Below are 576,716 nucleotides of genomic sequence, written 5' to 3' on the forward strand. Positions count from 1 at the left end.
GAGTGCCTTGCGAAGTCCAGAAAGTTCCACTGGGAAGAAAGACAGAAATGGGCAAGTTGAGGTCCATGCAGCCAGAATTCTCATTTCCTTTTTAGTTTACATCTTGGTCAAGAAATCCCCCAGCAGGGAGGGTTGAGGGCTCCTTCCCCATTGATAAGCCTGCATCCACAACACTGGTCTGTGGCAAGGCCTGGCTGAGGAGCTGAAGCCATTAGGCTTATTGTGCTTTGAAGAGCAAATCAGTATTCTTTTAGGCACAGATAAACTATTTCTAAGGAGATCCTCTCGGAAAGGTGAAAGCTCCTTATAGAAAGGCATAGCAGTTTCTACAGAGTTCTATATTTCTGGATTGCTATAGCTTTTACTCCCTGGAGAACCGATCACCTTTTAAAAAAATCGATGGGATCCTTTTTAGTTTATTCCAACTGAAAATGAGGCACAGACCTCAGAGGCTGAAGAGATAAGTGTTTTTTTCTTGAAAACAAAACTCATTTGGGCCATTGGATTGCAGGGCTCTTGAATCTGATGTACACGAAATGCTGCTGGAGTTAGTTTTTACTCTACAGGGTGGTACTGGGTGGGTAAACCACCATACAAAGACCATGTTACCTCTTCCTTTTTGAGCAAGTCCCCCGTGATGGTGACACCTAAAAAGGCAGTGGTTATTGGGAGTTCAGAAAGGACAACCCACCTAGTGGGTGGAGGGAGTGCCAAGGGGGAGGACGGCTGTGGGTCTGCTTCTCTTCTTTCTTTGAAGCTTCACAGGCCTTAAGAACAGCCTAGAGCGGTGATTCTCACACCTTCCTTCTCATGCACCGGAATCAGCCCTTTTCTGATTAGGCGGGTATGAGATGTGGCCCGAGATATGGAGATCTGTATACCTAACACATTTCTGGATGATGATAGGCTGCTGGTCCCAGAGCACATTTTGAGACCCACTGGAATGGAGAAGTGAAGCTGCAAAGACGATTGTACTCTAATGCTGGAAAACCCCACTGCTGGCACCAGCTCCCCCTCCCCCAAGGGCTGTGTCACCGGAGGAGGCCAGAAGGAGAACAGGCTCTTCTTAACTGACAAAACCCAGATGCCTTTTTCTTTTTAGGCAAAAGTAATTCAGACAAACAACACCAGATACTTTTGATTTTGTTGTAAGAAAGTCATGTTAGTAACATCTTTTTATGGTGATGACTTAAAACACCATTTCTAGCTTCTGGTTTTGGGTCACTACACCCACCATGGTCCAAGACCTCCAAACGCCTTTCTGATTCTCCCCCACACCCTGCCCCACAGCACCTCCCGCTGGTGGCCTGACAGAATCACAGTAACTTCCTGGCAAACAGTAATACGTTTTAGTAACATTTAAACAGGAGACTTAACCCCAGTTTTGCCACTAACTAGCTACATGTCTTCCTCCCCCTGTGGTCCTTGGCTTCCCCATCAATAAAAGGAGAATTTGGGACAAGATAAGAGTGAAAATGATAAAACTTTTTATTTGTCTAGTTTCCTTGGCACTTGCACATATATTATTTTGTTAATACCTGTGAAATAATTTTTATTCCTTCCCCCTTTTTCACAGAGAAAAAGATTTGGAAAACCACATTCATTTTGAGGACCCATATAAAACATAGCCACATAGAAACTTCATGAAAACTACCATGGAAGACACAGCCTCTTATGTTACTCAGTGTCCCTTATATAATAATTTGTGTTGAATATTCCTCCTAAAGTTTAGTGCTTGATAAACATGTCCCTTCAGAAGACATTATGTGCATTGTTTTACAAGAGAGAATCAACTTCCTAGCCCTTTATGTTTTTCTTTGTTCCAGCTGCCAAGAAGCTGAAAGCTAATTATGCCAAGACTGTAATAACCAATTTAAATCTCAAATCCGGCATAACCTTATCTCTCACATCCTCTATATCCTCATGCCTTAATGTTTTCTTACAGAGATGACCTGTGATTAGGGTGACAGTGTAATTTACCATCTCAGTGAGATGCTTTTCAGAGTGAAAAGGCACAATGTTAATAATTATGCCAGGGAGGCAGATATAAACCAGGGCAGTCCCATGCAAGGTGGAAGAAGTGGTCACCCTACTTATGACTCAAAATAGAATGGGCAAAAATTATACACAAAGACCACTCAATTTGACCTTGTAGGTGCAGGAGTTTTGGGTCTCATTAAACTCAGTGAAGTCACACAGTGAAGATAGATTATCATTCATAGGAAACAATGGCAAGAAAAAAAGGCTCTGAATGTATTTCAGATGAAGGAGGGAACGGGTGTAGAACTGAAAGCCTTCTCCCTTCAAGCACGCGGATACCACTTTATTTCCAGAAGCCTCTGCCTCCTAGGCACAGGGAACCCATGTCCTGGGCAGGTGGTAGCTTTCAAAAACTCCTTAGAGGAGAGGGTTAGGCAAGACAATCTGCTTAGAAGGGAAGGGAGGCTTTAATCTGAACCGTGGAGCTCTTCACTGAAGATGGGGGAAAAATGCGGATTGTCCTTCTGAAAGAATGGAGTGAGGATAGAAAAGTCACCAGGCAATCCTGCCCTGTCGCAGAGCTTGCCACTCAACACTGGCCCTCGTGCACATTGTTAAGCTCCCCCCACCCACTCACCCCTGCGGAAGACAGGACTGACTGACTGATTGGTCATTGTGGGTCCATGGAGGCCTAGATGGAGACCACCTGAGGGTTGGTGCTTTCGACAGACAACCAGGAGCCCTCTTTCATACCGACACACTGCGCGATCCCTTTTCCACCCTCCCCTTCTTCAGTCACTGAGGCTGGGGCGCTTGTTGCCTCCAGGGCAGTCTGGGGTGAGGGGTAGTCTTGGGTGTTACAAGAGAATCAGAGATAGATGAGCTCCTGTCCAAGAGTAGGCCGGACAAACCGGTTGTGCAAAGTCCAACTTCGGGGAGCTCAAGGGTCCACATGGGCCGCCCTCCCCGCCTCCCTCAGCCGCACCCACTCAAGCTCCGCCCTCTCACGCCGGTGCCCTGCAGAGGGTGGTGGGAGGGGGCTTACTCAGGCTGGAGGAAGCGGCGGCGTCGCTTCCAAAAACTACCACTAGAGGTCACTCTTCTCCAACGTCACACAAGGTGCGGGGAAGGGACCAGCTCCCGCTCCGGCTTAAATCGCTCCGGGAGGCGGGCCAACTAGCCCTGATGGGAGACGGGCAGCCCCTGGCTGGCCCTCGTCCCACGTGGGAAGGCCCTGCTCGGAGAGCAAGGAAGCTCTGAGGCTGGCCCAGGGCTGCTGAGGAGAGGCAGCACTGTGCTGGATGCAGGGGTGACACGTGGGTAGATGAAGGGGAACGGCCCATCTCCACAGCCTTTCCCCTTGTCCAGTCCGTTCCCCGCGGAGAGAATGCTGTGCTCTCTGGAGATCTGAGACACTGCCCGGTGGCAGGGGTGGGACTCACCAGATCCAGGTAGAAAGACTTTCTGCAAAAGACGGAACTTCTGGAAGCAAGAAAAGCCCGTGCTGTCCTCAGAGCATGCGGGCTAGTGTGTGTCTAGCGCGTAGTGCCGGGCACGCAGGGGTATCCACGCCCATTTGTAATGGGCCTGTTATTCTGTGCAGATCCGCGCACTGTGAAAGGGAGGCGCCGGCATCCCGCATCCTTAAGAGCCACGTTGGGCCAGGGCTCCCGGAAGGCCCCTAACCTGGCTTGCTTGTGGTTTCCTCTCCCTGTGCTCATCTTTTCCAAGGGTTTTTCTCGGAGGCCCGGTTTTCTGTGTGATAGCAGTGGCTTCTAAAAGGCCATTCGACCATGGCTCGTTTTTCCGTCACAACCCATTTTCAGGGGAAACCAGAAGGGCTTACCCTGCGTACAGATGGAAATACTGAGGTTTGAGGAGATGACATACCTTGCTGAAGTTAAGGAAGAGATGAAGCTAGACCCCAGGCCACAGGCCCACACTGTGCCTGGCTGCTCCTTCTCATAGGAGAGCTACTTACCTTCCTCAGCAAGAGACACAGTGCTGATGAGAAAAATGCCGGGGTTGGAAAGTTTCAAACCAGGCAGGGACCTCAAAACAAAAAACAAACAGAAGCAAGCATTACCTCCAAGTCCCATAAGCAGTCCCTGAGTCGCTAGGCAGAGCCAAACTAACCATCCCTGAGCCCCCTGACTTAGTCTTCAGAGGGTGAACAGCTCAAGGGCTTGCCTCTATCAACCCCAGCTCCTTCTTTCAACACATGGATTGTTTTATTTTCAGGATTTATTTTTCTAACTCAACATTGCCCTTTGACTTGATTTTAGACTTCAATTTCATGGTCCAAGTGTACAACCTGAAGGCATAGTTAACTTGTCTTTACTTAAAATAAGGACAACAGTATTCTAGCTGATTCTTGTATTTTTAAAAGCATATTAAAAATGTATCCCCAAAGCCAAGATGCATATCACCTTCAGAAAAATGTGTATTCATCATGGATATTGCTTAATACTGAATAATATCGAACAGTATCTGTGATAGATACACATCTGTGTGTCAATATTAGTAAATGTTGTCCATTCTGGAATGTCTGTTTGTTTGTTTGTTTGTTTGTTTATTTAAAAAGTAACCTGGGTGGCTCAGTCAGTTGAGGCGCTGTCTTAGGCTCAGGTCATGATCCCAGCGTCCTGGGATTGAGCCCCACATCGGGCTCCCTGCTCAGCGGAGAGCCTGCTTCTCCCTCTCCCTCTGCCTGCTACTCCCCTGCTTGTGCTCTCTATCTCTCTGTCAAATAAATAAATAAAATCTTTAAATAAATAAATACCTAAAATTAAAAGTGACCTAAATTTAGTTTAATTAATTCTACATGTAACACCCAGATATGAACCTGGGTTGTTATTTATACAGAACATTTTTCAAATATTTACATCTATATGTAAACATAGATTTAAAGATTCAATTATACCTCCTATTTTTTAAATCTATTTTTATTATTTTTAAAGTTCTTTTTCTTTGTGACCCTCTTTTACTCATTTTCCTACCCCTCTAATCCCCCACCTGTGACAACCACCAAACTGTTCTCTGTATCTGTGAGCTTGATTTATTTTTTCAGATTCCACATTTAAGACAGATCATTCAGTATTTGTCTTTCTCTGCCGGACTTATTTCCCTTAGCATAATGCTCTTGAGACCCATCTATGTTGTCTCAAATGGCAAGATTTAATTCTTTTTTATGGCCGAATTTTATATACATATATATCACAATTTCTTTATCCATTTATCCATCAATGGAAACTTAGGTTGTTTCCATATCTTGGTTATTCTACATAATGCTACAAAGGACAAGGGGTACATATATCTTCCACAGTTTACTGTTTTTGTTTTCTTTGAATAAATACCCAGAACTGGGCTCACTGGATCATAGGGTAGTTCTATTTGTAATTTTTTTAGGAAACTCCATACTGTTTCCACAGTGGCTACACCAGTTTGCATTCCCACCAACAGTACACAGGGGTTCCCTTTTCTCCACATCCTCCCCAACACTTGTTATCTCCTGTCTTTTCGATGCTAGCCTTTCTGACAGGTGAGAAGTGTTATCTCACTGTGGTTTTAGATTTGATTTCCCTGCTGATTCATGATGTTGAGCATTTTTCATGTGCGTGTTGGCCATCTGGATGTCTTCTTTGGGAAATGTCTCTTCAGATGTTAGAATCAGCTGCAGAGTGATTTTGAAAATCCTGAAGCCCCAGCTGCACCCAGACCCAGAAGGTCAGCCCCTCTGGCCCCAGGGTTTGGAGGGTGGTGGAAAGCTCCCAGATTCATTCCGACATTCACAACATGAAAATGGTGGGCCACAGGAAGTCTTCCTAGTTTTGGGTGAAAACGATAATTGAAGATGTGGAGGAAAAACAGCAAACAACACCAGCATCACCCAGGCAAGGGCAAGCGTAGGGCAGTTGCCAATGGAAGCCTCCACTGAGAGGGTAAAGATTTCGCAGGTGTCCTGCTGGGAGAAGCACATCAGGAGCGACCCCGTGTGGAAAGGGGTACCAACCTCACAAGCCTCTTTCAAGGATAAAAACACTTCATCATCTTACAGAGGGACAGTGAAACAACTCCTTGCCTCTTCTCAACAGGGCAAATTATGAACAGCTTCTTGGAAGAAATTTACCTTCAGCTTATTTGGTAACCACTGCTAATAACAAAAATACTCTAACTTGAGGGGCAACTGGGTGGCTCAGTCATTAAGCGTCTGCCTTCTGCTTTAAAAAATATCTTTAAAAGGTAAAATAATATAAAATACTCTAACTTGGGTGGCGGGATGGAAAATGTCTCTTCAGATCCTCTGCCTAGTTTTAAGATTTGTTTTAAGATTTTATTTATTTATTTCACAGAGAGACACAGCGAGAGAGGGAACACAAGCAGGGGGAGTGGGAGAAGCAGAAGCAGCTCCCCACTGAGCAAAGAGCCCCATGCCGATGCCGATGCTGGATCTTGATCCCAGGAGTCTGGGATCATGACTTGAGCCGAGGGCAGATGCTTAACTGACTGAGCCACCCAGGCAGACTGATTTTGTTATATATATTTGGACATTAGGCTTTTATTAGATCTATGATTTGCAAATATTTTCTCCCACTCAGCAAGTTGCCTCTTCATTTTGTTCATGGTTCCCTGCGTTTTGCAGAAGCTCTTTAGTTTCATATAGTCCCACCGTTTAACATTGCTTTGGGTGCTTTTGCTTTTGGTGTCAGATTTTTAAAAAATTGTCACCAACTCCATGTCAAAGAGCTGACTGTCTGTGTTTTCTACTGGGAGTTTTATGGCTTTGGGTCCTATGTTCAAGGCTCTCATTCATTTTGAGTTAATTTTGTGTACAGTGGTCCAGTTTCATTCTTTGTACATAGCAGTCCAGTTTTCCCAACATCATTTATTGATAAGACTGTCCTTGCCAAACTGTATATTCTTTGCTCCTTGGTCATAAATTAATTGACTCTATATATACACATGGGTTTATTTCTGGGCTCCCAATTCTGTTACAATGTTTTATGTGTCTGTTTTTATGCCAGTACTGCACTGTATTATAGTGACTTTGTAAAAGAGCTTGAAATCCGGGAGGGTGATGTCTCCAGCTTTGTTTTTCTTTCTCAAGATTATGATGGCTGTTCAGGTCTTTTAGTTCTATAAAAATTTTAGAATTGTCCTATTTCTTTGAAAAAATGCAATTAGAATTCAATAGGGATTGCACTAAATTTGTAGGTTGCTTTGGGTAGTATGGTCGTTTTGCCAATATTAATTCTTTCAATCCACAAGCCTGGAATATCTTCCCATTTATTTGTGTCTTCAATTTCTTTCCTTAGTGTCTTATAGTTTTCAGAGTATAGATCTTTTACCTCTTTGGTTAAACTTATTCTTGGTACTTTACTCTTTTTTGTTGTTTTTTTGAAAGACAGGGATCACAAGCAGGCAGAGAGGCAGAAAGAGAGAGGATGGGAAGCAGGCTCTTCGCTGAGCAGAGAGCCAGATGTGAGTCTTGATCCCAGAACCCTGGGATCATGACCTGAGGCGAAGGCAGAGGCTTTAACCCACTGAGCCACCCAGGTGCCCCAAGTACTTTACTCTTTTTGATGCAATTGTAAGTGGAGTTGTTTTCTTTCTGATAGTTCATTGTTAATATATAGAAATACAACAGATTTTTACATATTGATTTTATATCCTGCAGCTTTACTGAATTAATTTATTCTAAGTTTTTTTTTGTCAAATCTTTAGGGTCTTCTGTACATAATATCATGTCATCTGCAAATAATGAGAATTTTACTTTTTTCCTTCCCAATTTAGATGCCTTTTAATTAATTAATTAATTGATTGATTTTTCAACATAGGTTCAGTAGTGCATTGAATAAAAGTGGCAAGAGCAGGCATTCTGTCTTGTTCCTGATCTTAGAAGAAAGGCTTTTAGCTTTTCACTGTTGAGTATGATGTTAGCTGTGGGCTTATCATATATGACCTTTGTTATTTTGAGATACATTCCCTCTATACCCATTCTGTTGAGTATTTTTATCCTAAAGAGATGAGTTTTGTAAAATGCTTTCTCTGCATCTATTGAGATGATCATATGGTTTTTGTCCTTCATTTTGTTAATGTGGTATATCACATTGATTGATTTGATTTCAACCTGCCTTGCATTTGTGTAATAAATCCCACTTCATCATGGTATATGATCTTTTTAATATATTGTTGAATTTGGTTTGCTAATATTTTGAGGATTTTTGCATAAACGTTCATCAGGAATATTGACATCCTTGTCTGGTTTGGTATTATGAGGCCAGTCCCCTGACCTCATAAAATGAATTTAGAAGAGTTCCCTCCTCTTACGTTTTCTAGAAGAAATGAAAAGGTTGGTATAAAGTCTTTAAATGTTTGATAGAATTCACCAGTGAAGCTGTCTGGTCCTGGGCTTTTGTTTGTTGGAAGACTTCTTTTTTCAATCACTGATTCAATTTCATTGCTACTAATCAGTCAGTTCAGACCAACTTACGTACACCAGTTCATGTAGGAGATGAATCTTGTAGTTAATTAAACCTGCCCTCACTCTTGGTTGCCTCTCAAGCCTGTGTGCTCATCTCAGCACCCTATTACGTTTTTAATAGCTCCCAGTAGTTAAGTAGTGTCCCAAAGGGGAGGATCTCAGCACTTCGCTTCAAGCTGATCAAGCCGATCAAAACTAGACCCTCAGGCAGCAGCCCTTCAAAGTGTGCAAATACACAGAGTCCTGGGGAGACCACAAGCAGAAGTCCTGCTGCTACCAGAGCCAGGTAATCTGGAAGCATCCACCAGAAGGCAGTCACAAAAATCAGGGCCCCGGAGAAGTGTTCGAGCTCTTGTCTAGGAGAAAGCAGTGACTGGAGCAAGGCAGAGGGAGAGTGCCAAGATGGCGTCTATAGCCTGTATTCCTTGAGAGCAGCTCTGTAAGCCACTAAATATGTATCAGACCTGAAGCCTATCCCTCAGGCCCAAGCTCCAGGTCAGGCAAAGAGCCTCCTTCACAGAAAGACTGGGTGTGTACCCCAGGCTGCTGTCTGGTCAGTGTCCCGCAGGTAGCCTGCCAACTGTCTCTCTGATTGCCACAGCACTATGGAACCCAGGAATGTAAGTCCCCTGGCCACCAGAGCCAGGAAACCAAAGGCCATCCCCTGGACAGCATCCATAAAAATGGAGGAAGCAAGCCTAAAAACCAAGGAAATATAAAAACCAGCTTTTAAAACTATGTAACTATATAGAATCCTATAGGACCCATTAGCATAAGCTTCACCAGCCATCAGACCTAGACAACGTAGAGATGTCTCCTGCCAGCAGCTACAAAATGAGAGTACAAGGCAAGGGTACAAGCACCCTTTTGGGTGACTCTGATTATTATAGTCTCATAAGACCAGGGATGCAAGCTCCTTTAGCTTCCAGGGCCAGACATCCCCCTGGTCAGCAGCTGCAAAAATTGAAACACCAGAAACATGTTTCTAAAAAGTCCCTTCCAAGTGACGCTGGTTCTCTGGTGTGTGGCAGAGGGAAAACTCAAAGATGGCTGTCATACATGGCACAAACCCAGGGAATGGCAGAACCAAAATATCTAAGGTAAACGTTCCATTTACTCCCCCCACTGAGCCCTAGCTCTCTCTGCAGCTTGAGTATGAGCTTCCTGAGAGCAGGGACCATGGTGAGTCATCTAGGTCTATCTCCCCCTGCCCAAAACCAGATGCTACACCTACAATGGGGGTTTCCAAACCAACCGGCTTCTTAACCTCACCACTCACTTGGATTAAATCTCAGCTACTTCTCTTGGGAGACATTGTTTTTCTGGAACACAGGGAGGATCCTCAGATATAACAAGTCAACATTTTAAAACACAATTTTGTTGTTGTTGTTGTTGTTAACTCCCGAAGAAAGCACTTTGCACAAGCCCTGCCCAGTGTCTACCAAGAGCATATGTTGTGATCCTATTTCCTCTCTGTTTCTCTCACAAGAACCAACATTTTTCCCCCAGAGAGTGCATTCCTCAACGTCTTTCACTACCCTTGGGAAGCTGGCTTGTGCCAGAAAGGAAGGTAAGCCCTGAGAACAGGCTCCTATAACACTCCTCTTGACCTTGAAGATCTTCTTTAAAATATGAGGGACTAAGACAAATATTCCTGAGGTTTTGATATATTTTTCTTGCTAGTGGATAAAAAGGAAGATTCCAGGCATCTGAATGGCTCAGTTGGTAAAGCAACTGCCTTTAGCTCAGGTCATGATCCTGGAGTCCTGGGATCAAGTCCCACATCAGGCTCCCTGCTTGATGGGGAGTCTGCTTCTCCTTCTGATCCCTCTTCTCTCATACTTTCTCTCTCACTCTCTCTCTCTCTCAAATAAATAAATAAAATCTTTTTTTTTTTTTTTTTTTTTTTAAGGAAGATTCCATCTATTGGCAAGGTGCCCAAACCCCAACCTGTGGCAACAACAACAACAAAAAGAATGTGACCACACATTTTTATTTTCCGTCACCCCATACCCACCTGACTCAGGACCTCAGCCCACTGCACCCAGAGTCTCCCTCCACCCAGCAGGCTTGGACATGCTCAGCATCCTCTCCCTCACAGACTTTTCTCACAGACATTACTAAATTCATACACCTGCCAGCCAAAACTTGTGTAAATCCCCATTAGCCAGCGTCCTCCCTGTACACCCAAAGTGGTGACCCTGTGGGGTGCCTGTCTGTTTGGGGTTCCCTCCCAGCTGCCAGCACATCAGGGGTTCAGACTCTGAAGCCAGACCAGGCTGGGCCTGACCACAATGCTCTTCCTGTCTTTCTCTCTCCTCCACATCCCCCTACCCCAAGGCCCCGCAAACCTACTTCCTCGGGCCCTTTTAGCATTCATTCATTCATGTGTTCAGCACACCCCACCAGGCAATTCCAGAGAAGTACTCAGCAGTTCTACAACAGAATCAGCAAAACCCCTCAAAGGCCCCTTGCCCTGGACTACACCTGGAAGAAAGGTGTTAAAAAGTTGACCTTGGCGACCCCAGCTTTTTATGGGCAAGGGCAAAAGGACTTTGAAAGCAATTGCTGTATGCACTTTAATTCCTGAAGTGTTCTGCTTTTACATTACTAAATTTAAACATTGCTCAGTGTCACACCTCCCAATAGAGAATGTTAATCAGTGCTAAGTAAGCAATAGCTAAAAATATATCTATATGCTAAAAGCTGAATTGAGTAAGATTATATTTGGGAAACCCAGAGAAGGAGTTGAATTTGGAAAGGACAGAGTCTAGGGTGAATTTTTTTCTTCCTTACTTCTGCTTTCCATTAAAGTTGATTGAATTTTTCATTTTTTTTCTGTTAAGATCTGTTAAGATGAGAGGAACATCGATGGTTAAGTTGTTAACCCAGATAAGTGACCACATAGATCATATCGGCATGAGAACCAAGCCCTATTGCCTTACAACTGTCTTCCCTGAGAAGAGGATCCTTTTCTTGGGCCACCCTCGGGCTCCTTGAACCGTTTGACATAGACTTACAACCTGCTAGGTGCTACTTTTCAAAACTCTCATTCTGGCCACAATTTATTATTTTTAAAACACATTGATCAATTTGAAGGTTAGATGGCAATTAAGCCTGGAAAGGATACTTAGACTTGGTGCAGTTGCTGAAAGAAAAATGTACATCTCTCTCCTGATTCTACGCCCTTTCGTGCTCAAAATAGGACTTGGGTGTCTCTGTGGGTAGCTTGTGGCAAGTACTAATCTAATAATTTCTTCCCCTTCTCAGAAATATTTATCTTTTACCATGTACCTTTTTTAAAAACAGATTTTATTTATTTGAATGAGAGAAAGAACACAAAGAGGGGGAGAAGCAGGCTCCCCGCTGAGCAGGGACTCCCTACTCAGTCCCAGGACCCTGGATTCATGACCTGAGCTGAAGGTACATGCTTACCTGACTGAGCCACCCAGGTGCCCCTTGCCATGTACCTTTCAAAAACAATGTTGTCACTGGCAGTGAGTTTCTTTTCCCCATCAGTAGGAAAGACATGCCAGTTTCAGAGTCCCCCTGTGTGTCTCCCTTCTCTTCCTTAGTTCTCCGATTGACCAAGCCATTCGACCGGAGGAGTGCAGAGAGCTTTTGGGGGGGGGTGTGTGTGACAGGTGTGCCACTGGATTGGAGACATTGGCCTGGGGGGAACACTAAGACCCCTCTCTTATGAGGTATACTTCTCCCAACATTTCTTTATACCACCGAAGGGAACAATCTGGACCAGCCGTTTCTGAGTATAATGTAATAATCTTCCCCCCATTCCAGATCTAGTCCCATGCCCCAATAATAGAAGTATTAATCTCTGTTAGTCATTTGCTACATACCAGGTGCTGTGCTAAATATTGTGCATATATTATTTCATTGAATCCTCCCAGTGGCCCCATGAGGTGGGTACTCAATCCTGCCCCTCTCTAGAATGGTGACCCCAGTACCCTCCACCCCCAACAGTTCACAAGGTTTCCTATAACCCACAGCCCCCCCAACACACAACTTGGCAGCCAGTCAGCTTTGTAACATCTGTCAATCTAAGAGGTGTAAAGTGATATCTCTTTGTTATTTTAATTTGTATTGCTCTGATGACTGGTTAAAGTGCCTTTTATCGACAGGACTCTCAGTTGATCCCCACCCCCCCATCCTCAGCTGAAAGTGTTTCCCAGGTCCTTTTCAGAGCTTCCCACAAGTATCATGCGGTCTTTCTGCCTTGTTTATTGTCATCACTGATGACAATCAGATGTAATCAGAGGCTAACTAATTATTTCCTCCAGTCATGGGCTTACACAGTGAGTGGTATTATAAACATGCAGGTGTCTGAATTTCAGACCAAAGTTCCTATCAGCAAGACTTCTGCTACACTGTGTTTTATGTTTAATTGCAAGAAGTAATTCAACAGCAAGACTTTTAATCACCAGAGTTGGGGCTCTGCACTCAAGAATGGAAACCTATTCCTTTCTCCTAGTGTTTGCTGCTTACTAGCAATGTTTAAAAGTCATCATTCTGTCTTTCCCCTCCTGGGGAAAGGAGGGAAAAAAATTCATGCAACTGCAGGAATTTTCTGTTTTAGAGTCCCAGGCTGAGTCTTGAACATGTGAGCAGTTCTATGAGTGGGGTCTAGCCTATGCCATGGAAACAGTTGGCTCACCAGAAAACAAATATTCTCTGAGTAACAAACCAAGTACAAAATGATAGAAAATCCCTCTAACTATGTTACCAATTCTGAGCATTTTGGGTTTCATACTAAGATGCCAGTCTCCCAGCGCTCCAGGCTGAATGGCCCAGTTCAGCAGGAGTGGGATCGAGCTACACAAACCCTCTAGGGGTGGATTCGTCTAAGGTCAGATGTGTAGTCAGATTTCCCTTTGCCAATCCCCAGACTCTGGTCACACAAGTGCCAGAAACTGTATTTGTAAGAGTGGGTCGTCCGTTTCTCTGGGTCATCTGTATTTCCATCCCGGCTATGTTCTGAGTTCTAACTGGATCTTCCTGATAGAGTCTCCTCCTTCTAGTCTAGCCTGATCTGCACGGGTGGCCAGATTTTGCTACTAGATGAATAACATTTAGCAAGAGTCAGTCTGATGCTTCAAGAAGCAAAACGTTCCTCTCCACACCTCACCCCTGCTGATGCTCATTACCTCAGCTATGGCTGTATTAGAGAAGAATAGAGCTGTCATGGTTTTAGAAGAGGAATTCATTGGCAGACGCCCCCGTGTTTGGTAGCAGAAGGGAAGAAAGGTTGTGCCTAGGGCCACAGTATATAGTTGTGCAGTTTGGACACATGAAGGCCCAGTAGAGCTGGTGAATGAGGTCCAAAATCCAAGCTGTGTGTCCTAACTTAGAGCTGGGACTTCTAGAAGAGGTAGCACAAAGGTGCCCTGCAAGCTACCAGAGGCCCCACAGGGTCCATGTTAGACCCAATAAGACCAGATCCAAGACTCAGAGAAGGTTGAAGACAGGCTGCGGTTGTCGTAAACCCTGCCACTGTATTCTTTGTTGCACCCTCTAGAAATCATATCCTTGGGAGGTTGCCTGAAAAACTGCAGATGAGTACCTTCAGATCCTGGGAGAAAAAGGTTGTATCAGCAGGTCTCAGTGGAGACAGTGGGGATTTTTCTCCCAAGGGACATTTGGCAATGTCTAGAGATTTGATTATCACGACTGGAGCTGCTACTGGTGGTTAGAGGCTAGAGATGCTGCTAAACCCTCTATAATACACAGGACATTCTCCCACAATTGAGTTATCTGATCCAAAGTATCAGTAATGCCCCCATTGAGAGACCCTGGGCGTCATGACGTAGAAGGAGTGAATGTCCTTCATTGATGTGCGGTATAATGCAGTTATTATAATCTAATATTTAAGAAGAGCCAGCTGTACACTTTAGATTTGTCCTTTAGGGCGCCTGGGTGGCTCAGTGGTTTAAAGCCTCTGCTTTCAGCTCAGGTCATGATCCCAGAGTCCTGGGATCGAGTCCCACATCGGGCTCTCTCCTTGGTGGGGAGCCTGCTTCACTTCCTCTCTCTCTGCCTGCCTCTGCCTACTTGTGATCTCTCTCTGTCAAATAAATAAAATCTTTAAAAAAAAAAATAGATTTGTCCTTTAAAGTTTCCTCCCCTACCCCAAGCCTACCCTACCCCTCATTTCCTTGAACCCATCCCCCTCCTATCTCAGAAGACAGAAGGCTCAAAAGAAAATACTATATGTGATTTTGTGCCCATGTGTCTGTGTGTATGAGAAACAGAAACAGACTAAGAAAGAGAAAAAAGCACCTAGAGATGCAGAAAGAGAGAAGTGCAGAGAAAAACAGATAGTAAGGGAGTCAGCTAAGGGGTAGATGGAATGAGAGAGAAAACACACACACACACACACACACACACAAACACACATAGAGGAGTGACACCTAATTAAATCTCTCTTCAACAGATACCATCTAGAACATGCCACTCTGGAAATTCCATGACAACAGGGGAAGGAGCCTGCATTCTATAAGCCCACAATCTCCAAAAGACAGAGGCAGCCAGTGGCAATACCTGTGGAATGTGGAAAGCTCACCATAAAACCATGAAGGTTTTATGGAGGGAAGGCAGAGGAGAGACTGACATGCTGCGGGGTGGGGTGTGTGTGTCTGGGGGTGACTATTGAGGGAAACCAAGAAGAAGCATTTTGTCAGGTGAACAGAATGAGAAGTGAGGATTCTTTGGAAATAGGTTTAGGGAAGGAACAGTAGAAGGTCAGCGAGGACTCCAACAGTGGAGGGTAGAAGTAGGGAATGAGGTCGAAAAGAGCAGCTATGACCCACCCCCAATCATCCCCCAGAACAGGGCCAGACCTTGATTCCATGCTTGAAGCGGTCCGCATGGGGGATGCTCAGAGATTCTTGTACAATATTTCCTCACCTCTTTCAGCTTTTACTGAGGTATTACTTTATCAGAGAGGTCTATCCTGAAACATTTCAACACACCTTCCTGGTATTCACAGCCCCCTCATCTATCTTTTTCTATAGTTCTCATTATTGAAGAACATACTATATAATTAGCTTAGTAATTTCATGTCTATATTCCTTGTTTAGACTGTGAGCTTCGTGAGAGCAGGGGTTTTCTTTTGTTTACTAATGTATCTAGAACAGTGCCATGTGACTATTAAGCACTGGATAAATATTTGTTGCATGAATGAATGAATGAATGAGTGAGTGAGCCTGGGGGTTGGAGGCATACAGCTCCTTTCCAGAACTTTACATTTCTGACGGCTGCTCCTCAGGGGCGTGTAATTGTCCTCGAATGTTGTATAACAAATTACCACAAACTTAGGGGTTTGAAACAACACACCTGTTTTATGTTACAGTTTCTGAGGGTCAGGTGTCCAGGCACAGCCTAACTGGGTCTCCTGTTTAGGAGCTCACCACATTGCAATCTGAGTGGTTCAAAGTGGCTTTCCTGGGGAAAGAGCTGCTTCCAAGCTCCCTGATGGTTGGCAAAACTCCGTTCCTATGGCTGTGTGACTGAGGGCTTTCGTTTCCTGCTGGCTGTTGGCTAGGGGCCACCCTCAGCACCTGGAGCCCACCTGCAGTTCCTCGCCACGTGTGGTTCCCCAGCATGGCCGCTTGCTTCCTCAGAGCCAGCAAGGGAGTGTAGACTCTAGCAAGATGGTCACTATAATTTTATGTAACATAGTAATGCAATCACACGGAATTACCCACATCCTATCTCCTTTGTCATTTTCTACGGATTAGAAGCAAGTCACATCTCCCACCCATGCTCAGGAGGAGGTCACACAAGGATGTGAACCCCAGGAGGTGGGATCATAGGGGTCATTTGAAGAGAAAGTCCACCACAGGAAGTGACAGCTGGAGGGGATGCTTCTCCTTTGAACACAGTCTCTTGGTTTTATGCACAACTCAAACTCTGCACCGTCTTAGAGTTATTTATATATGTGTCAGCCTCTTCCACAGGGTTGGGGACAGGAACTGTTCTTGCTCATCTTTACAGTCAGTTTCTAAGACAGAGTGTGGCACATAAGTCATCAGTTTTGGATGAATGGGTGGAAGGATGGATGGTGGATGGATGGATAGATGAGTGGGTGGGTAGGTGGATGGATGGGTGGACAGATGGATAGATGGATGGTGAATGGATTTATGGATGGGTAAATGGAAAGAAGGCAGAAAAGGAGATGTAACAAAACAAGGGTGAAGACAAAGCACCTGGACAGAAGCAGTGTGCCCCTCACCTGACAGAGGGGCCACCCACTGTGCAGTAAGATGTAAGCACTAAGCTATGGACCTGCTCACAGTCCCCAGCTTTGTTCCTGCAGCTGTCCCTTGGAGACTCTCTGTCAGGGCTGCCAAGAGATCAGAGGCAAGCTGTTCCCCTCTCCCAAATCTCCTGTTTTCTCCTCAGGAAATAGGAGTACAAAAAGTCACGAGGGATGTCCAAATGTTCCACGTATGAAGGCACCAATGGCATCCTGCAGCTCTTTGTGACTTTGGCAGGTCTGGAGGTAATTTCCTAAGAAATAGGCAGAGAGAAGAAACATTCCTTTGTAATCCTCTCCAAGGCTCTAGGCAAAGACTTTGAATAACAAAGTGCTTTGTGCAATAAACACTGAGTTTTGACCTGAGCTTCTTGGAGCTCTTGCTACAGCATGGAATAGTGGATCCAGGCTGTTACAGGCCTTGGCCTCTGAGGCCAAGATGGAAGCCAGGGCATGAGAGCTCCTGGTGTGGGATGAAGAATCTCAGGGTATCCTTTCTCGCTGGGCACTGTGGGAGGGAAACAGCTGGGCAGACTTGACTAATGATGCCTAGTGTGTGTGCCACCCAGTAATGCCTCATGGGCAGAAAGATTCTGACATTTTTGGGGGGCTCAGTGCTTTAGATGGGGTGACCTTGGGTTAAACCCTTCCGTGGGCATTGTTTCCACCTCCCGCCCCTTTTGCTTGAATTTTTATGATTTATTTTGCTCACCTGTTCTATGACAGGTAATTTGCTTTCCGGCAGATGAAAGCCATTAGTAGTCAAGGTGAGTGAATAGTGACAAGGTCACAATGCAGACCATGATATTTATGTCTTTGTTAATTAGGGCCAGACTCTAAGCCCAAGGAACTCTCTTGTTCTTAACAGTGACAACTGAGCTTCTGCATGGGTCCATGTTTGGAAAAACCTTTGTCTTTTGTGAATCTGTAAGACGTTTGGTACTTAGTCTCCTGAGGGGTAGCTGGGGTGCTATATCTCTGGATATTCTGACTGTGAAGAGAATGTCAGATTCCTTTCAAATAAAATTTTTTTAAATTTTTATTTAAAACTTCCTTTCAAATAAAAGTTTTACTTTGGATTGCTCTTCCTGAATTTTCTTTATAATTTATCAGCAGGCCAGCACCAAGCTAAAGCAGTTTAAAACAAACCTGGAGGGCACCAGGGTGGCTCAGTGGGTTAAAGCCTCTGCCTTCAGCTCAGGTCATGATCCCAGGGTCCTGGGATCAAGGTCCATATCGGGCTCTCTGCTCAGCGGGGAGCCTGCTTTCCCCTCTCTCTCTGCCTGCCTCTCTGCCTACTTGTGATCTCTGTATGTCAGATTAAAAAAAAAAAAAAAAAAACCTGGAAAAGTCGATAAATAACAATGGAATTTTAGCTACAGAAATTGCCCACTCACCCTCCGTACAGAGAGCAAAATAGTAAGAAGAACTTGGAATGTCCAAAACACAGTGTTCATCCTTGTTTTGACAGCAATATCCTTGTTTGACAAGAAAGAGTCTTTACTCCGCTCTTCACCATAGTGTCTTGTCTCCTAGGTTTTTGCTGGAGCTCTTCCTCTAATCTGTAGAATTCCAAACAGAAGAAACATGGTTGCTCTGGATCCCAAGCCAGTGAGTAGATCTGGAACCATCCTGAGAAACATTAAAATAATACCCACTAATTCCCTGCTGGGGTCTCTGTGTCCTGAGTCCATATGTCAGGCCCCAAGCTTTAAAAGCTGCCTTTGCTCAGGGGGAAAGCTTTTGCAAAAAGGGCATCTGTGAGTCTCGGTCATCCTTCTGGGCACGCAGCACTTCACTTGGTGCCGTGAGGGAAAACAGAAGGAGAAAAGTCCTCATCCTTACGCTCTGGTGACAGATAGTGATTGTTCCAGGGCCACCAGGATCCCTTGACCAGGGAGCTGACCCTCGCTGGGACCAGTTCCAACTTAGGTAGTATAGTGCCCATGGCCCATCTGAGCCATCGTCTCAGGTTCCCAGGCAATATCAGAGAAAACGCAGTCATCACCTTGCTCATTGCTCCCGCACAGGCTGGCCTAGCAGGTTTTCTTTTCTTTTATTAAGATTTTATTTAATTATTAGAGAGAGAGAACACAAGCAGGGGAGGGACAGAGGGAGAGGGAGGAGCAGGCTCCTTGCTCAGCAAGGCTTGATCCCAGGACCCTGGGATCATGACTTGAGCAGAAGGCAGCTGTTCAACAGCATGACGCACCCAGGCGCCCCTCTAGCAGGTGTTCTGTGTAGGGGGAGAGTGTGCGCATGTGTGTGTGTGCATGCGCGCACATCCCCCCCCCGTTGGTCCTGAGAATGTCCTGCATGTTCTCAGTGTTCGCCTTTATCCCAACCCTTCACCCACCTCCTATCTTAAATAAGGTTTGATGACTCAATCTCAATAAATCATTCTCAATAGTGTCTGTTAGGATAAAAGACTTGCCTTCCATGTATTTCCCCCTTTCAACATCAGAACAAAAGGAAAGAAAAAGATAAAACTCAACATCGCCCATGCTCCCATGGAATCTTTTATGATTGTCTCTTTCCTCTCGAACAGGGGTCTCTCAGGCTGCAAGCTTTCCATCTCTACTCATATTTCCTCTTAAGAAATTTCACCTCTACGAAGTATTTTTCAAATGCATGAAAACATCTAACAAAAACAGCTTTCTCAATGGATCCATACCTTTTGACTTTCTAATATTTAAGAATGCATTTGGATACAAAGGCTTTTTTCGTCTATCTCGTCTGAAATAGGTCCTACTCTCCTGTCCACCCTGGCCCATTCTTCTCTGCTTACAGAATCCACTTATTTTTTTCCCCCAGCTTCACTTATTTATTCGATTTATTGGTTTGTCTTCCCCTGTAGGACTGTAAAGCTCTCTGTAAGCAGGGATCGCCTTTGTTCTGCTCTTCCCGGTAGCACCAGTGACTAGCAGAGCACCCCGCTTAGGAGAATCTCATTAAAATATTTGCTGGATGGAAGAAGGAAAGAAAGGAGGGAGGGAAGAAAGGAGGAAGGAAGGAAGAGAAGGAGAAGGGAAGGAAGGAGAAAGGAAAGGAAAGGAGAAGGAAAGAAGGGAGGGTGAGAGGAAGGGAGGGAGGGAGGAAGGAAGGGAAGGAAAGAGGGAAAGAGAAAGCTCACAGAAAGTGATGCAGCACAGTTTCCTTAGCTAATTAAAAGTGAAAGGGCGCAATTGCAGCTTCATAGGGAAGTTCTATTTTTAATTTCTTGAGGAATCTCCACACTGTTCTCCAAAGAGGCTGCCCTATGACCCTGCAATTGCACTCCTGGGTATTTACCCCAAAGATACAGATGTCGTGAAAAGAAGGGCCATCTGTACCCCAATGTTTATAGCAGCAATGGCCACGGTCACCAAACTGTGGAAAGAACCAAGATGCCCTTCAACGGACGAATGGATAAGGAAGATGTGGTCCATATACACTATGGAGTATTATGCCTCCATCAGAAAGGATGAATACCCAACTTCTGTATCAACATGGATGGGACTGGAAGAGATTATGCTGAGTGAAATCAGTCAAGCAGAGAGAGTCAATTATATGGTTTCACTTATTTGTGGAGCATAACAAATAGCATGGAGGACAAGGGGTGTTAGAAAGGAGAAGGGAGTTGGGGGAAATTGGAAGGGGAGGTGAACCATGAGAGACTATGGACTCTGAAAAACAATCTGAGGGGTTTGAAGTGGGGGTGGGGTGGGGAAGGGGAGGTTGGGGTACCAGGTGGTGGGTATTATAGAGGGCACGGATTGCATGGAGCACTGGGTGTGGTGCAAAAATAATGAATACTGTTTTTCTGAAAATAAATAAATCAATTCAATTTAAAAAAAAAAGTGAAAGGGCGCAGCAGAGCAGGGTAAGCAAGCGCAGCTCTCAGATTGGGATCTTTGGAGAGCCGAGCAGAGAGCAAAGGAAGGAGGACCCAGGGGAGGCTGCGGGCTTCACGCCTACGAGGTGGGCCACTGCATAAACGCTTGAGGTGTGTGTTACAAAATGGCCGCTGCTTCATTTTCACCCTCCAGACCTCACGCAAGAATCCCTCTCGTGTTCTCCCCTAACCAACAACGTCGTGGGAAAGGAAACTGACTCAGCCCAGCCACGCGGACACGCCGCGGAGCCGCTCCGGCCGGCGCCCAGCGTGTGTCGCCCGAGCGAACGACTCGCGCGCGGCAGCCGCCGGCCTCGCGGGAATGAGAGCCCCGTGAGGGAGGGGATTTGTGTGCTCCCTTCGCTCCCGGATTCCCGACGGCGGCAGCGGCACCTGGCCTGGGTCCACGCTTGTTCCATCTGCGCGATGAATATCGAATGGATCTGGCCCAGAGTCGAAGGGACCTGGGTGGAGTCTTGAGAACACGACAAATGCGAGCTTTTCTGTCCTGCGGGGTGTAGGGAGGGCACGAGGAGCCCCTCGAGGCGTTCAAGGATCAAGGAGCGTCACGCGGAGCAGAGGAGACACGCATATTCGTAGTAAGTTCACCGCAGAGGAGACTGGCTCCGGAAAGCTCCCGACCCTGGCTAAGGGGGAAAGAAGAGAGGGGAGACGTTAGACGCATCTCCTTCACAGCCTTGTTCAAGGTCCCTGTGGGTGCGACCCGCAGTACGTCCTCCGGGGGCCTCGCCGGGCTGAGCTCCACGCCGGGCGCAGGTACCCCAGGAGCAGCGCCCTCAGTTCCAGCCGGGGGCACCCTGGGGTGATGCGGAAGGCCGGCCCGGGGGAGGACTTCGTGAGCGCAACATTCCGCTCCTCTCCAGAAGCTCTTGCGTGAATTCTGATGTCGTCTCCCCGCGCCTGGAGAGATCTCAGCTGTGTTTCAGGAGAGGTGTGCCTGTCTACCTCTGCCCCTGTGGGTCGGAGATCCTGGGCGCCAGCCAGGCTCCTGTCTCACTGCGGGGATTCCTGGCTCCCATGCGGGCTTCTCTTCTCGGGGCTCGCCTGTTTTCCACAGGTTTTGCACCGAACATGAATGACCCCTGTAATCACACACACGAAAGATAGTTACATGAGTGCTTTAAAGTCCTCTAACTAAGGGTGGGCGGGGCAATGAAAAAGAGAACTATTTTTGCTATGTTTTTAAAACAAATATTAATAGCATCTTGGGGCACCTGGGTGGCTCGGTTAAGGGCCCAACCCTTGATCTCACCTCAGGTGTTGAGCTCAGGGTCATGAACTCAAGCCCTGTGTTGGGCTCTATGCTGGGCAGGGAATACACACACACACACACACACACACGGAGACACACACGTGTGTGTGTGTGTGTGTGTGTGTGTATACACATACATATGTAGGCTCCACGTTATGCTAATGTATATTAGCATAATTAGCATATGTGTATATTTGCAGCATCTTACAACTCAACATGAGCAACTTGATGTTCCTTTAAGCCACGATATCATGGGTGAGATACTTACGCTATATCCACAGTATGGTACTTGTACTTTCTCTAGGCATAGCATTCTGGGGAAGTTAATGATCTGCCAAATGTTGTTGGTTATTAACTTGAATTGGACTTTCTTTGATCTTTATGCCTTATATAAACTAAAAGACTATATACTCTGTGTGCAAAAATTCAACAAGAAATTAAAAGGGGTTAACTTTCCATTTGTTATGTATGGTATCTGTAGAATTGCATGGCCAAGAATTAAAGATGTCAAGACATCAGGATGTGAAAAATGCAATTATCACTGTGTCCTGGATCTAATAAGTAGTACAAAGTAAAAGAATAAAAACAGGACCGAATATTGGGGGCATATTTGAGGACAGAGCTTTATAATTCGACTATGTTTTCATGACTGTGATAAAAAGGATCCAAGTTTCTTCACGCAAATCTCCCTAAACAAAGTACTAGAGGTGGCCTCAGTAGAGTCGATACAGAAGATTAAGATCATTCTAGACCTGGGAGAGCTAGGTTTTGTAAGTTTCCTCCTGTCCGAATTCTTGGTAGGGATGAGTCAACAAGAGGCACTACTGTCCCCAAGTCACAGTCCTGGTCTTCCTCTGCTTCTCTCTCAGGTTTCTTCCTGATTTTATCACCGAGTTCAGCTGGTTTGGTTGAACAAGGTCCAAGTTCCTCCTAAGGAGTGAAGCTAGTGCAGGGATGAGCTCCCTGCCCTCTTCCATCATTTGTCTCCAGGCAGAAGTGGATAAAATGAGCACTTTGGGAAGGGCATGAGGAGCAGAAATAAGGAGAGAATAAGAAAAGGGACCCTTGCTGCCGGAGAAGCGTGTGGACAGAGAAGGTCCAGACCGTGTATAAGGGGAAAATCATGAAAGCATTGTATGTATGTGTCTGAATTCCAGGTTTGGTTTGCAGTAGATGAGAGAATGACCCTCCCCCCCCCACCACCACCCAATAACAAGCCTGGCTAAAATCATCCTGGCACTTCTCTCTACCTTCTCCAGATTGGCTCAGGGCTCTCACTGAAATTCCCAGGCTGCTTGTGATCTGACCACTAGAGGCAAAAAGCTGCCTTTCTCCTGGAGTCCAAGGGCCCAAACTCTCAGCCACAATGCTTACTTGTATGTGTCTAATAAATCCTTCCTCTCAAATATTCAGTTCTGCAGTTTGGGAAAAGAACCAACCAGACAATTTGGATCCTGCAAATAAACTAACCTATGGCATCATGGAATGTTCCCATCCAATCTTGATCATTTATTTTGCGCTGGAGAAACAGACCTTTGTATTCACCAGGTGTCCACTAGATTGAATGCTGAACCAGCTCATGGGGGTGAGACCCTGAGAATGACACAGAAACGAAATTCTCTTGGTGCCATACAAACTCTGTGCGGACAAGATGCACTTGAAGTTTGACTCCATCTTCTGCCTTGTGGTGGGTTACTATAGTTCACTGGGGAAACTGTTCGGAATTTGCAAAATCTCCACATCCTGCCTCGGGGAGAGTCTTTGCCACTTGGCTTCCTTATAGAGTTCCTTTGTGCCCATAAGATAGGTTTAATAATCACACTCTGCATTGCACAACTGGTATTGCTCCCATCAGAGTAACACAGAGCAGAAAAACAGAATCACTGTTTTGCATTTCCTTTTCAGATAAACAGTTTCATCTGAAGAGAAGAGCAGATGCTATTTAGCCATGACTCTAGTCCTATCCTGGTGTTGAGGCTGAAATTGCAGCAAAAGATTTCAAAATAGAAGCATCATCCCCTACTGTTCTCTCCAAATGCCCTCCTTCCTCACTCCCTAGCCTGTCTCTCTGGCCTTCCTCCCCCATGGTGGCTGCATATAGAAAAGAAACAGGGACTCAGGGAATCTCAGTGCTTCCAAGGGGGCCCACAGGCCCTGGTTGGAGGGTCAAAAGCATCCAGTGGACTTCAAACATTTAAAGACGCAGGCAGGTTATGCAGGGATCTAAGGATTTTTAATGGTTCTCAAGCTAATATGACCCTCCTCTAACTTCACTTTCTGATTTCCCTAATGTGCTAGGAGTCCTGTCGTCTTCCCATGAGCAAATCACAGCCATAGAATGTTAAAATAGCAAGAAAGAGGATGAAACCTTGATCTAGGCAGAAAAGGTGCCTTACCAAGGTCAGCTGCAACTTCGTGACAAAGCTGGGTTTAGAACCCTCCCGTCTTGATTCACAGACCTATGCTCTTTCCAGAAGCCCTAACATGAAAAGGGTTCTTTACACAAGAAACAACAGGTGTTGGCAAGGATGTGGAAAAAAAGGAAACTTGCACTACTATTGGTGGGAATGCACACTGGTGCAGGCTCTGTGGAAAACAGTATGGGGGTTCCTCAAGAAATTAAAACTAGAACTATGCTATGATCCAACAATCACACTACTGGACATTTACCCCAAAAGACAAAAACACTAATTCAAAGGGATACATGAACCCCTATGTTTACAGCAGCATTAGTAGTCAAGACACAGAATAAGCCCAAGTATCCATCAACTGATGAATAGATAAAGAAGATGTGGTACATACATACAATGGCATATTATTCAGCCATAAAAAAGAATGAAATCTTGCCATTTGCAACAACATGGATGGAGCTAAGGAATATAATGCTAAGCCAAATAAGTCAGTCAGAGAAAGACAAATACTGTGATTTTACTCCTATGTGGAATTTAAGAAACAAAACCTGGGTGCTTTGGTGGCACCACTTGTTAAGTGACTGACTCTTGGTTTCAGCTTTGGTCATGATCTCAGGGTCATGAGCTTGAGCCCCATGTGGGGCTCTGCACTCGATGCAGAGTCTGCTTGAGATTCTTTCCTCCTGCCTCTGCCCTTCCCACTCGTGCTCTCTTTCTCTCTCTCTCTCTCAAATAAATAAGTAAAAGTCTTAAAAAAAAGGGGGGGGGGCGGTGAGGGGACTCCTAGGTGGCTCAGTTGGTTAAGCATCTGACTTCGGTTCAGGTCATGATCCTGGGGTCTTGGGATCGAGCCCTCATCATGCTCCATACTCCGTAGGGAGTCTTCATGTCCCTTTCCCTCTGCCCCTCCCCCTGCTCATGCTCTCTTTCTCTCAAATAAATAAAATATTTTTAAAAAATAAAGAAAAGTGGGGCGCCTGGGTGGCTCAGTGGTTAAGCCGCTGCCTTCGGCTCGGGTCATGATCTCAGGGTCCTGGGATCGAGTCCCACATCGGGCTCTCTGCTCGGCAGGGAGCCTGCTTCCTCCTCTCTCTCTCTCTCTCTCTCTGCCTGTCTCTCTGCCTACTTGTGATTTCTCCCTGTCAAATAAATAAATAAAATCTTAAAAAAATAATAATAAAATAATAAAAAAATAAAAATAAAAGAAAAGTAACAAACAAACAAGCAAAGGGGAAAAAGAGAGAGGGGAAAGCCAAAAAACCAATACTTAACAACAGAGAATAAACTGATTTGGGTCATCAGTGAGGAGTGGTTGGGGGATGGGTGAAATAGGTGAGGGGGATTACGGAGGACACTTGTGATGGGCACAGGGTGATGTATGGAATTGTAGAATCACTATATTGTACACCTGAAACTAATATAACACTGTATGTTAACTAATTAGAATTAAAATGAAAACTTAAAGAGCCTTCTGAGATTCTCACAGATTCAGTCCCTAGGTATAAATAAAATTGAAGTAAAACAAACTAGAATAAACCTTAGTTGTATGGGGCGCCTGGGTGGCTCAGTGGATTAAGCCGCTGCCTTCGGCTCAGGTCATGATCTCAGGGTCCTGGGATCGAGTCCCGCATCGGGCTCTCTGCTCAGCGGGGAGCCTGCTTCCCTTCCTCTCTCTCTCTGCTTGCCTCTCTGCCTACTTGTGATCTCTCCCTCTGTCAAATAAATAAAATAAATGAATCTTTAAAAAAAACAAAAACAAAAAAAAAAAAAACTTTAGTTGTATATAGCATCATAGAAAGAAGACTACAATCTCTTTCGAGCCCAAGAGTCTCAGGGATTCTGAGTAGGGTCTAGGGAACACAGCAGCCATGTTCAGTCACACAAATTCTTCCTTCCCTCTTCTGTCCATCCAGGGACCACCTGGATTCATCCTTAACCCCATTTAGCTCCAGGTCTCTGGGGGAAAGAAGGGGCCTTGCAGAGCATGCAGATTAACCCACAGTCTAGGTGCATAGGAGATCACAGACGTGAGAAGCTGCCACAGGTCCAAAAGCAGCCTCGTGGTATCCAAACCAAGCCTTTGTCCATAGATACTGCTGAAGTCTGAAGATTTGGCAGTGATCTGGTTATCTGGTTAGTTAATCACAATGGGTGGCAGGGAAGCTGCATATTTCAAGTTGGAATGTTCACTTTGCTTCTTGAGTTATTCTATTTGGCAGTCTACACTGCAGGATTCCTAATGTAGAAGTGAAAAGTACCCTCCACTTGCCATTTGTATGTGATTTTCTTTTTTTTTTTTTTTTTTTTTTTTTTTTTAAAGATTTTATTTATTTATTTGATAGAGATTACAAGTAGGCAGAGAGAGAGAGGAGGAAGCAGGCTCCCTGATGGGCAGAGAGCCCGATGCGGGACTCGATCCCAGGACCCTGAGATCATGACCTGAGCCGAAGGCAGCGGCTTAACCCACTGAGCCACCCAGGCGCCCTGTATGTGATTTTCAAGTCCAAAGACTTGTGTGTATCCCTCTGGTCTGCAGGACGTCTTAATGTAGCTGTTTATCTCCTGGACCAGAGATGTGATTCCTCCCAGCCCAACACGGATGTCGTGGGAGGTCTGGCACAGCGACCTTGGCTGGGCTGACCCCACCACTCCATCTGCTCATGGGGACAGTGCTCTCTTTGTACCATTGTTTGATTTTTTGTTTTTGGTTGTTTTTTTTTTTTTAACTTTTCCTTCTCCCCCATTTCAAACCATGTCCCTCAGGACCTCTGTCAAAGCCAGTCCTACCCAAATACATCCTTGCTCCAGAACTCATAATTATTCCCTAAAGCAGGCCATGACATCTTTTCAAATGATCTTCCTGAAGTGGGCGGGTCCCAAGAAATTCAGTCGCTTCCCCTCAAATGGAGGCACTAGCCTCTGGAAAATTCCACAGCCCGGAGCTCTGGTTAGCAGCGGGACAAGGGGTAAAGGGGGACAAGGGGTAAGTTACGGTGGTGCTTAAATCTTTAGGCCATCAGTGGGGTTCTTTTGAGTGTTAGGGTGAGTCTCTGGGAAGTGAAATTCTCAACCTGGAATAGTTACTATGACAACAGGCTAAATTATAGAGAAAAAGGCAAAGTGTATGTGTTCATCACTTAGGGTTGTGAGGTGGGAGCCTCCTTCAGACCCCAGAGTCTGTCTTTAGATGGGCCTCTTGAGTCTCAGGATCACACTCAACAGAGAAATCCCTTCAATCAAGACTCGGGTCCGAACGCAGCTCTCACTAAGGTTTGGACATAAAGTGTGAGCTTGGTGACACTTGAGCCTTCTCATGGCAATTTAGATGGTGACCCACGCTAAGGCATTGCCATTGGGAAGAGAAGGGGTGAGACAGAAGTATAGGAGGCTGGCTGGAGAGAATGAGGGGCCTGAAGATATGGGTGAGAAGAGTGGCTCAAAGGTGAGAATATCAAGACGATATCTACTTCACAGGTTGCCCAAGGAGTAGAATTAATGAACAGTCCCCACAATGGTGTCCGAGTACCATCAGGTAGGTTCCTAGGAGAAGACACTTCCCTCTTCTTCGTCGTCCCTCTCTGTTTTCACTAACAGTAGGACTCTCCCACCTGGAAACCTCAGAGTGCCCACCCTGAGGAGGCTTTGCCACTGCTCTCTGAATCTGAATCTCATGACAGAAGGCCACGGACATACCCCCTGCCTCTCCTGGTCCCCACAGAACAGATAGAGCTGCGCCAGGAAAACCCTGAAAGCCATTCTCTCACAGCCAGAATGTTCCCTTTGTTTCTCTGAGACAGAACCAACATCTCGGGGAGGGACAAAGGGGCAGCCTGACTCATGAGCCGTGCAGACGGCTGGGCTGAGTGAAGGGGGCACATGGTAGCTCACTGTGGGATTGCGATGGTCACTGTGGTCTACATTAGGACAACCAACCTACAGGACACTTTATTCAAAACAACACAATTATTTCTGAATGTCAGGTGCATATTTGGCCTCAGACCTCCCTAAACACATTCATACTGAGCTCCCCTGGGATGTCTTCCGGGCCCTTGGGGAACTAGACCCGAGCCTAACCACATTTCTGATTCTTTCCCCCACAAATGTGTACATCCCCTCATCTATGCAACAAGCATGTGCCAAACTCCCCCCTTTTGGCAGCCGCCGTGATGGAAGCTGGGCCTTTAAAGACATGAGGCCACATCTCTTCCACGTACAGCCTTGTAAGAAAGGCAGACAAATCAAAGACTGGGATGCCATGAGCTATGTGACGGTGACAGTGAGCAGTCCCGGGAGCACAGAGGAAGGCCACAGAGCTCTGCCAGATTTCGAAGATTTCCTGGAGGACAAGCAAGAGTTGGCCAGGCTGTTTAGATAAGGGAGCACCAGCAAGATGGCTCAAGGCAAGTAAGACTATGGCTCAGGGGTTCTTACCTTGGCTGTACACTGAAGTCATTGGTAGAGCCGTTAACACTGATACCCAGATGCTCACACAGATTTAAGTGTGAATCTTGGGTGGGGGAGGGGGCCACCCAGGAATCAGCTTTGTCGAAAGCACCCCAGGTGTAAGCCAGTGTTAAGGAACAGTGGGTTAAGGAAGAGTCATTAACACAAGACCTCTGGAAAAGAAAAGCACAGAGTGTACCATAATAAAATAGCTCACTCTGCCAAGACTTCTAAAACACTGGCTCTTAGACCCAATGCAAAGCATACAAGGCCAAGGGACGGACTGATATATTCCTGGGTCTGTAACAGATCTGCTATGCACCGCCCTCCAAGAGATAGAGCCCATGAAAAACCGTTTGCCAAGCTTTTTTTTTTTTTTTTTAAGATTTTATTTATTTATTTGACAGGCAGAGATCACAAGTGGGCAGAGAGGCAGGCAGAGAGAAAGGTGGGGAAGCAGGCTCCCTGCTGAGCAGAGAGCCTGATGCCCGGGCTTGATCCCAGGACCCTGGGATCATGACCTGAGCCAAAGGCAGAGGCTTTAACCCACTGAGTTACCCAGGCGCCCCTGTGCTGTGGATCTCAAATCCAATAATATTCTTCTCAGAGCTCTGATAAGGACCTACTTGTAAATAATAGTTGCAGAAAACTCAAAAGAAGGCTTTCCATCAAACACAGATTCTAGACACAGTACAACACTGCTTTTGACAAAGTAAAGAGTAAGTCAATAAATCAAGCTTGGCCATCTTCTTAGAGGTTTGGATAAGACACAGAAGTCCCGTTCTTCTAACTGGGGCATGTGCCAGTCTGAGGTGGAGAGGGACTATCTTGAGCCAAGAGACTGGCCAATAGCTCCCATTCACAGGAAGGCAAACGTGGAAAATGGGTATAAATCCCAGTCCAACCACTCGCTGCACCATATTGGGCAAGATGTTTAACTTCTGGGAGGCTGTTCCCTTCTCCATGACATGGCTATAATTATATCTACCTCACGTGGTTGCTCTTGGATTTAAGGAGGTAATATACGTAGAACAGCAGCATATTAAATGTCCAATATCTAATAGGTGGCTTATGGATTAGTGATAACTCTTTTACCCAGGATCATGTCTAGCATCATATTTTATTATCAGAGATGGTATTACAGGAGTGGAAATAGCACGGGAGGTAGAAGGCCAGGCCAGGGCCTGGTTCTTTCCCCTCTCCTTCCTCTCTCAAGGCAGCACCTGGTTCCCAAGACACCTCAGTCTGCAGGCTGCTCCGGCCTCTCAAGGGGGTCCCCAAATGCACATGTGGGTGTGTGGCTGGTGCCGCCCCTCTACTCAGACGATGACAGCGTGTGAGAGCCAAGAGCCTGGGTTTGTCTGCCTGCTAGCTGGGGTCCCAGCCCAGATATAATCCTCCATTCATTTCCTGTTTATTGACCCCTCTACCCAGTGTTAGGAAACTATCCGCACTCTTCCACACTCAGCTGGACTTTGTTAAAACAAAATTAGTTCCCAGAAGGTATGCCAATGAAACTTAATGTCAAACTAAACAGGAACCACAGAGATCCGCCTGCTGGTTCCTACCTTTTTTGTGCATAGATCCCTTTGGCAGTTTGACAAAAATGCCCATGAACCATGCAATGAAAGACACAAGACCCCAAAGGAATTCAATTATACTGAAATTGTATACACAAAGGTATACAAAATTCAATTGTATGCACAAAGGTATACAATTATACCAATTTCCCATGGGGTTCCACCCATTCTGTACTGATAGCCAGAGCCTTCACCAACAGCTTGGGAAACTCTCCAAGGTCACCCAGCTGGGAAGTGAGACAGGTGATAGGGGCCCGTCTCCCTACGCCCAGACCTGGGCTCTTTCCACCAATTCACTTATTATCTTAGAAAATTAAGAAAAGGAAAACGGAGATCATACTGCTCTGCATGGAAAAATCCTGAATTTTCCGCAAGTTGGAAAGTATGGATGAGGCCCTGCTGCCTGGTTTGTTTTCTTAAGAACTGATCTTATTTTATAGAGGATTGCAAAACTGAGCAAAGACGGTTTCCTGGCAAACATCTGGAAAAACCCAAGGCCACAATCATTTGAAGATTTACCTAATGCGCTGGTAACTGGCAACAGATGTCCCAGCTGCACAGATGATAGTGTTGGATTATGGATTTAAATGGGTGTGTTCAATCCCTCTGCCTTCACATGGCCTTTCTCAAGGAGTCTGGAACATTAATTCCCAAGCCTGCTCCAGAAAATTCAGCTCACCAGTCTCCCTTAGCACTTCGTAGGGATAAGCAAGAAGTTACTGTCATCTCTCTTGGAGGAGACGGCTGGAACATATTTAAGCTGAGGAACCCCCAGCCCTCCTAGCTGAGCCCTTTCACCCCTTTCTATGCAGGGGCAATAGAACACAATGGTCAAAAGTAGGGATACAGAGTCACACATCAGGGTTTAAATTCTCTCTGCATCGTTTTAGAAAAGTTGCTTAACCAACTCTTCCTACCTACTGTGGTTTCCTTTTCTCTTTTTTTAAAGATCTTATCTATTTATTTGTCAGAGAGAGAGCGCGCAAGCAGGGGAATGGCAGGCGGAGGAAGAACCAGACTCCCTACCTAGCAGGGAGCTTCACCTGGACTCGATCCCAGGACCCAGAGATCATGACCTGAGCTAAAGGCAGACTCTTAACTGACTGAGCCACCCAGCTTTGGTTTCTTTTTCTTTTTTAAAAGATTTTATTTATTTATTTATTTGACAGAGAGAGAGAGAGACAGTGAGAGAGGGAATACAAGCCGGGGGAGTGGGAGAGGGAGATCCAGGCCTCCCACCAAGCAGGGAGCCTGAAGCTGGGCTAAATTCCCGGACCCTGGGATCATGACCTGAGCCAGAGGCAGACTCTTAACAATTAAGCCACCCATTACTCTCATGGGAATAGTACTAAAGCCTGCCTTGCAGGGTGTGGGGACAGTGAGAGTGAATTTATGGAAAGCCTCCATTTGGGACCTGATGAATAGTGTTCAATAGTTAGGAGCTATTATTATAATTAGTTCTGGGTTGAACCTTGCACCTTCCCCCACTAAGCCCCTCACTGAATGAAGCAGATGTTAAGACAGGTGTCATTAGCAGAGTGTCTGTGTTTGAAGATGCACATTCATCATGGCTGGAGCAGGCCTGTTTAGTTTCTCCAACACATCTCAGCAAGATAAGTGACTCAACCACAGTCACACAAAGGGGAAACCCTGCATCTTCTTTCCACCAAATCTACATGCCTCCTTGTGCGTGTCTGCCTACCTGCTGCCTTCCTTCTGGTTTCTGTAAACCCAGAACCCTTGCCCCTCTCAAAACCAGCCTCTCCACCTGGGCCCTGGGTTCCGTCCCCTCTCTCCTCAGTGGTGCTCCTGCACTCTTCACCAGGACCCTGGGATCCTTGACCCCCAGTGTCAAGACTTCTCCTCTCCTGAATCATCCCCATGTGCATGCTCTTAGTATCTTCCTTAATCCCTATGTCTCCTTTCAGCTACTAACTAATTTCTCCATTTTCCTTCAACTTTACAAGAAAGTTGCTTTCTCCGTGTCCCCTCGTCAATGCACTCAAATTGGGCTTCTGTTCCCACTATCCAAAGAGACTGTTATTGTCAAGGTCACCAATGACTTCCATGTTGTTAAATCCAGAGGCCATTTCGTTGCTCCCACCTTCTTCGACTTTTCAGCAGAAGTTGATTATTTCCTCCTTAAAATGTTTTCTCTCTTGGCTCTGTGATCCCCTGCTTCCTCTTCTTCCTTCTGTCTCCTGTTCCTTCTGTCTTCTTTTTTGGCTCCTTCTCCTCTTCTCTCCTCTACTACTATCTCTGGTATCCCCATCTAGTCCTAGGGCTTAAGAGACATCTTTGTGCTTATGATCCCCAAATCCCTACATCCAGCCCTGACTTTTCCCCAAAGTTTGACTTGGATATCCAACTGCCTTCTTAACATTTCCACACACGTCTAATATCCAACTCAGACATAATTTATCCATGAAGAACTCGAGTTTTCTTACTCAACTTGCTCCTTCCTCAGTATTCCTACTTTTAACCATTAGCATAAACATCTACCCTGTTGTTCAACCTATAAATCTAGGATTTCGTCTTGACTCTTCTTTTTCCTCATCTTCCATATTCAATCTGTCAGCAAGTCTTGTCCACTTTATCTACAAAGCATATTCCAAATTCATCCACTTCTCTCCATTTTCATTTCAATCACCTTAGCCCAAGTCCACACCGCCTGAATCACTGCAACGCTCCCAGCTGATCCCTCTGTAACCATCCTGTAATCTATTCTTGGAAGGAGAGCCTGAAGGCTCTTCTCACACCCTCCACTAGCTTCCCATTGTATTTGAAATAAAATACAAATTCCTCAAAGCAGGGTATTATATGGCTTCCACACACTTCTTCAAACTCATTTTCAGTCATGTTCCTCCTAGCTCTCTCTGCTCCAGCCATACTGTCCCTTCTGCCCCTTGACAACACAAAGTCTGTTTCCACCTTAGGACCTTTGCACTGGCTCTCCTTCCTGGAATGCTCACCCTCCATGGTCCTTGAGTGACTGGCTGCTTTTACTCCTTCACATCTTAGCTGAAGTGTCCATTCTCAGAGAAGTCCTTTGTGATCACAGAACTGAAGCGGCCACCAGACACACTCCATCACATCACCTTTTACTGTCTGTGTTCTGGACTCTCCTCTGGAAAACAAGAGTTAGGACCTTGTCTTTCTTCTTCACCACTACATCTGTAGGACTTAGAACTGAGTGCCGGACATATATTGCTAAAAGAGTGAGTGAACGGGTAAATGAATTAGTACCAGGGGACGCCTGGGTGGCTCAGTTGGTTAAGCAGCTGCCTTCAGCTCAGGTCATGATCCCAGCGTCCTGGGATCGAGTCCCACATCAGGCTCCTTGCTTGGCAGGGAGCCTGCTTCTCCCTCTGCCTCTGCCTGCCACTCTGTCTGCCTGTGCTCACTCTCACTCCTCTCTCTCTGACAAATAAATAAATAAAATCTTAAAAAAAAAAATGAATTAGTACCAGAGGTGGGAAAAGAACCCAGGTCTCCTGCCTCCCAGTTCAGTGTTCTTCCCCAGGGTCATGGCAAGCTGCAGATTTACCAGTTGTTTTTTTGTTTCTTTGTTTTAAATAAGCTCTAGGCCCAGTGTGGGGCTTGAACTCATAAGCCCAAGATCAAGAGTCGCATGCTCTCCTGACTGAGCCAGCCAGGGGCCCTGCCACTTTAACAGTTTGATTACTTTCTTGCTGTTCACCAGATGCTTGGCACCATTCAACTCTCAACTGGTTCCAGCTCCTAGTGATAAAGGAAATGGCTCTAAGGGAATAGGAAGGAGAGAAAAGAGAGCATCTGAATAAATCATGAAGTACACAATCATCCCCACAAATATTGAGGATGGAAAGTTCTAGTATTCATTCAACCATCTAATAATATTTAGTAAATATTTATTATGTACCTGGTGTTACACAATTAGACAAGAATAGAAACACAACCCTACTCTGTGGGACGTGATGGTCTCCAGAAGGAACCAGCGGGCCTGCAGCAATGCCCCGCCTACAGCGCTGAAGTTCTCCTGAGAGCAAGGACAGTGTGCAGAGAGCAAGGATGGCTGAACAGAGAGGGCAAGAGTGAGGAAGTTTTCCCTGAGAGCGAAACTCTTGAGCTGAGTCTCAGAGTATGTAGAATGTGTTATTGGAAACCGTTAGTCTGGGTTTTCATATGAAAAATCCAGTTGTAGTTTCCCTTTAACAGACAAAAGAAAAATCGCTTCAGCAGGGCAGGCAGGGGCACCTGGGTGGCTCAGTTGTTAAGCGTCTGCCTTTTGCTCAGGCCATGATCACAGGGTCCTGGGATCGAGCCCCACATGGGGCTCTCTGCTCAGAGGGGAGCCTGCTCCTCCCTCTTCCACACCCCCTGCTTGTGTTCCCTCTCTCACTGTCAAATAAATAAATAAATAAAATCTTAAAATAAATAAAATCTTTAAAAAAACTTTTAAAAAATTCTGGAAAAAAAAAACAGCAGGCAGGATGACTCTGGTATTTGAGAGAACCACTGACTGATGAAGATATTTTCACCAGGGAAACTTAAAAAAAAAAAAAAGGAATCGTTTTCTATTTCTTGCACAAAAAGTCCACCTAAACAGATTCATCTTCCCTGAGGGTCTTAGAGGGAAACCCCTGAAGCAGGCCCCTGTATGAGGAAAGATCACCCACCCAAGAAGTTACTTCCCTGTGAAATCACAAGTTGGGTCCTTGAAGAAATACACCTTCAGGTAAAAGCAACGTTTGGCAGCAGGTGAGAGAAGGACAGAGATCTATGTGTACAGATAGATGAAGAAAGACATTATTTTATGACAACAAGCGAGTTTCAAGACACTGAATATCGTGGCTACTGTTGTTACTGTGTTAGGATCTGTGTAAGGATTTCCAGAAGAATAAATGCAAACATAACAATGGTCATCTCTGATCTGTAAGATGAGGCACTTAGAGTTTCTGAGTCCTACATTTTGGTACTATTTTAATTGTGTACAATAAATGTGTACTATTTTGGAATTTAAAAATAAAATTTAAAAATGAACATAAAGATTTATTTAGAACATAGGTCTGATTTGTTGTATGAAGCATAAAAACTCGTGCTTGGCTCTATATTCCAGAGACATGCAAAGAGAGAATTTCCCTAAATTTTCTCATTTGCCAACATATATAGGAAACAATAAACTGAGGTTCAGAAATATAACGTGATTTTTCTCATGCTGTGACCCCTAGACCAGAGTGGTTCGCTGAGTCAAGCTGAGGAATAAAAGATAAAATATATCAGGGTGCCTGGGTGGCTCAGTCAGTTACAGGACCGACTCTTGGTTTTGGTTCCGACTATAGGGTATAGGGTTGTGAGATTGAGCCCCACCTTGGGCTCTGCACTCTATGCAGAGTCGGCTTGGGACTCTATTTCCTGCTCCCTCTACTCCTCCCCCTTGCACTCTTTCTCCCTCAAATAAATAAATAAAATCTTTTTTATTTTTTAAAAGATTGTATTTATTTGAGAGAGAGAGAGCTTAAGCACAAGCAGGGGGAGCAGCAGAGGGAGAAGCACACTCCCTGCTGAGCAGGGAGCCCATGTGGGGCTTCATCACAGGACTCTGTGATCATGACCTGAGCAGAACGCAGATGCTTAACCAACTGAGCCACCCTGGAGCTGCATAAATAAATCTTAAAAAAAAAAAAAAAAGATAATAGAGATCGATCTCCAACTCACAAATTTGGCAGCTTTGCCAACATTGCTTTGTGGAGAACTGTGTGGCTATTTAGAGTAAAGGAAATGTTCTTTTTATGAGGTCGAGAGATTAACTGTGTATTTCTTCAATGACAAGCAATTCCTGGTAACAAATGGGATGCAAGTAAAAAAGACACAGGAATTTACAGGTTAATAGTTTCCCAGAAAACCAATTTAAATAAAAGCCTCTTAAATAATTACCTCCTGTTCCTTTTGCAGATCTTAGAATACTCAGTAAATTCTTTCTTATTCATTTACTTTTAAGTAAGCTCCTTGCCCAAGTGGGGTTTAAACTAACAAACCTGAGATTAAGAGTCACAGGCTTTACAGACGGAGCCAGCCAGCAGCCAGGCGCACCCCAGCCCCAATTTTTTTAAAGTAATCTCTACATCCAACATAGGGCTGGAATTCACAACCCCTAGATCAAGAGTCACACACTTGGGGTGCCTGAGTGGCTCAGTGAGTTAAGCATCTGCCTTTGGCTGGGGTGATGATCTCAGGGTCATGGGATCGAGCCACACATCGGGCTCTCTGCTCAGCAGGAAGCCTGCTTCCCCCTGTCTGCATCTCTGCCTACTTGTGATTTGTGTTAAATAAAAAAATAAATAAAATCTTAAAAAAAAAAAAAAAAAGAGTCACACGCTCTACCAACCTAGCCAGCAAGGTGCCCCTCAGTAAATTCTTTGACTAGGTAGATCCCTTCCATTCAGTTTATTTAATGAGGGCTTACAAGGTCCTTGCACTGGGGGTGGGTATGGCAAGGAGTCAACGCACTTGTATTGCTCATATATAAGTGGGGAAACACAAGAAGCAAAAAAATACATCAAATCAGGGGTATAATTTCAGGTAAAGTTCTAACAAGGAGGCAAAGTGGTAGTGGGAAGAGTACTGTTTTTTAAAGGTCAGGAAATCCTTTTAAAGGAAGTGACATTTGAGCAAGGACATGGGAAGAGAGAGGGCAAGAGACAGCCTGAATGGAAGTCAGCATTTCTGTTCTTGAAAAGGTAAAGAACGGACTGAAGAAAACGCCGTCAGGGTCTGGTAGGTCAAGGATTCACTTTTGTTGTTCTTTATACGGCCTAGTGCTATAAATTTCTCTCTCTTGCTTAGAAATTGGAGAATGCGTTTCATCTAGGAATTGACGTCTCCTACAAAGATACTGTGTTATCACAGAGGCATAGAATCCAAGTCCTAAGATTCAAAGTTGCTAATTCCACTGAGAGAGGAGGCTCAGCCCCATCTCTGTGCAATGAGCATCTGAAATCCACTTCCACCCCAGGCAATAAGAGGCCACAGAGAATATGCAGCTGAGAGGGGCAGGAACGGTCCAGAGTGAGCAGCTGTGCAAGAAACCTTTGGCATTCTCAGCTCTCAGCCCCAGCTCTTTCCCAGCTGGGAACTCCTCCGCACCCCTAGCTCTGGCAGACACAGAAATGACAGTCTCTCCTTCACAGTGGGGAGACTGAGACTCAGAGAAGTGGTTGGCTTCCCCAGGCTCACACAAAAAAACATCTCTAATTCTTAACCTTCACCCTGTTGCCCGAACCACACAGTCCAGACCACGGACCTCATGGGATGGAATTCATGCTCTGTGTGGGGAAATGAGATTGTTGATTTTTCATTTACACAAAAATGAAAAATAAATACCAGATGCTCGAAAACATGTTGCAACTCATCTTCCTGGAACTTAAAAGTGCATTTCTGACTGAGAAAATTAAATTAGAAAATCCACACAGCAAAAAAGATGTTTTGAATGAAATGCACTTTGTCTTTCCCTCGCTCTCACATACATGCACACACACAGTATCTCATTGTTTCTTTTGCGGGGAGCAGCTGTGAAGGAAACTGGGGGAGGGAGATGGACAAAACATCCCATTTTTGTGTTTGGTACAGAGCTAAGCTTTTAGGCCAGCCTTCCTGAACTGGGTGGGGTGTGGCATGCATTAAAATGAAACATCAATGACTCTGTGAAGCTTATAAAACAGCTTGGGAGAAGCCAGTCAACAAGAGAAGGCATCCTAAATTGGGTGAGTTTGCATGTGGAGACTGCCTTCATCTTGACCAAAAAGGTACGTATTGTGGTTTTAATTTTCATTTATGATGAATGATGCTTATCCTAGAGACAGTCTTGGCTTTCTATGGCCCCTTTTCTGCTAACAATAGTAACTAACACGATGGAGGGTTTGTGCCTGCTGCTTTGCAAATTTGGTCTCATTTTTCCTCAAGCTCCCTTCCAAGGTAGATACTAACCACCCCATTTTCAGACGATGAAACCGAGGTTCAGCTATCCCAAACAACAAGTCAAGAGAAGACTGACAACAGATGCCGAACTGGGCTGCCAAACCCATGTTGACTCATCTCCGAGTCTTCTGCTTGCACTGGGCACACTCGTTTATGCTAGATAGACAATAGGAAAATTTTCCCTACACCAGTACTGTCCTGGATGGGTTCACGGGGACCTGTCATCCACTGGTGTGCTGCAACAAAATTAACTGAAAAGTGAACTGGAATTCATCCTGTGAATAGAAAATGCATTTAACAATGTGGTACAAAACTATTTTCCTGAGAAGACATGGTTTCTTGTTGGATTCAGCAGCTAAATGGGTTTTTTAGACCCACTGACTTGCAGAAATGTATTTTGTTTTATCACGTGAAATCTCAGAAGCCAGTCGTCTTTGGATCTGCAGATCTTTAAAATCAGGGACCAGGTCCTCAGTAATACGCAGGCATCAAGAAAACAGGCTCCTAGGAGACTTGGCCTAAGGAAGTTCTGGCTTCAGAGCTTAGCAGGAACTAACCTGGGCTCATTAACACCATTGGGTACAAAGAGAATGTCAGTGTGGGACCCTAACAGGTAGGGTATTGTGGCCATACGGGGTGGGGCCCATTCAACATACTGAGGCCCGGGCTTCTCCATGGGGAAGTTCAATGACTGTGAGTTTCAGTTCACAGAGTTAGTGCTGGCCCAGGGTGGGTGCACCATAACCTTAGTAGAATTCTTACTAAGTAATTGAATATTCAGTTAAAAGAGCATTTAAATTCTATTTATTTATTTATTTAAAGATTTATTTATTTATTTGACAGAGAGAGAGAGAGAGGGAGATCACAAGTAGGCAGAGAGGTAAGCAGGCTCCCCACTGAGCAGAGAGCCCAATGCAGAGCTCGATCCCAGGACCCTGAGACCATGACCTGAGCCAAAGGCAGAGGCTTAAACCACTGAGGCACCCAGGCACCCTTAAATTATAATTTGTAAAATAAGTAAACTCCCCTCATTAAGACATTTCCCAATAGTATTTAGAAGATGATGCAAAAATATAGGTCACACATACCCAAGTTCACAGGTGTATGTTAATAATGTGATTTACCTTTGATCCAGAGGGAGGGCCTCAGGCCCATTGCTGAGAAGGTTCTTGGCCTTGCAAGGGCAAGAATTTGAGAGCAAGCTGTTTAGAGAAAGGGACAAAGATGTATTAAGTATAGGAGAAAGGAGCTACCTCACAAAATAGTAGTCCCCCCTTCCAGCTGACAAAGACACCCCTTTGCCTCTAATAAAGGGTCTTGTAAGTTTTTTTAATTAACCATATAGGGAGGGGCTCACTCTTCAATTTTGGGTTTTTCATTTACATTGAGTGGTGAGTTTTTCCATTGTTTTAGGATCGTGAAATTACCTGCAGGGAGCAATTTTAAGAATGTCTGACCTTTACTGCTTTTATTACCTGAGGTAATGGGGTCTTGAGGCCTCTGTGGGTCAGAACTTGTAACCCTTTTTATGACCTGCCGACTCCTGGTTAAGGGTTAGCCTAAAATCAAAATGGCTTCACTTTGTTCAACTTGTCTCCCAAGTCCTCTCCTCACTGCCTCCCCTTCAGAAGGTGCTGAAGAAGTGTGGAATGAGCTAGATTGGGAGGGGCCTGGAAAAGAAATTATGGATGCCATCAACCCTTACTCTCGCAGAAAGTTTTAACCAGAGGAGTAAAACTCTTGCAAGGAGAGACATCTTTGGAAGAGATGCGAGCAACACTAAGAATTAGCCTTGCTCTGAAATCCTCCTACAGAGCTAAAGCACATGCTTCAGCCCCCAAGAGAACATCTTGTAATAAGAGATTTGTCAGAGTAAGACAGGGAACTGACTTTTGGTGTAGTTGTCACACGGTGAACTGAGGCTCATCAAGGTTACAGAGGTAGGTGTTTACTGAAAGTCACCACAGCTGGTGTGCAGAAGGAAACCTGTCTGAGGGTCGCTGCAGGATGGACAGCTGGCGATGGCCCCCGGAGTACCAGCTCTCTGCCCCTTCTGGCATTCAGCTTCCATCTGTACACTCGGGGGTTTGGGGAATGGGTAAAGGACCTCTCAAGTCCCGCCAGTTTGGGGGGCCCTGTAGAACGTGCGTAACGTGTGACCAGCCTTTGAGTTTGGATGTTCTGGCCAAGGCACAGAGAACTTGGAGCCTACTGAGGGCCAAGAGTAGAGCTCCGCAGTTCTAAGAATTTCTCAGAGATGGATGCAAATTTTTGTAAGGTCAGGCGATTCCCATCATCTCCCCAAAGGTTAAAATACAGATGTTGTTTACGTGGTGGAAGGAGCCGATGGGAGATGGATTCTCAGAGAAGGTGGGGTCCTACCCCAGACTTGGCTTGCTCAAGGGAGACTCAGCCACCACCCCGCCACCACCATCCCTGGCTGGCAGCTTTACACATTATGTAACTGTTCCTTTGGAAATGGAGCAGTGAAACCTCCAGAAGAAAAGCTATTGATTATTAAAGGTTATTTAGAGGTTTAACCATAATAAAATGGTTATAATTATTCCTGTTATGACACATCCTTTTAAATGCTCAGATCTGAGAACATTTGGCTTCCATGGATTCAGTTTTCTTCATTGCAGGGAGAAAGGCAAAGAGCTAGAAATAGCTCCTGTGCAGCCACAGGCAAGGAGTCACACAAAAGAGGTCAGGGCAAGAAGAAGGGAAGGGAGCTTGGGCTGAAATGCCTGTTGCCAGCTACTGGTCCGCCTCTGGTTAAATGCACATTGGTTTCCCTGTCTATGCAACTAAAAGAATAAATAAAAATAAAAATAAATGCACATCTATGAAAAATATCCCCACGGGGTACCTGGGTGGCTCAATTGTAAGCGTCTGCCTTTAGCTCAGGTCATGGTCCCAGAGTCCTGGGATTGAATCCCTCATTGGGCTCCCTGCTGAGCAGGGAAGAAGCAGGGAGCCTGCTTCTCCCTCTCCCACCCCCCTTGCTTGTGTTCCCTCTCTCACTGTCTCTCTGTCAAATAAATAAAATTTTAAAGAAAGAAAGAAAGAAAAATATTCCCAACAGACGTCCAAAGAGAAATTCAGGAAACAATTATTTGTGTCTGCTTTTCATGGTAATAACAACTAGTTTATGAAGCATTTTCTCTATATCAGACACCACCTGAAATGCTCTCTCTATACATCTCATTTAATTCTCGCAAAACTTCCTGGAGTTGGTATGATTATTATTTCCACGTAATAGCCTGGAAAGCTCAAGTGTGAACTGGACACAGTTATACTTAGTATGTGGCAAAGCCTGCATTCGAACCCAGCTGGGGTGCCTTGGGGTCCCCAATACGCAGCTGCCTGTCAGGTCTCAGGCATACTTCTTGGTTGGTGAACAGCCCAGCAAGGCGGGGGGGGTGATGAGAGGCGGGCTGTTGATCAAGGAGGCATCTCTCTTATGAGTCTCCTAACACACCAAATGTCTGCTCGGTTTATGTTCATCTTTTTTCTCTCGTGCGGTTCCCTCGACAACTTCAACCTTTTCCTACCCCCACCCCACATCCTTTCTCTTCATTAACAAGTCTGGATTGTGCCTGACACTGCCAGGTCCTGGGGGTGCCTGTCCTTGAAAAATGCATAATTGTGAGGGAGCAGTTGGAAAATAAATCCAAGGAGCTCCAACACCAGGCAGAATGTGCTCTCCCAGGGGCTACAGAGTGTATGGAGAGGCTCCAGGGGGTGGAATGCCTCCCAGTGCCATTGAAGATGATGACCCAGGTGGCCTGCAGGGCGATTGCCAAAGGGTTCAGGGGGAGGTCTCCAGAGATGTCCCCAGAAATCCGGCCCCCCCCCCGCCGTATGACTGCATGTCCTCGGAAGCCCAGAACAACTCAAGCGGCTTTGTTTCTCCTAACTCCCGGTTCCCTTCACAGCCCCAAGATGGTGACCGCGCTGCTGTTGCTCTCCGCGCTGGCCAGCCTCTTCAGTGCGGCATCCGGACAAGCCTTCCATCTTGGGAAATGCCCGACTCCTCCAGTGCAGGAGAACTTTGATGTGAATAAGGTGTGGTAAAAGGCTAACCTCCTATCTGTTTTGCCTCCCATTTGAATAAACATCTGCCAGGCTTCAGAGTTAGTATTCTGCTTTGAGTCCCACAGCTAACCTTGGGGTAGGTACTTATCCTCTTTGGGGATCCCCCAAAAGCAGACTCAGGCAAGAACTGGGGAGCAGAGAGTTTGAGGAGGATGATCCCAGGAAGCAATGTGGGTCTGTGGGGAAGCAGACAGAGAAGTAGAAGAGTAACTAAAGGTGCATTCCTCAACAGTAACACTGTTAACAAGAGGGTTCTTTCCTGCTGGGAATCCTCTAAGGAAATGTGTAGAATGCTCCTCAGATTGTCCCATGGAGGGGGTATGAGCCAGCTGTGGGCACTCTGGGGTGCTGGCAAGGTCTTCCGGCAAAGGGGGAGATGTGAGCTCAAGGTGGGCAGCTAGCAGCGTGTTCGTGGGAATTGTCCAGGTGGCAGAGGTGAACCCAGCTAGGCTGAGAGGACACGCCGTAGTTGATGGGCAGGCAGCAGCTACAGGGCTATTCTCCGTATTCTACGGATGAAGAAGCTCAATGTCAGACAGCTCATCACCGACCCAGGTCGCCCTGCTAATCCACGCAGAGGGGGGATTCAAGACCAGGCTTCGCCACAGTGCTGGGCACCCAGGAGTTCCTCCCGCAGGACCTAGAAGAGGACGGAACTTCCCCAAGAGGCTTTCTTGTTACCTGCACTAAAAAGATTCCAGTATAACCAGGTCCCCATATGTGGCTTTTCTTCCTGGGATCAGGCCCAGCCTTCCTGTGTATATATGTGCATATCTACAAGCCGGGAATAGGAGAAGGAGGCAGCTAGTGGAAACAGGAAAGGTTTCCATTGCTATGAACTCATGCCTAGAGTCTCGCTCTTAAGACATTTTCTCCTTAATAGAAAGTTTGGATCTTTTTTAAGAGCCAGTACTCATCATGGGCAATATTAAAATTGTTATCAGTCACTCACTCCTCAGTATGAATAAGTGTTGGGACCTCTTGGGGTGGATTAGGTACAGGAGTGAGGGACGAGAGCTCAGAGCCTGCAGGTTGTGGGGAAGGAGCACCGTCTACAGAGTCACACAGGGGAGGTAGGAAGGACACATACAGTACAGTTTACATCGCTCACTCTATAACTGTTACAGGCTGGTCCCTTTATTCAGGCAACCCTGCTAAGCTATGGTAGATTTTCCAGAAAAAAATCCAGGGAATTTGAATTATATTTCTGTTTGGGGGTAAAAATCCAAAGACACTTTGATAATTATAATTGGACTATATTTACAAAAGTCCCTTGAGGCGTGAAGCGGGATGTTTAAGAAAGTTTTGCTGAAATATAATTCATATAACACATAATTCACCTGTTTAAAGATCACTTTCTATTTTTTTGTATAATCGGAGTTATGAAACCATCACCACAATCAATTTGAGAATATTTTCATCATTCCTACCCACAAATAGTCACTCTCCATTTCCCACCCTCCTCCCAGCCCCAGGCAATCAGCTCTCCCTATGAATTTGCCTATTCTGGACATTTCATAGGGGCAGAATCATACAGTATGTGGTTTTTTTTAGACTGATTCCTTTCACGCAACATAATATTTTAAAAGTTCATCCATACTGTACTATGCATCTATACTTCAGCCCTTTTCATTGGCAAGTAATATTCTCCTGCATGGATAATACCACATGTTATTTATCTGTTCATCCTTTGGGTTGTTTACACTTTTAAACTATTAGGAATAATGCTGCTACAAGCATTCATGTGTAAGATTTTTGTGTGCTTGTCTTTATGGGAGTTTTTTGGGTGGACATACATTTTCAGTTCTGGGCGTATAGCTGGAAGAATTGCTAGGTCATATGGTAACTCCACGTTAATCTTTTGAGAAACTGCCAGACTGTTTTCCAAAACAGCTGCATCACCATTTTACATTCCCACCAGCAGTGTCTCACACCGATCTCTCCGTATCTTTGCTCACACTTGTTATCACATCTTTTGGATTATAGCCCTTCAAATTTTAGAGGGCACAAAGTGGTATCTCATTGTGGTTTTGATTTGTATTTCTCTGATGGTTAATGATGATGAGCATCTTTTCATGCATTTATTGTCCATTTGTATATCTTCTTTGGAGAAATGTCTGAGTCCTTTGCCCATCTTTTACTTGGGTTATTTATCTTTTAATTGTTGAGCTCTGAGAATTCTTTATACGTTTTAGATACAAGTCTCTTATCAGATATAGGATTTGCAAATATTTACCCCATCCTGTGGATTCTCTTTTCACTTTATCAATGTGTCCTTTGAAGCACAAAAGTTTTTAATATTAATGAGTTACAATTTATCTATTTTCTTCTTTTGTGGCTTGTGCTTTTGATTTCTAAAAAACTCATTACCTAATGCAAGGTTATGAAGATTAATTTCTATATTTTCTTAAAAGAGGTTTTTTTTTTTTTTTTTTAGTTTTAATCATTACATTTAAGTTTGCGGTCCATTTTAAGTTAAACTTTGTATATAGGATGATCTAGAAGTCCAACTTTATTATTTTGGATATTCAGTTGTCACAGAACTTTCTGTTGACAAGACTATTCTTCCATCGAATAATCTTGGCATCCTTGTTGAAAATCAATTGGCTATATATGTAAGAGTTTATTTTTTGGACTTTCAATTCTATTATATTGTTATATATATCCATCTTTATGCTAGTGCTATACAGTATTGATTACTATAGCTTTGTAGTAAGTTTTGAAATTAGAATATATGAGGCCTCCAACTTTGTTCTTCTGGTTAGTCTGAATCCTTTTCATTTCCATATGAATTTCAGGATCTGGTTGTCAATTTCTGTAAAAAAGCAGAGTTGTTTTTTGTTTTGTTTTGTTTTTATGGGCCCAACATGTTTCCACTGTGCTTCTCTCTTGTTTTGTTTTTATAAAGACTGCACTGAATCTAAATCAATCTGGAGAACATTGTCATCTTAACAATTTTAAGCCTTCTAGTCCCTGAACATAGATTATCTTTCCATTTATTTAGGTCTTCTTTCCTTTCTTTCAACAACATTTTATATTTTTCAGAGTATAAGTTTTGCGTTTCTTTGGTTAAATTTATTCCTAAGTATTTTATTTGTTTGATACTATTGTAAGTGGAATTTTAATAACTTATAGAGGGTTCATTGTAAGTGTAGAAACCCGTTTGCTTTCTATATATTGATATAGTATCCTTTAACCTTGCTGATTTCATTCATCAGTTCCTATAGTTCTTGTGTGTGTGGATTCCTTGGGATTTTCTATTACAAAATCATGCTATCTGAAAATACAGATAGTTTTACTTCTATCTTTTCCAGGATTCTTTTTTCATTTCTTTCCTTTTTTTTTTTTTTTTTTGAAAGTGAGAATGAGAGAGAGAGAGCAGGTGGTGGGAAGTGGGGGGGGGGGAGCTTGCACAGGAGCAGGGAGGGGCAGAGGGGCAGGGAGAGAGAGGATCCCAAGTAGGCTCCCCAATCAGTGTGGAGCCCAATGCAGGGCTCAGTCTCTCAATTTCCAAGATCATGATCTGAGCCAAAATCAAGAGCTGGAAGCCAAACAGACCGAGCCTGCAGGCGCCTCTCCAGAATTCTTTTTAAACATTGCTCTCTCCTTATGCGGTTAGAGAAGCAGACCCAAAACCATGAAACGGCTTTCAGAAAAATACTATGAAATTATAAAGAAGCATGACATGAAAAGGAATCTTCAACCTCCGAGTTGCCTCTTTACTGGAAAATCACGCTTCCTCGGTTTTAATTGTGGAGCCCTGAACTCATCTTAACAATAATAGAACTCTTTTAAATGCTTTGTATAAAATGGAGCTTTTTTTGAGGATGCCGAGGTAACCAAATGGCCTTTCATCTTATTTTTCGGTGCTTTAAGTGAATGTTGATTTCAGTGGTTTAATGGAAAGATGTGCTTTCATAAATGAGTGGAACATTTATGTCACAAACAGGAGTATAGATTTGAGCAAAGAGCCATGTGACTGGCGTAATACTGCCCCCTGTTGGCAGGACACTCTCAGTTCAAAGCCTGACTCCATTGAAGGTGAGTGCATCTCCGATTTTTCCCTTGTTGGGTAATAAATTTCTAAAATCTTTTGATTAGTATTTTGACTAAGTAAATATATTCATATGGTTCAAAATTCTAAGTGTACCAAAGAACATTCTATGAAAAGCTTTATTCCTTCCCACCTCAGTTTGCCTCTCTAGTAGCAACCAGTATAAACAGTTCACTGTGTGTCTTTTGGGAGATAATGTTTACGTCCACAAATACATACATACCTGCAGTAGGCAGAACGATGTCCACACCCAGATCCCTGGAACCTGTGGATATGCTACTTTCCATGGAAAGGGGAATTGTGTTGATGTGATTAAAGTTCTAGACTTGGAGATGGCAAGAGTGGCCTGGATTATCCAGTGAGCCCAGTCTAATCACTGAAAACAGAGAATCTTCCCCAGCTGTGGTCAGAAAGATGCAGTGCGATAAGGATGTCCCCTGCTTTTGCTTGGCCCTGAAGATGGAGGAAGGAGTTCACCAACCAAGGAATGTGGGTGGCCTCTAGAACTTGGACAAGGCAAGAAGACAGAGTTCTCTAGAGCCTCTAGAAAGGAACACAGCCTTGCCAACACCTTGATATTAACCAAGCTCCCTTGATGTACAGAACTGTGAGACCACAAATTCATGTTGTGAGCTTGTGGTAACTTGTTTGTTATAGCAGGGACAGAAAATGAATGTAATTGGGGCCTGGGGGGCTCAGTTGGTTGAGCATCTGCTTCGGCTCAGGTCCTGATCTCAGGGTCCTGGGATGGAGCCCCACATCAGGATCCCTGCTCAGCAGGGAGTCTGCTTCTCCTTCTCCCTCTGCCCCCATTCATGCTTACGCTCTCTCTCGCTCTCTCTCTCTAGTGCTCGCTCTCTCTCAAAATAAGTAAATAAAATCTTTAAAAAAATGAATATAATAACCTTTCCCCCCATTTTTCCATGTGCTCTATTTTTCACCCAGCTCTTTTTTCATTGAATGTATCTTGGAGTAATTGTATATGACTCCTTTAAGAAAAGGAGTATAACATTCCATTGCATGGATGTGCCATCATTTATGGACCCCATTCCCTACTAATGCTCACTTAGACTCTAGTTTCCTGTGTTTCGTTCTTAAAAACAGTACTGCAGCAAATAACCTCATATATGCACTGTATGTATTTTCAGTTTTGCTAGGTAATTCCACATTGCCCCCCCATGGAGGTTGTAAATTGGAGCAGTCTCCATGCAAGACGGTGCATGGACACAAGAAAACACCTGTCTCCCCTCACCCACAGTCACACACTTCCTTTAATGCTGTCTCTGTACATGAAGTTATAAACTGAGACCAAGCCCCCAGGGAAGAATGATATCAGTCTCCTAAATCCTGATCACCTGCCAAAAGCCTTTGTGACCATTTCCCTCTCCAGGGTCAAATGAGGAGAATTCTGCCAATCCTGGAGTTCCAGTTCCCCACAGGAACATATCTGATTTTGCACACAATTCAGAGATGCCTCATAGAATCACAAAATATTTGAGATGGCACCTTACATCATCTGAACTGCTCCCTCTCTTTTACAGAGTCTAGAATTTCACATAGATTTTGGCTGGAGGGGCCACTGACAACATATCTAAATAAAAAGCACTTGAGGAATAAAATGCAGCATTCGACAAACACCTGCACATCTGATTCACTTACTCTCCTTTGAATCAATATCTGGCTCAGTTGCTGTTGGGAACAATGCAGCCCATTTTGCTTGGTTTCCCAGGAAAGGGCTCTGCTCTAAAAGACAACAATAGGGAGAGTTTGCAGGTCCCCAGAGAACCACAGAGTTTTCTCTGTTGTTATCTCTGCAGTATCTTGGACGATGGTATGAAATTGAGAAGATCCCGGTGAGCTTTGAGAAGGGAAGTTGCATCCAGGCCAACTACTCGTTAATGGAAAACGGAAACATCAAAGTGGTAAACCAGGAGTTGAGGTGAGTGGCTGTGGTTTCAAAAGCAGCACAGTCCTGGAGCCAGCCACCAGAGAGCTGTCCTGGGGTGACTGGGTGTCCTTGCAGTCTAGTTCAAAGGGGATGCCATTGCGGCTGGGTATGCACTGCCTGTTCACAGCAGGTCCTGAGATGATGACTCTTGGCAAGCGGAATGGCGGGGCATGGCGGGTAGGGGGGGAGGTGCGAGGAACTACTCATTTATTTGTAAGACCACTGGCAGAGCATTTTACTGTATTGTGTACTTACTCTATTGTGTACTCCCTGTATTATGTACCTGTTGTATATGTACTCCCCAGGAAAGGCACTTGGGACTCAATGGGACCCCAAACAGCAGGGTTCCCACTTTAATTGTGAAATAGATACTCAGTAGAGGACAAGGGGAGGAATCTTCTCATCTGATCTCCCAAACCAAGAGAGAAACCCTTGTACATTATCTACTGACAGAGGACATTCAACTCTGCTTGAATCCTTCCAGGAATGGATAGCTCGTTGCCTTCCATGACATTTTATTCCATCTCCAGACAACTTTGACTATTAGATACAGACATAAACCTCTGGGTTTTGTGACAGGAAAGCTTAGAAAAGTATACTTTTTTATTACTGGGAGCTTCTAATGGATTTCTATTTGATACAAAAATTCATACTTTAGAAAGCAAATGTAAACTTTAAAAGAGCCCCAGAAAAAGTTCCTACCTTCCACAACAAAAATAAGAGCAACAATAAATAGTGACAGATATTAAGCACTTCCTTTGTTCAAGGCACTATTTTGTACACCCCTGTACACATGTGGACCTATATGTATGTATATGTAAATGAGTGTGCATATTCATTTCATCCCCATAGCGACCCTGAGGTAGATGCTGTTATTCACCTCATTTTTCTAGAAGAGGAAACTGAGGTACAGAGAGGTCAAGTAATTTCCCAAGGGCCACACAGCTTGTAAGTAACACCACGGAAATTTAAGAAGTGAAATGAGGAAGAGGACAGAGGACACACGAAAGGAAGGCTGGGGATGAAGGGTTGTCCTTCCTGTTCCCTACAGGATCTGAGAACAGTGTCAACTCCAAAAAAACAACCACAACCCAGCCTGGAAGTTACTAGGGCTTCGTGTGGCTATCCTACTATCCACTAAGCTTCCTGTGTGCCAAGATACCGGGGGAGGGGGGTGACTCCTGGCCCTGCGTACATACAAGAGTGAGAGTCTTACTCTTAAGGGCCTATAAAGAGAAAACCAGCTTATTTCAGAGCCCAGGAAAGGCTCCAGGAATTGGGAGGCAGGCAGCCATCTAAAGTTGCAGTGATTTCATTTCAAATATTTTGTCCCATTCTGTGACCAAGAGTCAGGCCATGACACAGATCACAAACCTCTTTCACCTCTCCTTCGGAGCTGGCGGGGAGTCGTCTGGAACCGTATCCTGAGTATTAGGTTGCTTAGCCTGCAGGGTCACGTCTGTTTAAGATTCAAGGGCACACAGAGAAAGGCTTGCTAGTTCAGGAGAGGGGAACGGTTTTCCTCTCAGGAGTACTGTCAAATGGGCAGAGAGGCACAGCATGGAGTCTGAGCAAAGTACTCTTAGCCAGGGTCGGAGAACCTGAGGGCCAGGGCAGCTGGCACAGGGCTGGGAGCTGAAGGGTTCAGGCTGGGGAATTAGGCTGCCCAGTTTCAAATCCTGGTTCTGCCAGATACTGACAATGGGATCTTCAGTGATTTATGCTCATTCTCTAAGCCTCCGTTTCCTCTCTGTAAAATGGCGATAATCATAAAACTTCCCTCTCTTAGGGCTTTGTGAGCTTTGGGTGAGATAACACGGGCAAATCACTTAGAACAGTGTTTGGTGTGGTCTAATCATTTAATAAATACTGCTGCCTCCCTTGAAAAAGACATGTGTGTTTTTCCCCATGATCAAACTGTGAGCTTATGATCAGAGAATTTTTTTTGGAAACTGTTCTGGACAAAGCATAAATGATGAAGGAAAGGGGAGGAGTCTGTTGAGAAGAGGCTGGTTTGTTGCTAAGCAACCATATGCAGATGGAAACGGACCTTCTTCTTGTCTTCCCAGTGGAGTTCCAGGCGACAGCTCAGGGTCTGGTCTCCAGCCCTACTTGAGGACAGACATCCAGCAGCATATCCAACAGCATCAGAGTACCTCTGCCTTCCTTCCTTACCTGTTTCTTGTCTGGTTTCTGGACATCAACACTAAACATAGCCTACTGACTTTCTTTATTTGATAGAGAGTGAGAGAGATCACAAGTAGGCAGAACAGCACACAGAGAGGGGGCAGGGGAGGGGGGTAAGCAGGCTCCCTGCTGAGCAGAGAGCCCAGCCCATGGCTGGATCCCAGGACCCTGAGATCATGACCTGAGCCAAAGGCAGAGGCTTAAACCACTGAGGCACCTGGGCGCCCCTCCTACTGACTTTCTAACACACGCTACTCCTCTAGTTTTAGTTTGCCCCTTGAGGAGAGACAAATGGGCTCCTCATCCTTCAGTGTCCTCAAAGAGCCCTGTGATATGTGAGCACCTTCCTTCAGTCTATCCCCAGGCCTTTTCCCGCTCCCCCAGGTCCCCAAGGTCATGGCCAGTTACCCGGAAATGGAGCCAGCTCCCTTCAAAAGAGTGAAAGTACTTCATCCAATCTGAGACCATCACTTCAGAAACACCACCATTTTATAAACCACTAAGAAAGAAATGACACTGCCAATTGTAAGTGGAAGGTGGCACTCGTTGTGAGATGGGCATTTCTTCTCATTCAACATCTCTGAGAATCACAAATGTTTTCTCTTTGCCTGCTGTACCTGGCCAGGGTCAAAACCTCCCACACTCAGTCAGAAGCCTGCTGGGCTGGATAGGGGTCTTGGAGCTCAGGTGAATGAATGCCTTTATGGGACAGATGTCACTGAGACCCCAAGAGCAGGGAAAGCTTGCAGATCTCCAGACTTCCAGCAGTCCTCATTTTTTGTTTGTTTGTTTGTTTGTTTGTTTTTTCCTTTGGCTCTTTCTTGTTTCTAAAGAAGCTAATCTTCTTAGTGTGTTGGGTTGTTTCATTTGTTTGTTTTTTCCTTCTCTTTTACTCCCTCCCTCTGGAGCCTGAGAATGGGAAATGGCCTTGCAGGACCCAAAAAATAGCCCTAAAGGGCAAAGGCCTAACATGTTATCCAGTCCTGGAGCATTTCAGTTCTTGTTTCTTATCACTCCAAGGCCATTTGCTTCCGCCTGGTGTGAGACAGTGACAAAGGAGAAGGGACAGAGCCTTCCTAACCAGCAATCACATTCTTGCCACCCTGGTCCTTAGTGTCACACATCTTGCCTTTCACTGATTTTTGGCTTCCCATGAGTTAAGGTTTTTCATTGTTTTGTTTTTTTTTTTGTTTTAACGCATTGCAGATCTGATGGAACTGTGAATCAAATCGAAGGCGAAGCCACCCAGGGCAACCTTACAGAGCCTGCCAAGCTGGGAGTTAAGTTTTTCTGGTGTAAGTATTCACTTCCCTTGGGAGGTTTCAGGGATAAGAGATACACAAACGGAAAGCTAGAGCCTTTTTTACCTCACATGAGAAGTTAGAGCCCTGGGTGGGAACACTCTCCTGTCACATCTGGGTGTCACCTGTCATGACTTAATACATAATTATTTGTTGAGCACCGGCTACATGCAGCTCAGGGCTAGGCACCAAAGATACAATGATGAGCCAGACAGAGCTGGGCTTGTCCCTGAGGGACTTAAACCCCAGTGTGGATACTGACAAGTACATAGGCGATTTACTATTAAAAACTACCACGTTTCCATAGAGGAAGCACAGAGAACAGCACACAGGGTCTGAGCAGTAGGATAACCAATCCCGCCTTTCCCACTTCCCACCTCTCCCACCCCCCGAGGAAACAGAGGCTGGAAACATTACTGGTTAGTAATAGTTAATAATGGTGTTCTTAGCAGAACAATTGATATGCACAGAAGCTTGACAGCAAGAGATAACAGTGAAGGCAAATCTGAGCCCCAGCTCTGTCTGCCACTTTCTGGCCACGCTGTGGGTTTCTCTGAGGGATATTTGATCATGGGCATGTGCCCTCTGAGCTCTGGGCTCATGGAGGAATGGACACGGGCAACAGAGAAAACACCAAATACTAGTTTTACTGTTGATAGAGACACATGGGAGAAGGCAGGTCAGAAATGTGAGATTTCTTAATTCCCAGTGTGCTCGAAGTTCCCTCTCCCCACCCAAGTGGCGGATACTGAAGTCACAGCTGCAAGAGGAATCACTACCTCCCACCCCCCATCAAGCCCGTAGAGGGGAGCAGAGAGGACACTCTTATTTTATACACCAAGATAGGAACGCTGGGAGATGAAAACTGTTCTTCCTGCACATGTGACCATAGGCAGATATCGTCACCTCTGTGCCCAGTGTCGCAAAGGTAAATGAGATGGCAAATGCTCCGTAAACGGAAGGGGCTTTGTACATGTCAGTTTCTCTTGTTTATATCACAAATAAGAAAGTCCAAGTGCAGAAGAGCTAGATGATGGAGGCAAGGTCACTGGACTAATTAGAGGCAGACTTGGGACCAAAACATAGGACCCCAAACTCTCAATTGAGGGGTGGGGATAGGAGGCAAGGCCAAATATTATGGGCATGACCTTACAAAAGAAGCCTGGAACAGGAGCTGGAAGAGGCAGGAGCTCCTGGCAGGGCAAGCAGAGGAGGAGGAGATGTATTCTGGTGGAGGATCAGACGTTTGCACTGGGTCTTCCAGGTTGTGTGGGGGATTATGGGAAAGGCTGTCCCAAGTGCAAGAATGGCAAGAGGAAAGGCCTGCAGAGAGAAGCCCAGAGGATGGGCAGATACGTGGAGCACAAGACAAGACTGGGTAGAGCCTCAAAAGCCATGTTCCTGGGTTGAAGTGCCTCCCAGAAGCAGTAGGAGGCTGTCAGAGTTCTCTAATACAGAATCATGGAAATTTTCTTTGCTGAGAAGAAACATCTGGGTAAATGGGTCTTGAGATCTAGACCCTGGGGGAGGAAGACAGCATGTGAACTCCTGGCTGTGTGCAGGTGGGGCATGAGGCCATCACCAAAAGAGGTTGGAAGAACATTTCCTCCAGACAGCTCAGGGTTGCAGAGTCCAGCTGGGAACACACAAAGCAGTGGAAAGTCACAGATAGCAGATATGTGACAAATACGAGCTTCTCATGGGGAGCCCAGCAGGCAGGCACCAACAGGGCTAGAAAGGTAAGTCAGAAACCGCACTCAGTGTGGGCCCCGTAGCCTTGTACAGGCTTCTGTCCATCAGGCATCCTCCAAGTGTCCTTCCTTTTTCATATTTATAAAACAGGTAGAAAGTCAGACAGAGGAGGGACCTTGCTGGGTTGTCATCTGGATTGGCCCTCTTGTATTATACTGATGACCAGCTGGGTCTTTGACGCCCAGACAAGCTCTAACCTCTCACACACTGCCTCCTTTGTCCAGCTTCTCATGGTCATTCACGAGTGTTGAGATATGGTTTGGCTTGGCAAACGGGGATTATTTTGGAGTGGAGGAGGTGGGATGCTTGAAACCCAGGAAAGCAAACCACCCATGATGGGATATGTGTCGAAATCTTTTGTTCTTATGGGGTCAGCTCACAGCTTTCTGCATTTGGGTTCATATTCCACTTAACTTTAACAAGGTAGGCTATGACTTTTCCTTGCCTTGGACTGCGGTGTGGAGGTTAAGTTAATAGAGGAAGTTTCTGGATTCAGATGGAGAAGGTAAATCTTCCCTCTTTTTCCATAAGGACCCATTAATGCTGAAATTTTGATACTAGGCAGATGTCATTCAATGAATCCTTGTAGGCCCTTTGTGAGAGTTTTTAACCTGTTATCACCTGATTTACCATATTCTTAAGAACAGAGGAACTTTTGAAGATCACACAAAAAGAACAACAAATCAACATTAGTCCTTAACTCCTTCCCCAGGCAGTTTCTAAAGGAAGCGGGGAAGTACAGACCTGGAAAGCCTGGGGCCCCTGACCTCACATTCTCTTTTCTTCTAAAGATTTTTAAAAATTTATTTGTCGGGGGCGGGGGGCAGAGAGCGCACATAAGCAGAGGGAGCTGCAGAGGGACAAGGAGACTTCCCGATGAGCAGGGAGCCTGATGTCGGACTCCATCCCAGGACCCTGAAATCGTGAACTGAGCCACCCAGGCATCCCCTGACTTCACATTCTTGACTCCACTTATCTAAGTGGTGCCTCCATTTGTACTAGTGCTCAGTCAGCCTATTAGTCTAGGGCGTCCAACAAAATTCCCTATGAACCGTCACCAATCTGCTGCCAGGGAGGGAGGATCCAGAATGATGGCTCTGAGCTCGGGCTGCAGACTGGAATCACTGGGGGAGACTTCAGGAGTTCCAGTCACCTCCACATCAGGATGTGGGCAGGCCTGAAGGTGGTGGCCTAGGATTTTTTAAAGCTCCCATAAGATTCCCACATGAATTCAGAGTTAAGAAGCACTAATGTAGGGCGCCTGGGTGGCTCAGTGGGTTAAGCCGCTGCCTTCGGCTCAGGTCATGATCTCAGGGTCCTGGGATCGAGTCCCGCATCGGGCTCTCTGCTCAGCGGGGAGCCTGCTTCCTCCTCTCTCTCTCTCTGCCTTCCTCTCTGCCTACTTGTGATCTCTCTCGGTCAAATAAATAAATAAAATCTTAAAAAAAAAAAAAGTGGGTATCTCTGATGAGGGATGACCTCTTTAAAAAAAAGAAGAAGAAGCACTAATGTAGGGCGCCTGGGTGGCTCAGTGGGTTAAGCCGCTGCCTTAGGCTCAGGTCGTGATCTCAGGGTCCTGGGATCGAGTTCTGCATCGGGCTCTCTGCTCAGCAGGGAGCCTGCTTCCTCCTCTCTCTCTCTCTGCCTGCCTTTGCCTGCTTGTGATCTCTCTCTGTCAAATGAATAAATAAGTAAATAAATAAGAAAAAAGATTAAAAAAAAAAAAAAGAAGCACTAATGTAGAAGAACTAGGACCCTGACTTCCTGGGTCCTGGAGAGGAAGGTTCCTCTTGCCCTGTTCCCGCTTAACACTGCCCTCCTCTGGTTCTCAGTGATGCCATCGGCTCCATACTGGGTTCTGGCCACCGACTACGAGAACTACGCCCTCGTGTACTCCTGCACCACAATCGTCTGGCTTTTTCACATGGATCATGTTTGGATCTTGGGAAGAAACCCTTATCTCCCTCCAGAAACTGTGACCTATCTAAAAGATATCCTGACCTCTAATGACATTGACATTGAGAAAATGACTATCACTGATCAAGTGAATTGCCCTGAGTCACTGTGAGAGGCTCGAGGGAACCTGCATTACTTCCTGTTACTTCTTTTGCTTTGCTCCCCACCCCCATAAAGACAAACGCACCACCGCAAACCATTGCAAACACCAAGAAGGGAAATTTGACAGCAGAAACCCATGCAGAGAAAGTCAAGGAGAGTTGGCCCAAACACTTAGCCATGCACCAGTCTGTGACCTTGCCAGTCTAATAATAAACTTGTTGCTGACCTGCTGTGCTCACAGTAGATTCTGAATTGGTTATTGTGGGGTTTTCATTATAAGCTTATGTTTGGAGATCCCTGAACAGTTCTGCTGAAAGAAACGAAGCAGTCACAGTTTAAAGGTAACAATCCTGTTTCTGGAAGGGGACAGCTGGTGGCAAAGGCCAGTGGTGGGTGGCCTGAATCCAAGTGTCCCCATCTTGCAGTGGGCACTCCTTTAGGGGGGAATCACTTCTGTTTTTTGAGTCTCTGACAGGCAGTCTCTTTGAAGTATTTATTTTCTCATCAGGAGGTCCTCAGAGTCAGGCTAAATTAGGGGGCCATCTTGGAGTCTGTGCAGGGGAGAATCAATAAGAGAGAAGACTATGGGGATTTTTGTTTTTTAAGAAAATACTTTTTGGGTGTCTTTCATTCAACTGATATTTACTGAAGCCCAGCTGTATTCCAGGCATTGAACCCTTGTCATCCCACAGAAACTCCCAGACTAGCGAGGGAGACTGACAAGTATAGATGCATGTATAATCCAAGCTGAGGTGTGCAAAGGTAGCACCACATGGAGGGAACCGTGGGGAGCTCCGGGAGAGTCTCAGTCCCTGCAAGACATAGGCGCCCATGGGGTCTCACAGTCACAGCTCTGGGTGTCCCAACTTCAGAGAATTGGGAATCACCTTGAGGTTTTGTTTTTTTGGGGTTTTGTTTCTTTGTTTATTTTTACATCATGACTTTTAAAATAAGAAAGGTCTCAGAATTCTTCCCCTGCAATTTCACTTAGTTCACATAGCATTTGTAATCTACTAATGCTTTGGGAAATGAAGACAAAATTAAGCCATCTGATGAGAGTTTTGCTTTTTCAGCATGAACATAAGGTATGAATTTCCTTGAGCACTGGAAACTATTAATGCTTTCTATTTTTTTTTAAAGATTTTATTTATTTGACAGAGATCACAAGTAGGCAGAGGCAGGCAGAGAGAGAGGAAGGGAAGCAGGCTCCCTGCTGAGCAGAGAGCCCAATGCGGGGCTCGATCCTGGGACCCTGGGACCTCATGACCCGAGCCGAAGGCAGAGGCTTTAACCCACTGAGCCACCCAGGCGCCCTTAATGCTTTCTATTAAATGTCACAAGAATCCCAAGCATCTTTTTTTTTTTTTTTTTTTTTTGACAGAGAGATCACAAGTAGGCAGAGGCAGGCAGAGATAGAGGGGGAAGTAGGCTCCCCACTGAGCAGAGAGCCCCATGTGGGGCTAGATTCCAGGACCCTGAGATCATGACCTGAGCCAAAGGCAGCAGCTTAACCCACTGAGCCACCCGGGCGCCCAAGAATCCCAAGCATCTCAAAGATACAATTTTTTCTCTTTCTAAATAAATAGGACCTCAGATTGCAGGTTCCAGTTTGACATTCCTAAGGTCTGAAAACTACCAGGCAAGAAGGTGGTAAGGGGGAGGTAGGTACTGAAGGAGAAGACCTCTCCCCAGCTCTGCCTGCCATTGTGCCCTGTGCTTTATCCTACCGACCAGAGAGCTCTTGGCTCCTCTTCTCAAATACTATTATCCCTGAGAGTGTTACCGACCTCTTAACTCATGGTACAAGATAAGGTGTGACTGCATTCCTCTTTACACCTATTTGGCAACATCAAAGACCATGAAGGTGACTGAAGTTAGTACCTTTAACAGTGTCTGGCCTGATACAGAACCTCAAAGGGCGTTGGGAATGAGTTACTGGCTGCGTGTGTAGATGGATGGACTGCAGTTTCCTAGTAAAGGAAAGGGGACCTGTGAAACAGATATCAGGGGTGATGAAGCCACAGAAAAACTTTCTCGGGTAATCCAGAGGGAGGTATGCGGCCATCAAGTAGCAAAAGAATACATGGGGAAAAGAACAGAAAAATCTAGAAGGGAGAGGAAAGGAAGAGAAGTGAGGAAAACAGCAAAAGAGAGACAGTAGTAGAGAATAATCCCCATGAACTATGATGGGCTCTAACAGTCATCAACATCTCACCAGTCTGGTTTCGGCTACCTCCCCAGGACCCCCAATATTTTTCCTAGAAGATTTGAAGCAAATCCCAGATATCACATCCTCTTATTTTGGCCTATAACTGCCTATGTACAAATCTCTAGCAAATATAGGTACTTTTTAAACAAAAAAATGTAAGGTTACGTCTTATATCCTGAGGGTGCTCAGAGAATGCCATTTCAATGGGATTGGAAGATTATATAATCCAGATGAAAAGGAAGAAGGATGCACAAAAATGTCCATTAGTTTTAGTGGTAGCAGCCCCCAAACCAAAAGGAGCTAAACAGAAGCTAACCCTACCAGCAGTGGGACGGGATCATAAATGCTAGACCCTGACTTCACGTGCATTCATTAAAGTTCCTAGTTACGAAGACAAGGCAGCCACCAGAGAGCTGGGGCCTGCCGGGCCACACGCAGTGCTTGGGGTGAGGGGGTGGCGTCCCTGCACGTGGCCTTGCTCCCTGCAGAGCTGGTGTCTGGAACCGAGATGTATCCGCCTGGACTAGTGATGGCCAGGCCACAGGCTGAGAAGAAACCTCTGAGTCTTGTGGCCTAACTGGACGGAAAAGATAAATGAGGTCCATCACATCAGGATCTGGCTTTAAGAGATCTGGAGAGAGGATGATTGAAAATTCTGGAACCGTGAGGTCACGTTTGGGGTGCTCGTTGTTGGTGTTGCACAACTGAAGTTTACAAGGGTGTGGAACAGAAACGCGGGGATGAGCCGAGACCCCACCCAAGACAGAGATGAGCAGAGACCCCACCCAAACAAAGCAGCTCCCTAGCTGATGGCTTACTGTGTCCTGGCTCCAGTTCCCATGGAGCTTAACTGTCTTAGTTTTCCATCCTAGAATTTGTGCAAGATTAGCCACACACACACACACACACACACACACACACACCTTCTTTTTTTTTGAGGTAATTTAGCTTAACTGAGTGTTCCTTGCAACCAAAATAGCACTAAGACAAAAGTGTTCACATTATAATGTTGAGTGAAAAAAAGAATGTACCATTGTATCTATGCTATACTTATAGTTACATGGAATGAAGGCATAAAATCAAGGACTAAAAGTGAACAGAGAAACTGAAAGCAATTAATGTGTTAGGGTGCTGGCATTACAAGGTGATCTTCCCCTTTGCTAATTTTTGCTATAGATATTTGTACTGTAGGCCTTAAAACTTTAGACCCTAAGACTTCCTTCTAGTTCAACCTGACCCTCTGGGAAGTCGAGCACCAAGCAAGAAAGAAGCTTTTTCTTCTAGTAACTACCTCAGACTTGCAGCCCTTTCTGGATTGTTCTCCCATCCCACCATAATCCCAATGTTTGAAATGATGATTTATTCTGTGAATATAGGATGTGTTGTTAAAGCAATCTTTATTTACTACCAACAAGGTCCTCTGCATGCTTCTAGGAGACATGAAGGAGGCTCTCAAGTAATTTAGAAAGTTTTTATTTGATTGTTGTCTAAATATCATGTAATTTTATAAAGATTTCCCCCAAAAAACAATCACTTTCACTTTGATAATATGACAAACTTTTAAAATTTTTAAATATCTGAGGGGTTTTGTTTAAGATTTATTTTATCTTTGAGAGAGAGAGTGTGTGTGTATGGTGGGTGGGGGACAGCAGAGGGAGAGGGAGAGAGAGAATCCCAAAGCAGACTCCTCTCTGAGTGCAGAACCTCTCAGTCTCACCACTCTGGGGCTCAGTCTCACAACTCTGAGATTATGACCTGAGCCAAAATCAAGAGTCAGATGCTTAACTGACCGAGCCACCCAGGTACCCCATGTTTTGTTTTGTTTTTTTAAGCAGGCTCCACACCTAGCATGGAGCAGAGAAACTGAAAGCAATTAATGTGTTAGGGTGCTGGCATCAGCAAGAATCAGACACTTAACCAACTGAGCTAACCAGGCACCCCTAAATATTTGTTAAATATGATCAACTTTTTAAAAATGTTTATTGAAATTCAATTAATTAACATATAGTATTAGTTTCAGATGTAGAGTTTATGATTCATCAGTTGTCTGTAACACCCAGTACTCATTACATCACGTGCCCTCCTTAAGGCCCATCACCCACTTACCCCTTCCCCCCAACCCACTTCCCCTCCAGCAATCCTCAGTTTGTTTCCTATGATTAAGAGTCTCCGGAAACAATAGATGTTGGCGAGGATGTGGAGAAAGGGGAACCCTCCTACACTGTTGGTGGGAACGCAAGCTGGTACAGTCACTCTGGAAAACAGTATGGAGATTCCTCAAAAGGTTGAAAATAGAGCTACCCTATGACCCAGCAACTGCACTACTGGGTATTTACACCAAAGATAAAATGTAGTAATTTGAAGTGGCTTCTTGACCCCACTGTTTTTCACAGCAATGTCCACAAGAGCCATACTATGGAAAGAGCCCAGATGCCCATTAACTAATGAATGGATAAAGAAGATGTGGTGTATATATACAATGGAATATTATTCAGCCACCAAAAAAAAAAAAAAAAAAGAAAGAAATCTTGCCATTTGCAATGACATGGATGGAACTAGAGGGCATTATGCTAAGTGAAATAAGTCAATCAGAGAAAGACAATTACCGTATGATCTCTCTGATATGAAGAATTTGAGAGGCAGGGTAGGGGGTCGTGGAGGGTAGGGAGGGGAAAAATGAAAGAAGATAGGGAGACAAACCATAAGAGACTCTTAACCTTACAAAACAAACTGAGGGTTGCTGGGGGGTGGGAAATAGGGGTGGGGTGGCTGGGTTATGGATCTGGGGCAGGTACGTGCTATGGTGAGTGCTGTGAAATGTGTAAGCCTGATGATTCACAGACCTGTATCCCTGAAACCAATAATGTATTATATGCTGATTTTTAAAAAATAGTATCTTTTGGTTTGTCTTCCTTCTGATTTTTGTCTTTTTATTTTTCCTCTCCCTTCTCCTGTGATCTTCTGTTTTGTTTCTTAAATTCCACATATGAGTAAAATCGTATGATAATTTTCTCTCTCTGATTGACTTATTTCACTTAGCATAATACCTTCTAGTTCTATCCACGTCATTGTAGGTGGTAAGATTTCTCTTTTTTGATGGCTGCATAATATTCTGTTGTCTACATATATCACACCTTTTTTATCCATTCATCTGTTAATGGACATCTGGGCTCTTTCCACAGTTTAGCTGTTGTGCACATTGCTGCTACAAACATTGGAATGCAGGTGTCCCTTTGAATCACTATGTTTGTATCCTTTGGGTAAATAAAATATGGTCAACTCATATGCTAAAATTACTACCTTGAATAAATACCAAATATGAAATTTAAAACGGGCTCATCAAGAGTTATCTAACATTTCTCAGCAATGCAGAACAAGCTGGCAATGCTGAGGCGCCTTGGTGGAAAGTGCTCTGGGATGGGATCTAGCACTACTCTCAGCCCCAGGCAAACCAGCAGCTCACCCCAGCAGCCCCCTCCCCTGGCAGCCTTGCCCCCTCCCTGACATGTCACTGAAAGAGCTGAACCAGATGATGTATCTCCAATGACCCTTCCAGATCAGACTTTTATCGTTCTATAGTTTTGCACGGGATGAATGAAGTGCAGCTTTTCCTAAAAAGAAGAAAGTACCTGTACCTTTACAGGGAAAATGAATCATAAACTTAAAAGACAAACTCTTTGCATTGTTTTGTATCCCCTTCTAACCCTTATCAATGTACACACATGCATACACTTACACACTTTATTTTTTTAATCAATATACATGGCTTTTTCAAACTATACATTATTTGGATGTATACATTTTTTCAGAGGGATACTCACATTTTATTCATATAACTTGTTACATTCGGCAAAGGCATGGGATGGATTACATTGTTCCTGGACTGCCAGTTATAATTAAAATCTAGAATGCCAATCTTCAGCCAGCTCTGCAGCATGTTCAGTGCATCCAGATGTGGGGGGAAGCAACATCAAGCTGAATTATAAAGTCACTCTCAGTGAGCACAGTACAAAGGGGACTTGAGAGAAAGAAGGGTTTTCAGAGGCCAAATGCCAACCTTTATTCCAAATCTCTTACCCTAACGTGCTAGAGCCTTCCTGGTGCCTCCAGATACCTGCAGAGGGGCCGGTGCTCGCTTCTGCTGGAGACTTTGGGTGCCACCTGCTTGCGTTCTCCTGGGTGACATCTCAGCTCTCCCGGTGGCCCTCCCAGCCCAGTTTACCTGCCCCCTCTCCCTTTGCTCCTTCTCAGGCACCCAGTCCACTGGTCTCAACCAAGGCATGCCACAATTACTTGAGAGAGTGTATCTGTTTCTTGAGAAGACGTCCCAGAATGGGGAGACGGTGGGCAAAAGAGGGCAAAGATTGCAAGAAGACCCCCCCCTCCCTCACCCACCCCGCCGCAATGCAGATTTGCTTTCAGGCTTCAAATGGGAACTGCTGTTTTGTGAAACAGAACTGACTACTTACCGCTGAAAAACCCTCGATCCGCACCCAAGAAGCAGACACCAAGCCTCCACTGGATGCAAGTTGCAAGAGGTTTATTGCTTACACAGGCGCCTGCGGACGCATCAGCCTTTGTGGGCTGAGCGCCCGGGGCTAAGTTGGGGAGCAGATTATATAGGGCAAGGTTGGGGTGGCAGGAAGCGAGCTTACAGAAGCAGATGCTTGGTTACAGGGATCTGATTGGTTAACTTAAATCAAGCATTGTCAGGCACTGTGTTCAAGGCAAGGACATAATGGTTTGTTCTGGCGGGAGGCGGTGGCGGGAAGCGATCCTATGGTTACAGGAGTGTAATTGATTAATTTGTTTCAGGCATGATTGGGCGTTGGGGTCAGGGCGTTCTGGTGGTTCCTTGGGTCAGCACTCTGGAAAGTCCCAGTTACATTTTACTTTTCATTTGTCTTTTCTTTTGACAGACCGGGTGATCACAGACATCCTGCTTGTGCAGGATATATGTTGTCATTCGGCTATGGGAACAATCAAGCCTTCAGCAAGGGGACAGGGGGTGCTGTGGGGACATCAGGTTACTTAAACAAGCCTTTAGCAAGGGGAGAGGGAGTCTTTCACCGCCGCCTGTGTTTCCCATGCCTGCACCTTTGGTACACATCATTCCCCTTCCTGAAATCTACTGATGTCAGAATCCAGCCCACCAAGCGTACATTGATATTTTATCAGAGCCATTTGGCAGTGTCTAGCCAAATTGAGGATGACATAAGCTCTGATCCAGTAACTGCATCCTCTGGTAAATACTTTACAAACACTCCACACGTGGACACAAGAAGACATGTGCAAAAATCTTCGTTGCGTTGCTGTCTAAAAGACTGAAAAACTATAAACAACCTAAATAAATATCCATTGGCAGAAAAACTGATTTTAAAATTGGAGTATGTGCGCGCATGCACACACACACACACTGGAATACTATGCAACAGTAAAAGTGAACTAGAGTGACATGTTTCACCATATATAATATGGTTATCTATCTATGTTATATGTAAATATATATAACATGTATATATTTATATATATAAACAAAAATATGCAGAAGCATAAAAGCAAAAAGGAAAATGTGGAATGATACAATAGAATATATAAAATGACATTATTTTGGAATACACACACGTCATCAAAGTAGAATGAAACTCAGAATTATAAATGTCAAATTCAAGGTCTTAGTTACCTCCTGAGATAGAAGGAGTGAGTTGCAGTTGGGTCGGGAAACACCAGTGGCTTTCACTGCATTGGTAATTGTATTAATTTCCTGTGCCTGCTGTAAGAAATTATCACAAATTTGGTGGCTTCAAACAACCAACATTTATTTTCTCACAGTTCTGTAGGCCTAATGTCCAAAGTCAAGGTCAGAATGAGAGTACAGGCAGGGCCATGCTCCTTCTGGAGCCCCTAAGGGAGAGTCTCTTCTTTACCTTTTCCAGCTTCTGGTGGCTGCTGGCATTCCTCAGTTTGTGGTCCTACCTCTCCCACCTTCAAATCTCTTCCTATTCTGTCTTCACAGGGCCTTCGTGTGTGTGTGTGTGTGTGTGTGTGTGTGTGTGTGTATGAGATCTCCTTCTACCACCTTCCTTATAAGGATACTTGTGATGATATTTAGAACCCATCTGGACAGTCCAGGATAATCTCATCTCAAGGCCCTTAATTTAATCACATCAGCAAAGACGCTTTTTCCAAATTTAACATTTACATGTTTTAGAGATTAAGGCCTGATATCTTTGGGAGGGAGGGAATTTTTAGTCTACCATAGTAATGTTTGATTTCTTTTTTATTTTTTTAATATTTTATTTATTTGACACACACACATACACACATAGAGGACAAGCAGGGGAAGCTACAGGCCAGGGAGAGAGGGAGAAGCAAGCTCCTCGCTAAGCAAGGAGCCAGACGCAGGGCTTGGTTCCAGGACCCCAGGATCATGACCTGAGCTGAAGGCAGATGCTTAATGGACTGAGCCACCCAGGTGCCGCATAATGTCCTGTTTCTTAGGCTGAATGGTGGGAAATAGTAGACATAAACTCACGAACTCTACCTTGCGTTGCAGCTCTGTGTGTATGTTACGTCAGACACACTGTGAACCAGTCATGACAAGAAAGGTCTCCAGGAGTCTGAAGAGCAAGGTAAATGAGAGTAACCCAGGGGGCAGGTCAGAGAACTCCGAGTTATGTTCCAAGAGTAGAGTGTATGAAACATTCAGAAATGGGGTAATTCTGGGTAAGTCACTTATAAACAGACTCTTGTCATTTTTAGAATTTTTTGCGAGTCCCTTTTAAGATGTTTAATTATCATATTTAAAGAGTGGCCCCTCCTCCAAAACTTGAGAGAACTGAAGACCAAAAACAAACAAACAAAAACCTTCCAAAACTGAGTGGTGGATTGGATGTTCACTTCTGGCAGTCAAATTTCAAGCACTGAGGACAGGTCAGGGGGGAAAATTCCAGCCATATTACATAGGCAGCCTCCAGCTTCACCTGCTTCTCATCCAGGCCGTTGGCTGCCAACCGCTCCCAGGTCAAACAGGAAGCCGATGCTCTGAGTCAGCTCTATTCCCAGGAGATGACAAACTGGGCTCAGGAGCTCCTTGGCCCGCTAGCGTGAGCAGAGCTGGAAGCAGCAGCAGGTGGGCACTCTTTCCTCAGCACGGTTCAGCTATGACTAAGCAGGTGTTTGTTCTTTGCCTGCAGCCTGGTGGGAGCAGAACTGATTAAACCAAGTACCCCAGAGTTAGAGGACTCCCTGCATCCTGTCCCCAGACGAGGGAGCAGCGGGTGTGAAAATTAGTACCAGGAAACCTCATTTAGAGCGGAGCTGAAGGTCAGCAGGGGGAGCTCTGGAGCCCCACCAGTCCGCCTCGGACCCAACAGGAAGAGCCAGACCTTGCACGTGGATACTATCTTACTAAGCCAGCAAAAAGAAGGAAGTTTTTACTCCTCCCCTGGCAACAGCCCAGCCAATGAAAGACCGGCATAACTCAGCCAATGAAAAGCCACTCTTCTACGAATTCCCAGTTTATTCCAATGGACTTTTGATTTATAACAGCCCCACCCCAACTTCCTTATTTCCTCTATAAAAGAGTATTCCTCCTTTGTTCACAGGACTTGTCTATAGTTTTGCAGTAGGTGGCTTGTTCTGGATTGTGATTCTCTGTCATTTCCAAATAAATCCACTTTTGTTGGTAAAATTACTGGCAGTTTTATTTTTAAGGTTCACATTGGTCATGGCCAGAACCAACCCTATCGGAGGATGCCAAGGAAATCTAAAACATTGAGGCTGACTTCTGTGTTATTCTGCCTGAGGGCATTCTGTTCATTTTGTACAAAGTGTTACTGTGCACGGGAAACAGTCTAGATGGGTCATTTTTGCACTTATGGATTACTAATGTGAATAACCTCTCTGCTTTTTCAGGCTGAGAGGTTCAAGTTTGACATTTCATTTGTCAAGTCTCAGCTCAGATGGCATCTCTAGAAACATCTACATGCAAGTGATTGGCTCGATGATCTTAATCCTAGAACCCCTTTTCTTTCTTAACCTCTTTTTTACTCTCTGTGATTATCTTATATACTTACTTGCTTATGTAGTTATTGTCCACCTTTCCCACTAGAATGTAGGATTTCTGAAGTCAGGATCCTCGCTTTTCTACTTATATCTTGTATCCTCAGAGGTTAGCATAGTCCCTGACATATTAGACAATAAATGTTTACTGAATGAATGAGTGAGTGAATGAACAAATGAATGGATGAATGCAGAGGCTGAATCAATGCCCCAGAACTCAAAAAGAATCAGTCATGGAAATGAGAACAGAACCCAAATTAATGTAAATATCCCATATTCATGTGCTTCAACATATTCAGCACAGATTGTGTCCCAATTTACTATTTCTGCTTTGTTCCCACATATACCTCTGTGTGCATATTCATAGATACACATCTGCACGTTTGTCTCCCAGACGGAGAAACTGAAACTCAGCAAAGTGAAATGATTTGAATAAAAGTATGGGGCTAGTTATGGTTGACTTGGACCCTATTTCCTATCAGAGAAGTAATTTACTCATAGTATGATTTGGGATTTTTGCCTCATTTTGCTCCTTCCCCCACAAATAAAACAACAAAACACCTCCTATGAGAAAAGGGTACCACAGAGACATGGTCTAAAGTCAGGGTTACATTCAGGAAGTCAATAATCACTACACAGGAGGTTATATACAAAGCATGGTTATCAAGAAAGCAACTTTGGTGGGACACCTGAGTGGCTCCGTCAATTAAATGTCTGCCTTTGGCTCAGGTCGTGATCCCAGGGTTCTGGGATTGAGTCCCACATTGGGCTCCTTGCTCAACAGGGAGCCTGCTTCTCCCTCTGCCTGCTGCTCCGCCTGCTTGTGTTCTTTCTCTTTCTCTCCAATAAATAAATAAAATATTTTTAAAAAGGAAAGCAACTTTGGCTAGGCTTGTTGATACTCGATGTCATTAGAGATTAGTGAGAGGAGGACTCCCCAGGGCCACTAGGTATACAAGATGACCATCATGGAAGTCTTGGACTCAGATGCTGGTTATTTTTAGCCTTAGGGATATTGTTTCACATAGTTAAGAGGCAATTCTACTAGGAAGCAAGGCAATGATTTCATGAGAGCCTCCCAACATTTGGGTCTGTCTAGTCAAGGACAGAACAGGAACCATGAAAATAGGAGCTTCTAATACCCTCTTCCTCTCTTCCCATGAGACTAGGCTGCCTCCTTTTGACTTGAAGGACAAAAACTGATTGCATGTACTTGATACACTGACTGAGAAACATTGGTAATTTTTAAATTAGCCTGAATATTTTATTTGTGTCCAGTTCTCATTTTCCATTTGTATGTTATTGAAAATGCACCCCAATTCATTCATTCATCCTTTCTTCTTGCTCCTTGAAAATGTTGGCCATTCCTAAATTTGTTTTGAATTATAATAGAAAAGTTATCTCTCATTGAAAGGAGAAGGCATTTCAAACAATTTCAACAAACAAATTTCCAACAAACAAAACCCTGAGGTGCCATATCTTCCCATAAGTAAGTTTACCGCTAACCAACAGCAAAAGAATTACCACAGTAAGGGTATATTCTTTACCAAAGGATAGCCTATGTCTGAGATCTTTCTTAGGTCCCAAAGAAACCTCATAATTAACCGATAATATTCATTGTAGTTAATAATATTGTAGCAACCACTTCTATCACCATCTTAAAGAAAGGCATTACTTTTAAAGCCCAAAGAGTAACCAATAGGTGGTTTCCTAAGAGATTATTTTTAATACAGAATGATGATACCCTAAGTGTTAAACACAAATCTCAAAAAAAAAAAAATCACAAAGCAAAACGATTTAAAACTAAGCATAATTCTTATTTCAGAATAACAAAATAAACTATTTAGGTGGTAGAACAAATTTCTAAAAACAGAATCCACAGAACATGCCAGAAAACATCACCTGAAGCCACCAGATTTAATACTGGACAAGAAATAGTACGGTAGTTTTCCACCCAAGGGACAAAGATTGGCAACCTGGGCAATGTTTTCAGTTACCTGCTCTGAGGACTGGTTTGATTCATTATTTGAATCATGCGTAAGAACTCCAGTGGCTCACATATTAGCTGTGGCGGGAAGGCAGTTATTCTTCTTCTTAGAATTACCGCTTCCAAAGATAAATCCAATGTGTCCACCCTAAATAATAAACCTAAATTATCTCCTTGACTCTTTGCTGTTGGTGGGCTGGCATACCTCTCCTACTAGATGGTGAGGGCCTGCAGGGCAAGAACTCTGTCATTCACGTTTGTATCCCTCACTTCTAGTGCAGAGAAATGAAGTTAACACATGACAAGGTGTGGAGCCTGGCTCGAAAGTCGACCCTTTTTTGAGTACCTTTGTCTTTTATCTGTTCTATTCTTTGTTCCTTTATTTTTGGCACTTTAAAGACTTTTTAAAATACTTGGATCAAAGGCAACTCAAACTTTGTATTTCAAATTAGCTCATAACATATTTGCAACATCTTATGATTGATGGTATTGCTATTTCCCTTATAGCTGTTATTTTTCTTTTGTTTACTATGAATCAAGATCTCAAAATCACCATAAAATATACTGAATTCTGAAATATTAGTTGTAAGTGCTATTTTTACAAAATATTGTGGGGGACAGAAAGCAAGTTCTCTCAAGCCTTTATACCTGGGACCCACCCACAAGCAACAGTCTTCGGAGTCTCCATATCTCAATGTCTCATCCACAACAATGCTTCCAGATGTCTGCTAATTGCTCCATCTCAGGCTTTACGGCTCAACCTCCACCACAGGTAACCACAAACACTACCTCTTTGAAGGGGAGTGCCCTAGAGCCACATTTAATGTCTGTGGGAAGCCAGCAATTCCATCCAGAAAAAGCAAACTGAATTGCAAAAATAAAATTTCATTAAAAAAATAATAAATTAAAATTTCAACACGAGAAAACAAAATAAAAATGCCAAAAATTAGGAGGGAAAAAGGAAAGGCTACCCCCACAAATACTAAAAAGGGGCAGTATGTTAGGCACACTGCTTTTAGGAGAACTGACCTGAGTTTACTTGAGTTGCCCAGAGTCTAGAGGGAGAGATAAACAAAAAAATCAATCATCGCATCGCAACGTAGGATTCAGAGACCACATAGAATAAGGACCCTGTAATCGAGGTTAGAATGGGGCATTATGGGAGCACAGAGGAGGATCACTTGACCCTGGCCTGAAAGAGTCAAAGAAGGTTTCACTCAGGAGCAAATCCTGAGTTTCATTCAGGACAAACCAGCGCAAGCCCAAACTAGAAGAAGGAAGAGGTGGCATCCCAGGCAGAGGAAAGACTCACACAAGAGAACTCACTTCATTCAGTATCGTTTGGGGGCTGGTGGCTGTGGAGGAGCCATGGTCAAGGGTCCGCTCCCCATGAAAACCATGACAGAGTATGAGTCGCAATGCTACTGTTGAGGGGAGTGATCTAGGAAGTAATTTAACTTGCATTTAAAAAAATAAAATCAGAATAGCTACTTGTTAATTTGCAGTGAAAATGAGGGGAGGAAATGAATCAAAGTTCTTGATGCAACGTGAAGATTGCCAAGAGCTTATGAGATTGCCCCGACTGAGAGGAGCAGACAGGGATGCAAAGTAGCTCAGGAGGGAGATTTTACCTGCAGGCTGGGGTAGAGGAGTGATGAGGAAGGAAGCAGCCTGGAGAGTCAAGGGAAAGCCCCACCGCTTCTGGGCCCTGGGCTCCATGGCACACATTGAACATCTAGCTGTGATTTGTAAGAGCTGAATGGGAGAGAAAAACCAGAATTCTGTCATGGTGAGGAAGGTAGACAACTTTCTGGGAAGTCATTTGGGGTCCCAGGAGGGCTGATACTCAGTGGGTATGTACCAGCACAACAGGACCAGGATAAGCCACTCTTCTGAGTTTCCAGAGTGTTCCCCATAACCTGACCACCCTGGTACAAACCACCACCCCCTCAGTGAGCCCACAAACTAAAGGGGTAGGTAGCACTTGGTACAGCAGAAGCCTTGAATTATATGAACCCACACCTGCATGGTGGCCACTTTCCTCTCTGCTTGGTTGGGGCCAGCCCGCACCATTTTGGTTATCAAATACTCTGATTATTACCCACAGTATAAGCAGATTGTGAAGAATGGAGGCTGGGTTGCCCAGAAGAAAGAGTTGAGGAGAAGCAACACTGAGATGCTTGAAGATGACAGTGGGGAAAGAGGCTGCATATCCAGGGTGACAGGACTGGGAGACCTGGTGAGCAGAGCTGGCCTTGGCTGTGAGAGAGCTAGCCACTATGCCCTTTGAACTCTCTGAGAGCTGGCTGAGCTGGGAGAGAAGCACTGCTAGCCTAATTGGCTCCTAGTTGACTTCTCAAGAAGGAAAAGCCTGCCCAGGTCCCAGAGTCTGGCAAAACTGAAAGCAGAGTTTAGTGCCTGCGGAGGGGGAGGAGGTAATATTTATGCTAAATTCTGCTTAGGGTTATTTTAGCATTGACCTAATTTCATTATGTCCTAATCCTTCAAGTGTATTCTCACACTTAGGTATGTTAATTTGCTTAACCAGAGGATTTTATTCCTACCCATTCCATACAAATTTACTTTGTTTCTATTTCCTCTTACATAGAGAGACAAAAGATGAAACAAAAGTAGCTAACATTTTTGTGCATTTGCTTCAACTCTAAAAAAGTTGTAGGGGCAGGGGCACCTGGATGGCTCAGTGGGTTAAAGCCTCTGCCTTTGGCTCAGGTCATGTTCCCAGAGTCCTGGGATTGAGCCCCACATCAGGCTCTCTGCTTAGCAGGGAGCCTGCTTCCTCCTCTCTTTCTCTCTTCCTGCCTCTCTGCCTACTTGTAATCTCTGTCTGGCAAATAAATAATAAAATCTTAAAAAAAAAAAAAAAAAACCCTAGGGACAAAACTAGTTTTCACTTTGGTTTCCTTTTTCATTCAGTTTCATTCAAGATGCTGGCTAGAAAACCCCATATGAGAAACAGTGAGAAGCAAATTCTTTTGCACCCTAGCATGTTCTGGATAAGACATATTTAAAAAGGTTATTGGAAAACCTTCATCATTTCCTGCTTTATGTTTCATAGATGAGAATGTTTGCACAAAAACCACCAACCCACGTGGCTTCTGCTGCTGGTTTCCCCAATGTGAGCTTCTCCCCACAGCGTCCCTTGTTTTGCTTTCTCTTGACTTTTCTATCTATGGTGGAGAGAGCTAGACACCAGGTGCTCTTGTGAGAACTCTGTGTGTCCTTACTGAGGGTTTTTCCCCCACCTGCATTGGCCCCAGGAGAGCACAGAGGGTCTGGAATCCTATGCAGAGCACATGCCTGAAGGACATGGTACAATACCTGAAGGACACATTATAGGAAGATACACCCTCACAAACACAGACACTTTATTCTTATGGAACATAGGACCAAAACTTGGAGAGACCTAATTAAAGGTAGATGTGCATTTAAACAAAGTAGGTGTTCGGTGTGCATGTGGGCATGCACACACATGTGCGAGTGTGTTTCTCATTGCTTTAATTTCCTTTCCTGCGTTATAGCTGTTCGTACCACAACTGGCCCATGTTTTTAAGGGCACCGTCATTTGGATGGGAGAATTTCAGAGCTGTTTGTTCACTGCTTTGATCAACATTTGCTCAGGGCTTCTTATGGACAGACACCACGTTCATTGAGCTGTGCTGCTGGCGAGTGAAGGGAGAAACCCACCTGCCCTCAAGAGACCACCATGCGACAGACAGACACTTGGAAATTTTTGACCCTATAAGATAGAGGAATGCAAACTGTTCCCAGGGATCTTGGTGGAGGCAAAGACTAACTCTACCTAAGTGGAGTGGGGAAGGAGGTGGCCTTTGAGCTGGGGTAATGCCAGGGCAAGAAAGGAGGGTGGCATTTTGCAGATTGGGAAAGGCATGAAAAAGTGAAGGCACATGGGGCGCTCTGGCATCCTGAGAAGGGTAGTGTGATTGGTGTGAAGAACACAGGGAGAAAGAAAGGGGATGTGAAAAGAGAAACAGATGGGGCCAGATTGTGAAGGCCCAAGGAATTTGAACTTTATCTTATGCAAAGAGCAGTCTCTGAAGACTGAGCTCCTTGAGCAAAGGACGGAAGCAGAGAAAGGTCTACTGGCTCTGTGCTCCACGCCACAGCTGCCAAAGCAAAATTTAATTTATAAATTCAGACTCAAGATGTAACCCAATTTTTGTTCTAGCAGGAGAGCAGAGTGAAGATGAGCAGACATCAAGGAAAAGGGAGATTGGCCCCTAGACCAATCTGGAGACAGCAACAACAATCAGATACAAATAAGAAGATTACATAGTTGAGCAATTTCAAAGTAGAACAAATGTAAGTGAGCATAAACATAGTTATTAAAGGAAAAAGCCTTCCTAGTGTAAACAATGACTATACAGTCTTCAAAGTACATTTCAGGTTTTCCAGGAAGTGTTTGTACAAACATTGCATGTATTCTGAATCAAAATCTGTACTCCTGATTCCATTATGAGTCCACAGAATATTAAAACGCAATAGAGTCTGGCAATATTAGCATAATGAAATTACAGTGTATGGCAATGTTGCTTACTTCTTGCAATAATTTACAAACCAAACCAGTTGATATGTATGAAAAATTTAAAGTCACAAAAAACTGAGTGATTTCTGGCAGGCACAAGATAAATTGGTGGCTTAGCCAAGAAAATAATTCATATTTCCTACTTACTGTTCCAAGCCCTTCATACTAAAGATTTTGAAAAAGGAAGTGCTTCCTGAGATTCCCTCAATTTAACTAGTTCTTAAAGGGTCAGGAAACATTTGGAAACTAATGAAATCTTTGTATACCTGACAGGTCTGTCTATGTTCTGTGAGTTTTCTCAGATAAGTATTTTGGCACACTGGGGGCTTTTGTGGTAAGGTTAAGAAAACTGTTGGGGGATATCTTTGAAGAGAACAGTGTTGCAAATCAAAGTCTTTTTTTGTTGTTGTTGTTTTTTAAAGCAGAAAATGATTCATCTTTGTCCTTGGCTTTCTCTCTTTTTGAATACTTTTTGTATTTGGTTTAAATAATCTTGCCCCTGCTACCATGAATTTCTACCACGTGTACTGCAAAATCTGTGATTTTCTTGTCTTGTAGGGCAAATACTTGAAACTGGAACTAATGATGTGCTATTCTTGGCAGGGAAAGAACTGCTGCTGACTAGTGGTCATTAAGTCACAACCTTTGGGTACTGTTCCAGAGGTTGGAAGGCAGGTACTATCATTTCTCTGTTCAGTGAACCCTGGTTGATGACTTAGGCAGGCTTGGTAGAGCCAGCTACTGAAGCCCTTGCTAGGTTTGAACTTCTCTTCTTGGGGAAAAACCAAGTGGTATTGGCCTGTTAGCCAATCTCAATGAGCAGAGAGCCAAGTGGCTCAGCCACATAAGGGGGTACCTTAAAAGGATCTGCTGTCCTCCTCTCTATATGTAGCATTGAATCAGCAACCATATGCAGTTTTCAAAAAGAAAGCAGGAATAATTGTGAGAAAGTCCTTAAATATGATTATATTTTTAAATATACAATTCGCCTTGAGCTTAATAGCTACCTCCAGAAACTTGGATCCACAATGGAAGATTCCATTTACAATCCATCTCTTGGTGGCCAAACCCTCAACATTCAGGAAATAATACCAATACAGCCAAATTTAGTGTTTGGGCTGTTTTGTCCAGATGACTTCCTATAAGAGTGGATCTCAGCAAGGTGTAGAAGGAGAGCTCTATTTAGAAGCATTTGGAAAACTTCTTTGGGCCACGCTGAGGAATCAAGTGGTTCAATTATTCTAAAATATAAGGAAAATCTACACTGGCACTCACACTCTTATAAACTAGCATCTTATTATGATTTTTTTGAATATTAAGAAAGTCCTCTTTGCATTCACTTTTAGTGGGTTTGGGGGTGAAAGAAATAATACATGAGGCGGAGTTTGAATTTGGATGAGGGAAACATTTTTTCAAGGTTCTTCAGAGAACTCTTCATTACTTCCTGTTCCAACGTATTTTATTTTATTAACTGTAATAAAACACATTAGGTCATACTCTGGAAGGCCTTTTCATTAAAGGGTCTCAAAGCAAGACAGTGCTTAATTAGGGGCCCAGTCACAGGTTCAGGGAGGTGACTGTGAGCCCAAGCAGGAACAAAGCAAATCTGTCCAATAATTTAGAATATGATGGGAAGTTTTTTGTATTCCCTTGAAAACAGGATTAGCTCTGCTGATCTGGGCTCCTGCTGACAGAGCAAGAGTGGCAACGCAGGTGTGAGAAAATGTGGTGTCAAGGACTCAGGAAGGGAGGTGGCCATCCTGCTTCCCCTTTAATGAGAACCTTCTCTCTGCCCCAGGGGCGGGGCAGGGCTGTCTGGGTATGAGGTCAGATCTAATGGTGGTGAAGGAGGAGGGCAGCTGGGAACCTGTGGCTTGGAACAGAAGTGGGGCCTGGAGAGGAAGGTGCCAAGAATGACTGTGGAGCTCACACCTGGGGAAATCCCTGGGGAACACAGGGGACCCTAAAGGCAAAGCTGTTGCCTTTCTGCCCTTCCTGCTCACTTCCCCTCTGTTATCTTCATTCAGCAGTCATTCCTTTACTGTTCCATGCTAGGATCTCAACGACATGCAGGGGTGGGGGTAGGGGGAGGCAGACAATAGAAGCAGAATAATTTTCAGGAACCCTGAAGTCATTTCTGAGGAGCATAGTTCTAAGGACATGAACTGTGTTGCTCCTTAAAGCGCAGAGCCTGTGTTAAGGGAGATGAGATGTGGGGCCCAGAGATAGGAGATGAGAGAGCTGGCTGCCATTGGGTTAAGGTAGAGTGCAGCCCTTATCCCCTGACACATTCTCTCACCTCACTTCCTACCCCAGGAACTCATGTCAGCTCAACCGGAGGAAGAACTTTCTGAGTCAAAATTGTCCAAAGATAAACTGAGCTGTGTAGGGTGGTGGCAAGCTCCTGGCCACTGGGGTTATTGGAGGAGAGGCTGGCTAGCTACTGGTGGGACTGACAAGATTGCTTACAGATCTGTGATCTATGAATCCCCCAAAGGGCTGATCTCCTGGAGATGGAAGTTCTGGGTAAACTAGTCTGCTCTGCTCTAGCTGGTCATGAAGATGACGAGGCCTGATCTGGAAAGGGTGCTACGATAAAGCCTGGTGAGGAGAGAGTTGGGAACTGGGGGAAGGAGTAGGCAGGAGAGGGGTGTACAGGGCTGCCATAACAAAGCACCACAAACTGGGTACCTTTAAACTACTTAGAAATTTAAAGTCTCACAGTTCTGAAGCTTGAAGTCCAAAATCAAGGTGTCAGCAGGGCTGGTTCCTTCTGAAAGCCCTAAAGGAGAATCTGCTCCATCTTTCTCCCAGCTTTGGATAACCCCTGCTTTTCCCTGGCTTATGGATGCATCACTCCAATCTTCTCTCATCTCATGGTGCCCTCCTTGTCTGAACACGACCAGCTTCTTAGAGAGACAAGAGTCATACTGGAGTCACACCGCCCCCAACTCCAGGATGACCTTGTATTATTTAACTAATTAGATCTGCACTTACCCTATTTCCAAATAAGTTTACACTTGGAGGTACTTCAACTTATCTTATTTTTAGGGGGGATACAATTTAATCCATAAGGGGGAGCAACTTGCTTAATTTCTGAGACCTCATCTTTTCCCATCTGTACAAACTCTTGGCAGTGGGCCTGCATGGAGAGAGGCTGGAGGGCTGGAAGAGACGCCATGCCCTCTGCTAGCTTGACTTTATATACAGCATGATTCTGAGATTGTTCCTAGGGCTTCAAATTTCTGCCCTTCCCTGTACTTCACAACATCCACTGCACTCCACAACATGGACACCCACTTTTCCTGATACCCTAGAGGCTCAAACTCTCTCCTCTCATCAAAGTTCTCTCTGGGATCTCTCCCTCACACCTAGGCACAGAATAACGCAGACTTGGGGAAGGTGTGTGTGTGTGTGGTTTTTGGTTTTTGTTTTTCTCTTTGGGATTCTTCTTACAACTACCTAAACAGCAGCACCCAAGGTTTCTGGCCTATTTCATCCAGTGTTGGACAACTTAAGTGAATTTCCTGGATTTTTTTTTGGGAAACAGATTATAAATCACAATTCTAGAAATTTATGCCAGCAATTCCCTTCATAGGATTACAAACACATAGGGAGATCGTGGTAAAATGGGGAAAGACAAGACTCAGAGACACCAGAGGTCAGAAGCCCCAAGTTCTATGACCACACACTATGGAAGTGTGATAGTGGTGGTCTGTACTTTAGAGGTTCTCTGTACTTTAGCTACTCCCCTGGTAAAATAAGTTAGACTATTTCAGTTAGACTACTTCTATGATTTCATAAAAGTCAGTATTCTGTGATTTCATAATAGGTCTCTAAGAGCCATTCTAATGTTGATATTCCATGAATTTATAAAAGCTAAAACTTTTTATGCGGTTAAATGGAAGGAAAGAGGTGACATATATCATTTCTCTGAAAATCAGCCAACATCTTTGTGGAATGATGTCACCGTGAGCCTCAGTTTTCCGATCTATAAAACACAAAAATAACAATATAGACCTTATGAGGTGGTGGGAGGGTGGATGGGTGCCTGGAGAGATCTGTAACTTTACACGGAGGCAAACCAGGAACCTTCCCGGACGTTCCCTGAAACAGCTCCCGGACTCTGCGTCTGAGCCTGGGTAGGGAGGGGCCTGCTGACTGAAGGGCCGGGAGGGGGCGGGGCGAGGAGGTTGGCTTTGTTCTCGCCCCGCCCCCGCCCCTCCCTAGATATCGCGAGAGGGCGGGTCCGCTTGGCTTCGGCGTCGGCGTCGCTCCCGCGCTGGGGAGCTAGGCCGGCTTTTCTCCGCAGGCCGCGGTTAAGAGTCGGTGGCGCAGGGCGCGCGAGGGGCCGTCAGCCACGCGGCGTCAGCCGTGGCGTCGGGGTCGTTGTGTCGTGACAACGACTCCGGTAGCCGTGTCCGCGACAGCTGGTGCGGCCGCTTTAGCCCCAGGCGGGCTCAGCGGCTGCCTGGCGAGTCTGTGCCCGCGCCCAGCCCTTTCCTTCCTGGACCCAGCGCCAAGCAGCGACGCTGAGCCGACCGCCGGAGCGGCGGGCAATGGCGGCCTCGACGGCCTCGCATCGGCCCATCAAGGGGATCCTGAAGAACAAGAGTTCTACGACTTCCTCTGTGGTGGCCTCGGCCGAGCAGCCCGGCAGGAGTGTCGACGAAGAGCTGAGGTGAGACCCGGGAGCGATGACCGCGGGTGGGCCTAGGAAGCTCTTCCTTCCTGCCCGGGCGGCCTCGCCTTCCCCCGCGCCGCCGTTACCGGCCCCGACCCTCTGTTCCAGCCCCAGTTTCGACCCCGAGCGCTGACCGGCAGCTCGGGCGGCTGCGCGGATGCGGCTTCCGCGCCGCTCGGGTCTCCCTCCTCCAGCCAGGCTGCCGATTCTAGTGATTCTAAAGAAGGCAGGAGCTATGACGTTAATCGTTTTGTCCCCTTCTTTAAAAAGTACACGCGCATATGTAATATTTTTTAAACAAACATCTGTTCTTTGAACTTAGGGAAATTGTGAACATGAAAGAATCATATAGAAGTTTCAGAGATTGACCTGTTCGTTATTTCTTAACGTGGTATCTGAAGTATCTAAAATTCCTCAATAATAAAAATCTTTTCTTGGCTTAGGAACCCTTTAAGATCCAGTCTCAAGCCGATACGAGACCTTTTCCACATTTTTCTAATTGAGTTTCCACAGTCGTTCCTTTTTAGGTGAACATTATCAGAGACCTCATGCCACCCTCACTCTTAGATCCTGATCTGTCATTATCTTTACACTAAGAGAAACCAAAATTTTCCGAGTCTTGATCTATATTTAATGGAAATCTAGTACTAATTATTTTTGCATCTGCAACAAGAATTTGAAGTGCTTTGTAGTCTTTGTGGCTCTTGAAAGACCTAAGCTCAGAACAATTCAGAGTAGCAACTAAAACTGAAATGATCCAGTGATATTTTAGTTGTATATACTCACAGGTACACGTTTAAAAAGATGTTTCCCGGGCACCTGGGTGGCTCAGTGGGTTAAGCCGCTGCCTTCGGCTCAGGTCATGATCTCAGGGTCCTGGGATCGAGTCCCGCATCGGGCTCTCTGCTCAGCGGGGAGCCTGCTTCCTTCTCTCTCTCTCTCTGCCTGCCTCTCAGTGTACTTGTAATTTCTCTCTGTCAAATAAATAAATAAAATCTTTAAAAAAAAAAATAAAAAGATGTTTCCCATAGCATTGTGTGTAATAGTAAATAATTGGAAACAAGCCAAGGTTTATTAATAAGGACTGGTGAAATACCAATTATGGTACATTTGTGTAATGAAACAACATATCACCCTTTTAAAGAACGAAAAAGATATTTATGCACAGAGGAAGCTATCCAAGGTGCAGTGCTCAACTAAGAGAAAATAGTACCATACACATAGTGTAAAATATACCACTGGATTAGAAGTGCTAGGGGTCTTGGGTGTTACAAGATACTAAAAATATAAAGACTCTATATTCCAGAAAGAAGGCTTAAGAGAAGTTATCGTTGAAATCGGTAAAGTAAAAACTAAAATGGGGACATATGTAAAAACTTGGAATATTACAACTAAAGCATACCTGTTTAAATAACCAGTTTAGGACTATGAAAGGAACTACTACTACTTAGTAGTGGTAAATTTATAGAAACTTACCTTGAAGAAAATGTTACCTTGAAGAAACATTAAAGTAGGATGACAGCTTAGAATCATGGCCTTTTGGGATTGGAAAGGACCTTAATTTGTCTCACAACTCCTACACTCCCACTGTCTTTTGGATGCTTGACTTATATTCTCTAACAGGAAATTTTCCAGCCTCTATTTTGGGTAAGCTGCTTCAAATGGGAATTGGTGGGGAATGATGGTTGTAGGTTACTGAATTAAGAAAACAGAATCTCACTGGAACATAGCTATAGCAGGAAGACTAAGGAAGACAAAACAAATTGTAGAGAGCTCTTAGGCAGTTTCAGGGTATTCAACAGCAAGAGTATCTTTCTCACTGGCATTTATGTTACTTAGTTATTCTTAGTGTTAGCTTCTCTTTGTTTGGCTACCAAGTGGCTTATTGTTCTCTATCTTTCTCTGCTTCCTTATCTTCTGCTTATTCTCAGTTTGGATCTGCCATAGTTTCCTGTGGTCTTAGTCTTTCAGCCTCTTTCTGTAATTGGCTGGGGTTTACTTCCAGGTATCTATCTTGAAAGCTACTATCCTAGGCTGCTAGCAGGACAGATTCACTTAAAAGGGGCCGTTTACTAGGTTCCAAGATGGATGATTTTGATTGACTTGTCTAGAGGGTTAGACAGCACTTAAGTCTTTAAAGGAAACTAAAGCTCTAATTCATTGAGGTTCATGATGTTTATAGTAAACAAGTAAACAAGTAGTAAAAGGAGATGGACTTTTTCATTATTAGTTTTATATGACTGTAAAGCAAAGCAAATTCTGTTGGTAATATAATATGCATTATTTATGTCACAGCTTATGCAAACATTATTAGCAACTTTACAAGTGCCTCTTTGAACAGAAACAATAAAAGTATAGTTGAACTCTCTTTGTAATGTTTGTCATTTAATTATAACCAGTATTCCCCTTTTGTTATAAAAAGTACTGAAAATAATTATTTTATTTAATACCCTTTATTAATAGACTTAAAATTCAGAAACTGGTAAGTGTAGTGTAATGGTTTAACTTTAAAAGTTGGAACAGAATATAAGGCAACAGAATTTCGTATTAATATGAAAATGACCCGGGATCTAAGTCAATTCTTGTTATTTTAGGTAGTTCTGTTCTTTATAATCATCACAAATTCTCAGTTAGTGAATAGTGAACCATTGCTTCTAGGGGAAATACAGAGTTAGGTTCCTGCAAGTTTCCCTCTTGTGTTTCAAAAACTCAGCAGCACTTGAACACTACACTTGGGAGCCATTTAAAACAATGGATTCAACAAAAGTACAAAAAAGTAAAAAACACTGTTACTCAATGGACACAAAAGAGACACTTATTTACAGTTTGAGAGCTGAAACAACAAGGTAAGGTATCAATCACCTTCTTTAACAGCTGGGAAGATGTGCTTGGAGCATCTCAGAATTGTCCCTGTTCTCTGCATGTCTGCAAGAGACAGAGAATGCGCCTCTCTCACGTAAGATTATAGAGTTACAAATGAATTTTATCAAGTGGGCAAATTTGTAAATAGACAATCTGCAAATAACTTACCTTTTATTGGTGCCTTTATCAAGTTAAATGCAGTGGTAGTTTCCTTTTTCTGTACACCACATCACCGCCTCCTCATAAGTTGTGAGGATATCTTAATGTAATATTTTATTTAACATGAAGAGATTTTACCAAGGTACTTTTTTTCTTTTAAGAAAAACAGAAGTTGAGTTGTCTTACTTCAAGGGTCTATCTTTTTAGTAGGAAAAAATTCAAATATGCTTCAGATATCTTTGTGATTTATCTCATATATTACTATCATTAGATAATATTTCAAGGCTCAGTATACACTTAAAGAGATTCGTATAATGCCAAATTTCAAATAGTCTTAGAATTTTTAAAAAATATTTATTTATTTGACAGAGAGATCACAAGTAGGCAGAGAGGCAGGCAGAAAGAGAGGAAGAGAAGCAGGCCCCCTGCCTGCTCTCTGCTGAGCAGAGAGCCCGATGCGGGGCTTGATCCCAGGACCCCGAGATCATGACCTGAGCCGAAGGCAGAGACTTTAACCCACTGAGCCACCCAGGTGCTGCCCTAGAATTTTTTTTATACAGTTCTTGTCAGACTTTTCTTTTTGTCTCAGTTCTGTTACTTTCTTACTTACTTTATGCTTTGCATTGATACTGTTATCTTCAATGAATTGTTTCTTCAGTTACCACTTGTCAGATACCAATTTTTTGAAGGTTAGTTCGGTTACAACTGGATAGAATCTGTAGATCCACCTATCGGGCAAAAATCTCAATATATGGTATTACACTATTCAACTAGTTAGAACATCACTGTTGTCTCCTATGATTTTGAAGTTCTCATTCTGTAAGGATACCTTGAATATAGAGTACCACTTGTAAAGGTCTGAACAGATCTAGTGAGTAGCTAATGTGCATTTCATCAAAAACAAGAAACCATTGATTCTAAGAAGTACCCGTGATTTTATGTACCACCAAAAAAGAACAAAATGCCGTCAATTATAAAATTCATTTTAAGATAAATTGTTTTCAGAGAGATTAAAATGAGAATGCATTTTGAATTGGTGAAAATAAATGTTACTAAAACTTATGTTATGAGAAGTATTACAGGTTAGTGATTAATCTGGGGCTAGATTGCCTGGGTTTGTGTCTTGTCTACCACTTACTAGCTCTGTGACTTCCTGTGACTTATTCATTGTATCCATGTGTCGTTTAATTATATTAAATGAGTTAATAAGGGGCGTCTGGGTGGCTCAGTCTGTTAAGTGTCTGCCTTGGGCTCAGGTCGTGATCCATGGGTCCTGAGATGGAGCTGTTTGTCCCTCTCCCTCTAACCCCCACCCCTGCTTTTACAAAAATTAAATAAAATAAATTGGTTAATAAATGTAAAGTTAGTTTAGCTCAGTATCTCATCCTCAAATGTTAGTCTTATTCAAATAGAAATGAACTATAGGAATCTAATTTTTCCACATCTCAGTAGATCGTTCTATACAATACACGTTGAAGTTGCTGTGTTCCATTTAGTAGTACTCTTAGATAGTGTAGGAAAATTCTGCTTAAAAACATTGCGCTTGAATTAATTTCCTTTAATATAATTTTATATAAACATGCTTCAGCTTTATCTTTTTCTGCCTGTAAAGGGATACGGACTATAAAGCCTCACTGAGTCAAGTTTTATGAAAGTGACTTTTTGATTACTGATTGCTTTTATTGTCAGCTCTTACTTTAATTGGTAATTGTGTCTAGCTTCATAGTCTTGTACGTTGTCAACCTATGTAAGTTGAATCTTTATTTAAAGAAAGAGCCATTTCTTGAAGTGTGCAATTAAAGTTTAATACCTTGAGGCTCCGCTTCTTACTCCAAACGTGGCTAAAACTTACCAAATGAGCAAATCACAAGCAGTGAGATGTATGGGTAGGTCTTTGAGGCAGTATCAAATGAGCTATCAAAGTGAAAGTGAGAAGGGGTGACTTTTTCTGGACCAGATTTAGGCTGCATGAAAACCAATCTTCCAAGAGGTGAGGGGTAAAATGAAACCAGGGGGTGCTTTCATCCTCCCAGCAGATTGCAATGTAAGTGGTGATGCCCATATTTTTTTTAGATAGAGATAATGAACTATTAGAAGGTAATACAGACAGCTTGGAATTAAACTCACTTTTCTCTTTTTGGATTTTATTACTCCATAACAAATGTTAATTCTGCCAAAACTTTGGAGATCCTAATTTCCATATTTAGTGTTTTTTGCTGACAGTTCCTTCTTTTTTTTTTTTTTTTAAAGATTTAATTTATTTATTTGACAAACAGATCACAAGTAGGCAGAGAGGCAGGCAGAGGGGGGGGGGGGAAGCAGGCTCCCTGCTGAGCAGAGAGCCCAATGTGGGGCTCGATCCCAGGACCTTGAGATCCCGATCTGAGCCGAAGGCAGAGGCTTTAACTCAGTGAGCCACCCAGGTGCCTCAGTTCCTTCTACTTCACTGCTTTCCACCTAAGAATTCCCGGTATGCTTTGTAACCTTTTTTTTTTTTAATTTTTAATTTAAAAAAAAATTTTTATAAACATATAATATAGTTTTATCCCCAGGGGTACAGGTCTGTGAATCGCCAGGTTTACACACTTCACAGTACTCACCATAGCACATACCCTCCCCAATGTCCATAACCCCACCCCCTTTCTCCCAACCCCCCTCCCCTGAGCAACCCTCAGTTTGTTTTGTGAGATTGAGTCTCTTACACTTTGTCTCCCTCCCGACTCCATCTTGTTTCATTTATTATTCTCCTACCCCCTTAACTCCCCATGTTGCATCTCCACTTCCTCATATCAGGGAGATCATATGATAATTGTCTTTCTCCAATTGACTTATTTCGCTAAGCATGATACTCTCTAGTTCCATCCACGTTGTCGCAAATGGCAAGATTTCATTTCTTATGATGGCTGCATAGTATTCCATTGTATATGTATACCACTTCTTCTTTCTCCATTCATCTGTTGATGGACATCTAGGTTCTTTCCATAGTTTGGCTATTGTAGACATTGCTGCTATAAACATTCGGGTGCACGTGCCCCTTCAGATCACTACGTTTGTATCTTTAGGGTAAATACCCAGTAGTGCAATTGCTGGGTCATAGGGTAGTTCTATTTTCAACATTTTGAGGAACCTCCATGCTGTTTTCCAGAGTGCTTTGTAACCTATTTTTTTATGCCCTATTTAAATCGATGTTTTTGCAAGATACTGTTCTCTTCTTTGGAGCCAAAAAAATTCTAAGAATTTCTTTTGTTCTTAATATTGTGTTGAGGAAGTGGAGTAAAGCTTTGAATAAATAAAACTTTAGTTCTTTTGATAGTGGAAAGTAAACTAAAAGACAGACAAACCAGGAAGAATTTGGGTTACATATAATGTTATAGATATGTGGTTTATACCTTGTGTGTATCTTTTGTTTATATATACATAACATGGTTTAAATCTTTACATTTAAATTTGAGTTCTTTATGTTTTTCTACATCATTGTAAGTCTATATATATATAGATGTACAAGAACTTGCTCATATTTAAATGTAAAAAACTTAGATTTATAAGAGGTTTCCAATAGAAAGCCAAAGGATATAAACATAATTTATAAAAGGAAAGTAAAATGTAGCATTTATAAGGTAATGAGCAAAGAAACATAAAATAGCTTTTTTTTTTTTTTAAGATTTTATTTATTCTTCAGAGAGAGAGGGAGAGAGAGCGAGCACAGGCAGACAGAATGGCAGACAGAGGCTGAGGGAGAAGCAGGCTCCCTGCTGAGCAAGGAGCCCGATGTGGGACTCGATCCCAGGATGCTGGGATCATGACCTGAGCCGAAGGCAGCTGCTTAACCAACTGAGCCACCCAGCTGTCCCCATAAAATAGCTTTTAAGTAATGATTCCTACTGCTCAGGTGGAGATAACACATACATAAATAACCAATCTTGGCAAAGTTTTGGTAATTACTGGGGACATTACATATTGATCTCTTTCTCTCTCTTTTTTTAAGATTTTTATTTATTTGGGCGCCTGGGTGGCTCAGTGGGTTAAGCCGCTGCCTTCGGCTCAGGTCATGATCTCGGGGTCCTGGGATCGAGTCCCGCATCGGGCTCTCTGCTCAGCAGGGAGCCTGCTTCCCTCTCTCTCTCTCTCTCTCTGCCTGCCTCTCCGATTACTTGTGATTTCTCTCTGTCAAATAAATAAATAAAATCTTAAAAAAAAAAAAAGATTTTTATTTATTTGACAGAGATCACAGGTAGGCAGAGAGGCAGGCAGAGAGAGAAAGGGGGAAGCAGGCTCCCTGCCGAGTAGAGAGCCTGATGTGGGGCTCAATCCCAGCACCTGAGCCGAAGGCAGAGGCTTTAACCCACTGAGCCACCCAGGCGCCCCTTGATTTCTCTTTTGAAACTATACTGCAACCTGGAGTGAACTATAAAGCCGTTGCATTTTAACCCAGATAAGCCTATCCTAGCAAGTTATCCTAAAAATATCATTGAACAGAATATGCACAAGTGTGTTCATTTCTGCTTTATCCTAAATAGGAAAAACTTGGTTTCAATAAATATCTAACATTGGGCGAATAGTTATTATTGAGTATTGAGACTAGGAGCACCTGTGTGGCTCAGTGGGATAAGCCTCTGCCTTCAGCTCAGGCAGCGTCCTGGGATCAAGCCCCACATCGGGCTCGCTGCTCAGCAGGGAGCCTGCTTTCCCCCACTCCCTGCCTGCCTCTCTGCCTTCTTGTGATTGCTGTCTGCCAAATAAATAAATATTTAATAAGTATTAAAAAAAACCTAAAGACTAGAAAATACAAGTGGCTTATTATAATAAAATATATATACTAATAACTTCCATATCAGTAGATGTATTTTTTGTATACGGTATCTACTGCTTTATAAATAAAATATAATGCTTCCATATCAGTATATGTATTTTTATGTACTGTATCTACTGTTTTATATATGTATGTACACAGTATATCTATTCTTATATATACTGATTGTTTATATACTTTTATGTAATATATATTATTTTATATGGTAATGGAATTTGCAGAAATCAAAACTGTTAGTGGGTTAGGGTGCTGGGATTATCATTATTAAATTTTATCCTTCATTTTTAAGTAAACATTATTTCTGCTTTATCGCACAGTTCTCTCTTTTTTTTCCACCCCCTGTTATCTCACCAAATAGGTCTATAGGGTGTTTGGGTTTCCACCCATTGGAGAAGCCTTTTAAACTCCTCTAACGGTCTGTCATTCTTAAGCAGTAAAGATGATAAGTTGTCATTTTTAATTTGATATTGTTAACATCATTTAAGAAATAACTTATTTTACTTTGAAGTTAGGAAGTACCTAACAAGGTCATTAATATGTATTTATTTTAAAATATTTTGTTTAATGTAATACAAATATGGAAAGTTGTATTGAATGTAATTTTAAAGTTTAAGAAATCACAAAATTATAAATGGTTATATTTATATTATAAAATTATTATATATATTATAAAACACCCCTTAACCGCCATCCTGGTAAAGAAAAAGAATGTTTCCATCACCTCAGGAATGTCCCCTGTCCTTTCCAATCACACTCTTTCCTCCCCTGGCTCCCAACGTAACCACTTTTCAGACTTCTATGGTAATCATGTAAGTATACATTCCAACACAGTTTAGTTTTGCCAGCTTTTAAACTTTATGTAGAGATGTGCTTTCTTTTACAGTATCTTTAATAGGAAATCTTAATAGGACTACCTGTTAATACAGGTTTTATGAAATTTCACCTGTGATTTTGTTTCTGCCTGGCACTTAACCTCAGCTGTCACTTCAGAGGCATTTGTTCTCTCAGGAGGGAACATTTAGTTATGGTATCCTGAGACTCCCTTTGCTTATTAATTGGATTGCTTTCTTCACAAACTTTATCTAATTCCCTTAAAGCTTGTGTACGTTTCTTTCATGATTCTTCTAATCAGAGCTGCTTGATCATGTTTGCTATCTAAAATCTTTAGAAATATATCTCTTCACTGTGATTATTTTCTTTATGTAGCATGAGTAAACCTAGGCATTTACTTTCTAAATTCAGAGTAATTTGTAGATAGGACCTATCTATTTTAACAAAATATCTGAAACTGTGTACTTAGTTGAATACAAAACTGATTGCTTTTTAGAAAAATTCATTCTGTGGCACATAGAAGTTTTTCAAAATCTTAAATGTTGAGTCTTGGCAAGGCAAGGTGAAAGGGATCCAGTTCAAAAGCAGTTTTAAACATTTCTTCAGAATAACCTCCTCAACCCATTTTCTACAGTTCTAAGTGAGATATGGCACCTGGATTTTTAACCCTGAACAGTAGTGTTGTTTTGTTTTGTTTTGTTTTGTTTTTTAAAGATTTTATTTATTTATTAGATGGAGAGAGACCGTAAGTAGGCAGAGCAGCAGGCAGAGGGAGAGGGAAAAGCAGGCTGTTCCCTGAGCAGGGAGCCGGAGGTGGGGCTCGATCCCAGGACATGGGATCAGGACCTGAGCTAAAAGCAGCCGCTTAACCGACTGAGCCACCCAGGTGCCCCCAAACTGGAGATTTTAAAGTCATAAAAACCCTTTATGTTTGTGTGGTACTTTTATAATTTGATGTCACAGACATTATTTCAGTTGATTCTCTCAACAACTTATATTAAAAGAAAGACTGTTAATAAAACTCCCATTTTGTTACAGTTTCCATGTAGAGTAAATGTAGCCCCAAAGAGGGTGTTCGTTGGACTTGCCTGTAGTTGGAGGACTAGTGAAAGGTAACTGGAACTTGAACGTTAAACATCGGTGCTAGTGGGGTTCGTTTGTTCGTTTGTTTGTTTTTCTGCTATAAGACCAATTATGTACTACTCAGATAGCAGCTAGACATATGAAGAAATCAATATTATAAAGCAGGTTCTATTTTTCTAGTTTAGTTCACTCAAGTGTTTTTAATATTAGTGAGATTTAAGTTTGTTAGTTCAAAGTTCAGATACATTCCATGCTGAATTTAAAAAAGAAAAGTACAGTATATCTGGACCAACCTTTGCCTCTTGATAAAACAAAGGATAAGCAACTTGAAGTTGTAGTGGAAGTAGTCTGTAGTGGAACATTAATCAGCTTTAAAAAGGGAGAAAATTTTTTTTAATTTTTAATTTTTTATTAACATATAATGTATTATTAGCCCCAGGGGTACAGGTCTGTGAATCGCCAGGTTTATATACTTCACAGCACTCACCGTAGCACATACCCTCCCCAGTGTCCATAACCTAATCCCCCTCTCCCTGGCCCCCTCCCCCCGGCAACCCTCAGTTTGGTTTGTGAGATTAAGATCTCTTATACTTTGTCTCCCTCCTGACCCCATCTTGTTTCATTTTTTCCTTCCCTACCCCTCAAACTCCCCACATTGCCTCTCAAATTCTTCATATCGGGGAGATCATAAGATAATTGTCTTTCTCTGATTGACTTATTTCACTCAGCATAATACCCTCTGGTTCCATCCACGTTGTTGCAAAAGGCAAGATTTCATTTCTTTTGATGGCTGCATAGTATTCCATTGTTTATATATACTACATCTTCCTTATCCATTCATCTGTTGGTGGACATCTAGGTTCTTTCCAGAGTTTGGCTGTTGTGGACATTGCTGCTATAAACATTCAGGTGCACGTGCCAAAAAAGGGAGAAAAATCTGATACATGCCACCACATAGATGAGCTTTGAAGACATTAAGTGAAATAAGCCAGTCACAAAAGAACAAATATTGTATGAGTCTATTTATATGAGGTACCCAGAGTAGTTAAATTCATAGAGACAAAACGGAATGGTGGTTGCCTGGGGCTGGGAGAGGAGAGGATGGGGAGTTAGTGTTCACTGGGTAGAGTTTCAGTTGGGGAAGATGAAAAAGTCCTGAAGATGGTTGTTGTTGGGGGTTTCACAACAATGTGATTATACTTAATGCTGCACAACTACTATACACTTAAAAATGTTTAAAATGGTGAATTTTATGGTATACACATTTTACTACACTAAATTAAGAAGAAAAAAGTGCTTCGTCTGAAATAGGGATACTGGGTGCTTTGGAGAAGAAAACAAGAGAACATAAAAATCAGGCTCACCTGCCATGAGCTGGCATGTATAATTTTTTTTTTTTTTTTTTTTTTTTTTAAAGATTTTATTTATTTATTTGACAGAGAAAGATCACAAGTAGGCAGAGAGGCAGGCAGAGAGGAAGGGAAGCAGGCTCCCTGCTGAGCAGAGAGTCCGATGCGGGGCTAGATCCCAGAACCCTGGGATCATGACCTGAGCCGAAGGCAGCGGCTTAACCCACTGAGCCACCCAGGCGCCCCTGGCATGTATAATTTTAAGGTGACTCAGGGCATGGTAAAGGGAATATGATATTAAAGTTTGAGTGTATCATTTTTCAAGAACATTTCAGAATATGGGTGTTGGTAGATTTAGGAAAATTAACAATATCTACGCTAAAATCTCACCAACGTGTGCAAGTACAGAAAAGATTTGAATCTGTGTAAAATCTACATTTGATTTTATAGTAGTTTTATTTTCCAGTATATAACCAAGGCACAAATTGTATATGTAACAAAATATTGTTGGGTGGCAGAGAGGTCTTTGATGTCCTTTATATAATGAGTAGATCCAAAGAGTTTGTAATTAAGTCAACTAATTATTTAGCACCTTAAATATTTTGTTGACTAGATATTAATACAGATGTTCATAAAACAGTTATTTTTATTTCTTAAGTAGATTTATCTCAGGTATCCTGAATATACCATTTCTTAGCAAACTCTTATTTTTCTAGGTAAAAAAAAAGAGCTTAACTATTATGTTTGCAACCTAAATATTAATGGTATTTAAGTTTAGTGAGGTATTCCCTGTAGTTTTTATGTTTTAATTCTTTTGATTGTTTTGGATATCTCTGAAAAAATTAGGCCAAGGAGGTATTCATTTTTTTTTAATTTTAATTTATTTTTTTATATGTCCCAGGCTACTTTATTTAACAATAAATGATGAGTAATGAGTGATGAGTAATGGGATTAAAAACAAGAGTATACTTGAACTTCTCCTACCCTCCAACTAATTCCCCCCAAATTCCCTGCCCCCCCCCCAACACCTTTGTATTCCCAGATTCTTTCTTAATGAAGAACTTAATCCCAAAACCCTGGAACAAACCCCAGGTTCTCTTTCCCTAGCTCTCCCTCTTCCTCTGGCCCCCATTCCTGGGAAGGGCTGGCATCTCAGTTTGAGTGCAAGAGAGAGCCCAGAGTTGTGGCAGACAGAGAGTGGAAGGTTTCACCCTCTGAGGAACTGAGGAATACAACGTAGTGAAGTGTGAGGGCCCAGATAGCCTGGTGTACCAAAATGGGGTCCTGGTGCCAGAGGAAAGGATACTCGTGCCCTCACAAAGGGGACCCAGCAGCCTCAGGATCCTCTCATTTTAATAGTCAGTGCCCCAAGCCAGGGGTCTGGAAAATTTCATTGTTTTTTATTAAACTGTTAACGACATATAATAGGTGAAAAATCCTCAACTGCTGAGTTTATACAATGTGTACATTTCAGTTTTTTGCTATTATTACTTGTAAAGGCCAGATGAAGACTAAGCGTGTCATAATATAGTGTCTTGAGTATCTGATGAAGATTCTGAATAGTGTGTTTTTAATATGTGGGCACTAAGTATACTATAAAATATTTATTTTATTGTAATTACTTACGGTTTTTACCCTACATTAGTTTCTATTCCAAGAAAGTATATGTAAAAATAGAAGCTGGCAGTCAGATAGAAGTTGAAACGTGGGATTTGGATGTTTGTCAATTTTAGATGTGTAACTTTTTTATCTTTTACTTCACTGAGGAAATTCTTTTTTCTTTTTAATTTTAGTAAAAAATCCCAGAAGTGGGATGAAATGAACATCCTGGCGACATATCATCCAGCAGACAAAGACTATGGTTTGATGAAAATAGATGAACCTAGCACTCCTTACCATAGGTAATGTTTTGTTGATTCGTTCCTTTTTTACTTCCTTTTTGCATTCTATATGAGCTTCTGGATAACAGCTGATTTAAGTATCTGTTTGATTTTATAGTAGTTATTAGAGCACAAGTCAATAACCCAACTGCATATTTGTATATAATAGTATAAGTAATATATCACTTTATTTTATTTTTTTAAAGATTTTATTTATTTGTGAGAGCGAGCATGCATACACACAAGCAGGGGGAGCAGCAGGCAGAGGGAGAAGCAGACTCCTCGCTGAGCCAGGAGCCTGATGCAGAACTCGATCTCCGATCCCTGGGATCGTGATCAGTGCCAAAGGCAAATCCTTAACCACTGAGCAACCCAGGCGTCCCAGTAACAAGTAACTTTAAAAACTTGGGGATCTAGGGGTACCTGGGTAGCTCTGTTGGTTAAGCATCTCTTGATTTAGGCTCAGGTCGTGATCTCAGGGTCATGAGATCAGGCTCCACACTGGGCATGGAACCTGCATAAGAGTCTCTCTTCCTCACTCTGCCCCTCCCCACCTCCCCTTAAGGAAAAATTGAGAGTCCATTTTTTTTTTTTTAAGATTTTATTTATTTTTTTGACAGATCGAGATCACAAGTAGGCAGAGAGACAGGCAGAGAGAGAGGAAGGGAAGCAGGCTCCCCGCTGAGCAGAGAGCCCGATGCAGGGCTCGATCCTAGGACCCAGGATCATGACCTGACCTGAAGGCAGAGGCTTAACCCACTGAGCCACCCAGGTGCCCCGAGAATCCATTTTGTACATTATAATTGTAGTAACTGTTTATTTGCTGTAACTCAGTGATCCCTAGCCACTAATGCTACACACAGATTAATGACTTTTGCATTCCTTAAAATAATCTATTTATAAAAAGGAAGATGAGGGTTGGGCTTATTTCCTTTCTAAGTAGAAACTGGGAGCTTATTCAATCTTTGCAGAAAGGGATGACTTCAGCTTTTTTAAACCCATTCAAAGACAAGTGGTCATTACTATTGTTACATGTCCTTATTTTTATTTTTTTTTTATTTTTTTTTATTTTTTTTTTAAAGATTTTATTTATTTACTTGAGAGAGAGACAGTGAGAGAGAGCATGAACGAGGAGAAGGTCAGAGAGAGAAGCAGACTCCCCATGGAGCTGGGAGCCCGATGCGGGACTCGATCCCGGGACTCCAGGATCATGACCTGAGCCGAAGGCAGTCGTCCAACCAACTGAGCCACCCAGGCGTCCCCATGTCCTTATTTTTAAACTTATGTAATATTATAGTTCAGATAATTACATTGTGATTATTGGCAGCTTTTGCCTTCCAAAATATTTTAAATGAATTATAAAATTATAGTGTGTGGCAGTAATTAGTATGAAGACAAAAATAATGTACCAGGAAGCATTATGAGAAGATAGAGATTCTAAATAATAGAAATACCTAATTCAGACTGTGCCTTAATTTGTATTGAAAAAGATTTCCAGGAATGAAATATTTGGTCTATGAAGGAAGGTAACATAAATCCAGGAGTTACTGTTAAAATAGACTTAAGGAAGTCTGTATTTCAAATCAGTGAATAAAAACTTTGGAAAGTAAGTTGAGATAACTTACACCTTGTTGATAGCAAAAACAGTAAAAACAAGGATAAGTATGAAGATTTTGACAAAGGTAGAAATAATGAAATAGGTACAGGTGCCAAAACTCGGAACACTAAGGCTTGAGGGAAGAAATGGAAATAAGATTTATGAAAAGCTTATACCCTTATTTTTCTCCTAATTACAAGAATGGTTTTTGTTGTTGTTTTTACTTTTTTAAAAAAACTTATTTGTCAGACAGGCACAGCGAGAGAGGGAACACAAGCAGTGGTAGTGAGAGAGGGAGAAGCAGGCTTCCCGCAGAGCAAGCAGCCCAGTGTGGGGGCTCGATCCCAGGACTTCAGGACCATGACCTGAGCTAAAGGCAGACGCTTAACGACTGAGCCACCCAGGCCCCCCAAGGATATATTTTAAAACATACCTTAAACCTTTTATTGTGCCAGAAGCCACAGTCAGGGCTTTTTCCCCTTTTCAGTAATGGTGGTAGATAGACATTCCTTCCTTATCTTTTGGTTGGAAATACCTATCTGACAAGAATTAAAATTGAACATAACTGAAAAAGTTGTAGGCATTATTTTTAGATTGTTTATCTTAAATGTGAATGGTATTTATCTGGTACTTTTTTTGCCCCTTTACCTTACCCATATCCTTCCTCTGGGAGTTTCCAAAGTTATTTGGTTCCTAAGTAATTGAAGCTTTATGTATGTACAGGTACATGTTCTCAGCTTTTATCAATTTAGTGCTCAATTTTACCAGTTTCTTTCATGGCCCTTTTTTTAAAGAATTTTGTTTAGTAGAAGAGGATGCTTTTTATAGAAAGATTGTGTTATACTATCTAAGAATTTCACACTGTTAATATACAGAAGTTATTAATGCTTTTATATATACATGTGTATGTATATACACACACATAAATATAATTTGTCCATAAATTTTATAATATAGAGTTGTCTATAAGAGTTCTACAAATTGATAACCTCCCATGGAAAAAATGCATCATCAAAACTATAGCACTTTTTTAACTTGTCTCATCAACTAACTAGGAAGGATATAAATCAGTATTTTTTTTTTTTAATATAGGTGACTTCTGCTTTTATATACCTTTCAGTGGCCTCAGAATTAAATATGCTCATGTTTGCAATTAAGTGGGGAGAAAATTTTATATTAGAGGATAGATTGAAGAAAGCTAATAGCTTTTAAATGCCCTGAATTAGATCTTTAGGATCTAATTATGGTATTTTACCTAGCCTTATGTCTGCATGGATCATTTGTTTCTGTCTTCTTCTAAAACCAGACAGTGGTTTTGGTTTTGTTTTTGTTTTCCTACATATTTGTTCCCTCTCACTGGATGGAATAATTGAAGTTTCTAAATTTTTTATAAATGATACAAGTTCTTAATATTTATTTTCATGGTCACAGTAGTGGTTTTTTAAAGTCATTTGGAGGGTTTTCTTGATTGGTGCTGTATTTTCAAAAACTTGCATGGAATAGAAACAATTGAAATTAAGCCTCCGGGTACTTGGATGGCTCAGTTGGTTAAGCATCTGCCTTTGGCTCAGGTCAGGATCCCGGGGTCCTGGGATCAAGCCCTGTATCAGGCTTTCTGCTCAAAAAGGAGCCTGCTTCTCCCTCTCCCTCTGCTTCTCCCCCTGCTTGTGCTCTCTGTGTCAAATAAATAAAATCTTTTAAAAAATAAAATTAAACCTCAGAACAACAGAGCTATAAATATGTTGATACTATAACTTAATCAATAGAATTATGGTTTTCTACCTTATTTTTCTGCTTGAAAAATTATGGTTTAAGTATTAATTATAATGTGCTTTTCATTCTAGTATGGTAGGTGATGATGAAGATGCACTGAGTGATTCAGAAACCAATGAAGCCTTGACCCCAGATATCTTAGCTAAGAAGTAAGTACTGATGACTATGAAGTATTTTCACTTACACATTTTCACTTGTTTTTAATTGTGCAGAGTTAAAGGCATTCTGCTGTACTTGTACAAATGTAAAAAAGCATAAGCTAAGTTTATTTGGATTTCTCATAGCAACTTTTATAGTCTTGTTTCTAGATTAAAATCAAAGTGTACAGGTAGCAGAAAGAGTACTAGAGCCTGGTACACAGATTCCTTGTGTCAGTCCCCTATGCGTTTGTATTTTTGTTGTTGGTGTTTTTAATATCCTATGTTTTAAAGTAAGATGGTACATCTGGCTGGCTCAGTCAGAAAAGCATGCGACTCTTATTGTTGTGCGTTTGAGCCCCCACATTGGGTCTACACCTAGAGATTACACAAAAATAACTGGGTTCATAAACAAAAACTCTATTTCTTTGCTGTTCATTGATTTCTTTCACCTTCCACTGTTCTTATTGCTTACTGGTTTCTATGCTCATTCCCACTTTCTTGCTTTTTATTTTCCTCATCAGGTTATAGCTGGCATAGTAATGATCTTTAAATGTTTTTATAAGGCTCAAGAGTTGAATGAATGAGACACTCAATAAAAGAATATCACAGTGTTGATTTCTTTGTAAATGACTGTTGTGTAGATTAGCTGCTGCTGAAGGCTCAGAGCCAAAGTATCGGGTTCATGAACAAGCAAGCAGTGAAGATGAGGATAGTGACCTCTCACCTGAAGAACAAGGTAGTTGATTTCCTTTACTGCTTTCAGCACTGTGCTAATAATTTTTGCTTAAATAAATTCATTATTTGAAGGTTTTCAAGTGGTTTTCCTTTTAGGAAAATGGATGGTGGGAGGTTAGGGAGCAACATATTTATAATTCAGATTCTACTTACATGGGTTTAGTGGATAACAGTTTCCCTCCCCCTGCACACACATACCACCTTCCTTGATTTCAAGAATTTGGGAAAGTATTACCATTTTTTAAGTAATTATAGTTTCTTTCTTTGTACTTTTTTCTTTTTTACTGTTTGATACAGAGTAGATGCTCAGTAAATAGTAATGCTTTTGGTGTCAGTGAGTGTTTGGATGATCTTAAAATGGATAGTGGTAAGAGCTAATTTACCAATTGCTTGTGCTTTTTCTGTTTTAAAACAGTAGTGAAACTTACCAGATGAACCAAGATGGTCAGATGTAGAGTGATCTTTTTTAGGTTCCATTGAATCAAAAAAAGAACAGTAATGTCATATGCAAGAAGATAAAAGAGCCTTCTCAACAGGGTTTGAAGAGGCTCTTGTAGTCCATACAGTACACAAACAGTTATATTGCTACTTACTCATGGTTTTTGTTATTTCAAGTAAGAATGGTTATCTGTGGAGATAAGAAGAAAAGGAAGGTATTTTATCTTGTTACTTTTTACACTCTTTGAACCATGTGAATGTACAGTCTTTTCAAGAATTAAAATTGTTTATATAGTTTTTTAAAACTAGTTTTAAAAGGAAAAACCAAGTGTAGGTATAGGAAAAAAGATGCAAGAAAAACAGAAACACACCTTCACAAAAAAGAAAAAGAGTTAGTGGTGTACTTGAAGCCTTGAAATGTGGATGTTTAAGAAGTTCAGAAATTTCATCTGGATTCTGAATATTTGCTAGTTAATGGTCAGAATCTTTGTCAGGTGTAGCTCCTAAGGTATAATTTGCTACTTCTGTCATCTTCAGAATATAGTTTATTCAACAAATTGTGATGGTCTGAGCCTAATTGTTGTATGAGACAAAAAAAAGTACATGTAGCCTAATCCCAAGTTACGTTGTAGGTCTTATCTCCTCAGTGACTTCCTAACTTATCCAAAAATAAATTACAAAGACCCTTGAAAATTGTTTTAAATATAAGTTGTTTCTGGAGCTGGTTTCCTCATTATTCTCTTAAAAACATGATCTATTAAGAACAGGAATTTGTTATTAGCCTATATTGTCAGTTTTCATTGAAGGATTTTTTTTTTTCCGCCCTCAGATTGTAGTTCCGTGAATTAGCCAGCAGGGGGAACAATTTGGTTACATGTTCAAAAGTTCAAGTCCTTCTAGTAGAGTTACTGACTCCTATGGGTGTTTATTGCTTTTATTTTATTTTTTTAAAATATTTTTATTTATTTATTTGACAGAAATCACAAGTAGGCAGAGAGGCAGGCAGAGAGAGAGGAGGAAGCAGGCTCCCTGCGGAGCAGAGAGCCTGATGTGAGGTTCCATCCCAGGACTTTGGGATCATGACCTGAGCCGAAGGCAGAGACTTTAACCCACTGAGCCACCCAGGCGCCCCTATTTATTGCTTTTAAACAAACAAAAAAAATACATATCTGAAAGTCCTTATTTATTGATAGAAATTCTTGGAAAAAATTATATCTTGTAACTTTTATAGTATAACAATTAAGATATTGGCTATGGAGTCAGACATACCAGTTTGTACTCCAGGTATGTCAGGTGTCTAATTTGTAATTTCGCTGAGCCTCAGTTTCTTCATTTCAAATTGGGATCTATAAAAATATTCAGAGGTATTGTGAGTACTAAATGATATAAAGAATTTAAATCACTTAACTCTGATTCTGTCATATTATATGTATTCAGTAAATAATAACTTTTAATGACTTAAATAATTGGTGTATTCTCCATTATTTTATAAAATAGTAAAAAAAAAAGTATAAAAAAGGGAATTTGCTTGTGAAGTTCACATGGAGAGTTGATTATTGTTAGAACTAGGCCCAAAATCTTAACATCCTTGAGCTCTTCTTAGTATGTTGCTCTATCATACACGGATTACAGGTAAAATGAATATAAATAGTTAAAGAAGATTGAGAACACTTGTATTAGCCTCTTTCTACAAAATGAATATATTGTGTACTTTAAACTTATATAAAGCATTTTGAGTATTCTAAAATTAGAAAGTATAACAAAACCAAGTTCAGCATCTCTTAGGATTAAAAAGAAATAATTTTCTTAGACTGTAAATATTATTCACCAGAGAGAAATACTATAATAATCAACTTCTAGGAATAAAAAACTGTAAATTAAAACAGCATCATGGGGGCACCTTGGTGATTCAGTTGGTTTAGCAGCTGACTCTTGATCTCAGCTCAGGTCTTGATCTCAGGGTTGTCAGTTCAACCCCTGCTTTGGGCTCCAGACTCAGGGTGGAGCCTACATACATACATACATACATATATACATACATATATAGTACCTACATAGTACATAGTACATAAATAAATACATAGCATCATGGTCTCTTTCCTTTCAGATCAACAAAAGTTAAAAAAAATGAGTTTCTTTGGGTATAAATATGGAGAAATAAGTTATTTATGTACTATTGGTGGGCATGAAAATAGTTTGGCTTTTCTGGAAAGCAGTATGGCAAATATGAGCCAGAAGTTTTAAAAGAAAGTGATACCCTTTGATCTAGCAATTCAGTTTCCCAGAGTCTATTCCAATGTTTTGTAAACATTATTGACTAAGTCCTACATGTTATATATGTATGCATAAATTATAAAAAGAAAAATTTCACAAAACAGTACTCACCTTTATTATGTGTAATGCATTCTAGTTTATTTTGTTTTATTTCATTTTTTAAACATACCCATTAAAGGGGGTGCCTTGGTGGCTCAGTGGGTTAAAGCCTCTGCCTTCGACTCAGGTCATGGTCTCAGGGTCCTGGGATGGAGCCTCGCATTGGGCTCTCTGCTCAGCGGGGAAGACCTCCCCCCTCTCTGCCTGCCTCTCTGCCTCCTTGTGATCTCTCTTTCTCTCTGTCAAATAAATAAAATATATTTTTTAAATACCCATTAAAGAATCCTCATACACAATTTGAAAAAACACTGGTTTATATTGAGAAAATAAAAGAAACAAAGCACAGAATGTATGTGTATAAAAACATGAAAATACATGGAGATTAGAAATTTTTCCCCAAGAATAGAGGATTAAATAGTCACTCAATACCTTATAACCATTTAAAAATTATATAAATCTGCTATGTACATGGTGGAATTTTTTACTATATCTTCATATACCTAATTGTCTAAACTCTGAATCATTTTAGCATGAAAGAAAGGGTCATATTGTACTTCCTCAGATGGTGGGCATAAACTGAACCTTGCCTGGGTGAACATAATGGAAATTGTAACTATATAGTAAGTGAAAAAACATCATATAGAAAAATATAGGAGTTATTTTTAGAAAATTTTCTAGAAAAAAGTATAAAATCATAAAATATTAATGGTTAGGTGCCTGGGTGGCTCAGTGGGTTAAAGCCTCTGCCTTCGGCTCAGGTCATGATCCCAGGGTCCTGGGAGTGAGCCCCAACATCAGGCTCTCTGCTTAGCAGGGAGCCTGCTTCCCTTCCCCTCTCTCTGTGCTGCCTGCCTCTCTGCCTACTTGTGATCTCTGTCTGTCAAATAAATAAAAATAAAATCTTTAAAAAATATATTAATGGTTAATTTCTGAGTGAGTATTGCAGTACTGGAGGCAATCAGAACCATTTTTTAAAATTAATTATTGAAATACGATTCATGTTACATTGGTTTTCAGATGTACAATGTATTGATCAAACAGTTTTGTACATTATTCAGTGTTTATCATATGTATAGTCCCCATCTGTCACCAAATAATGAACAGTGTTATTACAGTATTATTGACTGTCCTCCCTAAGTTGTACTTTACATTTCCATGACTTATTTATTTGGTCACTGGAAGTTTGTAAAACCTTTTTTTTTTTTTTAAAGATTTCTATTTGTTTGCCAGAGAGAGAGAGAGAGTACACACAAGCAGGCAGAGGCAGCAAGAGAAGCAGGCTCCCTGCCGAGCAAGGAGCCTGATGTGGGACTCAATCCCAGGACCCTGGGATCATGACCTGAGCCGAAGGCAGCAGCATAACCAACTGAGCCACCCAGGCATCCCATGTAAAACCATTTTTTTGTTTGTTTTTTAACATTGGTTTTTGCATCATTTGAATACTTGAAAGGCATCACTAAAAATTAAATCATGAGGATTTGGTCTTTTTATTGCCCTCTTTTTTTCAATTTTACTTCCCTCTACCATATGGTATTCTCAAACAGTAAGACAAATCACAAAAGTAATTCATAAGTAGAGAAGAAGAAAGATGCCTGGCAAGATCTTGGTCATTTGAAACAAATGTTTATGGAATACTGAGTTGGTGGTCTCAGAACTTTCCTTTTCCCAACCCAAATGGAGGCTGAAAAGAACGATAAATGCCTGCTTTTGAAACAAATTTAAGTGAAAGTCATCTGTGAGTATAGATGGTTATAAAAACTGAGAGGGAATTAAAGGAGATTCAGAAAGTACTTTGAATAGCCTTTTGCAGAGATTTCTCTATGCTTTTTGCATTAAAATACTTTCATGAATATAATAAAACTATGATAAATGAATTTTAATGCTCTTGTTTGACAAAATAAACAGGTGGCAATTTTATGTCATCCCCTTTTATTTACCAGTCTATAACTATTTCTACAGAAATAATCCGTCTTTAAATGCTGTTAATAAAATATGATCAGTTATGTTGATTTGCTCCTGACCTGTGTTTCTGTGGTGAACACTATAAATGAAAGAATAATCTAGGATTACTTCACTGTGCCTTATAACCGCTTTTTCTTAAAATTACTCTGGGAATGAGGTTACATTTTAACTAGCAGTGTTTAAAATCACTGCAGTTTCTTCATGGATAATGAGAATTTTTATTTATTTGCTACTAAGAATTATTTTTTTGAAGACTTTATTTATTTGAGAGCAAGAGTATGAGTAGCAGGGAGAGGTAGGGGGAGAAGCAGGCTCCTGGCTGAGCAGGGAGCCCCATGAGGGACTCGATCCCAAGACCCTGGGATCATGATCTGGGCCAAAGGCAGAGATATTCAAGTGCCTGAGCCACCCAGGCACCCTGCTAAAAAGAATTTTTCAGGGAATTTGTAATTAATTATAAAACTGGAAGACTTGAACATACCAAGGTTACCCTACAGTTCATTGACTCAAAGTTAAGCATGCTAATTGTTGTCTTATTTTCTGTGTGTATGTATACACATGCATGCAGACTTTTTAAATGACATACACGTGGTGTACGTAGCTTGTTTTTCTCCCTTGTTTAAAAAAAAAAAAAAAAAGCTTTTTTACACTTTATAACCAAATGTAGCTCATTTTCAACTCTTTCTGGAGATTTTTCTTACGTCCTATTTTCCTAGTAAGATGTATTTGAACCGGGTGCCTGGGTGGCTCGGTGGGTTAAGCCGCTGCCTTCGGCTCGGGTCATGATCTCAGGGTTCTGGGATCGAGTCCCGCATCGGGCTCTCTGCTCAGCGGGGAGCCTGCTTCCCTCTCTCTCTCTCTGCCTGCCTCTCTGTCTACTGTGATCTCTCTCTGTCAAATAGATAAATAAAATCTTTTAAAAAAAAAATTAAAAAAAAAAAAAGATGTATTTGAACCATCTAAAAGCAGAGGTGTGCAGATTTTCTGTAAAAGGCCAGATTTAGGTTTTTATGTAAAAAAAAAAAAAACTAAACTAAATATTTTAGGTCTTATGGCCCATGTCGTCTTGATTGCACCTACTCAACTCTGCTATAAGCATTATAGAACCAAATGAGCACAATCATGTTCCAATAAGGTTTTTTTATTATTATTATTTATTATTTTTAAAATTTATTTGGCAGACAGAGTTCACAAGTAGACAGAGAGGCAGGCAGAGAGAGAGGGGAAGCAGACTCCCTGCCAAGCAGAGAGCCCGATGCGGGGCTTGATCCCAGGACCCAAAGATCATGACCTGAGCCAAAGGCAGAGGTTTAACACACTGAGCCACCCAGATCCCCCGAAGTTTTTTTTTTTTTTTTTATTAAAGATTTTACTTATTTGAGAGAGCGTGCACACGAGGAGAGGGGAGGGGCTGAGGGAAACTTCCCACTGAACAGAGAGCCCTACCCTGGATCCCAGGACCTGAGCTGAAGCAGATGCTTAACTGCTTAACTGATTGAGCCCCCCAGGACACCCCCAATAATAGTTTATTTACCAAACAGAGCAGGCTTTATTTTCCTAATCTTTGAGTTAAAGACTTCCTAAGCCTACTTTTTATATCTTATAGAAAAAAAGCGACAGTTTGAAATGAAAAGGAAGCTTCACTACAATGAAGGACTGAATATTAAATTAGCTAGACAATTAATTTCAAAAGACCTACATGATGATGAGGAAGATGAAGAAATGTCAGAGACTGCAGCTGAAGAAAGCATGAACACGGAAGAGTTAAATCAAGGTTAGATGTTTCTGAGATTTTCATGGAGACTCTTGTAGTTCTTTGTGCCTAAATAACATATTTTATTTTGCTTTACATGTTTGGAGAAGCTCAGAAAATTTTCTTGAAATTCACTTAAATTTATTATGCCAAACTTTCTAAAATCTCAGCCCCTGTGGCCAATATCAAAATAAAGTTTTTATTCCCAAAGTTGTTTTGATTTAAGACTATATGTATATGGGGGTTTTGTTTACTTAGCTTAAGCAGTGATGTTTGTCTTCACATTAAGCTGTATTTTGTTTTTGATGTTTCAGATTATATTCTATCTGTCACACCAATCTAAATTAAGGTTTAAACTTTCTAAAAGAAGCACGCTTTTAATTTGGAAGATTTGTTCTTAACATCCTTTCAAGTAGAGTATGTCATATCTTTCTGATGTTGACTCTTTTGACTACTGGATTGACAAAAATGCTTGTCTGATTTTTGTTTTTAAGTCTTGGACAGTCAGCCCTTGCAACCTGCCAACTGTTAATCCATCATAGTTAATAGAGTTTATTTTTTTAATTAAATTCTGGTATTTAATGAAGATGAATCTTTTGTACTGCTAATGCAGATTTTGTGCCCATTTCCCTTTGTACTTGAAAACTAATGCTTTGTACTTGAAAGCTGGAGATGTAACTTTATTTGTTGTGCCTCGGATGGTTAAGTCTTAAGAAAGTAAATCACTATATATATATATATATATATTATTGTTTTGGTGTGCATATATGAAGTGTGAAGGATTCTGTGATAGAACCTAATGACTGTCTCATTTAATACCCTAATTATAATATTTTTTATTCCCTATTAAGCTTTTGCCTTTTGTTTCGTATAGCATTTCACTTCCATTTTATTCACCATGGTTTTTTTGTTTTTTGTTTTTTGTTTTTTTTAGCTTATATTTAACCGAACAAACTTCATTTTAAGTAATTAGTGTTACATGTCTCCCTCTTCCTCTTTTAAAGTTTATTATCCATTTTTAGGTGATATTTATCTATATCTTGGTGATTTATTTTAATGTATTCAAAGTGAATGTTTTTTTGGTTATAACTTTTCATCAGTTTCTCCACAGACTTTTTTTTTAAGGTTTTATTCACTTGACAGAGTGACAGAGACACCAGGAGAGAGGGAACACAAGCAGGGGGAGTGGGAGAAGGAGAAGCAGCCTTCCCACTGAGTAGGGAGCCCGAGGCAGGGCTTGATCCCAGGACCCTGGAATCACAACCTGAGCCAGAGACAGACACTTAACAACTGAGCCACCCTGGCGCTCCTGCTCAGACTTTTAATACCAGTTCTTGGTGACTCTGGCAGAGCACAAGGAATGTCCTTCATTTGCTGCAAATTTGCATCAGTAACACTGTGTCAGAGATTAAAAGGATTTTTTTTTTTTTTTAAAGATTTTATTTATTTATTTGACAGAGAGAAATTACAAGTACACTGAGAGGCAGGCAGAGAGAGAGAGAAGGAAGCAGGCTCCCTGCTGAGCAGAGAGCCCGATGCGGGACTCGATCCCAGGACCCTGAGATCATGACCTGAGCCGAAGGCAGCGGCTTAACCCACTGAGCCACCCAGGCGCCCCAAGGATTTTTTTTTTTTAAGATTTATTTGTTTACTGAGGGGGTGGGGAGAGGCAGAGGAGGAGAGTCTTTTTTTTTTTTTCCCCAGTGTTCCAAGATTCATTGTTTATGCACCACACCCAGTGCTCCATGCAATACATGCCCTCCTTAGTACCCACCACCAAGCTCACCTAATCCCTACCCCCCTCCCCTCCAAAACCCTGTTTGTTTCTCAGAGTCCACAGTCTCTCAAAGTTTGTCTCCCCCTCCAATTTCCCCCAGTTCACTTTTCCTTTTCTTCGTGTTATTCCTTTTGCTCCACAAGTAAGCGAAACCATATTATAATTGACTCTCTCTGCTTGACTTATTTCACTCAGTATAATCTCCTCCACTCCCATTTATGTTGATAAAAAAGTTGGGTATTCATCCTTTCTCATGGAGGCATAATATTCCATTGTATATATAGACCATATCTTCTTTATCCATTCATCATGGCTCTTTCCACAGTTTGTCGATTGTGGCCATTGCTGCTTTGAAGATTGGGGTACAGATGGCCCTTCTCACTACCTCTGTATCTCTGGGGTAAATACCCAGTAGAGCAATTGCAAGGTCATAGGGTAGCTCTAATTTTAATCTCTTAAGGAATCTCCACACTGTTTTTTAAAGTGGTTGCACCAACTTGCATTCCCACCAACGGTGTAAGAGGGTTAGATGGGGAGAGAGTCTTAAGCAGACTCTGCTCTGAGGGTGGACCCAATGTAGGACTTGATCTCATGACCCTAAGATCATGGCCTGAGCTGAAACCAAGAGTTGAACACCTAACTAATTGTACCACCCAGGTGCCATGGAGTTCTTTTTCTTTAAGTCATGGCTTTTGAAAAATAATTCTTGTCATTTGTCTGTAATTGCTGGTAAGGTATTAGATTTCACACATTTAGTACATAAATAAATTTTTTTCTTTTAAATATAATAAATGAGGGGCGCCTGGGGGGCTCAGTGGGTTAAAACCTCTGCCTTCGGCTCAGGTCATGATCTCAGGGTCCTAGGATCATCCAGCCCCGCATCGGGCTCTCTGCTCGGTGGGGAGTCTGCTTCCCCCTACCCCTCTCTCTCTCTGCCTACTTGTGATCTCTGTCAAATAAATAACAAAATATTTATAAATAAATAAATAAATGATTAAAATTTGTGTTAGCTCAGTGCCTGTTTTTTCTTCTTTGGAGTACTTTTTACACAGGAGTATATCTTATTTAGCATCAATTCCACAAGGATAGAAAAAACTCTGTAATCAGACTTAGGGAAGTCAATTCCTTATTTGTATTCTACTCTTTTTGAGCCCTTAAAAAAAAAAATTAACAGCTTTTAAAATCTCCAGGTTCTCAATAGCCCACTACTTATGAACATTGTCATTCTCCTCCTCTCCCCAACCTCTGCTGATCCTCATCTGTTTTATTGCTGTTTTTGTAAAAAGAAAAGTAGCGTGTTTAGATACTAAGGAAATAATTTTCTTGTTTTGAGATCTTTTAATAACTTTGGATATTTGAGTTGTCTTATCTGCTACTTGTGATTTATTCACAGAAATATTTAATCTGAAACCTTTTGTCCCAATACCAAGTAGATACTCTTGTTTTGGTCTTTAGAATATTTAGGAGGTATACTAATTCTTTTATGTTAGACTAATCAGCCTACATCATATATACCTTATTTGTTTTTTAGGTTTTTATATTTATTATCCATGGCAGTAAAAGGGGAATTTAGCTCAGGTAGTTCCAAGGTTGGCAATACACAATAAATTACATTGACTTGTTTTCCTTTTATTTTTGCAGGATCTACTACAAGTGACCAACTGCAAAACAAATCACAGAGTTCATAGAAAAGATTTGTTCAGCACTGTAATTGTCAGATACAGACCCTGTTCCTATAATACACTGCTTCTTGTTCTCAACAATTCATGACTTAAGTACCAAAATGCGTACCAGTTATTATATATTGCCAAGAATTAAATGACTTTCAAGACTAATTAGACTGAAAATGCCTAATTGATACATATATTCTTGTGCCTAGTACCACAAATATAGCATAATGTCATCAGTCCAAAACTACATTACTTTTGTAAGAACACTGGTTAATTTGTATATTATATAGCTTTTTATGCTTTAGAAGTTAAAATAATATCTTTTGGGGGATCTAATTTATTTTCTTCACTTCTAGATGTGATAGCTCTTATAAAAAGTGGTTTTTTTTTTTTAATCATAATCCAGTTGAAATAGCAGATTATATAAGCTGGTAATATTCAGTCTGAACAGTATTTTAACATGTGTCTTCAACTTGATTTGTTTGTTTAATTGAAAAGGATCATAAGAGTAACTTGGCATTTTCTGGCCTACTATCTCTAAAATTCCCCTTGAGTTTCTTTATGTTTACAAGGACAGGATTGATTTTTTCCTCATCAAAACTAGCTTTTTTCACAAATAAATTACCGGGTTAAACTTGCAGTAACATCTGCTCTGTTTTTTGTACACTCAATGGGCAGACTTTCAGATCAGTTTTTTAAACAAATACAATTCTGATACAGTCTCAACATTCCCTTTATATACCTGTCTTAACCTCCTGCCTTTGTTTCTTTCTTCTTTCCACATATACACACACAGCTCTTTACCTTTATAAACTGTAATAAAGATGGTCATGGAATTAGGAACTCTTCTTTCTCTCACATATTCTATCATTTGCTGCTACAATGAAATGTTTGACTATCAATGCCTATTAGTTCTTCTAATGTATGGAGAAAGTTGAACAGCAGCCATACTATAGACAGAAAATACAATTCAGCTGTGGAATTTCTACACCTCTCTGATTTGCAGCTTGCTAATTAAATTGCTATAATTAGTTTATTGTTTGACTTGATTAGACCTTAGAAAACAGCTAGCAGGTTTTTTTGCATGATGAGAGAATTGTGTGTAACCGGTGATATGATAGTTCCTGAATGTACAGATAGAATAATCCTGAACACTTTCTAATTTAAAAACTTTAAATAGTCCCTGCTTTAAGGGAATATGATAATGTATACTACAAATGTGCTTTATTCTTCTAACACAGTAAGATCTGGATTTTTTTCCTGAAATGAAGTGCAGTTCCTGTGTTAGTTTAGTGATAGTTTCATTTCTAGTCAATTATTTGTATCTTAATTTTTTTGTCAGTACCAAAAGAATTCATTATATGAACAGACTTTTAAAATAATTTCTGTATATTGTATATATGAAATGGCTTTTATTGAACAGCTTATCTTCCACTTGCAAGTTTATGAAAATACCAATATGTCAAAATAAATAAAAAGTGGGGGAATTCTTTGCTGTTAGAAGAATGTGCTTTTTATTTTGAATGACTTTTTTTTTTTAAAAAAACAGGATCCAGTCAGAGTACTTCTAAACTGTATAGTATTCTGACTGAAACTTACTAGCTCATTATGTCTCTGATTTATAAACAAAATAGTGTTTGTGTCTGCTTTTTGCTTTCTGAATTTAGAATGTTGAAGTATTCTTCCTGGTTTAAATCCACTTTGGGGAATTTAAGTTGATACATATGTATTCATATGTTCATGCACATGGACTTCTGTTCTTGGTGTTCTCATTTTGAGCTCTAAGAAAGTATGCATGTACTCTGTAGAAATAGCTGCTGTATAGTGAAGAAAAGGTAAGACCTTTAACAACTGATTTGTTTTGCTGTTTTCTACAAACTCAAAGGCAAACACTCATTTCTGGTTTCAGGAAGTACATAATTATATCAGAGGAGTAAGATGTAAAAACTGACATGCTCAGTAGAATTTTAGGTAGTCTTATGTAATTGAGTAAAACCATTTTCGTGTCATGAATTCCTCACTGACATGTTATTGGACTGTATAAAAAAATGAATATAATTCAAGTTAGATCTTCCTTTGGAGAAAGTTGTCAGTGTTCAGTTCTAGCCATGATGGGTTTTTAGTTAGCATCACTTCTTAGTTTTTTTAGTATCTTTTTTTGTTTGTTCATTTTTCAGTCTGAAATTGAGCAATGATGCTCTTTAAAATCTGAGACATAATGGTATGAAAGATTGTTAAAATATTAATAACTTTAAATTGAATATTGAAGGAAAGTGCCATTTTCTCCAAATATTCATAATTTTTTCCCCTTTAGTTAAGTAAACACATTATAAGAAACTATAGCAGTATGACAGTTTTCTTCCCGTGGGTTTTATTTTATTGTTACCCACCTGTCTTAGGCCCATGTTCTGTTTACCACGTGTTCTGGATACCATGAGAGGTTCTTGGACTATATTGTGCAAACTAATTGTTTTGTTATAGGTAACAAGAACCACCATTTCTTGAAAACTATTACTTGTTCTTGCCCATCATTGTGCTCAGTCTTTATTATCTGATCCTCAGAACAATCACACAAAGCAAATATTCTTAGTAATACTTTGTAGGAAGGAAAAAGCTCTTGGCCAAGTTATTCAGTCTCTCATAAATATTCAGTCTCTCACAAATGCTAAATGACAGGATTCAAATCCAGACCAACTAACTATGTTTTTTATTCATGCTTTTTTAGATACATAAAATTCCTTAGAAGTTGCACCTTACAAATAAACTTTATTTGGATTATTGATAAACATTGTGTGCTTGTAGGAATATTTTTCATGTGTTTGAGTTTTTATTTCTTGTTTTAAACTGAAAACTTGGTGGGACACCTGGGTGGCTCAGTCGGTTAAGCATCTGCCTTTGATTTGGCTCAGGTCATGATCCCAGGGTTCTGGGATCAAGCTCCACATCTGGCTCGCTGCTCCGCAGGGTGCCCACTTCTCCCTCTCCTACTCCCTCTGCTGTGTTCCTTCTCTTGCTCTCCCTCTGTCAAATAAATAAATAAAAATCTTTAAAAAAGAAAAAAGGAAAAGGGAGGGCTTGGGGCACCTGAGTGGCCCAGTGGGTTAAACCTCTGCCTTTGGCTCAGGTCATGATCCCCGAGTCCTGGGATTCAGCCCCGCATCAGGCTCCCTGCTGAGTGGGGAGCATGGTTCTCCCTTTGCCCCTCACTCTGCTCATGTTCTCTCTCTCTCTCAAATAAATAAAATCTTTTAAGAAACCGTAATTGTTGGGGCGCCTGGGTAGCTCAGTGGGTTAAAGCCTCTGCCTTCTGCTTGGTCCGAAGGATCCCAGGGTCCTGGGATCGAGCCCCACATCAGGCTCTCTGCTCAGCGGGGAGCCTGTTTCCCCCTCTCTCTGCCTGCTGCTCTGCCTACTTGTGATCTCTCTCTCAAATAAATAAATAAAATCCTTAAAAAAAAAAAAAAAAAAAAGGTAAGGCTTGGTAGCTGTAAGTGCACAGTATCTGTAGGTGGTATATAATTTGTTAAAATAAGACTTCAGTTTTTTGCTGACTTATGGGATGCCTGGGTGGCCCAGTGGTTAATCATCTGTCTTTGGCTTAGGTCATGATCCCAGGGTCTTGGGATTGAGTCCTGCATCGGGCTTCTTTTTTTTTTTTTTTTTTTTTTTTTCAAAGATTTTATTTATTTATTTGACAGAGAGAAATCACAAGTACATGGAGAGGCAGGCAGAGAGAGAGAGGGAAGCAGGCTCTCCGCTGAGCAGAGAGCCCGATGCGGGACTCGATCCCAGGACTCTGAGATCATGACCTGAGCTGAAGGCAGCGGCTTAACCCACTGAGCCACCCAGGCGCCCCTGCATCGGGCTTCTTGTTCAGCAGGAAGCCTACTCTCCCTCTGCCCACCGCTTCCCCTGCTTGTATACTCCCCCTCCCTCAACAAATAAGTAAATAATTTTTTGGCTAACTTAGGAAGAAATGGTAAATTACATATCTGGGACAGATAAAGAGGTGGTTGATGTGGTTGCTGTATTTTATATATATATATATATATACATATATATATATATATATACTTTAATGTTTTTAAAATTGAAATATAGTTGACATATGGTATTCTATTAGTTTTAGCTATACAACATAGTGATTTGCCATGTATACATTACAAAGTGATCACTGCCATAAGTCTAGTTACAGTCTGTCACCATACGTTGTTATTACAATATTATTGTCTGTATTCCCTGTTGCTATACTTTACATCCCTGTGATTTACTATTTTATAACTGGAAATTTGTACCTCTTAATCCACCTTATCTCATTTGCCCATCCACCTGTTCTCCCTGCTGGCAACCACCAAGTCTCCATATTTATGAGTCTGTTGTTGTTTTGTTTGTTCATTTGTTTTGTTTTTCAGATTCTACATATGAAATCACAGTATTTGTCGTTGGCTTATTTCACTTAGCATAATACCCGCTAGGTCCATTCATGTTGTCTCAGATGGCACGATTTTTTTTTTATGGCTGATTAATACTCCATTGTGTATATATACTGTATCTTTATCAGTTCATCTATTGATGGACACATAGGTTGTTTCCCATATGTTGGCTATTGTAAGTAATGCTGAAGTAAACATAGGAATACATATATATTTTTGAATCATGTTTCTATTTTCTTAGGTAAGTACCCAGAAGTGAAACATCTGGTGTTAACATTTTTAACATTTTGAGGAACCTCCATGCTATCCATAGTTATTCATAGTGGCAGTACCAGTTTACCTTCCTACCAACAGTGCCTAAGTGTTCCATTTTTCTACATCCTCATCAACGCTTGTTCTTCTCTTTTTTTTTTTCCCCCATTTCATTTTTTTAAGTTTTTATTTTAATTCCCATTAGTTATCATACAGTGTTATATTAGTTTCAGGTGTAAAATATAGTTATTCAACAGTTCGATATATCACCCTGTGCTCAATGGAACAAGTTGTTCTTGTCTTTTTGATACTAGCCATTCTGACTTGTGTGAGTTGATTTCTTATTGTGTTTTTGATTTGTATTTTCCTGATAATTACTGATATTGAGGATCCCTTCTTGTGACTGGCCATATGTATGTCTTCTTTGGATAAATGCTTATTCAGGTTCTCTACTTATTTTTTCTTTGGATTGATTGATTTGTATGAGTTCTTTGTATATTTTGGATATTAAGCCCTTATCAGATACATGATTTATAAATATCTTCTTTAATTCCACAGGTTACCTTAACATTTTGGTGATGGTTTCTTTCACTATATAAAAAATTGTTTATCTTTGCTTTTGTTGTTGCCCTTGCGTGAGGAGAGAAATAAAATATATATATCTGTTGCTAAGACCAATGTCCAGGAGTTTACTGCCTATGTTTTTTCTTAGGAGTCTTACAGTTTCAAGTCTTACATTTAGTTCCCTGGTCCATTTTGAGTTTTTTTTTTTTTAATATGGTATAAATAGTGATATAGTTTCATTGAATATTCCCCACTGTATATTTTTGCCTCCTTTTTCATAGATTAACTAACTCTGTAAGTGTGGGTTTATTTCTGGGTTCTCTATTCTATTCTTTTGAACTGTGTGGATTTTTCTTTTTTGTGTGTGCCACTATTTGTAAGTGTGTCAGTATCCTACTGTTTTGGTTACTAAAGCTTTATAATATAATTAGAAATCTGGAAGTGTGATTTGGTTGCATTGTTCTTCTAGCCTCTAGCTGTGTTTTGTTTTTTTTTTTTTTTCCCCCAGCATTGCTTTGGCTATTTGGGGTGTCTTGTGGTTCCACACAAATTTTAGTATTCTTCATTTTAGTTCTGTGAAAAATGCTACTGATATTTTGATAGGGATTGCACTGAATCTATAGATTGTTTTGGGTAATATGGGCATTTTAGTAGTATTCCAATTCATGAGTGTGGTGTACCTATTTATTTATGTCATCTTCAGTTTCTTTTATCAGCATCTTACAGTTTTCAGAGTATAGGGCTTCCACCTCCTGGTTAAATTTATTTCTGTGTATTATATTCTTCTTCATGCATTTGTCAATGGAATTGTTTCTTAATTCCTCTTTCTGATAGTTAATAGTGTATTTAAATGCAGCATATTTGTGTATATTTTGTATTTTGAAACTTTACTGAAATCATTTATTCTCATATTTTTGTTGTGTGGAATCTTTAGGGTTTTCCATACATAGTATCATGTCATCTACAAATTGTGGCAGTTCTACTTCTTCCTTACCAATGTGGATGCTTTTATATCTTTACTTGTCTAATTGCTTTGGCTAGCACTGCTAGTACTATGTTGAATAAAAGTGGTAGGAGTGGACATTCTTGTTTTGTTCTTCATATTAGAGGAAAAGCTTTCAACTTTTTACTGTTGAGTGTGATTTTAACTTTGGGTTTGTTATAAATGACTATTATTATGTTGAGGTATGTTTCCTCTGTATCTACTTTTTTGAGAATTTTTATCGTAAATGAATATTGAATTTTGTCTAATGCTTTTTCTGCATCTGTTGAGATGATCATGATATTCATCCTTCATTTTTTTTTTTTTTAAATTTTATTTATTTATCAGAGAGAGAGGGGGAGAAAGCAAGCACAGGCAGACAGAGTGGCAGGCAGAGGCAGAGGGAGAAGCAGGCTCCCTGCCGAGCAAGGAGCCCGATGTGGGACTCGATCCCAGGACGCTGGGATCATGACCTGAGCCGAAGGCAGCTGCTTAACCAACTGAGCCACCCAGGCGTCCCCATCCTTCATTTTGTTAATGTTTTACATCACATTGATTTGCAGATCTTAAACCATCTTTGCATCCCTGAAATAAACGATCATGCTGTATGAATCTTTGAATGTATTGTTGAATTTTCTTTGCTAATATTTTGTTGGAGATTTTTGCATCAGTATTCATCATGGATATTTCACTTTTATAGTATCTTTCTAGTTTTGGTATTAGGGCAATGTTAGTCTCATAGAACAAATCTGAAAGCATTCCTTCCTCTTGAGTTTTCTAAAATAGTTTGAGTAATTATTTTTGAAATGTTTGGTAGAATTCACCTATGAAGCCATCTAGTTCAGGACTTTTGTTTGTGGGGAGTTTTTTTGTTGTTACTGACTTAGTTTCATGGTTAGCGATCAGTCAGTTTAGATTTTCTATTTCTTCCTGATTCATTCTTGGAAGATTGTATGTTTCTAGGAATTTATCCATTTCTTTTGTTCAATTTGTTGACATCTAATTGTAGTAGTCTCTTATAATCTTTTGTATATCTGTGGTGTTGGTTGTAACTTCTTTATTTTTAACTTTGAGCTGGGTTTTTTTTTTTTTTTTTTCCCTTGATGAGTCTGGCTAAAGTTTTATCAGTTTTGTTTGTTGTTTCAAAGAACTGGCTCTTATTTTCACTGATCTTTTATATTGCTTTTTCAGTTTTTCTTTCACTTATGTCCACCCTGATCTTTATTATTTTCTTCCAATAACTTTGGGCTTTGTTCTTTTTCTAGTTCCTTTAGGTGTTAAGGTTAGATTGTTTATTTTTCTTGTTTCTTTTTTTTTTTTTTAAGATTTTATTTATTTATTTGACAGAGAGAAATCACAAGTAGATGGAGAGGCAGGCAGAGAGAGAGAGAGAGGGAAGCAGGCTCCCTGCTGAGCAGAGAGCCCGATGCGGGACTCAATCCCAGGACCCTAAGATCATGACCTGAGCCGAAGGCAGCGGCTTAACCCACTGAGCCACCCAGGCGCCCCTATTTTTCTTGTTTCTTGAGGTAGGTCTGTAAGTTATGAACTTCCCTGGTAGAATTGCTTTTGCTACATCCCACAGATTTTAGAATGCTATGTTTCTATTTTTACTTGCCTCTGGTATTTTTTTTATTTCCTCCTTGATTTCTTCATTGACCCATTGGTTGTTTATTAGCCTGTTGTTTAGCCTCCATGTATTTTGTTTTTTCCATTTTTTGTTCTTGCAATTGATTTCTAGTTTCATACTGTTGTGGTTAGAAAAGATGCTTGATATGATTTAGATCTTAAAGTTATTGAGATTTATTTTGTAGCCTAGTACAATCTATCATGGAGAATGTTCCATGTGTACTTGAATGTGTATTCAGCTGTTTGGGGATGGAATGCTCTGTGTATTATCTGTTAAGTCTATCTGGTCTAATGTGCCATTCAAGACCACTATATCCTTATTGATTTTTTTTTTGTCCTTTTTTAAAGATTTTATTTATTTATTAGAATGAGCATGAGCAGGAAGTGGGGTAGAGGGAAAGACAGGGAGCCCCAACATGGGACTCAATCTCAGGAACCTGGGATCATGACCTGAGCTGAAGGCAGACACTTAACTGACTGAGCCATCCAGGCATCCCTCCTTATTGATTTTCTGTCTGCACGATCTAACCACTGATTAAGTGGGGGTGTTAAAGTTGCCTGCTATTACAGTTTACCCTGTATGTCTGTTAATATTTGCTTTCTACATTTAGGTGCTCCTTTTTGGGTGCATAGATACTGAAAATTGTTCTATCTTTTTAGATCAATATCTTTATCATCATGTAATACCCATCTTTGTCTCTTGTTACAGTCTTTGTTTTAAAGTCTATTTTGGGGGTGCCTAGGTGGCTCAGTGGGCTAAGCCTCGGCCCTCGGCTCAGGTCATGATCTCAGGGTCCTGGGATCGAGCCCCACATCGGGCTCTCTGCTCAGAATATATATATTAAATATATATATATATATATATATATATATATATATATATATATATATATGTATGTATTTTAGGTGTGTGCTTTTGTTGCCATTTTATTGATTGTGTTTTGGTTGTTTTTGTAATTCTCTGTTCCTCTCTTGCTGTCTTCCCTTCTGACTTGGTGACTTTCTTTCAGTATTATATTTGGATTCCTTTTTATTTTTTGTATATATATTACAGGTTTTTGGTTTGTGGTTACCTTGACATTCATATATAACACCCTGTGTATGTAGCAGTCTATTTTAAGTTGGCAGTCACTCAAGTTCAAATGCATTCTAAAAGCACTACATTTTTACTCCTCCCCAGTCAGGTCTTATGTAATTTATGTCAAATTGTCCATAGTTTATCTTATGTATTCCATAACTAATTATTGTAGATATAGTTGGTCTTACTACTTTTGTCTTTTAATCTTTATACCAGCTTTATAAGTGGTTGATCCACTTACCTTTACTGTATGTTTGCTTTAGCCAGTGAGATTTTTTTCTCATCATTTTCTTCTAGCTTTTCTTTTCAGACCTTTTCTTTTCCACTTAAACAGGTCCCTTCAACATTTCTTGTAAGGGCAATTTAGAAGCGATGAGCTTCTTTCAATTGTGTTTGTTGGGGAATCTCTATCTCTCCTTCAATTAGTTGCCATTGATAACCTTGCCAGTTGGAGTACTGCTGGTTGTAGTACATATCAAGCCACTCCCTACTGGCCTGCAAACTTCCCAGGGACAAGTCAGCTGATAGTCTTATAGGTCTTCCCTTATACATAACTAGTTGCTTTTCTCTTGTGGTTTTTAAGATTCTCTATTTTTAGTTTTTGACATTGTAATTAGTATGTGTCTTTGTATGGACCTCTTTGGATTCATCTTGTTTGGGCTCTCTGCACTTACTGGACCTTGATGTCTGTTTCCCTCTTCAGGTTAGGGGAGCTTTCACAAACTGTTTTTTCAAATAAGTTTTCTGCTCCTTTCTCTTCTAGGATTCCTATAATGGGAATGTTAGTGTGATTGATGTTAGCCCAGAGATCTAACCTCATTTTTTTTTTAATTCTTTTTTTCTCTTTATTGTTCAGCTTGGGTGATTGCCAGTACACTGTCTTCCAGATCACTGATCCATTCTTCTGGAGCTTCTAAGCTGCTGTTGATACCCTCTATCGTATTTTTTGTTTTATTATTCAGCTCTGATTAGTTCTTTATATTTTCCATCCCTTTTTTGAAGTTTTGTGTTCATGTGTGTTCTTCTCAGTGCAGTATCATTATGCATTCCTTATCAGACAGATTGCTTATCTCTGTTGTATTTAGTTCTTTTTCTGAGGTGTTGTTTTGTTCTTTTATTAGGAACATGTTCCTCTGTCTTCTAATTTTGCCCACCTCTCTGCATTTGTTTCTATGTATTAGGTAAATCAGCAGGGTACCTGGGTGGCTCAGTGGGTTAAAGCCTTTGCCTTTGGCTCAGGTCATATTCCCAGGATCCTGGGATCGAGACCTCCATCGGGCTCTCCGTTCAGCAGGGAGCCTGCTTCCTTCCTCCTCCCTCTCTCTGCCTGCCTCTCTGCCTACTTGTGATCTGTCAAATAAATAAATAAAATCTTAAAAAAAAAAAAAAAGTAAATCAGCTATGTTTCCTAGTTTTGAAGGATTGACCTGTAGGAGTCCTGTGGAGCCCAGATGACCTGATGACCAGAATCAAGAGCTCCCCTTTGTGGGCTGCATGTGCCCTCCTGTTGTGACTGGCTCACTACCACAGTGGGTGCATTGTTGGTCGAAGCTGGTCCCCGTGCTCCCTGGGCAGGAACCATTTTTAGATGAGTGATGGTCCCAGCCAAGACTGCCTAGCACATGTGAAAGGGAAGGAACTGTTTTGTGCTGTGGTTTACTATTGATACAACTATTGCTCAAAGACTTGCTGCTCTAAGCAATTTTCCAAAATGCCTTCTCCTCCCCATCAGCTCATCTGCTACACATTAGGAAAATAAAAGAGCCTATAGCAAGTGTATCTGGTCTGTGGCTTACACCCCCAAGCCTTGGTTAGCTGCCCCAGCAAAGTGTTCGGGGGGTTCTGGTTGGGGGGTTGACTCATCTAGTTTTTTATTTGAGGAATTATTTGGGGGAGGTAATGCTGAAAGTAGGTAGGTGAGGGTGGATTTGGCAAGTGTTTTAGTCATGATTTTATCTCAACTGCCCAACCTGAAGTTTTTTTCAGTAAGTCTGCCAAGTGAGTGTTCAGCATTTCAGTTCTATTACCAATAGGATTATTGGAATGGAAGAGGACTTCTATAAATTTTTGTTCTCATCTGTTTAATTATTTTTGAATTGATAACAGCATGTTTGACTAGAAATAGAAGATTGTGCAGGCTGATCTTTTTTATCTTAATATCATATGACCTCACTTTTTAAGCAGAAAGGAATTATAAGCAGTATGCTTTGGAGTATGAATTGTTCTAAGAAAATGGTTCAACTTGAAAAAGTCTTACCAGTAATAGAACTAACAAAACACAGGAAGAAGACAGTTTAGTTATACTCTTGGTTAGTTATACTCCCTGCTACCTGAAGTATCTCTTACATAAGCAGCTACTTAAAAGACATGGTATAACTGACCCTTGAATAATGCAATGGTTAGGGGTGTCTACTCCCCACACAGTTGAAAATCCACGTGTAACTTTCGACTCCTCCAAAACGTAACAGTTTTCTGTTGACCTGAAGCCTACCAATAATATAGACAATTGCTTAACACATATTTTATATGTTATATGCATGATATACTATATTTTTACAATAAAGTAAGCAGAGAAAATGTTTTAAAGAAAATCTAAAGAGAAACTACATTTATAGTACTCTGGTGGATCTATCCAAAAAAAATATTTGCATGTAAGTGGGCCCATGCGGTTCAAACTGTTGTTCGAGGGTCAGCTCTATTTCCTTTTATCTTCCTATGTAAAAGAGAGACCTAACTGAAAAATAAGCACTTTATTGTAGGTCACCATGTCAAGCTAATTGGGAGCTATGGACATAAAAGAATTTCCCTGCCTTTATAGAGATTTTAAATTTATGTGTGCAAATGGAGCAGAAACCATTGCTTTGGGGAAAAAGGAAGGAGTAAGCAGTACACTTACCCTCTAGCCATTCTAAGGAGGCCTTTCTAGTAGGGAAGGCTGGGCTAATAATCACCAAGACTTTGCTACTAACCAGATTTGTATGCAGTGCTCCTAAAAACCGAAGTACAATCTCTTTAGTCACCTACCACAAAACTGTTATCAAGCAAGTTAGATCCCACAGAAATCAGAAATTTCAAATTATTATTATTATTTTTTAAATCTATTCCAGAATGTTGGATTCCAGAATTTGAACTTGAAGCAGATTACGGCTTGTTGGGGCACCTGGGTGGCTCAGTGGGTTAAAGCCTCTGCCTTCAGCTCAGGTCATGATCCCAGGGTCCTGGGATAGAGCCCTGCATCGGGCTCTCTGCTCAGTGGGGAGCCTGCTTCCTCCTCTATCTCTGCCTGCCTCTCTGCCTACTTGTGATCTCTGTCTGTCAAATGAATAAAATCTTAAAAAAAAAAAATTATGGTTTGTTGCCAATTAAACCCTATTAGTAATCCCTAAGTCAGTTTATTGGGAGTAAGGGGGGATGGGTAAGAAGGTCTGAGTCAAGACCACAGTTATGGGAGTCCCACTCTAGCTTGAGACTATCAGGAAGTGTGCCCTGATCCAGTGCTAACTTTGGGAAGCAAATTATTCTCCATTAACCTACTGGGAGCATTCTGAATTTTTCATGGTAAGTCATAAAATATAGAATCTAATCTAGGAATCTTTAAAACAGTCCTGGGGGAGAAATGGACCAGATTGCGAAGTGAATTGGACCCAGAATAGTATGCTATGTTGCTCTAAGCCCAAGCATTGTTCTGTAGACCTACTAGAGTTACCCAGAATTTTGCGGTTTGAATGAGAACACGTTGATGAATATAGAGTTGAAGATGTTTATTTTTGAGAACATTAGTAAACATTTATTAGGCACTACCTATATGCCTAGGAATTTACTGAGCAATGTGCATAAAAAAGTGAAAGATGGTTTTAGAAAAAAAGATACGCAATTGCTGTGACCAAAATCAAAACATAAGATGTAAGAAGTAGAACAGAGGGTTCAGAAAGTCTGTTGCTTACATAAGATGTCTCCCACACCAAACAGCATGTCCAAAACTGAGCTTTTTATTTGTCCTCCAAACTATTCTTTTTTTTTTTTTTTTTTTTTTTTTTAAAGATTTTACTTATTTATCAGAGAGAGAGAGGGGGGAGAGAGCGAGCACAGGCAGACAGAATGGCAGGCAGAGGCAGAGGGAGAAGCAGGCTCCCTGCTGAGCAAGGAGCCCGATGTGGGACTCGATCCCAGGACGCTGGATCATGACCTGAGCTGAAGGCAGCTGCTTAACCAACTGAGCCACCCAGGCATCCCTCCTCCAAACTATTCTTAATTACACTATTCCTCACACTAAGCATTCTTCCACTGTCATTTCTCAGTGTTGATTTTGTTCATTCTCTCAAGTATATAAAACCAGTCCTTTTAGTAAACACTTTTGACTACTCCATGATGTATCTTATATCCCTTGCCTTCTCCAATCCTTACTGCAGTATCCTAGTCAAGCTCCATCATAATTTGCCTTTACTCCCGTCACAATTTCCTGATTTCCCTGCTTTCATTCTATCCCTTTCAATGCATTTCCTATAACAGCAGGCGTCGCTGCCCTACTTTTAAAGCCCTTCGTTGATTTCTCTACCACCCTCTCTGCGTGTACTGGTCCCCACCTACCTCTTCAAATCTTGTACCACTCTCCTGCACTGTGGTTGCTAACTAGTGACCCCAGACATCATCTTTACTTATTGACCACAGTTTGTTTTATGTGCATTGATCATTGTGTTGTCTGGAAGTCTTCAAGAGCCCATTGAAGGGACTTTTCCAAAGTCTAACAAGCTGGTCTTTTTCTTTTCTTTTTTTTTAAATATATTTTTTTAGATGTTCATTGTTTAAAATAATTGAGAAGCCATCATATTTACACTCGCTTGTATTTTTAGAACTAATCAGAAAAAAGAATAAGGTAAAGTAAGCTCTTCCACTTTAAATCTTCACAAGAATCTGGGGCACCTGGGTGGCTCAGTGGGTTAAGCCTCTGCCTTCGGCTCAGGTCATGGTCCCAGGGGCCTGGGATCGAGTCCCACATGGGGCTCTCTGCTCAGCAGGGAGCCTGCTTCTCCTCATCTCTCTCTCTGTCTGTCTCTCTGCCTATTTGTGATCTCTCTCTCTGTCAAATAAATAAAATCTTTTTAAAAAAATTAAAAAAAAATAAATCTTCACAATCACATCAACACATAATTTTCCAGAATCTGGGAAAAAGAGAAAGATAAATGCTTAAAGTATTTAAACTGCGGTTCTCAAAATTTGTAGAACTTGGGGCGCCTGGGTGGCTCAGTGGGTTAAGCCTCTGCCTTCGGGTCCTGGGATTGAGCCCCGCGTCGGGCTCTCTGTGCAGTGGGGAGCCTGCTTCCTCCTCTCTCTGCCTGCCTCTCTGCCTACTGTGATCTCTCTCTGTCAAATAAATAATAAAAAATTTGTAGAACTTTTTGAACTCCTGTTCTAGTTGGACTACAGAACATGGCAACTGGTATTTTTTCAAAAGTGTAAAGACCTTACTGAGAGAGGTAGGGCTGGGCAAAGTTCAAGAAGTATTACATTACAGTAATTCACCCTGGCATGAAATTTTGGCAGTTATAGCCAGACACAAAGACAATAAGCCAGAAAAGAAATGCCTCTTGCCATCAAGGAAAACAGTCACAAAGCCCCATACCCAGAAGCTGGTAGCTACCCTCACATATTTTGCTTTTGAAAAAGACCCTCAAAGGAGTGCCTGGGTAGCTAAGTTGGTTGAATATCTGCCTTCAGCTTGGGTTATGATCTTACGGTCCTGAGATGGAACCCTGCATCAGGCTCCTTACTCAGCATGGAGTCTGCTTTTCCCTCTACTCCTCCCCTATCCTTCCCCTACCTTCGCTCGTGCTCTCTCTCTCTCTTGCTCGCTCTCTCAAATAGAATCTTTAAATAAATAAATAAATAAATAAATAATGAAGATCCACTTGCTGGAATACCTATAGAAGGTATGGATAGACCAATGAAAGATACATTTGAAACATATTTTTAACATTTCCGACACTTAGTACTAAATATAGAATTAACTTACTCAGTCCCCAAAGCAAGGGGGCTAACCCCACAAAGTCTTCATTAGATTAAGCATCACCTAGATCCTGCTGATCTTGGTGAGAACTGACTTCACTGGGCTTGTGGATGTGGAAGGGGCTTTGCAGGGGGCTGAGGAGTGAGTGGAAGGTGTGGACACAGAGACTAATATGTGGGTAGCTTGTTCCAAGAATTTAGTTGTGAAAGGGAAGATGAAGATAGTAGACAAGGTAGAACAGATTTGTATGTTTATATTTTACAAATTAGTATAGACTTAGAAGATAGAAACAGAAGGGTCACCTTTTGTATATAGGTATGAATGTACACACTACTAGATAAAGTTTACAAATTAATCACCAGCAATAACAGTGTGAACGAGACCTATGGAAATACCTAATTAGTAACTGTGACTTAAAAGTTTTTTGAAGTAGCTCTCTCTTTATCTGTGTACATTACAATGTACACATACTCTATTAAGCATCTCATTGTGACATCGTCTCATCCTGTCTTTTAAAGCAATGCCTGAAACACACCATTGTTTAGTGTAGGTTTATGAGAGCTATATTAATATTTTCTATTATTTTCATGTCATTTGCCTTCAAAAGATCATCTATTTTTAAACCATTAGTTTCTAAACAGATAGCACAACAGCTAAAAGATATGTTTTAGAGTCAGAGGCTTTGGTATAAGGTTAGAACCCCAAACTTTATGGTTCTTTGTTCACCCATCTTACTAACAAAATTTACTGCATCCGGAATTTTATTATAGTAAAAATTAAAATATCTACTGATGGCAGAGAGGGGAAAGACTACTGAGAAAAACATTTTTAAATTACCATGTCCTCTTTTTTTATTTAATGAAATTTTTGGACAGTAAAAGTGGCAGGTCTTAGAGAAAGGGGATATTCTAACGCCCCCCCACAAAAAGCATTTGAGCATGGAGCTGGACAGCTCAGAGCTAATTTTGGAACTCAGCAGTCAAAGCAAAATTTTTCAAAATAGCTGGAAAAAAAATTAAGTTTGAATCCTTTTGTTTCAACTCAATGTGTACAAAACTAAACTCATAAAACATCCCTACCCAAAAATGCCGTAATTGTGGAGCAGTGTTTCCTGTTACCCATGCTATGCACGGGCATCTTTGATGCCCTTCTTGCCCTCAACCTTACATCTTCTAAATTACTGAACTGTGACTATTACCTTCAAAGTACCGCTTTCATCTGTCCTTTTCTAGCTTCTCTGTAACTGTTCTCACCCTGACCTGTTACTACCCACCTTCCAGTTAGTTAGTCTCCTGCCTTCAGTACCTCTTCTGTCACCCTCAGTAATCTACATTCAATTCCTGGAATTTAATTTCCTTTTAAAATGGATGTAATCCGCACGCCTGGGTGGCTCAGTTGGTTAAGCAGCTGCCTTCGGCTCAGGTCATAATCCCAGCGTCCTGGGATCGAGTCCCACATCGGGCTCCTTGCCCCGCAGGGAGCCTGCTTCTCCCTCTGACTCTGCCTTCCACTGTGTCTGCCTGTGCCCGTTCTCGCTCGCTCTCTCTCGGACAAATAAATAAATAAAATCTTTAAAAAAAAAAAACAATATAAAATGGATGTAATCATACATTAAAATATTCCCAGTAGACCCCAGGCTCCCTCTAGACTGCAAAATAGAATTGAAACTGAGTATCCTCAGGTACCTTGTGCTCTGACCCTGATCTACCTTCCCAGGCATATTTCTCTCTACTCTGTATCTCCCCTGCCTTTGGGGCAGGCTGACAGCTCTTTTTTCTCTAACATAAGTCTTGCTTTCTTTTCTTCTTTTTCTTTTCTCTGTCAACCTTCTATCATTCTGATCATTTCTGTTATTTAGGTTGTTTATTAGCCTTTTTTCCATATGATTCCCCCCCCCTTTGAATCCCTATTACATTATGCTTATTTCTCCCTAATCGTGTTCTGTTCTGTGTTAAAATTATTTGCGTACCTATCTTTTTTCTTGGACCAATAACTTATGTTCTAACAGGTAGGAAAGTGCATGACAAATGTTTAATTCTTGAGTCCTTTTTTTTTTTTTAAAGATTTTATTTATTTACTTGACAGAGATCACAAGTAGGCATAGAGGCATAGAGGCAGGCAGAGAGAGAGAGGAGGAAGCAGGCTCCCCGCCAAGCAGAGAGCCCGATGCGGGACTCCATCCCAGGACCCTGAGATCATGACCTGAGCCGAAGGCGGCGGCTTAGCCCACTGAGCCACCCAGGCGCCCTAATTCTTGAGTCTTGAGGCATATTTACTAGTAAAGCATTAGTCTGTGTGATTTTTAAAAATTTTTAAAAAGATTTTTAATTTATTTCACAGAGAGAAAGATATCACAAGTAGGCAGAGAGGCAGGCAGAGAGAGGGGGAAGCAGGCTCCCCGCTAAGCAGAGAGCCCGATGCGGGGCTCGATCTCAGGACCCTGGGATCATGACCTGAGCTGAAGGCAGAGGCCTTAACCCAGTGAGCCACCCAGGCGCCCCAGTCCGTGTGATTCTCATCTCTAATGATAGAGCCTGTAATAAAATGATTTGTAATAAATACAGATGTGGTCATTCAGATGACCAAAATATTATTTCTCAGACATATTTGGTCTTCATCCAATGTTCCTGAAAATGCTTCAGAGACAAAAAGGTGAAATGGGTGTCTTGTTATTAATGAAGGTGACTTTTAGGTCCTAGCCCCAAGAGTAAGCCTGGTTGCCAGGAGAACCAACCATGTAATTAGAGGGTTGGGACTTTCAGTCCTGACCCCCACCCACCTCCGGAGGCCAGAGCTGGAAGTTGAATCGGCCAATGGCTAATGACTTGGTCTATCATGCCTATGCAATGAAACTTCCATAAAAACCTGAAAGGACTGAGTTTGGAGAGTTTCTGGGTTGGTGAACACGTGGCACACATGGAGAAGGTATGGAAGCTTCCATGTCTTTTCCCCATGCCTTGTCCCGATAACCCTTACTCTGGTTCTTTGTTCCTATCCTTTATCCTATCTTTCAACAAACTGGTAAATGTGTTTCCCAGACTTCTGTGAGCTGTGCTAACAATTTAATCCAACCCAATAGGAGGCTGGAGACTCCATAACCTGTAGCTGTTGGTCAGCAGCACAGGTAACAGCATGAGGATTGTGGCTAGTGTCTGAAATGGTGGGGTGCAGAGCAGTCTTCTAGGACTAAACCCTTAACCAATGGAATCTAACGTTCTGAGTAGATAGTGCCAGAATTTAGTTGAGTTGTAGGACACTGAGCTGATACCCGGTACATTGATTGGATGTGTGGGGAAGCCTTCCACCTCCACACATTGGAAGTTGGGTCCAGGAACCCAAGAGAGCCCTAGTGGCAATGTATAGCTGGATAGCAGTGAAGGGACCAAGAAAGATTCCAGCGCCTTAGGTTTCTTTACTGGATGTAAGAAAAACATTACAGCTGTGTTGCTCTTCCTTCCTCTTTAGCTCTAGGCACCAAACAAACTTGCTGGATTGCCAACGCATTATCTATATGCAGATTCCAACAGATGGGATTTGGGCTGCCACAGACACATCTATCCAGTTTAGTTAGTTTGAGCTGAGTTTACCCACTCTGTTCAAGGCCTTACAGTATTCATAGGGGATAGGAATTCGTGATAACGTAGTCCCTCTCTCAGGGGACTGGAGTAGGTTTGGCTTAACAGCTGCTTTTAAATGCTGGTTAGCAGAAAACATGGTATTTTCTATTTTTTAGAAACATGTGGGTCCATGGAGATAAAAATGTTAATTTCAGCAGCTGTGTCGATTTTACTTAGAGGAAAGGTGTCAGAACACTGTACCGTCACCAGAAATAGCTTCTTTTTTTTTTTTTTTTTTTTTTTTTTTTTTTTTTTTTTTTTTAAAGATTTTATTTATTTATTTGACAGAGAGAAATCACAAGTAGTTGGAGAGGCAGGCAGAGAGAGAGAGAGGGAAGCAGGCTCCCTGCTGCGCAGAGAGCCCGATGCGGGACTCGATCCCAGGACCCTGAGATCATGACCCGAGCCGAAGGCAGCGGCCCAACCCACTGAGCCACCCAGGCGCCCCCAGAAATAGCTTCTTAAAAGCACTGGGTGCTTGGACTTAGACAAGTTAAAAATAAAAACAAAAACATGTTTACTTTTCAAATGGTGGTAAAATATGCTATGCTTTACACCAGGACTTTTTCAGTGTGCTTATTTTTCAAGGTAGTTTCCTGCATGACCCAAATGACAGACAACTCTGCCAAGGTTTTATAAATTCCTAGTGATTTTTCACCTGCCTCTTTCAAGCTATTTACTGGTATCAGAAGTCTTGTTTCACAGCATTTTGTTATGCACCCACATCTTAAACCAGTTTTGAAGAGAATTTGGTTTTGGCTGCTCTTCAATTCCAAGAGAGCAAATTAAGTAAAGTGAGTGACTGAGTAGCTGGTTGGCAACTGGGTTTCAGAATAGCTTTGTTCTCGGGCGCCTGGGTGGCTCAGTGGGTTAAAGCCTCTGCCTTTGGCTTGGGTCATGATCCCGGGGTCCTGGGATCAAGCCCCGCATTGGGCTCTCTCAGCGAGGACCCTGCTTCCTCCTCTCTCTGCCTGCCTCTCTGCCTACTTGTGATCTCTGTCTGTCAAATAAATAAATAAAATCTTAAAAAAAAAAAACAAAAAGAATAGCTTTGTTCTTAATCTGGTTTGCTTCCATTACATATCACTCTAATTTCCTTCTTACATTCAGACAGCAAAACCAAGGTTTTTCTAAATATTGTGAAAGGGGAAAGTTATAAAAATACAAAATAGGGTGAATTTGTGGATATGGAATCATATTCCACTATTGAAAACAGATGTTGCCTTTTTTATTATTACACAAAGATGCAAAAATGGCATCACCATGGTACACATATTAGCTTTTACTGAGACTGAAATCACTTTCTCTGAAAAGTAATAAATACAATGAAAGCTTGATATGACACAGGTCATTCCTAAGGTGCCTCTACTAGCATGAGGTCCTCTGTAGATCTGATAACAGGGTTACCAACAATATTGACAAAGTCTGTGCCTGGGTTTATCAGTTAAGACAACATTGATTTCTACCCTTCATCCTTATCCATCCTGTAACGTTCGTACTGAAGTTTTAAATGTAGTGGATTCTTGAAGCATTGTATAAAGAATGCTATACAGACACAAGCTATTACAAATTTTAGCAAATCAGAGTGTCTTTCATGGAAGGTATGTATATCGAGAATCTCCTAGTACAAGTAACAAATGAAATCCTGAAGCGGAACAGGAATTTATGGTTCACATAACTGTCAAGTGCAGAGGTAGATCTGACTTTAGACATGAATGAATTCCCAGCAGGGCTCTGATTCCACTTTTTGATGCTTCTGTGTTGGCTTCCTTCTGTCCACCTGGTGGTAAAGTAGTGTTGGCTGCTGGAGGCTTGAGATGTCAAAGAGAGAGCATCTTTCTCCTATGGTTTGGCAAAAACCTCAAGGAGGACTCTGATTTGTCCCAGTCTGGGTCTTGTCCTGCTTGTTCTTAGAACGATCACTATGGGTATACAGTGCAGAGAGTGGGTGGGGTCGGTGATGGCAGAGTGCAGATGGAGGGCTCTGGGCAGACCTGGATCTTATTTCCCTCCTCACCATTATTACATGGATCAAGAAAAATCATGGGAAGAGGGAGGGCTGGTCCCTTGAAGAAGAGAACAATGGGCAGTAAAGCCCTTCGGTGTGTTTAACACCCTTTACATTTAAGAACTTTGATATTATCCAGAATTGGGGCTCTGTCAGTTAAGCATCTGCCTTTGGCTCAGGTCATGATCTCAGGGCCATGGGATTGAGTTCTGTCTTGGGCTTCCCGCTCAGCAGGGCGTCTGCTTCTCCCTCTCCTCCGCCCCTTGCCCCTCCCCCATTTGTGTACACTCACTCGCTCTCTCTGTCACTCTCTCTCCAAATAAATACATAAAATCTTTTTTAAAAAAATTATCAAGTACTTTGTAGGAGGTTAATTTCATTTATTGCCTGAATTCTGCAACACTTTATATATTTAAAAATATGCAATTAATTTTCTGTTTAAAAGGTTTTTTTTTTTTTTTAAGATTTTATTTATTTATTTGACAGACAGAGATCACAAGTAGGCAGAGAGGCAGGCAGAGAGAGAGAGAGGAGGAAGCAGGCTCTCCGCGGAGCAGACAGCCCTATGCGGGGCTCGATCCCAGGACCCTGGGATCATGACCCAAGCCGAAGGCAGAGGCTTTAACCCACTGAGCCACCCAGGCGCCCCAAAAGGTTTTTTCTTTATGTGTAAATTTTTTGCTTAAAAAATAAATTGGGGGCACCTGGGTGGCTCAGTGGGTTAAGGCCTCTGCCTTTGCCTCAGGTCATGATCTCAGGGCCCTGGGATCCAGCCCCACATTGGGCTCTCCACTCAGCAGAGAGCCTGCTTCCTCCTCTCTCTCTGCCTGCCTCTCTGACTACGTGTGACCTCTATCTCTCTCTCTGTCAAATAAATAAAACATATCTTTAAAAAAATAAAAAAAAATAAAAAATAAATTGTAGGATCACCTGGGTGGCTCAGTTGGTTCCACGTCTGCCTTTGGCTTGGGTCATGATCCCGGGGTCTCGGGATTGAGCCCCACATCCAGATCCTTGCTCAGCGGGATTCTGCTGAGGATCCCTGCTGCTGCTGCTCCCCTTGCTGGTGCTCTCTCTTGCTATCTCTCTCTCTCTAATAAAATTTTTAAAAAAATAAATGGTAAATTCTTAATTAGAGAACTCTGTATTAGTGAACTCAGGCTGTCACACCCTTTGGCAGTTAATAGTAATAACAGCTAACATTTACTGAGCAGTTGTGTTATAGAAATTATTCTAAGGGTTATATATGTAATATCTCATTTAACTGTCAACACCACTCTAACATGGTAGGTACTATTACTCCTGTTTTACAAGTGGGAAAATTGAGGTGCTGAAAATTAATGTATCCAAGGCTACACACAGCGGTGCATCCAAGATTCCAACTCGGGTGTATCAGAGCCCATGCGCTCCACCTCCTTTGCCTATTGTCTCTGTTGCTCGTCACATGTTTTTGCATCCAACTTTTTCCTCTCGCGAGCATGATAACATGCATGCTTTCTGCCCCGCCTGCAAGGCTGCATGCACCGTCCTCTGCCTACCTCCCCAGCATCATCCACCGTTGTCCCTGCTTATTTTTTGCTGTGCCTCGGATATGAACCCCAAGTTCATTCTGACTTCAGGAACTCCACAGATTCTGTTCCTTCTCTCTCCAGACTGCCCTTTCCTCACATCATTGTCTAGCTTGATCTCTTCTCTGTCCAATGTTATTTCCTCCCTGGATCACTCTCTTAAGCCCTGTCCTGTGTTGTTTTTCTTTATAGCACTTGTCATTTTATAGCATTTATCTACTATTGTCTATTCTGGTTTTTATCAGTCTCCCTCCCACCTAGAATGCAAACTCCACGAGGGTGTGGATTTTGTCTGTTTCACTCATGACACGTCAGTGGTTGTCTACAACAGGGCCAGGCACACACAGGGCTCTGTGTTTATTAAATGAATAAACTTAGTTTCTCCCAAGAGGCTATGAAGTAGATAAGGTAGAAAATATGTCCTTTTTATAGTTGAGATGGTCTTAGAAAGATGACATCAAGTACCTCAAAATGTATTGGCTAATAAGTGGTTGGGACTAAAGTGAGACTGCTCTTAGGTCTGGGCATTTTTCGTTGTACTGCTCTGGTCTGCCTGATGTCATCTGTTTTTGTCCTCTTTGCCTTCAGAGTACTACAAAACATTTCTGGAATTATCATCTGCGTCACTCATCGCCATAACCAAACCACAGCTAAACTGACTAGGCTAGAGAATTCGTATGTTAGTCGAGCTAACTTTTGCTGTTTCTTGACATGATTGGTCTATGGTTGTAACCAAAACAGAAACCTGATTTTTTTTCTCCCATCTCCCATTCCACGTTTGGTCAGACTATTTAGCTAATCCCCAAATTTTGATTAATTTGAATTCATGTATTAACTCAGTGTGGATTTAAATTCTGGCTCTTCTATTTACTTATATAAGTTATTTAATCTCCCTGGCCTTCAGTTTCCTCATTTAGTAAATAATGCTAGTCATAGAGGCCGTTCCCATGATTCAGTGAGATAAAGCGCCTGACGCCTGGAAATAGTTCAATAAGCAGTAATTACAAACTGTATTGCTATGTTCTATACACTCAGCAATATGAGTCAACAAGCCAGATTTGAGCCCCTTTCCCTTAGAACTCTAAGTCTAAAAGGGAAGTAGTTAAACAACCAAACAGGGGAGATAGTTTAACCAATAACAACATAGGTTCATTACCTAGGTTAAATATTGTCCATAAATATTGTTCATTACCTAGGTTAAATAAGCAGGGGAGAGAGAATCAACCTTGGAAATATCCTTGACTTTTCTCTTCTCACAGCCCACATCCCACATCCAGTCCATTAGCAAATCATGTCACCTCTACCTTCACAGAACATCCAGAATTTGACCCCATCTCCTCACTTGCACTGTTGGCACTCTGGCCCAGGCCTCCATCCATTTTACCTGTATTACTAATGGCTTCCTACCAGGTCTCCTTGCATCCACCCCAGAATGATCGATCATGTTAAAACCGAAGCCAGATCATGTTATTTGTTGTAGGCAGAATGATGCTCCCCTCCAAAGGATGTTCATGTCCTAATCCCTGGAACCTAGACATATGCTACCAAAGGACTTTGCAGATATGATTAAGGACCTTGAAATGTGGGGACTCTGCTGGATTATTCAGGCGGGCCCAAACTACATCACACAAATCCTTAAAAGTGGCTGTGATCAGAGGCAGATGTGACCACAGAAAAATGGTCACCGAAATGCACATTGCTGGGACGCCTGGGTGGCTCAGTTGGTTAGGCGGCTGCCTTCAGCTCAGGTCATGATCCCAGCATCCTGGGATCGAGTCCCACATCGGGCTCCTTGCTCAACAGGGAGCCTGCTTCTCCCTCTGTCTCTGCCTGCCATTCTGTCTGCCTGTGCTCGCTCTCTCTCCCTCTCTCTCTGACAAAGAAATAAAATCTTAAAAAAAAAAAAAAAAAAAAGAAATGCACATTGCTGGCTTTGAAGATGAAGAGTCTCTGGGAGCTAGAAAATGAAACTAACAGGTTCTTCCCTAGAGCCCCCAGAAGACACATGGCCCTGCCAACACCTTGATTTTACCCCAGAGAGAACTGTGTCCAACTCCTGACCTCCAGAACTGCAAGATAATCAATTTGTGCTGTTTTAAGCCACTAAATTTGTGGTGATTTGTTATAGCAGGAATAGAACACTCACATATTACTCTGCTCAGAGCCTTCTAGTGGTTCACACAGGGTAACAGACAAAGTGACCTGCAAGGCCCTGAGCCATCTGGTCTTCTACCTCTCTGACCCACTTTCTTCTAGTCTCACTCTGTTCCAGCCACACTGGCCTCCTTACTCTTCTTGAACCCTCCACGCACTCTCTCCATTCCAGGCGCCCACTTGCACTAGTGGTTCTCTCTTTATGGACTCTGTGCCCCTCGGAAAGCCACATGGCTGTCTCTTTCTTTCTTTCATCTCCACTGAAAGATCACCTCCTCAGTGAGCCCCTCCTTACCGTCCCAACATAAAATAAGCACCTGCCGCTTGCCCTGCGCACGCCCTATCCATTCTGCTCTGCTTTATTTGTCCTATTAACCCAGTCATCACCTGACAATCTATTTAATCATGTATTATGGCCTCCCCTTGCCCCCTTTTGGGAACTATGAGCTCATGAGGGCAAGGACTGGGTCAATTTTGCTACTGTACCTCCTTGCATGGAGTAAGTGCTAAGTATGAGAATGGGGGTGGGGGGGGGGGACTGCGTACTGCAGGAACACACAGGGTACATGGAAGGCAGTGTAAAGGAATGAGGAAGATCCAAAGGGAAGCTCAAACACAGAAAGTGACCCGTGGGAGACATAGGGAACAGCATGTGGGAGGTCACGGCCCTGGTCAGGAGGCAGAAGCACACAGGGTAGCATGATGAGGCCTGGAAAGTATTTTAAGCCATTGGATGTACTGCTGTCTGCCAAGGGGAGCAAGGCCCAGTGGCGAAGAATGTGCTCTCCGGAGCTGGACAGCTGCTTGGGTTCAAATCCTAGCTTGCCTGGGACTCGCTGTGGGTCTTTGTGCGGGTTACTCATCATCGTCGTTAAGATGGGTCTGATGCTAACCCGAACTTTTAGAGCTACTGTGAAGAAGCAAATGAGTGAAAGGTGTCAAATGTTTAGAAGAGGGCCTGGCATGTGGTGAGCATATTTGAATGTTAGCTTTTATTATTACTGGCAACCAGGGGCCCACTGAAGAGTTTCCTGCAAAGACTGACATGATAGAACTTACATTGTAACAGCTTCGCTGTAGTTATACAGAAGTAGAGAGTGAGGGGCCCGGCTGGGGGGGCGGGGGGGTCGGGGATAATTGTTTTCTTGAAAAGGGCTTTACATGAAATCTGAGACCTTTTGAACTAAGAGTGGTGATTACACTTATTTTCAGAAAATTGTACTACATAATTAAAAGTGAGTTAGATGGTTCAGTAGGAGAGAGCACAAGGAGTTTTTGCTTATGTGTATGGTACTTTTCAAATTACAGGTTGAGTCTTTAGTGGGTCATAGACCAATTTAGTGGGTCTAAAACAGCTTTAACAAAACAACAGAAAGGAAAACAACACAGCATTTGGAAAGGGTAACATTGCATCATGACAGTCCCGTTTCAATGACACGTGTATTTATTAACCTTGTGTATGTTACGCTCACAGTCACGGGTCCCCAGGTAAAATGTATGTCTGAATATTTGAGAAACACTGTTCAGGGGGCCTGTTTTAATCTTGTTCTGTAAGCTAGCTGTGACATCCCGGGGGAGTTCTTTCCAGGATCTTCATGTTTCTAATGGCTTTGTAAACTTAGGACTCTCAAGCCAGGAAATCCTTTCTTTCTGGGTGTGTGGCTAAATGTCTTGCTGTGACCTATATAGTGAGATCGAAGGCAAAACCCAACCACTCCTTGAGGACAGTCCCAAGGAAGCAGCTGGCAAAGCATAAGCCGTAGCAGAACAGCTGCTGGAGGCTGATTCCAGATCCCAAAGTACCTTGTGTTTCCAAGTTAGGGAGTGGGAGGAAGCCCGGGGAGGTGTGAATTGCCTATCTCCATAGTGCCACCCACCTCTGCAGCCTTCCAGAGTCCCTTCCACAAGCTGCCGACAGCTCAGTGACAGTACCCCTGCCCACCCTTGACCCCTGTCCGCTGCCAATTATGGACTCAGCTGAGAACAGAGAAGGTTAGTCCACTCCTCGGTCCCCACACGCCGATGGTCCCCTCTGTGGAACTTTGCCAGAAGCTGCCTGGCAGGTTGGTGGCTCCATGGGTGGAGGGGAGGGCTGAGCTAGCTAATTACCCAATGCCAGGGGTGCTCCATACTCTCTCACCAGCGACAGCATGGCACTGGCAGTAGCCCACCTATTAGTTTTGCTCTAACGAATCTGCTAATTGAGAGGTAAGAAAGCTGGGAGTCAGGACTGTGAGGGGTTGGAAAGTGGTGGCTGGGACCAGGGGAGTGGACAATTTCTGCTCTTTGAACATAACTATGCTGTGACCAACCATGTAGAAATCACAGTACATTGAACAGCATCACACTTTGAAGCACTGAGGCCCCTTTGTTGGGAGTGGGGAGTGTTTAACTCCTTGTACCCCTGGCCTCTGTTTATTCGTTGTTCTGGCTCTTTACTAAATTGAAACATCATCTTTCCCCTTGTCTTCACAGAGCGCACAAATCTGGTGTTTTGAATGTGTAGTTTGGGATTTTTAACACTTGGCGAGCGTTTGTTTTGGTGCAAAGGCTATTAGTAATGCCAACATTACAACATTTTAGAAACGACTACTTCAACTATATTCCAATAAAAATGAATACTTCTCTCTGGTGGAACTAAGCCTCTTAATTTTTAGAAGACTTTTTTGAAGTCACCATTGTAATGTAGATCTGTATCTTGCGGTAGGACAGTATGTTCAAAGGAACTAACAAATACGTAAAATTTGTCCTCTCCTTTCCCAGCCCTGCATTTTTTTTTTTTTTTTTTAAGAAAAAGAAACCACTTTGTCATTAGGAGAGATGCAGTTGCCTGGGTCAGTTGCTTAAGTTACTGCCTTCAGCTCAGGTCATGATCCCGGGGTCCTGGGATCTAGCCCTGTGCTCGGCTCCCTGCCCAGAGTTTGGGCTCCCAGGACTCTGCTCCTCACTTTGCCCCTTCTTCTGCCCCTGCTCGTACTCTCTCTCAAATAAATAAAATCTTTTAAAAAAAAAAAAAAAAAGGAGAGATGCAGGAAGGATGTATCTATAAACCATGTTTGGCAGATAGTGTGGTTTAGGTAGCTTCTTAGCTTTCCTATTAAGGGACATATTTAGTTCTATTTGTTTGTTGATAAAAACTGAAGAACTGTTTTAAATTTTAACCACAGAAGTCATTAGTTCGGTTTACTTATCAATACCAATTTTATCACATGAAAGTAGAAGATAAATTTTTTTCTATTGGCTAATACTTCCCCCAGCACCTTCACCTAGAATCTAGAGGCAGTTAAAGGGAAAAGAAAGACATTCAGAAGAAAAGCAGTTAAGGGTTCATGCCGAAGGTTGTGAGTAGTTTGGCATTTAAGGAAAGAAACGGTGAAGTCCAAGACCTGAGTGCCCCCAACTTCTTCAGCAGCAGGGGAGAGAGACCTACTCCTTACTCCTGTGCAAATGTTTAAAATATTCAAATCATAAGCAATAGCAACAAAACTAAAGTCCCTGAATATTTGAATCCAACCTTCATTTCCATGTTTGGCGCCAAGTTTTCTTAAAAATAATAAAAGCAAAAGACATAGGGTATGTGTTTTGATACCCACCAAATGAAGTACCAGGATATCCTGTGATAATACCACATCCTCATGTATAAGCCCTTCCAAAGCTGTGGATTCAGCATTTGAGAGAGGTTTCAGTGGAAGTGCACGTTAGCTGGCTAACAGGTAATAGGAACAGAAATTAAGCTTGTACAGATTCCTCTCGGAATTCTGGATAATGTCTTTCTTTCTTTCTTTTTTTTTTTTTTAAGATTTTTGTTTATTTATTTGACAGAGAGAGATCACAAGTAGACAGAGAGGCAGGCAGAGAGAGAGGAAAGGAAGCAGGCTCCCCGCCAAGCAGAGAGCCCGATGTGGGACTCGATCCCAGGACCCTGAGATCATGACCTGAGCCGAAGGCAGCGGCTTAACCCACTGAGCCACCCAGGCGCCCCTGGATAATGTCTTTCTTAATGTGCTGGCTTGAATTCTTTCTTTCTTTTCTTATTTATTTATTTTTAAGATTTTATTTATTTATTTGACAGACAGAGATCACAGTAGCAGGGGGTGCAGTGAGGTGGTGGGGAGCAGGCTCCCCGCTGAGCAGAGACCACCCATCCACACACCCACCCCCCCAACCCCCCCCACCCCCATGCAGGGCTCTATCCCAGGACCCTGGGATCATGACCTGAGCCAAAGGCAGAGGCTTTAACTGACTGAGCTACCCAGGCGACCCCCCACCTTTTTAAAAAATATTTTATTTATTTATTTGTCAGAGAGAGGGAGTGTGCACAAGCAGGCAGAGTGGCAGGCAGAGGCAGAGAGAGAAGCAGGCTCCTACTGAGAAAGGAGCCCGATGGATGCTGGATTCAATCCCAGGACCCTAGGATCATGATCTGAGCCAAAGGCAGCGGCTCAACACCCTGAGCCATTCAGGTGTCCCATCTTTCTTTAGTTAACTAGAACAACATTAACAGTGTATTTCATTTTTAGCCTTGTCCAAAAAAAAAAAAAGAAAAGAAAAAGCTAGGTTTTTGGCATAACTTTTTACTCTTCTCTATAAGGTGTTAGTTTTTTTTCAACTTTCATTTTTAACTAATAATTAATAACTTTACTTAGTAATTATTATTTAATATTTTTAAATTCAAGAAATATGCATGATATAAATGATTAAAAGAAAGTAAGTAGATAAAATTTGAAATTCTTCAGGATCCATTGTTCTTGGGAAAATGGATCTGAAAAAAATTTTTCTGATTATAATAGTAATATAATAGTAATATAAGGGACGCCTGGCTGGCTCAGTCAGAAGAACATGGGGTCCATAATCTCTGGGTTGTGAGTTTGAGCCCAACATGGTATGTAGAGATTACTTAAAAATAAAATCTTTAAGGGGCCCCTGGGTGCCCCAGTCGGTTAAGCGAATGACTCTTGGTTTTGGCTCAGGTCCTGATCTCAGTGCTTGAAATCAAGCCTGCCACGGCTCCGTGCTCAGTGCAAAGTCTGCTTAGGATTTCTCTCTCCCTCTTCCTCTGCCCTCCCCTCTGCCCCCACTAAACATAATTAATAAATCTTAAAAAAAAAAACACCAAAATATTTTTTTAAAAATATATAACTGTCTACAACAAAAAAAGATACTACATAAAGGAATGAAGCAAAACATATACTCATTGGTAGCACTGAATTTATTTCCACCCCCTGCCCCCAAACGAATAACAGAATGAATAACTTACATGGTATTCTATTGTATGGATATATTGTGATTTATTCAACCAATGTACTAGTGAAAAACTTAGGCTATATCCTTTCTTCCTCTAGGAACAGCACTGCAGCAAACATGCATATGTGTATGTGTCTTGTCTTTTCAGATAAATTGAAAAGATACACCTATTTAGCTTTTTGATACATATTGCCAAAATGTCCAGAAAAGTTCTGTGCTCCTACTAATAGCTTGCGTAAACCTCTGACTGCACAGTCTCACCAATATTTACTTAATTTTTCCTTTATACATGTTTCCTGTTTCCTTTTTGAAAGTAGTTTATCTTCTCATGAGCCAGAGCTCTCAGAACCTGAAGCACCACCAGCCACGCTTCTTTTGAAGAACGAGCCTTTGCTCCTGTGTTGTGTGTGGCAGAGGGAAGGCTGTGGGACTGGGATCTGCCTGCCAGCCTCCTCCTGCAATAAGGAAAGCCCCTATCTTATAAGTACACACAAGTACTAGTCATTTATATAATATTAAATAATGGGGTGCCTGGGTGGCATCTGCCTTTGGGTCAGGTCATGGGTCTGGGGGTCAGGCCCCGCATCAGGCTCCCCGCTCAGTGGGAAGCCTCCTTCTCCATCTCCCACTTCCCCTGCTTGTGTTCCCTCTCTCACTGTTTCTCTCTTTCTGTCAAATAAATAAATAAATAAAATTTTTTAAAAATTAAAAAATAATATTAAATAGTAATTGAGCTCCAACTATCTGCCAGGCCCTGTGCCACATGATAGGAATGTAGTGGTGAGCAAAACAGACAGCCTCTGTTCTCAGGAAGTTTATAATCCTAGTGGACCGTTTCCTAAGGCGTTCTTTTTGCTCTTTACACTCTGAGAGAGGAGGAAAAGTACTCCTTTCTACCTTCCGTGCGTTCGATTTCTGAATTCAGTAATTTTTTACCCATTTGTATTTCTTCCACTTTTTATTATGACCATTCTTGGTCTTTTCTTTCTTTTTCTTTCTGATTTGTCAGGATTAATTACATTAATCCTTGGCCATGGTGGTAGACACCAGTGCCCCTCTTTGTCCTTGCCAGTTGGCCCCTTAGTTCAGGTGCTGGATGTCCACGGTAAGTGGAACTGACTTGGTGCCTAGGCTTTTAGGAGAAACAGGAAACAGTGTGCAGAGCCCTGGCTCAGGCACTGGAACCCCATGTGATCTCCTAAGTACACAGATCACTCACTCACTGGGCCTCCATTTCCTCACCTGTAAAATAAAGGGACAGGACAGGACAATGTTTTTAGGTTCCTCCTAGCTCAGATAGTCTACAATGTTATGGATTTAAGAGTACATTTGCAAACTCAATAATATGTATTGAACGTTAATGCAAGGAACTATGCTAGACAGTGAATATACACAGAGAAGGATAAAGGATCCACAGGCTAGTAAAGGGACATAGATATGTAACCAAACAAGGAGTAATCTATTAGGATGGAGTTTTCCTCCACAGCATAGCATATGCACAGCACTGAGACAAGGAGCTATCTATCTATCTATCTATATATATATATATTTTTTAAGATTTTATTTATTTATTTGATAGAGATCACAAGTAGGCAGGGAGACAGGCAGAGAGAAGGAAGGAAGCAGGCTCCCCTCCGAGCAGGGAGCCTGATGTAGGGCTCGATCCCAGGACCCTGAGATCATGACCTGAGCCGAAGGCAGAGGCTTTAACCCACTGAGCCACCCAGGTGTCCCTCTCTCTATATATTTTAAGGTAGCTATCTTGCATTACTCATAAATATTGAGTCCACATGTTATTAAAGATTTACATGACAGGAACAAAATTTTTGAAGATCATATGAAAGAATGTATTCATAATCCCAGGGTATGGAAGAATTCCTTCAAACACAAGAAGCACAAATCATAAACAAAAAGATAGATTTGGCTACTTTAAAAATAATTTCTTCTATTAATTAAAAGTCACCATACAACAAAATAGAGCATCCACAACTGAGAGAAGATAGTTGCAACACAAAATTGACCAGAGATATAAAGATGTTCTGCAAGTAAAGAAAAAATACCTCTCGGGACTGGGTGGTGGGTACAAGGCATGTCTTGGAAGTTATTTTTTCTGTGAAGGAAGCAGCATGAAGTAGCTGGGGTCCAGGAACCTGGGACAGCACAGTACACCTGGGGAACTATAAACACAGTTTGTCATTACTTGAGCTTAAAGTATGAGAAGAGGATTGGAGACAAACAGCTTCAACACACATTTGTAGTGCATCTACTAATAGCTGGGCACTGTATCTTATACCAGGACACAGAAATAACAGGGTCAGTTCCTGCCTGTGAGCTATGGAAGGGCAGTACGGTAAGTGTTTTGACGGGAAGTACACACTGGGTGTATTGGGAATACAAATATGAGGCTCAAATCTGGAAGGAAGGCTTTCTGGAGAATGTGACATCTGAAATGGATTTTGAAGGATGAGTATGAGTAGCAATAATCCTGCCTTAGACCTGAGGAAGGCTGGTCTGAACGCAGGGAATGCTATGAGTTAGTAAGCAAGAGATACTGAAGGCTTGAGCCAAAGCAGTGGCACTGAGGTCTGGAAGGTGGGCACAGTGTGGTGGTTATGAGAGAGGACGACTTTCAGGATAGCCCTTAGAGGCAGGCCGCAGCCAAATCAGAAGATTACAAAACTGCTTAGAAACATTAGTTTTTTGGGATCCCCGGGGATGACAGTTGGACAGAAAATGAGTCTTCCAACTAATTAAAAATGGCAGGAAGGTGGGAAGGGGTGGGAGGTGGGAAGAGCAGGAGAGAGCTCACTGTATACAAACCCAGAAATGAGAGACGGAGAAGTTGTCATCTGAGCCCCTTTAACCTAAATCTACCTTTGCCTTAAACCCGTCTTGTTAGATATAAGAAATGTAACATTCTACACATTGAAAACATTATATATTTGAATTCAATCTACTATATTTAGTGAGCTCCTACTACATGGCTCGTCTCTGTGCCAGATTCTGGAGTTACAAAATGAACATTAGCATTTATTGAGTTTCAGTGAAGGCTGTGCCTCAGAATCATCTGTGTGACAGCCGCCCAGTACCCTCTCTGGAAAATATGATTTAGTAAGTATGGCCTATGAATCTATATTAAAACAAACAAAGAAAAACTCTATAGGGGATTCTGTTACATAGCCAGGAGGAAAAACTACGGAGGAGTCAGGCTTTGTCAGGCACTGTTCTGTGTATCTTATATAATCCTCAAATCACCCTAACATCCAAGTATCATCCTCTGAGCTCCTAATCTGTTGGAGAAATACATACATGTGCACAAGTAATCATGGGGATTTGAATAAGGAAGAGATCCCTGTGGGAGAGAAATATATCCATTTACTCAACCCTTATCAGACACTAAGTGCCAGCCACTGGGCTAGGATCTAGAGCTACAAAGACGAAAATAATGTCACTACTCAGAAGCTCCAGGTCCAAAGAGAATATGGGTATAAAAATATCAAATTGTAATACTGAACTCTATTCTAATAGTTACATACAGCAACAAAAAAGGACCACAGCACAAAAGAGAAGTCAGGTCACTGGGAGGAAGGAGATCCTGAGATGCCCGTGAAGCCAAGTTTTAATAATGAACAGGAGCTCCGCAGGCACACAGAGGGAGGAGGCCCATTCGGGCAGAGGAGACATGGTGCACGAGGGGGCACTGAGAAAGCAGCACACAGAAGCCCCTGAGAATTCCTTTGTGGATGGATAAACCCGTTTAGAGTAGACAGATTGGCAGCAATGAAGACAGGAAAGGTTTGTGGGTGCTGGATACTAAAGGAACCTTACATTTAAAATTAAGAAATTGGGAACTTACCCAACAGATCTGTGGTTTCCAAATTATGTATTTCTCAGTGGAGCTCTAACACCCCTTGGAGCCTACCAGTGAGTCATCCGGGGTGGGGAGTGGAGCAAGGTGGGCAGGGCTCTGCCTCTCCCATCCATTTCAACCCTATCAGCTTCACTATTATCCATTTAATGGTGAGCAAGGGTGAAAGACTTTTTCTTTTCAACAAAGGATTCCGTGATTAAGGAAAGTTTAAAAATCATAGCTGTAGGCAGTGAAGAATTATAAGCATGAGTTTTCAAGATGAAAAGGCTGCAAACAGTGTCAGGTGCTAATGTGATATCAGGAAAAACAAGTACTGAAAAGCATCCTTTGGTTTGTCAAATGGAGAGTGGCCTTACTGAAAACAGTTGGTGGGGGTGGGTAGGGAGTGGAGAAGAGAATGCTGTGCATAGTGGAATGAATAGGAGGAGAAAACAGGGAGGCTGTACTTCTAAGAGTCTTAGAAAGCAGTGGAGGGAGATTTGGCGATAGCCAAAGGGGAATTTGTTCATTTCATATGTCTCCCTTCTTTGCTAACTGATCCCCTAACACAGGTTATAGGGGTGGGCTTCTGGAAGCCATGTATGTACACACTGCCCCCTTGCTGTAGTTGATTGACCCTTGATGGGGTACATCACCCCAGCTAGGCTAATAGTTCCCTAAGAAATTGATAATTTGGGCCAAAAGAGAAGATACTTTCTCTCTAGTTTTTCGGTTCATCTTAAGAGCCGGACCTAGAGAATCAGGTGAAAATTTCAGAAGGGCGCAGTATGTGTGGAAAGGATGGAAAGGAAGCAGCATCCAGGTTTTACAGGTCCTGGTTCCAAATCCTTCCCAACGTCCATGGCCTATCATGGGCTTAGGGTAAAACCATCCTATCTAATAATGAACTCTTTATTTTTGCCTCACTCAAATAGTGTCTCTTATATACACACACAAGTGCATGTGCACACACAGATCCTTTCTGATACAGAGGGTGTATGCTTTTCTTTCTCTTGTCTTCAAAGAGAAAAGAAAGGTCATTTGAGAGAAAGGCTGAGCATGCAGAGAAAAAGGATAATTGATAGAGCCATTCTCAGAGGAGAATGGAAGATATGAGATCTAGAGCACAAGGAAGAGGGGCACTTTCCTTTGAGATAGATGGATAAGAAGTAAAGAAGATGGGAAAGTGCTTGAGAATGTGGGTCAGGGCTAGGAGAATGTTCCCACCCAGTGATTCCTATTTTCTTTGTGAAGAGTCAAAATTATCTACAGTTTATGAGAGACGTGGGCCACAGCTTGGATGGCAAGTTTCAGAATAGCCATTGCACCAGCAGGCCAGGGATCAGACCACAGATAAATAATACAAAGACAGTTGAAAACCCTAAGTATGTTGTGTCCAGGACTTGCGTTAAAAGCTTTCACCTTTTGCCTACTCTGCTCCCTTTAAAATACAAATCAGATCACATCACACTCCCTGGCTTAAAATTTTTCCAATGGCTTCCACTGCTTTGAGATATAAATTGTGACTAGTATTGCTCAGAAACTAGGAGGGGGAAACAAAAAGGAAATGCTTGTTTTGATCTAGTGCTGGGTATGTCACATGGTCATGGCAGGACCTGAGAAGAGGTTTGGGGGCATTGCAATGGAGTTGTTGAGGTGGTGGAGGAAGGCAAGACCCGTGGATACCAACAGCCTAGGAGATAAAGAGAGTCCTGGGGTAGGGTTGGGGTGTCTGAAATGAATGTATTTGAGTGAGACAGCAGGAGACATTTGAGGCCGAGCTTGTGAATGGAATGGGTGAGATGAGGTTTAAGGTGGGAATATTTAAGGACTGTCCAAAGTGACATATTTTGAGACAAAGAGACAAATTTTCTCCTCTCTATAGATGACAGCACCACGTCCTACCAATCATTCTCTAACTTGAAACCTGGAGTCAACCTGGGAGTTTAGTCTTTTTTTCCTCCCTCACATTTAGTTGATCCTTTTGATTTTGTTGCCTAAACATCTTCTGATTGCAATGGCCTTGGTTGAAAACCTCTTGACTGCTATGTGTTTGGTCTCAGTCCTGATAGCCCCAGCCCCTTGAGGTACTCTCCTTTAATAGTCAAACTGTTTTGTGTCACTGCAGGCTTAAATTCTTCCAATGGCTTCCCATTGCCTTAAAATACGAATTTTTTAGGGTGGCAAAATCCTTTGTATCTGGTCACTGTTTACTTTTACTAGCCACACAGTTCCCTGTGACTAAAGGTCCTTGGAAAAACCTTCCTCACCTTTCCTTTCCTCTTACTTTTTCAAGATTCCGTATGGCTGCAAGATATAAGAACCCTATTTCCTTCTCCAGGAGAAACGGCTGTCTTGAGTATGAGCAGCTCTCAGAGCTCTAGAGGGGAAACACTGTTTTATCTCACGTGTAAACCTCAGAGCCTGCCATGGTGTCTGGCCAGCATACCTGCTTAATGGATACTATTAAATGAAGAAAGGATGAGTGAATGTTTAAATCACCTTAGCTGGTGGCAGGAGTTGGGGTGGAGGACTGTGAGTCAGAGGCCAAACATGAGAGTTTGCCAGCTTTGTTTTATGGGACTAATACTCTCTTTTGGGGAAATTGCCTTGTCTATTAGGCAACTGTCCTGTGGCCTCCATCCTGACCCACCTTCCTGTAGGAATGATTAAATTGGGTAATCCGACCCTTCTATTTGCTGGCTGGGGACCTGTGTGACCTCTGATGAAAAGATGAGCTGGGTTAATCTGTTTTCTCCTGGGATCTGGGAATTAGGAAACAGATTAAAGCGATAAGCTCCAGGAGCAAAGGTTGAAAGGATACATCAAGAATTGTAAAAAAAAAAAAATACACAGCAGTTGCAGAGTGGCTCTGAAATTTATTTTTGTGACCTGCGCAATGTTTTCTAATATTCTGAAAGTGTTGCCAACATTTGAAAATTGGGGAGGTTCCACACTGAAATCTGGCTATTTGGCTTCTCTTATAGAATCTGAAGGTCTGATATGGCAAAAACATCCTGGAGCTGAGCAGTTACACAGGGCACACGCTTCCCTCTTCACCTGAGTCACTGCCCCTCTAGGCTGCTTACACCAGGCCAGCTTCATTCACTTACATCATCTGCTTGGGCCCCCATAGCCATCCGACACCTAGTTTGTTGAAGAAACCAGTAGCAATGAGGGATTATATGCCAGCTAGTCTTCCAGAGGACTAGAACCTACACAGAGCAGAGAGGCCACCTGCTGAGAGTTGGGCAGTAGGTGAGAAAGACTGAGGATACAGCTACCAGGAGAAGGGAACCAGTTCCCACAGGTGTCTGGGTTTTTTAGTTACCCAGTTCCAGTAGCTGCCCATAGTTACCTTCATCATAACTCCAGGCTCTAGCCAGGCTAAGGCAGGAAGTGAGTGAGAAATTAGTAGAGAAGAGCAACGAGGACAGTAAGACAGTGGTGTAGCTAGATGACATTAGGCCCCCAAAAGGAATTCTTGTATGAAGGTGGAGTGTTAAGTTGTTAAGTTGTCAAGAGTTAGATTCTTGCTGACAATGTATCCTGGCCAAGGGGATCAGGGAAAGGGTAATGAACAACTTCTACTCAAGAGGATATACAGTTAAAAGTATCTTCAGAGTATGGGTGGCTGGGTGGCTCAGTCGTTTGAGTGTGTCACTCTTGATTTTGGCTCAGGTCATGATCCGAGTGTTGTGAGATTGGGCCCCATGATGGGCTTACTGCTCAGCTTGGGAGTCTGGTTGGGATTCTTGCTCCCTCTCCCTTTTTGCCCATACCCCAACATGTGCACGCGCATGCGCACGTGCTCTCTCTCTAAATAAATGAATAAAATCTAAAAAAAAAAAAAATCCTCAGAGAAAATCAGAAGTATTCTGGGAAGGAAGGGCTATGAGTACACAGGGTTCCAGAGGTTTCGGAGGAAGGGACTGGGAAGTCGGGGGAAAAGATATTTGTGAGATTTAAGGTCTGATCACTTATATCCCTTACTAACTTTCACTGTGTGTTGAAAAGAGAAGTCTGTATTTTGGCAAACTGAGAAGGCTTCCTGAAAGAAGTGGCATTTGAGCTGCATCTTTAAAATGAAATGGATGAAAAGGAGCTGTTTCACAGGGGGATAGAGCCACACCTATAAAGGCCAAATTCTCCCATCCAAGTACTAACCAGGCCCGACCCTGCTTAGCTTCTGACATCAGAGCACGTTCAGGGTGGTATGGCCGTAGACTAAAGGCCAAATTCTAGAGGGGACAACGGGTGGTTTGCTGTTAAGAGTCTGGTGACATGGGACCGTAGTTAGCTTGAGTCTCCCAGCCAGTTATTTCTATACCTTGGGGCCCTCGTTTTCATTAGTCAAAGAATAGTAGTATTATACTTCTAAGACTCACTATTCCCACCCTAACCCACTTCCAGTATTTTCAAATTTAGGACATACCCTACGGTTGACAACCCCAAATGCTTGGTTTACCACAGGGCAGAAAAAAATTTAAAAAAAAATTTTTTTATTATTTATTTGACAGACAGAGATCATAAGTAGGCAGAGAGGCAGGCAGAGAGAGAGGAGGAAGCAGGCTCCCCGCTGAGCAGAGAGCCCAATGCGGGGCTCGATCCCAAGACTGTGGGATCATGACCTGAGCTGAAGGCAGAGGCTTCAACCCACTGAGCCACACAGGCGCCCCAGAAAAAAATTTTTTTGACAGCATTACACTAACTGGATGTACATAAATTTAGCTGTCTGCAGAAAGAAAATGTTCATTATTAACGATTAGCTTAGTTGAGTTATTTTCATTGATGGTGCCAGGCAGCTGAATTTTAATTTTGAATCCCAAAGTGTCAAGTTAGGCCTCTTCCAAAAGGTTACACTATGTTGAAGCATTGAAACAAGTTATTGTATATACAGGTTAGCTGTCATGCATCAGGAATACAATTAAATGTAGAAATGACCAACTCTCCAAGTCTGACACAGAAGTTATAAATCTAGAAGAGGTTGGCTTGACCAACTAAACTGTCTGAGGACACTTAAGTCTTAACTGCCAATGGTTTCCAGTTATCAAAAGAAGGTGGGTAGATTCCAGGGATATACAATTCAATTTAAAAAAGAAACCGGGGCACCTGGGTGGCTCAGTGGGTTAGGGCCTCTGCCTTTTGCTCAGGTCATGATCCCAGGGTCCTGGGATTGAGCCCCATATCGGGCTCTCTGCTCAGCGGGGAGCCTGCTTCCCTTCCTATGTCTCTGCCTGCCTCTGATCTCTGTCTGTCAAATAAATACATAAAATCTTTTTAAATAAATAAATAAATATTTCTTAAAAAAAATAAAATCTTTAAAAAAATATTTTATTTATTTATTTGACAGAGAGAGATCACAGTAGACAGAGAGGCAGGCAGAGAGAGAGAGAGAGAGAGGGAAGCAGGCTCCCTGCTGAGCAGGGAGCCCGATGCGGGACTCGATCCCAGGACCCTGAGATCATGACCTGAGCCGAAGGCAGTGGCTTAACCCACTGAGCCACCCAGGTGCCCCAAATAAATAAATAAAATCTTAAAAAAAATAAAAAAGAAACCAATTACCATATGAGTTCACTCATATGTGGAATTTAAGAAACAAGAACAAATAAGCAAAGGGAAAAAAATGAGAGAGAGAGAGAGATCAGGAAACAGCTTCTTAATTATAGAGAAAAAACTGATCATTGTTAGGGGGGGATGGGTGAAATAGGTGATGGGGATTAAGGAGTGCACTTGTCCTGATGAGCACAGTGACATATGGAAGTGCTGAATCACCATATTGTAAACCCGAAATCAATATAAGACCTGTATGTTGACTAATTAGAATTTAAAAAAAAAACCTTAAAAAAATAAAAAAAGAAACCAAGTTTATAACCAAAGAAGAAACATATATAATGCTTGTATATTCTTTGAAATGTCTCAAAATTATATTGTTAACTTCTAAAAGGTGCTAAAGAGATCAAGATACAACCAGTGGTTATGTAAAACATCCTACCATCCTACCATCGAGCTACACTTAGCCAGATGGTCAAAATGGTTATATAAGACTTTAGGCAGTAGAAGTGAGAAGGCTTACATTTAAACTTTGATTATAGCACTGAAGAATAAAGTGGTACAATTATGATAATAGCCAGCATTTACTGAATGGTTACTATGTGGCACTGTGTTGTGTTCAGAGTTCTTACTTCAGCTTCAGGGCAACTCTATCAGCTTCATTTTACAGGAAGAAAAGATAGGAGGCAAAACCAGAAAGTTTGCCTGCAAGCTCTCGCTCAGAGCCACTATACTGTTAAATTTCCTTCCATTTTATGGATATTCTTATGCTTTTTAGGTTGGGTTCCATTTAAATAAAATGGATCTATTGTTGTGATTTTTTTTTTTTAACAGTCGATGTTATATTAAAACCAGAAGTATGGGGGCACCTGGGTGGCTCAGTGGGTTAAGCCGCTGCCTTCGGCTCGGGTCATGATCTCAGGGTCCTGGGATCGAGTCCCGCATCGGGCTCTCTGCTCCGCAGGGAGCCTGCTTCCCTCTCTCTCTCTCTGTCTGCCTCTCCATCTACTTGTGATTTCTCTGTCAAATAAATAAATAAAATCTTTAAAAAAAAAAAAAACCAGAAGTATGGTTTAAAACCAGAAGTATGGTAAATACCTGCCTCGTCGGATCAGATGATGCATATCTTGGAGGGCTCCTAGAACCAACTGTGGACCAGTGGGCTGGTGTGGCAAATAAGGAAGTGAGGCTGATTTTCACAACCCTAACTTCTTTGAACCGGTGAAAGCTACTGAGAGAAAAGTTATCAGTAAGGAGGACTGTCTTCGAGTTTGAAAGCGTTGCCTCCGCACCAAACGCCCTACTTCGCCTGCCTGTCGGAATCCTGATCTTTCCATGCTCGCCCCAAATACCAGCTCCTTCAGGAAGTAGTCTCTTAGTTATATGAGAAGACAAACGTGGGAGAGATTTCCAAGTTATTAAGAGATGAAGTCAGTAAGTGAAGGAAGGGATTTTGTCATTAAGGATACCCTCACTTCTCTCCCGACCTCATTTTCTGTAACAAGGAGGCGGCGGATCAGTTTATCTCCTCCTTTGATAATTTCTACTCTTCAGAATTCTGCCAAAGCTGTAGGAGTCCTCAGACCTGCAGGCGGCGGCTCCTCCGCGTTGGCAGCTCGGTAGGGCGGGGCTGAGAAGAGGCGGGGGCTCCGCGGGAAGCGCGGCGCTCAGCCACGTGACTTCCTTCCCAAGGAGCCTCAGCAGCCGGCCTCCCAGCAACGGGCGCGTCCCGCCTAACGACTCCTGCGCATCCCGGTTGGCCCTCGGGGACTGCGGTGGCAAGGCGGCACCCACGGTCGCGCTGTTCATTGGCTCGAACTACCGTCGCTCAGGTGCGTTGCCGGAGCGCCCGCGGGCGGTGCTGCCGGAAGCCCCACCCACCGGCCGCCGGGTTCGTGGCTGGCTGGCGGAGGCTGTCACTCCCGGGCGGTTTCTCTGTGACCGGCGCTCGGCTGGGGGCGGGAGGAAGAGGGGCCGGACTGGGGCCTGACGAGCCGCCGCTGCTGCTACCGTCCTCGCGGCTGCTATGACCAGCGGGCAAGGCGCCCTCCGCAGCTCCGCGCAGCGCTAGTCGCGGCCGTGCGCTCGCCGTCGCTGTCTGGGTCCCCAGCGCAGCCGCTTCCGCGGCTCTCTCGGCTCTTCCAGCGCCGCCTTCGAGGCGAGGCGGAGGCAGGATGAAGATGACGGTGGATTTCGAAGAGTGTCTGAAGGACTCGCCCCGCTTCAGGTAACCGGCGAGGCCGCCGGGCGCCGGGCTGCCGTCACCCCGGAGCGGCCCCCACCCCTCGGGGATGGGGGCGTGAAAGCCGGCCCGCTGAGCGCGCGGAGGGCCCTGCGGTCCGCGTCTTCTGACGAGGCCAGCGGCCGTTGTTGCAGCTCCGGACCGGGCCAGGGCACTGCAGCCCGGACCGACCCTTGCTGAGGGCTGAGGCTGGGCCGAGGAGGTCCTCTTCTCGCTTCCTCGGCCTCTGCCCGGGGAGGAGCGCTCGGGAGGCCGGGAGCACCCGTCCGCTTCGAGGAACCAGGGTGCAGCCGCGTCCCCGGAGAGTCGTGCCCTTTGCGGGCGCGCGCTCTCGTCCCCTTCCTCTGGCTGCTCCTTGCCCCTTCCTTCCGCTCCTTCCCGTTTCCACTCGCACCCCACCCCCTCCTTGAGGAGCTTGCAGGGCACCCTTTTGCAGTTCACTTAGTTCCTCTTTGCGCTTTTCCGCTCCCCTTACTCCGGGGAGGAAGGAGTGGGGCGACCTGGGGCTGCTGCTGCCTGCGTGTCCCCTGCCCGGGGCGGGGGCGCTCAGGGAGGCGCTGGCGGTTGCCCCCGGAGTCGCTGGGGGGAAATGCTTTGACTAAGCGCGTTCTATCCACCCTGGTCAGAGACTGCTCTTCTTTCCACTTGAGCTCTCCCCGCTGAGAGGCACGGGGCTGAGCGGTGAGGACTAGGAGAAACTGTGCATTTCTGTTTTGAGAACGGAAGTAGGAGGGCCCTGAAGATTGCATGTCTGTTCCTCTTGCAGCAGCGTCGGCCCGGGAGGGCGCGGATCACGGTCGGATGCTCCCAGTGGATCTGTCACCGAAACTGACGTGGTGGCCCTCGTCTTCACAGGAGTTGGCCTCCCTCTCCTGTGAGAGGAGGCGGTCCTGCGGGTGTCTAGAGGACTTGCTCTTTACGTTTCGGGCATCTTGGGAAACTCCGGAGAATAGTTTTGATAGATTGTGTTGTACGGTGCACGTATAGGGCTGTCCTTAGGCCTTAAAAAAATGAGGCCTTAGGACTGGCGTTAGATAATGACATTTCTTGAAAGCTTTTCCCTGAGCATTGGTGTGTATTTGCCTGCTGATCTCTAGGCCAAGCCTGAGTTGTAAATTCCTGCATCCTTCTCTTGGGAACTAACTGTTCTCATTCTTATCACTGATTTCCCATTCTCTTTCCACTGACAAGAAAAAAACTGTAAAACCGAGGAACTCCTACTTCTAAGAGAAAGTTTAAGAACTTTTTTTTGTTTTATTTTGACTTTTGCTTTTTTTTTTTTTTTTTTTTTTTGAGGAGGGTGTTAATTTTATTTGGAGCTTAGGACTGTTGGTTGTAAAAGGCTGCGTCTGGTTTAATAGCTGTTGTTGGTATTAGTTTTTGAAAGTTGTGTTGGGTGTGAATTAAAAGGACCCGAGGGGACACACATGACTTGCTTAGGACAGCTTTGCAGGTTAGAATCCAGACTATGTGGCAAATGAAGTAATTTTTAAAGTGTACCTCAGAAGATTCTGCTTTTTGTGAATTTTTATTTATATGACTTGGCTGTTTGTTTTTTTAATGAAGTAATACAGCATTTTCCCCCCTAGAAAATGTGGCTTCTGTTAATTTACTTCATTTTAAGTTTGATTTTTAAAAAAAATCAAGTTGAGGGAAGTGATAAGGAAATACTTGTAACCACTGGTGGTGTTCACAAACCATGTGATGTCTTTGTTTTTGAAAGAAAGGAATCATTGAATGTAAAATAAGAGGGAAAGATACTGATTAAGTTGTATGGAATATTGTAGTGAACTTTGTTAAACTTGAATATAATATCCTATTTTAATTCAGTATTAGAGATTTTTTTAAAAGAGTTGCTTCCAGTTATTCCAGTTGCTTCCAGTTATTGTTGGCTGCAAGCTGGGAAGAGAAATCAAGATTCAAAGAACTCCCAATATCTGGTATACATTTTTGGAACTAGATAAGATTTGTAATAGATGGAAGTATGCCAAGAAATAAAAGTCTCGTCGCTCACGTTCCTAATTTTTCCAGTCTTTCTATAACCCCATTACTGTGTAAGTTTGTATAGCATTTGAAAAGAATATTTTAGAATTCTTTTATCCATATTCTTTATGTATAAGAGAAACTTGACTTTTAAAAGTATATGCATTTTGTGAGTGATATATTGAAACTTTCATATTAGAAAAGAAAATTTGTGAGGGGTGAGCTTGTTTTTGGTTTTGCTTTTTTTAAAATCTTTTTTTGAAAAGATTTTACTTTTAAAAGATTTTACTTATTTGAGAGAGAGAAAATGAGTGGGGGGTGAGGGAGAAGCTCCATGCTGACTTCCCCCAACACCTGCTGCAGACACTTAACTGACTGAGACACCCAGGTTCCCTCTTTTTGCTTTTTGATAGCAAGGCAGCTGCACTATTTTTGTAGTGTTCTGATCTGTTGTGTTGTTTTAATATTAATTCTTACTTTTATTTTCCTCTATAAATGATTCTTAAGGAAATTTAAGTCTGGCATGGGGGTATAACTGCCTTGGGTGCTGTAGAATTGATGCAGAAGGTAGATCTTGCTGAAGAAAAATTTCAGCAGTGTTCAAGTTCTAAACATTAATTTGCCTGCTAAGTTCATAAGGAAAATAGGGATTGGTTGAAATAGGGAGAGAAGGATGTTGCTTATTGCAACATTGTTTTTAGTAATTTGAATAAAACCAATGGTTACTCTTACATTCCAATGAACATTTTTTTGTTTGTTTTGTCTTTAGATTGAAAGGCACATTTCATTGTGTAATTTTGTGTAACTAAAAATTTCCTTTATAGTTTTTTAAAAACCAGTCTAAAGGTCAAAATCTTATTCATCTAAAAATCTACAAGAAAGTACATGTGTCTAAGCATACTTTATTTTTAAGTGGGAATTTTCCGTTTTGACCAACATATTTTGGAGAACTTTGAATTTGTTTGAACTCTGAATTAATTATGTAGTTGGTCTTTAGAATTTTATAAAATTTTTTAAAAAATTGTGCCTTTCCTTTTTTTAATCTTACTATGGTTCACAGGAAGTAATTAATTTGCACTTTCTGAATTGTGAAACAGTTTTGCTCTAAGCAGTTTTCAAAAATAAAAATTTTGGCATTAACAAGTCTTCGAAATTTCAGTCTTTACCGGATATACATTTATGTTTTATCCTTAGCAGTGTTTACTGTGTACCATTCTGAAGGTTTTTCATTTGTAGATTCTGTTTCAGATATGATACTTATTGGAGAACTTAGGAAAAAAATCTTAGAAAATATATTTTGGGGAGAAAGGTTTTAATGGGTGAAAGACATGACATAAGATGTAGCTATCTAACTATATCTGTATTGATTATGTTTTGCTCTTAAACGGGTGCTGGTCCTGGCTGTATTGCCACTTTATCTTCTGTCTTTATGTGGCAAACATAGTGGGTGAGGGATGTGGGGAAATGTGTTTTCACTTATTATGAAGTAGTTTTTAATATTATAGAAGTATTATTATAATTATATAGTAGTTTTATCATGAACCAAAATACAGGAATCCTGCTATTCCTGATTGTAACTTGTAATTCCTCATTTAATGTAATAATGTAATGTAATACCAACTTAAGTTGAAATAAGAACAAGCTTCTATAATGTGGTAAACAGATTTCATACTAGATGCTTTTATAGCTATCCTCATTTAACATTAAAATATATTGTGAGGTAGGAATTATCTTCATTTTTAAAATTAAAAAAAACTCAAGCCTGATATTTTGAGAAGTCAAGTTCACTTAAAAAAAAAAAAGATTTTGTTTATTTATTTGAGAGAGAGAGTGACTGAGAGAGCAAGTACAGGCAGGGGGTGGGGGTGGGGGATGGGAGGTGGGAGGTGGGAGGATGCAGAGGGAGAAGCAGATTCCTTGCTGAGCAGGGAACCCCATTATGACCTGAGCCAAAGGCAGACCCTTAACCCACTCAGCCACGCAGGTGCCCCTAAATTTCACTTTTTAAATGGGGGACTTTGAAATGGTGGACCTGGAAGTGAATTCACTTTTTTTTTTTTTTTGTGAATTCACTTTTTAATGCTCTTTCTCAAGCCACAGGCTTTAGTTGCAGTAATTAAATTTGCATTGTCTGTTTATGGCGCTTTTTTTTTTTTTTTAAATCATACAGAAATTTAAAAATGGGTTTTTGTGTATTACCTAGAAAAGTTCCTCTATCCCATTATTACTTATAGGATATTTTTCTATCATTTCATAGTAATTTTCAGTTTCATGTAGTGTGACTAGATTTTAGTTTTGAGAATCTAATTTTGTTTTCTTACTAATGGAAGCCACTTATCCTAACACCTTTTATTGAATAATTAATCTTCTCCCCATTGATTTAATATTATACATCTATACATATGTGGATATTTTTCTGTATTATACTCTTTTTCACTAATGTATTTGTCTATTTGTCAAATACCATTAATATTAGTTATAATAATTTTCATAATGAGTCTGTCTTGGTATCTGGTGGGATAAGTTTTCCCTTATTTTTTTTCTTTTCCAAAAATTTAATGGCTATTCTTATATATTTTGTCTTTGTAATACTTTCTTCAGTTTCAGAAAAGGGTATGCCTTTTTAATGTATTTTCCCCTTATTTCTTGAAAACTTTTTCTTATAAAATTTCAGTGATGTTCCAACTATACACTGTTTACAAGAAACATACTTTACTTTTATTTTTTTAAATGACCATTTATTTTTATTTATTCATTTTTAAATAATCTCCACACCTAGTGTGGGGCTTGAACTCATGCAGGAAACATACTTTAGATTCAAAGACACAAATAGGTTGAAAGTAAAAGGATAAAAAGGATAAATCATGTGAACAGTACCCAGAAGAGTGCTGCAATGACTGTACTAATATCAGCTGAAATAGACCTTAAGACAAAAATTACTAGAGACAAAGGACATTTTATAATGATAAAGAGGTCAATCCATCAGGAAGACACAATACCTACAAATACGCAGTTAGGAGAGGCACAAAATACATATGGCAAAACTGACAATTGAAGGAAGAGACAGGCAGTTCAGTAATAAGAATTGAAGACATAAATACTTTCAGTAATGGGTAAAACAACTAGGCAGGAGGTTAGCAAGGAAATAGATATGAACAACACTATAAACCACAGAATAGGGCACCTGGATGGCTCAGTCAGTTAAGCATCTGCCTTTGGCTCAGATCATGAGCCCAGGGTCCTGAGGTAGAGCCCCATATTGGGGGGATCCCTCCTTAGTGGGGAGCCTGCTTCTCCCTCTCCCTGTTTGTGCTCTCTCTTCTCTCTTTCTCAAAAAACAAAACAAAGAAAAAAAACAGACAAAACAAAATAAACATTACAAACCCAACAAGATAATGATAGATATATAATAAATAATAGGTAATAGGTATAATCATAACAGATATAATCTATAGAACACGTCACACAACAAAAGTGAATTCACATTCTTCTCAAGTGCATGCGAAACATATAGCGTAGACTATATGTTAGGCCACTAAAAAAATTTCAGTAAATTTGAAAGGCTTTAAACCATGCAACATATGTTCTTTGACCACCATGAAATGAAATTAGAAATGAGTAACAGAAGAAAAATCCAAAAAATTCACAAATATGTGGAAATTAAGTAACATACTATAAAATAACCAGTGAGTCCAAGAAGAAATCATGAAGGAAATTAGGAAATACTTTCAGACCAATGAAAACAAAATCACATACCAAAATTTATGTGATGCAGCTAAAGCAGTGCCTAGAGGGACATTAATATCGGCAAAGACCTATGTTAAAATCATCTCAAATCATGTTCAAACCCATCTATCTTAAACTAGGAAAAGGAACTAGCAAACTGATTGTAAAACAGGAAGAGGGAGGAAATAAAAAAGACTGGAGCAGAAATAAAATAGAGAATGAAACAGTAGGAATAAAGTCATGAAGCCAAAAGTTAGTTTTTCAAAAAGATCCATAAAACCGGCAAGGCTTTAGGTAGTCTGACCAAGAAAAAAAGAAGACTCAATAATGAAAGGGAGAACACTGCTATTGTCCTACAGAAATACTAAGGGTTATAAAGAATACTGTGAGTAATTCTATGACAATAAGCTAGATGAAATGGATATATTCCTAGAACGATACGATCTATTTATTGAAATCAACTCAAGAAGAAATAGAAAATTTGAATAGACCTTAAAAAAAAAAAAGACGAAATCAGAGAATGAACAAACCATAGGAAACCCTTAATCATAGGAAACAAACTGAGGGTTGCAGGAAGGAAGAAAAGTAGGAGGATGGGGTAGCAGGGTGATGAACATTGAGGAGGGAATGTGATGTAATGAGCACTGGCTATTGTATGAGACTTGATGAATCACTGAATTCTACCCTGAAACTAATAATACACTATATGTTAATTGAGTTTAAATTAAAAAAATGTTTTTTAAATGGAAAAAGAAAAAAAAGGAATGTCATCAGGGGCCAGTCTCACATTGGCCTACCAGATAAAAGATGGTTGTGATCTCTTCCAGACACCAGATTTCTACTTCAATTGTAGTCAGCCACAGGTGACAAAAGTAAAAGGACAAATTGACACAAACCTAGTAATGCTACAGGGGAAAAAATGTGTGCTGGTTATAGTGGGTAATAAGCATATATAATGTTTCTATAGAGTGATCAAAATGCCATCATCATTATTTGGGGATTAGGAGATATATTGAGGAACAAAATGGGTTTCACACACTGAGGAGGAGTATGAATTCTGCTTAAAGAAGAAAATACCAATTTCCACAATTATAACCCATTATTCTTGATAGCCTGTTCTCTAGTTAGAGGGGAGTCTCTCTGATTGTGATAATTCATTGTGAAATCAGTAGTCTCTTTATATTTTGAAGGAAAAATAATAAAAGATTACATTAAATAGCATTAAGGACCTATTTAGTCTTGAAAAAATATGACCTCATATAAAAGTGGATACTTGGCTAATATGGAAAAAAAATATTGAGTTAATAATCAAAAAGCTTCCTCTGGGGTGCCTGAGTGGCTCATTCCATTCAGTATCTGACTCTTGGTGTTGGCTCAGGTCTTGATCTTGGGGGTATGGGTTCAGGTCTCATGTTGGATTCACACTGGATGTGGAACCTACTTTAAAAAAAAAAAAAAAAAAAGTTTCCCCAAAGGGAAAACCCAGGGCAAGATGGCTTTACCAGTGAATTCTTCCAGGTGTTTAAAAATGAATAACAATAATCCTTTACAAATTTTTCCATGAATAAAAGAGATATCACTGAGTCATTCTGTGAGGCTAGTATTCCCCTGCTTCCAAAGCCAAAGATATCACAAGGAAACAACAGACTGATATCCCTTATAAATACATGAAAATCCTTAACAAAATATTAGCAAACCAAATATAGCAACATATAAAAAGGATTGTACATCATGACCAAGTGGGATTTATCCAGGAATGCAAAAGTTAGTCGATATAGAATAAAGGACAAAAATTACATAATCATCTTAATAGATACAGGAAAAAAAAAACATTAAAGCAATACACCACACTTTTGTGGTGAAAATACTCAATAAAGTAGGAATATGGTTCTTAATGTGGTAAAGAGCATCTATGAAACATTTCTAGCAAACATCATACTTAAAGGTGAAAGACTAAACGTTTTCCCTTATGATCACGAATAAAAAAAAGTTCACTCTCTCCACTTCTATTCCATGATGTAGAGGGGGTTATAGCCAGAGTATTTGGCAGGAAAGAAAAATAAAAGGCATCCATATAAAAAAAAATGGTAGTATAACTATCTCTACTTTCAGATTATAATATCTTGTATATAGAAAATCTTAAGGAACCCACCAAAATCAGCTGGAACTAATAAGTTAAGCAAGCCAGCAGGATGTAAGGTCAGTATACAACAATCACTTCTATTTCTATGTACTGGCAATAAAAATCATTCCATTGAGCAGTGGCATTAAGAAAGAATAAAATACATGGGCATAAATTTAGCCACAGAAGTACAAGACTGTACACTGAAAACTATGTAACATTACTTGAAAGAAATTAAAGACCTAAATTAATGGAAAGATATTCCATGTTCACGGGTCAGAAGACTTAAGATTACTTAATATTCCCCAAATCCTATTCTCTTATAGACCAAAGACAACTCGTATCAAAATTTCCACCTAATTTCTTTGAGGGCTCCAAGCTGATCCTAAAATTCATACGAAAATACAAGTGACCCAGAATAGCCAAAACAATCTGGAAAAAGAAGAACAAATTTGGAGGGTACACTTCCCAGTTTAAAAATATTACAAAGCTATGTAATCAAGACAGTGTGGTTGTGGCACTAAAGCAGGATGTATAGATCAATGGAATAGAGAATCCAGAAACCCTTACATTTATGATAGATCAGGTTTTGATGAGGGTTCCAGTACAATCAGTGGAGAAGGAATAGCCTTTTAACAAATGGTGCTGAAACAATAGGACATCCACATGTAAAAGAATGAAGTTAGACTCCTGTATCACATCCTATGCGAACATTAGGTCAAAATGGGTTATAGACCTAAATGTAAGAGCGAAAACTATACAGTTCTTAGAAGAAAACATAAATCTCTGTACCCAAAAGATTTACTTGAATTACCTTGTATCCAAAAGATTTACCTAGAATTAGGCAGTGATTTTTAATTTTATTTATTTATTTATTTTTAAAAGACTTTGTTTATTTGTCAGAGAGAGAGAGAGAGGGAGGGAGAACACAAGCAAGGTAGAGCCTACTTGTGATCTGTCTCTCTTGTGTCAGATAAATAAAATCTTAAAAAAAAAAAAGACTTAGGTTTTAGCTTTTTCTGGTCTAAGTGAGTTCCTGTTCTTTTACCTTTCAGTTTCCAGAGTTGTGTTTCTACTCTTACTGCTTCTCTGTCTTTGTGGATTAGTGCTTTAAAAAACTTTTTAAAAAATATATATATTTTTTCAAGATTTTATTTATTTGTCAGAGAGAGCGAGAGCGAGCAAGCGCACAAGTAGGCACAAGTAGGCAGAGTGGCGGGCAGAGGTGGAGAGAGAGGCAGGCTCCCTGCAGAGCAAAGAGCCCAATGTGGGACTCGATCCCAGGACTCTGGGATCATGGCCTGAGCCGAAGGCAGCAGCTTAACTGACTGAGCCACCCAGGCATCCCAAATATGTTCATTTTTAAATAAACAAAACTTATTCTATTGATCTAAAAAAGAATTCTCGTTACTGTGTTATTTTATTTGATTCCCCATTTTTTGCTCATTGAGAAGCTTTATAGTAAATTAAAAATCCATCTCTTTGGACTTTTTCCCTCCTTTGGATTTGGTGTATTACACTAATATAATAATAAAAGAGACTAGGTTTTATTGGTTATTGTCAGGTAATTGTTTTATATGGATAAAAAGATACTTCCTAATACATTTGTCATTTAATCTGAAGATGTCCTTTGATATTTCTTTTCGGGTTTATCTGCTGCCTAAGAGGCATCTCAATTTTTGTCCTAAAATACCTTTGTTTTTCTTTGATTTTGGAAGGCTCTTTTCCCAAAGCATGGCATAGTAGGTTATCTTTTTTTTTCTTTTTTTTAAAGCACAATGTCATTTCATTGTCTTTTGTTTGCTTTTTATGTCTTTATCATTTGTTACAAGTTTTATTAGTCTTACTGTTGCTTTTTTGAGGATAATGTATCTTCTTTCTCTGCCCTTTTTTTTTTTTTTTTAAATTGGTGAGGAAGAGAGGGAGGAAGCGTTGGGCGGCAGAAGGAAATGGAGAAAGAGAATCTCAAGCAGGCTCCACACCCAGTGCAGAGCTCAGTGTGGGGCTTGATCCATGACCCTGAGATCATGACTGGGGCTGAAATCAAGAGTCCGATGGTTAACCGACTGAGCCACCCAGGCACACCTCCTCTGCTTTTTTTTTTTTTAAAGATTTTTTTTTTTCTGGACTGTTTTTTAGCAGTTTTACTATTCTGTGTGTAAGTGTGGTTTCTGTTTTATTCATCCTGCTTGGGGACTGCAGAGTTTCTTCAGTACATGGGGTTTGTAGGGCATGTCTTTCATCAATTTGTAAAATTCCTGGCTTTTATCTCTTTGAATATTGTCTGCCTCTGCTTTGCTTTTTAACTCCTTCTGGCACTCATTACATATATACTAGAATCTTTTGTTGTGTCCTATATGTCTCTCATTCTTTTTTGAAATGATAAACCTTACAGAAAAGTAGAATATTATCTATTGATCTCTATTCCTATTTATTAAGCTCATTTTCTACTGTGTATAATCTCCTGTGAAACCTATCCACGGAGTTCCTCAATTGTGTTTTTCTCTTTGGAACTTCTTATTTTTTATTCATTTAAAAAAATATTTTATTTATTTATTTGAGAGAGACAGAGAGAGAGAATGCACACAAGCAGGGGGAGGGCAGAGGGAGAGGCAGGCTCCCTATTGAGCAGTGAGCTCAATGTGGGATTTGATCCCAGAGCCCTGAGATCGTGACCTGAGCTGAAGGCAGATGCTTAATGACTGAGCCACCCAGGCATCCCTTTGGTTTTGTTTTTTATAGATACTATTTCTTTTGTGAAAATTGCCACCTTTGTTTTTGTTTCTTGCATATTTTTCTCTAGTTTCATGAACATGTTATTACCACTTTTAAGTCTGTATTTAATGAAACCAATATTTAGATCATCCTAGTGTCTATTTGTCTTTTATTCACTCATTCTCCTCCTGTTCCTTCCCTTCTTCACTTCTTTTAGTGGGCAAGAATTTTTTATTTAATGCTATACACTGTTTATGAAAAATTATAGATGCTCTGGGTGATGTTATCTTTCTGTCAAGAGGATTCACTCTTTCCTTTGTTAGGTAGATAGAGTTGCAGATGATCATTTTAGTCCAGTCATAGAATAAGCTTTATTGATTTTCTATTGCTGCTATAACAAATTATTCCAAACTTAGTGGCCTAGAACAACACAAATTCATTATCTTACAGTTTGTTTCAACACAGGTCTCACTTGGCTGAAATCAAGGTGTTGGCAGGACTGCATACCTTTCTAGGAGGTCTAGAAGAGAATTTTTTTTTTACCTTTTCCGGTATCAAGAGGCTGCCCACATTACGTGGCTCATGACACCCTTCTGGCTTCAGAGTCAGCAGTCACTGGGGCACTTTCTATTCTGCCTCCCTCTTTCACTTACAAAGACCCTTGTGATAATACTGTCCTATTTAGATATTTCCAGCATAATCTCCCCATCCCAGGTTAGATGATGATCAACCTTAATTCTATGTGCTGCCTGAATTCACCTTTGTAGTGTAACCTAACATATTTATAGGTTCGGGGATTAGGATATTGACATCCTTAGGGGACCATTATTCCATCTCTCACAGTTCCTCCCTTTTGCTCCCAAAGATTCACTTCTGTCCTACATGCAAAATATATTCACTCCATCCCAGCATCCCTGAAAGTCTCAACCCATGTTGCAATTTATATCACCTTCTTATCATCATATTGCAAATTTTTGTCAGTTTTGGTAGTTTTTTATTTAGTGGTATGTTGTAAATTTTCTGTATTATAGGAAGATTTTATGATTAAAAATGGTTGTTATCATGTTTCATCAAGCTATTATAGCATAATACTTCTTGCTTTTACCTGTTTTGAATGTGTTGGTCCCCTACTTTTCTGGATTATAGATAATATGATAGCTAATAATCTCATTTTTTTTTTTTTTTTTTGGGTGAGTGTAGGCAGATTATTTTATAGAATATCCCACATTCCGAGTTTGTCTAATTGTTTACTCTGAGAAGATTCCATTTAAACAGTTTTGGCAAGAATACTCACAGGTGATGTATTATTTTCATCAGGAGGCCAGTGATGTTCACTTGTCTTCTTGTTGGCATTGCTAATTTGAGTCACTGGTGCCAGGGATGGGGGACCAAAGGGAGCAGGAGGATTATAGATCAAAGAGCTTGAGGTGGGAAAGAGCTTGCTGTCCAAGGAGCAAAAAGGCCAGTGTGGGTTGGAGCCAAGTGAGCAGGGGATTCGAATAATGGTAGGAGCTAAGTTTAGAGAGATAGCAGGACCAGATCAAGTTAGGCCTTGTAAGTCATCCATGGAAAGAAGTTTGGATTTTATGATTAGTGCAATAGGAAGTTATTAGAAAGCTTTTAGCTATGGTGAGAAATTATAAGCGAATAATGGTAGGAGCTAAGTTTAGAGAGATAGCAGGGACCAGATCAAGTTAGGCCTTGTAAGTCATCCATGGAAAGAAGTTTGGATTTTATGATTAGTGCAATAGGAAGTTATTAGAAAGCTTTTAGGGGCGCCTGGGTGGCTCAGTGGTTGAGCCGCTGCCTTCGGCTCAGGTCATGATCTCAGGGTCCTGGGATCGAGCCCCGCATCGGGCTCTCTGCTCAGTAGGGAGCCTGCTTCCTCCTCTCTCTCTGCGTGCCTCTCTACCTGCTTGTGATCTCTCTCTGTCAAATAAATAAATAAAATCTTTAAAAAAAAAAAAAAAGAAAGCTTTTAGCTATGGTGAGAAATTATAAAGCTTAAAATTTAAAAAACGTTTTGTCTACTATTTAGAAAATAAGTTGTAGAGGGGCAAAAGTGAATATAAAGAGACCAGTTAAAGAAGCCAGTGTAGGAAACAAGTTAACAGACTAGGCCAGGCAGGAGATGATTTGGTAGAGAATGGACAATTTTTGTGATGGAATCGGTAAGAATTGCTGTTGAGGACATCTGAGTGCCTCAGTTGGTCAAATGACTGCCTTTGGCTCAGGTCATGATATTGGGGTCCTGTGATCCAGTCCTACGTCGGGCTTTCCCTGCTCTGTAGGAAGCTTGCTTCTCCCTTTCTGTCTGCCTGCCAGTCCCCCTGCTTGTGTGTGTGTGCTCTCTCTCTCCCTGTGTCAAGTAAATAAATAAAAATCTTAAAAAAAATTGCTATTGAATTGTTTGTAGGGAATGTGAAGAATAAAAATAACATTTTTGGCTTTAGTGATTGGGTGGATTGAGGTATTGCTTACTGATAAGGGGAAGGCAAGGGAAGAGCAGGTTTTGTGTAAAAAAAGAAAAATCAAGAATTTAATTTTTGTACTTGTTGAGTTTGAGATAGACACCTAAGTGGAGCTGTTAAGTAGAATTGGCACTTCTGCGTAGCCTTTTATAATTTTACTTTACAAACTGATATGGTCACATCTCACAGTCCTTTTTATTTTTTTATTTTTTATTTTATTTTATTTTTTTTTAAGATTTTATTTTTTTATTTGTCAGGGATAGAGGGAGAGAGAGTGAGCGAGCATAGGCAGACAGAGAGGCAGGCAGAGGCAGAGGCACAGGAAGAAGCAGGCTCCCTGCCAAGCAAGGAGCCCGATGTGGGACTCGATCCCAGGACACTGGGATCATGACCTGAGCCGAAGGCAGCTGCTTAACCAACTGAGCCACCCAGGCATCCCTCACAGTCCTTTTTAGACGGCACATAAACTCTCTGGTGTTAGAGCCTACTAGTGTCATTGTATATCTTCTCACTCAGCATAATTCCTTGTGCACAATAGTTAGGCTACAGACTTTTATTGTCAAAAATTAGTTTCATAAAATAATCATAGAGTCTTCATTTTTACATAACATACTCCAGTTTTTATTTTAGGACCTTTTCTGTTATTGTACTATTGATGAATTGCAAAACTACGAGTAATATATGAATTGTTGAAATTTTCTTTTCCAGTGTTGTAATTAAGTCAAACCAAAATCTTGGGGCACCTGGGTGGCTCAGTGGGTTAAGGCCTCTGCCTTCGGCTCAGGTCATGATCCCGGGGTGCTGGGGTCGAGCCCCGCATTGGGCTCTCTGCTCGGCGGGGAGCCTGCTTCCCTTACTCTCTCTCTCTGCCTGCCTCTCTGCCTACTTGTGATCTCTGTCAAATAAATAAATAAAATCTTAAAAAAAAAAAAAACCCAAAATCTTTAGGTTCTCTTGGGTAGTTGTCATATTACTTGAGAGACTCTGACTAGTATTCTCTTTCTAGGCTACTGACATATTTATATGTGGGGTTTCTAGGGAGATAGTATATTTAATTTGACGAACTGAACTTTTCAGAGAACTAAGGCTTGTTGCACTTGTGTAGAAGATTTAGTGTCATATCCTGTCACATTGATAAACTCTTAATTTTTCAGTTGACTGTCTACTTATAAAATCTGTCTTTTTGAAACTGTTGTCCCTGGCTCACATGAATCAGAATGAGATACTTGAAAAAAAAATGTGGGGCGCCTGGGTGGCTCAGTGAGTTGGGCTGCTGCCTTCGGCTCCGGTCATGATCTCAGGGTCCTGGGATCGAGCCCCGCGTCGGGTTCTCTGCTCAGCGGGGAGCCTGCTTCCCCCTCTCTCTCTGCCTGCCTCTCTGCCTACTTGTGATCTCTGCCAAATAAATAAATAAAATCTTAAAAAAAAAAAGAAAAAAAGAAAAAAAATGTAACTAAAGCTCCTTAAAAGTTGTAAAAGACTATAAAAAAGTTATTCTTAAGCTTATTGCAATTGAGAAATCACTGGAGTAAGTGATCCTTCTAAGGTAGCTTTTGAAGTGCATGTTTATTTGGAGATAAATGATCTTAACATTTTTATCAGTGGTTACTTTATTTTCACAAAATTTTCGGGAGGAAAGAACCTGTTCAGATGCCATCACACTCTGCAGCATCCTGGGGAGGCACGTATGACAAGCAGGGTGGTGTGGGAGAGTGCCTCGATCTATCTCAAGTATTTAAAATTTAGCCATTAATCATAACAGCTGCATTCCTGCTTCAAGTGATCAGCTACTAGTTTTGACATTCTGAGTTTTAAAAATTCCTATTAATTGTCCTTAAAAAAGGGCAAGAATGAATAATCTTGACTTGATTTTATGTTTTTCAAAAATTTATTTCAAAAAACATTTACAAGAGAGTTGAGGGGGCAGGGAGAGAGAATCTCAAGCAGACCTCCCACTGAGTGAGGAGCCTGGTAAGGGGCTTGATCCCACAACTAGGAGATCATGACATGAGCTGACCTCTCACTGAGTGAGGAGCCTGGTGAGGGGCATGATCCCACAACTAGGAGATCATGACATGAGCTGAAACTTAGAGTTGGACGCTCAACTGACTGAGCTATCCAGGCTTCCCTTAGAAGTTACTTTAAATTGTGTTTATCTGTTCTGTAACGAATCAACCTAAAACTTAGTTGCTTGAAACAACAATTAAAAAAAATAAATAAAACAGGGGTGCCTGGGTGGCTCAGTGGGTTAAAGCCTCTGCCTTTGGCTCAGGTCATGATCCCAGGGTCCTGGGATTGAGCCCTGTGTTGGCCTCTCTGCTCAGCAGGGAGCCTGCTCCCCCCCACCCTCACCTCCAGCCTGCCTCTCTGCCTGCTTGTGATCTGTCAAATAAGTAAAAATAAAATCTTTAAGAAAAAAATAAAACAACCATTTTATTTTGCTCTAGGTTTGTAGGTCAGTAGTTTGCAGTGGTTTTGGCTGGATGGTTCATCTGTGATCCATGTTCTGATAGCTGGGTGACTGAGGCTGCAAGATCCACTTTCACATCTGATGCCCTGGCTCTTCTTGGTCTGTCTTCTCTTCACATGGCATTTCATCCTTCAGAGCTTTTCCTTCTGGTCAGGCTTTTCACAGCATGTTAGTATTAGGGTAATTGCACTTACATGATGGCTTATTTAATTTATTTATGTACGTATGTATGTATGTAATCTGTACACCCAGTGTGGGGCTGGAACTCATGACCTCGAGATCAAGAGTAATATGCTTTTCCTACTGCCCCTTCGCAGCTTATTTTTAAAAGATAAGAAGTTGAAGCTAGGAGGCCAATTTAAGGTTAACTTTGGAAGAGACACATCATTTCTACCATATTATTTTAGAGCAGTCATAGGGGCCACTCGGATTCAAGAGAGAAGGTAAATAGACTCCATATCTTGCTGGGGGACTGGCAACGTCATGTTGCAGATGACCCAGTGTGGCCATCTTTGGAAAATATAGTCTGCTGTACATTGTGTCCAAAGGTGTCTTTGGAAATCATTATGAGGAAAATTAAGATGCAATAAGATTCTGTATGTAAAGCAAAAGCTTTCCCACCACTGGGAAAGTTTTCCAACAGTCCTCATGCTGTTGGAAAGAGTATAGTTTGGTAGAGCTTTTCCAAGGACAAAGTAAGATATCGTAGAACTTAAAAATACATACTTTGCTTCAGAGGTTTTATCTAGGAATTTCTACTAAGGAATGATAGGTAAAATGTTCGCAATTATACGAACAAAGATATATTTATATATAGGGATATAAAATACGTAAATAAACTATATATAGTTTGTATATAGAAAAAAATTGTGCAATTAGAATGTTTGCATTCCCACCAACAGTACACAAGGTTCCTTTCTCTTCCACATCCTCACCAACACTTGTTTCTCGTGTTTTTTGATTTTAGCCATTCTGACAGGTGTGAGGTGATTTCTCACTGTGGTGTTGATCTACATTTCCATGATGATGAGTGATATTGAGCATCTTTTCAGGTGTCTGTTGGCCATCTGTATGTCTTCTTTGGAGAAATGTCTGTTCGTGTCTTCTACCCATTTTTAATTGGATTATTTGGGTTTTCTGACGTCGAGTTTTATAAGTTCTTTATATATTTGCAATACTAACCTTTATTGGATATGTCATTTGCAAATATCTTCTTCCATTCTGTATGTCTTTTAGTTTTGTGGGTTGTTTCCTTTGCTGCGCAGAGGCTTTTTACATTGATGTAGTCCTAATAGTTTATTTTGGCTTTTGTTTCCCTTGCTTCAGGAGATATGTCTAGAAGAATGCTGCTATGGCCAGTATCAGAGAAATTACTGCCTGTGCTCTCTAGGATTTTTATGGTTTCAGGGTCAACATTTAGGTCCGTAATCCACTCTGAGCTTATTTTTGTTTGTGGGGTAAGAAAGTGGTCCAGTTTCATTCTTTTGCATCTAGCTGTCCCGTTTTCCCAGCACCATTTGTTAAAGAGACTGTCTTTTTCCCATTGCATCTTCTTGCCTTCTTTGTCAAGATTAATTGACCATATGCTTGTGGGTTTACTTCTGGGCTTTCTATTCTGTTCCCCTGATCTGTAGGTCTGTTTTTGTGCCAGTACCATGCTGTTTTGATTACTACTGCTTTGTAATATAACTTGAAATCTGGAACTGTGATACTTTCAGTTTTGTTTTTCTTTTTCAAGATTCTTTTGGTTATTTGAGGTCTTCTGTGGTTCCATAAAAATTTTAGATTGTTGTTTTAGTTGTGTGAAAAATGCTCTTGGTACTTTGATGGAGATGCCATGGAATCTGTAGATTGGGTCATATGGATATTTTAACAGTATTTGTTCTTTTTTAATCCATGAGCATGGGATATCTTTCTGGTTTTTTTTGTGATCTTTAATTTTTTCATCAATGTCTATTACAGTTTTCAGAGTACAAGTCTTTCACCTCATTGGTTAAGTTTATTCCTAGGTATTTTATTACTTTTGGTGCAATTGTACGTGGGATTATTTTCTTAATTTCTGTTTCTCCTGCTTCATTATTAGTGTATAGAAATTGGACTGATTTCTGTACATTGATTTTTGTATCCTGCAACCTTACTGAATACATTTATTCTTGTATTTTTTTTTTTGGTGGTGTTCAGGCTTTTCTATATACAGTATCATGTCCCCTGCACATAGTGAGAATTTTATTTCTTCCTTACAATTTGGATGCCTTTATTTATTTATTTATTTATCTATGAGAGAACAAAGAGCAAGTGGGGGAGGGGGCAGAAGGAGAAGGAGAAAGAGAATCTTAAGCATGCTCCATCCCCTAGTTCGGAGCCTTGTGCAGGACTTAGTCTCATGCTCTGAGATAATTACTTGAGCCAAAATCAGGAGTCGGACAGTTAACCAACTGAGCCACCCACGTGCTCTTATTTCTTGTCCTTGCTGTGGCCAGGACTTCCAGTACCATGTTGAAAAAAGTGGTGAGAGTGGACATTCTTGTCTTGTTCCTGATCTTGGGGAAAATCAGTTTTTCCCCCGTTGAGTGTGATGTTAGCTATGGGTTTGTTATATATGGGCTTTGTTATATTGAGATACGTTCCTTCTAAATCTGCTTTGTTGAGGGTTTTTATCATGAGTGGATGTTGTATTTTGTCAAATGCTTTTTCTGCATCTATTGAAATGATCATATAGTTTTTATCATTTCTCTTGTTGATGTGATATATCATGTTGATCGATTTGTGAATATCAAACATCCCCACAGCTTTTTACTTAAAAATTATTCAAACTTAAGAGTTGAAGATATCATACAATGAACACCTATCTAACCTTCTTCTAAATTCATCAGTTGTTAATATTTTGGCATATTTGTTTGCTCTGTGTGTCTTACACACGCACATGCATGTGTGTATATATATATAGCATGTACATTTTAAAAAATGATTTCAAAGTTTGGCATGCATTTCCTAAAAATAAGGACATTCTTCCTCATAGCCACATTTATAACACTAATAGTAATTATATATTCAGATTTTTGCAAGTGTGCCAGTAATGCCTTGTATAAGTAACTTTTTTTCCCCTAGCATCTAAACAAATTTTATGCAGTGGCTTGGCTTTTCATAACCTGTAGCTCACTATACACTTTTGATTCTTTTAATCCATCATCTCTCACTGGGATGAATTAACCTTAAGAAAATTATGGAGCTAGGAGAGGTCTTAGTCATCTCTGAGGCCTTGATTTGGGTGAGGGCCAAATGATGTGAGATTTTCTATCATGTTAAATACTTTGGTGGATCATCATAGGAATACATCTCTTTTTTTTTTTTTTTTAAGATTTATTTATTTATTTGACAGAGAGATCACAAGTAGACAGAGAGGCAGGCAGAGAGAGAGAGAAGCAGGCTCCCTGCTGAGCAGAGAGCCCGATATGGGGCTCGATCCCAGGACCCTGAGATCATGACCTGAGCCGAAGGCAGCGGCTTAACCCACTGAGCCATCCAGGCGCCCCAGGAATACATCTCTTAAAGGAGATGTGACATGTTTAGATTTGGGTAGTATATATAACATTAACTTTTGAAGCAAAGCATTTTAGTATTATCACAATTTGGTACAAAATGAGAAAGCCTTGAACAAAACTGTAAAAAACACATTTTTGAGACGATCTAGGAAAGTCAAGCATGAAATTGGTATGAGATATTTGAAGGAATTATTGTTACGTGTAATAATGGTGAAGAGATCCCATTAAAAATTCCTTATCTGTTAAAGATCAATAAAATACAGCATTTGGGATTTGCTTTAAAGTACCTCAACAGGAAAGGGATAGGACTATAGGAAAAAAGAATAGGCTTGTTGCCAGTTGTTGAAACTAGGTGGTAGGTATGTGTGTTTTGTTTCATAAGAGGTTAAAAAGGCACAACCACAAACACTTCATTTTTTGACTTGAAAGATTAACTAGAAGGGTTAATTTGCATGTAAAAGTTGTCTGCTATTGAAAACTTTTTTTTACTTTACAGAGGAGTTCTTTATATATAGTGTCAAAATCTGTATCAAAGAAACTTCTTTTTTTCTTAAGAAATGTATTTCTAAATATTTGCTTCGAAAAAGAATTAGCAAAAATCATGTTTCTGAATCTCTTAAGAAGAATCCAACATTTTAGGATATTAGGTAATATCCTAAACAAGAAATAATCTTGTTCTTTACAGTATTTATTTAAAAACTGCCATCTCTAAGTATGGCAGAAAGCTAGCTATGACAATAGAAAAATTCTGTGCAAATTACAAAACTTTAATTCAAACCACCACTTGGAGTTGTAGAATGCTTTTGTGGAGATTTCTTGCTTATCAATCAGCTATTGTGTAAATTATGTGTAATCTTCCCTATGAATACAGCATTAATGCATTACTAGTACTGCTTTACTATGATTCCAAGAGATACAAACAATGGCATCTCTTTTGATTTGAATCCAGCAGCTGCATTCTGGTCACAGGTGCTGGTACTAGTCATTGAAGTAAAAAGATGACAATGTTAGAAGGTAGCGTTTGATTCTAAGAAAGTAAGTTAACATATGACTTAGTGTCAAGGCCTTTGTCCTCTGTATTAAGAATGTTTTCTTCTTATTTTAATGTTCCATTGATAATTTGGGAAGCATCCATGTAGTCAGATAAGCAATTTTTAACCAGAGGTGCACTTCAGAATGACCTGGGAAACTTTTCCCAAAATACCTTTGCTTGGCTGACATCCAGACGCACTGAATCAGAGCTTCGGGGGCAGAGATAGTTGGAAAAGCCTTTTTTAAGGTGATTGTGATCTGAACCTTTACTTAAGGATTACTGCTCCAACAGTGTCAGAATTCTTCTTTGATGTATGTAAATAGATAAAGATAAAGCATAGTGATTGTTAGTCTTCTTATTTTTAGTTTTAATTTTTTAAGATTTTATTTTTAATTAGTTTCTGTACCCACCATGGTGCTTTTACAACTTGAAGATCAGGAGTTCCAAGCTCTGCTGACAGCCTCTCCTTGGTTTTTTAAACCTAATGCTTTTAGGCAAGGCAGTTTTCCACTGACTATCTCTAACCCTATTCCTCCTTACTCTGTTTCTCTGGAACAAGTAAATCATTTACAGTTGCAATGGATAGCCACTAAAGTGTTTTTACCAGGCAAGTGATGTTATAACATTTGTATCCCCCTTATTAGTAACAAAAGTATTATGTCATACTTTAGATCCATATCAGTAACTCCCATCTAGGCAGCCTCATTATCGGACTTTGCTAGATAACTTGTTTCTGTTAGATAAACTGTTCTTGCCCACTCCTGCCCAAGTACTACCAGATATTGTTACTGTAGTGTATTAATACTATTTCCAAAGATACCCATTTTATCAGTTTTACTTTTATACAGAAAAATTGAATGCCTTTACATTGCTTTTGAGGTATACTTTGCTAAGGCCTTTTTATTTCCTTCTTTGTCTTCTCTCTAATTTTTTTTTTGTGTGTGTGTCAACCTAAACATTGCCATAGCACTTTAAACTTTTGTATGTAATGCTCTTTTCATTCTTCTGTCTTAAAACAAATTAGGAAGCTTTATTTTTTTGTACAAGTTTAGTTTTTGTACAGTTTATATATATGTATATGGATATATTTATTTTTTTATGTATATATGTATATTGTTTGTGTATATATGTGCATATATATGCATACATATATGTATATGTATATGATTTTATTTATTTATTTGATAGAGAGAGACACAGCGAGAGAGGGACCACAAGCAAGGGAAGTGGGAGTGGGATACGTGGGCTTCCCACCGAGCGGGGAGCCTGATGCAGGGCTCAATCCCAGGGCCCTGGGAACATGACCTGAGACGAAGGCAGACGCTTATCCAACTGAGCCACCCAGGTGCCCCTATACAGTTTATATTAGAAAAATAATACAAATATTTAAAATAAACTCATACTGCTAGCAGCTTAGTGTTTGTTTTCAGACATTTTGCTTTGTTTATGCTAACATATATATTTTTCTTGCATGAATGACCTCAGATCCTATTCAGCCCACTGCACCTTGCCTTGTTTCACTTAACAATGATACCCTTATTTCTTCGTCAGGACGTAGAGATCTGCCTTACTCTTTAAGTGGCTACATACTCTTTAAATGATAGTATACAAATTATTGAATAATAATTTGAATAACTAGTTGCTGGATTGGTTTTTCATTTTTTAACTTGTTTTTATTTTTTAACAGCTTCCCTGTGCACTTCTGGTATATATGCCTTGTTGTATCTGTAGCATAAATATCTACAAAGTATCATAATTGGGTCAAAGAAAATATACACCTAAAATTTTAGAAAATATTGTTAAATTTTGTTTCAATAAGAGAAGAAAAAGGAGGGAGGACTAGTCCTACCAAATAGTGCTTTCTTGCTTTTCTGTATGTTTATGTGTAACATCTTAAAAAAGTAACTTTTTATTTTTAAATAAATAGGGTTTTAGATCAGGAATGGATGTTTAATTTTGTCTAATGCCTTTTTTATAATTTAAGACTGACTTAGTCAGTTTGGGCTGCCATATCAGAATATCATAGACTAAGTAGCTTAAACAGCAAATATTTATTTCTTACAGTTCTGGAGACTGCAAGTCCAAGATCAGAGTATCAGCATGGTTGGGTTCTTGATGAGGGCTTTCATCCCGGTGTACAGAGAGAACTGTGGTCCCTTCATCTCTTTATAAGGGAACTAACTCTGTCATGGGAGCTCCACTCTTGTGACATACTATAACTCTTAATTACCTCCCAAAGGTCCTACTTCCAAATATGATCACTTTGGAGATTAGAGTTTGAGCATATGAATTTTGGGGGAATACAAATGTTCAGTCTGTAGTAGTATTGTTTTGCTTTTCTTTGACTTATTACCATAGTAAATTAAATTAATGGATTTCTTAATACTTAAATATTATTATAGTCACAAATAATCTTTATTTGGTTACAATTTTTTAAAACATAGGATCTTATTTGTTAATATTTTATTTATAATTTTGCATTGATATTCATAAGTTATAATGAGCAATTGTTCTGTTTTAGGTTTTGGTAATAATGTTATACTGATACTGACTTTTAAGATTTTGTTTATTGATTTAATTTTTTTTAAAAAAAGGATTTTATCTATTTGTTTGACACAGAGAGCACAAGAAGGGGGAGTGGCAGGGAGAGGGAGAAGTAGACTCCCTGCTGAGTGAGGAGCCTGATCACACTCAATCCCAAGACACTGGGATCATGACCTGAGGCGAAGGCAGTTGGTGAACTGACTGAGCTATCTCTGTGTCTCTTTATTTATTTACTTTAGAGGGAGAGAGAGAGCAGGGGAGGGGCAGAGGGAGAGGGCTAGAGAGATCCCAAGCGGACTCTGTGCTGATCATGGAGCCCAACACAGGGCTCAATCCCATGACTCCCAAGATCACGACCTGAGCTGAAGCCAAGAGTCAGCCACTAACCTACTGAGCCACCAGGTGCCCCTTTGCTGGCCTTTTAAAATGAACAGACCCGAAAAACTAAATGCCTGCTTCTTTCTTGATGCTGTGGTGTAATTTGATTTTGAAATTATTTGTTCTTGAAGTTGCTACATAATTCACCTATTTAAGACCTTTCTGACTGCCACTTTTTGGTAATTTGTCTAACCAAAAAGTATCTGTTATGAGTTGAATTGTGGTCTCCTAAAAGATATGTTGAAGTACTAATTAATCTCCAGTATCTCAGAATGTGGCCTTATTTGGAATCAAAACCAGGATTAGCTGTATCACCCCACACCTCTCAGAATGGCTAAAATAAAAAACACAAGGAACTACAAGTGTTGGTGAGGATGTAGAAGGAAAAGGAACCCTTGTGCACTCTTGGTGGGGATGCGAATATTCTACTTGAACACTCTTTCTATATATAAACACTGATTAATGTCCTTGTTCATATAACAAGACAGAAGATAATATGAAGATAGACACATAGGGAGAAGACAGCCATGTGATGACTGAGGCAGAGGTTAGTGTGATGTAGCTGCAAACCAAGAATTGATGGTTACCACCACAAGCTAGAAAGAGGCAAGGAAGGATCCTCCCCTACAAGTTTCAGAGGGAGCATGGCCCTACCAACACCTTTTTTCAGACTCTAAAACTGTAAGAAAATAAATTGGTTGTTTTAAGCCACATAGTTCATGGTAATTTGTTTTGGGAACCCTAGGAAACTAAAACAGTATGTGTTTCATGCTTTCAAATTTGTATAGTATAGGGTCATGTAAAATATTGTGGATTTTTGGTCTTCTTCTCTATTTTTTCTTTTTTAAAGATTTTGTTTATTTATTTGACACAGAGAGAGGGATCACAGCAGGCAGAGAGGGAAGGGGGGAAGCAGGCTCCCTGCTGAGCAGACTGATGCGGGGCTCAATTCCAGGACCCTGAGATCATGACCTGAGCTGAAGGCAGAGGCTTAACCCACTGAGCCACCCAGGTGCCCCTCACTCTTTTATTTTTTAACTGATGCTTTTTTTTTTTTTTTTTTTTTATCTTGTTAAGGTCGTGTCCCTTGATATTTATTTTTTTATCTGCCTCCCCAAATTAGTCCATGAGTTGTTCAGTTTCATTTTTATTGATATCTGCCTTAGTCTTTATAATTCTACTTTTCTTGGAAACAAAATAAATCTAACTTTTTCTAATATTTAGTATAACTTCTTCAAGAGTATACATTTTTCTTTGAGTTTAGCTTTTGTTGGATTTCACCATTTTGATGTGAAATATTTTTATATTACTGTATTACTCTTTACCATATTACTGTGTTTACTGTATTACTGTGTTTCTGTGTAATTTTGACTTTCTCTTTAACTCATTACTATTTGAGAGAAAATTTTAAAATTCCTAAGTGATTGGGAATTTTTACTTATGCTATTTTTTCTTTACATTGTGGTCTGTGTGGTTCATTGTATTTCTGTTTTATGAAAGTTATGCATTATCTTTGTGGGTTAATAATACAGTTTTCTAAAGTGGTCGTGAAATGTTTAAATAGAATCTGTATACTCTGTTTGCAGAGTACAAATCTTAGTTGATGGCTATATTTCTATTGGATCAACTGTATTGATAACTTGTTTTGTTGCAGAGGTTACAGACTGGTTAGCATGGTCTTATTTGGTCCATAGACATATTTTGTTTGCCTTGTACTGTGTCAGCTTTTGTAATGTAGAAGTTAATGTTGATTTAAAAAGTTGCTAACATTTAAAAATTTGAAGATTTTATACACACATCGGTTTTTAGTTCCTTGGAAGACCTTTTTTCAGCTTCTCAAGCAGTTCATACTTGGGAACAGGAGAGTCTTTCTGAGCATGATAACAAAGACAAAACCTTAAAATACATTTGACAATATAAGAATATTACCCCTCCCGCCCCAAAGACAAATGGGAAAATATTTGGAATATGTGAAAGAAATTTAAAATCCTATGTGTTTAGAGAGCTCTTAAAAATGTCTTGCAGGAACTCCTGGGTTGGTGAACATGTATGTGGGGATTAGCGGAGAGTAGCATTCTCGGAGCATGGACTTCTGTGTCCCTTCCCACTTATCTTGCCCTGAGTATCTCTTTTCTCTGGCTGTCCTGAGTTACATATACTACTAGATCATGGGTGTGCCCCTGCTGATCTTTATTCTTTCTAGATAAGACCTGATAAAATTGTGTATAACTGGATTCAAGAATATGTTTGGTTAAGAAGTCTCCATCTAAAATAAAAGTCAGAGGCTTAACCCCTAGTTCAGGTATCTGAAAATATCTATATCAACTTCTATATCATATCTCTATATCTATAGAGATATATCTATATCTATTTTCTATAGATATAGATATTTATCTATTTTCTATAGATATAGATATCTCTATAGAAAATGTCTATATCAGCTTCTGAGCTGCAAAAATACACTCTGATATAAAAATTCTTCCCCATCCTCTCATCAAAAGAGCATACTCTTTGGCTATTTAAATAAATTCAGAATAATATACTGGAAAAAAAAAAGTCTTGCAGTTCCATTTGTATGAAGTATTCAGAACTGTCCAGTCTACTAAGACTGAAAGTAGATTAGTGGTTACCTAGGCCTGGGAATAGGCGGATGGGGAATGGGAAGTGACTTCTCCTGGGTATGGAGGTTCTTTTTGGGGTGATGTGAATATTCTAAAAGTAGATTGTGGTGGTGGTTGCAGAACTCTGAATATACTAAAAACTCAAATTTTGTACTTTATATGAGTATTGTATTTGAATTCTATCTCAGTAAAGCTGTTAAAAATTTTTTTAATTGCAAACCTGTCTTAGAAAATAGGCTAATATCAGGGCACCTGGGTGGCTCAGTGGGTTAAGCCTCTGCCTTCGGCTCAGGTCATGATCTCAGGGTCCTGGGATCGAGTCCCGCATCGGGCTGTCTGCTCAGCAGGGAGCCTGCTTCCTCCTCTCTCTCTCTGCCTGCCTTTCTGCCTACTTGTGATCTCTGTCAAATAAATAAATAAAATCTTTAAAAAAAAAAAGAAAATAGGCTAATATCATAAATAGGCATTTGAAAAAGAAACATGGATGGCATATATATCTAATTTTTTTCATATTTTCTTTTTAAAAATTTTTGTTGTTTATTTATTTGAGAGGGAACAGGAGCAGGGGGAGGGGCAGGACGAGAGGGACAAGCAGTTCCTGAGAGGGACAACTCAGACTGAGTGGGAAACCTGACCAAGGGCTTGATCCTAGGACCTGAGCCAAAGTCACATGTGATCATGACCTGATCATGACCTGAGCCAAAGTCAGATGTTTAACCAACTGAGCTACCCAGGCATCCCTTTAATATTTTCTGTTAATTAAGTGGGAAAATAAATGTACATGGAGATGCTATTAATTTAAATCATTCAGTTGATAAAGATTAAGATGGTTAATCCCCAGAATATAAAGAGATGGATACTCATATGTAGCTGGTGGGAGTGTAATTTGATAAAGCCTTGATGGGGGTCTAGGAGAGTAGATAATATGACATTGTATAACAATAACAAAAAACCCTTAAAATATTTATACTTATAAAATATTTGTTTCAGCAATTCCATTTTTAGAAATTTACCCGATGCTTTTTTCACTTAATAGTCTATTTGCAAGTATCTCTCTGTTATATAATGTCTCATTAATTTGAATAGTTCCATACTTATGCATATTTAGGGTAATATTATCTATAAAACACTTTTATAAGAATTAATGCTTTTATATGGACTTCTTATTTATCCCTTTGATCAGATTATTATTAAAAACAACAATTTTCATGATGGGTTTTAGGCAGACTGAGAAACCACTGAAGAACAAGTTAATTGCAAATTGCAAGATATTGTAACTTCTCACTTTTTGAAGACAGTTCAACCTGTTAATCCTTTAAGCTATGTTTTGGAGTTTGTTGGTGAGCAAGACCCAGTCTCTGCTTCATGGAGCAAATGGACGCTTAAATTGCAGTTTACTAAGTGATACAATTTAAGTTAATCTTGGGAGCATATAAAAAAGTTCTCCGTCTTGCCTGCAGAAGTAAGGCTTCCCAAAGGGAGTGATGTTTAAGCTGACAGGTGAAGGACAACTTGGGAATTACCAAAGGTGAAGAAGAGTTTTAAGCAAAGGGCTCTGGCACAGAGCAACATGTGCAAAGGCCCAAATGTAGGTGAGAATGTAGAATGAGCAGGGATCCTGACTTGGGGCTTGATCCCAGGACCCCGGTATCATGACCTGAGCCAAAGGCAGACCTTTAACTGATTGAGCCACCAAGGTGCTCCCACATAAGGGATTTTTAAAACTCAGGATAGTAGAAAACCATCAGAAGATGGTTTGGTGAGTGCTGTGAAGTGTATAAACCTGGTGATTCACAGACCTGTACCCCTGGGGATAAAAATATATGTTTATAAAAAATAAAAAATTAAAAAAAAAAAGAAGATGTTAACCAGGAAGTTAGTGTAGCTTGATCAAATTTTTGCTTATTAAAAAACATTTATTGCACTGTGTTAATGCAATTAATTTCATTGGTGCAGGTTAGTCTTTTAGAAGGTGGTTACTGCAACTCAGGTGAGAAGAAATGGTCAGAAGAAGGATAGCATCAAGGTATTTAAGTGGTAGAATATTAGGACATTGTGTTTGCTTGGATATGAGGGATAAGGAAGGAATACAAGATGATGTCTAGATTTATGTCATGATCAGGTGTGGGAATATTGTTGCTACTCACTGAGATAGAGAAGGGCAGATTTGATGGCAAAGATAATGCCCAATTTTTTAAGTTACTCATGGTCCATTCAGGCAGAGGTGTTCAGTAGGTAGTCTGAAGCTTTGAGAGATATGGGCTGGAGATGAAGATTTGAAATCTTGGTATTTATTTCTTTAAGGGTAAGTTGATTTTATAAGTTGGGATAAGTTCCTTTTATATTTTATGACAGATATATACTCAGCTTGTGCTGAAAGAGCTGCTTGCCAAATAACAGGCATTCTGAAAGTGTTTTTGTTGAATATGTTTATACTTCCAGCTTTATAATTGTGAGATTCAACCTAATGGATACTTGTTCTTTTAGTTTCTTTTCACATTTTTCATAGCATTTGGGAGTCTATTTTAAGAAAATTCTTTACTCAGTTTGTCCCTTCTGTGGATAGACTTTCAAATTGTTTCCTTTTTTCCTCAGTGCTACTATGTTCGTATTGTCATTCTGAAATTTCCTGTGCATGTCTGCACAAGTGTGAGAGCTAAGGAGTGGAACTACCAGGTGGAAGGGATACGCATCTTCAGTGTTATCAGATATTGCCAAATTGATTTATATAAAGGGGTTATATTGATGTACACTCCCACTAGCTATGTGTGAGACTATATGTGTTATGTCTCCTCTTATGTTTGGTATTGTCAGACTTTAATACTTTTCCAATCTGATGGGTATGAAATGGTATATTGTGATTTTTAAATTTGTTTCTTAATTGTTAATGAAGTTGGGCATCTTTTCATGTTGATCACTGATGTTTCTTCTATAAGTTACCTATTTATGTTCCCCACTTCACTTTCTGTTGATGCATTTGCTCTTTTCTTTTTGATTTGCAGAATTTTTGTACAAATGAACTGATGTTTGTCAGTGAAAATCTCTCTGCTCAACATGTATTTTGTCTTCACTTTTTTTCATCTTGAAACTTGACCTTCTGTGACTTGAATTTTAAAATTTACTGTTTCATAAAATACACTTATTTTGCATATATATATATATATATATGCATGTCTTTTAAAAAAAGATTTTATTTATTTGAGAGAGAGAGAGAGAGAGCAAGCATGCACAGGAGGAGTGGGAGAAGGAGAAGCAGACTCCCTGCTGAGTAGGGAGCCCCATTCAGGATCCCGGGATCCTGGGATCATGACTTGAGCGGAAGGCAGATGCTTAACCTACCAAAGCCACCCAGGCGCCCCATGTATGTCTTTTTTAAAAGATTTTTTTTTTATTTTTAAGTAATCTCTGCACCCAACATGGGGCTTGAAGCTCACAACCCCAAGATCAAGAGTCTTATGCTCTATCTCCTGAGCCAGCCAGGTGCCCCATATCTATCTATCTATCTATCTATCTATCTTAATTTTAAAAAGTTACTTTTGTCTTTCATACATGGAAAAATCTGATCAGTCAATGGTATTGAATGATCATACAATTGAAAACATTTTACAGTTATAAATGATGATAAAGACATCAGCAAATGTGTGTGTGTTCTTTTTAGTAGGCTGTATTTTTTAGAGCAGTTTTAGGTTTACAGCCTATGGGAGTGGAAAGTACATAGAACTCCCATGTTATCCCTACCCTGTATCCTTACAATCTCCTCTTATGTCTGTATCAGTCTTCCAAGTATGGTATTTTCGTTGCAGTTGAAGAACCTGCATTGACACATCATTATCACCAAAAGTCCATGGCTTTCATTAGGGTTCACTCTTGGTGTTGTACATTCTATGGGTTTGGACTATTGTATGACATGCCCCACCATCGTAGTAACCTGCAGAATAGTTTAACTGCCCTCAAAATAGTTTGTGTTCTGATTCATCCCTCCCATCCCCTTAATCCCTGATCATCTCAATGTCTCCATAGTTTTGCCTTTTCCAGAATATCCTATAGTTGAAATCATGCAATGTGTAACCTTTTCAGGTTGGCTTCTTTCACTTAGTATGCATTTAAGTTTCTTCCGTATCCTTTCATGACTTCATAGCTCATTCCTTTTTAGCTTTTAGAATATCCCATTGTCTAGATGTTCCACAGTAAGTAAGTAAGTAAATCAATCAGTCAATCAATCCATTCACCTACTGAAGGACATCTTGAATGCTTCTAAGTTTTGGCAATTAAGAATAAAGCTGCTATACTATTCCTGTATAAATATTTGTGTAGACATAAGTTTATTCCCCCCCCCCTTTTTTAAAGATTTTATTTATTTATTTGACAGAGATCACAAGTAGGCAGAGAGGCAGGCAGAGAGAGAGGAAGGGAAGCAGGCTCCCTGCTGAGCGGAGAGCCCAACTCTGGGCTCTATCCCAGGACCCTGAGATCATGACCTGAGCTGAAGGCAGAAGCTTAACCCACTGAGCCACCCAGGCGCCCCTAGACATAAGTTTTTAACTCATTTGGGTAAATTCCAAAGAGCACAGTTGCTGTATGATAGGTCAAGAGTATGTTTAGTTTGGTAAGAAACCCCCAAATTGTCTTCCAGAGTGGCCATTTTGCATTCCTACTGGAAACGAATGATAGTTCCTGTTGATCCACATTCTTACCAGCACTTGTTAGTATTTTGGATTTTGGCCATTCTAATAGGTATATAGTGAGGTATATAGTGGTGTCTCATTGTTTTAATTTGCAATTCCATGATGATCCGATGATATTCATTAATGATGTGATGTGGAGCATCTTTTCATGTGTTTTTTGCCATCTGTATATCTAATTTGGGGTAGCATTCCGATTTTAGGTCCCCCTTTTTTTTTTAAAAAAGATTTTATTGATTTATTTGACAGAGAGAGACAGTGAGAGAGGGAATGCAAGCAGGGGGAGTGGGAGTGGGAGAGGGAGAAGCAGGCTTCCCGTCAAGCAGGGAGCCTGATATAGGGCTCGATCCCAGGACTCTGGGATCATGACCCCAGCTAAAGGCAGACGCTTAATGATTGAGCCACCCAGGTCAATCTAGGTCCCATTTTTAAAATTGGATTTTTGCTTTTTCATTGTTGAGGTCCCCCCCCCCCGAAGATATTATTTGTTTACTTATTTATTTGAGAGAGAGATAGAGAGCGAATGGGGGAGGAGCAGAAGGAGAGAGGGACAAGCACACCCCACATTGAGCACAGAGCTATACGTGGGGCTTAATCCCACTACCCTTATTGTTGAGTTTTAGGAATTCTTTGTATATTTTGATAACAGTCCTTTATCAGATATGTTTTGCAAATATGTCCTCCCAGTCTGTGGCTTGTTTTTTCATTCTCTTAAACAACATTTAGTTCTTTATTTTACTTATTTATTTTTTAATTTTATTTATTTATTTTAGAGAGAGGGAGTGTGTGCGAGCAGAGGGAAGGGCAGAGGGAGAGAATCTTTAAGCCGACCTTCTGCTGAGCATGGAGCCCAGCTTGGGGCCGGATCTCACCATCAATGAGATGATGATCTGAGTGGAAAGCAGGAGTCCGATGCTTAACCAACTGAGCCACCCAGGTGCCTCAAGCAATATTTACTTTTAAATAAATGTTAGGCATTTTTGTTTGTGGATTGTAATTACCTAATTAACTGGTTAGTGTCTAACATAAGAAATCAAGATTGTGGTATATCCCACCAAATAAAATAAGACAGAATCAATAAAATTTTAAACAACAAACACTTCCAACCAAAAATAGTTACAAGAACAAATTTTAAGTGCTTTAAGGTCTAAATTTAAAAAAATGTATGTGTGTGTATGAAACTTCCCTCTCTGCAACATTTATTCAGTTATTTTCTTCATATATTGTTCAAGGAATTTCTTTCCATTCCTTAGTATATTTCAGTGATAAATATTTTTTCTTAAATATCAATATTTGAATCCTCTTTCATCAGTTTGTATCCTTATATCCTACTTTTAAAAAAGGGCTTAGACCACCTAATACAACATGTATATATATTTTATATCAGCTTATTAATTGTCTTAACCCCATATAGATTCCATGAAAGTAGAAACTTATTTATTTCGTTTGCTACTATATCCTAAGTCTCTTATACAGTGCTTGGCATTCAATAAGTGTTAAATATTTATTGAATGAATAGAAAACATTACTTATAGCTTAGTAAATAGGCTGGTTTTTTAAAAAAAAATTGCTGATTTTAGTGGAACACAATAGAGAGCCCAGAAGTAAACCCACAAGCATATGGTCAATTAATCTTGACAAAGAAGGCAAGAAGATGCAATGGGAAAAAGACAGTCTCTTCAACAAATGGTGCTGGGAAAACGGGACAGCTAGATGCAAAAGAATGAAACTGGACCACTTTCTTACCCCACAAACAAAAATAAGCTCAGAGTGGATTACGGACCTAAATGTTGACCCTGAAACCATAAAAATCCTAGAGAGCACAGGCAGTAATTTCTCTGATATTGGCCATAGCAGCATTCTTCTAGACATGTCTCCTGAAGCAAGGGAAACAAAAGCCAAAATAAACTATTGGGACTACATCAATGTAAAAAGCCTCTATCCTCTCCATACAGAATGGGAGAAGATATTTGCAAATGACATATCCAATAAAGGTTAGTATTGCAAATATATAAAGAACTTATAAAACTCGACGTCAGAAAACCCAAATAATCCAATTAAAAATGGGTAGGGGCACCTGGGTGGCTCAGTGGGTTAAGCCTCTGCCTTCGGCCCAGGTCATGATCTCAGGGTCCTGGGATCGAGCCCCGCATCGGGCTCTCTGCTCAGCAGGGAGCCTTCTTCCCCTCTCTCACTCTGCCTGCTGCTCTGCCTACTTGTGATCTCTCTCCCTCTGTCAAATAAATAAATATTAAAAAAAAAAATGGGTAGAAGACACGAACAGACATTTCTCCAAAGAAGACATACAGATGGCCAACAGACACCTGAAAAGATGCTCAATATCACTCATCATCATGGAAATGTAGATCAACACCACAGTGAGAAATCACCTCACACCTGTCAGAATGGCTAAAATCAAAAAACACGAGAAACAAGTGTTGGTGAGAATGTGGAAGAGAAAGGAACCATTGTGTGCTTTTGGTGGGGATGCAAACAGGTTCAGTCACTCTGGGAAACAGTATGGAGTTTCCTCAAAAATTAAAAAATAAATCTGCCATCTGACCCTGTAATACCACTAGTGGTATTTACCCAAAGAATACAAAAACACTAAATTGAAAAGATATATGCATCCTTATGTTTATTGCAGCATTATTTACAATGGCCAAATTATGGACGTAGCCCAAGTTTCTATTGCTAGATGAATGGAAAAAAAATGAGGTATATATTTATGCAATAGAATATTATTCAGCCGTAAAAAAGAATGGAATCTTGGCATTTGCAACACCATGGGTGGATCTAGAGGGTATAATGCTAAGTGAAATAGGCCAGTGACAGAAAGACAAATACCATATGATTTTACCCATATGTGGAATTGAAGAAACAAAACAAAGAGGGGAAAAAAGAGACAAACCAAAAAACAGTCTCTCAGCTGTAGAGGACAAACTGATGGTTATCACAGTCCATGGGTGTGGAGATGGATGAAATAAGTGAAGAAAATTAAAGAGTACACTTTTCTTCATGAGCACTGAGTAGTGTATAGAATCACTGTATTGTACACCTGTAACTAATAAAACATTATATGCTAAGTATACTGGAATTAAGAACACAGTATTTGTGACATGAAAATTATATGAAATTCAAATTGTTTCCATAAGTAAAATTTATTGGAACATTAAAAAAATGTGATTTCAAAAGCAGTTGTTATAGTCTTATTTTTGTTGTTATCTCTGAGATTGATTTTACAATTACCACTGATTTCAGACAGTTATTATGGTCTTAATTTGTTGTTCTTGTCGAGATTAATTTTACAAAATCTTTGTACATCTGAAAAGGGCTTAACTCTCTGCTCATTACTGTTCAGACTTTCACATTTTATATTCTGAGCAGAAAGTTATGCTACCTTACTTAATAGAGTATGTTGATTTTTATTTTTAAGTTAAAGCATAGATTTTTAAGTAGTCGACCAGCAGGTTTATGTGTAGTATAAGATGTAATCCTTTACCATCAAGACCTAGCTTTAAAACAAATTTTGACATGCACTGTTTTAATGCCGCATAATTATTATGTTAATTATCTGTAAATCCCTCAGCAGTTTGTCTTAGAAAATTCTATGAAATTGGGCTGTACTAAGACTATGGCTGTCACAGGCAAAAGACTGAAGATTAGAGATTATTAAGGAATTAGCTAAATGTGTATGGTGTCTTTTAATGTGTAGATATTTGTACTTTTATTTTCCATTTTTTATGGTGGTTAAAGTATGTATAACATAAAATGTACTGTCTTAACTGTTTTTTTTTTTTAAGTCTTTTTTTTTTTTTTTTTAAGATTTTATTTATTTATTTGTCATAGAGAGAGAAGCGAGAGCAAGCACAGGCAGACAGAGTGGCAGGCAGAGGCAGAGGGAGAAGGAGAAGCAGGCTCCCTGCCAAGCAAGGAGCCCGATGTGGGACTCGATCCCAGGACGCTAGGATCATGACCTGAGCCGAAGGCAGCCGCTTAACCAACTGAGCCACCCAGGCGTCCCATGTCTTAACTGTTTTTGAGTGCATACTTAGTGGTATTAAAATACACTTTTTATATACCTATTAAGAGTATCCATCTTCAGAACCTTTTTCTATCTTGCAAAAGTGAAACTCTGTACCAATAAACAATAACTCCCCATTCCTACCTTACTTGTTTGCTTTTCTTTTGGGGGGAGGGGTGGGGTGGAGGGAGTTGGAGAGAAAGAATCTTAAGCAGTGTCCATGCCTAGCAGGGAGCCCGACATGGGGCACAGACTCAGGACTCTGAGACTGTCACTTGAGCAGAAATCCAAGAGTCGCTTAGATGCTTAATCGACTGAGCCACCCAGGCTTGGCGTTTGTTTTTCAGTGGACACTGCTGTTTTTGTTACTGGTCTTGTCCTAATGATGGAGACTACCTTAACACTTGCCACTGGGAATGACTTTACCCTTCAGGAATGTGGATTTATTCCTGTGGGTTTAAATAATATAGCCTCATCAAAACGTATACAACTCAATATTCATGAAGTAAATACATCTATTTAGTGTTGGGCTGTTTCCTTAAGAAACATGCTTTTTACTTTACTTTAGCAGTGTTGGACACAGTAATAATAGTTTAAGGTAGTCACTAGAATTTTAAAACTAAGTAATTTCTGTTTCCAACTTACTAACATATGTATGATATCTTCTTGTTTAAAATGCTATGTGTTTAGGGTGCCTGGGTGGCTCAGATTGCTAAGCATCTGTCTTCAGCTCAGGTTATAATCCCAGGGTCCTGGGATCAAACCCCGAATTGGGCTCCTGGCTCAGCATGGAGCCTGCTTCTCCCTCTCCCCCTACTTGTGCTCTATCTGTCTCAAATGATTCAATAAAATATTTAAAAAAAATAAAATTCTATGTGTTTTATAAGAAAAAGTTGATGTGTTGCAGTGTATTTTCATTTTTGACCTTGAGGGATAGGTGTGGTTACCACTTACCCAGGAGACTTTCTTATTGGCATCTTGATATAGTCTAGATTTTAGTGTGCATCACATACATGTGTATTTCCATTCCTATGGCATTAAACTCAAAATAGATGTGTCAGCAGGTATTTTGAGACTCCAGTAGAAATCCTTTTTTCTTTTTTTTAAAGGATTTTATTTATTTATTTGACAGATCACAAGTAGGCAGAGAGGCAGGCAGAGAGAGAGAGAGAGAGAGAGGAGGAAACAGGCTCCCTGCTGAGCAGAGAGCCTGATGCGGAACTTGATCCCAGGACCCTGGGATCATCACCTGAGCCAAAGGCAGAGGCTTTAACCCACTGAGCCACCCAGGTGCCCCCAGTAGAAATCCTTTTATGAGATGGTTGTTAGACACAGGTTTAGATATGCTGCATGTCATTACATAGGACAATTGAGATTTAAGCCAGTTCCTAAGTTTGTGAAGTTTAAGTAGTAGTTTGTGTTTCTTCCCCTTGAATGGTGTTAAACACAAAATATTTTGAACTTTTAGGTTGTCTTAGTTTATACCTCCTTGGAAGTGTCACATTAGCAGTTCTCTGAAGGTAAATACATCATCATTGTACATATTGGCTTATTTAGTTCTCTTAGTTAAGTCATCTGACGTCTTTGAATATTTTTCTGTTATTTAGTTGGTAACAGTAGATATTACCAAGAACGTGCAGCTAAGATGCTATAGGTCCACAGGTGTTTAATGGGCATCCATTGTATCTGTAATACTTTCTTAGACATTGTAAATGAGTGGATTCTAGATCTCTTGATGAACTATGGAATATGAATAAATGCTCAGCTTAAACATACATATTATTGAAGTTGTACAATCTCTTATGTAAGTTGCACAATCTCCTTTAGAATATAAGGATGGTTAAACACAAGGATGATGACTTGCTGATAGAAAATAAATTTGAAGTATAAAGATTCTTGATTTTTTAGCAATATAGGTAATATGATTGTATTAAAGTTACCATAGCTAGATTATTCACCCGAAGGTAACCCAGACTTCTAGTTATGTTTACTGCTGAATTTGTGGGACGGAATTATAACCTATGCCTAAAGAGATAATGAAATTAGTGTGAAGTGATTGGTCTTGTATATATGTGTTGTTTTTATTTTTATTTTATTTTTATTTTTTTTTAAAGATTTTATTTATTTATTCGACAGAGAGAGATCACAAGTAGGCAGAGAGGCAGGCAGAGAGAGAGAGAGAGAGAGGGGGAAGCAGGCTCCCTGCTGAGCAGAGAGCCCGATGCGGGACTCGATCCCAGGATCCTGAGATCATGACCCGAGCCGAAGGCAGCGGCTTAACCCACTGAGCCACCCAGGCGTCCCTATGTGTTGTTTTTAATTTTGAAACTTTATCAGCAAAGGATAACAAAGCTGTAGCTATACAAAATGAGTCATAGAGTTAGAATGAAATCAGCCCTAATTTTATAGAAAGACAGGCACAGATTTTGATATGTATATCGTCTCATGAGTAGTTAGAGGTGGATTAGCTGTCCTTGTATTTGTAGGAGTTAGACTGGGTTAAATATTATGAGTGGCAGTAGAAGTTTTGCCCTAGACTTCCTAAGAAAGAATGTGAAGATTTCTTTTTCGTCTAATTAATTACCTTTATCTTCCAGGGAGGGCTTGAGAATGGAAAGGGGGAAGAGAGGAACTTAACCTACTTGTCGTCCTTGCTGATTGTTAAAATGCATTTTCAGTTTCTATTTGGGATTTTGTTTTTTCATTTTAGTTTCATGTGCCTTATATTCCTAGAAAATTTTCCAAACTTCTATTTAAAGTATTAAATTAACTTTTCCATAGGAGCACGCTCTTGGTTCAGGCCAGAAGTGTTTTTCAACATTTAAAAATTGTTTTCCTAACCATTTTGACTTGACTTAAAATTGATGTTTATTTTCACCCCTATTTGATCTGTCAGCAGCTTTTGACATAGTTGATCACTTCTTTCTCCTTGTTACATTTTTTTCACTTCCCTTCTATACCATACTCTCTTAGTTTTCCTCTTCTGTTCCTTTTTCTTTTTTTATTTATTTTTATTTATTTATTTGACAGAGATCACAAGTAGGCAGAGAGGCAGGCAGAGAGAGAGAGAGGAGGAAGCAGGCTCTCCGCGGAGCAGACAGCCCGATGCGGGGCTCGATCCCAGGACCCCGGGATCATGACCTGAGCCGAAGGCAGAGGCTTTAACCCACTGAGCCACCCAGGTGCCCCTCTGTTCCTTTTTCTATTCTCCTTCTTTTGCCTGACCTTTAATACTGGACTTTACCAAGACCTTAGTCCTTAAATTATTTTTTTATCTTTACTTTTTTCAACAATATCTCACAGCTGTAAATACTATGTGTTCATGATTCCTAAACTTACATCCCCAGCTCAGACTCCTATACTGTAGACTTAGATTTATCCACCTACTTGATGTCACCACTTGTATATCTAATAAATATTTCAGATGAAGTCCAAACCTGAACTACAGTTCTTTTCTCCCCAGACCTGTTCTACTCATGGTCTTCTCCATTTTAGTTGGTTGCAATGCTATCTTTTTGATTGTTGCTGCTCAAAACTTGGAATTCATCCTTAATTTCACACTTACCTGCTCACTCTCGTATGTGTGCATGTGCTCACATACCACGTCCAGTTCATGAGGAAATCCTCTTAGCTCTACCTTCAAAATATATCCAGATTAGCTTTTTTTTTTTTTTTTTCTCTTTCTTTCACTCTTACCAGTGACTAGTGTTTAGTTGAAGCTACCTTCACCGCTTACTTGGATGATCTGTAGCTTCCTAATTGGTCTCTTTGCCTTTTTTTGTTTGTTTCCTTACCACCTTCTCCATCCAGTAGCCAGAGTGATTCTTACAAAAATAAGACATACTGTGTCTCTTCCCTGCTTTAGACCCTTTGGTGGTTCCCATTTCACTTAGAATCTTTATCATTGGCCTATTATGCCATAGCCTCTTTTTTTTTTTTTTTAAAGGTTTTATTTATTTATTTGACAGACAGAGATCACAAGTAGGCAGAGAGGCAGGCAGAGAGAGAGGGGGAAGTGGGCTCCCTGCTGAACAGAGAGCTCGATGCGGGGCTTGATCCCAGGACCCTGAGATCATGCCTGAGCTGCTGGCAGAGGCTTAGCCCATTGACCATCCAGGCGCTCTGAAATTTTTTTTTTTTTTTTTTTTAAATAGCACTTAACACCTTTTAGAGTACTATCTAAATGACTTGTTTATTAAGTTTGTTGTATATGGACTGTCCTCCTCTTCCAGTGTAAGATCTAGGAGGGCAAGGTTCTTTGTTTATTTCATGTGTGTATCCCAAGCAATAGATACTTGCTCTTGTTTGTTGGTTGAGAAAAGGAAGGGAAATCTCATTTCTTCAGTTGTCTAAATTTTTCTAGTAGTGTTTTTTTTAAAAGTTGTTAAAAAATATTTCCCCCCACTTTATTGTAACTATTCTGATTCTTCTCTTGGAATGTCCAAGGATTCTATTTGATTTATAAATTGAATTTAGTTATGTAATCATAGTCATGTTATTTTGTAGTGGTGTTACATGAATTCTTCCTTAGATCCTTTGAGGTTTCTTTCAAAGCCTGTTTTAGAAATCCAAATCTTACTAGTATATATTCTATCTAGAGTATTATATTACAAGAATTTCCTGTTTCTGTCTTTAAAAGAAATTCTAGGTATTATAATAATGGCTAGGTAAAAGTATATAGGCTCATCCTTGTATGTGGAAAGAACTGACTTTTTCTTCTTTCATTGTAAATCTAATTTTGACATTTTTGCAATTATTTGTGTATTCTTTTTTCCTTTATTTTCTTTAAAGGGTTTTATGGTAACATCTATATGAGGCTGTAGAGGCAGATTAGAATAACTGAAACCTGAAGCAAGAGGGAACTGGAAAGTTACATATAAATACATGTGCACTGAGATGTAGGTGTAACTATCATGAGGGGTCTTGGGCCCCCCAAATTACGTAATTTTTCTTTTTTTTTTTTTTTTTTTTTAAAGATTTTATTTATTTATTTGACAGAGAGAGATTACAAGTAGGCAGAGAGGCAGTCAGAGAGAGAGAGAGGAGAAAGCAGGCTCCCTGCCGAGCAGAGAGCCCGATGCGGGACTCGATCCCAGGACCCTGAGATCATGACCTGAGCCGAAGGCAGTGGCTTAACCCACTGAGCCACCCAGGCGCCCTTACGTAATTTTTCTTAATGCTGCATCTGTCCGTCTAGTAAACAAATGTTTACTTGGTGACTCAATAAACTAGGGGTAAATAGCTAACTAGATCATAGTCTCTGATCAGATTTCTCAGTTCTCAGCTGAATTGTCATATTGAGTGCCACGTGGTCTATTGGATGTGAACATAAGGTGCGTTGTGGAGGTGGTGTTGGGAAGGTGTGCATTCACTGAGAAGAAGGCACTTCAATATCACAAATTTTCTGTGTGTACAGTGTCTTTAAAACCCTGAGCCTCTTTATTAGGCTCTTAAATTTGTATTCTTCTGCATCCTGTTTACAGATGCAGGGTTTTTATGAACATGAAATACTACATGAAATACTTTCTAAACACAGCTGCTCTACTTTCATTGAACAGTTCTGACATTCAGCAGTTTGCTAAGGTTTCTTCCAATTCAAGATTCTGTGATTCTGGGGTTATAGCTCATTTCCTGTTAATGGTTTTTCTCTTTATTTAAAAAAAAAAAGTAGTTCATATTACTACTTTGTGTTCTTAATATAACAACTGCTATATCATACGTTCAGGTGCCCCAGGCAGATTGTAAAATACAGTGAACATACGTGGCAAAATTATTTTCATGATGTACTAAGATTCTTTTGTTAATGGAGAAGCCTGGAAAAGTTAAAGATGGGATTTGTTCAGCAGCCTAAGATATGTCATAGACAGAACCCTGAAAGACCCAATATGCAGTTATTTACCTGCTCTGATTTGTAGGAAATCCTGTTGCTTAAGTACCATTTCCAGTTCTGAAAAGGATGAAGGTGAAGACCCATGAAAGGGGGAATATGGTCTCTGATGATAATTTTTTTTTTTTTTTAAGATTTTATTTATTTATTTGACAGAGAGAAATCACAAGTAGACGGAGAGGCAGGTAGAGAGAGAGGAAGGGAAGCAGGCTCCCTGCTGAGCAGAGAGCCCGAAGCGGGACTCGATCCCAGGACGCTGAGATCATGACCTGAGCCGAAGGCAGCGGCTTAACCCACTGAGCCACCCAGGCGCCCCTCTGATGATAATTTTTGACAATTTTGTCTGAGCTTGGCCCTAGATGTCCCTACCATCTTGCTCCTTTCTTCCATTATGAGTCTCCTGACAGTCCCATCTTACTTGAAATACTTGGTCATCCTGACAGAATTATCAGTCACAGTATTCTTTCCTCGTAGATATCTACTCTCCCCCTGTTATAAACCATGAAATTTACAGTGCTCTCTTCTCTGTAAAGGTGTGGATCATGACACACCACTGATGCGATAAGCATTGCAGTTTAACTGCTTTGGTTCAACATTTTAATTCTTTAAACAGTGATGGTAACTTTTATTTTCCTAGCATGTCTAAATCTACTGCTGTGATAAGATTCTTGGGAATGGACACTTTGTAGAAAGTCAATGTAAAAATTTTTTTGGGGGGGAATAGCTTCCTAAGTTTATTGTGAATTCAAGACAGACAGAAATACCTTTTTTTTTTTTTTTTAAGATTTTATTTATTTATTTATTTGACAGAGTTCAAAAATAGGCAGAGAGAGAGGAAGGAAGCAGGCTCCTCACTGAGCAGAGAGCCCAATGCGGGGCTCGATTCCAGGACCCTGGGATCATAACTTGAGCCGAAGGCAGAGGCTAAACCCACTGAGCCACCCAAGCACCCCAAGACAGAAATACCTTTTCTTCAGCTTTTATTTTTTCTGGGCCTGGTTGAAGGCAACATTATGTAGTAATCTCTAAGTTAGTAGTTTTTTTCCTTAGCCCTCTTTTTTTCCTCATTAAAGTGGCCTTACGCCTCTTTAGATGACTAGTATCTTCATTTTAGCTTTACATCTCCTACTGTGAAAACTGAAAGAGACTGTCACCCAGTCACCCATCTGTGTTGGCTTACTGATTCCCAGCACAATAGATAGGCCATCTCTTCTTCCACCACCTTCTTTTATGCCACAGTAGGATGATATTAATTGCTGCTGCGGTTATAGTGGCATTTCATCTGCTTGACTATGCTAACTGCCTGGACAAGAAATTCAGGCTGTTGGAGGAGGAGGGTGAAATGGAAACATAGCTTTCTAACATAGTACTGATTTTTTCTGAGGAAAAAAAAATAATTTCCTATCTGAATAAAATAAAACATTATTAGTATTTCTTTACACAAATTTTCTGTAAATAGTGAGTATTTGCTACTGCACATGACTAAAAAAATAACTTTGTATATAGATCCACATGACCCCTGTTAAGGAAGAAAATCTGGAGCCCTAGGAACAGATGCTTCTGTATGTCCCCCTTCTTCCATCCACACTTCTCCACACAATATGATGACCTTGCTAATATTTTAAGAGTGTTACTTTTTTTTTTTAATGAGCTTGGACTCATAGGGTTATTGACACCTGAGTTAGAACTTGAGTGTGTGCTATTCATTCACTGGAACCATACTGTTTGCATCTCTACCTTGGGCTGTAGTTTGGTTGCTTTTTCAATTACATGAATTACATGCTGGCTTGAATGGTTTTATTTTGGATGCTGTATTGGCAGGTGAGAACATGAGGGGAGAAGAGTACATTTTTTTAAACTACTTTTTACAAAAAACCCTTCTTTTCTTGGCAGAAAAATGGCAGAATAATGTTTACAATCTTTAGAAAAGAAATATAATGGAGCTCACTCAGAAAGATAATGTGTGGGGGCGCCTGGGTGGCTCAGTCTGGTAAGCATCTGACTCTTGATCTCAGTTCAAGTCCTGACCTTGGGATCATGAGTTCAAGCCCTGAACTGGGCTCCATGCTGGGTGTGGAGGGTACTTTAAAAAAGTTGAGAAAGATACATGTGTGGACAGAAGATAAAATCTTTTTTTCCCCTTAAATGTTAAGCCGAATGAGAAATTTTACAAAAAACCCCCACCGTTTTCCCTGATATTTATTATCTTTTAAGAAGTACATAAAGGAGGCTTTTGAAAAGGATGAATCAAACTTAACAATACAAATTTTGGTGAAACTTAACAATACAAATACAAAACTTAACAATACAAACACTAATATTTCTTTACACAAATTATTCTTCATGGTTTATAAGTTTTTCTTTTTTTTTTTCTAATTCTTTTGAAAACACGAATGGGGACGTGGAGGAATTCTTGCTTGGGAGAAGATAATCAAATCCAGGTTCTAATTTTCCTTTGAATGCTTATTCTTTTTTTTTTTTTTTTTAAGATTTTATTTATTCATTTGACAGACAAGAGATCACAAGTAGACAGAGAAGCAGGCAGAGAGAGAGGGGCGGAACCTGGCTCCCTGCTGAGCGGAGAGCCCGATGTAGAGCTCGATCCCAGGACCCTGAGATCATGACCTGAGCTGAAGGCAGAGGCTTAACTCACTGAGCCACCCAGGTCCCCTACAAAATGATTTAATGAGGGATTTATTTTAAAAATTTTTTCAAGATTTTTATTTATTTATCAGAGAGGGGGAGAGAGAAGAGAGCACAAGCAGGGGGAGGGCAAAGAGAGAGGGAGAAGCAAACTTCCCACTAAACAGGGAGTTGGACATGGGGCTTGATCCAAAAACTCCCACAATCATGACCTGAACTGAAGGCAGATGCTTAACCGACTAAGCTGCCCAGGCACCCTGAGAGATTTATTTTAAAAGATTTTTTTTAATTTATTTGTCAGAGAGAGAGAATGCAAGCAGGGAGAGGGGCAGAGTCAGAGGGAGAAATAGGCTCCCTGCCGAGCAAGGAGCCTTGCTGTGGAATTTGATCCCAGGACCCTGGAATTAGGACCTGAGCAGAAGGCAGACATTTAACAGACTGAGCAATCCAGCATCCCAGCCTGAGAGATTTACTTTAAAAAGCAGTTTTCCAGGGTATGTACTCTGTTTTCTGGTAAAAAATGCAGAGAGAGCCATCTCATCTTAGAGCCACCTCTAGAAGTTTTGGTTACCTAGTTTTGTCATTTATTGAGTTACAGGACTGCCCTTCAGTCAGCGAGCTATTCCTGATCTAGGCTTTGTCCTTTGCACAGAATAGCCAAGCGTTGCCCACAGTGGTTAAAGCTGTGATCTGGAAGAGAAAGTTGCCTGGGGATGGTAGGTGCCATGATGGACGTATAGGCAACCCCTCCTGGTATCTAAGTGGTGATTTAATCTATATGCAAACTTTAGGAATACATCTTTTATATAAAACAAGGAATATAGATGTTAGTTTCAAAATCTTTATATTGTAGTTTATCTTTGTTAATTATTTAGAAGGTATATATGACTTAGAGCCTCCAATCGATTTTTAATTGTTTAAATACTTAATCTTTAATATTTATGTGCTTATTAGTGATCTGGAATATCCTGTTGTTACATTTTATTTTATTTTTTTCTAAAAGATTTGATTTATTTATTTGACAGAGACAGACACAGTGAGAGAGGGAACACAAGCAAGGGGAGAACACAAGTGGGAGAGGGAGAAGCAGGCTTCCCGCCTAGCAGGGAGCCGGATGTGGAGTCAGGACCCTGAACTGAAGATAGCCATTTAATGACTGAGCCACGTAGGCACCCACTACTGTTACATTTTAGATTGTATTGTCATGTGACCTAGTCTTACTATTAATTCCATTTTTAAGGAAATTGCTGAGGTTTGAGTGGAGGTTAGCTTTTCTTGTCTTTTTTTTTTTTTTAAGATTTTTTAAAAAAATTTATTTGACAGATCACAAGCAGGCAGAGAGGCAGGCAGAGAGGCAGTTAGAGAGAGAGGAGGAAGCAGGCTCCCCACTGAGCAGAGAGCCAGATGCCCGGCTCAATCCCAGGACCCTGGGATCATGACCCGAGCCGAAGGCAGGGGCTTTAATCCACTGAGCCACCCAGGTGCCCCACTTTTCTTTTTTTTTAAGATCTCAAATGGATGGCTACAACAATTCTTTATCACACTTCCTGTTTCAAATAATTTGGTTTTATAAAGAAAATACAGTGCTCATATTATTCATATTATTTAGTTATTTTTATAGATCATTTTATAAAAACAGTGGCTTAATGGCACCTGGGTGGCTCAGTTGGTTCAGCATCTGCCTTCAGCTCTGGTCATGATCCCAGGGTCCTGGGATCAAGTCCCACATCGGGCTCCCTGCTCAGCAGAGAATTTTCTTCTCCCTCTCCCTCTGCCCCTCCTCTCTGCTGTGCTCTCTCACTCATTCACTCTCTCTCTCAAATAAATAAAATCTTAAAAAAACCAAAACTCTGACTTTAAAAACAAAACAGTAGTTTAAAAAAGATTTTTCTACATCAGGGGTATGCAATTATCTGGGTAGGGAGAATTCTATTTTTATGCTTCTCATAGAGCTTCATTTAATTCACAGCTGAAAGTGATCACCATGTGATTAGAAATGTCTCAGTGTTGGGGTTCTTGGGTGGCTCAGTCAGTTGAGCGTCCAACTCTTATTCTTGGCTTAGGTCTTGATCTTATGGTCATGATTTCCATTCCCTCACTGGACTCCATGCTAGGTGTGGAACCTACTTAAAAAAAAAGTCTTGGTGTTAATAATTGTTGCTAGAATTTTTTCTATTCTAATTTTATGTTTTTTTTTTTTTTTTTTTTTTGGTTAACTTTCTGAGTTGATCATAAAAAAACTGTGGTGCATGAATAGACTAAAGAATGAAGATGTTATTAAAAGTAAGGTGACATTTTTCTGAATTATAGGCTTATTCAGCTTCTTAGAAGGTACAGCGAACCAGAACTAAGTTTTAAAAATTATTTCCCTGAATGTATCTTGTATTTGAGAAAGGATTTTCATTTATGTTTTTGTATTTAATATTCATTACAATGAGTCAGTAAACCTTTCCTGTAAAGTGCCAGATAATAGTAAATATTTTAGACTTTGTAGGTTATATGGTCTCTCTCTCTAAACTATTGAGCTTTCATGCCATTATTGTATGGAAGCTGCCATAGAAAATATTTAAATGAATGAACTTGGCTGTGATTCCATAAAACTTTATTTATGGATGCTGAATTTGGATTTAATAGCAATTTTCTTGTGTCATTAAATATGTGGCTCCTTTTTTTTTTTTTTCTCTAACCATTAAATAATGTAAAAACCATTTTTAGCTCACGGGCTGTATAAAAAGCGGTTGTGGTCCCGACTTGCCTGACAGGCTGTAGTTTTCTGAACTATGTTCAAAATAATCCTGTGAGACTTTGTTGACTGTTTTCTGTCCTCCCCCCTTTGTTTTAACATTATTTTATGTTTTACTACTTAATCATATGTTTTTGGACATTGTTAATGTGTATGTAACTTTTAAATTTTAATAATTCAAAAAAATTTAATTATTTTTATTGTTTTAAGCTATGGGGGATAGGGTTTCTATAATATTGGCCTCTAATACCTTGCACATTTATAAACGTTATACATACTCAATAGTTATTTGGGAGAGTTGAAAAGGAGTAGTATCTTTCTTGCAATATTTGGAGAACCCTTGTGTAGATTGTTTCATTTCGCTTACTCATTTATTAAACATGTTCCAGGATGCTTCTCTTGCATTGCTGAACAGAAGTAATAGGGACGCAAAACTCACCTCAGGATGTAGGGATAAGAGAAAGGAGAGAAAGAGACTCTTATTGATAGTATTCTTTGTGGTGTGGTATGTACTGTGGTCAGTACTACGGAACAGCCCCTGATTTAACCTTTACAAATTACTTAAGTAGGCATTTCTTCACTCATTTTACAGATGAAGAAACTTAGATAAAATACTAAATAAATGAGTGGTGGAGGAGAGTTTGAACTGAGATCAGAATCTTTCCATATACTTTTCTTTTTATGCTAAGTAATATTCAGTTAACTAGTTTACCTTACACATTAGCTACTTAGCTATTACTGCAAGTTGTGTGTGTGTGTGTGTGTGTGTGTGTTTTGCTATTGCTAGGAGTTTTCACACACATCTTAGATGACCAACAGATTTTTTTTTAGAAAGGTGAAATGTTGAAGAACCTCTAAGATAAAGTTTCAGATTCTTTGAATATATGATTACAGAGGGCTTTACTTTTAAATACAGGTGAAACACATTTTTCCTTTTGTGTTTGTACCTCTCTTTTAAAATATTGTTTGGGCACCTGAGTGGCTCAGTAGATTTAACAACTGCCTTCAGCTCAGGTCATGATCCCAGGGTCCTGGGATTGAGCCCCACATTGGACTCCTTGCTCATCAAGGAGCCTGTTTCTCCCTCTCCCTTTACCTGCTACTCTGCCTGCTTGTACTCTCTCTCTCTCAGTCAAATAAATAAATAAAATATTTAAAAAAAATTGTTTTATGGGACACCTGGCTGATTCAGTTGGTGAACATGTGGCTCTTGATCTCAGGGTTGTGAGATTGAGCCCCACATTGGGTGTAGAGATTACTTAAAAAAAAAAAATAAAATCTTTATTAAAAAATGTTTTACAAAAGTAAATTAGGACAATTGCACAATAAAATTATTGAGGAATATACATAAAGTTTCTATCATATTGTATGTTTAGTAGAAATCAGTGGTTAAATCAAATCTTAATCTGGTCATTTCAACTAATATGCTTGAAAGTAATTGAAGATTGAGTAAAGCTAGGTTAAAGAAATGTTACAAGTAAATGAAGAATGTTTCTGACAGAGTAAATAATTGTGGAGTTTATTTCTTGACCCAACAAACATTTTGAGTGTCTGTACTGCTATGGGGAGCTTCAGTAAGTGAGAGAAATGGACACTGGTAGAGGCATGCATGAGGTATTGTGGGGGCACAGGATGGATGTGTAATTAAGCTGGTGTGGGTGGAGGAAGAGGTTCCCCGACCCTATCTCCTGGAAAGATGATGTCTGAAATTTTTTCTTTTCTCCTTTATTGGCTTTAAAATTATTTAAAAATATGTAGTTCTTGCAAATACTAAAAAGCCAGAAGTATAAGTAGTAAACAGTATAAAATCTTATTTACACTTCCTGTTCTCCAGTCCTCATTTTATGGGTAATAGACTGGTAAATATGCTTCCAGAGTTTTCCCTGGGCATTTACCAAGGGTTCTTTTTTCCCCCTCCATGAAATTGGGTTCACACTATATATAATTTTGTAACTTGCTTTTTTCCCCACATGTAATAGTTTATCATATGTATGTTTCTATCCCAGTAGATGTAGATCAATTGCATTTAAAAACCTGCTGCCTCAAATATTGGGATGGATGTACTTTCATTTATTTACATTATTTCCTATTGCTGGACATGCAGGTTTTCAACCTGTTACAAAGAGTGAATATCCTTATGCAGATATATTTGTTTTCTTTTATGAATTAAGTTTAAAATGACAAGTAGTATATATAGTCAGGTGAACAGGAGTTAGGATTAATGTGAAGGGAAAAATGTTTTCTAGGTTAAGGGAACAAATGTAATTCGAAAAACTGCTAAAGAAAATGATACTTTTAGTTAGGGGAGAAGCATTTCTGTTTCTGTGCTTTGGAAGTATATCACCTCTTGTTTTCTTGAACTTTGAACTGTATGCTATAGTATCTTGTTTTATGGAATAGGCATCTTTTTGTTGAATAATTTATAGTTGTATAATTTTCTTGTTTGGGAGATTAAAAACTTTTTTTCAGTAATTGTGACCAGATATAGAAGTAGAATTTCAAGCTGATAAAAATGATTATTTGGACATTATTACATAGAGGTTAAGTGGGTAGTTCTGGGAATAGAGGCTATATTTTAGCTATGTTTTTCTTAGTTCTGTTACCTAATTAAGAATATCTTACTCAGGTTTCAAAATAAATGTTTGGGTCGTTAGTCCCCCACTGTTGTCCATTTGAAACAAATTTGGTTAATTTGTAAAATGACTACTGGGAAGTTGCTAGTTTATCAAGTAGGTATCTGAAAATGGGATAGATGACTTAAAGTAGATGAATTGTGTTTTGTTCTATCTTAACTCTTAAGTGTAAAATCTTATTATTCTTAAAAAGTTTTAGTTGCTGCTGTTCTGTTCCAAATTTCCAATTTTGGAATGTTACCTATAGTGTGATATCAAGTACTAATAAATATTATAATTTTATCATTCTCCTGACAATTAAGAGTATCTAGTGATTTCTTAAAAATACATGGGAAACAAAATGGTTCATTAAACAAGGCTGACATTTTTCTGAACTATCTATAAAAGTAAAACCCTTTCCTTTTTGGTTCACAAGGATGCTCTGTTGTTGGGTTAGATGTGTTGTATTGAATAGAAATCCAAGTCTTTGTTAAGGCTCAACTTTAAAAATTTTTCCTCATTTAAAAAAAAAACAAATATGCTAAATACTTATTAGTGTTATTAATTTGAATAATATGAATGCTTTGAATCAGTCAGCCTAATTAATGTGTTCTCTCATTACCTTAAATAATAATTGTATTATCTGTTATATTTCATGTTTATGAAGTACTTATACTTCATCCTAAGGTAATTATTACTTAATGTGAAGTATAATTTTTAAGCATTCATATCTTTTTTCATTTAGAGTTATTTTCCAAGAGTAAAGTAACATTCAAACATTTCTGATACCTTAGGGGGCAGAGGGGAGGCTGGAGGGTGGATGTGGGGAGGGACTGGGGGGATGTGGGGGGCATTTAAAAAAATAATAAACACATGATAACTTATTTTATATATGATTTTTCTAGGGCTGCTTTGGAAGAAGTAGAAGGAGATGTGGCAGAATTGGAACTAAAACTTGATAAGGTGAATTTTACTTTAAAAGTTTTTTCAAACATTAATTCTTATTTTCCATTAACAATGATTTGGGCCTTTAATACCTGGTGGTTCATGTTACCTTTTTTTTTTTTTTTTTTAAAATCTCTATGATGGTAAATGTTATTATTATCTCAGTTTTACACGTGAGGAAATTGAGGTTATAGACATGAAATAGCTTATTGAAAATCTAAGCTTGAGAGCAAGAATTTGAACAACATCTGACTTCAGAGCTAACTAGATATCCTTTATATTGTTGGAACTGTTTTCTTCTTTTCCATCAAAAAAATTGCATGTGGGGCACCTGAGTGGCTCAGTGGGTTAAGCCTCTGCCTTCGGCTCAGGTCATGGTTCCAGGGTCCTGGGATCAAGCCCCTCATTGGGCCCTCTGCTCAGCAGGGAGCCTGTTTCCTCCTCTCTCTCTGCCTGCTTCTCTGTGATCTCCATCTGTCAAATAAATAAATAAAATCTTTAAAAAAAAAAAAAGATTGCATGTATCTTTTCACTGTTCAGTGGTTTTCATACATAACCTGACCATTCTTGTTTATAACTATAGGTGTGGACACATTAAATATAAATAAAATTTAAAATACTGATTGCATTTTTTTTTAAAGCTGATGCCAGAAATGCTTAGTATATAGTTAATAATTGATTTTAAGTGACCATATTGTATTTGAGGGTAAATGTGCATTAATTCCTATCATCTATATTAATTATTGATCATCCTTTTTTTTTTCCCCTCTACCCAAGAAATACTGTATAAAGCAGGAAGAAATAAGAGAATGAGTAAGACATGGCTTCTGGTTTCACGTAACCAGTAACTGTTTAGTGAAATATCTTTCTTAAAATTCATGGAGAGAAATCAGATGCACATATTTGAAATACCCTTTCTGAAAATAACTTCCTACTCATTTAATTATTTTTTAAAATGGTATTGCTACATAAAGTAGTGCCTCTCAAACTGTGCTGTGTGTAGGAATCACCTGGGGATCTTGTAAAAATACAGATTCTGATTCAGTAAGTCTGGGGTACCTGAGATTCTGTGTTTCTTTTTCTTTCTTTCTTTTCTTTTTTTTTTAAATTAATATACAATGTATTATTTGCTTCAGGGGTACAGGTGTGTGAATCATCAGGCTTACACATTTCATAGCACTCACCATAGCACATACCCTCCCCAGTGTCCTTAACCCAGCCACCATCTCCCTACCCCTCACCCCCCAGTAACCCTCAGTTTGTTTCATGAGATTAAGAGTCTCCCATGGTTTGTCTCCCTCCCAATCCCATCTTGTTTCATTTTTTCCTTCCCTACCCCCCACAACCCCCACCCTGCCTCTCAAATTCCTCATATCAGAGAGATCATATGATAACTGTCTTTCTCTGATTGACTTATTTCGCTCAGCATAATACCCTCTGGTTCCATCCACATCATTGCAAATGGCAAGGTTTCATTTCTTTTGATGGCTGCATAGTATTCCATTGTGTGTGTCTGTGTGTGTGTGTGTGTGTATGTGTATCACATCTTCTTTATTCATTCATCTGTTGATGGACATCTGGATTCCTTCCATAGTTTGACTATTGTGGACATTGCTGCTATAAAGATTCGGGTGCACATGCCCCTTCAGATCACTACATTTGTATCTTTAGGGTAAAAACCCAGTAGTGTGATTGCTGGGCCATAGGGTAGCTCTATTTTCAACTTTTTGAGGAACCTCCATACTGTTTTCTAGAGTGGCCTACCAGCTTGCATTCCCATCAACAGTGTAGGAGGGTTCCCCTCTCTCCTCATCCTTGCCAACATATGTTGTTTCCTGACTTGTTAATTTTAGCCATTCTGACTGGTGTGAGATGGTATCTCATTGTGGATTTGATTTGTATTTCCCTGATACTGAGTGATGTGGAGCACTTTTTAGTGTGTCTGTTGGCCATTTGCATGTCTTCTTTGACGAAATGTCTGGTCATGTGCCTATTTCTTGATTGGATTATTTGTTCTTTGAGTGTGGAGTTTGATAAGTTCTTTATGGATTTTGTGTACTAGCCCTTTATGAGATTCCGTGTTTCTAATGAGAGTCCAGGTAACACCAATGCTGTTGTTCCATGGACCACACTTTGAATAGCCAGGATATAAAATAAGCTGAAGGTTTTCAAATGTTTTGAAATCATGAAATATATGTATGTATATGATGTAAATGGTATAAATATAAAGTAGTAGTAATTATATATGTAAAACCAATATTTTATGAGACTGACGTGCTACCTACTGTGCTAACAAGGCACCTAAAACCAAAATTTTAGAAAATATTTAGTAAGTTATTTTTGTGTTGTACTCTATAGTTTCCAAAACACTTTGATATATAGTCTGCTTTTTGATTTTTATAATAATTCTGTGAGGTAGGTAAGACAAGTGCTATTATTTCCATTTTATAGATGAGGATACCAAAGCCTGGAAAGTGAAGGGAACTGGCTTCAAGTCAGACGTAGAAGAGGGAGAACCAGGGACAAGACTCATGTTTTTATCCTTAGTTCAGTGTTCTTTTTGTGCACCACTGCACTTCTGCATCCATACTAGGGGAGCACTTTGCTGCTTGGAAATTTTTTGAGGAAAGCTAAGAAGCTTCTTGGCAAATGTTTTTTGAAATTAGTGTTGTAATTTTTTTTTTTAAATTAGTGTTATAATTTTTTGTAAGGATATTTTCAAAAGGATTTTCAAATACTTTCTCTTTAAAATTACACATATAGGATTATTATTATTATTTTACCCAGAGGTATTCCATTTATTTTAAACACTCTGAAACAGTTTTTAAGGGAGGCAACAGAACTGTAGTCTTGATTTTCTGATAGATTTATGTGAGAGTATGTAGGAAGACAAGGCTTAGTTTGTTTTATTTATTTATTTGAGAGAGATAGCAAGAGATAGAGCATGCATGAGCTGGGGAGAGAGGGGGAAGCAGGGGAGCCCTATGTGGGGCTCCATCCCAAGGCCCTGGGATCATGACCTGAGGCAAAGGCAGATGCTTAACTGACTGAGCCACCCAGGCACCCCTGAAAGACAAGGCTTTTTAAAGAATCATTGAGTAGTCTAATCAGAATATCTGTTCTTTGTGGGGAGAGTTGCATATAAGTCATACGAAACATTTTTTCGGTTTGTTGGGGAGGTCCTCAAAATTTGAAGTATCTCATCTGATAGAATCCACTAATAGCATTTTTGTTACTGATTTTGCTTCAATGAGCATCCCCCTCCCCCTGCCCCTGTGTCATATTTGGTTGGAATTGGGAGACTGGTAGAATCTTAAAACGAAACATTCAAGTTTAAAACAAGTTATTAAAATGTTGGCAATCAGTACTAAGATCTCTAAGCCCTTTCTAGAATGTTTATTTCCCAAAGGACTAATAAGGGCATCATGGAAATTTTGACATTTTAAAAAATACTATCTTCCACCTGAATGGAAGGTCTATAGTTTTATATTTCTCTAGTTTAAAATCTTGTTTTCTTATAAAATGTACCTCTCTCAAATTCTTAAGTTAGTGTCTATCATTCCACTTGAGAATTTTGAGGAGTTAACACAGAGAGGAGAACCAGAGAGGAGGAAGAAATGGTTGTTACTGAAGGTGGTGACACTAGTGGTGGGGAGGGTTTGCCCAGGATTAGTTTAGTGATTTCATAACTTTGTGCAAGGCCTGTAGTATCATTGTAAATCATGCCACCAACAGGTTAAACTAGCTTGATGACTTAGCTATTATTTATTTTGCTTATAATATGTTACCAATAGTTACACTCCTTGTGGAGAATAATGCTTCATGAGTGGCATTGTTTTGCTGGGTCCAATGATTTATCCATTCTGCCAGGTATTCTGGCACTGACAGCACCGTAGAGCAACGGAGTGGCCATCTAGATGTAATTTTTGTTTCTGTTGCATCCTCTCACTGGAATGCTTGTTCTTTCTCTGTTAAGCAGATACTCTTTAAATCACAGCTCAAGTACTACCAAACTTAGGTTCTTTTTCTGGTATTGCATTCTTTCTACCTTTCTACCACACACTTCCATTTAAATTATTATAATATTATTGTAGTGTTTGGCTTGTAGCATGGTGTAATAGTTAAGAACACAAAGCCTGGAGTAAGGCTGCATGCATTTGAATCTGGCTCTACCCCTTACTAAGCTATTTGGCGTTGGGCAAGTTTCTCAACCTTCCTATGCCTCAGTTTCTTCATCTTCAAAAACAGTAAAAGTTGAGTATCTATCTCATAGGGTTATTAATGAGAATAAGATGTTTTAGTGTATGTTAGTGCTTAGCATGGTTCTTAGTACATGTTACGTTCTAAATAAATCCTAATGATGATGTCTCTTCAACAAATTATTAGCTCCTTGAAGACAGTCTTTGAAGGAAGAAAAACAACCCTGATGCACACTTACTATGTATCAGATGCTAAGTTTTACTTATATTATCTCCAGCTGTCACAACAGTGTTGCAAAGTTGGCATTACACCCAATTTGCCCATGAGAAAAATGAGACTTGGAGAGGTTGTTACTTACTAAAGGACAGTCAATGGATAAATTGTTTATATTCTCATCACCTGGAAAAGTGCCTATGACACATGTATCTCTTAGTAAAAAGAACTTGAATGAATTGGGGCTACCAGCTTGATAATTTTGACTAACTTGACATATACTCTTAGGTTCTCTCTTGTAGGTTTATATTATTCAGTTAAACCTGTCATCAGTGTCATTTACTAAGGATTTTGCTAGCTGGCAAAGTTTCTTTCACCAAGCCAGTTCTTCTTCCTGCATAGCTGCAGTGTATATGTGGCTCAGCTGTATGACAATTCCATTATCTCTCCAACTCCCGTGTTAGTGACCTCTATTCTAATTCTGATACCTGTTTTCATGGTCATAGCTATGCCTTACCATTCAAAGTTCTTGTCTCAGAAATCTGGAATGCTGATCTCTTACTTTCTTACCTGAGACTCTAGTCTTTCCAGTTCTCATTTTATTCACTCCTGCCCTGTTCTTCAAGCTTAGCTAGCCCTCTAGTCTTCAGTCTATAAACTTCTGATATTTTATTTTATTTTATTTTATTTTTTTAAATATTTTATTTATTTATTTGACAGAGAGAAATTACAAGTACACTGAGAGGCAGGCAGAGAGAGAGAGAAGGAAGCAGGCTCCCTGCTGAGCAGAGAGCCCGACGCGGAACTCGATCCCAGGACCCTGAGATCATGACCCGAGCCGAAGGCAGCGGCTTAACCCACTGAGCCACCCAGGCGCCCCAAACTTCTGATATTTTAAACCCCTTTTAAGATCCCCTTTCAGTGCATTTTGGGAAGGGGTAATTTTTGGAGATAAAATTCACGTGACATAAAATTCATCATTTTAAATTGTACAATTCAGTGTTTCCAGTGTATTCATAGTATTGTGCAACCCTCACCACTATCTAATTCCAGAGCATTTCTATTACTTTAAAGAGAAATCCTGTACCTGTTAGCAGTCACACCCAATTGTCCTCTTCCTACATCCTCTGGTGACCACTAATTTTCTTTCTGTCTGTATGGATTTTTTTTTTTTTTAAAGATTTTTATTTATTTATTGAGAGAGAGGTAGTGAGAGAGAGTATGAGCGAGGAGAAATCAAAGGGAGAAGCAGACTCCCCATGGAGCTGGGAGCCCGATGCGGGACTCGATCCTAGGACTCCGGGATCTGACCTGAGCCAAAGGCAGTCGTCCAACCAACTGAGCCACCCAGGCGTCCCTGTCTGTATGGATTTGCCTCTTTTGAATATTTCATATAAATGGAGCCATATTTGGCTTTTTGTGACTAGCTTCTTTCACTTAGCATAATGTTTTTAAGGTTCATCTGTACATGTTGTAACATTTTCCAGTATTTACTTTTTATGGCTGAGTAATATCCCTTTATGGATGTACCACATTTTGTTTATCCCTTCATCACTTGATGGACATTTGGGTTATTTCCACTTTTTGGCTAGTATGAATAATACTGCTATGATCCCTTTCAGTCTACTCTTAATTTTATTCCATCATATTTTTCTTCTAGAGGCCTTCATTTCCTTTCCATAACACCTACTCTGTAGAATTCTCACTATATTTGTCTAATCATCTGTATTCTTTGTGTCATATCTATAAAGCCCTGTAGGAGAAGTTACACAATTGTTTGGTGAAATCAACTGGTGGAGTTACACATTCCTGGAAATCTTGATGTAAAACAAATTTTCCAAGATTTATTCAGGTTATCTAGTTATCTTTAACAGCTTTACTTCTATTTTCTCATGATTTATCATTTTGTTCTTCTTCCTTAATAGAGGACTTTGACTCTGTCTTCCTTTTGGTGGGAACACTTTTATTCCTTGCTCCTAATCTAGAAATTTAGAATATGTCCTTCTCTTTTTCCACTTTTCCTCCCATTTGAGTGATAAAAGTATCCCTTTTCCTATGTAATTCCAAACTCTTCAGAACTTTGCTTTAGTCATCTTTCTCCTTTTCTTTCTCTGCCACCTCTTCATTTTAAGTAGAAAGTGTTCAAGTTTCTTTGGAACAAAAATAAAATAAGAGAGAAAACCAAAAGCAAATAACAAAACTCTGACAAGGAAACATAAATCTTTAGTAATTACCATGTGCCAGTAATGGTTTGTGCTAAGATCTTTATGTGCATTACCTTAACTCCTTTATAGTAACCTTATATATATGGTTTGGAACCGTTGTGATCATTTCAGACAGAAAAAAACTTAAGGTTACTGAGGTTAAGGTCACTCAGGATCATTTAGGTGGTTAAGTAGGGCAGCAGGATTTGAATCTAAGCTGAGTAAAACCACAACTCTGTGTTTTTAACCATAATGTCATACTACCAACCTCTCTCTCTCCTTTAGTTACTGTGGGACCTTTTAATTATTTTTGAATTATTTAATTTGTTGAATACATAATACCTCCTACATGATACAAACTTTAAAGATATGAAAGTTTGTATCCAGTGAAAAATTAGTCATCCGCTAGTCTCTTTCCTAAAGGAGAACGTTTGAGTCCTTCCAAAAATTTTCTAGGCATGTAAAAGATTATAAATATTTGTCTTCTCTCCCACTACAACAAAAATATTAAAACTGTTCTCCATTTTTCTTTTTATAAGATTGTATTTATTTGACAGAGCAAGATCACAGGTAGGCAGAGAGGCAGGCAGAGAGAGAAGGGGAAGCAGGCTCCCCACTGAGCAGATAGCCCCATGTGGGGCTCAGAATGTATTTGGATTTTCTTTACTGGGAATTATCTGTACATAATCGGTTGACCATTATTTTTCTAGCGACTGGTTTGATTTTCAAAAATGTTTTATATCCTCTTCTCTTAGAGCAGGGAAATTAATCCCTTATGATTTGTCGCTAATACTATTTTTCCATATTGTTGTCTTTTGACTAAATTTATTGTTTTTTATCCCCCTGATAAAAATGTTTCAAAAAGACTTTTCTTACTTTGAGATTATAAAAAATATTACTTCCTGTTTTAATTTTCTGATTTAGTATTTCATGTTTATTCCATCTGAAATTAATTGGAGGGTTTGAAATTGAATTTGGTTTCTTTTTTTCTTTTTCTCCCATTAGATTCTAGTGTCCCTATGTCATTTATTGGATCACTTTTTCCCCCACTGGCTGGAAAGTACTGCATATTTGTATTGGTTTCTTGACTCTGTATTCTTTCCATTTGTCTGTTCATGGCCATTACCAGAATTGTAATTACTATACTTGTATAGTACCTTTTTTTGGGGGGTATAATACATTTTAATAATATATAAAGCTATGGGCGCCTGGGTGACTCAGTGGGTTAAGCTGCTGCCGTTGGCTCAGGTCATGATCTCAGGGTCCTGGAATCGAGTCCCGCATCGGGCTCTCTGCTCATCAGGGAACCTGCTTCCTACCCCCTCTCTCTGCCTGCCTCTTTGCCTACTTGTGATCTCTCTCTCTCAAATAAATAAATAAAATCTTTAAGAAATATATATATATAAAGCTAATGTTCCCATCTCATCACTCATTTTCAATTTTTCCCCCTCTTCTTGCATGTTGGTTACTCCATATGAATTTTAGAATTAGTTTTTCTGGTTTTTAAGACATTATTTCTTATAATTTTGTATTTATTTGTAATTTTCAAACTATTTAAAAGACTGATCTCTGCCAGCAGTTCTCATAGTGAGTTTTTTGGAATGTTGTTTCTATGAGCATGGTTCCTCTGAAAAAGAATTCCATGTCAAATATTTTTGAGAACTGCTACATATTTTATATTCTTCTAGGATTCACAACACATATGAATATATCAAAAGCTCTTTAAAATTCAGCAATAAAGAAATCTGTTTAGCTCTTCAAACACAGAGTTTGCCAGATTTATTTTGTCACAAGATCCTTATTTTGTCACAAGATCCTTATGTACTCTACGTAGAGTACATATTGGGAAATACTGATCTATCATCATGTCTTCTACATCTGCAGTTCATAACTCACTGTAATCTGGCTAACAGCTCTCCAGTCAGTTTCTCTTACAGTTATTCTTGCCAGGGATACTGGGTGACAACCTCAACAGACATTTAAAAAATCTTTTTAAAATAGGACTTTGTTAAGCCGCTGCCTTCGGCTCAGGTCATGATCTCAGGGTCCTGGGATCGAGCCCCGCATCAGGCTCTCGTGCTCTGCGAGGAGCCTGCTTCCCTCTCTCTGCCTGCCTCTCTGCCTACTTGTGATCTCTGTCTGTCAAATAAATAAATAAAATCTTTAAAAAAAATTAAAATAGGACCTTTAGGGATTTTTTCAACCTATTCATCTATTTTTTGATCCTTAGTTCTTTTTTACTTTTGTGAAATTATTCTCTTGCTTTTCCTCCTACTTTTCCTCTTCCTCTTTTGTTTTCTTTGTGAGATTTTCACTCTGCAAGCTCTGTCCTCTATCTCCTGTGTGGGATATAGCATTGTAGCACTGTAACTGTATATATGCTGATGATTCCTCTGTATCTACAGCACGCACCTTTTTTTTGAGTTTCATATGTCTGTTTTCACGTGTTTGGATCAGCTTTCCACTTGACTTATATCACAGGCCCATTTAATTCAGGGCCACGTCACAGGCCTAATACAGTGAAAACAGGAGTCTTTTGCTGGCCAGTTTAATGTGTCTTTGTGTGAATTAGCAGATGTAGCCCATGGCAAGCAGAACTCCGGCTGGATTTCAGCTCCTGTTTTTTTCCCCTTGGTGGGACACGGTCTATCTTAATTGTACTACAGAAGGGTACTCGACTATAATTCTTGAGTTTTTCTCCTCCTTTCTCTCTCCTGCTTAATGCCTTAATTCAGCCTGTCATGGTTTTTGGTCTAATCCCCTTATCTTTAGTCTTTCTTTTCCCTGTCTTTACTTTTTCTCCATTTAGGTCATCATTCTGAGATGGAACTCTGGTGAACTCACCAATTAGTGTATTCACGTGTTCTCTGTTCTTTCATACAAAATGTGAACATCTTAGCATTGCACACAAAAGCTTGTCCTGATCTGGCCCTTGCATACATTTTCAACATCACATTTTTAATGTCCTACATTTTCACACCACACTAAGCTATTAAGTGTCTCTGGTTTTCTCTGCCCATGTTGCTTCTGGGCCTTACCTTAAAACATGCTCTTCCTAGAGTAGTATCTTTCCATTACTCTTGTCTGATTGGCTAATTTTTGTTGATCTTTCAGGGCTTTTCTTAATTGTTATCTTTTCCAGGAATCCTTCCCTGATGCCCATGGTCCTGGCTAGATGTTCTTCCTTTGTTCGATCATGTATGGTTTTGTCATGCGTAGCCGTTGTGTTTGTGCTGTACAGAATTTATTTGCTTGTCTACTGGTTCGATTTAAAGCTTCTGAGAGCAGACAGTATATTTTTAATTTCTGTTCTTCTGGGCCCTAGGGTAACAGTTTTAAATTCTACTCCTGAGATCCTTAAATGCTTTCTAAAAGTTTGTTGTTATTGTTGTTTTGGCTCTTTACCCTCTTCTTGGTGCTCCCACCATTACCTCCTCAGTATCCTTCCCTTCTCTATTTTTTTTTAAATATATGTATTCACCCAAGATTTTATTTATTTAATTAAATGTTATGTGTTTGAATGAAAGGAGAAAAATAAGGAACAGAAAAAAGAAAAGGGGGAGGAGAAGAATTTTAGAGAAAGAAAGGTGAAAGAAAGTCTAAATTTTAAGGCTAGCTCAATGCCTAAAATAGTAGGCATTGAAGAAACAATGGTTGGTTAATCAATTCAGATGTTTGTGTTGATAGATTGACACTGAAATGAAATGCCTAGCATGACTAATCCAACGTACCAGTTTACTCCCTTTTCCTCCAACATAGCACAGGTTTTTTTTCTAGGGTTTTTTTTTTTTTTTTTTTTTTAAGCAGACTGCTTGTTCTGCCTGAAATTTCCTATTCTTCCTTCTAAGTGGAGTTTAATAAATTTTTATGGAGTTATGGGATGAATATGACTTGGTAAAAGTATTTATTGTTGTTATCATTACAGCCTCTGGGTCCTAAAGGGTCAACTTTTTTGGGTACAGTTCTACTATGAATTTACTTTGTAAGTCAGAGTTAAAAAGAACAATTTCAATTAGTCTATTTTGGCTTTACTGATGAACCATAATTTATCTTAGCTAGGCTAACTCATGTAGCTGTTGCTAACGCTTGTTCAACTAGGTAATTTGTGTAATTATTTTCAACCTGATGTAATGTTTTTCTTTTTCAGCTTGTGAAACTTTGTATTGTGATGATTGATACCGGAAAGGCCTTTTGTGTTGCAAATAAACAGTTCATGAATGGGATTCGAGACCTGGCACAATATTCTAGTAATGATGCTGTAGTTGAGGTTAGTATTATTAAAATTAGTTAATATGATAAATTCAACAAAATATTAAAGAACTATGCATCCATTTACCTTATTAGTAGTTTTAGTGGTCCTTAAAATTAGGAATAGAAAAGCTGTCACCTACTGGTGTTGTATAATTCTGTTTTCTAATACAGTTAGAAGTTGATGGTTGATTTGCATTGTGAATATAAGTTTACTTCTGCTAGGTGAGCTGGATCATTTACAAGAGGACCCTAGCAGGGAGAGGAGGACTACGCTTACTAGTAGGAGCTTTTAGGGCAAGCAGAGAGCATTTAAATCTTAAGAATAGTATCTAACTATGTATGGGTTTGCACAGCAAAGCTCTTGTCAGCTAGCTGTGCTGGGTTAACTTAGGCCCCTTGCTATACTGTGTGGTGTTATGATAATTCTTCCATGCGGAATAATACCTGGTTAGGTAATGGGCATGCTTTGATGATTATTTGATTCATGGATGTCTAAATGGGCACAGTCTTGATACACTCAATTTTACCTTTAGGCTTATATGTGCCATTATTATTTGTTAGCTTACTCCTATTGATATGGCAGTACTAATTCTTTGACTATTCTTGGGTTTTATGTTACCTACCACATGTACATTTGTCCTCTTTGCAGAGCATGCCCATGAGGCAATACCATGAAATCATCCTCAGAAGTAAATGTTACTGTTTACAGTGTAACTAGATCTTTCTGTCAGAAATGCAGAAGTAACATTTTTGTGACCTATTTTCGTGGCTCTTAAATGACTTAGTTTTTCTTTTGGTTTCTTTCTCCATAGACAAGCTTGACCAAGTTTTCTGACAGTCTTCAAGAAATGATAAATTTTCACACAGTAAGTGTCAGTAAGTAGGTGTTACTATGACCATGTAAATATTTAGTACTTTCTTTGAATGGCGGTATTTTATAAAATTACTTGTTATAATTCAGTAACTTTGATTAACCAGCTTCTTAGTTCATGGATCTAAAATGTATGTATGTGAGTGTGTGTGTGTGTGTGTGTGTGTGTGTGTATGTATGTGTATGAGAGAGAGACATTTATTTCTCTCTTTTTTAAAGATTTATTTATTTGACAGAGACACATTGAGAGAGGGAACACAAGCAGGGGGAGTGGGAGAGGGAGAAGCAGGCTTCCCACTGAGCAGGGAGCCCAATGTGGGACTCAATCCCAGGACCCTGGGATCATGACCTGAGTCAAAGGCAGATGCTTAACAACTGAGCTACCCAGGCGCCCCTATTTCTCATTCTAATATAGTGAACTTAATATGGGTGACATATATACCCATAAAAGTTATCTTTTTTGTTTCAATTGTGCCTTTGTGAGTTAAGGAATTATTTTAAGAATGAAGAAGTAAAAGCCATTTTTCTAAATTTACTTGTTTCTTTTAAGATGCTTCAAGTATATCCCCTTTGTCTAATCAGTTGCCAGTATTAAAGACTGCTGCATTCTTCGAGCTATTTATTTATTTATTCATTCATTTATTTTATTTATTTATTTATTTTTAAAGATTTTATTTATTTATTTGATAGAGAGAGATCACAAGTAGGCAGAGAGGCAGGCAGAGAGAGAGAGAGGAGGAAGCAGGCTCCCCGCTGAGCAGAGAGCCCGATGCGGGACTCGATCCCAGGACCCTGAGATCATGACCTGAGCTGAAGGCAGCGGCTTAACCCACTGAGCCACTCAGGCGCCCCATCTTTGAGCTATTTATATGTGCATTTAAGATTTGAGGACTTTTATTCTAGTCATTCATGTCCTTAGTGATTTTCACACCTTAGTGTGGTGTGAAAATGTAGGACATTAAAAATGTGATGTTGAAAATGTATGCAAGGGCCAGATCAGGACAAACTTTTGTGTGCAATGCTAAGATGTTCACATTTTGTATGAAAGAACAGAGAACACTGTTCTTAAAAAAAAAAAAAAAAGATTTTATTTATTTATTTGACAGAGAACACAAGTTGGCAGAGAGTCAGGCAGAGAGAGGGGGGAAGCAGGGTCCCCACTGAGCAGAGAGCCTGACTTGGGGCTCGATCCCAGGACCCCGAGATCATGACCCGAGCCAAAGGCAGAGGCTCAACCCACTGAGCCACCCAGGCGCCCCATCTTTGAGCTATTTATATGTGCATTTAAGATTTGAGGACTTTTATTCTAGTCATTCATGAGGGCAAAAGGTGCTGATTTTTTTTTTCTGTTTAACTTTGTTAAGAACATTATTTATTTATTTTAAAAATTATGTTATTTTAGTCACCATACAGTACATCATTAGTTTTTGATGTAGTGTTCCATGATTCATTGTTTGCATATAACATCTAGTGCTCCATGCAGTATGTGCCCTCCTTCATGCCCATGACTGAGCTCACTCATCCCCCTGCCCCCCTCCCCTCTAGAACCATCAGTTTGATTACCGGAGTCCATAGTTTCTCATGGTTCGTCTCCCACTCTGATCCTCCCCCTTCATTTTTCCCTTCCTTTTCCTAATGTCCTCCATGCTATTCCTTATGTTCCACAAATAAGTGAAACCATATGATAATTATCTTTCTCTGTTTGACTTATTTCACTTAGCATAATCTTCTCTAGTTCCATCCATGTTAATGCAAATGTTGGGTATCCATCCTTTCTGATGGCTGAAGAAGATTCCATTGTATATATGGACCACATCTTCTTTATCCATTCGTCTGTTGAAGTGCGTCTCAGCTCCTTCCACAATAGAACATTTATTTTTATGATTATAACCAGTGCAATAAAGCCTGAAGTCAAAATTAAAAAAACTAAAAGATTTAAGGGCTTTTATCCCTCAAGAATGAGGGATATATACTACTTTTAGAATGTCAGGAAATTCCTTTATAAATTTTGGAAAAGTTTACTGAAAATGTAGTAGCTTTTAAGTTATGTACTTCTTTTAAAAACAATTTTTATTGAGGTATAATTGACATTATATTGATTTCATATGTACAATGATTCCATGTAACAATTCTATATTTGCATATATTGCAAAATGATTACCATAGTAAACTCCAGTTAATGTTTCACCACATATAGTTAAAAGTTTTTTTTCTTGTGATGAGAACTTTCAAGACCTACTCTCTTACCTAATTTTAAATATGTGGTGTATTATTATTATTATTTTTAAAAAGATTTTATTCATTTATTTGAGGGCAGGGGAGGAGCAGAGGGAGAGGGACAGGAAAACTCTTCACTGAGCTCAGAGCCAGATGTGAGATCACGACCTGAGCTGTAATCAAGAGTCGGCTGCTTAACTGACGAAGCCACCCAGGCACCTATGCAGTATGGTATTATTAACTATAGTCATCATGGTGTTTGTTACATTCCCACAACATACTCCTTTTATAACTAGAAATGACCCCCATTACCCCCTACCCCTGCCTCAGGCAGCCACCAGACCCGTCTGTTCTCCATAGCCTTAAACTTGTTTTTTGTTGTTATTTAAAAAATTTTATATCTGAGTGCAATCATACAGTATTTATCTTTTTCTCTCTGACTTATTTCACTTAGCATAATGGCTGAAAGGTCCATCCATTTTGTTGCAAATGGCAGAGGTTCATTATTTTTTATGGCTAAGTAGTATTGCATTGTATGTGTATCTATCTATCTATACACACATATTTATCTATGTATCTATATCTTCTTTATCTGTTCATCCATTGATGGACCTTTAGGTTGTTTTCATATCGTGGCTATTGTAAATAGTTCATGTTTTCACTTTCTTCTCCTAATAGAATTTCTGGATCATGTAGTAGTACTAATTTTAATTTTTTGAGGAGCCTCAATACTGTTTTCTATAGTGGCTGTACAAATTTGCATTGCCACCAACAGTGCATAAGGGTTCCCTTTTCTCTGTAACCTCATCAACATTTGTTATTTCTTGTCTTTTTTTGTTTTCTTGTCCTTTTGATAATGGTCTTTCTAACAGGGATGAGGTGGTGTCTCATTGCAATTTGATTTACATTTGATGATTAGTGATGTAGAACATCTTTTCATGTATCAGCCATCTGTATGTTTGTTTTTGGAAACATGTCTATTCAGACCCTCTGCCCATTTTTTAATCAGATTTTTTTTTTTTTTTGCTATTGTATGAGTTTTTAATATTAATCCCTTATCAGATATATGATTTGCAAATATCTTCTGCTATTCAGTAAGTTGCTTTTCTCACTTTGTTGTTGGTTTCCTTTGTAGTGCAGAAACTTTTCAGTTTGATGTAGTACCATTTGTTTATTTTTGTGTTTGTTGCCTTTGCTTTGGTGTCAAATCCAAAAACGTTACTGCCAAGACTTATATCAGGGTGCTTATTGCCTGTGTTTTCTTCTGGGAGTTTTATGGGTTCTGGTCATACATTCAAGTCTTTAATCTATTTTGGGTTTATTTTGTTTTATATGCTTCTTACAATTTTTTAAAGAGCTTAAAGTGTATGGCTGTTATATAATTATTTGGTGCTTCAAAGTTTATTAGCAGCTGTTTATAACAAGAATATCAACACTTAGCGTTCTTTAAATTCTGCTAAGGTTTGGTTCTTAATTTGATATGCTTTTTTGGTCAACAAAGTAAGGATAAAGTTATCTGATAATATTTTAATTGTACTTCAAATTTTATCTGTATAAAAACTATCATGTACAAGTACTGCTTCATTTTCTGATTTTAGGTCTTTGGGGTATATATCCAGGTATGGAATTACTGGTTCATATGGTACTTCTATACTACTTCCTTCTGGAGGAGCCACTAAATTGTTTTTCACAGAACCTGTACCATTTCACATTCCCACCAGCAATGTATGAATATTCCAGTTTTTCACATTCTTGTCAACATTTACTATTTTCCATTCTTTTGATCATAGCTATCCTAGTAGGTATGAAGTATTGTCTCACTGAGTTTTGATTTGCATTCCTCTAATGCTTAATATAGTTGAGCATGTTTTCATGTGCCTATTGGCCATTTGTAGATCTTCTGTCATCCTTACCATTGTGCCCATTCAACTCCTTTGACCATTTTAAAATTGGAATTTTTAAAATTGAATTTTTTGTATATTTTGGATATTAAACGCTTATCAGATAAGTGATATATCAATATTTTCTCCCATTCTGTAAGTTGTCTTTTCACTTTCTTGATAATGTCCTTTGCACAAAAGTTAATTTTTATGAAATTCAATTTATCTATTTTTTCTTTTTTTTTTTTCTTTTTTTTTTTTTTAAAGATTTTATTTATTTATTTGACAGAGAGAAATTACAAGTACACTGAGAGGCAGGCAGAGAGAGAGAGAAGGAAGCAGGCTCCCTGCTGAGCAGAGAGCCTGATGCGGGACTCGATCCCAGGACCCTGAGATCATGACCTGAGCCGAAGGCAGCGGCCTAACCCACTGAGCCACCCAGGCGCCCCTATCTATTTTTTCTTATGTTGTTTTGCTTTTGGGGTCATATCCAAAAATCCATCACCAAATCCCAGATGATGAAGATTTATTCCTTCAGTGTCTTCTAAGAGTTTTATGGTTTTAGCTCTAATGTTTTGACCAATTTGTTTCTTTTCTTTTTTTTTTTTTTTTTTTTTTTTGGGTAAAGATTTTATTTATTTATTTGACGGACAGAAATCACAAGTAGGCAGAGAGGCAGGCAGGGGTGGGGGGGCGGGAAGCAGGCTCTCTGCTGATCAGAGAGCCCCATGCAGGGCTCTATCCCAGGACCCTGGGATCATGACCTGAGCTGAAGGCAGAGGCTTTAATTCACTGAGCCACCCAGGCGCCCCTGACCAATTTGTTTCTTTTGTTTCTTATTAGTTCTCTTTTTGCTTTCTGTTGGATTTAGATGTCAAAATATAGTATGTTTGATTTCTTTTTAAATCAAGTAATTGCTTGTGTTTAAACTTCAAACTATTACATTAAACTTTACATTTACGTTAAACTTCAAACTATAGTGAGAATTAATTTTGGGGGGATAAAAGCTGTTGATTTGAAATTAACATGAAAGGTTAAATGTTGGGGCACCTGGGTGGCTCAGTGGGTTAAAGCCTCTGCCTTCGGCTCAGGTCATGATCCCAGGGTCCTGGGATGGAGCCCTGCATTGGGGTCTGCTCAGCAGGGAGCCTGTTTCCCTTACCCCCTCTCTCTCTGCTTGCCTCTCTGCCTACTTGTGTTCTCTGTCAAATAAATAAAAAATCTTAAAAAAAGAGAAAAAGTTAAGGTGATGCCACCTAAAGATTAGTAAATATGGGAGCAGTTGTTGCCCCTGATGCTGGAGAAACAAAAGGGAAAGTGGTGTTTCCCAGAACCCCTCAGTACTGCACTGTTGAGAATACGGCCATTGTTACCTGGCCAGGAAGCCAGAAGCTTGCCTTCTTGGGACTTCTTCCAGAGTCAAGGAGCCTGTAGTCCCCTTGAAACTGCCTAGGTTGGTCAGCAGTGCTGCTGGTAGTTGGTGTGGCTCACAGTTGCTCACTGATGGCGGTGTCAAACAGAAGCAGAAAAAAACTGGCCTCCTCTATGTCTTGCCTCTTAATCTAACATTGGCTTCCATTGGCAGCACCTAACCTCTTCGTATGCGAGAAGGCCTAGGAAATACACTTTGCAGACTTCTAGTACCTGGCAGTATAGAGGAGGAGTCCATGGAAGGGTGATACAATGGTGAAGACCAACAATTAACCGTCATACCAAACATAAAGGCTATAATTTGAAAATAGTTTTGGTGGGGATGAGCATTTCTGAGTCTTTTCCAGACAAATCTAGTTTTCACCTTCACAGGACATAACAGGATGAATCTAGAGGTTGGTGGCAGGGTCGTAGCAAGGTGGGGAAATAGCCGTTTTCCAGTCTTTGCTTTAATAATAAAAACAAGTTGCACTGAGGAAAAAAATTATTTTTGGCAGGCAAATTATTGTGCAGCTTAATGATTTTTATCCTTAAAACTTCTTATAGGATATGACAAAACTGCTTTCTAAAATGTAATAAATGCTGGAATCTGCTCACAGTCTATAGCAGACTTTGTAACACTTAGGTTTTGGTGTATCAATTTGTGTCAGGATAAAAAGCTGGATATTTTACAGATGTCATTTATGAATAACTTTATGTGTTTAAATAAATGTTTGAAATAATAGAGCCATTTGTGTTTTTAGCCAAGTAAGATTAAATATAGATTAAATATAGATTAAATATAGATTGGGCTGGGCACCTGGGTGGCTCAGTGGGTTAAGCTGCTGCCTTCGGCTCAGGTCATGATCTCAGGGTCCTGGGATCGAGGCCGGAATCAGGCTGTCTGCTCAGCAGGGAGCCTGCTTCCCTCTCTCTCTGCCTGCCTCTCTGTCTACTTGTGATCTCTCTCTGTCAAATAAATAAATAAAATCTTTAAAAAAAAAACATAGATTGGGCTTAGATCATTTGGTTGTTTAAAAAAATTATTTGGATTTTTTTGTGGTTTCTGTAAAAGTGGATGTTATTGTTCCTTTTTCCTTACAGAATCAGAATTCCCTAGGGTTCCATTTTAACTCATGTCTTTAGAAGATGCAACTCATGACTTTTCCAGAGCAGGTCATATGTGCTACATTCTATTATGTATTGGAGTTGACTTGAATTCTGACTTGTTTTTCTGGAAATTAGAGATTCCTATAACTTTACTGATAACTCTCTTGGATTCTAATTTGCTATTGGTGTAAGGAATTTGAATATTTATTTGATTATTACCTTTGCTGAATGAAGCTTTAAGGTTGAATTGCTATATAAATTCTATAAAATGTGTAATTCTTTGCTTAGTTTTTTGGTAAGTTTGAGTTTCCATATTATAGCTGTCTACTCATTCACTCAATAGATGGTTTCATGCAAGTGTCATGTCCTGTCTGGGAGTTGGTGAAAAATGTTTAGATTTTTAAAATGGAATTATGTTAAAGTAATTAATAAATATTTAATAAATAAAAAATTCTTTTTAATAGAATTATGTTAAAATAAAACACATAGTATTAGGGACAATATTACACATTGAGTTTGTATAACACTTATAAATATTTAATATATATATATTTTTAAAGATTTTATTCATTAGAGAGAGAGAGCGAGTGCACCCTTGCACAAGCAGGGGGAGGGACAGAGGAAGAGGGAGAAGTGGACTCCTGGCTAAGCAGAGAGCCTGGTGTTGGATTTGATCCCAGGACCCTGTGATCATGACCTGAGCGGAGGGCAGACGCTTAGCTGCTTAACTGATTGAGTACCCTAAGCGGCCCCCAATAATAGTTTGTTTACCAAACAGACACAGGCTGTGTTTTCCACCCAGGCACCCTAAAAAATATTTTAATGAGAATCTTGAGCTAGCTTCCATGAACATAACTTTTTAACAAAAATAGGTCTTGTGCATGAAATAGTTTCAGGCAATTCCTGATTAAGATTTTGAAATTGATGATCTTTTCAAATTCTTGGTCATTGTCACTGATGAGAATGTTGTCTGCATAAGTAGGCATATTTGTGAAAGGCAGGTGAGTGTTCATTTCCCTTTGCTCCTGATTGACAGGAATTTATTTATTGCCCCTTCCTCCTGATTGATAGGACCTTTTTTATCCCATAATTAGAATTTAAGTAATTTTTTATCTCTAAGTTGTCCTTTAAAGGAGTAATCATTCATTAAGTTGAGGTTCTCCCCCCCCTTTCATTGACATATGTAATGCTTGAATTTTCCTGGCTAAACTGAATAGGTTTTGAATAAAGTAATGATGAACCTTTTTCGGAGGTATATACAGAAGTTGGTTTACCTACTTTTTCTTCCTTTAATCCTTAATTAACTTTGAATAATTCTCTTTGTGGATGTAGATTATAACACTGACTCCTCAGTGATTCATTCTCAGCCTCTTCCTTCCAACACTCTGAATCCACACAGTTTGTTAGTGTATGTTAATTGTCAAAAATATCAAGGATTGCTTGAAAGAAGTTAATCAGTTTGCAGAATTTTACTTAAGCCATATTTTAAAGTCAATAATTAGCATTAGCCAAATCTGTAAGTTGAGATTTATTCTTCCTAAACTTTTTGAATTCACTTATTTATTTATTATTATTATTTTTAAAGATTTTAGTTATTTATTTGACAGAGATAGATCACAAGTAGACCTAGAGGCAGGCAGAGAGAGAGGTAGAGGGAAGCAAGCTCCCTGCTGAGCAAAGAGCCCGATGCGGGACTCGATCCCAGGACCCTGAGATCATGACCTGAGCCGAAGGCAGCGGCTTAACCCACTGAGCCACCCAGGCGCCCTTGAATTCACTTTTAACTTATAAACTGAGGTATAGTTCCTCCTTTGGACAGCCAATATGTTTTGTTTGAAACAGCAGAGAGTGATATTCTCATATCCCTTCTTTTTTTTTTTTTTTTTTTTAAAGATTTTATTTATTTATTTGACAGACAGAGATCATGAGTAGGCAGAGAGGCAGTCAAAGAGGCAGGAGGAAGCAGGCTCCCTGCTGAGCAGAGAGCCTGATGGGGGCTGGATCCAAGGATTCTGGGATCATGACCTGAGCTGAAGGCAGAGGCTTTAACCCACTGAGCCACCCAGGCGCCCCTCTCATATCCTTTCTTTACCAAAAAGCTAAAAATGGATAAACCAAAGGTTTTGAATATTTTGTTTAGATTCATACATTATTTTGATAACATTTAGCTTGGAATTTATATCTGCACACAAACTTTTACTTTATGAAAAGATGTTTTGTGAAATTATGTCTTACTAGATCTTCAGAGTTTTCCAAATGAATTTTTAGCAGAAATTTACCTCTTGTTGTCATTGTGACAGCAGTATCAGTATGGAATATTATAATGTCTCCATAATATAATCTTTTTTTGTTTTAGAGTTTTCTTCTGGCATTTTGAGTATTTCATCCCTAGGAGTTTGTTTTGGTACTTTGCAAAAACAATCAATGGCTTTGCAAGAAAATCTTCTATGCAGACATTTCAACCATTGCTGTTAACTTCAGCATAGTTCTTAACATGTAGAATCATCACTCAACAATAAACACTTCTGAAAAAGTTTTCTTCTGGATTAGTGATTGTTGTGTTTATTTAGCATGCTGTCAAGTGCATCTGTTCTGTTACTCAAATGTGGTACCTTTTTAATTTCCTTTGCCTATTTGGAAATTATGAAGTTTTGACATTGTCCTTGCAAGCTAATATATTGTGCAATTTTGCAATTGTATGAGGCATTCTGGCTCTAGCTCTTACTTGGGTAGTCTTGTAACTAACTGCTTTTTTTTTTTCTTTGTAACTGGTTTCTTAATCTGATATTGTTGTGACTGGTCTCATAAAAGAACTTTGTCTCTTATTTTGTGTTTGCAGAACTTTAGAGTACAAATCTTTCTGTATGAAATGGATGTTTTGTGTTGAAGTCCTGTATGGTTTGCTTCTACCATGATTCATTTAATGTCTTTGATAAATGACTTTATCAAAGAAGATAATTTGGGCCATTGTGTTTGTATTCTGAATGTGATCACTTTCCAGCACTATTTATTGAAAAGTTTGTCCATCATGGTGGGAAAACAATGAGTAAAAAATCTCCTTAAGTATGAAAATGAAACAATATATGTCTTAAGGTTCAGAAATTGATATGTATATATGTATTTTTCTGCATTCTTAAAATGTTTTAAAATTATGTTGAAAGATAAAATGAACATTTAATAAATAAAATAGAAAATAATAATTCATTTTAGTAAATGCAATAAATGTTACTCTTATGTAAGATCAGAAAATCAAATTTTCAAAGTGTTTTAGATCTGTAAATGCCTACAATCCCATTTAAATGTTTATGTGCATCTGTTTATTTCAATTTTTTATTTAAATTCGAGTTAGTTAACATATAGTGTAATATTAGTTTCAGGGGTGGAATTTAGTGATTCATCACTTATGTGTAACCCTCAGTGCTTATCACAACAGATTATGTGCATTTAATTTCACTTCAAAAATAAATGTTTTTTAATAATTAAAAAGAAAACAATGAAATTTCATCAAGAGTCAGAGTTTGGCTAATTAATATCAAAAGCCAATAATAAATATCAAGAAGTAATAGTCCAAAAAATAATCGATTGTATTCTAATAGGAATACCTCATATAAATGATGATGATAAGGAAACAGCCATACAAAGCTTATAAGTAGGAGAAATACGAAAAATAAGAGCACATTAATAGCAAAAATTTATGAAGAGGCAAAGAAAGATGAAATATTTTAACAGTGAGCACAAAGCCAAGAAGTGATGACAAACAAATTGTGACTAAAATAATTTTGGATGATTCAAATGGTAACACCAGGGGGAAAGTTACATAATTTTGTTTAAGTAATAATTACTGTATTTAAATACTTTACAGAGCAAGTCAGACAAATAAAATATAATTTTAGCAAAGATGTAATTTTAGCAGTTGGTAATTTTTGAATGGTTGTACCAAATAGAACAACTTCTTAAAATCACCACGAAAATTTATAAACATGGGGGTGCCTGTGTGGCTCCATTGGTTAAGTGTCTGACTCTTGATTTCAGTTCAGGTCATGATCTCACAGTTGTGAGATTAGGCCTGGCACTGGGCTCTATGCTGAGCATGGAGCCTGTTTTTAAGATTCTCTGCCTCCCTCTCCCTCTCTTAAAAAAACAAGAACAAAACCCAAAACCCTTATAAACACTAATATCTTATGTAAGACTATTGACATCTTACTTATTTCTGGCTGTTTAAACACCCCAACATTTGGTGACCTAAAACAACTATTGTCATGTGTTTGGGTAGGGGTTGGAGGGGACAGTTTGTCTGTACATCAGTTGGTTTTGGTTGAGTGGCTTGTGTGGGTGGCTGGAGGATCGAGCATGTCTGGTGTCTCATCTGGGGTGGCTAGAATGGCTGGGACTGGCCTGGCTTCTCCTGCCCTTTGGAGTCTTTCATTCTTTAGGGCTTTTCTCTTACAATGTGGGTCTGTCTCCAGCACGGTAGTCAGACTTCTTAATGTGATAGCTGGTTTTTCTTAAGGCCTAGGCCTGGAAATGACACAAAATCATTTCTGCTACATTCTTTTGGTCAAAGCAAGACACAAGGGTACCCCAGATTCATTGTAAAGGGAAATTAACTCTACTTTTTGGTGGGAGAATACCATGTACATGGAGGGATGAGAAGACTTCTTGGTGTTCATCTATATATACAGTCCATTGTATCTTTTGATACACCAGTAGGGTGTGCCATGACCCAAGTGTTTGGAACCTTTAGAAAAAATTTTTCCCCATCCCTAAAACTCTCAAACAGGGAGTCTACTTGAGACTCTCCCTCTCCCTCTGCCCTTCCCCTCTGCTTGCTCATGATCTCTCTCAAATAAATAAATAAAATCTTAAAAACATAAAAACATTCAGTGAGTCCATAGCCATAGTCCTATACTCTTCAATAGATTTTGGAAAGGACAGGATGATTATGTCCTGTAGAATTATAGAAGAAAGTGCTGTGGTAGTTGAGTACAAAGACTATAAACTACAAAATTTATACTTCGAACCAGTGGGACCTAAATGGTAAGAATTGGGAACTTTTCAGTGCCAACTATGAATGTGTAACATGTCTTCAGCTAACTTTCCTAGAGTACTGTTTGCCATGTATAAAGTGCATCTCAGCTTTCATCCTTTCCTGAAAGCAGATGAGATAGTGTTGCTTTTAACCAGGTCTAAGCATGAATGGGGAGTAAACCTGAGTGTAAGCTGTTAGTTTTAAAGACTGATTGAGAGGGCGAGTGGTGGGAGGCTAAGGGAGAGGGAGAGAGAGAATCTTTAAGCAGACTCTCCACGTGGAGCCCAACGTGGGGCTCGATCCCACAATATTGAGATTATGATCTGAGCTTGAAAATTGAGAGTCTGCCACTTAACCAACTGAGCCACCCAGGCACCCAAAGCCATTGGTGTTAAACAGCCATATGTTATCTTTGTATTCAGGTCAGATCCTTTTATAATTAGCAGTAGGTCAAATGATTCATTGTTGATTATTTGCTACATATATATATGTCACTAGAAATAATACTGTTCATGTCCAGAAATAGAATTGAACCTTAGCTTTCGTGTTGGTAGCTACCCTCACCCACCAAATGTCTGACTGTGGCTTTATTATACCCTTCCAGGTTTTGTGGTATAAAACAGAAGACAAGACCTGAGATGTACTCAATTCTGTGGATAAAACCATTTTTTGGGTCTAAAACCTAGGTAAAGTTTTTGGGTGGTCACCAAGCACCTTGAATAAGGTCTGGATCAGAATCCTTAACTAGTGAAGATAGTAGAACACAACACAAGGAAAATGGGGAAATCAGATAAAGGGAGAAAGCTTAGGAAAGAGTTCTACAAACTTCATTTGGTACCTGGCTTCCAGGAACATTGACAAGGCTGTTTTTATTTCAGCCTCTGATTCTTTCAAGTTTTGTCCAGCTTCTTATTTTTAGCATATGAAAAGTAAGGTTGTGAATTCTGCCTCAGGCAGAGTATAGATTAGTGATTTAGGAAATGGAACTAATTGCAGGCAACTCTGTGGAGCAGTTCCGCACAAGAAGAGCAGTAGTTAGCTGGTAGGTTGGCCCAGTGGCATGCAGTTGGCAAGTAGGAGACAACTCTTTACTCAGTTGCTTTTGCATTAACAACATACTTTTCACTGTAGTGGAGGTGTTGAAAATATGTTGTCTAGATAATTGGCAGTTTCCTAAAATACTTCTTAATCCTCTTCAAGTGTATATAAAATTTGGTTGAGGTAATGCTCTGTCTTGGAGAATGTAGATGGTAATGCTTTTATAGTTTTAAAACAGTGACAGTGCTACACAGGAAAACATTGTGTTTTTTTCTCCCTGGAATATATGGATTTTTTAAATTATATAACCAGCATATGAAATCATATAATTTCGTGTTGACATATATAAACCTCCGTGTAAATGGTCACCTGAGTGAGCATAGTAACAGTTACACCGCAAAAGTTTTCCTATGCCACTTTAGAATTCTGTTTGCCGTCTCCTTATATCTAGACATTCACTGATCTGCTTTCTATCGTTATTGGTTAGTTTGGCTTTTCTAAATGGAATTAGTGTAATTATTTTGAAACACAGTAGTTTTATGGTTGTCAATAAATTTTTTTTTATTGCTTAATACTATTACACTATATGGATATATCATAATTTATTTATCCATTGACCTGTTGATGCATGTATTAGTTACCTATTACTATACAGTGGATTACCCACAAAATTTAGTGGCTTAAAACAATAAACACTTACTATCATGGTTTCTGGGCCAGGAATTTTTAAAGAGCTGGGTTGCTCTGGCTCAGAGTCTTCTGTAAGATTGCTGTTAAGGTGTTGGTTGGGCCACAGTCAGTTGAAAGCTTTACTGGAGCTGGAGGATCTACTTCCAAGACAGGGCCATGTACATGGCTGTTGGATCCAAGCCTCAGTTCCTCCCAAGGATCCTTCTCCCTGGGCAGGAATTCTTGAATGTCCTTACTACATGGAATGCAATTACTACCTAAACAAGTGATCCAAGAGCAAGGGCAAAGAGAAAGCTGCATTACTCTTCATGACTTAGTCTTCTGTTAGAAGTCACACATTGTCACTTCCTCCAGATTACCATTTGTTAGAAGTATGGTACTATAACCAGCCTTTTCTCAAGGTGAGAAGTATCAGACTCCACTTTTGAAGAGAGCAGTGTTAAAGAATTTGTGGACATATTTTAAAGCTACCACAATGAATATTTGAGTTGTTTCTGGGTTTTGGCTATAAAAAATAAAGCTGCCTATAAAAAATTATGTAAAAGTTTACATAGGTATATGCATTTATTTCTTTTGTGTAAATAGGAGTAGAATGGCTAATTCATAAGGTAGGATTATGTTTAACTTTTTACAAAACTATTTGTATAGTGAAGACTACAAAACATTGCTAAGAAAAATTAAGGGAAGAGAAAAGAACTTATTTTATTATTGTTTATAATAATGTTAATATTCTTTCTTTGTTAAATTAAAAAAAGTTTTAACTTCTTCAAAGAAATTAAAGAAAACCTCACAAAATTTGGAAATTGTTTTCTGAAGTTGACTATGTATTTTACAGCAGCATGTCTGAGAGTTCTGGTTGTTTCACACAATCAGAACAGTTGGTATCGTCATTCTTTTTAAATTAATCATTGTTTTAATTTGCATTTTCTTAATAACTAATGATGCCGAGCATCTTTTTTTGGTGTGTTTATTTTCCATTAGTGTATCTTCTTTGGTGAAATGTCAGATCTTTTGCACATTAAAAATTTCTGGAGTTTTAAAATCTTACTATTATTTAGTTGAAAGAATTCTTTCTGTATTCCAGATACTTTTTTTTTTTTAAGGATTTTATTTATTTGCCAGAGAGAGAGAGTACACACAAGCAGGCAGAGAGTCAAGTAGAGGCAGCGAGAGAAGCAGGCTCCCTGCCGAGCAAGGAGCCCGATGTGGGACTCGATCCCAGGACCTGGGATCATGACCTGAGCCGAAGGCAGCTGCCCAACCAACTGAGCCACCCAGGCGTCCCTCCAGATACGTTTTTTTGTCAGATAAATGTTTTGCAGATATTTTCTCTCAGGCTTTTACTTTTTTACTTTTATAACCATATCTTTTGAAGAGCAGTAGTTTTTAATTTTGATTGTCAATTTATTGATTGTCTTTTTTTTATATATAGTTTTCTTTTTGTGTCCTACCAAGAAATGTTTACCGATTTATTCTGTTTAGATTTGTGATCCATTCTGAGTTAAATTTTCTGTATGCTTGCATGGTGAGGGTCAAGGTTTATTTTTTTCAGCATATGACTCTTTAGTTTGTTCTAACACCACTTGCTCAAAAAATTATCTTTCCCATATTGGCACCTTTTGGAAGGCAGCTGTTCTTGCCAGTGTACCACCAGTGCCACATTTTTGGTACCTTTTGTCTAAAAAAAAAGTGTGTGTCATTTTGGGGCTCTATTTAGTTTCACTGATCTTTTTGCTTATCTTTATTCTAATAGGATAATAGCCTAATTACTGTAGCTTTCATAGTAAGCCTTGAAGTCACGTAGTGTAGCTATTCCAGCTTTGTTCCTTTTTATTTTTTATTTTTTTGGAAATTGGCTTGCTATTCTAGGTCTTTTATGTTCTCACATAAATTTTAGAATCAGAGTTTCAGCTTCTTCAGAAAATCTTACTGGGATTTTGAGTGGTGTTGCATTGAATGTATAGATCAGTTTGGTAAAATTTGACATCATACTAGTATTGAGTCTTCCAGTCCATGAACACAATTTGTCTCTCCATTTATTTAAGTTTTCTTTAATTTTCTTCGTAATGTTTTGTAGTCTTCACTGTACAAGTCTTATATATCTTTTGTCAGATAAATGCCCAAGTATTTCCTATTTTTTGATGCTACTGTAAATATATTTTTTAAAGATTTTATTTATTTATTTGACAGACAGAGATCATGGTAGATAGAGAGAGGGGAAGGAAAGCAGGCTCCCTGCTGAGCTGAGCGCCGATGCTGGGCTGGATCCCAGGACCCTGGGATCATGACCTGAGCCAAAGGTGGAGGCTTTAACCCACTGGGTCACCCAGGTGCCCCTACTATAAATATTTTTTAAAGTTTGGTTTCTAATTAGTTGTTGCTGGTATATAGAAATTGATTTATGTATATTGACTTTGTTCCTGTGGCCCTGCTAAATACACTTACTGGTTCTAGTAGACTTTTTTGTAAATTCCATATTATCTGTATTGCCAATTGTATCACCTGTGGATAAAGATAGGTTTATATTCTTCCTTTCTAATATTTCCCCTTTTTTCCATTTTTCTTGCTTACTTGCATTGCTAGGATTTCTAGTACGATGTTGAATAGAAGTGATGAGAGCAGACATTCTTTCCTTGTTCTTGATCATTGCCATTAAGAAGCCTTTCACCACTAAATATGTTAGTGGTAGGTTTTTCATATGTGCCTTTTATTAATTTGAGGAAGTCCCCTTCTATTCCTGGATTCTTGAGAATTTTTGTCAGGAATGGATGTTGTATTTGGTTAAATGCTTTTTGTATCTGTTGAGATAGTCCTGTAGTTTTTGTTTTAGTTTGTTAACATGGCAAATTATAGTCATTGTCTTTAAGTGTTAAATCAATCTCACAATTCCAAAATAAATCCCAATTAGTTATGATATGTTGTCCCTTTTATATGTTGTTATTATGTATTAGTTACATATTAAGAATTTTTGCATCTGTATTCATGAGGGATATTGAGGGTTCCCTTATTTCCATATGCTTACCAACACTTGTTCTTATCTTTTTGATATTAGCCATTCTGACTTGTGTGAGGTGATAGCTCATTATGATTTTGATTTGCATTTCCCTGATGATGAGTGATGTTGAGAATCTTTCTATGTGCTTGTTGGCCATCTGTGTATTGTCTTTGGAAAAATGTCTACCCAGGTTGTCTGCCAATTTTAAACCAGATTGTTTGTTTTATGTATGAATTCTTTTTTTTTAAGTTTGTTTTTTTTTTTTAATTTATTTGAGAGGGAGTGAGAGCGAGAGCAAGAGATATCACAAAGGGAGAGAGAAAGGGAGAGGCATACTTCCCACTGAGTGGGGAGCCTGATGTGGGGCTTGATCCCAGAACCCTGAGATCATCACTTGAGTGGAAGGCAGATGCTTAACCAACTAAACCGTCTAGGTGCCCCGTGTATGATATCTTTATGTATTTTGGGTATTAACCCCTTATCAGATATATCATTTGCAAATATCTTCTCCTAGTCAGTATGTTGCCTTTTCATTTTATTGATGATTTCCTTCACCATGCAAAAGCTTTTTAATTTGATGTAGTCACAATTGTTTATTTTTCTTTTATTTCCCTTGCCTGGGGAGATAGAATCAGAAAAACACTAAGGCCAATGTCCAAGAGTTTACTGTCTGTATATTCTTTTAGGATATTTATGGTTTCAGGTATCACATTTAGGTCTTATTCTGTTTTGAGTTTGTTTTTGTGTATGGTGTAAGAAAGTGGTCCGTTTAATTCTTTTGCATGTAGCTATCCAGTTTCCCCAGCAGTATGTATTGAAGAGACTGTTTTTCTCTGCTGTATATTCTTATAGATTAATGAAACATGAGTTTGTTTCTGGGTTCTTTATTCTGTTCCATTGATCTGTGTGTATGTTTTTCTGCTAGCACCATAATATTTGATTACTATAGCTTGGTAGTATAGTTTGAAATCTGGGATTGTGATGCGTCCAATTTTGTTCTTTTGCAAGATTGCTTTGGATCTTTGGGGTTCTATACAAATTTTAGGATTGTTTGTTTAAATTCTGTGATAAATGCTATTAATTAGTTTTATGAATTTTGACAAACACATACAGTTGGATCTTATACCACACTCTATACGCATGACAGTTCTAGTAACCCTAAGAATACCCTTATTTATTCCTTTGTTAGTACCCTTCCATCTACCCCTGACCACTAGAAATTTCTGATTTATTTTTTTATTCCTATAGTTTTATCTTTTTTGAGTGTCATATAAATGGAATCATATAGCTTGTAGCCTTTGAATATGATTTATTTTACTTAGGTAAATCTATTGAGATTCATCTATGTTGTTGTATGTATTAGTAGTTGTTCCTTTTTATTATTGAGTAGTATTCAATTGCATGGATGTACCATAGTTTATTTCTTTAAGGATGTTTGGGTTGTTTCCAGGTTTTGGCAGTTAATAATGGAGTTGCTATAAATGTTTGGTTACAGAGTTTGGTGTAAATCTTAAGTTTTTTTTTTTTTTCTTGGGCAAGTGCCTAGGAATGGGATTGCTAAGTTTTATGTAAGTATAGCTTTAACTTTATAGTATATGGGTTTTTAACTGTAGATTCTATTTCTTTTATTCTGTTTAGGTTATTGATTTTTTACTGAGTGAGTTTTGGTAGTTTTTGTGTTTCAAGGAATTAACCCATCTTGTTTGTTGAATGTATAGGCATAAAATTATTCCTCAGTTCCCCTGATTATTCTTTTTAGTACTTGTAGAATCTGTGGTTTTGTCATCTCTCTTCTTCTTGGTATTTAAAGTATTTTTTTTTTTTTTTTAGAGTTGGGAGGAGGGACAGAGGGAGAGAGAGAGAAAGTGAGAGAGAGAGAACCTCAGGTAGGCCCCACACCCAGCATGGAGCCCAATATGAGATTTGATTTCACAACCCTGAGCCAAAATAAGAGTCAGACACTTAAGTGATTGAGCCACCCAGGTGCCCCTGAAGTTTATGTTTTAAAATTGTTTCTTGATCATTTTGGCAGGAGGTTTATCAACTTTATTGATCTTCTGAAAGAACTGGCTTATGGTTTCGTTGAGTTTTGGTTACTGATTTTCTGTTTTCTGTTTAGCTGACTTCCGATCATCTTTATTATTTCCTCTCTTATGCTTAATTTGAATTTAATACTTTGGATTTAACATATTACAGAAAATCATTTTTTTCTCTCGAAGCAAATTGGCATATTTTTAAATCCTGTAGTACTCAACCCAGGTGTGGTGTGTGTGTGTGTGTGTGTGTGTGGTGTTGGTGTTCAGCATTTAGTAGCAAGATTTCAGAGAAAACGAAATTGATACTGTTTTTAATGAGAAGGATACAGGATTTTTTTTGTTTTGTGTTGAATATTGATATATATATATTTAAGGATTTCACTTATTTATTTGACAGAGAGAAATAGTGAGAGCAGGAACATAGTGAGAGCAGGGGGTGTGGGAGAGGGAGAAGCAGGCTTCCTGAAGGGCAGGGAGCCTGACACGGGGCTCAGTTCCGGGACACTGGGATCATGACCTGAGCCGAAGGCAGACAGTTAACAACTGAGCTATCCAGGCACTCCTAAATACTGATTTTTGTGCCTGTTTATCTGACATTTGTTTCAAACTCTAAATGTAGAGTATCTATAAATTATCGCAGTACTCAGAATTTCCATGACAAGCCCAGTGAAATTCCCACACATAAAACTACTAAAGTTTAATATGTGGCATTATTTAAGTGGGGCAAAATATTGTCATAAGGAATAAAATTTTGTTCTTTTCTCCAGTCTTACTAGTCATTGAACCTAAAGGACTATATAATGTTTACTCGAATTAATAATATAAAACATTTAAATGTCTAGGTCTTCCCAAATGAGAAACCTCTAACTAAGATATAAGGCAGTTTTGGAGTTGTTTTTACTTGAGGTGTTTTGATACGTTAAAGTAAGAAATTCCTGCAGTAAATGAAGTAGAATTTGTGTTACTCTCTCAGGTTGTTTTTCAAAGCTTGAATTAAAAATCAAGGAAATAAATTGCTCTATTGTTTGAGCACTCTATTTAAATGGTAATGCAGATTTGATTTTTCTCTGTAATTAGAAATAATTTTAATTTTTAGACAGATGAAATTGACTTGAAAGTCAGTTTCAGTTTCTTTTTAAATGCTTATTTTTTATGTAGTCTTCAGTAAGAAGTATAGGTGTTATTAGAATTGAGTACTGGTAGAAGGATGTGTTACTTATCAACCTATATATTATTTTTTGTTTACTTTTCTAGTTGTTTAATGTTACATTTTATCTTTCAGATCCTATTTGACCAAACTCAGAGATCAATTAAAGCACAGCTTCAGAACTTTGTTAAAGAGTAAGTCAATTGCAATAAAGAGAAAGAAAAGCAATCCATTAATGATCACATTTGGGAGTTGTTATCTTTTGGGAGGATTTTATGGACTGTGATTTACTGAAAATACTGGAGTTTTTGTTTTTTTGCTTTGTAAAATGTATATTGCATTTCCTCATGAATACTCCATAAGGGAATCAGACTTCATGCCTTTCAGTGAATCATTTATACTATGAAATTTGTATTCAGGATACATAGCTAGGATTGTTATAGATTAACAAATAAAATAAATAATGACCATTCAAAATCAAAGCAGGCCTCAAAAGTGGTTGAAATACTATTAGTATAGTTGAGGCTAAATTTTCCATTGTCTCAATATGGTATTTTCTTTGAAAAGAAGATAATGGAATATATGAGAATGAATCATGAAAGTGCATGTTTTTTGCTACATCTGAGCCTTTTGTGTCACATTCGTCCCATTTTATATGTGAAATAAAATTAAACTGGAGATAAAAATGTGAACTTTCCAGATAGGAACAGTTTCCTTTCCCACATTAATAATTCAGTTTTTCTCTTTTAATTATTGACAGAATATATAAAATTTCAGATAAAGTTGTTTATGCTACAGTATTCAGGATAAATTATAGATGTTAAAAGCTATAAAAAAAGTGGCACATCTCATGAATATAATGCATTGCCGTTTAGTGGTTTAGAATTCATTGTCCTGTTAGTGATGTCTCACAGATTCTTTCCAAATAATAGACTAATGTTCAGAATGTCCTTATAGAATGTATGCATGAAAAACTATGGCTTCTTACAAAGACTTTAAATAGAGTCTTTCTCGGGTCTACTTTATTAGTATTTTAAAATCAGTGTCTTCAAATCATTTTGCCTAGTTCTCTGATATAATAAAGTGCTTATCTAAGCTCATTAATGGAATCAAATGTTTCAGATTTTCAGAATACTGAAATGGAAACCATTACCCTTTATGGGTATACAGTTCTTTTTTACCAAAGATTGTATATGTGTGTGTTAGAAGGATATATTTGTGTCATTTGGCATAGTAATTTCCCTCAACAAGATACAAGTGATATTTCTTTTGTTTTTTTTTTTTTTTTAAAGATTTTATTTATTTATTTGACAGAGATCACAAGTAGGCAGAGAGGCAGGCGGAGAGAGGAAGAAGCAGGCTCCCTGCCGAGCAGAGAGCCCAATGCGGGGCTCGATCCCAGGACCCTGAGATCATGACCTGAGCCAAAGGCAGAGGCTTTAACTCACTGAGCCACCCAGGCGCCCCACGAGTGATATTTCTTAAAAGTGTGTTTTGTATTTCACCCATAGTAGGATTTATGGAAGTTTTACTCTTTTTATTTTTTAGAGATCTTAGAAAATTTAAAGATGCCAAGAAGCAATTTGAGAAAGTCAGTGAAGAAAAAGAAAATGCACTAGTAAAAAATGCTCAAGTACAAAGAAACAAACAGCACGAAGTTGAAGAAGCCACGAACATTCTGACAGCTACAAGAAAATGTTTTCGACACATAGCTCTCGACTACGTACTTCAGGTATATTTATTATTTGTTTTCAGAAAATGCTAACTAAACATGTCATTATTTTTGAATGATCGTACTGTAAAGAACTAGTACTGTTTTCTTGAGTCTAAAATTAAATGATGTTGTTAAGACTTTTCACTTGAGTGTGTATCTGTGTATGTACATAAATATATGTGTATACCTTTGGTTCTGATTCTTTCCCTTTTTCACTTAACGTGATACTTTCCCTCATTTTAAAATGTTGTAAAAAACATTTTAATTGCTTTATTTTATTCTGTGGAGTTGCTGTGTTAATTAATACTACTTATCAGACAGCCATTTTTTACTGGCAAGAGTGAAAATACAGTATTCAGTAATGGTAAATGATAACAACATCTTTGCATATAAATCTTTTGCCATATTTCTGATTATTGCTTTAGAGTAGATTCTTAGATGTATTAAGGCATACCATGTTACCAAATGAAAAATATTTCTAGAAGTGGTGTTCTTATATTTGCATTACTTTCTCTTTTTTAAAACTAGAGATCAGTATTTGCTAAGTTGCCTGGTGATCTTCTGGTTCTATGTGTAATTGAAATCAGTTTGAATGTGATATGTCTCCAGAGGGACTCGAGAGACATGAAAAGTGAAGGCAAAGCATACATTATTTCACATGTACTTGATGTATTCCTACATATCATGAGTTGAAAGCTTTAAAGTTTAAGAAATTAGTTTGTCTGAATCTCCTTTTACAAAACAGCAGTGAAGTCCCCAGAGATTGCTGACTAGCAATCACAGATCATTTCTTCAGAAAAATGCACAAGTAACCGTGTACAAATTAGTGATTAAAAACTACTTAAAGTGCTCGCTTCGGCAGCACATATACTAAAAAAACTACTTAGATAACTTTGCAAAACAGTAGAAAGTGACTTTTTTTGAAGTTTCTATTCACTAAGTGGGAAGTTAGAAAATGAAGTACATTCCACTTATTAGTGAGAATCTTCTAGAATGGAATTGTCTGTATTTCCTATCTTCTATTAGCTATCTCCCATTTACTGTACTTCCTGTGGTGGTATGAGTATTATCTTCCTATCCCATTCCACTGAAATGGCTCATGCTAAGGCTTACTCATTAGATACAGTTTAATTCTTAACCAACTTGACTGTTGTGTTTCATTGAGATAGTGGACCACAACTCTCTTTTTTTGAAATATACTTTTGTCTTGATTTATCTTAAACCACTTTTACATTGCACTAACTTCTATTTAGCTTCTATTTATTAACTTCTATTACTTTGTATTTCTTTTCACTTTTCACCTTGGGCTTCTTTCCTTTATCCAAAATCTTTTTGACCTCTTTTTCAGGGTTACCTCTTTGGTCCTATTCTTTTCTGACCTTTTGATTTCCCTGACAGTCTCATGCCTCTTACTTGAATAACCATAATATATAGATGACAAAGTCTGTTTTTCTCAGATGTCCCTCTTTCTTTTTGATTTACAACTGAGAACTGTCTTCTTCCAAATGGCTTTTTTTTTTTTTTTTGCTCTTACCTAACTGAATGCTGGAATCTTCTTACCCAATCCTAGAGATTCTTATGGACAGTTACATCAGATATTCTCATTCTCAGCTGCTATATCTAAAAACCAAATTAAAAAATTCTGTGTATTGGGGCACCTGCTGGCTCAGTTAATTGAGCATCTGTCTCTTGATTTTGGCTCAGGTCATGATCTCAGGGTCATGAGATCAAGCCCTGTCAGGCCCCATGCTGGGTGTGGTGCTTGCTTGGGATTCTCTCTCTCCCTTTCTCTCTGTGATCCACGTCCCTATACTGCTGTGCATACTCTCTCACTCTTTTAAAAAAAAAAAAAAAAGAGAGAGAGAGAAAAAGTTCTCTGTACCTCTTAAGTCTGCTCTTCTTACCTTTGATGCAGCCCTAACACCAGTTTTAATTGTTTCTTGTTTTGAATTTTAAGATGTTCTCACAAAATTGGTCTTCTCAATTTTACCTGCCCTGTTACCACTTTGTTCTCTGTTCTGTGGTCAGTTTACAAGTTTTTCCAGGCAAAGTGAATCATTCTTGCCCCTGCCTTTGCTGTGCTGTCATAATAGTATTATACACATTGCTGTTAGAGCACTTAATCACATTTATTATAATTATTTGTATCTCTTTTCTACGTCTAGGTTATATTCTCTCTAGTGGTTGGAAAATAAATTATCCATTTCCTTTAGTGTTCATCCAGTAGTTTTAAGTTAGGCCCCCATGTCCCCCATAAGTATTACCTTATTTAATTTTTCTGATGAGAACTCTTGTGTCATTTCATTATATGGCTAAAATGGCTATTTTAGGGCATAGTAAGTAATAAATATCCAAATTTATAAAGTTTGTCATGTTTTAGCTTCTGTACATATTTGACTTTACTTTTTTATTCAAGTAAATGCTATTTTTCATTGCCAAACATAAAAAAATAGATAAAACAGAAACACTTTTGGCATTTTCCAAAGTCTAAATAATAGGTTATCTGTAGCCTCTGCTTTACTTAGAGCATTTGAAAGTTAATATTTTAGTTCTCAAAACTGAAGAGGTCTTGAAACAGACATACAAAGGAAATTAGTGCTTATTTGAGCATAGTTATTTGGATTTTTCTTGGTGTGTTTTTAGTTTTCTGATCAGTGCTTTAAAATTATAAAACAACAGGCAGAATATTTAGTGGGAAGAACATATCAAAAGGAAAGATATTCTGTAATCTTTTGACGATATTAGCAAAAAGTGAATGATTCTTTTTTTGTATAAACATTTAATTTCATTAAGCTGATATATAGTAGACAAAATATTTGTTAAGAATTTCTAGAGTTGGGACAGATACCACAAAGGCAACTTTCATAATTTACTGATCTTTCAGTAAGTTTAGTCTAATTAAAATATTATTTAAAGTCTGTTAATTTAGTTAACAAATATTTATTGAGTCCTCACTCTGTACCAGTTGGAGAATGCAGCTGGGAATAAGGAAGACCTTGATCTTATGGAGCTCACACTTTAACTGGGGAAAAGACATAAGTAAATAAGAAAATATGAGGTGGTTATGAATGCTATGAAGGAAATAAATAGAGTTGTTGTACTAGAGAGTACATAGGGCCTACATAGACCTTTCAGAGGAGCTAGTACTTCAGCTGGAACCTGATTGGTAACAGGTATCCTTCTGCCTGTCTGGGCAGACAATTATGACATGAAGACAGAACAACTAGTTTGAAAGTGTTGAGGTGGGAGTAGTTTGGGATTGGGGTTGGAGCACAGAAAGGTAAAGTGGAAGAAAACTGGGTGGGTTAGAGAGGTGAACATCACAAAGGGCCATGCAGGCTACACAAGGAAGTTGGAAGGTTTTTTTTTTTTTTTTTTTTTTTTTTTTTTAAGATTTTATTTATTTATTTGACAGAGAGAAATTACAAGTACAGTGAGAGGCAGGCAGAGAGAGAGAGAGAAGGAAGCAGGCTCCCTGCTGAGCAGATAGCCCGATGTGGGACTCGATCCCAGGACCCTGAGATCATGACCTGAGCCGAAGGCAGCAGCTTAACCCACTGAGCCACCCAGGTGCCCAGGAAGTTGGAAGGTTTTAAGTTGGACATAGAATAATCTTATTTATATTTTGAAAAGATCACTCTGTTTACTGTGTGGAGAATGGGTTGTAGAGAGTCATGAGTATAGAGGCTAGTTCATAGGCTATTGCAACAGTCTAGAAAAGATAAGGTGGTTGGTAGTAGTGGTAAAAGTGATGAGAGTTTGCATTAAGGATCTATGTTGAAGGGTCTAGATGAACAATTAGATAAGGAGGATGGGGAAAAGATGAAATTCTGAGAAATTCAAATGTCTATCAAAGTGATAGTTTTATCACTACAGTATTTATGACTTATGCATGGCCAGTTTTTCTTTGAGTTGAAAATAGATGAGAATTTCATTGGCATGTTTGTCTTAACTGTTTTTACAAAACGTGTCAAAGGGTGAAAAACTTGACCTTTGATTTAATTTACTGTTCTGGAAAAGTATCAAACTATCAGAATAAGCAAATTTTACAATATTGCATTGTAGATTAGTTTTTAAAATAAATGTTTAGGTTATTAACCAAGTGTATTTTTCCTCAGATTAATGTCCTTCAATCAAAAAGGAGATCAGAAATCCTAAAATCAGTAAGATATTTATTGAAATGATGATTCTAATATGATCTAAGTGTACATATGTAAGCATTTAAAGCAGCATCATATGTGTGTATATGTATGTTTGTATATACATGTAAATATATTTATTCCAGGTTCAGAATTAATCTTACAGATCTTTTCATACTTCTCCTATGTTGCTTAACCACTTTTTTGTCTCCTTCATGTTATAGTTACTTATGTCTTTCTCTCCTATTAACATGCATTTAAATACTTGAGATTGAGGGCATGTATAAATCGTATCATTTAGAGAAGTTTTCCTTAGGATTATTGATGATTTTATTAGCCTGTTGGTTTGTTCTTTAGAGTGCTGTTTGAAAATAAAAGGTGATGAAATTTGAGGATAATGTTTTTCCCTGAGCCTCTATGCCCATTTTTTTTTTTTTTTTTGGATCCCTTTTAAAAAAAAAAAATCTTAAAGCTAATGAGGAAGTAGACAGGGGATGGTAGTAGTATGGCATTGCATTCTTTCATATTTCGAGAACCTTAGAAATAATTTTTCCTCTCTGTTCACTGAAGTGTTTTGTTTTTTATCCTGAAAGGGTGTACATAAATTGCTTTTGATTCTTGTACTCACCTAGCTTTTTCCTAAATTCTATATTTATATTATTTCTTATCAGGTAAGTACCTTGTACTTGCTCTTTACTGCCACTTACTTCCCTTTCTAGATTGAGATTAATGTATGTTAATTGGAGAAAATTGAAAAGTAAAATGTATGAAGAAAAAAGTTAAAATACTTAGAAATCTTACTACCAAGGGAGAACTACTCTTAATATCTTGGCATATATCCACCTTTTCCCCTCTCTTTCTGTGAGCATGTGTGTATGTGACTGTGTATATGTGTGTTTTAAAATTACACATAATTTTTTAAAAAAGATTTTTATTTATTTATTTGACAGGTCACAAGTAGGCAGAGAGGCAGGCAGAGAGAGAGAGAGAGAGAGAGGAGGAGGCAGGCTCCCTGCTGAGCAGAGAGCCCGATGCAGGGCTCCAACCCAGGACCCTGGCATCACGACCTGAGCTGAAGGCAGAGGCTTTAACCACTGAGCCACCCAGGCGCCCCAACACATAATTTTTTAAAAAAGAAATCGGAATCATTGCTACATATGTTTTATAACTTTGTTCTTTTGATAGTAACTACAAAATCATCACATGTCTTTAAATATTTTTTACTTTTAAACATTTTTAATTAATATATTTTTAAAAGATTTTTTAAATTTATTTATTTGAGAGAGAGAGTGAGAGAAAGCATGAGAGGGGAGAAGGTCAGAGGGAGAAGTAGACTCCTGGTGGAGCTGGGAACCTGATGTGGGACTCTATCCTGGGACTCCAGGATCATGACTTGAGCCAAAGGTAGTAACTTAACCAATTCAACCACCCAGGAGCCCTAAATATTTTTTATTTAACAATGGGTTTCCTGGCCATACAGAATTCTACCATGTGAATATCCTAGGTGTAGGCAACCTTTTTTCGTGAAGGGCCAGGTAGTGAATGTGTTAGGTTTTGTGGACCATGTGGTCTTTGTCGTAATTACTTACCTGCGATGTTGTAATGAGAAAGCAGCCATAGACAATATGTAAATGAATAGCATTACTACGTGTTAATAAGAATTTTTCTTATGGACATGGAAATTTGAATTTCATACAGTCTTCACATGTCATGAGTTTCATTTTTTTCATTGTCTTTCAACCATTTAAAAAATGTAAAAACCGCTCTTAACTCATAGGCCATCCAAAAATAAGTGATAGGGCTGGATATAGTTTGCAGGTCAATTAAATATGCCATAAATTAGGTTTATCCATTAATGGATTTCTAAGTAATTTCCATGTTTTTGACATTAAAGAATAGCACTATAGTGATCATTCTAATAAATAATATGATTATTTCCTTAGGATAGATTTAGACAAGAGATTACATAGAGTGTTTAAGCATTTATTAAAAAACTTTTAAAAAATAATGGTAAATTTTAAGAGTTATACAACATTTCCGCTAGTAGTATGTGAAAGTGAACCATACTACGAACACTGGGTTCTAATTTCTCCCACTCTACCTATAATTTGATAGATAGAAAATGTCAGGTCATGTCATTGTTCAATTTTGCATATCTTTAATACAATGTTTGTATTAAATATGTGTGAGTTTGGATTTTTTTCCTGTATATTTTGGCCTCTTTGTTTCCTGTATTTTTGTTAGTCCTCTTTTCATACTGATTTGTAACAACTTTTTATATTTTAAGACCATTAACCCTTTGTCATGTATGTTTTCCTAGTTTATCATTCATCTTTTAGTATGTTTATTATGTGTTTTGATGTGCAGCATGTTTTACATTTTTATGTAGTTGTAGCTATTAAACTTTCACCCTCTTTTTTATATGTGTTTTTTATTATATTCATGAAATATCACAACTACTGTTAATCTAATTCCAGAATAATCTTTTATTGAGCTTTGTCCTTTTGTGTTTGTGTTTTATTTAATTGGTTTTCTGTTCAAAAAATTTTCTTTTGAAGCATTCTTGAATATTAAATTTTAAACTTCAGAGTATTAAGCAGATGCCTCATCTTGCTAAAAATAAACATGGGTGTTTGGAGGATTCTTTTTACTAATATTGAATTAAATTCCTAACCACGTAAAAACAAATAAAAATAAGGGTGATTTTTCTCTCATGAACAGGTAAAATATAGGAAAACTTGGAAAAAAATCTTAACCTGTTAGCAACATTTTTGGATACTGGGAATGAATATGCAGAACCCTCCATATTGGCAAAGTCTGTTGACTCATTTTATTTCAGTGACTTGAGAAGGAAAATAATCATTCCCCTACTTTGGGCTGTACTTAGTGATCCTAGTCAGTTGTAAGGTGTGATTTATTTATTTTTACATATATATATATTTTAATATTTTTTATTTATATTTCCCCTTTTTTTGTGTGTGTGCATTAAAATTTTGCCAGGGAGTTTGGTTGAAAGGCATATAGATAACTTTATGATGTATGTGGGAAGATGGTGAAAGTATTGAAAACACGACTTTTTCTTTCAGTTATTACCATATGAAGTTTGATTGTTTGGATATAGTCTAAACAACGAAAAAGAATTTTTTTTAAATGTTAAACCACTTGGACATTTCTTTTAAATATTACTTATTCTTGCTTCACAAATATTTCTGAAATACTCTTGAGAAAAATGACTTAATTTTAAATAGGTTTGATATTTTGGGTTCTAATGGAATAAATTTTAAACATTAGATAAGATTAAGATTTTTAAAAATTTTGGAATATTTATCTAAGAATTGATTTTAAAATGCTAAACTTTTTTTTTCTCTTATCAGATGTTATCTTTTATGTATGCTCATTTGGCCTTCTTCCATCAAGGGTATGATCTATTTAGTGAACTTGGGCCCTACATGAAGGATCTTGGTGCACAGGTAATATTGTACTGTATTGCTTGATTCTGTTTTATACATTGATATCTGTATCTTTTTTTCATTGAGATATAATATTGCATTAATTCAGGTGTATAAAATAATTTGAGATATATGTGTATATATTTTCAAAGATTTTATTTATTTATTTGTCAGAGAGAGCATAAGCAGGCAGAGTGGCAGGCAGACGCAGAGGGAGAGCAGGCTCCCTGTTGAACAAGGAGCCTGATGCGGGCCCTGGGATCATGACCTACGCCAAAGGCAGCTGCTTAACCGACTGAGACACCCAGGCACCCCGAGATTTCTATGTGTCTTAGTACACACACACATATTTATAGTCAAATGACCAACTCAGAAGTCTAGTAAATATTTATTACTCCATATAGTTAAACATTCTTTTTCTTTTCTTCAGAACTTTTAAGATACACTGTTGAGGGGTGCCTGGGTGGCTCAGCGGGTTAAGGCCTGTGCCTTCGGCTCAGGTCATGATCCCAGGGTCCTGGGATCGAGCCCCACATCAGGCTCTCTGCTCGGCAGGGAGCCTGCTTCCCCTTCATCTCTCTGCCTGCCTCTCTGCCTACTTGTAATCTCTATCAGATAAATAAATAAATAAATAAAATCTATTAAAAAAATATATATATATACTGATGAGTAACTTTCAAATATATGATACAGTAGTGTTAACTATAGTCACCATGCTGTACATTACATTCCCAGGAATTATTTATTTTATAACTGGAAATTTGTACCTTGTGATGACCCCCTTTACCCATTTTTGTCTCACTCATCCCCCACCTCTGGCAAATTCTAGTCTGTTCTCTATATCTATGAATTTGATTTTTTTTTTTTTTTTTTTCCAGATTTCACATGTGAGTGAAATCATGTGGTATTTGTCCTTCTCTGCTTGGCTTATTTCACTTAGCATAATGCCTTCAGAGTCCATCTATGTTGTTGCAAATGGCAAGATTTACTTTGCTTTTTAAATGGCTGAATAATAGTTCCTTATGTGTATATACACCATATTTTCTTACCTGTTCATTTTTTGGCGCTTAGGTTGTTCTTGTATCTTGGCTATTAATAATGCAGTTAACATGGGGATGTGGATATCTTTTCAAATCAGTGTCTTTGTTTACATTGAACATATGTAGAAGGGGCATTTTGGAACATATGGTAGTTCTGTTTTTAGTTTTTTGAGGAATCTCCATATTATTTTCCATTGTGGCTGCACCAATTTACATTCCCACCACTGGTGCACTTTTCTCCACATCCTCACCAACACTTGTGATTTCTCATCTTTTTGATGATGGGCATTCTGACAGGTAATACCTTGTTGTGGTTTTAATTTGCATTTTCCTGAGGATTAGTGATGTTGAGCACCTTTTCATGTACCTTTTGGCTACCCGTTTTTCACATTTGGAGAAATGTCTTTTCAGATCCTCTGCCCATTTTTAAAACAAAATGTTTGGGTGTTTTGTTGTTTGCTTTGAAGTGTATGGGTTTTTTTTTTTTTTTTTAAAGATTTTAATTATTTATTTGACAGAGATCACAAGTAGGCAGAAAGGCAGGCAGAGGCAGGGTGGGGGGGAAGCAGGCTCCCCGCTAAGCAGAAAGCCCTACACGGGGCTTGATCCCAGGACCCCGAGATCATGACCTGAGCCAAAGGCAGAGGCTTTAACCCACTGAGCCACCCAGGTGCCCCATAAAGTTGTACGAGTTCTTTATATGGTATCTGATACATGATTTGCAAATATTTTCTGCCGTTTGGTGGGTTGCCTTTTCATTTTGTCGATTGTTTCCATTGCAGAAGTTTTTTGGTTTGATGTGGTCCCACTTATTTATTTTTGGTTTTGTTGCTTTTGTTCTGATGTCTGTACTTTTATTTAAATCATTTATTTATTTATTTATTTTTAAAATATTTTATTTATTTATTTGACAGAGAGAGATCACAAGTAGACAGGCAGGCAGAGAGAGAGAGAGAGAGATACAGGGAAGCAGGCTCCCTGCTGAGCAGAGAGCCCGATGTGGGACTCAATCCCAAGACCCTGAGATCATGACCTGAGCCGAAGGCAGCGGCTTAACCCACTGAGCCACCCAGGCGCCCTGATGTCTGTACCTTTAAAGAAGTTTAGCGTGTTGGGAAAAAGAAAGAAATTTAGAATATTGGGGAATTTGACATTTCAGTTATTTAATGAAGAAGTTTGATGCTGTGGAATATTTATGTGTAGGTTAAATGTGTAACCAAAAAGAAGATTGAAGTTTAAAAATATGTTATAGACAGTATATGAGGGTGTTGAAAGGAAAACTTAAAAACAACGGGTCTGGGCGCCTGGGTGGCTCAGTGGGTTAAGCCGCTGCCTTCGGCTCAGGTCATGATCTCAGGGTCTTGGGATTGAGTCCCACATCGGGCTCTCTGCTCAGCAGGGAGCCTGCTTCCCTGTATCTCTCTCTCTCTCTCTCTCTCTGCCTGTCTACTTGTGATCTCTCTCTGTCAAATAAATAAAATAAAATCTTTAAAAAAAAAAAAAAGATTAAAAAAAAAAACGGGTCTGTTTTATAGTACACATAGCTGGATTTAGTTTTTCTTTTCTTACATTTGGATAAATGAAAGTCCTACTGATTTTTCATTTGAGTTATACTCTTCTTTTATTTTCTAAAAAATGTATATTTTGCTATTTTGAATAATAAATCTTCAGAATCTTAAGTGTATGGAACTCTTGGTACCTTTTTTATTTTTTATATATATGCACATATGTGAATTATACATATAACAGTATTATATAGAAAGTTCATTATATTCAAATTATTTTTGATAACTGAGAAGAACTTTATATTAGATTTGTTCTGGGATATTCTTTTTTGTTGATTGGTGAGCTTTTTGGATTTAATGATACCAATTTTTAGGTGATTCCCCCCCCCCCCCCACCCCTTATAGGTTCATATTACCTTGTGAGGACAGGGGATTAAGGTTGAAAAATAGAGTTTAAGGAAATGAGGAAAAAGGTAAGACTGTAAGAGAAGTGCATTCATTGGCCAAAAGTAAATTTGGTGCATACACATGTGTGTACATATGTGTGCTTGTTGGGATGGTGTGCAGGGTATATGCCATGAGTTACAGAGATACTGTTCCCTGACTCTGTAGAACCTAATCTATTAGAGGAGACCAACAAGTCACCAGACTATTACTCTGTGTGATCAGTGTTCTGTCTGGGTTTATTAAATGAGAACTTGCTTTTTGGTGTGTGATACAAGGAAACCTTGAAATATTAGTAGCGTCAACAAGATGAAATTCTTGTTTTATTTTATTTTTTATTTTATTTCTCTACATAAAGTCAAAGGCATGGTATTATGGTCACTTGGTTTGCAGGGATGCAGGCTTACATTTTTTATTCTACCTCATGGTTCAAAGTGGCTGATCAAGCTTTAGTCACCATACCCACATTCTTGCTGACAGGAAAGAGGAAAAGAGAAAGGTGCATTCTCTTTATGGATGTCTCCTGGAATTTATAGAGTCCACTTCTGTGTACATCCCAGTGTCATACTGGCTGCAGGAAAAGCTGGGAATTAAAAACTTAATGCCAGATAAGCATGTGACCTACAAGAATTTGAATACTGTCTTGTTAAGAAAGAAGGAGAGAATGGGTTATTAGGGGGTAGCTGGCTGTCTTTACCATATAGCAGAGTTTCAAAGAGTTACAGGAACATACAGCTAGGACCTATAACCCAGACTTGGGAGGAAGGCAAGACCTTCCTAGGCTCTAGGCACTCCACATATTCTGTCAAGCATTATGTTGCACCCTCATCCTACATTAAATGTAATTTATAAACAAATGAATTAGATTGTAGTTGAGTAGTTTAAATAACTTCAGACTTTAGACATTTATTAATTTTGGTTTTACAGTTTTCCCCTCTCAGTTCTCACATAATTTTTCAGGTCCTTGAAAGGCATCTAAGCTCTGGTGCCTGTTGGAAAATATAGCCTGGTTGGAGGTGGCCAGTTCAGATATCCTTTCAGTAATTCAGTTATGAGATAACTGGATCTGGAACTAGGAACATGGCAATAGAGATAGAAACAAATAGACTTGAGGGATATTTAAGGAATAGCCAATTTGAAGGTAGAGGGACATGATGATTTGAAGTTTAAATATGTTAAATTTTGATGATAGGACATCTAAATGGGTGTATCTGGAGCCAAAATGAGGTTAAAGGTTAAAGGAGTCAATAGCATATAATTATTAATTTTAACCACAAGAATGGGTGAATTGACTCATGGAGAGTTAATAGGTATCCCAAAATCATTTTAGTGTTTCCAAAGCTATTTTTGAAAAATGTGAGTGCTGGAATGGTATGTTTAAAGACTTTCATTTTGTAAGTTAATAGCAAAGGCCACTAGTATAGAGTAAAAAGAGAATCTGGCTTCAAACAGGGCCCTAAGAATGACATATTTTTAAGAGGTGGTTAGGTAAGAGGATCTTCATTAAAACACAGATGAGAGAGGAGGTGGAAAACTGGGAGATGATGTTACCATGGGCCAAGGAGAGTGTTTCAAAAAGGAGAGGATAATTACCAATATAAATATTGGAAAGAAAATGCAGTAAACCAAGGACTGAGAAATACATATTGGGTTTAGCAGCAAGAAGATTATTTACCTTTGTGAGAGTGGAGGGTGTGAGTGGCAGAAGCTAAACTATAATGGGTAGATAAATACGAAATAGACCAGTGAAGAACAGGGAAGATTTTTCCAGAAGTTGTGTTACGAAGGAAAAAGAGGACTGGAGAGGAGTATGAGTTGGAGGAAGGTTTTATTTAAGGTAATATGATTTGCACAAATATACAAGCAGATGGAAATGGGAGAAATTAAAAAGTGGAGAGAGAAGTGATGATGTCTGATATGGTAGGAGTAGAGAGGATTCCAAACACAGGGGACTAGGGCACCTGGCTGGTTATAGGTACCTGCACTAATAGAAGCATGGCCCATATTGTGCTATGCTCCAAATTCTTCCTGATATAGTCCCAGTATGTAGGAGACAAGACTGTCAGTCTTCACATCTCCTCAGTTTGTACCTTCCCCAACCCTCCACCATCTTGAGACATTTTTTTCTTTATACTTCTGCCCCAACAGAGAGAAGTGAATTTTCGCTCTTTTCTGCTGTAATAGTAGTGAGGTGGGATGTAGGAGAGGAATTTACTACCAGTCCAACAGGCAGAAAACCAGCACTTGCATTGCAGTACTAGTGTAGAAGGTACATGCACACAAGTTTATAAATATTAGTTGAATCTTGGGGTCTGCCTTGTACTTTACTTCAATCTGAATGGATAAATAATACTTATATGCCATTCAATTAAAGGATATAAACTCATGGTATAATGGTTACTGCACTCATTCAGTATAAGAAAATCCTGAGGGCATTTTCCTAGTGCAGCATGTATGAGCATTACCCATTAAATCAATGTTACATGTCACTAAGGCACATATGCATTGGATCTTCAAGGGTAGTAGTGTAGTTGCCATCTAAATCAAATATTTATAATAGTGCTACATTTGTTTCAGGGTGTTTTCTTTTGGTTCTTTATTAATATTCAGTGATAACTAAGATTCTGTGGCCAATTGTATACCTGCAACTAATATTTTACTATGTGCTAACTATCTAGGATTTAAATAAAACCTTAAAAAATTTTTTTTTTTTTTTTAATTTATTTACTTGGGGCAGAGAGAGAGAGCACAAGCAGGGGGAGAGGAGAGGGAGAAGCAGATTCCCTGCCGAGCAGGGAGCCTGATGTGGGATTTGATCCCAGGACCCTGGGATCATGACCTGAACTAAAGGAATCATGACCTGAGCCTTAACCAATTGAGCCACACAGGTGCTCCTAAAATTTTTTTTTTTATTAAGGAAAAAAAAATTCTGAGGCCCAAATTATTCTCTGGTAGGGAAAAAAAACACCATCATTTGTAGTAGAGAGTAAATAAAGGACCAAATGGTATTTTTACAAAGGCTTTTTAAAATTTTGTTTTGTAAAGAATAGCAGTGAAAACATTTATTCATTTAATACTTTATCTTTCTCCTTATTCCTGTTGATATTTACATTTAAAACATTTTTTCATTTATGGGGCGCCTGGGTGGCTCAGTGGGTTAAAGCTCAGGTCATGATCCCAGGGTCCTGGGATTGAGCCCCATGTTGGGCTTTCTGCTCCACTGGGAGCTGCTTCCTCCTCTCTCTCTGCCTGCCTCTCTGCCTACTTGTGATTTCTCTCTTTCTGTCAAATAAATAAAATCTTAAAAAAAAATTAAAAAAATTTTTTTTCATTTATCCCACATTAATCAGATAAAATGACATGCATCATAGTCTAGAAGAGTAGATTCATATAATTTATAACCAATTGTTTTTTATTCCAGCAAAGAGTAGTTCAAGGAGCCAGGACATTTGTCATAGTATTGGGAAATCATCTTTTCTGTTGGAAAGGAATAAGAAAGAAATGAGAGTCATGATTTCATAAATTTTTTGAGCTTTTATTTTTATTTATTTATTTTTTAAAAAGATTTTATTTATTTATTTGAGAGAGAGACAGTGAGAGAGAGCATGAGCGAGGAGAAGGTCAGAGGGAGAAGCAGACTCCCCGTGGAGCTGGGAGCCCAATGTGGGACTCGATCCTGGGACTCCGGGATCATGACCTGAGCCGAAAGCAGTTGTCCAACCAACTGAGCCACCCAGGCGTCCCTTTTTTGAGCTTTTAAAACAGAAGCTTAAACAATGGCAATTTTATACCCTGGCCTTATGAATGATTACTATTATTACTTTTAAAAAAATTTTATTTTATTTTATTTTTAAAAGATTTTGTTTATTTGACAGACAGAGATCACAAGTAGGCAGAGAGGCAGGCAGAGAGAGAGGAGGAAGCAGGCTCCCCACTGAGCAGAGAGCCCGATGTGGGGCTGGATCCCAGGACCCTGGGATCATGACCTGAGCTGAAGGCAGAGGCTTTAACCCACTGAGCCACCCAGGCACCCCTAAAAAATTTTATTATTTAGCTCTCTCTTAATCTGGAGAGTTGTTGTTTTTGTTTTTTGCCTTTTAGATTTGATTATAACATTAAGAAGCCAACTTGAAAACATGAAGCATTTTGAGTGATTCATTGGAAGTGTCTGTTCTGTTGAACTTAGGAGAGCTGGCCCCACACTAGTGTAGCTGCTACTTTTTGCTATTTGGGGAGAAAGTCACCAGGGTATCTTCTTTCTGCCTTTGATTCTGACTACTGAAATTGCAGGAGTCAGCAGGCAACTTATGCTAGAGTTCTCTTCCTTATTCTAGGAGATCATTTTATCACTGTTGTGCCCTTGACAAGGCCTCCTGTCATGTTTGCTTGGCACTACAACTGTTCTTAGAAATGTTTTTCCTGGAGGAGTTATAGACCTTCTTAAAAAGGATTTCATAGCAGAGGAAAAAGAACTTCCATTTTAAAGTTGTAGTCAAAATGCCTTTTTAAGTAAACTTACATTGGCTGACTTACTAAGAGTATGTTTTAAAAAATGATCATACCTTTTCTTCTTTAATTTTTAAGTTGGCTAATTTTCTCCCTTATTGCCTTTATAGCTGGATCGACTGGTTGTGGATGCAGCAAAGGAGAAAAGAGAGATGGAGCAAAAACATTCTACCATTCAACAAAAGGTACTTGACAGGAAAAGTTAAAGGAGAGTAATTCCCATTTTATAGAACTGTTCAATTACTGGTTTTAGCAAGATACTATTGTGTTGGAACAAATCCTTTAAGTTGCTGTAGTAATTGAACTTGGTAGATAAATTCCTCCTTTTTTTGTGAAAAGTAAAATATTTTTTAGATGATCAGACAGTATTTGAAAGCCATTTTTTTTTTTTTTTTTTTTTTTTTTGGTTAAGATTTATTTATTTATTTGACAGAGATCACAAGTAGGCAGAGAGGCAGGCAGAGAGAGGGGCGGGAGGCAGGCTCCATGCTGAGCAGAGAGCCCAATGCAGGGCTCAATCCCAGGACCCTGAGATCAGGACCTGAGCTGAAGGCAGAGGCTTTAACCCACTGAGCCACCCAGGCGCCCGAAAGCCATGTTTTTGAACCACTTTGCAAAAACATTAATCTCGAAAGATTTTTTACAAAAAGATTATTTATTATTTATTTGAGAGAGAGGGGGAGAGAAAGAGCATGAGCAGAGGGCAGGAACAGAGAGAGAGGGAGAAGCAGACTCCCTACTGAGCAGGGCTCCATCCCAGGACTACAAGATTATGACCTGAGCCAAAGGCAGATGCTTAACCAACTGAGCCACACAGGCACCCCAATCTCATAGGATCTTAGCTAATTTAAAAATGGCCCTTAGACTCTAAACTGCTATTTAAAGTTTCAGTTAGGATATCACCAAACCCTCTAAAGCCTTTGAGTAAGAGGGGTAGGGTTTGGGTTGGGGGCGGGCAAGCAGAGGGAGTGGTGGAGAACATCTTTGCATCAATGTGGTTGTGTAGTATAGTGGACTTAACAGCTATAGTTACTCTAAGGCAGCCCTTGACTTCTCTCATGTGATAATGGCATTTTACGTGCATTTCTTGTTAATTTGCCTGAGCTTAGCTAAACAATTTGAAAAATGTATTTTTAAAATGAAAATTTAATCTGACACATTTTTATTTTTGTGTGTGAAGAGCTTTGAATACAACTAACGTGGAACTCAACCTAATAATATTTTGTCTTACATATTTAGTGATATTTTTGTGTGATAATCTGAAAATAAAAGGAGATAATTTGAGGTTGAATCTAATAAAAGTATGTGACAAGATGCCTTCTGTACTTACCTGGCAGGGGAAGAGATATCATGATCACAAAAGTGGTTTTCCCAGGGTGAGGCTTATCCATTGACTCCAAATGTGCTGACTCTTAGAATTTCCCCAAATGTGGGAAACTTGACTGCATAATGGGTAATAGTGGGGCACCTTATTCATGTGTTCCCCTAAAAAAAAAAAAGATGCCTTCTAGCATTGCATTAAGAAATCTGTTCCTGTGGTATTGACCGGTCAGATCAACTTTCGTTATGGTTTTTAAAGAATTTAAAATACTGGTGAACTAGCCTGGCATAAAAGAAAAAAATTCAAGTGAAGTCAGTAATACAAGTAAGGAAAATTTTATTGGTGGTGGGCTATTAATATTCAAAGAGAAACATTATTTATTAAGGGAAAGATTTTCTACTGGATCATCTTTAATTTAGTTATTTCCAGTTATAGTTAGGTAAGACTAACTCCCTGTTTTGTTTTGTTTAAAGTTAAAGTTAGACTCATTTTTGGTTGGGTAACTCATGTTAATGACATTACCATGGAAAGATTGTTAAAAATTGGGACCAATCATTTCTAATTAAAATGAGAGATGGTGGTATTTTTAGAAACTTGTGACTGTTTGCTTAAAATGAATTAATGAGTATTAAGTATCTTTTAATGTCTTTCCCTGTTGTATATACAGCTCAGTGTTTTACTGAAGATCCAAAAGTAGTAGATTATGAAATCTAAGATTAACTTACTTGATTTTAAATAATAGTCAGTTACTGCTGTATAGAAAGTAATGCTATTTTTGCTTTTTTTTTTTTGCCCTTAAATGCTGACACAAGGCTGCATTACAGGTAAAAAAAAAAAAAAAAAAAAGGGAAAAAAAAAAGAAAAAATGTTTTGGTCACATAAAAATTAAGGGAAAGTATGTCTAATGTACCTAATGTAATTATTTACATTTTTCATGAATTGAAATTGATCAACTAAAGAAACAATGATGCTATGCACACTCATGTACATGCCTTTTGGATATGTGTATATATATTTTTGGTAGATTTATATCTAAGAGTAAAACTGCTGGTTCAGAAGGTATATATATGTTCAGTATTAATAGATAATGCTAAATTACATTTCAGAATGCTATTACCATTCCTGATAGAAAGCACTGTGTATGAGTTCTCAGTGTTCCTTGCCACCTGATGGTATTGTGAGAGTTTTTAAATTTTGCTAACTTTGGTGGGTAGATACTGATATCTCTTTGTGGTTTTAATTTATGCTTTAGTTACTAATGAGCTCAAGTACCTTTCCTTCTGCCTTTTGGTCATTTGGATATCCTGTTTGTCAAATGTCTGTTAGTTTTTCTTCCATTTTTCCATCAGGTTGCCTAACTGTTGATAAGATTCTTCATATCATCTGGATATAAGCCCTTTTGGGGGATATATATGTTTTTAATTTTCATGTAGTTTTTTTTTTTTAAAGATTTTATTTATTTGACAGATAGAGATCACAAGTAGGCAGAGAGGCAGGCAGAGAGAAGAGGAAGCAGACTCCCTGCTGATCAGAGAGCCTGATGTGCAGCCTGAGTTCAGGACCCAGGACCCTGAGATCAGGACCTGAGCTGAAGGCAGAGGCTCTAACCCGCTGAGCCACCCAGGCACCCCTTTTTGGATGTTTTTTGTACAAACTCATAACATCTGCAAATAATAGTTTCTTCCTTTCTGATTCCAGTTCTTTCCTTACTTCTTATTTATTTTGTTGGCTAAGACTTCTTCTTCTTCTTCTTCTTTTTTTAAAGAGATTTTATTTATTTATTTGACGGAGAGATAGCACAAGTAGGCAGAGCAGCAGGGAGAGGGAGAAGCAGGCTCTCTGCTGAGTAGGGAGACTGATGCGGGGCTCGGAACATGACCTGAGCCAAAGGCAGCTGCTTAACTGACTGAGCCACCCAGGTGCCCCTAGGACTTCTAACATAATCTTGAAGTGATAATGGTCGTTCTTGTCTTGGTTAAAATTTCAGAAGGGAAAGCTTCTGTTAAATTTTCTTTATTGGCTATCTTAGTCTTGCATTCTTGTCTTGGTTACAATTTCAGAAGGGAAAGCTTCTGTTAAATTCTCTTTATTGGCTATCTTAGTCCTGCCTTCTCTTCCCTGGGCCTCCCATGAAAAAGCTTCAAATTCTGATGAGGGCAATGCCCTTAAGGTGAAATCTGGCTTCCTTCATCTGCTTACCTGTTCAAGCCTCCTACTTTCACTTAATCTTTGGCCTTTGAGTATTCCTTCCTGATTTGTCAGCTATCAATATATTTAAATTATAATATATATTTTAGGCATTGTTACTATTTTCATTATAAAATCACATAATCTGTCACATTTTAAATACTATATTAATTGATACTAACAATAAATTAAAGACTTAATCTATTTCAGGAAATGTAGTTGAAAATTAGAAAAATACTTAAAAATGTACTGTACTTCAAGGAGGTTATATTTTAATGTTTTAAGTAGAATCAGAGTAATTAAAAAACTTCCAGTGTTATAAATGAAACCTTTAGAATTTTATACTCAGTTAAATCAATTGGTTACATAATCCTGTGTGCATAATTAAATAAATTACAGCTTCAAATAAATTTTAATTGAGGGAATTAAAGTGTTTCTGATTTGTTTTTTAAAGAAAAAGCAGGATAAAGTGTAGCAATTCGTTTATAAATTCTGTTTCATTTGATTATTTTGGATTAGCATGTTTTTTATGGTTAAATTTTGAGAGCTGTCGGCCGAGTTGTTGTTTTTAATAAATTTTGTTTTTCTGAATTTATTCTGTTTCCATATTCCATCTTTGTAGACTCTTAGATTTGGAAGGCCCCTAGGTGGATTCTCACTCTGCCTCCCCTCTAGGGGAGGACCCTCACATCCCAGCATTCTTGGCAGATGGTCATGTAGCTTCTGCCAAAATCTTTCTCAAGACAGAGTTTGCTGTTCTCTAAAAGGATAATATTCTAACTTTGATTATTGGCCCAGAAGTAATTTTGAAAGTTCTGAGACTGATTTTTAGAGTTTTAAAATTGGAAATAGCCGTAGTTTTTCAGTTTGTACAAATTATTTTGTAAGTTCATCAATAAATATTTTATTTTTTATTTTTTAAATTTATTTGAGAGAGAGGCAGCATGAGAGAGAGTATGAGTTGGCGGGGAGGCCCAGAGGGAGGGGAAGAAGCAGAAGCAGACTCCCTGTTGAGCTGGGAGCCCAATGTGGGCTCCATCCCAGGACCCTGGGATCCTGACCTGAGCTGAAGGCAGAAGCTTAACCAACTGAGTTATCAGGTGCCCCAAGATTTTATATATTTTTAAAATTTTAAAAATTATTTGTATTATTATTTTTAAAAAGATTTTATTTATTTGACAGAGAGAAAGAGAGACCCCAAGTAGACAGAGAAGCAAGCAGAAGAGGAGGGGGAAGCAGGCTCCCTGCTGAGCAGAGAGCCCAATGTGGGCTCCATCCCAGGATCCTGGGATCATGACCTGAGCAGAAGGCAGAGGCTTAACCCACTGAGCCACCCAGGCGCCCCAGATTTTTTATTTTTAAATGATCTCTACACCCAACATGGGGCTCTACCTCACTACCTTGAGATCAAGAGTTGCATGTTCTACCAACTTAAAAAACTACCATAATAGTAATATACTCAGAGAATAGTAGTAGATTTAAGTAATCCTAATTTAAATATATCTATATTCCTTTTTTGTTAGCACACACATCATAATATAATATTAGGGTGAAATGGAAACATTTTAAACATAACATGCATAGTATTTATTTACTCCTTTTGTCTATTTGTATACATAATATTTTGTACCTTTAATCACTGTGCCTATAACCTATTGTTTTCTCTTTCAGAATATATTCTATGTAATCATCTGTGCTTTAATATTGTCATTATAATAATTATTGTATAACAAGACATTGAATTGAAACACCTTAATATGTTGAAGCATTCTTCTATTATCTAACATTTAGGTCTCCTCTTTTCTTATGAATATTGTTAATATAGCTGTTTTAATGCAAAGCTTTTCTGTTTAATACAAAGCTTTTTCTGTCTTGAGCTGTTTCCCTACAATAAATTTTTTGTGTAGGGGACTTAATCAAATCATATGAACTTTTTTATTTTGTTTAGGATTTCTCCAGTGATGATTCTAAGTTAGAATATAATGTAGATGCTGCAAATGGCATTGTTATGGAAGGATATCTGTTCAAACGAGCCAGCAATGCCTTCAAAACTTGGAACAGGTAATATATTTCAAATACTAGTCTTGATCTTGCCATGTTGTTTCTGACCTTCGCTGTGATTTGACAGCTCTTTCATAATAATTTTACACAGTCCATAATAATCACAGTCCATAATAATTTTCTTGAACTCAGTCCATTGATAGCACTAATTCTAAAGGGTAAAATTAAGCAAAATATAAACCAGGAGGCAAGATTTTTTTTTACCCCCTTTGGGTTCCTTCTCTGTGTGATGTTTATGTACATTTTAATTTAGTGTTTGCTTATGATCTTTTAAGCTAGGTGATTGTGGTCTTTTGATCTTTGCAATAACTTTAACCAGGACTTTTAGGAAATGAGATTATTTTTATATGTGGAGTGTCTGTAGCAGTTGGTGCTCCTTTATTCTAAACTTGATGGCTACCAAAAATGTTGCTTTTTGTTGTTGTTAATCTAATTTTTACAAAGTATTAATCATATAAATGTCTTTTTATATAAACATAAAAAGTATTTTATTATGCTTTTCTGTGTATTAATACAATAAAGTAAAATAATTTCAGACATTACAGTATAAAAAAAGATTGCGTTGGATCAGGATCATCTTTCCAAATAGTAGTTATTAGTCTTTTATTTAAGGATGCCTCTGTTTTTGCAGAAACAACAACAATAACAACAAAGTAGCTAGAATAATTTTGTAATAATTGAGAGTAACATTGGGTTCTGGTGAATTGATTTACATTATTGGTTGAATGTGTATGTTTCATTTGCTTCTTGAACAAGACATGAATTCACTTAATGATAGAGAAGATTGTTGTTTTTTTTAAAATGGACATTAGCAAAATAAATAGAATTTTCTTGGTAAATTTAATTTAGTATGTTTTTGTTAATTTAAATGGAAACTGTATGCTTGAATATTTAATGTATTAAAGTGGATTCCTAGTGCACTTATTTTGATTTCTTGGTGATGAGATTATATGGAACATTCACTGGTGTTTTCAAATGTCAGTGATTTATTGAGCATTTCCCTAGTATTTGATATTGCCAGATACTTAAGTCTATGAGGTGTTTTTTATTTGATATAATTTTTCTTTACATGAGGATGAATATAAATAGAAAGTGATTATATTTGATATTAAACCTCTTTGAGTTATGTAGAACTTATGAAATAATGAAGGAATACAGAAGGATCAATTAAGGTGGTCTGGGTAGAGTAGTGTTTTTTACCATTGTAAAATGAAAATGAAAAATTAAAATTCTGTTTTCTAAGCTGTTTAAATTAAGACAGTTTTAACTTTTTCCTGGCAAATTTCCACGGCCAGAATAGGAAATTAAAATAAAACAATAGTGTGTCACTTTTTATAATAAATAAAGATTTGTCAACCAGTACAGTTTCATGAGGTAATGTTAGAATTGAATTTTAACCTTCAGATTTCAAAACAACCTACTTAAAGTTTAACACAGTGAAAATACAGTAAATCCATAGAAACTATACCATTATGTTAAGAAGAAATGAAAGATCTTCCCTGGACTACTCCAATGAGAAATGATCTCAGACTTCAAAATGAAGCACAGTAAGTGTTAGTGGAAAATTGCATTGCCATTTAGGGCAATAGGAGAAAATTAATTCTGATTTAAACATGGACCTTTTGTTTTTTATTACTTGTTTCATGAATTCTATTAATTGGCATAGATAATAAAATGTAACTAAAAGCAAGTAGGGAATAACTATTAAATTCTCAGTTGTAGATATGTTACCTTCCTTTTTTTTTTTTTTTTTTTTTTTAAGATTTTATTTATTTGTTTGACAGAGAGAAAGAGCACGCACAAGCCCGGGGAGCAGCAAAGGGAGGGAGAGAAGCAGACTCCCCGCTGAGCAGGGAGCCCTATGTGGGGCTCCATCCCAGGACCCTGGGATCATGACTTGAGCTGAAAGCAGATGCTTAACAACTGAGCCACCCAGGCGCCTCTCTTACCTTCCATTTGTAAAGTGGAAAGACAGTGCCTTTGGAAATGAGCCTGCTTTTTAAAGGAGATGCCAACTAATTGTAGTGGATGACAGTTACTCATTAGAATCATGGATCATATTTCAACACCCTGATTTTTAGTAAAGTAATGAAGGTGCAGAGAGATGGTTGCTCTTTGAAGGTCACACAGCTGGTCTGTGACAATACCGAGGCCTAGAACCTGTCTTTTTTTTTTTTAACTTGCTATGGAAATTCCATATAAATTTTTGCTTTGATAAAGCAGAATATGTCAAATATTTAAAAAAAACTTAAGAACTATTAAAAAAATATTTCTCCTAGACTATTTACATTATTAGGAAGATTATGAACAGATTTTTTCATTTTCATATGCCTTTAAAAAGAATGTTTCATGAAAATACCAGTAAAAAGCAGACTTCTAAGGAATATAGTATATAAACATTGTATAGTAGTCTTCTCACAGAAAACAAAAGTCAAAAGCTTATAACAAAAGTTTTAGATATTTTCTAGGTTATAGGTCTGTAATGGTGAAAGGGAGAAGAAAAATCTGTTAAATGTTATTTAGAATTTTTTTCTGCTTTTCAACTTAAAACTTCAGAATTAACCTAAAATTCTTATATGAAGTTTATAAAAAATCTAATCTCAGGAAATACTTGCAAATACCTTCCCTTTACCTATATATGACTGTAGAATCTGCCCTTCTTCTCTAATTAGTTTTCTATCCAGCTTGATTTCATATATTTGATTAGACTTCAAATAAAAGATATATTTGTGGTATTTGTACCTCACCTTTAAAAATCTAGGATCCCAACTCTGCAAGCATAAAGATTTTTCTGCCTACTCTTTAAGTATCTTCTTTAGATTGTCTGTAGATTAGTTTTAGGGAACACTTTTTGTTGTCACTATAAGGTACTAATCCTATGATGACAAATTCGCCATTATCTATAGTTTGATGGAATGGTGGCATGTAATATTTTCAAAGCCAACATTTATTTATTTGTTTGTTTTTATTTCATTTCCAATTAACATAGATCATAATACTAGTTTCAGGTATAGAATTTAGTGATCCAGCACTTAAAAGTGCTGGGCTCACCACAAGTGCCCTCCTTAATCCCCATCACCCGTTTAAACCAACTTTTATTATTTTTTATTTTATTTTTTATTTTTTTTAAAGATTTTATTTATTTATTTGAGAGAGAGACAGTGAGAGAGAGCATGAGCAAGGAGAAGGTCAGAGGGAGATGCAGACTCCGCATGGAGCTAGGAGCCCGATGTGGGACTTGATCCCAGGACTCCGGGATCATGACCTGAGCCGAAGGCAGTCGTCCAACCAACTGAGCCACCCAGGCGTCCCTAAACCAACTTTTAGAAAAGACTTACTTCCTGAGAGAAATGTGATTTTTTTTTTTAAAGATTTTATTTATTTATTTGACAGACCGAGATCACAAGTAGGCAGAGAAGAGGCAGGCAGAGAGAGGGGAGGAAGCAGGTTCCCTGCTGAGCAGAGAGCCCAAGGTGGGGCTCAATCCCAGGACCCTGAGATCCTGACCTGAGCCGAAGGCAGAGGCTTTAACCCACTGAGCCACCCAGGCACCCCAGAAATGTGAATTTGATTAGGAATTCCCAGGTAGTTTAAAAACCTGTCCCTGGGCTTCATAAAATCTAAGCATCATTCTCTAATTTGAATTTTAACAAAAGAGATCATATTTTGTGTGATGTGATTGAAAGAATGTAAGGAGTGAGACACTTTATGTTTTATGTGAATTGTTGAATTTGTCTCTTGGTTTCAGATTTCTAGTTTGTAGTGTCTCAGGATTTTTATATGTCTATAATACATGTTTTTCTGAAAACACATGAGATCTACCAAAATTATCTTTCCATATCAGGCCATTTTCTCAATGTGGCAACTTCACCTCAGGCTCAAATCAAGGCCAGATGGGTTATTCATACATATATATATATTTGTACCTATATACATATATATGAATGAATAAGGAAAATAATTAAGTGCTTAGATTATTTAGTAGTAAACTGGTTAAATGAATAAATAAGCTGAATTATTACATGCTATAGTCAGATTGTGTTGAAGTAGAAAATATAACTAAAAGCCTAAAATGTATTGTACAGTTTCTTAAAGTATTATATATGCTGCTAGCTCAGATACAAATTTTGTTTTTATTGGCTTTTTGTTTTAAAATAAGTGTATGATAGATTAAAAGATATTCTGCTTATGTGTGGCCTTTGTCTGCTGTCATGATGAAAAGGGGGAGAGCAGGTAGGAGATAGGTTTATTTGCCTAATAATATTTTATAATCTTTGAAATTCTTAATTAGTGATCCTACTTTCCTTATGAAGAGTTTCATTTGTTTCAGCTTTATGAAGATATATCTATAGTGATTATTGCCCTTAATTTTTTAGGAGCAACTTACTAAAATGAGAAGTACTTTATTTTATAGCTATTACCACAGAGGGAGAAAATAATAGTAGAGGTATGCCCAAGTGTGCCAAGTCCTACCAGAACTTTTTATAGCATAATAATTGAAGAACATTTTTGAATATTTCTAAAATACTAGCATTTCAGATTCCTAAGAGTTAGAGTTGTGTAAATGCATACATGTATATATTTGAGAGCAAAATACAACAGATATTTTTGACTCTTTTGTTAGGTTTGAGCTTAAGCTTGTTTCTTTAATTCTTGCTTTATTTTCATATCATGCTAGTCCTTTGCTTATTTTGCACATTTGCGTTTTCATTCTTTTACCACCTTTCCTTTATGTTTTAATCCTGCCCCATTTTTTCACATGACAGGAAAAAGCCCGATCATATCAGGTACCAAATGGCTTCCTTCCCCTCATTTCTGCCTTACTCCAGTTTCCTCTTTGGCACGAGAAAGCTCATAATTAACCTGCATTTCATTTGGATTACTTGCAATGGATATAATGTCTCATGTTTTAAATTGGAAAGAAAATATACATATTTCATTTGAAGAATGGAATTAATCTTTTCATTGCCAATTGCCTCAATATGTTTTAATTGATATATTTTAATATATCAGTTTTAATTGATATATTTTAATTTGATACATTTATTGTAACTCAAAGATATAGATGAGTAAGTAATATGAATGCCTTTGTATCTTTTTTATTTTTTTGAGGAAAATAAGCCAGTTAAACACTTTTCAAAATTTTAAACAGTAACTAGGAATTAGCGCCTTTGCTAATAATCATGTTAGTTTTATTGAAAATACAAATTATCATTTCCTAGAGGTTTTTAAAAAAATATTTTGGTCTTTTTTTCTTGGGACAAATTTAATTGAATTTGAAAGATAGTAGTGTACATGCTGAAGCTTTTAATTTTGTTAAATGTTCACCTACTTGGCACATATATGAATTTCATTTTTATAGCTTTAGTGACAAATCTAAGATTTAGAAGTTTGACTTTTACATTTTATTTTTGGTTTCAAGTGCCGTTCTAGGACTAATGATTAAACATGAAAAAAGACACTTGATTTATTTTTTTAATACATTTTTTCCTTTACTCCCACCATGTTTTGTTATCCTGAAGCTCTCATAGGTATTTAAATATCAATAATATCTAACTGTTTATGAATTTAGTATTTTGGCCTAAAATCTTTATTGAGTTATTTCACTTTGGGATAGATATAAAGTGGTGTATTATTTTTCTTAATGAACCAAGAAATTTTGCTGTTTAAAAAACAGTCTTTTTATATTTTGGCTTTGTGGTCAGTTTCTGTAGGATATAGTGTAGTAATCAGCTCAGTGCTTTCTAAAGTTGGTCTTTTTGATTATTTAATTATCTTAAAAAATGTTTTTTAAAGTTCACTTAAGTAATCTCTACACCTAACGTGGGAGTTGAATTCATGACCTCAAGATAGATAGCTGCACACTCCTCCTTTGGCTCCCCTCTGAGCCAGCCAGGTGCCCTTACTGTTTTTTAAAGTAGCTCCAAAATACAGGTAGTGTGAGCGTGAAATAAGTAACTTATCCTATACATTATAGGCTATGAACCATCTCATTTTTTCCTTTTATTAGAAATGTTAATAATAGCTAGTATTATCCCATAGGAGCAGTTTAAAAAATTACATTCCATCTTACTCATCCAATTAAAGTTTTGATCAATGTAAATGAGTGTAGTTGACTCTTTTTTCTTTATTTTAATGGCAGAGAAGGGGAGACAGTGTCATATAATACATAGATTTTAATAATTGAAAAATTTTTTCTGTGTAGGATTTATTATGATTTTCTTCCTTAAGAAATGTCAAAATTAAGATGAATTTATAGTGTCTTCCCTGAGTGTACAAAAAAGTGATGATGTGAGAGAGTCACCCAGAAGCAGATAGATGGTAGGGAAACCTGGGTTTCAGAAATGTATTGGGATTCAGAAACGTATACGATCTATAAAGTTAATAATCAGAGGAAATGCTCTCTGACCAAAAAAAAAAAAAAAAAAAAAAAAAATTTTAATGTGGTGTTTTTAAAATTATTTTTCGAGGTTATTATCCTAAGATGCAGCAATTCAATAGAAATTTATTTTTTAAAGATCCCAGAAGCACGAAAAGTTTACACGGTTATGTGGGTGGGTGCTTTCTATTGTGCAATAAAACTATAGTTTTTCATAGAATTATGTATGATTACTATACTGTAAAACATAAGAGCTGTTATTAGTATAGTTCACTCTACTTCAAATGATTTTAAAAAAACCATTTTGATCAATATCAGAGATTGTTTCCATTGCATGTCATCCCATGTGGCAGGGCTGCACCATTTTGTTTGTTTATAGGTGTTTCCTTTAACATTTCTAACCAACTATGTGTACCAAAGCAAAGAAACCGAGAAGTTCTTCCTTTTCTAGCCTTCCTCTTGATGATTTGTATTAGAGGCAAGTCACTTGGTTTTATCTAGATGCTTATTTAACAGATCTCTATTTTAATGGTAAAGGTGATACCGTTTGAAGTAGCAAGAAAACCTAACAGTCTGTCTAGTTTAAAACAGAAAAGCATCTAATAATTTTCATAGCTTTGGAGAATTAACTTAATTTTTTAAAATAGAAATCTAAGTATGTCTAAATACATTTTCTAGTGCTTTGTATTAGTCAATGAAAAGGTAGAATCTCTATCTGCTAATAGATTAATAACTAATGTTTACAATAGAAATCATCTCACGTGAAACTAATTTTAAAATAATGACTGAAATAGTTTGACCTTTCATGCTTGATGAGAATTTTTGCTTCTTTTTATGAATGGCTTTTGGCTGTTAATTTTTTTTTTTTGTAAGTCTTTAGCTTCTTTTACTGTTTTAATAAATAAGAATTAGTAAATATGCCATACATAGGTTAGCTTTTTCTTCTAAAACAGATTGCAAGTAAATTGTTTGCCTAATAACTTATAAGAACAAGCAGAACAATATAAATAGGTGAATCATTTTTAGTAATAACTTTTATTCTGCTTATAAGTATTTTATATTAAAGTGAAGTCAAGTGAATTGGCGATTATCTCTTACTTGATATCAGTTCTAAAATGATTTAATTTCCTGTTTTGCTTAACAAATCAAACACTTGCTGAATTAGCTGTGCAAAGGTTATAGACAAAGCACCATTTAGTTCAGTGTTTTGCTGTATACAAATGGATCGTCTTTTAAAACATAAGTTTATTTCTACTTGATAATTGAAGCAATTATTTTGGGGGAAAGATTTTTAGTTATTTTTGAGTAACCTCAAAAAAACTAATTTTTACTTTTTTATAATTATTTGGTGATAGTGTAAAGGATAACAGCTGTTGTTAGGATATAAATTTCTGACGGAAAATGAATCAAAATACAGTAACTTTATTTTCCTAGTCTGTCGTTTTAAAACTGTTTAAAATTATTGTTTACTTTCAGTAGTTATCTCATTGACATTAGTCCATATAAAATGAAACAAAACAGTGCACTTCTCAAAACATAATTATTATGAACTGATTTTCTAGTGCTTTCCCAAATATTTCATTTCTAACAACTGACCTAAATTATGTCTATGAGAACTTAATCTGTTTTTATTTATTTAGACGCTGGTTTTCAATACAGAACAATCAGTTGGTTTACCAGAAAAAGTTTAAGGTAGGTATTTTGTTAATTAAATGAAAACCCAGTGAGTCCCCCATTTCAGTTCTCTGTTCATCTTGATAAAGCACTGAAGTTTTTAAATGCTTGTGTATGCAACATTATTTTATTAATTTTATGTTTAGTCATGTATAAGAGGACTCAAAAGTGGAAAGTATTAACCTTTGATTCTTAAAATAAGCAGAGTGATTTTGAATTCTGAATTCTTAACTCCTGGTTTTAAGACAGGTGTTTCTGTGTCCCAGGATTATTACTTTCATTTCTTTATATCTTTGGCTAGTGTGTGACAGGAACAATACTGCCATTGAACAGTATTTTTTTTGGTTGTTTTTTTTTCGACAGTATATTTTGAGACTGAAGGAAAGGGTGCCTTTTGAGAAACATAACATTAGGGCAAAGGTGATAAATATGGAAATGTGAAATACGACAGTAAAATTTAAGCTTGAAGTAATTTAAATAGAAACCTCTAAATTTGTTAATGCTGTTTTTATACATCTTTTTTCCTGAACCTTTTTTTAAGGTTGAGGAATTTTTATTTATCGGAAAGACGTACCACAATTACATGGCACCTGAGAATGTTAAAAATAATTAGGGAAAAAAAAACCCTTAGTTAATAGGTGATTTTTACCTAGTTAGTCTTTGTGAATGACGTAGTCAACTGTACATTTATTTATTTTTAAAAGATTTTATTTGAGAGAGAGACAAAGATAGTGACAGAGATAGTAAGAGAAAGCAGGGGTAGGAGGAAAGAGAGAAGCAGGGGCTTCGCTGAACCTGATCAGGATCTCAGTCAAGCTGAAAGCAGATGCTTAACCCACTGAGCCACCCAGGCGCCCCTCAGCTGTCCATTTCAAATGCTCACTTTGCTCTTGAGATAAATCTGAAGTTTTATTTGCTTGTTTCTGTGCTAACAGGCTTATTCCATGCAAGTCCTAGTTAGTTCATGGTTTCTTCTGCTCTGATAAACTTGGTTTTGAGTTTATATTTTTATTAAGTACTAGAAAAATGATAGAAGCTTCCTCATTTTCTTAGGTATTTTTAAGAAGAATAGATAAGCTTATTATTTTTTGTTGTTGTTATTTAAAACTTGACTCTTAAAGGTTTCTTTTTTAGAGGAAAGTAGATTTTTATTATATATGTGTATGTGTGTGGGGGGTAACCAGGAGAGTAATGGATGTGAAAGAAAATGGAAGAAAATTAAAGTTAGTAGGAAGCTAATGTTTATTGAGCAATTTATTAATTAATTGCCAAGTGTTAGACTAAGCTCTTTACATATACTTCCATTTAATCCTTGTACAGCCATTTTATGAGACAGATAAAATTATGAACAGGACACAGTTACCTTTATTACATCTATATAAGAGTTGATAACTCCTATCTCTAATCCTAAATGAGATAAATATAAATCTTTAAAATTAGACCATTTATTCCAAGTGATATTTTAAAGTATGTTATTATTGGTATTGGCAGTAGTATTTAAAAACTAAGTTGATAAACATGAGAGTTTTGTTTCCTTATTGTAGGATAACCCCACTGTGGTAGTGGAAGATCTCAGGCTCTGCACAGTGAAACACTGTGAAGATATAGAACGACGCTTCTGTTTTGAAGTAGTCTCTCCAACAAAGTAAGTGGTTCTAAAGAATGAGAGTTGCTTTTAAGTTTCTATCATTTATTTTAAAGAACTTTTCAGAGTATAGAACATTGTAAAATAAAACATTGTGTCTTACTTGTGATTATGGTAGAGAGGGAAAAACATGCTTTAAAAGTAAATTTAATAATTAATGATTATAAGTATTACAGTGAGATATTTATGTATTTTTGTATTATGAGATATTTACGTAACTTCTACCCAATATCATTTTCTTTAAATTCTATAAAGATTATTGATATGGCCATATGAAAACTTTTTAGCTGTCTTGATTATGAACTGATGTCATATATCAGATCAATTTCTCTGATAACTATCATTTTATATTTCTATCCAATAGAAAAAATTAGTGGTATATTTGGTAAATTAAAAAAAAATTTTAATGTTCAGGGATTTGTGATTTTTTTTCCTAATAGACAATTTATTTCATTTCTATTGATTTCTTCATGAACATACTATGTCCTAAAGATAGTTGAAATAAAACATTTCAAAAGAAATTGCTTTTTATTAGAAAATTATTAAATAGCAAAGTAAACCTTGTTATTATTTGGAGGGGGGTTAACTTAGTGTCTGAGAAAACAATGTTATTTCCTTTTAGAAGTTGTATGCTTCAGGCAGATTCTGAAAAGCTGCGCCAGGCATGGATTAAGGCTGTTCAGACCAGTATTGCTACTGCTTATAGAGAGAAGGGTGATGAATCAGAGGTTAGTAAACAATATTGTAATGTGAAATGATACATTGCCAAAAGTTCTTAATTTTAATTTCAACATTATGTGATCATACCAGTTTTTAATGAATGATGAATTTTGTAAATGAAAGAGGTTTTACTATGGAAATCTAGATTCAGTTTATTTCTCTTTATCATTTTAATATATGTTTAATTCAGTATTTGAATATATATCCTAGACTATCATTAGGTATTCTAATATAAGTATTTTTCCCAAAATATGTTATGTATTCTCATTAATAAAAATCAGTAAAAAAAAAATAAAAGACTAGTAATTAATAAAAATCAAAAAAGGAAAACTCAAATTGTCTCTGGTTGAAATCTCCGTGGATAGGATAAGATGAATTGAATGTGGAGTCTTGCTGTCATAGCCTGGGTTCAGCTTCCCAGTGATTTTACAGACTTTTGAGCAAGGCCATTAGTAAGCTTTGAGAAATGGAACTTAATAATTCCTCAAGTAACTTCTTGAAAATGAAGCATTTGTGAGTCTGTGCATGTTTGAAAATGTCTTTATCCTCACATTTGTTTGATAGTTTGGTTGGGTTGGAGTTTCTAGATTAGAAATAATTATCCTTAAGAATTTAACAGCATTGTTTAGTTTCATCATTGCTGTTGGAGTCTTTCTTATTACTGACCTTTTTTTTGTATTGCTCCTCTCCAGTTTTCCTGTTTTCTTTTTCTGGAATTTCTGGACTGATTTTATGATTTTTAAATTTTTTATGTGTTTTTGCTCTGCTTTCTCTGAGATTTTCTCAGTTAATCTCCCAAACCTTCTATTGAATACTTTAGTTTTGTTAACACATATTAAATTTCCAGGAGTTTCTTTTTGTTTGCTAAATATTTATACATGTAAACCTGTTCTTTCTTCATGGATACAGCGTTAGAGCTATGGTTTTTAAACTTGGCTGCCTGTGACGATAACACAGGGATTTAAAACAAAATCCTAATACATAGGTTCTACCCTAGAGTAATTAAATGGAGTTGGGATCCAGGAATCTATTTTTATATATATATATTTTAAAGATTTTATTTATTTGACAGAGATCATAAGTAGGTAGAGAGAGAGGGGAAGCAGGCTCCCTGCTGAGCAGAGAGCCCAATGTGGAGCTCGATCCCAGGACTCTGAGATCATGACCTGAGCTGAAGGCAGAGTCTTAACCCGCTGAGCCACCTAGGTGTCCCCCATGAATCAATATTTGAAAAGCTTCCTGGGTGATTTCCATATACAGGCAATGTTGAGAACTGTTGAGTCAAGAGTTTTTTCTTGGCTATCTGGTAATCTATTCTGATTACAAGTTAAGGACTAAAGCCTGTTTGGACACTCTCAAGAACATAGTTAGGACTTTGTTGACTATGTGCCTCTCTGAAGTCTGGATGATTTGTTGAGGAACAACCAGAGAGTTAGGTTCTTTGGAATCTTTTTAGCTTGTATGATTTCCAGAGAAGTCTCAATATCAGTCTCCTGCAGAGGGGTAAGTGTCTGCTGGGAACTAGTTGCCAGGGATCTCAATATTCAGTGTGTATATGTTCATTTAATCTTCTGCCTTACACTTTCAGGTAAATCCTATGCATAGACCCTGTTTTACTTCCTCAGAGTATAAAATAAAATTCTAGTTATTTGTATTTATGTGTGGAAGCAGTCCCAAAAGGGCATGGAATTGGGGAAGGCACTTTGGGATCTACCTGTTCTTTCCACAGTCATTTCTCCCACTTTGGTTCCCACTTCTATGGTTCACTGGTATAAATCCTTGAGCCCTTTGAGTATCATGTAATGTAAATTCATGAACTCAGATTTTTACTTACTTCCATAGTAAGATTTGGCCTTGGTACACTTAGTTACTATTCATCGAACCATCTTCCAGCTTTCAAAATTTTGTTGCTGTTATTTGCTTTTCTGTTTTCCCTTTTTTTGTGGGTAAATGTCTTAAAAAAAAAAAAAAAACTAACTAAAAAATCCCCACAAGAGCTTTCTAAGTAGATTATAGTCATCATCTCATTTCATGCCTAATAGTAATTTTTAAATATCATCTATTACCCACTCTATATTCAGGAGTCCCCAGTTGTCCTAAAAATGTCTTCTGCCACCTATTTATAAAGTAGCATCTTGTGTATGATGGGCATTGCATCTGGTTGTTATGTCTCTCAGGTCTTTCAGTCTAGAGCAAGGCCTTCTTTTAATGACAATGATTTACTGAAGAGATAAAGTTAGTTATCCTATAGAATTTCAACTGGTAAAATTCAATCATAGGTGGTACGTATACTTCATGTTGCAACAGGAGGCACTGAATACTTGGTTATCCAGTCATTCATTGCTAATGCTGTAAGGCTTCTGTGTGAAGATGAGGTGGCCACATTGGATTAGAAAGATGACAGTATGATTTCTCCACTGTAAAGTTAAATTTTCTCCCCCTTTCCCAGTCTACTTGTTACTTTGTATAGTAACTTTATTTTGTGTTATTTTGATCCTGTAAGATCTAATCCCCCTCCAACCATTCATCTAATGGTTTTACAGATGAGTTTGTAATTTCATTAGGAATTGCGAAATGCTGGTTCTCTAATTCTGTCATCCCATCTTTATTGATTAACTTGAATCTTACATTAAATATAGCTTTTGTTTATCAGCTAGAGCTATTTAGTTACTTTAACAAAGTGCTTGATTTTTTCTTTTAATTACCACATTTGGTTACCTTATTAGCTACTTCAAGGAGGACAGATATCTAATTTTTTGGTTATTGTTATAAACTCATGGATTTTTTAGGTACAATAGGTCCCAATTAATTACAGTAATTACTTATTTTTACAAAATTATTTGAGTATGGTTGACACCCAGTGTTGTATTAGTTTAGGTATAGAACAGTGATTCAACAACTCTATCCATCACCCTGTGCTCACCATATTCACCATACAGTGTTACTACAATACCATTAACTGTATTATCTGTGCTATACCTTTTATCTCTGTGACTTACTCATTCCATAACTGGAAGCCTTTATCTACCACTCCCTTTTCCATTTTGCCCATTCCCCCCACTCACTCCTCTCTGGCAACCATTAGTTTGTTCTCTATAGGTCTATTTTTGCTTTTTGTTTGTATTTTTATTCATTTATTTTGTTTCTTAGCTTCTACATATATGTGAAATCATACAGTATTTGTCTTTCTTCATCTGATTTATTTCACCCTAGTATAATACCCTTTGGGTTCATCCATGCTGTTACAAGTGGTACGATCTCATCCCTTTTTGTGGCCTCATAATATTCCTGTGTGTGTGTGTGTGTGTGTGTGTGTGTGTATACACACACACATACATATCTTCTTTATCCATTCATCTATTGATAGATCCTTGGATTGCTTCCATATCTTGGCTGTTGTAAATAGTACTGCAGTAAACAGGGCTGCATATATCTTCTTGAATTAACGTTTTTATTTCTTTGGGGTAAATAGCCAGTAGTGGAATTATTAGGTCATGTAGTATTTCTGTTTTTAATTTTTTGAGAACCTCCATAGTGTTTTTCAGAGTGGCTATACCAGTTTACATTCCCACCAACCATACACAAGCAGTCTTTTTTCTCCACATTTTTACCAGCACTTGTTATTTCTTGTCTTTTTTATTTTAGCCATTCTGACAGGTGTAAGGTGATACCTCATTGTGGTTTTGATTTTCATTTCCCTGATGAGGCATCCGTATTGGTAAGGAAAAAGTTAAACTGTTACTCTTTGCAGATGATGTGATACTATACACAGAAAGCCCTAAAGATGTCACCAAAAAACTACTAGAAGTAATAGATGAATTTAGTAAAATTGGAGGATAAAAAGTACCCAGAAATTAGTTGTGTTTCTATACACTAACAATGAAGTAGCAGAAAGAGAAATTGAGAAAAAAATTCCATTTACAATTGTACCAAAAAGAATAAAATACTCAGGAATAAACTTAACCAAGAAGGCCCTATACTCTGAAAGCTATAAAATACTGATGAAAGATATTGAAGAGAAGTCATAAATGGAAAGCTATTTCATGCTCATGGATTAGAAGAATTAATATTGTTAAAATGTTCATAATACCCAAAGCAATCTACAAATTTAGTACAGTCCCTGTCAAAATGCCAACAGCATTTTTTATTGGAACTAGAACAAATAGTGCTAAAATTTGTATGGAACCATAAAAGATCCTGAATAGCCAAAGCAATCTTGTGAAAGAAGAACAAAGCTGCAGGTATCACAATTCCACATGTGAAGATACACTACAAACCTGAATGGTTCTGGCACAAAAATAGACACATCAGTGGAACAGAATACAGAGCTCCAGAGATAAACCTACACTTCTGTGGTCAGTTAATCTAAGACAAAGGAGGCAAGCATATACAATGGGGAAAAGGCAGTCTTTTCAATAAATGGTATGGGGAAAACTGGACAGCACATGCAGAAAGAAAGAAACTGGACCACTTTCTAACACCACACACATAAATAAACTCAAAATGGATTAAAGACCTAAATGTAATACCTGAAATCATTAAACTCCTAAGAGAACATAAGCAACAATATCTTTGACATTGGCCACAGTAACATTTTTCTAGATATATCTCCTAAGGCAAGGAGAAGAAAAGCAGTAACTACTGGGACTACATCAAAATGAAAAGCTTTTGCACAGTGAAGGAAATCATCAATAAAATAGAAAAGCAACCTGCTGAATGAGAGAAGCTATTTGTAAAAGGTTTGTCCAGTAAGGGGTGAAGATCTGAAAGATACAAAGAACTTACACAACTTAACACTAAAACCCCCACAAATAATCTGATTAAAAATGGCAGAGGACCTGAATAGACATTTTTCCAAAGAAGACATACAGATGGCCAACATATACATGAAAAGATGTTCAACATTAGTATTTTTTTTTATGTTCAGATTATCACAGCTTTGTCCAATAAAAGCTCAGGATAATGGCTTCTAATAATTTTTTTCTGGTTTTTAACAAGGTTTTGTGAGGGAACAAAATTACGTTTGCATCCAGATCATCTTGGTAGCATTGCTGAAATACCTGTTATGAAAAATCATACACTAGAAATAATAGGGATTACAGAAAAAATAGGGATAGGGCTTCCTGAAAAACCGTGTGAGTTTGTAACTAGAATACTTGCAGGAATTTTAGAGTCTCAGTAAAAATACTGGAAGAGTTGAAGTATTAATAAATGAATACTACAGCATAATAGGACTTAGCTTTAAAAATTGATGAAGATAGCATAATGGAAGGGTATGGAAGGGTTGAGGCTACTCGGGTATGGTGACAAAGGCAAAACAGGTAAAGATCAGAGAGAATGAATGCAGCACACACTTTTGAGTCCTAGCACATAGCCAAAATGAGCCAAAAAGAGTGGAAGGAATGAGTGTCATATTTATTCCTTTTTTCCTGGAGGCAGCTAGCCCAGGTTCTGCTGTGTAGTATACTTTGCTTTCAGCTTCTTTAATTTGGTGCAAAAACATTAGTTTCTATAAACTGGGAATGACCCAACAAGATTTCTGTATTACATTGACATCTTTTTCCTATCTGATAATTGCTTATGAAGTAATTCACATTATTGAACATATTCTAGTAAAACAGTTTTTTTTTTTTTTTAAAGATTTTATTTATTTATTTGACAGAGAGAGATCACAAGTAGGCAGAGAGGCAGGCAGAGAGAGAGAGGAGGAAGCAGGCTCCCTGCTGAGCAGAGAGCCCGATGCGGGACTCGATCCCAGGACCCTGAGATCATGACCTGAGCCAAAGGCAGCGGCTTAACCCACTGAGCCACCCAGGTGCCCCACTAGTAAAACAGTTTTAAAAAATTTTTTGAATCGTATCAAATTTACAGACAAGTTCCAAGTATTGTACAAATAACTGCCCCCTCCACCACAAACTGTTTCAGGGTAAGTTTCTAGCATAATGCCTGACTGATTTAAGTGTTACTTACCACACTCTAGGACATTTCTCTCATAAAACCACAGTGCTGCCATCATAATCAGGAAATGAGCATTGATACATGGCTACAGTTTAGTTCCCAAACATCTTTAAGTTTCACAGTTGTCCCAGTAATATGCTTTAGAGCTATAAGATCCAGTCCAGAAGCACAGGTAACATTAGATTTCATGGCTCCTTAGTTTCCTTCCCTCAGGAATAGTCCCTCAGTCTTACTTTGACCTTCTTGACCTTGATAGTTTTGAAGCTAATGAGTTATTTTATGAAATGTCCTTCATTGTGAGTTTGATCTTACTCTCAAGGTTATGTATCTTTGGCAGGTGTGTTGTATAAGTGATGTTGTGTTCTTCTAAGTGCATACTTGGGCGGCACATAACTTTGATTTGTCTCATTATTGGTGATGTTAACTTTGATTGCTCGATGAAGGTGGTGTTTGCTAGAATTTTGTACTATAATAGTTCCTTTGTAGATAATAAGTATTTTGTAAGAGAGGTACTTTGAGATTATGCGAATATTCTGTTCCTCATCAGGCTTTAAATGTTATTTAATTATGTCAGTATAGACCACTATTTTATTCAGTGTGTTATAATCCATTACTATCATTGTTTTGCTGTTCAAATTGACCCAGGTTTGGGCGCCTGGGTGGTTTAGTCAGTTAAGCATCTGCCTCTGGCTCAGGTCATGATCCCAGGATCCCAGAGTCTTGGGATCGAGTGCCACATCGGACTTCTCCCTCTCCCTCTGCCTCCCTCCAACCCCCGCCATGCCTGTGTGTTCTCTCTCTCTCTCAAATAAATAAATTCTTTTAAAAAATTGGCCCAAATGTGGCCAGTGGAACCCCGGCTTCTGTATCCTTTTGACATGTTCCCATCAATCTGAGTTCCTCCTTACTCTCTAGCATGATGAGATGTTCTGGGTTCATCTTGCACTTTCTCTGCATCAGTGCTAAGATCAGCAGTTTTTCCAAAGAGCCCTAGTTCCTTTTGCTGGTGAATGGCTTTTAGAAACCAATGAAGGAATATATGCATGCATTTACACATAGACATGTTTACATATCTTCATGTATCTGTTTATATTGAAAACCATTAGTGTGTCTTTTGTATCTCCAGTTATAAGTACACACAACAGGGTTTGTTTTAATTCTGTCCCTTTCCATATAAATAAATGGCTCCCTTTTATTTTTAACATATTTACTTACATGATCAGACCCCTGTATGTAACGAACATCCTTTTTTCCTGCCTACTGCCCCTACTCGGGCTCTGGCACCTCACACTAGTGCTTTCTTCTCCTTCCTTAGTTTCTCACTTGTCTTACTGGGAATATAATTATAATTATGTAATTGATTTATTCTTTAGTAAGGCCATACCATTTCTAGTTATTCACTGCAGTAATCAAAACAATTTGCTTGCAGTTCATTGAATACTTCAGAAAAACTTGGTATAAAATAATAATATTAATTTTATTCTTGAGTCTTAATAGTCTAATGTTTATTTCATCTGTCTTGATATTGTTTGTTAAATAAGTGTTTCCCTTTCTCTCCACCCTCATATCTTACACATGTGTTCATTATGCATTTATTATATGTATACATATTTGTATTAAATATAAATTAAATGTAAATATTTATTTACATAAATATAGATATCAGTTCCAACATTTATGTTTCTTCTGACAAGACTAAATGCCAGTTGATGGAGAAATCTATACCTTTTTATCCTTATTTGTAATGCCTACAACAGTGCCTGGCTTAGGCCCATCATAAGCCTTCAGTTTATTGATTGGAAGCTTTTGTTTGGAGCAGGTAATGTGTAGCATAGTATTGCAGTCTTTTTTTTTTTTTCTTTTAAACAAATAATTCTTTATTCTTTTAGAAGCTGGATAAGAAATCATCTCCATCCACAGGAAGCCTAGATTCTGGAAACGAGTCAAAAGATAAATTATTGAAAGGAGAAAGTGCACTGCAGCGAGTCCAGTGTATTCCTGGCAATGCCAGCTGTTGTGACTGTGGTCTGGCAGATCCACGGTGGGCCAGCATCAACCTGGGCATCACCCTGTGTATTGAGTGTTCTGGAATTCACCGGTAGGTAGGCCTGTATAGGGTGACAGATTTCTTTGGGATACACATAATAAATTATCATGTCCCATTGGTTACAGGACCTTCTCCACTTGCCTTAATATGACTGCCATTTGTATCTTTGTAACTTTTGTACAGTGAATAAAATTCTGCTTTGTGGAATGCCTTAGAGGACTTTGTTTTACTATTTATTATTAGCCAGAAGAACCCTCCTTATTCACATACACGTTGAGGGCTGTGTTAGCAACTATGTTCCATTAAAAGGGAAATAATTTGAATAATATGCAAATAGAGACTTGATAGCTTTATATATTAATACAGTCTTTTTTCCCTCTAGGAGTCTTGGAGTTCATTTTTCAAAAGTACGATCTTTAACTTTAGACACATGGGAGCCTGAACTTTTAAAGGTAAAATACATACTTGTTTAAAAATAGTTCAGATTTCCACATAAACGATCAGGATTTTAGAATCGTGGTTTATAAAATGTATGAGTGTCTCAATGCTAACAATAAACTAAATTTATTGGAACACATCTGAGGCTATTTGGAAAATCTGGTGTTTTCATTAATGGGTTTTTAAATTGCTAAGTTTATGTAGCACTTTTAATTGCAAGTCACTTCACCTTTTAAGGAAAACTGTTTTCCTACATTTTTATGTTTTCTCAAAAAAACCTTCAATTCTGTGTCTTAATTTTAATCTTTTATTTGTTAAAAGTATAATAGAGATATTAGTGTGCTCCAGAGTGGATTGGTATAGCATGTTGTTATCATTGGGCCCTTTTAGCATAGGACCATTTTTAGATTTAGATTTCTGAAGGTAGTAGGCATCAAACTAAGACATCCTTTCATCTTGTGTAAGGATGAAGCCTTGTGCACAAATTCATATCTATGAAAATGTCATAAATCATTTAGACCACAATTAGGTTTCTGATAAATAAAAATCATATTGCTTAATATTCTTTTTAATTCCTACTATTTAGTTTACCATATTGTAAAAATATATATATTAGTTTAAAGATTATAATATACTCTGCATTTATTTCTGTGTGAAATTGTGTTCTTAATGTACTTAAAGTTTTATTTCAACCCATAGATAAACTGGTAATCCTCTCAATTATGTAAAGTAAAACGTTTGCTTTAAACGTTTAGATTCAATTTTTAAAATTTGGTTGAAACACAGTCTGGTACATTATATAATATAATTTTTATATAATATAAGTTTTAAACAAAATATTTTGAAATTCTTATATATCATATGTAAGGAGAAGATAGTTTATTTGTATTTTAAAACTTAACCTGTTTGGCCTTTTTTCATTGGATTTACCAAGCATTGTGAATAATAGGCAGCATTGTACTAGCCATAGTTGAGGGAAGATGAGTCAGGAGAAACCCTTTCTTGTAAGAGTGGTGGTCTTCAGGGGGTGAAATCCTGTTAATGGCAAAATGATGATATTGCTCTTAGACCTTGTCTTAATTTGTTTTAACTTTAAATGTCTTTGTGGGATGAACATTGGCGGGATATGCAAAAAGAATGAGTTAATTGTACTTGTTTTAAGGACTTTTTTAGTATTTTTAGCAATTTGTAGCTTATTTTTCTATTTTCCTGCCAAAACAGCTTATGTGTGAGTTGGGAAATGATGTTATAAATCGAGTTTATGAAGCTAAAGTGGAAAAAATGGGAATAAAGAAACCACAACCGGGGCAAAGGTACTATTTCAGTTGTCTCCATGCTTTTTTTTTCATAAGCAGGAATATAGCTATGATTTTATTTCACTATAATCGACATGTAATATTGAGACAGACTGTTTAGAAGAGACTGTTAAAATATGACTTTCTCTTTCTTGGGTAAGTCTTAGATAATTATTTTTTATTGATTAGATAATCAACTGTGGGCTTCAGATGAGAATCTTAAATATTGAAAGTATCTACATAGAATATAAAAGCCCTTAGCACTTAAAGTATATCAATTCTGTTATTGGCCTTTATAAAGAGAAATCTGTTTATTAATGTTTCTCAGGATCAAGTCTCTATTATCAACAATGAATGAATAGTTATACATTGTTTGACTTTGTTCAATAAATATCTGTTAAGGGGTGCCTGGGTGGCTTAGTTGGTTGAGTGTCCAACTCTTGATTTCAGTTCAGGTTGTGGTCTCGGGGGTCAGAGATCTAGCCCTGCTTATGACTCTGCACTGGTCATGGAGTTTGCTTAAGATTCTCTTACTCTTACTTGGCTCCCTTCCCCACCAAGGTCATGCTCTCTCTCTCTCATTTAAAAAAAAATATATATGTATATATATCTATTAATCATGTACTCGGTACATGGCATTATGATGTTAAAGAATTAAAGGTGAAAGGGTAACTTCAGGTAGGGGAGAATACTTAATTGCTGTGTTTGAAATTATGCTTCCAATTCTGTATATTGAGGCTCATAGAATGAAGTGGCTAGGAGTGCATACATAATTTGTTTTTATTGTTGATGTTGCTTTTAGTCTTTATGATTCTTTATTTTTAACATTAATTTTTTTTTTTTACCATAATCCTATGTGCCATAATCCTATTTAAAGATTTATTCATTTGAGAGAGAGCACATGCACAAGCAGGGAAGAAGGGCAGAGGGCTCCCGGCTGAACAGGAAGTCTGACACTGGCCTGAATCTCAGAACCCCAGGATCATGACCTGAACCAAAGGCAGATGTTTAACTGACTGAGCCATCCAGATGCCCCTATGTATAATCAGTATTATTTTAAAGTTATTGCTGTCTGAACTATTAACACTTAAGTGAGATTATTTGCTAACACATGGCCAAATTATTTCAGACCTTGAAATATTTTTAGATTTTAACCAAAGATTTAACTATTTTGAAAGGATATAAATAGGAAAAAGTATAAATAGACTTGGCATTTTCTGATTGTATCAGAAAAGTTTAAAATGTGACATTTTTTCTTTCCCTTTAATTAGAACTGCTATGTTGCTTTAAAGTAGTTGTCTTAGGAAAAATTGTGACTGACAATAGTGATAGTAGATCTGTTGATGTTGTCTATTGAAGTAAAATGAAATTAAAGTTAATTTCTATAAATTTTTATAGTTTTCTTGGTAATGTTTTCCATTTTGTAATAAACACAAGGGAATATGTGTAGAAATGAATGAGCCCAGAAATTAAGAGAGTAAAGAGAGTGCCTTGTTAATACTTGTGATTTTTCAGTTAGTTTATTACTTGTATTTTATTTGAACATGAGATCCTAGTTTATTAAATACTTAGAAGGGAAATATGTTGTGTAATATCACAAATTTAGTTTTAACCAGTAATACATTTAGTGACTTTTTGGGAAATATTTGGTATGTAATGGCTTCTTTTCAGTATTAGCCATACTAAGAGATGAAGCAGAACATCATGGCATTTTTATATATACCAGACAGGAGAAAGAGGCATATATCAAAGCAAAATACGTGGAGAGGAAATTTGTGGATAAATATTCTATGTCATCATCACCTCCTGAGCAGGAAAAAAAGACTGTCTCCAAAAGTTCTGAAGAGAAGAGGCTGAGCATTTCTAAACTTGGGCCCAGTGACCAAGTCAGAGTACCTCCCCAAAGTTCAGGTATTCTAGCTTATCTGTTATGAATAGAAATATTTTCTTAAACTAAAGTCACTTTCTTAATTTCTGAATTAATAGCCATTGTAGATTATTTGAATGCCAAAAACTTGTTTCCTTCTACATAGTCTAAGGAAAAATTGGATTTCTGTCGCTTTAACAGTTAAAATTAAATAACATCTGGTAATTACAATTCTAGGTAATGTGTATATTCTAAGGAATAAATCTGCTTAAAAGGCAAGGGGAGATGGGAATTATAAATCTATCATGGCAACAAGCCCTAAATATCTGATTAACCACCTAATCTCCTTCCTATTTTTTCCTCCTAAATCTTTCCCAGTAACGTTTTTTCCTGCCCTTTTCCCTTCTTATGGCCTGCTTTGTGCTTTGCTAACTTGCATGTCCCCAGTGGTTGCTGTAAATAGCGACGAGGCCAGGCGGGAGTCTCTGTTCTGTCCTGATGAGCTAGATTCACTCTTCTCCTACTTTGATACTTCTTCAAAACTACGTAGTAGTAAGTACTACTCTTGTGGAGCATTCCAAGTCTGTGCCAGTGGTCATTGTGCGGTGTGGCCATTTCTCTAGATGTTACCCATTGTCTCAGAATTACACATTACTTGCAGTCATAATAAATTAAGCTCTTCACCATGCCTGTCATATTATGGGGTAATGAGATGTGTTGCGACTCTGAAGAGTTTATTTTCAGGCTTTGTGATTGATTCATATTTTAATAAGCTAAATGTTCGAAATGATTAAAATTGTGTTAAATGTATTGTGATGGTGGTTAAGTTCATGTTGACGTATCAGAGCTCATTTTAAAACCTTGTTGTTTGTGGTAGATTGTTTTCTGAATGGCTTGAACTTTAATCACTAGCTGATTTTTCTTTAAAACAGTCAAAAGCAATGATAGTGGAATCCAGCAGAGCTCTGATGATGGAAGAGAATCTTTACCCTCCACAGTGTCTGCCAATAGTTTATATGAGACTGGTGAGTTTTGGTAAAATTCAATGTCAGTTGGTATTGCTTGCTGAAAAATGCATGTGTTTTGTGTTTAGTCTTGATTAAATAATTTCTAAAGAAAGTGGTTAGCCTTTTAGAAGGTGTTGTTAAATGAGAAAGCAGCTATTTCTTTCCATATTTGGATGTTCTCTTCTAGGTGTATATTCTTCTAAGCCTCATGATACATTCTAAAAATGCTTAGTCAGTCACTAAGGATACTTTTTAATCCACATGAACTATGTCTTATTACTCTTTATCTTTTTTATGGCTGTTTTATCAGGAGAAAGAGATTAGTAACTCTCTCTGCATTATATTTTTCTCCTGACCTGTGCTTTCTTCCTATATTCTCTCCTTGATTTCCATGATTTTGATCTTGCAGAATACCCAGGGTAGTAAGCATTTTTTTGAATTACTTGAATTGCTTGTACTGTAAATTGTGGTGGTGCTGGACCATCCTGGGAATAAAGTAAGGCTTGGTCTAGTAGTAAAATTCTCTAGGAATTGTTTTTACCAGCTCTTGTGAGTCCGTAAATCCAGTCATATAGGAATATACCTAATTTTAATCTAGTACAGAGTAATTAACCTCCCATTGAATCCTGGCAGGACCACAAATGTCTAGCATACCTATTAACATCTTTTTAAATTTATTTTATTTTATTTTTTTATTTTTATTATTTTTTTTTAAATTTATTTATTTGACAGACAGAGATCACAAGTAGGCAGAGAGGCAGGCAGAGAGAGAGGAGGAAGCAGGCTCTCCACTGAGCAGAGAACCCGATGTGGGGCTCGATCCCAGGACCCTGGGATCATGACCTGAGCCGAAGGCAGAGGCTTTAACCCACTGAGCCACCCGGGCGCCCCTATTTTATTTTTTTAAAGATTTTATTTATTTATTTATTTGACAGACAGCGATCACAAGTAGGCAGAGAGGCAGGCAGAGAGAGAGGAGGAAGCGGGCTCCCTGATGCGGGGCTCGATCCCAGGACCCTGGGATCATGACCTGAGCCGAAGGCAGAGGCTTCAACCCACTGAGCCACCCAGGCGCCCCGCTATTGACATCTTTATAAGAGAAGATGTTTGACTGTTTGAGGAATGATCAGTCTGTTGGAAATAACATAGTTTTGTGAAACTCTCCCATTCACTCATTTTGTTGAATTAGTGGTTTCTTTTTTTTTTTTTTTTTTTTTGAAGATTTTATTTATTTATTTGACAGATCACAAGTAGGCAGAGAGGCAGGCAGAGAGAGGAGGAAGCAGGCTCCCTGCCAAGTGGGGAGCCCAATGCGGGGCTCGATCCCAGGACACTGGGATCACAACCTGAGCTGAAGGCAGAGGCTTTAACCCGCTAAGTCACCCAGGCGCCCTGAATTAGTGGTTTCTTTTACATCTTTTTCATTGTGGCACGTTGTAAGAGTTCATTTTTATTTTTTAAATTGTGATAAGATATACTTAACATAAAATTTACCATCTTCTTTTTTTTTTAAAAGATTTTATTTATTTATTTGACAGACAGAGATCACAAGTAGGCAGAGAGGCAGGCAGAGAGAGGAGGAAGCAGGCTCCCTGCTGAGCAGAGAGCCCGATGCTGGGCTCCATGCTGGGCTCCATGCGGGGCTCCATGCGGGGCTCCATGTGGGGCTTGATCCCAGGACCCTGAGATCATGACCTGAGCCGAAGGCAGAGGCTTAACCCACTGAGACACCCAGGCGTCCCAAAATTTACCATCTTCAAATGGATAGTTGTGTGCCATTGACTCTCGTGCTGCTGTCACCACGATCTAGCCACAGAGCTCTCTTTCTCTTACACAACTGAAACCCTGTACCTCAGAAATGAGAAATCATTCTTGCCTGCCCTGCTCATTTTTACTGATGTATTTGTGTTTGCCTTTCAGAGGGAGAACGGCAAGATTCTTCTGTGTTTCTCGACTCTAAACATTTTAACCCCGGACTCCAGCTTTATAGGGCTTCATATGAAAAAAATCTTCCTAAAATGGCTGAGGCTCTGGCTCATGGTGCAGATGTGAACTGGGCCAATTCAGAGGAAAATAAAGCAACACCACTTATTCAGGCCGTATTAGGGGTATGAATTAATGCATTGTAAAAACATAAAAAATTATAATTCATTGTGAACATAGCTTTAACATTATTCTTTGCTTTAAGAGATGTGTTGGAAAGTAGAAGGAAAAGCTGGTAGTGATTTCTGAACCAAAGTGATCACTTTGGTTATGTAAATTCATTTTTTTTCTCAATGGAAGAGAATTCTGGTGATGAATGTGGTGTCTTTTGCTAGATCACAAACTGCAAGTTGAATTCCTATTGAAGTCCTTCTTGGGAAGAAAATAATATAATTGATCATTTTTCTGCTTTTACTGGGGAGTATTTTTTCTTTGGGGGAGAAAAAACAGAAAGGCTATCAGAGTAAATACCTGTTTTTAATAGAAACATGTTATTGTTTACTTTTCGTACATTGTTATCTTCTGTTTTCCTTCAAGGGTTCTTTGGTGACCTGCGAGTTTCTCCTACAGAATGGTGCTAACGTGAACCAGAGAGATGTGCAGGGGCGGGGCCCACTGCACCATGCCACTGTCTTGGGACACACAGGGTAAACTGTCGTGCTTACATACTTAAGTAGATTTTATTTGAAAATTATTTTGAATAATATATTGCTTGTTATATATATGTATATACTCATATAAATATATTTTATAAATAAATATATATAAAATATATTTTGTTTGTTCTCAGGTGAAGGCCATTGGATAGAGTTTATAAAATACTTTCCTATGACTTCTGTTGTCATGATGGAATTTCAGATTTTAAAAATCTCATGCAGAAAAAAGCTATGGTTACTTTTCAGATAAGACAGTTGCAAAGCCTTTTTGAACTTTACTTGCCATTTATATAGATCAGTTTTAGTATTTAGAACTGTTACTAAAATTATGGTGCTTTAGTCAGCAGCTAAGTCTGTATTTGTATAAATGCATGTTCACATACATTTTGTGCAAAGCACATGCATTTGGGGAGAGTTTTGTAATTTTGTACATTTGAGTTTTCCCACAGGGTAGCTAAAGTCTAATTTTAAAGTAAATTCTTAGTCTGTGCTATTGCCATTGAGGTGCCTGAAGCAATATTTAGACTCGTTGAACAATAAAGGCATGAAAATGGATTTTCTAATAGAAGGTACAAATGAAGTAGAAATGTTGACCTTAAATGAAAAGTTTGTGTCATAGGTGATTGTTTTTAAATAAAATATCTTAGGGGGCACCTGGGTGGCTCAGGCAGTTGAGCGTCTGTGTTCAGCTTGGGTCATGATCTTGGGGTCCTGGGATCGAGTCCCACATCAGGCTCCCTGCTCAGCGGGAAATCTGCTTCTCCCTCTCGCTATGTGATCTCTCTCGCTCTCACTCTGTCTCTAATAAATAAAAATAAACAAATTTAAAAAATAAAATATCTCAGATATCCTATTTTTAGTACCCAAAAATCAAGATGCTGTTCTTTTTTGACTTTATTTAAAACATCTATTTTTTTTTTTAAAGATTTTATTTATTTATTAACAAAGAGAGATCACAGGTAGGTAGAGAGGCAGAGGGCTGGCAGAGAGAGAGAGAGGGGGAAGCAGGCTCCCTGCTGAGCAGAGAGCCCGATGTGGGACTCGATCCCAGGACTCTTGAGATCATGACCTGAGCTGAAGGCAGCGGCTTAACCCACTGAGCCATCCAGGCGCCCCAAAAACATCTATTTTTTTAAAGCATTTTCTATTTTTATCATAACTTAGCCAGCAGAGACTTGATTTCAGTAACTTCATCATAAAAACTTTTGTATACTTAAAAATGTTCGTATTTATTTTTGTATTTTTTTTTTAAGATTTTATTTATCTATTTGTCAGGGAGAGAGAGAGTACCCATAAGCAGGCAGAGTGGCAGGCAGAGGCAACAAGAGAAGCAGGCTCCCCACTGAGCAAGGAGCCCGATGTGGGACTCGATCCCAGGACTCTGGGATCGTGATCTGAGCTGAAGGCAGATGCTTAACCAACTGAGCCACCCAGGTGTCCCTATTTTTTTTTTTTAAGATTATTTATTTATTTAAAAGATTATTATTATTTATTTGGCAGACAAAGATCACAAGTAGACAGAGAGGCAGGCAGAGAGAGGGGAAGGGAAGCAGGCTCCCTGCTGAGTGGAGAGCCCAATGCGGGGCTCGATCCCTGGATCCTGGGATCATGATCTGAGTCGAAGGCAGAGGCCACCCAGGCACCCCTGTATTTCTTTTTTTAAAGATTTTATTTATTCATTTGAGAGAGAGAATACAAGCAGGGGGAGTGGGAGAGGGAGAGGCAGGCTTCTCCACTGAGCAGGGAGCCCAATGCGGGACTTGATCCCAGGACCTTGGGATCATGACCTGAGCCAAAGGCAGATGCAATGACTGAGCCACCCAAGTGCCCTGTATTTTTGTATTTTTTTCTTAAACAGCCATTCTTCCCATTTTACTTAGTAGACTCACTTACTCATCCTATCATATTTTTTTTCATTTTTGTTACTTTCTTCAAGTTAGGAATATTTGTGGAGTCCATTGGGAGGATTACCTTCCACTCTTTGCTGTTGAATTATTGGTATGATGTTAACATTGCCTTGACTGATTTGACCTTGAATGATTTCTGTTTTAAGTTTATGGATATATGTGTACATCTTTTTCTGATATTATTGAGGGTAGGGACCATAATTTATACATCCTGTCATGCTACAAGTTAAATGTAAAAACATCTAGAGATTTGTAAAATGCTGATAAGGGTAAATTTCTATTATTAGAACCAGTGTTCAATTAATAGGTGTAGAATGAGTCAAGAATTTCCTAATGAAAATGTTATTTCTTTAGGTAGTGTTTTTTATTTTTTTAAGGTGAATACTATTTTTTTTTTCTTATTGGCAATGTCTCAAAAATGCTCATTCCTTAAACAGGCAGGTATGTTTATTTCTAAAACGAGGTGCCAATCAGCATGCCACCGATGAAGAAGGGAAAGATCCTTTGACTATCGCTGTGGAAGCAGCCAATGCTGACATAGTGACTTTGTAAGTGTTTTCTTTCTCCTTGATTATTTCTCATACAGTGTGTTACTTGTACAGGGTTTTAGCATAGTTTCATGCATAGGTGTGAACTATAAACTTGATTGTTTACTGTGTGCCATAAACTTCTCTAGACATATTAAACATATTAAGCACTTTATACACATGAACTTATTTGGTTCTCACAACGACCCTATGAGGAAGATACTGTTGTTATTAGCCTCATTTTATAAGGAAACCATGCCACAGATAATTTAAGAAACTGATGACAGGTGCAGTGGGGATTTGGAATTAAGAATTTTGTCTCCAAAATCCATGTTCTTAGCCACTTCTTTTATACTGCCTGACCAGTAAGAACACAAAACCAGTGGCTTCTCTAAAATGGACCTTTAATTCTCACTACAGTACTAGGGTGGGGGTTGGATTGGTAGTAACAGGAAGTTACTCTACTCAGGAATCTACATTTATTCTACCTCAAAAGTTCGAGGATTTGTAAGTATGGGGGACAGCTGTGTTGATGTCAGTCACTTTTGCAGCTGCATTGCCTTTGGGCAGTGATACTTAGGATCTGTTTATGTTTTTTTTTAAAGGAACTGTTCACACAAATATTATATTTTAAGGTAAAAATACTCATTTTTAATGTTTGAATATGATTGAATATGATCTGTTAAAGAGTTTTGAGATCTTAATTTGATTTGCATCTTAGATCAAAGTTGTTTGTTTACACTGAACCTAGAAATGTGGTTGTCACCTGCACTTTATTATTAATGTAGGAAATATGTTGTATGAAGTCACTTACTCATTCTGTTCTGGGTTGAGTGAATTGTTGATCCTGTTATATGGGTGGAGGTAATTTCATTCACATTACTGAATCTCAGTCACTTATAAAGAGAGACTCCCCCGACTGCCTTAAACAACTGAGCTGCCACTGAGAATTCTTTTTTTTTTTTTTAAATATATTTATTTATTTGACAGCAGGAGGGATTACAATTAGGAAGAGAGGCAGACAGAGAGAGGGGGAAAGCAGGTTCCCCGCTGGGCAGGGAGCCCGATAGGGGCCTCGATCCCAGGACCCCGAGATCATGACCCGAGCTGAAGGCAGAGGCTTAACCCACTGAGCCACCCAGGTGCCTGCCACTGAGAATTCTTGAGTTATCATATATCGCTCCTCCTGGCTCCTGCCAAATTAAGACACACAATAAAACAGTAAAACATACTTTCTCTGCACTCAGTGTTCTTTCCTCACTGGAGAGGTTATTGTAATTTTGGAGGCTGTGGTAGGAAAATTTAGAACTTTTAAAACATTTTAGATTCACCATTAGATAAAGATAAGTTATTAAATAAAGAAAAGATATAGTATAAAGAAATTCTTTTAATAATAGCCCCTTTGGGGCCCCTAGGTGATGCAGTGGGTTAAGCACCTGACCCTTGTTTTTGGCTCAGGTCATGATCTCAGGATCATGAGATTAAGCCCCACATTGGTCTCCAAGCTCAGTGGGGAGTCTGATAAAGTTTTTCTCTCTGCCTCCCCCTCCAATAAATAAATAAATCTTAAAAAATAATAATAGTCCCTTTTCAAAAATATCTGTTCCCAAGTTGTCTAAATTTTCTCATTTTACTTTGTGTGAGGACTTCAGTTTCACTTAATTTTTGAAAATAAGAGTCCTCTCTGAAAAGTTCAAATATCAAAGAGGACTTGCAGCACTATTAACTCACACAATGGTTATGAAGCGATGGAAGAGAATGGAATGGTAGTATTCTGAAGAGAGGGAAAGCTCACAGCAGATGCCGCAGATGCCAGAGAGTGCATGTCAGTAGATGGTGATAGAGTTCTCATGGGGCATTGAGTATTTGGTGGTCCAAAGCACAGGCAAATAGTATAAATAGTACAAAGGGGGAGAGGTACACCAAAGGCAACATTTGCCTCTCTCAAAATGTTGCTTGAAGTTAGTTAGAAAATGGGAGGAAATTCGTGTTTTCTTAATCCAATGCTGTATGTCTTCCTGCTGGCAGGATGAATAGCCCAAAAAAGAATGTATAACCAAATAGAAACCTTGGGAAAATCTTGGCAACCTGTGGTCATTTGATACATCAAAATGTATTTCCACTATTTAGACATAACACATGCTATTTGTATGTCTTGAACTACCTCAGCTCAGGATGAACCAGAATGAACTTATATGGTATAATACAACATTCCATACCATAGAAGCAACACTTCCAGCAGTTGGTAGTGTAAGTGTGGCAGGTTGCTGTGGAAGCCAGGGAGTCTTGGGAGTCTGGAGGAAGTAAGCTACTGGCCGTGCTGCAAGGATCCTGCTTAAACAGAGCTGCAATGTACTAGTTAGGAAGCTTTTATTGTCAGGGCTTATTAGTTTATGAATATCTATATTACGTAACTTCATCTAAAAATCCTTTCCTTTAATTTTAGGTTACGTTTAGCAAGAATGAATGAAGAGATGCGGGAATCAGAAGGACTTTATGGACAGCCAGGTCAATATTCTACTAATAACCATACTGAAATGCAGTATAAGAAATGCATTCAGGAATTTATTAGTTTACAGTTGGAAGATTCGTAGTTCTTTAGCAAACTGACTTAATACCCTAGAGTATTTTGTATAACCTACTTGTAAATTGTGAGTTGTTATGTATTATACCTACTGAATTCTTGGGAGTGCCTAACTCCTGAGCCTTTAAAACTCCGTAACTATTCCTACTACAGTACACATTTACTTGCTGTGTTCAACTTTGGCTGCTGACTTCTTTACTGCTGTATAGATGTCTTCCATATACATTCCAGTGACGCGAATGGAATGATAACCTATCTTTGTACCCTTACAGCAGCACAATAGTCATTTTCATTTTGGAATTCTCTTTAGCTGTCAAATGAATATAACAGAGTTGTTTTCTTTTTGTTATTCAGGGAATTTCTATAAATTGTGTTCAGGGAAAAAACCAAATCACCATGTGTTTGGCATATAAAAACGCAGTATGGCAAATACCTAGAAAAAGTTTACTAAATGAGGAGTTCCGTAATCTGATCTAAAAATAAGTTGTAGGTTTAAAAATAAAATTTAGGAGTGGTTTAATAAGTCCATAAAGAGAATGGAGTTAGTTTAAAAAGTATAAAGAAAAGGTTTCACTTTATTGTAGCTTTGCCCCAGCAATCATACAGTATCTTTTGGATAAATATAAGTATTTAGAACAGTATTTCACGAACCTGATGGCAAAGTAGCTTGTTAGAGAAACCTCAACTCAGGATCAACTCATGCCTCATTTTGAGTAATTTTCACCTTTGCATCAAGAAGTCAGGAAAAGGAAGAATGTTGATAATCAGATTCCTTTTTTTGATGAACACATCCTACTTAGACATTCTTCACAAAGAAAAGATTAATAATTGGATCTCCAGTCTCATGAATTTGAGTATATGAATTACTAATTTCTTTGTTGGAAATTCATATACGTATTAGTAAAAAATTCCAGGAATTCATGACCAAAATAATTGAGAATATTAGTTTCAATAAGTATATTTGATTTTTAAAAAATGAATATTAATATATTATTTTTAAAGGGGTTTAGTAATATCATCTATTCTTACTGTTTAAATATGTTTTGAAATTTCAGTATTTTATGCTAGCTTTAGCCATTAACTTTTACTTTAACTGGATTAATATATAATTAATATAAATATGGGGCCATTCTTTTCTCAGAGGACTATATCTACTACTTACTGTTGGTCTAGTTTAAGAGGGAAAAAGAAAGAACTTTGAGACTAGAGGCACTTCAGCTAGTAGCTTCTAATCTAGGGTGTCCCATTTTAATCCTATGGATCAAACAATACTTCTGACTCATGGTATACCAAGATGTAAGAGTGCTGATTAAGGGTGAAGTGTCAGCGTTAATTCTGAATTTCACCCATTTATTTTAAACTTGAATGTTAGATTTTAAATAAGTTATAATTTTGTAACAGAATATACTTAAGTGAGAGTATTACTAGGCCATTTTTGAGGCCTTTGTGTTTAAGCACTTTAAAAATAAAAATTATTCAAAGACTATGACCTAATATTTGTGAGGTTAAGAGTGAACTTCAGGATTTTAAGTTAAATAATTCTTATTCCTGAAATTTTAAACTTAAATGTTTGGTTAGCTGTTCTTTCCTTAGGCTATTTGCTAATGAAGTTACACCCAACTGATTAGTCATAAGGTCAGTGGTCGATTTTCCTTTGGAGTTGGGAAGCTTGAAAGGACAGGGCCTCCATATTCTTGTGACTTCTAGTTCCACCCAGATTGCTTCTGCTGCCACCATTTAGGAGTGCTCAAATGTCTCTCTCACTGTCATTTTATGTATAAGTTTATGAGTAAACACTTTACTTTCCTCAGTAGAAAAATGAATTTTTTCAATTTATTTGACTGAAAATTTGAACAAAAAAGCCTCACTTAAAAAATTTTTTTTTCCTCTCACTCTCAAATTTTAGTTTAGAGCTTAAAAATAGATCAGAATTCTGGAGATGGTGTATCAGCAGAATAAAATGAGAGAATAATCTTGATAATAGATTTTTAATGCATTTATGGGGTCTCATGTAAAGCAGAACAATTTTATATACTTATACAGATGTTGTGGTGAAATGGCACAGCAGTTGCTCTCTGGCTACTTTTCTTTTTCTTCATGAGTCTTTGGAGAGCAGAAATGTTTGCTCAGGCAGTAGGTCTTTCTTTCTCTCTTCTTGTCACTGTTCTTTTTCTCTCATTAATTTTGGTTGATTGTTTTATCTAGATCCTTTTTTTTGTTCCCTAGCAATACCTTAGAATTGTGGGTAATTTTAAAATGCAGGTATTTTCAATCTTTGATAATGAAGAGCCCTATCACTTATAAGTCTCAGATATAATCTTTGGAAATCATGGACTTATTTCTGAGAAACCCCACTTCTGAACCTTTTATCTACAACCCTGAAACTCCCTGTTTTTTTTGCAAGGTGCTATAGTAGCACACATTTCCTGAAGGGAGGATGTATCCCTCTTTATCAGTTCCTACAACTCTAAAGAGGACTGGGTGAGTGAGTGAAATACCACGCCCTGCTCTCAGTTGTTGGAAACCACTTTGGTGGTTCCCACAGTGTCTGGCTCTATGACTCCTCTTGATTGTTGGCAGAGTTTCTCAGCCAGCTGAAAGTTCTTGCTTTACAGAACCACTCCTGGTTATGTGACTAGGTTGCTGGCAATGGTTGATCACTGATCAATTTTCAAAGGAAGCTGTAATCAACCCAGAAAGGGTGGGATCATATATTTGATCACCCGAAGGTGGGGTGTCATGTGCTGCCATCTCTTTGAGGGGAGTGCATTTTAAGAGCAAAATTAACAAAACCTTGTTTCATCTTAATTGCTATTGCAATGGATATTCTGAATACCAAAAATCAAAAACTATTTTAAACTATCAGTGGACATATAGCAGTGCACATTTTAAAAACCCAGAACTATCTGGGCATATAGAAAAGTTAACTATTGGAAGAGAAATACAATGTGATTAAGTAATTTAAAGGATATAACGTAGCGTTACAAATACTGGGTGATTAGTTGCTTACCATTTATAATAAACTGTTAAATGTACTTCTGTGAACTTTCCAGGGCAGCGTATTCTGGGTTATTGTTTATGTATTGTAGTGTAGACAAGTTATATTTGCCTTGGGAAAAATTCTTAATGATTAAAATTATACTTAAATTTTAAAGAATCACATTGAAGTTCACTTTATGTTAATGATATTAAATATCTTAGTCACTATTGTTATTGTAATGTTTGCTTTTTGATAATACATTTTGAGACCTAAGAAAGGTATTTTATTGATAGTCCATTAATTAATGTTTTGTTAGAAACTGAACGTTAACAGGAAGTTTTGTGTGTGTGTAAAGGTGAGACTTCCTTTCGTATTGTATTAACTCTTAAAATGTATTCGTGAAACCAATGATTGGTGTAGCACCAACACTTTCCTTCAAGGAAGCATTTAATTCAGTGAATAAAAGATCTTATAATTTGTTTTGCATGGTACAATGGTTCTACTAAAACGTACTTGTATAATAGGTACTAGGTGATTTAAGAACAAAAGCTGGAAAACCACAAAAAGAAAAAAAACCCCTACAGTTTGTTATACAGAATATGCATTGCTAATAGTAGAAGCCATATATTGCCATTGTACTGTTGTAATACTTAAGAATGCTCATCTGGTGCTATCTGTAAACTATTTGGCATTAGCGTCTGCTAGATTTCTTCCTGTTTCTTCTTGAATGTATAATGTGTGCCTTTTAAGTTACTTCTGGTGTTGAATGGTAAAATCAGTGTATTATTTTTGTATTATAATCTGCACTTTACACTTCCTTGGAAAGTAAAATTCCAGACTCTCAAGTTTAAATAGTATTTTAAAAATATTTCTAATGTTTACAATAAATATTTTAAATATTTTAATTCAACATCTAAGATAAGAATTTTTAAATATTTTGTATGGTTTGTTAATTGATTTTTAATGTTGGTCTCTTCTCAGTTTATTTTATATCTTTTAGAATGGCTAAAAATGGGAATAGACTTGTAGTTTGTCTTTTAATGTGAGAGTTTAACTTCTAAGAAATCATGGGTATAATTGGATTGTCCTAACAGTTCTAGTATATCAAATTTTATTTTTATTGTTTTAATAACATAATATGAGTTAGATACTACTCTTAACCAACCTATTAAGATTTTCTTCTTACTGTATTTTTTCATTTTAAAGTAGACTGATTCAGGTCATGAGAACATTTCCAGGACTAAATGGAAACTATATAGAGATTTTAATAACTTGCTTTTTACATAGACTAAATACTAAATGTGACTAAATATTAAAAGTATTAAAAATTTTTTATTGAAAATTTTGGGTTATGCTGTTAGACCTTTTTACTAGATCTTTATCCCCCCCCCCCCAACTTTTTTTCCGATTCTCTAGCTTTTGGTATGACACCTATTGCCTCAAAAATCTCGCTTATTAAAAGCTGACAAAACTTACTGCACTATTAACAGCTGTAGCAATGAGTTTGTACTAAGATGGATGCAAGATATCTTAGGGGAAATAATTATAAAACCCTGTTGCAGCAGTAATCATTTAAAGCAGTATTTGATGGTTTAAATTTTGAAAACAGAACTATGCTGTGTAAAGCTAATGTTTGACAGGAAGTATTCATGATGAAAGATTCATCTTTAAAATAAGATTTTACTTTATACAAATGCTTTATCTGAGGAATTAATCTTTACATATTTATATATTTAGTTTCTTATGAGGGCAAGAAAAACAGTATTCAGTCTGATATAGTATCAGTATCTATAATCTTCTCTACAAGCATATTTGTATGTATATACATATGTGTATTACTCTAATTTAACAGACATCTTTTGTATCTGTTCCTGTTTTGTCATAGCACTCTTGCTCATATGACCTACAGTAAACAAAAAACTTGACTAAATGTGAAACTGACTTTATATAGTAATTTTCTAGGCTTTATTATTTTATAAGCTCAGTAAGCAGTGGATTAGGTGCATTAATTTTAGTTCAGCATTCAAGTTTGAGTAAAGAATTCCTTTTTCACATGCTATTTAAATTAAAATGCCTTTTAGCTGAAAGATATTATTAAAATAGACTTTTTTCTCACCTGATTATCAGTTTGTCTTATTAATAACTTGCATCCATCAGAAGCATTAGTATTTGTTATTGGTCTTTTCTTTTGGCCTTGATCAAGGAAAATATTTATTTAAAGAATGCCTTGTTTACTATACCTCATTTAGAATGACTTTAATTTCTGTGTAAATAAATGTATTTCTTTACATTGCTTTAAAATACTTGCATCTTTGCTCTTTTCTAACTCTGAGCTTTCCTCTGTGGCTGCATCTGAGGTGCTTTTTTCAGGTATAGCTTTTTTTTCTTTCACTGTATGCTTTTTCAGCATTTATATATGTTAGTCATTTTTCTTCCAAAAATGTTCATCTGAACAAAATTTGAATATGACTAATTATAATTGCTAGCCATAAAAATGAATGTTTATTAATACTTTCATTATATACATTTTAAAAGTGTCCTTATTTTACTTTCATGCAGGTGATGAAACCTACCAGGATATTTTTCGTGATTTTTCCCAAATGGCATCCAATAATCCAGAGAAACTAAATCGTTTCCAGCAAGATTCACAGAAATTCTGAGTTTTTTTTAAGGGGAAAATATTAAATTGAATGATCCCCTAATGTGTACATCTGAAATCTTACAAGTTTTTACTGCTTTAACTCTACTTAATTTTAGTAGGTATTGAGTGGTTTGGAAAAAAGGTACCCCATTCATTGATATTTTTTATAAATTAAAATGTAGGTCTCTAGTAGTTGGGAGAGGAACCTACTTTAGGACCTCTTTTATTAAAAAAAAAAAAAGAAGTCTGTTTAAAGGGCTATTTTTTATAGACAAAATCTAGACTTAGGTCATCTTTATGTTACAAGATGCTAATAGTTTGGGTGAAATCTCTGCTTTTGCCAATGGGTAGCATTGATTTTTTTTTTCTATGCATGATGCCGAGGACCATTCAGTCAAGCATGTCTGCATCAAAATAAGAGCCAACTGTCCTGCCTGCCTGAAGAATATGTCTTTTCTTTAGCTTCCCTAATGAATTTTGGGGATTCAAAAAATACTTTTTTTGTTGTTTTGTTTTGTTCTCTGGTATCCTGTTATACATACAATATGTAATGTAATTCTCAGAGCTAGAAAATATGTTTCCTCCATTTGCTCATAAATATAGTGATATTCCTTAGATGTCTGGTTATTGTGTAAGTTAACATACATGTAATGGCTGTACAAGTAGATGTAACTCAGTTTTTCAGATCTATCCCATTTTATGAAGCATAAAGAAGCCCTTAACAATTTTTTTTTTTTTAAATAACCAAAAGAACCTTACTTACAGAAGTTGTAGTCCTTCATTGTTGGGTTGGTTTCCTAAAACCTTGACAAATTTATTGATGTAATAAAACTGTTTCAGAGGTTACTTGAATGTTGAAAATTATACTTTTATCAGATTGTAACTTTCAACTGATTAAGTTATAATGTAGAGCATTTTTGTATTCAAAATTTCTCCTTTTCAAGATAACTTTGCTATTGCACTGAGTGAAAGAAAAATTTCTGGAAAAGAAAAATCTCAAGGTTTTCTCAGTTTATACTAAAATATATAATGATGAATTGCTTTTTAATTTTTTCAACATCTATCCTTTGTATACAGTATACAGTATTTTAAATTATACCATCTATGTATCTTTAGTAGTTGGTTACATGAAACACCCTTGAATTCCAGAACATGGATCTACTAATTTACACATAAATGCTATAAATTTGTCTGATTCCATCTTTGATTGACATATCTTGTCAGGAGTACAAAATAATTAAGTAATTTGCCTTATAGTTTCTAATATTGTCAAGAATTAAGTTTAATCTTCTTTTACATGACGTCGTATTATTGATACTCGGTTTCTAAATAAGAGTTTTTAAAATTTGCGCTACCAAATAAGTAGAAAAATTATATTTAATTTGGTAGATAAAATAAATTTTAAACATAAAATTTCCTAACATCCCTCCCTCCAGTAACTAGAGTTTTTTAAGTTGATTGCATGTCAAACCAGGATTTATCTAAACAGGAATTAGACTGAAGTAAATTCTTGTCACAGAAAAGTTTCCATATTTGGCCAAATTGTGTGTCTACAATGCTTATTTAGTAATAATCACTGTATATTAGATAAGGATAAAATATATTTGTGTTATTTCTAAGAAAATGTTAACTTCCAAAGCCTGTATTTTAATTACGACAGTAACAAAAACATTAAATCTTCCTGTTTCTCACCTCAGAGTCACAGATCATCTGGCTTTGCACAGATCTGGTCTGTAACATTTTTATTAGAGTGTACTTTGAAGCTGTCCAAAAAGTTCAAGGATAAGTTATGTTAAAAATATGTCAAAAATGAACAGAAAGAAAAAGAGAAGCTCACTTTTCCTTTGTAGTACCTATTCTGGTTAATCACAGGGCTTCACTTCTAAATCTCCTAAGCTTTATCTGAGGAAGCCTGAACAGTTTTGCTTTTGGATCCAGCCATTGGTGCTCCAGATCATCTCTGGGGCCTCTGGTCGTGAAGGCAGTTCCTTATGACTCTCTTAACCAATGTGGCTGGAGTCGTTAGTTTTATTAATGTTAGTATAATAAAAGTTTCATTAAACTTAGTTTCTACTTAAATTTAATGGTTAGAGATGTATTTGAAGATGATCATGGTTCTGAATATCTTCAGAGAAACTAAATCTTTATCAGTATAGGTAGCCTGACAATACAAAAATACATTCCAGTGGCTTGATTTCTTGAATATGCCATGACCCAATTTGGATGAAATTTGGCAGAAACGATGCAGTAAATATAACAAGGCCCTTAAGTAAATTAATAGTTATAAGTAGTTACAAAGTAGATTGGCTCCTACCAAGGTGATTTAGCTGCGTCAACTAATAGCTTTTATATAGTATGTAACAAATCTGAGTTTTATGCTGTGAATTTTTTTCAATGCATTATGAGAAAGTACAGTGTGAACCATGTTAACCATACTTTTGGAATTCATAAGTCAATGTGATAGATCTTTGTTTTCTTTCCTTAACTGATCTGCTTATATTAATTTCTGGTTCCTTGTCAGTGCTCTGTTAGTTTATTGTTCTAGCATGTTAATTTAAAAGCTAGATTAACATCAAAATAAAATAGCAGTACTATGAAGAGCTCATAAAATGCAGTCTCACACCAGAACTAGACTAAAGGTAATTGAGTAGTTATTTGTAGTTTATGTTTAAGATTTCTAAGGTTTTTAAAATTTACCTTTGGTACAATTCTTAGAAATTCAAAAATTTCTAGGGATTCAGTACATTTCCAGGGATTCAGAACCCAATTTTTACTGGTCTTCTTTACTGGTAGATTTTAGTGAGCTTTGATGTTTACTTTCCAAAACATGTAATTTAATTTGGAATGTGTACTTAGGTTCTTCATGAGTGCATGTTGAAAAAAAAATTATACCTTCACAGTCTGGACAACTTAAGTTTGTGATGTGTTAGGCAGTATTTTAAAAAAATATAATTTTACACATGTGAGGTATGGTGACAATAAACCAAATTGTATTTAAGACTAAACTTAGTACTCATTTTGAATAAGAAGACATTCCCATAGCACTTGCATATTGCCATATTAACTTTCCTGTTTGATAGCACTTTTGATCATGGACAAGAGCAGGAAAAATGATATATTTTTATAGAATTATTATGTCCAGAATGACTTCCACTTGCATGTTATATGGAAAGAGCGCTGACTAGTAGTTACTACCCTTTTTGGATTCAGAGCTTCTCACAAATAAAAGGAGTGGATAAAACATGGTGAAACTATAACACCATCCTTTTGTGTGCTGTTCTGCTCACAGTGTATGTTGACATTGCTTTATCTCACCTGATTCTGACAGTAGGATTTCTGCGATATTATTCTAAGAATGCCAACATTTCTTTTCTTTGATCCTGGGATGCTCCTCTTGGTTTACAGAGGGGAGTCATTGATTTGCTGGTTGGTGGCGTAACTGACCCCAGAACCCCTGTCTGACTGACTACTAGTCGGAGGCACTTTACTTGTATCGGGAGATGTTTTGAAATCATTGTAAAGCAGCAAAATCTGATAATGACTGCCAGCTTTCCTTGTGTTTTCATAGCAAAGACTCCAAATACTCAGGAGAGCCTGGTTATAAAATTACCTTGAAGGAATAGATATGGATTTAAAGACATTGAATGGTAGAGAACATTACATTTTTGTAAAAGCAAACATTAATGAAAGCAAAACATGGTAAGGTGATTTTAATTTACCATATACTTATCAAATTCTTGATGTTTCCAAATGAAAAGTAACTAAAAGGGCCTTGGATTCAGTTTGGCTAAATAATGACATCTATAAACATGGTTTTGTAGATATCCTTTCCCAATTACATAGATTTATCCACTTAAAATAATGAAATAATAAGGGGAGAGAAATAAGGTTTGATTAATCTTTTCTCTGCATTGGTCTTTTCACTGTATTATGTTTTAGATTTTCTTATTTTTCCTCAACAACCTCCTGCAGAGGGTGTTCATTTTAAACAGGGAAAGCTTGCTACATTATGAAGATTGCTGGCACCGTTTATTTTACACAGAGGCTAAAGGTTAACTTTTGGAAATGATGAGCTACTTTTCTATATGTGTTTATTTGTGCTTTGTGGTATTTCTGGATCATTCCAGTCATAAAGATTTATTACATGTAATATTTCTTGCTACCTGTGAAAAGGCATATTTTATAGAATGTATAACCAACACTCCTTTTACTTTTTATTAGTATGTAGAGGTTTTGTATCTAATTCATGAATGTAGTTTTACTGTAGTCTGTCATTGTAAATGGAGCAAAGTACATATCTTTATAGTTATTCTAAAATGTACATTATGTAAGAATTGTAAATATTATACTTGATTAAATACTTTGTATGCAGAAAAATTACGATAATAAGTCAATAAAAATCTCACCTCTGGCATAGTTCTTTTATGCTCAGACTTCCACTTTATTGTGACCTATAACTGCGGACATATGTGTTAAGAGCTGTCATGTTTAGGGTGCCTGGGTGGCTCAGTCAATTAAGTGTCTGTCTTCAGCTCAGGTCATGATCCCAGGGTCTACCAGGGAGCCTGCTTCTCCCTGTGCCTTTGCCTCTCTCTCTCTGCCTCTCATGAATAAATAAATAAAATCTTAAACATGTCTGTTCTTTTTTTTTTTTTAAAGTCTTATATTCCTTTCAACTCTGTCATATTGATCCAGTTGATCCTATCTGCTGACTGCTTCAATCAGGAAATCCATTTTTCATCTTTTAAATATTTTCCTGATCACAGAGCTGTATGCATTTATTAGCTAAAAATGGCAAAGACCTTTTTTCCTCTTTTCAGGGATGGGGGCTAGCTCTAATTATTTTCCACTATGATTGACATCTGTTGAAGTTCCCCATCTAGGCAACACATTCACACTCAATCCTTTTAATAAACAAAGACATGTTTTTATATGAATTGAAATAGAAGAAATGGAGGTTTGAAAGAACAGACCTGGAAGTGAATCACCAGTTTTTGCCTTTTAAGTTAATTAAAAGTGGATACATAAAACTTTTCTGTGTGGCTTGCTTATTCCATTTCATTTCATTTTCAGAATGGTTCTGTAAAGAGAACCCATACCAATAGTGAGTAAATGTTCTAAATGAAAAGAAACAACCTACTTTTTTCTATTGCAAAACAATGCTTTTTCATGAAGAAAAATGTTCAACAATAAGTAAAAAAGATAATCATCCATAATTCCATCATCTTCCTGTGCTCCCGATATGGTCTCTACTAGCCACATGTGGCTATTGAAATTAACTGAAATTAGACAAAATTAAAAGTTGAATTCTTCTCTCACACTGCTATATTTTAAGAACTCAGCCATATGTGCCTACTGACTACTGTTTTGAACAGGACAGGTTGTAAAACATGCCTATCATTGTAGGAAATTCTGTTGAATAGCATTGAGGGGGAACTTAATTTCTTGGTATATATCTTTTTAGAACTTTGGGTATGTGTATTTTTGTTAATATACAATGGGACCATACTGTTACCTGCATACTGCATACTGTTTCACTTAATAAATGGGGAACAGATCTTTAAGTCCCTAAGTGTTATACATCACTCTGGGGAGGATTTTCAGTAGTCTTTATTATGGAAAATTTCAAGCATAAACAAAGTAGAATAATTTCAATAGCTAGTAGCTCATGGCTAACATTATTTTATCAATACTACCACCCATTTTTTCTCTTTCCCAGATTTTGAATCAAATCTCAGACATTTCACTAACAAATCATTCAGTATGTATCTCTAAAAGAAAAGAGTCAATCACAATATCTCATTTCCTTAAACTATAAAATTATATAGTCAGTATTCAAATTGCCCCAATTATATCAAATGTGCTTTTAAAAAATAGATTCTTCAAGTTAGAATCCATAGAAGTTCCATTCATTACAGTTGGCTAATAGGTCTCCTGTGTCTCCTCTAAGTTCCTCATTAATTTTGAAAAGTTTCCACTTGCAGTTTGTCGAACACATCACTTTTAATAACAGCATCATTATTTTTGTTTAACCACTTTATTGATGAATATTTGATTCTAATTTCTTGCCTTCCTAAATCTAGCTCTGTTTTATCCTTATGGCTAAATGCTTGCATACATTCTTAATTATTTCCTCAGGATGAATTCCCAGAAGTAAAAATGCTGATTCACAATGGGCAGATAAATTTTTGAGGCTCATTCAATGAGTCAGGTATTGGGGATATTACAGTCAAAAAAACAAAAGATGTACTTCTATTTTCTTGACATCTTGCTTTTTGGAATGGAGAAGAATGGGACTGAATAGTTTCGAGCTGGCCCTTGTGGGATTGTTGGAGGATAGTGCCTCACCTGGACACTGAATGGCTCAGTGTCTAGAGACCACTCATCAAGGCAATGACATCTAAGTTCAAGGTCGGACGCTGAAGGGGAGTTTGGCTGTGCGAAGATCTAAGGCAGTGCTTTAGAAACTTTGGTCTGTAAAAGATGGGCTATTGAGGCCCAGGCTCACTGATGATTCATAGGGCCTGATTCTCTGTGTTTTTACCTAGCTCCCCAGGTGCTTCCAAGGCCAACCAAAATCTGGGAACCTCTGTCTTGGAGAGAAACATTCATCACAACAGGAGAGAATTGAGAATGCTCTTAGGGCACAGAAAGATTTTAGTTATTGCCAGAGTGCCTTCCAGAAAAGTACCCACCCTTCATCTGCTGTAGAGGAAAGTGTTTCTTTCTCTGTATCCTTGACAGTATTGGGTACTAGTCAATATGAAAAAGTCCGATCATCTACCCAATATTACAGATGGAGAAACCAATTACCTCTAATATCTGGTCAGAAGTCTTGACCAAAGTGAAAACTGACACACTACATACCTTTCCTTATTCTATTTTCTCCTGCTAGAATATAAGCTCTATGAGGGCAGAGATTTCTGTTTTCTTTCACTGGTGTAATCCTCAGGCACTACGTGCATGATACTCGGGTCACTTGTTACCTGTTGAATAAATGGCCACCTTCAACTCCTGTTTTAGTTTCCAGCCAGCAATATATTTCAGGAAGTTCCAACATTTTTCTTTATGGTCAAAGAATTGGGAATAAAAAATTAACATGAAGTTAAGGCTAGTCTTAAGTATTTTCCTTTCTATGTAAAATTTAAATTATCTTGTCACTCCTCTTTTATCCATAAATACCAGGAGTAGTGATCTTGTAAAGGTCTGAAAAGTAAAATAATTGAATAAGTTCTAGAATAACTGGCATAAGGAAAAACCACATTATTGATGTGAAGGTGAGGGCCACAACTCCAGATTTTTTACTAGTGAACAATTAGAATATAATATAGCTGTAGCACACTGCTGTGGGGATAATACGAAACATAAAGTCTTAACGGAGATTTGTAGTTTGGTTATTTGTTATTACCCTAGAAAAGCTATGGTCGCCATATTTGGGTACTTGTTGGCTATTTTGCCCTTTTGTAGAGTTTGGTGTTTCTAGCATATTTTGTATTGTTTGCTAAGTGTTAGGCACAGTTCTGCTTTTTATGTATTGTCTTATAATCCTATAAGGCTCAGATACTAGTATTAACCCTGTTTTCCAAATGGATCTTATTGAAGCTCAGATTAAGGATCCTGTCTGAAGTCTAATAATTAGTCATGTTAGATTAACTTGGAGAACTTGCTCTTGTAACCAATATCTGCTGAAGGTTGTGGTAACATACACACAACCCAGGGCTTGAATTATTGCTTTCAGTGTGAGTCTTGGCTAAAAGCTTATGCATTGGCAGAAATAAGATTTGGGTTGAGATCTGGCTCTATTACTAGCCAGCTAAATTCGCGCAATATATGCTCTAAACCTCAATTTCCTCAATTGTAAAGTGCAAATAATACCTCTGCTTCTTAGGGTTGTGAGGATTAAATAAAGTAAGAGCCCATCAGTTGAGTGAGTTAATTTAGCTACTGGGTTACCTTCCTACCCCCACAGGTAATTAGTATGTATTGATCTTTTCACTCAGCCCACTTTAGAGTTCCATTTTTTTTTTTTTTTTTTTCAGAAAACTGTTACTCCAATTGAAAAAAAAACAAGAGTTAAAAATGAGATGCATTGTGGGGCGCCTGGGTGTTTAAGTCGGTTGAGTGGCTGCCTTTGACTCAGGTCATGATCCCAGGGTCCTGGAATCGAGCTGGGCATCGGGCTCCCTGCTCGGTGGGGAGCCTGCTTCTACCTCTCCTTCGGCCTGCCACTCTACTTGTACTCTTTCTCTGTCAAATCTTAAAAAAAAAAAAAAAGATGCGTTGTAGTTCGGGGTACCAGTCACTTTCACCAATAAGAGCATGGCACAGTAAACGGCTGAGTGATAATTCGTATGTGCATTTGCCCATGCATTTTCACCTCCGTGACCTTCAAGAATGCAGATCATTTGTACAAGTTTAAATGCTGTAGTATTATCATCAGTCCTTAGAAGACTGAAGTTAATGAGTTTTTATGTAGTTGTCAAGTGTCCCAGCTGTCTAGGTCAAAGCCGAGTGACCTTGAACAAGTTACCTCAGTGTGCCTCAGTTAAAATTTTGAAAAACGACTTGGCACGTCTTGAGATTCTCTTAAGGTATTATAGAAGTCTCCAGCGTTACTTCCTGGGACTTTGGAAACTATCTTCAAGTCGTGGGCAGCGGGGTCCCCCTGCTGGCCACATCCTTTACATGGCTTCAGGTGCCAGTGGGTTGGGCAGGCCATTTGCACCTTAGGTGGCATTTCTCATTTACCGTGAATGAGGAAGGAGCGTGTTTAAACTCCCTAGCCCCAGCTAGTCTCCCAGGTGTGAAAGGAGTCGGCGGGGAGAGGACTTCAAGCCTCCAAACATTTCGGGGAGAAAGGTTCAGAAAGAAAATTTTTCCCTTTTTGTGCGTCCAGTTTAGTGTTTTTGCTAACGAACGTCCTGCGTTGGGGCGCCTCTATACCTTTCAAGGCACAGCTTCGATTTATAGCGTCTGGGTCTGGGCATTTAGGACGCCCAATTTCAATAGACCTTCCTTGCAGCCCCGCTGGCTTTCTCGAAGTCTCAGTCCTCACCCACCGCCCGATCCTTCCCGTCTTGAATCCCGCTAAATTTAGGACCCAGCGGCTGCCAAGCAGCCCTGGCCCTGCCTCTCCGCGCATCAGCACCCGCGGATTGGCTCCGGGCGGCGAGGCCCCGCCCCCGCCATGGCCGCTGCCCGCCGCTTGGGTCCCTAAGTGGCTGCCAGGGTGCTGGTGTCCGCTGCCGTTCCCCCGCTGCTCTGTCTCCGGGCGGGTGGTGCATGGGTCGGCGAGGCGGGCCCTCATGTTCTCGGGCCATGGCGCGCCTGGCCGCTGTGCGCTCCCACTACTGCGCGCTGCTGCTGGCCGCAGCGCTGGCCGTCTGTGCTTTCTACTACCTCGGCTCGGGCCGGGAGACCTTCTCCAGCGCCACCAAGAGGCTGAAGGAGGCCCGCGCCGGGGCCCCCGCGGTGCCCTCGCCGCCCGCGCCGGAGCTGGCGCGGGGCTCCGTGGCGCCGGCCCTGGGGGCCAAGGCCAAGAGCCTGGAGGGCGGCGGGCCGGGGCCGGTGGACTATCACCTGCTGATGATGTTCACCAAGGCGGAACACAACGCTGCGCTGCAGGCCAAGGCCCGCGTCGCGCTCCGCTCCCTGCTGCGCCTCGCTAAGTTCGAGGCGCACGAGGTGCTTAACCTGCACTTCGTGAGCGAGGAGGCCAGCCGTGAGGTGGCCAAGGCTCTGCTGCGGGAACTGTTGCCGCCAGCCGCCGGCTTCAAGTGCAAGGTGAGCGGGGCTGAGGCCGGGGACTCCTGGCGGATGGCCCACCCTATACATTCATCTGTCCCCCCAAGACCCCATTGCCCCAGCTTTGCCTGAAACGTGGAAACGTGTTTCTCGGTGTGCTGGAGGCAGCCTTCGGGAGGCGTGCCCAGGAGCCAGAAGCACTCAGCCGGTGCGGGAGTGCTGCGGGGCGTGGACTCACTACCCTGACCCGTGCCCCACCCGTTAAGTCCCTCTTCTCCCGAGATTTGGCTCGCCCCCTCTCTGCTGGCGTTGCAGGATTCTGCACTGCCTTCGCAGTCTGCACTTTTTATTCTCAATCTTTGACTTTTGCGGTTGGAACGGGTCGTTTGAAGGCAGTAGTCATCTGATGCGAAGTCTGTGGCCAGGGTCTTAGTGAGGTCGCGTGAATTGAAGTTGCAGTGATATTTCTCGTATTAAAGTCAGAACTGCCTAAGCCGAAACCCAGACATTGTGAACCACCTCATCCCCTCTCTGTACCTTCTTCTTACCTAGTCTCCAGGGTCACGAACCTATTTAGAGAAGCCACCAGTCACTCTGAGGGAGGAAGCAGAAGCTCTAAGAGGTACAGATACGATCTGGGGTGAGCACAGCAGAGCTAGCCACCTTGTCCCAGGATGGAGCAACATGCTTCGTTGGCAACTCTGCTCCCACCTCTCTCCCTCATCTCCCATGATCTCCCAGCTCTGCTTGTCAGAGATTAGCTTCCTGGCTTAGTGTTAATTGCTTCAGTCAAGTTGCTAGCCTCATTTTGACCTCATAGTTGCACAGAGGGCATCCAAGGTCTGATTTTTGGATAAGACTAGGAGGTGATCTTAAAGGATGGAGACTGATAGTGGGGGAAGGGGTAGTGAGGTAAGAGTAATGTTCCATGTGTTTGTGTCCAGTGATTGATGGGGGATCTGCTGCCCAGATCCTGCAAGGTTCAGGGGTCTCTGGCAGCTCAAGTCCCAACTTCCAGGAAGGCTGCGTTGTGGGCCTGGCCCTTCTCTCCAGCCTTGCTTTTCGTCCTCCTGTGTGCACCTTAGATCTTGAGTGTGTTGACTGTGCCTTTTAAAGATGAATTCTCGCCCAGGATGTCCTTCCTTTCCTCCTGAGTCCTTGGCCACTCTTTACTTAGCTTTCACCGTCCCGGGAATGTCCCTAGACTTGGGGACCGTCTGTGCCCAGCCTTCCACAGCTTTCCATTCCTGCTTCTCCTCATAGCCCACAAAGTCTGTCTCTTGTCCAGAACAAGTAAACCTGTCTGGAGCACCCACCATAGTCAGGGAAGGGCTCCCGGGCCTGGACTTCATGCTGTAGGAGACCCAGAATCCAGGTTCTTGACCCACTCTCTGACCTGGGGTTTTTCAGCCTGGAACCCATCACATTTACCTAATTGGAATCTCAAGGTGAGACCTGGCAGCCTGTCCCAGGTGATCCCTAGTACTCTAATGCTTGGCCGAGGGAGAAAACTAAGGGCACTTGATCAAAGGGCCAGTCTGGGCAGAGTTGGGATTTGACAGGGTCTCCAAACACCACCCTGAAGACCAGCATTGTCATTTTATCACTTTATGGAGTCAGAGGTAGCAACTTGGGCCAGATCTCTACCCAGCCCTTTCTCTCCAGCTCGACACAGCTTCTTGTGTACTCAGGGCTGTCTAGCTGCCAGGCCTTTGCTGTGTCGTGCTGCCGTTGGAACCCTCTTTCTCTTTCCATCTCCAGGTCTTGGTCATCTGTCTTTGCCATCGCCTCTTTGGAGCCTTTCAGGGATACCCCATCAGAAGACAAGTCTTCCTCTTCCTCCTCCTCCCTGGTGCACACTGGTGCTATGAACGTGTCAGGTCTTATCTCCAGTCCCATGATGCCTTGCACAGAGTCCGCACCAGAAATACTGGCCTTGGGGCCAGGTTCCCAGCATCATGGTGCCTGTGTTTCCTGCTCTCTCCCTTTGCCATGCTCTCTTTGGACAACCATAGGTCACTAGGCCCTGGAAACAGCTGTGGGGGACATGAATTGAGGCATGGCTGATGAGGGTCTGGAGGCTTTGTAGTTAGATGGCTGTGGTCAGAGAACAGTTTGTTGGTTTCAGCCTAAAATCTTTCTTGTTAGTTTCGAGGTCAGATTTTTGTGAATCTGTTTTCTGTCTGTGATAAACGGTGCTCTTTTTTTCCTTAAATATATGGTCCTGGAAGGTTGGCTTCATGTTACTGGTCATTTGATTCTCTCTCAGGTTTGGAATATTCCTGAAAGGAATGCTTTTTCTGGCATCACTTCACACATGCTTCTCCCTCTGCGTGGGAGATAATGAACCCCTAAATTCTACTCCTGAAACCAATACTATACTATATGTTAGCTAACTTGAATTTAAAAATAAATTTAGGGGCGCCTGGGTGGCTCAGTGGGTTAAAGCCTCTGCCTTTGGCTCAGGTCATGATCCCAGGGTCCTGGGATTGAGCCCCACATCGGGCTCTCTGCTCAGCGGGGAGTCTGCTTCCTCCTCTCCCTCTGCCTGCTTCTCTGCCTACTTGTGATCTCTGTCAAATAAATAAATAAAATCTTTAAAAAAAAATAAATTTAAATTACCTTACCCCGACCCCCATCCTTAGCTCTCTCTCAGGTCTCAGTGTAAATGTCATTTCCTTGGCAAACCTTTCCTGAGTGCCCATTATACACTCTCTTAGCACCAAGCCCTTTTCCTTAGTAATATTTATCACTGTTGTAATTATACAGTGAATGAATTATTTGTCTACCTTTCAAGACAAGGTAGACAGAGGGCGTGGACCCTGACTCCTCTTAAATGTTGTATCCCCAGCACCCAACATCATGCCTTGCATATGGAAGCGTATTTCATATGAAGGATTAATCTTTAAGTGTTAGTCAGGAAGAAGGAAATTGTAGACATTCCCACCCTGGTTGCATCAGGGCTGGGAGGGGTCTTCAAGACCATATAGTACGATGGGTGAAGAGACTTGCCCAAGGCCACTTGGGGAGTTACTGACCTGCCTAGGACCAGACCCATGTCCTAGGTCAGTGTTTTCCCCTTTCTACCATGTTTCTTCTTTGTTTCTCTTCTGAGGTTTTATTTAAGTTCAAGTTAGTTAACATATAGTATAGTATTGGTTTCAGGAGTAGAATTTAGGGGTTCATTATTTACATATAACACTCAGTGTTCATTCCATCAAGTGCCCTCCTTAATGGCCATCACACAAAGACCCCATCCCTTCCACCTCCCCTCCAGTAACCCTCTGTTCTCTATGTTGCGTCTTCTATGATTTGCCTCCCCCTCTGTTTTTATCTTATTTTATTGTTCTTTCCCTTCCTCTATGTTCATCGGCTTTGTTTCTTAAATTCCACATGAGTGAAATCATCACAGACCATGTTTCATCTTTAAGGAACACTTCTGCCTTATAAGATAAGGCAATAGCACAGTCTAGTCAGGAGAAGAGTTGTCTTGACATGTGTGAGGACACCTTTGGGAGAGGAAGGCAGCTCCCTGCCCACCCACCTGTCTGGAGACCGCCTGCTCCCTCAGCATGGGCTCCTAGGAGGTCGCCACCATGTCTGTAAGCTGCAGACCAGAGCTCTGGTGAGCTGGCGTGGAAATTGTGCCCACATCCATATTAGTGTCCTCAGATTATATTTTGGTTCATTAAATATTAGCCAAGGAACCATTCACTTAACCAGAAAAATCTTGTGTCCATTATTATTGAATATCTTTTGAAATCTACTGGTTTGTCTCCTAACAGTGTGGAAGTCTATTATGTCTTCAATTATTTAATAAGCATCCAAATCTGCTGTGTTCCAAGCACCAGGTTAGGAGCTACTAGCCTGTATAAATAGGTCTGTGGACTGACGGCATCAGAATCAGCGCATGGGGCGCCTGAGTGGCTCAGTTGTTAAGCGTCTGCCTTTGGCTCAGGTTATGATCCTGGCGTCCTGGGATCCAGCCCCACATATGGCTCCCTGCTCCAGGGGAAGCCTCCTTCTTCTCCCTTTCCCACTCCCTCTGCTGGTGTTCCCTCTCTTGCTGTGTGTGTCTCTCTCTATCAAATAAATAAAGAAAAATCTTTAAAAAAAAAACAAAAAAAAGAATCACATGGGCATGCTTATTAAAAATTCAGAATCCTAGGCTCTGCCCGAGCCTGTGGGTCAGAAGCTGCTGGGTGGGCTCTGGGAATCTGAATTTGGATGGAGCTGCAGAGGCTGGTGTGGGAGTTCACTTTTCTAAGGGGATACAGGAGCACCTGGGGCTCTCCTCCCGACCTTTAAGACCCAGTTCGACCCATTTCAGCCCTCCTCTCTGTGCCGCCTTCCCTGGGAGCACAGTGCCTGGCTCACGGTAGGCATTCAGAAAACATTTGGCTGGACTGCTCTCTGTTCTCCAAGTGCTCCTGGTTCGGCTGGCCTGGGCAAGGCTGCTGCATTCATTCATCTTGCATATATGCTGCTTTTATGATATGCCTTCCACTCAGAACATCCTGACCCCTGGCTCACTTTCATCCCGGATTAGTCCTGTGGTGTGTGGCTTCAGTTTCCTGGTCCCACCTTTCCTCCCCAGGCTGTGGAAGAAGCTGTCCCTTCTCATGGGGTTTTGCTCAGTCTGCGTCTGAGCCATCTATTGCCTCATTCTGTTTGTCAAGAGGAACCCTACCCTTGTAACAGTTATATCCAGACGTGTCTTTTTCATCAGCCTTCCTTGCTCTATCAGGTTTGATAGAATATGCTGTGGAAATCCCAAATTGTGGTGGTTTATGCAAGATTGAGATTTATTTCTCATGGAAATGGGAGGTCAGAGGTGGGCATTCCTGGTGGTCTGGGGCTTCCTGAAGTCGTGAGTGTCCTAGGCTCCTTGAAGCTGCTTGTGTCACTATCCTTAGGGAGTGACTGACCCTTGTCCTCATGGGCCAGTCTGGCTGCTACAGCTTTAGCCATCACGTCTGTGTTTTGGTGGCAGGATGGAGGAAGAAGCAAAGAAGACTACTCCATTAAAAATAGGGGTTCAGTTAATTGGGAAGTGAAGGAGAGCAGGTTTGGGGTAGATGATCGGCCATCCCTGCCTCACCCCTGAAGAGCCCTCCCAGGCCTGACCAAGCACCTGATGTATATGGGACCCTGATTCACAGCTACGGGGAACACTGACGTGGGTCGGGCACAGCCATCCAGGAACCCACACTGCTGAGTGTCACCTACCCGCTCATCTTGTCTTGCTGCAAAATGCAGTGGGTTGGGCATGAGAAGGCCCTGAGGGGGTGAGACAGCTCTGAATTGCAACCCCAGTTGGCCATTTACTAGCTGGGTTACCATGGGTCAGCCACCTCGCTGCTCTGGGCCTCCGAGGCCTTGTCTGTAAACGAGGGTCAAACCCCTCCCCCTACCGCCTCAATGACTAATGGAGAGATGATTACCTGCGGCCCTTCTGCAGCCCGTCCAGCCCAGTGCTGCTGCCACAGCACGGCCCCCGCTCTGCTGACCTGTGGGGAAAAATCTGCATAGCGAGCAGGCCCCGGAGCACCCGGCATCCCTTAGCACTGACACACCTTGTGGTCCACTCCTTTCCCCTATTTGGGATGGGCAGCCCCCCCACCCCTGGCCCCTTCCCTGGCGCAGAGGCCCCGTGGGGCTCCCCCGCCTCACCGTACTCCGTACTGCTTCTTCATGGTGTTTCTCTAATGCTCCTTGTTGCGTGATCACTCAGATGTTAGCCACTCCGAAAGGCCTTCCCTGAACCCCTTGTCTAAAGTGGCCTCCACCCGGGCCCTCATCTTCTTTCCCATCACCCTGTTTGTAACACATTCTCATTTGTTTGTTCCTTCATTCGTTCAGCAGAGGAGCGCTTACCCTGTGCCATGAACAGTGGGAACAGAACCGAGTTTCTGCTCTCGTGGAGCATGAGTATGTGTGTGGAAGAGGAGAGAGACTTCAAACAGATAAACAAGTACAGATAGGGCAAATCAGACTGTGAGAAGTTTAGAGCAGGTAAGGCAGGGTAAGGATGTAAGAAGCGTATGGTTCGGGGAGGGGGAAGTTGGCTGGCCGCGGTGGTCAGGGAAGGTCCCAATGATGAATTGACACTTGAACAGAGACGGAGGGGAGTGAGAGTATGCACTTTCTGCCCTCTAGGAGGGAGAGAGCTCTAGCCAGAGCTGCATGTGGGAAGGCTGCAGGTGGGAGGTGCTCTGCATGTTTGAGGAAATAACCATCCTTTTATTTATTTGCAGTCTTCTCTCCCTACTAGAATATAATCTCCGTGAGGGCAGGACATCACTTCCCTTCTTCATCTCCCGAGGTCCACAGGAACCCCTTAAACGCCATTCCTATTTCTGACCTAAGTTGGAAGCGATAGAGAGACTCGGGACAGGCAGCCTGTCTGGAACACAAGAATCAGACAGACTTCTGGAAGGACAGGCAGTCTTGGACAGCCACTGGCTTCCCTGCAGGGGTAGGCAGGCTCTCCACAGGTAATTCCATCCAGAAGAGGGAGGAGGAAAGGAGAGGAGAGGAAGGGAGGGGGGAGGAGAGCAGGGCAAAGAGGAGAGGATGAAGGGCCAAGTAGAAGCAGAGGAAGGGCCAGGGCGGGCATGCCTTCCAAACTCACCCATCAGACCAGTTTCTCCTCCTACCTTAAGGGAGGGATTCATGTGCATGGTGCAGAGCAAGAGGCCAGGAAAGCCGATTTAGTGGGAACCCCCCCTCCCCCGTGTAGAAGGCACAAAACAGTGGAAACAGAGGTGCTCCTCTTTCCCCCACCACCATCATATTCTTAGCACAGTTCCTGGCACTTTCAAGGCTCTCAATCAATATTCACAATTGACCGACTGATGGCTGTATTAGCTAAACCCAGGAATCCTCTGAGAGTTCTCAGTGATCGGCAGATCATCTCTTCCGTCAAACCCATTTTCCTCAGAGCATGAGGCAGGGTTGCCCAGTCTCCAGATAACAAGTTAGGACTGAGAAGGAAGCTGTGTGCTTTCCACACATAAAGCAGTTGCTGGATTTTGGGAGGAGCGTGTGCTGAGGACTGGGGTGGCTGAAGGATGGGGAAGCTCTGTGCACCCTTGGGCCCTTCCAGAGTTTCTGCAGGAGCACAACTGAGTGGTTTTGAAGAGATGAGACCTTCAGCTCACCGTGGAGGCTTGGAGGAAGCGTAAAGCCCGCCATGCTGGATGTCGTGCTGATGAAGCTAATGACAAACAGGTGACACTGAAAGGCAGCTTCTCCAGCTGGTCAGAGTGGCAGGCCTCTTGCATATGAATGAGACTTGAATAAGTTATGACCGTCCGGGAAAGAGGTGACCTGAGAAATGCCTCCTCCAATGAGAGGCTCTTTGGAAAGACAGGCTGACATTTTTTACTACAGAATTTAGAGAACAGCGCCACGTCACCAAACCCATTTGCCAGTAGAGTGCTTTTAAATTATAATATGTTCGTGAAACAACTGGAGTAGTTTGTGTACCAATGCGTGTTTCTCAGGAAGAACTTCAATCATTGATCTGAGGGAATGACTTTATATGGTATTACTGTGTCCTGTATGATGCACTCTGGATAATTCCATAGACAGTACCACAGATCATGTGTTAACGTTATAAGGCAAAGCCCGTACCACAGGTCAGGTACCATCCTAAAGCTGAGTCACACTGACACATGGGTGGTTGGCCTCAGGGTACAGATACAGTGTTCTAGCTGAACACCAGGAATTCCTCACAATTTTCTGTTTTCCCATAGATCATTTAGAAAAAGGTGATCACATTTTTCTTTTTTGCAATTAAAAAAACTGAGGTAGAATTTACATGCCATAAAATGCAACCCCTTTGAAAGAAACAGTTTAGTGGTTTTTTAATATCGCAAGATTGTTCAGCCATGACCACTAGTTCCAAAACGTTTTCATCATCCCTAAAGAAACCTCATAGCCATTAGCGGTCACTCCCCATTCTGCTCTGTCCCCAGAGCTGGCAATCTCAAACTGCTTTCTAGCTCCATAAATTTGCCTGTTCTGAACATTTCATACAAATGGACTCCTTCAATACGTGACCTTTTGTATCTGGCTTTCTTTGCTTGGCACAGGTAATACTCCATCCTTTTTAATGACTGAATGATATTCTGTTGTATGGACATGCCACATTTATCCATTATTTGGTGGACATTTGGGTGGTTTCTCCTTTTTTGGCTGTTGTGAATAATTCTGTTGTGAATATTGGTTCATGAGTTTCTGTGTGGTTATATGTGTTCACATCTCTTGGGTATATATACCCAGGCATGGAATGGCTTGGTCACATGTTACCCTTTTAGGCAATGCTAGACCGTTTTCCAAAGTGGCTGTGGCAATCTGTCTTCTCATCAGCAGCGTATGAAAGTTCCAGAGTCTCCACATCTCAGCCCACACTTGCTGTGGTCTTTTTGATCATAGTTGTTCTCGTGGGTGTGAAGGAGCATCTCATTGATCTGGTTTTGATTTGCATTTCCTCAATGACTAATGGAGAGATGATTACCTATTGATAAGGACAACTGCATATGTGTATTTGCTGTTTTTCTATGTGTTTGCCAAAATGCATTTTACAAGAAAACCCAGGTGCCTGGACACTCCCTGCCCCACCAGAAAGACATTAGATAGCATCTCTGGAAAGGCTTGTCTTCTGAAGAACACAGTTTAGAAATTTCAGATGTAGGGGCGCCTGGGTGGCTCAGTGGGTTAAGCCGCTGCCTTCGGCTCAGGTCATGATCTCAGAGTCCTGGGATCGAGTCCCACATCGGGCTCTCTGCTCAGCAGGGTGCCTGCTTCCTCCTCTCTCTCTGCCTGCCTCTCTGCCTACTTGTGATCTCTCTCTGTCAAATAAATAAATAAAATCTTTAAAAAAAAAAAAAAAGAAATTTCAGATGTATACAGTAATGTTATTTCTAAAATCAACGAGGCCATGTTACTCGTATGAAGACTTGATTAGGAGAATAATAGTAACATTTGTTCAGCACTCTAGATTGTATAAAAGGGCTTTTACAAACATCTCATTTGAACGTCATGGTGACAGGTGAAGGAGACCCCATGGCTGACAGATCAGGTGACTTACTTGAGTTCCCAAACTAAGTCATGGGGCTGGGCTGTGTCGTGCTTTAGGGAGGAGGGGACACCCTCCAGAGTGGGAGCCAGTGAGGGCTGGGCTGTAGCCCACCTCGCACCCCTGCCTGATGGCCCCATATATTTAATTACACCAGTCTGAACAAAGCCTGTGCTTGCTCCAAGGGTGGCATCTGTCTCCCTCGCTTTCCCAGAACACTGCAGAATCACCAAGCTTAGGAGCTGTAAGGACATTCTGAACCTATGGGTGCAGTGTCCTTCCCAGTGAGCTGATGGACCTGGGTGGAGGGGGGGCAGTGATTAGTGCCCTACAGTGCTGGGGTCAGAATCAGTCCAGGCCCTTCTGTTTGGGCGTCAGTGTTAGCAGCAAACTTTACTCCCCCTTGGGAGAGTGGATTGAGAGCCAGCTCACCCTACCCACCCCTGCGGAGACGGCCAGGTGCTGGGCCTGTGTTGAGCCACCCCAGCTGGGCCTCGCTACATTGTGTCCCCACGGATCTTTCTGGCTGGGGAGGGGATGCCAAAGCCCTGCTGGTTGTTGGGGGCTAGCCTGGTGCCCGAGCCGGACCAGGGGGTCAATACTGGAGGGAACCGATGTGGTATGTCCACAGCTCAAGGTTTGTGCTGGAGGGTGCCCGAGGGCTAGGATCAGTGCTCCGGTCTCCACGCCAGGAGGTCCGCAGGTGGAGTAGCTGTAGGAGTGCAGCCCACAGTGGGCCACCAGGCTCTCCTGCCTGGCACTGCCTTGTCCCCTGAGACCCGCTCTCCTGCTCCCTGTGCGGGGTTCCCTCCAGGGGACCGAGGAGCCGTGTGCGGCGCTCCGTGCGGCCACTAGAAGGCGCTGCCGCCCCGCGTTTGCTCCGCTGGAGTCTGGCGCCAGAGCCCGCCCCGCTCTGCCACCACCGGAGTCCGCAGCTCAAGCCCAGCTGTTTTTGTTCTTTCTCCACGAGGGGCACCCCGCCCCTCTCCCCGGGTTTTAGAGAGGAAGATTGAAATGAAAGCGAGTCTGCGTGGAGATTGTGGGCGGTCATTTCCTTCCTCCGCCCGGTGTAAACTGGCTTTGATGAGGTCCTTTGAATAAAGGTGGATGAAACAGAAGCTGGATGGTTGCATCCGGATGGAGAAGACATCAGGGCTTCCTGGCCGTCGTCTGAGGGACCCGTGGGGGTGGGCGAGGGGGAGTGTCTGCGCATCCCACAGCCCAAGCCTCTGGCTTGCCCTTGTTCCTGCCAAAGGGCCCCCAGCGGGGCCCTGCCCACAGCCTCCCTGCTTCCCGGGGTGCATCCACCCAGCACGTGTGGGTCCTCCAGGAGAAGCGAGGCGGCCTGCCTCTTAAATAGGGGCCTCTGTGGCTAGAGCTGTGTGAAGGCAGAGTCGCCCCTGACGCCCACCAGGTGCTCCTGCAGAGACAGAGCCACAGGTCCCCTGGCATGAGGTGGGAAGCTGGGGCAGTGGCCGAGAGGCAAGCTTGGTGGGTAGAGGTGCAGTGCCCCCCTCCTGGTGGGCAGTCACTGTGGCCGTGTTGCTTGACGCCAGGTGCGGGGCTTCTTACTGTTGGCAGCACAGTGCACTCAACCCTGTTGTAGGTGCCTGTTTGGACACAAAGCCAGATGTTCACTTAATGTGCTTTAATTAAAGCCATTTGTTTTATTTCTTGGGGTGATTACTTTTAAGCAGTTCCAAGAAAGTGATCCTTCTGCTGGTGGGATCGAGTGTCAGGGAGGCCTGCTCTCGAAGGGCCAGCCTGGGAGCACACTTTTACTCTCTGGCCTCCTTCCTCTTCTCCCTGGAGCTCACTACCCCTTCTACCCACGCCGAATCTGTACTGTGCCAGCCAGGGCAGGAGCACAGGGCTTGGAGCCCCAGGTCTGGGCTCAAGTGCTGTCCGGGGCCTTTGGGAGCAGTGGGGCCCTGGGTATACTCCCTGGACCTCTTTCCCCTCCCCGGCGATCTCACGGTGGCTAGGAGATAAAATGGGGCAGCTTGGGGCCTGACCTGCAACAGCTGATGGGCTGATAAATGGCGTCTTTTCCTCCTGGTACCTGAGGAGGTGTGTTGGGAGGGGGGGACTCGCTGCTCATCATCTGAGAAAGCACAGTGCTTACTGATTCAGTTGGATGGCAGGGGAGCTGTCTTGCAGAACTGTGTTCTGCCCAGGTTGGCTTCATGATGTGTTCGTCTTTTGGGGCTGCTCTGACAAACTGCCACAGACCGGTTGGCTTGTGAACAACAGGTATTTCTCCCAGCTGTGGAGGCTGGAGGTCCAAGACTAGGGTGCCAGCAAAGGCTCTTTCCTGGGTTGTGGACTGCCACTTTCCTGCTGTGCACTCACTTGGGGTCTTCTAGAAGGGCTCTAATCCCATTCATGAGGGCTCCACCCTCGTGACCTAGTCACTTCCTGTAGACCTCACCTCCAAATACCCTCACATTGGGCATTAGGATTTCAGCATCTGGATTTGGGTGGGGTGGCGGGGGTGGGGAGGAGATAAACATTTAGACTGTAACACAGAGAGTCCTCTTGTTCTTTTGAGTGTTCCTGAGTTCCCCAGACTACAATGTTCTCTCCTCTGAGCCTCCCCTCCAACTCCCCAACCCCTCTGGCCTCATTCGGTACTCAGCTATACCCATGCTTTCTCTTTTCTGCAAGGAGGATGAAGCCCCAGTCTTCATCTCTCCCTTCCCCAGTGTGGCGAGCACATGTCTGCTTTGGTCAGAGGCTCAGCAAACGCCTGCTTGATTTGGCCTGCTTTTTGGAGTGTGTGCTGTTGTTTCCATTAGAATGGTGAAGCTGGGGTCTGTGCTGTGTGGGCAACATGGATGATCCTGCTGCGCCTTCTGGGGAGTGGAGCCCTCTCTCTGAAACGTCCTTTCTAGAAGGTGCAATTCTAGAAATTTTTAGAAGATTCCAATTCAAACTTGTTGATAATAAACTGAGCATTTTTTAGGTTTGTCTCTTCTTAGTGGTGTTCGATTTGTTTTCTTGGTCTGATCGCACACAGTCATTATTCATAAAGTTTCTCAGAATTCTGTCAGGTATAAACTGTAAATGATTTTTAAAAGCCAGGCTACTGGGGAGACCCACATATCCCTAGGGCGTGCTCATATCCCTCGTTCCCACCCATCCCTCTTTGCAGGGTCCTGGGCCTTACCCACTGTGGCTTGTACATCATTGAGTGTTGTGAGGGGCCTTGCTCTTGCCAGATCATCATGGCCGTCCTGGATGCAGGTTCTGGGAAACCTGCCCCCGATGGTCAGGTTCCTTGAGTCCTGGTCAGTGTGGGAGTCTGAGGGGCTTCATGGGCTTTGGCAGACGCACAAGTGGATTAGTCTGCACAAGGTGAGGCGTAATGCAGGCTCTGCTCAGGGTGTCCCAGGCCACTTGCTGTGGGGCGGGGGGCAGGAAGACCCAGGGCAGGGGATTCTAGGTGTCCCTGAGCCCAGCTTTGTGAGGGTGGCGGTTCTGTCTGCCGCAGTCGGGGAGCTTTGGAGAGGTGCATGCATTGTAAATTGGTAGGGTGGGACCCTCCCAATCTTTTAGAGTGGGGAACTGAGGCAGCTGGGGCAACAGACTGGCCTTGCCTCCTGTACCTGGAGGGAGAGTCGTGACCAGAAGGAGAGGGTGCCATCTGGCTGAGTGAGTGCTTGGCTCTCTGGCTGGTTGGCAGCAGTCAGATAGAGCCTGGGCAGTCAGGACTCCAGAAGAGTTGGAGGGAGCCCCAGAGCCCATGCTGGCTGGGCTGTGTCAGGGAGGGGCTGCTTCTCCCAGCACTCTGCCTTACTGCACTGCTTGGACTTTGGGTATGCTGCCTGCCATTTATGCCCCTGGGACTTTGCTCATGACTTCCTATCCTGGAGCACCCATCCCTCCCTTCTGGGCTTCACATTTTACTCTTCACGATTACGTTCCAGATGCCGACTGTGGGGGAAGGGAAGAAGCCATCCCTGACTGCATCCCTACCCATCTCTGGGTTTGCCCTTCTCCTCTGAGCTCTGGCTGTACTGAAACTGGGCCCTCTGCCAGCTCCCGGAAGGCCAGGCTGTGTCGTCTTCCATTCTGTGTTTCCAGGATATAGTATAGCCCAGGGCCCTGGGTAGAATAAGACTGCACCAGTTTGTTGAGCTGGAGAAGGTGTTTGCCAGCTCAAGCCAGCATAAGTGGGCCGTACAGTGTATTTGCCCCTTTGGGATGCTTCTCCTGGGGCCTTTGGGAAGTGAGCAGGCCTCCAGGCATCCATGTTCCTCTCCCGTCATCCTGTCAGTATGCTCTGACAGATGAGGGATGTGGCTGGCCAACACAGTGAGTCCTTGGCCACCGATGGAGGTCTCTTGATTTAAAGAAGACTTCCTTGTGCCTCTGCCCTGGGCTTGGAGTGTGGAGTCACACAAGCCCCCTCAGACGCTTATATTGACCTTGCTGTTGGTGATAGTAGCTATTGCTACCATGTAAGTGACAGGCACCATGCTACATTGTACCCTCACTCTCTGAATCCTCAGAGCCACCAGCCCTGTGAGGGCGCATGTATTCTCCCCTGGGAAGAGGCTTCATGGATGAGGCCCCTGAGCCCAGACTCCATTTAGTAGCTTGCTCTAAAAGTGGCTGAGCAGTCTTCCAACTCCTAAGCACTCTGCCTTCATGCCTGTGAGATCTGGCTCATTCTAGCCTCTCCACGCGGGGAGTGCTCTGTGAGCGCTGGGACCATGAAGGGCATGGTACCCCTGGGCCTGCTGCTCACTGGAGCCTCACACGCATATTCTCTTCTCCTTGTTAGCAGCTCAAGGGCCGGATAGGTGGCCTGTGAAGAGTGAGGGAACCTCAAAGCCTGTGTGGGGCAGATCCCACTCCTCCTCCAGGTTGTGCCCCATAGAACCAGCTGAGAGCCTCTATTAGTGTGTGGGTGTCTCAGGACCCTGCTGTTTGGAACCCCGCCTCCTGGGTTTGGTGGCGAGACAGAGGAGGTCAGCCTCAGAGAGAAATGGAAAGGTTGTGTAGTCCTGACCCTTCCTCTTACCTGTGAGGAGATGGCAGTCCAGAGAGGCCAAGCGACTTGCTCAAGACCCCTCTGCTAGGCTGGCAGATGAAGGGTCTGGGAGCCAGGTCTCCCGCCTCTCTGCCATCTCCCTGCCTGCTTTCCCTTTGCCGGGGTTTCTGCAGTGGGTTCTGGATTGTGCTGGTTTCTGTGTGCTTGTTTGAATTCGTTTTTTGTTCTACTCCTCCCCAACGTGGGACTGCTTTGCACTTGCCTGTGTTTTGTTTACCCTGAATGGCTGTGCTTCATGCCCAGTGGAAGGGAGCCACAGTGGAGCCCCCCCCACCTCCCCGCCATTGAGGGGGGCTGGCCTCATCCGGGTGCAGGCCCCAGGGCCCAGGGCCCAGGGCGGGGGCAGGAGGAATTCCACTGCTGTCTCCTGCCTGGGTCTGCGCCCCATCGGCTGCCCTCTGGCAGTGTTGATCAAGAGGATCTTTGGGTGTCGGAGAGTGGGCGCTCTGTCATGTGAGCTGAGCTACCCCTCCCAATGCATACACACACAGTAGGTCCTCAGGATACTGCATTTTCTGCTGCTTTGCGGTCCAGCTTACTTTTAAGGGGCCGCTCTCTCTGAAGACCTGTTGCCCTTATGGGTTTTCTGATGGCTCTGCGATCCCCAGCTCTGTGTGCAGAGCTGGCGAAGCTGCCAGATGTGGGGGGGCCCTCAAGGGTACAGTCTGTGTCTGACTGTCCCCCGCCCTGCAGCCTAGTGTGGGGCTGGCATGTGTCTCCTGAGGGAGTATGGTGCTGACTCCTGATGGGTCTGGGTCAGGCTGCAGCTCTGCCTAATCCTGCCTGGAGTCAGTGGGTAGTTGTTGGCCTTCTCTGAACTCCTTCCCAATCTGCTGAAGAGACAGAGGAGTATCACCCCCCTCGAAACCTTGTCATGGGGATGAAATTAAACGGATTAATGTTTCTAAAAGTCCTGTTTGTGCCCAGCACATGCTAGATGTCTGCTCTGGACCTTGGCCATGGCTGCCCTGTTCCCCATAAATACTGTCCAGATCTAGCAGCCAGACCCTTCCCGGTTCCCCCGTGCCGTCTCAGCGGCCTGCCCTGCTGGTCTGCACCCGCTCCTCCGTTGTCACAGGCCAGATCCTGCTACAGGCAGCCATGCTCGGATTGTCTGTATGGATGCTCAGGCTTGTCTTATAAAAGGGCGAGTTTGGCTCAGAGATCCCCTGGCCTCCGTAGTTTATTAGATCCTGTGTACATGCCAGGTGAGAGCGAGGTGGTGACTGAGCCTGGTGGGGTTAGGCCCTGTCGTCCTCAGTTTCCTCCTAGTGGAAAAGGAACAAAATTCCAGCTCAAGAGAGTGAGTCCTGGAGAGGAGGGAATGACTTGGAAATAACCGCATTCGGAAAGCACATCTGTGCCCTCTGGTCGTTCTTTTGGCTGCTGACTGCCTGCTTTAAGGTAAATGTAACCTGTGGTCAGAGGAGTGGAGTTTAACCCAGATAAGCTCAGAGTAACCTTTGGTCCTGGGTCCTTGGGGAGGGTGTCAGGGCCCTGGTGAACTGGCTTGCCTCAGTCAGCCACTGCGGACGTCTTTGTCATAGCCGGCATCTCAGGTCCGTGATGGCCCACTCGGGGTCTGGCTGTGCCTGCAGAGGGCATGCTGATGGCCGGGGCCGGTGACTGCCCTCTGGGAACAGAGCCACAGAGTGCCCAGCCTCAGGGTCCTCAGGGTCCCCTGGTCACCGTGCAGTGTCCCACGGAATCTGCACGATGTGAGCTGATGGCAGGCGCCACTGGGACTTGGCTGACATCATCATTTCTAAGTGTCCCAGTTTAAAACTTAACTTAGCCGGAGACTCCCTTCCTCAGTGCAGAGCAAACAGCTGAAGAGTTAATTGAGGTTAGTGAGTGTATTTGCTGAGGACATTCAGATGTTTATGGAGGTTGATTCCATTCGCTTGTCTGTTCCTCAGTGGCTTTTGCTTTGATCAGAAACGGGCACAACTTGTGATGTATGAATCTGGCTTGCTCTGGGGGCTGCTGGCCTGGGAGAGCGAAGGCGACGTGAGAACATTCCTCGTTCCTTAAAGCAGACGTGCAGAAGCCCTGTCTCGGGTAGCTGGCCCTGGGGAATGACATAAGTCCCCGCTGCTTAACCTTTTGGTTTCTGGAGCCACTGACCCCTGAGCCCTTTCCTGTGACATGTGCAGCATCTGGAATGGACTTACAGAAATCTCTGAGGGGTTGGTTCTAGCGTGGAAGTATGGGAGGGGATTCTCACTGCCCCAGGAGAGCCTCCCTTGGGAGCAGGGAGTGGAGCGCTGGAGAGCCTGTCCACACCTGCTTCTGGGAGAGCGGAAAACTGGGCGTCCAAGGCTAAGTAGCGTGTTCCTTGGAGCCTCACCCACTGCGGACATACATGGGGTGCAGCCAGGGCATTTGGTCATATGTCTTCTGTGAGACCCACCCATGGGGATGTAGTGTGAGGACGTTTTCCCATCTTTCTGCCTCGATTTGTGCTTATGGCTTGTACGGTTGTGTTGTCGATTATTATCTGATTTCTTTGTAAGCTGTCCTGGGAGTTTCTAATTTTTTCACACTCTACATAAACCACAGAGAACATCTGTGTGTGTATCAGTGTGTGTGTCTGTTTTCCTTCTTTTTCATCTTTCCCTGAACTCTTCCTTAAGTCTTCACAAGGAACATGTCACAGTTGCAAGTGGTCTGATGCCCATAAATTAGATCTGAAAATCAGGACCCAGCAGTAGCACTCCTTGGGTGTCCACTCTCTTGGCTTTCTATTATACAGAGTTTTTCAGCTAATTTGCATTGCACAACCCAGCTTTGTCTCCTCTTAGTATTCTATTTTTTTTTTTTTTTTTAGTATTTTATTTCTTTATTTTTAAGGCGTTTATTTATTTATTTGAAAGAGAGAGAGAACATGAGCATGGGGTAGGGACAGAGGGAGAGGGAAAAGCAGATTCCCCACTGAGCAGGGAGCCTACCATGGGGCTTGATCCCAGGGCCTTAGGATCATGCATGACCTGAGCTGAAACCAAGAGTCAGACACTTAACAGACTGAGCCACCAGGGGGGTCCTTTAAACAGTCATTAAAGTATAAAATAAATTATATATATATATATATATATATATATATATATATATATATATATATAAAATTTTGATACTTCTTTTCACTTAATCTATGGTTTTGAGGTATATCCAAGTTGATAGATGGGGGTCTTGTTTGCTCACTTTGCTGCTGTGCAGGATTTCCTGATGGGCAGACCTGTTTATCCATTTTTCTACTAGAGCTGGCTGTGTGGAACCCTTTTTGTCTCCCAAACATCGCTGCCATGAGCGTCAGGCGTGTGTCTGCACGCACATGTGTGCTGAGTTCCTCCCGAGCGCACACCCAGACAGGCATTTACTGGCCCCGGAGTCTGTGTGTTTCCCTGAGGTGCCGGAAGTCTTGTCTGTGCGGTGCTCCTGCCGCCCGCTCCCTCTCCTCCCAAACACTTGGTATTCAGGCTCCCTTTTCTTGAGGTGGGTCCTCCTTCCTTGGTGTCAGGAGATAGAAACCTGAGGGCCACCTGGAGAATAGGATAGGAGGGAAACTTCCAGGACAGACCTGAGTGTTCCTTTGTGCCCCCCAAGCTTTCTGGCCATGTGGAGACTTGGATCAGTCTCCCCGACGTTTCAGAACCTCAGTAGCTGAGAGCAGAGAGGAGGGTGCCTCCAGCTAGAGGTGGACTGGTCTTTCCCTGAGTTCTGCCTCCACTGCCGCAGAGCTGTCTGAGAGGGCAGATGGCCTGGCTTTGGGGTGGCGACTTGCCCTGTAACCTGGGGAGAGCCTTTTCCCCTCACTAGGCCTCAGGTTCCCTGTCTGAAAGGGCAGGGTTGGCTCATGGACCGTGTGAGTTTTTGGCTCCACATGTATCGTCTGTCCACTTGTACTTTTACAATGAACAAACCCCATGTTCTTAGCCATGGGCCGCTAGGCCTGAGCCTTGAGCCGCTGTTGGGTCTGAGTGGGGGCCGGTGGGCTGCCTATCAGGGTGCTCCCTGGTGACCGTTCTCTTCCCTGTGGTATGAATCCTCCTCCTCAGTGAAGTGGTCTGTGTTCTCATATAGTTTGAGGGAAGATCCTCGGATCCCAGGGGCTTAGGGGCAAAGTTGAGTAATGCCGACAGAGGGGAAGCAAAAGACTGCGTCTGGTCCTGTGGGACATGTAAGAAAGCCAGAACAAAGGATCACTGCTTTCTTTGCGGTGAGCATGTTTAAGGTCAATGTAGACTGAGCTACACTTACCGGTGTGTCTATCAGGTGCCAGCACTGCTTCAGGACATTGATATGTGCTGGGTGTATCGATGAACAAAAGAGGCAGAACAGATCAAGTATCCTGCCTTTTTGGAGCTTATGTTGTGGCAGGAAGAGGATTAAATGAGCAAATAACATTTGTTTGCTTTGTTGCCTGGGGCACCATGAAGTAGGGGCTCAAAAAGTCTAGGTTTCATTTCATCTCTTTGTTGTCCCATGATAAGCAAATGAGGAAGTAGTACAGTGTCCTAGGAGGTGAGTAAGTTACCAGTACGTTAGCAGGGTAAGAGGCCTCAGGAGTATGGGAAAGTCGTGATAGCTAGTTGAGAGATGGGGACACTGTCACTAAGGATATGGATTTTGAGCAGAGGCCCAAGGAGTGGAGTTGGCCGTGCAGACCAGGGTGGGAGGTCGCCTGGCGTGTGCAGGGAGCAGCAAGACCTTGCAGGTGGTGGTGGGGGAATGGCTGGGGAGGCCCTCTGGAAGGACCGCAGACCCAGGCACGGCCCAGTGCCCACTGGTGATGGGAGGGGCTGCAACTGTGTTTTGAGGGGAGAAGGGCCACTCTGGCTGCTATGTGGAGGACAGAATGAAGGTGAGGCCCATTCAGAGGCCAGCATCCTGGCCCAGGAGAGAGGAAACTGTGGGGTGAGGAGGAAAGCTTTGGGACCGTCCAGGAGAAGTGCACTTATTGGGTCAGGAGCCCAATGAGGGCTTTCTACACTAGACTTCATTCATACCCAGATTTGTGGCCTCTGGAGGGCTGGAAACATGTCACCCCCCACCTCCCCCTAGGTAGTAGGGACTCTGCCCTCAGTGAGGGAATAACAGAAGAAGAAAGGTGGAGTGCGATAGTCCCCAGTGACTGGTAGGTTGCTCGCATTCTAGAATCAAAAAGGCCTGGGCTCAGATCTGGGCCTTGGCCATCCAGCAGGTCACCTTGGACAGGTCACATCCCCTTTATGAAGGGCAGAGTCATGACGAGGGTTGGATGAGCTCATGTTTGCCCACATGGCTTTCCCTATGGTGCCATGATGCCCAGGTGCTGGTGGCCAGCTTGGGGGAGGGGGTTGGGCTGTGTGGTGTCCTGACATGCCAGGGGGACTTGTGGCTTGAGGTTATGGGAGGGCCTGCTGGAGATGGGGCCCTGATGCCTGCCGGGGTGACCTTGACGGGGGGGCAGCCCTCATGTTGCAGACACCTCCTGGCTGTTGGAGCTGTGCTTGGCTTTTTTTTTTTTTAAAGATTTAATTTATTTATTTGACAAAGAGACAGTGAGAGGGAACACAAGTCAAAGGAGTGGGAGAGGGAGAAGCAGGGAGCCTGACACGGGGCTCGATCCCATGATCCCGAGATCATGACCTGAGCCAAAGGCAGATGCTTAATGACTTAGCCATCCAGGCAGCCCTGTGATTGGCATTTTAAACACATCATCTCACCCTCTCCCCACCCCAGAAGAGGTGATGAACACGAACAGTGTCTCCCAAGTGAGGTCATTTGACTGTTTCCTTCACGGTTTTTGCCCAAATCCCATAACTGCCTGCAGCATTACCTACTTAATAGGCATTTTTACTGACTCTTCCTCTTCTTTAAATCATTTCCTTAGCCACTCCTTAGGTATGGTCTGCAAAATCATAGTGCTGAAGTATTTTTGCTAATTTTCTCATATTTTGCATATCAGAATCAGTTCATAAGTATTAGAGTGGTTGGTCTGTGTGCCTCTTAGAATTTTCTTTTGTACCCTGATCTCTTTACCTCCCCTACCCATCCCCCTCCGCCCTGCTATGGGTGTGTGCGACATCTTGAGGAGCACTGGACAAGGGGTTTCATGGAACCTAGGAGAGCCGGGAAGTGGTGAAGGCTGTCCTGTGTCCTGGAGTCTGACTGGTCTGAGCTCAGAGGGTCCCATGGGTCCCTGCTTGGGCTCCAGCCATGTCCCAGTCCCAGCCCCAGTCCCAGCGAGCCCGCAGGGGAGCGGGCCTCTCTGTGAGGAGAGGGAGTAGGGAGCAGAGGGGGTAGGGAGCTTGGGGCAGGCCCCTCCCATGGGGGGGCACTTCCTGTCTGCCACGTTGAAGCCAGAACCAGTTAAGTGCATCCCTCTGGGTGTCACTCCTGGTAAAACTGCTGTGTTCTTTGGGAGGTCATAGGTCGTGGGAGATTATAACATATCAGGGAACCTGGTCAGGAAGGACCCGACTGATCTACAGTCAGCAGACTTCTGGGAGAGGAGAGAGACCAGACCGCTGCTCCTGAGGTTTCCAGGACAGTCCTGCTGCTGCTGTTCTTTCTTGGGCCTTTCTCCCATCCTTCCGCCACTTTCCTATTGTCTCATGCCTTCTCTTTATCTTCTGAGGTGGAAAACATTATGTTGTAGACAATGGGCTTGTCCTGTCAAGAAATTTAACATTACATGTAAAAAGCCCAACCTCATCATTTGTAAAAGAGGCGAGTTAAGGAATGGTTGTGACTGCTATGTAAGGGTTGTCTCAAAGAGCTCACTCAGTGTGTTCTTCAGTGAGTGCCTGACAAGGTGGGGAGAAGGTGGGGAGTGGCTGAGCACTCAGAACGAGCACTCAGGGTTGAGGAGAGGGGGCTGGGACCCAGAGAACAGGGGTGAATGGCATGGGAAATGGGCCATAGGGCCATGAAGTTGGCTGCACCGTGCTGTAGAAATTATGTCTTTCTGCTTTTGGAGCCCCTCAGCTGTGGCAAGCATATGTGGAAGGCCAGGAAGCCTGATGTCACCATTAGCTGGTCATGAACACTTCCAGAGTCCAGAAGAAAGCACTGACCTTTTTTTCTCCCCTTCCATTTTTCTTTTGGAGTCACCTTATGGTTCATTTCCAGTCAGCCTTGGAGGAGCATCTGGGCCACTCCCTCCATCTCTCTCCACTCCTCTCCATGTGTTCCTCTTTTCTCAGACCCTTCTTTGCCTTCCAAGGACATGGCTCTGTCCCAGTAGTTTGCTGTATAGTTCCTTGGGGTCATCCTGGAAATTCCCTGGGAGGTCCCGGGGGTTTGAGGGCCTACAAAGCAGAGCATCTACAAGACACAGCAGCCTTTTTGTTACTTTTGTCATGTGCACAGCCTCTCCACGTTGCCGTGCTAGTCAGGTCTTCATCTTTCCACCTGCTGGAGGTGGGGAGGACAACACGGCGTGAGGGGTGAGAAATGTTGGTGCCGCCACACCGGGCACACAGGCCTCTGTGTCCAGTTCCTCAGCCTGGGTTCTGCTCTTCTCCCGTCGTGGTGGCCTGTTCTAACTTGGGGCCTGTGTTTGATTCCTCTGTCGGGGGCTGCTAGTCAACAGAGAATCAAGGTTTGAAAGGAGTTAGGGTATACCTTTGCCATTTATTCTCTCTCCATTATAGGCAAGAAAATAAAATGTGGGGAGAACATAAGTGGGGAGAGAGGATGGAGCTGGAGAGAATGATCTGGGTCACGTGCGAGATTATATGCTCCTCTCCCCTCCACCCCCACAGACCCTCCAGCTGCTCCTCAGGTGAAGGGGTTCTGGACCTTTTGCCACTGTGGTCTTCTCCTTTGGCCGTGCTGTGCAAGTTTGCCCATAGCCTTCCTGCAGTGATGTCCAGAGCTGAGCCCAGCCAGGACCCTGAGGCCATCTGACTGGCCCTGAGTCCAGCGGGATACTTCTTCGTATGTCTGAAGGCCAGTAGAATCACTTGGGGTGGTTTCTGAAAGAAGATTTCTGAACCTGCCTGCAAACTGACTCATGATGTCTAGAGCAAGGACCTAGGAGTCTGCATTTTTGTAGGACTCCCCAGCGACAGCCTTTGCGCTCTGGAGTTGGAGCCCAACTCCCCTCCTGACAGTGTAGCTGCAGCTTAGTGGTCCACGTGGTTCGACCCTCAGTCACCTTCTGTGCGGGGGGCCTTTTCCAGAGCTGCTGGGCCTGTTTGACATGTCCTCCCTACCCTGGGCACATCAAGGTGTGGGAGAAATGGAATCTGCTGAAATGTTGGGCATCTTATAGGAGTCCCAGAACATTAACTGCAGACCTGGTTTTCTGGAAACTTCTGATAGTGCAGTAAGTGTGAGGTGGAGAGGAGGGTGGGGAGGGAACCAGACAAGATGTTTTGTAGCAGCTGGATTCCTTGTAGTATAGTGTAGTAAAGAACAGCTTTAGCTCTTGGGCTGTTAGTAAAGTGGGTCATGAGCATGGATGTTGGGAAATTCTTTGGAAATCAGATGGACAAGCCTCCTTTTTCCTCTTCAGCTGTTTGTGCTTTTGCTTGGCAAGATTAAATTACACCTAGGACATCTTGTAGAACTGATGAAAGTCACATTAGGGAGGGATGGAAACAGGGCACCTGCAGCCTGGTGAACACTGGTGCTGGTGGCAGCTTGAGTCTGGATGGGGCTGAGAATCTTCCCACCCAGTGCTCCAGGCAGTCCCTTGGGGCAGGTGGACACCAGCCCCTGTCACCTCTTTCTTGGCTGCCAAGTCACCGTGTGACCTGCTTCCCCACAGGGCGTGCCAAGTGATCAAGGAGTTTTCTCCACCAAGTTGAGTTAAGGTTTGGCATTGCTCTATGTCCTCAGTGAATGCTGAGGGGAGCTGGGGCCTGGCTCTTCAGCCCTGTCTGTGCCGGTGAGCCCAGGGCCAGGTGGCAAAGACGTCTACCCCTGCCTGGCCCCAGACTCTGCCATTCTGATTGGTGTGGTCTCCTCATATTGGAAGTGTCTAGAATGTGCTGCCTGGTGGATGTGGGGAAAGCTTCCCCTCTCCCCGCATCCCCACTTTGTCCTTTTCAAAAGAGGTGGGGCTTTCCAGAGTCTCTTGTACATACTGCTCTCTCAATTACACGTTTTATTTGAACTGAAAGGTACGGCTTGAGAACACCTTCACCTGGAACAACCTCAGTCATTACTGAAGTGCTTCTAGAAGTCACTTGACAGAATTAATTAAAAATAAAAGGAGGTGAAGAAATTTAACCCAGATTTAGTCATCATTCCTAGAGTTTTGATTTGATAATTACAAGTGTAGAATATTGATATAAGTGAGGCTTTAAAGATCACTAATGAAAGGAAGATAGTAAGTGGCCACAAATATGTAATTAGAGGCTGATGAGAAACAACGGCTTGATGATACGAACGTGGGTTCTCCTCGATGGTTGGGATACCATTTCCAATGACACCGTCTGACATAAATTCACAAGGAGCTGTATCAAGCATCTGAAATGGAGGACGAGGATGATATGTTCCAGAAACCGGCTCTAGATGTCTCAGCTCGGGTTGATAAAGGCACTAAATGGGGCGCATGCATGTGCAACGTTCCAAAAGATACCATTTTGTAAGCTGGATGTGGGAAAAATAGTCCTTTAATAGGATTTTAATATTAAGTATTTATATATAAATACATTTATGAAAGTTTCAGATGGTGATTTGATTTTTTAATCTAAGTCCCCCCAAATTGTATAGTCAAGTTGGTGCAAACCCAGCCATTGTCTTAGATCTTCTCATTAGCCAGTTGCCTTCCACAGGAGAGTTACTTTATATCCCTCCTGGTTTTCCAGGTTATGTGGTTATTCTTCCTGAAGCCCCTGAGGGTGGGATTTGAAAGTGAGGGGGAGTGGTGGGAGGGGTGACCTCTTCTCTGCCTTCCCCCCACCCTTTTTACCTTCCATCTCTCTCTTGCCTCACTGCCCCCTGCTGGGGACCAGATCCCTGGCTGGGGGCTTCCTAGTGTGCCCGACTCTGACCCTGCCCTTGGAAGGTCATGGTTTGCAAACTGGTTTTAGACATTGGGAGGCCTGGGTGTTTTGATTCATACTTGCAGTGTCTGTGGTTTGTTTCTTGCTATCGGTCCATGGAACATATTAATTTATCTTTAAGTAGATTTATTAAATGAAATATTCATGGGAGCGGGTGCTTCAGTGGGCAGCATTTGGAACAGTGTGCTGAGTACAGTTTGTCCTCCTAAGTCTATTAATGCTGATAGGATGTCATTGTCTCCTGTGAAGCTGCGGGGTGAGCTGGGGGCCCAGGCAGGGGACAGAGCTGGCCGCTGGAAGCCGTCTCCCTCAGCTCAGCTCCAGCAGGCTCTGTTCTGAACACTCCGTGTGTGTGGGTGTGTGTGTGTGTGTGTGTGTACGTGTGTACGTATCCATTCTCTGTCTTCCTTTTTAATGAATATAGCAGCTTCCATTTCTGAGAGAGCCCTCTTGTCAGCTTCCAGATTCTTGTCTAATTCCTGCTTGCAGCCATGGCTTGGAGGTGTAATGAGGCTCAGAGGGAGACGCTGGCTTATGAGTGAAGACTGATCTGCGAGGAGAAGCCATTCGGGGGACTGAGGATGGGGGCGGGGGACAGAATGCTAATACTCAAGAATAAGCGCAGCATCACAGCCCCTGAACTGGGCGCTTTCTCTCCTGGTCCCCGGTGGTCCTAAAAGCCACCATTGGAGGCGAATGTTACCATTTCTGTATTTGAGGCTCAGGTTGGTTTAGTAACTTCATTACTAATTTAGTAAGTTCATTTAGTTCCACAGACCTGTGGAGGCCTGTCCCATGGCCAGGGGCTGGGCACGGGGCACAGAGCCGCCATAGCATCGGGCCTTGGTGAAGGCCCCATCTAGCAGATCCAGAAACAGGCTTGTGGAGGAGCTGGACGGGGAAGCAGAGCCTCCCTCTGTGTACTGGAGGGTGCCAAGGAAGGTGTGATGAATTGTGGGAGGCTGAGTCCAAGGCTATCCAAGCCAGGCTGGGAGACTGGATAGGAGTTTACCAGACATGTGGGGGCTGGGAGGGGTTCCCCATGGTACAAAGAGCAGGTCCAAACATACAAGGATCTAGGAGAGGGTGGGGATGATGGCCTGGTTCAGTTCTGCTCAATCGCCAGAGGAGGGAGGGTGCCGGATGCCCGAAGCCTTGCTGGGGAGTTTGGACTGTGACTGATGGCAGTGAGCCATTGGAGGTTTTGAAGCCAAGGAGAGGGAGAAGGGAAGCTGGGTATTTGGACAGTTACTCGAGAGGCACCGCAGAGGCTGGTTTGGAGGGGACAGGGAGGAGGTGGGAAGCCTAGGGCTTGGGGTGCTCAGGCAGCCAGGAAGTCACCGGGGTGAGGTGAGGGGAGCATGGGGGGTGTAGGAGGTAAAAGGCATAATTTGGCATCTGTATTGAGGAATACCAGAACTGGTTGAGAAGTCATGAAAAAGAAAACGTCAAAGAAAGGAATCAGAAAAAGGATAAAGGAAAGTAGCTCATTAGAGAAATGTGAATGCATTTGAAAAGGACAAGGAGTTATAAGAACAAGGACCCTAACACAATAGAAAAGTTTCTCCAAGTGTAGTGGTGTTTCTGAAATCTAAGCAGATGGAAAGAGAAAAGCAAACACTTAAGTGAGGGAAGACAAAAATAGGTTGCTGCCAAAAGCAGAACCTAAAGTCGGGAGAAGCGGACGGGGCCATGGGCCCCCACTGCGGGGCCGGGAGAGGTGGTTCTTCTGGGGACCTGATGGCTGAAGGCTCTGGGGGCGCAGTCTGAGCAGGAGATGTGCTGAAACAGACAAGGAAAGGACAGAGGTAGATGGGAGGCTGGCTCCTACCTGCTTGAGGACCTCGGGGCCCTGCCCATACTGGGCTTTCCTCCAGCTGGCAGAGCCCCTGTGACCAGGTGAGCAAGCCAGTCAGGGGAGTCGCAGGGTCTCTCTCTTCACTCTTGCTGTCCTGGAGTCCGCATGGTGAGGGCTGAGCAGCACACAGCCTCCTCGCAGGCTAGTCCTGTCCTGTGAGCTGCGGGGAAGAAGGGAGGTCGGGGGGGTCATCAGCAGATCTCTTGTGAGGGCTGAGGTTGGAGGACGATGAGCATCTAGCCTTCGGGCCTGGGCTGTATATATTGAGTGCCTCTGGTGTGCAGTGGAGTGTTTTAGGTGTTGGGGGTGGGGTGCACGGAGCAACAGAGAAAACTTGCAAGACCTACCGGAGCACAGTGCATGGAAATTTGGTAACTGCACAGGGGATGAATTCAAAACTGGGAATAACGTCAGACCAGGAAAACCAACTCTATATATAGAGTCCTGTTAGTCCTCTTACCTATTCTGTTTGCCGCTTATGCTGCTTGGGGTTGCTGTTAAGAAAGAGGATGCGTTTATACCTGAAAGAGCGCAGACTTGGAATCTAGAGACCAGGATTCAAGTTCTGGCCCTGCCGCTCAGTAGCTTTGTGACCTTGGAAAAGCATAACCTCTTTGAGCATCTGCTTTCTCACTTGTAATTGTAATAACTGATAATCATAATAGAGCTCTGCTAGGGACGGCTGGCTCACTGAAGTCCTGGGTTGTCATGGGCATGCATGTGTGGGAAAGCATTTCATACCATGTAGTGCTCTGTTCAGTAGCTGCCGACCTTTCTAGATCCAAAGTGCTTTGCTTTGCAGACTAACCAGTGCCTGGTTAGTCATCTAGCTCTCACAGCACCTCCAGAGTGTCTGGGGCCCTCAGGACATGCTGGCGGAATTAATGCATGAGTCCGCTGTGACACTCTGTGTTCCACGGCCATCTTCCAGGGGTCCTCTCCCTGTCCACAGTGGTGGACGGGAAGGTGGGGCATTGAACACATGGAGTGGCCGCTGGGAGTGGTGGGCAATGCCTGGCCAGCACCAGCCACCCGGCCTGAATCTCAGTGCCAGACATTGGCACGTGGCTTTGGTTTCCATGTGGCCTGGCTTGGAGTTCAGAAGCAGAAAGCAGACTGGGGAGGGCTCCCATGCCTCTTCCACTGTGCGCACCCCCGACATGCATGGGGACACAGCTCTCACCCCTGGGGCTTTGTCCTTACAGGCAACCCTTAGCCGACTCCCTGTGGTTCCTCATTTCCATAGCTCCGGCCTGGGCCGTGCTACCCGTGGCCCTGGAGGGGTGTGTGCTGGGGGTCTCGCATGGATCTGCTCACTCCTGCGGTTTCCTCGTGTCCTGCTGCAGGTTGTCTTCCACGACGTGGGTGTGCTGACGGACAAGCTCTTCCCAGTGGTGGAGGCCATGCAGAAGCACTTCAGTGCTGGCTTGGGGACCTACTACAGTGACTCCATCTTCTTCCTCTCGGTCGCCATGCACCAGATTATGCCCAAAGGTAACCTGGACGCAGGCCCCAAGCCCTGGTTTCGGACTTCCGTGTCTTTTCCCCTGGCTCCAAAGCGGCTGGTGCCCTGACTCAGGGAGAAGAGCTCCACTGCAACACAAGGGAGAGGGCCAGCCACAGTCCTTGTGTCACAGCTCTCTGTCCAAAGACTCAAGGACAGGGCCCTGGGGGGCACAGCTGCTGTGCCCCACTCATGAGGACAGTGGAACTTGTGCAGTGTGCTGTCCCCAGACTCAAGCAGGGCATCTGGGCTCCAGGCTTGACCCAGCTCCTGCACACACCCCAACCCCCAGGTCTCAGTTTGCTCATCTGTAAAGTGGCAGGTTAGGCTAGGGGAGTTTCCATTCAGATCTGTGATCCCATTCTCTAGTTTGTATCTGGACTTATCTGAATTTAAGATATCCAATCTACATGTGAGAGGTGCAAATTAGAACTCAGAGTTTTCTTTCTTTTTTTTCTTTTTTAAAGATTTTTAAAATTTATTTGACACACAGAGAGAGAGAGAGCATGAGAGAGAGGGAATATAAGCAGGGAGAGTGGGAGAGGGAGAAGCAGGCTTCTGCTGAGCAGAGAGCCCCATGCGGGAGGGAGCTCAATCCCAGGACCCTGATTATGACCTGAGCTGAAGGCAGACGCTTAACGACTGAGCTACCCAGCTGTGCCATAACTCAGAATTTTCTGAAACTTTGATGCACAACCAGAGGATTTTCTGGGCTTTGGTCCCTATGGGGCAGAAGAGATTGATTGTCTGGTCCATGATAGGTCAGACTTGTGTGGAAATGCTGGCAAGTCTGGTCATCCTTGGATTAGAAACCTTGGAGGTTTCTTTTTAGTGGGGTGTCCCAAGCTGCTGGGTTCTCTTCCTCCTAGCCGTCCTTGTTTGATTCTGGAGGGCTGGATATTCCTCCCAGTATCAGGCCATGGTGAACCATGTCCTGAGCCTTTTAGGGGTCTGGAGGGGAGTTTGGGGGTCTTGGGGTAGCTGGGACCTGAACTGTGACTGTTGGGGTTTCCAATAGTTAGACCAGGCAGAACCTGATCCCCCAGGGGACAGCTAGGCCATTTGGAGGAGACCTGCTGCTCTAGCCCAGCAGACCAGAAGTAAAAGAGAGGTCAGGAGCCACCGGTGTTGGAAGGGGTCTGTAAGCCGGGAATTCAGGTTGAACTGGGTTCTCCTTGGCAGCATGGTGTCCCTGGACGCCATAGGGAATTTTAGCCTGTGCATTGTGGCTGCGACTGTCTCTGCGAGGCAAGTCCCTGAACCACGGAGGCCTTTTAATATTCTCTTGCTGGAAGGCCAGAGCTCAGGGAGATTTGCTGAGCAGGGTGGGGTCTGAAGGAGAGAGGGCGGCGCGGGAGAAGAGCTAGCATTTGTGCAGCTCTGTGAGTTCACCGATTCCTGCCCCCAGCGCTGTGCCATCATAGCTGGGAGACTGAGAGGTGGGCTTGGCCAGGGTCAGACAGCCCTTTAAGCGGCAGGGCTGGGATTTGGGCCCCAGTCAGGCTGAGTTGGAGGCCCGCTTCTCTAAACAGCAGCTGCTCTGTCCCCTCCAGTGTGCTGTGAGTGGTCCCTCAGGGTAGGACCAGTGCTAGCACCATGGGGAATGCAGATGGAAGGAGGGTATTGCCGCTGTCCTGGGTTCTAGCGGGAGACAGACACGGTGCTAGTCCCAGCCCTGCTGCCAACCACTTGTGTGCCTTTGCTGAGCCACTTAGCCTCTCCAGGCCTCAGTTTCCCGACCTACCAAATGAGAAGATAAAGGGTGCTGATCTAGTGAGCTATTTATTTGGCTTGTATTTGGAAGAGTCCCAGCCTACAGGAATCCCCCTGTGGGTTTTGGCGGTCCGGGGGAGCCAAGGGAAGAGGGGTTCTACCTTTATCCTACCCCTTGCTTCTACCCTGCCCCCCCCTCCATCCAGCAGTCCTTCCTGATTACTGCATGGATGAAGCTTTGGAACAGGATTCTATGTGGTCGGAGGACTTCATGATTAAACTCATTTGAAACATCTTGATGAGAGGGGCCTTTAGGATCCAGCCAGTCTTGTCCTGCATGCATGATTAGTTCAGTGAAATGCTGTGAGGGAAGGACCCAGGAGGAGATCTGGGAGGAGCTGTCCCCGACTTCCCCTCACTCCCTCCCTTCCCTCCTTCCTCCCTCATCGACTGGTAGGTCACTTCCCAGCATGGGCTAAACTCCAGGCCAGGTCATGCTTTTGGGGCCCCCAGAGGGAGGGGAAACACAGCTTCCTGGGGCTGGTGAAGGCAGAGAAGCTGGCTGTGCCTTGCAGTGTCAGGGGGGACCAGGCAGATGACACCTCGCAGTGTTAGGGAGCCCCCAGACTGCCGTCCCTCTGCCTTGAAGCCTGGTCTTGTCCCCGGGAGGGGTGGGCAGTGCCTGCTGGGATGAGGCTGTGGCCAGAGCTTTGCTGTCTTTGCAGTAGATCAGATGCTGGTGTCCTTCCAAGTGCGGTTCATGCCCCTGAGGGGCCTGTGTCCTGTGGGGAAGGAGGGGAGGTGCCCAAACACTGAATCCTCTCTTGGGTTCTTCAGGCAAATGACAGTGTGTTGCGCCCAAAGTCCACTTCCTATGAAGAGAGTTCCTGAGAGTTACTAAAATCTGATGGCCATAACACGAAGCCAGCAGTCCCGGAGTTCCTGTGGGGTCTGGGTGTCTCTGCTGAGCAGTCTGGCCGCCACATAGCACTTGGCAGCCTGAGAAACTCCTACCGGCCAGGTCCTTTGGCACATCCTGTGAGGTTTGGAAGGATGCTTTGTTTTCATGCACGCTTCATGCTGCCTTGAGTTTGTCCTGGCTCTTTACTATTGCCTTTTTGGTATTCTTTTTTTTTTTTAAATCTTAGAAATCAGTGTTTTGTGCTTTGTTGATGGTTTTGTTCTTGTACAATTGGTTCATTTTTGCTGTTTTAGTTATTTTGTTTCTTTTACAGAGTTCTTCTTCCTCTAGGAAAGTGAGAAGGGAGTGGGGTGGGTCACAAGTCCTTGGTCCCACCCAGGAAGGCTGGGCAGAACAGCTTACATTCCGCCGAGTTACATCTCAGGAGGTCCTGTCTTGCCCTGGACATCCCAGTTAGTTCTCTGTGTGCAAGCCTGTCCTCTCCATCCCCTCTTGGAGCAGTGGGCTCACCCTTCTGCACCTGAACCACCCTGAAGAGATGTTTACTTATTCTATCTTATTCTATTTTAAGACTTTACTTATTTGAGAGTGACAGAGCAAGTGTGAGCATAAGTGAGAGAAAGCACAGGCAGGCGCAGAGAGAGAGGGAGAAGCAGGTTCCCCACTGAGCAGAGAGCTTGATGTGGGGCTCAATCCCAGGACCCTAGGATCATGACATGAGCTGAAGGCAGATGCTTAACTGACTGAGCCACCCAGGCCCCCTATTTACTTACTCTATTTTAAATGTAACCTTCTTAAAAGAATATCTGAAAACTACATAAGAATAGAAAAAGTTATCCTTCTACTACTACATAAACACGAACTCCTTCGTTACCTCCTAATATGTTCCCAGCATATAGCTTTTTAAAAACTTAGGTGAAGTAAGAGTTATGCCATATATTAAAACATTGTCCATCTTTCTGTGCATATCACAATATGAACTTGGACATTAAGCTCAAAGGATGAAAGAAATGGTGCAAGGAAAGCCATGTCATGACATTCTCAATTAATGTGACTCATCACCATTTTCTGTGTGGTTACAGTCTTGGAAAAATTTTTGAATGCTTCCATTGAGTAGATGAACCCCGGTTCACTTTATCATTTCCCTGTTCTCAGTTACCTGGCACTTTGTGGGTTTTTTGTTTTGTTTTGTTTTTTTGTTTTGCTTTACAGTCATAAATTATACTGTGATTAATATCCAAATACATAAAGATAATTTTCTCTAATTAGGATTATTTCCTTATGGTAACTCCCCATAGCTGGGGTCACTGGGCCAGAGGTGACCCTTACAAAGCCATCCTATGTCAGTTTCCCCCTGTCCCTGAGTCACCAGCCTGCACATGGGAGGGTCTGCAGGATTTTCTCTGCTCACTGCTGTTGGCCTCTCAGGGGGACCTCCGGCAGCCACATACAAGTGTCAGCACAGTTCCTGTCCCCTCGCCAAGATAGGAAGCAAGGAGCTGAAATCGGGGCACTGCTCTGAGTCAGAAGGCACACTGGGCCTCCTGGCCTGGTTCTGGTGATCTGTCCCATGCTCATTCTGACAGACCTGCGGGGCTAGCCTCCCACACCCATGTAGCCCCACAAAGCTTATAAAACCTGGTTTCCTCTCTCCTCATCTTGGCTCCTTGCTGCAGCCCTGTGGAGGGGGCCTGGCTGGGCTCGGTGGGGGGTGGTTAACCCCGTGTGTTTTGCTCTGATTGTCTCTCTTGAAGCAGCACCACCTAGATCGTGTCTATAGAGTGAGGACCAAGGGGTCCTGCCCACCAAATGTGCTGGCTCCGATTTTGGTCAGAGCTCATTTTCCTTCTGGTTGCCTTTTGGCAGGGTCACATGTGGCTGGCCCGTCCTGCCACCGACAGGCAGCCACTCTGCTCCTCACTCACACCCACGGGGCTTTTCTCTCCTCATCTTAGTGCTATTAGGTTTGCCACCGTTGGAAGCATCTTTATGCAATGGAAAAGAAAACATTTTTGCCCAACTGGAGCTGGAGGGAGTGAAAAACAGCCCCTCAGGGCCCTCCGGCTTCCCTCTCCTGTGTCGTGTGGCTCCAAGGAGCTGTTGGCTCCAGCTGAGCAATAGGGGCCATAAAAATAGGCGTCACTGAGCCTTAGCCACAATGCCTGGCCTGTGGTTGTGGTGTTCTCCCTGGGCAGGGAGGGTAGGTGTCCAGATAGTCAGCAGTCGTTAAGGCTGCCCCGATGCCCTAGAAGTCTCTCTTGGAAGGTTCTTCTGTCCTGGGTCAACCCTTTGCCAGTAGACCTGCTTTGCTGAGGGTCTAGGATGTGCGTGGTGTGGTGCTGGCCACTGTGGTGTCTCAGAGATGCTCTCCAGGCTCCCGCTTCGTGGGCTTATGGCAGTGGGATGGCTTGCATGGCCTGGCCATTAGGGTGGGACATCAAGAAAGCCACAGGGGAGAGGGATGCCCGGGGGGCTCATTGGTAAGGTATCTGCCTTCAGCACTAATGATGATCCTGTGGTCCTGGGATGCAGCCCTGCTTGGCAGGGAGTCTGCTTCTCTCTCCTTCTGCTCCTCCCCACTGCTCATATTCTGTTTCCCTCAAATAAATAAACTCTTTTAAAAAAGAAAGAAAACCACGAGAGCCACACACAGTGCTGAGAGTTTCACAAGGGGATGACTTCCAGGCATCTGGCATGAAGGACGAGGGCTTCACGGAGGAGGTGGTACTTGAGGTGGGCTTTGAAGGGTGGGTGAAGAGTCATTGTTTGAAATGGGTAGTGAGCAGATGAGGCAGTTGGGAAGTTACGGTGTGCCTTTGGGAAATGGCATACTGCCTGTTTTGATGACTGTATCAAAGCCCGTGTTGGAAAGTAGTGGCAAAGAAGTTGGGTGAAAGAGGCTGGCATGTGCCATGGAAGCTTGGATGCCAGGCTGAGGGGCTGGCTCTTGTCCATGGGAGACTTTGGTGGGCATTCCTGACATGGAGGAACCTGACCAGACTTGTGCTTTTGGAAGGCTGATGTGTCTGAGATGGGGAGTGGATCACTGTGGGAGTTAGTGGGGTCCAGCTGCCTCCCCTTACTGAGTATGGGCTGGGCTGTGAGAGAACCACATGTGGACTCCCTGGCCTTAAGCAGCAGCAAGGCTCGAGTGTCCCCATGTGTATGTGTGTGTGAACGTGTAACTGTGTGTACCAAGCATATTGTAAACGTGGAATGTAAACCCTGGCAGGCATCTCCAGCCTTTGCATGAGAGCCTGGAGGCCACAGAAGTTATGACACTGACATTGTCCTGGCTGCTCTAAGGCCAGTGAGGACCTAAGTGGCAGCTTTTAACAGCTTAATGGGTCCAGAACAAGAGGAAGTAGAATTATGAGAGTAGGCAGAGCACATAGTCTTCTATTTGGAGCTCAGTTAGGAGGTTGTAAACTGCAAAACCATGCAGATAGTCCTGTCACAGTACCACTTGCCTGGCAGTCCTTCACACTTTAGTGTAAATTAGCCCCATCTGATTGCTTTACTCTGAACACTGAATTGAGAACGATGCCCCCAGCCCTATGCCCGGGGCTTTGGGGTGAGCAGAGAATACTCAGTTCTGCTTCAAGTGAGGTAAAACTCAGTCAAGGTGAGAAGGCAGACAGCTCTGGAGAGACAGCAGAGCTTTTGGCTTCGTTGTGAGGAGGGACTCAGGTGTGGGGGAGGCATTCAAGCTCAGGTTCCCCACATCATAGCCCTCTCCAGCCTGGCTTTCCTCATCTATGCACTGGGGGTAACTTGACCCTTTCTTCCTTGCTTCCAGGCTATTGTGAGAGGAGGTCAGTGTGGAAAAATATTGAACAGTGATATGTTAATGACGATGATGGTGATGATTATGACTGTACACCTGAAGAAACACCAAGTCATATACTCCTCTGGCTGTCCAGATCGCCAGCACTTGTGCCCCACATTTGCCAGCAGGAGAAACCTAGTGCCAAGTTAGGTGGAGAGGACTGTGCAGTGAATATGCCCATTTTACAGATGGATAGCATGAAGCCCAGAAATGGGAGGGCATTTCAGCAAAGTTACCCAGTGACTAAGAGATTAGGACCTAGGTTGTCCAACACCACTTCTCTCCCAGCCTCGGTTTCCCCAGCTAGTCAAAGCAGGTATTGGGCTCTCTCAGCTGCTTTGTCCCCTGCACCCCGGTATCCTCTGAGTGTCCTTGGGGCACATAATCCTCTGGACACAAGTCAGGAGCGTGCTGGCCATGTCGGCAGTGTGGGTGTCTACTTTCTGTATATTCCAGAGTTTTCTGTTCGGTGTCTAGCCCTCCAGATATTTGCACGTGTCTGTGTACGTGCTTGTGCGTGTCTTCACTCTAGGTTCACAGAGTCCCCTTGGACCTTTGGCACTTTGGGCCTTTGTAGCTTCTCTATGTCTGTCTCCCTATATGTTTTTATCTAAGTGTTGGATTTTTTACAAGTTTGAGATTTATAGAAAAATGATGAAGCCAGTACAGAGAGTTGGTATGTACTCCATACCCAGCTTTCCCCATTATTAGCATATAACCTTAGTATGGTATGTTGGTTACAATTAATAAACCAATATTGATACATTATTACTAACTAAAGCCCACACTTTTTTCAGTGTGTGTTCGTTTTAACCTAATGTCCTTTCCTGTTCCATGATCCCATGTTACATTCAATTGTCATGTCTCCTTAGACTTCTCTTGGCCAGGGAATTTTCTACAACTTGCCTTACTGTTTTTGATGACCTTGACAGTTTTGAGGAGTACCTGTCAGATATTTTATAGAATGTTCCTCTGTTGGGATTTGTCGGGTGTTTTTCTCATCACTAGACGGGAGTTAAGACTTTTTGGGAAGAAGAACACAGTGGTAAAGTGCCATTTTCCATCCTGTTGTATCAATAACATGTTGCAGCGTATCTAGAGTATGTGATTTATTACTGTTGATGTTGGCCTTGATCTCCTTTGCTGAGCTAGTACTTGTTTGATTTCTCGACTGTGAAGTTCCTCTTATTTGCCTCAGCCTGTGCTTTAAGACTATGGATGGCCACTTTTCAGAGGGTATGTATCCATTGCTTGGGCTCTATCCATGTCCTGCTGGTGATGTCTGCCTCCTCATAGTGCCAGACATGGTCCATGGGAGCCCAGAGACTTGGAAAGACTGCTTCCTCATTCCAGAGGGTAGGCCCCACTCTACTGTGCTGGCCAAGAGATGATCATGTCCGAGCTTCCCTCGACTTCCAGGCCCAGTGTGTTCAGGGAACACTTTGCCAGGCAGGTCTGAAGCAGGCCGAAAGGGGTGTCAGAGAAAAGGAGTTTGGGCTTGGGGTCAGACTGAGCTGGGTGCAGGTTGCTGCTCTCTTGACTCACTAGATTTGCTAACAAAGGAAGTTACTTGAAAGAAGCCATGTGGGACGGTGGTTGGAAACATGGGCCAGGGGCCACTGTTCCTATGTCCCCAGCAGCACCATCACTGGCCTGTTATGTGACTCTGGCCAAGTTACTGAACTATCTATGTCTGTGGTTTTCTCCTCTGTAAAATGGAGATAACAGTTCACATCTCATGGGGTGGTTATGAGAGTTCAGTGGGTTAGTATTTGTAGTGGGTTTTGAACACTTAGCTTGCCACCTCTCTGGAATTCAGCTTCCCCGGCTGTAAAATGGGGATGATACAGGACTTGCCTCAGAGGATTGCCAAGACGGTACCTGTAACAGTGCTCAGCCCTGTGCCTAGCCCATGGTGAGTGCCCAGGAGCTATTGGCCATTTGGGTAGCGATGAGGAGGCATGCCTGCAAACACAGCACCCGGGGTGTGGGGCTGGAGGGACTCTCAGGCTCTTAGACCACACACTTTTTGCCTTCTGGGAAGAGCTTCTGATAAGGGATATGGACATTTTCTGTGTGATCTGGACAAGGCATGTCTCCTCTTATCTCCAAGGGCCATGCCTTCCTCTCAGGGTTACTGTGAGCTGGAAATGGAGTGATGCCACTGAAAACGTTTCCTCTCCCTTACCCGCCAGAAGAACTTTTCCATTAGCTCCCAGAATCGGGGCTGAAATCTGCACAGTCCTAGCATGTTGTTCTGACCACCATAGCCCCATCCTGCTCGTGTTTCCTGAGGAGACTAGTATGTGCAAGAAGACCAGGCAAGGGCACGGTGTTTCAAATTTCTGGAAAATGTGAGACTTGGGGCCCAGCCTCCTCTGTCCCGTGTCATGTCCTTGAAGCCAGCAATGTTTTCTGTCCTAGGAAATCAGGACAAAGCTGATTGGTTTGGAATCAGGGGTGGACCCAGCCCTCCCAGCCCCCCTTCTCCTAGCATCTTGGGTGCCATCACCCTGGGGGTCCTTGTTTCAGCAGTCTGTCACTGGGGCCTCATGGTCCGGAGGCTGGACTCTTTGGAGGACAGTCTTGGGTCTGCTTTGGACCAGTGTGGCACTGGGCAGGAAAGGCTGGTGCAGAACTTGGGGTAATTTGTGTTCAAGTGCTACTCAGCTCAGGTTTATAGGTCCTTTATAGAAGGAATGGAGGCAGGGCTGGGACAAAACCAGAGTGGGGGCCTGCAGGCTGGCAGCTCTCCTTTCATTCATCGATCATTCATTCACATTTTGGAATACTGGGGTCGGTGTACAACCTTCCCAGGAAAGCCTTTAAAATCGCATTGTTTTTTTCTTAAGTGAAATTTGGCAAATGTAGTAAAAGCCATATTCAGTTTGGATTATTCTGTGCTTTTTATATCCTTACTTATTACCATGGAAGGTCTTTAATGCTCTCTACTCTTCGTACATGGCTATTTCTAAGCTAGAGAAGGTTTTCAAAGGCTTTTTTGTGGACTTCATAATTTTGAAACCAAATTGGAAATCGTTAGTCAATGTCTAGTTATCCATCAGCAAGGCAGACATGCATCTAGTGGGAAGGGTTCTGTAGGGGGATGTTCATGCATTCTGGAGCCTGGGGTTTGGAGGAGAAGGAGTGCGAATTTTGGCCTCTTCTCTACCCCTCCCCCCATCAACCTCAATATCAGGAGGAAACAGAAATAATGCAGAAATAAGGGGCTCCTAAACTCATTGATACTGTTTTAAATGGTTTTCCAGTCTCTAAAATCCTTAATGTGAAAAGTGCTGGCCAGCATGTGCCTGTATCCACAGTTAGCTCTCTGGGCTCTGTATACTTTGGGGTAGAGTGGCCTGAGGACAGATGGGGGTGGTTTAGTGTGGATACAGGTCTGCCACCCTGGGAGTGAGTTCTTACCCTACCCCCTGCCATCTTAGCTATCAGATATTGGGGAGAGGGAGAGCTGCCCCCTTCCCTGATTGCTCACCAGAGGAAGGCAAAACAGAATCTGATTCCAGGACCCTGTTTACCAGTGGACATAGTCCCTGTGTAAAAGGTCACAAATATGAATGTGGCTTTCCTTTCCTGTGGAGTTTTATTCCCACTCTCGAGGCAGGAGAGGTGAACTGGGACAGGGCTGCCTCAGCAGGATGGGGCGGGGAAAGCCCCTCATGCTTCCTTCAGCAGGAGGAGAGCGGGTCCCACTGAGACTTTGGGCTTCAGCTGTATTCTCCAGCCTGGCTTGCCAGAGAATTCTCCATCACACCCCGCTAATAATAAATTGGTCCTTGACTTCCTGATCTGCTGTTCCTCTGTCTCCATGTCTCAGACACCTCCTCAGGAGTGGGGGTCACAGGGCTGTCTCTGAGTTCTCTGGCCAGAACAACACTGAGTATAGGCAGTGATCTGTTGGAGGTGCTGAGGCTTTGCGTGGAGAGTGGGAGTTGTGCACATGTGGTGGAGTTATGACAAAGGCAGGCAGAGATGAGCGTGAAGTGTCCTAGTGCCTCAGCACATGTGGTGTCCATATTTTTCCTCTTGGAGGCCCAGGTGCATACCAGCAAACTCCGAAGCTCTGAGTCCTAAAGTAAAAAAAAAATGTAGCTTGCTTCAACCCAGCATTCTTTTTCAAGTACAGCTTATTACCGAACACATTTGGAGGAATACCCATTCATGGTCTGAGACAGGGCTGTTGCATGACCTTACTTTAAGAAGTGCTGCTCTCAAATAAGGGTAATAACTACACATCTGTGCGAGGCTCTCTCTGCGGGGGTGGGGGCCGTCCTGTCAGTGTTTCCTCCTCTCTCTGCAGCACAGCCAGGAGGCCGTGTCATCGGGTATGGCATTTTAGTTAGTCACTACTTTATTGGTTGGACGTTGGACTGTGACTCCCTCCATGAGTGTCTTACTCAATGTTTACCTCAGACCCAGAAGGATTAAAGAATCGTGAATCATGGCGGAGACACTGGAGACAGAGCTGTTGGGAAGGAGAGAGATTGATGTCTGGTGCCCCTCTGCAAGCAGGGCACCCTCAGGGCAATGACAAATGGGAGTGTTTCAGAGGAGATGACCCTGAAGGTGGCTGAGGGATCTTGAAATCAACTGTTGAAGGAACTGGGCCTCCACACCAGGGAAGACATGCCATTTTGTGAAGGGCTATCCTGGAAAGAGGAAGCAGGTGTGTTCTGTGTGGCCCCAAGAGGCAACACCAGTTATAGCTGACTAGAAGTTCTAACGGAGTCACCATCTCTCTGTTAGCCCACGGGTGAGGCTCTTTCCTGCCCAGATGGTAGGTCCTTACCTAAAGACTGAGGGATTGGATAAGGATCCAGCACGCAGACTGGCCAGCTTGCGCCATGGACTGCAGTCTGGCGGTTTTTATCATTGTTCAGGAGCTTTTGGTGGGAGTGTTACCTGTGGACTGCCTGTCCCAGGCTCGTAACCCATGGCTCCCTGTCTTTCTGTTGTTTGTGACACCCGCTGGGCCTGAAGGCCTCACGAGCCATGAGGTCAGCTCAGCAGACAGCGAGCTCTGCTCTTTCACTTGCCGGCATCTGTGCCAGCTTCTGCCTGAACCACCCTCCCCGTGGAAACCCCCAGGGCCTGCTCCCTCGCCTTCTTCAGATCTTTGTCTGCATGTCACTTCCTCAATGAGGCATCTCTGACCCTACTTTATTTATCCCATGTCCTACTTTATTTTTCTTCATAGTCCTTATCGCCAGCTGCTAGACAATGTAGTTTACTTTCTTTCTTTATTATTTTTTTTGATGGTCTCTTTCTTCCACCCAAATGTAGGCTCTGTGAGGGCAGGACATAGGTTCACTGTCGTGTTCCCATAGCCTAGAAGATGTCAAGCACACATGTATTCCATAAGTATTTGTCTCGTGAATTAAATGAGTGAATATTTCTCAGGCTTGGATCTTAAACGAGTGTGTTTTGTGGGTGGTCTCAGTATGCCAGAGCCTTACCGATTTTACTGAAGCCCCTTTCAGACCACCCGTGGGTGAAATCCAGTAGCCTCCAGTAAAATGTCTAGAAACTGGATGTTTCTTGTGGGTCAGTCACCACTAAGAGCTTGAATTTTCTGGACAACTGTTTCTTGATGGGTCCCCAAAGCCTTGAGGAGATCCAGTGGATGCTGATTTCCTGGGGTATCCGATGTGGTGCCCCGAATGCCAGGGCTCAGTGTGGTGTGGCCTGCAGGAGTTCTTGTGTGGAAGAAGCAAAAGGAGAAACAGATATGGGGAACTTGCCTGAGTGAAAACATCTGAGCAAGTACCGAACCAAGGGTATAAACATGTGTCCAGTGATTCTAGCAAAAACTATTTTCTGGCAACTCCCATGGAGCAAACTTGAGGCATTCGAGTCCCCTTACTCTGAAGAGGGACAGCCGAGCAGTTCTGTCATAAAGTGCTAAAAATAGTCATGTGATCTAGACCACTTTCTACTGATGCCAGAAGCTCTTTGTAAGCTGATGAAAATAGTTGCCAAGCTGATTTGGAACAGGAATATCTTCCATTTTGGTCCCCTCTATTAGATTCTGTCTTTTTTAAAGCTTTTCAAGATCCTCTTGGAAATTATTGGTGACCAGGCAAAGGCACGAGGCAGTGTTTGTTGTCAAGAGGTCAAGCGGCCCTTTCTTTAGGCATCTCATCCCCTGTAAAGGGTTGGCTGCCCCCCACCACAGGCAGGGCACTGGGGTGGGTGCTGCTGCCTTGCCCTTGTGGAGTTCACCTTCTGGTTTGGGGGAGAGACCACGCGGGTGGACGCTCGTAGACCAAGGGTCAGGATCTGCAGCCCTGGGCCTGGGCTGAAGGGAGATCGTGTGGGGTGGTTTGCCTGGAGAGCAGACCAGATACTGTCAGTCCCATCAGAATTCAGAGGGCAGGCTTCACTAAGGAAGATGAGGCAGATTTGTGCCAGCCTTGAAGGCTGAGGAGTTGAGGGTTGAGGAGGAGAAGGGCACCATCTGCCACAGAAGGAAATCTGTGTTCTGGGTGAGGCTGTGCTGGGCAACCCGGGTCTCAGTCTGGGCAGAGGCCTCTTCAGGGGTGTGAGGTCCCAAGTCCCTTAGTCCAGTGTACTGGATGAGCCCCTTCGGGGCTGGCATGAGGTGTGCCTCTCCTCTCTGGCCTACCTTTGTGTGGGGACCCCCTGGCAGGAGAGCACTCCCATCTCTTGACTCAAGCAGTGTGTGTGCTTGCTGGTGACCAGGGCCTGTTGGTTAACCATCTTGGATTTTTTTTTTTTTTTTAAATAAAAAATCCTTTCTAACTTTTTATAAAATCTGAAAGACAGGGTGCCTGGGTGGCTCAGTGGGTTAAGCCTCTGCCTTCGGCTCAGGTCATGATCTCAGGGTCCTGGGATCAAGCCCCGCATCGGGCTCTCTGCTCAGCAGGGAGCCTTCTTCCCCTCTCTCACTCTGCCTGCCTCTACCTACTTGTGACCTCTGTTGAATCAATAAATAAAATCTTAAAAAAAAAAAAAATCTGAAAGGCTTTGGGGGTGGTAGGTGAGGATGATTCCCATAAGGTATGGATAGGAACTCTCAGCAGCCAAGGGATTCCACTAAGTGAATAGACTCAGCCTGGGGGGAGGGTGTGGTGTTCTGAGGACCGGTTGCTCTTTCAGGCAGCTACCACAGGCCTCCCCGTAACTTCAGCCTCTGCTTTTCCACTGCTCTCCCTCATACTAGCTTCCTGCCTTGGTTCAGGGCTGTCTCCTTAAATAGGCTTGCCTGGTTCCTGCCCTCATCTCACTCACATCAGAGGCTCTGGGACATAACTGCTCCTTGAGAGGTGTATGGGGCTGTGGGAAGAAATGGGTCATTGTTTCCGTCTGCGTTGAGCTGGGGTAACGAGATACAATATTGGTTTTTGTTTTTGTTTTTGTTTTAAAGCATCATCTATCACATAATAAAGTTTGTCCATTGGAGTCATTAGTCACAGAACTGTGAAGTTCAGGGAGCTCTCAGTGCCTGGGGCAGCAGCGAGCTTCTGACTGGGGTCGTTCACCTCAAGTGACCTCCCTCTTGTAAGCCTTCTGGTCCTGACTGGATGTGACCTCTAGATGCCTTCCTTCCTTACTTCTTCCTCCCCATTCTCTTCTTTCCCTTCTCCTTCCCTCAGGAGAAAGTGAGGCTCTTTTGAGTCAACACAAGAAAAGGGGTTATTATGGGATGGCTGGGAGTGGAGGCATGAAACTTGGGGCAGTCCTGGGGACCTGTCAATTTTGGTGACTCTTTGTCTTTCCCTCTCTCTCATGGTATCTTTGTTTCTGCCTGCACTTCTACATTTTATCCTCTCTATAGCCGCTTTTTAAAAATGTGCTCTTTTCTGTTCCCACAGAACTGAAGCTTGCATGGGGCTTTGGTTTGTCCCGACTTCCCCATATCAGGCAGCATGTCTTGGTATTTTCCATTTTAGATCCTGCAAGAGACTCTTCAGGACAGTCTAGAGGCCATAAATTGTTGATTTTTTGTTGTTGTTGCTGTTCATCCATTCAGCTGGGACCACAGCAGGTGGGACCACATGGCACCTAACCTGACCACCTGGGCCCACCTCTCCGGCAGGGGTGTGGGAAGTGGGCCAGCCCATGATTGTGCCCCCACATACATAGCAGTCATTGACCCCTCTCATTGGAGGGGAGGGCAGAAGAGGGAGATCTGATGGGGGTTTTGCTCTCAGGACTTTATTTTCTAGTGGGAGAAGGAGAAATTCCTGTCCTACCATGATCATCCATCCTGGAGTGTGCTGTAGGCAGCCTCTCAGGTGGCTCCGAGGGAGCCCTATCTTCTAGTGTTCGTGCCCTTCGTTGAGCATGGGCTGGGCTCATTGATGTCCTTCTCGAGAATGGAAGATGGCAAAGTGGTGGCAGAATAACTTTGAGATGATGTCATAAGACACTATGGCTTCCATCTTGGATACCTTTCTTCTCTCTCTGAGCCCAGGCTCTGGAGGAAGCCAGCTGCCAGGTTAGGAGCTGCCCAGTGGAGCAGCCTGCATGGGAAGGAATTGACATCTCTGGCCAATAGTCAAGAGGACCTGAGGCCCACCAGCAGCCTCACAAATGAACTGGGAGACAATGGCAGCCTACGAGCCAGTAGCATCTGGCTAAGCCATGTCTCCGGGACTGGGAAATAAGAAATTTTTGTTGTATTCAGCTGCTAAGTTTGAGGTTAACTTTGTTGTGCAATAGGAGATAACTGATACAGGGGCATATGAGCCCAGAGCTGTGGGAGTGCAAAGGAGGGGCACCTTTGGCTGAGGAACTTGGGGAAGGCTTTGAGAAGTATGTGGTATTTGAGCAAGGCCCATCTTTTTTTCCATAGAGTGGAATATGAAATGGCTCTGGCACTCTTCACTTTGTATGGCTTCTGAGAACCCCCATATCTTGAGCTGAAGAAGGGCAGGATTGGCTGTTTCCTTAAGCCTCCCGCTCAGCCTGACGTGTGGCATTTCTAATGAAGGCTGAGTCTCCTAGGCCCTGGTGGCCTCCATCACAGCCCTGGTCACCTGTGTGCAAGGCTGCTTAGCATCTCATATACTGGTTAGACAGGGACAGCTTGAGGCTCACAGGCCTTGCCCTCCAGGTGTTCCTGAGACCTGTGCTCTCTGAAAGTCTGCTGGGCCAGCTTCTTACTGGCTCAGTTGTGGGCCCTGCCCTCAGTGGGCCTTCCAGAAATAGGCTGGCTCAGCTTCTGCTAAATGAGTCTGAAGACCTGGGTTAAAGTCCCATTTCTCCTACTGGTGTTGTGGCCTTAAGGTACTGAGCGTCCTCTCTGGGACTTTTTTTTTTTTTTTTTTAAGAGTTATTTATTTATTTTAGAGAAAGAGAGAGAGCATGAGTGGGATGGGCAGAGGGAAAGTGACAGAGAATCTCAATCAGATGGAGGAGCCTGTTGTAGGGCTTGATCTCACGATCCTGAGATTATGACCTGATTCAAAATCAAGGGTCAGATGTTTAACCAGCCACACCAACTAGGCACCCTGGGACTTTTTAAAAATTACTCTTCTACCTTTTATTATTTTCAAATATATATACAAGTAGAGAGACGGGCGTAATGAATTCTTGTGTATCCATCACTCAGCTTCAACAGTTATCAACTCAGGGCCTGTCTTATTTTCTCTCTCCTCCCATCCACTGTCTTTCTCCCTCAGCCCAGTGTTTTTCAAACTTATTCTCAAATACTTTGATAAGTATCTCAGACAGGTAAGTACTCTTACCGTAAACACAGTGTCTTTACCATATTGAGCAAAATTAGTCGTAATTCCTTACTCTCATCTCATATCCAAGCAGCATTCACATTCTTCTGTGCTCACCTTTCATGTGAGGAAATGCCTTAGAAATGTGTTTTTATTGGTGTGTTTAAACCAGGATCCAGGCAAGCGCTGTATGTCTCTCAAGTCTTTCTTTCTCTCTTGCTCTCTCTTTTTGTAAACTAAACTTTAATTTTTTAAAAATTTTATTTATTTGAGAGAGAGGGAGAGGTAGAAGCAGGGTCTGCGCTGAACAGGGAGACTGATGTGGGATTCGGTCCCAGGACCCCAGGATCATGACTTGAGCGAAGGCTTACTGAGCCACCCAGGCACTGTTGAACTTTAATTTTGAAATGGATTAACATGCAGTTGTGGGAAATAGTATAGAGATCTTTTACCCACTTTTTCCCAAAGTTGTCATCTTGCAAGACTAATACAGTGTAGCAACCAGTATATCAACATTGATCAGTGAAGATACAGAACATTTCCATCACAAGGATCTCTCATGTGACCCATGTGTAGCCACATCCCCACCAACCTTTGGCAACCACTGATCTGTTTTCCATGGTTATCCACATCTATATTTTTGCTGTTTCAGGAATGTTATATAAATAGAATCATAAAGTATGCAACCTTTTTGGACTAGCCTTTTTTCACTCTACACAATTCTCTGGAGATTCATTCAGTTGTTGCCTATATCGATGATCCATTCCTTTTTTTTGCTGAGTAGTACTTCATGGTCTGGATATACCACAGTTTAATCATTTGCTTATTTAAGGACATCTGGGTTGTTTCTAGTTTTTGGTTATTTTGATTAAAGCAGCTGTGACCTTTGGGTACCAGTATCTATGTGACCATAAATTTTTTTTTTTTTTTTTTTTTTTTTTTGAGTAAATGCCTGAAAGTACAGTAGCTGGGTCTTAGAGTTCCACATTCCATTTTATAAGAAATTGCCCAACTTTTCCAGAGTGGCTGTACCATTTTATATGTCCACCCGTGACGTGTGAGTGTTTCCTGAGTCTCTTTTAATCCATGGGTCCTCTCTCCCTTTGCCTCTCTTTCCTGACCAACTGGGGACAAAAACTACGCTGAGGTGAGCCCCATTATTGAGGTGATTCATGGCAAGCTGCTTTAGAAACTGTCCCTAGTTGGGACTCTGAGTGCTTCTCTCCCATGACAGTACCTGAAAGTGGCCTCAGTACCTTCAGGAAGCCTTGCAGATGTTGAATCACTGTCTGCCCCTGAGTTTCCAGCCTGGCTGGATGACACAGGGCTGCTGGGTCACCAGAGTAGCCACATGTCAGGCTAGTTCAGCTGGCCTTATAAAAGATGCTGAGGGTAGGAAGGAGATTGTCAGGTAGCCTAAGCAACTAGGGAGGCCCTAGTTCCTGCTCGCTGTCAGCCAGGTTCTGGCATGACCACCCTGACTAACAGGACCTGCTCATTCTTCCTTGTCCTGGCTAGCCAGCAGTCCTCCTAAGCAGAATGGAGCAGAATGGAGAGATGCCAGGGTGTGTGATCGGGGAATGTATATGTGTGTGCTGGCCGTTTAGCCACAGGTCCATACCACATTTGCTGAAGGTGATGACAGTTTTCTAGAACATTCACTGTGTGCAGCAAATTCCAAGTTCTATTAGAAATAAAAATGTGGGGTGCCTGGGTGGCTCAGTGGGTTAAGCCTCTGCCTTCAGCTAGGGTCATGATCCCAGGGTCTTGGGATTGAGCCCAGCATCCTGCTCTCTGCTCAGTGGGGAGCCTCCTCCCCACCCCCTCCCGCCTGTCTCTCTGCCTACTTGTGATCTCTCTGTCAAATAAATAAATAAAATCTTTAAAAAAAAAAAGAAATAAAAATGTGAGGCTTTTAGGGGTATCTGACTGGCCTAGTCAGTTAAGCGTCTGCCTTCGGCTTAGGTCATGACCCTGGGGTCTTGGGATTGAGCCCCTCGGTGGGTACCCTGCTCATGGGGAGCCTGCTTCTCTCTGCCTCTCTGCCTGCTAATGCTCCCCACCCCTCTCTCTCAAATAAATAAATAAATAAAATCTTAAAAAAAAAGAGAGAGATAAAGATGTGAGGCTTTTAAAAAGCACTTTCCTTGTCCCTTCCCTGGAGCTGTGTCTAACAAGACACTAATTCCCTCAGCTGTCGTCATCCTTCCCTCATCTGCCCTCTCCCTTGCTGAGCTGTTGACTGATGTCCCCAATATCGGTGGCAGCCTCTGTTCCAGAGACCGACCTGACTAAATGTCCGCAGGTCTGCTGCTGACCTCAGAAGCTGCTGCTTCTTGTAGCCTAGCGGTTACCTGGCCTTCCGGCCTTATCAGCATCAAGAACGACTGCTGCTGGTGTACTGCAGCAGAGGGCTGGGAAGAATAAGTAATAGACTTAAAGGGAAAAAAAGCCAAACTATGTGCAGGGGAATCATGTTGGGGACATACTAACCCAGCAGAGAGAATGGATGTTAGGCTGTTTGCCCCTGACTTAAATGTCGATCGGTTGCTGGATCACTGTTCTTTGTTTTTTAGAAAATGAGATTTTTATTTTGTGAGATTTACCTCTGTGTTTTCTTTACTGTCTGCACACTCCTTTTGCATTGCCATTAATCACAGGCCTGGGGTTGGGATTATGTCTGCTGCTCTTGTGAAGGTTACGAGGACCCCAAAAGGGTGTTCAGTGGTGCACAGGGGTGGGAACAAACCACTTGGTGAGCAAATAATGGGTCGGGGAAGGTCCAGGAGTGCTGGGAGCCTGGCGTGAGCATTCGTGTTAATGCAAGACACAAACATGAGCAAGAATTGTAGCCAGAGGGCGATTAGAGGTGTCGTTCCAGCTGTTCTGCAAGGACCCAGCTAGCTGTTTCTGCCTCATTGTCCCCTATATGTCTCCACTCTTTGGGGGCAGGGCACCAGTGAATTCCGGGGAGCCAGGCTTTTTCTCTGGTGGCAAATTTGGGCCCCTGTGGTTGAGTAGTAGGCTCTCTATGGGTAGTCACCATCAGCGCAGAATGTGTCCTTGGGAGCCTGGGGGGCACATTCTTTATCACGCAGTCCCTTTAACTTATTTCTTATGTTCTGTAACACTTTTATTAATACCCACCACAGACTAAGTCGCCTGTGAGAAGTGCTCTGGTCCCTACAGAGCTTATAGGCTACTTAGGGAGAGACCCCATTATTCTCTCTCACCCACCCTCCCTCTTCCTGTGTTCTCACTGCCATCTCCTTGGGTCACATCCTTATTCTAAAATGTTATTGTAATAGTAATTTCCACGATTTCAAGAAGTTTCACCTTTGACGGGCATGTGCTGAGTGCCTTACTGTATGTACTATCTTATCTCCTACAAGCCCAGAAGGAGGTACAATTCCATACCTTACAGGTGAGGACAGTGGGACCTAAGGCACAGCCCTGACTGGGGAGCTGGACCTGAACTTGGACTGCCTGACTTAGGGGCCACACTCTTTACCAGGATTAGGGTATCTGGGGGATCCACAAACCTCGCGGGAACTTAGGTGAATGTTCTCACAAGTAACTTTCAAGGATAATGAACAGTGCACAAACAAAAATAACCAAGAAGAAAACAAGGTGCAGTGAGTGAGAACGAGCAAAAACAAGAGACAGCAAAAGTGGGCCCTCAAAGACTTCAGGTGTTGGACTTACCAGACACTAGCATAAAAAATGTATGCTAACCATGTTGAAAGAAACAGAAGACAGGCCTGAAAATACCTGCAGGAAACAGTAAAAAGTGACCTTGCATATCTGAAAAACGACATACAACTTTTAGAGATAAGGAACACAGTATTCAAAAAGTTATGGGCAGTCACTTAGAAAAATCTTAAAAATGCAGATTTTTAATGGTAATCAGTGCACAAATTCCTTCATTCCTTCTTTCCTACCCCAATTCTACTCCTCTCTTCAGAGGTGAACACTGTAAATAGATTGGTGTTTCATTTTAGGCCTTTTTCTGTGCATTAATGAATAGACATACCGCAACACGCAACAAAATTTATTTTAATATAAATGGGATTTAACTCTACATTTGCTTTTTCTCCCCACTTAACTTTGTGGTAGACATTTAACTGTCAATGTGTACAGATTTACCACATTGATGAAACTCATTAAGACTTATTTTTTTGGCTTTTCTTGTCTTATTTGTCTCCACATGGTACAAAATTCAGAAAATATAAAAGAATAGACAGAGAAGATAAGTCTTCTTACCCTCATCCCCTGTTACTAAGTGCTCAGCTCCATGGGAAAGTTCTGTACCTTGTTTATTTTTTGCTTCACTTAATAATATGTCTGCTGATAATTTCAAATCAGTGTGTTTAGGGGTGGCTAATTCTTTTTAAAGCTATAGAGTACTTCATTGTGCAGTATTTGATTTATTTAACTAGTCCCTGTTGATGTACTTTTAGATTATTTTTAAATTTTGTAATTAGAAACAATACTACAGTTACTTCCTTGTTGTTTTTTTTTTTTTTTAATCTTTAAAGATTTTATTTATTTATTTGACAGAGAGAGACACAGCACGAAAGAGAACACAGCAGGGGGAGTGGAAGAGGGAGAAGCAGAATCCCTGCTGAGCAGGGAGCCCAACCTGGGGCTTGATCCTAGGACCCCAGGATCATGACCTGAGCCGAAGGCAGATGCTGAATGACTGAGCCACCCAGGCGCCCCTACTTTCTTGTTTATAAGCGATTTTGTACATACATAGGATTTTGCTGGACAAATGCCTAAAGATTAGTTGGAAATGATTAGTTCTATCTGTAGGTATACAGAGTTCCAGAGGGGTCACGGGAACCCTGAGCGAGTGAATAAGAGAACAGACTGTGCCCATTTGATCTGGATTCCTCTTCTGGTCCTGCTGACGAGGCCTCTTCTGTGGGCCTTGCTTGTTCCTATCCCACATTACTCCCTGTCTAGGAGCAGCTGCCTATCCCAGCTCTTCATTCACTTTGGAGATTAATTTCAGTCCGTGGTAATGTAGTTGATCAAAATTTGTTTACAAGCAGCAGCAAACCTTTCTCAGTTGATTTTTTTATAGAGATTTGTTTTTTTCCAGTGTGCCTTGCAAAATGTCTACCAGTATTTATTCACTAACTTGGTTATTGGTTTTTGTACTTCCATCTGAGGACCCTGCAGCTTTTGTCTGAATTTCTGTAGTGATCCATGTGCCCAGTGGAGACGGAAGGGGATATTGTGTTTCCAGTAATGGAAGAGTCACTTCCTGAACTGGCTATCCATGCTGTGGCCTTGCGAACACTGTGTAGCTTTTCTCTGATGACTGGGGAGTTTGTGTTTAAAGATCTTGTTATGTATTGCATAAGGATTGAGAGCCCTGGAACAACACTGTCTCGGTTTGAAAGTAGCTCTGCTGCTTAGTAACCGAAACCAGTAGTATCTGCTTGTGAAAGTTAATTGAGTTAATATATGTAATGTGTTGGATGATATGAGGCACGTAATAAGTGTTACTTAAGTGCTTGCTGTTACTGTGCTTTTTAATGTGGCTTCAGTTGGGATAACCCTACAACCCAGCTCTCTGGACATCTAGGCCCTTGGCTCCATACTTGATAACCTTTTCTTACTATGGAGTCAGTGTGGCCTAGAACTCTTTCATCAGGCACTTGGCTTTCCCAGGATGAAACACCTGGGTGGCTTGCTACTAATTGACTTGTTTCTAAAACTCAGAGGGAATGGGAACAGAAGTTTCACATCGCATGACTCTGCTCTTTGAGCCTACTTCCTCCTCTAGTTACTCACCCTTGTTGTGAATCACCTGTGCCAAATACTGCCTCCTTCGTTTGCATCCTTCCCTTCCCAGGCCTACTTCTGGGATGTTTTCCTCAATTGCTCCACAGTGAGGAAATGCAACTAGTTTTCATAATCCAGGCCAGACACAGTTGGGTGAAACTGACATACATATATTTAATTCTCAAAGCCCCCGCTGAATGTTTATTGGATTTCTGGCCATTATGAATTAGTCACATGTGTCTAGTCTGATTTTATGGATGGGGAAAGCTGAGGGTGAGCCTGTGGTAGGCACCGGAGCCCAGTCCGGCTTGGGGTTGGCTTCTCTCTCCAACTTGAGCGGCAGGTAATGAGTGGGTGGGACTAGTATAAGCTGCCTCTGAGGCTTGTGCCTTCAGGGCCTTTGGGGGGAAGCCTCTGAGTTTGCTTTTCTATGAGCTTTTGATTATGTGAGGGGAGTAAGTGAGGCAGGCCAAGTGCATAAAACGTTTCTCAAGAGGGAGAGTGATCATCAGTGTTAAGTGTTGTTCAGGGGTAAGTACAATGAGGGCTGACTGTAGCACCATGGAAGTCATTGGTGACCTTGACGAGCAGCTTCTCCAGAGCAATGACAAGTGTTGAACCTGAACAGAGTGGATATATAATCGCTTCCTTCTTTGTAGAACGTTTAATTTGTGTCAGTGGTTTAAATTTTTGCCATTTTAGATTATGATGCTTGCAAACATCTTGAGGTAGAGAATTTTTTCTTTAGAATCATATTGTCCAAAAATGATCATGGTGAGATTACCGGACCAAAGAATTAAAACATTTTAATATTATGTCATTTATATTTGACTCTTAGTCTGGTTTTTTTTTTTGCAGATTCTCTAAAACAATTTGACATAGCATTGCACTTTGTTATAAATAAATATCCCAATTAAAAATAGAAGCTGGCTACTATTTTAAGTGGAGAGCTAACTGAGCCGTGAAAACTCGCTGCCAATTCAGTAGCAGGAGGTGCAGAAAGTGATTGCCTGGATGCATACTGATTTTTTTTCAATCCAAAGTGATGGTTATGTTGTAAAATAATTGACCAACTGTGGCTTTTTAAAAGGACCTACCTGCCTCAAAACAAAGGATTTTCCTTCTGCTAGCTCCTCTGCCTATCTTCAAGTGGGTTACTTCTTTTAAAAAGAATTTTTCAGTGAAATGACAATTAATGCCTTGAAATTATAGCCCCATAAATTTTATGTCATCAGATAGTCCTCATTGCTTTGCTGTTTTAGTTTCTGTAAAGCATTTTATCATTATCCTCCTTTTCCTGTCTCCTGTGACTCTTAAATTTTGTTTTACATGATTTGGGCTCTCTTATTCTAGTGGTGAAATTATGACCAAATTCCAAGCAATTTAGTTATTCAGATTTAAAAGGAGAAAGCAGGGGCCTCTTCCATCCTTCCTGTTTGTGTAGTTGTTTGCAGGCTCACAGGCCGGGCTTATCTTTGTGGTCTCTCCCTCTGTGTTTTTTTCCCCTGAGATGTGTTGCTAGACTTCTCAGAGTACACCTGTTGCCCCCCGGGGTGTGGGCGGGTGTACTGGAACAGTCAGGGCTGTTGGTTTGGTGGTCGAGCTGGTGGGGATGGAGAAGAAGCCAGAGCCCTTGTGTGCAGTGGGAGAATGGGACTGGATGAGTGACAGGAGGTTAGGGAGCTCCCACCCAGGCCGCCAACAGATCCCTGAGCTCTGTTGTCTGATCTCATACCCAGTGGTCACATATGGCATTTACATTTAAATTAATTAAAAGTAAATAAAGTTAAAAATTCAATTCCTTGCTCACAGTAAGCATATTTCAAGTGCTCAATAGCCAGATGTGATGAGTAGCAACTGCCTTGAATGGTGCAGATACAGAACCATTTCCGTTGCTGTAGAAAGTTCTGTTGAAAGACCCGCGGATCCCCTTACCCAAGAATCCAACACTGCCACTGGATGCAATCAGCAAGAGGTTCTTTATTGTTACGCAGGCGCCTGCAGATGGTCAGCGCGCGCCGACGGGTGGTCAGCAGCTCCTGCTAGCTGAGCACACCCGGCTGGGGTGGTGCCGGGTTTTTATAGACAGGTACAAACAAGTTTTGGGTGGGGCGCAACTGATTGGTTGACAGTTAGAACTTTTGAAAAAGGCCTTAGTGGAGTTTGCTGATTGGCTTTGGGGACCCGCGCGCGCGCGCGCGCGCGCGCGCGCGCGCGCGCAAAGAGAGAGGCGGGAAGGGGGAACAAGCTGATTGGTTCTGAGGGCCCACGCGCGGGAGGAGAGAGGCAGGGAGGGGGAACAAGAAGGGGGAAGGTAGGAGTGCCATCATGGCGTCTTCTATTATTTCTATAAGCCAAGCAGTTACAGAAGGGCAAAAGAGCAATTAATAAGCAATTAATAACCTAATTTACGCCTAAAAGCCAGCGGTTCACAGAAAAGCAAACAAGCGGTTAGTTATCCTATCTGTCTACTAAGGGAGGGGTCTTTCTAGGGGAGGGGTCTTTCACTGTCAGCACTGCTCTAGAGTCTGTGGCAGCCTGCTGGGTGGTTGGAGAAGCCAGCATTTAGGGTACTTACTGGCTAAGCCCCATGTACAGGAATGGGGTTCTGCTTCCTGAAGAGGGGAGAACAAGCTGTGGCCTCAGGCTGGAGGGAATAGTAATGCCGGGTAAAGAAATTGAAGCTCACCCCAGCCACACCGTGGTCAGCTCAGTGAGGAGGAAAGGGGGACTAACTTGGAGGTGGTGACAAGACCCTGGCCTGCTGAGGTAGCCTAGACATCCTTGAAGACCAAGCTGAAGCAGGGGTTGTGAAAATCCTGCCTGCCAGAGGGGTCAAGCCTGCTAGGGGTGCCATCTGCAGTGCAGGGGAGAGAGGGTTCCCAATCCAGCACTCCCCTGCTGCTCAGAGCTGTTCTGGAAGCGGTGTGAGTGTAGATGGTGGGGTGGGCGAGGGGGTTACTTCAAGAGACCAGAGACCAAGACACACAAAAGGCTAGTCTTTCTTGAATCTCTCTTTCTTTCTTTCTTTCTTAAAAGATTTTATTTATTTATTTGAGAGAGAGTGAGAGAGAGTGAGAGAGAGCATGAGAGGGGAGAAGTTCAGAGGGAGAAGCAGACACCCCACAGAGCTGGGGGCCCAATGTGGGACTCAATCCTGGGACTGCCTCATGACCTAAGCCAAAGGGAGTTGCTTAACCAAATGAGCCACCCAGGTGCCCTTGAATCTCTCTCATCTACAATATACTAGGAATGGCCTTTCCCCCAGGCATCTGAATGGTGCCAAGAACAAAGGAACAAAGAACACAAAGGTGGTCTTTTACTTTTTCTTTTTCTTTTTTTTTAAGCTGAAAGAGGGTCTGTCCAATGGAAGACACATAGGACCCCTTACAGAAACAATTCCAGCCTCTAGGGCCCAGGATTACCTTCTCAGAACACTTTGGGGCATGCCTGTCACATTAATAATAATGACAATAGTTAATATTTGCATAATATTTACTAAGACATAGGCACTATTCTAAGTGATTAATGGGAATTTACTTAAGAGAACTATTATGAGAATAAGCAAAGTTTATCAATGGAGGGTTCCTAGTGGGAAAGGCCCAGGACCATAGCATTTAGCAACATCAACAACCAATGTACTAGCAGCTGCTGTATTTTATGATTTAAAAAGAATTTTTACACACATTATCTTTTTGTCCCTAACAACTTTGTTAAGATACAATTTACATATCATAAAATTCACCCGTTCTAAATAATTTAATGATTTTGGTAAAGTTATAGGATTATGCAGCTATCATCACAGTCCAGTTCTAGAAATTTTCCATCACTCCAGAAAGTGATCTTGTGCTTGTTTGTAGTTAATCCCTGCTCCTGCCCTTAGCCATAGGCAATCACTGATTTGCTTTCTTTCTCTATTGACTTTTTTGAAGATTTCATATGGATTGAATCATATAATATGTAACCCTTTGCATTTGGATTTTTTCACTTCGCATAATCTTTTTGAGGTTTATTCATATTGTAGCATGTTCATGCCTTTTAATTATTAAGTACTATTCCATTGTATGGATATACCACATTTTGTTCACGTATTTATAAGTTGACAAACATTTTGATTCCAGTTTGGGGTTATTATGAATAATGCTGTTATGAACATTTGTGTGTATGTTTTTGTGTGAATATATTTTCATATTTCTTGGGTAGATTCTTAGGTGTGACAAACCAAATGTTTGTGTCTGTCCAAAATTCTTATGTTGAAATTCTTATCTCCAAATGTATTTAGAGGTGACTCCAAATGTATTTAGACGGGAATAATAGTTTTTCTGTGTGGATTCCGTGGGATTTTTAACATACAGGTTCATGTAATCTGTGAATAAAGACAGTTTTCATTCTTCCTTTCCAATCTGGATAGGAATAGTTTTTCTGTGTGGATTCCTTGGGATTTTTAACATACAGGTTCATGTAATCTGTGAATAAAGACAGTTTTTATTCTTCCTTTCCAATCTGGATGCTTTTCATTAGATGATGATGATGACGATTAATATTTTTGCCTTATTACACTAGGTCTAAGTTCAGTGTTCACTAGCTGTGAGTACAATATAGGGTCTAATAGAGATGGTCATACCTGTTTCCAGTGTTGGGAGGAAGAAGCAGTCTCTCATCATTTATGTAATGATGGTTGACTACAGGTTTTAAGAAAACTGATTGATGCCTTTTATCAGGTTGAAGAAATTTCACTATTTTCCTAGTTTATTGAGGGTTTTTATCTTGTCTACTGAGATTATCAGTGGGTTTTTTATTTTTTTTACTTTATTAATATGGTATATTACATTAATTAATTTTGGATGGTATACCAATACCCTGCATTCCTAGAATAAATCCCCACTTGGCTACCTTTTTTTTTTCCCCCCACAAGATTTTTTTTTTTAAAGAATTTATTTATTTATTTGACAGACAGAGATCACAAGTAGGCAGAGAGGCAGGCAGAGACAGAGTGAGAGAAGGAAGCAGGCTCCCTGCTGAGCAGAGAGCCGGATGTGGGACTCAATCCCAAGACCCTGAGATCATGACCTGAGCCGAAGGCAGCGGCTTAACCCACTGAGCCACCCAGGCGTCCCCACTTGGCTATCTTATATAATCTTTTTATATGTTGGTAGATACAGCTTATTATTTTGTTAAAAATTAAATTTTCTTTTCTTTTGGTATTTTTGGTCTCATACAATGAAATGTGTTGTGTTCCATCCTGCTATTTTCTGAAAGATTTGTGAAAGTTGGTATTATTTCTCCTTTATTTATTTATTATTTATTTTTAAAGATTTTATTTATTTATTTGAGAGAGAGTGAGAGTGTGTGTGTGTTCAAGAAGAGGGATGGGCAGAGTGAGAGGGAGAAAGAGAATCTCAGACTCCATGCTGAGCTCAGAGCCTAAGGGGTGTGTGTGTGTCTCAGTCTCACAACCCTGACATTACAGCCTGAGCTGAAATCAAGAGTTGGGCGCTGGGGCACCTGGGTGGCTCAGTGGGCTAAGCCTCTGCCTTTGGCTTAGGTCATGGTCTTAGGGTCCTGGGATCAAGCCCTGCATTGGACTCTCTGCTCAGCAGGGAGCCTGCTTCCCCCCCTCTCTCTGCTTGCCTCTCTGCCTACATGTGATCTCTCTCTGTTAAATAAATGAATAAAATCTTAAAAAAAAATAAAAGGAGTTGGGCACTTAACTGATTAAGCCACCCAGGTGCCCTATATTATTTCTCCTTTAAATATTCGATAGGATTCACTTTTGAAATCATCTTGGCCTCTGCTTTTCTTTGTGGGAACATTTTAAATTACGAATCCAGTTTCTTGTTATAGATCTGTTCAGATAATCTGTTTCTTCTTGGGTCAGTTTGGATAATTTATGTTATTTTACACATTTCTATTTTATCTAAGTTGTATAATTTAGTGGCATGAAGTTGTTCTGTGGGTTTGTTAATGGTGTCCCTTCTTTCATTCATTTTGTAATTTGTGTCTCTTTTCTCTCTCTCATCAGTCTAGCTAAAGATTTGTTAATTTGGTCAATCTTTTCAAATAATCAACTTTTGTTTTTTTGTTTTCTCAAGTGTTTTTCTGTTTTCTCTCATTTCTGTTCTAGTCTTTATTTCCTTTCTTCTGATTGCTGTGGGTTCTGTTTTTCTGTTTCTAGTTTCTTAAGATGAAGATTAGATTATTTGTTTGAGAGCCTTCCTTTCTGATATAGGCATTTAAAGCTATATATTCTCCTCTAAGTATTGCTTGAGCTGTATCTCACTTATTTTTATATACTATGTTTTCATTTTCGTTGCATTCAAAATATTTTCCTATTACCCTTGTCATTTCTTTTTGACCAGTGGGTTATTTAAAAATATGCAGTTTAATTTCTAAATGTTTGGAGATTTCCTAAGTTTCTTTATTTGGCTTGAACTCACAGCCCTGAGATCAAGACCTGTGCTGAAGTCAAGAGTCAGATGCTTAACCGACTGAAACACCCAGGTGCCCCTGATTTCTGCTTTTTTTTTTTTTTTAAAGATTTTTATTTATTTATTTGACAGAGAGAGGGATCACAAGTAGGCAGAGAGGCAGGCAGAGAGAGGAAGGGAAGCAGGCTCCTTGCTGAGCAGAGAGCCCAATGCGGGGCTTGATCCTAGGACCCTGGGGTCATGATCTGAGCTGAAGGCAGAGGCTTTAACCCACTGAGCCACCCAGGCGCCCCCTGATTTCTGCTTTTAAACACAGAGTATACTTGATATGATTTCAGACCTTCTAAATTTATTGAGGTTTTTTTTTTTTTAAGATTTTATTTATTTATTTGACAGAGAGATCACAAGTAGGCAGAGAGGCAGGCAGAGAGAGAGGAGGAAACAGGCTCCCCACTGAGCAGAGAGCCTGATGCAGGGCTCCATCCCAGGACCCTGAGATCATGACCTTAGCTGAAGGCAGAGGCTTAACCCTCTGAGCCACCCAGGTGCCCCTAGATTTTTTTGTTTAAAGGGAGAGAGAGAATCTTTTTTTTTTTTCAAAGATTTTATTTATTTGATAGAGAGAGAGATCACAAGTAGGCAGAGAGAGAGAGAGAGAGAGAAAGAGGAGGAAGCAGGCTCCCTGCGTAGCAGAGAGCCTGATGTGCAGAGAGCCCGATGCGGGACTCGATCCCAGGATCCTGAGATCATGACCTGAGCTGAAGGCAGAGGCTTAACCCACTGAGCCACCCAGGTGCCCCTTTAGATTTGTTTTGTGAACTAGCACATTGAGGCTTTCTTGTATGTGATGAATTGTTTTTCTCTGGTTGCCTTCAAGATTTTCTTTGTCTTTCAGAGTTCAATTATACTTTCTCTAGGTATAGATCTCTTTGTATTTACCCTACTTAGAGTTTTTGAGCTTCTTGAATGTGTAGTGTGTGTGTGTGTGTTTAAATCACGTTCAGGAAATTTTCAGTCATTATTTCTACAAATATTTTTTTCTTTATTTCCTTGCCCAATTCTTCTGGGACTCTCATTGCACATATATGGTATGTTTGATGTTGTCCTATAGGTTTCTGAGACTCTTCATTTTTATGCATTTTTTCATCTGTTTTTCATATTGGGTACTTTATATTTTTCTATATACAAGTTCACAGAATTTTTCTTTACCCTCTTGAATATTCCATTAGCCTGTCTAGTAGCTTTTCATTTCAGTTATTGAACTCTTTAACTCCAGAATTTTCATTTGGTTCTTAAGAAAAGAATTTAGCCATATTGAAAATATTTGTTGATTCATTGTTATCATATTTTTAAGTTCTTTTTACGTGTTTTTTTCCCCCTAGCTCTCTGGACATTTTTATAATATCTGCTTTGAAGTTTTTGCTTGCCAAATCCATCATCTGGGTACATTCAAAAATAGTTTCTATTAATTGCTATATTCCTTGAGTATGGGTCATGCTTTCTTGTTTCTTTACATGTCTCATAATTTTTTGTTGGAAACTGAGCATGTTGGTTAATATATTACAGCAATTCTAGTTTCTGATGTTTTCCTTAATATGGTTGCTGTTTCTATTTTGCTTATTTCTTTGTTTAGTAAGTTGTCTGGGATAAATCTGTGAAATGTCTCACCTCTTGTGTATGGCCATTAATGTATTTGCTTATTATTTTTTTTTTAAAGACTGGATTCCTCATTGGGGAGGGTATGTGCTATGGTGAGTGTTATGAAGTGTGTAAACCTGGCGATTCACAGACCTGTACCCTGGGGATAAAAATATATTATATGTTTATAGAAAATTAAAAATTAAAAAAAAAAAAAAAGACTGGATTCCTGGGGGTTGCCTCTCTGTCTGTGTAGCTTAGTGGGCATGTCACGTACATTCTATATCTTGGTTTTCTTATATAAAATGAGAGTAACATGGTATTCAACTCCTAAAGTTTTTGGGAGGCTTGAATTACCAATCAGTGTAAAGTGCTCAGCATAGTGACTGGTACGTAGTAAGTGCTCAATGCATGGGAGCATCGTTATTGTTTACTATTACTGTGAGGAGAGTGAGGCTCAGGGAGAAGACGTGACTCAAGATCTCACATCTGAAAGCTAGAGCAGAGCTTGAACTCAGGCATGTCTGATGCAGTGTGGTAGAATAGTGCCTTCTGGTTCTGACATGTTTCTATCAAGTGAAATCACAAAATGTTTGAGTCATCTTTGATGTTTACACAAGCTTGTTTGTAGAGGAAGGTCAACCACTGGAGTTGAGGATTGAAAGAAATTTTGCTCTTTCAACCCCAAGGTCTTATGATTCTGAGATAAGGCTTGGTGGACAGAAATGGGAGCAAGGAGTTTCAGCTGTTGAACCTTGAGCTGGATGGACCCCTAGTGCTGGTGATCTGCATTTAAGATTCCTGAGGATCTAGAGTGGGGGGAGACGATGCGCACCCAGGAGACACCTACTTTCCAGCCCTTGCTCTGGAAAGTACCCAGCACAGCTCACCTCACCAGGGCCTTTACAGGAGTCTAGGTTTCTAGAGAGCTCCCTGGGGCCAGCATACCTTACATCACCATCTGCCCGGCTCAGGAAGTGAGAGGAAACCGAGGAAGAGAGTTTGCTGATGAGCTAGAGCTGTTGCTGGAGCACACAAGCCCACAGTCGCCGCTGCCCACAGTCTTCTCCAGCCAGCACGGGGGACTGTTCCAGTCTTGCTTCCTGGCTTTCCTTCCCAAGGAGTAAAGGTCAAGTCCTCCATGTGTGGTTTGCTGGCTAGAGACGATGCCTACTGACCATACCTTTGGGAAGTAAATGAATTCATTTCGGTCCCTTAGGTTTTCTTCCTATCTAGAAATGGTTATCTCTGGGATCAGACCTTTCCTAGATTCAGGTATTTACTCTCACATTTAAATTTAGAGCTAAGGAAACAAGGCATTAGTCGAACTCCTGTCCTCCGGGTACATTTCCTATCACAGGGACTTTCTTTAGTAGAGCCTTTCTCAGAGAGAAAGGTTTTGTTTATGTTTTTGTTTCAAGTTGGGGGCAAAAGGTTGACAATAAACAAGGGCATGTCTTTGAAGTGTTTAGTGAGAAAGGAAAGTTTTAAATATTTCCTGGCATTCATCTAATTTGCAAGTGCACAGCTTTGTTAATCATGTCTGGACATGTCCTTAGCTCCAAGTCTTGCTATAATATTAAGAGTATGTTCACTGGAATGCAGCCTGCATCGTTCACTCTGGCTGCAAATGAAAAAAAGTTCCAATCAACTGGGACTCTACTTCCATTTGCACGCAGAGCAATTAAAATCAAAGGAGCTTAGAGGAATGATTTCCAGAGGCGGAATCCCATTTCTTTTTCCTTCTCTGTGTTGCAGTTCTTGGTTAAGTCATTCCAATAAATGTTAGAACAAGATATTAGGGGGAGATTGCCTCTCTGATTGATTGGCTGTATTCTTATGGTTCCTCATAGTGCTACATGGAGAGTTTGAAATTTCCTGAAAACCCTGAAGCAGGCTAATGGCTATGGAGGCAGAGATCTAAGGAAGGAACAAGGGGGGGATCAGGAGCAAAGCATCAGCCTATATTGCCAGTAAGAGGACTCAGGTGGACAGAGAAACTGTCACCAGCACTTCATTCCCTCATTCATTCAGCAAAGATTTATTGAATTCCAACTGTGCCTTAAACCCTGCCCCCAAGTGTGAGGAACGTAGGGTTAGGAAAACAGAGGTTTCAGCCCTCATGGAAGGTATAGTGAAGACAGACATTAATCAGATAATTGAACAAGTGGTTAATTAATTACAGTCCTGATAAGGGCAGTGAAGGGGAACCATGGGTGCTGTGTTGCTGGGGATCTGGGGTAGGCGGGGCCCGGCCAGGCTGGATGGAGATCTGTGCTGAGGGGATTTTCTCCTGTGGATAGTGGGATTTGCAACTGCTGACGGAGTTTGAAGCAAGGGAGTAGCGTGGTTTGCATTTTCATCTTGTGGTTTAAGTGCTTCTTGGTGCATTCTTTTGTGGGATGGACCCAAGAGTGTGGCCTGGACTTGAAGATCCCCATGGAGCACATCAAAGCCCAGTGAGAAGTTCTGTTTGTGGGGTTGTGGTGGGGGAGCCAGCTTTGGAAGGTTTTGAAGAGGAGATTGACAGAGTCTGGGGAGCAGCTCTGTGGTGGCTTTCAAGTACCAGGGAAACCTTGTCTGTACCAGAAAGCAGCCTGAGGACTCTAGGAGAGAAGTGGTTTGGAATCGTTAAGTGAGAGGGAGGGTTTAACCACTGTGGCAGGTGTGGACGGTGGAGTGGGGAAGCTGTAGTCAAGAGTCTTCAGAGTTGGAATGCTAAGGAAGAGAAGGCCTTCATTGGGAAGTCAGGAGATTATAAACCTGAGTGAAAGTGGTTGGGGAGAGGTATGGGGAGGGGAGGGTGGGTGTCAGGGCTTGCTGTGGAAGGAGAGGTGGGTTTACAGGCGTACAGATGGGTGTGTGAACCCCCTTTCAGAGGAATAAGGGCTCATTTTCGACATTCAGGAAGGACCTGAAAGAAGAAAGTGAAGCCTTAACCCTTCTGGGTCCCTCAGCACCTAGAGGGACCGACTTGCCGCCCGCCCTCAGCCAGGTCAGTCCAGTTCCAGAAACCACAGCACCTTGTGGTGGGGCTAAGATAACGTGGGCCACAGCTCTGAAGTCAGAAAGCTGACTTTATAAATCAGCACAATTTGTCTTCTTTATCCATGGTCAGTCAGTGACTTCAGAGATCAGATTGAAAAAACAAATGTGGATCAAAAACCTGTCCAGACCACAGCTTTGCTCCCGAAGCAGGACCAGAAGATACCAGTAACTTGTTTTCTGCGCTAGTCTTTTTGTCCTTGTGCTGTTGGTTCTTGGGAGTGTCCCTTTGGCATCCTTATTCCTCCCCTGTTTCACTGCAGATGTGCTCAGTGTTTCCGCGTTCTGCTAATCAGATTATCATGATGGATCGCTCCCCAACCGAGCTGCTTTTTCCATTCTTTATTCGAAGTTCAAAGACACTGAGCATTCCAAAACCCTGATTGTTCTGTCTCACAGAACAGACCCTTCTTCCCAATGCTCCAGTGCACCTCCTCCCTTCTTTTCTTTTTACCTTATTTTTCTTTTCTTTCCTTCTTGCCCACCTTTCTGGTTTAACTGGAGTGAAGTCATTTGTGGTGCTGTCACTACTCTGCAGGAGACTAGACATCAAGGATGCCCTCCTTGCTACGACTTCTGATTTGTCTAGTCCAGAAAGCGACCATGTAAAATGCCAGCATGGGGGAAAATGAAACTGAAAGGATGAAGACACAGGGATAAACTATAAGACTCTTCTTTCTTAATGTAGTCCATTTTATTGACAGAGGTAAGAATGATTTGACATGAAGGAGGAACTTCAGAATTTTTCCTTAACTAAAGTGTAGGTATTTCCTACAGGATTAATGATTCCTAGAATATTTTCTCAACCCACAGAGCTGATGCTAATTTGAATGCGGGGAGTTTTGCTGGCTGCATGGGACGAGGGAGGGAGTTGTGTTGATCGTCCATTAGGACCTGAAGACAGTGATCTATCTTACTTCTGGTTAAGCAGACTTGGATCAGACGGACTTATCAGGTTTCCTGGGGGTGGAGGGTTGGGGTTCTTCTGAATCACTTTGGGGATTTTCCTAACCTCCAGAATTAGGAGGCGATTTTTTAAAAGGTTTATTTATTTATTTGAAGTTGGGGGGAGGCAGAGGGAGAAACTTCTTGCTGAGCATTGAACCACATGCCGGTTCCATCTCACAACCCTGAGGATCATGGCCTGAACTGAAACCGAGAGTGGGGTGCTCAACCGACTCAGCCACTCAGGTGCCCCTAGGAAGCCATTTCTGAAGGTGGTATGGTGCTAGTCAGGGAAGGAAGTTGGGATTTTAATCATGTTTCAGTTTAAAGGTGGAGGCAGGGAAGATGGATACCATTCTGTGAGTCCCCTTGCTATGATCCAGTGGTGTTTGGCAGTCTGAAATCCAGAAGGAAATCAATAGCCATATGGAGGGCTCCACACATTGTGCTAAGGACCATTCTTCATTCTATACCTATCTTGTTTTAGAAGGGCTCTTCTGAAAACCTGTATAGTCCGTCATTGTAAAAATGAAACAATGACCATGCTTGTCCATTGTTCCTGGCGTTGGACTAATGCACTGTGAAACGAGGAACATAAGCAGGAGTCTACACAGGTGGCTTTGTGCAGGGCTTATCTGTATGGCTTGGTTTGACTGTTGTTGGTAGACCTCATAGGGCAATTATGGAGATGAAATGAATTAATATATGTTAGGAAGTGTTGCACAAATTAGGCCATTCATCTCTATCTTTGATTTTCTCTTTCTCCCTTCTCTAGAAGATAACTCAGCGTGTCTTCCAACAGCTTTTCATTCCAGAATTTAGGACAGTGCTCCTTTCCCAAAAATAGGTGCCTTACAGAGCTCTTTGACTCTGGGAAGTCACAGGCTTTCAAGATTTTTCTGGCCATTCAACCCTAGGTTCCCTTCAAACCTGGCCTGTTGAGAGGTGTGATCTGAGTCAGTTCCAAATCACCCCTTTCCCGGGGACCAGGATGAGTAGCAGCTGGGTTCTGGGCCCCATGGTAATCTTACTTCCATCTGGTTCACAACCACAGCGGAGCCTTGACCCCAGTCTGGAGGGACTTGAGTCCTCTGGATTCCTGGAAATGACTTAACCTTCTTCCAGTGGCTATAGCAGATGGAAGCCAGTTTCTCTGAGAGCCCAAGAGCAGACCAGTCCTAGTCTGAGTCCCAAGAGTTCAGTGGGAACAGTGAAGAAGTTAGAATTCTCAAGCCCGAACATCTTATCCCGGGCTCATCACGAACTGGTGGTGTGAGCTGAATTGATTTGTCATGCTTGAGCCTCAGTTTCTTGATTTGTAAAATGAAGAGAATAATGTGTAACTCACAGGGTTTTATAGAAAATAAAGGAGATGAAGTACATGAAAACATGACACACGCTTTAGAAACATAGTTCATTTTTCCTGTTCTCTAGATTTTGAGATTCTTTTGTCCTTGGTATATTCTGGAGCACCAGACACATTAGAAGATTCTCAGTAAATCTTTTTGGATTTAGAGAGTTGTTTTGGCAGCCCTAAACTAACAGTTTAAATTCTCACCTTTTATGGGGAGGGAGTTGATATTGTTGGGAGGAAAAAATAAATTTCACATAATGGGATGAATAATGTAAGGGTGTGTGTGAGTGTGTGTGTGTGTGTGTTTCATTTCCTTTTTTCCACCAGTGACTCTTTGTGTTAAGATCTTCACCTCTTGATGGTTATAGCAGACCTTGGCTCATTGCTTAGGCTTCCAGGAGGCGGAAGGAGAACGCAAACCCAGCAGGATGTTTTCTCTGTGGAACTGTTTACAAGCTTTGGGCAGTGGAGTAACACTCCCTGCTTATCCAGGGAACATCATTCTGTGGCAGGAGGCCACCCCACGTGAGTGCAGGGCTCATGGGGTCGTCTGGAGAGTCATTTGAGCCCTCAAACCTTTAGAATGGAGATGCTCTGTGCAGTCCTGTGTATGGCGGAAGCTGTTGGTTCTGCTCACTGAACAGGCTGCCTTGCTGTCCCTGTCTGGTGGCAGCAGTGACAGCTTGGCCGATCTTGACTGAACGCTTGCTTGATGCCAGCCGCAAGTCTAAGTGCTTTGTGAGTCCTGACCTTTAACCGCATGGCCACCGCGTGAGCTGAGAAGGTGGCTACCAGAGTTCACCCACCTTAAATATGAAAAATCCCAGCCAAAGAGGTGCGGTGACTCACGCCTGAGCACACCCCGGATGGAGTGGCTGGCACAGTATCTGGGAAGCTGGCAACTAGGAGTTCGAGGATTTGGGTCACTGGGTCAGTGTGCCCTTCATGGCGTCTGGCACAAGGCAGGAGCTCTGCTGGTGGCAGTTTTTAGACCTACTGGTTGGGAATTTGTCTGGAGAAGCGGGGCGCCTCTTGACATAGGAAGTGTGGTTGGAATGGCATGTTTTACTGGAGATCTTGGAGGACCAGGGCTGTCAAGAAAGCTACTATGGCTCCTTTGGAGCTAACCTTAGAATTTAGCCAGAGAGCTTAGTCTGTGAGTTAACTGGGTAATTCATCAGCTTCCCTTCCTAGTTAAGGGTATAGCCTATGGAGATTAACCCATCAGCTCAGACCCCAGCTCTGCCAGATACCATGTATGTGCCTTTAACTACTCTGGGCTTCCAGCACCCCGCTTTGTGAAGTGAATGCAATAAAATCCCTGTGCTTAGGGCTGTGGTGACAGCCAAATGAGTTCATGAACGGGCGTAGCATACAGCGGTAGCTGGCACATGGTAAGCCAACAGTGCTCTTGTACTAGTCTCGTTGATATTTGTAACTATTTTTCTACTCAATCCCTTATTCCTCAAAGAATGTGAGGTGTTCCAGTAAGATGACACAAAGTTAAAAAAATAAAAACAAGTGGAGACATAGGACGATGGCTGAATAGATAGCGAATGAAAGCACGGACCTCAGCAAAAGACCCAGCAGCCATGTACCGAGCTGCAGAAGGAGCACTTCAGCGCTTGGCCAGTGCAGGAGGGCGAGCACAGACCCTTCCGTAGCCATCGGAGATGAGGAAGCCACGCTCTTTCAAGCATTGCCTTCTGAATTACGCTAATGCCTTGATTTCTCTTTCCATGGAGGAAAATGGGCTCCAAGTTCTAATCTCCTGGCCCATTGCTGGGCTCTGTTCACTGCCTGTGGCCCGCTGGGGAGGCCTCTCCCCCAGCTTACCAATGTCTTCCACTCCCTGCTGTGCTCTTCACCTGCTTGTCTTTTTGTCCAAACTGAATTCTTTGGAATCAGTGGAGCATTTTATATGTTGGTTTGTGGCCAGCTCTCCTTAGCCAAGCAGGGCTGAACCATGTCACTTTTTTTTTTTTTTTTTTTAAATGGCTAAGTTTCTTCTACCATCTCATGTTTGGAACCCTCTTATGACCAAAGTCCTGGGTGGTTGTAGTTGCTCCTAAGGAGAAATGCTGTTCTGTTCTGCTGTTGCCCCTGGCGAGCAGCTGTGTGTAGGCTGAGGGGGCCGTGGATGCCTTTCCAGTCTGCCCGCCGTGTGTGTGGCGCTGTGGGCATGTGGGTCCAAACACCTTGGCCATGGCGCTGGCTGCTCCCACCGCTGGTCACCGCTGCTGCCTGGTTCCCCTTGGCCAGACGGGGCCACGTCGTGCACTGGGGCCAGGAGGGGCTGAGGAGGCTGGTCCCAGAGGCTGGCTCTCATCTGTTTGTTTGCTTATTTCCAAGTGCTGCAGAGCCAGGAAGAGGAGCAGCCTCCCCTAGAAAGAAAAAGGAAAAGGAAACTGTTCAAAAGGGCATAATGAGATGAGAAAAGCAGCCGGAAACAGCTTGGGAATCAGGGGAGGCTGCAGCCAAAAGAAATCAGTCTTGGGGATCAGGCAGCCCAGAGGGATAAATCATATGCAGACTTTGAGACTCTGTCCTTCTTGGCCCTGACCAGCCAGGTCTTTGGGGTGGAAGAGTCCTCTACGGCTACTGAGGGACTTTCTGGGCCACTCCCACCCCCTGGCTTCAATTACGGATCTGGGGATCTGGACTTAGAAATCAATGTATGGTCTGGGTCACCTGGGTGGCTCAGTTGGTTAAGCATTTGCCTTCGACCTACATCATGATCTGAGGGTCCTGGGATCGAGTCCCACATTGGGCTCCCAGCTCTGTGGGGAGTCCACTTCTGCCTTTCCCTCTCCCCCTGCTTGTGCTCTCTCTGTCTCTCTCTCAAATGAATAAATAAAAGCTAAAAAAAAAAAAAAAAAAAAAAGGAAAGAAATGAATGCGTGACCTTCAAGGCCAATGCCTCCCAGGTGCTGCGTGGCCACCTGTCCTATCTGCACCTTTTCTTCTGCTCCTCCTGCCCTGCCCCTTCGGAGGTCAAGAGTGCCCTTCCGGGAAGCTCCGGAGCCCCTGTCGCTCTGCGATGGAGCTCTGGGATTCCTGTCCTTCACCAGTGGCTCTGTCACTCCACCTCACCCAGTCCTGCTCTGTCTGCAGCATGGAGTCCTGGTCCGTGGGTGAGGCAGACAGACAGGAGAGAGCTGGAGTTGAGGTACAACGTGGGCAGGAGGGATGTTCGCAGAGGAGCACAGACCAGTGACACAGCATGGAAGTACAGACACAAGGCTTCCTACCCACGCAGGCTACCAGTGGTAGCTTTGTGCCAGATCTTTACTACTCTCAGTGAAATTTGGGAAATCACCTTTAAATGTTTCCCTCGCAGGAAGGAGGAAATTGAATCCCCCATACAACTGCTTCCCTCTGGATGAGTCCGACTAGTTTGTTTCTGTTTCTTGGGATTGATTATGAATGTGGAACCTAGCAGTGCCCCTTCTGGGGTTTCTGTCTCATCACTGCCCCCCACACGCCCCCAGCTCTTCACACGTGCCTGTGCACACATGCACACACACAGATCTCTCCAGCTCCCTGATTTTTTGGCTGGGATTCAGGTTCAGCTTAAATAGGACGTGACTGCAAACCCGTCCTTGAACCTTCCATATCCTTTTCTGGTCAGACTATGGAACATCGCAGTTTTTAGTGGCGATAAGGGAGTTGTTCAATTGGGTCAGAGAATTGCAGAGTTGGAAAAAGCTTGAAGGCATTGTCCCTCTATCCATTCTCGATTCTCCTCTGTGGCATCCCCGGGGAGTGAGACGGTGTGGTGCATACCACTTGGATTCCCTCTGCCAGGGAGCCACTGCTGCCAGAAGCAGATTCTTTCATCTTGGACATGTTTGGGTTTCAGCAACTTCTTTCTTACATTGTCCAGAACCTGCTTTTATCTGTTGACGCTTGTACTAGCTTAGCCTCAGTGAAGAAGCCTAGTTCCTTTCTTTCAGGAATTCAAAGGCAGCTTTCAATCAGGGGAAACAGCCCCAGTTTCCTCATGCGTTCCCCACAGGGAATGCTTTCATATGACCCACAATCCCTATGCCTGCTTTTTGGCATGCTACTGTTGGTCTCTGCTCCTCTTCAAGTGTGGGGCTCAGATTTGAATAGGAGAGTACTCAGAGGCGGACTTGTGAGAGGGACAGGTACACACTGGAGGGTAGAGTAAGGTGATAGTCTCACCTCCGCATGTGAAGCACTATACCTCTGTTGATGTAACCACACATCCATTCGTGGTTGATGGCTGCATCTGGCTGGAGATGCAGTGCTTGCGGTTCTAGCAAATTTCTGTCTGCTCCCTCCCAGCCCCTACCATGTGGTATTAGACCACATAATGAGACTTCTTGGGGTGAGCAGGGCAGCTTCCTAAACTGGTCTGGAAATGAGCAGCAAGAGTAGGAAAGGGAGACTGGCCTGGGGTTCCTGTGGTGGCTGGGTGTGGGGTTGGGGTGAGGGTTTTGTGTAGGCCGGGGTTCGCTCACTTGGACTTCCTGCCGGCATGACCGCAGCAAGCGGGTAGCTGAGTCTGTATCTTCTAACACATCCTCAGTGGACACAGTTAACAGAACAAGTCTGAATCAAGAGTCCTACATTCATTCATTCATTCGAGCTCACCTTGCAGCTAAGGCCTTTCTTTGGATCCGGTTCTCAGGAATAAAAGGGGGGCAAGGCTGCCTGGTGAGCGTCACAGATGCAGAAACAGCTAATGGGACTCCATATGCATGTGCTAGAATTATGTAATAAATAGTGTAAGGGAGGGAGCCAGTCTACATGGATCACCAGGAATGTGTCTGAAGATGAGGAGTTCCACAGGAAGACACCCCCGCCCCCACCCCTGAAGCCTGAGGAAGCGGCAGAGCTTTCACAAGGGGAGCCCAGAGCTGGATGTGCTGATGTGAATGTCCCGAGAGAGGAGTGGCAGGTGGCCCCAGACATGCCGCAGAGCGGAACACTGCTGTGTCTGCGGGCCTAGGGAATCAGTTCCCGGGCAGGGGTTTTGGGTGTTCCTTTCCATTGGTTCTGAGTGGCTGTGTCCTTCGTCCAAAATCACATTTTCTGCAGACACTGTGGGCATGTGTTCTGTGAGGTAAGGAGTGTTGCCATGGGAACAGTGACTTTGGCGTCTTTTTGATGACTTATTCACATTGTCAACTCCAGTGGCAAACTTCTGTCTTTTTCCTGTTCGGAGTCACCAGGTGAGCATAAGGGAGTCTGTGTATGCAGGCTGTGGTATGATACAGACTGATGTCGTGCCCTCCTCGACTTCCCCAGTCTCTCTGACTTCGGGATATGTCCAAATGGGGGGAATGGAGAAGCAGAGGGAGCTTGATAGACATGATAAACTAATCGAATAATCCCAGAGTATCAGAGGTGGTACACACTGATGGTTCATGAGTGTGGATTGCTTCGTTTGGGACTGAGTGACAGAACCCAGATTTGTCTTCAAGACCTGCTTCTCTGCATTTCATCCCAGTTACTTGTAGATCGAGCAAGTGGAGTAGGAGCCTGAAGATATCAGAATGACCTGGGGAGGATCTGAGTAGCCCTCCTCTTGCTGAGGTTGTGATATGTACCCCAGGGTGGGGCAAGAGTGTTCTTCATCCTTACAGGACATTACTGGAGTGTGATCCCGTTGTTAAAATCATGTCCTATCTTTTAGGTATGGGGGTGGGCAGATAAAAGATTCTGCAGGCCCACCTTATCTGTGCCTTGACGGAGCTACTATGTGCTGACATCATCTGCACGAGTAAGGCTGCGTTAGACTGGGCTGCGGTAACAAACATGCCTGAAATGTCAGTGCTTTCATACCTTTTTTCTCTCCTCCAAACAAATTGCTCTCTGGCCCTGGAGGACAGCTTCCTTTCAAATGATAACACGGGGGTTCAGGCTTTTCCATCCTGCAGCCTCACCACCTGGAACTCACAGCTCATAGGGGAAGAGGGGCGGGGCTGTACAGTGGCCTCTCACTGTTCTAGTCTAGACGTTACCCCCATCACTCCTGGTCCTTGTCCATAACCCAGGAGCTGGTTAGACGGCCCTGTGACTGCAAGGAGCCAGGAGGACAGGGTGCGGGAGCGCTACTAGCAGTGTCCTTACCTCTGAATCTGCCTGACACCCACTTTTAGAAAGTTTCCATTAGGACTGGTCCCAGAGGTCTCCATCTGAATGTCCCACAGGTACGTCAGAGTCAACTCGCATCACAGACTTGATTGTCATCTTCTCCTAAGTTTGCCTTTTCCTTATCTTGGCAGATCATAGGTTGCTTGAGCCAGAAGCAAAGAACTTGTCTTAGACTTCCCTCCCTCCCTCATTCCCACTGGGATTGTCAGGTGGTTTCACCTGTTCTCACACATGTCTCTTGATGGCTCCAGTCTCTCTTCCTGTCTCCAGGGCTGGTGCTCAGTCCATGCAGACTGCATCGCTACTTGGGTCATAAAAACCTAAAACACTGACAGTGTGGTTGGTAAGTTGCCACAGCCCTGTTCTCTGTTGACCTGTGGGCCCTCTTTTTACTTGTAAGGTCCTGCCACTTGTCCTCTAAGGACCTAGGTTGAGGATCACCTCCTGGGTGTCCTCGCCTGATCCCCCTCTCTCCAACAAGAGTTTTCTGTTTGCCTCTTTGGGCCTGAGATAGAATAGCTGTTTTTCTAGTCGCCCCCATGAGACACTCTGCTCCTTAGTAGATATCTCACAGTGACTCTGGTTCTGGGGGAGTCTTGTACTTCCTCCTTTAAAAAAAGCAGTAGTTGTGAGATGTGCCAAGCACGGTCCTGGGTGCTGACAGTATAAGCCTTCGTGGAGCCTGCAGTCTCATGGGTGAGGCTGACCATAAGTAAATAAATAAATATGTAATTATGAATTGTGACAAGTCCTAAAAAGAAAAATAATGGTACCTAGAGCAAGAGAGTATAAGCAAATCCTTGGACTTGGTCTGTAGGGTCCTGATCCTGGACCCCTCTCCTTGAGCCCTGGGGAGGGAAGTGAAAGATACATCTTTTTTTTTTAAGATATATTTATTTTAGAGAGAGAGAGTGTGGGGGAGATGGGCAGAAGGAGAGGGAGAGAGAGAATCTCAAGTAGACTCGTTGCTGAGCAGGGCTCAAGAGCTCACACAGAGCTCGATCTGTGACCCTGAGACCATAACCTGAGCCGAACTCAAGAGTCAGACCCTCAGCCAACTGAGCCACCGAGGCGCCCCCAAAGGTGAATCTTTTGAGGGTCTGGCGACTCAAGACGGCATGGGGTGGGGAGTGTGGGGTTTTCTTGACATGCGATGGTGAGGCTGCGTTTCCTGGCTACTGTGAGACTTTGTTTATAGGACACTGACATAGAGTGACTTGTAGGCTTCATTAAGACAAGGCAATCACCAGAGAAGTGGCTCACGGCCTCGTGTCCTTTTTGTGCCATGGGCTTCCCAACCAGCCCCTGGCTCGTGACTGTACCCCCTGCAAAGTGAGGGAGCCAAAGGCTGTACCTGGTAGTATTCCTGCTGACACGGCTGCTGGGCCCTCATCCCCTGTGGGGGGCATCCCCTGAGTGACTGCTGGTGGCTGTTCTGCAAGGAAAGGGGCTGGTGGTCTCTGACAGGTACCTGGAGGGACTCTCTGGCAGAAGCAGGTGCTTGGTAGGGAGCAGAGCAGTGCCTGCTTTGTAAAGGGAAGCTCACTTCCTCCATAGAGATTCCTTTAAAATATGATTCCCTGGGTGCCATTTTTTTTTACCCCAAGCTGCTTGCCTGGTGCGATGGTGATGGTGGGAGGAAGGAACTTTGGGGAATTGGGAAGCTCACTGCTGTTTGAAAATTAGGAAAATGAAAGAGCTTTGAAATGATGCTTTTAATCACCGAGAAAATAGGATTCAGTTAATAAAAATATAGTGTCATGCCAGTTTCTTAGGCATATATTGAGTGTGCCCTGGGAAGTGTTTTTTTTTCTTTCGGCCAAGTCTCAGAAAATTCCACATCATTTGTCATCAGGCACTGCCAAGGTCAGCTCTCCCAGGTATAGGTACTGAGTTGGTGGTGGTAGGGCTAGGACTGGAAGGGGACTGAGGGACCCCCAGGCCTAACCCCTTGTTCTGCAGATGAGGACATGGACCCAAGGGCCACAGGGAGGCCGACCACTGTGACAGGGACCCTGTGAGCCACACTGGTTTCTTGGCCTCACCAGAACCACTGATGAGGGATCAGGAATGCTGCCTGTTGGGTCACTGGCATGTGTCCAGTTCCAGAACATCTGGATGCTCCTCCTGCTTTCCCATCCAAGAGTTGCCCTCTTTTAGGGCCCTGTTGGGGGCGTGGGGGGTGGGCAGTGGGTGCTTGGTAAGCATTGGTTCCATTCTTTGTTCGGTTTCTCTGTCCCGGGGGGCAAGAGGGGAAGCAAAGTAGCCCTCAGGGAAGCTGGTCCGATGGGTTGCCACTGGAGAGAGCCCCCCACTTATATCTGTAACCCTCTCTTCGAGGCCCTTGCCCTTTGTGGCCCCGCTCCTAGCAGGACAGGGCCACGGCTGCTCAGGGCCAGGGCCTCCTCCCTGGGCGGTGGGAGAACATGGGAGTGTTTGTGTTCCTGGACTTGGGCATGGGGTGGGGAGTGTGGGGTTTTCTTGGTGCCCAGAGAGGGACATGGGCCAAGCAGTCCCGGGCAAGGGGACCTCAGCTTTGTTTCCTATCCTCCCGACCCAAGTCGGGGCTCCAGTCAACCAGTCCCAGAAGAGCTTGAGCTCCTCTGTCTGCAGCCTCTCACCAGTCTGAACCATGGCTTTATTTTATTTTATTTTATTTTTAAAAGATTTTATTTATTTATTTGACAGAGAGATACCACAAGCAGATGGAGACGCAGGCAGAGAGAGAGAAAGAGGGAAGCAGGCTCCCCGCTGAGCAGAGAGCCCGATGCGGGACTCGATCCCAGGACCCTGAGATCATGACCTGAGCCGAAGGCAGCGGCTTAACCCACTGAGCCACCCAGGCGCCCCTGAACCATGGCTTTAATTCAGAGCCTCTCCCTCTCTTGTCATGATGATTGCAGTTGCCCATTAACTGTCCCCCTCCTCTGTCTGGTCCTTCACATAGCTTGGGAGGGTTTTGCAATACATAGGCCGGAGCCTGTCTTCTCCTCTCCTTGGCAGGCCCCTGGCTCCCTGCTATCCCTTGCTCCCAGACCTCCTTTCCAGCAGTCTCACCTCCCCCATGCTTCTTACAACTCCTCACCCAAGCCGGACTGGCTGGCTTTCTGCTCTTCCAGCAGGGCCTCCAAGCCCACGTGGCCCTGCCTTTGCTGATGCCAGGCTCTCCTGTAATTCTGTTTCCCACAGAGAAGCCTCTGGTGCCTAACAGTGTTTCAAAGCCTATTGTGGACTGAGTTGCATGCTTCCAAATTCAGATGTGGAAGCCCAGTTCCCAATGAAATGGTATTGGGAGATGGGCCTCTGGGAGGATATTAGGGTTACATGAGGTCATAAGGGTAGGACCCCATCAGATAGGATTGGTATTCTGTTGAAGCGGGCAAAGTGGCCATAGCGTGACTCTGTCTGAGCGAGCACAGAGGAAAGGCTGGTGACAACGCAGGGGGAAGGTGGCAGTGTACAAGGCAGGAAAAGACCCCTCAGTGGAAGTGGACTTGTCAGCACCGGGGCTGTGGACTTCCGGCCTCTTGGACCATGAGCGAAGCCTCCCAGGGTTTGGTATTTTGTTAGGGCAGCCTGAGCTGGCTAGGACAAGGCCCAAGTACATGCCAAGTCTTCTCCAGCGTGCCTGCTCGGGGCACCCCAGCATTGTCCCCCAGCACCCTGGACCCTGAGCATGGGTGTCCTTGGGTGCTGGTTGGTGCTGTTACTTCATCTCTATCACTAGTCTGTGAGCAGGTCCAGGGTGGACACCCTGTTTGGCTTTGCCTAATCAGTCAGATAGCATATGTTTATTCAACTAATAACTGAATGAGGATTGAACTTCACCCCCACAGCTGCCCCACACTGGCCTTCATTACAGGTGGCTGCCTGGCCACGTGGAGTGCTTGTATGGCCACTTGTCTGGTCTTCCTGCTTTTGACGACCCTTTAACGTAAGTCCTCCTGTGTACTTATATATGGGAGGAGGGTAGAAGAGGGGACCACCCCCCACCCCCCGGGCTTTTCTGGTGTAGTCAGTGAGAGAAAAGGAACTGTTTTGGTGATTGCACAAAGGAGAGCTGAGGCCAGGAACAGAACCTGTCCGTATACCCCAGCCTCCTAGAAACTAGGTGACAGAAGCAGTTCCCTAGATGGGGAAGCTCTGTTACAGTTCTCAAGTCGAGCACCCTCACTGCGGAGAGCCCAGCCCCAAGAGCCGGGGTGCCCTAGGGGCACGTGCCATCTGAGGCCAGGACCCCTGGCTGGGGACAGAGGCACATTGAAGTGCCAGCTTTGCGGTGGGGGGAAGGTTCCCCGGTCAGGCCACCCTCCTACTGTGCTTGAGTCTCCTGTGGGTCTCGTGCCTGCCTACTGCATGCTCTAGCCACAACTTTCACACCCGCCCCCTCTTGCATGTTCACCAGTAGGCTCCCTTGGCTCTCTTTTCCCCAGATCTTGGCTTTTCTCCTTCCCCATTGTTCAGGCCTCACTTCTCTCTTGTCCCATCTTCACTTGCCCTCACCGTAGCATGTTGCATCCCCTTCCTCAGCATCTCCCCACAGCATTTACTGCCATGTGCTGTCCTCTCATCTAGACCAGAAGGGACATGAAAGCAGGGCCCTGGGCTGGCTTCCCTGCTCCAGCTGCAGTGGCTGGAACGCCAGGCACAGAGCGGGGGTCTAGTAAATACTTGTTGGATAATCAAAACAGTGCAGAGTTGTCCATCACAAACAGGAACAGTGGCCCGAGTCTCAGAACTGCCGTGCGTTGCTGGTTTGTATGGGTTTGGTGGGCTGAATGCTGAGGGCCTGGCTTGGTACTGCCCCTGGACCAAGAGGGAAAGCAGGGTGTGCTCGTGCTCTCAGCCTCTGGGGGGCATGTCTGCTCCCCAGCGGTGTACTTCTAGCCACACTGACTTTTTGTTTTTTCTATAGCATGTCAAGGCTCTCATGAGATACAGAAGGAAAATTTGGTGCAGTTCTGGATTTTGCTTTTGAAAAGGGGGCTGCATCCTTGAACAGCAAATCATAGCTCTGCCTGACCTAGAAGTGTTTGGGGCCATCAGGAAGACCTTGAAGTTTTAGAGCCTGTTTATATCAAAGGAATTAAAGTTAACCAGGCATCATCATTGTACTTAAGAGGGGAGGCGAATGTGTTTTGAAAAGAAAACAGGACTCATCCTGGTTTCCACAGAAAAGGAACATTCCTTCTCTTTTTGGTGTGTGTTTGCTGTTCCTGTGACCACAGAGTTATGCACGGCTTTGTAACTGAAATCATTTGGGACTTGTTTTCAAGCTTGTTTGACTCTGCTGTCACTGACAGTCACCAAACTCCGCACCTGGGTGTGGCTCATTGATGACTGAGCATGTCACAACTGACTGTTACACGAATTGAACAGAGGCAGCGTCAGCTCTCAATAATGGACTGGAAGATTCATAACAAATCTGCCCCAACCTAGTCTGCCAATAGCCAGGCCATAAACACTGCCACGGGGGAAACTCTGTCTGCCTCGGTAGAGAGAGAACAGGGCAGGTCCAGGCGTCCTTGCTGAATCCGTTGTAGGTTTGGACAACAGTCGAGACACCAAAAATCTGGACGCTCTCCTGCCAAGAAAAGGTTCAAATGTCATGTTTCCATCGGAATTCTCAAGTTTTTCCTTCATGCAGGCATGCAGGAAATTAAACCACACGAAAGACCAAGTCGAATTTCTTAATCCACCCCAAACAATGAAATTTGAAATGTGGGTTTATGGTTGGAAAGTGACTGGGTAAAAATAGTGCCGAATGATTCAACAAATCAGCCTCTTAGACTCCCAGAGCTGCTTCTGCTGGTGGGCTTGGTAGTGGGACCCCAGGGCAGGGCGGGGCTCAGCCCACCTGCCAGAAGAACTCAGTCCCACTCCTGACACCTCGTGCCCCCATTCCCTGCTTTCTCCAAACTCAATGCCAGACGTGTCCACTCCAGGTTCACCACTGTCCTTTGGTGCCATGACTCAGAGGGAGGCTCTCTGTTTGGGGACAGCGGCAACTCTATTACCTGCAGCCCCCATTTTCCATGGGGATGTTTTCACAGCCATTTACCTGACCAGAGGGGCTCACTCTGCCTCAGGCTAACCCCCCTCACTGCAGAGGGTTGACCGAACTTTCCAGGTTGTGATTGACTGTCCTTGTGTATCTTCACAACTGCTCACTCTTTTTTGGATTCCTCCAGGCCTGGAGCTCTGAGAATGCAAATTGACCTCTGAAAGAAAGACTTACTTACCATAGACTTGAGGGCTTTTCTAAGCTGCTAAGATATCCAGAGTACCTGCCATTGGCCTTGGATTTCCAAGCTGTAGTTGGCAAGAGGAGATGTGGAAAATACAGCACAAATATACTTACATAAATGACAGGGAAAAAAAATCAGATAAAAGTACTCCCAGGTTGTTGTTTACCTTTTCTTAAAAAAACAAAAAACAAAAAACAAAATCCCTTTGGAAATCCAGAAAGCTACCTTGTGGTGAAGTATAGGAGGAAGGCAGAAATCTCTAGACGGACTTCATCCTAGGAAAAAGATTATAAAAATGGATAACTTGAGAAGGAATCCTAAAAGAATCTTGAGGTCATGGCAGATGTCTTAAATCTGATATATGTTGCCAGAAAGTGGATATTTTCTATGAGGTAGTTAATCGCTTCTTGGCCTTTTGACTAAGATCAAGTGTAAAAATGTTTTTAGTTTAAAAGCAGTACATGTTCATTTTGAGAAGATGAGAAGTATTTTTTTTTAAATGCACATTTTCTTCCTGTCTCATATGTATATATACATACATTAAGTACCTGAAAATATATATATTGGACATAGTGATAATCATATGTATTATAACATTATGTTTCAAAATAGTAATTTGCTTCAGGGATTATGAAAGAATACACACAGATGGTAGAAATGTAGACAACCATAAAGCAGAAATGTTGATAATCTGTAACACCACTGTGGGGCGTAGTCTGTGTAGCTGGGTGCCAAGATGACCTCCTCACCAGCCGTGGCTCCCAGTGCTCACAGCTTCATGTGGTCCCCCTGCTGGAACGTGGGCTGGCCCTGTGACTCATTTTAGACAAACAAGATATTGTGGAAGTGACGCAGCAGGACTTCCAAAGCTGTCACCAGGAGTTGCATACTCTCCGCTGGGTCTCTTGAAACACCTGTTCTTGGCACACTCCCTCCTGGAATCCAGCTGCCATGCTGGGCAAAGCCAAACCCCCGGGGAGTGCCCCTGTGAAAGTACTCCAGTGGACAGCCCGGCGAGTGCTCTTTGCCAACAGCCAGTGGCAACTGCTAGCTGTGTGAGTAATAGAGAACGTCCAGTCTGGCCCATGCTTTTGGCCCATGGCAGCCTCTGCTGCTGTTTTTACCATCCGCACAAGAGAGACACCTGGGAGAATCACCCAGTAAGCATAGTTGACCCATAAAACCACAGAGATAAGCATACGCTGAAGACGCTGACTTTTGGGGTAGTTTGTTATCAGCAACAGATAAACTGACACAGGTATGGGCAGACTTTGAAGTAAACCTGTTTAAAGGGACTCAGACTCTAGAACCACTTATACTTGCTGTGTGCATTCCTGCTCCAGCACTCATGAGCTATATGACCTTGGGCGGGTTCTTTGGCCACTATAAACCGTCGTTCTCACATACGTTAAATGGAAACTGGGAGATTTGAAAGTATTCTAGTGTGGGGCACATAGTAGGTACTAAATCAGTGTGAGTTTCATATGTACTATTTACCACCATGGAAAATGATCATGAGGAATGTTGGAAACAGCAGTGGCTGTGGCAGCTGCAGAGAATGTATCATGAAAATGCTACTGTATTTGCAATTTTTGAGGCTAGGAACAAGGTCCTGCATTTCCAAACCTCTCTCACACTGTCCTGATACTTGGCACACAGTGGGGGGCTTGCTTTGCTTGACACAGCTGAGGTCAACATAGCAAGGTCTATCTTCGTGCCTGATCTATGTATCTTGTGCTCTTCTGAGAACAAGTTGCTGGGTTATAAGTGAGGGAAAAGGGCCACCTCCATTCAGAATCATTGGTGGCAGGGGCAGGAAGGGTCTTGGAGGGCATCTGTTCTAAGCCTCCTGTGTCTACAGTCTGGGAGAACCGATGCCCAGATGGGAGGTGGCTTGCTCAAGGCTGGATGTAGGAGCAAAATCAGACCTGTGAGCCAGGGCCCCACCCATGCACACTTGCCTAAAGTTCCCTAAGTCACATTTCATTAAGTAAGGTAGAGCCCATGTATTCCTGTTTTACAAAACGGAGGAAAGCCAGGGTGGGTGGTGTTGCTTTCTGAAACTGTCTGTGATACTTGTTTTTCTCTTCAATTATTTATTTTTGTGAGAATGCACCAGGGCGCTCTAGCCTGGTGTTGCTAGAAGTTTTTCAAGAGGGTCATTGTTCCACAGCCCCCTAGCCATTAGGTGCTTGGAGGAGGATGGACCAAAAGTCCCAATCACAGCAATCCTGATGCTCCCTCCTTGTCTAGGACCCCTGTGGCGGGTAGGACCAGAACCTTCCAGTCATGAAAGGTTGGCATGACCTGCTGTAAGTGGGGATGCCCGAAAGGTTTTTTTTTTTTCTTTTTTTTAAACATTCTATTTATTTGAGAGCAAGTGAGAGAATGAGAGAGAGAGAGAGAGGGAGTGAAAGAGAGCATAAGACGGGAGAGGTCAGAGGGAGAAGCAGACTCCTCACTGAGTAGGGAGCCCTAGGCAGGACTTGGTCCTGGGACTCCAGGATCATGACCTGAGCCGAACGAAGGCAGTTGCTTAACCAACTGAGCCACCCAGGTATCCTAGAAACTTCTTCTTTGCAGTGGAATGCCAGTTCATAAACAGAGAATGAAGGCATTGGAAAGTCCCTGTTTGGTGATAACCATTATAGTAATCCTTTATTCAGATGAGAAGAGTCAAACTTGTTCAGGAAGAGGACATCTTCATAGTCTTGAAATGTTTCCCTCCATGATGCTGTTGTTCTACAGAACAAGTGGTAGCTTCACAATGATCAAAATTAACATCATCAATAATGGGACAGATTGACATATTGTGTGTCCTGACAGGATTGAGAAAGAACATATTAGCACTTCTGTGTTGTTCTTGACAAAGATGCACAACCTGAATCTCATTGTGAGGAAACATTAGACAAATGTGCCTCAATGGAGATTTTACAAAGCCATTGGCCTATACTCCTCAAATTGTCCCAGGCCATGGCAGATGAGGAAAGACTGCAGAACGACTTCAGGCGGAGGAGACTGGATCACTCTGTGTCATCTTGAGTCACAAATTTTGTTTTGCACAATTAGAAAATTTTGTATGGGGCTATAGATTAAATGGCAGTGATGTATTCATGTTAATTTCCTGGATCTGGTGGTAGTACCACCATTAGGAGAGTGGCCTTGTTTCCTAGGAAATACATACTGAAATATCTTAGAGCCTAAATTCTCTCTCTCTCTCTTTTTTGCTATTATCTATAGTTATGTCAGTTTGGTATTATATTTTATGTCTTTAATTAAAAATGAAAACAAATAACTTAAATTCTACTTAATTAAAAAATAGAAACTAGTTAATTAAATGAAATTAAAATTTAATTAAAACAGAGAAATGAATTAATTAGTGTTTAGGTACAGTTCAGAAGACAGAATCTTTTCTATTGTGGAGTCTGGAACGGGAATAAGTTAGAAGAGGGTTTCTTGAGTGCCCTGCTCCAAAGAAAGGTGAAGTTGTATTTTAAATGGAAGTAAGAGTGGAGTCTTGTGACTTCTCCCTGTTCTTGGGTAATTCTTACGACCCAGCAGACTTGGGCTCCTGTGGGGTTCCCCTTAACCTTCGGAAACAGGGATGAAAGCCTTGAAACGCAGACTGTCTTAGTGGGAGAACCCATAAAATGAGGACCGTAAACTCTGCATGTAAGGATTAAGTGAGGTAAAACACATAAAAATACCGAGCTCAGGATCTGGCCTTTGGAACCTCATTTTGTAGGTGATGATAGATCGTCAGCTTTTTTTTTTTTTTATTGTAGCGTAAGAATCAATAAAATAACATGACATTTTGGCAAGAGGCCTGGCTCAGGAGACAGGAAGCCTGAAGAGCTATTTGACCACTGGCCAAGTCAGTCTGCAAACTGTCACGGGGCCACAGGTGCTGCTCCCGAAAAGATTAAAACCCTATTTTTTTTCTCCTGCTACAGAAGGGAATGGGTAGGTCTTCACATATAAATCTCAGAAAGGTATTTCTGGATTCCCCATATGGAGAGACTCGTTTTTCTCTGTGAAAGTTGCTGTACTGTGGATTTCTGGGCACAAGGAGTGATGGTGGGCCGTTCTCCCCTCGGCTGCCCCACAGTCCTGGGAGAACCTGCTGTTTCTCCTTGGGGGAGGATTGGCTGTTCTCAGCCTGATTTTTTTTTTTTTTTTAAAGATTTTATTTATTTATTTGACAGAGAGATCACAAGTAGGCAGAGAGAGGCAGGCAGAGAGAGAGAGAGGAGGAAGCAGGCTCCCTGCCGAGCAGAGAGCCCGATGCGGGACTCGATCCTGGGACACGAGATTATGACCTGAGCTGAAGGCAGCGGCTTAACCCACTGAGCCACCCAGGTGCCCTGTTCTCAGCCTGATTGCACCCGTCCTGCTCGTGCAGACTTCTCAGTAGCATGCCCCGGTCATGGTGGCAGGTCCTTCTGCCCTGTGCCACTGGAGAGGGTATAGAAGGTGACCTGGGACTCTGAGGGCAGTGGTGGGCTGCAGAACCCCACTAAGGGAAGGATGAGTCTGCGGGGTGAAAAGGCCCCAGGAAGTTGAGCCCCAGGAAAGAGTAAAGGATTCACCATTCCTACCAGGAAGAATTGCCAAAATACAGTTTTTATTAGTGACGTGAGAGAGACGTGAGAGAAAGTGCCAGACTGTCCGTGTTTGGGTGGCCGTTGTCATCCGGGACTGCTGGGGCAGTGTCCTGGCCTAGGACGTGACTAGGCAGTGTGCATGGAGTGTGCCTTCAGCTCCAGGATGGAACAACGTGCCAGCCATGCCAGAGGCCCGTCACCAGAAACAGAGTTCAGAGGCAGCAGCTGTCCTTGCACGGGCACCCCCGAGGGAGGTTTGGTGCTCCCAGAACCCCACGGCAGGACAGAGATTGTTTGGGGATTACGACCTTGCCTGGAGGGTCTGCCCAGCTTGCTGCAGTCTGGCTAGCTCCGGCGTGGTTCCCCTTACGAGTGACCATGTGTGGATTCTAAGAGACACCTTGGGACACTGGGTGGAGAGCTGGGCTGGAAGGGAAGCATGAGGCCGGGGGTGGGGGACTGGAGTCCTTGAGGGTGGCAGCCCAGGGCCAGTGGGCCTGTCCGCCAGCAAGGAGCAGGTGAGGGCTGAGCGGAGGTCTGGAAGGTGAGTGGACAGGCGTGCCGGCAGGAGCATTCCAACAGCTCTGCTGAGGCAAAGGAGGGGGCTTTGTGAATGAGGATATGGGTCAGATGACATGCACCTGGTTCCTGTTTGCCATCATTGACAGTGGAACCTTAGCAGCACTTAATCCTTTGGACCTCTATTTCTCCATCTGTAGAGTGGGTGGAATTACCATGTGCTGGCAGTGGAAGGACTGCTGGTTGCTGCCCTCTGTCTGTTCTCTCCTTTTTCCTTTGTAAGCCAATCCCATTCATTGGGAGCAGCATTATGCCCGGTAAAAGCATTAATTTCATAGCTTCCCTGGCAGCTAGGTGTGGCCAAGTGACTAAATTCGGGACTTCCAGGAAGGTTGTTGAAAGGGTCTGCTTTATGGCAGGGGGCTAGGGCGGGTACCTATCCCTGTCTTCCTCCTTGTTGTCTGGAAAGCAGCCTGACTGGAGCCCCAATAGGTATTTTGCACCAAGCAGTGACCTTGAGAATGGAAACCAGACCCAGGGTAACAAAATGGAAAGGTAGAAGGGGCCAGGACCTCTGAGAGGTTTACAAAGCAGTCCTGTAATACCTGGGTAACTTAACTTGGTCCTTGTATGTTATTCGGACCATTGTTGTTTGACATCTTCTGTTATAGCAGCTGGACCCGACCCACACAGATGCACCTGCCCCTGAGGGTTATGGGAAGGTTTAAGTGAGCTCAAGTATAACAAAGAGTTTTGTGAGTCGGGGATGCACTTTAAACACTGCTGGGTACTCTAAAAATGTAAGCAGTCAGTCCTGTTGTGGCCATTGTCGTTTGAGGAGGCCTGCGGGACTGGGCTGTGGTGGACAGGCCCTGAACAGGCTGGCTGGGCTAGGGGCATGAGTGTGTGCCAGAGCTAAAGCATGGGGATGAGGAGCTGCATGGTTAGTTTTCCTAATTTTACAATGAATCCACGAATGCTGGGAAAGAGGGAAAAGTGGCTGGGGGAGGTAGAAGAGGACAGAGGAGATGAGAAACAGGAGCCCCCACAATTCCCATAAACAACCTCAGGGTGAGCCATTTGGAAAGTTGATCTGTGACCATTCAGGCAGACCCATGGTAACCAGATCGCTATTTTCAGAAAACACCTGTTAATTCTGCCCAAAGAGCACTGCTTGCTACAGCTGCCATCCCCAGGGGTCTATGAAAAAAAGCCTGCTGGTGAAGAGCGGAGACCAGGCATCCATCTCAGGCTGGTGAACAAAGTGAGAATGTGATTGGGCCCCAAATAGGAAGCAGGGCTTGAGCTCTTGCAGATAAAAAATAAAATCTCTAGCAGACCCCAGAGGGCTCTAAGCTGTGGCGAGGTCAGCGGGGGCCACGGACAGCTGTGCCATAGAAATGAAAGGAAGGGGGACATTCTGCTTTCCAGATCTAGAATCCAGTTTCCTCTGCAGACTGAAATTCATACAAAAGTGCCTGAGCTATAATTTCGTACTGGCAATAGCAGTGAGAGGAAAATGGGGACCAGGTGTTGCATGGGTTGTCATATATTATAACGTCCCTAAAGTTTTTCAGCCAAGTTGGAAATAAATTCTGTCCTCGCTTAAAGGATGTGATTTATATACCTAGTCACTGAAGGCACGAGGGGTGAGGGAGGGGACACATGTCACACCGGCGCTGGAGCAAACACTGTGTCTTTTCATAATAATTTGTTTTGTTTTGTCCGCAAAACAGGAGGCGATGGTTGTAAAAAATGTGAGAGCCGGCCCATAGCTCACAGTCAGTTTTCCATGCTTAATTTTGAGAGGGAGTGAGGAGGGCTGGAAGAAAGAATTTTTTGTATAGCTAATACATAAAACTGACTGTGGTCATTAATTTCAACCTCTTGGCCCCCAAACCTTTTACCAGTGCTGCTAACAGGTTGTATAAATCACTCTTAGGAACTCCATTTCCTCCCTTCCCTCCACGCTCAGAGGCAGGGGCCGGCTGCTGACGTGGAAAACGGAGAGTAGCCCCAGGAGAGTCGGGGGCTCCACAGCTGGGTAGCGCCGGCAGAACGGAGCCGGCCTCGTCCAAGGCCATCTGGGGGCCGGAGGGTAGGGTCGTGTGGGGGTGAAGAGCAGGTCTGGGCTTTAGAGCCTGGCAGATTGGATGTGAGTCCCAGTTCCACTGCTTCCCAGCCATGTGATCTCGATTACCAAGGTTCTTCACTTCCTCATTTGTCAAGTAGAAATAATCATGCCCATCTCAGAGTATTTGGATGCTTACATGAATATAATAACACATCTTACACAGGTTGGCTATCATCACTGAAAACTTCCTTTCAACTTCTGTGGTGTGGGACCCCCTTTTTCCCTGAAGTTTCTCTGTTGGTCTCTGCTCAGTGAAAGGGAACCCCAGGAATTCTCCAGCTCACTGCATTGAGGGTCTTGAGGGGGATGGTTGTGGGAAGTGGGAGCCCCTTCTCTGCCCACAGAAGTTCCAGTCACCACGCTAGGGTGGCCTGGAGATGTCTGATGTTTTTGTCCTTGATGTGGCAGCATTTCTTGTGTTTAAAAGTAGGGGGACTTTAAAAGGGACTTGGGGATGTCTAAAGGCTTTTCTCCAAAACCCGTGTGTGATGGATCAAACTCACTATCCAGTGAGGAAGTCTGTGATCTCAATTCCAGTGCTTCCTCGAGTCAAGGGTTGCCTTCGTCAAGCTGCCCAGACTCTCTGAGCCTCAGGTCTCTCCTCTGAACACAGGAGCTACTGATGCCCACCCAGCAGAAAATGTAGTGCAAGTTCCTGAGCTGCACGAGCAAGTGGAAAGCCCCCATCCTGGGCCTGGCACACAGACACCCTCTCTCTGTTGCCAGGGAGAGACCGTTCGGCTGACTAGGCTGGAGGAGCCCCAGGAGTGGGGACCCAAGGCCTCGGACCCTTGGTGTGTTCCACCGTGTTGCTTGGTGGCAGCTTCCCCCCTAGTTAGCCTGCTGTCCTGCAGCTGGGCCTTACAGGGTGAAGGGAGTGGGGAAGGGGGCTTTGGGGGCACCGGGAAAAGCCCAGCTGGAAAGCGACCCAAGTTCTTGGTTGGATAAGAGAGCCACTACAGCCCATTCCAAGTGCAGACGCCCTTGGGGACACAGCTGGGGTCAGTGCATTGTGTGTGTGGGGGGAGTCTGCCATGATGGCCTGAGACCCTGCAGCAGGAGAGGCCAGTCCAGGGGGTCCGGGAAGGGGGTTGGCCTGGTGCATTGGGACTGGGTCTGTCCCTCAGGCCTCAGCACAGCTTCTCCTGGGCTGTGGGCCTCCTCCTGTTAGAGGAGGTGTCTACCCCTTTCAGTGGCCCTTCGGACCCTGGCAGCCAGAAGTCCTGCCCAACGGCAATGAAGAAGCCCCAGAGGCTGATGAAGTAGGTGGCCGATGGCTGCCGTATTTCTAGGCAGACGGTGAGAAGTCAAGCTTCTTCTCTGAGCAGCTGCTTCCGGAGTCTCAGCCTCATGGCACCTCACAGAGCCTGGGTTGTCACAGTGTCCCCTTCTCCCTGAACCCTCTCCTGGTTAGTGGAAAGCTAGGCCTGGTGTTCTGAGCCGAAAGCCCTCTGGTGCATTGTAAGTATTTATCTCTGGGAAGCTCTGACACTCTTTCCAGACAGAGGGAAAGGAGGCGCTTGCACAGTTGTTCTACCCCTCAGAGAAGGCCTGTTTGTTGCCCAGGGTGATAGGCTTACCCAAGCATGTCTGTCTTTTCCTAATTTCCTGGGCTCTTTTGTTGTATGTTGTTTTGTGCGTGTGAAGACGCGTCTACCAGGAATGGTTTCTGGGGATAGGAGAAGGAGAAGAGAGAAAAGGAAGCTTCTTTCCCCCCTTTTGTTTGTTTTTGGCGATCATTAATTACTCACTCTGGGTTGTAATTCCATCCATGGTCAGATGACATGCCTTGTGACTGGTTTAATTGGAAGCTGATGATGAGCTGTCTCAAGCCTTTCCACAGGGGAATGTTGACTTGGGAAGTTCCCAGCCAGTTCTGAGGTTATGCATGTTGCCTTCTGTGGTGAATGGCCCCCGGGGTCCTGCCAGGCTGGGCCTCCTGAACTCCGAGAACACCTCTGCACAGTTAGGAACTTCCTCAGTGCTGCCCAGATCTGGGGTCTCCAGGTCCTGAAAGCTGCCTCTTTAGCTAGCCCTTGTAGTCTCGTCTTTCCTTTTTGCACTTGCTAGGAAGGAGTGAACCATTTTTTTAGTCAGGCTGCAGCATGAGAGGCTGAGGTGAGCAGATGGGGCCTCTCTCGAAGACAGTACCACCTTCTTTACTTTACCCCTGGAGTTGAAGTTCAACAGGAAATAGGTCTCAGACCTAGATCCTTAGCATCTTTTCTCATGTCGGGTTGACATAACTCCGTGGCTCCCATCTTATGGTCAGACACTTGTCAGTCCTGTGGTTGGGGGTTTCAGCCAGGACCCCCGGACCACCTTCTGTACCCAGGAGGCAACAATTCCTCTGCTTCCTGAAGTGGCCTGGCTTGGCTTGCCTGATCTCTTACCAAGCGACCATCCCACAGGGGAAGCCATGTTCTGAGAGCTGCCCCGAGAGGTGACACTGCTGGCAGCACCTCTGCATCCTGCCATCCCCCTGAGGGGCCTGGCCTGCCAGCGTAAGTGCTGGTGCTCACCCGAGGACAGTGCCCATGCAGGACTCTTCCTAACACACGGGCAAGCTTCCTCCTACCTGAGAAAATGACACCCTTCACTCCTCGTTTTTGAGATTAAACACAGACATGGCAAGATTTGAAGATTTGAGATGCTGGTGGGAAGACCCCTCATCCAGCTGACTGGACGTCACAGTACCCTGTTCCTGGGAGTGAACGGGTCCAGCCAGAACAGAAGATGGCCAGGCTGGGGGCGCAGAGGCTGAAGTGCAGGGACAGTGTTTTACTACTGGTGGTGGTTGTTCTTACACCAGGAGATGGTGTGGCCCTTGACTGTGAAGTTTGGCTCCTGCCTCCCTTTGAATGTAGTGCAGTCCAAGGTGGGTTCCCAAAGAAACCCAAAGATTTGTTGTTTTGTTTGTTCTCTAAGATCCATGCCTGATGGTAGTGTGGGAATATGGAGAGCAATTTCCTGGGAGCTGGCTATCCAGTATGTGGATGATGGAGATCTTTCTTTAGCTACTACTGTTCATCCTCAAGTTCCGTTGTCATGGTGTGAGGGGCAGACCCTCCATGAGCTCCTTGCACTGGGGGCCTGGCTAGTCTTGGGCCATACTAGCCTGGCCACGATGTTCCCTGATTTGAGGAGTTTATGGTCCATAATGGGAGTGGGTAGTAGAAGGGGAACACCGACCGACATGAGAGCATTAGATAAGCCACAGAGACCTGAGTTCTGGCATAAGTGTTGCCACTTAGCTCGACAGTGTGACCCTTGACAAGGCCCACTTCTTCTTTGGTCCTCAGTGTAATGGGTAGCTTGGCTCTTCCTTCAGACCTATTATCCTAGATTATTCTGTCCTCTTTGTTTTTTTTTATCACATTCTCATGGGATTCTGACATGGTAGACATGGTAGGCCTGGATGCTGGCCACTGTTTTGAATTTTAAAGATGTCTAATCCTTTTTCTGGGATATTCTTCCCCATTCTTTATACATTTCATCCCTTTGGAGTCAATTCTCTCACCTATTTATTCCTTAAATAGGAATAAATTCTCAGTGGTCCTAAGTGCCGTCATTACAGCTGTCCTCCAACCAACCCAGCATCCTCTCTGGGCCATCACTGTGGCTGTCACTGCCATATACCAATCTTATTGCACCCTCAGAAGGGCCTATCAGCTCCGCCATGTAATTCCCACAGAGAGACGATGACAGCAGGGACCAGAGGCCAGAGGAACAGGCTCTTTAAGAGAATCTCACCCTAATCGCTTCCAGCCTTCCTGGTAAGCATCTTCCTCTTTCTAGCAGTGACATTTACAACTTGGCATCTTATTTCATAATTACATAAAAGAATAACCGCCTAGACAGATGCCCGCACAACAATGCAGGTTATGGAGGGCTGTCAGCTCTCAGGATAGAAGGGGGCATCTCCCAGCCTCAGCTGGAAAGGTAGGAACAGGCCAGTCCTTTCACATCGGTGGGAAGCAGTGAGTTTGCTCCTAGCCAGGTCACCTCATCTGGGAAGGTCTCTGTTGATAGAAGTATCAGCACCTTTTAGCAAACTAAGGTACTCGACAAACGAGGAGTTCTAAAGCTATAAAAGCATGTCAAGTTCCTGTGGCTTAGGGCTACACATGACCTTTTTCTGGATTCACTCCCAGCTGGTCCTAGAGGGCAGGAAAGGTGCTCAGATTTACAGATGGGCTTTTAAGACAAGGCCAGGGCTCTGCCCTCTCAGCCCATTCCCGGCCTCAAGGAGCACTCTGTCTGGCCAAGGTGGTGAGGTCAGGACATAGGTGTCAGTGCCCACAATCTTGACCAGGGCCTGTCCAGGTGGGGGAGGGAAGGAGGCATTGGGGCTGCTCCTCAGAGAATAGGTTGGATGTACATGACCTTGAAAGCCCAGGGAGTACACACAGCACATAGTAGGCCTGACCAGCTGGCTGACTGGCCTCTCGGCCACTGGGAGTTTCTTTAGCATAGTGAAAATGCTTGCCTATAGAAGACCTCACTTAAATTTCACATCTGGCCAGCTTGTTGCTCTGCTTTTTGTCTGTCAACACCCTTGGCACTTCTGTGTGCCCCTGTGCGGGTAGCAGGGGTGCTGGGCCTGTCTCCCAGGAGCTTCTCTCTGGTGAGAGGGGAGTCGGGCTCCACTGGAAAGGGTCACTGAGCTCTCCCGTGAAACTGATTGAGGTTCAGATCCCAGCCCTAGCACTCATTTGTTGCGGGACTGTGGGCTGTCGTTTTGAACTTTTCAAAGCCTGTTTCTTCACCAGAACATAGGAATAACTCAACCTGTTGGATGGTTAGGAGAAATAAGCTTGTGCCTGTGCAATGCTGGGTGCTTAAGAACCACTCACGGAAAGGATGCCTCCATGTGGCTGTCATTGGTGGCATTGAAAGTACCCCTGGGGCCATGAGGATGACATGAACCCCTTTCTCCATAGCCCTGTCAGTGCCTCAGAAGTCCCACCATACGTTCCCCAGGCCTCCCCATCATCTGGCTAAACGCCATTGTCTCCCTTCATTGACAGAACCTGTGATGACGTCCTTTCTCTCCTTGGGATGATGACGGTGCCCTCCTGTCCCTGTCTCATTAGTGCTCCACTCTACTGTGCGTACTGTGGATGTGGGACCTTGGGGCACAGGAGTCAGGCAGAAAGAAAAGGAAAGTGGCTAGAGGGGGCGTGTGTGCTATGAGGCCTCCCCAACGTGACTTCTTGGTGGCTATGACTCTCATTCCTAGACATCCTTTCCAGGGACACGGTGTTCTTCTCTAAGATCACCATCAGACTCCTCCATCTCTTTGTTCCCCAAGACTGCCTCTGAGAGCAGCAGATGCCCTGAGGCTCTGCCCTATGGCCTGTCCCTATTCTCTACTTCTGGTGGAGGGCAGCTTTCTGGGAGAGAGCGAAGTCACCACAGCGGCTTCCCAACCTCTGGACCCCTGAGTCTAACATTTCCTGATCATCCACCCATTTTCTTGCACCCCTTTCCTGCAGGGCCAGAGAAGTCTGGCTCTGGTACCCCCCTCACTTTCCTCTGGCCTGGGCTGCTGGGTTCTCACCTAGTGTAGCTTAATTTTTTCAAAACACTCACGTTGGACGTCAACTAATGTTCTTTTTCTGTGCCACAAAGGAAAAGAGAACAAGAACAAATGAATCAGTTGTTCTGGAATCATAAGCTATGATTTCTTCATAAACGAATTTAGAGAATGCCTATTGAATTCCACAAACATTCCTGAGTGTTTACTGACCACCAAGGTCTGCAGTATGATTGAGTGGAGGCTGAGATGCCAAAGATGGGGTCCCTGTCTTCAGATGGCCTCCCCGGACAGCCTGTCCTCAGACCGTCGTCATGCCCTGGGGAGAGCCTGATGGTGGGTGTTGGTGGGCGTCGCTGAGCCTCAGCTGTCCACCCCTGCCCAGGTGTCAAGGCCCAGCCCACGCCTCCCTCCTCCATGAAGTCTCCCTTGACTGCCTCAGGCATCAGTGAATTCCCTGCTCTCCAGACTCTGGATTCCTGCTGTGCTCTGCAGCCTGAATACAAGACGTTTCCCATATGTTGTCTCATTTTCCCGACATTACAGGCTCAGGGGGCCCGTTGGATCACCCCCACTTGAACAAATGGGACAGCTAAGGTTTTGGGAAGTCATTTTCCCAGGGTCCCAGAAGTAAGCAGCAGCAAAGCTGGAACTTGCACTTGCGAGTCCTGATTCCCACCTCAGGCCCCCTCCTCAGTGTGGAGCGCTTTCTCTCCTGCATTGTTTGACCCCAAGCACCCCCTCCTTGGAGCCTCTGCAGCCCTGCCCATGACATGCACCAAGTTCCTCCCTTCTTGGTTCCAGCCACCTGTGTGTCATTCTTGGTGGGGGACAGGATAGGGGTCCTGGGAAGCCGGGTCCAGTCCCCTGATGCCACTGCCTCACAGGAGCTGAGTCAGGCTTGGTGGCGAGGGGGGGGGGTGGGGTGGGGGGTGTGGGGTGGGGGGGGGGGAAGGAGGAGGAGAGAACAGAGCCGGTGCCTCCCTCTACCCTCCTCTCCCTGAGTCATCTGGAGGCAACGGAAGCAAATAGCACTTACGTGCCGGGTAATTGTAAGACTCAGTTTGTCTAATTATAGCTCACTTTGTCTCTCAGACAGTGGAATAAAAATATAACCGTGTCCGAGGTCTTTCAGCGGTGCTGTCGGCCTCTGAACTTGGCACATGTTGGGTTTGAGAAAGTACTAGTCAGGGCGGGTTTCCAGCCCTCTCTCTCATGGGTCATTTACCACCTGTGCCCCATAGAGAAACACCTGTAAGCTTTGAGCTTTCGGTAGGGTATCCATCATCCAAGCATCCAGGCTGGTTCGTTTTGAGAATGGAGCGGCATGCTATTGAAAGTTACACCAGGACAGTGGGCCCGAGGTAGAGCATATGGTCTCCTTGTTCTAGAAAAAATGCATGTGTGCAAGAGGTGGGGTGGGGGGCGGGCAGTTCATGAAGTCCGATGCAGAGTGGGTCACTGGGGCAGGAAGGGCCTCTGTTTCCAGTGACAGCTCTGCATCATTCCGGGACCTCCATAGTCATCGGTTACCTGCTTCTGCCCACCCCCCACCTCATTTTCTGCCCGTGGCTGAGCCTCCCAGGATGTGTGTCTGCGTCTTATTGTTTTCTTTCTCTTTCCCCCCAGAGATCCTGCGGATAATTCAGCTGGACCTGGACCTGAAGTACAAGACCAACATCCGGGAATTGTTTGAGGAGTTTGACAACTTCCTGCCAGGCGCCGTCATCGGCATAGCAAGAGAGATGCAGCCCGTGTACAGGTAGGTTTGTGGCAGCTGTGGGGGCAGTAGGATCCTCTCTAGCCCCTCATCTCCTTCCCCTGCCCTGCTTCCCATGGCAGACCGAGATTTATTTGTAGACAGTCTTAAATCTCTTAATCTGCACTAAATCTCTTAGAGACACCTTTGTCTTTATTGCATATATGGTGACTAGTGTGGCAGGTGGGACTGCCCCAAAACTGTAGCTGCTGCCTCCTTCTTTTTGGGGAGTTTGGAGCCTTTTTCTCATAGAAAGCTGAGCTGCTTGGGTTGTTGGTTCTGGTTAAGATCAGAATTTTACAACATCAGGCTTTGTATAGCTTTAATTGCCTCGTCTGGTGACAACCAAGGTTTTCTTGGCCTCTGAGTCACCAGTGATCCCTCCTCTGTCTGAGCAGAACCAGTGTATCAGTGTCTTGTGAGGAAGGGAAGGCCTTACGGCTTGGGAGCCCCAGGTGGGGTCACCTCGTCACTGTGAAGAAAGCCTCCAGCGTGATGCCATGCGCTTCATCGTGAAGCATGGGTTGTAGAGAAGCCTGGCACCTGAGAACCAGGAGACATGCTCAGGGATGTTCACTGCAGCATTGTGGGCAGTGGCCAGAAACTGGGCATGACTTAACTGTCCGTAGATGGCAGAATGGTTAAAGAAAATCTTTTCATCCAGCTGAGTACCACACAGAACCACAGAGAGCCAGTGGACACACGCCCTGCTGCACAAAGTTAACTGTCATCTGTAAGGGTGCATGCCATGTGGCAAAAATTATAAGGAAAACCAAGGCAGCGATGATCCCCCAAGCTGGCCTGGTGTTCCCTATGGAGGGGTGGGGACATGGTGGGGAGGAGGATCTGAGCTCAGGGTGCCGCTGGAATGCCTCAGTCTCTTGTCTCGTGTGTGTACTGTATGCCTTACAGTGGAAATGAAGAAAAGGAAAAGACACCTAGAAGTGTTTGTTAAAACTAGAACCATGATTCTGGGTCCGGAGAGTTCCATATTGCTGACTGATCCTCCTCCCGGTAGTGCCAGAGCTCACCCAGAACCTAGCTGCCTAGAGCTGGAATTTCACCATCCCCCTGGGCTGGCCTGCCCTTTGTTGTCTGAGCAGACCCTCCCTCCAGCTCCCTGTGGGCATTCTTGGAGCCTGGCTGTCTTTGGAGAGCTGCGGGGCACAGGCTGCTCGTGACCCCAGAGCCCGTGTTTCCCCTAAACAAGTGGGGAAGAGTGACAGCTTGCTTGCTTGTGACTATTTGCAAGACACAGATCCCATAACAGGAAATTCCTGCGAGGCCTCTGAATGGGCTGATAACTCCCGGGCCTTGTGGGCTGTTCGCCCTGACGTCATCCTCTCCCAGGCTGTCCCCCAGTCACACAGCAGAGCCTCACAGTCTGCAGGCAACTGGAGGGGAGGGTTTAGGTAAACACTTGCCACTTCAACTCAGAGCAGCCTTAGCGTCTTTTTCCCTCCCCTTTGTACAGGTGGACCTTATATCAGGGGTTCTTGAGGGTTCTTGATTTAACACCTAGAAGCAGTGGAAGGAGCACTGAACTCAGAGTCCAGAGTCCTACATGCTAATTCCCTATGCTTGGGGCTGGGGTTCCTCCAGCTGAGGATGGGAGCTGGTGTGCTGTAGACCTCCCTCCCCCGACTCAGCACTGTGAGCCTACTCTTCCCACCCGCACCGTCTCCTCATGGTCTTTCCTGTGTCCTGAGGCTGCTGGTCTGCTGCTGGGCTCCTCACTGCTTCCTAAGGGCCAGGGTCCCCAGAATACTCACACCAGGCTCCTGATTAAATCCAGTCAGAGCCATGAGGCCTTCAAGCCCTGGTTTGGAATCTTCTTGCGCAATAGAAATGGAAGTGTGATCCCATTTAAACAGTATTGGCCAGAATTTATGTTTTTGTAGATCCAGGATTTCATTAATGGTGAAACTTAAATCAATTTAATTATCTGGACTTCTCAGAAGAAATCTCTGAAAGATTTTAGATCCAAAATGAAATTGAATTTTTCTCACCTTTGGAGTCTTTAATTATCATGTGCAATGAGAAAAATGAGGCCTCTGTCGCTGCCGGCAAACCCCCAGCCTGGCCTGTTGTAGGGCTTGTGCACTCACGATCAGCAGAAACGAAAACTCCTCCATTATATGCTCCCCCTTTCCCCTTACTTACCACCCCTCCCCCCCAGCAGCTGAAATATTTATAAAGCCTCTAATAATTAAGTCTGCAAATGACGGCCCTGCTCGAATGTACACCCTACTGGCTCTGGGTAATTGCCTCTGAATATTCGCAGCCTCGTGCTGGGACTGGGAATGGTTTGGTTCTGGCTGGGCCGGAGGCGGAATGGAGTGTGGGGTGTTTCTTCCACTGGAAAACTGGAAACACCAGTGGCCCAAAAGAGTAAATGTTGGTTGTCTGCACCTTTGGAGCCTGTGCCTGGTTGTGTGGGGTGGCAGTGGGGGTTGGGGGGTAGGAGGGTGTGGGAGAAGAAGCAGGTGAGGGAAGGGTATCAAGAGTCAGCAGCGAGCACGAGGAAGGACAGAGCCGGGCCCTTTGCAGGAGCAGGCAGCCCCAGCCCCATGGCTTTGAACCTGGCTACCACCGCTGGTTGGGCATCCCCAGGCTGGCATCTGCCCACTCGTGTGCCGCTTCCTGCGCCCTCACTGAGGAACAAGGAACCAGTGGAGTTTCCCACAACTACTTAGTCTCACTCCCTAAGTGGTGGAGTGTGAGGTGGGCAAACGTTTTATCATAAGGAATATTTGCTAGCATCTACGAAAAGGAAAATTTAGAGAACAGTACAAAAGCAAAACTTGATTTTGAGCGCAATTTGATCTGGAAACTCACTAAGCAGAAATAAATTTGGATCTCCTCAACTGTGTTATTTTTATAGTCTCTTGCCTGACAGTTACTGTACTTCAAAAGGGCACATATTAAGTCATTTTTATGGTTGTTTCCCCTCTATTGTGCGCCACGAAGAACGTTAGGAGCTTGGAGGAGGGTGGAGGGAAAAGTCTTTCTCACTATTCATTTGACAAATAACGTTTTTTGTTTTTCTGTTTTTTACAATTCTCCCACCAAAGTTTCACCCCCCTCCTACCCCAAATGTACACTAAACCCACTGTGCTTTCTAGGAAATGATGGATTGTGGGATGCTAGGATAGTGATAGAGGTAACTTTTCTCTTGGGTCCCTGCCAGGATTCTGTTGAGTCAAATGTCCCATGACCTTTCTCATCTGAAAATTGGGGAGCCATGGTCATTTCGGGGGAAATGGTCTTGAGCTTTTGACTGCTTCTTTGTCAAGGAGCTAGACCACTGGACAGGTGGTCCTCATAGGTGATGTGTTTAGTTAGGTGGGGCACATGACCGAAAGGAGAGAAGGATCTAGTGCTTTTTCTATAAGCAGGATGGTTCCTGTAAAGAGGTAACTGTATTTTTACACATGCATGTTAATCGAGGATACCATTTTGAATTTGCTTCCTCATGAAGGTATTGGAAAAGCAAAGAAATCTGTCGGGCCCTCTTTATGTAGTGTATAACCTTATAAATGTGTATCAGCGGGCAAAGTAGCTTGATGCAGAAGAAATTGCATTTGGGTTGTACCCGGAAGCTCTACATTATAGTCCCACTTTCCCTGAATTATCTGCCAGTGCTTTGTAAGTTGCTTGATTATTTGACCCTCTGTTTTGTTTTTTAATCTACAAGTGGGGATAAATATAACCGAAGCATAGAATTGCTGGAAAATTCGAACGAACAACATGCATGAAAGCTTCAGGTGTGAAGGGGATGCTCAGCAAAGGGCACCTGCTCACTCTCCTCCCCTAATCCTCACAACTTTTCCTTGTGTTTTCTTTTTAAGATTATTTGTTCTACTGGATACCTCTACTCTACCCCACCCCAACCATACGGGGTTATCAGTTAAAATACACAACACTCACCAAAGTTGGATTTCAAAAGAACAACAAATAATAGTTTTATGTAGGTATGCCCCAAATATTGTGTGGGGACATACATACACAAAACAATTATTTGCTGTTTATATATGTGGTGCCTTGTTTTTTGTTTGTTTCGCTAAATCGAATAGCTCTACCCCTACCCAAAAATTAAAACCTCTTTTTCACAGAAGGGAATGATCTGCGTGTGTGAGGAGGACAGAATGTGTGTGTGTGAGAGAGAGACAGAATGCGTATGTGAGAATGTGTGTGTTTGTGAAACAGAATGCGTGTGTGAGAATGTGTATGTCAGAGAATATGTGTGTGTGTGAGACAGTGTGGTGTGTGTGTATGTGTGTGAGACAGAGAGAATGTGTATGATAAAGAATGTGTTTGTGTGAGAGAGACAGAGAACATGGGTGTGAGAGAGAGTGTGTGTGATAGAGAATGTATGTGTGTGTGAGACAGAATGTGTGTGTGAGAATGTATATGACAGAGAATGTGTGTGTCTGTGTGAGAGAGAATATGTTTGTATGTGAGTGTGTGTGTGTGTGTGTGTGTAGAGGAGCTGGGATCACTGCCTTTGGTTATGGTCTTTCTGTCTTGGAGCTGGCCACCTGAGGAGCTGCTGAATGGGAGCTTTGTTGGTGGGGGCCCCAGGCTTCCGGTTCATTCTCTGTTGGCTCCACAGGCCAGCTGTGTACTGGTCTGAGCCCAGACCCACCATGAGGTGGAAGCAGCAGGCTAATCCTGTCAGCTGCTGATAACACACCACAAGGCAGGAATTTGCTTTTGTGTTAAGTATTTTAATAGTGTCTACTCTTTCACCTTTCTAGGTCACGTGCTTTTTATGGCTAGCACTGTGTCGGCCTAGCCTCTTTCCAGATGCTTGGAATGGAAATGTCCAATTTATCTGCAGGCTGCCTTATCCTGTTCCCAGGACTGGTGAAGGGCTCTCAGGCGAGCTGGGGAGGAAGTGAGGATTTAGCAGGGAGGTAAGAGAGGAGGCTGTGAAATGACCCCACTCATGCCACTCATAGCTGTGTGACCTTTGGCAAGCCTCTTGACCTCTCTGAGCTTGAGCTTCTTTAGCTGAGAGATGGAGATTATAGCACTGTATAGTAGGAAATACGGTGGAGTTGGCTGGAGGATGAAATCAGTGTGTGCATAGTGTCTGGCATACAGTAGTCCTTAGCGGTCCTGGCAGTTTTCTCCTGTCCCAGCTCCACTGCTTACTAGTTCTGTGACCCAAGGGAAGTCCCTTAACTTCTGAGCTTCGGTTTCCTTCTATATAAAATTGGAACAACTGATAACTTAGCATAATTAGTGCTAATAGTTTGGCTTCTCAGCATCTGAACTCCCTGCCTGTGTTTGAGGAATACCCTGCCAGGTATGCCAGCCTTCCTTCAAGGAAGACAGAAAGCCTGATACTATATTTCCTGCACTTGCAGCTGGGGTGTTGGTGCTGTGGGCCCCTCCTTCCCTCCTTCCCCTGAGGAAATCAGTACAATGAATTTCATGTCTGTGCAGGCGGGTTTTTATACGTTTACTTTATACCCTAAGCAATATAGGCTATTTGCAAAACAGACAATGTTACAAGGAGAAATCAACTAGTCCCCAATAAAGGAGGGTACTTTTAGTATGCCTCTGCGGGAAACCAGGAGCTCAGAGGGGGGAAGCTGTGCCCGTAGAAGATGGCAGTGTGGTTGCAGCACAGCAGGGAGGAAGGGGGGCAGGAACCCCAGTCCCTGTTCCCACTGTGATCCTGGAGGCTTCCCCCGACCCCTCCGCCCCACCGCCCGGGTATTTCAGTGCCCTATAGAGGGTGGACTGCTGGTCACGCCACCTGCTTCTAGACTCCAGCCTGTGGCTCTAGCCCTGATCACCAGTGAGGTTTGTGTTCTGGTTCTGCCCCACCGGGATGTTCATCTCATTTTTTAACTCTCCTGTGTCCTTTTCTCCTGCTGCACTCCTTGAATTTAAAAAAAAAAAAAAAAAAAAAAAAAATCATTATGTAAAAGTAATGTATTTTCATTAAAGATCTGAGAAGTATATGAGGATTATTATTTTTCCAGAAATTTTCTACAAATTTACCAGTAGTTAGGTGTGTTTCAGTAGACTCATACTTTATATATTGTTGTGCGTCTTTGTTGTCTTTGTTCACTGCCTCAGTGTGTCTTAGCCATCCTTACACCTAACTCAGTATTTCTGTAGTAAGCATTGCTAGTCTCCCCAAAAGGAAAACTTCTAACATACACAGAAGCAGACAGAGTCACGTAGTCCGCCGAGCGCTTTGATATTACTGTGTTCATGGAGCTTCAATGATTAGCGGCCCTCAGCTGCGCTGGTTTCCTCTGTGCCCCCAGCCTCTCCTCTTCCCCCTTTTCTGCCACCTCCGTTATTTTGAAGCTAATCCCAGGCAGCATATCCTTGCATCTGTAAATGTCATTTTTAATCTGTTCTTTCTTTTTTTCTTTTTTTTAAAGTATCCTCTCTGCCGTTGCTGGGTCTGGACTGAGGAGAGTTGTGTGAACTCATGGTGTCATTTTGTCTTCAAGTTCCTCGGTCTGAAATCAATTTGTATGAGGGAGGAAAATGGACAGGCAGGGCTCTGACATCTAGCCAACCAGCGTTTTCCGTCTCTCTCCAGATTGTCTCATGTCAGGCTGTTATTTCAACAGTCACGTCTGGAAAGGTTGACACTGATATAAATTCAGGTCCACTGTTCACTGGGCATGAATCTGCTTTAGGAGGGAGCCCTACCACCACCGTCATTTCAGGTAGTAACTTCTCTTTTTTTCCTCTGACACCCGAAAATGAATTTCTTGGCTCTTGTTCTCATGGTTTTTTTCTTTCTTTTTTTTTTTTTAAATTAACCAAGATTGAACCTGTCAGTTTCTATTAGAGTTAAATCTGAGTAACAGAGAAAAAAGGCTGCCACCTTTTACAGTAGTGACTGAGAAAGAAGCTGAGTGTTTCTTCACTCTTGGGGCGTTGGAAGGCCGGCCTGCTTGGCAGAGCCTGTGGGATCTGGAGGCTGTGACCGAGGCCCTACAGAATTCCTAAAAAAAGAGGAGGTAGACCTAAAAAATTTCCCCTGTGAGGTGGTGGTTCTTTAATCACACCATTGGGAAAACGTGTTTTAAAAGGGAAAAGATGTACACAGAAGCCCCGCAGTGGAATTATGGTCCCTAATGTAAGGTGATTATGAATGGACTTGTGACTTGTCGGTTGGCTATGTCGTTATTCTCGATTTTCACTGGGCTCATCAGGCGCGTGAATGACACGATTAGGTACTTAGAGTTTATGAGGTTCAGAAGACATGTGCCTGCTTTCAAAGCCATTGCCACGTGAAGGAGGTGGGGCAGGTAAGATTCGGGGAGGCTTCAAGGGCAAGTCAGTCCTGTTACTTAGGGGTCTTCCTCAGACGAGCCACAAAGATGCCTTGCTGCCGGAACTGTGAACGTCACCATGTGGCATATACATCATTCTGGCTTAATATGCTGCCTTCAGAATCCCAAGGGGTGTGTGTGTGTGTGTGAGTGTGTGTGTGTGTGTGTGTGAGAGAGAGAGAGAGAGAGAGGAGTGAGATGTTTCTTTCTTCTGAAAGGCTTTTTGGAAGGGTGATGGGATCGCTGTATGGGCAGAGCCTCCAGGAGGACCCTAGGATGGACCAGGCTGTGTGCACTAGAGTCTCCCTCAGTAGGCTTTTGCTGAGACTCTGGCTGAGCAGTAGAGAGAAACTAGACCCTGTCTCTCAGAGGTTGCTGCCTAGCTGGTGGGACCACCTCCCCACATCATTCTACTGGGAGGTGGGCCCCGGACAGGTGTTCCCAACTGAGACCCAGCAAAGGACAATGGGCCGGGAGGACTGTCCCTGTTTGCATTACTAGAACATGTTTCTTTTGCCAATGAAGCCTCTCATTGAGAGACCCTCATTTACAATCCAGGCAAGAAAAAAGACTCATCTATAAGTGTCTTCTTTGAGGTGGGTGTAGAGCAAAAGAACATAGTTGAATCGCAGTGGCACATGTAGAAGAGGGATGTTCTGTGACAGATAGTGCGTGGAAAGGACAGTTGAGCATGGCTGGCTGCAGGTGGGGGGGAATTAGAGGGTGCCTCTGCAGCCACCACAGGTGCACATTTCAGCTGCGTTTCTGACCTAAGGGAACTAGATAGTCAGCCTCCAGGCCCTCTGCCTCCAAGTTAGCTGCAGAATTAGCCACTGCAGAAATAGCAAGCTTTCAAACTGGACTTGAGTTTGAAATGAACACCTTACCTCCTCCACCTGCACTGGGTGCCTTCTTTAAAGGAGCCGTTTACTGTTGGTGATAGAGCGCCCCTATAATCTGCTTACAGTTGGCAGAACTGACCCCTCACTATTAAGGAGCTGCCCACAGGAGCACTTTGCTCGAGGGACTCAGCCTTCCCAAGTGTCTCCATCCTCAAGAATTTTTTCTCATTACTCATAAAAGAGGAAGCTTTTTAGGAACTAGAATTGCTTTCTGTAGAACAGTTTGCCTGAACATTTGGTATGTCCTCGCTGCTGCTGATGAGCACTCATTATGAGGCTACTGGTCCTCATGGGCTTCCAGAATTGGGAAGTCCCAGAGATGCTCATGGGGCCTCATTACTGTCAGTCAGTGTGATGTGAGGCACTGGTGCACTTGACTGCTTCTCTGCCTCCACTCGATTCCCTGTAAGGAAACACTGCCACCCTTTATAAAATGAAGCCTCCTACCTGCACAGAGTCAAAGCAAGGGAAACCCTTTCCCTGATGCTGGGACCATTTTATCTTCTTTGACCCAAGACTCCTGAACTGGGAACTGTAAAGAAGACAATACAATTGTAGCATTCTACTTGGCTTGGCAGCAAATGAGATTTGTGTGTTCTTCATGGGACTGTAGTTCATTGGTATTCAGCTTCCAGGGAGTCTGGGAGCTGCACATATGGGTGCCTGCTGGTCACCTGCAAAGACCAGACTGGAGGAGCCCCACTCTCTGGTCCTTGTGCCATGTCATACTCAAGACCATATAGAGATGAGCGGTGGTTTTATATAAAATTGTAAAATGAGGGGGATTGGGTATGCTCTCAAAAGGGGATCATTCGGTGAATATAGCTTATTGTAACAGGCACAAGAAGAGACTGTCTGTGATTCAGAAAGTCAGGATACAGGCTATCACAGTTTAGTTTCAGGTAATGCCTCCAGGAAGTAATACAAGGTTTTGAAGATTTAGAAATGGATTGTGAAAGAGAAGGAGGGAAAAAAATGACTGAAACCCCATCTGTGTCCTGGACCTTGACTGGTGTTTCTGATGTTTTCATTTGTTTTGCATGAATATGGACCCCATGCTGCCAAATCTTCTGATTTCCACCCCCGACCCCAGGGAAGCCAGAAATCTCTGTTGTTAATGTTAAAGCTTCTGATCTTTAAATTTTGACAATTAAGCAAACAGCCTGCTAGCTAAGCCAAACTGTGGTGTACCAGATCGAGCCCAAGAACTGCCCGGTGGAGACTTTGAGTTTAAACATTCACTGAGGCAAAAATGGATGAAATGCTTTTACCAGTTTGGCCTAGACCTTCTGAAGACTTTGGTTATCTGGTCCTTGGATGCTGATGGCCACAGTTTGGGGTGCTTAAACTTTCTTTTTCTCAGATGTCTTCTCCTATCACTTGACGTAGTTGGTTTTGATTGGTAATTTAAAATTCCATCAGATGAGGGCGCCTGGGTGGCTCAGTCAGGCGCCCGAGCGTCTGCCTTCAGCTTAGATCATGATCTGAGTCCTGGGATCAAGCCCCATGTCGGGCTCCCTGCTCAGCAGGGAGTCTGCTGCTCCCTCTCCCTCTGCCCCTTCCCACCATTCATGCTCTCTTTCATTCTCTTTCTCAAATAAATAAAATTTTTAGAAAAAAATTCCATCAAAAGTTTTTCTAACTAGCCTCAGACTCACTCAATAATAACGTGTCAAGGTCAAGCACAATTCTTGTGCAGAAATATAATTTTGGAAGAAAATATTAAGATCCCCAGACTTAACCATTTACCAGAACTGGCAACTACTTTAACCGCACCGTGTATTAGAACACCTTTAAACTCCTCCTGTGTCTGCAGATGCCTTTGGGAGATTGGAGGGAGGGAGGAAGGGAGGGAGAGAAACAACAGGGAAGAGGGAAGGGACAGGAGAGGTCTGGGAGCCGTGTGGCCGCTGCCTGCTCAGTGCCTCATCTCACCTCCCGTCTGTTCAGTGCTGCCTCACGAACAAGCTGGGGCGGCACCAGACCCATGGAGACCCCAGTCCCAAAGCTTGCTGCCTGCTTTGGCGTGGTAGTGAGACATCATCAACAGCACCCAGAGTGGCCTCTTGGATGGTCCATCTGGAGAGTCTTCTCCCTGCTCCTCGAGTCACAAATACTTGTATTTCTCATGGACAATTAATTGGTGTCTCCTTCTGTACAACCAATTAGATGTCCTTTTCTTCAGTTGCCTAATAGAAAATAAAGAGCCACACATGTGGGATGCCTATATCAAGCTCTCTAGGGGATGCATTTTGGCATCTTTGCTAGGTAAGAGAAATTCCTCCTGGAACAAAATTGGGGATAACATTCAAAGGAGAGGAAAGAAGGAGGGTAAGAAGGAAGTGTGCCGTCTTCACTAGGCCCTCCCACTAATGATTCCATTTTCTAGATCTGCCTGACTACAGTAAGTAATGGTAAACATCATGAGAGGAAGAACAGCATGGGTGCAGTGAACGTTTAATTTCCCCATGAAATTATTGTTTAAGCTACAACCCTTCATGTGTGGAAAGGGGACGCTATTGATAATTACACTAGGACGAGTGTGAGCCAGCCCTGTCCTGGACTGCCCCAGGATGTGTCCTCATCTTGCACTCAAACTGGCTGAGGAGGGAAGGACAGAGGGAAAAGGACGGGGGTTGGGGGGTGGGCTGGTACAGGGCAGGGCAGCCGGGAGGGCTGAGGTTCCTGGAGTCAGAGATGCTGCTGACGTGGGCAGCAGTCTGGACCCATCACCTGCTGGAACCAGGAAGGGGGTGTTGCATCATTCTTGGGCTGGCATTTGGCCTTTGACTGGCCTTTCCAGGCAAAGAGGGAAAGCGCCCCATGTCTATAAATGTGTCTCACCATGCCTGCCCCCTGCATCTCCAGGTAGCCCACGTGAGCCCCCGAGCTGTAGTCTGGCCCTGTGTTGAATGGGCAAATTGGACTTTCCGTGTGGGCTGGTACTCATGCCTTGTGGAGGCTGATTTGCTACATTGGAGAGCCCACCCCTGGGATCTGGCCATAATTCTGTGCAGAAGGAGTCAAGGGAAAGAAGCATAGGCGAGGCGACGGCCTCTCAAAAGTGTAAATGCTTTGTGTTCACCGTTGAGTTTTGGCAGGTCTCAAAATTCCCAAGAGCCCTCAGTGCACATTAGCTGCCTGTCAGAGCCTCACTTGGGCTGCGCCCCTGCAGCCTGTGATGGGAAGGCTGACCCTGTGCTTCCAGGCACGCTGAAGGGCCTAAACACACTCATAGCAGGGGGTGCTCTCCTCCCCAGATGAGGGTGGAGGGCTCAGAAAATGGCCCCAGTGCCTTCCAGGTGGGCTTGACTGTAGGTCTGGAGCAGAATCTCCAGAAGCTGCCAGGGGCCCCGTCTGGGAGAGATCAGTGGGGGCAGTAGGGGAAGGCAGCACAGCCCATCTCTGGGAGGGGGAATGGAAACTCAGGCCGCCGCTGCTGATTTGCTCCTATGGCCCGGCCTTGATATTAGCAAGATGGAGAAGACCATGGGCCATGCATGTGAGCTGGGCCTCAGTCCGGGGACCTTTGGGGGAGGTGTTTCTTTTCCCTCATCTGGGTTTCTCCAAGCTAATGTGGGGGCTAGCAGCTCAGTCATGGAGAATTCCACAGGCATTCGTTGAGGGTCTGCTCAAAGCCGGTCTTGGTGGATGAGTCCCAGGCCCTGCCGTCAGGAGTGTATAGCCTGGAGAGCCGGCCCCACCAGCAGCTGAGGGTCGGAGCAGCCTAGAAAACCCCCTGTAACAGGGTCTGTGACCGCACTTCCTTAACTTAGAGCTACCTCCAGACCTGGCTTCCTCCTTGCTCATTCTGACCCTGGGGGACTGGCTTACCTCTCCATGCGCCACACTGTTTCTGCCTCTTAGAAGCTCATCGGCCAGCCTGTCCACTTGGCTTTCAGTTTCATTTATGATGAACAGACTCTTGGATGACTCTCAGTGATGTGTTTTGCAGCCAAGGGACAGCCTACCCCATCCCTGTCCCCAAATTAACTTCACAGGCTCTCAAACTCTTTTGAGCACCTACCCTATGCTAGTAGGCATTGTGCTAATTCTAAAGCCACTTTGACCACCAACTCAGGGACCTCTGCAGTCTGCCCCTACCTTTCACCTTCTCCCAGCAGCTCTACTGTGCCTTTTGTCTCAGCCGTACAGAACCCCAGCTGCCTCCCAGACAGGTACCTCACTCACACGTGGGACCTTTGGGTATGCTGTCCCTCCATCCTGCCCTTCTGTTTATCATCCTCATCCTTCAGGCCACCATTGTTGAAAAGCCTCCCTGGGGCCCTCCGTGGTCCCAGCCGTACCCACAGCTCCTCAGCTCTGACTGCTCTGAGATCATGTAGCAGGTCATGACTTAGAGGACAGGTATTTCCTATGTACACCGGGGGACAGGGCTTTTGACTACTAAAACATTGTCATTTCCTCCAGCCTCACAAGTCCAGCTGGGGGGGCCTTGGACTGGAGCCCTTCCTCCAGCCATTATCCAGCTCTGGTCCTCTTAAGAACATCTTGGGTTATTTTTAAATAATGGCATGAAGGATCAGGGGGAAGTAGGGGGAACTGACCTGTAGCCATAGGGATGAAGCCAAATCATTAGTTTTTCTGGAAATACATATGCTCTTATTGTACTCTGGAGATAGACTAGAATGTTGGGAAATTGTCTGAGCTTGAAGTCAGAGGTGGGTGGACTCCTTGTTCCACTGCTTCCTAACCATATTACTTTGTATAATGTACTTAAAGCTTCAGTTTTTCATCTGTGGAATGGGGGTGCCTCCAGCGTATTGGTTATAAAGTGATTTCTGCCCCCCCCACCTCGTGGCCTATTTGAGATACATAACTCACATGTCCCTCTACAGGCAGAAAAGATGTGTTTGGAAAAGCTTGTCTGGTGATTCTAAAGCTGGAGTTTGTGCCTCCTCTCTTTGCCTATTTGAGAAGCACTGGCCTAAATCCTTGTGGGTGCTCAATAAATAGGAATGAAATCCTGTCCTGGACACATTGCACAGTGCCAGGCCCTGGGGGGGCTCTGTGAGCGTTATCTGCCCTGTCCTCCTTCTTACTGTCCTGCACAACCCAGACCTTCCCTTGGTGCCGGTCAGTAGTGGAAAATGTTCCCATAACACAGAGAGGTTGCTGTGGAGTGTGTGTGTGTGTGTGTGTGTGTGTGTGTGTGTGTGTGTGTATGTATGTATGTATGTATGTATGTATGTATGTTTGGGAGAGGGCAGCTTCAGAAGCCAGAAGGAATTGGTCCTGACTTAGAAAGGGAGTGTGCTGTGCAGGAAGAGGGCCACATCCTGCCTTATACGAAGCTGCCACTGTCCCTTTCCTCTTCACAGTTTATGGGCCAGTGTGTGCCCTTGGTCTTGATGAAAAACATGACTTGGCTTTTCTGTCCCGCGGTGCGGAAGACCCATGCCAAGAGCCCAACGGCAAAGGGGTAGAAAGTGGCCCAATTGGAGCCAATGGTGAGTAGCCACCTGTGCTTCATAGATTACAAACTGCAAACTGTGTACGCCAACCCGGGGTTGAGGATTTTTAGAAGCACCGGTGCTGAAACATGTCAGGCTTCCCCTTGTAATGTGCCTGTCCCTCCACTTTCCCTCTGTAGTGTGTCCCAGAAGGGTCACACCCCACTTTCTCTCTCTTTGCTTCCTCTTGTCACTTGAGAGCCCCTTGTGTGCCCCTGCTTCTCCAGGCCAGCCGATGGTTCCGCTTCCTCTGCAGCCTGGCAGCCTGCAGTCATTGTGCGGGATGACCCAGGGCTGCCCGCTGCCAATCCTCCGTTAATGGACAGCCTCACGTGACTTGATCAAGTTGAAGTCTAAGCACCTCCTTCTAGACACTTGCCCCCCTGGGGCCTTTCTCATCTGGAGAACCTGTCTTCTGGATCCAGACTCGGTGTGCTTAAGATCTTATCATCCCATGCCACTTCCGTTCCAGAGGCAAAGAATAAGGTATTTGCTTTCTTGGGCCTCCCTTTGGTCCTTTCTTGTTCACACGTGAAGTCCCCACATCTGTTGACAGACATGCTAATGGCTGACACCTGAGCAACTCAGGAGGGCCCTGCAGGCCACGGGCCATGAGCTCCCCACTGCGGTGTCTTTGTTCCTGCCTGTGGTTATGACAGTGCTGCGTTCCCTCAGGGTCGAACCACGCTCAGTTGTTGTAAGTTAGTTTTATATCTGCTCCTTGTGCGAACTCAGCAAAGGAGGAAGGCAGGTAGTGTTTTCCCATTTTGTAGAAGAGACTGCACTTGGGTAGGTTAAATTTGCCCAGGTCACCTGGTCATTTCTAAGCCTCGGGTCCCGGGCTCGTGTGCCCTGCCTGTCTTCTAAGCACCTGAGATCCTCGGGAGATGGCTTCTGGCCCCTGGCTTTATAGTTCCTGAGCTATGAAAAAATCAAGATAGAGAGGTTTTGCAGCCTCATACTCGGCCACCTCACAGCCTGGGTCACCAGGTTCCCCTTTTTTGGGGATTCATAGAATAGACTTCCATGTTAAAGACAATGCCGATCTTTCCATGAAAACATTTCCGATGACTCAAGTTCCTGCTTCGGGGTCCGAACTCCATAGAGATTGCCACAGTCACATTTGGGCAAAGGCTGGATTTCTGCTTCAATGTGTGCAGGTCCTTCCAGCAAAATGGTTTTATCACTTTTTCTCGCAGTACAGTGACCTCCCTGGTGATGCTGTGATGAGTGTGTCATGAACGAGTCTGTTCTTAGGGTTTTTAATCTTTGGGGAACCTCAGTTGTGTAGGTTTTAGTGTGAATTGTGTCCAGGCAGACTCCTCAGGGCTTTGACACCAGAGAGGGAATGGTTTTAGTTATTAGAGGACATGGCCTGCCTTTTTTTTTTTTTTTTTTTTTGATAGGTCTGCAGCCTGACTTGCGTTAGAATTTCTCTCGTGGTTTTGGAAATGTTAGAGTACTATCTTCTGCCTGCCTGCTTCCATCCATCCCTCCACCCATCATCCCTCTAAGATGACGGGAAAGATATACTATGGGTTTGTTCCTTTGAGTCTGATGAGTTTCAGTACCTACCCCTTAACTTACAGAAATCCCATCCTGCTGTTTATTACAACAGCAGCCTGTTTCTACTGGAGTGTCTTTCCCATGAGTCTTGGCCTCCTGGTGCTGAGCCTGTGACCTGGGTCTGGAGCCAGTCTGGGGTCCTCAGGGAGATGTGGAGGTGCTCAGTGTGTCATCAGCTCTTGGAACCATCTGCTCTTTGCCTCTGTCCTCTCCCTGAAATGCTGGACCAGCATTCTTCACCCTGCTGAAGGTTTTGTTTGATGCAGAGATGGAGAGGCAGACCTGGCTGGCTTTTGTCAGCCTTAGTTTCTTCCTTTATAAAATGAGAAGGATGGATTGGAATGTCTTTCCTAACTTTAACAGATTCTATTTAATTAACTGCAGAATCTCAGGGATAGGAGAGACATCTGGGGGCATCTTTTCTCCTGTCTGATTGCCCTCCCCCAACATCTCTGACTTACCAGGTTTCAGCTTGATTACCTCTAACAGTGGGGAACTTGCTACCTCCAAAGCAGTCCATTATTTTGTTTTTGGACAAATTCATTGGCATGTTTTCCCGTGTATCAGATTTAAACAATCTGCTTCCCTGTGGTTCCTACTCATTCTCCCCACATTTGTACTCTGGGGCCACACAAAACGTGCATATGTAACTCTTCCTCACAAAGGTCCTTCTGATACTCAGATTTCCAGAGAGACTCTCATTTCCCTTGAGTGCTCTTTTGTGTGGGCTCATAGCTCTTCCGTCACACACACCCCTGCTCCTTCCCCTAGGGATAGGGTTTTACTTCTGAACTTCAGCAAGTAGGAACTGTGAGTGGAAGGCCTTCCCTCTTGGCACAGGCACCAAGAGGCAGGAAGAAGTCCTCTCTGGAGCAGGGCAGGGCAGACACACATTTCTTACCTGGGAATACAGGGCCCCATTCATAGCTTTCACTCTGTCCCCCTCAGCCTCCTGAGGGCTGACTTTGTTCAGTGCAGGAACACACCGTGCAGACTCCGTGGGGCCTAGTCTCCAGCCTCGCTCTGTGTACACGGCTCAGAAATGTAACATGATAATCAGCGAGGGTCGTGTTCTTGTTCAGGGTACCGGGGCCAGCATGGTTCTCAGGGTGTCTGGGGCTATGAGAAGAAGACAGGGACAGAAGAAGAAAGCTTTGAGATAGCCAGTATCTGGAAGAAATGTTTGAGTTTGTTGGGAGTCGCCTGGCAGGTCCTTGACAGCAGCAACCAGCCAGAGTGTGGCCGCAGAGACCATGTGCTCAGGCGTGCCCTCCTCCCTTGTCTTCTCCACATCTCCATTTGAAGGAAAAATAGGATATTTTCCATGGCTTTGTCACTGCTCCTGGCTGGTGGGCTGGCTTGGCCATCTCACACTACAGAACTAACCTGAGATGGGTGTTAGCAGCTCCCACCAGGGAGGCAGAAGTTCTGTCCATCTTTTCCAAAACTTGGTGCACCAAAGAGCTGCCTCTGCTTCTTCCCGCCAGTCTGGGAGCAAGAGGGTACCTGTACCTTCCAGGTTTCCTGCCCAGTGTGGGCAGTGCATTTTTACGTCTGCTAGCTCTAAGGGCCTCTGCTGCCTGGAGATTCCTGACCGCTAGAATTCATGGCCATGGGGCCTTTATCATAGCCTTGGGTGGATTTCTCTGTGGCTGCTTGGAGAACATACTGCCTCGATTAAAAATTAAATTTTCTATTGGAATAAAAACGAACCCAAACCCTAGATATCTCTGGTGTATGCCTGGGTGGGTCAGCAGGGGCTTTGAGCAACTGGAGCACAGAGCTGTGGTGCAGAGCGGTTCTCTGCAGTGGCTCTCAGCGTCCTCCGTGCCGGGCTTGCTAGGAGATTCTGGGGAGCGGGGGGTCCTAGTGCTGGCCAAGAGGAGGGGCCGAGCCTCTACTGGGGGAAGCTAGGTCACATCCTTCCTGTCTCTCAGAATGGGGCTGAGGGTAATGCAGCCCTCATGGGCAGGCCACGCTCCCAGGCTGGGGTCCGTGTGCCTGGGGTTGAATGCTGGCTCTGCCCGTCACCACCTGTGTGACCTTGAGCAAGCAGTCTAGTCTGATGGGGTCCTGGCATGATCTGGAAAACAGAAACTTCCTTGTGGGGGTGGGGCTCGGGAGACTGAATAAGTTTGTATTTGTTAAGTGCCTGAAACGACAGCCGGCACAAATGGTGAGTGTGAGTACTGGGAAAGTAAGGAACGCAGTTGTGTCAAAATATAGTGCCTCCTGGTCACCGTCCACCAAGAATATGCACCCGAGAGCCTTTGAAATACCAGCTCAGCTGCCCATGAGTGATTCAAATATGGAGCATTCCCCACGTGAGGCTGAAAATCGCATTTGCCTGACATAGGCACACTCCTTCAGAGTGTGGTACTGAGCCATTGCTCCTGGGTGCTTTCTCCAGAAAGCCTTTAGTCCCCCATGTGCCTACACCTCCTGCCTAACTCTCGGACACCTGTTGGATGCACCGGCTTTTTGTCTTCTTCCTGCTTCGGGAGAAAGGTCCTACCCTTCTTTTCCTTCCCCATAGCTGACAAAGCTGTCCATCTGCAGATGGGGCTGCCAGGACTCCGGTGTCATTCAGGAAATGTTAATTTTCCATCCTCCTCAGAGCCTCCCAGCCTGGCAGCCACCTGGCTGCTCAGTGGGACATTTAGCCGCCTCTTCCTTCCCATTGTATGCTCCTCCATCCAGCCGGTTCCTCATCTGCACATCCTTACTCCATCAGGCTCCCGGACCACGCTGGTCTACACAGCAGCCCACCTCCTCCACTCCAAGCACATCTCTTTGGGTACAGTGCTGTCAGTTTCAGTTTCTCTAGAACCCAGGTGGAAGATGTGGTCTACGGAAAGGGGCTGTTTCTTGTCCTTATTTAACTAGGAAATCCCGTCCGTCAGAAGAAACGAGTCTCTAGAAAGAGAATTTTTCATGGAATCCAGCAAACCGAATTATAGTCTTCCTGCAGTCTCCTCAGGGCTGAGCTGCGAATCACACTGTGTGTCTCACAGAGCTGTTTCAGGATCTGAGGATCTGAGGAAACCTTACAGGGCCACGTACGATTCTGGAAGATGATTTTTATTACTGGATTCGACACATGCAACTCCCGGATGGTGGGGGCCAGCTGCCAACCTCCAGGTCAGCAAGTAGTGGCAGAGCGCGGAGTCACCCCTCGGCCCTGTGGTTCTGACCTGGTACCTCAGGAATGCTGGGTGTCTCACTCTTCTGGCTCCATCAGGCTGATTCTGTTCTTGTGCCTGTTTTATGGGTGAGGAAGCAGACATAGAAAGGCAAACTTGCATGCTCAGGGTGTCCTACCCTGTGATTGTGGAGCCTGAGTTCAAATCTATGGACTGCTCTTAATCACTGTGCTGCCCTGGCCTGTGCCCACTTAACAGAATTGGCCCCAAGTCACAAAACTAGAAAATGGAGGCTCCAGGCCTCTAGCGTAATCCAGCATTCGCTCTACTGTTCTGCAGAGCTGCATCGTTTGCATTGAAAATCACCTGCGTAGGTCAGGGCCACTGGTCAGCACTTACCACAGAGTTTTGCTGTCTGCCTCCTGCTCTGCCACTCCAGCCTTCCCCACCCTGTGCTCTGAGAACGGTCTTCTCCGGAGAAGGTTCTCATTTCTTAGTTGGAACTGTTGCTCCACTGCTGGCTTGTGGCCACAGCAGGGGAGAGTGGGGGAAAGTGTCTTCTTGCAAACGGAGTGGAGCTTTCTGAAGATGCATTGTCTTGCCACAGCACATTCGAAGCCCTTCCCTGTGACTGCTGATTTGTGCATTTTGCCGGAGTTGGCAAACACAGCCATGCCATCGTTAGCTGAGGGCCATCCATCGGAGTTTGCTCTGGGACAGCTTGCTGAGAAGCCAAGGCCTGCCCTTGCCTGGAGGGTGCTGATGAAATGCGGGCCTGGGACTGAGAAATTGACCTGCCTTATAGACGGGGAGGCAGAGCCCATGCCCTGAGGGCAGTGACCTGTTTCCCTTTTGTGGGGAAGACAGCGTGTTTGGAAATGGGTGGGTGTGGGGAACGAGGGGTGTGAATGAGACCTCATCCAGCTGGTCGGGATTCTGATGCTAGGCTGATGGAGCAGCGTGAGGGCTGGATCTTTGGTAATTAGGTTGCCTGGGACAGAGAGAAGCTGCTTCTCCCCGCTGTGGAGGAGGACGGGCTGATGGGACAGGCCCGCATAAGGGAGAACATGCACTGTGTCCATTTCGGGGGGTGGGCTGCAGGGTGGGGGCCGGCTGGCATACCTGAAGGGTGCACCCAAATGTTACTACTTGCAAACTTGCGGGCCTGGGCTGTGCTCTTGTATTTGCAGGTCCCAAGTCGTGCAGACCCTTGGGGATCCTGCAGCCCTGGGACCCTGCCTTCCTTCCTTCCCTGTATCTTGGGGGACCAAGCAATACTTAGTTTGATGTGAAGGCCCCTTTGATCTAGCTTCAACCTGATCTTTCAGATGCATTACCCTGCACTCCCTGAAACTGTATGTACAGTGAGCCGTGTGTGGGCATTGGTGGCTTTTGTTCAGATTCGCAGAGGTGCTGGCCTTGGGTTCTGTACCCCAGATTGCCTTTTGCCTCCGTTCCCCTCTTCCTGCCTCCAAAGCTTGGCAGATGCTGATTCCTTAGCTGGGCGTGCCCCTCCCCAACTCCTACTGTTGAAATCCTCCTTGTTCTGTAAGCTGAGCTCAAGCTAGCTACTTCTACCATGAGCCCTCCCCTGAGCCACACTCTAGCCCTCAGCTGGAATCCCATCTCCCTTTCCCTTTGTTCATGAAGCTCTTTGCTTAGGCTCTGTTGTCTCCATGGCTTGACGGCCAAGTCCAAGGTCCATTGTTACCCATCTCTATACCTTTCACTCCCAGCCCCTCTCTACCTAGCAGTTGCTTAATGACAACAGGCTGCACCGTCCCCGTCTGTTGAGCAGAATCATTGTTGCTTCTAAGTCAGTCGTAGAGTCCTCTCTAAAGGTGCTCGTGGGTAAGCCCTCCCTGTTAGCAGGAATGTCGGAGCTGTACCGGGCCGTCCTCAGAGTGGGACCCCGAGATCCACCCAGAGTTCCCAGGAGTTGAGTGCATCAGACTGCGTATTTGCTGAGGTTGACAAAAAGGCAGGAGAGAGATACAAATGGCCAAAAAGCACATGAAAAGATGCTCAGCCTCCTTAGTCATCAGGAAAATGCCACTCGCTGCCACAGTGTGATGTTCACAGCAGCATTCATCCTAACAGCCGAAAGCTAGAAACAGCCCACATGTCTATCAACTGACGAAGGGATAGTCAAAATGTGGTATATTCATATACTGGAATATTTTTTGGCCATTTTAAAAAGGAGCAAAGTTCTGACAAGCTACAATGTGGAGGAAGCTGAAAACATGATTCTAAGTGGAAGAAGCTGGTCACAAAAGACCACATAGTCTCTGGTTCCATTTACATGAAATGTCTGGAATAGGACCAAATGGTTGCTTTGGAATGGTTTGGATGTTTGGAATGTGGGAGCTGATGGCTGAAGGACACAGAGTTTCCTTTTGAAGTGGTGAAAACATTCTAAAATTGATGGTGGTGATCGTTGCTTGACTCTGTGAATATAGTAAAAACCATTGAATGGGTGAACTGTATAGCAGGTGAATGATATGCTGATCAAACTGTTAACAGCAACAATAAAAAATAAGGTGGGAGAAGTTATCTTGCTGCAAGGGAAGTGGAGACTTTAGTGTATGTGCTAAAGCCTTTTTTTTTTTTTTTCCTGGAAGGAGACATCTTTTAAGGCCACCGGCCGACAGGGCTGGCATACCCCCCTTGCCCCCGTACAGTATTTTTCTCCCGAATGGAGGAAGCAGAAGTACTGATAGATCTGTATAAAGCCCCCCCCCCTTTTTTTTAAAGGGATGAAGAGTTTTATTTCATTTTTATGATTTAGCTGCCCTTTTACTTTCTAAGAGAATTAAAATGACTTGGCTCGCATTTGGATTTCCTTGGCCCCTGGGACAGGACAGCACTGCTCATCTTTCAGTGTTGGTGCTGGTGGTTTTTATTCATTTAGTCAGTCATTCATTCTTTCACAGCAAACATACGTTGTCTACCAGTGTTTTAGATTCTGAGGAGACAGAATTGAAAGTCTCCACTTCTGGTGCAGTGGGGAAAACATTTAAGGGAGCAAGTAATGGACCTGTGTTGTGATGGGGGCTTGGCCAACATGTGGTAGAGGCCCCGAACTCAACTGGGGTTCCTCAGGGAGGGCTTCAGGAAGAGGTCACTTATCAGAAGAGAAGTAGGCATTGGTTGACCAGGAAGAAAGGACATTTTAGGTCATGAGAGCTGCAGGGACAGCATCCAGGGTGCTTTGTGGGGGCACTGTGAGAGCTCAGTGCAGGATGCCAAGGGGAGCAGGGTAAGAATCAGACACAGAACCCCTTGTAAACCACACAGAGCATCTGGGCTTTATCTGGTAGTGGGTGGGTAGGCCTGGTTTCCCCTTCCCTTTCAGAAGATCAAGCTGACTGCATGATGGAGATCAGATTGCAGAAGAGTAAAGACGTGAACGCCCGGGGTGGGGATGAGATTTAAGAAGAGGGAGGTAGTAGGTAGGGGGAAGATGCTACAGGTCAGGGATGCCATGAGGGGTTCTATCTGGGACATCCCGGTGGGTGGTGATGCCTGTATGTGAGCTATGATGTGCTGGTTGGCCCTTTGCCTCCTGGGGGAGCCATACAGAGCGATCAGTCCTGGACCACATGCTAGAAAGTGACAGGTATTCCTGGATCCACCGCCGGCCAGTGGTGTGGCCACACGCTTCCCGGCTTCACTGGTCCTGTCCTGGCTTCCAGGTCCTTGCAAGCCTTGGGATCCTGCACTACTGTCAACTCTAGTTTCCCTGGCTGTCTGTGCATGAGGGTGCGTTTGCTGGTCTTCAAGCTCCCTTCCAGCTCTGATTCTCTCTTGTTCTTCACGGTGGGAGATGACACATTCGCACGGTCCCCCACTTTGATAGTTTACATAACCACTCCAGAGATGCTTCAGAATTCATTTCTCATCATCTCTTCACTGTTTGAGAATTCTAGGAGCTTAGGTGTGGTTTTTGCTGTTGTGCTTGCCTTCCCAAACCCTCTCTTTCAAGCACTAATCTCTGAACATTTGGATTTACTGGGGAGCTGTGTCAGAGAAGGTTTTCCAAAAGCAAAGGCTCTTCTAGAAGGCGACGCCCATCCGGGCTACTTCACATTTTTCCCCACATTTACGTCTGAGGCCCTCTTCATTTAATTTCTCAGCCTCGTTCAGAAAATCCACACGGAGAACTTTCTGTGACATGGACCGCGGTGTCGGTTGCTGACCTGAGCTGGAGAGCAGAAGCTATGAAGCTAAAGAGACTCTTTCTGCTTCTTGGTGATGGTTTTTTGGCCTCTCTGCTTTATGGCATTGTAACTGCATCACAACCCAACAGGGAAATCAAATCACCTGCCCCCAAATTGACAGTGTTTTTCCATGGGGTGACCAGGGCAGGGTGAGGGCTTCCAAGAGGCCAGGCCCTCCCCGCGGCAGGGAGCAGCGTGGCGTTGACATTGGACAGTGTTTCTCCAGGGAGGACAGTGTAGGCATCAGATCGAGCAAAGAGGGAAGGATGCCATAGGGTGGCCTGTTTCCCTGTCTCACCTCTTTCTCAAGAATGGACGTTCTGTCTCTGTCTGCTTCCTTCCCTGAAGTTGCTCAGTCCCGTGGGGTCTTTTCCCAGACTGTCACAAAACTGAGGATGGTTGGAGTTGGAAGGCCCAGTCCAGATTCACAAGCTCCTAGAGAGTGGAGACTGTCTTCTTTACCCTTATGCCTCCAGCCCTTGATACAACACTTGACACAAAGTCTCTGCAAATGTTTCCTGAGTGAGCAAATGAAGGGCCGATTGGCTGATCTTGTTTCCCAATGAGGAGATGACCTCTGACCTGTCTTTACCTGGGGATGGGGGTGCTTGGTAGGGGGGTTGGCGCTCAGCTCTCTTCGTGCCCTCTGGACCACACATGGTTTTCAAGGCACAGGTATGTCTGTGGCCACAGGCTAGCCCTGTGCCGTGGGGTCCCTTCGCCACGTTGCTGATGGGGCTTTTGTGGGCCTGGCTCTGGCAGCCTTTCCCGTGGGCCTCACCCTGCCTCAGGCTGCACAACGGTGAGTAGGTTTCCCACCCTCACTTCCATGAAGTAGGAGTAGAACACAACTCATTTGAAAAAGAGCATTGGCTTGCTCCAGAAAGGTCTATGACAAAGCAAAATTTAAAAATAACTTAGGGAGTGTGTGTGTGTGTATGTGTGTGTGTGTGTGTGTGTGAGAGAGAGAGAGAGAGAGAGAGAGAGAGATGTGGCTGTTGGTCACCATTGGTATGTTTAATTTGCTGACTGTAGAGCTGTAATTCCTAGATGTGGTTTTGTGGTACTCCCTGCAATGTTTCTCAGTGTTATTCCCGCAAGGTTTCATTTGCAAATCTCGAGGGTGGTCATGAACTTGGTAAAGGTTGCTTGAGTCAGAATTTGAATTCACATACTTTTGTACCTTAGACCCCATCTAGTTACAAAGATTTTTTCTTTTTTCTTTCTTTTCTTTTTTTTGAGAGCAAGCAGGGGAGGGCCAGAGGGAAAGAATCCCAAGCAGACCCTGTGCTGAGTTTGGAACCTTACCCGGGACCAATCTCATGACCCTGAGATCAGGGCCTGAGCTGAAACCGAGATTGGATGCTTACCTGACTGAGTCATCCAGGCACCCCAATTTGCAAACATTTTTAAGGTGGTATCTAATAAAGGAGAACTAAGCAATGTTAAAAAAAAGAGATTTAGCAGTTGTAGGAAGAGCAAGTAAAAAATCACATATTTTAATTGCTTTGGTTGTAGATTCATCTGAGCAGTTAGCTTCTTTGAGTCCTAGAAAGAAAATACATATGGCAAAACAAGCGTGTGGTACATTTTAGAGCAGAAATCGATGGTGCCCGAGTCGGAGGCGATGGCCAGCTCCTGATCCAAGTACAGATGTGGTGAAGCCTGGGAGAGCTGCCCCACCCTGGGGACACCCCCTACCCCAACCGCAGATGTCCTTGTGACCAGCCCAGAGGTGGGAGAGGGTGAGAGTGCCCCACGCAGCCCTCCCGGTGGGGCCTGGGACCTGGGGCCGAGGGCTCCATTTGGAGGGCAGTTCCAGCAGCTTGTACCCACGTGTCTGGGTCCTGGCCAACAGCTGCCATCTTGATGACGCGCTGTCACGTCAGCTTCTGCTTCTTCTCTGTCTCTCCCTTCTCCTGTGTTTTAGAATCACCTCACAAATTGCACCCAAGCTCATGTCTTGGGCTCTGCTCTGAACCATCCTGCCTACCCCATATCCCAGGACACAGGCAGAAACCAAACCACAGAGAACGCTGCTTCTGACCCTCCCACCATCCCAGGGCTGTTGGGGACCATGGGCATGCCCCCGGTTTGGGAGTACTTTGTTTTAGAAAGGGCCCTTCTCTTTGTCCAGCCTAGGATCCAAATTGGCCAGAAAGGGTACTTGGCTCTTGAAAACCAGTGTCCTCAGCTCTTGAAAACCAGTGTCAAAGTGTCCCTTGTGCACCTGCCCCATTAGGCTATTTCCCCGGGTCTCTCACATTCAGGGGTGCTCAGTGTATGTGTACATCATCAAAGCCACGCTTGGTTTAGCTGAAGGGGCCCCGGTGATTGTAGTAAACCTTCCAGAAGCAGCAGCCCCCATATTCCCATTTTCATCTCCAGGCATCCTTCCAAGCAGAAGCAGGCAGCTCTCCTATTTCACCATCACTCCTGAGATGACGCTCTTGTGGCGGGGACTGAAGGGAGAAACTCATATTCTAGGCTCTTTCTTTGTCTGTCTGGCCCACAGCTACCCTCCGTTTCCCAGTTTTCCCAGTTAGGGGCTCTGTGGTCTGACCAGTGTTTGTGGACAGATGCTGCTGCGACTCCCGGAGCTTTCCTTACGTGGCGGCTTGGCCCCCACACCAGATGGACACCGTCGGGCTTTTGGTGTGACCACTCCTGGCCACAGATTCTGATGTGGACACCTCAGGTTATTCCCGCAAGATTTCAGTTGCAAAGCAATGTGGTTTCTTTGCTTGGTTGGAATGCTTTTCATTTGGAAGCCAGGGGCCTGTCTGGCACTACCTGGGGGTAGAAGGCGCTGGGATCCTGGCTGGGGATCTTGCCCACCCCAAGAGGTTTGCACCCGGTGGCTGAGAGGATGGCGGTCCCAGCCCTCTGCTGCTCACGCTGGGCTCTGCCTCTCACCCCTGTTCCACCCCAGCTGGAGTACTCCCCTCCCAGCCCCCCTCCTGCGGACAGTCCTGCTGAAGACCCCTCTGTTCCATGGGTGGTTTCCTGACTCCCTCCTGAGCCCTGGGGGAAGGAGATGGGAATGAAGGGAGCCCCAGCTTTCCTCCCCTTCACCTCATCCCTCACCTTTTAGGGACCATTCTGCTCAATGTTTTGGGAGGAGAGGAAGCCAAAAGCATCATTTTTCAATACCCAGATTCACTACCACTGCAACTTTCTATCAGAATCAAGCTCCTTATCTTAGTCTTGGGACATAGTTTATCTGTGTATCTCTGATAACCACCATCTTCTGTGTTAACGTGGTTACGTCCACACCCATCTCTTCTCTCGTTCTAGGCTGTTAGCTTCTTGCGGGCAGGGACAAGGTCTTTCTTTTTTTTCCTCTACTAAGTAACGACCCAGTGGGTCCTGGGTTGGCCTAAAAGAAGCTGGGATGCCATTTATTCCCAGAGCAGCTGTTTTCTACTGTGTACTTCAGATAACCCAGGGCTGCCTCACTCCCCCGACATCATTGATAGGAAATGCAGATGTGGCTTACATCCAGAAAACATGGTTCCAGTGCTGGCTCAGACTCCAGTCTTTGTGGAGCCGGCCCCTTCCATGCTTTAGTCAGCTCCAGGGGCCCCGGCTGACCACATCCCCAAGCAGCAGGGGCAGCCCCGCAGCACTGAGGAATGGGTTTGTGTCTGTGTCTCTGTGGGGCTCTTGCATCTGGAAACGAGGCCTCATCTGGAAGGTGTCTTGGATTCTTGGACATAGACATTAAGGCATGTGCTCATTAGTCCATCAGTCGGCAAATAGTTGCCAAGTGCTGTCTGTTTGCCAGGCCCTGTGCCAGGGGCTGGGGGCCCATTCATGAACAAATCAGATGTGGTCCCCACTCCCTGGAGTTCCCAGTGTAGCAGGGGAGACATAGAAACATTAAGCAAGGGTGCCTGGTGGGGGCTCTTGGTTAAGAGTCTACCTTCAGCTCAGGTCATGATCCCATGATCACGGGGAAGTTAGCTTCTCCCTCTCCCTCTGCCTGCTTTTGTGCTCTCTCTCTCTCTCTTCCTGTGCCAAATAAATAAATAAAATCTTTTAAAAAAGAAAGAAAGAAACATTAAACAAATTATTATCAGGAAAAAAGTGTTATTTTGTGCCAAGCAAGAAGGTCTTGGGGCTCTCTCCTGCTGGTAATCCAAACCATTTCTATCCAGGTGGGTCCTAGGGTCTGGATTCCTAATCAGTGCTTTCCCAGAAGCACTTCAGTCCTCAGCTCTCTTGTCAATTCCTGGAGAAAGCCTTGGCATTTGCCCTAAAGCACCTGGAACATTACCAATTAGCATGAGGGATTCTGCCTGGGCTCTGGCTCACTGTGGGACCGCTCTGGTCCTCTGTCTCTTCATCTGTAAAACAGAGGCTGTGGTCTAGGGCCACACTTTTTTTTTTTTTAAATTCAATTAATTAACATATAGTGTATTATTGGTTTCAGAGGTACAGGTCAGTGACTCATCAGTCTTCTGTAACACCCCGTGCTCGTGACATCACATGCCCTCCCCAATGCCCATCACCCACTTCTTCAGGTGAGTTCCGTAGAATACCAATCCCAGGATGGAATATGTTTGGGAAAGGGAACATTTTATATAAATACATAAATTGTACTTTCCTCTTCTAGATTCCCAGAATGCATTAAAGACCCTCAGAAGTCCTCTAGGATTCAGTCCGGCCTCGCTTTGTCTAATGTACTAGATCCCTTTTCTTATGTGGCACCTGTTTTCCCGAGGCTCAGAGACCCCACAGAGCCAGTGGGGCAGAGACCCCAGCAGTCCCCTTCTGCTCTGGGCTAGGGGACAGAAGCCGGTGTGGGGCAGCGGCCCCCGACCCTGCGACACCCAGCTCTCCTACCCCCACTTGTGATTATGACGCCAGCGTCCAGGGAGACAGCTGACTGAACTTCCTGCCGCGGGTTCCGGAGACATTTTAAGACACTCACTAGTGGTGTCACTGCCTCAGAATCCACAATGATTCCTAATTGGCCTCAGAACTATCAGCTCACAAAACCATCTGTCATGGGAAACTTGAGCAGTATTCAGAGTCCCATTAATAATTCAGCCAACGCGCTTCTTCAGACCCCCGCCTTCCAGCTCTTGGGGCTCACTTGTCTTCTGCCTCCGGAGATGTTCCGGGGAGAGTGTTTGGACCTGTTACAGATGTTAATGACTCAGGCCGTGGTACCTCCAGTGCTTCCCCAGAATCCCCAAAGCCTCGTCAGGTGGAAGAAGGAAGATTGATACAGGTTAATTCCACTCGAATTCTGTCAGCTCAGAGGTGGCAAGCTTGCCAACAGCGAGGCGGGGGACTGGTTACAACAGCAGGTTACAGACAGGCCCCTTGTGATGGGATGAATGTGTGCTCCTCTTTTGTGAGGGGTGGGTGGGCCCCCTCCACTTGTTCCTCTCCAGGGTCGCTCTGTAGCATCCCCGGCCATTCTGAAAAAATCTAGGATTATTTTTTTTCCCTGCAAGTTAGAGGTACCTAAAAATATTGGTTGAATTAGTTCTAGCTGATTAGATCTGATTCTCATTCCCATTTAGTAGAATTATAGAATGTCACAGCTGCCTGGGAACACAGAAATCATCTCATCCAACTCCATCATTTTTCAGCATAGGAAAATGAGACTAGAGAAAAGTGACTCTTTCAAGGTCACCCAGCTGGTTCAAGGCAGAGCCGGGCCAGCACCCAGGCCTCCTGGCTCACAGCCCCATGTCCTTTCCAGCCCGTCATGGTGCACTCTGAGCCCAGAGAGCATAGCGTCTTTCTGAGAGGGCTGCAGACCATCCCAGGCACCATAATGCTGGGACAGCAGATGTTCTTTTCCCTCTGTGGCTCTGTGATGCCAAAGGTAGCACGTCTGTCCTGACTAGCACACCTCTGGGGCTGTGGGGTGCATATGTTGTGAGCCATCAGTAAGGCGAAAGTGAAAGAATGCTCCCCCTCCCCCGCTGGTTCATGGCCATTAGGGCTCACTGTCCCCTCTTCAGTCCCCTCTCCCCTTGGACAGATTAGAATCTGCTGGAACCAAGCCAGACTGCTCCAGGGGATAGGGCCTTCATGCTCTGTTGTAGGCTCTGCTGGGTTCGGCTTTGGGGTGATTGGGCATAGGCACTTTCTGGCTAGATACTGAGCTGGTTTTTCCACTTTTCCCTGGAGCCTGGAGAGAAGGTAGAGGTGGGTGTCAGAGCTACCTACATCTGCATGGAGTGGGAGCATGCCACTCTGATGCCCTGGAGGTTGGATTGTCCTGTGGAGTCTCAGTGCTAGAAGTGCTTTCAGAGATGACTGGGTCCAGCACCCACTATTTATAGGTGAGGACATCAAGGTCAAGAGAGGGGATAGCCCTTGTCCAAGATCACAGGGCCAAGTGATGGCAGAGCTAGGATGAAGCCCAGGCTACCCTACCAATGCCCCTTCCACGTTTTCCCTGCAGAACCATCAGCCTTTCTGGTTTGGGATCCATTCTCCTGCATGTCTCATAGCTCCAAACCCCAGTGGTTAGAAAGTGTGGAGTAGGTTTAAGGCACAGAGAATATTCTAGTGTGGCCGATGAGTGCAGGGATGGGTAAGATGGACAAGTCAGGGGGTGCTGTGCTGCCAAGGAACCTTCAGGGGCCCTTCAGCAGAGGACTGGATGCCTAGAGCAGCTGTATTCTGTGGGATCTTGGTGGGTAGGGGGTGCATGAGGGCCCAGAGTTGGTAAAGGAGCAGAGATGGGGCAGGGCAGGGGTCCCAAATGTTGCTCCATCTGTTCTGGACACAGGGACCCAGGCTTTCTGTGCCTCCTTCCCTACCAGAGGGAACCTCTTTTCTCCTAACCTTTCTTTTTTAAATTTCAAGCTGGGGTAGGGCTCGGCCATGTTTCTGCCCAAAGGCAGGTCTTGGGACCCTGACTTTGGCAGACGGGCTAGAGAAGAGACATAGTGTGAGGAGCTGTGCAAGCCCGGGGCTTCGGTCCCAGTACTGTGAGAACTCTTAGAGCTGGCCCAGGTCTCATTTTTGTCTTCCCCTCCAGAGCCCAACATAGCAGGTGCTCAGTAACTGAACCACGAAGAATGGAAATCCCAAATGAAATTAGAATGATGAAAGCAGGGGCTCGCTTTGGCTTTAGCTAAAAGCTTTTCCTGGATCCCGATTCCTGTGGGAGAACCCTGAAGGGATATAATAGTGATGCTAATGGTACTAATAACAGCACAGAGAAGCGTGGGCTTATACTGGTCCTGCTGGTGGTAACGCCTGTTGGGGTGCACCCTGTGCCAGGCACTGTGCTGAGTATTCTACGTGGAACGCTATTTAACGGTCACTGTGATGCCAGAAAGTCTTATTAGTAATCACCTCCATTTTCCAGATGAGAACACTGAGGCACAGATTGGTTGCCTGCTTGCTCGAGGCCGGCTGCAGAGCCGGGAAGTGGGGGAGCTAGGATTCCACACACAGTCTCAGGCTCTCTACCAGGCTTACCCTCACTGTGGCCCTCGCAGGCACACCTGAGCAGCAGTGGCGTTTGGAGGCAAGACACCCTGGGATGATAGGACAGCTACAGCGTCAGAGTGGGAGGAGTGAGGCCCGTCTTCGAACAGATCATCCCCTCCCTGAGGCCTTGGTGCAGGCCTTCGCCAGAAGACCGGGTAGAAATCTAAGCTCTTCATTTTTGGAGAGAAAAGAGAGATGCTGTGAGCTTGGACTGGAATCTGATCCTGGAGAAACGCAGCAAGTGCCCCAGTCATCCCGCAGGAATCCTGCGGATGCAGCAGGAACTTCCCGTCCCTGGGGAGCCTGGGGACCAAGCCCCGACCCTTCGCCCAGCCTTCCCGCCTTCAGCCTTGTTGTTTCAACTGCACAGAGCAGGCTTACCAGCTATTGTACTTGGAAGCCTTTCTGTGATCTTAGGACCTTTGAAAAAAGAACAAAACAGCTAGAAAAACACAGGGTAGTTAAAAAATGTTTGTGATTTTTGTGCCGTATGGAACAAAGAGGCATTCAGGAGACTCAGCATTGTTCCGGGGAGCCAGGATGAAACGGCGCTGGCCCCTCTGAGGCCTCCTCTCCTTTGGGAGTCTGCAGCTGATTGTTCTGGAATGTGAATGTCCCTGGAGCCCTCTCCCAGGCCTCAGGCGCCCCTCCTCTGTGCTGGGCCTATTTACACTGGTAATAGCCGTTAGTTCTGACTTGGTTTCTAGTCCGTACTTTCCATCTGGTCGGGAAAAGTGGCTCAGGGGTGTCACCCAGTGATCGTGAGTAATTTCATCCTCATTCCTAGCTATGCAGCTGTTTCCAGATCCACCTTCAACTGCCTACCCTGGGCAGGAATAGTAAAGTCACATTCATGCAGCAGTCTGTCGTCTACATAGTAATATCCCTTATCACACCTTTATTTCTGTTTCATGATATAGATGTTATCTCCATGTCCTCAGAGACCAAACTGAGGTTTGAAGCAGGGAGCTGACCTGCCTGATGTTGGTCAGCTCACAACTGGATGGAGCCTCTGGGAATGTAGCCCCCTTCAATCCCTACTAGGATTCTTCCTTCAAGGCACTACATCTGAAAGCATACGGCCTCGGTTTTGGAAATTCTAGAACGTTGTGGGCCCACTGTTGACTTTATCCCTGAAAGCTATTTCCTGGACTGGGGAATTCTCTAATTCTCTAATTCTGACCCAATTCATTCTGAATGGTTCCCCTGGGGGCCCAGTGCCCCCACCACAGCCCACTGCCCTTCAGTGACCATAGCACGGGGAGCCAGCGTGTTAATTTGCCATTTGCCTCCTTGAGGACACGTGACTCAGTTGCCTTTCCCCATTCCTTCTGCCACATCTTTAATCTCTGGAGCCCTCCCTGTGTTACCTCATGGCCCGACGAGCATCTGGAGCTGGGTCAAAACACTGGTGGTGGACTGCTTTCATGTTTGTCACAGCGGGGCTTTTGAGGCAATGGGGAAGGACTTTGGAACTGCCTTCCTCCTCATCCTGCCCATGTCTCTTTCAGGTTTCTTCTGACAGAGATGGCGCAGTCTTGTTCCTTTGGGGGCTTTGCCCATACCCTGTCAAAATCCTCCTGTTGCCCTGGAGGAGTAACGACTTGACCTACCTTCAGGAAATTCCTGAGATGTATGCTCATCACCAGTCAAAGGAAATGGGGATGTTTAGTCAAGATAAGAGAAAACACATTGGGGGGGGGGCATTATCACTGTCCTCATGTGAGAGAGGAAATACACTTGTGCCTGTGGCTTCAGGGGGTAGGACTTCCCCCCAGACAGTAGACATTTTTTAAGGGGCTGAAATTCAGCATAGTGTAAAAAAGGAACACACAAGTGTAGTTTTCAGAAGATAGAATATGTTGTGGGAGCGGAGTGAGTTTTCTCTGGAAAGTCATGTTCCTGTGATGGGCAGGCTGTGAGGTCAGGTCTCGGGGATGGCATCTCCAGTCCTGAGTAGGGGAATGAGATGGCCTTCTCCCTTTACCTTGTTGGCCTGTGGTTGTGCCCTCCCCAGGGTCCTGGAGAGATAGCTGCCCACAAGGACTGAACCAGTCCGGAATGGGGCGCTGAGGAGACACCCTAAAGGATGGAGAGGATCAGGGAAAGATCCTTCTGGACGTGGGACCCATGCATTTGGTCTTAGCCTTAGTTTCTCGGGGCAGCGATGATGATGGTAGTCAAACAGGCCCATCTGTGATTTTTCTAGAGAAGAGCAGAATTTGAGTGTACCTTAGCTGTTGTGACTGGGGACAGTTGAGCTGGATTCTTGATCGAGGATAGAACCTATGACATCAGACTTCCAGATTCATGCCTTACAGGCCATGGGAGACATTTGCTGAAAACAGCAGCATGACCGAGTGGTATGCTTCCTTTCCAGCGATGATGTCAGAGGGAAGTGTGGACTGGAGGATAGATGGACTCCCCAGATTGTGATCTTCTCCTCAGTCATCGTTTATCAACGGAGGGCTGGGTGTGCACATGCGTGCGTGCGTGCGTGCGTGGGCACGTTCCTGGATGTGCGTGGGGTTTGTTGTCTTTGCTTCCTTCCCTGTCTGAGCCCCGCACTAAATAACTCATTGTAATGGCTTGGAATCTTTCTGTACTTTTGTTTATGCTTGTAGAAATTATATAGTTATACAATACACATAAACATAAATATGTGTACAAGCTTTAAAAAAAAGTCATGGTTTTATAAAAAAGGGGATATTAGTCACATTTACTGCATACTGTTTTCTTGTTCATCCATACTTCAAAGAAACATCCCTCCAAGTCAGCTGGTTTGCCTCCTATTCATCCTTTTTATTCCATGGAAGGGTCATCCATATTTTTTTATCCCATTCTTCCACTGATGGGCATTCATTTTGTCTCAGTTTTTTGTTTGTTTGTTTGTTTTTGTAAATAACTACCTCCATAGACCTCCATAAGCCTCCTGGTGAACTACCACTTTTATTTCCTAGGGACAGATTCCCAAGGGTAAGTGTGCTGTGCTGAAGGGTATGGTATTTGCATTTTTTGATTGATGCCTCCAGATTGTTTTCCCCCAAAAGTACACATTTCTCATTTCCACGAGTAGCTGGTGGGAGTACCGTCCCCTACGCCCACAGCATTAACTGTTACTCCCTAGTTAATGCTTGTCGATCTGATAGGTAGACAGGAATAGCTCATCATTGCTCTGGCTTTCATTTCTCTGACTCCTGTTGAGTCCAAGTACCCTCTTCTATGATTTTTGGGCCTTTGTGTTGCTTTTCCACGAAATACCTGTTTATATCCTTTGCCCGTTTTTCTTCTAGCCACCCTCTCCTTCGCCCCACATTGGGGGATGAGACCAATAGGACTCTTGTCTTTGTCTGGGTCAGCCGGCAAGCATGGGTGTGTTCCAGAGCCGACCTCACCTGGTCCTGGTGACTATTGGCTTTCTGTTCCCTTTCTCTTCCTCTCTTTTCCTTCCCTCCCCTCCCTTGCCCTGGCACTGTTTCTGAGAGTCCATAGAAATGAGCTATTAAACCCTATGCCCCCAGGGGTCTCAGAGTAGGGGGTGAGGGGAAAGCCGGAAGCCAGTGAAAGCTGACAGGCTGGCCTGTGGGCTAGCTGCTCCTTCTCCCTTTTTTGGCCCTAGGCAAGTGACTTCACTTCTTGCTGAGGCGAAGTCTGCAGCTGCACAACGGGAGAGGAGCTTAGTAAGGCATCTGGAAGTAGTTCAGATTGTGACTGACGTCTCAGAGGTTGAAGGTCTGGGGACTCATAGCGTGGTCTGCCCAACCTTCGACCCCACCGCAGACCTACTAAACCAGAACCTGCCTTTTAAGGAGACCTCCAGATGATTCCTTTGCACACAAAAGTGTGAGAAGCACTGGCCTTAAGCACTCTGATTAGAACCAGGGGGGAAAATTCCTAGTAACCCTTGCCCAGAAATTGTGCTGCTCTTCTGAGTTTTTCAGGTGCCTCCGTAGATACAGTCCAGTGTAGATCAGACAGCTCATAGTAGCAAGTTGGTTTTTTTGTTTTTTTTATTTTTTTAGATTTTATTTATTTATTTGTCAGAGAGAGAGAGCGAGAGAGAGCGAGAGCTCGCACCCGCGAGTGCTCGCACAAGTACGGGGAGGGGCAGAGGAAGAAGCAGACTCCCTGCTGAGCAAGGAGCCCATGCAGGTCTTCATCCCAGGACCTTGGGATTAGGACCTGAGGCAGAGGCTTCACCATCCGAGCCACCCAGGTGCCCCAGGGGCGAGTTCTTGTCTCTCGATCTCAATCCCGAGGTTTCTTCATGGAGGTCACCTCACAGAACACCGCACCTCCTCCCTTGGTGAAAGGGACACCCCAGTCTAAGAACAGTCGGTAACCCCGGATCCAGCTGGTTTTCCCAGAACCTTCCAGTACTCCCAAGCTCTGAGCAGTGAGCCACTTCTTCCAGCTCCCCCACTCCCTGCCCCACTGAGATCCATTCGTGGCTTCGCACAGATGGTTCAGTTGCTGAGATGCTCCGCTCCCTGTTACCTCCTGTGTGGTGGCTCCTTGTCCCTTCGCGCTGTCACTCAGTTTCATCCTTTCCCTCCTGAGGCTGGCCGCCACCTTGGCTTCTCCAGTTTTCCACCAGACTAACCCTATGCAACCCTCTCGCCCTCCGAGGAAGCACTCCCAGTCGCCCTGGTCCTGGCTCTCACCTGCTGGGACCCACCAACCCCCCTTGACCTCCCTGCCGCTCACACATGCCCCTCCACACCCCTGCGTCTCAGCTCTATGAGGACAATGTAGGGCCTTCCTCCAGAGCTGCCCAGGGGACTCACTGGCCCTCACCCAACACAGTGAATCATGTGGTGCTCCTTTAAAGAGCAGTGCTCTGGGGAGCACTCTGACTATGGTTCCTGGGGCATTCGAGCTTGTTGCTTTGTCAGATAGTTCATCAACGAGGGGCCAGTGCAGAAAACAAAAACCACTCCAGGTCTTTTAAGCAGAAAGGCATGAATGTTGGGACTCAGTGCTTACATCATTGTTGGAGAGGCCGAAGGGGCAGGGTCTTCAAGGCTGGGCCTTTTGGGTGACTCCTAGATCCTTCAGGAGCAGCATCTGTCAGCCCACAGCAGCTTCTAGAATCTCCAGGAGACCGAAAGGCGGACACCCTAAGTGCAGGTCCAGGGCTTATGGAACTGGACTGGTAGCCGCTGGCCTTGCCCTGCCCTGCTGAGACCCAGGAAGCTGCTGTGCGACAGCTGGGTGTAGGGTGACTGCGGTGTCCGAACCAGCAGTGACAGAGGCTGCATTCCCTCTCTCTGCCCCAGGTCCATCTGACTGGCAACATTCAACTTCTGCCCAGCCCAGGGGAATGCCTACACAGAGGCCAGCCCTCGGAGGCTTCCTAGACAGGGCTCTGGCGCCTTCAGCAGGGGACAGCCCCCTCCCTGGAGCAGGTTCTTCTTCCCAACAGATACAGCTGCCCCCAGGCCAGCAAGGAGCCCACTGTGTTCCTTCCCATCTCTGCGTCTACTAAGCGCAGCAGACACTGCTACCTTCCTGAATGCTCCGAAAGCGTGACATGTTAATGTTTGCTTAGTTGTCCCCAATTCCAGAGTGGCAAGCTTGATAGGGTGCAGGGACTCTGAGTGTGCCAAGTCATGCCAGCCTCAACCTTGGATGGTGTTTGTTTTGGGTCATTAGGACTCCAGGGCCAGTCCTGGTCACTGTGGTTCGACATGAAGGGGAACTTCTGGGAATAATCCCAGCACCATTGTTAGCAAGAGTTTCTCCTTGCTCTTGACATGGTTGTGTAAGAAGATGGCCTGTGGGTTTTGGTGGGGGACTGTGTTTCAAGTGTTAGGGAAATGATGGTGATTTGGGTCTCAGGGGGCCCGTGGGAGGCCTCTGAGTTGTGAGAGTGTGGAAGACCGTTGGGCTGGATGGTGGGATTAGCTCGTGGCTGTTGACCTGGCCAGGTGTTTGGTGCTAACAGGCCACGCATTGAATGGGGGTGATAGGGGTGAAATAGAACCACAGGCTAGTCACCGGCCCTGGGCCCGCACCTCTTCTGGGTGCCCTGGAGCAAGTCAGCCTGGCTCAGTACCTTTTGGAGAGGAGGGGCTCAGGACGGTTTACATACTACCTGGAGTGTAAGAAGAAGAGATGAAATGTGGGCAGGAGTATAGACACTCGTGAAGCTCAGCGTCTCCCAGGGCTCCAGGCTGCTGTCAGCTCTCAGGTCCTCAGTTTTGGGGCAACAACTGGAGCAACTGTATTCAGGGCCCCGTGCCGAGGAGAGAGAAGGTGGCCGCCCCCTGTAGCTTTCCTGGAGAGCATTTGGAGGAGGGCACCATTTGTGTGGGATGGTGAATCATCACCATTATAGGGCAGAAACAGAGACAGTTCTCCCACAGATCATCATCCTGATTACTTAATTGAATCCTGGACCATATTCTGAATTTTAATCCCTGGGGCCTGGCATTCAGGCCCCTGAGTCTGTGCCAAGCTTTCACTTCCTTATTTTTGCCAGTGCTGTACCTGCCACCTGGGGGACTTCTCCACACCCATCTCCACCTTGAGAAATCCTCTCTGTCTGTCAAGGCCAAGTCAGTCATGCCTTCCTCCTAGCATGCCTTGCCCACCAGCTGCAGGAGCTCTTTCTCGCCCTATCTGCTTCCCAGAGCACTTTTCTTTCTCTTTCTTCTGGCCTTCTCTGGTTTCTGCCCATTGGTCCTGTGATGCTGTGAAGGTCTTCCTCCTAGCCCAGGTCTGTGTCCTCCAGGATTATCTTCTGGATCAGAAGTGGTCTTGTCTGTTTTAAGAATAATTATAACCATCTTTTTCTCACTTGGCGCTGATGCGGTGTGCCGATGAATGATTGATATTAACACCCACATCATTTGCATAACAGCAAATTTATTTATGCAGCCACAGTAATGCCAAGTAAACTGTAGAAGAAATGAGTTCCTGAGGCCTTTACAGCCCATCTTCATGTACATTTTGCATATAGCATGCATGCTCTATTTGAGGCAAGCTTCTGCCACTGGGGGAAGCAAATGATGCCTTATATTTACATATTTTCCCCCGGGAACTATGGAATAAGGACACCTTACCTCTATTTTAAGTCTTTAAGCTGAGTTTATATTTTCAAAAATTCTACTCTATTGTAACAGGTAACAGCCCTGGGGCTCTCTGAGGACAGCATATATTAGAAACCCGTCTGACAGCCTTGCGAGCCTGAAGACAGCAGAATTCTGTTGTATGAATCTGTAGGATTCCAGTGTCACTCCCAGTGGTGGTAGGCGGGCTGGAGATGCACAGTGGTATTTATTGGTCACCATGAGCATGTCCCTTACCTACTGCTTACAGATGTTCACAGTGACAGGTGCTCCTTCATAAGACTCACTGGGCACCACCCACACCAGCTCCTGGAGAACTGTCCTGCCTGGAAGGAGTACATACCACCCACCCAGAAGCAGCCCAGCCTGCCTTCTTCCTCTCCCCAACTCTTCCTCCCTTACCCCTCCCTTTCTCCATCCCCTCCATCCTCTCCCCTCCCCATGGCCCCTCTTCTCTCTCTCAGTCACTATTATGGGTTGAATTATATCCCTTGCAAATTCCTATATTGAAGTTCTAACCACCAGGGCCTGAGAACCTGACCTGACCTAGAAACGGGGTCATAACAGATGTAATTAGTTAAGTGAGGGCATTAGGGTGCACTCTGATCCAATATGACAGGTGTTATTAGAAAAAGGGGGAATTTGAACACAGACACAGACACACACAGGAAGAAGGCCATGTGAACATGAAGGCAGAGATGAGGCCTTGCTTCCACGGGCTAAGGGACGCCAGAGATGGCTAGCAAACTACCGGAAGCTAGGCAAGGCACATGCAACAGATCCTCCCTTTACAGCCCTCAGATGAATCAACCCGCGGGCACCTGGATCTCGGACTCCCAGCCCCCAGGCCTGTGGGACAAGCCACACACTAACCCCCACCCACCCATACGCTGGGGCTCAGGAGAGCCCGGACTGCTTCTTAGCAGCTTCTCACAGCATGCGCCTTGAGGTGGTCAGGTGAACAGGACGGCTTTAGCTTTAATGAAGGGGGCTGCTGGGGTGTTGGGGACCTCTTGTGTGGAAGGACCATGCACAGGCCTTCCTTTTAAAAATTGCACTCCCGTTGAAGAATGGAGAGCTGCAAGAAAATGAGAAGATCTCTTATAAAGCAGAGAGCATGAGTTTTAGGCACAGATGGACAAGGGTAATTTAAAATCTGGACTCTGCCATTTCTTAGTTACTTTACTTCCTTGAGACTTCACTGCCTTACTGATGGTTTAGAGATAATAATAGTACCTTTGGGGTGGTTGTGAGAACTAAAGAAAATAGAGGGAAAGCTCTGACCATGGTACTTAGCTCCCAAGAGGAGAGCTGCCTTAACTATTATCATCAATAAACACTGGGAAGTGACTTGAACAGTAGCATGTTGTAGAGGACAGTCCTCTAGCTGGCTTTCTTGGCTGACATACTGGAGTTCCAGCTGTGTGTGTGTGTGTGTGTGTGTGTGTGTGTGTGTGTGTGTGTATGTGTGTGTGAGAGAGAGAGAGACTGAGTTATAGTAAAGTGTTATTTTTTTCTTTATGGTTTGTAAAATTTTGCAGCCTTTTTACTTTGAACATGTATTTTACAAACAAGAAATTGATTTTTTTTCAAAAAGGAGTTTTGTACCAAGTCTTAATTAAGTAAAGCAAGAGCGCCAACGGTTTGAGAATGGTTGAAGGTTCTTGGGAAAGATTCCAATACACCTGGCTCTTAGGATTCTTTTTATATCTTGCTCACTGTGTATGTTTTTGTAAAGGTACGGGTTTGCATTTCTCATTAATGTTTATGTTTGGGTGGTTTTAATATGCAGTTTTAGTTAATGAGGAGAAACAAGAAATAACGTGGTTGGCCCCGCCCAGAACTGGGACTCCGGGGTGGGGGTGGGGGCGGTCCCAGGCGGCCCCTGCATGTCTCCTTCCAGGGGGCTGGACCCCCACGTGGGGAGTGGTGTGAGGAGGGCTGCTGAAACCAGATGTGAGCCCGGTAGGGTAGGGGCGTTTCTACCTCACCTCCAGTGTCACGTGGCTGGGCTGTGTGAGAGGTGAGTGTGGGTGTAAGATTGTCAGCCGGCAGCTGGCCAGAGAAGCATGGTCCCTCCCTGCCAGCAGCTGTGTCTGGCTGGGAAGTGGTTTCTCTTTGCTCACCTTTCCTTTCTTCTGCTTCCCAAGACCGAGAGGGTTAAATGCTAATAAATCTTGATCATTTGTTTGAGGCAGGAGACTGAGAGGGGTTAAAGGTTGAGGAGAATACCCATTGCCGTGGTTAATTTTGCCCTCTGGCACTTTGTGGACCCCCTTGTTTGAAAGGAGTTTGGAGGCAGCTTTTAGTCCTGTTGAACTGAAGTTGTAAATGCAAGGTTGTTCTAGGCAAAACAAAACAAATGCTCTCTCTGCTCAAGGCAAAGGGGGGTGCCTCTGTGTGTTTGGGATTTATTTTTATTTTCTAATCCTGTTAGCAATAGAAAAAGACTCCAAGGAGCCTCTGATTTTATTAGCGCCAGGAGCAGTTTATCTGTCGTCTGTGGGAACCCTGGCCAGATGTCCAGGGCTCCAAGTGTCTTCTTCCTCTCTCTCTCTCTCCCCGCCCCCCCATCCCCTCCCTCTAGGGAATGTTTTGGAGAATTGAGCTGTGGCCTGCGGGGATGGGGGGGGGGGAGCAGGAGCACTGACGTGTGTCTCCAGTCTCGGATGGGGGCGGCCCAGTCTGTCTGTTGCTGGGGACTAGTAATACCTTATGTCCTGCATGCCGCTGGAGGTGGCAGTGGGAGGACGGCGGTGGAGAAATAGAAAGAGGGCTTGGCACCTGTTGACTCTCTTGGGTGGCCACCTTCTGACGGTCTCTGCTGAGAGGACCCTAGACCCTTCCGCATTCGCCTGCCCGCCCCTCCTCCTGTGTGGGTGCAGTTTCACACATCACCAGCAGGGGTCTCACCTGGGTCACATCCAGGGCTGCATGCAGGTGGGAGAACCTTATCAGGGCTCCTCCCCCTCAACAGTTTAGAATCACTGAGCTCTGGACCGCTCCACCTAATGAGACTTAGACCCCATTTTTGAGGATCTGAGAGAGGAAAAGGCTAATCCCTTGAGAGAGGGTGTGTTTGGAGCTAAGCCAGGGCCAGAACCTTCTTGGGGGGGGGGGGGTGCTGAGTAAAGCAAGAGCATTTCTCTACTGTTAACATTAGTGGATGATGGGATAAATGTATTATTTGGCTTCTACAAGGAGATTTTATTATTTTTGCACAGTGACAATTTTATTGATTATCACTTTATTAATGACAACAAGTTGGACACTTGACATAGGGAGCCCACATTTAATCTAAGCTTCCTTTTCTATAGGAATCAGCACCAATTGCTTCAAATAAATATTTAAATGCTACACATCCATGAAACGCTGCCTAAAATTAATCAGGCAGTCTCACACTTAACTAAATGTAATTACTCCAGGAAAAGGTAAGGCTTTCGTCTTATTAAGAAGTAATGGTATTAGGGTAAGAGAAGTGTTTTGATTTTAAATGCTGGTGACAGTTGTGGACATCACAAAGAAAGGAACCGCTAAACCCAGCGAAGCTGCAGTATCTTGGATTCCTCACAACGTCACTGACGATGGCGGAAAGGCCTATAGGGCTGGGCTGCAGCTCTGCACTCAGGGGCTCTGATCAGAGGGCACATGGCACTCGTAGTACTCCCTGATACCCACCAGGCCCCCAGGTGCTGGTCTCCGGGTCATTGCTCTGAGGACTAGGTGTGGACTTAGCCGGAGCTCCCAGGGACGGACTGCGGTTTCCAGGGGTGTCTGAGCTATTCCTACTGCCAAGCATCACAGTGAGCAAACCCTCCAGATGTGGCCCTCACTGTCTAGGGGAGCAGGGCCTTTACAGCAATTTAAGTGCTTCATATCCTTTGACTACTTTTTATGAAAAATGTAAACAAAGCACTCTCAAGCCGTGAACTTTTTAAAGGGATATGCTAAAGGATGGTTTCTTGTGATTCTGTCCTATTTCTCTCCCCCATCTAATACATTTCTGACACACATGCAATGCCTTTTTTTTTTTTAAAGAACAGAAATTTAAATAGAAGTATGTAAGTCCAGTATATAGGTTTGCATATGAGCCCGCCTTTTATGGACTTCATGTGGCGTTTTGCCATTGGGTTTACATCAAATGAAATAATATGGCATCTAAATATAAACCTGCCCTTCCCAAGCTTTGGTAAATATCCTGGGGACACTTCTACTTGGGTAGTCCTTGGGGTACTCCAAATCACAAGAATAACGTACTGCATTTTCCTGAAGAGTCATCCACCCCAAGATTTAGCCATGGAGAACATGGTATATTAAAGCATGTATGGCTATGTTACAGAGTAGAATCTTAAAGTTTTATAAGCCTTTTAGATAAGACACAGTTTTAGACACTTGGCCCCAGCTGTGTCCTGTGTCCCTCAACACTGGCCTCTGCCCTTTCTTTGGGGTGGGGGGGGGCAGTTTTAAAAGCTCTGGTTAATATATTTTTATGGTCTCATTATTATAATCTTATTTCATCATTAGGACTTAGAGTCACGAGATAGAAGTGAGTATGGTTATACTTGTGAATACAAGGAGAGCAGAAATACGGACTAGCCTGTGGTTCCTAGCTGACAGGACAGCCCTTGTGATCACCCAGGGAGCCTCTCCAAATGCACATCTTCTCCCAGGGGATTCTGACTCAGTGGCTGTAGGTTGGGGCCTCTGAATGTACATTTTGAGCATGCATCCAAAGTGATTCTGGCCTATAGCTAGATTTGGAAGTCAAAGAACCAAACAGTTCTGATTCTGACTATAGGACTCCTGGAAGAGGGCTGCCAACGGGAGCCCAGCAGACCAGGTGGAAGAATGGTTTGTTTTCCCTGCAGCATTTTTTGGTTTAATGTGTATTCGTTGCCAGCATTTAATACCCGGATACTGCATAGCTTTTCTTTAAAACCCAGAAGTCGTGACAGTGTTAGGCTGCCTTCTCTACAAGGCCTGTGGTCCCCACTGAGCAGGGGTGGCAGCAGCCTGTTCGATGGCCCGTGTTCTCCAGGTCTGCATGATCTGGGCCTCCCCCTGCCGCCAGCTTCACGTGTTCCCGTCGCCGCCTGGCCACCTGGCCACTTGAGGCTTTGATCCTGCTCAGCGAACACGTGGTCATGCATAATGTGCTTCAGTCATAACTTGAGCAGCTGAGTCACAAATGTCCTTTTGCAGCCAGTGGGCAGGAGGCTGCTGCTGGCTCCCCTCCCCCTCTCCTAGCCTCAAGGCAACAGCTTGCCTTTGTTCCCACCTGAGAATTGACTCATTTCTAGAGAGAGGACTCATCTGGTGAGAAGAGGGGACTTCAGAGGAGGAGCTGTTGGGACAGAACCATCGTCTGGGCCTAGTACTTCTCTTGTCTTTCAGTCGCATCCCTGTGCTTTTGTGTCCAGTTTCCTCTCATGGACCCGTCCTCCTGGGAAATACCTGTGCACACGCACGTGCAGGCACACACGCACACGGGCACATGTGCACATGGGAGGATGCCGAGCAACCTTGCTCTAGCCACGGAGCATGAGCACCCCTCCTCCTCTTACTCTAGGTCCTCTTCTAAACCCTAGGTCCATTTCATGTTGAATGTATGAAAAGGAGCCCGACGGCATTAGGAGATAGTTTTTAGAGTAGAATGTGCTCAGAATTGCAAGCAACAGACTTGGAGCGGGGAGGGACTCAAACATCGAATGTCTGCATCCTGTCGGGAGGCCAGTGAGGGCACTCAGTTTAGCAGGAACATGAGATGCTCTCAGCCTCTGTGGCCCTGCTCGGCAAGAAGAGCAAGACTCCTCCTATTTTCTTCTGGGGTAGAACAGGGGCTCTCCTTTATTCCCCCCCCCACCCCCAGGTCAAAGGATGCCATTGGGATTGGTCACTTGATAGGATTTCCATGTTTGTTTAATTCTTTTCCCTAGTTGCCCAAGGCCTGAATCACAGCTCCCTGGCCTAGCAGCTTCCCCTTGGTGGATTCCAAAGGTCCCAAAGCATCCCAGCTCACCCCTCATTTATCAGAGTCTAGGTAAAGGCACAGAGATGGTGAATGTCAACAGCCTTTAAAAGGCAAAGAACACTTTCCCTTTTATTTTTTTTTATTAAAGATTTTATTTATTTATTTGACAGACAGAGATCACAAGGCAGAGAGGCAGGCAGAGAAAGGGGAGTAAGCAAGCCCCCTGCTGAGCAGAAAGCCTGACTCGGGCTCAATCCCAGGACCCTGGGATCATGACCTGAGCCAAAGGCAGAGGCTTAACCCACTGAGCCACCCAGGTGCCCCATATTTTCCCTTTTAAATTTAACTCCTTTCTTCCCTCACCTGGATTGGTTCTTTATGGGCCTTGAGCTAGTATGACTTTGGCCCACACAGCCTCCAACAATTCCAGAAATGATGAACACAGCTGCTGGGTGGGGTCGCGTGGCTGCACTCTTCTTTTTCTTGGTGACCAGACCCCTCGGTGGCCAGCATTGAGAAACTAGGCCCAGCCTTGTGGACCCGAATCTCAGGCTCTGTCTGCAAAGACCCAGATTCCGTGCAGGATTCCAGCTACACCTTCTGCCCACAACACTGACAGCCACTAGTGTTAGCCTGTCCTCCTCACCAGGTACTGGCTGTGAATGGAGCCATGCCTTTTTCATTCCTGTGAGAGCTAAAACTTTGGCAAAAATCAGCAAAACATTCCTAGTTCTAACCTCATTTTGGAAAATTACAGAGTCAGAACTGCCAGACGTATTTTCTGACATATCTCAGTTTCATACATTTCGTCTTAACAAAGGGCCAGGTGTTCTCATTTTCATTCAGAAAATATGCTAATCAGAGATATGTGTATAACCCCCACGTTTTACCCAAATCTCTCTGAAATGTATAGCATACAAAAGGAATATCCCTGAGGCTAATTAATATTTTAAAATATTTACTTAAAGCAGATTAAAGTTGCATACATTTCTAGAAAAATTAGTAACTGGGAAGGGAGTGGTTTTGCAGACTTTTTTTTTTTTTTTTTAAAACCACTTTTCCCATGGCAATGGCCAGAGAATATAAGGGCTAACCTGCAGGGGAACCTGGGGGGGCTCAGTCAGTTAAGCATCCGACTCTTGATACCTGCTCAGGTCATGATCTTGGGGTGGAGAGATGGAGCCCTGTGTTGGGCTCCTTGCTGGGTGTGGGGGATGCTTAAGACTCTCTCCCTTTGCCACTCCCCACTCACGAAGGGGGAAAAGAAAGTACTAACTGCCAGGGAGATCCGGTCTTTTCCTAGTGTGGTTCGAGTGGTTTTAGCGAAGGCAGTAGTGGAGGTACAGTGTTTCTGTCTGTGCTGTAATTAATTAAGTAGATTATGTTCAGTCGGGTGGAGCACAAAGGTCCCAGCTCTAAAAGGGTGGCCCGAAGCTGGCAAATGGCCTGGCAGGCTTGGAAAACAGTGTGTTTATGAGTGATGGTGGCCTCATTGCCATGTGCTGTGAGCTGCTTTGGGCTGCCCCACGGAGCTGGGCATGGCTGGGGCTGCTCCCAGCAGCCTGCATGATGCTGGCGGGCACCTAGGGGGTCTTAACTCTTTGGCCAAATGTGGAACCTTGCTATTGTGGAAAAGGCACATTTTATCCTCACTGCTTGGTGGTGAAGGTCTACCTGTTTAGACTTGACTTCGGTTCATATGGACTGAGTCTCTGCTTGGTGCCAGCACTAGGCTAAGCAGCAGGGATTCGGATAATGAAAGACGTGGTCCCCATCCTCTAAGAGCTCAGGGCTGAAGAGGACCGAGAGGCACACAAGAGGACTATACAGCACACCTGCTTCCAAGGCCTAGAGGAGGGCACTTCACCCAGCGTGTGAATTGTAATGAAGGGGAGTCTGATGGACGTGGAGGGAGAGGGCACAGCATAGAGGAGCACAGCATGGAGGCCTCTGTGTCCTGTGTAGGCACTCCAGCTACTTTGGTCTGGATGGAGGACCAGGGTGCTCTGGAGGAGAAGAGGATGCGGTTGGATGGGGGCAGGGGCCAAGTCCTGGGCAGGGGGTGGGTCTCATGTGTTATGCTGAGGAGTTGCAGTTAATCCAGTAGGCAGTGAGGAGCGTGGTGTCACCCCAATGTCAGGATGGAAGACCCTGGACACCTGCCTGTCCTAGCTAAATCAAGCTGTCTTGTTGTCCTGGCAGCCAGAATGCCAAGCTGTAACTGACTTCCATTTCATAGAGGTCACACTCCCTGAGACAAAACTCCAGGCCAGCGTGAAGGCAGGAGAGTCAGAGATGACAAGGAAGCCAGCTCTGTCCACCTGTCCCACAGCAGTCTGCAGGCTGGCGGGAGACGGAAGCAGACAGACGCGGCTGGACCCCTTCGTGCAAGGAGCGATAGCCCGCTGTAGGAAGCAGCAAGAACAAGGGCAGTGGGGAGATTCGTTCCAAGTGCAAGATCTCCGAAGGTTTTTTGCAGGAGGTAGAAATGCCACATTCCACCAAAATTACTTCGTGTACTTGATTTAGTCTATTGTTGTCTTTTTTTTTTTTTCTTTTTTTTTTTTTTAGTATAGATAGGAAGACTTTCTCTTTTCCTTCTTCTATTTCTGTTTGGTGAGAAACAGACTCCCAATATTACTGAACTCCACCTTAAAAATAGATAATTTTTAAATTACCTACACTGAACAAGATTTCAACTATAGTTGCTGCATTTAATCTTCATCAGATGGTCTGTCTCTTCTAAATTGTGCAGGGAAGGGGGCTTAGGAACCAGTTTATTATAATGGATTATAATGCACCTTAACTGCGTCCAGACTGACCGCACAGGCTTGCAGCAGCCTTGCTGGACTGGACAGGCTAATGCTTCAGTGGCAGAGGCTAAATGTGTTTCTCTGTGGTCCTGAAGCCTGGCTGGTGATGGAGGCTGAGCACAGCCTGTCCAGGCCCGCCCCCCCCCCCCCACAGGAATCCGTGTACCCACGCCAGGGTCTGCTTTTTACGTGTGAGGCTGAACAGGTTTCTTTCTCTCTCAAGTTTTCTTATTTCAGTCTCTTGCAAAGGGAGAAAGAGAGGTGAAAACAGTCCTTCTTGCACAGAAAATGGTGTTGCTTGGGAACCTGACCTCTGCCCCACTTGCCTTCGGCTCCCTCGGAACATTCCATGTTAATTATACAGTATGCCGCTGCCTCGGTTTTTCCTGTGGCATCGCAGTTTGGGAAAACAGATAGCAATTGCAACATGGTCTGTGCTCGAAGCAGTGAGGAAGGGAAAGCCACCACCCTGTGGGGACTGAGGGCCTCGAGGTGGCTTGGAGCCCACCGATCCAAGAGCTGAGGGCCCGAGATGGGTCCCCAGAGCAGGTGGCATTGGGAATGCAGGCAGAGCCCCAGACTCCCATCAGCTCCCGTCGTGAAGAAGTGGCTCACCTCTGTTGTAACCTTGCCATGGTCGGGGCCTGGTGGCTTCTCCTCCACCACTGTGTGTGTGTGTGTGTGTGATAGGATATATATATATAACATAAAATTTGCCATTAGAACTGTTTTTACCCTGTGTGCTCACTGCTGTTTAATTCCATTCACCATGTGCAACCATCACCATGGTCTATTCCACAGGTATTTTTATGACTCCTAAAGATACTCTGTACCCATTAAGTACTAGCTTCCCTCTGCTACTGTCTAGTGTTCTTTCAGTCCCTCTGCCTTTGCCCATCCTGTAGGCGTGTAAGTGCCCCCTGCCCTGCCACTCTCTGCTGCCTCTGGGTCCTGGAGCTTGCTGTTGTCTCCTAGTGTCCCCCACCCGCTGGGCCTCTGGGACTCCCCTGCATTCATCTGGAGGTCGTACACTCCAGAATTCCCCTCAGTAGCCTGCTCTTCTTTCTGGAGCATTTGAGGGGAAGCACTCCTTCCGCCCACCTGACTGCCCCGAGTGAGGTTCTTTGGGTGAGGCTCTCTTCTCCATCTGGGAGCAGCGGGAGGGAGTGGCAGATGCTCAGGGATGAGTTTGTCCTAGTGGATGGTCATGTGGGGTGCTCCCCGTGCCCCAAGGGGCTGTGGAGGATGGTGTGGTAGTGGATATACAGTGTATGTATGCGTGTTGGCATGTGTGTATGGAGTGTATGTATGTATGTGTGTGTGTGTGTGTGTGTGTATTTGTGTACCTGTGAGGACATGTATGTGTTTATATGTGTGTGTATTTATTTTTTTACCTCAAAACCGGCTTGGCACTGAGACCTGTTCCAGGGACTGTCTCCAATTTGCAGTGTCTACGGTCGTGATGACACAGGGGCCTGGCCCTCGGGCAGATGAAACCGTGCCTGCCCTTCCTGTGCTTCTGAAGACAAGCATAGAGAAACAGGAAGACAGGCCTTCTCTGGAGCTGGCCAGATGGAGATCAGGGCGGCCTGCACACAGAGTGCCCTCTGTGTGTGAACCAGAGCGTTCACAGCTCCGTCCTAGCATTTCTACCTGCTTTTCCTTCATAAGTTCAGAAATGAATCCTGCGAATTTGAATTCTTTTTAACCTCAGTCAGAAGAGCCTCACATGCTGTCTCCATTCAGAACGCTGAGGGGGCCTTTGTGTTTGTGTGGGTGCCCACGGTTTCAATCAAGAGTCTCATTTTTTTTGTTGTTGTTGTTTCTAATCCAGAGAAGGTATTCTCTGTGAAAGCCAGGCTTTTCAAAACTTGTCTCTGTGCTCCGATTTTAATTACCAGTTAAAAGAAACCTCAGCCCAGCTTGCTAAATCGCTGTGTGAAATGTTACTGGGGCATGGAGAAGCTCTGGGGCTGAAGAAGGAATAGCATTCGTATTTCTGCAGGAGGGAGGGCTCAGGACTAGCTGGGAAGCTGAGCTTCAGCTTCCCCAGTGTGGAGGGGATGTGTGTGTGTGTACATATGTGTACGTGTGTGTGTGTTGGGGTACACGCTGGGAACAGAGCAAGGTTTCTGGGGATTATGTGGTCTTTCTCCTACTCAGAGCCCTATGAGCTCCATGTTTGTGCCATCATCACTTAACGGTGCTCCCTGTTTGGCCACCTCTGTCCCTCCATGCTGGACGTGGCCTGGGGCCATGCCAGGGGAGTCCCCCAGTCTCCCCTAGGTGGTCCTGGGCTCAGCAAGTACCCCTTATAGTGTGTTGAAACACCATTAGTTTCTGAGTAACATCAATGGGGCTTGTCTCTGTGTGAGGAGGAGGCAGGATGCAGACTTGCTGAAGATGGATTGGCCATTGGTCTAGTTTTTTCTCTTGCCTTTGCTTTAGACCCTAGAAACAACACTGCTATATATCACATATTGGGCTAAGTTCCCTGCGTCTCTAGCCATTCCCTGGAAACAACCAAGACCCTCTCTGAAGCTGCTGGAGGGATGAGAGAGGAAGGGTTTTGATAAATGGTCCTTTTCCAGCCGGACTGGTTAAAGCAGCTTCTGAAAGCACCTAGCTTTCTCCCGCTGAGCCTCTGGCCTACGGTAGCATCAGATGTATAAAGAGGGGTGCACAGGGGTCCAGGCTGGCTATTCCTGGCAGGCTTCTGCTTCATCGTGGTTCCCCTCTTGAGTTAGCTTCACCCTTGCTCAAGCACGGATATCCAGATACCAGAGTCCCTAGAGGAACTGCCCCTCAGCCCGGCCCGAACAACCCCTCTCCCCAGCATCATGCACACAAACACTCAGAGCCAGACATACTGACCCTTGCGGCCTTCAGGCCTTTGAACCCTCTCTTCCCCCATCATGCTGGGCCCAGGTTATGCGCCAGACCCAGGACTAGACACACAATGAGGGGAAGGAGACCTCTCACCTTCCCTCACCTCTGGGCACCAGAGTGTTCATTGGTCACTTCACTGACTTCTCTGGCAAGTCCTCTCTCCTGAGGTTCCCAGTTCCCCGCCGCTGCAGGAGGGGGGAGCTGAAGCAGACGGAAGAGGGCTTGCGTTGCTCGGTGCCTGCTACTCCGGGGACTGCCAGCATTGCCGGCACCATGTGGTCCTCACGGTGGTCTCCAGAGCTGTGTTGGCTGGCTCTGGGGGAGCGCATGCCAGGACACAGTCTGACCGACTCAGACGCCCTTGCTCTTTCCTCTGCCTTCTCACTACTTGAACCTGGGCAGGTGGAACACAGCTTCAGCATGGCCTGGGAGCTTGTCAGAAGAGCAGAATGCCACCGCCTCACCTGCCGAATTCCACACAGAGGTTCGGTGTGCCCAAGAAAGTTCGAGAAACATGGCCACCCATTGCCCAGTCTCTGTGTGAGAGAAGCCTGTTCGGGGAGTGGAACCGAGGCGGGTGGCCGAGAAGACCTCCTTACCCTGGGGGTCGTGGAAGAGAGGTTGCCACCTGTGTGGGAGGGCAAACCACATGAGGATGGAAGAATTGACACCTACACAGGCCTCAAGTCCCCCCACACATCCATAGACAGATGCAGGAGAGGCAATCAGCTCCGAGTGCGCTCAGTGAACTGCCTCTGGGGTGCCTTCTGAGGAGGATGGCCTAAAGCTCGAAAAGCTTGGTGTGGGGAGTTTCCCGAGGTCCCACAAGGACTCTGGCTGTGATCAAGGTGTAGGGGTCGAGCCAGGTAGTCGTATCCTCAGTCAGCAGCCCTGTGTGTTTGTGCCTGGACAGAGTGGGTGGCAAGGAGGTGTGGTTGGGCCACCCTGGCCTGTGTACGTGTGGGCAGGTGTCTCTTGGTCTCAGGCAGGTGGCAGGAGGGACAAGACTTCGATGGGATGGGAGTGCGGACGATGCCTGCCCAGGGGTGTGGATGTGGTTTTGCGCTGACAGGCTGGCAGAGCCGGCTGGTGGCACTCGGCTGTCATGGGGCCTGGACTGGCTCTCCTTGGGCAGGGTCATTTCTTTTCTCTTTTGCCTCCTTCGCAGGGTGTGTCCACAGCGGAGGTTTCTTTTCCTCAGGCTGAGACCAAGTCGGAAACTTGGGGCCTCCCCAGTCAGCCAGCCCTGCAGGTTCCACATGGAGCAGAGAGCGGAGTGGCTCAGCCCTCCTTGGGTGGTACGAGGATTTGTGGGATGGGTGACTCCTTGGGGTGTGGGAGGTGAAGATAAGCACCTAAGTAGTCTGGATGTGGGTCAGGTCAGGATCGACTTCCTCAGTCGGCAGTCCGGCAGCCTGAACTGCTGTGGGGACAAAGGCAGAGAGAAAGTGGCCAGGAACACTCGAGGGAAAAAAGCTGCCCCCTGACCAGCCCAAGAATATTCCAGAAGTATGGCTCCAGGAGTAGTGTCTAGCAGAACTGCTGTTATTTTCAAAAGATCCTAATTACTTTCCTCAGGTAGTGGCTTGGACTCGCATCTAATTTTAATGCCACCTTTGATCTGGTTCTTAAAAATTCCACTCTTCACGTTCCCTCAAATCCTAGTTGGCTGTTCTGGCTAAGCCCCAGCCTCAGGACTCCACTCCTGAGAGAGCTGAGAAGTCACAGAAGTCTAGGCAGCCCCAGGCATGCCTGCATGGACACCAGAGAGAGTGCTAGGTGTGTAGGGGGGGTAATTCCGATTCTTTAACCCTTTATAAAGAGGACCACAGGCTCTGTAGAGATTCTGGGGAACTCTCTGGAAGGCATGGAGAAGAGACTTAAGCAGAAGGGTCCCAAGGAGGGGTAAGGGGATCACTTTCAGTTTGAAGCAGGGAAAAAAATCTCCCTAGGAAATCACAAGGCGGCAGGCAGGTGGAGAAGAGCTCACCTGCCCTGGGTGAGGATGAGGTTGGCTACTGTCTGGAAGGAGCCAGTGAAAGAGACGTTTGCTCCAGGTCATCTGGAAAGACAGGGGTTTGTGAATGGGCCATGATGGCCAGCATCTCTCAGCTGTCCCCTTCCGCATCTTCCTAGCCTGGTCCTGTGTTTGGAGAAAGGCACAAAGGCAAGAGTGAGCCCCATGGTGCTGGTGCTGAGGCCATTATGGCTGACATGATGTCAAAAACCAGAGCCACAGTGTATCTGAGCCAGGAAGGTCTGTCTGTTGTACTGGTGGGAGACAGGGGAGTGACCCAGCTGGTGTCACTGTGCAAAAGTCAGTGATAATGTTGAAAGTAGGCCTTGTCATTCATGCTGCACCCATAGTGCTCAGGACGGAAATCTAGGCACAGGGCTCCTTATCTTCCTGCATCCCCTGTTTCTGTCCGCCCTCAGGTGCAGTCGCATGCCTGCTGCTGACAAATAGCTCCCCTTGTCATTAGTACTACCACCACCACTGTGCTCCCCTAGGGCCATGCAGCAGCTCCTCCCTCTCCTCCAGGCCACCCCCACCCCAGCCAGCCACCATCCTCATACACAGGCTGCCTTGCTTCAGCCCTTCTGTTCCCCTCAGCATCAAGGTCAGCCTCCCTGACCTTCCTCACAGGAACCTCCTGGTCTGGCCCATGTGCCCTCACTACTACCTGTCTTCACCTGCATCCTCTTCACTTTAAGTCTGCACTCAGATGCCTCTTTCTCCGGAGAACCTTCCTCCATCCCCACACAGACTAGGTGAGGAGGTCCTCTTGCAGGGACCCGACTATGGTCCCATCCCTTCTCCTGCCACTTGGGATCGTAACCGCCTGTTGGCTGGTCTGCCTCCTGCTGCATCAGTCCTTCCCCGACACCAAGCTGACAAGGGAAGGAGTCATAGTTTCTTTCTTATTTAGTGTTGTCTCTCAGGGCCCAGAACTATGTCTAGCACACAGTAGGTTTTCAGTACGTAGTTCTTGAATTCATAAATGTGCCAGGCTTGCCCCTAGCACTTGCATATATTAACTTGCTAAAGCCTCAATGAGCCCTTAAAAAAAAATTCTCATTGTCTTAGTTTTCTGGATGGCCACAGTCAGAGAGTTAAGGAATTTGTTGTTGGCCCCACCTCTGGGAAGGGGGAGTCCTGGGATTGGAGCCCAGGCCTGACTCCCCTGCCCTTCCCACCGGCCATGCTTGTTGCCGGGAACTGTGGAGAATCTTCCCCTGCAGGCCTGTGATTTTGGCTGAGACCGCTGGCATGCTGAGAGACCAGAAGGGCCCTCAGTGCCGGCGATTGAGACTCCAGGCCACCTTTGAGGGATTGCTTGTCTTCTGAATCAGACAGTGCTGCTCAACCCCTCGTGATGGTGCTCCTTGATCCAGCCCTTCACGTTTGTGATCTAAGGACAGATTGTTTTGTGGATTTCCTCCCCTTTTTCCTTTCTTTAAAAAGAAAAGGGAAGACAGTGCATTGGAGGGCCACGTGATGAGGCTTCTGGGCACGATGAGCAGCTGGCTCTGTGGGGCCTTCAGGCAGGCCAGGGACAAGTTGGACGTTTGGGTGGGCCAGAGGCCAGCCATGTTTGGTTTGCTGAGGTGGACTCTATTTATACAGATGACCTCTTGTGCAGTGCCCTTGGGTGAGAAGAGGCTTACAAAGTCAAGGACAGTCGTTTTGCATCTTGGGGCATCATGGAGAGAAAGGGTCCCAGTGGGGCAGAAGACAGAGGAGGACGGGGTGGCCTCTCAGGGTTTGCAGGGGCTGGAGGATGATGGCGAACCCAGCCAGCTCTCCGTGTGCCTGTTCCCTGGAGCTCAGGGCTCTCAGTGCTGTGTGATCGCCACGGCCCGAGGGGAGGCTGAGTGAGAACTTTGCACTGAGCCTGCTGCAGAGTGGTCTCCCTTGCATGTCAGGCCTGGACTTTGCCAGCTTGTCAGCAGACACAAATCATAGGGCTTTGTGGATACATGGAAATGGGGTTCAGAAACAAAAGCAAGTAACAAGAAAGAAAAACCACCTTATACTCACCAACCGATGCTACATTTAAAGAAAGATTAATTATTGGAGATTGGTGGTCATTCTGGGCATAAAACGACAGGCCTGCTTAATCTACTTAACAGACGCAGGAACTGAGGTCTCGGGAGGGGGCGTGACTTGCTCAGGGTCACCCCACTGGTGGTTGCAGAGCTCTGCAAACAGGCTCAGGCCCCCTCCCTGTGACAGACAAGGTAGGGGAAGCAGACATTTGTTCGCCATAGAGAACCCACATTGCTTCTCACCCAGTGTGATGTGTGTCCATGGCGTCCATCATCTCATACTTTCCTGAAAAACCCTTCCAACCACCCTAACTCCATACAGGAATCCTGGAGTACAGAGAGCTCTAGTACCTTCTCTGGGGTAGGAAGCAGAGGACCAGGATTTGAGCCTGGACCATCTGCTCCCAGAACCTGCATTCTTTTTTTTGTTGTTGTTTTTTAAAGATTTTATATATTTATTTGACACAGAGAGATCACAAGTAGACAGAGAGTCAGGCAGAGAGAGAGAGAGGGAAGCAGGCTCCCTGCTGAGCAGAGAGCCCGATGCGGGCCTTGATCCCAGGACCCTGAGATCATGACCTGAGCCGAAGGCAGCAGCTTAACCCACTGAGCCACCCAGGCGCCCCAGAACCTGCATTCTTAACCCCATGATGTACCAGTACTTTTTTCCAAGGCAGTAGAAAACCAATGTACATGAGTTGCCCTGCCACTCCCCCCACCCCCACTCCAGACTAATGGCTAATCCCTGGGATAGAAGGTGGCAGAGCTGGGTCCTCCCTCCCAGTGCCATAAGCACGCTGCTTCCAGGAACCATTTCCCTGATGGTTCCCCACCCACCCTGCTCCCCCTTCCCAGAGCTGTGATAAAGTGAGAAGGTACAGAAAAGCATTAGCATAAAATTTGTATGAAATTTGTAAGTGACTCTATCTGTACCTACTTTATGGCCATTTGCAAGATAAAATGACATCATTGCAGCTCTCGTGGTTTTCATCTCTTTATACAAATACCAGTTTTTTTCTTCTGAGTGCATCAGCGTTACCTGAGAGCTTGCCAGAAATGCAGCCTCTGAAAGAGAATCTGCATTTTAACGAGATCCCAGGTGAGCCCCTCACACAGTAAAGTCTGAGAAGTACCACTGCCCAGAACGAGCTCCTGTGGGGCTGTGCCTGTGTCCTTGCTTGCGCTTGACAAGTGGGAGATCCTCAGCATTTGTCAGTTGCCAATGTGCTAATCACTGTTACCCTTGACTGAGACCTGCCACAAATGTGGTAGAAGACAGTGGGCAGGGACAAGCAAAGGTAGAGGTTGGCTTAAATGAAACGGGAAGGCTCATAGATTTTTTTTTTTTTTCTGGGATTGAGAAATAACATATTTTGTGGCAGCTCAATTGCCTTTGTGCCTGGGTCAGCCAAGCCCACACAGTCTCCCAACACCCAGCTCCTGGGTTGGGACACCTCCTTCTGTGAGGGTGAAGGGTGCTAGGCTGGATTGATTGAGCTTAATTCTGGACAGAGGGTTAAATCCTACACCTGCTCTTCCCCATCACCCTTATTGCACTTGACTGCATTTTGCTCACTCTCCCAGAAAGCACTCTGGCATGTGTCCTGGGTACTTCTTTTCTGTGTCCCCTAGTGCTGTGGGCTTTTTGAGGACAGTGAGCTAATTCTGCAGGTAACTCTGCCTGGCTTTGTCTTCACCCTCAACCTCAGTTCCCGGAAAGGGCAGGATTGTGGAGCTAAGCTGGGGCCTGTCCACGCATGCCAGGCCAGCTCCATGTGGATATTCAGTAGCCCAGCCTGCTGGCTGCATACCCTATAGTCTCTTGGTTAGCTCTTAGGGCTTCTACCAGATTTGAGCTTCTCGCTAGCAGTGATGCACAAGCCTTGTATTTGGAGTCCTGGCATCTTCTAGGGCCACTGCCAGGAAGGGCATTGTCCAGAGAGCTGTGGGCACCATTGGGCCAGGTTACCATCTGGGTCCCTTCGTTGATAATCTTCATCACAGTGGCACTTCATCACAGATATGCATTCCTCGGCTCAGGGAGCTGACATTTCTACGTCACTTTCTCAGTCCTCACCCTGAGAGAAACGCAAGGTTCAAAACAAGTCTCCTCCAAATGTGTCACTTTGATATGTGGGCTATTTTGGGCTGAAGGCAGCGGAGACCTGCAGGTTCAAGAGAAACTTTTGCTCCTCTCTTAACTATCTAGAAGAATCTAAATTGGGAGTCTTTTCCAGAGTAGGGGTTATTACTAGAGATAAATTTATCTAAATGATCTATCTCTATGGCCAGGCAGACCTCTAATTACTAAACCTCTGCTCTTCCTTATATTGCCCTGTGAATTGCCCTCCTCCTCTTTGATGCCCCAGCCATATTCCATTCCTTAGCTCAGGATGGCATATCTACCTCACTTTACCTTTCCGTCTTTGAACCTTTCATGTGCGTAGGGTTCCTGTTTGTACAAAATTAATTTTTCTTTTCTCCTGGTAATCTGTTTCATGTCACTTTAATTCTTAGACCAGGTGGAAGAACCTCTGAAGGATAGAGTAAAATTGTTCCTCCCCCAACAGAGACCTGGCCACCCTCAGTTAAAACACCTCTGATGCTCTAGCTCATGGGGCCCACGGCACATTCTCCCCCAACTCCCTTTCTAAACTATTGTTCCACCACCTTCATTCACCATTCCCCTCTTTTCAATTCTATCCTCTGATTTTATAGTATCTTGTTCCTTTTTTCATTCATTCTTTAGTCCATCCATTCATTTATCCTTTTGAAACTTAAGAGTTTGCAGGGCCTACTGTGAACCAAATGCCACACTAGGCCCTCAAGTCATAAAGGTGAATAACACATTCTAGTTGCCAGTGCCAGGCCTGGTTCTGGACTCCACTCAGACCTTTCATATTCAGGCAAATCCTTTATCCATCTTTTATGGATTCCTCACTGCCCTTGTAAACCATTTCTCTTTCTCAAACCCTTATTGGTACCCAAGTCCCTCTATCTCCATAAATGACTTTACCTCTTAACCTTCCCAAGATTTAGAGTTCACCCTAAATGCCCTCTCTCAGTATCCCTAATTCCCACTACAGAACTTGTATCTTCTTATTTATGTCCTTTCTCTAGTCTCAGGTTTGTCCTGGAATTTCTCACTTTTTGGTAAGCTCTTCTGCCTGACTCCTATGACCATGAGCAAATGGTTCATATCTCCCAACCATACTTTGCTCCCTGTAACAGGGAAAGAATACTACTTACCTCATTTGTTTGTTATAGACATTAAATGAGGACTTAAAACAGGGTCTGGTACAAGTATTAGCCATCATCATGATTATCGTTCCTCAAAGTACCCACCCTTCCACTCACCCTGTATTTCTTACCTCGTTAGTCTGGCATATGCATTCCTTTCCCTGGGCATATAGATGTCCCCCCTCGCCACATCTTACCCCGTGCTGAGTGCCCAGCTCCTTAGTCTCTGTCGCTTATCTCTGTCAGAGACCTGTCATCTCCTATAGCATTTCCAAGTTCCCATCCTCTGCCGCTTTCAATACAGTCCATATTCTCATATGCATTGAGGTAATGGGGGAAGTTTAGAGTGGGTGGGGAGCCAGCATGATCCAGGGGAGACTATGTAGAGAATAGGGAGAGGTGGGCCCCCAGTGGCTCACAAGGGACTGGAAAGCTGGTTCTGTGGGGGGACATGCAGGACGATGCAGTCAGAGGGGACGATCCCAGTTCCCCGTCACTGGAGCAGAGTGCCTTCTGATGGCAAGGTTCATGGAGGGAGAGCCCAGTGGGTAGCTCAGGTGGGGCTGATGATGATGAGGCCATCATTGTGGCCGTTGACATTATTGCAAGTGAATTTCCCGGCTCCTCTTCTTCCATCCCCTAAATATTGGAACTCCCCAGAATTCTGTCATGCTTGCTTTGTGCTCCATGCCTGTGACCCATCCCCTGCCACCTGCAGGACTCTACCACATCACTATTCTTGCTGATACCTGTTCAAGACTGAATGGGTCCTCTCCGCTTTTATCCTTCCAACTTTGCCCTAGTGTTCACCATCCTTATTGTAACCTGGGCATGAAGCCCTCAGAGCTCCACCTACCTGCTTGAAGCCTCCAGTGCTTCTTCCTCCATCATCTGTCCCTTGGTGCTCCCCAGTTTCTCCCCATGCTGCCCTCCAGGCCCTAGCCCAGTTAGGCACAGCACACTTGGGAGCTGTCAGATTGAGTGACCACAAGCTCCCAGCCCTCCCACCTATGTTCACAGCTCTGGAGCAGCAGGTGTGGGAGGAAGGCTGTGTGGCCGAGATGTCCCAGCAGGCTGGGCATGAGCAGTGATGGGCGGGCCAGGAGGTGTGAGAAGAGGACTGGCAACTCAGAGAAGGCCATCCCACCCTCCTGTGCACACAGGGGAATGGGAAGCCTCGGGACCCTGGCTGTGACGTGCTATGGGAGAGGACCCATTCATTGCCACCTATGGGAGGTGGCACACTGAGCAGCTCCCCTTCCAGAGGTCTCTAGGCAGAAAAGAGGGCTGTGGGCAGTTGGAGGGTCTCCAGGCTCAGAATTGTTCAGGCCATCTTGTGGCGGGTCAGAGGCCTTCCTAGTGGGGATGTTCACCCTCCCTGATTCCACTGCTGTGCCAGGTGTTACAGAGGTCGGTCACAGCTGGTACAGCTTTAGGAATGAGCCAGACAGCGCTGGTTACCTTTATTCTAGACTTCATGAGGCAGGAAGCCATGATGAGACAGAAGCCTCCAGATGGTTTCTGGCTGGTTAGGTGGATGAGGGCTGCCCCTGAGATACTACACCATGAGAGGAGCCTGGGCACAGTGGAGCTCTGCCCTTCTCTGCCAGTCAGGGCCTCCCCTCATTGGCATGTCTCACCCCCATCCCCATGTTAGCACTGAGGAAACCAAGTGCTGAGGAAACCTTGTACAGTGGGCCCTCACCCCTGGCCTCCTGAGTCCAGCTGTAGACCCCTTCATCTTACAATAGATGCTGTTGATGTGCTCACGTCAGGGTCTTGCTAGAGCACCAGTTTCTTGAGGGCAGGAATGTTCTACTTCCCATTTGTTGTAGGCTCCGATAGGTGCTCCATTCAGTATTTGGGTGACCGCTGACTGATTATTCTCTCAATCCGCGTGCTGTCTGGTGCTCCCGCATATCTCCCTTAGAGCCAGGAGACACCGCAGTGTGGGCTTCTGGACATCTCTCTGCTGGCTGATCAGTGTCATGTCACCTCTCACCCCCCCCACCACACCCACATTTCTGAATCCCTCTGCTTTTCTCTGGAGCCTGTGCGTCCCGCTATAGACACCTCCCCCTCCTTCTGTGAGCCTCCTGGACAGATGCAACCCAGCCTGTCATGACTGTCTGGCTCAGCCCGCCGGGGGTTGCGGGAGTCAGGGAGTTTCCTGAAGGCAGCTCTAGGTGCCACCAGTGCCCTCCTACTGCAGACAGTGAGAACACAGATGAAGGTAAGCTGTGTACCATTTTCCTTTGTCTTCATTGTTGGAGAGGGTTCTGGGCGAATTGTGTGCCTCTTCCCACAGTTCAGAGGCTGAAGTCCTAATTACCAGTGCCCCAGACTGTGACCTTAATTGGAAATAAGGTAGCCATGGATATAATGAGACCACACTGGAGTGGATAGGCCCCCTTGCCCAATATGACTGGTATCTTTAAAAGGGGAGATTTGAGTGTGCCTGGGTGGCTCAGTTGGTTAATCATCTGCCTTGGGTTCAGGTCATGATCCCAAATCCTGGGATCGAGGCCCACATTGAGCTCCCTGCTCAGCAGGGAGTCGACTTCTCCCTCTGCCCCTCCCTTCTGCTTGTGATCTCTCTCTCTCTCTCGTTCTCACTGTTTCTCAAAGAAATAAAATATTTTCTAAAAGTGGGGGGCTGGGAGATTTGGACACAGACACACAAACAGAACGCTCTGTGAAGATGAGGACAGATACTGGGGTGATCCTTCTAAAAGGAAGCCAGAGGTTGCCAACCAACCACCGGAGACTGGAGAGAGACATGGAACAGCTTCTCCCTCAGCCCTCAGAAGGAACCATCCCTGCCAACACCTTGATCTCAGACTTGCAGCCTCTGGGAGGGGAGGGTAAATCTGTATCACTCAGGCCCCCAGTCTGTGACGCTGTGTTCAGCAGCCCCAGCAGACAGCTGTAGAGAGCTCTGTGGTCTTGTAGGTAAGAATGAAGAGCCCAGTGTCCAGATAAGCTCTCTAGAAAATTTGGTTCCTGTAATAATAGCTACCCCAGTGCCCCGTTGGGACCCCCCCGCCCTTCCCCCAATGAAAGCCTCCATCATGGCTTTCAGAAAACACAGACTCAGCAGATGATAACCCCTTTCTCCCTCCCTTTCTTCCCCAGACCTTCTTCAGCTCCTCTTACTTCCATGAACCCTCCTCTCAGACTGGGGCAGGCAGTGCAGAGATGCCAGTTTGCCAAGAAGGAACCTTGGCAGTCTTGGGTGTGGGGAAGGGTGAACGGGGGGCCCTGATGCTTCTGGAAGAAGGCCCTGGGGAAATCCCTGCAGTGTGCCCTCCTTATCCCCTCATCCCTGTGGAGTCTCTTTTGGACTTGAGCACCCCCAGAAGTCCTCTGCTCTCCTGCCAGGCTGCCTGGTTCCAGCACCCCCAGCTCCACCCATGTGCCCCCTGCCTCAACCCCTGACCTGTTGTCCTCTCTCGGTTCTGGGCATATTGTGGTTGGAAACTCAGTTGCTGGCTTGCAAACAGGGCTGGTGTTTGAAAGCAGGCACACATTTCTTTTGAGGTCCTGCAAACACGGATAAGCACATGCCTTCCACCTGCTGCCCCAAGCAAGCCCCGTCAGCCATTTGGGGGCCCAGCTCCCCTTCCAGGTGCAGGCATGTTGGGCTTGGAGGAGCTAGTCCCTGCCAGATGGCAAAGCGTGAACTCTGTGCCTCCCGAAAGCTTGGCACTAAGTGGCACAGTTTCACCTGTCACATGGCTTATTGCATGGTGGAAGGAGCAGTTGCCTTCTCTGGGAAGGGCGTTTTTGGGAAAGCAAAATCATCAGCCTGGGATTGGGGTGGGGGTTACCTTTTCAGTGGTGTGACTACAGGCAGGGCCATTTCTGAGCCTCGATGTCCTCATGGGTAAGCCAGGCAGGTGAGCTAAGAATCTTCATGTGTCTTTAGGTTCTGGTAGCCTGTGGTCCCAGGAGAGAACCCTCTCGCCCTGGTCCTGCCATTACTAGCCTGTGGAACTTCAAGAACGTTTCTGTCTGGCTGGAGCTGGAGCTGGAGACCTGAGTTGCTAGCAAGAGATCCTGATAAGGGTCGGCTGTGACTCCTGGCAGTGAGGAGTGCCCTGGGAAGTGGCCGTCTAAAGCCTCACTGTGTCGGCAGTCTGTGTCATCTCCAGTTTGAGACCACAGGGTGGTGTTTCCGCTAAAGAACTGAAGAGTCTGTGTCTGTCCCCCAGAATGTCAGCTCAAGGCAGGACAGAGGGACACTGTCCTTGCTCCGAAATCAGCCCCTCATCACCCACAACTGTCCCCTGGTCACCTAACAGGATGTGCTGCTCTTCACTCCCGGCCTTTGCTTGCAAAAGACTGGAAAACAGGGTCCCTTCCAAGTCAAACAAGAGCTCATTGGTCCTGGGACACAAGCATGGGCATAAAGGGAGTAATGTTTCCTAATTCCAGTCTTCGCTGATTAGACAGCATCCAGACGGCATGCTTCCTCCGGGAAGAGGCCCAGCCTCACCTGCTCATTAGACTTTGCACTTGACTCTGAAGACTCGATGGCTAAACCATAGGGAGAAGTTCCACACACGACACTGTCCTTAGGGACCTCAGAAAACAGAGCCCTCTTTGCCTGAAAACCAACAGCTTGAACTCAGCCTGAGTCAGCATGGGCTTCTAGAACCTTCTTAGGGAGCTCGATGCAGACTGCCCAGGCTCGTTGCATGCTCCCATCCTTGCTTCTCAACCCTCTCAGTAGTGAAAATGGAAGACCCTGAGCCTTAGGAGCCAAGAAAAACCAACCCAGGAGAAAAGCATGGATAGGGAGGCAGGAGGGTCTGTGATTGGGGTGGTGGGAGGAGAAAGACTTATTCATAATAACATGTGTTCTTTCCCAGGTTTTCTGGCCAGCTTCTCTAGTTGAGAGACTTGTTGGAGTGACCTTGGTAATGGTCATCAGGGAAAGACTTGAAGGGAGAAAATGACTGCTTTTCAAAATGATTTCAGATACCTCTTTTCATAAGATGGGTTTTCTTCATGAAAACTAGTGTACTTGTTTTTAATAATTTAATAGTCTTTTTTATGAGTATTACTTAGGGCATACTCAATAGAACAAATTTAGGAAATGCATTGCCCATACTTGGAAGAATGTACTTGAAGGTTCTTAATTTGTATTTTCCTGTCAAGCCTGGTTGATTCCAGGAAAGACTCAGTATTTACCATGGACTGCCAGTGTGAGGGCTTGTTTCCCATTTGTCCCCTCTCTTTTGTATCTCCAGGGGACAGTGGAGGATGGAGACAAGCCTCTGCAGAGGCCCAAGTCCAGATGATGCATCAGGGCAACATGGCCGACTATGGGCTTGGAGCTTAATCGGGGAAACTTCTAGAAGCTCCAGGACTTGGAGCCAGATCCCTGCATTCATACGGAGGCTCCTGCGGCCTCAGCACACACCACTGGCAGTGCCCTTTGCATACATATCAGTTCAGCCCCAGGCCCTGTGAGGAAGGCGAGGGTCTAGGGCTCTCTTTGACCTCCCTGAGACAGGCTCTTGGGTCTGACCCCCTCTCAGTGAAGTACCAGCAGCTTCCGCCTCACCTGCCAGCCAGGTCCCCAGAGCCCGTGGCTTTGGGGGTATCAGCCAACTTCAGAAATGAGATTGAAATCCAAGTGCTGCTCCTGGGAAACCTAGCCCATGGAATCCGAGTGAAGATGAAAGGGACTTTGGAGCTCAGAGCCCTTGCGTTTGAGTTGGGCTTGACCCTGACGCACAGGGGACCTCTGTTCCGTCCCTGTTAGAATGCCGCCAGTGACGTCCCCGTGCCGCCCAGGAGCCGAGGCGGGGAACAGAAAGGGCTCTGCCATCCTCGCTGTGCTGTGGCAGGGGGAACCAGCCAGACTGCCCCGTTTGGCCCATTCACGTGGGATCAGGGCGTATGAGCTCGGGTCCCTCCATGGCCCTTTGTCCTTCTCTCCATCCCAAGGCCAGTGTGGTTCCTCCACACAAACCAGCCGACACAGAGGCCAGAGAAACCCAGCAGTCCTGCAGGCGGCGGCTCTGTCTGTCTGGGTTCATTTTGGAGTGGTAGGCCTGCTTTAAACAGGGGCACCCTGGAAATAATTTTGTACTTAGAGAAGCACTGGTTCATTTACAGGCTGTTTTCCTGCCTCGGGACGGATCCTGGGCAGCTTGCATTTCCAATTTCCTGTCCCTCCTTCGCTTCTCCTTACCGGTCATAATGTGCTGATGCTCTGGGCCTGGCTCTCTCTGGCTTTGTTATAAAATGACTCTTTGTAGCGCCAGTGGTACTAGGCATGAGGTTCCCAAAGAGCCACCTGGCTTCTGGTCCCCACCTGGAAGGATGCTTGTTGTTCTGTCTGCGTTTGGTCCCACTGTCCTGGGCCTAGCAAGTTCTGTAGCAGGTCAGTCTGCTAGAGACAGGGGAGCTCCGGGGGGTACTGCAGGGCAGCAGATGGCCTCTGCACCCCCAAGCTGGCTCGTGAGTAGAGACTGTACCGAACCCTTTGAAACCCCTGAGCACCCTCTCGTGGTCCCCTGCCCCTCACCACGCCGGAGAGATGGGGCCCTGGGGCCTGGAACACGGCATCCACAGCTGCAGCTTTGTGTCCTGACATTTCTCTGTCCCGGTTCCAGACGACACCGAAGGTGACATAGCTTGAGCCCCACTGACCTTCCCATCCTTCCTCATCAAGAACTTTTATGTTCTGAAGGCCCACCGTGTGGGCGCCGTGTGAGGTGCTGAGAATGCAGAGGTGGCGGCAGTCTTGGGGAGGGCAGACTTGACCGCTAGCCTGCACCCTGCTCACCCTCCCATGGTCCCCTGGAAAGGGGAGAGACGAGACCTGGGGGACAAAAAGAAGGAGGCTGATGGCCTCGCCATGTCTAGGACCTCCACAGGCCTGGCCCTGCCGGTCTTCTACACACGTCTCCCTTCCCGGGCCTCCCCTCCCTGGTGAGTGCTTCTCTTCTCTCCTGGAAGGCTGAGTCCTGCCTCCTGGGTAAAGCCCCCTTGCTCCTGGTTGGAGGAGCCCTCCTCTCCCATGCTGTGGTGTCCCAGATTCATCTGGGAGAATCTTAGTGGCTTACAGCCTGGACCTGCGGGAACCAGTTGGAAGAAATATGGTAAAACCGACCAAGTCGCCAGGCAGCATTCCAGCGCCCTGTGATCCCATCACTAGAAGGGCTCCCACATCTCCTTTTGCTCTGGAAGCTTATTTTTGCCAAGGTTGTTATCACCAAGCAGGCGCCAGAGCTCTGTTCCACTCACTGTCCAATTATGGCAAAATTCAAACAATAGACCTGTTATTCCGCTTGTAAGAATGTCCAGAGGGAATGCTTTTCCCCTCCCCAGGATCGAACTCTCGGTGCCCTTTGTGATATGCAAGACCTCAGGGAAGGCCTCTCCGATTCCCAGACACAGAGCAGTGTGTGGGAGCTGCGAAATGGATCTCTGTGGCTGCCGTGGGCCGGGTCTCTTGTATTCTTTCCCCTGCGCTGGTCACTTCCCTGCACAGATCCTGCCCTGTGACTGGTTGAGGGAGAGACCTCTGGGAGCCTTGGGGTGGCATTTCCAGGTGCCCCCATGCATCCCCCATCCTGAGGCCTTGAGAGAAGATTGAGATGACATTCCCTCTAAAATAGCCCTAATTCCACCTGGCTGTTCCAGCTGTTCTTCAGCCTAACCCATGCATGTGGGCCCTGAGCTCTGTTGCAAGCCTCTAACCCCTGCCCAGCCGCTCAGAAGTGCTAGGCTTGGGCCTTCATGAAGCTTGTTCTAAAGCAGAAACTGACTTTATTTAAGCCTGCAGGTAGCTTTCTACCTCTTTACCAGATCGCTTCTCAAAATCACTTCCCCCCCTTCTCTCCTTTCCTTTCCAAGATCACAAAGGCAGGAGCACTTGGGTGGCTCAGTCGGTTTAGCATCTTCCTTCGGCTCAGGTCATGATCCCAGATCCTGGGATTGAGTCCCGCATCGGGCTCCCCACTGAGGAGCCTTCTTCTCCCTCTCGCACTGCTTACTTGTGCTTTCTCTCTCTGTGCGCCTGCTACTTGCTGAGTCCTAGACAAATGTTAGCAACGATGTCATCCTGAAGGAGCAGAGGATCGTGGGAAGACCCTGAGGCTTGGAATCAGGAGGCTGGGGTCTGAGTCGAGTTCTGCCACTTGCTGGTGGCGTGATGCCAATTCCCAGCCCAAGAACCTCCCTGTCCCCAGAGCTATAAACCTGGAGTGAAGACAGCGTCTCTCTCCAGGCTGGTTTTGACCACCCGGGAAGATAGGGCCGGCAGACTGTTTCACCCACACAAACCAGGTTAAATCTGCTCTCTTTCCCTTTCCAGGCACACATTCTGGCAGTTCCGCCACGAGAACCCCAAGACACGGGTTGGAGGCCCCCCGCCCGAGGGGCTCCCCGGCTTCAATAGCGGAGTGATGCTGCTGAACCTGGAGGCCATGCGCCAGTCCCCCCTCTACAGCCGCCTGCTGGAGCCCACACAGGTACAGCAGCTGGCCGACAAGTACCACTTCCGTGGCCATCTCGGGGACCAGGACTTCTTCACCATGATTGGCATGGAGCACCCCGAGCTCTTCCATGTGCTGGACTGCACCTGGAACCGGCAGCTTTGCACCTGGTGGAGGGACCATGGCTACAGTGACGTCTTCGAGGCTTACTTCCGGTGTGAGGGCCATGTCAAGATCTACCATGGGAACTGCAACACCCCCATCCCTGACGTCTAGGTCCCGTCCCATCTGCTGTGCCCTCAGGTCTCAGGGTCTGGGGGAGGCCAGAGGGGTGCCCCTGTTAATCAGCCCCTGGCTGGTGTCCGAATCCCTATAGGGATGTGCTCTGGGGTAAGGGGCTGCAGCTGTCCCACCTGGTGGGTCCTTCTCCTGAGGCCACCCAGTGAGGATGGGCCTGTGAGTTGCTGGTGCTTGGGGCCTTTTCACTCTGCAGGGCCAGGTATTGTGGAGGGCAAACACGTAGACATCCTCCAGTGGGCTCGGAAGCAAGTGCGTAAAGAGAAGAAAGGAAGGACAATGGCGATCCGTGCCCTCGGCCCCCAAAGAATGGAAATCCTTTTGGGCACTGGCCTTTCTTAGACCAAATATAAATTTACTTTAAACTGACAAGCTTCCCTCTTGCCAGAAAGAACAAACTGTCTTGCTAGGGCTCCCAGGGAGCCGAACAAGAGAGGGGTATTCTCGCAGCTGGCCTGGAACTGAAGCATCAGTGAGTGCCCAGCTTCCACACACACGCACCCTAAGAGGCTGCGTGCTCATGCCCGCCATGCCCCCCTTGCCCAGTTGTGGGGGGTGAAGATCCTTGCCGGCTCTGGGAGGACCTGCAGGGCCAGTGGCAGCCCATCTGAGAAACCCGGCCTCATCGCTGGAGCTTCCCCAGCTTCTCGCTCCCAGCCATATCCCAGAGCCTCCTTATCCCTCCTTCTTTCCAGCCGGCTTCAGGTGACCAGACTGTGCTCAGAAATCAGATCCACCATCAAAGAGCAGAGCTCGGCCACGGCCAGGGACAGGCGACAGAGTCGAGTCATCTGCATGGGGAAGGCACCTTCCAAAGAGGAGCCCAACAGTTTCTGCGGATAACCGTGTGGCTTGGAAGGGGTGTCCCTCGTAGATGGATAAGCGTTCAGTCTCTGTTGAAAAAAATCATCCTGTGATTTTCTCATTGCATCATATTAGACCCTGTACCTTCGAAAAAATTAAGTTCTTCTCTGAATGCATTCCCTTGCTAGATGCAGACACAAAGTCCCTGGTGGTCCATGTTGTCTAGTTGGGGGAGGTCCTCAGAGAGGAACTGTTGTTGGATTTTCATCTCCTCTGATCTCAATTTCATCCACTTTTTTATTTCTCTTTACCATGAGTGAGAATAGCTAATAAACCGTCTTTGAGAACATGATGATTACATTGTTTCTTCTCTGACCCCAGTTTACTGCTACCTGAAGGTTGAGTCAAGAGTGCACTCAGGGTCATTCAGGGCTGCCCCTGCCGTCCACATGACGGAGCTTAGTGGGCCCCCTGGCCTCTGTGGGGGCTGTGGCTGAGACGGGCACAGGGAGGGCAGCAGGGCCGCACTGGGGTCACTGGAGAATCATCTGGAAGCAAGAATGGCTCTGTCCCTTCTCACCTGCCTTACCTAGACTGTCTGGTTACCTCATTCCCCAGCCAAAGAGAGCACATCTCTCGCCTGACTTGGCTTGGACAGAACTGGTCTGTTCTCCTAGGAACTTGATTTCCTGTTTACAGCTACTAGTAGCTGAAAGCCTGCTGTGCGCCGAGCATTGTTTTGGGGATTTATATACTATTCATAATGCTCGCAAAAACCTCATGAAGGTGATTCCAATTCTCAAGTTTATTGTAAGAAAATAACAAGAGATGTAGACAGAGAGTCGTTATCACACCAGTTTTTTTAAAAATAGAAAACAGCTAGGAGTAACTTAAAATGTTGACTAAGGGAGTAGATAAATTATGTTACATCCATAAGATAAAATAGTTTAGGCATTAAAATCATATTTTTCAAGAATACTTAATGCCTTGGGAAATGCTTACAATGTGCTGTTAAGTAAAGTAGGCAAATATAAGATTATATGTACAGTATGATCCTCACTTTATTTTAAAAATTATATATGTATATATGTGTATATGTATAAAGAGATCCTGTTCCACTCTGTTTAATTAGTTCAAATCCTAAAATACCATGTGTTTCAAACACCACATTAGAAACAATTATTTCAATGGGGAAAGAATGGGGGTAAAATGCTAAGAGAATTTTAGATTCGATAACTAAGGTATTTTCCCCATGTTAATTTCAGTAATTCAAGGGTTTCTGGAGCTATGAGAGTCCTTTGTTAATTGCAAAGAAAAAACAATGAACTCATTGATCAAAATGGGCACAAGCCAAACCAAATCTCCTCCTCTACTTTTGAGATCACCTACTCAGGAGCTGCCCCCTCCTCTGTCACTGATGGATTTTGTGAAGAGCAAAGTAACCCTCAGCAGGAGGTCCAGCCGGCCCAGCAAAGCCAGTGGATGTGACTTCTGGACAGCTCTTAGACAGCTGGTTCCTCACTGGAATCCTGTTGTAACTGATGAGGTTCAAACATGACTCATTGTGCTGTTTTGCCTTTGCCTGATGAAAACTTCCACTGCGGTGCATAAGCCTAGAGAAGTGAGTGGAACAGAAGCCTTGAAAGAACATTTCTGGGTATGAGGAAGGATCAAGGTGCTTTCTATCTTCATCTATATTTACTTCTATATTTCTGAATGTGAATTACTTTTGTAATAAACAATAAATACTATAAAATTGTAGCCACTGCCATCCCCCCTCAGTTACAGATAAGTCCCGTCCTGGCTACTCTACACTTCACGTTGGCCATGGTTGCCATCATCTGTAAGAAAACATAATCTTGGCTAAGTAGGCTCTGGGTCTTCAACTTTGCCTCTGGATGCCCCAGTTCCCTAACTGAAAGTGACCTAAGAATAGCCTCTCCAGCCGCTGCTTTCATTTCTGATTCTATCATCTTGTGTGTGTACACAAACGATAATGGCCTTTGGAAAGCTTGCGGGCTTGTCGAAGAGATTTATTCTTGTATGTGTGTCAGAGTCTAGCTACGCATGCCAGTCTCGCCATCACTTCTAACCTTGGGCGCGGAGGGTGAGTTCACGATGCCCCCCACTACACGACCCATTGCCTGGGAGTCCTCTCATTTCCATATCCCACCTTCATCCCCCAACAGTCATTTTAAGGTGCAACCGGAGGGTCTTCCATGTTCATGCAAAATGGTGTTATTGTTTTGTGGACATGTATTTTAATTTGAATAACTCAATATATTCTCTTGCTTTTTCTTTTTCATTCACTAAGTTTCTTTTATTATGATGATGGTGATGATGTTATGTTAGTCACCATACAGTTCATCATTAGTTTCTGATGTAGGGTTCCACGATTGTTTGTATAACACCCAGTACTCCATGCAATCCATGCCCTCCTTAATACCCATCGCGGGGGTCACACATCTCCCCACCCCCCGCCCCTCTAAAATGCTCAGTTTGTTTCCTGGAATCCATATTCCCTCATGGTTCGTCTTCCCCTCTGATTTCCTCCCTCCATTCTTCCCTTTCTTCTAATGTCCTCCATGCTATTCCTTATGCTGCACAAGTCACTGAAATCATATGATAATTGATTTTCTCTGCTTGACTTACTTCACTCAGCCTAATCTCCTCCAGTCCTGTCCATGTTGATGTAAATGGTGGGTAATCATCCTTTCTGACGGTTGAGTAATACTCTGTGGTATACATGGATCACTTCTTCATCCATTTGTCTGTTGAAGGGCATCTCGGCTCATTCCACAGTTTGGCTATGTAGACATTGCTGCTAGGAATGTTGGGGTGCCTGTGCCCTTCTTTTCCATATGTCTATATCTTTGGGGTAAATACCCAGTAGTGCAATTGCTGGGTCCTAGGGGAGCTCTGTTTTGAACTTTCTGAGGAACTTCCATACAGCACTGAGTTTCTCAAATCCACCCTCTGCCTTTATTGCACGCACCCCCATTGGTCGGCGGTGTGCTCTCCCAGCTTATCCACCCTCGCCTGCATTGCTGGGCCCCCACATCACCTCCCGCCCACCTCTGCCCTCCACCCCACCCCCAGACTAACGAGCCTGCTGCAGGCAGCTTTGTCCTCTTTCTTGTGGACCAGGTAAGAGCTGCCTTGTGTGGTACAGCCAGGAAGAGTGCTGCTGGATCCCACAGTTCGGCCCAAGTGGTGCCCAGAGTCCCCTCCCCGTTCTCACCAGTATGAGCCCTTGCTTTCTCTGCGTGACTGTGTTCCTGGTCACGTCTCCATGCATGGACACTCGTGTGGACCCGTGATTACACTGGAGTCCTCCGAAATGTGTAGCCTGAGTTGGGGTGCTCTCCGTGAGTGGTATCACATTGACCTTGGCCATCGGTATACATGTCTGTGAACTGGGGAGAGTTCAGCCCACTCCTGGCCTTGCCGCCCTCCCAGAACGGCTGTGAGTGGTAGATGAGATAAGCCACAGGACAGTACTCCTGAGGCCCTAGATGCCCTCCTTCCCTTGCACCTCTACCTGTCCCCAGTCCCCAGTGCCACAAAGCCAGAAGCTTTGTGGTGCTACCAGAAGCTTCGAGGTCAGCCTGAGTCCTGCTTGGGGGCGTGTGTGCCATCAGGTGCCACACCCAAGCCACCCATGGGTAAAAGCCTGTGCTCCTCCATTCGGGTTAGCTTCTGGGACCTCTGACTCGGGGTAGCCCCGAGGGAGGCTGAGGGCCCCTTGGCCAGGGGCTGTGAGGCTGGAAGCCACAGGGAGAGGAAAGAGAAGTGGTTACCTGTGTGGAGAAGGGTTGTGGGGCAGGGTCGGTGAGGGCGATAAGCTGTGGCGCTCAGGAGTGAGGGGACTTTTCGGTGAGCATAATGAGGTGGGGGACGTGAAAGCAGCCACCTTTGCTTTCTCTCAAGTAACCAAATACGGATTGACGTGGCTCTTTTATTTAGTCCTGATGACTGGTTTGGTTTACTGGAAGCCACAAAAGGCTAAAACTGGGTCCCGCAGGGCCCAGAGATTTGCTGCATAGATGCCACTGTAATCCTACTACCGCCTCAGTCGTCCGGCTCTGCCTACAGCCTCTGCACTCTTGGACAGTGGGTCTCGGGCCTCCTTGTGGCCTCAGCACCTGACACAGTGCCTGACACGCCATGGGTGCTCACTGAATCTGTTGTTTGATCGTGTGACTGCGTGAAAACCGTGCCACGCCTCCCCAGAGAAGAAAAATGGCACCTGTTGGCTGGGGAGCAAGATGGAAGGGTGGAGACAGGCCCAGGGTTGCCCACCTTACAGAGTGTCAGTAAGGGCCAAAGGGAGGAGGGATAGGAGAGCACTGGGAAGCTTGGGAGGATTTAGCATCAGGGCCCATTTGGGGGAAATGGGTGGAGGCCCAGAACTAAGCACTCATGGAAGGAAAGCTCCCTCTGTGTCCCCATTTAATAAATATCTGGTGTTCACATTCCTCCTTTCATTGAGCTTAATGAATTGCAGGGACTTGAGAGTTCCTATGACAGTGGTTTTCATTAAACTCCCCGTATCTGGTTGGGGGATGCCCTCAAATGTTCTAGTGGCCCTGCTTGGTGGGACCTGGGTGCACGACCCTGAGGCACAGAAGGACTGGGAAAGAGCTGCATAGAAAGATAGTAAGTTGCCCATCACAGGAGGTATGCAAACAGAGACTATACAGCCTCTTGTGAGAGGACACAAGATGGAAGCCAAAAGGCAGATAGGAGCTGAGATGGCTGACTTATGAGTCCTTGACAACCCTGAGTTTCTGGATTCCCAAGCCCATCTCCCTCCCCTTTCTCCACAAGTAACCCCACGGGGAACCATTTACTCTCTAGACCTGAGCACCTTCAGGTGCGGATTCTAGAGGATCTGCCTACTTCCGGGAAGGAGGCTCCTCTATGAATACCTGAGGAACTGGGATCTCCTGAGCACCCTTCCACAACCATCCCTCTACTCTCTTCCCCTTCCCAGTGTTCAATTCCGAGTCCTGTCGGATGTACTGCTGGGGACCACACTAGATATCCCACAGGCAAGCGGTGTCGCCAGGGAAGGAAAGTGCCTGGGAGGGGGCCCCAGAGGGGGCATAAGGTGACTTAGGGGAAACACACACTGTGGTAGGGACTCGTGTGGTTTGCTCCATGAGCTGGTCAGTTCCCAGATGGAGCCACATGTGAGGCCAGGAAGGGAGAGGGACTAAGGAAAGGCAGCATATTTCTTTTGGATGGACAGACGGATGGACGGGTGGCTGGCTGGCTGGCTGGTGGAGTCATTGGCTGTGTGGTTGGAAGCCCCTTCCCTTTCTGACGGTCCCTGGGGCCCCAAGATTTGTGTTCCTGGTGGTAGAACCACCGAGCAGTTCCATAGGGAAGGTTGGACTCAGGCCTCTGCCACATGTCTGTTCTGAGCGGGACAGGATTGTCTGCTCCATCTTGCCCAAGATGGAGAACGAATAGCTTGCTTTGAGTTGCAGAACAGGTCCCTGTGATTATTGCTAACCCAAGTAAAACATTCCAAGCAGAGGGAGGAGGGTACCTTCTATTCCCTTCACATCTGTAAGTGGCCTTAGTGTCCAGCTGTCCCCTGGCCATTTCTCGGCCACCCCTGACCCCCAGCATCGCAGGCTGGTAATGCTGTTCCCCCAAGGACACACTTTTCCTTCTTCTCATGGAACCTTTGCTGGCAGGTGGGCTGAGGGAGGAACTAGGGACACAGCTGAGCTCATGCAGAAGTTGCTGGTGAGAAACTCGGGCAGACACTGGTGCAACAGGTTAGGAATGGGCCCGACCTGCCATGAGCTCTGTAACAAAAGAGGTGTGAGTTGTGGGCGCAGTGGGGTGTGGTGTGAACAGGGGCCACGGGAGAAGCCATGGCAGGGCCCCTTTCACTCACTAGTATCCACCCTCTTCTTGCTCAAGCAGCTGTCAGGAAACACCTCCCTCCATTTCTGGACTCCTTGAAATGGCGAAGACCCCAGCTCTGTTTCTGAGTGATCCTGAGTATGTTAATTTGTCACTCTGGGCCTTAGCTGGCCATCTGTAAAGTGATAGAACGAACATAGATCAGCATCTCTCAGAACATGAGAGAGTTAATGGCTATTGAAAAAGAAGAAAAAGGATTTTGTGGTTGGAAATCAAAAGGTTTCTTGGGCAAACGTTTGGCAAACCCCGTTCCCACACTTGTTCCCACACACTCCTTGGCGTGTTAGGCTCCTCTGAGTGGTCCTGTAGGAAGAAACTGGGTCTTCTTTTTATCCCAGGATAGCCCAAGTTTATTTCATTACAGAATCCTTTTTTAAACAATGGCTGTTCTGGAGTACCTTTGAGGATGGAGAAGAACCTTTTGCATGGAGCGTCTGTTCCATTCCAGGGGTCACTATAGGCCTTTCGTGTTCATTTCTAAGCCACTGGCCATGGGGTACACTGGAACAGGAGGGACAGACCTTGTGGGCCTACTCTGTTCCAGGAGCTTTTTAAAAATATCACGGTATTTCAATCTAACACAAAACCCCAAAAGGAGGGTCTATTGCACCTACTTAATAGGTCAGGAACATGAGGCTTAGAGATGTGAAATTACTCAAAGCCGCTTAGCCAGCAAGTGGCAGAGAGGAGATGTGGCCCACAGCGTCCGATGGTGCGGCCTCTGCCCTTGCCTCCCCACCATGTGCCTCCCAGGAGGGTAGGGAAGCCTGGGCTTGATTAGTATTCCTTTGCCCTTTGGGGGCAAGAGCTGCACCTGTTCCTGCTGCCTTCTGGGCCTGGGCAAGCCCTCCCTGCCTGCGGAGTGCCCCGACTTGGCCACTTGGCACAGCTGCCCCTGGAGGGCTCTGGGGGGTCTGGCCCATAGCTGAGCTGTGGCCACTCTGTGGCCTGGCTGTGGCCTGCCTCCTCTGCCAGCCCACACTTCCGGCTCACCAAGAGTTTGGGCTTCCTTGGTGTCAGTCTGCTGTCCTCCAGGACATCCCCCATCCCCCTCAAGTTCTCCGTGCTCCTCCCCTTCCTCGTTCTGGTGCTGCTCACAGTCGCCTCATGTGAGACATGTATGTGCTTCCTTTCCCTTGGGCTGTTTGTCCTTGGAGGCTGGGCTGTGTAGCTCGGAAGGTGGGGGGAGCCTGACTGCTGGCTCTGGGTCACTGTGAAGCCTGGGGTCAGCCTGGACTTCCTTGAGTGTCTCAAGGAGTTTCTGGGGCCCTGCTCCTTATCCCCCTCTCTCTACACCTCCGCTCCTTCCTGCTGCTCGTCATGCGTGTGGGCCCCCCTGGGAGACAGGAGGTGGGGAAGATGGAAGCTCAGTGGGTGGGAGACTGGTTCAGCACTGGGCAGTCCAGCCCTGACCCTCACCTTCACCTCTCTGAGCCTCCCTGGAAGGCAGATCCCGCGGTGGTCTTGGGAACTGAGCAGCAAGAGGCGCTCAGGGTTTCCGCACCGGGCACTGCACAGTGAGGGCCTGGCATGCTGTCGTGGTGACGAAGATGCTGCTGCTGGAGGTGACTCAGTGTCAGAGCACTTTGGGGCTATTGCTGCTTGGGTTCTCTGGGAAGAGGACCCCGAGACGAAGGTCAGCAAACAGGACACACGCATACCGGGGAGCTCTTGGGGCCAACACCCTTGCAAGGGAAGGGGAGGACGCAGGTTTGCCTAAAGGGAGAAGTAGAGGCCTCAGGTGACTCCAGAGGCCATCTGGAGCAGGGAGCCCTGCGGCATTGTCCCGTGCTCGGGTGAGGGGCCGGATACTGATACCTTTAAGCTGACTGCCCACCTACAGTGGGATGCCCCTGGAAGGAGGCAAGGCCTTCCCCCAGGCAGTTTTCTTCAGCCTAGCCACCCCGGTAAGGGCTGAGAGTGAAGGGCAGTCTTGTGGGGGTGCTCCCTGCAGTGGGGAGGAGGTGAGCCGCTCCTCATGGTGCCCACCGCAGAGGTCTGCCAGTGCAGCCATTTACAAACATGAATCACCTGGAGGGTGTGTAAAACAGATTGCTGGAATCACCACCTCTGGCTTTTCTGAGTCAGTGGCTCCAAGGAGGGGCCTGAGAAGCTGCATTTCTAAGAAGCTGGCAGGTGCTGCTTAGGCTGCTCCTGCGACCACATCCTGAGAATGACCTATCTGGCCTCATGCCCTCACATTCTGTGGGTGGGAAGAATGCAGCCTCTAGCAAAGGCCCTTTTGGGGTCACACAGTAAGTTAGATGCCAGGAAGTGCAGAACCCGGGCCTGCCGCCCGCTAGCCCTGCAGTCAGGGCTGAAATGATGGAGCCTGGATAACCCTGAGCTCCCTCCTCCCTTTGGAAGGGGCTGGGCGCAGGAGAGGCGGGGTAGAGCAGGTGCACGCTGTCCCAGACTGCTCCTTGCTGGTTCGAGCACATGTGAGGGGGCACAAGCACCGCAGTCCCCTCAACTTCCTCTTTCCCTACTTTCTAGGGGCAGCGGAAACCCAGGGACATGCCTTCCATAAGAAAGATGGGCAGCCACCTGGCTAAATAAAGGCCTAGCAGCTAGCCAGGCAGAGCGAGAAAGTGCTGGGGAGGGGGTTTGGTGGGAGGGGCTCTCAGGACTGCGGGAGGTGGGGGACAGACTGGGACGCACTACCCTGGCCCCTTGGGAGGCTTGGGGAATTAGGTGGGTGAGAAGGGCCTTGAGGCAGTTTTCTGGGTCATGTGCGGTCCTCTTCTGAGGACCCAGAAAGGAAAGCCCTGCAGGACCTGTCTGGGCTTTCAGACTGGTGTCTCCCTCACAGGTGGCCAGCCTCCCTGGTAAGAGCAAAATGACCAGCGAGGTTTCATGGGGTCGGAAGAGGGCCTCCCTGCTTGAGCTGTTCCCTAAGATCACAAGCCCAGCCAGGGCCAAGGAGGTCAGAGGAAACTGACCTAGAATAAAAAACACAGATTTTAAAGCCAGAGAGTACCATATAATATCATATCTCATATAATAATGTATATTACATATACTACATACAATCATATATATTATAAATATTATTATATATGATATAAATTATGAATAATATGTGATATAAATAAAATGCTTACACATAATATAGTATGTAATAAAATATATAATTAAAATAATCAGTAAAATATAAGTATTCTGTTCTATTCTGTATATTACGTTGCTGGCCCAACCTTCTTTGCCTCACCAACAGAGAAAACAGAGGACAGAAATTATTCCTTTAGGGTCTGAAAGCCAGAAGCTGAGACAGGACTGGACCGCAAGGGTCCTGACTTCAACTCTGGTGCTCTCTCTGCAGAGCAGACTTGCTGGGCCAGTGTCAGCTCTATCACTGGTGGTAAACGAGGACCGACTACTCTAATTCCTTCTGGATTTTTTAGCTGGCCTTCAACTGCGAAGAGGAGCTTTTCCTCTCCTTTACCCTGAGACTTGAAGCTCTAGACCCAGGCTGTGTGTTTGAATTACCAGGGGCTTTAGAAAGAGGACAAGGGTCCTTCCCCCAAATTCTGATTGATTTGGTCTGGTGGGCGGGGGGAGCTTGAGCAAGGATGTATTGTTAGAAGTTCCCAGCTCGTTGTGGTGTGTAATGGGGGCAGAGTGTCTGCTCTGGGGTCTAGGAGAGCCACAGGAGGGTCTGGTGAGGAGTGAAGGCCCAACTAGAATTTCAGAATTTTCTCTCTGGTGGCAGGGGAGGCACTTCTGGGGGCAGGGGGCAGGGGGCAGGGGGCAGGGCTGGGGTGGGCCGAGTGGTAAGGACGCTGTTGCAGAACTCCAGCTAAAAGAAGGGAAATCTAAGGAGTAAAGTTCATGTTCAAAGGCATTTCGATGCTCTGGTCCTGGGAGCCACCTTTGAGGAAGTTGTGGGCTGAAAATAATATAAAATTGAATCAACAACCTCTTTAATCTAGGTGGCCTGGCCCAGCGTTTCAAGCATGTTCACAGCCCTCAGAACTCGTGTTTGGAACCATCTGGGAGGGCAGAGAAGGGCTGGGGGCAGGGGCAGGGGGCACGCCAGGTTGGCTTTCCAGTTTCCGGACTGCTGAGAGGCCAGCCCTCTGGCCGTCACCTGGACGGTGACTGCTTTAAGACACAAGAGGGAAAATGCTCCTTTTGACTTAGGCCCTCGCTGGTTTTAACATTACTCACTGGGGTTGCCTTTTTGTACTCTGTAGTTCAATTACACACAGATATCTATCAAGAGTAGTGGGCAGGTGGGACCCCAAAGGGGCCATGGGCTTGGGGGTGGGTACATTCCTCTGCTCAGTGCCTGGACACTGCTCAGTGTGACCAGATAAGGTGGTGGCCCCTGGGGCCAAGCCCATCATCCAGGGACAGATGGCAGGGCCGCTGAGAAAGGCCCATATTGGGGTAGTGGGGTCTGGCTGGCACCTCTCCTTGGAAGAATGGGGTGGAAGGGCCTTTCCTGGGGCATATGAAGGCTTCCCCCCTGGGCTGCAGCTGAGGCAGGTAGGGGGCTCTGTCGGCTGAGTGTCTGCCTTTGGCTCAGGTCATGATCCCGGGACCTTGGGATCGAGTCCCATATTAAGCACCACATCAAGCCTTGTGTCAGGCTTCCTGCTCAGCCAGGAGTCTACTTCTCCGCCACCACCACCCCCCCCTGCTGCTCCCCCCATTATGTTCACATGCTCTCTCTTCCTCTCTCAAAATAAATGAAATTTTAAAAAGGGTGGGTTGCATCAACAGTCACTGGGATGCTGACCCTGAGGTTGCTTCATGGACCCTTCCCCTGGGCTCCACAAACCCCTCAGGGAATCACCTGGTCTAGAGCACTGCTGGGAGGCTGGCCCGTCCTCCCCATTCCTCTGGCCTTTAAGACTTCCCTCTGAGGGACTGCTGCCCCAGGCCCAGAGCCCATGACCATGGACACTGAGCAGAATCTCGCCCAGCATCCCACAGCCCTGGCTTACCTCGTTCCGCCAGGGAGCCGCTGTGACTTCCCTCGATCCACCCAAGGAACCTGGGGGACCAGGTGTGGTGGTCATGCCCTGGGGAGCATCCAACAGCCGGAGGGCTAAGACCTGGGTCAGTGATTCTATGTGACACAAATGAAGGCCATGCAAGGTGCAGACAGGTTGTCCCAAGGTTGTCCCAAGTAGTGGGGGAGCATGGGGGATGGAGGCCAGACGGCAGCCCCTTGGAGGAAGGGGCATCTGCATAGGATCTTGAGGAGATAGTTAGGACTTCCTGGGGGAGAGTGGGGGAGTAGCTGAGCACAGGACCACAGGGCTGTCTCCCCAGGGAAGCCGGTCTGTTAAGTGACTCCTTGTCAACATGAGTATGCCCGTAGAGGAGCCCAAGTTCCCAGGTTACATCTGTGCCTGGAGAGGGGTGCCGCTCTGTACTCTGGGTTTTCCCACTGCCCTTGCTGTGTGACCTTGAGCAAGTCCCTTCAGTATTGGGCCTCAGTATTCTCACTTTCTATTAGACCCTCCAGGCTGTAACACTTCATGGGCCTGGTGTGATCTGCGGGGCCCAGGCTCCCATTCACAGGGGCAGAGCTGGCTTGGACTCAGTCCAACACCACCCTCTCATCTCCCCTGTGGCCGGCATTTTGGGTCCAGCAGGAGCTAGCGCCAGGGTTTGTGAGCTGCGGAGCAGAGAAAGGCGACAGCTCTGTCCAGGTCCATGTGCAAGGTCCCCTGAAGGAGCTGCAGACAGTGGGAGGGACGCCTGGCTTCTAGCTTTGGTGCTGTGGGACCCTGGCAAGTCACTTTCCCGCTGGGTTTCTAGTTCCTCACTGGTTGAAAAGGGCAAGGCCTGCCTCGGTCCTCAAAGTATTGTTGGGTGGGCTGGACTGGGTGGCCTTTGAACCCAGTGTAGAGTGGTTGGTTAGATGCGGGGAATGAGGACAGCTATTTCCATCACGAAGTAGAATCCTGGGTCCCTCCCCAGGCAGGGTCATTGCAAATCTAGGGCAGTGGTTTTTCCTTGTAGCAAGCAGCAAGATCACATTTTCTTTCTCCTTTCTCAGCTTTCTATCCCCAACGAAAGATGAAATCACCTGCTGCCCAACCCTGGGGGGAGCGCTGAAAGGTTCATGAATTCATACTTGCAAAAAGAGTCTGGCTCTGGAAAGGCTCCTTTCTTTACCTTCCTGGGGCTCCTCATGTCCCCCACCCCAGGCAGGGAGCTGGGTAGGATCCTCACCGAGCCCGTGGCTTCAGAGGTCCCTCCTCTGATACTTTGCTCTCCCAGCCGCAGCTCTGTTGAAGAGGTTCAGCCCTCGGTAGTGGTAGGGGGCAGGGGGGCAGGAAAGGGGCACGGGGTGGGGGGTGGGGGCAGGAGCTGGAGAACTGCCAAGCCCAGGCCATCTGGCCTCTGTAAGCACCAGAAAGGACCAAGCTCTTTGCTTTCCTTGTAGTTTTCTTGGAGAATGTCAAACTGAGAATTACTGTTTAGAAGAAATCAATATTTTTGGATGGAAGAGAACTTGCTGCATTTACAGCAAATCGATTTGGTACAAATTTTCTGAGAGCCTGCTGTGGGTGGGGCCTCCTGCCCTGGAGGAAATCAGAATGGAATCAGCCCCTGCTGGGCCACAGAGGAGCTCAAGGGCAGGAGGGGAGGGGGATGCAGGCACTAATAATTCCTATTTCCACTGAAGAGTGTTGCCCAAGCAGAAAATCATTTACCCCTCTGAGACCCCTGTGGCCTGCTGACGATAATACCAACCTGGGGTTGGTGCTTGCGGAACACAGGGAAGGAGTAAATTCATACATATGGAAGGATAGTGTCTGGGCTTCACTGCTCATAATGACCAATGTTGGGACAGTGGTACATTAGAAGGAGAGGCTGGTTCTGACTGCGGAGTTCTGGACATGTTTCTTGGAGGAGGTTGGATTTGCACCTTGAAAAACGGTGCAATACTTAGTATTAAGTTTGACTGGTAGTACCAGAGAGATTCAATACAGCAAATGGCTTAAACAAAATACAAGGTGACCTCTTTTCACAGAAATATCCAGAGCTATGTAGCCTTGGGCCAGCAGAACAGCTTCATGGAGTCAAGGAGCCATGGTTCTCTTCTGTCTTGTTGCTCTTCTATATAGCTTCAATCCCAAGAGTACCTCGTGGTCCAACATGGCTGCTCCAGTTCCAGCCATTATGTCGGCATTCCAGCCACCAGGCAGGAGGAAAAAGGAAAGGAGGAAGGCACATCCATTCCCTTTAAGAAAATGTCTTTGAAGTGGCACTCACCTATCAACTAGACGGTAGTCACATGACCATATCTGCTACATGAAATGCTCTGAAATGTAGTTTCTATTCTGAGTGGCCCATGGAACAAAGGGAGCCAGATACTGGGCCCAATAGGTCATGGCTGCCACAGCTGAGTGCTCTCCAACTCTCATTCCTTTTTGCTTTAAGGAGACCTCTTTCTGCTCCTCTTCTGGTATCCAGAGGAATGGGCCTGTGGGGGATTGACTGGCTGCTCTGAATTCTGGAAAGCACATCCAGAGCTGGACCGGTTCAGCTCCGCTGGAAGTGTGGTTGCCTGCTGCTGTCTGCACAGCCCTGGTGGGGTGAAGCCGTCGCTCTAAAGACGATTTTGCCCAGGACAGTAGGAGTCCTCTCTCTCCGAGGCTTCTCTGAGGCCCCAGGCAGGAGGGCTAGTGGGAGGTGCTGCTGTGGACTCAGTCTTCCTCTTGCTGGGGGTTAGGAAGGCGTCTGTCTGTCTCCCGGATCCACCTCCACTGCCCCCAAGGGGACAGGGTTGGCCTGGCCAGGCCCTGGGCAGCTCCCCTGGCGAGAAGGAAGCCTGGGGAGGAGCTGCAAGGACTGTCTGTTGCCATCCTTGGGCTGTCCATGCTTCAGGAACATGGAGTGTCCTGTCCTCGGCCTGAAAGACCCTCCAAGCCCAGCCCATTCTCCAAGTCCCCCTGCGCCATCTTTATTCAGTGCCCTGCTTCTGCCCCACATGTCCCGGCCCGTGCCTACCTTGGAATCCCCTTTGACTCAGCCCGCCCTCACCTAATGGGGCCACTTTGGATCTTGGGTGTAGGTATTTGGCACCTGTCCCAAGTGCTGCCCCCAACTGAGACCCTAGAGGTAGGGGGTCTCCAAGTGAGGACCCGGCCCAGAGCAGTAGCTCTGCAGGTATAGGCTGAAGGAACACTGGCTGACACAGGTCAGCCCACACCACGCCTCCCCTCCCCCGCCCCTCCCCAACCCGCTGAATGAGAAGCAGAGATCCAAAGTGTTTACAGCTGGCGATGTGGTGCTATGTCCCTAGAGCTGTTAGGACCTCCAGAGTGTACAGAAGGATTTAACAGAGTCGGTGGGCCTGCTAGACATGCTCAGCGCTGTGTACGGCGTTGTCTGCGTGGGACACACACACCGAGGTGCAGATAAGCTCACAGGAACCAGCTGTCTTTGGTGAACGTGGGGACTCCCTGCGTTGCTGCACACCAGCCGGGAGCCCTGGCTGAAGCCTGGCCAAGATGGGAAGAACACAAACATTCTGAAGGGGAGAAGCAGAGGTGAAACAGAAAGTTGGCCAGGCCCTCGTCCTTGTCCTTGAAAACTGAAACGCCTGGAAACCGGCTCCCCACGCCGCCCGCCCGGCCCTAGTGAAACACTAGAAATTCCACGGTGGCGGGGATTGCAGCTGTCCGCCTCGCTGTGGCCTAAACACACGTCTCTGAACCTTCAAGGTCAGTATCACAGCACTTCCTGGATCAGAAGGAAAACATCAGTGGTTAGATCTGATTAGCCAGGGCCCGCCTCTGAGTGTGCGCCGAGGACCTCCCACTCCCCTTCCCTCCAAGGCCAGCATTGATCTCTATGGAGCCGACCCTGTCTGACTCGATGTCTGCTTGGCCTGCGGTGTCTGCCCGCTGCCCGGCTCCTTTCCTTACCATCGTCCTGCCCGTCCTCACAGGCTGCGTCTCCCCAGCTCTGCTGTTGCTGAGATATCCCCATTTGACACTTGCTTCAGGGAGAAAAGTCTACCCAGGACTGGTTCTATACGCTCACGACTCACATGTTGAAAGAAGAAACGCCGAGTTGGAATTCCCTCTCTGAGGAGCTTTCTCTAGGACTAAAATCTTAGATTTAGCTCAGCCATGTTTTTTGGACACCTCCACTTTTTTCCTCTGTGTCTTTGGTGGTTGAGTTTTTAACCAACGTATGCTTTACGGACAGAAGAGCATGCGTAAGTGTATAACTTGGTGTGTCTTCATGCACGGAACATACTTGTGTATCGGCTCGATCCTTTCCGAAGTCCTGATGTGTCAGAGTAAGATTCCACTAGGAGGGGATGCCAGATATGGGTACTGGGTCAGACTCTGTGTTAGACTCTCCCGTCCTCACAAGAAGTCGGAAAGCAGGTTCTAACTCTCCCTTGCACAGAAGAGGGAACACAGGCTCTGTGAGGTGCGGCCCCCTGGAGAGTCAGTTTTAGGGCAGGGACTCAGCTGCCCCCCCCCCAGCACCAAGTCTGTCCTCTTTGTCCTCTCGCTTCCCCTGCCCATCCTCCAGCATGGCTCCTTGTACTGAGGGACCTCTCTGGCCTTACGGGAGCTGATGTCCCAGAGTGTGGTACGCGAACAGAGGCAGCATGGACAGATGGACGGATGGACTGGGATGGGAGCAACAAGGACGGCAAGTCTGTATTTTCCTTCCCCTGGTGATATAGAGGCCTGTCCAGCGGGGGATCCCATGCCCGTGTCTTCTCAAGGCCAGGCAGCAGACACTGCCCACTTAGGGTTGTGAGCTCCCTCTGTCTGCTGGGGGAGCAGAGCCCATGTACAGCAATTCTCCAGTATGAGCACGTACGTACCAGACACCTGCTGTGTCCCCACCATCCGCATCAGACTTACCCACCATTCGGAGATGTAACGAACAGTCAGAAGGCTAGAGCTGGAGCAGAGTCCTGGAGGCCCTGCCAGGCCAGCCATCATTCTTTAGCAGCTGGATGACAGGGAGGAGGCTCTGGAGGAGATGCTGGGAATCTGGGGGAAGCGGGCCCCCTGAGGTCCCAGGCAGCACCTGCACAGAAGTATTTGAACACCTGAACAACTGGCCCATGCGTACCAGTGCCTCCTGACTGACCATCTGCCCTGCTTGGAGATCCCACGAAGACAAGATCTCTAGCTCACTCCCAGGGAACTTGCATCCCAGCTGCGGGGACACAGGAGAGGTTCACAGCTGAAGGGAATTGGGTCTCAAGGGCTCAGGCCACAGCGTGTCCACCCTCGTGGTCCTTTGTGAGATCACAGGCAGGCTCCCTGCCAGACCATGGAACATGCATCCAAGACAGTCCCTGCCCCTCAGAGAGGGAGGAAGGCAGCTAAACAGACATGCACAGCGCAGTCTGTTCAGTTGCTCGGCTGAGCTGCAGATCACTGTGGAGCATTTCATGGGGTGTTACAAAGACTTACAGCCTTGCAGCAAATGTCTTTTTTTCCCTGTGTTTCCAATGAGGAGCTAGGAGTGGGTGGTAGAGAAGTTACCTGCACCAGGGTGGGGTACAGGGGGTAGAACCACAGCCCTTACCTTCTTCCCGGTGGCGCCCTCAGCCGCTCACCCGTGTCCCACATTCCTGCTTCTCTCCTGGAAGTGGTGGAGAAACGGCTGTGGCGTGACAGGGTGACAGGCTTACAAAGGCGCAGGTCACAAAACCGTAAAAAGCTACTGGCAGCAAGAACTGGAAAGCACAGCCCTCGGAGGCTGGGAGTGTAGGAAGACCTGACCCACCGTCCCTAGCAGGCCTGAAGGCGACTGTCCCAGCCCCCCTCTCGTGGCCCCTGGGGTATCCAGTGGTGTGCAATTTATTTCCTTCTTATAAGCTGAGTGCAGTGTTTTTAGAAAGTTTTACAATGAAATTGGCAAAATAAATAATTTTGTGAGTTTGGATTTTGGAATGGGCTTTAGTTGCCCAGTGCATGCATTTCTGTGGAAGCCCCTGTGTCCTGGCAGCATCTGATAAGGGCTCTTGTCAGGAACTTTGTAGAACGTCTGTGAGAAGTCACGTAAGAGACCTGTAGTCTGTTCTAAAGGCCCAGCTGCAGCAAAGATAAAGCCCTCAGTGACCCAGCACAGGATCGCCTTTCCTTACTCCAGCCCGGGCCTGGTCTTGAAGGGAAATTGATTTGGGTTGTAAGTGTCTCTAGGATTGGTTCCTGTTCTGGGAACGTAAGGCCCTCTGGTTTCTTGAAAACAGAGACTCAGGAACTGATGGTCAGGTTCTCAAGGTGGCTGAAGGCCCCTGCCTACCCTAAGAGGTACTCCACTTGCCAAGGGATCCTGGGGTTTTGGCAGCCCCCTGTCCAGGCTCTCGGGGGACCCTGCCTCTTTTCTGCCATGCCGTGTCTGCAGGGAAATTCCAGACTTCTCCAGAGACCATCTTGGCTGCTTGGAATCCTGCTCTTTGACCTGTCTGGGCTGGCTCAAGCTTGGGAGGAAAGGAAAATAAATAAATATAAATCTGTGTGATCACAAGCAGAGCATTTATCTTCCAACAGGAAGCTTCCTGAGGAAGAACAGCGAAGGGGTTTGGAATGAGAACATCTGATGTAAGCGGCAGCCTGGCCCTGCCTTTGCCTGTCATGGTTAGTGCCTGGTGTGCCCAATCGGAGCCTTGCTGGGAGTGGTATCTCAGCCATGCTGGGCCCCAGCACTGCCCTTCTCACCCTCCGGGGGTGGGTGGGGGGGCTTCTTCCAGACCCACAAGAGTGGCTGATGGGCCTGGCCCAAGCAGAGGAGGAAATGGGCCAGCGAGCCAGCCCTCCAGGGGTCCAGTTTCTCTCAGGACTGAAGAGGCAGTAGTCGGGGAAAACCAAACTCAGCATCCCCTGTGGGAATGTCTTTTGACCCTTCAGATTTTGAGAGGGAGAGGGTGCTTGTCTCCTGCTGGCTTTGGCTTGGGGAATCCCTTGCCTGGGACATCTGTCACTTCCCTTTTACATCTCTGTCCCTTATCTGGCTCTGGCCAGAAACTTCGTGTGGCCTTTAGATTGCAAAGAACAGTTGAGGTACCAGAATGTTCTGCAGAAGCTCAGGGAATTCCTGTGGCCTGTGGTCAGAAGCCCATTTGCTCAGGAGATGGTCAACAGTCATAGGTCTCTCCCTCAAACTCTGCCTGGTGCCTCATGTCACCCCTGCGTGGGCCAAGGGCTCCTTACACTCAGCACACAGAAAACTAACTCCACATTCACCCCTCTCTCTACCCCATCCTTCATTCTGTCAGATGGCTGAGGACGCAAAGGTACTCCACACCCCCAATCCTTGTATAGCTCAAATCAGAATCCTGGCAATTGGCGAATGGCCTTGGTGATGACCCTCATTTCACTTGATTTGGTTCGATTAATCTCTCTTCATTCATTCATTCATTCATTCATTCATACATGCATTCCAGACACTTCTAAAGTGCCAGGCCCTGTGCTGGCACTAGAGTCACAGAAGTGAGGGGGACCCAGCCTATGCCTGCTGGGACAATGGCATGCATATCAAACCCACACAAGGGGCAGGAAGAGTGACTGTGCACAGGCTAGAGGAACAGCCCTCGGGGGCTCCATCCAGACCTCATGTCCACAAGTTGCCCTGCTTGTCAAAAATCTGGACCATTTGCAACTGTAAGCATAGGTCCCAAAATAATGGTCACTCTTAATAGCAGAGCATTAGGAGGTAGGAGACAGGATACAGTGGGCTCTGCAGGCACCATGTATTTTTAGAAAATGGAGTTCATTCATTCAGAAAGTTTGATGGGCTGCTGAAGTGGGTCAGCCGGAAGAACACAGAGAACAGGAACCCCATTTACGGAATGGGCCAGAGCCTGGGCTATCCCATCACATACGCCACCTTGTTTGGGCCTCCAAACTACCTGTCCTATAGGTACTCTGCACATTCCCATTTTACAGATGAAGACACAGGGTCAGAGGAATTACGTGGCTCACCCCTGGTCACAGAGCTAGATCCAGGGTCCGTCTGACTCCACGTTTCTGCTAATGATGGCATGGAAATGCTTCCTTGTTTCCACTAGCTTCTTTTTAACTAAGGCCGGCTAGGAATTTACACAGTGGCTGATCTAGCCTCTGAGCTCAGTGACGTACATTTAGCAATTATAAAGCAAGATGAGCCGTTACATGTTTTGTTGGTATTCTGGGAACTGGCTGTTGGCAGTTACCAGCCTGGTTTTATCTCAGGTTACCAGTTGAAATCTCAGCCCATGTTTACCTGGCCCACAGAACAGCTCTGGACAAGGAATGGACTAGAAGTCAGGTGACTGAAATTGTAATCTGAAGCTTGCAGGTGATTAGCATTGTGACCTTGGAGAAGTCACTTTTCTCTGGTTTTGATGTCCCCTTTCGAAAATGAAGGAATTATAGCAATTCTCCTTCCAGGGCTAGGAGAGAGGTATGTGGGCATCAGGCAGCATACCCGAGGGCTTGAACCTGACAGCAAGACTGCATGAGGTTGTGAGACACGAGGACCACCTGAGGTCACCATGTGACTGTCAGCCTCTAAGGTGGCCTGCAGTGAATCCCACCCACACCTTGGCATTCCGCAAGGGTTGTCCTTTCCCAAAGTGAACCAGGATTGGTGTCTGTGACCAATAGATCATAGTACGTGACAGAAGGATTGCCATGCTCTTCTTAAGCTCAGGTTGTTAAAAAAACAGCAGCTTCCTTCTTGGGTTCTCTCTCTCTTGCTCATCACTGGGGAGGCTGCCTTGTCATGAGTAGCCTTACTGAGAGCCCCTTGCAGAGAAGACCTGAGTCCTCATGCCAGCAGTCTTGTAAAGGCATCACATTTGATGCCCGTCTTCTAACCCCGGTCAGGTCTTCCGTCCACTATAGCCCCAGCCTCAGGCTCAGCCACAACCTCCTGAGAGCCTCAGATCCAGAACCACAAGGATGAACTGTTTCCACATTCTTGATCTCAGAAACCATGTCAGACGGTAAGTGTTTGTTGCTAAATTTCAAAGCTAACTTGTTACCCGTCAAGAAATAACAACTATATCCCATGCTAGAGAATATTATGCAGCTGTTAAAAATGGGGTTGTTCTCTGTATGATATGGAAGGGTTTCTCAGACATGTTGTTAAAAGAAACTTGTAGTTTTGCAAAAATACAGAGAGCTGTACCCCTTGTATGTAAAATGCCGTCACCACCCACTTTATTTTATAGGCATTTACATATGCATGTATTTATGCAATAAATGAGCCATCACGAAATACCCACCGTTACCATCAGTTTACCTCTCAGTAAGGGAGTCAGAGAGGACACAAAAGAGGACTTTTGTTTTTTATTCAACATATTAGAATTGGTTTTCAAGTTTTGCCACAATAGTATGTCCACGTATTATTTGTATGCAATAAAAAGATTCTTTAAACACAGTGGTGGGGCTATATGGTCGCTGAGGTCTCTTCCAACTCTGGTATTTCATTGCACCTGTTCTATTTGGTATTTTTAAAATATTTATATTTATTTATAAAAAGTTTTTGAAAAATAGTTCCTCGAATGCCAACTAAGCGAAGGATACAACATTTATTATCTCTTTGTTGGAAAACTTTAAGAAATTTAATAAATCTAGTGTTGGCAAAGACGCAAGGAAAATCGGTGCTCTCGTACACTGCTTCTGGCAGAAGAGACAGAATCAACCGGGAAAGCAGGTTAGGTTGAGAATAAGATAATATCACAACAACAGAAAGCACACAACCTCACGCCCTTTGAGGTCGTGCACTTCCACTCCTAGATCCTTATTTTCTTCCTCTCATACAGGCACGTGCAGGAGACCAAATGGCGCTACGTTCATTTACACAGATGCTAGACTGTACCCAGCACTCTACCACCTCCGTGTCCATGGCAGTGGAGCTGGCAAGAGCCAAAACTTAGAAATAAATAAAAGCAAGTGAAAACACACATTGCAGAATGTTACATATATGATCCCAGCAGGAATAGAAACACATACCACCATTAAGTCCAGACACGAATCTGTAATACATAAGCCAGTGTGGGAAGGGTGAGTATCTGTGTCTCTAGAGAAGGGAAGAGAATATAATGGAGGGTAATTAAAAGGGACTTAACTTTTATCTGTAATGTTCTGATTTGATTAAATAGTTATAAAGCACTAGTAAGCACTATATAAGAAATGTATTTAAATATTCATATGTCATTAAAAATTAATTTAGAAGGAGTCATTTGCTCATACCAGGAAGAACTTTGACTGGACGAGAAGGAACTCTGATATTTTAAGAGCAGTCTATCTCAACTCTGGCCGGCTGGATATCAGAATGACCCAGAGCTTTAGAGAAAAATGATGCTAATTCTGTCTGCGCCCGGCAATTCTGACGTCGTAGGTGCATGGCTCTGGACTTGGTGCCCTCCAAAGCCTTCCCAGGTGACTCTAGCGGACAGTCGGGGCTGAGGAGACCTGATCCAGATTAGCAGGCACTGAAAAGCTGTCCCAGAGGGTAAGATACAGAGGAGCCATAGTGAAGTGTTCTCCAAGACTGGGTGCTGGCATAGAAAAAGGACATTAGTGAAATCTAAATAAAGCCTATAAATTAGTTAAGAGTGCGTGCCAATATTAAGCTCTCTTAGTGTGTGCCAACATTAAGGGAGTTCTGTTGAATGTATCCTAGTTACGGGCGATGTGAACTCACGGGAAGCTGGGTGAGGGGTGTAGGGGAACTCCGTGCCATCTCTACCGCTCTTCCGAAATCTAAAACTATCGCAAAACAAAAAGGCGCTAGGTATTTTGGATAATTACGCTGATTATATTTCAATTCTCAGTTCTCTGCTCAATTAAAAAAGAATCTGTCTAGTGTCATGTTTTTGAGGGTTATATGTTAAAATGGTGGGGGTGGGGGGGTCCCACAACTGTGCTCATGAGGTTTCTTGGTAAGAACTGTGTTTGAGCAAGAATCCCAGAAACTTCCCTTCCAGCTGGGGCCCAGAACTCATCACACTGGGGAAGACTCCCGGGGGAGCCACACCTTTGCCTTCAGGGTCATGTGTCTGGCAATGGAAGACAGGACACAGATCTCATACTATCCAGAGAACATTTCTCTCAATATTCGCAGGGTAAGTTTCTCAAGAGTAAGAACTGCCCATGAAGCTTGCTGGTTGTTTCAGAATGCGTGTGTAGGAGAGGAAATTCCTTCCCACCGGAAGACAGAAATCCCAGCATTTTTGAGTTGGGGGAGTCTCAGGGCTCAAGGGCCTAATATGCTCATTATAGAGATTGGGAGAGCAAGGCCAACACGAGGGGAGGCCCAGCCACAGCTGCCGGGAACAAGGGTAGGGCAGCACCAGCCTGCCCATCCCATTCTCTTGGTCTGCAGGCCTAGGACACTTCTGTTACATCACCTCGGTCCTTGCCCTTGACAAGGGGCTATCTATACCAGGGGAACTTGTCTCTGGGCTTCAGAGAGCCCAGAACGGAAATCATGGTTCCTTGTAACCCCCACTGTTTCTGTGGAGAAAAATTTCTCATTTTCCATTACTTAGAAGAGATGAGCTCTGTGAGAGGGCTCCAATCTGCCAGCTGCTAACAGTGCCCAGAACAAAATGATAAATTCTGGACCTGCTTCCACCCAAGCGCTGGGCCCATCCCTGCCTGGAGCACTTGACGGATGAGCTCTTGTTCTTCCGCAGGGCTGCGGGCCTCCCTCAGCTGACGTGGGCGTGCAGGAGACAAATGGGCCAGATGGCCGGGAACGTTCCCCAGAGTTTGTGTCACACCTGCCCCCCCTCAGCCCGCCAGACCACTCAGGGGCCTGAGGATTTGCCTGCCCACCCCTGAACACCCCAGCTAGGGCTGGTCTGGGGGAACATGGTGTGTGGAAGAGCAAGGGCTTCTGAAATCATTCATGGCAAAGTACTCTGATTTCCCATGCTTGAGGAGAGAAGGAAATGATCTTAGCTTACAGCTCTGAGCGGGAATGTAATGGGGAGACAGGGGCCATGCTTCTCAGCCAGGCTGCGCATGAGAATCACCCAACGCCCCACCCCCATTCCGATTTCACTGATTTGAGGGCCCAGACGGGTATTTTTAAGAGTTCCTCCAACGGCTTTAATAAACAGCCAGGGCTGAGAACATCTGGAGTGGAGGGGGAGGGAGAAAGGACCCTGAGCCATGAAGCCTATGTTGTGTTATGCTTGCTAAGTCAAGACATTTTCTAGAGAGGAGGGGGATTTAGCCCGGGGTTTTGCATACTGTTGGCCAATTAAAGTCAAGTTTCAGGTGAATGATCTGTGGGCACCTAGTCTGTGCTGGGTGTGGAAGGAAAGCAGGAGGTAAGGGACAGTCTCTCGCAGCCACTCACCGAACTGTCACCGGAAGCAGATGAGGAGAAGGGCCAAGTCCCACCCCATGGCTCCCGTGACAGAAGCTGAGGGGGGTAGAGCCCAGGTCCCACCGTGCCCTCCTGCCCACCATCTATCCTATCCTGCCTATGGCTGCCGAGCTGCAGGGAAGTGACTGTCTCCTTCAAACAGCTTGTCCTTTGGGAGGAAGGATAATCTGGGTCATTGACAGCATGGGCTCTGGGAAGGAAACTGCTGGATTTAACTTCAGCTCTATTGCTTCCTCCCTGAGTGATCTTGGGCATATTACACAACCTCTCTGTGCTTCAGCTCCCCCATCTATCAAATGGGACCATGAGAGAATAGACACCACAGAATCGGGAGGGTTCAACGAGTTAGTGTGTGCATACAAATTGCCTTACCTGGTGCGCAGCACCTAGAATGCTCTCTTAAATGTTTGCTGTTGTCCACAGGTCTGTGAGCTCAACACTGGTGCCTCCTGGTTGGAAGGGAGGAAAAATTTCTCTGAAGAGTGACTAGGTCCTACCGAAGCCTGGACAGTCTTTAATGTCAGGGCAGAACACCTCCCACCTTTATAACTGCCTACCTTCTGTATCCCCAACCACCTGCTCTCAGATGTACCCGGGCCAGCCCCGTCTATACCTGCACCCACCACCATCTGTGCTCGGCTCTCCCCTGCACCTGGGTTCTGTCTGTGCCTGGCTCGTGTCCGAGCCCTGGTCCTGCTGCCATCACCTTGAGTTTGTATTCCAGAAGCGTGCCCTTCTCAAGAGTCAAGGGCAGGTATGTGTGGAGGGAACAGACTCTAGCAGGAAAGAGCGGAGTTCTCACAGATTCCTTGTGGCATAAGAGGGAGGACACCAGTGAGCCTGGAGGTGATGTGTTCACCCAGTAACGGGAACTGCAGAGAGCACTCCGCAGTGACGGGTGGGGATCGCCTCTGAGCAGCAGTGCAGAAAAGGCCCCCAGAAGCAGGTGAGTGAGAACTTTCCCACTCTCCCTGCCTCCTCTTGCCCAGAGCGCCTATCCTGGGGAGCCCGGAAGCACAGTTAGCAAGATGGGGAGGAGGAGTAGATGCAGTGAAGAGGGAAAGAGAGAAGTTCACCCTCTTTGTTATGGGCTGAATTGTGTCCCCCAAAGTTATATGTTGACGCCCCATTCCCCAGTACCTCAGGCTGTGAGTATATCTGGAGATAGGGCAGTAACTAAGTTCAAATGGGTCATTAGGGTGAATCCTACCACAACGTGGTTGGTGTCCTTACAAGAACAGGGCATTTGGACACACGGAGAGACACCAGAAGTTCATGGGCACAGAGGAAGCCCATGTGATGACATAGCGAGAAGGCGAACCTCGGCAAGCCAGGGAGAGAGGCTTCCGAAGGAACCAAACCTGCAGAGACACCTTTGAATTCCAGCCTCTAGAAAGGAGAGAAGACATTTCTGTTGCTTAAGCTCCCTCTCCCCTGACCCGGTGGCCTGGGGCATTTTGTTAACAGAGTCCCAGCAAACGAGTATACTTCCCCCAGCTGGATGCTTCCGAAGGTTCATAAGCTCTGATTTCTTTCCCTGTACCTGTGGGCCATGGGTATGTCCTCTCTGGAAAAATTCCTATTCAGATCCTCTGCCCATGTTTTAATTAGACTGTTTATTTGCTATTAGGTTGTATGAGTTCTTCCTATATTTTGGATAATAATCCCTTATCAGATACATGATTCACAAATTTTTTTCCCCCATTCCACAGGTTGCCTTTTCAGTTTGTTGATAGTTTCTTCTGCTGTATGGGAGCTTTTTAGTTTCTTGGCGATCTTTGCATTTCTTGGTTGTTCTTTTGGTGTCCTATCCAAAAAATCATGGCCAAGACCAGTATCCAGGAAGTTTCCCCTGCATTTTCTTTGGAGAGTTTTACACCATTTCAGTTCTGGTGCTTGAGTCTTTAATGCTTTTGGAGTACATGCTTGTGAGTAGTGTGAGACAGGGGCCCAATTTCATTCTTCCGCATGTGGTTATCCAGTTTCCCAGCACCATTTATTAAAGAGACTGCCTTACCCTGTTGAGTATTCATGGCTCTTTTGTCAAATATTAGTTGACTATATATGCAAGGGTTTATTTCTGGCCTCTCTATCCTGTTCCGCTGGTGTTTGGGTCTATTTTTATGCCAGTTCCCTACTGGGCTTTTAAAAATTTTTTATTTGTTAGAGAGGGAGGCGGGGATGGGAAAGGTGGTAGGAGAGAGACAAAGATAATCTTAAGCAGGCGCCACACCCAGCATGGAGCTAGACACGGGGCTTGTTCTCAAGACCTTGAGATTATAACCTAAACTGAAATCAAGAGTCTGCTGCTTAACAAACTGAGCCACCCAGATGCCCCCAGTACCATACTGTGTTATAGTTGTACGGTATAGTTTGGAATCGGGAAGTGTGATGCCTCCAGCTTTGTTCTTTCTCCAGATTGCTTTGGCTATTTGGGGTCTTTTGTGATTCCATGCAAATTTTAAGACTGTGTCTTCTACTTCTGTGAAAAAATGCCACTGGAATTTTGATAGGAATTGCATTGATGGCCTTGATGTAGATGGCCTTGAGTGATATGGACATTTTAGCAATATTAATTCTTTTGATCCATAAACATGGGAGATCTTTCTGTTCGTGCATGACCTCAATTTCTTTCACCAGGGTCTTGTAGTTTAGAGGTACAGATCTTGCTCCGCCTTGGTTAAATTTATGCCTAAGTATTTTATTGTTTTTGATGCTCTTGTGAATGGGGTTGTTTTCTTTCTTCTTCAAATGTTTCATTATTCATGTACAGAAATGTTCTATATGTTGATTTGGGATCCTGAAATTTTATTGAATTCATTGATTAGTTCTAACAGTTTTTTGCTGGAGTCTTTAGGATTTTCTTTATTATAGATTATAATAGATTATTATTATAGATTATAATACTGCAAACACAGTCTTCATTCTTCCTGTCCGATCTGCATGTCTTTATAAGTATTAGTATAAAATGGACCACATGGTTTGGTTCTGAACTTCTTGGCAACCAGGATAAAAAGCAAAACATGGAACATTTTATAAAAGATATGAACGTATTTTCTCAGGAGAGGTGATACTTTCGCTGGCAACAAATTTGAAAATCATTTTTCACCTAGGATTTACATAAAGAAAATTGTGGCATCTAATAGTTTGTCAATAAAAAATTTCATAGCGAATGCAAAGAATCCTCTAGTTGTTTCTTACAATGACTGTGTACAAAAATCCAGAACAAAACATTAAAGCAAAGCCCAGTGAAGAGGATGCTGTGGAATTGTTTTTGTACCCAATTAGGGAAAGCCAAGATTCTAAGGTTTCACCAGTGGTCACAGGGAGAGCAAGCATTTTTTTTTTTTTTAAGATTTTATTTATTTATTTGACAGATAGAGATCACAAGTAGGCTGAGAGGCAGGCAGAGAGAGAGAGAGAGGAGGAAGTAGGCTTTCCGCTGTGCAGAGAGCCCGATGTGGGGCTCGATCCCAGGACCCTGGGATCATGACCTGAGCTGAAGGCAGAGGCTTTAACCCACTGAGCCACTCAGGCACCCTGAGAGTAAGCATTTTTTGCAGAGAGTGGGACAGAAGCCATTTTCAGGGGTGAAGTTACAAGGAAGCAAGGAAGTGGACACAGCAGATGCTGAATCTGTCTTCAATTAAGTTGGTGAAGGTATGAAAAAACCTTCTAGTGACTTTCTATTTCCAGTGATTTTGGGCTTCCTGGCACATAGGAAGATTATTTTCTATTGCCATGTATCTCTTCTCCCGCTACAGTAAAGAGAGGAGGTTGAGAACGGGGAGATACAAGATTAAAGCAGCCTGCTTTGCTGGGTCCCTGCTTGGAACACAGTTGCTCGAGGAAGTCACACTGACCTGCAGTGAACTTGGCCTGGGTGAGGAAAAATAAACCAAATCTTTGTTGCATTAGACTGGTGGCTGTCTGTTACAGCAGCATGACCTAGCCTGTTCTAACTAATACAAGAAGCATGAGAAAAGAGAGATGAAAGAGACAGCAGGGTGAAGAGAAGCTATTTTTAAGTGTAGGAAAGAGTTGAACATATATATAGGCTGAGAATGATTGCGAGGCGGTGCAGAAGTTGGAGCTATGGGAAAGAGAGGACCCGCCTGGTCATTCAGATCTAACACAGGACAGCAGGGGTGTGGTTTCCAGCAAGAGGGGAAGGTTTACTAGTTCTGGGCCAACATGGTGACTTCAGAGGCACCTGAGCTCACCTTCTGCATGGACACACCAAATCTATGGATACAGATGGAGCAATTCCTTCTAAAGATAATTCCAGAAACCAGCTGAGCCACTCTTACACATTGGGTGAACGAGAAAATATCCACATCCAAATGGATAGAAAAGGCGTGATATCCTCTCACCCTAAACCCCATCCCAGCACAATGAGGGATGGGGTTGCCTTGGGACAAGAGGAGAGGTACTTCTCCGAGCCCAGGGAGAAGGAAAAACATGAACAGTGAGAGAGAACTGGAAAGGAGGGAGGCGAATGCCTTTTGTCTGGTGGTTGATTTCCTCAGTAAAGGCAGCCGTGAGGATGCCTGACAAGAGATGGGAAGAAGTGGAAGGATGGGATTTGAGACAAAGGGGACAGGTTTGGGGACCCAAGAGGTGAATCATAGGGTGGTGAAGGAGTCAAGGAACCTGCTACAATGGCTTAGAATGAATTTGTAGTGTTCCAAGAGTCATTGTTTATGCACCACACCCCATGCTCCTTGCAACACATGCCCTCCTTAATACCCACCACCAGGTAATTAAATAAATAAAAAAAAAAAGGGATGCCTGGGTAGCTCAGTTGGTTAATCGGCTGCCTTCGGATCAGGTCATGATCCTAGCATCCTGGGATCGAGTCCCACATCGGGCTCCTTGCTTAGCAGGGAGCCTGCTTCTTCTTCTGTCTCCATCTACCAGTGCTCTCTCTCTCTCTGACAAATAAATAAATTAAAAAAAAAAAAAAGTAGACAAGTTCACAGCAAGGAGAAAAATGTCAATGTCTGAGCTAGTCTCCAAAGAGCTATTGTTTTCCAATATTAAAAAAAAAAGAAATTTTAATCCCTTCTAATTAGAACTGTGAATTTTAAACAAATAAATAAATAGCCAAAAATGAAAAAAAAAAAAAGAATTTGTAGAAAACTTGGTTTTTGGAAAATGGTGATGTTCCCTGGGAAATCTCTGCCTCCACATAGTGGGGAAAGGATGGTCCCTTAAACTCCCCCTCACTGCGTTCTTGAGACAGAGCTTGGGTAACTGTTGGTAGGGATATTGTGAATGAGATCCCTGAATTGGAGGGACTAAGCAACCTTTACGTTCCCTTCCAACCTTGAGATTTTATGATCCTGTCATCTTATGTATTGAAAGAAACTTAACGAAATCAAATTACTTCCAGCCTATGCAAATTATAGTGGCCTGTCTTTCAGCTTCCCCAAGGGAATGGAATTAAAAACGCTGTTCGTTCAGAATGGCTTACGCGACTCTTGTACTCGCCTTCCGGGTCAGCTCTCCTAAGTGTGGGATAATTATGGTGGAGCAGATGCACCTCGAGCTGACTGATAAGTGAGCACAGCGTTCATCTTTCTTGGGCAGGCATGATGGGACAGCTGGAAATGGCATCTCATTGGAACACATCTTTTTGTTTGTGAGTGACTTTTTGAATTTTCTGCCCCTTCATTCAGCATTTCCCCTGCTGACTCTGGGTTATTAAGTCTTGTTCTCTTTAGAGGACTGTATTTAGTTCTTAGAGCTCAGAAGCAGATTTGCAAAGGAGGTAGCAGGTCACACAGGAGAGGGTCTAGTTCCAAGGGTCTGACAAGTCTCAGACCTGTGATGGGACCCCTATTTGAGCACTGGTTACTCTCTATGTCCTGGGATAATACAGAAGAAACAAAGACTGGTCCAATGTCAAGATGCTTGCTTCATATTGGGTTGGAGTTTTATGTTCCCTGCCTAGATCAAGGCTTTTGAACAGAGCTCGCTATGTAAGTCACAAAACGACTGACCATTTTGCGGTTCTATTCTATTCCCTGACTTCCCCAACCACTTCCATCACCATAAAGACCTGTTCAATGACCCTCAGCAGATACATTTTCAGGAGAACTGGGAAACATCAGCCTGTCAATAGGCCCTCTTACCCTGATCTGGACTGTCTCCTAGTCTGTAGCATCTTGTGACATAAATCATCTGCCCAAAGAACTGAAGTATTTCCATAGTGAGTTAACCTTTATGCCAATCTTGTGCATAAGAAATACTGGACTTTCAAGTCCATTGCAGTAGACTAGGGGAATATTAGCGATACATAAATCCTACATATCAGGGGAGAGGTAGAGGGAAAATGTTCTAAGATCAAAGAGAGTACAGATTATCATCCTGTTTATAGATAATAAACTGACATTGAAAAACAGCTTCACAGCACCTAATGATAAAGGACAAAAGGGCAGGAATGTTAATAAAAAACTCCAATCACTCACCGCTTGTGTGGGGAGGCAGAAAAAGCCCGTCACTATTGGTCAAAGTTTCCCACCAATGCAGCCTAAAGTATGTTGGTTAAATTCTCTTAATTTCATGTTTCATCTGAAAATATGGGGATTGAAATGAGACCATTCTTGGCTATTTCAAAAATAGGTATTAGGTGGTTTTGATTAAAAATCCATAATCCATATGATCCTTTAACCAGAATAGGAGGAGAACAATGGCCGCACAATGGAAAGACAAAAGGATATTGCTCGAATCCTAGCTGGAGCAGAGGCACTACAAAGGCATTGAGGCATTGAGCCCTGGAAAGCTTTAGAATCTGTATGATTCCCCACTGGCCCCACACACCACAGTTCAAAGAAATAGTTGCCTGTGTTTGCCAGACAGGGACTGTGGTCTATGGGTGGTACATAGTGTTGATGGGCATCTCTGTAAGATCCAGGGAGAAAATAGACTGTAGGAAAACGATGGATAAACATCACTTCTTCTGCCACAAGCGTCTGGATAAAATACAACAAAAATTATTGTAAATGAGTATCCCCGTGTGCCAGCAAGAAAGGAAAATCACCAGCCTGCTGAAGTGAAGAGGGGACGAGGAGCTATGGTGGGTAGGAGGAACACCCAGCACCAGCCCAGGAAACAAGAGTCGGGGGCCCTTGTGGGAGCGGCCAAGGTCAAGGCAGGCGCGTGGGCCCCATGCTGTCAGTTTCAGTCACAGAGGGCCGGGCTCTCATGCCCACATGGGGGCAGGAAATGAAACTTTGGGCCACATAAGGGAAGGAGTTAGAATGAGACACCCCTCCCCACCCCCGCTTGCAGTTGGCATCCTCCAAGGGTTACACCCTCAGGGAAAGCAGAGATCAGGAAAGAACCTATCCGCTGGCTCAACCAGAGAACAAGAAATCATGTCTGTCTCTGCGTGGGCTCAGAGGGAAAAATCCTCCCCTGGGAAATAAAAACTCACCGTCTGTGTCTCCCATAGATTTAAGTTTGAGTTTATACTACCCAGAAGTCTAAAGGAGTCCCATGCCAGAAAGCTTAATAAAAAATGGGTCCCAGGCTGCTGATATTTTTGATTTGCCTGGAAAAGTAAATACAGCAATACTCTGGATGGGCTAGTCCATAATCTAGGCTTTGCGGAACATACAAGACATAGGGAAGATGAGGAAAATACCCTTCGTACTCAAGGGTCCAAAGACATAATAAAGAGGATGAGCAGAGTTCCAGGAAGCCGGGGTGATGGTAAGTCAGACAGAGAATGCGAGTGTGTCTAAAATTAATAAGGAAATTGCACACAGTCAGAAGGACATATGGACACGGTTGTTTGTGGTAGTTTATTTGTAATACGGAAACACTGGTAACAATCCAGATCCTTCTTCAAAGGACCGGTTAAGTAGACTGTCGTGTGTCTACCCAAAGAACTGCTAAGCAGCTGCAAAGAACATGAAGAAGCTCTCTAGGTGCTGTTCTGAAAAGATAGCCAGGCTCTAGTGTTAACTCAATAAAGATAGACCCGATAAATCCAATAAGATTTAATAACCATTGTCCTCACTCTCGAACCACAATATCATAAAACTAAAAATCAATATATATTATCAGTACACCAATTTTTTTGGGGTATTTAAGAACTGACTTGAAAATAATCCATGGATCAAGGACGCCTGGTTGGCTCAGTGGGTTAAGTCTCTGCCTTTGGCTCAGGTCATGATCCCAGGGTCTTGGGATCAAACCCCATATTGGGCTGTCTGCTCAGCAGGAAGCTTGCTTTTCTCTCTCTGCCTACTTGTGATCTCTCTCTCTCTCTGTCAAATAAATAAATAAAATCTGTTAAAAAAAAATCCATGGATCAAAGAAGAAATAATACTAAATTTTTGAAAATATGAACAATTGGATCATAATTAATACTTTACGTATTAAGTAGTCGGATATACCTAAAATGGTCCTTAGAGGGAAAGGGATAACTTTATACAATATATTTTCAAAGCAGCTTGTATAGGGGCACCTGAGTGCCTCAGTTGGTTGACTGTCTGACTCTTGGTTTCAGCTCAGGTCATGATCTCAGGGTCATGACATCGAGCCGCCCAGCTGGACTCTGAGCTTGATGGGGAGTCTGCTTGAAGATTTGCTCCTCTGCCCCTCTCCCCGCTCTTTCTCTCTCAAGTAAAATAAAATCTATCTTAAAAAATAAAGAAAGTAGGGGGGGCCTGGATGGCTCAGTGGGTTGAAGACTCTGCCTTCAGCTCGGGTCATGATCTCAGGGTCCTGGGATCGAGCCCTGCATCAGACTCTCTGCTCAGCAGGAAGTCTGCTTCCTCCTCTCTCTCTCTGCCTACTTGTGATCTGTCAAATAAATAAATAAAATCTTAAAAACAACAAAAAAAAAAGAAAGTAAAAAGACAAACCACAGAATGAGAGAAACTTTTTGCAAATCTCATATTGGATAAGGGACTTATACACAGGACATATAAAAACTATTACAACTCAATAATAAAAGAAAAAGAACCCAATTTTTAAAAATGAACAAAGGGCTTGAATAGACATTTCTCCAAAGAAGTTGTGCACCTGGTCTGTGAGCACGTGAAATGGTGTATGGCGATGGGTTCACATCACTGCCCTTCAGGGAAATACAAATCAGAACCACCATGAGACACCAGCGCACACCCACTAGCCTGGCTATACCATCAAACAGGTAGTAGCAATGTTGATGACAACGTACAGAATTCGAAGCTCTCATACACCACTGGTGGGAACGTAAAATTGTACCATCACTTCAAAAAAAAACGGGGTGGCTGTCCCTCAAACAGCTTACTTCGGAGTTCCCGTGTATGATCACAGTGTCACGCATGGGCATGCACGCCAAAGGCATGGACACATACGGCCATGTGGAAACCTGTCTGTGAATGTTCACAGCAGTGTTATCTATAGTAGCCAAACTGTGGAAACCGCCTCCGTGTCCCTCAACTGATGAATGGATAAACACACGGTGTTCCGTCCACACTGTGGAATATTATGGGGTAATGAAAAGCAATGAGGCACAGTCCCTGCATGACAGGGCTAAACCTCACAGTCTTTATGCTGCATGAAAGGAGCCCATTGCCAAAGACCTTGTGTTGTCTAATTCCATTTACATAAGATGTGCAGATGAGCTCAGTGCATAGAGACAGAAGGGAGATGTGTGGTTGCCTGGGGTTGAGGGTGGGGGTGACAGAAGACATGAGAGGAGAATGGGTATAGATTTACCTTTGGGGGTGGTAAAATGTTCCAAAGTGGACTGTAAAACCACTGAATTATAGACTTCAAACGGGTGAATTGGGGGTGGGGGCTGGGTGGCTCAGTCGGTTAAGTGCCTGCTTTTGGCTCAGGTCGTGATCTGGGGGTCCTGGGATCGAGTCCCGCATCAGGCTCCTTAATCGGCAGGGAGCTTGCTTCCCCTCTCCCTCTGCACCTCCCCTTGCTCGTGCTCTCTCTCTCAAAAATAAATAAATAGATAATCTTTTAAAAATAGGTGAATTAACATGATATGTGAATTATATATCCTAATAAAGCTGTTAATTAAAAAAAAAAAAAGTAGCCTAGAGAATGAAGGAGATGAGCCTCTAACTCAAGAAATCAGCAAAAATACAAGAGTAAACGTAAAGAAAATAGAAGGGGAAAAGGATAGGAGCACCAGTTAACGAAATAGAGCGATCTTTGCAAAAATCAATGAAGGAGACCAACCACCCCCAAGACTGCTAGAGAACACAAAAAGGCTCAAATGACCGTATCAGAGACGAGGAAAGTGTCATTGCCGTGACCGCTGCAGACCCCGTGGGGCTGACAGGATGGTGTTAGGAAGAAATCCATGCTAATACATGAGACAATTTATTTTTTAAAGATTTTATTTATGTATTTGACAGACGGAGATTACAAGTAGGCAGAGAGGCAGGCAGAGAGAGAGGGGGAAGCAGGCTCCCTGCTGAGCAGAGAGCCCGATGTGGGGCTTGATCCCAGGACCTTGGGATCATGACCTGAGCCGAAGGCAGAAGCTTAACCCACTGAGCCACCCAAGCGCCCCTACATGAGACAATTTAAAAGAAACAGACAAATTCACCCCAGAATCGTATGTGTTATTTGAGAGGTAATAGGCAGTTCAGGTTCTTCAAGATAGAGCAAATGAATTTATGGAGAGGAGGATGCTGAGGAGATGGAGACAGAATAAGCCAGCTGAGGGACGAGGCAGGGAGGCCGTGGTCCAACAGGCAGAGCACACGGAGAGTGGTAGTTGGCCATGAGGCCCACCAGTGGGGCAGCGGACCCCAAGGAAGCCTGACGCAGGACAGCGCAGGTCTCCGGCGGCCACGTTCCCCGGGGCCTCAGTGTGGCTTCAGGAGGACCTTCCCACCTCTCATTCGGTGAGGACCCCTCCTCCTCCTCTTCCCTGGGTTGTTGTCTGCTCTGCTACCCCCTGCTGTGCACCTCCCATGGGCTCCTTCTCTTATCTGGGTTTACCATCTCCTTCCTTCCCTGTCCAATGAGAGAGTCCACGCAGACGATGCCTGTGGTTATGACTAATGCCAGAGCTCTCCCAGTCTGAGCTGTCCCATCTTCTAGTAGCTGCAAGACTTGTGAGTTAGCAGTTGTTTGGCTATTTTGCTGGTTCCACAAATCCAAGTTACAGAGCGAGACGGGAGTGGCGGTTCTCACACTGTGTTCCAAAGAACCCCAGGATATCGAGGAAGCTTCCCAGAAGTCTGGGAGGGGTTAAGTGAAGCCCAGCTGTGGGGCTTAGGCCTCCTGCCGGAGTGTCCTTATGAAGATTGCTGGAGCTGTTTTATATTCTTGTGAAAGTTCATTTACAAAAAAGATTCCACTCTAAGCAATTTTTGAAAATCCCTCACCATCTAAGCTACTGTCAGAAAATAGGCCTCAGAGCCCTGATGGTTGAGGTCTGGGGTTCCCTGCTGAGACTCAGGTCCAAGAGGACATCTGTCATGGGCTCATTTATGCACTGTGGATGGTGGAGCCCAGGAGTGGTCTGTGTTCGGTTTGCCTTCATAGCACTTGTTGGATCCTGAAGATCGTTACTGATCCCCTCAAAATCATCCGAAGGGCCTCAGAAGAATGTGAGCCATCCTTGACGTGGCCTCTGGCAGAGGTTTCTGGGTTTGCTGGACACTGCGTCATCGGCGTGTACCATGTGCTTGATCTGGTACGAAATCTATGGAGAGAAGGACTTAGGCATTGGAGGTGGGGTGGGGGAGGCGCTTGGACACAAAGGAAGAACAGGCCAGCCCCTGAAGTCCAGGTGATGGGAACAGATGGCTGAATGATTTGAGAAGAATCAGCGGCATTTTGCGGTCAGAATTATGGAGAAAAAAAAGTGTCCCATAGCCAGGGCCCTGGAAGAGCTGTCGGGTAGAAGGGTTTGGATTCCCAAGTGGCTGCCAGAGGCAGAGCCCTGAGCCGTGAGGGAGTGGAGAGGAGAGGAGGACACGTCTTGGCCCTAATGTTGCAAAGCGAGATTCAACCATAGGCGCTGCCCCGAGGACTGACCGAGTTCCCTCATGAAGCATGAGCCCCCCGAGCCCCCCTTGCAGCCATTCATATTCTGGATGATTCTTGGCGATACAGAGGAGAGAATGGATGACTGAAGGTGGGGTGGGCAGAGAGCTGTGTGCTGCCTGCGGCCCCTCTAGTCTCTGATTAGGAGCGAGTTTCAGGTGAGAACTCAGGGGCAGGGAAGGTGTGGAGAGAGAAGCCGGCTGGGTCTGGCCTGGTCAGAAGGCACTTCCTCGGGCCTCCGAGGTCAACCTCAGAAACACCGAGGGTGACAGCTGTGCTCAAGCAGCCTCCCCTGGAGTCCTGGACGGTGTGGTGAGGACATGACAGCACATAAGACTGCGGTGAGATCACAGTGCCCCTGGGCGTGAGATACCATCAGGAGACGAGTCTGGGCCCCAAAGCCAGGAGTAACCAGTAATTGGGGCCATTACCCAGGCCTGGTTTCCTGGGCTCTGTACCTTCTAAGCAGCAGTCTGAGTGAAAAGCACTTTTATGAAATGCCCCATTCATTTCCTGCTAGAGATCCTATCTTCATCCCGAGTTTTCGCCTCCTGGAGAATTAGCTGTTTCTTTTGAAACCTCCCTTCGCTCTGAAGATGCTAAAGGAACCTTGGAGGGAGGAACGATTTCCATTTAGCAAAGCAAGCCTTGTGTTCTCCATATATTTTCTTAAATATGCTTCTTTGCTGGTTTAAATATCTGATGTCAGATACTGGGCCCATTCAACACTGAGTCATTTCCTATCACATATTTTGGTTGATCTGAGAGAGGAAACTTAAAAGCTGTGAAAATGATCTGAACCCCCATCAGAGCTGCATCGCCAGTGGTAGAAAGCAGCCAGATTCAATATCGTGGACATAAAGCTGTCTGAGATGATTTCGTCTGCTGCGGCTGGCTCTCCAGCCAAGAGCACCCTCTGAGAAGTCCGGAGAGGACAGAGACAGAGCTTCTGGTAAGGCAGCCTTGTGTGTAACCACCCGTGCCCCCAGCCCACAAAAATGGTTAATGGTATTCAATGCTGCTTTCAACCATCTATCCTCTAAAGATGGGAGGATCTGTGAAATCGCCAGCCCTGGAATAAGGTCATTGGCATGGTCCCTGGCCTGGACCCAAGGACATTCTTCCCTGTCAATCACAGCATTTTACTGGCTGGAATGCCAAGTGTCCCGGGAAGAGCACCAAGGCTTAAAAAGTAGGAGCTTTGATCCATAATCCCACGTGAGCCCCGAATTTTCGTGTAATGGGTGATGGCTGGCCCGACCATGTGTTCACCAGCCTCAGACTGGGCTGAACCCCCGCTGGGGGACAAAGAACAATCTCCCTGTACTGGCTGCTTTCCTGAGGCTCTAAGAGTGGGGCGGAGCCTGGGTTTCAGGGTCAGTACATCCGCCCCTGGGCCCACTTGGGATGCTGGCCATCAAAGTGGCCTGCGCATGGACAGCAAATGATGTCTCTGAAGTCACAGCACAAGTGCTGGGCAGATAGCAGCCTTGATCCAGAACAGTCCCTCACAGAAGCAAGGCCAATTTGACCTCTTGGCAGTCCTCTCTCACTCCCTACCTTGCACTCAAGGGGAGGATCCAGAGCTCCCAGGCTGCAGGCTGCTGGAGGGCAGAGGCAGGTGTCCCTGAGCTCAGGAGCAGGGCCTGGGTGGCCTCCATCCTTGGCACATAGGAGGGGCTCAGGGAGTGTTTGCTAAATGAAGGCCTGGGGTTCCAGAAGGCAAGAACTAGCTCCTTATTCTCCATCTCTCTGGGCCATCGCAGGACTGGACACACAGCGGAGGCTCTGTGAGGCTGACTCTATGCTGGCTGGGTTTGCCACCTCCCTCATCTCAGGGGGTCAAGGCAGGCTCCGGTCCCTCTTCTGGCACAGCACTGCTGATCGCCCCCAAGTTCCCCGGCACACCAAGAGGAGCTGTCTCATTCAGCACGTGGAGCGGGTGAGTCGCTTTCCAAAGACTGGGGGGGAATTGGATGGCTCTCGGGTCACACTCCGTGCCAACACTTCTCTCCAAGGCTCATAGCCCAGATGGCTGGCCCTCAGCCCCCTGACGTTTCCCTCCCTCGGAGCAGAAATAGAGCCAGAGCAGGCCAGCCAGCCAGTGTCACAAGGAGGGGAGCTGGGGCCACGAGGCAGGACCAGGACACTGCTTCCCTGTGCCACGTAGGGCCAAGAGAGGCCTCCCTCTGGAAGGGCTAGGAGAGGCAAGCTCCGGGCAGCATAGCCCCTACCCGGGAAGGAATGGTGAAAGCAAAGGGCCCCCAGTGAGGAGTCCCTTGTCACACTGGGTGTTGGGCCCCTCGCTGTGCTCGGTCTTTGGCTGGGGGCAGCCCATGGGAAGGGAGGCCTCCACTTTCCTATCTCCTGCTGCAGGTCTCCTGAGAACCGGGGGGCCTCTCCTTCTCAGCTTGAGCCTGCACTCTGCTTACAAGGGTCTCCCCCAGCCCTGGTGCTCTCCTCTTTATTCTTCACAGACATTTGCCCACGAAATCTCGCACATCTTGGTGCCTGCTTCTCGCATGTTCCTGTGCCTGCGGCTTCTCTGCATCATTGTCAGTGAGAGCTGCCTGTGTCACGGGGCAGGAAGGCGCTGCTTTGGCCACAGTTCATGTCCTCTTCCACCTGGTAAGAGACCCGACAGCCGCCAGAACCTTCAGGGGTCACGGAGTGCCGCATCTCACCTGGGGTAAGGGCTGGGGACAGGCAGTCATCTGGACCCTGCTTGAACCCCTTCAGGGATAGGTCCCTCACAGCCTCCTCTGTGAGTCCACTGGAAGTCAATACAACTTGCTAGAAAATTCTTCCTGATGTTGGTCAGTCCATAAGATGCCTAACTCCCTCTTCCAGTGGTGTGATTAACAAAGATCATTCATCCATTCCTTCTTTCTTAAAAGGAGCATTACCCGTGAGACCTCCCCTCACATGTGAGGTGACTGACCCGGCCCCAGGCCAGGGCTTTTGCTCTGTGCACAGGTGGCTCGACAGAGGAGAGCCCAGATTTGAGGTTGGCAGGAGGTAACGGGAGAGGAAAAAGAGTAGCTCCATCAATGTTTCTGCAGCAAGCTGAGTGCTTCAGCTTTCTCTTTGGAAATGAAACAGCCCCCCTTTCACTAAAGAGAGAAAAGAACCTGTCGGCTCCTGCCCCATGGGCCAGGAGTCAAGCTTGAGCTCTAATACCCGGTTGTGTGATCTTGAGATAACACTCCAATCCTCTTGTTTAAAATAGGATGCTATGACTTACCTCACAGACCTCATTGAGGATTAGATCACTTGATGTTTGGCAAAATGCGCTTTGTGGAAGACAAGCATGAGCTAAAGCCCCAGTGAGCTTAGGAAGTTCACAGTAAGAGCTGTTGGTCTTGGTTGGGAGTTTGGGGGTGCATGTGTATAGTGGGTTCATGGTAACCCCTAAAAAGATATGTTCATGTCCTAATCCCGAGAGCCTGTGCACATGACCTTATTTGGAAAAAGGGTCTTTACAGCTGTCATTAATTTAGAGACCTTGAAATGAGATCATCCCAGATTATCTGGGTGGGCTATGTGTCAGGAACCAGGGTCTTGTCACGGACAACAGCGGTCCCAGCCCGGACCTCAGCCAGGTGACAAAAGGAGCTGCCAAGGGTCTGTGGCCTGACTAAACCTCAGAGCTTAAGCGAAGATGAGCAGATCCTAACAACCCGATTCGTCCGGCCAGAGCCAAGGCACAAAAGCCCTGTTTGCTTTCCACATTCATGTCTTTGTAACTGGAAAAACTACATTTTGAAAGCAAAAAGAGTCATAAAGTGAATGAACCATCATGTAACATCTTGTATGTGTGAAGAAAAAAGGATAAGCCACGTGGATGTTGACAGAAGCCTGGGTTAGGAGAAAGGTCCCATTCATCCCCAAAAGATTGAGAAAGCCTGCCCGCCAGCCTTCCCTCCTTCCTTCCTTCAAAGCAGATTTGTTAACTTTGAGTTTGTGCCGGGCATTGTATTAAGCGCTGGGGACATAGCTGTGACCTAGCAAGTGGACTTCTTCCTCCCCCCGCCTGCAGCCTGGGAGGGGAGACAGGCATATGACAAAAACTTAGACGTTTTTGGGGGGTGCATGTATATATATGTGCATGTCATTTTAAATGATGGCAGCACTAACTGTTTTTGGATCACCTTGGCTCCTGTGTCCAAATTCGGTGACCAGGCGCATGTGGGTCTATTTCTGGGTTCTCTACCATCCGTCGGCTACAGATCTGAAAGTCCCCCTTTGACCAATTCTGCACTGTCCATTAGCCATAGGAGGTCTTGAAGGCAGGGGCTGCTTTTCCTCCAACTTTGCTTCCTTTCCTGAAATCACTTTGGCTCTTCTGGTCCCTCTGTTTGCCTAGCCGTATTTTAGACTCAGCTTTGCGGAATCAATGAACCATCTATCAAGAAGTCTGTGGAGCTAAAGATTTTCCATAAACTAGGTGTTAGCAATCCAGCCCTATGTGAGGCCACAGGCGAATGATGGAGAAGGTAAAAACGCATTGCTTTTTTTTTTTTTTTCTTAGGTTTTTGGTTTGTGGGTTTTTTGGTTTGTTTTTACAAGACACTCTGAAATTCTGTGATCCTGTCACTGACGTTTGAGGTGGCTGATCTTTGAATGCAGGTTAGAACTATTTAGAGCTGCCCAAACCATCCTTTGTGTATTGGTGCTTCTTTTCACTGGTCCTTAGTGACCAGGTTGTAAGGGAAGCTGGAGACATGATACTGGCCTCCACAGCAGAATCTGGAGGTGAGTGGGAGAGGAAGAAGCCACACGGATGCCTGTGGCCTCCGTCCATGTGGTACACACCTGCAGGCGCAGGCTGACAGATCCATAGGCCCTACGCCCCTGCTCTGGGGGCCGATAGCCCAGACCAGAGCACTTCTGGTCCATCCTGAGATCTAGCGGACGGCAGGCCAGATCTGTATGGTCTTTCAGGCCAGTTGGAAATCCAATAAATCATAAATAGAAAAATGGGTAAATGGACAATCCTTATAGTAGGCACTGACACGGGGCTTACTGTGTGCCCTGCATGGGTCTAGGTCCCAAAGCATGGAATCAATGCATCCTCCTAAGTGGAGATGCTGGTTTTTTTTTTTTTTTTTTTAAAGATTTTATTTATTTATTTGACAGACAGAGATCACAAGTAGGCAGAGAGGCAGGCAGAGAGAGAGATGGGGGAAGGAGGCTCCCTGCCGAGCAGAGAGCCCAATGCGGGGCTCGATCCCAGGACCCTGGTACCATGACCTGAGCCCAAGGCAGAGGCTTTAACCCACTGAGCCACCCAGGCACCCGAGATGCTGTTTATTATGAGCCCATGATCCAGCCGAAGTTCGGAAAGGTAATGAACTCACTGAAGGTCAAGCAATGGGGCTGGGATTTAACTTGGGTCTGTCTGAATCCAGAATCTTTTCCCTTAACCACAGCCCTCATGCTGCTGATGGACATACTCCATGACCTGCAGAGTGTTGTAGGCATCTAAAAGTTAAGTTATTCAGTCAGTTTTTCCTCCCACTGTCCTCATCTGTCCTTATCTGGAAACAAGCTGCTTGGGAATAGACCGTCTGCCCAGAGTCAGCAGCAGGGGAAGCTGCCGAAGAGGATGTCCCCTTGGGCAGTACATTGTCAGCGCACCCAGAGGGCCTGGGCAGAGCCTCCTTGGGGACAGGAGAGAGAAGGACACGGACCCTTTTCCCCCGGAAGGACCCCATGAACTTCAAGAATGCAGTCTCATTCTAGAACCAACCTCCCAGGGGTCAGAAGCCCTGGTGCAGAGTCTGATGAACAAGACGTGGCTCCTTTCTTGGCTCAGGGAGTCAAGAGGCAGTGTTTTTTGCCTCCCAGAGCTTGTCAGAGCTCCACACACGCCCAGGGGCTACCAGATGATAAAGACTAAAAGGGCCCTTGATCTGGGAATGCATGGGGCTGGGGAGCAGAGGGGGTTGGGGGTGGTAATGGGGGGTGGCAGAGTGACTGGGGAGGCAGTGTGGGAGATGCTTAGGGTTGGAAGCCACTCCAGAGGTCTCTAAGCCTGGCCCTCCCATCTGAGGCTGAGTCTGGGTAATTTGAGAGGGCCTGGAAGGACCGTCACCCTAATTACCTCCTGCACTGACCTGTTTCACAGGGTGAGCTCCCCCTCTCAGGGCTTCCTGACTTCAAGTTCAGCCTTGCCCTCTAACAACTTGTTTGAAAATTCAGACTTACCTGGGTCAGTGGAATCACCAAGACCTGAGTGTGATGGGGTTTGGACCCAGTAGAGAACAGGGGGGTGGGCACCAGTCTGGGAGAAAATGGAAGGAAGAGCTGTTGGAAGTGGGAAATCAGGAAGAGGAGATTTGGGCAACTTGCTGGTTTTGCCCAGAGCTTAACCTCAGAGAGGCAGCCTCACTGGGGATGCGGGCTCTCCAGAGGCCCACATCTCGAGTTATCGGAGGGGAGAGCCTTGCTGCTGTAACAGATGACCCCACAGCTTCTAGTGGCTTTAACACAAGACACATGGACTTCTTTTTTTCCATTCCTTTTCTTATAACTGATTATTTTAAAATATGCTTTAATGTCATGGGCCCTTCTCCACATATCTAGGGATTCTTTACATGTATCTTATGCCTTGGCATCAAAATTCTAGGAACAATTCTCCATACTCAATTCACAACCCCTTGCAACTCTCCTCCAACTCAGTCTTTTTTATTTTTTAATTTTTTTGAGTGTGGTACAATAAGGTATTTTTTCCCCCAGAGGCATAGTTCAGTGATTCATCAGTCTTATATAATACCCAGTGCTCATTACATCCAGTCCCTCCTTAATGTCCCTCAACCCATTTACTTCTTACTTATAGCTCATTTGAACGCAGGGTGGGAACACGGCGGGATCCCAGTGTTCCACCTTCATGGGGCTCCTGTCCTCACGCTGCTTGGAGCCTTCTCTACCCGCCGGTGGATTTGACATGGGCGGGGACCCTGCCCATGGGACTTGTGAACGTACCAGTCTAGGAAGCAGGGATCGTCACTTCCACCAGCATTCCACCTGCTGAACTCAGTCACCAGGCCACATCTTTTGACAGGGGTGGCTGGGAAAGGTCCTCTAGCTGTCTGACGAAGGGGCAGACACAGCAGTTTCTGTCCCCCTGGAAGCCCTCTCCTTCCTTTTAAAAATGGAACAGTGCACAGTTTGGGCTACCAGGAAGACTGCCTGGAGGAGGCAGCATCAGCTCTGGGCCTATGGTAGGCTTCTCCCTGAGAAGAGGTGGGTATAGTGTGCTGAGGTATAGAGGTGCTCCATCCACATAGCCCCAACTTCTACTCCTCACCATGCATCTCCCCGGGGCATAGGGGAGAGCCGATCCCACCAGCTGGTGCCCGGTGGAACAGTGTAATTTGGTATGACTGGCGAGGGTAGTTGACCCCAAAGATCTTGGGCTGCCCAACCCATCCAAATAACCACAAATCTGATTTCTTATCACAAGGACAAAAGGTAGTCATTTTTTTGAGCTGCGAAGGTGCTTCTATAGCTGATAATTACATATTCATTGAGGAAAGGTAATAAAACTCATTCCTCTCTTCATTTACTTAGATGTAATTTTTCTGCCATCATTATGGAAATACTGGTAGTTTTCAGTAGCTTTATTAAGAATAAATGGGCCACTGTTTCTCAGCTGCCACATCCAAATGTGCAAAAAAGTGCCTCGTTAGGCAGGGAGAGTGGGGAGGAGAGGGGGCCCCCTTCTTGAAGACTCTGGCAATGCCCAAGGCACATTTGCCAGGCTGTTTGGAAAGAAGCATTTATAGCCGCCTTCGGTGTTGGGCTTGCGCTCAGCCACTTCCTCCCACCTCTGGTCACCAAGTTCTTGGAGAAGGTGTCCCTTTTGCTGGTCTGAAGGCACACCTGCTTGCGGCCTGAAGCACTAGGAAAGGACCCCCAGAAAGAGACAAGCTGAGCCCTTTTGGGTCTTCCCCCTCCCCCAACCCTTCTCCTCCATGGCTGGGGATGGAGATCAATATTCCTTTTCCCAGAGCATCATTTAAAATGGCAGGGACTGTTTCAAAAGTGCAACTCTGTGACCATTTGGCACCCCCCTGTGTCCAATTATTTACAAGGAACCCACCATGAATGCTGAGGAGCTTGGCGACAGGAATACTGTGGACGTCTGCTCAAGCTGTTCCAGGGAGGGGACGCTCACACAGATGACAGCGTGAGCCAACTGCATGGCTCAAGGTGGGTGGCCCCCTGCAGAATCCAGGACACAGTCAAGGGTCCCAGGGAGGCCACCAAGAAGCCCCTGGCTGGTGCTGACTGGCTCTCTCTGTTGTCAGGCGCCAACACGCCTCCAGTGGCATTCTGGTGTCAGGACACGGGAGCCATCCACGCATGCTCCTCAGAGAAGTTGCCCTGTGGTCAGAAGAGGTGAGTGGCAGGGATGGTCTTCTCCTCTGGGAAGTGAGGGTTCCTGGGATAAGCGGGAAAACCCTCCTGAAGAATACACATCTGGGGGCCCCAGGGTGAGAAGGGTTTTGGGGTGGGTCTTGAGAGCCGATGGGGTGTGGGGGAATAGCGGCCTTTGGTGCCAGAGCCCAGGCCCAGAGCCTGCACATGGAGGTTGAAGCTAGACTCCCAGGTTGGACAGACTACAGCAAGCCAGTGAGGAGAGTTTCCTCTTTCGCTTATAATTATTTCACATACATTGGGTACTTTCCTTGAGCCAAGAACTGTGTCCGTGCACTATATTATCTCATGAAATCCTCATGGGGCCCCTTGCAGAAGACACTTCTTTTTTATTTATTTATTTATTTATTTATTTATTTATTTATTTGACAGAGAGAGAGAGAGAGAGAGATCACAAGTAGGCAGATAGGCAGGCAGAGAGAGAGAGAGGAGGAAGCAGGCTCCCTGCTGAGCAGAGAGCCCGATGCGGGACTCGATCCCAGGACCCTGAGATCATGACCTGAGCCAAAGGCAGTGGCTTAACCCACTGAGCCACCCAGGCGCCCGCAGAAGATACTTCTATGATCTCCATTGTGGAGATGAGGAAACTGACCCCTGGGATCTTGGCTCAGATCCCCAGCCTGAGTGTGGTGGAATGGCGATTTGAACCCAGTCCCTCCAGTCTCAGAACCCCATCTCAGCCATGATGAGCCTCTGCATTCAGGGTTGACTGAACAACGGGAGAGCAGGGTTGACGGAGGCAGGTGTGAGATGTCCAGGTGCATCTGTCCAGAACACCCTGATCCAGCCATCTTTGGGCTCCTTGATATCTTTCCCTCCCTGCCTCCTTTCCTTTCCACACTCCTCTCATGCTTTTTCATGCCATGCCCCTCCCTTTCAACCAGGCTAATCCTTAACCCCCACTTCGGAGCAGAGGCACTCTTTCCCAGAGCCCCACTGTTTTCTGTCCAACAAGAACGAATCTTGCCTTTCTGCTTGGGTGCCAAGTTCACTGTGCAGGCTCATTGCCCTCATGTACTCATTCAACTCTTGTTGAGCCCCTGTGCTGCATCGGGGACTGCTCTGAGCCCTGGGATTCAAAAATGAATCAGCGGTGGTCCCTACCCTTAAAGAGCTCGATGTCTAGTTGGGGAGACAAATCAATGAGTAGAACAGGGTAGACTAGGTATTCCCAAAACAGGGCTTTTGAAATCAATGTGCTAATGAGCCACTTGAGGACTTACTGATGATCCAGTTTAAGTGTCGGTGTGGGGGGTGGACCTGACATTCTGCCTTTCCAACAAGCTCCCAGGTGCTGCTACTGCCTTGCTGAGGACCATCCTTTCTGTAGCAAGACCCCAAAGACTTCGTATGCCTTGATAGGAAGGTCAGCCTGGTGCTGAGGGAGGGACTCAAAGAGGGAGCTGAGGCCTGAGCTAAATCCTAGCCAAGGCTAATGGGGCAAGAGCTCTGTCACCTCTCAGAAATGAAATGCATTCAAGACAGCATCAAAGGACCAGGATGGTTCTAATCTAACTTGGGATAGGTCCCCTCCATTTTTTAGTAATCTAAGATTTCCACCACAAACAGTAGAAGAATTCCCTTCTGTGGAGCAGTCCCTGAGCTTGGTAGGCAGAGGAACCTTAGAAATGATACATTCAGCTCCTTCATTTTGCAAAGAAGAAAACGGGTCCCAAGACAAGTGAGTAGTTTTCCAAGATCACATGGTGGGTTGGGCCCAGACCCCAAACCCCAGACTCCGGAGTTCACAACTGCCTGGCCCCTGGGCTCCTTCCCTTAGGGTCCCTACCTCCTCACACAGTTCCAGGAGGGTCCTCCAACTTCCTCCACAATTCCAGGGGGCCCCATCCTCCCCTCCCGCAGTTCCTGGGGGCTCCATCCCCCTCCCACAGTTCTGGCGGGTTCCATCCCCTCCCACGGTTCCTGGGGGCTCCCTTCCCCTCCACCCCCTCCCACGGTTCTGGGGTCTCTATCCCTCTTCCACAATTCCAGGGGGCTCCATTTCCCCCTCCCCCATGGAGTTGTGTCTCAGGGGCGCTGCCCGCCATGGTCCTGAGCTGCCATTCAGAATGAGACAAGTAACTAAATATGGGGTCTGGGAGAAGCTAACAGAGCCCTTCTGAGGAGCTGGTGACAGTCAAAATAAAGTATTCCCAGCCTGCCGGCTTGGGTACTCATGAGAGAAATTACAGAGCCTTAGTAATGATCATCACAGAGACTCTGGTGTAAACACAAATGTCTCTGTCTTTGTTAATCTCAAGCAATCCATGGAAGCCGCCCAGCTTCCCTGGTGCTTCAAGAACAAGAGCAAACGGAAGCCATCTGCCCTCCCACTGCCTTCGCTGAAGGTGCGCCACCGGCTGTGGGAACCCGTCAGGGGTCCAGAAACTGACACGCATCTGCCCCACGGGAACGGCACCAGGGCTCGCGCAAACACTCACGCACGCACGTGTGTCACGTGGACACAATCGCAGGCACCTGCCCAAATACCTAAGTGCTGGGGAATGTTGGGGAACCCTGCAGAAGGTCCTGGGCACAGCGGGTACTCAACAGTTGCCCTGTGGGAACCCTGAAGTTAAACCAGCACCCCCTGCAAGCTGAACCCGTATCCTTTTACGAAATGAGCCCCACCTCGCCCCCAGAGGATCCACTGGGCTCACCTCATCCACTGTTTCAATTACTACGGGACGCAGCTGGTGGATAGAACGCTGAAGCTTGTGTTGCATGAATGCAGAATTTCAAAAACATCAACCAGCTTTGATGGCCATTGTGATCAGAATGCTTTGGCTAAATAAGCAGAAGTGGCAGTAACATAAATGAGCGCCAAGCGTGCCAGAAGCAATCACCCCCGCGCTCCCACCTTTGGCTACTGTGCAGACCAGCCCTGCTGTGACAGAGGGGGGACAAATCCCTGTCTTCCCCAGCTCCCCTAGCTGTAGGCCCGCTGCCTGCTGGCTTCCTCCCCACCCATCAGGACAGGACGCCCCTGAGGTCTTTCCTCTCCTGCTAGAGCCCTGCTATGCCCCTCTCTCGTAGGTGAATTCTGCAGATACCTCCTGAACTTCTCCTGGGGGTGTGAGGAGGGCTGAGACCCCAGAGAGCTGAGACTTGTGAGCTGAGAAATTCACCCTCAAGAAGTCCCTAGTCAAGCTGGAGAGAGAGGCCTAAACCCCCAGAACCTCAAATTCTTCTTATGGACTGAGGGCCGGCAGGACTCGCTAATAAGGGCTGTGTGAGTGAACATGGCATTGACCAAGTGCTAGGGGAGAGGTGGAGGTTATGTCTGCTGGAAAAGTAGGGAAGGTTTGGCTTTGGTGACCCTTGAGCTGAGTCTTGGGGGATGGAAGAAATGTCAGAAGAGAAACTTATTTGGGAGGAGAGAGGCAAAGGGCACACACAGAAGGTTGAAAAGTGTCAGCACAAAGAAAGTTTAATGACTGATGGGAGTGGTAGGGGCCTTACTTGGGGATGGGGAGGGCAAGGAGTCTCTGTTAAGGCTGCAAGAAGTACAACGGTTCTCATAAAGCCTTGAACAACATGGGGAGGAGTTTGAGCCTTATTCTGTGGGGCCATTGGGAGCCAAGAAAGGCTGTTTTCATCCAAACCAACCCTAGCTAGTCTTTGCCTGCCATGGTCCCAGGATAGCAAGCATGGGGGGTGGGGGAACAGGTGGAGTAGGGGTATGCCCAGAGGACGACCATGTCCCATTAAGTTTATTCTAGATTTGCACTGTGGGCAGAGGACCTTTGACTCTGGGTTACATGCATTTGTTTTTCTCCGCCTCTACTGGAATTTACATTAAAATGATTGAGAGATACTGCCTGAAATCAATGTTATTTGTCAAACTCAAGGACAGGCCTGAGAAACCTCAGGAGTCAATGGGCCCTCAGCAGAGAGATCCTGTTCTAATGACTGCTAATGTTCTCTTGGCTTATAAAGGCCACAGGAGAACTTTGGATGAGGACTGCAGTTTTTTGATCTGGGTCAAATTGTGCTATGCACAATTCACTGACCAACACTGGGGAACCATGTAAGAAAGTTAATGTATTTTCTGAAAAGATGTTATTGAACATGACAGAGTAGAAATTCTTTCTGAAGACCTAAGAGAGAAATTTCTCTCAGATCTTAGAACCAAGAAGAATTGATGTCCTATACAACTGGTTTATCCTCACTATGACTGTGCTTTCGGTCTTGTAACTAATTGTATTTCCCTCCTTGAATTGGCTGCTAAGATGCTCAGTGGCAAATTTCAGCCCACTCCTAAAAAAAAAAAAAAAAAAAAAAAAAAGTATGTCCAATTCTACTCTCCTTTCCAATGTCCTCACTTAAGTTTTTAAAATCTTGTGCCAAATTTATTTTGGTAGACCACCAAGAATCATATGAAACATGAGGCACAAAAAAGGAAAATCGATTCATAGTCATAGACATGAAACTGGAAAAATTTGAGAGAAGATCTGGTCCTATTCCCGAAAATATGGAGAATGCATTTAAGGCTCTGAAAGGAGGGAAGGGTCAGGGTGCCTCCGCAGCCTAGGTGGGGGACCTCTACTCAGGTATTCTACCCGATAATTTCTCTTTCTGCTGTGTCCCTGAAACCACCAAAATCCAGAAGAGGCAGCCCTGTCCTCTTGGCTCTCCCACGTACCCAGAGCTGGGCAGGCAAGCCTGGGGTGGGCTGTGAGCTGTGGGAACTCTAGGTGCCTAGAAAGCACCCCTCCAGCTCTTGGCCAAGTGATCATATCCTCGGGAAGCCTTCCCCGACCTCCTGCCGGTCTCATCCTAACATCGACTTCTCCTTCCTGGCTCTTGTCCTAGTTGCAGTTGTAGGTGAATTTGCGTAATCTTTCATTTGATGTCACTCTTCCAAGCAACTGTGTGCTCCATGAGAGCAGGTCAAGTGATGGTTCTTACTCATCATTGTGCTGAGCCCTATCTGGCTGAATGAATAAATTCATTCGTTCCACTCATTCAATGACTGAATGAGTGGATCTCTGAACTTGTAGTGTCTCTTGTCCTTGATCCCTTGAGTTAGGCCTGGTGCTCCATGGAGCTGCGCTGGAGAGAGTTCTCTCCATTGTTAACTACTGGGCATGTACTATTCCCTGGCAATGGGCTCAGGATGGGATGGCTGTGGTTATGGGAGGAGACATGAGCCTCAGCCCAGATGTTGATCCTGGGGGAGGCCTGGCACTGAGGTCAGAGCCCAGGGTGCAGGGCACCAAAGAGGAAGGTGTGTGAGCTTTCAGGAACACTCTGGTCTCCGTTTCCATTTCATAAATGTGATGATGAGGCAAGCAAATACAGCTGCTTGTACAGGTGTTTTTGAATCTGTAGTTTTTATGTTATAAAATTGGACAGATATTTTAAAATCCATAGTTTTTATGTTATAAAATTAAGGAAGGAAGAGAAGAAACCTGAGAGGCCATTAAGTATATGAGACCCTCTTGAAGAATCATGGAAATGCAACTTTCAGCAACAAGGAGATGCTGTTTCTATCCATTCGCTCAGCCAACGGGATAAGTGCCCGTGTTGGTGAAGGGTGGGGGAGGCCCTCGTGGGAGGAGGGAAATTGGTGAACTGCACTTAGAGCTCTTTGGGGGTAGATGGGGACCCTTAAAATGTGCACACCCAAGGACCCAGTGATCCCTTCCCAGGCTAGGGCAGTGGTTCTCAAACTGCAGTTTGCATCCAAACCACCAGGAGGGTTTGCTGAAACAGAATGCCTGGCCCCAAGAACAGAGTTTCTGATTCAGTCTGATGTGGGGCCCGAGAATTCTCATCTCCTCTAAGTTCTCAAGCCGTGCTGCTGTTGGCCCTTCTGAGCACGAGAACATGTGGAGAACTAGTCCAGTTAAATTCTTGCTTCTGTGTGCAGGAAACCATACCCAGTAGTTTCATCGTGCCATTTCTCATAGCAAATATGTGCAACAAACCTCCAGTCCATCTTGGAGGGAAGGAGAAAGATCCCGTGGCATATTACACAATGGATTTTATATGACAGTTAAGTGAATGAAACAAATAAGTTTATTTCAACATGGGTGGCTCTAGAAGGATATAGGCAGGGTGTTAGATACAGTATGAAATCGTTTTATTGATAAGTTTAAAAACAATTTAAAAGGGATGCGTGAGTGGCTCAGTCAGTTTAGCGTCTGCCTTCAGCTTGGGTTATGATCCCAGAGTCCTGGGATGGAGTCCTGAATCAGGCCCCTGGCTCAGCGGGAAGCCTGCTTCTCCCTCTGCCTGCTGTTCCCCCTGCTTGTACGTGCGCTCACTCTCTCTCTCTCTGACAAATAAATAAATAAATCTTTTAAAAAACCAATATAAAAAATACAGTTCTAGGTAATCAATATAATACGAGCACCACAACACAGATTGGATACACATCTAATCTTTGGAGTTGCTGTCTTTGGAGCAGAAGTGTGGGAACTAGGACCAGAGAAAAAGGATCTAGGGTCTTCTTCAGTCTTCAGTCTGTTGTGTTATTCTAAAAAAATAATAATAATATAAATAAATAAATAAAAATACGATCTTTTGTCATTTCATGGAGCGGCTCCTTGGGATGTACTATATGGGTCCTTGTGCTTTTCTATAGTCTGGCAATGATAATTTAAAAAGAGCAATGCATGCTCACTCCTTGCAGAAAATCGGAAAAGTCGGAAAGTACAGAACCAGAAATCAGACACTCACGGATCCACCATGAATGTTTTGATAGTCTTCCCAGTTTGATTTACCTACAAGGAAGAAAACAAGGATCATGCACATTGTTTACTTCTGTGTGTCCCTCCTGCTTTTGTGGCCCGAGATGATATTGTGAATAGTTTTCCATGCATCAGATTGTTTTGAGAAATGTCCTTCTATTTAGCTCCATAATGATCCAATCTGTTGTGGTGTTTCAGTTAAGCAATCCCTTACTGGTCTTTCTGACTTCTGGGTTTTCACAGTCATTAATAACAAGGTGACGAATATCTCACGAGATCCAGCTTTGCTCAGCTTACTTCCTGCTCTGCCTGGGGGCAGCCGTGTTCCTTAGTTTTGGGTCATGACGCAGGTGACCCTGTCTGTCCCACTGGGCCTGGGATAGGGTGGCTTGGGTATGAGTGACCCAGGTCTGCATGGGGGTGGGCCTTGGGGGCCACGAAGTTTCTGGAGCCCTGCAAATCCTGAGCAATATGTGTGGCTCGTAGAGCGAGACTGCAGGGACACCCCCTCCACCTCCAGATAGGCAGATAGGCTTCGGCATCCCTCTGCTGTGCAGGACCTGTGTGACCCTGGGCGGGGACCTGGGGCAGTTAGAGATGACAAGGCATGATCTAGATGGAGAGGCAGGCACAGTCACGAAGATTCCAACTTAAGGTATCAAGTGGGAGCAAAGCCAAGGCAGAACCCCTGGAGTTCTGAGGAGGGAGTGGTCAGCTCCGTGCAGGGAAAGCAGCTGGAGAGTTTTCTGTAAAGAGGTTACATCCATAGTTGGTGTTCTATTTTGTTTTTGTTTTGCAATTTTTATCTTTCTGTCAGCTTAATTGAGGTGTATTTCACACATCCCAAAATTCAGCTGTTACAAATGTATAATTCAATGATTTTTAGTAACTTTACCAAGCGGCGCAAGTACCAACATAAATTGGTTCTAGAACATTTTCAACCTCCCTGAAGATCCCTCGTACCATGTATAATTAGTTCCCACCTCTTTCTCTATCCCTTGGCAACCACTCATCTACTCTCTGACTCCAAATTCGCAGGATTATATTGCAAAGGTTGGAAATGGGACCTGGAGTTAATCACAGGGGAAATGCAAGAGCTGGGCCCCAGGTGGTTACTTCTTGATAGCAGGAAAGCAGCCCTGTAGCCTCCCTCCAGCTTTGCTATTCCGAACTTGGAAGCTTTGTACCGTTAACACTCTGCATGCCCCAGAAGCATGGCTTTGGTCAGGGAATGCCTTTCTAACTTGCACATCTTGGCTGGCCGACTTCCTATTCTTCCCATGTCCCAACCTTGCTCAGATGGAGGCAGTGCTGCCCTGGACTTTGAAAACATGTCTGGTGATGGCTTCTCTGGCCTAGCAGTCCCAAACCAGCTGGCTGGGATGTCCCTGGAGAGTGCGAAAGCTCCAGATGCTGGGACAAAGCCATGTGAACAGCACAGGGAGGGTCTATACTCTCTTGCTGTCATCTGCCCGGGTCCTCCTGCTGTGATGGGTGTCCTTGTGGTTTCTGCCGAAATTAGACCCAAACAGCCTGCACCCTGAAAACGAGAGAGGTGGGAGCAGATCGTCTGTGTTTAGCTTGCTTTTGTATGATCAGGTGTGCTTGGAGATGTTCTGGATCATAGTCTTTAAAATAACATTTCTTCCCTAATTTCAAAGTAATGCAAACTCAATACAGATAAAGAGCACAGTAAAACAAAAACTAGGTCACCTCTTTGGTCTCACCTGGAGATGACGACTTCTGCTGCCAGTGGGGGCGTGCATACTTCCCATCCTTTTTCCCCGCCCACCAGATGTTCTGTTGGCTTCCATGAAATCTCCAGGGTGGAAGGACAGGTAGGTGTCTTAGATGATCCTGTGTCAGTCATACACTTACTGGTCAGGGAGGCCCACCCTCCGGTTCCTGGTCTGGACAGCAGCTGCTTCGGGCGCTTTAAATCAGTTGTTTCACCTTGAGTTGAGCTTCTCCCTCTGACAATGATCCAAATACTTGGCTCTGGGGAGAGAGTCCTTCTGGCTGAAGCATTATCTGCTATGTAAAGCAAAAGAGTCAACCTGAAGCTATTAACAGCTCTGAATTCTCTCAAGAGTATCTGGGCAGCAGCTTGCAACACATCTGAGATAATTCAATTTTTACAGAAGCTATTTCCATTAATCATTTATTAATGACTCTCCCAACTGCCACAATTAAGTAGATCTAGGATTAAAAAAGAGCCCCATATTCATTTCACATCTATCTAATTACCCTGAAGTTCACGGGCCTGGAAGAATGTGAAAATGGCCTCCATTTTTCTCCTTTGTACATTTCATTTCTCTCTGGGTTTGGCTCTGGCCCTAGAGGGAGGCAGCAGCCTGTGGGGTGTGTACTGAGACACAGGATTCTGCCCCTGAGCTGGAGAGCAGAGGACAATGGGGTTGGGGGATGGTGTAGGGCTTCTGTCTCAGTGGTAGGGAACTTGAGGGGACCACTCCCATGTAATCCTCAGCAAACTCTGAGAGTTAGAAATTCACATCCCCATTCTGGATGTAGGAAATTAGGGCTCAAAGAGGCTGTGTGCCTTATTCAAACTCATACAACTAGGGAGCAGCAGAGCTGGGGCTGGAGTCCAGCTGGTGTGACCTCAGTGTCTTGGCACTTCCCCTAAGCCACACTGCCAGTAACTCATGCAGCCCAGCGGGGCACGCTCCAAGATTCTGCCACGGAAGTAGAAGAGCCAAACAGTGTGGATTTTTCACTGCTGTGGAAATAAAACACCCCCCCCTACCCCGCCCGCTTCTTTTTTTTTCCAAGGAATAGAGGTGGTAATGAAAGAAGCCAGGAAAGGGGAGTCCTTGCCCACCATCCTTCCCTAGGGCATGTCCGGAAGGCAGGACTAGCTCAAGCTTTCCCGCAGGCTCCGCCCTCGGAAACACCTGGGTCCAGGGAGGTTCTGTTCAGCCAGTGTGACCTTGGACAGCTGTGGTCTTCCCTCCCCAGAGGGCTGGGAGGCAGCCCTGGCCTGGAGCAAAGGATGGAGGTAGAAGGTGAAAAAGCCAAGGGTCTGAGTAAGCCTGAGGTGGCAGGGGCCACTGGACCTAGGAACACAGGTGGGGCTGCTCCATGGAGTTTGGATGGGATCTTGGCTGCCCGAGCTCTGGGACAGTGGTGTTCACAGGGACCGGACAGGAACCCCTGCAGATAGCAGATGCAGCCACGGGGTCTCAAGGGGCACTTCGTGTCTAAAAGGGCCCAGTGTCCATGGTACTCTTTCCTAGAGCTATTGTCCCTGGGGTGCACCAGGCATCACGCTAACCCTCCCTATAGGAGGAAAGCACAAGGTGCCCTCTCGCCTTGAGGGATGTGAGACCTCCCAGGTTATAAACAAAGGAGAGGATTAATCAAAGCACCCCAAACCCTTAGGGCATAAAGGTTTCCAGGACCTACACACATTTCTGTTGAAGGGTGAAGCATGGCCTTGGTAATGTGGAATCTGGGCTTAGGCTGGGAAATTCTTGATCCAGATGCCATAGAGAAGAGTGTGGTGGTCAGAGTACTAACGATTTTTGTTTAAGACTTCTAACCCCCAGATTTAACTCTAAGGTTCTTGGGACTGTCATGTTTTATGAGATACACTGAAAGAAAAATACAGATAAAAGTTTTATGTGATGTCTTTCCTATTTGTGTGCGTGTTATTCAATAATATGATTAAAATTTTTTTATCAAATTATATCAAAAATTATTTATTCCAGATATAGACAATCTTCTTATTTCATTTCAAAATGTTTGGATTTTCTATCTACCATTTCAAATATGCTGCCTGTGCACCAGGCTTTTCTTAAGTGAAATTTATCCTTTCTCTTTCATTAAATACATAGAAAAATTTTATCATAACAGCCAAAGAAATTAATGGAATTATTTCTTTAATTATTTCCCCAAACCAACAAGAGAGTTCAAAGAAGTGTGGTTTTTTTTTTTTATCATACTTCTCATTTTAATAGATCAAATAATTATATTGGGTCAAAATCATGCAAATCTTGATCTGACTATTTTTAGGGAACTATCTTCCATCATTTATTCCAAAATTTGTTTTCCAGTAGCTTTTATGATATTCCTTGAAATGCATGTTGCTTTTCTGATAGAAATTTAAGTCTGGTTTGGTTGATAGATTTAATATCTATCAAAGCCTAGTAGGCCAACTTGTGTGAGAGATATTTTTCAAGGGTTGGTGAGCTAAATTTGCAGCTTCTAGGTATTGTGAAACAGATTTAAAGCTGGTGAAAAAAAAAAGCATTTTATTAAAAATACTGTGTGACAAAGGTTTCATTAAATTAAACTAACCCTATCTGAAAATAATGGGTTGAATCAGGTGTCTCTAAGGGAAAAAGTGCCAGGTCTGATTAATAGTCATTTCATAAGTCCTAACAGAACCCTTTTGGTGTGCTTTCCAGAAAATGGCAAAGTGAATAATCTGGAAGATTGGGTAGCCATGCTTTGGCAGGCGGCATAGTTTCCAGGTTTCTCTTCTCATGCTGACTCCAAGGCAGGATTTTTGGAGTCAATGGCACTATTTAAATTCTTTTTCTCTCCATATCTTCCCACCCCTACCCCACCCCACCCCATGGATTTGTGGATTCCATAGGTTACATGGGAGTATGATGCCGACACATTCCAATTCCATTCTTGACCCTTATAATCAGAGAGCTATTGCAGGGGACATTCAGAGCTTCGTTGGTCTGCCTAGAATACACCCTCTCTTCTTCTGAGTGTGCTTTTTCTCTACCTCCAACCATGTGTATAGGTTGCTAATGATCACAGACCCTTTGCAGCTCCTCCATCAAGAAGTGAAGCCTGTTTCCTTCTTTTTATTTTAATTTATATTTTACTTAGTTAACACATAAGGCAATATTAGTTTCAGGAGTATAATTCATTGATGCATCACTTACACACAACACCCAGTGCTCATCACAATAAGAGCCCTCCTTAATCCCCATCACCCATTCAGCACCACCCCCTGCCACCACCTCCCTCCCTCAACCCTGGGTTTGTTCTCAATCACTACGTGTCACTTATGGCATGTCTCCCCCCCTCCTTTTCTTCTTCCCCCCCCTCACACGCGTGTGAGGCCATCCAAGACAGTCCTGGTCCAGCTGGGCTGTCCACTAACTGATGCTGTGTAGGTGAGCCCAGATGAGACCAGCAGAGAAAAACAGCCCCAAACTACTGATGCATGGAGCTGTGAACTGCTGAGTGTCGTTTTAAGCCACTAAGTTTAGGGATGATTTGTTAGCTGTTGCTGAGAAATCTGTTCACAAAAATTTGTGCTCCCATTCCATACTGTGGGCTTGCTACTGAGTGGCCACTCAGCCAGGGATGACATTCTCCAGCTTCCTCTGCACTCAAGAATGCCTCCGTCCCCAGCTCTCCCGAGCAGAGTGTGAACAGAAATGATGCATAACATTTCTGGGCTGAAGATTTAGAAGTTGATGGGGCTTCTTAATTGGGGAGAAGTGATGGGGCTGGCCCTAAGGGATGGTGAGACCACAAGGTCCAGTGAGCATGAGTTTCTGGTCACCGTGTGCACTTCCTTTTTTTTTTTTTTTTTAATAGATTTTATTTATTTGTCAGAGAGAGAGAGAGAGAGAGAGAGAGAGAGAACCCAAGCAGCAGACATGGGAGAGGGAGAAGCAGGCTCCTTGATGAGCAAGGAGCTTGATGTGGGACTTGATTCCAGGACCCTGGGATTATGAGTTGAGCCGAAGGCAGACACTTAACGGATTGAGCCACCCGGGCAGGACATCCTGACAAGTGAACTTCCATGTGTGTTGAGACTTTGCAAGTCTGGGATATGTTTATTAGAGCCAGTCACTAAGGCAAGAGCCCACAATTACAAATTACTGTGTTGGACACTGTTTCAAGCATGTCCCGTTTGTGAATCCACTTCATCCTCCCTACACCCTGCAAGGTAGTACTATTTATTAGCCTCACATTAACAAAGGAGGGAGCTGGGACTCCGAGAGGTGAGGCGACTCTTCCAAGGGTGCATATCTAGAATCAAGCGGGGCTGGGGTTTGACCCAGAGAACACAGTCCTGACCAGGACACTCGGGTCCTGATCCCTGTGCTGTCACCGATTCACTGCAGAATCTCAGAGCACCCCCATCTCTCTGGCGCCCCGTTCTCTCAGCTAGAAGATGGATACAGGGAGTGAGGAGGCTAAACTCTGTGCGTTCTCTTCCATAGTTCCCACATGGGGCGTCTTAGGATTTGCAGATTTAAAATGGTGACATGGGCAAAGGTGAGTCAAGCCGTGAAGGGGACTCCAAGCAGAGCAGGAGTGAGAGCCTCTGCTTCTCAAGCCCCTGGAGGTCTGCTCTGTTCTCCCAACTCTAGCATGTAGTCGGGGGTTGGGGGGTGTGGAGGGGGACCGCCACTGCTGGGGGCTGACTTGGTGAGCCCAGGGCTGCAGCTGCTGTGATACCCAGAAGACAGGAGGACATGTGTGTGTCATGGGCACAGGGATATCTCTCGAGTGAATCCCAGCCCCGCGTGCCCCTCCTCAGCTCTCCTGGAAACGTCCTACCCAGCATGGACCCTGGTTCCTGTTGGTTGGGGAGGCCCTAATGGAGAGGCTGGCCGGGTCAATGCAGTGCCTTCGAGTGTGGGAGTTGCAGACAACAGCCCAAGGAAGCAGGAAGGGCAGGAAGTATACTGCCTTCCCCCTCCATGTGGCAAACAGGGAAACCAAAGTCCAGAGAGGCTCAATGAGTCACCCGAAACTGTCCAGTAAGTTGCCGGCTGGACCTAGGGTCCAGCTTTGGCTGCTGGCCCCAGGCCATTTTCCATCATCACACCATCTGCTAGGTTTGGGCTGGGGCTGGCAAATTGGTGCCATCGAACTGTGTTTTCGTTCAAGTTTCTAGTGTTTTCTACTTTCAAATTTTGAAAGTATAGCTGGAAAAAGCCCTTACTTTTGGGAAATCCCATAAAAATGATCATGGCTGGAGAGAATGCCCTTGTAGGTGACCGGGAGGACACAGATGCCTTCAGCCACCCTGTCTGTTAGTCTCTGTTCAGTCCGACCACCGACATGCTGAGAGCAGGTCTGGCCTCTGCTCCTGACCTAGAGAGTCACCAGCTCTATGATGCAGCGAGGAGCCTCCATTTCCTTATCTTCCGGAGTGTGGGGGGTAGACTAAGTGGTCTCTAAGGTTTCTGTGATCCTGTTCCTGAAGAAAGGGGAAAGATATTCTGGGAATTCAAATTGTTTTCTTCTTAGCAAACTTTGAAGTCCAACATTTCCAGAAGGAACCTGACATGGAAAGAAGGAGTATGAATATGCGGCTGTAATTACATAACACATACAGAAGGGAGAAAAACTGTCCTAGACTCCAGGATGGAGGCTGGGCTATATTCCTGACTCCTGTATTTCTCGGTTTTTCTCTCAGATTTTGCTTCTTTAACTTGGTCCTGGCTCAGTCATGACTGATTGAACATCTAGCACCTTCCCTAGACACATTCAGAAACAGGATCTCAGGCGGCTTCCTTTGTGCTCTGGTTAGCCTTGTTCTCCGGAGTCCCTTTGCCTCTGTCCAGAAGGACATGTAAGCTGGGTCCCAGTATCCACAGGCTTCATGTGGTGGAGACTCAGCGCAGGAGGGTGCTGTACCTGGGGAGGAATTTGACTAGACGAGGTCCTGAGTCACCTGGACTCTAGACGACTCAGATCCGAGGAGCTTTGCCTCAGCCATATTAGTCAGGATCTTCCCGTTGAATGTGACAGAAACCCAACTCACACTTGCTTAAAAGTAAAGAGAAACTCTTGGTCCAGGAAATTGGGAAAGACAGGGTGGAGCGGACATGGGGCACGACCGGCGGGAGGACTCAGCCATGTTGTCTGCTCTCTTTGGCCAAGGCTCAATTATTTCTCTCCTTATGACTCGTCTTCATTCTTTTCTACTCTGGGTAGGGATATTTTGTGATGGAGGAGGGGGAGAGGAAAAGGCAGGCTGCAGAGTGCCTAGCGGGATTCACTCCTGGAAGAAAGTGATCTCAGTGTATACAAAACCCAGGGAAGGCTCTGATTGGCTGCCTTAGACCACGTGCCCACCGGTGGGCCCAACACCGTATCCAGGTAAGGTTAGCGCCACAAGCGACTGCCACGGGCAGTCAAGTAGAATCATGGGGAATGGGTCTCCTGGGAGGGGCGGTTTTGTAGATGAGGGAGGATGTTATTATCTGGGAGTGGTCAGAGGGATATTGTGGGAGAGACCAGAACCACAGGTACCTGCTGAGGACATTGTACCAGGCAGTGTCCAGAAAGGGGAACAGAGAGAATTCAACAGAGAGGCCTGTGAGGCATAAAGCTGTTAAGCCCGTGAGGGGGCACCTCCCACAGTAGAGGAGAGGCAGCTACGGTGGGAAGCCGCCACCGTTCCTGTGGCTGTGCAAGCAAAGGGGACACTGAGAAACCGGGAGGAGGCGCCCTGCAGAGCGGACACTCAGCTTGGTGGAGGGAGGACGCAGGTGCCAGGGCCCCATCCCTCCGAGCAGGGGGTGCCAGCCAGCTGATGACATTGTCTCTTGGGGGGCAAGGTGGGGTGAAAACGGTATCGCCAGGGTTGGAAAAGCTGCAAATGGGATTCAGCCGCTGTTTGGGGCTTCCGGTGTCCCGGGCGAAGAAGAGTTGAAGGGAAGGCACGTGCAGAAACAGGAAGCCCACAGGAAGCAGAGGGGGAACAAACAGGAAAGAGCGGTTGGGTGGGGGGTAGGGTGGGGGGTTTCGGTCTCTAGCGCCCCCTGTCGGCGGAGCCTAGCAGAGCCAGCGGCCCATTGCTTGCACAGGGATTGGGGTCCTGCACGCACGTGTGTGTGTGTGTGTGTGTGTGTGTGTGTGTGTGTGTGTGTGTTTTCCTCTCAGGGCCTGGCCCCGCGCCTTCCCGGGTAGAGCTGCTCTGGCAAGCGAGGGTTATGCTGAAATGGGCCCTGGCAGGAGGCTGCCTAGGGGAAGTGTGTCCCGGGGAACTCCGCAGCTCTCCCTGCCCAGCCCTCGGACGGAGCTCTGTCTATCTTAGGGTGGAGGGAAGGGTGGATTCTCGGCTCTTGCTGGAGCCCTGAGTGGGACCAGCAGCAAGGGGGTGTCGAACACTGGACTGTGAGCAACCCGGGCCAGGGTCTGCCTTGGCCCGGTTATATGCGACCACCCCCAATCCTCATCCTCACCTACTTTCTAATAAGATCAACTGTCTGGCCCCAGGCTCACAGCTTAGAGACCAAGTGGCTTTAAGCACATTCTTGGACCGTTCTCAGCCAGCCTCAGTTTCCCCAGAATACCCCCTTCAGCTCTTTAGTCCCCATACCAGGAGATAGGAAGAGACCCCCAGTCCCTTCCATCTCATGGCCCTCCCCTCCACCTGCTCCTTGCAGGACTGATAACTTAGCATAATCATTCATCATAATTATACCTTGAAAGGCTGTCTGGCTCAGGAAGAAGGAAGATCCAAGACAACTGGGACTTGCTGGGTAGAGTGATGGGACCCTGGCGGGATGATGCAGGATCTCCTGTCAGGACGAGGGGGAGCGGGAGGGGAGAGGCTGCTAGGAGGGAGAAGGGACTCTGCCCCTGCCTAAAGAAAGCCGAGCAGATGACTTCCATCCTCAGGCTCTCAGTGATCTCCAGATGAGCGGAGAATGTAAGCAGGACTCTGCAGGGGAAGGCCTGGGCCTCCCACTGCTGCAGGGCGAACAGCAGGGAGACAGCTCCTGGGGGGGGGGGGCGGGGATTAGGGACCCGCAAAGACTTAATGCAGCCGTGGGTTCAATACAGAGAGAGCATTCTGACATGAAATGGTACCTTTTAGCTCCATTCTGGTGTTTACAGTGCCCTGGCCTGGATTAAATGTTTTTCTGTACAAGTTTATCTTCTTCATTAACCTTGGGTTCTTTCAAGGTAGGGGCCATGTCTCATTTCTCTCTGGTGGTGCTGTGCCTGGGAACTTTGTGGGGTGTATCTGGAGACCACAGTCAAGGCAGGGCGAATGTTAGGGGAGCCTGCCGTGGCAGTATGGCCTAGGTCGTAGGGGAGCCCTTGGGTGGTGAGCGGAGTGAAGCAGCAGCCGGAGTGGTGGCAGACGTGACATTTCCCAGTGAGAGGCCTTGGTAGGCAGGTGGGAGAGATCAAAGCAGTGAGCCCTGTTTCCCAACCAGGGAAGATCAACAAAGAGCCCAGTGCCCCCCAGGGAAGGCTAATTGGGTTCTGTGGACTGATGGGGGTCCTGGAGCCACTTGGCATCCTCCCAGCCAAGGAGCACCTGCTTCCTCAAGAACTGAATTTTCCCTTGTTGAATGCAACCCTCAGGTGAGGAATGGTTTGTATCCATCCATCCTTCCTTCCTTTTGTCCTCCCTTCCTTCCCTCCCCCCACCCTCCCTCCTCCCTCTCCCCTTCCCTCCCCTCCCCTCTTCTTTCTTTCTTTCCTCCTTCCATCCCTTCTCCTCTCCTCCCTTCCTTTCCCTTTCCTTTTCTTTCCTTTATTTTTCCATTCTGATTTGTAATGAGCCAATCTTGAGGGAAGAGTCCAGGGCCTGACAACTTTTAGAAACTAGGGCTGGGGTGGGAAATGACAGTCAGCCCAGTCAGCCCGTGACTCCCGCCAGCTGCTCGCCTGTCCGTCCATCCATCCATCCCTCTCAGTACCGGTGGAGAAGTAAGCTAAAGCTACTCAAACCCAAAATAGATAAAGAATGCAGGGGCGCCTGGGTGGCTCAGTGAGTTGAGCCACTGCCTTCGGCTCGGGTCATGATCTCAGGGTTCTGGGATCGAGTCCCACATCGGGCTCTCTGCTCAGCAGGGAGCCTGCTTCCTCCTCTCTCTCTCTCTGCCTGCCTCTCTGCCTGCTTGTGGTCTCTCTCTGTCAAATAAATAAATAAAATTAAAAAAAAAAAAAAGAATGCAGTGGTTAAGAAGTTACAAATCCTCCATTCCACTGAGGATGAAATTTCCAAACTTCATGCAAAGAGAAATGGAATCATTAAAAAAAGTCATTAGACAGTATATAACTAATATGTTATTTTCTCACAGATTTTAAAAGCATGTTTACATATTTATAGTAATACAAGGTTAAAAGTTTTAGAAAACATGTACAGACAGACATTAGAGAGAGGGAAAGATGGGGGGGGGGGCATTTTCAGAGCAGAAAGGACTCCCTAGAGATCATTCAGTACCTCTGGTTTTACAGCCCAGGAAAGCGAGACTCAGAAAGGGAGAGTATCTTATCTAAAGTCACACAGCTGACTGGTAGGTCAGTATAGTAGGTCAGTGGTGGCTGGTCCTCCTAAGAATTAGGTTAAGACTTGTCCTACTTGCCCTGGATGTGTCAGACCAGCTGTGCAGGTGGGACTTGTTGAGGGGTTCTGAGGAATAGTGATTCTGGAAGATTCTCTGGGCTGGGGCCTGAGGAAGGGAGGTGGGCCAATTGGCTAAGAGGTGCGGAAGGGTGAAGGCACAGCAGACACCAGTGAACATCTGATGGGTAGAAGCAGAGGCTCCTGCTCTCAGCGTAGCCAGGGAAGGGGACGTGAGTTCCCCTGGGTCCTGAACGTTTGATGACAGGGAGTGACAAGGGATCTCAGGTTCCTGCGCTCATTACTGAGGCTGCTTTAATAAAGAACATGGGCTGAAGGGGAAATTATCCTGCTTGTGCAGCCTGTCACCTACTTCCATTTAGCTTCTAGAACAGGCTGCGGCCCTTAATATGTTTCTGGATTCATCTCCTACACTAGATTAGGAGCCTTTTCAGGTTGGAGGGAGTGTGTGTGTCGCAAGGGGATAGGTCTGCCCCAGGTTGGGGGGCATCGTGTCACTGGCCCTGTGTAGAACTGCCATGCATGGCGACAGGAAGAAGTAGATTGGCTTTTGGTCAGTTCTGCCACTGTTTAACGTGCTCTGCAGACAATGCACCTCCTTCCTTTTGTACCCATGCGGGACGGGGTCTGCTCTCACTGTCCCAGAACCCCCTTGATGGATCTCCATGGGACTGTCTGCTGACTGCAGGACTGGGTCCCACGGCCAGCCCTGCACAAAGGGGTAGCTGGGACAGCAGATGTTTCGGTGACAAGGGAGAGAACTGCCATGCCGCCGTGTCCTTCAGCCCTGTCCCCATGCATCAGCCCTAAGAGCTGGATATCCAGGTCCAGTGGTAGCCCAGCCTCTTGGAAGTTTTCTCACCATCAGTAGAGACCCCTGGCCCCTACCACAGCCAGCTGTATTAGACAGCTGTTGCCAAAACCCCCACCTTACCCCGGCAGAGTCAAGGGGTGCAGGTCCTGGGAAGGCAGACCCCATGGAGGTGAGGCGTGAAGTCATGTTTTCTGGATGGGCTCTGACTGGAGGCTCTGATTCTGCATATGGATCTCTTTAGTAGGTGGTAATTCTAACTTTAAGTCAAAATGTTTGAAAGAGGTCAAAATTAGCCTAAAAATCTCATCCAAAATATCAGTCACAACTAAAAAGTTGCAACAGAAAAGTTGGTATTTTGTTGTTGCTGTTGAAATGTACTTTTCTATGTATCTTATCATCAGTTACTAAAAACTTCACTTTCCCTACTTGCAATGCTAAATATGCCTGTTGAATATTCCAGTAAATAAATTATATTAATTTGGCAAAGGAGTTGCTCGGTAAGTTGATTTCCACAAATCAGCTCTCTGTGAACTGGCATCTTCTGGGTTGACCTAGACTCACCTTCTGGATTGGGGTGGGGCCTGGAGTTACTGAGTCAGGGTCCCTGGGGGATGAGATTGGACACTGTGTCTAGGAAGTGGAAGGGGGACCGAGGGCCGGGATGAGTGCACAGAGTCAGCCTGGCTGAGGCGAACTTGCCCTTTAACTTCCCAAAGCTCTCATGGGAGAAAGTCATAAAAGGAGACACTTTGGTGATGCTTGACCTTGAAGCACCAACAGCCCGGAGGGGTTCAGAAGCCAGAGGGTCTTTTCCTCCTCAGAAAGAAAAGGACTGATGCTTAAGAGCCTAATGAAGACTATTTGCTTTGTAAAGGTGGGAGAGACCTCCAGGTACTAGCAAAGGCTGGAAGAGAAGAAGGGGAGGCAGCCACACGCATTTGCTGTGGCCGGGCTGGGGGAGGGGGAGGTATGAAACTCCACACCTGTGGCTCTGCTAAGTAGGACTCCTGGAGCAGCCGTGGGTGGGTGGAAGAAAAGGGGTCACGGAGCAGGAAAACCCCGACTTTACGCATCGTATCCAAAGGACCCATCACATCCGGTCTTTGTAGAATCTCAATACTGTATGCAAAGATACTGCCAAGCTTGTTTAGTTTGCAAAGGATGACAAAGTGTTAGGTGTGCCTGGGAGTGAGCCCGCTGGGGCGCAGTCATAAGTTAAAGAGGATACTTGGCCAGTTTTAGAGCGTTGCTAAACTGGCCCATTTCTAAAAACAAAATCTGTATTTGTGGATGGACTTGATCGTTAATTACAGTGCTGCCTGCTGATCCGCACGACTGCTTGAGGACAGCATAAGACCTATTTAATCACTGTTGACATTTTTCTAAGTGTAGTGTTGGCAGAGGTTGGAAGTTTTATAAATATTATTTTGTAGGTAAGAGGATTCTTCAGGTGGGGGGTGGGAAGCGGTTTAGCGTGTAAGGACTCCCTGAGCAGGGTTAAGGTGTGCTATCCTGGGCTAGGAAGGATTTTATTAAATGGCCCTGTCTCAGGAGAGGCAGCAGATCCAGGGGCCTCTTGAGACAGGCTCACGGTGGTGGGTGGGTGTCTGCGACTACTGTGTCTTGGCCAGGCCTGAGATCCTGACGGGTTCAGGTGGCTCTCACCCTTGGCTTTTGCCCTGGCTCCTTGTGGTGTCTTTTCATAGCTTCCCTCAGTCCTGGCCCTAACCAGGAAGCACCCACATACCCTGGGCCCTCCGCCAAAAAGGGAAACCCTCCAGAACATCTCTGGGCATATATGGGCAATAAATAGGTCTGAGCTATTTTAACAATTTCACACCAGGCAGGAAAGGCTAGTTTTGTGGAGAAATACATCACACTGGAAGAAAACCGGTGTTCTTAAATACACAGATTTGCTCTGAGAATGGTTCCTGGAGTGGCCCCATTGCCCACACAGTGGGATTTATTGGGTTCTCAAAATAGAGAGGAAACATGTCGACTGTCAGTGGGCATATTATCTATCCATTGCTGCTTAGCAAATCCCCCAGACCTTAGGGGCTTACAGCATCCAACATCACCTAATATCTCTTGGGTTTTCCCTGGGTCCAGAAGCCCAGAGCAGGCTGGCTGGGCAGTTCAGGCTCAGGGGCTGTCCTGAGGTTGCAGCCAGATGTCGGGCAGGGTCCCAGTGATCTAAAGGCTTGTCCGAGGCCAGAAGCTCTGATTGTTGCTTTGGCGCCTGCAGGGGCTTCTCGAACAATGAGCATATTTTGCTGGAGATCCGTCGGGGCCCAGCATCTGTTTCAGGTTCTCACACATCAGCCCAACCCAGGTGGCTGTCATCTACTATAATGTAAGGGTCCCACTGCATGGGAGTTAATGATAAAGGAGACAGTCGCAGGAAAAGAAGCATCATCTTTGGGTCATCAGACTTCTTAATTGCAACAGTGGAAAGCCCTTTGGTTAACTTAAGCCCCGAAGAAACTTAGGAGCTTAGAAAACAGTCTGGAAGAGAGAAGATGAGGAGTGGTAGTTTCATAGCCAAACTGCAGCCCAAAACCAGGCTGGTTGGGGAAGAGGCTGTTGTCACATCTACTGGGAAACACAAAGCCAAGCTGGCATCCCCGCCACCCCACGGCCACTGCCATCCTAGGACACCGAGTGCTCACTGCTGCTGGCTCTGCCGCGCCTGCTGCCTTCCTGGGCACTGGAGGTCATGGCCACAGACCCTGCCTTTGCCAGGATGCTTTTTGTGTTGACCCACTTGTTTTTCATCATCAGACCCTGGCTCATGTCTGGGGTCTGAACCATGTGCGCCTGTCCTAGCTGGAAGGGAGGCCAGAAAGACACCAATCTGACCTTTTTGGCTCCACAGTGGGAGGAAGGCTCTGCTTCATATCAAGACTCATAAGGTGGTAAATTCACAAATGTGGACAGGGTTCCAGATGCTGGGCCTTTAATACAATAACAACAACAACAAGCAGACAAATGCTTTCTTCATTTCCTGCCTAAAGAATGCCATTAAAAAAAAAAAAAAAGAACCAAAAACCTGGAAAGCATGTGAAAAGTTGACCTGTGCTGCCTTGTCCAAAGATCAAAGGAATGTCTACAATAAAAGGTCCAATGAAAAGTAACATCAAAGCGAAAAGAAATATTTACAACTCTATAATAAAAAGACAATCAATTCAAAATTGGGAAAAGGATTTGAATAGACACTCCTCCAAAGAAGATACACATGGCCAATAAGCACATGCAAAGATGGGCAGTGTCATTAGCCATCAGAGAAATGGAATCAAAAGTACAATGAAATAGCACTTTGCACCCCCTAGGATTGCTATAATCAAAAGATAATGACAAGTGTTGGTGCGGATGTAGAGAAATGGGAACCCTCATACTTTGCTAGTGAGAATGTAAAATCATGCAAACATTCTGGGAAGCAGTCTGACTGTTCTTCAAATGGTTAAACACAGAGCTACCATAAGATCCAGCAGTTCTAGTCCTGGGTGAGACTCAAGAGAAGTGAAAACACATGCCCACACAAAATCTTAATGCAATCGTTTGTAACATCATTATTCATAATAGCCCCAAAGCAGAAACAATCCAAATGGCCATCAACTGATGAGTGGAGAAACAAAATGTGACATACACATACAGTGGAAAAATAGTCATAAAAAGCAATGAAGCTCTCTTATGTACAATGCAGATGTACTTTAAAATCATTATGTTAAATTGAAAGAAGCTGGCCACAAAAGACCATCCATTATATGATTTCAGTCCAGAGTAGGCAAATCGGTAGAGAGGTAAGAGATTTGTGATTGCTCAGGGCTGGCAAGAGGTTGGGAGTCTGGGGTGGGGGTGGGTCGGGGGTGGGTGGTGCGCGACAACTTAAGTGTACAGGGTTTCTTCTTGATAGGATGAAAATATTCTAAATTGTGGCAATGGTTGCATATGTCTGTGACTATACTAAATATCTTCAAGTTGTACGTTTTAAATGAATAGGTTGCATGGTATACAAATTATATCTCAATAGAGCTGTTCTTAAAGAGAAATACTTGCTCATTACAGGAAAGTCAAAGGAAGGGAACGTGAAATTCTACTCAATGTTATCATTTTGGGGTATTTCACCTTCACCCTTTCTAGGCAAATTTTAAAAAAAATTATTTTATGTATTTTTGAGGATGGTACGTATTTAATTTTATTCTGTTTTTTTGTTAAATGTGAATGTTTTCCACATCTTTTTCATTCTTGATAAACATCATTTTAATGATCATACCATGTATTTCACGGAACGGATGTTTTGATGCTTCTTAAACAGCCCCTACTGTTAGGTATTCTGTTTTCTCATGATCATAAATATGCTTTGATGAACATCTTTATTCATGAAGTTGATTTGGATTTTAAGATTGTTCCTTAGGATAGGTTCAAATGGTGAGATTATTGGGTTAAAGAGTTTGAATACTTTTAAGACATTTGATGCTTAGCACCAACTTGCTATGCAGAAGAAATATACCAATTTGCCTCTCAGAGAAAAAAAAATCCCATGCCTCATTCCCCTATGTCTTAAACTAGGCACTCTTTTCCTCTGATCCCCTATTTTATTCTTGGAAATGGATTTTCACTGTAATAAATGTAGTCAATACTAGCATTTTCCCCTCATCTGGGCCCCTGAGTTGATTGCTATGTGGGAAACATTTAGGACAACATATTGGATTATTTAAAGGCATAAATGCATTAAACAGCACAGGAGAGGAGGTTGCAGCAACAAAATTTGGAAGCTGAGAAGCAACTAGACGAGTGTTAACTTACTTAGCAGTACATTAAAGCTGAATGCTAAGAAACAAAACAGTCTGGGGATTTTGTGTGGCACTTAGGAGAAGGGGCACCTAATTCTGAAAGTTAGAGCAAGGTAACACTGAAGAGAGGAAGACTGGTTACAAATTGACTTAAAAAGTAAATAGATGTCAAGATCCCTCCCTCACTCCATGCAGCCTGACACCTGTCTATTCTCACCCCTCCTGAAAACTGTAGTTTATCTCTGGAAAGGGTAACACAGAGGGTCTGGGCTGGAGATCCCCAGGCCCAGCTGCAGGCTGGGGTGCTGTACTGAAAACAACAGGAGGATGGGAAAGTTTAGGTGGAGAATCTAAGTCACTCCAGCCTCTTTCCCTTGCTTGGCTCCCCAAAAATGGCAGCCAGTTGTATACACTCCAGGCAGAAGGCTAGTGAATCTTCTCCAGGATCTGATCAAGGAAATTTCCATGAAATGGCTTAGCCAGATCATCTTATAGTGAAGCTGACAGCCAGCAAGCCACACACACACTCAGTACCTTCGGTCAATATATTCTTGCTTCACTGTTAGCACTCCAGGATCAAAAGTCAAGGACTCTTTAATCTTCCCACTAAGAAACATGGTCTATTTCACAAGTCATTGAGGGCTCTTTGTAAAGTTTATTTATTTATACTTTATTGGTATAAAGTTAACTTCTTAAGTTAACTTCTTATTGTTGGGTATGGGTCTTATTATTGGTTATTGGGTATGTATGTGTGAAAGGTATTGTGTTTTTTTTTTGTATTTATTTTATATTCCACTGCTTTATTAAGCTTTTTTATGTGTGCTAAAAAATTTCAGATGAATCTTTGATTCTGTGTGTTGACAATCACACCATCTGCATGTTATGGTAACTGTCTCTCCTCTTCCTTTTCTATGTCTATACTCCTTATTTCTGAGTCATATGCACTGGCCCCCAATTTTAAGAGTCTTAACTAATAGCAATGATAACCAACATTCCTGTCTGTCCTTGACTTTAGAAAGATTGCTTCTAAATGTCTTGCCATGAGGGATTGTGCTTGAAGTTGGTTTAAGAAAGATATTCTTTATCATATAAAGGGAATATTCTTTTTTCAGAAATTGATGTGAATTTTTTGAAGGGCTTAACACTTACTGATACACGCATGTTGTTTTTCCTTTGATTTACTATCAATGCTGCATACTTACTATGCTATGCTGAATAAATTAAATTAATAACATTCCTTCAGTAACTGTCTTCTGAAGGGATCAGTTAGATACAGTGGCAGAATCGTGAGAGGACACAGGCCTTCTGGATGTCCATCTTCAACAGACACCCCTTCAGACTCTCCGTTGCTGACTAATTCTGCCTCCCCCAGTAGTCCCTGGAGACCCCCACAGGATGGAAAGGTCATTCTAATCTCTTATATTCAAAATGTTGCCCAGGGACCAGCAGCTTGAGCCTGCTGAATAATCGGAGTTTATTCAAAATGCAGAATCTCAGACCCCATCCCAGACCTACTGAACCAGGATCTGACATTTAACAAGAACCCCCAGAAGATTCATGTTACCATGAAAGTCTTGGAAACATGGTATGCAGTGGTACAATGGCTTCTCCCAGTTTTTCTCATTGGCAGTCTTCTATGCCAATCCCAGACCTGTTAAAAGAAGTCCCATGGTGTTTGTGTGTGTGTAAGAGAGAGAGAGACAGATGGAAAGAGAGGCAGAGATATAGAACAGGCCAGCGAATTGCACCCATGAACATAAGCCTTTTCAGCATCCCTGGGCAATTCTCATATGAAATTTTGCACCTGTATGTAAGTCAAGCTCTCAGTGTCTGTGGGCTGGGGAGGGGAGTGACCTGAGGTAGTATGGGGAGAGCAGAACAGAGTAAAAGAGAGAGTTTCCTAGGAAGGACACCTGGTGGTTTGCTTCAACTGACTGCAGATGTTGGCCCCTAAAGGGCCTGAATTGTAGGGGAGGGGATGTTGGCTGGTTAATTATCTCCAGACCTGATGGTTAGCAGCTGCTGGAGGCCAGATTCCCTCTAGTTTTTTTGGGATGCTGAATCTGGTTAAGAAGTCTTAGGCATCATGACTGTGTGTGCACGCATGGGTCTTCTGTGGAAAGTGTCCCAGCTTTAGGGGGTGGGGGGTAGCAAGGACAAATCAGGAAGTCCTGGAGGAAGCTCACTGTGAGCTCCAGAAGAGGAGTTAGTGATGAATCAAAGATGTCCTTAACATGAATCCCAGCTGCAGGATGGTGTCATCATCTCCCCACACACAATCGATTTCCCGTGCTTCTCCAGGGAACTCCAAATGGAACCAGGGAAAATGAAACCAGCAGAGTGGAGTGCACAGCTGTCTTTCCTACTGACACTTAAGGTTCGTCTGAGCAAGAGTGATAATGCAGAACATCTTTTTATCTCTGGAATATAGATTGGGTCAACTTCAAAGAAGCTTGCATATCAAAAGCATTTTGCTACTAAATTTTTACAAGTGAGACCAGAACCCATAACTTAAGACAGTGCTAGAGAGAGTGACTTGATGGTACAGCTCTGAAAGGACCAGAGGGGGAAAGACCAAAGAGTGTGATTAAATAGTGATTTTTTTAGACAGGAGAGGAATGGAGGCACAGGAGATGCAGTCCTGCTGATAGGTCATGGACCTGGGAAAGAATCTTTGAAGAAGTAAATGAGAATGAGAATAACATTTATTAAACCTCTACCACTGGCCAGCCCCTGTGCCAAGTGCTCTATAGCCATATTTCTCTGTCTTTAGCATGCTCAGGAATTAGTTAAGAGACAAGAGTTGTGCTTCAAGTGCAGATCAGCTGGACTGTGGAGGTCACACCCAAATACACCACACTGTCTTGTGACCCCCCATAAAGTAAAGCTAATTTTAATGTACTTATAATCACTGAGGATCTAGTTTAAATGAAGATTCTGATTCAGAACATCTGGGGTGAGTCCTAAGAATCCACATGTCTAACCAGTTCCCAGTTAGTGCTGATACCGCTGGTCCGTGGGCCCCAGTTGCAAAAGCAAGACCTTAGAGATAGTCTGTTCTAGTGATTTGCAACCTCAAAGGCACACAAGCTTTATCTGGGGTTCCCAGGCCTGTGTGATTTTTAGAAGCTCTCTAATTCGTTCTGATATTCTAGGATGAGAATTGCTAACCTGGCTCCTGGGTCTCATTCACAGTGTGGGCATGGAGATGGTGTGTAGGTGGGGAGAGGATATGACTCATAACAGAACCATCTTTGGAGTTGTTTCAAACTGTGGGGTATGTGGATCTGTGGATGTGTACAGTTTCTAAACTATACACGCCCCCCTGTCATGAGATTCAGTGTGTTTTCTAAACACACACCCTTCTAAACACACACACCTACTTTCTCTTGACATAGAGGGAGACTAAATTAGTAAGGGCCAGTTAGTCTTGGGAGAATCAGACATAATTCAAGAGATCAGTAAAAGTATTTTTAAAAAATTGTAATTAGTGTCTTCGGAGAGATCTAGAGGATAGCAAGAGTAGATGTGTTTCCCAGATGTGAAAAGTTATCAGAAAATAAGAACAAAGATATTTTAGAAATTCAAAGCAAGACTGATGAAATAGCAAAAATCTAGTGGGATAGCTGAATAATGTAACAGACAAGACTGAGGAGCAAATTGGTGATTTGGAATGGAAGTCTCCAGAATATAGAGCAGACATACAAAGAGATAAAATATCAGAGAAAAGTCAAGAGACAGGGGAGACAGATAGGGGTTTTAACAGAAAATGGACTTTAAAAAAATTAAGGAAGCATTTTCTCAGCTGAAGAAAGCAGGCGTCTTCAGACTAAAATAGTCCACAGAATGTCAAGAAGGATTTATAAAGACCAACATTCAGACACATTCTTATGAAATGACGGAACTTTAAGGGTACAGAAAAAAATGCACAAAACCTTATAAAGCAAGGAATAATTGGTACCTTGAAAAATAACAAGATGCAGACTGACATGAGATTTCTTCTTATCAGCTATCCTGGATGCTAAAAGCCCGAAGTGTAGTGTCCTCAAAGTTCTGAGGGAAAACGGTTTTTAGTATTGAATGTAGAATTTTATACCTTGCCAAACTGTCAACAAGAGGGAGTACACAGAATAGTCATTTTCAGGGAGAGAAGCAATTATAAGCTTACTCTACTAGTGGGATTTGCTACACTCATAACAGAACCATCTTTGGAGTTGTTTCAAACTGTGGGGTATGTGGATCTGTGGATGTGTACAGTTTCTAAACTATACACGCCCCCCTGTCGTGAGATTCAGTGTGTTTTCTAAACACACACCCTTCTATCTACTTTCTCTTGACACAGAGGGAGACTAAAGTCATTAGTAAGGGCCAGTTAGTCTTGGGAGAATCAGACAAATCTGCTGTAGCAAATTACCACAAACTTGGTGGCTTAAAACCAGAAAAATTTACTCTCACTGTTCTGAATGGCAGAATTTTGAAATCAGTTATCATTGGGCTGAACAAGATGTTGGCAGGGCAGCACCCCGTGTGGAAGCTCTAGGGGAGAAGCCATTCTTGCCTCTTCAAGCTTTTGGTGGTAACTGGCATCTGTTGGTATGTAACTGGAAATCATCTTTGTCTCTCCCACTCAGTGTCTGTGTGAGAACTCTCCATCCACTCTTCTCTTATAAAGACACCTACAATTGCATTTAGGACCCATTTGGATAATCCAGACCCCTGTTTGGCCATATAAGGTCACATTCATAGGTTTTAGGGATGGAGATGTGGATCTCTTTTACTAGTTACCGATCATACACAGGAAATGAAAACGTCTCTAGCAGAACTAAAAAAGAATCTAAAAAGAGGATGAGGGGTGCCTTGGTGGCTCAGTGGATTAAAACCTCTGCCTTCAGCTCAGGTCGTGGTCTCAGGATCCTGGGATCGAGCCCTGCATCGGGCTCTCTGCTCAGCGGGGAGCCTGCTTCCCCTTCTCTCTCTGCCTGCCTCTCTGCCTGCTTGTGATCTCTCTCTCTTAAAATAAATTTAAAAAGTCTTAAAGAAAATAAAAAGAGGATGACATGAGAGACAAAAAGAAATTTAAAAAAGGAGAAATAAAGTACGTTGGAAATGACCCAGAAAAAGCGAGGAGAGCTGAAACAGAACTCTGAGCCTCTATTAGATTCTATTCCACGGAAAAGCCTCCTTCAAATGTCAAGGATATCATGGCTTGCATTACTTTTCCTCTTCTGTGTGGATCCAGTCATATTATTTGGATCTGCAGGGAATAGTGTTCATAGTCACAATGTTGTTCATTGGTTTTCAACCTTTAGGATTACATTATGGACAAAATGTAGAACGCTTACAAGTGCAAATGTATAAACCTTGAAATTGTAAATATGTGTATAAGAAAATTGAGAGTTCGTGAGAGAAAGGTAGAAAGAAGAGGTTCACTGGTTTTTTCAATGTTCATGGTGGGGAGTTCATGAATGAGACAGCTTTTTAAGGTATATTATTTACAATAATGTAACAGGAACTGCTAAAAGAACTTTAAAAAGTAATATAAGTAACAGGGTGGGAGGTCAAAGTGTGTGGTGAGGCGAGAGGCAGAGACGTATTCCTAACCCTCTGCTCAGGGCCGGAGCCAAATCAAGGTCTAGTGGTGCTTTCAAATTTTGCAATGGAAATTGCCACAGGAAATTAAAGAGGAACTTCTAACAGAAGTGTCCTCTGGGTAGCGACATTGGGTTTGGAAGAAGATAGATGGGGGGAGATTTTACATTTTGCTTTAGATGTTCTTTTGCTATTTTGATTATTTTAAACTAGGTCCATGGCTGAAATTTACAGTTAAAAACAACAACAACAAGTTCAATAACACAACTAAATATAACACTTGAAAACAAAACAGGTGGCCTGAGAGATCCCAAGTCTTTGGCCATGTGGTGTGTTTCAGTCCTTCCAAAGGGCACAGGACAGTAATGTCCAGAGGCAAGAAAGGAGAAGAGTGTGGTGTGAATTCACGTCCCCTGGGGGATGGGGGAGAGGCACGGGAGGCAGGTATGTGCAGAGAAAAGAAGCCCTATGGGGACTGAGAGCCTTCAGCAAAAATATGGAGGCTGCCATGAAGCCAGAGGGCACAGATTTATTTTCTGAGGCCTCAAAGGTTGGAATGAGGACCATGTGGGATCTTTAGGAAGACATCAGCTCTCTGTAAGGAGCACAGAGACCAAATGAGTGCCCTCATGAGGTAGTGAGTTCCCCGTCACTGAAGGTGTTCTAGATCACTATTTAGAAGGTGTGCCTAGAGGGGCAGCACAAAAGACAGAAAGAGCATGCACTTGGCAAGAGAAGGCTGGGAGGCTAGTGCTTGTCATTGTTCTGCAGTGCCGATGTGACACTGAGCAAGGCAAACACCTTCGCCTCTGAGTCCCGCTTCCCATCTGCAGACAGGATTAATAACGGGGAGCTCGTCCTGTTGTTCCAAAGGCTTACGTGAGATAAGCACTACATGGGAAAACCAGCCGGTGGCATGCCTGACATTTAGTAAGTGTTGGCTAAATGGCAGATGGCATTATGGAGGGCATGGGATGGCACATAAGAGAGGATGAGTCAGATCACCTGTACATGATTCCCAGCATTTGGTAGCCGAGACTGGGCCCGCACACTGAGCTCAGAAGGCACGGTGTGAAATCCAGAGCGCCGAGCCCTGAGCCCCCCATTCCTCCTCTACTGTGTGAACCACCAAGCCAGGTCTGAGTTGGCCTCTTTCCGACCTGGCCAACAGGAGTCTGAGGAAATTCTGGATACTACTGCGAGTCAGGGATCATCTGAAAAGAAGGGGCTCCTTTGCCAGGAGGGTGACAACATGATCTGGGGTACCCCTTCAAAGAAGGGGTGGGAGAAAGCTCAGAAAGGTACTCTGACTTAAGACCTCAGAAACTCTTGGGCAAGAACACCCCTGCAGGTGGTGAGCTAGCATGTGGCAGCTAGCCCCTTGTCTGCGTCCCTGGAAGAGGCAGACTTCCATTCCAGCCTGCGTCCCTCTTGCCCTCTGCCCCAGCGGGCAGCGTGCAGGGTCCCCAGGGTCATGATGGCACATTCTCAGCCATGGGCGTCATGGCACAGCCCTGATGGATTCTCTAGCCCAGACATTCAGGCAGATGCCTTGTTCTCCCAGGGCCATGACCGTGAGCCATTTATAAAGGCAGCTTCCACATAATCATGCCATCACCCCTGCAGGGGTGCGACCTGCCACACAGCCAGAAACCTACCCTGCACACCCTCTGCCCTGCAGCCGACCTCCCACTGGAAGAGGAGATGAGATGTTTTATTTTTCTTCTAAAGGATTTAACTGTGAGTGGTCCTGTTCCAAAGAGTCCCTTTCCCCACACAGGAAGACAATGCTGTCTTTGTCAAGGCAAGGTCCCTGGTTCTAGGACCTGAGGTGTTCAGCCAGGATCCAGCCCATTAGCTGAAGCCTTGGGTTTGGCCATGCCTGCCAAGGGCAGGCCTTGGGCATGTCACCACAAGAGGTTCTGGGGGACCCGAGGAGCATCAGTGTCCTCTAACCTGATCCACTCATGAGCAAAATCTTCTTTAAAAAACATCAGTAGAACCCTGGTGACAGAGAATGTCCCCTCACTTACTGTCACTCCCTGGGAGCCAGAGGTGGTTCAGCAGATGTTGGATGACCCTGACTGCCTTGAGGGAAGGGAGAAAACGTGCCTGCCAAAATTGAAGGAAGCTGGGAGGCTTTCCGTTTGTCCCCTTCTTGTCATTTTCACATACTCATGTGTGTGTTTGAGCTACAAGAACTTGGGGGATTTACATGTAGGGATTTTCCCCGAGGGGCTCCTTCTCATGAAGGATAGGGTGGACAGGGAATTCGCTTTCCGCATCCTGCTGTTTGCCAACACCCCTTCCCGCCAGAGTTCAAGTCCGATGGCCCTCCCTAAGGGGTAGTGTGACACATGTGGGTCTCGTGGCTGCTACCAGCTGGTGGGGGTGGGGTTCTAGAGGGCAGAAATCTTATCACTGGGTGCCCTCCCTCCACCCCCACCAAAAACTAATGCAACAGCTGACATGTAGTTTACCAAATAAGGATTAGTAAGTAACAAATGAACATACATCCCATTTTCACCGTCTTGTGAGACACAAGGACAGGGAATCCCAAAGGCGGCTGCGGGGGCAGGTGAATGGCTGGTGCTCTGAGGCCAAGCCTAAGAGTATGGTGAACAGTGCAGGCTCCGGACTAGGCAAGCCTGGGCTTAACTCCTGGTCTACACTCCATAGCCATGTGACCTTGGCCATGATACTGAACCGCCCTGAGCCTCCGTGGTAGGCCTCTGCAAGGTAGGTTGCGTAACAGCCGAGAGATAAAGCAGGAAGTGCAGGTAAAATGCTGAGCATGGCGTCCGACTCCCAGGGAGTGGGGACCAGTGCCGCAGGGGGGTGTGGTGGGATTTGGGCATGCGTGGGCATGCACACACATGCGCACACGCGTGGTTTCCAAAATGCTTCAGTAAAGGAGTTAGGAAAAACAATTATTACTAAAAGACGTTTAACTAATTACTTGTTAGTGTCATTCAGGCCACCAAGTCCCTTAAAAGAGAGGGTGAGGTGCTGAGGGGTGAGCAGCTGCACCTGGGAATCAAGTGGGGAAGCTTGAATCAGGGCTTGTGTCCCCCCTCACCCCACCCTCCTCTCCTCACACACACGTATCTGCCCACACCAGAACTAGGATGACAGTCAGGCTGCTAGTAAGAGAACCGAAGGGTGAGTCCACAGCTACACTGTGCCGTGTAGAGCTGACTACAGGAATGAACCATGTCCCCATAGACCCATTTGAACTTGAGTTGGTGTGGTCTTTGGGGACTACAGAAAGAGGCCTGGGAGTGGCTGATCAGAGCATGAGGGGCTAACGACAGGGGTGGGGCCTCAGACCAAAGGTCTGAGCTAGCCCAGCCTGGGAATCAGCACGCCAAGTGTGGTGAAGGGAAAAACTGGGAAAAGTAAGCAACAGATTCTAGTGCTGAGGCTGAAAATCATGGCATGTGGCTATTTTTCCCATGGTGCCTTGCTGACTGCACCGACTACTCTGCTACAGCCCGATTTTAGGCCCTCCCCTCCTCCCCCCACCAGATGGACAACACCCTCCTAACTGGTCTCCTTGCCTCCAGACAGGGCCCTCAGCCCACGTGGCAGCACTCCCAGGTAGGAATCCTATTCTCACGGACCTGGCCTAAGCACTCCCAGATCTTTGGGCCTCAACGGGCCCCATCTCCTTCAAGGGAACTCAGGAAATGGTTTTCCAGTGAATGCATGAATCAGTTCATGAACAGGCGATGGGTACCAGTCCAGTGATGCACACAAAGGTGGGGGTTTGGCCCTCAGATGTCAGGGAGCCAGGAGAGCCTGTAGGCAGGGACGAATAGAACCACAGCTGTTTACAATGAGAAGCCGAAGGGAGAGGAGGAGGGCCTTGAGTCAGGAGATCTGGGTTCTGATCCCTTGCCCTGTGATGGGTGTCAGAGGATGGCCTCTGCCCCCTTCTCTGTCCGGCATGCTCTGTTTTATGAGCTCCTTCCCTGTGTAGCTTCTCGGCCCGTGCCGAGAATCCCTGGGGACGTTGCTTGTCAGTCTTGTGACAATCCAAGCCAAATAGTCTAAGAAACAGAAGCTGAAGAAACCCCAACCAACCTCGCCCACATACACACATACACACATTTCCGTGGAGGTGCAGCAAGTTCACGTGCCCCAGGGTGGCCCCTTTCCTGGCACAGGTCAGGCAGGCCTTTCTCATACGCCTGGGCTCAGCTGAGCCAAGGCCACGAATAACAAGGTTAAAAGGGGAAGAAGCTTCTTCCTCCTTTTCAGCGAATACTACAGGAAAACTTGCTTATAATCCTCTTCTTTCCCAGGGCTGGGCTGGAGCGTGGCAGCCAGACTGTTGCCCAAGCCCAGGGCCAGACATTTTGTTGGGAGAGGATGAACAAGAGCAGGAGGTGGGCAAGGACTGGGCATCTCCATCCGGGGCCTCTCGAGCCTCCCCCAGATCTCCCTGTATGGAGACCTGCCAGGGTAATGGACTTATTTGAGTGCCTACGAAGGACAGAAGCTGAGCTGAGATCCCCCTGACCCAGACAGACCTCTATCAACGGTTGCCAGGGATCTATTCCCGTATCATTATATTATGTAAGCATGCTGGTTTGGTCTTCAAGATTTCCAAAGCCCGACACATTCAGAGCATATCAAACACTAGTCTTTCACAGCTCAGTTAATGACAAATACAGTTTATATAAAATCAGCACACATGATGTACTGACGTTAAAGTGGTGTGTTTGGAATCATAATTAGGCCAGAAATACAAAACAGCATCACACACATACTAAGCGTTTGTTCAATAAATACAAGAACTCACAAATATTTTTGAAAGGAAAGTGCAGAAAGAGGACGCTCCCAGAAGGGAGGCTGCGTGGCGTCCAGAGAGATGCCACAGCGACATTAGGCCCTGGGTTAGCAGGACCGTCCATGATGGGGTCTGAGCAGAGGGAGAGGGACACAGGCAGGAGGGCCCAACAGCGGTGACAGCAGGGCAGCCAACAAGCCCGCCAACAGAAGGCAAGTTAGAGGAAGTGGAGGAAGAAACGTCGAATTCAGCAGAAGGTGAGACTGGTTATCTGCATCTTCGCTGTACACCAGGCCCTCTGCTGAGTGTTTCCAGGCATTTCCCACTTTATGCTCAACCACCTCTGAGAGGGGTGATGTCGCTGTCACTGCCCCTTTTATGTGCCAGTGAAGAAACTGGTGCTCAGGGAGCTGAAGTAGCTTCTGAGCTCACAGGAGGCTGGACTGACTCCAAAGCCGCCATGACTGATGGCTGCGCCCACGGTCTCCTCCAGGTCTGAGGCGTCAGAGCCCTTTCTTTCCTTCTGTCTTGCTCCAAAGCATGTCCTCCGTGAAGCGGTTTTTTGGAGAAGAAGGCAAACATTCGTAATGTGTGTTTATTTATATATTTGTGCCAAAATAATAAAGATTTGCATCTATATAAAGCATACTTGACTGGAATTGCTTGAGGAAACTGCCCCTGACCTCTGTAGCTAGAGCCCTGGGGCCATGTCTCAACTCCCGGCCGAGTACCTAGGAAAGATGGTTCTCCTTTATAGCATCAGCCTTGGAAGCCAAACCAAAAAGCGATAGCAAGCTTCCCTGGATGTTAGAATTCATAATTACACAGGCATTTAAAAAATTTTAAATTATACTTTGGAGCTTAATCCCTTATCGTATATATCATTTCCACAAACTTCTCACATTCAGTAGCTTGCCTTTTTTTCTTTTTTCTTTTTGTCTTGTTGATGGCTTTCTTCACTTTTTATTTTGGTGTAGTCCAGATAGTTTATTTTTGCTTTTGTTTCCCTTGCCTAGGGAGACGTATCTAGAAAAATGTTCCCACGGCTGATGTTGAGGAGCTTATTGCCTATGCTTTCTTCTACGAGTTTTATGGTTTCTAGTCTCACATAGGTCTTTAATCCATTTTGAGTTTATTTTTCTGTATGGTGTAAGAAAGTGGTCCAGCCCCCCCCCCCATTCTCAACATCAAAAAACCCACAAATAATCTGATTAAAAATCAGTGGAGGCACTCTAGAAAATAGCAGACAGGTTCCTCAAAACGTTAAGAATAGAACTACCCTATGACCCAGCAATTGCACTACTGGGTATTTATCTAAAGGATACAAAAATAGTGATCTGAAGGGGCACATGCACCCCAGTGTTTATAGCAGCAATGTCCACAATAGCCAAACCATGCAAGGAGCCCAGATATCCACAGACAGATGAATGGGTCAAGCAGATGTGATATATATATAAAACTGAATATTACTCAGTCATCAAAAAAAATGAAATCTTGCCATTTGCAACCACATGGCTGGAACTAGAGGGTATTATGCTGAGCAAAGTCAGTCAGTTAGAGAAAGATAAATATCATATGATTTCACTCATATGTGGAATTATTTTAAAAAAGATTTTATTTACTTATTTGAGAGAGAGAATGAGAGAGTTTATGAGAGGGGAGAAGGTCAGAGGGAGAAGCCGACTCTCCATGGAGCTGGGAGCCCCATGTGGAACTTGATCCCAGGATTCCAGGTTCATAACCTGAGCCGAAGGCAGTCACTCAACCAACTAAACCACCCAGGCGCCCCTCATATGTGGAATTTAAGAAACAAAACAGGCATATAGGGGAAGGAAAAATAAAACAAGATGAAATCAGAGAGGGAGACAAACCTTGAGGATATTATGCTAAGCAAAATAAGTCAAAGACAAATACTGTATGATCTCAGTTATAGTATACATGGACTCCGAACACAGAAACAAACAAGTAAATAAGAAACAAAACAAAAACCCCAGGTTCATAGATACAGAGAGCACATTGGTGGTTGCCTGAGTCAGGAAGTGGGGGGTGGGCAAAATGTGTGAAGGGAGTCAAAAGGTACAAACTTCCAGTTATAAAGTAAATAAACCTGGTGATATCAGGTACAGCAGGGTGACTATAGTTAATAATACTGTATTGCACATTTGAACATTGCCAAGAGAGTAAATCTCAAAAATTCTCATCACAAGAAAAAAAAAGCTCTGTAATCATACATGACAACAGATGTTAACTGGATTTACTATGGTGACCACTTTACAATGTCTACAAATATTGAATCATTCTGTATACCTGAAACTAATATAATACCATATGTCAATTATTTAAAAAAATAAGAAGAAAGAAAGAAAGTTAAAATGAAGCCATAGGATGGATCCTAATCTAGTTGGACCAGAGTCCTTATAAGAAGAAGACATCTGGGGGCTCCTGGGTAGCTCGGTGGGTTGAGCTCCTGCCTTCGGCTCAGGTCATGATCTCAGGGTCCTGGGATCGAGCCCCGCATCGGGCTCTCTGCTCGGTAGGGAGCCTGCTTCCTCCTCTCTCTCTGCCTGCCTCTCTGCCTATATATAATCTCTGTCTGTTAAATAAAATAAACAAAACCTTAAAAAAAAAAAAAAAGAAGAAGACATCTGGACACAGGGACACGAGGAAAGCACCGTGCATAGAGGAAGTCCATGTGAGGACCCAGCAGAAGGTACCAACTAAAAGCCAATAAGAGAGGCCTCAGATGAAAGCAGGAACCTGCTGACACCTTGATCTTGGACTTCTAGTCTCCAGAACTGTGAGGAAATACATTTCTGTTGCTAAGTCACCCAATCCATAGTATTTTGTTATGGCATCCCAAACAAATGAATACAATTTCCAATACTGAGAACCAGTATGGAAAGCATGGTATTTTCTACTCTGGACCATCCACTTCCTCCTCCTCCCCGTTCATTCATCCCATCCCCCAGAGAATACACAGAGTCCCATCCAGTCTGCATCTAGCTCAAAATTGAGGATGCACTGGAGTAAGCTAAGGTCTTTTATGACCAGGATCTTGGCTTCTTTGACAATATGATCCTCTCAAACACTTAGGAGGCTTCTATTCTGTCAGCTTCTAGTCAATTCTGTGGGCCAGTGATTGTATCCCAATTTCTTTTCCAGGTCACAAGTCTCTGGTACTTTATTTTTATTTGTCTCCTCATCCCGTTATTTCTCTTAATGGTGGCTACCTTGAGGCTGTCAGGCTTTGGTGGGAAGGTCCAGGCTATTTATTGATTTTTGCTGAACTCCTTTGTTTAGCTGAGAAGATTCACTGGGTCTACACTGCTGAAATCTTTTTTTAAATCCTGACATTGGACAGTGTCTGACAATGAAACCTTTAATGCACTAAACCTTGGAGGTTGGTGGACTGTTTGTTATAGCAGCTAACAGACACCCACTAATAGAGTGATTAATTTTATCTGAGGAGGTAGAAGGACAGATGCCAAAGGGAAATATGGTTTCCTAGAGGAGAGATTTTTTTTTTATAGCTTTACTGAGGTTCCATTGACAAATAAAACTGTAATATATTTGAAATATACAATGTAATGGCTTGATAGATGTGCACATTGAGAAAGGGCTTCCCCATCAAGTTAATGCACACATCCATCATGAAGAGGTGCTTTCCCCCCACTGCTGCACGGACCTGAATTTCTGACTCTATTTCCTTTCATCTTGCAAACTGACCGCTTCTTTCCTGAGCTCATCTTTTTCTTGTGATATCTTGTGTTATTCAACCAATAACAATGAAGACCCAACATTGATATTCTCATTTCCATCCTCTTTTTCCAAAGCATGTGTTTTTGACTTCCAAGTTATCACAGGCAACAGTTTTTATTAGTTTGTGTTGTCTCAGCATCACACGGGTCCCCAGTTCCCTAACCTAACATTTCTTTCCTTCTTCCTCAGCCACCGTCTCGTATTTTAGTTTTTGTTAAGGGAGTGCCCCACTTCAAGAAACTCGTATTAGTCAAGGTAAGCTAATTGTTGTATAAACAGCTTCCAGATCTGAGTGAACATAATAACAATCGTTACAAAATCAAAGTTCGTTCTTTCTCATGTCCCAGTACAATGTTGAAAGACAGAGGGGTGGAGTGGGAGAAGAGAGAGCTCTGCTCCCTGCTGGCACGTAGGGACCATGTGTGTGGTCAAGTGTTTGGCTCAGGTAGTGTTAGGACACTAGACCACTTCGCTGGATTATGGTATCTAGTTGGCAGTCAAGGGAAGAAAGACCATGAAGAAGTGTGTGGGAAGTTTTTTGTTTTTTTTTAAAGATTTTTAAAAAAAATTTATTTGTCAGAGACAGAGGGAGAGAGAGTGAGCGAGCACAGGAAGACAGAGAAGCAGGCAGAGGCAGAGGGAGAAGCAGGCTCCCTGCCAAGCAAGGAGCCCGATGTGGGACTCGATCCTAGGACCCTGGGATCATAACCTGAGCCGAAGGCAGCTGCCTAACCAACTGAGCCACCCAGGCATCCCATGTGTGGGAAGTTTTTAAGGAAGGCCTATAGCTGGTTGTCCACTGATGAGAACTAGTCACATGGCCCCACTAGATGGGAGTGCTTGGGAAGTTCAGTCTTCTGGTAGACCAGGAAAAAATGCAAACACAGAAATTGGTACATAGGGGGATTCTCTATCCCCTCTCTCTTTCCCCCATGCTCCAGGTGTAATGGACACAAGGGTACACACACAATTCTCTCTTCAAAGAAGCACCCATTGTCCTAGCTGCAGGGAGGGCTATCTGCTGACAGCCTCCAACTCCCAGCCTCTGTAGGAATTGCCTCAGCTGGGAAGAACCACCATATCCAAGGTCATGATCTTCCTGAGGTGGCCTGCATTCAGTGACTGACCCAGGCAGGGGATATTATGGCCCAGTCATTTTGACCCCAAATGGCACAGCTCTGACATGGGGGGACATTAGCTCCAGTGTCCTTGGGGTTGGCCAATGCTCTTGGTGGGTCTATTTTGTAGCTGGGCTTCTCCCTCTCTCCAACTGGGCTTTCCCCCTCTTTCTGCAGGTAATTGTTCCAAGAGTACTAAACTCCATCTCAGGGTCAGCTTTCTTGGAGAACCTAAGCTGTGACAATGGGTGTACATCGTCAGTACTGCTCGCAGACTTCCTGTCTATTACTGTACTGTTTTGTTGTTTTCTGCCATGGCCCCAGCACCTGTGACAGTCACTGACACACAGTATGTGCTCCCTAAAATATATTTTTACGTGAACGTCTATCTAAACTATTTGCATGTCTGTCACTCTCCTTTGCCAGGCTACTTCCTCTTTGAGGACAAGGCCTAAGTGGTCACCCTTTCTGTGTCACTAACCTTTAGCTAAATGCCGGACACTTAACCGTTCCTCCAAAACACATTTTCTTTTTTTGGTGAATACATAAATATCATGAATAATTGGAGAATGGAGAGAAAGATCCTCCTAGTCCAGGAGCCAATCTGGAATTCCTCTGTGGAAAGCTGCCGACAAGGGGTGTGAATGTCTAATGATTTGTCTGGAGCTCATACTTGCTAAATGGGTGTTCTTTTTAGCTGGTGTATTTTAGTTGGTATATTTTTATCTAAGGTGAACAGTAGAGATTTTTAGAGGGTCAAGCCTGCTCAGGCCACATTAGGCTTTGCCATCCCTGATGCTGAAGGCATTCCCCTAGGCAGCGAAGTCTGGAAGCCTACAGGGAGGTGAGAGGGGACATGGATCTCTCTATACCTGTTTACTGAGCACCTGCGCCTGGGGCCTGGCAGGAGGGCTTGTGAGGGGAGTGAGCCCCACAGGCTGTGAGCTTGCTCCTTAGGACACTAACAGGGAAACTGAGGAACAGACAAATTCATCATGAAAAATTAAACACCCCTGGGTGAGGGAAACCAGATGATACAATCACATAGGCCACAGGTCATTTTGGAGGCCTAGAAGAAACTACAGAAGGCCTCTGCTTTGAATTGAGGCCATGGGTTACCTGTTCAGTTTTCAGCAAAGACACAAACAGAGATGAAAGCCTAGAAGAAAAAGGGATAAAGGAAGGTTTTAGTTGGAGTTGAAATAAACAGAATGGGTGACTGATGAGAAAGACTAGGAAACCAGAAGGCATATGAGAAAATAGAAGACTGAGGATTTGTGGAAAGGAAGGAAGAGGGGGAGGAGGGAGTGAGAGAGGCGTTCCAGCTGGACCTCAGGTTGGGACTTCTCCAGCCTTTCGGACAGCACGATTCCTCACACATACTTTCCAGCCTTGTCTGGGGTTCCACGGGGGAACACATGGGCCCTGCACCAGTCTCCCAGCCCTAAGAGCTCCCTTCACCCCTCCCAGCAACAGGCTTGCCCTCAGGACTCAGTCCTCCAGAGAGCACAAGCCTCCTGCTCTCTGGTCTGAGAGGCTGACAGACGTCTCCCCTTCTGTGTCCCACTTTAGTCTTCATTTCTGTCTTCCTCTGAGCTCTCCTATCCCACCAACCCTGCCATCTTGAAACGCTCATGGGGGAATCCAGGAGCCAACTCATTCCCTGCCTCTACTGTAAATGGTGAGTGATGTCATGTCCAAGATGGAAAACAGGATCTGACAGGCCCAGGTCTTCTTGGGTGACAATTTAACGGTGGGATGATAGGTAAAAGTGAATAGGAAAGTTAAAGAGGCTCTATAAAGACAATATAATACTAATTAATGGAGTTGGAATTTTGTCCCTCAATTTCTCTCAAAATAGTAACATACTCCAATGAGCATGACATTATATAGGTCTATATTTATTTTTTCAGATAGAATCCAGCACAAAGGCCTATTACAAGCCAACCAAAGGCCAGGTAATGTGAAAATTTTAACTTAATGAGGGTAAGTGCCTTTGCTGGTGGGATGGAAAGAGAACTGGCGCAGCTTCAGGAAGCCCCATCCCACCAATTTACAGTCATCTGAACAGCACATTCCCTCCTGGTTGTAATTTTGCCACCTTCCGAAAGAAGGCATTGGCCACTACACAGTGTTCAGCATCCTCCCTGGTTGACTGTGATAGTCCACAACAAAAAAAGGCAGTAGAAAAGGGATTCCAGCCTGATGAGCGTCCAAGGATGATCCCTTCAGGGGGGACTCAACAAGGGCACCCTATGCCAATTCATGAGCCTGATGCTGCTAATCCGTTGGGTGGAATGAGGCTGTTCCCCAAGCTGAAAGCGGGGGACTTACTGGGCTGTGCAAGCACAAGTGAGCTAGAGATGGAAATGCAGATAGACCAGAGGAAATGTGCAGTTAGGCAGAGAACGTGTGGTTTTCCACCAAACTCTTTTCTCTGGACTGGAACACAGTTAGGCACATAGGGCAGCCTGTCCTAGTGCTAGGGTTCCCCACAGTCTCCCCCTTGCGATTGTCAGTCTTTTTCACATCAATTTGTTGAGACTATCCATACTTATAAAAAGCTACATGGAGCTCTAATGCTTTTAAATACATTTGTACTACAGGGCGTCTGGGTGGCTCAGTCGTTAAACGTCTGCCTTCGGCTCACTTCATGATCCCAGGGTCCTGGGATTGAGCCCTGCATCGGGCTCCCTGCTCTGTGGGAAGCCTGCTTCTCCCTCTCCCACTCCCCAGCTTGTGTTTCTCTCTCACTCGCTCGCTCTCTGTGTCAAATAAATAAATAAAACTTAAAAAAAAAAAAAAACATTTGTACTACAGTAGCATCTATATTAATTTGAGAAAAAGAATCTAATGCATTTATATCTAAGAAATATTTATTCATGAGGGGACTGAGTGGCTCAGTCATGAAGTGTCTGTCCTTGGCCCAGGTCATGATCCCAGGGTCCTGAGGTCAAACCCCACATCGGACTCCCTGCTCAGCAGGGAGTCTGCTTCTCCCTCTCCCACTCCCCCTGCCTGTGTTCCCTCTCTCGCTCTGTCTCTCTCTGTCAAATAAATAAATTTTTTTAAAAGAAACATTTATTCAGACTTCAAATAAGGTATGTGGATTTAGGAATCCCAAGTTCCTGTGATTTCCCTGGTCCCCCAGGGCTTGTGGGCTGGGGAATGAAAACCAAAGTTCCAGGAAGGGGGTTCTCAGAGTTGGACCCTAGGCCAGCAGCATGTTATAAATGCACATTACCAGTTCCCACCCTAGTCTACCAAGCACTGCAGCTTCTGGGGTGAGCAGATCCTCTGACTTCGGACAGGCATGTGCCCCCATGTGGGTCAGAGACAGAGCACTGAAGTTCCAGAGATGCTGGAGAAGCTCCAGAGTCCATCCAGTCCCACTTCAGACGAGAGCCTCCCACTACTAGGCATTTGGATCTGGCAGCTGAGTACATAAGGCCTCCCTACCCATGCTTCCCTTCACTGTGGAAGGAAGGAGCAAGATGGTGCCAGTTCTTCCTACTCTGGGCCCTCTAGGAACAGCCCCAGGCCCAGCTGTTCCCTAATGCATACAGGGAGCTCGGGCCAGATCTGGGGTCGGCAAGACCCTCTTCATGCTGGAAGGGTGAGGAAAGGTGTTGTGACAGGTTTGGGGAAGGAGGACACCACCGGGGGCTCACGGGAGAATGCCAGGGTCCCACAGGCCTGTTGTCCCCACACCGATATCACATGATCTGCCAGGGTCACCTGCCCAGGATCCCGCAACCCACTAAATAGAGACAAGGGGATAGTACTTGAATTTACTGAGATCCAACAAATGGCCTGCACTCTTGCAGTCCAGGGCAGCCCACCCTTCCTGTCTCCTGCTATTACCTACAGGGGAGCCCGGGGTTTAGACTGGCATCTGGCCTCGGCCATGGACTGAGCACCGTCTATCACAAACTTCCTTCAGGCTCCTACGTCCCAGCCAAGCGGGACCACACCCCTCTTCCTCACACATTCCTGCCCCTGTGCTCATGCAGTCTGGAGGTCCTTTCCAGTCTCTCCCAGCACATCCCAATTCTGCCCAGGCCAAATTCTGCTTTCTCCCCAGGACCCTTCTGGGCTCTCTGAAGTTAGAAAGGATGTGTACCTCCTCTCAGTGTCTGCTGGTCTGATCATCCCAGAGTGGCTGACCTCTGAAAACAGGAAGCCGGTCCCATACCAGTCTCACCTGTCCCTTCCACTTCTCCACCCCATATTGGTGAGCGTCTAGGCCATGCTGAACACCAGTTATTGGGGGATGAGCACTGGGGGTTAATGCTGGGAGCCCAGACTGCCCAGGAAGCCAGCCTGTCAGCAGTCAGGAAGGCTGCAGATGACAATGACCAAAGTGGCATCCTGTGATCTTGAAGCCCCTTCCAGAGAAGGTAGAGACCTTATTTTCAGGAGAGCAGAGCTGGGATGACACACCATCTTTCCTGGCTGTTGGCTGTCCCCGGTGGTCATTCTTAATCCCTGGAAAAGCTGTGCGTAAGTCATGTTTCAGAGGAAAATGTATAACCCAGACCAAGGCAGGCTCTCGGCAGAAGTGGCGGCAGGAGAGGCCAAAGGCATTTGTTGGGAGGGGAAGCGACACAGGAAGTCTGTTCCCTGCTGCTTCTCCCATGAGATGAGCAGCTCTATGCTCCCACCTTCAGCTTCTCTTCCTTTCCTGTTTGCCTGGAAACATCCCCATTCTGGGCCAGCGCTGTACCTCAATCATCCTGCCGTAGTCTGTTGTGCACAAGGAACAGAATTGGGGGTCGGGGAGCAGACAGGCTGGATGACGGGTAGCCCACGGGATCATGAAGCAGAAGACTGGTCTTGAGCCGCACGTCCCTGGGAGCAGAGCTTTTTGTCCTTTCCGCTTATGAGACTACTCTTTTCCCTACCGATCCCCAGGGCTCTGAGTGACACTGGTGCCCATGACAGTAAGAGCTATTATTCCCCAACACCTACCATGCCCAGGCACTGTTCTAAGATCTGCACATCATCAGCTCACTTCAGTCTTCCCAGCAGTATGTGAGTTGGTCTCTATTTCCATCCCCACGTCATAATTAGGGAAGTTGAGGCACAGCTTAAGTAATTGGTCTAAGATCGCACAGTTAATAAGTGGGATTTGAACCCAGGATTGTCAATTCCAAAGGCAGCATTGGTTCTGCTATTTCTGCCCAGTATTCAAAATGTCAGCTGGGAAAACGCTTGTGACGTCCTGAACAAGTTACCTCACCCTCCCGGCCTCTTTCTTCATCGGTAGGAGGGAGGTGATATTGGCAAGCAATTGCCCTGAGAATTCATTTAGGGCACTTTGCAAAGTGTTTTGAGGAGGAATGAGAGCCAGAAAACATCTGTGTAGGTACCAAGCCCTCTGGATGCTGAGATGTTCCCAAGTGGAAAGAGGACTTGGCTTCTTTCCACAGATGATGTCCATGGGTCTGCTTCCTTGTCTCCCAGGACTCAGTGCCCAATTTTGTAGGAGAAACTTAATTAAGGAATAAAATAAGGAAGTCCAAATTGCATGAACATTTCTGAGGAAAAGGAGTCATTCTGGTAAATGAAACCCCCCAGACCCCCTGTAGCTTGTACCCAGCATCTCGCTGCTTCATGTGACATACCAAACTTGGCTGCCAGCTCTTTCCCCATGTTCCCAGTCCTACCCCTGAATTCCATTCTGAATTCCTGAGTGAAGTAGTTGGATGCACCAGTGACAGGCAGTGGGTCCTTTGGGAAAACATCGGACCTGGTCGCCATCTTCCTGCCTGTAAGATTCAGATTTGGTTTTGGTTGGTAGAAATGTTACCTTAGCCTGGATGGGTAAATAGATACATACTGACTCATGGCTTTTCCAGGTAACCACGTTTCTAACAGCAAAACCTGATCCCAGAAGAGTTTAGAGCATGTGACTTTCTATTTTTTGGAATAACGGGAGCTTTGAGTTGGAAGTGACCCCAAACGTCATGTAGTTTGACCCCTGTTGACATTTGAGTCTTGCCTATCCCATTCCCAGCAACTGGCTGTCCAGCTTCTCCTTGGGCCATCACTGATGGGGAACTCACTGTATCTCCAGGTCAGCTCAGATGGAGAGGGCAAGCCTTCAGTGTTCTCACAGCCAGACTCTACCTGCTCCAGCAGAAACTCACTACAGTGAAAATCAGGACAAGGGAACTACCACCATCTGCTTAACTAATCCTGCGAGAGACTCAGTGGTGAGCCCTCAAATGTCAGATCTGAGGGGCTCTTGCTGTTCATCTGGTATGGCTGATTTACTGTATAGAGGCAGAAGCAACTCCCCTAGGAGTGATCACCGGTGGCAGTATCTTCCTCTGATTACAATGACAGCTAACACTGACTGGGCCCTCATGACATTCCAGGAGCTTTGGCGATTGCTTGAAGCTGCATGATTTGATTTAATTCAAGCCCTTATTATGAGACACTTGCAAGATGGGTATTACTCACTTAAGAAAGGAAGGGACCAAGATTCGAAGAGGTGAAATAATTTGTCCAAAGCCACAGGAGCTAATTCATGGCAGAGGCAGGACTTGAACCCATGCCTGTCTGGTTTCACAACCCATGTTCTCAGCTGTTCTGCTAGACCCTTGGTATTACATCCAGCTTCATGGAAGTTAAGAGTGTTGGATTTTCTTCTGTGGAAGAAATCGATTGGAACTTATGATAGGGATATAAAGATTCATGTCAAGCTCTGAGTTCATGTACAAAGTTGAGCTTGGGTCTATGTAAGTCAGAAAATGAAGGGAAAATGTATCACTGAATGATAGAAATCTGGTCTGGTCGATAATTTGCTGCTTGTCTACACATCTAGCCAATTTCTCCCTAGCTGGTGTGTGTATAGTTACAGTTTGAAGTCCAGAAAGGTACCTGTTATTCTCGTCAGGAGACTAATTTGTTTCATTTCCTGACTCATTTGATCTCTAGGTGAGATCATGAGTTGTTGGAGATGCCTAATATTGAGTTTACAAGCATTGAGCTCCCAAAAGATTTTTTGTTTTTTTAATTTGGAATGAGAAATGACTGTTTAGCTGGAAAAGAAGTTAACATGATCTTATTTAAAACAATGGAAAGAACTTTTTAGCAATTATTTAAAATTAATTTTCCCTAAGGCTAAAACTTCTGTTAAATCAAAGCTACAGCTTGAGAATTTAGCTGTGGGAATTGATCTATTACAGAGAGACCGCCTTTGTGTACTTGAGTTTTTCAGTGCTGACTTAATTAAGTTTTAAAGCATCCCAAGGCACTTGTCAAAGCTCTCATGTCCTCTTCCAGCCCTTCCCAAAAAAGGGAGGAGAGGAAGTTGGCAAAACTTCTGCATTTCCATTTGGTTTCTCAAACAATATCTGCTGGGTTGGAAGGTGGTATTTCTTATCAGCTGGAGGCCATTTGGTTTAATAATTTTTCACTTTGCCCTGAAGTCATATCAGCCTTTGCTGTGACACCCTGTTGGACCACCTTTCAGAAAAGAGAATCTCCAGCATGAAGGAGGCAGAATCTCTCTTTGGCCTCCCCCTGCCATTTTGGAGAGAGCTTTTCACCAAAGCTCCATGTCATTTTTCACACTGGGCTGGCACTGCTGGCCTGGGGGCACAGTGGTTCTGACCAAGGGCTGCGGCCTCCTTTTGGGATCTGGAACAGATTCAACAGATTTGTATGTGTGATGAATACCCACGGTATATACATTCATGGATATTTACAGCTATTTCCATGAATCTTTAGACTCTACAGATGTGTATTCATTGGATAACTACATAAGAGTGAAATTGATAAGTCAAATGGCAATTTGTTTTATTAATTGTGATAGACATCAAATTGCTATCTCCAAAGACTGCATCAGTTCAGACTCCTACTAAGCATTTTTTACTCTATGATCTGTTTCCCCTGTAACTTTGTCAGCACTAGGTAATATCAGACTTTCTCATCTTTGCCAGTCAGAAAAGTGAGAAGTGGTGTTGGGTTGTTGAAGTTTGTACTCCCTTTAGGAGTGAGGTTGAAAAATTTTTCATGTATTTATTTGTTATTTGTTTTGATTTTTCTGTGGACTTCTGCTCATGTCCTTTGCCCATTTTTGGGGTGTGTTTTTATTGAACTGTAGGAATCACTGACCTATGAAGTTGATGTGTTAATATCTAATGTATTGGTATTAATGCTCTCCTCCTGCCTCCTCTCTCCATGACACACGTGATGTCCACCAACCTGAAATTAAAACAGGTAGAGGAGAAGTCTTTGGTGTCCCTTAACTGCACACAGCTTTTGAGACTTGACTGTCTACAACCACAAGAATTCAGTGTTCTTGATGATCTCTGGTTCCAAAGGAAATAGACTAACAAGAGATGGAAAGATTTAAAACAAGAGTCTAAGGTGCTCTGAAACCAAGCCATCCTGGATTCAATCTGTTATGACAAGAATGTGATCCATATTAAAAAAAAAAAAAAAAAAAAAAAGACCCTTCCTTTTATCAGTCTAATCCAGCTGGAAGAAATCCATCCTGTTCTTAGATTCTTGAGATGGCTAGAAAGTGTAGCCTCAGAAGCAACCTTGCTTTATACCGTCTTAATCATTCCTAGTGTTTAATAGTTAATATCACATATTCTCTTGTATTCTGAACACCATAAATGAGATGTGAGACCTGCAGCTAGCTGAAGATCTTTGTGCTGCTTACTTCAATTTGGATGGCTGTCCCATGTGCCCAGTGATACCAGCAGTAGGATTCTTTATTGATTTCTCAACTGAGTATGTTTTCAATGCATTGGGGTTGTCTTAACACTCTCTTCACCCTATTTGATCATTTGTGTGTTCAGAACCTATTTGATCATTTGTGTGTTCAGAACCAGGAGATTTGAATACCTAATTGCAAACTGAGATATCTGGATTTCCTGCACACACACACACGCACGCACGCACACACGCACACACATCTGATTCTTGCTGTGTGCTATGCTTTTGAATGCATTATTGACTCTATTCTTGTCTCGTCTGTCAACTTCTCTATTGTATGGGAGAGAATATTTAATGAATTTATGATGTGTGTAACTTAAGGAACTGATTAGAAAAAATTCACTGTATTCTTCATCTCTACTCCCTGCTACTGGAAACCAAAGATGAAGAGGAAGTATTGAAGGGAGCAAGAAAAAAAAAAGAGAGAGAGACAAATTAAATACAGGGGAACAAACATAAGAATTACAGTCGATCACTCATAGGGAACGGTGTAAGCCAGAAGACAATGGAGTGTTGGTGGGGGAGCATCTTTAAAGTGTTGAAACAAAACAGCACATTTGGAATTCTATACCTAGTGGGGAAAAAATCTACCAAAAAATGGAGAAAAAAAAAAGACTTTTTAAGACAAAAAAAATCTGGGAGAATTCATTATCAGTGGACTGCATTATAAAACCAGATAAAGTTCAGTGTTGAAAGGCTCATATTAGTTCAGCTTGTAGTTCTTGAAGATTTTTGGATGTGTGGTTTGATGTATTTCATTATTTTTGGATTTTTGGGGGGGCCTTTCTTTTCAAATATTTCTCCTGCTCTATTATTTTTCCCTTCTCCTTCTGAGATTCCAATTACTCATGTAAGAGACCATTTGATATTGGCACCCAGATCTTAGATGCATTTTTCCTTTTTTGTCTTTTTTATTTTTTTTCTGTTTCAGTCTGGGTAATTTCTATTGACCTATGTTCAGTTCAAGCTCACTGATTCTTTCCTTGGCTTTGTCTAGTCTGTCGATGAGTGGTCAAAGGCATTCTTCTTCTCCATTACAATGTTGTTTGTTTATACCATTTCCAATTGATTCTTCCTAGGTTTCCATCTCTCTGTTGAAATTCCCCATTTTTTCATGCAGACTCTCTAACTTATCCATTGTAGCTGTTTTAAATTCCTTGTCCATTAGGTCCAACCTCTGAGTAATCTTGCAATCTGGTTCTGTTGATTGCTTTGTTTCTTGACAGTTGTTTATTGTTGCTTTTTTTTCCCCCAAGAGTTTCATAATCTTTGATTAAATGCTGGACATCTTGTGCAGGACAGTAAATATGAAGGTAGGTAGTATTTATTCCTGGAAATGGGCACACCTTTTTTTCTGCTAGGCTTTATGTGTAGGGTTTAGAGTTAATCTAGTTAGTCAAACTGGTTTTTGGTCTTATTGTTGTCATGGTTACCTTTAGTGCACTAGTGGCCTCAGTTTCCTCTAGCTTTACTTTTGTGTTTTGAGTAAGGGTTTTTCTCAAAGTTCCCACTTCATCTTCAGGTTTGGGCCTTCCCTGTGAAGCTCCAAGAGTGTCTGTCTTAATGCTCTTATTCCTACTCGCCAGTTGACTGCTATTACTAGTGGTTCAGCGCCTCTCAGACTGAATAGCTGGCTGGTGATAGGGGAAGGGTTTTTTTTTTTGTTGTTGTCCTGATTCAGCCTCAGTCTTAGCTGGGTTCTATGCGTCCCTTGATTTGGGCATTTGAGTTTTCTCGGTTGTCTTGACCCTCCTCCCTGTGGCAGCCAAACTCTGCCATGTATTTCAGGCTGTTCCTGTGCTAAAGAGAGTTTCCTGTTCTCCTCCCATGGGGGCAGAAGACTTCTAATCATCTGGACCCTAGATGCTTTCCTGTCCCTCCTCAGAAGTATAGGTTTTCATCTTGCGCTTTTTCCTCGGTTACAATGGATTCCCTGGGGTGACAGGATTTGCCCTTCCCCTAGTGGCTTAAGGCTATAGGCAAGAAGTTCTGGACAGGGCTTTGTGGTTTTTTTTTTTTTTCCTGTAGCATCAGCTGCTCCTACCTTCATGGCTGCACCACAGTGAGGGAACTTTCTCCTGTTGTCCCATCTGCCCCCACCCGCCCACCCCATCTTTCTTGAGAGCACCTGGTGGAGGTTCTTGGAGAAGAGTCTATGAATATGTGTGAACTCCTCTTGTGCATGTGGTTTTGATAACGTCTGCAGTTCCTATGCTAACCCACACTCAAACTCCTGTGAGTTACTTAAAATACTGTAGCTGAATTCTTCTTACACCTGGTATGTCTTCCTCCCACACTCTGTCACAGAAGGACAAGTGCCCATATTGTCTCTTCTCTGAAGATCCTGTGTTTTCTTAGATTTCAGGCCACTTTGTTGCCTCAAAACCTCAGCTCTTTGATGGGTTTAGGAAAAGTTATAATTTGGGAGTTTGGTTGGCTTCTTGCTGTTCTTGGGGTAGGAGAAATACTATTTCCAGTTCCTCAGCACGACTCAGTGGTACTCAGTCTCTTTAGAGATTTATGCTTATGCACCCCTCTCATCTGCATGTTCCTTGGGGAGCCATGTCTTCTTTCTTGATGTATCCTCTGTACTTGGCATGAAGAGGGTATCACTAAATGTGGAATGGAATGGGATTTGCAGCTGGTAGTCATGAGGTCAGTGAGGCAGCTAGAATGGCTGGCAAAGGGAGGGTGTTCCAGGAAGGACCAAAAACCATTGCAAAATTGTCATTGGAAACTTTTGTGCCTCAGATTCTTGTATCTGTGCCCATTTACACTTGCCCTCCTTCAGAGGCCCTTCTCTAAAGTTAGTTGTATAATTTGAGGCCATATCTGTCAGAGGGGAATGGATGACTCTCGCTTAGAGACTCTATTAAAGTTTGGGGACCCAGAGAATTTTGATTTACCACCAAGTAAAGAATTTTATATCCACCAAGTTTTTATTAAGCTCCATCTTTGTGCCAGGCACTTCCAGGTTCTCCTCGATCCTAAGTCCAGTTTGGGGGCTCTAGAAGAGTCCAGCTGGGTCTCTATGAGTTGGGATAATCTAATAAACCACCTCAAATTTTCAGTGGCTTAACCCAATCAACATTTATTTCCCATTCATGGCAGAATCCAATGCAGACATCTGTGACAGCCTCCCAGGTTCTTTTGACGTTGAGCTCTTCCCTCTGCTAGGGCCTCTTCATGCGGCTGGTTGATGATTAAAGAGACCATGGAGAAGACACACCTGCTTCTTAACCATAACAACAAGGAAATGAGATATATTGGTTTTATTATCTTACTGGTGAAAATTAATCACCTAAATCCCCTCCTAGATGAAAGAGAAACTAGGAAACACAGTCCCTTATGGAGATACTGCTTTGTGGCAGCAGCTTTATGCTCTGGAAGGGGAACATTAATCTTTGCTGATATTTGCTATCTGTGCCACAGTCTTGGAGAGATTGTATGGGCTGATAAGTGCTGTTGATTGGTTGGTTCTAGCAAGGATTAGGCCTTAAAAAGACTCCATAGTGATGCTTCACAACTATCTGGAGCTAGGTGGTATTTGGAGTGTGACCTTGGGAAGTTTCAAGGGTGAGATGGGTGAGACTCAGAGTGTGAGCAGGAGTATAGGTGATGTGTGAGTTGGGGAGATTTGGGAATATGAGTTAACCATTTCCCATGCTTTGGCTATGTTGTGTGCTAGTTGGCCATAGCAAGTGCAAATTCTTCTGTCTGGCACTTAAGATCCTTCTTAATCTGGCCCCAACATACTTCCCTAGGCTTTTCCCCACCACTCTGCTTGTTCCCTCTGCCTGTTACACACCCCACCATCTTCCATACAGAACAGATCAATATTCCTTCATTCCATCCATTCATTGATTAAACATGGTGCCACTCCCCAGAGAAGAGCATAAGAACAAATAAGTGAAGTCCCCATCCTCAGGAAGTTACCTTGCTTCTGTGCTCTGACTTTTTCAGAATGAGCCCTTGCTGGGAACTCAAAATGCTGATACCAGAAAACCTTCAATGGGGAAATATCCTTTCATTGCCCTGCTTTTCTCGGAGTCAGTACTTAATGTTGATTCTATGATCTGGTTCTAGCATCAACATAGAGCTCCTTCTACAGCTTTCCAGCAGTAGCCATCTAGTGTTTGTTAGTGATAAGCCAAGGTCAGGGGTTTCATTACTTCCTGAGGCACCTGGTAGCTAGAACTAAATCCTGCTTCCCTTTCAGTCCTACCTTTGTCCTCTGGGGCCACACAGTATAATTCTGCCCCTTGGTCCACAGGGGAGATCTTCAGAGGTTGATTGGGTCTTCTCTTCAAAAAGGCCTCTCACCGGACAAACCCTTCTTGATCTGAGACCCCACTCATCTCCAGTTGTATTAAGTACACCGTATGTGTTCTCCAGTTTCCCTGTCCCAAAATAACATGCCCATTGTTATTCTCAGATGCATCTTTTCACAGAGCCCTGTCCCTGAGTGGTAACAAATCACTGTGTTAAAATATAGCCTGACTTGATCTGATAAAATCAGAATTGAGGAGGAGAGGACTATGAAAGACTTCCTGCAGACACTTTGCCCTCTTGCTTTTGATAACTTTAAGAAAGCTGGTCCCTTCATTTGAGCATATTCAGAAACAGGCTTGCAAAATGTTAAACTGAGTTTTCTAGAAGTTTCATTTGTTTTTCTCCCTCTGCTTTGTCATGGTGAGCATTCTCCAAATAACATTCTTGTAGGGAAAAAAAAAGTTGGAAACTTCATAAAAGATACTTCTACGCTGTAGTGGGCAACAAAAATATGGCATCTGTTTAATTGATTATAGTTCCCATGGGAAATGTGTGTGAGCAGCATTTTAAAAGCTCTTGCTTTGCCTTTGGTTTCTCTTTGTGTCCTACTTGAGTAATTTCCTCTCACATCCTTCTGTCCCTGGCCTAGAAGCCTGGTAAATAAGCAAGCCTCAGAGAGATCTAGAGAGCCAGCAACATCCTGGAAATCTGAGGCCACAAGGTTAAGCACAAAAAATGCTCTCTTTCCAGGAAGGAATGACTGAATCAGAGCAATGACCTTGGCTTTCAATTAGTTTTTGTCTAAACTTTTCCCACTCTTTTCCTCTCTGTCTCCCACTCCCACATGCCCTAGGCTGAGGAGGGGCTGGGACTGTCCCCCCCTACTGTCCTGCTTAAGTCCATCTTGCCTTTGGCATGAGCCTCGGGACTTCATGTGTCCACAAAACTGAGTTGAGCCAAGCTTCCCGTCCAGCTCCGAGAAGAATGCCCGTCAGGAAGCACAATTATTTCAAGAATGTGAAATACAGTATTTTAATGGAGCCATTTTTCACGTCGCTCTAGAAAAAGGATATAGACTTTGATGTTGGTCTATCTGCAAATGAGACTTGTTCACACCAGAGCACCTTCCTGATTTCAACACAACAACCTCTTGGTGGTTTTCTCTGCCACAGAGCAATTTTGGCTGTGGCCTTCATCTCCACAGGTGCAGTCCAGTGAGACAGGCTGTTGAAATGGAGGCAGGGTTGTTAGCAAAGGGCCCTGCCTTTGGACTTCATCCCGCAGTGACAGTGCCAAGCCAAGCTACAGTGAAACATCAGGCAGGGTGTTGAAATTTATTTCTAGATACCGTGCCTGGTCCTAAAATGAAACCATGATGTTAGCAGCAGGGCAGGAGAATCTTGTGCTCTTGTGCTATTTGGCTTCCACACAAGTGGATAAAGTATCTGATAACATTTTACTTTTGGTTGATATTCTTCCTATGATCAACACCGAGCCCTCTCCAGTCAGTGGCAACAGAGAGCTCCTGGCCATAGGGACAGTTGCCAGGAGTCAAACTCGGTGATTTTCTCTGTGCAGGATGAACCGCTGGATCCGATTCTTTCTTGAAATAGGTTTATATTTATCACAATAATGATAAAGTAAACAATTAAAAAAATAAAATGGAGGGCATAATCTACATCTCCAGCGTACTGAGCTTCAAATACTTCACTACTTTGGAATTAAAAAAAAAAAGAAAGAAAGAAAGAAAGAAAGAAAAGAACAAACACCTCATGCAACAGTCACTGACTTTTCCAGAGGAAACTGGACTATACAAACACGCTTTGAGTATGTGCGATTTCACTTAAAACATGTCTCCTGGCCCAGAGACCTAGTTAATTCAGTGAAATGAATAATCCTTACTCTTCAATCACTTTGGGATAGAGAGTTCGGTCTTCTTTGGAGCCAGAAAAGAAATGCTTTTTAGAATCACAGTTTCCTATATTACTTCACTGGGAAGTAAAGGCAGGGCAAGGGAATGTGGTAAGGAAAAGCCAAGTGACTGGACCAAAGTTTAAGTTTGCTTGAGACTCACCTTCCTGTCTCTCGCACTGGCTCGATGCCAACACTTCCAGCTGCCTGTCCACATGCAGGGAGGGGAGTGTGGAGGATCACGTAGATGGGGAGAAGGGAAAGGGAGAATGTTAGTAATGTTCAAACTAATCACTTCCCCTCTCCCCGGCCCAGGCAAATTCACAGGAAGTCCCATCCCCCTCAGGGCTTTCCTTTTGGTGTGGTCTAGGAATTCTCCAGCACTCAGCCTGGAGGGCCCTGGTATGGCTTGAAGAGGGGAGGAAAGAATTACCCTCCAGGGTTCTGCCTGAGGAGCAAGGTTCTACTCCTCAAACTTACAAGCCAATGGCCATTTGAGGGGATAGATCTACTTGGAGTCCTTTCTTGATCTCAGACTGACCTATTTCAGTGGATCTTCAAAGGAAAGCATCAAGAGTTGCTTTGGGGGCCTTCCCCCCAGGAGGCTCCTTGACTTCTACAAATCCCTTCCGAGAGGAGGGCAGTGGGATAGAAGAGGGACATGCTTATGCTTGGTTTGGAAAATCTCAAGTCTGTGACTCATTCTAGGTTTGATCCTTCTCCACTCCCAAATAGAACTCCATGTCCACGGTAGGAAGGTCTCGTAAGACCTAAGGAGAAATGCAATGTTTCCCTGTGTCACTTACTAGAGAATTTGAGGCTTGTGGCAAGTGCTATAATGCTCATAATATATTCCTAAGAAATTCACCTCCATCTCAGTTATCTGCTCCAATGGGAGGGGACAACTGGTAGTGATAACATTAGTGTTAGGTCTGCTTACCCAGGCGTGTTCTACTAAGTCAGAGTATATGTAAGTGTATATAACCTACTTTTTAATAGTATATATAACTACTTCTGGTTTTAGTGTATGTAACCTACTCTGATTGCTACTTTTTCCCCAAAACATTATATTTTAAAATTTTTAATTCAGGGGCGCCTGGGTGGCTCAGTGGGTTAAAGCCTCTGCCTTCGGCTCAGGTCATGATCTCAGGGTCCTGGGATCAAGCCCCGCATTGGGCTCTCTGCTCAGCAGGGAGCCTGCTTCCTCCTCTCTCTCGGCCTGCCTCTGTGCTTACTTGTGATCTCTGTCTGATAAATAAATAAATAAATAAAATCTTAAAAAATTTTTTTTTTCAATCCTATAGAAAAGTTTCAAGAGAAGCACAATGCTGTATACTTATACATTTCCATAACACTCTAAAAAATAAGACTAGTACAAGGAACATTTATAAATCCTCCAACTAGATTCACCAATTTCATGTATTACCATATTTTTTGTCTCTTTCTCTGCACATGCACATACCCATTTACCTATATTAAAATGTGTATATATGTGTATATATATATGTACACACACATGCACACACACATATATGCACCCACATGTAATTTTGTTTAACTATTTGAGAGTATGTTGTAGACATCATGATTCTTCCACCTTTGCACTGTATGTCTACAAAGAGGACATGCTCCTACATGATCATGATCACTTCGAGGAAATTTAACATTGACACAAAACTATTGTCAGATATGTAATCCATATTCAAGTTTTCTCAGTGGCCATTACAGCTGGATTTTTTAAAATTTAATTAATTAATTTATTTGACAGAGAGAGAGAGAGAGAGAGATCACTAGTAGGCAGAGAGGCAGGCAGAGAGAGAAAGAGGGGGAAGCAGGCTCCCTGCTGAGCAGAGAGCCCGATGAGGGGCTGGATCACAGAACCCTGAGACCATGACCTGAGTCAAAGGCAAAGGCTTTAACCCACTAAGCCACCAAGGTGCCCCTATGGTTGGATTTTTTAAATATCTAGGATTCAACCAAGGATCATACATGTATTTCACTGTCCTGCTTTTCAGTCTCTTCTTCTTTGGAATAGTCCTCTTGACATGGTTTTCCATCTGTTGTGACACTGACATTTTTGAGGTGTTCTAGGCAAGTTGTTTTGCAGAATTTGAATGTGTCTGATTATTTCCACATCATCTGTTGTATGTTAGACACTTCCAACAGGAACAGTGCATGGTTGGTACTGTTCACTTGGCTGGCATCTCATGAGAGGAGCAGCACAAAATGTCTGTCTGTCCCATGATAGGGGACAATGACATGTGACCATTCAGTGTGGTGTTGTCAGCCAGATTTCTCCTCTGTGACTACTATATATTTACTGGAAAGAGTATATTGAGAGAACATTCTAAGGACAAATAATTTTTAAAAAAATATTGTTAGTTACTGGCTCACATAATGGTCTCCTTTATCTCCTCTGTTCCCTTTTGTTTCCTGACAGGATTCCATAGCCATCAAAGCACCGCTCTGGCAGGAATGCACGAGGCCATTTATACAGCTGCCCAGCATTGATAACTGGCCGGTTGCTTGTCCACACTGACTCACATTGGATCGAAAGGCCCTCATTACCCTCACTGGTTTAATGATATTCTCTGATTAAACTTGGCCAGGCTTCCAGCCTAGAGGGAGCCTCTGTGGACTTTTCCTGTCTCTCTCTGGACGGGAACTGACCTGCTGCTCCAGCGATTTCGAAAGAACCCTGCATATATTTGCTTTCCTCTCTCTTTGGGGCAACAAACAAGTGGATCAAAAGTATAACTCGGGACGCCTGGGTGGCTCAGTTGGTTAAGCAGCTGCCTTTGGCTCAGGTCATGATCCCAGCGTTCTGGGATCGAGTCCTACATTGGGCTCCTTGCTCCGCGGGGAGCCTGCTTCTCCCTCTGACTCTGCCTTCCACTCTGTCTGCCTGTGCTCGCTCTCGCTCGCTCTCTCTCTGATAAATAAATAAATAAAATCTTTAAAATAAAAAAAAAAAGTATAACTCGTCTTCCAAACTAATTCCATAAACATGACACAACATTAAACACACACACACACACACACACACACGCGCGCGAAGTCTACAATGAGGAAGCTTATGATGTAGAAGACTGGACTGGGGTCAGAAGACCCAGGTTCAAGACTCAGCTCTTGGATTCATAAACTGTATGAGTTTAGGCAGCTCCATTTACCTCTCTGAATTTCAGAATTATTATCTCCAGAAATAAAATCCTCTTTATGTCAGTTAGCACATCAAACAAAAGAAACTGGATGACGTTCCATTAGAATTGGAGGATCACTGCAGTGCATGTCAGAACATTTGCTTTGGGGAGCTCTGAAGAGCACCTCAAAAGGATAAATAATTGCATCAGTCTGGTAGCCTGGGTGATGATTTGGTAACAAGTTATTCCCAAACCTCAGAGACTTAATACCACCCTAAATTCTTTCTTACATTGTATGTTCATGGAAGGATTGGTATGGTTGTGCTTCAGCTTGTCTTTACTCCATGACATAGGCTGATAATAAAGCCCCTGTGTGGGACATTACTTATGGAAGAAGGAACAGAGACATGGCAAACCTCATCTTGAACATAAGAGCACTTCATTGGCCCAAAGAAGTCATGTGACCATGCCTGCCATTACTGGAGAAGGGAAGTACCATCTCCTGCAGGAGGAGCATTACAGGGAAGGACAGTGATGTGTTTGGCCACGAGTAGCATGACCTATTGCAGAATGCATCCTTGAAAGCAGCTGAAAAAAAAAGTTCAGGGATAGGTCTTTGGGACCATCTATGTGGAAATATTTTCTCTATATGTTAAGTCATCATAAAACCATAAAAAGTTTAATCAAGCAAATATGAGCTCTGACTGATAATCTGTAGTTCACTTATTTCTCAGATGGGCTAAATCTATGCAGTGTGTTCCAGACCCGCAGCAAGAGAGAAACACTGACTTAATGATGATTAAAGATTTTCCAGACAATTCTGGGGAGGCCAGCTAGTCTGGTATGTGGGAAGTGAAATCCCAGATCTGTGGATTTCATGGGCTTTCTGTGGGGCTTGGGCATGATGTCATGTCTGATAAGACTGTGGGATACGATGGTGTCATTGTCAGCAGGAACTCCTGAGGAGCAGGGAGTAAAGTTTACTCATATTTGAATCCCCACCACCTAACCCAAGTAGTACATAGTAGAGTCTAAATAAATACTGATAGAATGAGTGATTAAGTGAGGATACATACAAGGAAATTTAGTTAAGGTAAGAAAAAAATTGTCCACATTCGTATTAGAAAATGATGGTTAAACTCTTTCTATGAAGTCAGCATAACTTGACCTGACAAAGATGATCAAGGCATAAAAATTACAAACCAATACTTCTTATAAAAATAAATCTAATAGCCTTAAACAAAGAGCTTTACTTATGGCATTGGAGTAGCTTGTATTGGACCAACCCTCCTGAGTCAACAATTATACACTCTGAAGAAAATATTTTTAAAAAGATACCAGCTGAAGTCACCTAAAAGCAGACAGAAACTGGAGGAGAGGATTCATACTTAGAAGAAAGGTATGGCACAAGGTGAGCCGGCCTTTTTTTTTTTTTTTAAAGTTTTTTATTACCTAAAGAAAAGTAGAATACTAGAGAAAAAACCCAATGAGGGTAAAATGAAATTTAAAGTTTTTCTCATTCTTAAGTGATATAGAAGGTAACCATTTGTTTAAGTAGTAATAATAATGATGCATTGGGTAGATTTAGCTCTGGAGAAGAGAAACAAAACACAGCAGTGTCAGGAGGGGTGGGAGACAAAAATCAGGAACCCCCTGTTATAAGAGACCCATAAACACACATGTAAAGTGGTATAATGTTATTTAAAGATATACTCAGATTAATTTTTTAGAAAAATTTTATTTGTTTGACAGAGAGAATGAGAGAGAGAGAGAGAGAGCATGAGCAGGGGTAGTGGCAGGCAGAGGGCAAAGGAGAAGCAAGCTCCCCACCAAGCAGGGAGCCAGATGTGGGACTCAATCCCAGGACCCTGGGATCATGACCTGAGCTGAAGACAGACGCTTAACTGACTGAGCCGCCCAGATGCCCTACTCAGATAAATTTAAAAATGTATGTTGCAGGGGCGCCTGGGTGGCTCAGTGGGTTAAAGCCTCTGCCTTCAGCTCAGGTCATGATCCCAGGGTCCTGAGATGGAACCCCACATCGGGCTCTCTGCTCAGCAGGGAGCCTGCTTCCCTTCCTCTCTCTCTCTGCCTGCCTCTCTGCCTACTTGTGATCTCTGTCTGCTAAATAAATAAATAAAATCTTAAAAAAAATGTATGTTGCAAACTCTAGGGCAATCATTATAAAAATGTTATAAAGAAGTGTATTTGATATGTTAAGAGAAGAGATAAAATGAAGTCATATGAAATGTTTATTTACAACCAGAAAAGCCAGACAGAGGGAGAGAAAAAAAATGAAACAAAAAACAAATGTAATAACAGAAAGGAGTTACAAATATGGCAGATATATTCATCTGACTATATCAATAATTGCTTTAAATGAATGGTCTAAATATATTAGTTAAAGGGTTGTTTGACTGAATAAAAAAAGACTGAAGCATGTTACCTACAAGAAACCCACTTTAAATATAAAGACTCAGATATATTAAGTATAAACAGATGGGAAAAACATACCATGCTAATGTTAAATGAAAGCAAGCTGGAATGACTATATACATTTCAGACAAAGCACACTTCAGAATATAGAAAACTATCAAGGATAAAAAGGGTCATTACATAACGATAAAGGGATCAATTCTCCAAGACATAACAATTGAAGTGTGTAGGCATCTAACAACAGAACATCAAAATATGTGAGTCAAAAGCTGATATAATTCAAAGAGAAATAGACAAAATCCACTATTACAGTTGGAGACTTCAACACACCTTTTTCAGGAATTTGTAAATCAAGCAGACAGAAAATCAGTGAGGATGTAGTTGACCTGAATGACATTATCAATCAACTTGATCTTATTGACATTTCTAAAATACTCCATCCCAAACCAGCAGAATTTACATTCTTCTCAAGCTTACATGGACCATTTGTGACAATAGAGCACATCCTGGGCCACAAAACACACCTTAACAAATGTAAGGGAATAGAAATCATATCAAGTGTTTGCTCAAATCACAATGGATTTGAATTAAAAATCAGTAATGGAAAGATAGTTAGAAAAGTTTCCAAATATCTGTAGCTTAAATACACTTCTGAATAACACATGGGTCAATGAAGGAGCCTCAAGAGAAATATTTTTAACCAAATGAAATTAAGAATACAACTTATCAAAATGTGTGGGCTGCAGAGGAAGAAGTGCCTACAGAGACATTTATAGCCTTGAATGTATATATTAGAAAAAAAGATTTAAAATCAATAATCTGAGCTTCTACAGTAGGACACTAGAGAAAGAAGACCAATTTAATCCTAGATCAAGCAGAAGAAAAGAAATAAAAATTAAAGCATAAAATAAACAAAATTGAAAACAGGAGATCAATCTAGAAAATCAATGAAATCAAAAGCTAGTGTTTTGAAAAAAATCAATACACTTGATAAATCTCTAGGCAGACTAACCAGGATAAAACCTCAATATTAGAAATAAATGAGGACTCATCTACTGATCCCATGGACACTAAAGTTTAATAAAGGAGTACTATGGTTATCTCTATGCTCACAGATTTAATAACAGAATAAATGAACTAATTCCTTGATAGACACCAACACCAAAACTCACACAGGAGAAACAGATAATCTGAATAGGTCTGCTATTAAAGAAACACAATAAAAAACTAATAATGTTCAAAATGAACAGCACACAACAGGGTGCCTGGGTGGTTCAGTTGGTTAAGAATCTGTCTTCAGCTCAGGTCCCGGAGTCCTGGGATCGAGTCTGGCATTGGGTTTTTGGCTCTGCAGGGAGGCTGCTTCTCCCTTTGCTTCTCTCTCTCTCTCTCTGTCTTTCTCTGTCTCTCATGAATAAATAAAATCTTGAAGAAGAAGGAGGAGGAGGAGAGGGTGAGGAAGAAGAAAAGACACCAGGGCCATATAATTTTACTGGTGAATTCTACCAAACATTTAAGGATGAAATTATACCAATTTTTCCAACATTTCTCCCAGAAAAGACTGATTCATTAATTTAAACAAATATATACTACCAATGAAAGGTCAACTTGGATATGGGAGATTTTGATAGTGCCTCCCCAAACATAAATTACTTAGATATTTAACTAACAAAATATGTCCAAGAACTTATACACTGAAAATTAAAAATTAATGAGGAAAATTAAAGACTACATTAATGGAAAGCTGTATCACAGTTAAGAGTTGGAAGACTTGATATCATTAAGATGGCCATTTTCCCCAAAATGACCTATAGACTGATTTCTCACAATCTCAATCAAAATTCAAGTGGACTTTTAAAAAACACAAATTGGTAAGCTGATTCTAGAATTTATTTGAAAATACAAAAGACCTAGAAAATCCAATTTTTTATTATGTTCAGTTAGCCAATATATAGCGCATCATATAGTTTTTGATGCAATGTTCAATGATTCCTTAGTTGCATATAACACCCAGTGCTCATCACTACAGGTGCCCTCCTTTAATACCCATAAAAATATTTATTTATTTGACAGAGAGAGAGAGAGATCACAAGGAGTCAGAAAGGCAGAGAGAGGGGGAAGCAGGCTCTCTGCTGAGCAGAGAGCTCGATTCCAGGACCCGGAGATCAGGACCTGAGCCTAAGGCAGAGGATTTAACCCACTGAGCCACCCAGGTGCTCCCCAAATCCAATTTTTTTAAAGACCAAAATTGGAGGACTCTTCAATTTTATTTTATTTTTTAAAGATTCATTTATTTATTTGAGAGAGAGAGAGAGCGCGCACACTTGCATGTGCGCATGTGTATGGGGGAGGGCAGAGGCAAGGGAGTCTTAAGCTGACATGTGCAGCCAGATCCAGGGCTCTATGAGCAGCACGATGCGGGGGCTGGATCTCACGACCCTGAGATCAGAACCTGAACTGAAACCAAGACTCAGACGCCTAACCAACGGTGCCACCCAGGTGCCCCTATACTCTCCAATTTAAAAACTAACTATAAAATCATAGTGATAAATATGGTACCATTTCAGTGAAAAGACAGATATGGAAATCAATGGAAAAAAATACAGAATTCAGAAAGAGCACCACATGTATATGACCATTCTGGATATTCTGCAAAGGAGCCAAGGCAGTTCCTCAGGGGAAAGAAAAGACCTTTCAGCAGTGTTCAGTCAAATCACTGTCTCTATGGGGAAAAGTAGCATTCCCCCTTGTATCACACCATACAGAATAATTGATGGGACAGGGATCATAGACCTAAAGATATGACTTAACAATGTGGGAGTTCTAGAAGAAAACAGAGGAGAAAATATTTTCAGCCTTGGGAGTAGGCAATGATTTCTTAGAGCCAAGAAAGCATATTTTGTAAGAAAAAAAATGAATTTGAAGAACTGGACTTTCTCAAAGTTATAAACTTTTGCTCTTTGAAGGACACATTAAGAATATAACAAGGTAAGCCACAGGCTGGGAGAACTTTCTTTGTGCAAGATTATTCCCTATGTCCATAGAAAGTTGTGGTGGGGTGGAGAGGACTAAGAAGGCAAGGCAGACTAAAAACCCAAGAATGTGGCAAAAAAAGAACTCTCAAAAGTATACAGAGACCAAATATGAAAGACACAAATGCAGATGTGTTGGCCAAATCCCAGCATAGGCAATGAGGGAAGTCTATTGAAGCAGACAAATAGAGGCAATCATAAGAGCTGCTACTTCCTCTAGGGAGGAGGAAATTTCTCGTTTGATACTCTAAGCAATGGTGGCACTTAAGTCGAGAAAGAGTTATATTTATAATTTATTAAGGAAATCTGCGAATGCTTGAGTGAGCCCTCGTCATTCTAAGGTTGATAGCAATCATGTCTGGTCATCTGTGTGCTGGCGCCTTCCACCTCCTCTCAGCCTTTTACTCTCCCCTTCCCTTCCCACGTGCCTGACCTGTGGTCTAAGCAGAGGTAGTGGAAAGGTTGGCGATGAAATGTTGCTAGCAGGGTCTGAGTTTGATCTGTGTGCCCATCCTTCTCCCATGTGACTAACTCCAGACCACATTCTCTTTGCCAGTGACTAGCCAATGGGCACAGAAACTTTTCCTGACCAGTTCTGGGGCAAAGTGTCTGAATATCATCTCACATCTCTTCCTAGACAGAACAGCTTTGCTATCATTTCATTAACAATTAAGACTTCAAACTGTAGTTCACTTTTGAACAACATGGCGGTGAGGGACATCAACTCCCCCCTCCCACCAGTGGAAAATCTGTGTATAACTTTGACTCCCCAAAGAGCTTAACTACCAATACTCTGGTATGGGTTGGAAGCCTTACCAATAACAAAAAAAACTGGTCAATATATATTTTTTGTATGTTATATAGATTATATACTGCATTCTTTCAATAAAGTAAGCTAGAGGAAAAAAGTGTTATTAAGTCATCAGAGGAAACACATTTATAGACCATACTGTGTTTCCTGAAAAATATCTGCATATAAGTGGACACAGTTCAAACCTGTGTCATTTAAGGGTCAAGTGTAATGCTAACTCTTAGTTGGCTTGGAAAAGTCCAGCTAAGAGCCATGCTCCATCCTCAAGCTGCTGCCATCAGGTGGCAACCAGCAGGGGGGCTTCCGTGGCTTTGATGGGATAGGGCATACTACATGCTCTGCCTTCTGAACACATTGAAAGACAGCAAATCAAACTTCTGAACACTTCAGTGAATCCTGTGTCAAGGGACATTTATGTCCCCTGACCGTCTTGCATACCTTTTATGGAATAAGATAAACTCCATTACTGTATTCTTCCACACACTATTGAGGTTTTCAGTTAGGATTACCTAGTCCTTTACCACTTATAATTGTTCTGCCCTTACTTCAATATTTTTCTTTTTATCATCATGTCTGAGCTGCAACCGTGCTGTCATTGAGACAGTGATGTGGAGGGCTGTTCGGGGATGGAGCTATGTGAGGAGGAATTGGGGTCACTGTAACTGACCGAGTAAGGTGCAGAACAGGAAACGGGATGGCATGAGGATGACCATAGCCTGTCTTGAATCTGGGTGTCACGGCAGACTGTCCCCAGATCCTGCCTCTATAATAGATGCTCTGTTCATGTAACCCAGGAGATGGGGCGAGGTGGTAGTGAGGGTCTTTAAGGATAAGGGATCAATTTAGAATCAGACCAAAGGATCAGGGGCACTTCCTCCAAAATAATGAGCATTCAGGTCCGAGTAGAAATGTCCCCAAGACCCCATAGCAGAAATGGTAGCATGTCCTTTTGTTTATGGATCAGTATAATGTGCTGGGTTTGGGACTCATCAACCTTTTTAACCGCTGCTAAATAATTGGTTAATATGGAAATGTGCATACCTGCCCTCCCAGAAAAGCCATCTGTGTACTTCCCTGGCAGCCCTGGAGGGTCTGATGGGGGGTTGTGGAGAGCCCTCCAGGCCTGTCTGACCCCAGGAGAGCAGCTGGGCTCTCCAGGGCCTATGGGGAAGGCCCCTCTCTGGCTTCCAGACAGGAGAGAGGGCTACGCCTTCGAATTGCCAATTCAGGCACAGATGGAAAAGGCAAGCACAAAAGTGTAAAGTCCATACTCAGAAATTATATGCAAGCAGAAAATGAGGCAGCCGGGCAGCTGTTCTAAGAGAGAAAGACTCAATAGTTGCCACTTGGAGAGAGGGGAAAAAAAAAAAAAAAAAAGGAGGAAAGCTACAGAAATTATTACCCTTTTTCATGTGGTCAGCAACTCTTCTCAATCTCCTGTTGCCTCTGGAACCTCATCTGACCCTGACATCTGGATGTGGCATTGATCTGGAAGCCAGCAGATGAGGCTTCACCAAGAGCAGGCTATGGGGCTCAGACTGGGTTCCCATCTGTAAAGTCTGGGTCACGAGGACCCTCCCTTACAAGGCTTATGCAATGACAGATGGCCATCCAGCCAGCAAATTCATGTTCAAGGCTTACTATGTTCCAGCCAGGGCATCTGAAGAAGATCAAGACAGGATTCCTGCCCTCAAGAAGTGCAGGCTCTGGAGAAAGCACCTTCCCATTCTTAGTCATTAGCACCTTGTCTCTCTCCACCTCCTTTAGGATCCTACTTTGTCTTAAGGGTCACTACCTCCAGGAAGCCTTCCCTAACCCACCCCTCTTCACCAACAAGCTGGCTTAGATCCCCTATTAAATACTCCTGTTGCCCCTTCTAGTCCTCTGTCATAAATATTAGCATACTTATTATTCCTTATTCATTGTATTATTCACTGGACCTTAAGCATCAGGAATGTAAGGACCGTCTTGAGCATTGCTGCCTCCTTTTCACTAAACACAGGCCTGGCCCAGAAGAGGCACCAGAGGAAGAGTTCTTGAACCAAATTAATGAATGTAAAATCCAAATTCTTACCTCTATAGACCAGGAACCTGATGTCCAAAGAGACAAGCTTTACCAAGGCCACCAGCATGCCTATGAGCTAGACGAGGACGTGGTATCACCCTGACCCAGCCCAGTGCTCTCCTAGGAGAGGTAACTACTTCTGTGTGTCTCCGACAGTCCCTGAGTGGAAACACCTGGTCTGGAAGGCCAGGGAACATGAGAGGTTGCTATCTGATGGCCCGGAAGTTTGGGGGGGGGTCTCCTTTGTTCTCTGGTCCCCTTTAGGCTCCTTTGTACTCTGCCAGCACTTCCTGAGGGTGTTCTCCCTGAAACTACCAGTCTCTTAGCAAACATCAGAAATGTTGAAAAGCTGACACTCTCCCATGCCAGCAACCCCAGGCCCTACTCTCGTTGCCTGTGAGGCCTGGGTGTTTGTCAGTGGGCTGCATGAACCATGGACCGTCAAGGTCTTTGGAGAAGGCACAGAACTCAGTGCCCAGGAAACTAGCCACCAAAGGATGAATGGGACCCATCACAGCTGCACGCTAATAAGCCCAGCTGCCACATTTCATCCGGACCCGTTTTTGTTTGCTTTTAAATTTCCCCGACTCCCCCTCTTTGGACAGGCCATGTGAGGCTTGCCCTCCTGTCCTCTTATCTGGCTTCCTCTCAAATAAGTCCTTTCCTTGCTGCTCACTGGACGTCTCAACAACGGTCTTTGCTGCAGGCAAACTGAGGCTCCATGACACACTTGGAGAGCCAGCCGGGAGCTCTCTGCCTGTGGTTCGCCAGCCCCACTGGGAACAGGAGTCCAGTGACAAGTCCAAGCAGCTGCCTAGGCTCTTTGTCCTAGGGATGGTCCCCAGGTCCCCATTCTGACTGGCCGCCGCCAACCTTTGGGGCTTAATTTAACATTTGTACAAGGAAGTGGTTTTTGGTTTCAGTCTGGACAGACATCTCTTAGGGCGTAGTTCTTGTGCCAAGGCACATGAGCTGACTTCTTCCTCCCATTTGGTTTGGCTCTCTTAGATTTCTTCCATTCAGTAGCCTCCAAATAGAGGGGTTTGGTTCTCTTCGCCTCCTTTTCTTACGTGACTGACAAATTCTGCCTAGGAAGCCTTTTGGCTTGGTCATTAAAGCCCCAACTTTTAGGGAGGAACTAGAAACTAGGAAACTGGTTCAGTCTGTGAAGCCCCAACTTTTGAAAAGGAACCAGTGCTCATGGAGGTCCTCTGGCCTTCATTTGGTTCATTTGTTGTGGCAGCTTTTGGTGTCTTTGAATAAAACCAGCCGTGTTCTAATTGGAAAGTAGGAAATGACCACTGGATTTGTGCACGCAGCTCTCTGGACTGTCTTCTCCAAAATTAGGTTTGTTTTGTTTTGTTTTTTTGCCACCCTCGTTGGCCACAATATTCATTAGACTTTAGAGAACAATGACTGCTTAACAGGGCCATAAATGGTAATATCATCTTGCACTTAGATTTGTTCTGTAAAAGGGAGAGATTTGGAAAGTGAGCCTTGAAATTTTGTTTGTGTCTTGTTTGTGTATTTGTATGTGTGTCCATTTATGTTTTAAATGTGAAATATTTGCTCTGTCTCTGGATGGCATTGCTTCATTTGATGTGTGAGGACGCTCTAGTTGGTTTAAAGGCAACCACTTGTAAGAATGGGGCATTCTAGAACTCAAAGGTACAAACTAACCCAAATGTTTTTCAACTCACAGGATCTTGAAAAATATTCAGTAACTAAAGCTAACTTCAGGTTGCTGGTCATCTCCTTTGAATTATCAGCATTAAATGTAAAACTTATTCTGCCTGTGTTTGCCGAAAGTCAAGTAAGCTCATGTTATCTCTGTTGCAAACTTTTCAGAAAAGACAAAAACCCCTTAGAACTTTGTCTAATGTCTAATGAAGTTTTGTGTGTAATCTGAGAACTAACAGATGTGAATAATATTAATAAACATAATTAAGACTACTGGAAATAATAAGAGAAAGAACTCTGCATGCAAAGAGAGCAAGACTGGTTATTTAAAGAAGACAACCTAGGACAAAATCTGAATGTAAAATTGTTTCTGAAACCATCATCAGAAAGATGAAAGGTGGTTCCCAGAGAAACAGTAGATCCAACTCCCCACCAGCTACTGAGAAAACACATTTGTTATTCTCAACAGTATGTCTATCCAAGGCTATCCACAGAAATGCTCAAACTCTTTAAGATTTTTACCTTGAGCTCCAGAAACAGAGCCAATGGTTAAGCAGCTCACCCATCACTATTACACACCTGGAATCTCTGATTTGTCTAACAGAGGCACAAACAAGGTTGGAACGGAGAGAGAAAGCAACCAAAGAAGATGCTGAGGATTTCAATTTCATCAACTTGGGCAGACTACCAGAGAGGTAAACATTCAGTTTGCTGATGTAAACGTTGGGAAGAGGCGGACGAGAGGAGTGGAGAAAGGTTTTAACCAATGAAAATAACTCTTCCTTAATTAACTCTATTAAATGCATTGTAGGTGGAAGCATCTTCGAAGTATTTTTAATCTCCTATAATATTACACCAACGACCACTCAACCCATCACTATGTCTTATTATCTGAAATTAACAGCCCTTATGGTGACAATTATAGGTTTCATCCTGGCATTAGAACTCAACCACACAGCATAAAACTTGAGTTTATCCTGGAATCCTATTTAAATTCTCAGATCTCATGGGATATTTTCCCACTCTTATATACCACCTACCATCATTTCTGAATCTGTCAGCAAGCCAAAAATCAGCATCACTACTACTAGACCTAATTTGACTAGAAAATGTGCTACAAAAATTCATCTCTTATTTTCAAATAAGAACCTCCACCCAAATTTCTTACCAAAAAGGCCTAACTAAATGACTTCTACTCCTTTCTGAATATATTAACCCTAAGCTTATTCCTATTTAATTTCCATGAGTCACCTCCATAATAATGAAGACACCAGTCAGTGACCATCACTAACCACGTCCCATAATTATATAATGCAGTGATTCCCACAGCTTCTTCACTAAAAAATCCCAAATCCCCCATGTCATAAACCACTCAATCCCCTATATCACTGAATTTAAACACAATCTCTAGGTCATCTCCCTTTAAAACATAAAAAGTTACCATTAAGTCTGTTACCATCCCTGAAAGAAATATTCCTAAAACAGTCTTGTTAGATATTCAAATCCCAGGGTACTGTTCAGCAGTTATAGCCATTGTGTAACCGAAAACCACAAACATTCCCCCTAAATAAATTTCAGAAACTGTTAGATCTAAAAAAGAAGCTTTCAAACACAATATAATACCATAACCAATACCATCACTCAATCCTAATCCACCATAAATCGGAGAAAGATTTGGAGAAAAACTTACAAAACTGAATATAAAATAGTACTTAAAATAAGTACAATAAATATGATTATTCCCACATGAATTTAACCATCACTGATGACATGAAAAATCATCATTGTATTTCACCTACAAGAAAACGGGGGATGACTGGGTGTCTCGGTCAGCTGGGCATCTGACTTCAGCTCAGGTCATGATTCCAGCATCCTGGGGTCGAGCTCCACATCCAGCTCCCACTTAGCGAGGAACCTGCTTCTCCCTTTCCCTCTGCCTGCTGCTCCCCCTTCTATGTTCTCTCTCTGTCAAATAAATAAATTAAAATCTTAAAAAATTTTCATCTATATTAACAACCAACATCAGTAAATCCCACCCATTGATCAAAATCATTAACAATTCAGTCATTGACCTTCCAGGCCCATCAGACAGAGCGTGATGAACCTTTGGGTTCTCTTTTAGGAGTTTGTTCAGTTCTACAGATTTTAATAGTCTCTTCCTAGCCTTACATCATGGATCAGATAAAATAACTGCCTTTTCGTCAGTAACTCCTATCTACCCAGATGTAAACTATAGATGAATTATTTGATGTACATGCTAATGGAGCCTCCATATTTATCTGCCTTTTTTTTTTTTTAAGATTTTTAAAGATACTCTGGGTCCTATACATTCTCAGAAACATGAGACATCAAGAGTTATCCTAATTATTCACAGTAAAAGCCACTGCAATTATAGGCTACATTCTATCATGGGGACAAATATCTGAGGAACAACTGTCATTACAGACCTTTTATCAGTTCTTCCCTAGTAGAATGGACAGAAACAGGATTCTCAGCGGAGAAAGTGATCTAGCCTGATTCTTTGCCTGCACGTTATCCTCCCATTCATTATTTCAGCTGTTATAGTACTCTATTTACAATTTCTCCATGATTCAGAATCTAATGGCTTATTAGGAATATCATCTGAGTCAGACAAATTCCACCCATACTATAAAAGTGAAGATATTCTAGGACTCTCTTCCTTATTCTAATACCATCTGCTCTAGTGCTATTTCCGCCTGACTGCATTGGAGACCCAGACAATAACAACCCAGCTAACCCCCTAAATACCCCACCACATATTAAACCTGAATAATACTTCTTATTTACCTATGCAATCCTTTACTCGAGCCCTAATAAATGAGAAAAATAGCCCTAACCTTCTCTTTCTTAATTCTAGCCATTATTCCTATGCTTTCTATATCAAAACAGCTACTTCTGATTATCAGTAACAGACCCAGTAACACTAACATGAATCAGAGGACAACTAGCTGAACACCGATTTATCGTGATTGGTCAACTAGCATCAATCTTATATGCTTTTTCATTACCCTGATTCTCACATCCATTACAAGTATCATTGAAAACAATCTCAGGAAATAGAGTCTTGTAAACCAGGAAGGGAGGACAATAATTCTCCCTGAGAGTAAAGGAAGAAGCAACAGCTCCACCATCACCCAAAGCTGAAATTCTATTTAATATTTGTCCTTAAATAGATAAGCACGACTCTACTGTGCCATGCCAGTATTAAAACCAATAATAAAAAAGACCACACTTAGGTAATTCATGCGTTAGTGCCCTACCACATTACAAATACATATGTCTACACTCATACATACTACATGCCATGTATAATCGTACATTAATGATCTGCCCCGTGCATATCACATGTACAACAAACCCTCACCCATGATGGGAGTGGTCATAAGAGCCTCCAGTTCACAGCCAAAGTTCACTGGGTGCCAAGTTCACTCATTTTGGGAGTCCAGCCAGCCTCTTCCTGAGGATGTGCTATAGTGACTCATGACCAGCCCTCACAGGAGAATAACCCAGAACTTACTCGCCAAAATTTAACAATAGCAGCAATTTCATAGTCTCCTAGGAGTGACAGACGTCACTGCCTCCAGGGGAAGGGGAGGAGTTCCACCCAGCTGAATCCTCCACAAGGCCTCCCTTCCTCTCAGGTGGGTGGCAGGGTTGGCAGGATGGGGCAGAGGTGTGGGTGAAAGGTTGTGTCACTGTTTCATGACCAGAGAGCTTGAAAGGATGCTGTAGTTTGTGGTATCCTCCGAGACTTGGGCCCTTGTGTATAAAATAAGAGTTGGACTGAAGGATCCATAAATGTCCTTGCAGTTCACAAGCTCCACAGTTCTGAACATTCCAGAGTCCCAGTGCTAAACTTGAGGTTTTTCTGCTTCTGAAGCATGAGTTGAACCTAGAAATGAAAGCAATGGAATCTTAAGGAGGGGTGATTCTTCTAGCTTATTTCCCATCAGCTGTAGGGAAAGCTGTCTTTATGTCCGGGTCCCAACCAGCATGATTTCCTTTATTTGCTAGTCATTTTTAATGCTTAGAAACCCAAACCAGGAACTGGGACTTCTGGGAAAAGGGACACAGCCAAACCTTCATCTCCTGCAGGGGCTGTTACCTCCAGTCTCAGGCTTCTCAGAAGTCAGTTATTGAAGAATTGGAATGCAAGGATGGCTAGAGAAGTCACAGAGACCCAAGGGGGATGCTATACGAATGGCCTGTCCCCTCTTTGAAGACAGCTCCCGGAGCAACATTTCTGATGTCAACCACTGTCCATAGCCCCATCTGGATACTGATGGGTATCTTACACTCAGGAAGCTCAAATCCGACCATACAGACCTGCTCTTCCTCCTGTATCCCCCTCACTTTAATGTGATCACTGCTGTCTCTCTTTTTTTGGTGGGGGTGGGGCGTTTCCTATCATCTGATCCTTCATCCTATTTTGAGGAAATTTTAATAAATGTGAGTTCAAAGAGAGCCAGACATTCCCACACTTGCTCCCTAGTGACTGAGGCATGGGCACACGATTTAGGCATGGCCATTCAGACCACACAAAAAAGGATTTTGCTTCCTGAGAGTGACACAAGTCTAGAGATTATTCACAGCAGCAGTAGAGGAGAGCAGGTGCAGCAAGTGTCCAAGGACAGGGATACTTTGGCCGTGCCCTGACCAGGCTGCTCTTGGGGTATTACCTGAGTCTTAGCTTTTCTTGGTTTCTGCCTGTCTTCTGAGTTTGGTTCTCCAACCTTTATACCAATTCAGTGAGCCCTAAAACATGTATATCCAAATATATTCCATTTCTTCTTAGAGAGCCAGAAGTAGTTTCTGTTGTTTGCAACTAAGTCCTGGCTGATACCTTCATCATTCCCTCAGTCACCAACTTGGAAAGCTGGAAATCCTTTCTAATTGTCCCTGGTCCACTGAGGTCCACTGATCCCACCCCACGATGTCACATCTGTGGCCCCACTGTCACCCAAAGCCAGGCCCACATTACCTTTGCCTATTTCTGTGGTCCTCTGCTTAATGGCTCCTCTGGCTTCCAGGATCTTTGCAACCAAGAACACCTGCTTCTGATTAGAACCCAGGATCCTCAGTCTGCCTGTGGTCCTGAGGGAACAGGAGCTTCTCCTCTTCATGGCACTGTTCCTTGTTTTCTAAATTCACATCAATGGAAAGTATTAATTACCCTTAAATGGAAATAAATTAACTTAAGAAGATGTAGTTTTATCTTGCTTTCCTAGTAGCCACATCCCTTGAGGAAGCATTAATTGATTTTAAATCCAAATCAGACTAATGCACTTGGACAATTTGTTGGGTAATGGAAATTAGTGATGACCCCTATAAAAGGAAGGCTTACTGCCAACTCCTGTTCTTGCACATTTTTATCACTGTGGATGAGGTAAGCTCAGCCATGGGTGGAGAAGGCCCAGTAGTACCAAGCTCTTTATTTATTTAGTAAATATTTATTGAGTACCTGCTTTATGCCAGGGCCTGTGCAAGGCTCTGGGGACCCAATGATGAATGAGATAGTCTTGGTCCTGACCTAATGAAGCTTACAGCTGAAGGCATTAAAATGCCTTTCAAGGGTTACCTACCATTTCTATGCTCAGCTTCCCCCTACCCTTCTCACTAAAGCTGGCCTTCAGAGGAAGCCAGGTCTGTGAGGAACCTGATGGAGGAACATCAGAGCCTCATCTGGAAGCACCGGGAGACTTGAGAGTGTGAACCACCTCAGAAGGGAGTCAGCTTGGCTGGACTCATGCCCTCTGTCTCTCTAGGCTGTTCCTCCAGAAAGACACAGTTTTGGGGACAGACTTGGTCCTAGGAAGTCTGTGGAGACCGTCTCCAGTACCTTCTTCTCCCGACACCACCACCTAGGGTTAAATTTTGGAATTAGAAATACAGGGCACTCAGTTCAATTTGAACTTCAGATAAACAATGATTTTTTTTTTTTTTTTAGCATAAGTACATCCCATGCAATATTTAGGATGTCTTTCTACATATACGGCACTTAATTGGGTGCCTGTATTTTATCTGCCAATACTACTAGCCCCACTCCCAACCCAGCAAGTTGCTCTGTGCCTCCAGTACCTGTTTTGGAGCAGTGCCTTTCCCAGTACAGGAGCAGAGAATTAACCAACCCCCTTTCAAAATCCACTCATCATGAAGAATATTCAAGATGAGTCTGCTCTTAGCTGGCTGTCCCCAGCAAAGAACTTCAATCCAGGCACCTTGACTCCACTGACTCTGAGCAAGGAATGATCCATTCAAAGGAGATGGTAGAGGTGAGTAAGAAAGACACAGTCATTACCCTAAGGAAACTAGAGACTAGCAGGGAAGTGGAATAAGCTATTCAAATGATTGTCATACAAGCTGGAAAATGAAAAATGACTTGGGTGCTGAAGGAATGACGGTAGGAAGAGATCACATGTACTTTAGAGGATCGGAATCTTGAGGGTGTATGGAGGAGGTGGCATTTATATTTAAATAGACCAATGACAACTCCATGAAATCATATCACAGCATGCATAGGGTCATTACAAAGCTTCCATCTATGCTTACAAGTCAATCACTTGTGGCCGATGCTGCCAAGAAGAGCCTTCTGGAAAGGACATGCCAGGTGGAGTAATCCCTATAGACCCAAATCATGAGAAAGGTCATGTGTGTTTGGAGAAATCTCCTGTGGCCAGAGTACAGGGTTCCATGTGTGGTGTTTAACTGGAGAGGTCATCAGAAAGATACATCAAAGACAGCATGATGAAAGTCAAGGACTGCAGGGAGATGGCATTTCTATTGGAAAGGGGGGGGAACCTGCTATCTCTGGAAGTGGGCCTCCATGCCCAAGGGCCTGCATCGGCACCATTCCTAGTCCCAATTCCCAGTGGACACTGACTGTGCTGAACAAGGGGATACTGATCACATTCTTGGCAAATATTTGGACATCTGAGGTTTTTGAACAGAGAACATTTCAGAGCCTGCATGTCCAGCATCTCATAAGGAAGCAGAAAGGCTTCTCATTCATTGCTTCCTGGTTCATACGACTGAGGATTGTCCAGACAGGGCAACATTTACAGCAGTGATGGCACAGTCCAGCCCTGATGCTGCCCTGAAGGTGGCCAGAGAAGAAAGCCACATACTCAGAACTGCCTGTTTGTAGAGGAAGTAGCAAAGACAGTGCCCCACAGGGGCTGTGGGCTCTTGGCACTGGAGGGTCTCGGTCCGTGATCTACCACAGGGAATATTCTGCACACTCCACCCATTGTGCCCAGGGATCCCAGCACTGAAGTCTCTGGTGACTGAAGAGCTGATATCTGGTTAATGAATTCTCCCCGAGAAGGCAGACAGACAGACCCCAGCTGTCCCCTAGCTGCTCTGTTAGCAGGACTGGGTTCCCTGAGCAGTGCAGAGGGGGCCGGCTGGGGAATGTTACTGAGAGATCAGAGTGACATCACTAAGTGGGTACACATAACAGGAGGGAGCCAACCTCTTTCTCTCACCTCCTTCCGCCCGACAGCCCCCGCTCTGAGGGCATAATGTGTGAGAGCATGTTTGTGTCCCTCCAGAAACGTATTTGCTTGTCTATTTTAAGATTTTATTTATTTATTTGGGAGAGAGAGAGAGAGGGAAAGCACAGAGGGAGAATGAGAGGAAGAAGCAGATCCCCGCTGAGCAGGGAGCCTGATGTAGGGCTCAATCCCGGGACCCTGCGATCATGACCTGAGCGGAAGGCAGGTGCCTGACTGAGCTATTCAGGTGCCCCCAGAAACTTATTTAAAGCAGGTTGCAAGCTGGAGGCAGATTCAGGCTTGTGGGGGACAGGGTCCTGGGCCCCTCCTCGATCTACCTGCTTTGTGGACTCCTCCCCTCAGACTCCTGGGGACCTGGAAAGAAAGCGGTAGAGCACCCCTGGGGGGTGCCGAGGCCAGAGATAGAGGACTCTATCCCACAGCCTAAGCGATGCCTTGCCTCCTATTCCTCCCGCCAGTGATCCAGACCTCACTTCCCTCCTTGCAGCCTGCCTGCCCTCAGATCCTGATCTTTTTGTGCTTATTCAACTTCCCTGGGCCTCCATCATTGGATTTTGGAGGCTTGGACTCTGACCTGACTCTGTTTCCCTCAAACGTGAGGTCCTTGCTAGAGGGGGCAATGTCTGGCTTGCCCTGGATGGGGCCCAGCACAGGTATCCTCCCCTCTCCCTTCTCCTCATGCTTCCCTCCTCTTCTTCCCTTCTCTTTTCTCCCTCCCCTTGCTCCCTCCTCCCTCCCACGGGGCAGCCTGAGCTGGAAACCACAGGAAGGGGTTGGGTTGGCTTGGCTGCTGAGGCTGAGAGCCAGAGGTGAGGAAATCAGGAAACCCAGGCTGGATTCCAACATGAATTGGAAAGATCTCCATCAGCTAGGGCATTAGGTAAATAAGGCATCAAAACCTATGATTGACAAAGGATTTTAAAATTCCATTAAACTTAAAAAATTTTTTTTTGGAAACGTAGTCTTACCAAGGAGAAGCAATGTATCTTTTTATTAATTCTATAAACATAAAACATGCTCATGGAGAAAAATGGAAGTAAGACAAAAGAGGGTAAAATGAAAAGTAAAGGTCCCCTCATCCCACCCCGATCCCATATTCCCACTCCCCAGAGACAAACTGCTGGCAGTTTATTGGGGCATTTTTATATTTATTTATTTATTTATTTATTTAAATGCGATTAGCCAACATATGTCACATCATTGTTTTTGACATAGTGTTCAACGATTCATTAGTTGCGTACAACACACAGCTCAATTCAGTTTTAAAGAAACAAAATTCAGGATGGAAACTGCTGGAAGCGACTAAACCTGGGGGGGGGCATCTGGGTTGGGAAGGAGGCGTGTATGTGTGTGTGTGTGTGTGTGTGCGCGTGCGCTTGTGCGTATAACCATGAGCCATGCTTTACTAGCACAGGCTCTGCTATCAAGCGTCTGGGAGCAGATTCTGGCTCCTAGCTGTGTGGTCGGTTGCGCAATTTGCCTAACATTTTGGTGAGTCAGTCTTATCATTTGTAAGCTGAGAATAATCATAGTCTCTACCTATACAGTGGTGGACATTTGAGTATTTTTCAGCTCATGAAATGATTGCAAACCTGCAAAAGGCCGTGGGACTTCTACTCATACATACCTCTCAGTCCCGCCTTCTTTCAGAACCAACACTACTTACAGGAAGCCCTCCTGTGTGTGTACCACTGTCCGGTTTACAATCCACATCATGGACCTCCCTGGAGACAGCGAGCCCCTGAAGAGATGAAGAAACCAAGGAGTAGCCCCTTGTCTAAAGTCCAGAGCTGCTCTAGAACCCAAACAGCATGCTTTTCCAGTGCCCCCCACAGGGCCTTCTCCAGCCTGTCTGAGCAATGGGCACAGAAGCAGATGATAGCCATGCAGCAGAAGGGCTCTTGTTATTTCCCAGGATATCCCCCTGCCCCCATCCCGGGAGTTCTGGCCTTCTGATTTTTTTTTTTTTTTTAAGATTTTATTTATTTGACAGAGAGAGAGGTAGGTAGAGAGGCAAGCAGGTAGAGAGGCGAGTAGGTAGAGAGGCAAGTAGGTAGAGAGGCAAGCAGAGAGAGAGAGAGGAGAAAGCAGGCTCCCTGCCGAACAGAGAGCCCGATGTGGGACTCGATCCCAGAACCCTGAGACCATGACCTGAGCTGAAGGCAGAGGCTTAACCCACTGAGCCACCCAGGCGCCCCTGGCCTTCTGATTTTGGTGTGACCCCTGGGACAGCAATCCTCTTACAAAGGGGCTCAACCCGCAGGTCAAGGTTGGGGACAGAAATGTCTTTGATCAAGAGTCTTCCTTCTTCCCTCCCTTCCTTCTCATTGAGTTCTTACAGTTTTAATCAGACTAATTGCTTGTCATTTTGTACTTACATTTTTTTTTTCTTAATTCAAAAGTGATACCTGTAAAGTATAGAAAATACAGACAAGCAAAAAGAAAGTAAAAACAAATATCATTGTAGAGGTGTTCTCTGTCTTCCTGGAGTGTCTTCTCTGGCCCCACAACTTGACCTGGGGCGCTCACCAGTTGCGCAGAATTTTTACCTGGGGATCCCAGTTAAGGCTCTCCCAACTTCAGCCAAGGAGCTGATATTCTGTGAAACTTTCCAAGATTCACAGGATTTTATTGATGACAATGATTTGGAGCCGCAAATGCTACTGTAAGTGGATAACAGCATGACTTGGCAGTTTTTAAAGCCACTTCTTAATTTAATAATTAAGTTCATGTGAAATTTGATAAAGTCCTTAGAAAAATCAATTTGGTTTATGGACTTGAAAATGCCTCACTTTCTCCGTTCTAGCTCTCTCTGATGTACTATCAGTGGATGGTTTGATCAGGAAAATAAACTTGTAGAGCTTCAACAAGCTATCACCGTGAGTCACAGAACTGGAGACCAGCTGGAAAAGAGAGGCACAGAATGAGCAGTTACAATGGTGGCCATTGTGTGTCCCCATAAAGGTGTGTATCCACGGTTGTGGGAACACCCAGAACCTCGCCTGCTGAGGAAAGAAAGTCTGGTAAAGCTTTCCTGAGGAACTGGGCATCCAGCTGGATCTTGAATGAACATTGAATGAACACCTTGAGCTGGTTAGGCAGAGAAACGATGGCAGGGGAAGAGGGTTGGTAAGAAGACGGGCCTAGCCAGCGCCTGAGGAGTGGGAAAGGAGGGGAGGGGCGACTGTGAGACAGAGTGGGGAGGGGTCCACACACCATCAGAGAGGAGGCTGAAGAGTGGGTTGGAACCCTGTTATGAAGGGCCTTGTGTGCCATGCTAAAGGGTTTGGTCTGCGTGGGTCTGCGCCTCTGTGCCCTTACCTTAGTTCTATTGAGCAATTTCTATGACTGTCACAGGTGGGATGGAGGTAGAAGGGCTCAGCCTTGGAAAACCCCCCAGCGGAATGTAACAGGGTTGGTGGCATTGGGAGGAGAGGGAGACTGGGCCCCTCTGGCTGGCACCTTTACCAACCCCTTAGGAGTTTCTCTGGAAAGTTCCTGCATTTCTCTTACCTGTATCTGTTTTCAGCCATGTTGCTTAAGAGCCCTGAAACACACACACACACACACACACACACACAACAGAGGGGAGCAATTCCTTTACTGGTTTTTCCAAGAATTTTAATCTAGGGACTTGGGACTGTAGGAAAACACTACTAGGGAGAGAGGAGCAGGTAGTAAAACAGGCAAAACAAGGAAGTAAAATTGAATCTCCTCAAAGTATTAACTTTTGGCTTTTTAGAAGCTTTTCTGCTGCATTCTGACTTGGGGTCAACAGAAACCAAGAGGCCCTGTCACTAGAGTCTTGGTTTTCCTTGGGTGGATTTTGGCTGTCTGGGTTCTGTGAAGGTGAGGTATTGTTTCAGCAGCCGTGGAAGACCTGCGCTTCCACGGGAATAGGGGAGCTGGAAAGAGAGAGTGGAGTTAGGCCTCTCTCTACTCAGCACCTCTCCCTGCCTATGTCCTCCCTCCACTACCACCACCTCTCACAGCCCTCCAGTCAGGAAGGAGCCAGGAAGTCATGGAAACAGGTTGTCCTGGTGGTTGCTACCACCTACTCCACCCCACCCCCACCACCCAGGTATGGGGACCAGCTGATCCAGCTCCCTCGTCCTGGCCCTTAGCATCACGGATGGACACAGAGCTTCAAAGAGTGGCTCAGCTAAGCCTAGTTTCCCTGGGGACATGGTGTGGTGAGGGGTGACAGAAGGGGCAATGGAAGGGCACTGGGATGCCACCTCTCATTGGGGCCAGTGGGGTGATTGGCCAAGGACCAGGGCAGGCCCACGTGCCTCTGCTTACTGCAGAGGTGACTGCCAAAATTCATTTTGGTCTAGAATGTTCAAAAAGAGATACAGATCAGGGGAAGAAAACAGGTCTGATGTGTGACTGTATACCTCCTCCGTCCCAGAACCTGGGGATTCAACGAAGGACAAGCCCCATGTCTGTGATTGCTCTGTGAACTTCATTAGTCCTTCACGGACCCCCAGGAGGCAGAGGGGAGGCAGCTCAGCACCCCAACATCCGGGCACATCCCATCTGTGCTCTCCCCTAGACAACCTAAACCTGAGAATTTCCCATCTCACTAGAGCCCCGGAATAGGACTGAATTAGGAGCTCCAGACAATGGTCAGATTTTCATACCCTGCTTTTCTACCAAAAATACAGCAACTTTACAGAAAGGTGTAAGATGCAAAATAGCATATTCACGTGTGATCTTTCCATGCCTTCCATAGGCCTTCCTGGGCACCACCTGGATGGTGAGTAGATTTGTCACTTCTATGCTGGTGGGAGCATTTTTCTCTGAATAAGAACTACGTGGAGGAGTGCCTGGGTGGCTCAGTGGGTTAAGCTTCTGCCTTCTGCCTGGGTCGTGATCTCAGGGTCCTGGGATCAAGCCCCGCATCGGGCTCCCTGCTGAGCAGGGAGCCTGCTTCTCCCCGCCACTGCCCCCCACCAACGCCGCCTGCCTCTCTGCCTACTAGTGATCTCTATCTGTCAAATAAATGAATAAATTGTTAAAAAAAAAAAAAAAAGAAAGAAAGAAAGAAAAAAAACACATGGAGTTCAGCTCTGGACCATGGTGTCTGTGCACTTTGGTAGAAGGGAATAAATCCTGAGTTAACATCCTTGGGCCAACCCTGTTTTTTACCACATTTCTGAGGCTAACCCTTGGAAGAACTGTCGTTATGTTCTGTGTTGTTCCAGGCATTAAAACTCATGTCTAGGAGGAAGTGACAAGGATATGGATTTTAGCCTCTGAGGTTTGAATAGATCACTCCTATGTTCTTTCTCTCCCAAGCCCTGTGATTCTCAGGGGGCTGCCAGGCCATCTTGACCAATGGTACTTTCTCCCCATGGACCTCCATATTCACCACTTGTGCGTGTGGCTCCCACAGCACTGTGTCCATGGGGGACACCAGTGCCTGGTGCCCTGCGTCCAGGTGGAGGAGTTTCAGGGGGTCCAAGAGCATGTTTTGTGTCTGTGTCCCGGGGTTCCCTGACATAGCCTCGGGGGTAAGTAAGATGTAAGTCAGAAGGGAAAGGACACAGGAGGAGAAAGTAAGAGGAGTTGTGGATCCTGGGCCTGGGGCCACCACAACCCATGTTGGGCCCATTGACCCAGCTCATATTCCCCACCTGTAACATAGATCTAATGACTCCTGCTCTGCTGCACAGTGACCTGTGACCCCCTAGGGATGGTCAGCCTCTGGAGGCGGAAGTGCTTTATGAAGCACGCTACAGAACCGGGTAGCGATTTCCTCTTGACCTCTCCCCTTATCATACCAACTGGTCTTCACTCAGAAATATGAGATGCTAGGGAGAGGTGCCAACGTGGATGTTCTCAATTTTTAAAAAAATTTTTTGAGAGAGAAATAGAGAACAAACAAGCGGGGAGGAGAGTCGGAGAGAGGCGGGGAGAAGCAGACTCTCTGCTGAGCAGGGAGCCCAGTGCGGGGCTCGATCCCAGAACCCTGAGATCATGACCTGAGCTGAAGGCAGATGTTTAACTCACTGAACCACCCAGGCACCCCAGCCACTGTGGATGTTCAACCAGAGCTAAACCTTCACTTAGTTCCTTCACCTCAAGCTGCTGGGTCTGTAATGACACGATAGACACTGCCCCAGGGAATTCACAGTGGTCCTGGTGGGTCCAGGGCCCAGAGCTCCCCTTGGAAGAAAAGTCTGGGGCCTTCCTCTGAAAAGAACAGTGGGACCCTCGAGCAAAGATGAACCTGTACTTAGGGACACCTCCTCTTAGCTGCCCTGTGCACCTGCCGCTTTTAAGGGAAGACCATCCAGATGGTCTTTCGAAACTCGATTGTAGAACAGGGTTTAGTTCTTTCCAGTGCTTCAGAATCCAGTGATCTTTCCAAGCTAGAGCTCGGCCCAGCGGAGAGCCAGGAGGAGAGCTGATCTGCCTGAGACAGGCACCTAGTGAGAGCTTGAGGAGATTTTCTTCTCGAAACACAGGGCAGGCACACACCATTCTAGTATTCCCTTTGTTTCCCCGGACACTGTGGTTTTGACAGGCTGAGGACAGCAGCAGCCCTTCGAGGATCGAGTCTGTTGGTGCCATTTCCCCAACATGTCTAGTGTCACATTTTGGTAATTCTCACAATATTTTAGATTTCTTTTTTTTAACCATTATTATATGCGTTATGGTGATCTATGAGCAGTGATCACAACTTGCTGAAAACTCAGATGATGGTTAGTGACTTTTTAGCACTAAAATATTTTTAGCAATAAAATAAAATATTTTTAGCAATAAATAAAAAATTTATTGCTGAAAATATTTTAGCAATAAAAAGTTTTTAGCAATAAAAAATTTCAGCAATAAAATAAAATATAAATAAAATAAAATAAAAGTTTTTTAACAATAAAGTATTTAGCAATAAAAAATATTTAGCAATTAAGGTCTCTACTTTGTTTTTCCAGCTTTCATGCTATTGCACACTTAACAGACCAGAGTATAGCGTAGACAGCTTTTATACACACTGGGAAACTGAAACATTCATTTGACTTGCTTTATTGCGGTGGTCTGGAACCCAACTTGCAGAATCCCTGAGGTCTGCCTATAAAACTGGGCCCCAAATTTTCTTAAATTGAGGGGCTTATTTTCCATAAAGATCTGGCCTCACATACCATATCATTAGAAGTCATTATACCCAGAATAGTCCTGTCCACGTGACTACTTTTATCCACACCCGTTGAACCAAAGGACGTGTCTTAAAGCCCAATGTCCGTAGACATTCTATAATATGGGCTAGGGTTCTTAAGAAATAACAAATAGATACAGAGTTTTTAAAGTCTAAATTTGCTTTCCAGAGGTGCCTGGGTGACTCAGTTGTTAAAGTGTCTGCCTTCGGCTCAGGTCATGATCCCGGGGTCCTGGGATCGAGCCCCACATTGGGCTCCCTGCTCAGAGAGGAGTCTGCTTCTCCTTCTCCCTCTGCCTGCTATGCTCCCTGCTTGTGCGCTCTCTCTCTCTCTGCCAATTAAATACAATCTTAAAAAAAAAAATAGATTTGCTTCCTCAACTTGTGACTTTCATTTATCCTGCACACTGTCCAAAAAATAGCCTTCCAGATTCCCCTCTATACTTCCTGCTCCCACCTTCCTCCCCACTAATAGATTACATCACCTCAAGATCCCTCTTTTTGTTTCCCAGACAGCCATTATTGGGCATAGGCTAATCCTAGACAAAAGTATCAGGTGGCCTCGGACAAGGTAATTCATGTCTCAGAGTCTCAGTTTCACCATCTGTAAACTAGAAATAATAATGTCACCTGCCTTCTAGAGGAGTAAGGAGTAAACGTGACAGAGGAAAAGATAGTGTCTTGCACATAGTATATGCTCAATAAAACACCGACCTAGCTGATGCTGAGATTTATTTCTCGGATTCCAGTTATTTCCCCTACCAGTTCATCAGCAAAACCCACTGGAGGTTCTATCCATGGGGTTACTAAGGAATGAACTCCTTATTAAATTAGAACACACGAATAGTCCCTCTTTGTTTGGCTTCTCAATGCTGAACAGAAAACTAAACCATATGAGAAGAGAGCTCAAAAGGACCATTTTCTCTTCTGTAAAATGGAGCCTCACAGGCTGTTTCAAGGGTCAAATGAGACATCAGATGTGGATGGTCAAGGTACCAGACAGGGCAGACTTGCTGCTTGTTGCCGGGTCCCTTTTTCTGGGAGGGGGGCTGCCTCCCCTCCCTTCTAGCCCAGCTTCCTCTTCATTCTGCACAGCCTCCAGCAGAAGAAGAGGCCTGAGGTTCAGAGTCCATGCCAAGGGCCTGTGGGGCCAGGACTATTGGGGAAAACATTCCTGATTATCTGTTTTTCCTCTGCCCAAGAGCAGGCCCAGGCCAGCCACAGTTCCCCAAAATGAAAAGTGGACCCCACTTTCGAGTCCTGGTTCTCTCAGGCTTGCCCTGCTCTTTCTCTCCCTTCCTGAAACCTCTGCTCAAGCCTTTTCACCTTCCTCTTGGGATCCTGGTTCTTCATATACCCTCTCTATTTCCACTCTCTCCCT

The 576,716-nt window shown here is 43.7% G+C and overlaps 4 protein-coding genes, 2 long non-coding RNA genes and 1 other non-coding gene across 12 annotated transcripts; 5 read left to right on the forward strand and 2 right to left on the reverse strand.

Moving 5' to 3' along the window:
- Window positions 1–37,946: 37,946 nt before the first annotated feature.
- On the forward strand, window positions 37,947–55,923 carry APOD (apolipoprotein D). Its single transcript, XM_059163091.1, has 5 exons — window positions 37,947–38,101; window positions 42,212–42,341; window positions 48,243–48,364; window positions 51,767–51,855; window positions 55,446–55,923. The coding sequence occupies exons 2-5, from the start codon at window positions 42,219–42,221 to the stop codon at window positions 55,679–55,681; spliced, it is 570 nt and encodes a 189-aa protein (XP_059019074.1). The 5' UTR covers window positions 37,947–38,101; window positions 42,212–42,218; the 3' UTR covers window positions 55,682–55,923.
- Window positions 55,924–64,153: 8,230 nt separating this feature from the next.
- Window positions 64,154–76,659, reverse strand: LOC131824698 (uncharacterized). The gene is made up of 3 exons (XR_009350933.1): window positions 76,516–76,659; window positions 69,563–69,686; window positions 64,154–65,077 (listed from the first exon to the last, which is right to left on the reverse strand). It is a non-coding gene; the product is annotated as an uncharacterized LOC131824698 (long non-coding RNA).
- A 97-nt stretch (window positions 76,660–76,756) lies between these two features.
- PPP1R2 (protein phosphatase 1 regulatory inhibitor subunit 2) lies at window positions 76,757–107,157 on the forward strand. The gene is made up of 6 exons (XM_059163092.1): window positions 76,757–77,176; window positions 90,067–90,174; window positions 93,595–93,672; window positions 94,305–94,399; window positions 100,778–100,945; window positions 104,343–107,157. The coding sequence occupies exons 1-6, from the start codon at window positions 77,055–77,057 to the stop codon at window positions 104,387–104,389; spliced, it is 618 nt and encodes a 205-aa protein (XP_059019075.1). The 5' UTR covers window positions 76,757–77,054; the 3' UTR covers window positions 104,390–107,157.
- A 26,659-nt stretch (window positions 107,158–133,816) lies between these two features.
- Window positions 133,817–145,127, reverse strand: LOC131824700 (uncharacterized). Its single transcript, XR_009350935.1, has 3 exons — window positions 144,406–145,127; window positions 135,965–136,081; window positions 133,817–134,359 (listed from the first exon to the last, which is right to left on the reverse strand). It is a non-coding gene; the product is annotated as an uncharacterized LOC131824700 (long non-coding RNA).
- A 91-nt stretch (window positions 145,128–145,218) lies between these two features.
- ACAP2 (ArfGAP with coiled-coil, ankyrin repeat and PH domains 2) lies at window positions 145,219–289,286 on the forward strand. Of its 4 annotated transcripts, XM_059163093.1 has the most exons (25): window positions 145,219–145,534; window positions 194,651–194,708; window positions 205,455–205,574; window positions 206,371–206,424; window positions 226,117–226,175; window positions 227,530–227,713; window positions 231,814–231,858; window positions 235,209–235,304; window positions 242,889–242,963; window positions 248,235–248,347; window positions 253,114–253,134; window positions 256,367–256,418; window positions 257,945–258,045; window positions 258,668–258,773; window positions 266,613–266,821; window positions 267,153–267,222; window positions 268,430–268,521; window positions 270,230–270,414; window positions 270,818–270,922; window positions 271,303–271,395; window positions 273,298–273,485; window positions 273,898–274,007; window positions 276,361–276,471; window positions 278,897–278,958; window positions 284,574–289,286. In XM_059163093.1, the coding sequence occupies exons 1-25, from the start codon at window positions 145,482–145,484 to the stop codon at window positions 284,672–284,674; spliced, it is 2,463 nt and encodes an 820-aa protein (XP_059019076.1). In that variant the 5' UTR covers window positions 145,219–145,481; the 3' UTR covers window positions 284,675–289,286. The 4 variants fall into 4 exon arrangements, with proteins under 4 accessions (XP_059019076.1, XP_059019078.1, XP_059019077.1 ...); XM_059163095.1 differs by lacking the exon at window positions 270,818–270,922; XM_059163094.1 differs by lacking the exon at window positions 253,114–253,134.
- LOC131826056 (U1 spliceosomal RNA) lies at window positions 244,101–244,266 on the forward strand. Its single transcript, XR_009351401.1, has one exon. It is a non-coding gene; the product is annotated as a U1 spliceosomal RNA (small nuclear RNA).
- A 4,531-nt stretch (window positions 289,287–293,817) lies between the features above and the next one.
- Window positions 293,818–451,663, forward strand: XXYLT1 (xyloside xylosyltransferase 1). Of its 3 annotated transcripts, none has more exons than XM_059163097.1 (4): window positions 293,818–294,438; window positions 321,749–321,896; window positions 384,089–384,221; window positions 448,681–451,663. In XM_059163097.1, exons 1-4 carry the CDS (start codon window positions 293,938–293,940, stop codon window positions 449,075–449,077), a joined length of 1,179 nt encoding a protein of 392 aa, XP_059019080.1. In that variant the 5' UTR covers window positions 293,818–293,937; the 3' UTR covers window positions 449,078–451,663. The 3 variants fall into 3 exon arrangements, with proteins under 3 accessions (XP_059019080.1, XP_059019082.1, XP_059019081.1); XM_059163099.1 differs by lacking the exon at window positions 293,818–294,438 and adding an exon at window positions 320,266–320,443; XM_059163098.1 differs by lacking the exon at window positions 293,818–294,438 and adding an exon at window positions 320,462–320,510.
- Window positions 451,664–576,716: the final 125,053 nt, after the last annotated feature.

The sequence above is a fragment of the Mustela lutreola genome, chromosome 2, assembly GCF_030435805.1.
Source record: "Mustela lutreola isolate mMusLut2 chromosome 2, mMusLut2.pri, whole genome shotgun sequence".
Lineage (NCBI taxonomy): Eukaryota > Metazoa > Chordata > Mammalia > Carnivora > Mustelidae > Mustela > Mustela lutreola.

Excerpts from the sequence above, each read along its gene's own strand:
- XXYLT1 (XM_059163097.1), top strand. The coding sequence starts at position 293,938 with ATGGGTCGGCGAGGCGGGCCCTCATGTTCTCGGGCCATGGCGCGCCTG. Across the intron at positions 294,439-321,748 it reads CCGCCGGCTTCAAGTGCAAG|GTTGTCTTCCACGACGTGGG; the intron begins GTGAGCGGGGCT and ends GTCCTGCTGCAG. Across the intron at positions 384,222-448,680 it reads GAGATGCAGCCCGTGTACAG|GCACACATTCTGGCAGTTCC; the intron begins GTAGGTTTGTGG and ends TTCCCTTTCCAG.
- ACAP2 (XM_059163093.1), top strand. The coding sequence starts at position 145,482 with ATGAAGATGACGGTGGATTTCGAAGAGTGTCTGAAGGACTCGCCCCGC. Across the intron at positions 274,008-276,360 it reads ACTGTCTTGGGACACACAGG|GCAGGTATGTTTATTTCTAA; the intron begins GTAAACTGTCGT and ends TTCCTTAAACAG. Across the intron at positions 278,959-284,573 it reads AGGACTTTATGGACAGCCAG|GTGATGAAACCTACCAGGAT; the intron begins GTCAATATTCTA and ends ACTTTCATGCAG.
- APOD (XM_059163091.1), top strand. The coding sequence starts at position 42,219 with ATGGTGACCGCGCTGCTGTTGCTCTCCGCGCTGGCCAGCCTCTTCAGT. Across the intron at positions 42,342-48,242 it reads AGAACTTTGATGTGAATAAG|TATCTTGGACGATGGTATGA; the intron begins GTGTGGTAAAAG and ends TTATCTCTGCAG. Across the intron at positions 51,856-55,445 it reads GGGAGTTAAGTTTTTCTGGT|TGATGCCATCGGCTCCATAC; the intron begins GTAAGTATTCAC and ends TCTGGTTCTCAG.
- PPP1R2 (XM_059163092.1), top strand. The coding sequence starts at position 77,055 with ATGGCGGCCTCGACGGCCTCGCATCGGCCCATCAAGGGGATCCTGAAG. Across the intron at positions 77,177-90,066 it reads AGTGTCGACGAAGAGCTGAG|TAAAAAATCCCAGAAGTGGG; the intron begins GTGAGACCCGGG and ends TTTTAATTTTAG. Across the intron at positions 100,946-104,342 it reads CACGGAAGAGTTAAATCAAG|GATCTACTACAAGTGACCAA; the intron begins GTTAGATGTTTC and ends TTATTTTTGCAG.